This window comes from Anguilla anguilla, chromosome 2, assembly GCF_013347855.1.
Source record: "Anguilla anguilla isolate fAngAng1 chromosome 2, fAngAng1.pri, whole genome shotgun sequence".
NCBI lineage: Eukaryota > Metazoa > Chordata > Actinopteri > Anguilliformes > Anguillidae > Anguilla > Anguilla anguilla.
Window position 1 is genome coordinate 27214825 of NC_049202.1, and position 551570 is coordinate 27766394.

Consider the following 551570-nt stretch of genomic DNA (forward strand, 5'->3'; position numbering starts at 1 on the left):
GCATAAGTATGCACAATCTAAAGATGTGTGGAACTACTAAAGATCTATGAAGCAAAAACTAAGCAATGGACTGGTGTCCCTTGATGTCTCCAAATATATCCAAAATGTCTAAATTGTGCATTGCTGTAAATCTTAACATAATCATATATTTCACTACAAATCAACTGTTACTCATGCAACTCAATTCTGCATCATTTTCAAGTAAAATTGTCATCAGTATAGGGGTCTAAAATATCTAGGGGTCCAAAAACATCTCCATAAATGAATAAACCCCTTTTTGTTCATTATAAAGGATACACATTTGCCATCTTGATGGTTTAAGATGAAACATTGATATTACATTGAAAAAAAGCTTAAATATGTGATCATTCACTTGTATGTTTTTCTGTACTTTACAGGATGTAATCTTTTGTTGCATGGGGATTGGGCAACATTTTTACAAATGTTACTATTTAGGATCACTCCACTGGAAATTTTACATTCATCTAGCGCATATCATATCAGCACACAGTAAATTTGAATGAGAATTTTTCATGCCATGGCCATTCCATACTAACAGCTAGGGCTGTTAATTAGCCCCCAGTACAAATGTGCGGATCAATACTAACTAACACTAACTAACAGTTGACCAGTGCCAGCATATCAGTATCAAAAGTATGGCAAACATAAATAATTTAAATGTTACAAGCAGTAATACATAGACTACATGTTTGTATGTATTCTAGGGAGGCTTCATGCTTTTTCCTCTTCTGACCCACTCCTCAGAGAAGTTGCTGTGGCCATGGCCATGATGAGTTGGCAAAATTAGTCAAATATTCCAAAAACCAAAGAAAAAACATAGTTATATTACTGCGTAAGAGTTGAATGCACAACACTGTGCTGAAGCAGCTACTCATGCAGCTACACAGGGCTCTTTCTCTTTGTAATACAATTCAAATGAAACATGCCATATTGTCCTCTACTCAATAAATGAGATAATCGGAACAAATATAAAGGATTTACACTGGCATAAATAGCAAATAGGGTTTAGCATGTGGCCATTGTAAATACCTACCCTCACTTTCTATTTGCGTGTTTATTTTTCAAAATGTTCCAGACAATGACAAATGACTACTGAATCTAGAAAGGGACATCTTTATGTATAAAATAAAATCAAGGGTAATGTATCGTCACTTACGTTCACACACTGCCCTTTACGTTCTAAAGCTCCATTTGCCCTCCCTACTTTGTAGCGAAATAGTGCACCGTCTCTTTAAATGCGGTGATGCACCTGATTACATTTACATTTTTTTATTTAGCAGACGCTTTTATCCAAAGCGATGTACAAAAATGCATATCATTGGAAAAACTACAAAACAGAGGTTTGGTAAGGTACAATACTCATTTCATACAGCTATTAATACAAATTACAAAAAGTGCTGGAATGGGGGTACGTGTAACATGAGTGCCATGAAAGGGGAGATTTAAAGTGAAATGATTCACAGAGTGGTGGAAGTTAGTCCAGGTATAGTCTGAAGAGATGCGTCTTCAGTCTGCGGCGGAAGATAGTAGTGAAGGAGAGGTTCGAAGAGGGACAGGGAGTTCGTTCCACCACTGGGGGGCTAGGGTGGAGAAGCTCCGTGATCCCTTTACTCGGATGGGAGGTGGTGCAAGGTGCCCTGCTGCTGCAGAGTAGAGTGGTCTAGCAGGCATATAGAATCTAATCATGTTCTGTAAATAGACAGGGGCCGTCCTGTTGGCTGCAGTGTAGGCGAGGGTCAGGACTTTGAACCTGATCCTGGCAGAATCCAAGTTGAGGTCAGCCAGGCAGGAAGATATTCTTTCATTGACCTGGAAGGCGGAGGGAGGGAAAGAGAAGAAGAGCTGTGTGTCATCTTAAAAACTGATAAAAGAAGCTATGTGAATTAATGACTAAACCAAGAGATTTAGTATATATAGAGAACAGCAGAGGCCCCAGTACATTACATTACATTACATTCATTTAGCAGACGCTTTTATCCAAAGCGACGTACAAAAAGTGCATTTTCATGATCGTAGACAACTGCTGAACACGGGTTCAGTAAGGTACAATTACTTATTTTGTAAAGCTATTTCTAGCCGAGAACAAAGAACACTATCCTGGTCTAACATCTGCAAAGCCAAACTAGGCAGAAGAATAAGCTAGAGTATTAGGACAAATACAATTTACCAAGAAGTGCAGGGATGGGGCAACATGTAACAAGTGACAGGAAAAAGGGTTTTTTTTTTTTTTTTTAATATATATATACACAGCGTGGTGGTGGTTATTCTAGGTATAGTCTGAAGAGATGAGTCTTCAGGCCACGGCGGAAGATGGATAGTGAGGGGGAGGTTCGGAGAGGGACGGGGAGTTCGTTCCACCACTGGGGAGCTAGGGTGGAGAAGCTCTGTGATCCCTTTGGGCGGGTGGGAGGGGTTGCAAGACGCCCTGCTGCCGCAGAGCGGAGTGGTCGAGCAGGCACATAGAATTGAGTCATGTCCTGCAAGTAGATGGGGGCTGTCCTGTTGGCGGCAGTGTAGGCAAGGGTCAGGGCTTTGAATCGGATCCTGGCAGCGACCGGTAGCCAGTGAAGTGATCGCAGCAGAGGAGTGACGTGGGAGAATTTGGGGAGTTGTAGAGTCGGGCAGCAGCATTCTGAATCATCTGTAGTGGTTGTATGGCACAAGCTGGCAGGTTTGCAAGGAGAGAGTTGCAGTAATCAAGGCGAGAGGTCACCGTAGCCTGGACGAGCAGCTGGGTGGAGTGCGTCGTCAGGTATGGTCGAATCCTCCTGATGTTGTATAGGAGGAATCTGCAGGACCGTGATGTTGCCTTGATGTGCTCCTTGAGGTCCAGCTGGTCATCCAGGACCACCCCCAGGCTCTTTGCAGAGTGAGAGGCAGTCACTGTGGTGCCATCAACCGTGATTGAGAGTTCACGAAGCAAGGAGGTCTTGTACGGGAAGAAGAGCAGCTCAGTTTTGTTGAGGTTGAGCTTCAGATGGTGGCTGGCCATCCAAGTGGAGATGTCAGCCAGGCAGGAAGAGATCTTATCATTGATCTGTGTGGCCGAGGGGGGGAAAGAAAAGAAGAGTTGTGTGTCATCTGCATAACAATGATAGGAAAAACCATGTGAATTAATGACTGAACCAAGAGATCTGGTGTATAAGGAGAACAGCAGAGGACCCAGTACAGATCCCTGCGGCACTCCCGTAACAAGTGGATGAGAGGCAGAGGCAGACCCCTTCCAGGTGACCTGGTAGGTCCTATCTGCAAGATAGGAAGAGAACCAAGACAGGGCAGTCCCGGTAATTCCCATCCCAGCCAAGGTGGAGAGGAGTATTTTATGGTTGACCGTGTCAAAAGCTGCAGACAGGTCAAGAAGGATCAGGACAGAGGAGAGGCGTGAGGCTCTTGCAGTGGCAAGTGCCTCCGTCACAGCTAGTAGTGCAGTCTCTGTTGAGTGCCCGGATCGGAAGCCAGACTGGTGAGGGTCTAGCAGGTTGTTCTGATGGAGAAAAGAGGTTAATTGTTTAAGAACTGCTCGTTCGAGGGTTTTGGACAGAAAGGGTAGAAGGGATACGGGTCGATAATTTGTTACATCGGAGGGGTCTAAGGTGGGTTTGTTGAGTAGTGGGGTAACACGAGCTGTCTTAAAAACAGAGGGAACATGACCAGAGGAGAGAGAGGAATTAACAATGGAAGACAGATAGGGAAGGAGCTCGCTGGAGATAGATTGGAGAACTGTACAGATTCCTGTGGGACTCCTGTAACAAGGGAGTGAGGTGCAGAGACAAACCCCATCCAGATGACCTGGTAGGACCTATCGGCAAGATAAGCAGCAAACCAAGAGAGGGCAGTCCCAGAAATCATAAGAAAAATCAACTCTTGCTGTATGAAAATCTTTCCTCTAATCACACATCTGAATTTACTACCCATATTCATGACTGACACACACCACTTTAATAATTCTTAATTCAATAAAAATGAATTTGAATTCTTCAGTTCCTCAAGGTTGACAATTCAGGCACCCTAGTCATCAACATCCTACCAAAGGTACATAAGGGCCTCACTACACCTCTCACAGCCAGACTCTTTGTATGCAAGTGGTATTGGTAGTCTCAGAAAATACTGTTGTATGTTGGGCACTTTCTGAAGTCTTGTGCTTACCTTGTCCTCATATATTAAAGACTAACGAAGCCAAGTTTTTATTTTTTATTTTTACTTTTTTTAAACCAACAGGTAAAGACAACATAAGATTGTTTATTTGCTCTGTAAGTTACCAATATATTCAGATACTTGCATTATTATTATTATTATTATTATTATTATTATTATTAATAATTGTTATATTTTTGTCATAGCTACACAGCAAAGAAGCTCTGATTAAATGTGGCTGAATCTTGTAGTGCTTCCAGAAGAGTCTATTTTGATGGCCTCACACCATGATCAGCACTTTATCTTAGGAGACATTTCAGTGCGACAGTGGGTGTAATGACACTTACCACAGTCATTGCGGAAGAGTCTATTTCTCTAGTAAGCCCCACAAAAGGTGCAAGCAGAGTTAACATGTTTTACCTTTAACATGGATTACCTTTATGAAATTGAAAATCCTTAGATAATTAGCTATGTTGCACTAGCTAATTATTCATCAGACTATTATGAGGGTGTTGTTGAGCTTCTTCATTTCGATGGTCAACTATGTTTACTTGAACCAAAATACACAGATGAAGAGCTAAATTAAATTTGCATGTGCACAGAATAGTGTAGTTTACGGTCAATTCTGAGAGGTCAGATGGAATCATTTTTAATTTTGACCAATAAATTTCAACATTCACATTTATTTTCACTTCCCAATTACAGGTTTAGATAAACTGGACTTGCTTGATGCTACATTGAACCTATAGTGTATCTATGATATGCCCCATAGACACCATGGTTAAGCTACTGGCATAGAGGCAAAAAACGTCTAAAAAGCTGAAACTTTCCAATGAGCAGTTTCATAAAATACTATCAGAATGAAGAGGATTAATTAAAATTAATTACAAAAATAAGACCCAGGTTGAAAAAAACAGACCTTTAATGTCTGCTTCACACACTTTGTATTGTTTCCAGATGGCTGACATTTTGGGAAAGACATAGCAGCAGCATTCCAATCCAACTTGTGCATGCTCACATTTCCTGCATCATAAAACTGGAATACAGATCGGCTAGAATAAAATAAACCTACTGGTCACCGATCTTGTGTTACAGAGCAAAAACTGGTCCGTTCTGATCCCCGGCAGATCGATCAATGCACCCCTAATTAATAGCCAATTTAATGACCTCTTTTCATTCCCTTCAAGAGCCATGCGCATTGCGCAGGGTGTACTGCCAATTTCAGTATTCTCTAGCGGCAATGGAAGATGACAATAATGATATACTAATTAGATGTTTCTCACAAGACTTTCTTTTGCAGGAGGTGCAAAACCACAACTCATGCAATCTTGCATACGTACCATTTTTGGCAATAAATGTAAAAAACATGATCTTCCTAATGGGCTGCTGACACCCATGTACACTATGATCATGCACAGTATCAGTTTTTGAACCAACCACATTTTATCCTGTAATAATTTTTTCATTACAATATTGCACCAGTATTACAACTGTCCTACACATACTTTGCAGTTTTAACATTGGACTACGTTATAGTTAGTTTAAATTGTACACAAACCATTTGTGACCACCTCAAACTTAATGTGACTAATTGTAGCAGACAAGTGTATGCTCTTTGCAGTGAAATTTCACAGCTTTTGATCTTATTATTTATAACTAATTCCGTAAAAAGTGAAAATTGTCACAATTCTCCCGGTTCTCCCCTATTCTAAATATCTGCTTGACCATGGGTGGAAATGTTATTCTGTGACCATCAGCAGTGTGTGAATTATACCTTGGCAATCCGGGGAGCTGCCTCTCAACCCCCACAACCCCACCTCCCACCCCAGAAAATTGTAAGCTTCAACACATGCCCATTTATTTCTGTGCTTTGAATGTAACTGTATGTGTAAGCAATCTAATCATTAGTTTTCAACTTATCAATAATCATCTGTAACTGTAAAAGTCAGACCAGCTCAAAATATCTACAACAGCACTTGTATGCGTACCTGCACTTTATCCACTCACACACTACACTGTCCTTAGCACAAGAAAAGCAGATTTAATCTAATCAATTAACTTAAAATGCCCATTATTCAGCTATTCACACAGCATCACAATATTGTATTGTCGGCCACACAATTTTAAGTGCCATACATCAGTGGACGGTGGTCACACCTTACAGAAGTGCCGATAGTGGTTTCAGCTCAGTAGGCTTCTGGGATCCTGGGAGTCAGGAAGTGGATAGCTGATGGCTTGCCTTTACCCACGATCTGACAGGTGGCATTCGGGTGAATATGCCTAATTGGGGTCTGTTAATGTCCACGAGAAGCAAAGGCTTCCCTAACGCATTTGCCCATTCCTCTGGCAAATGCATTCACGGCTTAAAAGGTGCTTTGCCCCACTGCGAATGGTGCATTCCAGATTTCCGTCTTCAACAAACACCATGTGTTGTGCTCCTTACATTCTCCACACTGTTTTCTGAATCAGTTGTTTGGTGTGATTGCTGCAGTCGCATCATTCTCTTCCTCCGATGTTTGCTCTTGAGCATCAGCAACCGAGATAGGCATGCCCTGCCTTGCAGGTGGCTTCTGGATAGCTGTGGTTATGGCGGTAGCAGCAGTAGCTTAACTTGAATATGGTGGTTGAACTTGAGGCACTGCAGATGTGCTAACACTACTAGCAGCCATCTAATGCTACTAGCAGATGTGCTAACGCTGCTAACTGTCATTGAGGCAGACGCAGGGTCAAATGCACTGCTTGGTAAAACCATAATCTTGACTTTCTTTTTGACATTTTGCTTAGTCTGAAAACATTAACAAAAAAACCGTCTGGTGAAGTCATGATTAAGTGCTGTTGTGCTTTGCCTCTGGACGGAAACAAAGGAAGACCTTACAGCTTCTGCTTTACTTAAAGAAAAAACATGACCACAGTTTTGTGATAGTGTCCCCCACCACTATGGCAGACATGGAAGAAAACAACTCACTATTTTATTATATGGAGCCATGGAAAAATACAACAGTTGTTATAATTTTGTGTCATCGATATGCGTTTATTTAATTTAAGCCCAGAATCCCTGACATTTCGCTAATTGGAAATGTCCATATCCATAATTTGTGCTAGCACTGCAGCTATCTGCAGTCAATTAAAATGAAAAGATTGTAAGTTGCATTTATAGTCATTCTCATTACAGACGGTTGTAGGAAAAGAAGAAAATACAGTACCCCAGGGACCAAATTGCAGTGTAAGAACAGTCATAAACAATGAAAAATAGACCTAAATTCTGGAATTTAAAATAAAATAAAAAAAATTTAAATGCAAATTATGCATTTTTCCTGCTCTTGGGATTTATATAAAAGTCAAATTGGATGGCATACGATCCAGGAAAACCCTGGATTGCCTTTTGAATGGGCTATGAAACATGCAAGCATTGCATGGGAAGGCCCCGAAATTAGCAATTCACTGTAGGCCTGTGCTTTGGTCTGAGCTGGTGGCTGGCAAACGGCACAAATGGCAGACTAGATTGACCTGAAAATTCTGATGAGCTATGCCCAAATTACACTGCGTGATGCAATATTGACTTACACATCTCCAGCAGCAGCTTCCCTCCCACCTCTGCATCACAAAATTACCAAACGGCTTACCAAAGGGGACTTTCATGACAAAAAATACCATTTTGCCAGTGCAACAACTTGCAGCACACCATGTGCTGGCCATAAAATCGAGCCCCAGTGTCACTGACTACATTTATGACGTGCTTCTTCTCTGGCGCTTCTCTAACTTTTAGACTGGGGAGGCTCCTCCCTAACCCTTGCTTACACCAACACTGGCCATTTTGATTCTTGCTGTTACCATCTTCCAAGACACACTATATTTTGTTGCTGGACTTGGACATATGTTTGGAACAAAATAATCGGCTAAGTAGGCCAACATGCATGCTTTTTCTTCTAAAACTACTTTTGCTTTCTTAAAAACTTTAGGCATGACATTTCAACTTCTTATACCAATTTAAAACTGGCTTCAACACTTGGAATTCATTTCACAATAACCTGCTAGTTTGCACACTTCCTTGCTTGCTGTTTCACACATTTTTCTTTTCAAAACTTAAAAGAACTTTCAGCTCTCTTGCAATTCCTTGCTTTTAAATGTCATCGCTATTACAGCAGTTCACATTGTTTTATTACACACTTGCTTGATTTTTATCAAACATTTAAATCATTACCCTATTGGTGTGTTAAAACTTTGCATGTATAGGCTTCTTTAACCTTAAGCTTATGTACAAGCCAATGCTTTAAAACATATTTACTTACACATTCTATCATATTGCTTAATTTGCTGCTAAAGAATAAATGGCTTATAAATAAATAACTGCTACAAACTGCACAAATATTTTCTCCACACTTTTAAGTGTTTAAAGTTATACCAGGCATTCTGGAAATTTTTTCAACCCTCACCCCGACCAGCCACCTACCCCCCTTACCCTCCACCGCCAAAACCATGTCAAATCCCCCAAAAGGGAAAAAAGGTCTAAATTAATCGATCAATTATTTTTTGACACATAGTGTAACATATGCTGCTCTCATGCCTGTCTGTATAAATTGATTGCAAGTGAAAAGTGTAACCTTTGTGAGTTACTACTTTTGACAGTCAACATCCTGAATCTTTGCACTAGGAAAACATTGCATACTTTCCATATATTTATATTTAATAGAAAATATCCATCCATAAAACCAATATGTGTGCTGAGAACAACCATCAAGTTCTCCTCTGCAAGGTGTCGTCTGTTTGCCGAAGCTGTCATTGGTAACCAAACACAAAGTAAAAAAATATTTAGAAGACAAAACAAATTATGTTCTTATCTTCGTGCTGCATATAATACAATGTAATTTTCACTTTTTTCCAAAAAAGAGAAAGAAACTTTGCAGACTGGTTGTTTGACAGGTCCATTGTATTTTTTGTGCAATTCAACTGCAGACAGCTTCACTTATTGAGGCCTCAAGCTTGGAAGAGGCAAACAAAGAATTCTAAATTGTAACACAGACTTCTGTAGTCTGAAGCAAATTGAGTGCTGTCCATTTTTATATTATATACTACTTTATAATGCCATTAATGCCATTTCAGTCTAATTATTATTTATGCGTAGCATACAAAAAGCAAAAAGCCTGGCTTAAAGGGTTTGGTACATAAACAAAAACGTAGCTAAGCATTTGAAATATCTCAGATCAGACCTCTTAAAGTAATATTTTTATTTTACAGGAGATGTATTAAAACAGCTGAGACATTTTATTTGTGGAAACGGGAATATGCAAGTATATGCATCATGTTGGATAATAAGAGTAGACCGTCTCTTAAAATGTTCTTGAATTTTACAATACCAACTTCTCTGTTAGAGATATATTTCAGTTAAGCATGGAATATATTGGGAATCTATTAGTACTATAGACCAAAAAATAACCTTACTGGTGTGACATCTTAAAATTGAGACTGGTCTTTATTTTCCGGTGTTGTCTGAACATTCAAAAATGACACCATGTTTCTTGAAAGCATTTCACTACTGTCAAATATTACTTCAGGAAGGTTTATGTTGATAGAAAGGGCCAGAAAATGTGCAGCAGGAGGCAGTGTTAAAAGCTCTGTGAAATATAAACTTCAGTAAAACTGATGTTTGTCCCATTCCTCTTGAAACTCTGTCAAATAAAAAGATCAAATATCAAGAGTCAGCACGGAACACACTGCAGACTGTTTTCAGTTCAATGCATGTTTATACCACACACTTGCTTACGTGTACTAATCCTGTTACAAAAATATTTATTTGGCACACTGGATTCCTGTTTAGGTGGAACTTATTCAAAACCCAAAAGACATGGAATAAATAGAAAATCTTCTATAAATGACTTTAAACTGGTTAGTTTAAATCTAGACAGAACCCACTACCCAACAAATATGTACACATTGTTTTAAGTAGATAAATGAGTCTTCAAAGTCTTTAATTGCAATATACTCCTGTGTTGGAAAAGTAAAAACACCACTTGGTATAATATAGGGTGTTGTGATGATAAAAATCATTCATTCATACCTCAACACCCACTTTGTCCAATTTAAATTAAATTCAAGTGAGTAGTTTCCTTTAAAATGCATGTTGTCGGTATGTAGCTAGTAAATCTGAGTGAAAATATAATGGTTTGCCATCTCTGATGTGCCTATCAGCAGTTGATTTTCTGTACAGCACAATCATGGTGTCAGTTTTCAAGTTTCATAAGTTGAATCAAAATACTTTACAAGATTTAGTAATTGTGAATTTTGAGGAAAAAACACACTCAGCAGAGTGTAAAGTCAGCTGAGAAGGATAAAGGGGCATAAGTGAACCAACCCTAACATTGAGGGATGCTAATATATGCTGCCTGGATCCCATTATAATCTCTTTTAAGAGTGATTTTCACTGGAAGAACACAAGTCCTTAGCGCAATTAGCCTGATACTTCCTGACAGTTAGATGATATCATCAAACAATTCAAACGGTGTGATTTGTAAAACATAAAGCTGGACTACACCTCCACTTGAGGATCTCCTACCCATGAGCCCAACAAACATCTCCCCTTTAGTTCCTGTTGGAAGATGAAAAAACAAGCAGTGCATTAATGGTGTAGTTACTTTTAAGAGCAGAATTTTATTGAACAGACTTACATGCCATATTAATTTCATATATTTTAAAGTGCACTAGTTATAACATAGTCCGGTTTGGTAAATGGACTGCATTTATATAGCGCTGTTATCCAAAGCGCTTTACAATTGATGCCTCTCATTCACCCATTCACACACACACTCACACACCAACGGTAAAAGGCTGCCATGCAAGGTACCAATCAGCTCATTGGGAGCAATTAGGGGTTAGGTGTCTTGCTCAGGGACACTTCGACACGCCCAGGGCGGGGGATCAAACGGGCAACCCTCCGACTGCCAGACAACTGCTCTTACTTCCTGAGCTATGTTTCACGGACTAAGATATGTTTCACGGTTTCACGGACCAAGATTAATCTTAGTTCTGGAATAAACTTAATTTTGTACAGAGAATCTCATTCAGAATTAAATTTAGTGTAGCAGGGGTGTTGTATTCTGAATAGCATGCTTAATTAATTTCATTGTTTTTTCTCTCTCTTGGTGACCCCTATCGAGCTTTTGAAATTCTGAGATGAGCATCGCAATGGAGAAGCGGATTGGTCTAAACCTGTGGCCATGCAGTGGGCGAATGTGTAACGGACTAGATTAATTAGATGGGGAATGCAGCTGCACGATGAGAGCTTCTTTTCCGTTGAGAAAAGCCAGTACGAATGGGAGACACTGGAAAAAACACCTCCAGGGGTAGCGTTGGTTAGTCATAAAACGCCTGTCTTTTCTGATTTGCAGTAGTTTCGGTTTGGTTGTGTAGGTCGTAAATTGCTTTCTATTTTAATCTCCCCTCGCACTTGCTTTCGAGTGGCACAGTCACACAACAAATTTGATCCGGGCTGCAAAAATGATCCGGGTGACGTAATGACATTCTAAAACAGCTGTTATAGCACCTGTGATGTACTTAAAGTTTCGTTTCAGCATCCGTTTCTATGCCGACGCTGCCAGCTTGATACATTCTGTGGCGATAAAGATTCTAAGACAACTCAGCAATTTCTGTGGTTTAATGGTTTTTTTTTGCAGAAATGCAATCGTATTAGTAAACGGCTACACATGTCATGTAACTTTAAAGTAGTTGGCTATCTACCTGGATATGAATTAAATGTTTTTAACAGAAAATAATAATAATAAATGTGATTTTATCCATGGAAATAGCTATACAAAAAGGTAAAATAAATGTTGTGGTCGCATCGCGATCGCCGTCGTAGATGTCAGAAGGAAACGTCACTGACAAAAAAAAATAAAAAATTGGCTCTCTTTGCAGTGGTTTGGGCTGGAAACAAGCTGTAAGAGCGGAATAAGCATCCCGAAGTGAAGCACAACCCTGCCTACTGATCTATAGGTAAAGAGTCAGTGGTCCCATCTCTGATATTTCACCATGTCGAACATAGCTTTTTTACTTGAATTTGCATAATAAAATTAACCAAACACAGGCTTACATTTTCTGAACCTCGGTGATATCGTGGTGTAAGTAGGCTACTTAACAATTAGTTAGCTGCTCCACTAGCCTGCGCAATGCTACATTATTCACTGATTATACATTTTCCTAGTTTATCTGGTTGTGCAAATATTCAACCATTGGTAACTGCAAGAAAAGGGAGATTTATTTTTTCAGACTTGTTGTTTAGAGCAGGCACTATGATCCTGCATATAGCCTACATGGTCTCCAGGAATCCAGTCATGAATACTGGAAGGTAGACAGATAATTTAACATTTTTACATACTCCGTATAATAATAATAATAATAATAATAATAATAATAATAATAATAATCATCATCATCATCATCATCATCATCATCGTCATCATAACTTGCACACTCTCTCATTACTGCATGGTAAAATATATTATGCTGGGAGCCAGAAAGTGAAGTTAATGTGAACTCTTGGTTTTGATGTAACATATCCCTTTTAGAATCCTTTTTATTTTTACTTACGAGAGTCTGGTCTTGTGTATGCTTCCTGTAAATCAGACCAGCACTCACAAAAATGCAAGCGTTTAAAGTTATGAACTTACTCTTTCGACCTAGCCGTACAGGAACTGGAACCCCTGAAAAAGAAAAGGTAGAATGCTGTTATTTTTTACCAGTTCGGCCCAGTTTTAGAGCCAGGATTTCAATTTTGGATCGGCTGAAGCAATTCTGGATGGGCCCTTTAATTGCAGAAATTAGGCCCACTGTTTGCGCACACCCCATGTCCTTAATTTAATTAATTTATGTTAGGTTTATGGCTCTGTAATGCAAAATATGCACCATTTGCCATTGTTGTGCTGCATATATCATAAGTAGGTGATCAGTGTTCGAAACTGTTTTTGACACCTGCATACTACATAGCTAGAAGCTGATGTGTTCCTATAGCAATACTGGATGCTGGGTGAAATAGACTGGTTTCTAAGAAATGTCACATCTGAAGTGTGCACGCAACCCTGGGGCAGTATATTCAATATTTCAAATGACAAATCAATATCAACTGACAGCTGCTGACAGATGCTAGCAGATGATAAGGACAATTGTTTTACATCTAATATCTCAACATCAGCACTGAGCTAGCTAGTGTGGTGTAAATATGTGCAATACTTATTCAATTTAAAGTATGTTATGCTATGTTGTTACGGCATGTTCTTGTAGCATAGTTTTGGAAAGTCATCAATGCCAAACAAAAATAACCATAATGAAATTACTTTTTAAAGAGGTTAAGGCATTGATGGCTTTCCATAAATTTTCTTCCATGTTCACAGGTAAAAAATAACCGTGATGAGAGGATTTTTAAGAGGTTTTGGTATTAATGGCTGGTGTATACAGTATAGGTGCTCAATTGAAAGGACACAGTTTTGCTATGACTTTGCCAAGACCGTAGATATAGCTGCAGTTTTGAAGCAGATGGAGTAGGTGGCTGGCTAGCTATCCATGAAAGAAAAACATACTGTGAGACTATTTTGATCCAAGATCAAACAGAATTTTAATACCAAGTTACATGAGTGATAGTAGACCTTTCATAATGCTGGCCTGCTCTTATGAATGAAAGGTCTTGCTGGTTAAGTGTTCATGTTGGCAAGAGACAGGTTGATATTAATCCCCAGAGCTGCTGTAGTTAGCTAGGTGTCTAATGTTAAACTGGGGGCATGTGGTCTGTAATGTCTGGCGACAAGCGCTAACTAACTTAGCCACTGTACTGTCTTGGTTGCATTTCACATGAACTATGGTAGTTCACTTGCTACCATTTGCTCATCTACATTCGCTCGAGAGACGGTAAATAGACTGCAATTATATAGCGCATTTCCAGCAACAATTTCACAAAGTGCTTTACAATAAATGCTTCTCATTCATCCATTCACACACACACACACTCACACACTAACAGTGATCAAGGCAGCCATGCAAGGTGTAATTCTGCTTGTTGGCTTGTTGTAGCAATCGGGGGTTGGGTGTCTTGCTTAAAGACACTTCGACACATTCAGAAGACTGGGGATCGAACTGACAACCTAATAATGTTAATCTTCAATTTTGTGTAGGCCTAATCTAAAGAAGGTACAGTAAATGGAGCCCACTTCCAAGGGAGTTTTCACTAGGGTTTGGTTGATTTTCGTAGATGTGGAGACACCTGTGATGAGGCAGTCGATTCTGGCAGTGTCTCCTTTATAATTCTTTTAGCTACAAATGATGTATAAAACAATGTTTGCTGGGCCATAATGATTATAGTTAGGGGTAAAAGCATAAATCTAAAGTCTTCGGAGCAAGAAGACCCTTCAGATTTGAGCCGAAACGCTCCTGGGAAACGCTCTTGGCCCAAAATAAATATGTAAATATTTAGTTAGATTTTCTAGTGGACACAGCCATAAAGACACACATTTACATTAATACATTTTGTAGTTTAGTGAAAATATTATGTGTTGTTCATTGAAGTGCCGCTAACTAGCTAGCATTAGCATTAATTACTAGCTTGTATTAGTTAGCTAAGTTGCTTGCTTTAGCTAGACATCCTGAAAAAATATGTCTAAATAGTCCTATTCCTGCACAGTAAAATGTCCAGTGTTAATTCAACTCTAACAGTGTTAATTCAGTTCTTAACGCTCTGGAATGTGGGACCAAATGTTATCTATTAAAATGTCAGTTAACACTGGACATTGTACTGGGCACTGTTGGAAATTGGATTTATAAATTAAATGATAACTGCCTTTCTTTTTAATAGCATAATGAAATTAAATGTTAATTTATTTAGTAAATAAATTAGCATAACATAAAAAATGTAATGAATTAACAAATTCCTATTTCAACTTTTTTATCATAAATTTATTTTTATGTTTCTCAATTAAAGTTTTGGTAAACATGGTATTTGTGGCTTTCAGTGTAAATAATACTTTTACAGAAGCAAAACATTTTAAATATAAATGGATAAGTCTGTAAAAATGAGATGGCAACCTGAGCAGGTGTCCTCCCGGGGGGCTTCTTACCTAAAAGCGATAAATTAACCGCTGTACAGGATTTTCTTCTTAGTGCTACAACAGTCATTCACTGCTGCATTTTATTCCCATTAGACGTACATTGGTTTATCCAGTTACATGTTATAATTACCAATAAATAGGCATTGTTCTTAAGGTGCGCCGTATTTCCCTATTTTACAGTCTACAGTAGCCTACGCTGTAATTTATGTCCCGTCGTTACATTTACTTCACAATACAGTTACTACGATACTTAATAGTCTATGCAGATGCTCCAAAACCCAACCCTTTAAGTATAATTGTATAAAGTGTGATATGTCCTCCAATAACAGACAATTGGTAGCAAACGTGAGTATCGGCACGCTTTCTTTGGTTCCATATCATATGCACTATTAGCAGTTACATTAGCTTACATTGCATTTATTTGTCAGACGCTTTTATCCAAAGCGACATACAAGTGTGCATACCAAAGGTCATTGGAACAACTACGAACACATGACCGATAAGGTAGCTACAATATTCATTTTGTGCAGTAATTCATAGCCATGAACACAGTAAGTGCAGTTAACACATGAACATTACTCTGACCTAACCTATGCTACGCCAAACTAGGAGGCATTAGGCCTACAACCTTACAACATGAAGACAATGATACAAGGCACAATAAGGCAGTTTAATTAGACGCATATGTAGCATAGGCTACTTGAAACAAGACAAATCGCGCTTATTCGATTTCTATATTCCAATCATATAAATCTGTAAGCGTTCTGTGGTTTTCATACAATCATGTCGATAATCACGCATCATTTCCTTCGTTAGGGTGGCACGAAAGGGTTGGAGTTGACCCACTTCATGATTCTCATTTTGTGTCGTCTCGTCTCCAATAGCCTACCTGATTTTCAAACGTCGTAATACATGAGGTTTGCTAAGGATTTTGAATGTAGTATTTTTGCCAAAGTATCTTGCCTATTTACGGACATATTAAGTGTTTCAGCGGCTTCAATCATAATCACATTGCATTAGGACAATTATTCGGTGTTAACGAGAAATGTGTTCATAATTCCTTCCACGGACTAATAGGCCTATGTGAACGCTTTTGCTTGTGAACTAAACAGTTGTTCTTATGTGGCTTTTTCCAGACAATTTATTCATTTTCAAATCTTACTTAACTGTTATAATCACGGTTTTACAGATTATGCAAATAAAGAAGCCAAACTTTAATTTTTTCAAGAATCACTAAACTTCTCGTCATTATTATGGAAGACAATTAGCCAAGAATGCTTAGAAAGCTTTTGGTTAAAGACTGTTAAAGGTTTCTGCTTTACTGATATCTAAACAGTATAACCACACTGTAACTTGTAGTGTTGTATCCAGCTACAATTAGTGCTGTATCTGCACTAATTAAACTGATTTTTTAATGATTAATTGTTATTAATAATGAATTAATAATTAATATTATTAATTATTAATTTCATTTTTATTTTAAATGCTTTAAAAAGTAGGATGGCAGACTTTCCACGTAGACTATCCTTTACACTCCTTAATTGCTTCTACCTGTGATTGTTTACAAGACTTCCAAAATTTGGATCCTATCTTACCTGAGCGTCTTCCCATGAGTCCATAGAACTGTTGAGATTTTGATCTTTTTATGAGGTCAACCACTCGTCCAGCCAATCTGCTCTCCGAAGGCTCGTCCTGCGAAACAAAATAAATAAATAAATAAATGGCCAGGGCTTTGTGAAAGTCTTATTTGCGTTTGTGTCATGGTAATTTAATGTCACGAAATATTGCGTCATATTACAAATGAAAATTATGATTTTGTATTTTTATGAAGTTCATTTATACTAAATTTAGACTATGCTCTTTTTATTCGCACATACATAACTGATCTTTCACATCGTGGTGCTGAAAGGAAATCGTCCGGAATGTGGAGCACAGTCAAATCTCACTTAGCCACTTTGAACGCTTACAGCAAATGACTGGCTGACGATTTGAAACTAGACTGGGATCTCTACGACTTTCGCCAGAAGAGTAGGCTAAAACATGCTTAAAATTTTTTTTTTTTTTTTTTACCTTCCAGCCCTCTGCCGACCAGTATTTCTTTTCATAGCTCGGAGATGATCCCTGAGTGCAGTATATCAGCGCAAAAAATGAAACTATTAAAACAATGAGTTTCCAGATATCCATCTCGATGTGGAAGTAAAATATATTGCAGTGATGCGTGCCAACACTCACTCTTGTAAATAATATTTCCGTAAATGTATAAATAATTGACACTGTAAAAAATAACAGCAAAATAGAAATTGACCTTAAAAACTAAATCAATATTCTCCGTTCTCTCAAGTGGTTGATGGTGTGAACTGCTGGGTCCGTGCCAATCCTCTACTGCGCGTTCACAAGTGATATTTATACACATGCTCCACTCCCCCTGATGGCGCCCAGAGTTCACTCCCCCTCTCTTTCCAAGAAAAATCATAAATGCTACTAGTTGAAACACAAAGGAAGCGAAAATTTAAAATGAGAAATGTTGAATACTCTAAAATAATATTCCCTGAATTAATTTAAGACAGTTTAATGGGTTATTCTTCCTTCGAGGAACATTTTTACAGGTTGTTGATTACACGACTGCAACTCTATATGCCAGGATAAATAACAGCCATGGCCAATAACATCTTGGCACCAGCTAGGTCAGAATTCAGCAGCAAATCTTTTAAGAGCAATAAGAGGTATATCACTCAAAATTGCAGCCCCCAATTCTTGCTTCACTCCAATGGCTTCATAATGCTTTTAGAATTCATTAAGAAATGTTATTGATAAATTTGAATGCCCTGCACTGACTTGCCTTCGCCTTTTCAATACCTCTGAGTGTTTAGTGCTCTACAACTTGGGGAGCATGTTCAGTTCCTCACAGAGGAATCTCCTTACTGTTCCGAGCTCCAAACTAAGGCATTGATTTTTCTCTGTGAGGGTCCCAAAAGCTCTGGAATGCACTCTCTTTTAAGATTAAAATGTAAGTCAGTTTCCAGTATTAGGGCTCTTTCAAAAACACATTATTTCAGAGAAGCTTTTTATTAAGTATGATTTTAAGTCAATACAATTGGTAAAATATCACTGTTCTAAGACAAAGATGAAACCTCAGGCTGAAAATCTTCAGCTGAGTGCCTTAAGTGCCTTAAGTGCATTAAGGTTCTTTGTTTGCTGAAAGAGGGACCCTGTAGTCAGTGTCAGTAATAAAGATGTAAAACTGCATCTGCATCTCTCTTCTGTTTAATCCATACCAGACTGAGAATCTATTAAAAATTGAATTACATTATTTCAGGTTGGTGGCATAGTCCGTTTCTGGCTGGTTTTTGACACCTTTACCCCTGGTCTCAAACATTAGTTTATGCATGTGTATGGGTGTTTAACCCAATGTGCTTCCATAATTAGTTAATGTTTTCTGCAACTTTCCCTACCTCACCAGTTGCTATGCCACACAATTGTTCAAAAAGGTGTGTGCAAAAAGGTAAATTGTTTGGTATCATATTTGATACTCTCAACAATTTTGTAATGAATAAGTGTTTTACTGAAGCTAGACTTCTTTAGCGCTATTTCACATTTTTTAAAAGTGTCTTTGAGTGATGCTACCCAAAAGTTATAGGAGAATATATCTATATAATATATAATATATATATAATATATATATAATTGTGGGTTTCAGACAATTTGGCACTTTGTGCTATAACCTTGATTAATGCTTCTGAGATAAGTTAAACATTGTAACTACAAATGGAAACATTTGTTCATTTTAAGTGACAAGCATGGCCTAATCCTTGATCTTCAAATTACTATAGCTGGCTGAATGGTAGGCATTTGTCTTTGTGTTGTTTTAACTACACATTATATCAATATTTTACAGCAGTTATTCATTTCAGTTCAGCTAATTTACTTGAATGTTTGATATTCAACATTCCAAATAATTACAAAAATTCCCATGCCTAGAAGGGCAAATAATGTCAGAATAATGAATTAAATATGTACATTGACATTTACAGTGCCTACAAAAAGTATTCATGCCACTTGAACTGTGTTTCATTTTGTCCCTTTACACCTTAAATGTACTGCATTGAAAAATATATTTTAACTGCAGATTTACATTCCTTTTTTACAATTGTAACGGCGGTATCAGTATTCATCTTCCACATTCAATCATTTGTAGATATCACAGCTTTGAGTCTTCGAAGCATGTCTGTATGTAGTGGTGGACCACTACAAATACCTGGATACTGTTCTTGACAAAAAATGTGTTTTGAACTGGAAGCAAATTCCATCTCAAAGAAAGTGCAATGTCTTCTTGAGAAAAAAACTATTTTAATGTTTATACTGCAATGATGTGTTTTTGAAGTTTTATTAAATTGGTGCTATCATTTTGTATAATTACCTGTGGGCCAGTAAGAACAAACTTGACAGTCTAGCAAGATAGTGGGGATGAGATCAGTCAATTTCCTGAACATTTATTTCTAGCAAGTCCTTAGGAAGACCAGACAGTCCTGAGCACCCAATACAGCTCTTGCCGCCAGGATGCCTTTTTGGGGTACTTCCCAGGAGGACTAAAACAACCAAGGTTCCGTTTTTCGTAATTGCAATTGACAGGCTTAACATGAAATACCTCATGCTTATCAATGGCCACTCTCTTTGCCCCTTTGCATTGTGATACTGCTTTTGGACCTTGCAGAAATGCACTGTTTTGGCCTCACCTCAGACAATTTTGTGTTTTTTGTTTCATCATTGATTTATTCATTGTCTTATTGTTTTATGGTTGTCTCTACTGTCAATCTTAATTTGGTTATTTGTAAATGTTTTAAACTTTGGCTGCAAACCAAATTTCCCCTTTTGATTGAGTGATTGATTTGATTGATGAGCTGTATGAGATTATTGAATTTTTGCCTGTTCATCCACGCCAATTTACTCAAGTTCTGCCAAGTTAGATGGAGACCATTAGTGGAGAGCAATTTCAATGGGATTTAGGCTTGGGCTTGGCCATTCCAGAATACTGATCTTTTTATTTTCACGACATTGCTGCGTGCTTTTGGTAATTGTCTTCTTGGAAGATTAATCTATGCTGAAAACACAGATCTCTTGGAACATCAATCTATGCTGAAAACACAGATCTCTTGCAGACTGAAACAGGTTTTCAAGGATTTGCCTTTATTTGGCATCATCCATAATGTCCTTTAGCAACAAGCTTCCCAGTTCCACCTGCTGAATAGCAACTGCATAACATGATGCTGCCACCACCATCCTTTTTTACCTGGGTGATGCGCTTTTGTGTGATGTAAGAATTTACCTGACCCAATTGACATTAATAATACAAGAGGGTGAGTACTTTTAAGTCATTTTCAGGTTTCAGGTCAGGACACAAAGCTGTGCTGGTCTTCAGATGTGTCAGCCAACAAAAATTGCACATTTTTTGAATAAATGGTCTTTATGTGTCATTTTGTGTTATCATTAAAACAGACATCATCCAAGCTACATATGGTCACAGAATTATTTGTATTATTCAATGGGATATTATGATCAGTTGTGAGAATTTATTATGTAAATAATAACACCTCACAAATAATTTAGCCAAATAATAGCTGTACTAAGTTTGTATATTACTAAAAAGTTTAAACTTATTTTATAAACAACCATACCAAACTTTTTTTTTCCACAATGGACTAACAGCATATACCTGTCAAGTTAAAAACTAGACTTGTTAATTTAAGACCATAGTCAATCCCGACCAATTTTGAATTTACATGGAATGAAACCAAGCATAGACAGAGTTAGGAAGGGATTGTATTTTGTCTGTGTTTCAATAGCCAACATCTATTTTATAGCTGATTCTATTTTCAGTGTTCTCCTTTCATGTCACCAACTTACGGCTTGGTGGGGTGACATGCCCCAAACCTATACAGCACCGAGAGTTTGGCACTTTTCAGAGCTTTCTGCTTTCTAGAAATATCTCCAATGACCACAGACTTCCAGCCCTTAAACATATTGACTTCTGTACCATCTGACCTCGTGTAAACAGACAGAATTCACACACAACTTGTTGACACAATAAAGCCCCAAAATTAGGGGACTGGAGTTAATAAATAAATACAGATAAAAATGTAAATATTTAGGCCTATTAAATAAATAAGCTCTTAAAATCTTATTTCTATCCAGACATTAATTTGGCCCATTAATGTACTGTAAGCTTGTTGGTCAAATAAAGTTTCACCAAATGAGTACAATGGTATAATTTATTCTACTATGTAAAAGAATAAAATATCTTATTTGTGAACATAATTTTCAAACCATTTTAAAAACCATTTTATTCATACATTGTATTCATGATGGGCTTCTCATACACCCAAAGCACTGGATGCACAGTTGTTCAAACATACATGCAGTGCAGGCATTAAAAAATAATAAAACAAAACAAAATTGGTGCAGTGGGTAGCACTATCTCCTCACATCAAGAAGGTCGTTTGTTCGAATCTCGGCTTGGGGCCTTTCTGTGTGGAGTTTGCATGCTCTCCCCATGTCTGCATGGGTTTCCTCCAGGTACTCTGGCTTCTTCCCACAGTCCAAATTGGAGAATCTAAATTGCCCATAGGTATGAGTGTGTGAGTGAATGGTGCATGCCCTGCGATAGATTGGCGGCCTGTCCAGGGTGTCCTGCCTCTTGCCCAATGCACGCCGGGATAGGCTCCAGCACCCATTGTGACCAAGCTCAGGATAAGCGGGTATAGGTAATGGATGGACGGTGAAAGACAGCTGAATTGCTGATTATTTCCACAATAAATGATTGCCATTTCACACTTTGATGTGACAGATACACTTTGAATGACCACATTGTGTTCAGATGGTAAGATGAAAAAACACAGGGCCAAGTTCTGAAATTATTAAGGAAAAATTGGGTAGCAGTATTGGTTTGGAATATAGCTTGTTTAATTTGCATCAGCTAAAAGAGCCAATATTGTTTCTTGTATCTTGGCCTTATTTTGATTTTCAGTACGTTTAATGGCAGGCCTAGATCAAGTTTTAATGACTTATAGACAGTGGTTTGAATGTGTGAGTAACTTGGCATTTTTATAGATTGAAAAATGTTTTTCTTCAGATATGAGTATTTAATTAATGAATAGACTCTGCACAAATCAAGCCAGTCAGAACGGAAGATTTCTTTATTGGGTGACTTCAATGTGCAAGAGCTGCATCAAAATATGTAAATGATATAAATCATCAAATGTTTGTTTTCTATGAGAACATTTTATTTTCATGTTCATTATTTTCCATTGCAGGAAGCTTACACTCAAAGAACAAAGGAGTCTACATGTTGTGGTTTGTCAGTGGGAGAGCTCTGAATACACAATTGTGGTCACTCAGTGGTGAGGGCCATAATAATCCACCAGCCATAATGATTCTCTTATTCCTTACTTAATTAAAGCAGGGTGTCTTCATAATTATAAGTGGCAAACTGCTGGTATCTGTAGTTTAGTCATTGTTCAGTTTCCATATCTACAGTATAAAAAGCCCATACATTGTAGTTTCAGGGAGCAGTGTGACAACATTTATACAGCAAAATACCCAGTAAATGAATTCTGATAAGAGTACTTTTTACTTTTATTGAGAACAACTAATCTCATTTGAACTTCTATCATTTGAACAATATCTATCAGATGTGAATTACCACAGAATATTTTACTTTGTACAGTCTGCAGCAATAGAACATGCCATTTCAATGAGCTGTTTTAAAAGCGAGTGTCAACAGCAATGCAGCCCCCTGATCAACATTGTGCTTAGCAACATCAACATCCTACCATACTAGAGAGCATTTTATGTATGACAATATCATGCATTTAGTACATGTATACTGCATGCAACCACCTCTACACAAAACATATTTTTTGTGACATTATATTTGTGAAAATACATACGCAACAGTGGTACTTTCCTTTAGAATCTGTCATTTCATATTGATAGAAATGTAACCAACCATATTTAATATTTGAGCAAAACTTTCATTTCATTTTTTCTTAAAGGAAATTTAATTTCATTCAAATTATTCCTTTCAATTTCAACAATGACTGTCAGGGCCTGTCACCTTTGTACGTCACCCTGTCTTGAGGTATGTACTAAAAGATGAAACTTAGAATGTAAAACAGTTAAAACAATAGATTGTTAATAAGATCCTTTAATTGAACATCACATCTTATAGATTAGGCATGTTTATGTGACACAAGCTCATGGGCCTTTTTACCTTGAAAGTCAATGCAGAAAGTGAGTATATTTTCACAGGGTTTTGGATGTGGAGGCAGAAGGGGGAAAAAGTGCAAGGTTTGCATCCACAATAGTCTGTGACCACCTTGCAATTCTCCCTCCACTCTCTTTCCCCCAGGTTTGCAATTTCTATCTCTGCCACCTAATACTGCCTCCCCACTGCCACCCGGGTCCATATTCTCACCGGGGGTGTCAGAAAGACGAGAGCTGTGCCTGCATGTACTGCACTAATGTGAGTGAGCCCACAGCCTGTCCTGGTGACTGATTATTTAAATGCATGGTACAAGAAAAGCAAAGAGCTTATTTGCTGAAAATAAAATGATTCCCTGAGGATGTTGATGCCGGTACTGGTGAAATTAAAAGTGACTACTGCCTTTTAATAACAGTGACAGAAAATAAAGTTTGTTTTTGAAAAATAAACAGGGATTTATGTTGCTTAGATTGCTATTACATTTACAATGCGTTTATGTTGTCCATCTCATCTCTATCTTTTGATTGAATTTGTAATTATCATATGGCTCTAAAAGCGTTCTTGGAATAACAGTTATGTGATTTAATTCAGTTAAAGGCCTTAACCCTGCAGATGCCAAATCTGGCCAATCCTCACCCATTTAAGGTCTGTTCTATTTAAGGCTTTATAACTCCAGATTTGTGCATTACAGAGACTTGAAAATGGCTTAGAAGCAAGACATTTGTCTCATTTACAATACTAATTTGGATTGGATTATATTCATAATTTAGGTAGAAATAAAGTGCCACAAATGAAATTATCTTGGCAAATATGAAGGTGTCCTGCAGTTTGAACTGACGTACTGAGAGGTCACATAGACATGTCCTGAATCATAAAGTCCTTGACCACAATTGTGCAAAATCTGTGGGTGATATGTGGAACTACTAAAGATCTATGAAGCAAAAAGTAAGTATACCCTGGTGTCCCTTGGTGTCTCAAAATCTATCCAAAATATCTAAATTGTGCATTAATGTGAATCAGAACATAATCACATACTGTAAACTGTTGTGACTCATGCCACGCAATACAAATGTGTGGAAAATTATTGGCAAAGGCTAACAGTTGTCTCTTATGACCAATATGAATATCTATCCATCTATTCATAATCTATACCCACTTAACCACTTCGCGCAATGCCCCTAGTGGTAGGCTTGCCGGCGTACCTAGATTGCTCAATTCAGACATTCTGTGCTCCTGCAACCAAATTATGAGTTGAAAACACAAACTCTGTGTTCTAGCTTTATTAGTAGACGATTCAGGACAACTATGCTGAATACAAAGTTTTGCAGCGCCACCATTGTCATGCTGGTCGTGCATTTACCAAGCACCCCCTCCCTGCAGTCTCATCTGTAACTACACCCCCCATGCATGACAGACTGGTCTATCTGGGCATACATGAAAACATTCTTTTACCAATAAAATTTGTATTCTGTCGTAGCAATAAGATAAAGCCAACAATAACTGAAGGTATGCAGAACAACTGTGAAAAAATGCTGCTCACTGAGCACTGAAATAAACAAGCTTTTTAAATAAATAAAAAAATGATACCATATCATTCTACTGTCAATATCTGCAACTAAATACGGAATAAATATACAACCTTACCATTGGTTTTATGTGTAGAGATGTCCCTTTTGAGACAGATGGTGGTCATATATTATCTTAGACAATCCATTTGTGAAATATATGCTCATTTGTGACACATGGGTACCTTACACAATAGCTGTGCGTAATACCACACATGTTGTTTACGGTGTTGTCTTCCTTTGTAGTACAATCTGGCTTTATCAACAATTAATTGATCCAATAGGCGACAGAATAAGCTTTCTAATGATGTATAATATGATTAATTTTACTTTTGGAATAGCGTTTTATAGCTCAGTGTACCGAACGTTTTGTCTCATTATAGCTGCATTATGCATTCAGTCTGTGGTAGCAGTAAAAGACACTGCACCTGGTGAAATTTTATAAATGACTTTCGTTGTTTCTTGGAAAATATTATTATTCTTGAGAAGTTCTGAGCAAGGCTAAGGCACATGTTTGCTGATAGACCTAGGTAATATACTGTTTTCTGGGCTAAGTTAGAACTGCGGAACGACGCCATTGATTCTGTTTCTGTCTCTATCTACTGAACACTGATAAGATTTCATCCTCCAAATATAAGTGTTACTGCTGAAAATATTTTGGTTATATACGTTATTTTTTAAATGGGGTGTCTTTAAATAGGTTAGTGGTATTTTATAATGAGCATATTTCACACTGTAATGTAAGCATTCGTTGGTTTGCTAAGTAGTGTTTGTGTTTAATGCACCAGATGTGAAATGAACTGCAACGTTGCCAAAACGTGGTGGACGGTTGAATATTGTTTTAATGTCGTCCCATCCCCATACAAGAAAACATCACATACTCTAGAGTACAGAAAAACATACAATAGTTAATGATTACACATTTAGGTACTGTACCACATAGTATGATAATGTTTTGCATTATTTGTTTTAATCTGATGTTTCACCTTAAACCTTCATAAGGGGCACATGTACAGTATATGCTTTATAATGGACAAAAAGCATTTTATGTTTATGATATGATATGTTTCAGGACACCTATATATTTTAGACCACTGTACTGATGGAAAGCTTGTAATTCCCACTTGAAAATGGTGCAACGGTGAGTTACTTTATTCAAAACAATTGATTTGTAGTGAAATGCATGATTATGTTGTGATTTACAGCAATACATAATTTAGACATTTTGGATAGATTTGAAGACACTGGGTACGTTGCTTACTTTTTGATTCATAGATATTTAGTAGTTCTGTGTATCCACCCTTAGATTTGATGCACTTGTGGTTTTTGACCCAGAACACGAATAGTTTAACCTGTTGTATATTTGCAATCTTTCGGTATTTCATTGCAAACTAAAAAAGTTTTTAATATTTTTTTTTTGCTTTTTTGCCAATACTATTGCATTTGTGGCACTTTATTTCTTCCCAAATTATGAATACAATCTATCTAGTATTGTAAATGGTACAAATGTCTTGCTTCATTTAAGCTATTTTTCAAGTCTCTATGATGCTCACATCTGAAGTTATAAGGCTTTAAATAGGGTACCACCTAAATGGGCAAGGATTGGCCAGATTTGGCATGTGCACAAAGAGGTTAACCTGGTCAGGGTCGCGGGGGGTGCTGGAGCCTATCCCAGTGTGTACAGGGTGAGAGGCAGGAATACACTCTGTTGCCAATCTGTCGCGGGGCCAATGTGAATATAGCCACATCAAAAATATGACACATGGTAAATAATTGAAATAACAAGCAGTAACAAGCAGTAATGTATACATGGTTGTATATATCTTAGGTAGATTTCATGCTTTCTCCTCTTCTGAGTTATCAATCAAATCAGAATGGACTGAAATGAGTTACACTGGCATAAATAGCGAATAGAGTTTTGCACATGGCCATCGTAAATACCTATCCCTACTTTCTACTTGAATGCTTATTTCTCAAACGGATGGTTCAAGACAATAAATAACTACTGAATCCTGAAAAGGACATGTTTATGTGTCAAACCAATGGTAATATTGTATATTTACTCCATATTTATTGACAGATATTGAAAAGTAGAATGACATGGCATAAAAATTCCACAAAAACTCCTCTTGTTCATTTAACTATTCAATGATCAGCATTCTTCATCTTGATGCTATGCCGGAATACAAAATTTGGTGGTGTAATTCCCAGATAGACACTATTTTCTGGTGTGTCATGCTTGGGAGGTGTAGTTGCAGATGAGATTGCAGGGAGAGGGTGCTTGTTAAATGGATGAGCTATGCGACAATGGTGGCACTTGGAATGTATTTGTGTTTTAGCTTTATTAGTAGACAATACACAACAACTATTCCAATGTTTGTTGTTTCCACTCATAGTTTGGTTGTAGGAGCACTAAATGTCTGAGTTCAGCAATCTTAGGACACCGGCATCCTGGCCGCAAGGGGGTTCCCACAAAGGTGTTAAATAGTTTTCTTAAATAAAATTATCATTGAATTATGAGCTTTGAAATAATCATCTCTAAACCATACATCTCCCAGCGCATTAAAATTCGGAAAAAAAATGATAAGCTACACATTTTTATATGGAATAGATTAAACATTGATGAACTGGGAGACATGATACACATCATCCAATATTATTTAGACAGATATATTAAAAAGGCCACTGTACAATGACTGAGACAAATAGATTCTTTGATTCAACATACCCACTAAATATTTTAAAAGAGTAGGGACACCAATAATTTTAAAATGAGCAAATGATTTATTCCTCAATGTATTTTTGTCCTGAATGGGTAATGCTCATTAACAACAAATGATTTGTTTTGCCTTTCAAACTAGTTTGTTATTGAAAATGCATGCACAACCATATTGCTCCATTAATTTTTATCAGTATTGTTTTGGCGTGGGGCAGGCTATTAATCTGAAACTGGCACAAGTGCTTTGATCTCTGCACAGGTGATATATCTGCCTTAAAACACAGGAAAATGGCGGGGCTGTTGGGCATTAATTCAATTGAGCTCAATTTTGAGCTCCCAATTAAACAGAATCAAGGACTGGAAGTGGCCATATTTTATGATAACTATACTGTATTTCAGCAACATGTATCTTAGCATCCATTATTGTTTGGTAATTTGTTTTTGGCTTAAATGCAGTTAGGGCATTATTGTGTTCCTGATATAAATGAAATGATTAACTTTTTTTTATTTTATTTTTTTTTTCATTTTTTATTATATGATTATAGGTCTCTGACACTGTCGTGTGTACGAAAGCCTATTTTCTGATAGATCTGGAACTTAATTTATCCAGAACTAATGTCTTTGTATAAAACCGGCATCACTATAAAGTATACATCTCCTTGTTCCACTAATTAGAATTCCGTAAAATCACAAGCACAGTTGTGGTCCCCTCTACAGTCACCTCCCAGCCTGGTGAATTGTACCGGGCAGTACATGCTGTACAAGTGTGCTCAGAACAGACGGACACAACAGGCCCAACATACCAAGCCCCGGCAGGAGCTCTCATCCTGTCTCTGCTTTCTCCGGCAAGCTGAAGCAATGGATGAAAAAATGATAGGCAATCTTTCTGCTTCATGGTGCGCAGATATACGCAGATTCATTGTCAGTTAGGTGTCCTCCTTCGATGGCCCTATTCAATGCCTTTGTATGAGAGTTGCCACTCTCTGGCATCCATACCATGTGGTGAATGGTGACATGGCGTTTAGAATTGTGTGGACTCCTCTGGCTTGAATGCATCTGGGGAATCTCATTAACATTGCCTGGCTTTCTGTGCCCCAGAATTCTCCAAAATCCTATTACATGGATGTAATGAAATTGTCACTTCTGTCCCCCACCCCCATCATAGTGTGGGAGGGGGCTTGTGCAATGTCATTATACCCCTTCTTAAGTCCAGAGTGAAGAAATGTTCGGAGGCCCTTTGACATTTTGTAAAATTGGTGGATCCTGTCCTTGTGGCACTCCATTAGCAGTCTGAATTGAGCCATTGTGTAAGATGACGGTTCTATGTGCACACCATTTGAGATTCAAGTAGATAGGACAGTTTGTACAGCAGTCATCAAATTAACCAGCAATCTACTTTTACTCTCATGTGAGAAGCAGCTTTTCAATTGAACAGGCCCATTGAGTATCACATAACTGAACTGTAGTGTTGCAGGCTATAGATATAATGCATTGTGTGTCATGGTTCTGTGTTTCTGTCTCTGTTTTTCCTTGTTGGGCCGTCAGATGGCGGCACTTCTGTTTTGTGTCCTGCTCGTTCCCCTGTTGGTTAATTGTATTATTGCTTTCAATTATTTTATTATTGTTTCTGCATGTGTCTCGTTGTTCCCACCCTGTCCTGGTTTGATTGTTAATTGTGCCCTCCTGTGTCTTGTTGGTTTTGAGTCTATTTAAGTCCTTTGTCTCCCTGGTGCTGATTCTTTGTGTTTATGACTTTGTGTCTGCCTGTGTTTCTCGATCTTGTGTCTTCATTTAAAAGACGCACAGACTAAACCTCTTAATTTGGATGGCAGGTTATGCCTTGGCGGGGCGGCATGCCTCATACCTATACAGAACTGAGAGTTTGGCTCTTTTCAGAGTTCCCTACAAAAATAACCACAATGACCACACAATGTCAGCCCTTAAAAACGTTAATTTTTGTACCTTCTGACCCCATTTCAACAGACAGAATTCACAAACAACTTCACACGTCCACATAGTAAAGCCCCAAACTTAGGGTATTTTGCGTTTTTTTCCTTCTTTTTTCCCCTGCCTGATTACATCATCACAAATGCTCCAGCCCCACAAATAATGTCTCCCCATTGGACATTTAGGCACATCAACCAATAAAAACATTGGATGCACACGCAAAATGACATATATACAAGTGCACTCATTTAAAAGAGAAAAACTTTGCTGTTCTTAAGTCTCTTTCGCTTGTAGCTCACCAGGTAATGCGTCTACCTGTGACACTTTTGGATGAGTGACATGTGAGGTACGAATCCCCCCTCAGACTCATGAAAACCTCTCACTCATCACTGCTTTGCTGGGTAACTAAAAATAAAACATTTCAACTATTGCTTTTGCATCTGCATAATCTTTGTGGGAAACTCATATTTCTAAAAATACAAATAAAATACACTCACACTTTAGAGAGTTCTGCTTTCGGGATTTTGACTGTGCTTAACATTCGCTACCTTGCTAATGACAAAACAGACCAGGGCTGCATACCTTAACAGTTGCCTTAAAGGACACTTCCAAAGGTACGCCGTAAGTTGGAGCTGGCCTTCACTGTTGTGCTGAAAAGTTTATCAATCGATGCCAAGCGAATCGATTGTCTCACTTGTAAAGGCTTATGAATGACATTTTAATATAACAAGTGTTGTCATAATCATTTTACATTAATCTAATATTGCAGAAGAGGAAGCTATGCCTACTAAAGATCATCTGCTAATCTCTTTAAGAGTCAAGACGAGACCTTGTGATAGTTTCAATAAATACGTACATATAGGCCAGAAAAGATAAAATAAAGAGCATCAATCGGGACATATAAGCCATAGTCTGGGACTTCTTGGAAGCCAAGGAAAAAGGATATAGGCTACATATGGGTGAATTATTTTGTTCTTATTGAAACAAAGGTCCAATGTTAATTAGCTTTTGTCACACAATATATAGGCAACCGTAGCAGCATATCTACTGATTCCCACTGACCTTTCTCTGCAGTTCAAAAATGATCATAGATGAAAGGCAAAAGCGCATCTGTGGAAATTGATCATGATTCATTCTATACCGGGTATGCCTTATGAATAGGCCTTTCTGTTAAAGTGATATGTTCATCCACCTTGATTTTCTGTTGGATAATCTTAAGTTTAACCAAGAATATCATTATTGGGTTGTTTACTGAAAATCATAAAACAACATGGTAAGAAAGAAATGTTCTGTAATGTTGATATATACCCAGTGCTATTTTGTTTTATATAGGAGGTGCGAGCTAAAGGAAGGGGATGTAGATCATTTGGCTATGTTTGTTCATTATGAGCCACCGTACCTGTATGTGTGTTTATGGCTAGGCCAATCAATGTGCTCTAGTTCCCTCTAGTTCGGTCATGCAAGTAGACTCCATAGACATATATATATATATGTGGTAATGTCTATGGTAGACTCACTGAACGTCGGCTTTGCTCACACGGGATTTATATTCTTAATAAACCGGCAGTTTGTTTCAAGTCAGTGTGACCATTGACTCACACACAAACGAACTAATTTCTACAGGGTATGCAGTCAGAAAAGCCATATCCTCAGTTAGCTCAACAACTTTTGAATTAAAAAAACTTTTTTACAAATTGGATTAGTATTATTATGGATAGGCCCTATACTTAATTACCATCATGATGGGAGTAGACAGGTGAAACGACAACATTGTCATGACGTGCTATGCACAGAAACGTTGATTGGATAATTCATTTTCGTAAAGTTAATATTAAACTATCTATGTCATTTTCGCATGCAGATGTGCTAGGCCTACTAGATGCGCACTGTAGTACAACTGTCGATTTGAAAAGCAAAATGTTGGCATAATAACGCTAAAACTGTGACAGGATGAGCTGAGTGCATCGCTAAGGGACAGCTTACGAGTGCCTCAGACCACCCTTTTAAAGATATACCTTTCAGAAGGTATACCTTAGCTGAGGAGACGCTGGGAAACATCTCGACACCTAAAGGAAGACCTTAAGGTATACCTTACGACGCACGTAGCGCTAAGGAGGCTCTGGGAAACGCAGCCCAGAACCGTTGTCTGACATATTTTTCTTCATCTTCATGAAGTCACAACTCCATAGGGCTACTTGTCTCTGGAAGGATTCAGTGATTGTACCTGTGCCCAAGATTAAAGCCCCCAAATCACTCAATGACTAGACGCCTGTGGCATTTACTTCTCTCGTCATGAAAATCTTTGAGAAGATTATAAAAGAGGCGATTTTTAGCAGATGAACTTACCAGCATCCACAACATTGACCAACAACAATATGTTGGCTGGTCTCAAAAGGTGAAAGTCAATGGTGTTTTATCTGATGCCCTTTTATCCTCCACCGGTTCCTCCCAGGGGTGTGTCCTCTCACCACTTTTTTTTGTTTGGTATACAAAAGAGTGTCAGTATCATTATGAGGGCAGACATATCATCAAGTTCGTGGATGATTCCGTCATTGTGTCCCTGCTCAGTAATGATGAAACTAACCATGGTCCAGTGGAGGATGAATTTAGTGACTGGTGCAAACGCTCCTTCTTGGACATAAATGTGTCTAAAACAAAGGAAATGATAATTGACTTTAGGAAGAAGCCTGCTGTTATTTATGGACAGGCTGTTGAAGTTGTTGAAGTATCTGGGTACAATATTTGATGATAAGTTAACCTTTGAACCAACTACTGATGTTGTTTGTGCAAAGGCCCCTCACCGTATGTACTTTTATCGGAAGCTCAGAAGTTTTAATGTTGACTCCACTTTTATGAGAATGTTTTATTCTTGTTTTATTGAGTCTGTTCTTACCGTCTCTTTTATTTGCTGGTTTGGGTCACTTACCTTGAAACAGAGAAACAGGTTAGAAGGAATTGTCAGAATGTGCAGCAAAATTGCAGGCACTAATCTAAATAACCTCTCCCAACTGCACAAAATCAGAGCCACAAAGAAGGCCTGGTCAATCCTTGCTGACCCTAGTCACCCCTTGTTCAGTGAGTTCAGGTTGCTTCCATCTGGTCGCAGATATAATCTGCAAAGATGCAGGACCAATAGATTTAAGAACTCATTTGTCCCTGCTGCTATGGGATTTTGAATAACATTATGTAATTCTATGTTTTTTGTGTGAATTGGTGTGTGTTGATTATTGATGATGATTGTATTTACAACTGGCTGTGCAACAAATTGCCCCTCAGGGATAATAAAGATGACTTTACCTTACCTTATGTGTCTTACATTTAGATATAAGTCATATATTTAGTAAGTTGTTATATATTTAATTATGATCACAGATTTAATATTTAAACTAAATAATTAAAAGCAACACTTCCTGCCTTCGATTTATAAATTAAATCTGATAAATTATTTATTTATTTTAAGATATATTTATCCCTTGTGTAAATAAATGGATAACTATTTTTATCACATTTAATTTAAGCATCTATTGAAATAAATGATGTTTTTAAATATATAACGTATATGTTAAATCTCTGATTCTAAATAAATATATAATGACCTACTAAATATATAACTTATATCTAAATCAGAGAAAAGTTATTAAATATTTAAAAATTAAATATTTTGTAAACCATTATATATTTAAATTAAATGCCATTTCTGAATTTATGACACAAATATTTAACACTCCATTACATATTTATCTTATATCTTAAATCTCAGGTTGAGAAATAAATATATAATTAAAATGCTAAATTTTGGACTTTACACTTGGCAGGATTTAACAAATACGCGAAATATATGCTAATTAACCCCACCCATCTCTGACTTATTGGGTAAACTAGGCCCTCAGAAACTTTGGTTTTTAAGTGCCTGACAGAAATGTTTAGAGGCAGACACTGATTGGGATTTGTATTTATATGCAAAACCATGTGTATGCCTCTTTGACTGATCGGCTTGCAAGTAGTTACGTTGGTGTGGATCAATCGCTTAGGACCAACTTATTTTATTTCACATTATAGACGTTTAAACTGCTTTCACAGACCCTTATTTCTTTTTTTAGTGACACTGCTGCCTTCTCAAAGACCAATGTGGCTGCGGTGAAGTTGACCATAACTACCACTAGGTGGAAGTAGACATACAGGCAGAAGGCAGTGTGAGGGCGACACAATAAGAAAATGAACCAAGAAATTATCCCGCAGAAACGATGAGGCACATAAAACTGATACGGGACTCACAGCGCCCGTAGTCTCAGAGGGAAGTGAAAAACACGTTTTATAACGTGTGGATTCAATAGTTTAAAAAAAACAAGGTTTGTGCTGCGGTGAAGTCGCCGTCTTTCTCCCTTCACTCTGCGGCTTTCCTCGCCAGCTGTCCTCTCCCTCTCACCTGCACTCCTCCCCTTATGAGAGGGGTTGGGCCCTTAGGGTTTAACCGGTTCCAGGTGTGTGCTGCATTCCTCCCATGTGTTCTTCTGCCACGTGGAAACAAGCCAGCATTTCACGTGGGAAATACCTGTGATTAATTACTTCCCCTAATAACCAGTGGTGTCGGCTTGTCCGCGTGTCCGTGGAGCGCCGAATGTAGTTTGGGGCGCCACAATACATAAATACACACATACAGTGAGCACCATACTTCATTGGACAGTGACACATTTTTTGTTATTTTGGATCTGTACCCCAACACTTTGAGTTTGAAAGGATACAATGACAATGAGGTTGAAGTGCAGACTGTCAGATTTAATTTGAGGGTATTTTTTTTATACATATCGGATAAACCATTTAGAAATGATAGAACCTTTTGACCATAGTCCCCCCATTTTCGGGCATCAAAAAATATTGGACAGTTTAACATAATGTAGATAAAGTAATCATTTTTAATATTTGGTCGCATATCCTTTGCATGCAATCACAGCTTATAGTCTGCGACACATAGACATCACCAGACCCTGGGTATCTTCCCTGGTGATGCTCTGCCAGGCCTGTACTGCAGCCATCTTCAGTTCTTGCTTGTTTCGGGGACTTTTTGCCTTCAGTCTCCTCTTCAGCATATAAAATGCATGTTCAATTGGATTCAGATCCGGTGATTGACTCGGCCAGTCAAGGATTTTCCACTTTTTGGCCGTCAAAAACCCCTTCGTTGCTCTAGCAGTATGTTTTGGGTCATTGTCTTGTTGCATGATGAAGTGCCGTCCAATGAGTTTGGAGGTATTTTTATCTGAGTAGATAAAATATTTCTGTAGACTTCAGAATTCATTTTTCTACTTCTGTCTGCAGTCACATCATCGATGAAGACAAGTGAGCCCATTCCACTGGCAGCCATACAGGCCCAAGCCATAACACCCCCTCCACCATGTTTCACGGATGAGGTGGTATGCTTTGGATCATGGGCATTTCCTTTTTTTCTCCACACTTTCCTCTTTCCATCACTCTGGTACATGTTAACACATCTACACCTGCATCCAGGAGAATGTTTTTGATCTGTTGGGCTGTTGTCAGGGGGTTTTCTTCACCATAGAGAGTATTCTCCGGTCATCCACTACAGTGGTCTTCCTTGGTCTACCGGGTCTTTTGACATAATTGAGTTCACCAGTTGATTTTTTCTTGTTAATGGTGAACCAGACTGTTGATTTGGGCATGCCCAGGGTTTTTGCAATGTTCCTGATTGATTGATTTTCATTTCTGAGCCTTGTGACAGCCAGCTTAATTTGCATCGACACTGTTGTCTTCCTCATGTTGTCACACCCCAACAACAATCTCCAAAGGCAATTGCAAAGTCTAGAATCAAGACTAGACATTAACAGCTCTCTTCTGCATTCACTAACGACACAAATGAATACACCTGCTTAATGAAACACATCTGTGAAGCCAATTCAACAAATACTTGTAGTACCTTAAAATGGGGAGACCATGTACAAAAGGTGCTGTCATTTCTAAATGGTACATCCGATATGGATGACAATACCCTCAAATTAAAGCTGACAGTCTGCACTTCATCCATTGTATCCTTTAAAACTCAAAGTGCTAGAGTACAGCAAAATAGCCAAAAATGTGTCATTGTCCAATGAATTATGGTGCTCACTGTATATGCCATCTCTCAATATTTCATTGCAAACTAAAAACGTGCAAATTCATTTTTGATTTTCTCTCTAGACAATTGCATTTGCGGCACTTTATTTCTTCCAAAATTATGAATATAAACAAATCTGCATTAGTATTGTAAATTGTACAAATGTCTTGCTTCATTTAAGCCATGTTCAAGTCTTTGTGGTGTTCACATCTAGAGTTATAAAGCTTTAAATAGGGTACCCTTTAAATGGGCAAGGATTGGCCAGATTTGGCATGTGTGCTAAGGGATTAAATTTGCACCTGACAGGAAGATCTCTTGTGGCAACAGCACCAAATTACACCCTAAACCACTGTACTTCGAAAATCCTCACATTGGGAAATTAATAACTATTGCATTCAACAATGGAGAGACACACACATTTGAAAGAAATTCAGAGCATACATTGTTTGAGAACAGTTTCCTGTTATTGGTGCCCATGCATGCACTACTGAGTAATGCCAAGGCATGAGATTCAGCACAATCATGATAGACTTTGGTAGCTCCATTTTCTCCAAGGCCCAAAGTTTTGTTGCTGTATCCAGGGTAAGTTCTTTTAGTAGACTTCACCTAATTAACTTTGACCCTGCCTCCATTACAGCACTTCCAGCTGATGTTGCAGAGCATAGCAGACTAAGTGCTCAACAGTGCCCTGAGAGAATTAGCCTGAACTTAAGCACAAAATACAAAGTGCACAAAGTGAAAGACCACATGCATTTTTTTGCATCAGGCTAATACTTCTGTCCAAGACCAGCAAATTCCATCCACTTTGCAAAACACCCCAATAGTGATTACACGATCAGAGGTTTGCTCAATTCCAATTTGTCCTCAGCCTATGCCAATGCCACAGTACAGTGTTTTCTTCATTGCCAACCATTGAAGCACTGTCTAAAAAACAGTGATTAAACACTTCTCAAGACCATTGCCACTAAGTATGATGAACTACGTTTTGCAGTTTCTTTGAGCACAGAAGAAATGTGTAACTTTATCAGCAGCATAATGTTGCAGAATTCCTCACACAAATGTGTGCCAAGTGCTTTCACATCAGATTCAGTGTTTCACATGAAAGATTATGTAAGGACTGTAGCCACCTAATGTCATTGTTGGGCTACATTTACTCTCTCTATTTTAATCCCAAAGCAAACAACATATCTATAGAGGATACAATAAAATCTATGGAAAATTTTCCAAAACCTCCCAGGCACAAATTTTTTCTTGTCAATCCAAGGACTTAGTTGAATGTGACCATTTTGGTTAAACAGGAAGATTGTTTGCTGTCCAACTAATGCTTTGAAAAGAAGAATGGCAGGGGAATATTACACAAATTACCAAATGACAAAATATGAAGTTTCACACAGCACAGAGGAGCAAAATAGTTTTCATTTTACACTCAGGACATGATCTGTCTTCAGGACATTGTATGTCTGTACTTTCAGTACCTGGCACAAAAAAGTGGGCGTGTGCCAATGACACACTGGGTACATTGGAACCATGGCCAAAAAATGCAAAGGATATGTATATGGGGGCTTAGCCCCAAGGGGAGTTTTAGTTTGGTGCCCGCAAACTTTTTTGGGGCCATTTATTATATTATTACACATACAAACATTACTGTAGATTACAAAAAATAATAGTGACTATACTAATCTGGCTAGTATAGGGATATAATGTTGAATGAATGTAATATGTATGTATGTATGACAGCTAATAGAGAAACAGACTAACAGAGTAAACAGCTATGTGATTCAATATAACTGGCTATACAAACACACTTGATTACCAGAATATGTATAAGATATACTGTAACTAAATTAATAAACAAAATACTAGCTATAAATAGTTAGCTAACTACCTAGCTGCTTATCCTATGCAGCTGTGAGTGATGATATGTAATGGCTTTTTAAAAATCTTTCATACTAGCATGTAAACTGGCAAGGCACTGGGCAGGCAAGCTAAAAAGAATACATAGCGATGTTAGCTGGCGTAGCCAGCCAGTTACGTTAGCTAGCCAGCTAACGTTGTTAACTAACGTTAGCCGTACTAACGTTACTGAGCTGGCATCATGAATAATTATTTTGCTGACGTTACACTTCTAAAACTGATTTTAGCTCGCTAATAGCCTAATTTTAATTAATCACAGCTGCATGTATAGCCAGTATCATCAACCCTGTGCTGCCCTGCACAAACCTGAAGCTAGCTGCTCTGCACTATCTGGCTGAGCTGCTGACTGGATCTCAGCATCCGCTGTAACGTTAGTTACATTCTCAATCACATCATTATTCTCCTGAATCTCCTCCTCAACAACCTGCCTCGATATTTTCTTTAAAAATCCGCGGATATCCATCGTTTCAGACAGTTCACTGACACTAACGTTAATGAACGAGAAATATTTGGACTCGTCTACAGAACTCTGCATTGTGCGTAGTCTGCGTATGTTTGTCAGACAAGCGGAACTGTCAGTCTGTCACTCAGAACTCTGTGACTGAACTTTACTGTACCAGTGCTGGCCATCAAATCGTCTGATTACTACCTACTACACCTACTAGTCGGTTAGGTTACTTACTGCTTGATTTGAAGGGGGTGATTTGTTTACATTAGGGCTCCATTAAATGGAATGATATTTGGTGCTGTATCTCTTTTTTTTCAGGTGTCAAAAAATATATATATGTATTTTTTTTGTGCATGTCAAAAGGTCCGGGACTGGACGAAGAAACATCCGGAGCGACGCCACTGATTCAAACCTTACTGATTGAGGTTCGGCAAAACTGTGATGGCAGGTATGCTATCTTGCCAAGTTACACCTTCACGCGTCCACACAATAAAGTCCCAAACTTAGACGATTTTGCATTTTCTTTTTCTTCTTTTTCCTGGCTGATTATTACCCAGGGTAAGTTCGCTGAGCATGGATGCTCTTTTGCAGGAACGCCCTGCTTCACACTCATACACATTCACACCTGGGAGCTGCCCAGTACAACCACAATCCTCTATTGTTGGCCACTGAGCAGCTCCACTGGAGGGAGAGAACATTTTTTAGCCAATTAAATCAGGGGATGATTAGGTGGCAAGTTTTTGCGAGAGCCAGATCTGGGATTATATCATCACAAATGCTCCAAGCCCACAAATAATATCTCCCCATTGGGCATTTAAGCACAACAACCAATAAAAACATCGGATGCACACGCAAAATGAAATACAAGCGCACTAGTTTAAAAGAGCAAAACGTTGCTCTTTCTACATCTCATTCACTAGTAGCTCACTGGGTAGCGTGTCTGCCTGTGGCACTTTTGAATGAGATGTAGAAAGAGCAACGTTTATTACACTGCCTTGGGTAACTAAAAATAAAACATTTAAGGTATTGCTTTTGCATCTTTTCAGGAAACTCATTTATTTTTCTGAATTACAAATAAAATCCACCCACACGTTAGAGAGTTCCACTTTTGGCATTTTGATCGAGTATAACGTTAGCTACCGTGCAAACGACACAACAGACTGAGTGAAATATTGGGTCGCATACTCGCATTGTTTTGGAATACAGCTTGTTTAATTTGTGTGAGCTAAGATAGCCAATATTGTTTCATGTAACTTGGCACAATTTTGACCTTTGATGGCAGGCCTAGATTTGAAGTAACGACTTACAGTATAGACAGTGCTTTGCATGTGTGAATAACTTGGAATTTATTTATGTTGAAAACGTGTTTTTCATCAGATAATACAGTACAACCACATACAACCATACATGGGACTGCAGTTAATGGCACGGCCAAACAAGTTTACATGTTGGAAAGAAAATCAGCAACAAATATTGTATATACTGTAAATGTACAATGTATACTAATTTTGCAAAAATGTTTGAAACCTGCAGAGTAATGTGTATTTTTAAGAATAGCTGTTGCATATGCAGTTTACATTTTGTAGTCCGTTATGTACTATTTGCATATCTTAGAGTTCTTAAGTAGTTCTTACATGTATTGTGTTACATGTAGATCTTTTACATGTATTGGATTTGCAAAACAAACACTCACATGTAACAATACATAGAATATTTTTGGTCTCTGGCTTCCAGACTGTGGGACTGACTCTCTGTCTGTCCCCTGCATCTTGTGACTCTGCAGTGACCTCACTACTTGATCATTGGGCTCCATTTTTGGGCAGGAACAGTCCTTTCAAAAGTAAATGGTGGAGCACAATTTAATATTCTTAAAACATTAAAGAGGTAATAAGTGGTTTATCTATCAATGCTCCAATGCCATTAGCTTATTAAATGTTCTGGTTCTGTAGCATCAGTGACTTTAGAATTAAAGCTCACCAAAACTTACCAAATTTGCTCTGATGGTAAAGACAATGTCTAACTGACCAGACGCACTACTTAACACTAGAATGACCGGAGCCGACGGCATCAGGTGTTACCCAGGTGTGAATGGGACACAATTGATACAAATTGTTCGGTCAAGCGCAAATACTGAAACTAATTTCTCACATATAATCACACTAAAGTAATTCACTGCAATCATTTGATGACGATAATTTACTTTGGTTATAGGCTTATGTATTGGGATCAATAATTGTGGGCATTGTAGTCATAGACATGATTGGTTTGTAACTCCGTGGAGATGACACCTACGACACACTTTCAAGCAGTGACTTTGGATAAACTGGCAGTCGGAGGGTTGCCGGTTCAAATCCCGCCCTGGGCATGTCGAGGTGTCCTTGAGCAAGACACCTAACCCCTAACCCCTAACTGCTCTGGCGAATGAGAGGCATCAATTGTAAAGCGCTTTGGATAAAAGCGCTATATAAATGCAGTCCATTTACCATTCCATTTATAAACTCTGAATAGACTACAGGATGCAAAATCACGCAAGCGAATGGGACCCAAGGAAGCAATTACTGATGAATGACTTCATCATGGACCTGGCATGCAACCTGCTTGAAAATTATATGAAGTCGAAGACAGAAGCAGCAGCTGCCAAAGCAGCCACGGTCACAGCATTAGCACGCACACCCATCAATCCTGGGGAGAAAATGCAGTGCCAGGTCGGCAAATGCAGTCGGAATAAGGCTAAAGACAACTGCAGGAAATGCAATCGATTTGTGTGCGGTCCGTGCTCACACACAGCTGAGCATTCCCTGTGGAATTGATAAGTAAAAGGAGAGAGACAGAACATATGTAAAAGCTAAATCAACATAGCGTGAGCAAGGGAAGAGAGAAGCGAACGGAATTTGTTATTAATGAAGAAAGGACTTCTTTTAAATATTGCACTTTGTTTTTCTTTAAAGTAATAATCTCGAAGATTTTCATTAAAATAAATGTCTTTTAAGTCACTATCTATTGCTGCATTGGGTAACACAATGGTGATTGAGCCTATTTTTATATTAATTTATACTATTATTATTATCATAATTCATGATTAAAAAACTTGGTGTCTGTGGCGACATTCCCGGGAAAAAATCACAAGCGGCGCACAGTTAGTGACGCGTTTTTCATCACCCATCAGTGGTTGGTCCGCCAGAGAGGGTAGGTGGAACTAACGCAACAGGCTCGCTCATCAACTCACTTGTGTGTGAGCGGTGTACTGTTTTTTCCGGTGTCTGCATGCGTTACAATAACAGAGAAAGGGGGGTTGGGGGAGTTATGGAACCCTAAAAAGTTTTTGTGTTACATGAGAGATCATATTATTTGTTGATGTAGATTTCGTATTACATTCACTTTACTAAATTACATAGCTATTTGCACAGTTAACGCTAGCTACCGGACCATGTTAAGAAAGACAACATTAGACAACATTGCGCACAGTATCCATCTCTCATATCCGGTAACGTTGCGTTAGCTAGCTAGCTAATATAATTAACACAATCTAATGTCGGCTAACAATTAGAAAAAACGCTAACGCTACCGACCGGTACCGATCTCGCAAACCGTCTCTCGAATGCTACGTTGTTGCAACGTTGCAGGTTTGCTACGGCATTTTAACCCGAATCGGCAGTGTAAAGACATCTTGAGTTAGCCTAATGTTAGACAACGAATGAGTATGTACATAATGTTACTTTTATAACAACCGTTTTTTATTCAGTAAATAGTAAGTGTTATAGTTGGCGTGCCAACTAACTGACGTCACACAGGCGTCACTGGTTGGATCCGGTTGAATCTATGGGAAGTGAGGTCCAAAAACACACCTGCAATTACCGCTTCTCGCCATTGGCACCGCCATAGAGAACGAAACTGAAATCTTCGAGATTGTCACTTTAACTACTTTCACCATTTTGTATTTTGCTGGTTTTGCACATTTTAGTGCTTTTCTCAATGTGCCTGTGTGGCAGGGCACAGTTTACGAGAGGAATTCAGGGCAATTAGTGGACCACGCCTGGTTAAGTAGGCACACACACTTGGATAGGGTTATGAATCAGTACAGAATTTAAAAGTATGTTTCTTTCCACAGTAGGTGTCTGATTTAATTAATTTTGTCTTTGTTGTTTTAGTTTTTTATTTCTACCCAGATCCTGTGAGGGTGATGGGTGATGGTTTTTCGTTTGTTTATTTTTGTGGGGTGCTCTCTCTCTCTCTTTATAAATAAAACCCGGAGTAATCTGGAATTCCTGCATCTCCCTGTGTCCAGGTCTGTCCCTACCAGGGTGGTCATGGCATGTGACAGCCTGTAATATGCCTTAGGTCGCAGTGGGTGCTGAAATTGATGCTGTAATGCTGGATGAGCCTGAAACTACTGGGTATCAGTCTTGGTGGTTTAAGGTAGTAGATAAACGTGGACCTCCCGGCAGATTTCACTGCTCATCCTAACCCGCACCTTACCTGATCACCGAGACACCGAGTTGGCCTGCCACCACCCGCGAAATAAACCAAGCTGGTTTATTCCCCTTCAACAGCTGTTTCGAGGAAAAAGTATCTTCAGACTTTTCTCTTTTTTACTCTGTTCACACGGCCCCACGCAAATGACTAACCACAATGACATGTCTGGACACACCCCTGGCCACAATTGGTCAACTGCCATCTTTTGGGTTACAACCTCTACCTTTCACTACATTTCCGATTGCTACTGCTGTTTCTTGTAAAAGGTCTTCCATAGCAAAAGCTCTGAAGGGTTCAATTAAGAGTAATTTAATCACCATCAATACGATGCCGACGACTCCATGTGTAAAAATGAGAGGCTTAATATGGCTCTTCTGAACATCAGGTCGCTGACAAATAAGGCGTTTTTTATTAATGATTTTATCTCTGAGCATAAACTAGACTTTATTTTTATGACAGAAACCTGGCTGTCGTCAACTGGTTCAGCTGCGCTCATTGAAGCCTCTCCCCCCAATTATAGCCTTCTACAATCTGTTAGGGAAGGGAAAAGGGGTGGTGGCATTGCCTAAATATTTTCTGACATTTTTAACTGTACAGCAGCCTCTTTTGGGAGCTTCCAAAGCTTTGAATATCTAGCTATATCACTCAGATCAAAGTCACCCACCCTTGTTATTACTCTCTATCGCCCTCCTAGACAATGCCCCAGGTTTTTGCTTGAGTTCTCTGGTTTTATGTCTATTATTCTTACTAGCTACGACAGTTTTCTTTTAGCCGGCGATTTTAACCTACACATAAACAATGTCACTGATTCCAGGGCTGCTGATTTTATTAATCTCCTAAACAACCTAAATCTGGTTCAGCATGTCTCTAGTCCCACACATAACCGTGGCCATATTTTAGACCTATTTATCTCGAAGGGTATAGATGTCGATATTGCTTCCATTCTTGATATAATTGTCTCGGATCACTGTTGCATTCTTTTTAACGTCAATCTGGAAACCACTGCCAAAAATGTTTCAGATTGTATCGTAAAGAAGCGTTACATCGATGCCACAGTAACTGCACGTTACTCTGATACGCTGTTCAGCTCTGTCCATTTCAAATTCGTCGGTTCATGAGCTCGCTAACAATTTCAATGAAAAATTAAGAAAGGCCATAGACTCTGTAGCTCCAATGAAAATAAAAAAACGCTCTCGTAGCCAAATAATACCGTGGAAAAACAGTACTACTTCTCAGCTGAAAAGGAACTGCCGCCAAGCTGAGCAACTATGGTGCAAAACTAAACTCCAGGTCCACCACAATATTTTTACGGAGCGTGTTGCTGCTTACAATAAAGTTATGCGGAAAGAGAGACAAACCCACTTCTCTAAGATCATCTCTAATAATACCAATAATCCTAGAGTACTGTTCTCAACTATTGATACTTTGTTGAATCCCACAGCCGCTGTCCATATTAATAGCCAACACTCCTCCGAAAATTGTGAAGAATGTGCATCCTTTTTTAGAGACAAGATTACCAAAACCCGTGCTGGTATAGCGAGTCCCAGTCCTACACTGGACCTTCCAACTGATCCTCCCACTGTATGCCTGAGTACCTTCACTGAGATAAGTGAAATGACGCTTCGGGATATTGTCGCAAAAATGAAACAATCCACATGCTCTATAGATCCCATTCCGACCAAATTATTTAAAGATGCATTTGACTGCCTATCTTGAGATGCTCTACAAATTGTTAATTTATCGTTAATGATGGGTATTTTTCCAGATATTTTGAAGACCGCTCTGGTAAAACCACTACTCAAGAAATCTAATCAGGATACTTCCGTTCTGAACAATTACAGACCTACATCAAACCTGCCGTTTGTGAGCAAAATTATAGAAAAAGTAGTTTTTAAACAAATTAATTCCTATCTTGTCCAAAACAATATTCTTGAAAGTTTCCAGTCATGTTTCCACACTAATTATAGCACTGAAACTGTCATGGTTCTGTCTTTTTGTTTCTGTTTTTCCTTTTTGTGCCGCCAGATGGCGGCACTTCTCAGTTTTGTATTTCTGTTCGTTCCCTCATTGGTTTCCCCTGTGTTAATTGTATTATTGTTTTCTATTATTGTTTTCAATTATTCAATCACTGTTTCTGTTTGTGACTTGTTATCCCCTCCCTCTTTGGTTTGATTGTTCTTTGTGTTCACCTGTGTCTTATTAGTTTCCCTGTCTATTTAAGTTCTCTGCTTCCCTGACTCGGGTGCTCGTTCCTTGTGTTTCCAACTCTGTGTTTCCGCCCGTGTGCATCTCCGCTCGTGTGTTCTTGTGATTCTGCCTGCCAGTTTTCTGTCCTGTCTGTGTTCCACCCTGCCTGTGTTCTGTTCTGTGTTTTTTAGTTTTTGAGTAGTTCTGGTGTTTTTTTTAGTTCTTAAGAATTTTTTGAGTTTGTGGTTTTGCCCCTTTGTTCCTGAGTTTTTTTATAATTAAATTCTTTGTTAATATTTACCCTTCGGAGTTTTGTGAGTTTTTCCCACTCTGCGTTTGGGTCCATTTCCCCGAAAACCCTGACAGAAATGGCTTTAGTGAAAGTAATGAATGATTTATGGCTAAGTGTTGACAGTAACAATGTTTCAGTTCTTGTCCTGCTTGATTTGAGTGCTGCTTTGGATACTATAGACCATAGCATTTTAATTCACCATGAGAAGTGGGTCCGGTCTCTCTGGTAATGTGCTAAAATGGTTCCACACTTATGTAACGGATAGAAAATTTTTCGTGAAACTTGGTGACAATGTCTCTAAGCTTGTAGATGTAAACTGTGGCATAGCGCAGGGGAGAATTCTTGGACCGCTTTTATTCTCCTTGTACATGCTTCCTTTAGGCAAGATCATCCAGCTTCGCCATGTGAATTTCCATTGTTATGCTGATGATACGCAGCTGTATGTCTCCGTTGAGCCAAACAACTCAAATGCCATGAGCGTTCTTGCAGCCTGTCTAGCTGACATAAATAAATGGATGAACAAACATTTCTTGAAATTAAATGAAGAAAAGACAGAGGTACTTCTAGTGGGCCCTAAGTCAAAAAGAGTCAAGCTGCAAGCAAAGATGGGAAGCCTGGCTTAACAGAGAAAATCTGCGGTCAGAAACCTGGGATTGATCTTGGATGCTGACCTCAAATTTAAATCTCATATAGACAAGGTGACTAAGACTGCATTTTTTTCACCTAAGAAACATAGCCAAAGTATGACCCTTTTTAACTCACCAAGATGCTGAAAAACTTTTACATACTTTTATCTCTAGCTACTTGGACTACTGCAATGCACCTTTTAGAAGTCTACTGAGTGCCCAAGAAGTCTATTGATAAACTCTAGGTTATCCAGAATGCAGCTGCTAGAATACTAAAAAAAACCAAGAAAAGAGAACATATTACACCCGTCCTTGCTGCTCTGCACTGGCTTCCATTTTCTTTTAGAGTTGATTTTAAAGTCTTGTTACTTGTATATAAATCTTTAGCCTATCACCTTATGTACCAACTCGAGCACTTAAATCATCCACAGCGGGCTTACTTAATGTACCTGTAGTTAAACAGCAAAAAAGTGGTGAAAGTGCTTTCTGCTATTATGCACCAAAACTCTGGAACACTCTTCCACAAAACATTAGAACAGCAGGCTCAGTTCACAATTTTAAAAAGCAGCTGAAAACCTTCCTTTTTAATTTGGCTTTTAATTAATGTTTATTCTGTCCATTGCTACTTATTCATATTTTTATTTCTTGTTTTATAAAATTTTTTTATTGTTATCTTTTATTTTACTCTACTTTATTTATATTATTTTACTTTATTTTCTGCACACTCATACTTATTCATACTTTTATTCTTGTTTAATAATTTTTTTATTGTTATCTTTTATTTTACTCATTTATTTTACACATTACTCATTGACTCTTTCATATTAAATATTTTATTTTATTCATGTTTCCATTTCAATATACACTGTTTTATTCTTGTTTAAAACCATTTTAAGCCCTTTTAACTGATTATGATTGCTGTGCTTTTCCCTGTTTTTGCCTTTTGTTTTTATTTTTCCTGTTAAGCACTTTGAGCTGCAGTCTGTATGAAAGGTGCTATCCAAATAAAGTTATTATTGTTATCTTCAGAGTTTTCCTCCATATCTCCCTTGTAGCCAGACCCAAGTGGAAAATCTGTGCACATCCAAGTTGTCTTGATTGGAACCCTGTAGCAACTGTGAATTTGGAGAATAAGTCTCCTGGAGTCCACACACCTGCTGTGACATTGAACCAGCTGATAAGCTGACATGTATTAATGGATCTGGGACTGGCCTTCCCTTTTTTCTATTAAGGATTGAAATGCATTTTATTTAACATTGACATCAATCAATGGGATAGTATAAAACTTGTAACATCCGATTGGGTCATGTTACCTTGTTAAAACTTTGTTTTACAAGATAAGTTTTAAATACTGACAGATTATATATTTTTCTGGTATTAGTATGTGAATATTAGAACAAATAATCCATACATATACATTATGCTGTATTTAATATAGTGTTACTGTCAACTATGTTGACAGTACAGTACATTAATATATTAATATATCTTTGTCAGAGAATGCACTCCAGGTCTTGGATGAAGACTATGCTTACAATATATATATATCCCTTATCTTCAGACTGTGTCATGCAACACATTAGTATTGAGAGAAAGCCAAATAAAAATAGAACAAATAGGGAGCAGATTCGAGTAGAAAGAAAATTTAGCAATACAGAAGAATCCATTCATTTCTCATGGCAGTCCTTTAACATTGGGGTATTGGATTAGTCATTACATGTGCATGAATGTTTTTTTCCAAGCCACTCCCAAAATCTGTGAATTGAGGAATTTGAGACTTCAGCGATATAGAATGATGGAACGGAAAGTCTAGTTGACCAACTAATGAGAAAATCAACATTAAGCTAACTGCATAATATTTTAAAAGGCACGTATGATAGTGTATAATGTATAAATAGTTAGTTACACTGCCAAAAAGGCACTTTAAGGTCAAAATCCAAAAAATCATCAGAGGATTTGTGTGTGTTCAGGGGGTGTTGTTGGAATGAGGCAGACACCCTAGACAATATATTGTTAGTTTGCTAGCCTGTGGTGTGTCACAGAGAAGTGGTGAAATGCTTTCAGAAAGCAAGAAGGAAAAAAGGAAAACTTACACATGCATGCCAATGTAATGTCTTCAATAAATGGAACTTGAACCCTGGCCCTTTTAAACAAAGACTGTGTTGTGCTCAGCATAGCTGTGGGTGGGGTGTGTGCATAAGGGGATAAGGAAGTGTGTGTGTGTGTTTGTGCGTGTGTGTGTGTGTGTGTGTGAGAGAGAGAGAGAAAGAGAGACCAAGAGAGAGAGGAGGTGTTCCCAGGCTATCCTGTCCACCCAAAAGCATGGGCTATATAAGGAGGAGGCACCCGTATAGCTGTCTGAAATACCTTGAGCCTTCAGTCCAGGGCAGTGATATAACAGGTTTCTGTGCTCTTTAGCTTCACAGACAGTCCAACAGGATAGCCATGAGTGTGAGCAGCGTACTTATGAGTGGCCCCACCACTTTCATGAAGAGGTCATCAGTCCCCAAAGCCTATAGTGTTCATGGGGGAATGGGGAGTGCTAGAACTCGTATCTCTTCCTCAGGTCTCAGTGTCTCCTCCGGCTATGGTGGTGGCTATGGGGCTGGCTATGGGAGCAGCTATGGTGGGGGCTACATCCTGAAAAATGCGATGGATTTCAACACACTCCACCTGAATGAAAAGGCCACCATGCAGAACCTAAATGACCGGCTAGCCAGCTACCTCGAAAAGGTGCGCTCTCTGGAGGCAGCCAACTCCAAGCTGGAGCTCCAGATCCGAGAATTTTATGAGAAGAAGGGCCCGGCTGCTTCACGTGACTACAGTGCATACTGGGACACCATCAATGACCTGAAGAAGAAGGTAAGATCCCATCTATTAAAATGTTTATTGAATGTTCCTGGACTATCTTTAGACCATAATTTGAGCATAGCCTGCCTCACAGGTAATTTACGGATTACCAACAGTGCATTTTGTATTTTGCAATGGCTTGTCAGTACATTACAGAATAAGGCTATAAAAAGACCATAACCAATGCCATTACATACTGCAGTACTGATACTTTCAGCAGAAGGAGCCAGTGATGTATTTTAGAGGTGCAATCTTATTGATTTTTAGATTGAAAATTAGTGTAATACCTTGTGGCATCATTTATAAGAAATTATTAAGCATTGTATTAATTAGGCAATGTGCAGGAAAGATCCATGGTGTTGGCTTTGCCAATAGAGCAAGGTAGTTAAATATTAGTGATATCATATTGCCTCTTAAAATTGAAGAAAAAGTACAACATTTTCTAATATAAACAATTAAATATACATGAAAATTCTAACATTTAATATATTCTCTAATAATAAAAAAAGAATGTCTGCATTATAATTCAAACAAGCCAAACAAAAGCAAAGTTGTATATTTACTAATTAATATCAATAATAATTTACTATCAGTGCAACATATCCAAATCTATTCATGGGATCTGAAATTAAAATTTGAGACTTGTAGTTACAGTGTTGACCAAGTATGCATTTGTTATGCGCAGTGTACTAAAGCAGAATTTACAAAGTTATTTTTGTATTTGTGAAACTTTGAAACAATATGATAACCAAAATGTTTTTTTCCCTCCAGATCAATGCTGCCACTATCAACAATACCAATATCCTGCTCCAGATTGACAACGCTAAACTAGCAGCAGATGACTTCAAGACCAAGTAAGTCCACAACCTCCTTACAATTTCTGTTAATTTTTTATAGTAAGTTTATTAGTAGGTTAATTTATATCACACCTTTCTTATATAAAATCACAAAGTGCTTCAGAAGTATAACAAAAAAATACAGAGACAACATGAGCCAAAATTAAATGAACACCAGTAAAAATGGGTCTTCAGCTGCATTATAACGGCATCCAAAGTGTCCAAAGATCTTATGTCTAAAGGGAAGCTGTTTCAGGGTTTAGGAGCATTCATAAGCCCAATCACATTTAGTTTTTAGAGTAATGTAGTATGTTCTTTCAGGAAAATTCAATGATGAAAATATGCAGAGAAGGTGTCTAGTCCATGGAAATGATAATGAACCTAAGGCCGGCACTCTTCTAGGAATAATTTGTTAGATCAAAAAAATAACGACTGACACATTTCAGACAAAGGAGCTTCGTTCTGAAACGTGTCAGTCTTTATTTTTTTCCCTTGATTTAAAAAATGATTCATAGAAGAGTGCTGTCATAAAGCCTCATACCATCACCAGTCTTTGGCTGGACCGCAACAGCGGGGCCAGCCCTACAAACGCGAATGTTTGTGACTGAGTGAGTCACACCATTGGTCGGCCGGTCCAGCCATATACTAGGTTTTAACCTGGTCTTGTTTTTTTTTTGGTTTAGTTAAGGGGATAGTTGGCAGCTTGGTAATTATTAATTAATTACAGAGAGACAGCATTGCTGCATGTACTTTCCGTTCTCTGGATGCTAGATAATAATAACCGGCTGCAAATCTGGCTGCATGCTTGCAGATTGTGCTGTTCCTCTCTAACACCAGTGTTCTCTTCTGAATAATCAGGTATGATCATGAGCTGATGATGCACCAGTCAGTAGAGGCTGATATAGCCAACCTTCGTCGCCTTCTGGATCAGACCACACTGACTAAGACAGACTTGGAGATGCAGATTGAGGGGCTGCAAGATGAGCTTGCTTTCTTGAAGAAGAACCATGAGGAGGCAGGTGTTACAGGCTTACATGTTTTGTGCCTTGAAATGGGAGGAAATTGGGTTTCGTCCTCATCAGTTCTTATTTGTCCCATGTTGCTCCTTACCCATTGAGCATTAGTAGCTGGAAAGTGCCCTAGTGCCCCATAAGTTATCTCTACATGTGGTCTTCTCTTTGAAAATTGCTGCCTGGAATTTGACTTTTACATTCTCATTTACATTTGTTTACTTTCTCAATCTTGAAAAGAACACTCCAGTAATTAAGAGAGAAAAAAATGTTATTTACTGTATTATTCAAATAATGTACACAATTGTTCCCCAAAAATGAGGGGGGGGGGGCAAATCCCCTTGGCCACTCCTCTCCTTCAGTTCTCTACTGTCTTGGCTTTTGGCAATAGGAGTTGGCAGCCCTGCGCTTACAGTTGACAGGGACAGTCAACGTGGAAGTGGACGCTGCACCTCAACAGGACCTTAACAAAGTTCTGGAGGAGATCCGGTCCCAATATGAAGCCATCACGGAAAAGCATCGCCGTGACCAAGAGACCTGGTTCAATGACAAGGTAACTACAGCACCTCTACTGCTGTAAATAACTTGGACCTTATAATGAATGAAATGTAAGTGCAATCTTCCAGATCTTGTAACTGGAATGACATAAGCCTGGCATGGATTTATACCTTCTGATAAAAATTGAGAATTCCTATATGAAAATGTAAATAGACTGTATACTTCAATAGCTTGTCAAATCGAGCTTTGTTGTAGCAACAGATCAGTGAAATGCTGATTTTCTTTATTGCTTTCAATGAGTGACAGAAAGAGGGGTGAGCTCAATATATGTGTGCTTTGCAGACAGCAGCCCTGAACAAGGAGGTTGCCATTAGCACAGAGACCATCCAGACCACCAAGACAGAAATCACAGACCTGAGGCGAACCCTGCAGGGATTGGAAATTGAGCTGCAGTCTCAGCTTAGCATGGTAAAATGTGCGGGTACACACATCATTACAAATACAGAAAGGCAAACATGGATACTGTTTGCAGCTGACTGACCAACCTAGTAAAACTCACAATATCAATGGTAGAAACTAACTTTCATTGGTGAGTGAATATTAAACAAAAAATGAAACAATGGTTGGCTGAACACACACTGCTTTTTGCTCCATCCAGATGTATAACTACATAACTGGATCAATTATCAGGCTTAATGAATGTTGGAGACCATTTGCTGCAGGTACACAGTGTTTCACCATTTAAAATATTCAGGCTCAAACATTGGACTTAATATATTTCTGTTATATTTAGTATTTTGTTCACAAATCACAGTTATTCCTTTATTTTAACATTTATTTAATTTCACCATTGTTTTCACATATATGTCCCTTTATCTATTTTACAATTCTTCTATTTAGTATTTTCCATCTTCTATTTATTATTTTCTTCCTCCAGCATATTTGAAGGTGGCACACTTGAGCCTCAGAATTATACTGAAAAGGGTGTAGCTAAGGTGGCTAGGTGGGCCTGACTACAGGTTTTGACATGCCCTTGGCTAATCATCTGTGGGTTTGACTAAAGATGTCTGCCGCCATCTAGACCACCAAGACATTCAAAGTAATGTAAGTGTAAAAAAAGTGGTGAAATATAAAAATAAAGGAATAAATCTGTTATGTAGACACCCTAGAATTACTGTGGTTATGCTGAGCAGTGTCACAGCCTCCTGTGATTTTGCAAAGTAACCAATTGCTGACTGCCAAAATGGCTTCTAGATTAATTGTTACATTACAGTAATGTAAAGACTCTTGTACCTCTCTGTGCATTCAAAATTGTAAAGAAGGAGGTAAACTCTTTATTTTGCAGGGGACAAAAAGAAATCACCATTTAATATCAAAACTAAGCATAAGGGGAGTGCAGTGGAAACACATTTAACTTTGACAAACAAGTGGTGTGTAAGTCTGCCAAGTCTGAACAGAGCTCTAAGTATGTTGGATCAAATCTTGGCCATTGCTCCGAGTACCCTGTGTCAGTGGAGCTGACCACCATTGATACTGTTACTCAGTTAATTGTTTCTCAACCAACAGATGTTGCTATTGAATCTTGTTCCATTCCCTATATAGCTGAGGCCAAAAATTTACATACACCTAGGCTAAAGATATTCAAACTCAGTTTTTCACAACTCCCCACATTTCATGTTACCATACATTTCTTTTAGCGAGTCAATTAGGGCATCTACTTTGTTCACGTCAGAGGTCATTTTAAAACAATCGATTAGAGACAGATTTATTCCAGCTTTAATTCACTATATCAGAATTGCAGTGGGTCAAAGGTTTACATACACCAAGTTGACTGTCTCTTTAAACAGTCTGGAAGATTCCAGAAATTGATGTAATGGCTTTTAAGCCTCTGATTGGCTAATTGTCATAATTAGGAGTTATTTGGGAGTGAATTGGCACCTGTGGTTGTATTTAAGGGCCTACTTTTAGAGCCACTGCCTTTTTGCCCTTGATACCATGGGAAAATCCATGCAACTCAGCCAAGACCTCAGAAAAAATGTGTGAACCTCCACAAGCCCGGTTCCTCCATAGGAGCAATTTCCAAACAACTGAAGGTACCATGAGCATTTGTACAAACAATTGTATGCAAATATAACAATCTTGGGACCACACAGACACTGCATTGTTCAGGAAGGAGGCACAAATTAAATATCAGGGCTGAGCGAACTTTGGTCCGAAAGGTTCAACTGAACCCCAAGAAAACAACAAAGGAACTGGTGAAGGAGTTGGAGGCATAATACCAAAGTATCTACATCCACCATTAAGAGAATCCAACATCACCATGGCCTGAAAGGCAAGGAAGAAACCCCTACTGCAAGACTGGCATTAAAAAGCCAGAATGAAGTTTGCAGGTGATCACCAGGACGGAGACTTAACCTTTTGGAGGAGTGTTGTCTGGTCCGATGGAACAAAAATCGAACTGTCTGGCCACAATAATCAGCGCTATGTATGGAGGGAAAAGGGTGAGGCTTTTAATCCAAAGAACACCATCCCAACTGTGAAGCGTAGGGGTGGCAGCATCATGTTATGGTTGTGTTCTGCTGGAAAAGGGACCGGTGCACTTCATAAAATAGATGGCATCATGAGGAAGGAGGATTATCAAAAAATACTGAAGCAACGCCTCAACGCATCAGCTAGAAAGTTAAAACTTGGTCGCAACTGGGTCTTCCAGCAGAACAGTGATCCTAAGCATACCTCCAAAGTTGTAACAAAATGGCTTAAACGCAACAAAGTGAAAGTATTGGAGTGGCCATCACAAAGCCCTGACCTGAATCCCATAGAAAATTTGTGGACTGAACTGAAAAAGTGTGTCTGAGCAAGGAGGCCCACAAACCTGACTGAGTTACACCAGTTCTGTCAGGAGGAGTGGGAAGAAATACTGGCAAAGTATTGTGAGAACAGGCTGATAAGTATCTCATGGGTCAAAGATACTGTTACATATAATCAAGAGCAGAATAACCAACATCATTGATAGCAGGATTTCAGAATGCCAACTGAGTTATAGAAAAGGAAAAGTAACAAGAGATGGCATCTTCATACTAAGAACAATTGGAGAGAGGATGATATAAAAGAACAAAAAAGTTTACATGGTATTCATAGACTATCAAAAGGATTTTGATCGTGTAAACCATGAGCGACTAATTGAGATATTGAAAGAAGAAGGAATTCCGGCACATGAAATAAGAATAATAGAAGATCTATTTTGGAACCAGAAAGAAGCTGTCATTACGGAAAATGGAGAAACAGAAGAAGTTGACATATTAAGAGGTGTAAGACAAGGATGTACTTTATCTCCAATTCTCTTTAATTTGTATATGGAAAGGATGATCGAAGAAGCACTACAAGAGAAGAGAGGGATACAGATAAATGGGGAGAGCTGGACAAGCATCAGGTATGCTGACGATACAGTTCTTCTGGTAGAAAATGAGCAATAACTCCAAGAAATGTTAGAAGTTGTAAATCAGAGATACAGAATGGCATTGGACAGCAAAAAGACCAAAGCAATGATTATGGGAAAAGGTGAAATTGAGAAGATCAAAATTAAATTGGCAGATTCAGAATTAGAGCAAGTGCACAAATACAAATACTTGGGAAGTTGGATCTATAAAGATGGAAGATGTCTGGAGGAAATTAAATGCAGGATTGGACAAGCAAAAATGGCTTTCTTGGAGAATAAAGAACTTCTGAGAAGCAACATCAACATCACAGTGAAGAAAAAGATTATTGAAACCTAGTTTTTGGTTTTCCTTTGCTAATTATTTATGTATTACTTAGGCCAACTGACTAAAATCTGAAAGTTCACTCCAAAAAAGCCAAAGCAATAATTATATTATTGTATATATTTATAGAATTAATCTTTCGGTTGAAAAAATACTGAAAACACGTTTAATCAACCCATTTCTATTATTACAAATTTCTTTGACATTGCAGTAATTCTGGTAGAATTATCTACTGCTTTTCAGTGGTGCACTGGAGTAGGCTTCAACACCCAGAGGAGTTATCCCACATTTTACAAAGGCTTGGCTGAATACTTGAATCTGATTGGTGTGTGGTGTGCATTAATTTTCAATAACCGGACACCTCAGCCTTTTAACTGTTCTAAAATCAATGTGTTACAAAATACAACATTCTAAATCAGTTAAACAGCAACATCGTTCTTTCGATTTGTAATTATTGTTTTATCCCCTCTCCTTTTCAATATCCAATTTCACAATTAATGGCAACATTTAATCACGGCTTTACTTACTGTAACTAGCGTCATTTAGGGTTGCCACAGAACCATCCCTTATTTGGATAGTAACATAGGTGTTCCATTTGGCAACCTGACACATTTTCTTCCATCTCTTTGACTCTGTTTACACTTGGTTTTAAAATGCGTCTTAGGCTATCAGATCACAAGTGGACAGCACTAAATACAAGTGTAAACGACCACCAAGATGCATTGTGACCCGATCACTCAAACCACTTGCCGAGGTGGTCTGGGACGCATTTGACCACATATTATTTGCAGTGTAAACGCTAATGCGTCCTGATGCGTCTCCGACAAGGACGTAACAGGAAAATACGTCATCAATGCAATTTTTCGTCTTGTCCTGAGCTCTTTTGCAAGTCACAAATGACTTTGTCCTGCCAATCTCAACAGTTGGAATAGCCCGTACATGTATATTAGTTTGTTTTCTTTTGTTTTCTTAGCTAGCCCATGCGAAACGAGTGTGAACGGCGATGTGTCTCGACTGTCCACTTGTGTTCGGTTCACCGAAACGCATTTTAAAACAGGGCCTTTGTGAACGGTTTTGTTAGTAATATAATTGCATTTTGAATATAACTCAGTATTTAGCTAGCTAGCTATCCGGGATAACAAGCATGCCGTGAGACCATTTTGACCTAAAACCCATCTGAATTTTAATATTGGCTAGGTGACAAGTGATGGCAAACCTATCATAAAGCTAGCTGCCATTCTAACTGAGTTTCAGAGAACCTTAGAAAGACGCTGTATATACTATAATATAATATAATATACTGTATATATGTCTATACTGCATGACCATGCCATTTTAAAAAGCAAGACAGAGCTAGGGAGATGAATTTGATTGAGTTATGGTTTCATGCAATTTTATTCAATAATGTAATGACAAAAATGACCAAAATTAGTGCTAACTGTATGGTATAAAACTAGAAGGAATGATTTTTCCTTATAGAATCATTGTTTTCATAGAATTAATGACCAGAGGTTTTTGCTTAAGAACGGTAGCCTACAAATAGAACTACCTACCAGAGTTTTGCATAACAATGGTCCAGATAGAACTATCAATGAGAGATTAGCTTGACAACGATAAAACAATATGGCAAATGAGCTGCAGAAGAATATTTCAATTTCAGCTGATTAAGTCGATAAAATAAATAAATCAATAAATATAAAAGTAACTCATATATTGTCATTGTTGATAACCCATTGTATAAGTGGAATAAACCACTCTGGGATGTCCCGTTTTTGGAAAATAATTAATTTTGAGGGTGGTTAAGCAACCTTGGCTTCGCCTCAGCCGCATCTCCTCTTTCAGGGATTCGGGGGGTTGGACCCAGGCGCAGAGTAAAAAAACACGAGAGACTCCAAAAGGAAAATTCAAACAAAGACTTTACTTAATAAAAAAAAAAAACAGGGAACAAACAAGGCCACGAGGGGCAAAACCACAAACACAAAAAGATACTTAAGAACTGAAAAAAAAACAGAACAGAACACGGGCAGGGCGGAACACAGGCAGGACAGAATACGGGCAGGCGGAACACACACAAGCAGGAACGCAGGCAGAAACACAAACAGAAACACAAGGAACCAGCACCCGAGTCAGGAAGACAAAGGACTTAGACTCAAAACCAACAGGGCACAGGAGGGCACAATTAACAATCAAACCAAAGCAGGGTGGGAACAACGAGATACAAGCAGAAACAAGCAATAATACAATTAACCAACAGGGGACACAAAACAGAAGTGCCGCCATCTGGCGGCCCAACAGGGAAAAACGGAGACAGAAACACAGAACCATGACATCCTCCCCCGTTGTACATTATTTTCCAATAATGGGACAGCCTATCATGATTTATTCCTTACATACTCGCTGAAAACATACATACATGCATGCATGCTTACATGCATACACACTTGCATACATACAATACAGTGCAATAAACACTGAATCACCGCCTGTTGTTTACCTTTTGCTATCCCACAGAAAGCTGCTTTAGAGAAAACACTGGCAGACACAGAGGGACGCTTCAGTGCTATGCTGGCTGGCTACCAAAACCAGATCAACATGTTAGAGGCAGAACTGGCACAAGTGAGGGCCAGTACAGCACAGCAGGGCCGGGAATACCAGATGCTGCTGGACATTAAGAGCCGACTGGAGCAGGAGATTGCCACCTACCGTAGCCTTCTGGAGAAGGAGGAGAACAGGTATCTGTAGCCCTCCACAACAAAAACACACCCATACAATGCTACTTATTAAACACAAGCATATTAGCTGAAATGTAGGATCAGTATTCCTATATACAGTACCCTATATATAGAGTGCAATAATGTTTGGAACAAAGCCACATATGTTTAGCTCTGTACTCCATATTTTTAATCAAAAAATTCATAAGTGGTTAAAGTGCAGATTCTTTTCTCTTTTATTAAAGGGTATTTTAATAGATTTTGGTTTCACCAAGTAGAAGCACAGCACTTTCTATACATAGCCTCCCAATTTCAGGGTGTCATAATGATTGGGGAAAATGATTTCATGGGTGTTTCTTATTAGTCAGGTGTGTTCAATTGCTACTTTACTGCAAGTATGAGAGCTTTCTACTGAAAGCTAGACTTGATTCTGGCCTTTTGATTACCTTTGTAGTCTATTATTGCCAGTTTTCAACATAAGAACCAGAGTTGTGTCAATGAAAGTCTGAAAGTTTGAAAGTTTCCTTGTTGGGTAGTAAAGGCAAGTTAGTCACTGTTTTAGAGAGATAAAGATTATTGGGATTGCGATTTGTTGAATTTTTATGAATGTGACATTGTTGGTGATGATTTGTATATATTGTGAATCATAAAAAATTTTTTATCAGTGCTGTAATGTTAGCCTATGTTTTTCCAGCAATCCAAGCCAGCTAATTGCTTGGTAATAGCTAGCTAATTGCTAATGTATGTGATTTAACTAGCGTGATTTGAACTGAAGGCAGAGGGGAGACTGATGCCTCCTATCAGTTTAGTCCAACGACTAGGCTCGGTAAGTCTGAGTGCTAAAAACTCATGGTCCGAAAAAGTGGAATGGCTAGCTAATAGAGAGCCTGCGGACGAATTCCATGCATTGCTGGTCATGTGTATTGCCTAAGTGCACTGTTGCAAGAGATTACTTTGATTTGATCCATCCATCCATTATCCATACCCGCTTATCCTCGGCAGGATTGCAGGGGGTGCTGGAGCCTATGTCAGCGTGCATTGAGCAAGAGGCAGGAATACACCCTGGACAGGCCGCCAATCTATCGCAGGGCACACATATCATTCACTCACACACTCATACCTATGGGCAATTTAGAGTCTCCAATTAGCCTACTTTTATGTCTTTGGACTGTGGGAGGAAACCGGAGTACCCCCGTGGACACGAGGAGAACATGCAGAATCCACACAGAAAGGCCCCAAGCCGAGACTCGAATCCACAACCTTCTTGCTGTGAGGCGACAGTGCTACATGCTGCCCTGCTTTGATTTGATGATTTATGTATTCATGCAAAATCAAAGAAGCATGTCAGTATGAAAACAATTATTTCATACTGCAACATCTGAAATCAAATTGGTTCATAATAAATTGATGATGGCACAGACGGCACAGAGGAGACAAGGTAGTAGTGGTGTAAAATAGAGTGCATTTTTCAAGCAATGGAATGATTCAAAATGATCTGATTGAAGCCATTGCTTATGGTGCAGGTAGAAAAGTGTGAAGTCACCACTGCTCGTTTTTGGAAGGCAAATAGATGAGAGAATCTCCTGTAAAGCTCAGTTGTCAATAATTCTGAGTCAATTGGAAATGGTTGGTTGAATGAATTCATTTGTGCATATTCACATATGAAATGTTTATGCAAATAAATAAACCTGCTTCACCGTCTTAAGTTGCCGAAGTAAGCAAACTGACATTTTGTTACACATTGTAGATCTAAATTTGGGTAGGAGGCTAAAGTTATTTTTTTAAATTTGTTTTAAAAATTTTCAACCTTGTACACATTGGACGTTCAGAAGACGTCATAAAAACTTTCATTCCGGCTCTTCGGAGCACGTCTTTTCAACGTGCGACAAAGACGTTCAAAAGACATCTTTTGGACGTGTCTTTGCTCAGTGGGAGGGGGCAGTTAATTCTTCACATGCGATATGGGTGTTTGAAAACATTTTTCATTAAATAAATGAAATAATAATTTGAACAATGTATTTAAAAAACCCTTTAATAAAAGCTGAGAACCTGCACTTCAGCCACATATGAATTGTTTGATTACAAATAAAAATGATGGATTACAGTGCTAAATCAAAATATGGCTTTGTCCCAAACAATAAGGCAGTCAATGTATAATGTACACTCAGGCATCTGAAATGATCAAAATGTATTTAGAATAAAATTCAGTAATCAGCAAGAATGTATACAAAAGTATAAATATCAATTCAGTAATACAGAAATGTATTTTTTTGAAAAGGACTTTATATAATCATGAGGAATCCCAGACATACATTTTCAATGAGGGAGAGATAAGTTATTTTAAAATATCATAATCATAAAGCACCACAGCACTCAAGCAATAATCTGGCCCTTTCCTGCCAGAGGAACATTTTCAGAAATTTTTGGTTTTTGACATGCTTCCTATCCCCCTTTTTAGTCCTTGCTCATGAGGTTTTATTTTTTTTTTGTACTTTTTGATTGTCTGCAAACTTTGGGGTGGAGTTTGCTGGACTAAACATTGCTGATTAGTCAAAAGCAATATTTGTGAGAATCGCCAAACAGACAAAGCAAAGGCAACAGAAAAGCGAGCGGGTCTTCAAACAAAGGAAAAATGTAAATGGGAAAACATAATGAGACAAAATCATGGACCGAACAACACGGTACAAGCTTGAATCAGTATAATAATAATAATAATAATAATAATAATAAAAGCAAACATCCAAAGAATTTTTTCCAACATAAGATACAGGTAGTGATTCAGTAACATGTTGTTTTTTCCTTTTCACTTTTAGGACTCCAGGCACAGGTAAATGACATTTTTATTTTCATGGCAATGATGATTAGTATTAGAGAAAAAATAATATCTTAGTGCTATAAAATTATCTTAGTACAATTCAGTATCAAAATGTTTACACAAGGTAGTGAGATAACTGAGGAGTTCTTTGAGTTCTTTGTATCTCTCCCTACAGGTGGAACAACCACAGTCACCACAAAAACTGTTCGTTCTATCAACTAGAGGCTAAGCACCTCTTCTATAGAAAATCGATGATTGTTTCAGAAGTACATCTCTGCTCATTCTGCCGATCATCTTCACAGAGATAGCAGTCACACTGTGGCCTCTACGTGTTTGCTTAATATTGCAAATAATATAGTGCATCTCCTCTGCAAAGCCTTAATACCCCAGAGTTTATATGAAATGTGTGTCAATAAGAGGAAATTTTGTCTATTGGCTGTTGCCATATTAGTCAATTATTGATGAGATTACTACATGTGCCAATAGGCTTTCTTCTGGGCTTTAAAGCCGTAAGCAGAAATTATGATAGAAATTATATAAAAATGCATCATGTCATCATTTCATTTAATAAACTTAAAATTAAAAGATTAACCCGGCTGCTTTGATCTCACAGTACTGCAATGCTTACATTTCTAAAAATAAATCTGTGACAAACTCCAAATTGTCTGTTTTATGTGGACTTACAAGAGAATGTATATTTCAGCTATGCCTGTAGTAATTTATAACATTTTAACAAAGCTTTTTCATTTTCTCACACCAAGACAGCAGAATATTGCAAGAATATACACTACATTTCCAAAAGTATGTGGACACCTGAACATCACTCCCATATGTACTTGTTGAACGTCTCATTCGAAAACCATGGACATTAATATAGAATCGGACCCCCCTTTGCTGCAGTAACAACTCCACTCTTCTGGGAAGGCTTTCCAGTAGATTTTGGAAGAACATTATTGAGGTTGGGCACTGATTTTGGGCATAAGGCCTGGCTCGTAGTCGGCATTCCAATTCATCCCAAAGGTGTTTGATAGGGTAGAGGTCAGGGCTTTGTGCAGGCCAGTCAAGTTCTTCCCCAGAAAACCATTTCTTTATGGACCTTGCTTTGTGCCATGCAGCATTGTCATGCTGAAACAGGAAAGGACCTTTCCCAAACTTTTGCCACACAGTTGGAAATGCCCAATTCTCTAGAATGCCATTGTATGCTGTTGCACTGAGATTTCCCTTCAATGGAACTAAGAGGCCTTGCCCAAACCATAAAAAAACCCCAGACCATTATTCTTCTTCCACCAAATTTTACACTTGGCAATATTCGAGCCAGTACAGTTGGCACTATGCATTCTGCCAAACCAAGATTTGTTCGTCAGACTGCCAGATAGTGAAGCATGACTCATCACTCCAGAGAACGTATTTCCACTGTTCCAGAGTCTAAAGGTGCTGTACATCTCTCCAGCTGATGCTTGGTGCATGGTGATCCTAGGCTTGTGTATGACTGCTTGGCCATGGAAATCCATTTCATGACGAATTGACAAACAGTTCTTGTGCTGACATTGTTTCCAGAGGTAGTTTGGAAGTCTGTAGTGAGTGTTGCAACCAAGGACAGATGATTTTATGCACTACACACTTAAGAGCTTGGCGGTCCAGTTCTGTGAGCTTGTGTGGCCTGTCGGTTCGCGGCTTAGCTGTTGTTGCTCCTGTATGTTTCCACTTCATGCGTAACAGCACTTAAAGTTGACTTGGGCAGCTCCAGCAGGCAAGAAATTTTATTAACTGATTTGTTGAAAAGGTGGCATCCTATGACAGTACCACGCTGAAAGTCACTGATCACTATGATCCATTCTATGGCCAATGTTTGTCAATAGAGATTGTATGGCTGTATGCTTGATGATTTTATGCACCTGTTAGCAATGGGTGTTGCTGAAATACACTCCTGGGAAAAAAAAAAATTGGCCAAGCCCAAAATGGCAAAAAATTAAGCTTTTAATGGTCTTACCAACAAATAATTGGTCAGAAAATGAGCAAGAATTAAACCTGAGACCTCCTGTGCCACCATTTGCTGTTTTCCTGTTCTAATTTTCCTATTAAAATCAATGGAAAAAATATTCAGGAGAAACAATGCTTGTAGTATCTACTGCATATCTGGCAGCAGCACGGTGGTTTGAGGCTCATTTGATACCTTGGACCCTTGATGACAATTCCCATAGAGATCCATTCAAATGCAAAGAGTTTTTGTATCGCTTGTAGGACAACCTGAAAATAAGATATCCACACTCTGATGATGTTGATAGGTCACAGACATCAGGAAGACATGGCATGCAAATGATCTGCAACCAAATACAAAACATGACTCTTTTATTTGACATTATGTTAATTTGTCTACTGTATAAGTGAATTTCCCTGTTTCTAGCTTTTCCACAAACAGTTCACTGCAGCAAAAGTAAACAAGCAAATGGTGGCACAGGAGGTCTCAGGAGTGCATTTTTTAAATTCTTGCTAATTTTCTGACCAATGATTTGTTGTTAAGACCATTAAAAGCTTAATATTTTGCCATTTTGGGCTTGGCCAATGTTTTTTTGCCCAGGAGTGTAGCTGAAACCACTAATTAGAAGGGGTGTCCACATACTTTTGGAAATGTAGTGGGGGAAAGTAGAAGTCAAATAATTTGGTTGCTAAGTGACCCAGAGCACATAGTCTAAAAGCATAAATGAGTAAACATTGATTATAGATAAGTAAGCCTTTAGAGCAGGATGTTGGACTGAGGAATTGAGTGATTCACTTACGTTTGGTTTTGTTATGGGAACCGCAGTGAACAGCACCATAAATAACAGAGAATCACCTTAGAGTAAACTGTTTCTTGGATAAAAATGTTTTACAGAATGTCATTCTAAACTGTACCATGAATCATGGTGATTTAAAGTTTCACATTTACTTGAATTATACCCCCCCCCCCCTTTATTAATTTCCATTCCATTTAATCAAATACTGTGTCTTTTATGTTTTACAAATTTTAGGGGAGCCATGGCAACTATAACAGTGACAGGATGGTCATAGTTTTTTGTTTTTGTATGTCTTCTTATAGTTGTCCCCACTAACTTTAGTAGCATACACAAGTTCAGATTGTCTCATGTGCAGACATATTATGTAATGCTGTCTGTTACTTAATCCTTTGGCTCTAAAAGCTGTTTCTGCAGCTGCCAGTGGAAAGTTTCAGTACACTTTGGGTTGATTTTAAACAGAAAGAGAGGACGCACTCATTTATTTGCTAAGCTTATTCAGCCAAACAAGTCTCCCATTGTCTATTAATGCACCAGACCATAAAAACCACCTCTCCCTCTATTTAATACATTTAATACATTGTGCCACAAATTGACTTATGTATGTATCCAGTTACAGTGATAAAAGCAGTTTATGTTGATCTGGGTAGTTAGAAATCTCCTGTTCATCAGCAGATCTGTGATCCCCCTTCAATGTTCCCTCACTGATGCCATGCCATCTGATATAGCTAGAATCATCCCACACTTGCTTTGAATGTCCATGTATCTACCTCACCCTTTCTTGATTAATATTTTCAGTTGTAATCAACAAATGTACATTCTTTTTGACACTTAAAGTTACAGATGTTTTCATTTTAGAGAAGGAAAGACCAGGTAGCAATTTTTTTACATGTCAACTGCTGACATGTGTGATGTTATTATACAGTACCTTCGGAAAGTATTCTGTCTCCTTCACATTTTGTTACATTACAGCCTTATTCTAAAATTGATTTAATTAATTTTTATTCTTATCAATCTATACACAATACCCCATAATGACAAAGCAAAAATAGGTTTTTAGAATTTTTTGCAAATTTATTAAAAATAAAAAACTGAAATATCACATTTACATAAGTATTCAGACCCAAAAACATTTCTGCTGCATTGAAGATCTCAAAGAACACAATGGCCTCCATCATTCTTAGATGTAAGAAGTTTGGAACCAGAAGGACTCTTCCTATAGCTGGCTGCCCGGCTAAACTGAGCAATCAGGAGAGAAGGGCCTTGGTCAGGGAGACAACGCAAGAGTGGCTTCAGGACAAGTCTGTGAATGTAAAAAATTCTAAAAAACAGTTTTCGCTTTGTCATTATGGGGTATTGTGTGTAGATTGATGAGAATAAAAATGAATTTAATCCATTTTGTAATAATGCTGTATCGTAACAAAATGTGGAAAAAGTGAAGGGGTCTGAATACTTTCCAAAGGCACTATAGGTGTGATAAAGGAGAACAGCAGAGTTTTTAGGCATATATAATTAACAAAAATTAATAACTGGTGAGAGTGACGAAGACATGCACCACCTGGAAAGAGGAGGCCTGGAGAAACAGAAACCATGTTTCCCCGTGCATTCCTGCTGTTTGCTTAGGCAAGGGCTGCCGAACCCTGTTACTGGAGATCTACTGAGGTGTGCCCTAACAAAGCACGCCTTCATCAACCGCTAGGGATTTCATTGAGCTGCAAATTAGTAGAGTCAAATGTGTAAATTACAGTTGAAATGAAAACCTACAGGATGGTAGATCTCCAGGATCTACCATCCGCACTGGGCCGCACCAGTTAGTTTTTTACTAATACTAATACCCCCCGCTTTTAGTTAGACTTACCTGATTGTGTGGGATGGGCAAGTTATCTGAACTAGTGATTGACACTGACCGTGAAACGGTCATACGATAAACATCAGTAGCCTAATTCAAATATATATATTATGTCAAAAGACCAAAGCCCTCTGGTGCCCAGGAAAGAAAAAGAAGAAGAGAAGGGGAGGAAAAATGGGAAAAAGACAGAGGTAATGTGATGAATGAATAGTTCATCTATTGCATAGTAGATACTGTTGGAGCAGAGTGTTACTAGCTTACTTTGAACGATAGTAACGTTCGCTAATTTAATAAATAGCTATGGTTAACGTCAGTTACTCCCACCTTAAATTCATTAGGGAACATTGGAAAGACTATTCAGGTGTTTGGGGAATAACCTACAACATCATTTTGAGAAATACACTTGTCTTTTAAGTTTGCTGCATGAACCAAAACTGTGGTTGGTAGTTCTATTTGGACCGTTGTTAAGCAAAAACCTCTGGTCGTTAATTCTATGAAACCAATGATTCTATCAAGAAAAAATAGTTCCTTCTTGTTTTATACCATACATACAATTGGCACCAATTTTGGTCATTTTTGTCATTACATTATTTAAGAAAACTACATGAAATCATAACTCAATCAAACTAATCTCCCTAGCTCTGTCTTGCTTTTTAAAATGTTGCAGTCTCGCAGTGTAGACATTGCGTTTTTCCAAGACACTCTGAAACTGGGTTTGAATGCCAGTTAGCTTTATGATAGGTTCGCCGTCACTTGTCACCTAGCCAATATTAAAATTCTGGGTTTTAGGTCAGATTGGTCTCACAGCATGCTTGTTATCCTGGCTAGCTAGCTAGCTAACTATTGAATTGTATTCAAAACAGCGGTTACTACAAACAGAATCGTTCACAAAGATATGGATGAAAATGCGTCCTGTAGCCATGAGTTAAATACGCCTATTCTACTGTCCAAATAAGAGACCATTCCGTATTTTGCGGGATGGTTGGCATCCCTAAATGAAACCTGGAACTAGAACCGTGATTCAACGTTGCCATCTATTGCGAAATTGGACATTGAAAAGGGGAGGGGACGTAACAACAATTCAAAATCGAAATAATAATGTTGCTGTTTTAACTGCTTTAGAATGCTGGATATTGTAGCGCATTGATTTTAGAACTGTTAAAAGGCCGAGGTGTCCCTTTATTGAAAAATAAGGCCCACCCTTGGACCAATCAGAATCGAGTATTCAGCCAAGCCGTTGTATAAGTCTAGTTAGCCAACGTTAGCCCTGCTTGTAATAGTCAATTAAAATGCTTTTCCTTTTCCATCCCCTTTTGTAATTAATAGTTGTAAGCCTTTGCATTTTCATTATTGATTAGTCTTATATGTATATGTGGAATTGGCTGCGATGCAAGGGGCACCAGCTAAAATCTTGCCTAGGGCACCAAATTGGTCAGGGTCAGCTCTGGGTGGCAGTGAAACTCTCTGATGAATTTTGGATCCAGGATGTCCCGAGGACGTACCCAGGACCGCTCTTCGGGACTGTACCCCTCACAATCAACCAGGTATTGAACAAAGTGTCCAACCTGGCAACTGGAGAGGATACGCTGCATGGTGTAGACTGGTTGCCCTGCCACAATTCTTGGTAGAGGCTACGGGGGAGCCAGGACTAGGGGACTAGCGATAACAGGTCAGATTTTCGAAACGTGGAACATTGGGTTTGAGGACCAGTTTTCTAGATTCTATGGGAAGGAGGATATCTTGCATAGACTGTCTGGGATGTAGTAGTGGCAATCGATAGTGGTTAGCCTGATGCTGCAGTTTGATGATGTCAGAAGAACTTTGATTCTACCAGAATTTTTGTTTGAGAAATTTCAATGTGCGTCAGACTCCCGGATGTTCAACAAACTTAGAAGAGTGGGACCATGGGAGAATCTGTGGGCAGATAGCTATGTGGAAAAACAAAGAGTTACATGGTTCCTTGCCAGGAACCTAGTTCAGTTCATTATGCTTTCTTTGCCACTGTTTCAATCCCCCACACAACTGTGGCCACAATGTGGGAACTGGGAAGAATGAGCTCAGGTTTGGCTTCCATTTCAGAGGCATAATACAGTCTGAGGAGTGCAGGTTTTACTGTTCTTGGACCCATAGCAGTAGGAGAAATTTAATCTATTAAAAAACAAAAACAAAAAGAGTGTTCAGATGTTTTGCTTCCTGAATGTAAGTTAAGTTTTTATGATTAGTGTACACCAAGAACGGATGCTCAGCCCCTTCTAACCAATGCCTTCACTCCTCAGGAGCCAGTTTAATAGCTAATTGTTCTTTAGCTTTAATTGTTCTTTGTTGCTAATATAGTTGCTCTTGGCAGAGGTTAAACGCCATGAAAAGAAATCACATGGATGTAACTTCGAATCATTGGTACTGCATTGTGACAGGATAGCCCCCGACAACTGAAGCACCCACCCCTACAACAAATGTTATAGACGGCTCTGGATGAATCAGCATAGGGGCTGTAGTGAAGCTGTGTTTGAGCTCAGAGAAGGCCATCTCTCTTTCAGGAGACCATGATAACCTAGAACTGGACTTCTTAGTAAATGCAGCCAGGGGAGCCATAAGAGAACTGCATTTAGTCTAAAAAGCAGCTGTCAAAGTTATCAAACGTTGACACATGTTCTGGTCGATGTACCTGACGAAGACCTTTGAGGTCGAAACGTTGTACCAATAAATCACTTTGGGAGCAGAAAAAAACAGTGTGCAATGTAAATACTCTGTCTTCTATACTAACTATGTTTTTATCCTGCACCTGTTGGAATATTTTGGATGTGCGTGCATTCCCCCGGACTGCAAAGTTAGCAAAGAAAGCATTGTATTTGCTTGACAGAAGTAGGACATGGCCAATCCAACACCACTTGTACCTTCCGAGGGTCAATCTTCACCCCCTCAGTGGAGATAATGACCCCTAGGAATTAGACATCAGACACATGAAATTCACATTACTCAAGCTTGACAAAATTTCTGAACGGCATCACCAGATATTCGCAGTGCCCGTGAGATGTATTGCCAGCAGTTGTCCACTCATCACCTTCCTGTGTATGCACCGGCTGATATGTGTTCCGGAGATCCAGTTTAGAAAAGATCCAGGCTCCCTGCAAAGACTGAATGAAGAGGACATTAGAGGCAAAGGGTAATGATTCTTAGTAGGTATTTTGTTCAGTCCCCTATAGTCAATACGGCTTCTCAACCCTCCATCTTTATTTTTCACAAAGAAGAACCCTGCTCCTGCAGAAGTGGTAGATTGGTGGATATGCCCAGTGGTCAGAGAAGTATTAACATACTTCTTCATTGCTTGTGTCTCTGGCCAGGATAGGGAAAAATGCGACTTCAAGGTGGGACAGTCAGTGTTACACTGTTCTGTAATGTAATGGTTGAACAACAACTAAACCTCCTCACCTTGTCTGCATGCTTTAATGAGTTGGTATACCTAATAAAGTGGCCACTGAGTTATACAGTATTTCTAACATAAAAATGGGTCGAAATTGGCACTAACACAATAGGAAGCTTAATCTAAGATTTGTCCACTTTTGAATTATTAAATAAAAATGTATAAATCACATTTACATACAAATTGGATAATGAATTACCATCATGCACTACTATTCAGTTTCTGCAGGTTTCTGTGCATGTTTGTACAATGTCTGTAAGGGGGCAGGGTGCATATGTCTCATTAAATGAAGGATACAACCTGATACATTAGGAAATTATCTGGAATTGAATTTTGGGGAAATGGATGATAGTGCAAGTAATTTGACAAAACCACACACACTGGTTGTGTGTGGTAATTGGTAATGATTTAAGTACTGTATAGTGAATCATGCATGACTGAACACAGTGAATAAATATTTTGATTACTAGAATAAAATCTTAACATTTAACAACTGAAATATTACCCAGTGGTGTGAAAAGAAACAAAAGAAAACAGTATTGGACAAATATATTAGGCATTTTTATGCTTTCTCTTAATGTACCACAGTTGAATGTTAAATGTAACAATAATCAATTACCATATGCCTTCCTCTATAAAAAGAAAAAAAAATCTTCCTAGTTGTCAAAGTATGATGCCTGTTATCTAATCTAAATCTTTCTCCAGATACTCGTCTTCCAACGGTTATGCGTAATATCAATTTTCAATTTTATTTTCGGTTGACCATGGTTGTTGTGACCAAATATAGCCTCTGACATTCACAATTCCTCAATAAAATATTCTTCACCATGGGAACACAGTCCAATATAAGGAGTCATTTCATCCTGGCTACTGTGATAAAACCTCAAGGGCTGACATTGTTTGTGCAAAAACTCAATTTATGCAATTACTTAGAAATTTATCTTCAAAATTTCCTTGATTCAACATCTGCAGGTAATTTGTTATCCTGATGAAAAGAAGGCATACATTTTCAATTTCTGTTTATGCATGTGTCCACGATGGAGAAATAATATTATTGTCTCTTCCCAGGTATGACAGCCAGTACAGCATATATGGCCATGCTGGTAGCAGCTTTTGTCATAGTTTGTTTTGGCATGCCTTTGAGCTGGTCAGAAAGCGACACAGATCAAGCACTAATACAGAAGGCACAGTCCTGGAGCAAGGCACACACAGAGGCAATGGAAGGAATTGTCCTGCGAGAGAAATCACGGAAAACACGTGTGGCACAGCAGAAAAAGATTTGTTTTTTGGAAGATGACCAAAGGGACAACATTTCCAAGCAGATAATGCAAGCAATCTCAGGTACAGTATCACAGCTAGCCATGCTCATTCATTGAGTTTCTTAGCTGAAGGATTGTGTTTTGACCCAACAAAAAAGCCTTCCATGGCATATTTTTGCAGTCCATCAAAAAGGTATGCTTCCACATGATTGCAGTTTTATGCAGCATTTGAGTATTTGTCTTGTTGCATGTGATGTCGTACAAAATACAATATGTAATTGGTTTCCCTTAAAGGAATAATAATGTAGATGTTCAACACGTTAACAAAAGGAGATATGGGTTAGTATGATTAAGGGCAAATACATTTCAGTCATGTACACTACATGGCCAAAAGTATATGGATATAAAAGCTAGGTAGCTTAGTTCATCTTGGGTTGAATAAGGAGTTGCTGAGTTGCTGTTTGCCCTGGGTTGTGGCAAACAAAGAAGACACTTCATCTTGCTTGAGTTGTTTTGTACGCCAACGAAGGTAAACATTTCTTTTAAATAAGGCCATAGATGATCATCAGTGCACTGGCACTGGAAATGGTAGGTTTGTCGTTGCTCTCTGCAGCCATCTCCGCTCCTGCCATTTCAAAGCCTCTGGCTACTGACTTTAGCGTGACTTTTAGCTGCTAAACTGACACAGAATGAGATTCTCTAGCCAATGCTTTTATGTCCGCACTGTGCATTGTACATGCCATGGCAAGTCAAGTCAGTGTACACCATATACAGTTGGTGTATATGATGGCACACAATCTCAATTAAGTCCTACTGGCACTCGTCTAATAATACAATGCCCTGTAGATGCCGGTGTCACTCTTTATCAGCCACCAAATAATTTTTTAAAAAGGGGGTCAAATGACAATACATGTTTCACCACATCATACCAGCCAATCCAGAGAAAGTTGCTAATAATTCTTTATACTCAGCAAAAGTGCAAAGTCGCCAATATCCTACTTAAGTACAGAAACAAGGATGTGTACTTTGTTACTTACCACTATTAGGCATCACCCTTTATCAGCCACCAAAAACATTTTAAAACAGGGGGTAAAATGACCATGCATGAGAAAATTTGGCCGACAAACAACTGTACGAAATGTAACAAGTAACGACAGTTGTCAGTAGAAATGTATTTGAGAAAAAAGTCCACAATTTCTTTATTGATATAGTGGAGTAGAAAGTGAAAATTGCTAATATCTTTTATATTCAGCAAAAGTGCAAAGTCATTATGAGATATAACTCTTTTTTTCCCCCAGATTTCTTGGTTCATGCCAAACAAAATGTATATTCCTTATTTAATATGCATATGCATATGCAAAATCTTTCCACCTTTTAGAATTTTTTTGCAGAACATACTTTTGTGAACTAGTCTCCAGCTGTCTCCGGCCTATCATTCCAAATTAGGCTAGAAATAATCTTCTGAGTCTGGACCTCAATAATTATAAAAAAAATAATGTTGACTTTTCAAAGCAAAATGTCCACCACATGTCCATCTGCTGTTGTGGGTGTAGCCATGTTTTACTTAAACAGCTGTATCTCATGAGCGCTATGTCCGATCCTCACAAAATTTGGTATGGGATGGCAGGTATGTTGGCAGGGCGGCATGCCCCATACCAATACAGCAATGAGAGTTTGGCACTTTTCAGGGTTTCCTATACAGAAATAAACACAATGACCACAGACTCTCAGCCCTTAAAAACATTAGTTTCTGTACCTTCTGACCCAATTTCAACAGACAGAATTCACAAACAACTTCACACATCCGCACAATAAAGCCCCAAACACAGGGGATTTTGTATTCTCTCCTTCTTATTTTTCCTGCCAGATTACAGAACATCTTAATGCAAACAATAAGTATCCCAATTGGACATTTACCTACACTAGCCAATCAAAATGTCACATACACACGCAAAATGGACTTACATATTTTTGCCCAAGAAAATTTCCTGTCAAGCCAGCTACTAATAAGTTTGTGGCTCACTGCTAAGGTCATGGACTTGGGACTACTGAGCCTCAGGATCAAATCCCACCTCTGACTCTCCCAAATTTCTCTTTTTCTACGCTTATTTGGTCACTCACAATTGTCTATTACTTTTCAACTACTGCTTTTGCAACTGCATAATTCTTCGGGATCCTTCTGCACCAAATCGTGCCGGTCTTTCAACGAACGTTAACACTGTAGGCTATTATTCAGTTAACCGGTTACATTTGCTTTCAATAGCCGCGTTTCCACCGCAGGAACTTTACCTCGGAACTAGGAACCTTTTGAGGAACTCAGTGCGTTTCCACCGCAGGAACTAGGGTCTAAATTTAGTTCCGGGGGCTTTATTTTACCCCCCAAAAAGTTTCTGCTCGAGGGGTAGTACTTTCCGAAAGTACAGGAACCTTTTGGGTGGAGCTTGCAGCGCTGAACATTTCTGATTGGTCGAGTACTCGCAGCATTTTTTTGTGTTTATTTTCAACCGCCATGTTTAAAAATCTGCAGCCGCAAACCAATTTATTTTCATAATAACTTCAAATCAAACTTGTATGTTATGCGGCGCAGTAGCCTAGTTTTGGTTATAGCCTGCCAACGTCTTGGAATTATAACGTGTGCTCTTCTGTTCTTTTCTTGCTTTAGTATTCGTTTTATAAATTTTTTTATAAAAAGCATTCGTGCTGGGACAGCATATTACGTACCAAAACATTCAAACGGATTAATTCGGTTGCTGAATATTTTCTTCCGGATTTTCTTTGTTAGCCCGTTGTAATTGACTCAAAATGTTTGATACAGTTATGTGAGGTATGCGGTAGTTCTGCGTAATTCACATTGGTGATACAGTAAATGCAAACTGGAAATCACCATCCGCACTTTTTGTCAGGGTAAAATAACAGGTTAATTCTAGTAATCGTCCCTTTAGCTTTGTCAGACTGCCATAATTTTACTCTGCCATTCTTCAGTTCCACAAAAAGACCAGGAAGACTATGAACTAATTTATGGTGCATGGTTCGCATCTGGAGGGCACACTTCGCTGCTCGGCTAGCAGTAACTTCGAAGGAAAGCAAACGGTGGCTGTACCACTGCTAATTTAAATTTTCACGCAAGTCAGAGTTTTCGTTCTATTCTTGTCATTTTGCGATTAGCCTATATGGAATTGATGATGAGAAAGTAATCAAACAGCAAATTGTTTACAACGTGTGCATGTTTTCTGCTGTTGTTGCCAGTTATACATATAAATGTGAATGCATTCTGTCGCTTTGGATGTCAAGACATGAAAGCGAATGTTCGCATAAAAACATAATGAATGTGTTTGAGAGGATATATAAAACAGTTACAATCTGACTATTGGCCTGTTATATCCTGTTTGTTGCATAACAACGGTCCAAGTTCAACTACCAACGACAGTTTTGCTTGACAACGGTAAAATATGCCCAAACGGCTGCAGAAGAATATTTCAATTCCAGGTGATTAAATCGATAAAAAAAAATACAAAAGTAACCATATATAATCATTGTTGGTAACCCGTTGTATATAAGTGGAATAAACCCCGCCGGGCTGTCCCGGTTATTAGAAAATAATGTAGGCTACTTCGGTGGTAGTATGGGGTTACAGAAGAAATCATAGGACAGATGGACCGACGACAACGTCGCTTTTTCATACGTCAGTGGGCTAATTTGCCTAATCTTCGCGGGACTTTAGACCGCGGTGGAAACGCAGACAACCATGGGCTGAAGGAACCTTTTAGTTCCTTGAAAAGTAGTTCCTGGGACTAAAAGTTCTGGGTACTTTTGGTGGAAACGCGGCTAATGTGAACGTTTTCTAGCCGGCTACAATATAGCCAGGCCACATGGAATACAACCGGAGCTGAATATGCCTTCTTTAAAACCATGAGCACCTTTCAACAAGAAATTTCACACCTTGGCCAGCTATATCCTTGGTGGCTCACTGCTAATGCTGTTGCCTGAGAACTGCTTGGTCAAAGGCTTGAATCCCAACTTGGCTGCATGCAAATATTTACTTTATTGTACTAATATTTACTTTTTTCATATTTATTGTATATTTGCTAACTAATAATTGTCTATTGCTTTTAAACTATTGCTTTTGCAGTTCTCAGAATAAATCAATCTTCTATCCACATGTTCAGCTGAAGTCACGCAGAGCCACCCATATGCATTTCATAACGACACATTCATTGATTTTCTTAAACAGCTACAGCTGACCACTGTGGTGTTACTTTACTTGGCTACTGTAGAAAATGTTCTTATCAGCAAACGCCACGTTTCTACATTCAAGTTACCTCGCCCTCTTCTCTATCTACCCACATTCAAACAATTACTACGTATGTACTGTCTGCAACACCCCATTAAAACATTACATTTAAAAACATGACACATTCATAATTATAACTACTAGTAGTGAACGTGAGAAAAGTACATTTGTACAACGGTTTTCCTATGCAATTTCACATGTTACTTCAACTATTTTAACGAGTAATCACTAATAATACAATCTTTTATATACCGTTGAATAAGGAAACTCATCTCGCTCAGGGTCACTTTATTTTCTTTGCACTATAGTCTGTGATCAGGTCAAAGTTCACCTGCAAGCCCATTGTGCTAAAAACATATTGTTTCAACTACTCAGTTTCATTATTTGTCCTCATTTCTCTCATACTACTGTTATTTTCTGATATGCAAAGATTGCTGGGACATGCTGCTATTCTCCACTGTTCTGTTCTACTTCTCGAATTCTCATGTAAGCTAAGCAAAACAGCGAATAGGAGTCCTACCTACATCTAAGTGTATCAAAATTCCTTATAAACACTAAAAGTGCATCTCGACGAAATAACAGAAAACGGTGCAGGACAGAAGGGTAGGCCTACACAAGTTGCGACCCAGGGAGCTCTAATTCAACAAGGCTTGTTGGATGGCCGTCAAATCAGTGAGTAAATACACTGTTGACATTTATGTTGCTTTTCTCTTTTATACTTATGCCACCGCACCCTTTGTCACAGTCATTGTTTTACATATATTGCAAAGCTAAAGTGCTAAACGGGACACGTTGATCACACTGTACACATTCACACAAGGATAGCCATAATCAACCATTTCTTCAAGGGTTACTTTGCATTTTTACACCCAGGTCCACTCCGCTTCTCATCACGAATCATATCCTCAACTTGGCCCCCCCAAAATCCTACTCTGCCTCCCAATCAAACCAGTCCACATCCGGGACTGCCTACACTGCTTACATGTATGTAAGTGTAGCTACGCATACTTCTCATAGCCTACATCTCATGACACAGTGCAAAAACAAATGATACCTCATGAAAAACACGTTTTCAACATGCAAAAATGCCAAGCTACTCACGCATACAAATCACTCTCTACAAGTCATTCATTCAAATTGGCGAAATCCAGGCCTGCCATCGAAAGTATTGATATCAAAATGACGGCAAGCTACTGTACTACAAACCATATAGCCTATCTTGCCTCACAGAAATGAAAGAAGCTGTATTCCAAAGCAATGCTACCTAATGTTTCCTAAATTGTTTCAAGTCACTTACACAGCCAGAAATATAAAGCACATGTAAAGGACTTCACTACTGGCTAGGAATAGCTAGGAACCATAACAAGGTTGTTTGCGGCTTTAGAAAGCAATCGATTTACAACCACATTTCTATTTATTTTGAAGTCACTTTTCTGTCTCTTTAAAAACAGTAAAAGAGCTAGCTATAATTACATATTATGTTACAGTCGAGGGCCACTGAATGTTTGAATTGTTAAGAAAAGTTAGGTAGACACAGTGCTGTTCTACTGTCTAGCTAGCTCAAGGCCGGCCTGTGGCATAAACGGTCTGTGGTTGTTTAGGGCCACAACCGCTGGGGGGAGGGGGGGCACACAACCACGAGGGGGGCCACATGATCCAATGATTATCTATGGTAAATAACGTTATTTTCGTAATTACGTTATTCATCCCCTATCGCAGAACTAGTGTACATTTTAAATGGAATAGCAACAGAGCATTTCATAACAATATAATGTAAGACGGATTTTACCAATCGAAACCCCCCCACTTGACAGAATCCAAAAGCCCCCCCCCCTCACTGTAGCTAGCTAGTTAAGAAACAGACAGCTCGACTGTCAGACATAAGTTATTTATCAAGCTTTAATGTTACACTCAGGTGTAGACTAGCTGAATGCTTCTATAAAAATATTGACTGGCTTATTCATTACTTTAACTTACAGAAACATTAGAAACCATGTTACAAATGTCCTTGTCACAATGAGCCCCTTGTTTTCTTCCACAAAATCCTGTAGCTAGTTTGCCACAGTTAATCAGACAACTTGAAAGCTTTATCGTAGCGCATTTACGCATTTACAGGCTTACCATGATCCTTCACACAGGGTGCATGCTCTGGTGTCAAAAATCCCCATACTCTGAATTGGCTTCGTGTACCAATGAGCAGCTCCCCTAGGAAACCATTTCGAGGAATTGTTTCGAGGCCAGTGTGGTACCCCAAGCTCAACAATGACCAACAGATCAGTCTGTCACACAATTTTAGTGCTCAAAATCAAGGTTGTTATTAATAAACGGCAGGGGTACGGGAACGGGGAATACGGAAACTAAGGTCACACTTCTTCTGGGGGATCACCACTTCCGTCAGGCTTCAGGGGCTGGCTCTGTGGCAACCAGCGAGAGAGAGAGAGAGAGACAAGGTGAGAGAGACAAAACAAAACAAACACGCTAGAGGTGCCCAGCCTCCAACTTCGCCTAAGCAGTCGTTCTCCTTCTTCGAGTCTGTAGTTGAGGACACACGAACGGAACGTTGCCTTGCGGTTCAGTCCCCTCATTCCTTCTCTCCACTCCTGATTTCTCTGGCCTTTTTTAAACTCTCCTGCCTTGTTCTGTTAACGGAGCTCCGCTGCTCATAGGGCGTGGTGGAGGGTGTGTCAAGGGTCTACAGGTGTGGAGAGTTAATCCTGTCACTGATTGAATCAGGGGCCTCACCTGTGCTCTCCTTGCCTGATTGTCTCCCCCAGGGTCCTAATGCTCTCCAGGATTTCCCTTGGCAGATATTTCCCCTCTTCTACCTGGCCTAGAGGCCTTCTCCAGCGCTGTGCTCTTGTGCTGACTGTGGCACCTCCAGTGTGACACCGAGTGTGGCTCGGGGTACCACACCAGAAATTTAAAAACAGTTGTTCATTCGATTTTTCTTTTTCATATATAAAACAAAAACAAAAAAAACTAAATAAGAACCAAGTTATTATGCACAGTTTCTTCCATTAGGAACCAATCACACAATTATACGATAGTTAGCTTAAGTCAGCTTGTGCCTTTAAGTTAGCTGGTGCTTGACCCCATAAGTTATCTTGTGCCATTAACACATAGGCTGTGTTCCAAACCTTACCTGTGTTCTACCCAAGTGGCCAAAACCAGGCTTAGTTTTTGAAGCTCAGTTCCTGGTCTTGATGAGAGATTTTGCTCGCTAGTGTCTGTGCGATTGGCTCTAGTATAGGTGTTTCAGCCACCCGTTTCAGTATTAGTCAATGGTAACAACACGGTCAAAATACAAAGTCAGAATTTTTTTCCCACAAGAAAATGTAGTTGCAGTAGGTGTTTTTTCTTCATCTAATGTCTCACCATGTGCCAATTTATTAAGTTATTGTGTTATTTGGACGAGACAGTCCAAATAGTCCATATCCGAGTCACTGTATCTCACAAGCTTAGTTGACAAGTGGACTTTATACCCATATAAGGGTCCAACTTTTCCCTACTTCTCAGTCTCTGGCTCAGATGTGTAAAACATGGTAATGCCCACAAAAAGCACTTCCCGGGCCCCAAAATGCTTTTCACCAAGTCCACGGAGAGTCAATGGGTAATGTCACAGTGACTCTGTCCATTCAAAACTATTTTTATTTAAAATTGTCCCCTTCAAATATTGGGTGTGCTCAAGCTCCTCACCACCCACAAAGCTGGCACCTACATACAGTAGTACATAATGAATGTAGTGTACAGTTAAAAGGCTTAAAAATTGCAACAAAAAATAAAAGTACAAGGGTTTTGTATGAAACCTACAAAATTATTAATGTACTCATATGCTGGCTCCTGTTTGTAGAGTTGATGAACAAAGAAGGCTGTTTTGGTGACCATCCTCTCTCTGACCGTGACTACCAAGGCTGGATGGACTTTGGACGCCGCAGTGCAGAGGAGCACAGATTGGAGTGAGGGAACACCGTGATGTCATTAAAAATGACAAATTCATTCTCACCTGCTATAATAAACTAATAAGCACTTAAAATTTATATATGCTTGTGTTTTATTCATTCTCATACTGTGCTTGAAGACAAAAGGAACCTGACTAAACACAAAACACATTTAATGAAAAAAACGATCACATATGTCACCCTTGTGAAAAAGTAACTCTATAACTCTTACATGGGGCACCACTTATGAAGGGAATATACTTCTATATACTTCCATATGTAGGACTAGTGGTGTAACAATTGCACAATTAAAAATAATAAAATTATGATAACATTACAGTTATATAGAATATCCAACCAGAAATGTAGACCTTCAATAATCATATTTGTAATTATGATTATTAATTTAAGTTCTAAATTTCTGGTTGGATATTCTATATACTCCCATATGTAGGACTAGTGGTGTGACTGCACAATTAAAAATCATAAAATTACAGTTATATAGTATATCCAACCAGAAATGTAGACTTCAATGAATAATCAAAATGACAAATATTATCAAATAATGAAATCAAAGATTTAATAGATAACCTGAAGGATATAGTTCTAGGATAGACTCATTTGACTCAAATTGTCACGTTTATGCTACATCAACACAGGCACAGGTTTAATAAAATAATTTATTAAACAAACATACGAAACAGAGCATACATAAACTCATCTAACCGGGGAGAACTATGCTAAATATGGGAAAGTAAGTGGGTTTCTGTGTGTGTGTGTGTGTCTGTGCATGTTTGCAGGTGCATGTGCGTGTCTGTGCAGGTGCCTGTGCATGTCCCTTTGTCTCTGGACAAAAGGGGAAGAGGGGGAAGGGCAAAAAGGGCTGCATTTGTGTAGTGTATAATGGGATTAGAATGGCTGAATAACTTAGCTTAGCTACAAAGGAGTATCACTCCCGGTAGTGCTGGAGAGGGAAGCGTAGCTTCAACTCTTAAGCAATACATGCAACCAAGCTAGTTATTCACACACTACCGACTATGAGTGTGGTATCGTTAGAGTTGGGAAGTTAGTCCAGGGGAAGGAGGGAGGGAGGGAGAGAGGGAGAGACAGAGAGAGAAAGAGATCACCACACCAATGTAAACAGTTACACTGTGAATGCAAATTATTTGAATGAACAGTAGTAAAGGACAAACAGAAACAAGTTCACATTCATTTCAGCAAAGACTAAACTAAGACTAAACTGCTATTGTCTGGAAAGTTTGGTCAGTCTTACTGTCCGTCCATCCACGCGGGTAGTGGCCTACAGTGGTTGTTCTTGGGCCCTGGAGAGAACAGTCTTGATGTGGTGAATTTGGGCAGGTTTCAGAAGTGAGGCACGCAAACCGGGTCCTTTTCCTTTTTGCAGCAGCGATGTTGTCCCATCCAATCGGTCGTCAGAACGATTCTTCTTCCTGTAGCTCTTTGTGGTTAGCTGACACAGTGCCGGTCATATGCTGGTTTCCACATGGGATGAATTAGGCTTAGTTGCCGCAGGCAAGCTAGGTTGGCAGAACCTGGTTACTGCATACAGTAGTTGTGATCTGTGCATTAGGTAAGTCATGACAGCAGAAATCTTAGGCGTCCTGCAGGCCTTTGAATTGGAGTTCTACAGAGTTGTGACTACTTGACATAGGCCCATGGGAGCTCCACAGTATGCGGAAACTCAAAGGACCTTTGGTGAAAGGGGCAAGAAGAGAGCAAGGGGTTGCTGTTGCTCACTTTTATTCAACTGGTGGGAGGAAGGGTATCTTCTCACAGGTGGTATGTAACAAAGATGAAGAATTCTGTGCACACAGATGACATCAGATGCGGTTTACATTCAAAGCGACAATCATTATTTACAGATGGATTGTACAGACTGACTGAGAGTACCTACATCCCCCTGCTTCTAAGAGGAGTCGTTGAATCCTCCTTGGAAGTACATGGTTACTGAGACAGTCTGTTGTCAAATCAGTCTCTGCAAGGGAAGGGTTGGTCCATTTAGGTACATTTTATCAGCATGTCACCGAGGCAGTCGATGGGAGCTGACAGTGTCACAATGCTGAAAAACACTTAGGCAATTCACAGGACTGTCAAACATGCAAACAGTTCATAACGAAGTGAAAAAACATTAATTCATCCTGGCATTCATAATCAATTAACTACCTAGCCTAAAATGCCTGGCATAACACACAATGTAAAACTCTAGGTATAAAAAAAGTGAAAAGCATGGACGCAGAACATACAAAAACCTTGATAAAGGGTTAGTTTGAGTGTTAGTTCAGGTGTCTGGATTGTGGAACACCAAGAGTTATGACCCAGCCACTGAGGGATCCAGATGATGATTAGCTTTAGGATTCTAAAAGGTCAAATTGTAAGGTTTAAATTAGTTCAAATTGGATTAAAATGTTTTGCGCCCTTCAGACAGTGGCTACTGTCAAGGGGCATCATCTGACTTGCAAAAGGCGGTGGGGGCCCCTTCAAGCAATAGGATAAGGCCTATTGCAGTCAAACAGGACAGTGTTCTTTAAAAGCATTGATCTGGTGGCTGTGTCAACAGAAGCAGAAAAGTATGACCCAGAAGGAAGTGTACCAGCTTTGCTATACATCTGCAGTTCATGAGGGAAAGGTGTGGAAGGTTAGTAGGATTACACAAACAAAGATTGCACTGCAGACATGGTTGGCAAATAGGAGGGTAGGTTCAATTTTTGATTTTTGATTTTTAAAAAAGGCTATACAAAGCCCTGACCTGAATCCCATAGAAAATTTGTGGACTGAACTGAAAAAGCGTGTCCGAGCAAGGAGGCCCACAAACCTGACTGAGTTACACCAGTTCTACCAGGAGGAATGGGCATAAATTCCGGCAAAGTATTGTGAGAAGCTTGTGGAAGGCTACCCTGTTTGGATTCAAGTTAAGCAATTAAAAGGCAATGGCACCAAATACTAACAAAGTGTATGTAAACTTTTGACCCACTGAAAATCTGATATACGTAAAAGCTTAAATAAAATAGTCTCTCAGTTATATTTTGAAATGACCTATGGAAATAAAGTAGATACTCTAATTGACTTAACACAGTAAATGTATGGTAAAATGAAATGTGTGGAGTTCTGAAAAATTGAGTTTGAATATCTTTAGCCTAGCTGTATGTAAACTTTTGGCCTCAATTGTACATAATCCTCTCACAAGCATGATCCATAGTAATTATTATAGGAGTAGTTCAAAATTGACAGCCATTTTTCAGAAGGGGATCCAGGGAAAATCTAGGCTTTCCAGCCTACCTGGATGGACTCTGTCTTTTCTATTCATCTGTAATTGAGTCCAGTCCGCCAAGTTACGCCTTGGCGGGGCGGCATGCCCCATACCAATACAGCAAGGAGAGTTTGCCACTTTTCAGTGTTCCCTATACAGAAATAACTGCAATGACCACAGACTGCCAGCCCTTAAAAACATTAATGTATCTACCTTCTGACCCCACTTCATCAGACAGAATTCACAAACTACTTCACACATCCACACAATAATCCCCCCCAGATTTAGGGGATTTTGCATTTTTTCCTTCTTCTTCTTCTTTTTCCTGCCTGATTACCATCATCACATATGCTCCAAGCCCACAAATAATATGTCTCCCCATTGGACATTTAAGGTACATCAGCCAATTAAAACATTGAGTGCACACACAAAATGACATAAATTGAAGTGCACTCATTTAAAACAGCAAAACTTTGCTCTTCCTATGTCTCCTTCATAAGTAGCTCACCGGGTATCGTGCCTACCTGTGACAATTTGTCCAGCTTGGTTCGAATCCCTCTTCAGACTCATGAAAACCTCTCACTCATCACACTGCCTTGCTGGGTAACTAAAAATAAAACATTTTAAGTATTGCTTTTGCATCTATATAATCTTTGCAGGAAACTCATTTCTATTACAAATAAAATAAACCCACACTTTACAGACTTCCGCTTTCGGCATTTTAACCGAGTTTACCATTAGCTACCTTGCTAACAATTCATTGGTTGCATGTACAAAATGACATCTATAGAAGTGCACTCATTTAAAAAAGCAAAACTTTGTTGTTTGAATGTCTCCTTCAGTAGTAGTCCACCCAGTAGCGCGTCTGCCTGCAACAATTTTGGATGAGTGACAGGCTAGTTTCGAATCTACTCTCAGACTCATTAAAACCTCTCACTCATTACACTGCCTTGTTTTTGCAGCCATTTTTAATGCGTTTAAATAATACCTCAAATATTTGTTCTATGTGCACAAAGATCTTATTTCTCTCTAAGTTTGCCCACAAATTTGTTTATATCACTCTTAGCTAGCTTTCTCCTTTGTCAAGATAATCCATCTCCTGCACAGGTGTGGCGTATCAATTTGCACGGCCCCATGTTGCAAGGATCTGTACACAATTCCTCGAAGCTGAAAATGTCCCAGTTCTTCCATGGCCTGCATACTCACCAGATATGTCACCCATTGAGCATGTTTGGGATACTCTGGACTTGCACATATGACAGCGTGTTCCAGTTCCCACCAATGTCCAACAACTTCGTACAGCTATTTAAGAGGAGTGGGCAATATTCCACAGGCTACAATCAACAATTTCATCAATTCAATGCGAAGGAGATGTGTTGCGTTGCATGAGGCAAATGGTGGTCACACAAGATCTGATCGGTATTCTATTCATTTCATGATATCTTCTTTTTTGGGGAATCTGTGACTAACAAATGCATATCTGTATCCCCAATCACATGAAATCAATAGATAAGTGCTTAATTAATCTATTTCAGTTGACTTATTTACATTTATTACCTCTGAACTCAATAAAATCTTTGAAATTGATGTGTTGCATTTATATTTTTGTTCAGTGTGAAAATAAAATAAATAAAATACACCCATGCTTTAGAGAGTTCCACTTTTGGCATTTTTACTGAGTTTAGCTAAAACCCAGCCACTGGGGATGCGCAAGGAAGGGGATCCGGCGTAAAAACATATGCCAAATCAAATACGCGGATCTGATCCACTGTGGCGACCCCTAACGGGAACAGCGAAAGCATAATAATAAGAAGAAGACCAAGTTTAGCTACATTACTAACGACACGACAGACCGAGTGTATACCGTTAATACTGCAGATGGCTGTGAAATTAATAAGCATTAAAATCAGTATTGCACTTTGGTCCGATTGGTAATATTACTGGTCGTATAAAAACAGTCGCAAGATAATGACTTCTTCACGGCAGGTATGTAAATTTAAAATGGACTGCTCTGCCATTTCTGCTGTTCCATACCTTTTTAACTAGGCTACTGTTGCTACTGTACAATGCCATATTTCTACATTAAGGTTAGTTAGCCCTATATCCTCTAACAACATACAGATGATTGGTAGATCTTTTGTGTATAATAGCTCATTAAAAACGCTTCCATTTTAAAATATGAATTACATTTAATTTATTTATCATTCATGGTAAAGGAAAAATGACTGAATCATGCCTATGTGTTTCTTTCAGCTAGAATGTGTGTTAGCATGCATGTATGTGTATGTATGTCTCTCATAGCCTACACTTATATTAATTACTATTATCAGGGGTTCAATTGGGGGTGGACGCGGGTGGATGGCGTCCACCCACCTTTGGTAAATAAATAAATCATTTTGACCAGCAGTTTTACAAATAACTATGACAATCCAGCCCATTTTTCGTAGGCTCCAGTCCATGTGTTCCCTCCAGTCAGTTACTCGCTCAACCAATCAAAAATCCGAAGAAAGAAAACTCAGGAGGAACAGTCGTTTATATAGACAGGCACAGAAAGAAAAATATCGCTGATTGTCTTGATTGTTTGAAAGTGGACGCGGTAGGTAATTTCATTAACATATTTCATCTATGCAACATTTTAAAGAGAGATGAATAAACAGCCCCCACGAACGTCGGCTATTATTAACAGCAACTTTGATTGCTTGAGCAAAATCAGCAGGTTGCTGGTCAGCAGCTAAGCTAGGATTGAATATTTCCCACATACATAATGTTTTATTCAGCAGTGACTGATGAGCTGAAAATTGGTGGGGCGCAAAACTTTCCTTTAAACTAATCATTGATCTCAACCTGTTTTCATTAGTAATTTTTCCTTTATTATCAAGCGCGCCAATGATCAGACTAATCAAATGGCAAGTAGCCTAACACACAGCGTCTTCATACTGTGTTAGGGGGATTAAATCATAAATTCAATTTATCCGTTAAAAATCTGTTTTAATCACCAAGTAGTCTACACTTAACAAACAAGATACACCAGTCTGTTATCTACCGTGTTAGCTTTCAGAATAACCAGCAAAAACAAAACCTGCACTTCAATTTTGTTTACAATCTACGCATTGCAGATATTTGCCATGAATTCGAGTGCGGAGAAGGAAGTGCATGTATCCATAAATAATGTTGATTAAAAAGTGCACAATTTCGTACTGCAAATGAAAATAAATGTAGGCTATAAGGCCTAGGCTACTCGCTAAAACTGCCTATTTGGGGAGAGCTGGCTATATATGATAGTATTGCTATTGAGTAACCTATTTTGTGGATTAATTGCATTGATACTCAAGGAAAACCAGGGGAAGATTCCGCCACTGCTTAGTGATTAAAACTGATTTTTCTAAATCGCATTTATCATTTAATCTCCCTAACACAATGCGAAGAAGCTGTGTGTCCCTTTCCAATTGCTTAGTCAGATCGTTTGCATGCTTGTTAATTACTGAAAATTAATTAAAACAGTTTGAGATCAATGATTAGTTTAAAGGAAAGTTTTGCGCATCACCAATTTTCAGCTCACCAGTCGCCGCTGGTTTTATTTTGTTTCAATTCGACAGTTTAAGAAAGATGGATAAAGGAGGAAGAAAGGGAGGACAAAAGAGGAGGATGACCGATTATTTTCGTTGGTAAAAAAAAATTCTCAGCATTAATGACACTCAATAAACTTATTTAATAAGTTTAAATATTTTATGTAAAAGCTTGCATCAATAGTATACATTCTTTTTAAAACACAGTTTTCCTTAATTACAATTATGTGCACAATACATTTAAGATACAACTATTTTGAGCTGAGACATTCATTGGTTTGTACCTTTTTTCACCCACCTCCCACCGGATCTCAGGGTCCACCCACCTCCCAAATCCCAATTTAACCCCTGACTATTATCACTAACTCATAACAAACAGTTCTTTTATATTTCGATCTGATGAAAAATATGTTTTCAATGTACAAAAATGCCAAGTTACTCACACATACAAAGCATATCTAAAGCACTAATGGTGCTTTTATTTATAGTCATTCATTTAAATCTAGGCCTGCCATTAAAATTATTGATATCTTAATTGTGCCAAGTTACATGAAACAATATTGGTTATCTTAGCTCACACAAATTAAACAATTTGTATTCCAAAGCAATGCTACCCAATGTTTTCTAATTTCTTTCAAGTAACTTGGCCCTAAACTAGTAACTTTAAACTAAACTTATGGTACATGCAAAGAACCAAAACAGAGGTAATAATACTAAGTCCCCAGATACCCTGAGATAAACCATCCCCAAGGAACAGAAAGTTGTTGCTGTTTCTGCATTGTGATATTGGGGTTCAATACCCAGCTAGCAAGTGCAGGAACAGAGGTTTTAGTGGTGACATCAGAAGTGACTAGAATCCAAAAGTGGTGAAAGTACCAGCTGGATTAGTTCTAGTACAAAACTTCTCAGATACTTTAGTTTAACCCCTTAGCGCATGTGCCAAATCTGGCAAGGCAAAAATGTACATAAGTAATGATACATCAAAATTACATCAAATAATTGTGAGAGTTGTATGTATATTTTAAAAATTTGAATTGGTCTCTTAGATGAACAGTTGTGTATGAGTTACTGTATAGAACTTTAACAACACCCAGTGGAAATGTACCTCATACTTTCAATGCATAGTGTGCGTAAAATGTGTGTGTGTGTGTGCATGTATCCTAGTCTTCCATTATGCAGAAGATGTTTCAAAATGATAGTACATCTTTGGACTTAAGCATTCTGAGCACTCTAGTCTGGCCCATTATAAACAGTTGTGTGGCTGCACATAATGTGTGTGTGCGTGTGCGTGTGCGTGTATGTACGTGCGGCACATGTGTGTGTGAATGTCTGAATGTGATTAAAGGCCAAATCTAATCAAGGGTTTGACAAATTTCTTTCCAGACTGACACTGCAATCTCCTTGTGCCGTTTGGTCACTGGTACAGGCTCAGGGATAAGTCCTATTACTTTCACGGATTGATACCAGATTATGTCATCTCTCTCTGGCTAATAGAATCGATTGTTACCTATGGACCAATTGTTACCTATGCGGCTCATTGTTTTAACAAGAGCACCGCTGTAACCATCAATATCTTGAATGATGCCCAGGTACACATCTCCGTCATAATTGACGGCACACCACTGACCTATACCCTGCTGGCGGCTCATTGTTTTAACAAGAGCACCGCTGTAACCATCAATATCTTGAATGATGCCCAGGTACACATCTCCGTCATAATTGACGGCACACCACTGACCATACCCTGCTGGCGACTTTTACATCTGCCCTCACGTCTGCAAAAGCCTCTTTTTTCCAATCCAAGATCAGCGCATGTGTCTCTAATCCACGTAAACTATTCTCCACCTTCTCTTCCCTCCTCATTCCTCCTCCACCCCCACCTCCCTCTTCCCTCTCCGCAGATGACTTTCTGGCCGCCTTTGAAGGAAAGGTGGCTACAATCCGGAACTCCTTCACCCATCCAGTGAGCCCCCCAACCCCCCAGGACAACCCCACAGCCACACTGACCTCCTTTGAAATGCTGGAGGACTCCGATGTATTACAACTCATCACCTCTCATCGCGCAACCACCTGTCCACTTGACCCCATCCCATCTAAAGTTCTCCAATCTATCTCCAGCGAGCTCCTTCCCTATCTGTCTTCCATTGTTAATTCCTCTCTCTCCTCTGGTCATGTTCCCTCTGTTTTTAAGACGGCTCGTGTTACCCCACTACTCAAAAAACCCACCTTAGACCCCTCCGATGTAGCAAATTATCGACTCGTATCCCTTCTACCCTTTCTGTCCAAAACCCTCGAATGAGCAGTTCTTAAACAATTAACCTCTTTTCTCCATCAGAACAACCTGCTAGACCCTCACCAGTCTGGCTTCCGATCTGGGCACTCAACAGAGACTGCACTCCTAGCTGTGACGGAGGCACTTGCCACTGCAAGAGCCTCACGCCTTTCCTCTGTCCTGATCCTTCTTGACCTGTCTGCAGCTTTTGACACGGTCAACCATAAAATACTCCTCTCCACCTTGGCTGGGATGGGAATTGCCGGGACTGCCCTGTATTGGTTCGCTTCCTATCTTGCAGATAGGACCTACCGGGTCACCTGGAAGGGGTCTGACTCTGCTTCTCATCCACTTGTGACGGGAGTGCCGCAGGGATCTGTACTGGGTCCTCTGCTGTTCTCCTTATACACCAGATCTCTTGGTTCAGTCATTAATTAACATGGTTTTTCCTATCATTGTTATGCAGATGACACACAACTCTTCTTTTCTTTCCCCCCCTCGGCCACACTGGTCAATGATAAGATCTCTTCCTGCCTGGCTGACATCTCCACCTGGATGGCCAGCCACCATCTGAAGCTCAACCTCAACAAAACTGAGCTGCTCTTCTTCCCGTACAAGACCTCCTTGCTTCGTGAACTCTCAATCACGGTTGATGGCACCACAGTGACTGCCTCTCACTCTGCCAAGAGCTTGGGGGTGGTCCTGGATGACCAACTGGACCTCAAGGAGCACATCAAGGCAACATCAAGGTCCTGCAGATTCCTCCCGTACAACATCAGGAGGATTCGACCATACCTGACGACGCACTCCACCCAGCTGCTCGTCCAGGCTACGGTGACCTCTCGCCTTGATTACTGCAACTCTCTCCTTGCAAACCTGCCAGCTTGTGCCATACAGCCACTACAGATGATTCAGAATGCCGCTGCCCGGCTCATCTACAACCTCCCCAAATTCTCCCACGTCACTCCTCTGCTGCGATCACTTCACTGGCTACCGGTCGCTGCCAGGATCCGATTCAAAGCCCTGACCCTTGCCTACACTGCTGCCAACAGGACAGCCCCCATCTACTTGCAGGACATGACTCAATTCTATGTGCCTGCTCGACCACTCCGCTCTGCAGCAGCAGGGCGTCTTGTAACCCCTCCCACCCGCCCAAAGGGATCACAGAGCTTCTCCACCCTAGCTCCCCAGTGGTGGAACGAACTCCCCATCCCTCTCCGAACCTCCCCCTCACTATCCATCTTCCGCCGTGGCCTGAAGACTCATCTCTTCAGACTATACCTAGAATAACCACCACCATGCTGTGTATATATATATTTAAAAAAAAAAAAAAAAACCTTTTTCCTGTCACTTGTTACATGTTGCCCCATCCCTGCACTTCTTGGTAAATTGTATTTGTCCTAATACTCTAGCTTAATCTTCTGCCTAGTTTGGCTTTGCAGATGTTAGACCAGGATAGTGTTCATTGTTCTCGGCTAGAAATAGCTGTACAAAATAAGTAATTGTACCTTACTGAACCCGTGTTCAGCAGTTGTCTACGATCATGAAAATGCACTTCTTGTACGTCGCTTTGGATAAAAGCGTCTGCCAAATGAATGTAATGTAATGTAACCTTATAAGTCCCTCGTGTAAGTCCGGAATGAGCTGCAGACCTAAATTGTGGGATGTGTTAGGATGTGATGTGCTGGTTGAGGGGCAAGCTTCCTCCCATGGCTGAAACATTGCGGTTTCTGGATTTAATTAATATATAAACATAGTATTACACATATCTATTTTTACAATCCATATTTGTGCCCTATCAACATAGATAGCTCGGGTTTATGTGTTAACACAATGCCTTTCTCATTTCCACCACACTCTTGTCTTTTCCACCACAGAGGGAAGTGTGGTGGAAATGACTGTGGTGGAAATGACATTTCTACAGTATTTTGTGAAAAACTTCAAGGTAGCTTGACATATTAGCTTTGATTTGATAGCTAGCATATGATGCATGCAAAATACACTTATTTAACTTAAAAAATCTATCCTCTTACAAACTTCCATGAAGGTACAGCATGTTTGGAAATGACATACAATAAAAATATTGTCTGTTCAAGCAATATTTACCTTGATTTTTCTTCAATAGCTGTACATGAAAATACACATCTCCTCCATATCAGACATGTGCTCCGTTGCCACTGTCTAGTTCCTTAACAACCACCTAAACCATCTCTCATACAGACTTTTTAAAGGGAAATTACATTGCTGTGGTGGAAATGATGGTGATACTGTGTGACAACTATATTTTGTGTAAAAAATAATATTGACAACTGTCTCACATTAAATACTAAAATGTTATTTTATTATTTGAGTATTACTTTGTTCAGGAACATTAAATGTTTTCATATAAATTATATTTTTACACTTTATTTACATTGTTTAATTTTAAAAGTCTGAGTGTGGGACAAGGGCAAAACAGTGATATTGAAGCCTATAAGGCTGTTGAAAAGTAAGAAAAGATCATAATGGACACATGGTAAAAGGTTTCTAAGATGGTTTCATTGTTAATTTAACAAAGAGAGAGGGAATTGTACAAAATTATATGTATTTTTAAAAATATGACCAAAGGACATGAAAGTGCTTGTAGTCTAAGAACCACTCTTAAAACTCCAGATGTGAACGGCTCAATGACGTGACGTGTGTTTTTTGTGTCCAAATCCAATATTTTCATTAATAAACAATAACTGTATGCTAACATTATATGAAATAACTCTCCTTTATCTCCTCTGTTTAATAACACATCTATTGATGTTGAAAAATTAAAATTTTTTGAGTTTTATCGTTTTTAAGTGCTAAATGTCAGTCAGTGTAACCTGTCCGAACCTAAATTCAAACAACAAAAATGCTATAAAAATATTTAAAACTACAATAAAACTATTAATTAAATATTTTGGCTTAATTTTATATGGGTCTGTTATTATATAAAAAGATGTGTTACTGTAGTTATATTTTCAAATGATTCCATTACTTAAAACACTTTTGTCCCAAAAATGGATTTCATCCAATATCAGTTGGTATAACCTATATCAAGAAGCCATTTTAAATCATGTGATTACATATATTAATCAACATTTAATGACACTGCATTGTCTCCAGTAGGCTACTCACAACTTGTGTCTCCATATCGTCCCTTTGCTAACAAGAATATTGGGCCTCATTCACCAATATAAAAGTTTTTTCTTAAATTTGTTCTTGAGAAAGGTCCTAAGAAAAGTCTACGTCAGATTCACAACGTGTTCTTAAACTGCAGAATTGTTCGCACGTGTTCTTAAAATGATGAATCCTGTCCTCGTAAATGGAAAGCGCATGCCAGTTGTTCCTAATTAGCATAGGTAAACGCCCTGCCAATCCCCATAAAAGGCCATGAGACTGCAGGGCCGTGTGCACACACAGAAATAGAAAAGAAAAGTTGAGAGCGAAGCATAGACCGTATAAAAATATGGACGAAGTGATTCATGACGTCACCCACTGATTTTCTATGGTTAGTGCTCGCTGGCGCATGAAGCCCAAACTTGGGCATAGCCACATTGCCCGTTGCAACCAACGCAAGCGCAGTGGAGCGAAAGACTGGAGTCCACAACTACAGGAAAATCCACCCCGACTACATGGTAATTAGACACGCCCACACCTGGACAACAAGTGTAGCCTTGCAGCCACACAACCGTACTGTCATAACATTTTAAAAAAGTTAACTGTGCAAGATACGTTTAGTGTTAAGATATTTACATAGAAAAATAGATGAAACAGATCACTAGCTAACTAGCTAGCTAATTATATAGACAGATAGATAACAGAACTCTAGATAGCTAGACAGATATATCACGAGATAACTAGCTAGCAAGTTAGTTAGATAGACAGATAGATCGATAGCAAGACAGTAAGCTTGCTCCCCCTAGCTAAGTAAATCCCGCTAGCTTGTCTTCTTAAAGAAGCTTCAAAACTGCTTAGAAATCTGATTTCACCAACAACATATACAAATTATAAAAGACGAGACTTTATGAGAATCAACTGAAACCCCAAAATGGTCACAAATCGCGTTTTGACAAGGAACCTTGTTTATCTGAAAATGTCTCAAATGTATTAATCGAAAGAACTGGAGAGAAGATTCCTTAGAATAGCAGTTAGTACAGTTGAGCGCAGCACACAACATTTTTGGACCTTGGACTTTTAAATGGTGAGATCATATGTAGCTAGCTAATCGGAATAAAACGTCACAGCATCACACCTGCCGCTGAAGCACTCTGCCTGGCTGCGAGGATGGGGAAATCCTTATACGGTCACACGGTAGTAGGACAAGCCACACTGCACGCACTGAAATTAACCCAGATTTGGGAATTTTGGTGGAATTATTTTTAAAAAATCAGACCCAGGGGAGACATTAGGCCTATAAGGGATGGGATTAACTAGTTAAACCATCATTTCTTGAGTAAAAATTTTATTGACTTTATATTTCCTCAGAGAAAATTGATCTCTTTTCAGGCTTTCCTCTTTGGCTTAACATTGGGTGGGCGGGGTTTCAAGTTCTTTTTGCAACCAGGCGTTGCAGTTCAGGCAGTAGCCACTGGGGTAAAAGGCTTCACTTAAGCCGCGTTTCCACCGCAGGAACTATACCCCGGAACTAGGAACCTTTTGAGGAACTCAGTGCGTTTCCACCGCAGGAACTAGGGTCTAAATTTAGTTCTGGGGGCTTTGTTTTACCCCCCAAAACGTTCCTGCTCGGGGGGTAGTACTTTCCGAAAGTACAGGAACCTTTTGGGTGGAGCTTGCAGCGCTGAACATTTCTGATTGGTCGAGTACTCGTAGCATTTGTGTTGTATTTATTTTCCGCCATTACCCGCCATGTTTGAAAATATGCAGCGGCAAACCAATTTATTTTCATAATAACTTCAAATCAAACTTGTATGTTATGCGGCGCAGTAGCCTACTTTTGGTTATAGCCTGTCAACGTCTTGGAATTATAACGTGTGCTCTTCTGTTCTTTTCTTGCTTTAGTATTCGTTTTATAAAATGCTAAGCATTCGTGCTGGGACAGCATATTACGTAGGCTACCAAAACATTCAAACGGATTAATTCGGTTGCTGAATATTTTCTTCCGGATTTTCTTTGTTTGCCCGTCGTAATTGACTCAAAACGTTTGATACAGTTATGGATGTATGCGGTAGTTCTGCATAATTAACATTGGTGATACAGTACAAGCAAACTGGAAATCACCATCCGCATTTTTTATCCGGGTAAAATAACAGGTTAATTCTAGTAATCTTCCCTTTAGCTTTTTCAGACTGCCGTAATTTTACTCAATTTTACTGCCATTTTTCAGTTCCACGAAAAGACCAGGGAGACTATGGACTCATTTATGGTGCATGGTTCGCATCTGGAGGGCACACTTCGCTGCTCGGCTAGCAGTAACTTCGAAGGAAAGCAAACGGTGGCTGTACCACTACTAATTTACATTTTCACGCAAGTCCGAGTTTTCGTTCTATTCTTGTCATTTTGCGATTAGCCTATATGGAATTGACGACGAGAAAGTAATAAAACAGCAAATTGTTTACAACGTGTGCATGTTTTCTGCTGTTAATGAATGTGTTTGAGAGGATATATGAAAATCAATAAATACAAAAGTAACCATATATAGCCTAGTCATTGTTGGTAACCCGTTGTATATAAGTGGAATAAACCCCTCCGGGCTGTCCCGGTTATTAGAAAATAATGTAGGCTACTTCGGTGGTAGTATGGGGTTACAGAAGAAATCATATGACAGATGGACCGACGACAACGTCAGTGGGCTAAATTTGCCTAAACTTCGCGGTACTTTAGACCCCGGTGGAAACGCAGACAACCATTAGCTGAAGGAACCTTTTAGTTCCTGGTAAAGTAGTTCCTGGGACTGAAAGTTCCGGGTAATTTTGGTGGAAACGCGGCTTTATAGAGGTGAGTTGTTGCCCCTTGGAGCGAAGTCAATGATGTCGAAACGAAAATCTAAAGATGGTGGAGCACCGGACTCCAAATGTAAGAAAAACTTCAGTAAGCGCAGTGGAGCGAAAGACTGGAGTCCACAACTACAGGAAAATCCACAGCCACACAACCGTACTGTCATAACATTTTAAAAAAGTTAACTGTGCAAGATACGTTTAGTGTTAAGATATTTACATAGAAAAATAGATGAAACAGATCACTAGCTAACTAGCTAGCTAATTATATAGACAGATAGATAACAGAACTCTAGATAGCTAGACAGATATATCACGAGATAACTAGCTAGCAAGTTAGCTAGATAGACAGATAGATCGATAGCAAGACAGTAAGCTTGCTCCCCCTAGCTAAGTAAATCCCGCTAGCTTGTCTTCTTAAAGAAGCTTCAAAACTAGCTAATTTAGCTAGCTAATCGGAATAAAACGTCACAGCATCACACCTGCCGCTGAAGCACTCTGCCTGGCTGCGAGGATGGGGAAATCCTTATACGGTCATACGGTAGTAGGACAAGCCACACTGCACGCACTGAAATTAACCCAGATTTGGGAATTTTGGTGGAATTATTTTTAAAAAATCAGACCCAGGGGAGACATTAGGCCTATAAGGGATGGGATTAACTAGTTAAACCATCATTTCTTGAGTAAAAATTTTATTGACTTTATATTTCCTCAGAGAAAATTGATCTCTTTTCAGGCTTTCCTCTTTGGCTTAACATTGGGTGGGTGGGGTTTCAAGTTCTTTTTGCAACCAGGCGTTGCAGTTCAGGCAGTAGCCACTGGGGTAAAAGGCTTCACTTGTAGAGGTGAGTTGTTGCCCCTTGGAGCGAAGTCAATGATGTCGAAACGAAAATCTAAAGATGGTGGAGCACCGGACTCCAAATGTAAGAAAAACTTCAGTAGTTCTGAAGTGGAAGTATTGCTGCAGGAAGTGAACAGCAAACGACCTGTCATATTTAGTAGCGTCAGTAGTGAATATAAAATAACACAAAAAAAGATGCACGGGATGCTATTACTCGTTCAGTGAACGCTGTATCCGGAGAAGGGCGCACAACTGATGAACTAAAAAAAATGGTTTGATGTCAAATCTGAGGCAAAAAAAAAAGCTTTAATTAATGTCACATTAATGCCGCTAATTAAATGAACCGGCAGTAAACTGCATCAGAGTAAACTCGTCGCTGCACAAAACACTGTACAAAAAATGTATTGCCAGTCATGTTTGGTGTCACCCCCTAGTGACGTTCTCTTCTTCAACATGTCCATGTGTTTAAAAAGCGTTACTTAAGTGCTTAATTTGTATTCAAAATTTAAACATTTGCTTTTGCAGTATAGACCAAACATTGCATAATTGAAACCCCCCAAAATTAAAGGTCACTGCAATGGTTTGATTTTTATCATTTATTTACAAATGAACTCCCGCTGAGGCAATCACCCTCTGAGGCGGAACCTGGCACCTTAATGCTTTGTAAAATAATGAAAAATATTATAAATGATAAAAATATTATTGTAATTTAAATCCTATAATATTATACAACTGCCGAATTGAAGAAAACACAATAACCAATTCTTTTACACAAACTTACAGCACTTAATGTGCGTAAGTGTGCTCTTGAGTGTGCGTAGATTCTGTTCTTACCTAAAAACAAATCCCAAATAAGAAAACATTGGTGAATGTCAGAATCTTCGTGAAAAAAAAAAGAAAATTCTTCTTAAGAATAGTTGGTGAATGAGGCCCGTTGTCGTTAGAAGGCATAGGAAATGTATGGGCTTCCTATAAGTGACCAATCATACCAGTGAACATATTAGCATAAATCTCCACCTCATCCTCGCCCCCAACTGTACCCCGCGCGAGGAGAAAGTGGCTCGTCGCGAGCGAGTAGAACCAGCTCGCGCGCGGCTCAGGCTCATTGTTTTACTCTCGGTGTTGGAATTTCCACGCATGAAAGTGGTAACTGTGCTCACGCAGTGAATATCTGCTGATTATTTGCATTAAATTGACGCCATATTCAAAGTCCTTAAATACAAAGCTGCGCGTAGGCTATATAATACATCTGCGTGACCGCCGTAGTGCATAGCACGAATGTCGTTTTTATTAGTCATAGCGGTTTTGGTTGATTATTGGCGAATTTAGCGTATTAAACTGGCGATATGCAAGCAGACTGCATTTCCCTGACAGCGCTGTGTTCAACAACGAACCAGCCTGCCTTTTTAATACGTTCACAAGCGACTGTTTGCGGCAGGGCAGGGTGATGGATGCAGAAGGCGATCTCATCGGCCCACGCGTAAATTGTTTCCAATTCCACAAAGTTTGTCTTAGAAGGACTGCTTAATGATTGCTATGTCAGGAATTCTGAAATATACGATCAACAACAAACAGTTTTTAAAAAATGGATGACACGCCCTCTGCGGCCGATTGCAGGAGTGTCTTCGGTCACCACGAAGCGAAATCGTCTCTGTTATTTGCAATGTCCTTAAATACAAAGCTGCGCATCCATAATACACCTGCGTGACCGCCGTAGTGCATAGAATGAATGTCGTTTTTATTAGTCATAGCGGTTTTGGTTGATTATTGGCGAATTTAACGTATTAAAGCAGGGTTAGGAAATAGGATTTCAATGTTTAAATGAAATGATTAAAATGACATGAACTGCACACTCCATTCCTGTACGTGGCGATATGTATGTTTATCCTTGTTTGTACTTCCGCAAAAATATCAAGGAAGAAGAAGAAAAACCTCTGAACTGTTTGTCGGCAGCGGACCAGAGATTGCCCGTGAAGCTTATAAACACCAGTGGTTACTTGAGATATTGCAGTTTAATAAGCCTCTGCAAATGTCTCAATTGAAGTCCATTCAGAACTATGAATTTACCCTGGCCAAATTAAATTATTTTGAACAGTAAGCTCTAAAATGTCTTCACATCTAACTAATTACTGTCAAGGCAAGAAGATATAAGATTTATTCTTAGAGTATATAATGTCTTGAGACAGCGATGCCAATAGAAACCTATGGGGGGAGCGCACATAGACATGCATAATATAACTAGACAGGAATGCACTCCATCAGCCAACCTAGGCAAAAAGAACCACACCCTTCTCTCATCTCAATGGGAGCGCATCAGAACCAGGAAGTACAATTTTTTCGCTCAACAGATATGCTCAGTTGTGCTCCTAAATCACGTGTAGGCTACAACGAGGATAGTGCAGACATTGGCTAAAATAAATAAATAAAAAATTCATATATTTGTCTGTGGTAGGAAAAAAAATATTTTACCTCAGAAAAATGATTAGTGATAAAAAATAAGGGATTTTTCTTCAAAATATTATGCATGGCATAAACATCAATATTTGAGTGGAAATATTTAGTTTTTGCTGCCTAAAATGAATGGAGTCCAATGGGGAAACTTGCTTTTTGTGCAAAAATCATAGATATCAGCAGAGGGCGACACTACATCCAGTGCTGAGGTTGAGAACCGAAAGCTGGTCCCTTGGATTTATTTCATTCCAATTTTGTCTGCATGGTTTTATGTCACAATGCGTGCACGTGCTTAAACGTGCACACCCACGCATGAATGAGTCTGACACTGATTGACTCATCGATGCTGAAAAGGGTTGAACTGATGCCTGCACAAGAACCGCTGTATCAGAATACGTCGAGTATTAAACCTTGACCTAGGATTACATGAATCCACCGCCATTGCTGTTTTAATTATACTGATATTATTACAATTAATATTACTCATAATAATGTTACCTAGGGTGGCACGGTATTGCATTGGTTAGCACTGTTGCCTCACAGCAAGAAGGTTGTGGATTCAAATCTCGGCTTGGGACCTTTCTGTGTGGAGTTTGCATGCTCTCCCCGTATCCGCATGGGTTTCCTATGGATACTCCCATTGACAGCTAAAATAAAATACTTCTACTCAAATATTGATATAAACTATGTGCATTATATTAGAAAGAAAAAAGACTTATTTTTCTGAGGTAAAGTTTTTTTCACCCCTACAACACAGACAAAGACATGCTTTTTTTAAATTATTATTTATTTTAGCCTATCTCATATTTTCGTGTTCTAGTTGGTATGTTTACGGCAGAAAGTTAAGAGAACCTGCATAGCTAACATGGAATTTAAGCTTAGGTTAGGTATAGGCCTGCTTGCTAGGATTAGGCAGAATCTTTTAACCACTTTTAACCACTCCAGCACAGTAGGTGGCCGTGTATGCACCTGAGAAGAAAAAAAAACTGGGAGCACTGTTAAAGATGCTTTTGGGAAATGTGGTGTTCAGACATCTGTTTAGCTTCCTTTGGGAAACAGGACTAGTTAGCAGGGTGTAGAATTAGTTATTTATTTTATAGTGTAGTTGCTTTTCTGTTAAGATACTGATTTCTGGTTTAGTTGAGTTTGGGTATATTTATTATATTCTACTGTAATATAATTTTATTTATTTATTTATTTATAATAATACTAATAACAATAATAATAATTATTATTATTATTTTATTTTTATTTATCATAATGTCACAGCTGTCTTTGGGTCACACTCCAGCCCAGTAGGTAGCGGTAATGCACCAATGCTGGTTTTCCAGCAGCCAAGAAGAAGAAGAAGAAGAAGAAGTAGAAGAAGAAGAAGAAGAAGCCAAGAAGAAGAAGAAGAAGAAGTAGAAGAAGAAGACGAAGAAGAAGTAGAAGAAGAAGAAGAAGATTATTTCGGAGGGAGATTCAACTTTTTCCGACGAGTAACTTTTAGAAGTAGCTGTCCGACTAACAAACAATTCATATTTCTTAGGAATACATACCTCAAACATGGAGTTCAACAGTGACATTCAGTCGGTTTTGAAAGGGGGATTCCACTGCAAGCTTTGTGATACTCATGTACCCAACAGTAAGTTTCGCTGCCTAGGATTACCTATGCCATTTGTTTACCGAGCTAGCTAACACATGCTCAGACAGCGTTAATGACAACAGATGTTAAAGTGCTTTGAATAATAGTCTAGTTGATAAATCCGAATATATACGAAAGTAATGACAGAAAACGTATTGCCTTCTCTAGCTATAGGTAGCTAACAATATGACGTCCCAGTGCTTTGAAACGTGTTAGTGGCTAGTAGCTAACGATTGTTTTCTTTTGACATCCCGTAAATATAACGCTTTCTGTTGCCTTAAAAGGGATAGTTCACGTTCTTGAGAGTTTTGTGAAATCTGGCTAAGTTATGTCAGCTATAGGTTGTGTTCGAGGCCGCATACTTGGATACACATTACGTTAGGATGTACTGTGTGCTCCGTTAGCTTCATGAGTGAGTATATCTCAAACTCCTGGGGACTAGTCCTGCATGTGCTGGTTTTCGTTCAAATCACAATTGTAATCCCATAATTTTAACAGGCTGTTTTTAGGTAAGTTTCATGTTTAGGTGGATTATTTACCCTCTTAAACCAAATTTGGTCAGAAATAGATACGCATGTTATGAATACATGCTCACTTTTCGTCGCAGTATGGAGAGTACGGATGTTGTGCGGTTTAGGGCTTTGGTTAAGTTCGAAACCGAATAATAATTTACTACATACAATACAACGTTAGCACGTTTTGTGTACAACAGATGTTAGTATTAGTAGCTAGTTGCCATCACGAGGTCTTGGAATTGAGTATACTTAACCGTGCCACGGACCTGCGTCCCTTAAAAAAACAACAACAACAACAACAAAAACCTTGTGAACGCAGTAACCTTACAAAGAAAATTCATTGGATTTACAGAATTTAACTAAATATTTGTGACATCATTAATGTATTTTTATCCATGGCCACAACAAATGAAAATATTTATACGTGCTGCAGGATAATTTATCATTTAATGGAGCCTAACTGTTGTCAGTTTCTGTGCAAATAATGCACTTGTGGTCATTACTGTCCTCATGCATATTTAGTGGGCTGGAACCTAAAAAACCTAGCCTGTTCGTGCTCTTTATTAAGTAGGCTAGCTTGATAGGTCCCACAGTCCAAAGTTGCAGTTGGCTAATTGGACACTCTAAATTGTCATAGGTATGGATGTGTGAGTGAATTGCATGTGGGCCCTCCAATTGGATTGGCACCCTGTTCAAGGTGTATCCCTCCATCTCCCCCACTGCATGCAGGGATAGGCTTCCCTATGATCCTGACCAGTGAAATAACTTAAAACAACAAATATCAGCTATTAACCATAAAAACAAGCACAAACTGTGCAATTTTTTTTCTTTTATAAAAATGGGCAGTATCTATCTTAGAGATTGGCCATGCTGGAACAATTATGCATATTTAATACAAGCACACTGCCTAATATAAATAGTGCTAATTTTTGTTTAGTTTTTACATTTTGATGTTACATTACATTACATTACAGGCATTTAGCAGACGCGCTTATCCAGAGCGACTTACACAACTTTTTACATTGTATCCATTTATACAGCTGGATATACTGAAGCAATGCCGGTTAAGTACCTTGCTCAAGGGTACAACGGCAGTGTCCTACCTGGGAATCGAACCTGCGACCTTTTGGTTACAAGCTCAGTTCCTTACCCACTGTGCTACACTCCGTCTGTGATGTGGGAAAAAAAAGTCCACATTAATAAACAAAACATTCACAAAAGCAAACGAACATGGCAGCAGATAACTCAATTGGTTGTCTAAATACACAAGAACATGTACATCATTTGTCTTATGACCTGCCCTTGGTTTTTTGGCAAAGCGTAATCAAACTTAAAAATTCCTGAAAAGTCTGATGAAACAGGGTTTTTGTTGAGGAGCGGTAACCTATTTGCATGTGAAGGGACGTACTGGCTCCAAGTTAATTGAGGTCCAGGCATCCTTTGTCAAAGCTCTTTTTCTTGTTTTCAAAGTGCAGTGGACAGACTCGGTGCATACAGTGTGCCTTTTCTCAAGGCATGATGGCTCTAGAGAGGGGACCATATACACCTGGATTGATGTAGGCCATCAGTTCTCAATAGCCATTTCCTTCCCCAATGCTAATTGGCAACACCATTATAATCCTTGGCAATCATTATAGCAATGAGAGCTGATGTCTTCGTCACCACAGATTTTATTTATTGCACATCCAGTGGCAAAGGACATGATGCTGGTGGAAACCATTGGATACTTTTAAAAAATACATAAGCATATTCAATGTGAAACCATGATAAGCCAGCTTCATTCCACATATAACAACTCCATAAAATCATTTAAATGGTAAATGGACTGCATTTATATAGCGCTTTACAATTGATGCCTCTCATTCGCCAGAGCAGTTAGAGGTTAGGGGTTAGGTGTCTTGCTCAAGGACACTTCGACATGCCCAGGGCGGGGTTTGAACCGGCAACCCTCCGACTGCCAGACAATCGGTCTTACCTCCTGAGCTATATCGCCCCAGGCGATATGTTCTTAAAGTTTGCACATACAGTGTTTTTACAAGGTTTAGACTAGGGATGGTGATTTTCAATTATTTAACAGATTGAGGGATCACAATGTGCTTGATTCCAAAGCAATTTCTAGCATGGGGAAGAATCTATCTTTAGAACTCATCTTAACCAGATGGCACCTATCATAATAATATTTTAATGCTTAGTTTATTGTGTGAATAAACACAGTCAGTGTTGGATATGACATGAATAATTTTATTTTCAAATGTTGCATGCCCACAAAGCCAATACACAGCAGCTTGGCTGAATACTCAATTCTAATTGGCTGGGACGTGTATTATTTCTCCATACGTGTCTGTCTATGGAGCAGCACCTGTAAAATTTCAATCATCGTTCTAAATGACCACAGATCAGTTTGAGTCAATAAATACAGTGGAAATTTGTAAGAGCAAGCAAGACGATAGTTACAATGTCATACTTGCTGCTTCAAAAGCTACCATGAATATCCCCAATATATCACACCAGTGCCCTCGCTAGCCAATAGAATGCTGTGTCTTTGGAACGTTGGACATTTCAAAGTCTGTATTTTACACTAAAGGTCCCAAGGTGATTCAACACTAACTAAAATAATGTTTTTTTTTTTTTTTTTGATTACAAGATACCTGTCAAAGGTTCTGCCTCCTTAATACAGCTTTTCTATGCTTGGTGCGGCATATGTTTCATTTTTATTTTAACCTAGCCTACGAAATACAAAATATATAAACATAAATGTATTGCATTCAGAGCTACCCAAAAGAATGTTTTTACTCATTAAGTCAAACCAAGCATGCTATATGTTGGCTATAAATGAAACGCTGAAAAATAAAAAATAAGTAGAACATAGGCTAGTAATTTCCATGCTTGCCTTACCACAACCACGGAATCTGGATCTGTGCCCTCGACTTCTTGTATATTGTCTGCCAAATCTGGCTTCTTCCCTCAACTTTAAGAGACTGGAAAATGGCGTACAAACTTGCTATTTTGGACGTGGCTACCATCTTTGCTTTCAGAGGTGGAACAAAAAGGAAGTGGGTTGTCAGGTTTTTGCATTTTACATGCAAAGTAGCAAAATCCAGCTAACTGGAGATGCATCTGACTATCAGGTGTAAATGCAGTTTGGTTCCAGGTACAAGTCCCTAATTTAAGACATAATTTTGGTTATTAACTCAAAAGACTTGGTTCTAAATAATGTGAGCTATCCCTTTAAAGTTGAGTTGCCCTCCAAAACTGCCAAGAAAATCATAAAGAATTTATAACTGGGAGTAATACAACTGCCAAAAAAGGCAAAAATCCCGGAATTGGTGACAGCCACAACTTCCTTGACAAGCACCCAGCCATAATGATGGCAGAATGAAGTGGAGCAACTTCATATACGTTCATTGCACAAAATTCCATGCATTTTTCAAATAGAACTTCAACTCACCTTTCTTAATTGCCTGATATGAAACTTACCAACCACCTATTAAGACCGTAGCCACCAGCTAATGCACACTAGCAACCGCTTATTAACATCTTAGCAACCACCTAGTATACTCTAGCAGCCACTTAGGAAGACATTGGCAACAACCTAGTAAGATCCTAGTGACAATCTAGAAAATCCTAGCAACCACCTTGCAAACCTTTAATAACCACCTTATGCTAGCAACCACCTAGCAAGACCCTGGAAACTACCTAGTACCAGCGTAGCAACAATCAAGTAACACCCTAGCAACCACCTAGAAGATCCTTGCAGCCACCCTAGTGACCACGTAATCACACCCTAGCAACCACCTGGCAACCACCTAGTACGCCCTAACAACCGCTTAGAAGATTCTTTTAGCCACCTAGTAACACCTTAGGAAAGATCTAGTTACACCCGAGCAACCACCGAGAAGATTCTAACAACCATCCTTGTTACCTTCTATTGTTCCTGTTAGCTTTCCCCTCAGCTGTAACCTGCTCAACCCATTTTATTTGCTGTCTGCTACTTTACACCAGGTTGGCCAGTGGAGGATGGGCTCCCCCTCTATAGCCGGGTTCCTCTCGAGATTTCTTCCCACTGTGGAGATTTTTCTCGCTGCCGTTTGAGGGTTTTCTCCCCGCTGGGAGTTTTTTACCTTATGTACAGTGGGCTCAAGAATTATTGGCACCCTTGATAAATATGCACAAAAAATGCTAAAAAAAAATTGCTAAACTAAAACATACAGTTATTGACATAAGCTTTATTTTCCAACATGTGTAAACGAGTGTGCTTGATTAATGATTCATTGGAATCAACCAAAGTCTTAAATTATTTAAATAAATAAAAATTTCCCCAAAAAACAAGTTCCACAGTTATTGGCACTCCTGGTTTAATACTTTGCGAAAACACCCCTGGAAAAGACGACAGCCATGAGTCTTTTCCTATAATTTGTGAAAAGGTTAGAGAACACATTTGGAGGGATTTTTGACCATTGCTCCATGTAGGCTAGAACTTTTTGGAATCATTGATATCTTTGGGTTTGCGCTTATGGACCCCCCCTCTTCAATTCAGACCACAGGTTTTTGATGGAGTTTAAGTCTGGAGACTGAGATGGCCATTGGAAAACATGGATGTTGGTTTCACGTAAGCATTTCTGTTTAGATTTTGATGTATGCTTGGAGTCATTGTCCTGCTGGAAAATCTACTAAGTCTTAGCTTCTTAGCAGAGACAACTAAATTTTCTGCCAGAATTTCCTGGTACTTTGTTGAATTCATTGTGCCATTGATCTAAAATAGTGCCCCAGGACCAGTGCCAGCAAAACATCTCCAAAATATCAATGACCCTCCATATTTGACCGTAGGTATGAGGTGCTTCTCCTGTATGCATTCCTCTTTTTCCACCAAACATGTTGATGGCGTGTATGGCCAAAACGTTCAATTTTGGTCTCATCTGACAATAGCTCTCTCTTCCAGTCATAATTCCAATGAGGTTTGGCAAGCTCCAGATTCTTGGTTTTGTTTATTGTGCTCGGAAAGGGCTGTCTTCGTGCCACCCTTCCAAAGAGTTAGGCCTAGTTGGTATGGAGGTGCCATTTTATGTTTTTTTTAGACTTGTTGACCGCAAGAAACAAACCAATCTCTGCAATTCTTAAACAGTGATCCTTGGGTTATTAATGGCCTCCCTCACCATCTTCCTCTCTGTCCATGGGGACACCATAAACTTGCAATTTCATTTTGTTTGATTTTACTTACAATAATTGTTAGGGGTGCCAATAATTATGGCACCTATGGTTTTCAGAAAAAATTAGATTACTTAATAAAAAAAACATTAAAGCATGAGAGTAAATGTATTGAAATAAAAGTATAGCCTACAGCAGTGGTGTCAAACTCGTTGCCATGGAGGGCCGTGTGTATGCAGGTTTTCATTCCAACCAATTAATGCTGCCTTAATTGAGTCCAATTACTCATTCAGCCATATGCGTTTAACTGCATTGAAGCACAGAATATAAGAACATTTTTATTTAGACAATGCGGGTCACCATAGACGTCGGGTCACCATTGTGCACAAACCTGCATCCCTAATTCAGCAAATAATTTAACTAATTATATAATCAAGATCTGAGGCTGGAATGAAAACCTGCATACACACGGCCCTCCATGGCAACGAGTTTGACACCACTGGCCTACAGTTTTCCCATATGTTTGAACATAACATATATATTATTATCTGTGTCATTTATTATATGCAGCCTTTTTTCTTCATTTTTATTAAGGGTGCCAACAATTCTGGAGCCCACTGTACTTGCTATTTGGGGGTTCAGGCCTGTTGTGTGCTGTGTTTGCTCTTTTTGCTCTGTCTCTTGCCTTGCTACTTTATAAAGTGTCTTCGTGTCAGTTCTCTGTAAAAAGCGCTATACAAATAAAATTTAATTGAATAACCATATAGTAACACCCTAGCAACCACCTAGAAGATTCTAGTGACCATCTTAACATCCAAGAAACCAGCTACTAGCCTACACCCTAGCAATGACCTAGTAACAACCTAGCGAACACTTGGTAACTGCCTACAAATAGTCTCTTCTTACATGTCGCAATCACACTGCATAATGGCCTGCTGCTGAAGCTAATAATGTACCTTAAAGGGATATTTCACTTTGTTACAACACAAGTAATTTTGTGGAGCTTATCCCGTTGTATTTACATAGCATGAATACTAGCAATGTCAGATGTCCTTGTTTTCTGTTAACGGTAGCACCGCTTCTCTCAGATTTTCAGTTCCCATTCACTCCTATTCATTTTTGTGACCTCGCCAAAATTTATTTTAAAACACAGACTAACTACGGAGGATAATTGGTCCATAAAAAAGAGTATTAACATCATAAGGTCCAAGGTTTTTTGAATATTTGGTAAATACAATGAGGTGAGTTCCACAAAATTATTTGTGTTGTAACAAAGTGAAGTATCCCTTTAAATACCAGCCTAATGCAGGTTTCTTCAAGAACTGTACTTTTCTAGGATTTGTTTATGTACCAAGAGTAATTTGCCCACTCTTTTAGGGCTTCCAACCATCACTTATAATATGGAATCATCACTTAATGAAGAGTAAAAGGTTCCATTCCTTATTGAATTAGGCCTAATATGGGATGCTCTTTTGTTCTGTATTTTCTTGCACATTTCTTCAATGTGGTAGGTCATTCTTGGTGATGTGCTTTGATTTTGAATTTGCCGCATAACCAAGTAGATAGCATACTCATTTATAATATTTTAGTTCAGTTGTAGGTGGTGCTGCTGTCATGATCAGAAATTATTCCTTGTAATTACTCCATACGAATGGTTGCTCAGATGACTACACTCTGCTGTTGTCAGCTGATTGCTTGGTTGTTACTAGGTGGTTGCTGGGTTTTTACTGGATGGTTACTAGGAGTTTGCAAGGTGGTTGCTAATATATTCTTGGTGGATATAAGGGTGTTACCAGATGGTGGCTATAATGGTATCCTGGATTGTCTCTACTGTTGCGAAACCTCATTGCGTTCTCAGAAGTTTCTGCCCATGCAGTGCATTTCTGGGCACTTCTCACACTCAAACATACTATGCACATAAAGCATACTCATTTTACATCACAGGTCATTACAAGTACATCACAAGTTTTGTAAAATGTTTATTTTCTTGCTATAAACCACAAACCCTTCCCCTTCACCAACCGTGTTAAAACCATCTGGTTGTTACAAACTTCCATATCTAAAATATCTTTCATCCCACACAAAAACTATTGCATTTAGTAAAATATGCAGTCACATAGCTCCTTAGGGCTACACAGGGACATTGGATGTTGGCAGTTATGACATTAGCATGTATCATAGCTTTGTTCTTATTTGTGTTGCACCTGTGCAGAAGCCAGTCTGGATGATCATTTGAAAGGTCGAAAGCATCAGAAGCTGAGTAGTGTGCGGGCAACCCGTAAGGCACAGGCAGAGAACAGCCTGTTTGTCACTGGGTTTGCACGTCAGACATCCCAGTTGCAGTTGGTGGACTACTTCCAGCAGTTTGGACCTGTAGCTGAAGTCATTATGGACAAGAAAAAGGTTGGTTTTCAAAGACATAGGATATGTTATGTAATGTATACTGTATGGCCGAAAGTATCTGGACTCCCCTTGGTCTGGGGCTATTTTTTATGGTTTGGGCTAGGCCCCTTATTTCCAGTGAAGGCAAATCTTAATGCTACACCATACAATCACATTCTAGATGATTTGGTGCTTCCTCGTCAGCCCTTGCCTGTTTCAGCATGACAATGCCCTTAGGGACACAGCGTGGTCCATATAGAAATGGTATTATCAATAACTGTGTGGAAGAACTTGACTGCCCTGCCCAGAGCCCTGACCTCAATTGGAAAGACGACTACAAACCAGGCCAAATTGCCAAATGAGTGCCTGATGTCACTAATTCTCTTATGGCTGAATGGAAGCAAATCTACTATAAAGCCTTGCCAGAAGAGTGGAGGTTGCTATAGCAGCCAAGGGTGGACCAATGTTAGGTGTTCACATACTTTTGGCCATGTAATGTAATCGTACAGTTAAGTTTGTTTCTGATGTCCAGTTAAAATGTTTTTTTATTAAAACTGGTGGCGTTACATGACGTTACCAATTTTGTAGGAATACTTTCATTAAACTGAACATCTGTTCCTGTCACCACTTTGGCATTCTTTGTCACAAGGGCTGAAAAGGAAGTCATTCTACAAGTTGGCATGTTGAATTGTTCAGGCTTCATCTGTACAATAAGAGTCCCCTTTGTAGGGTGTGTACATTTAATGCGTGTCCCTTCCAGGGTGTGTATGCCATTGTCGAGTTTTGTGAGACAGAGGGAATGGAGTCAGCATTCTCTCAACCTCAGCATATCCTAGAGGGACAGAAACTTCGTGTTAAGCCCAGAGAGAAGAAGGAGTTCAAATACATCCCCAAAAAGAAGCAATATCCCAGGAACTTGCATCTGAGTGTTGAGCATCTGTCCCAGGAACTGTGCCAAGCAGCGTCTGTATGTTTTACTCCTTTCCAGTGCTTTAAATTCCTGATGAATTGCCAGACCCTACTAATCCAGTCATCTGGTGTCTAACCAGCTTCAGCCTTTTCTGTATATTTAATTCTGTATATTCTTTGCTATGAAGTCCCTAACCAAGTCAGGCAATGCATCTACTGAGGCAGGTGCAGTTGTGGGTCCAACAAACCCCCAGAAACTCCACAGTGTTCTTTGTGAACTTACTAAATGTATGCAGTGTAATTGTCTCAAAGTTATTGAGTTTTTGTGTTCCCACAGTAATGTTGCTTGTAAAATGTAGCCTAAGTGTACTGTGGATGCATTTGAAGTGGGGGGTAAAATATGAAATGCTACAGCATCAATCCTGATTAAATTCTGATAGCATAATTAAATTTGACCTTATTCAAATTAGTCAAGTCAAATCAGTTAGTCATCTCTGGCCATGATGATGAGGTACAATTTGAAGGTGCCGCATTGTGGAGCGTACTAAACCGCAACAGGCTTCTCCATTGTTTATAGCTTTTTACTCATTTTTGAGTGCATTGAGTTGTCCAATTCAAATAATGGCTCTCTCCCCTTTCTCTCCTTCTCGATTAATGAGCATGTTCTTTTTGTGCTGTGTTGCATCCTGCTGAATGAAGTTGAGGGCAGAATGTTTAGTAAATTGAAGTGCGGCTATTGCCTGATGATGTCAATGAAATGCCTGAAATTCTTCATGGGAACTGTAATACAAGCACATCATACATTTTTATAAAGTTTTATAAGGTTAATCATCTAAAAAGAAATTACCTTAGGTTCACTTCTGCAGTAAAGATGGAAACATACTGATGGAATGATTATGGTGTATTTTCACTTTTTTTCTTTCCAGACTGTAAATTTCACATTAGTTTTATATGGATTTACTAAGAGGTTGGTGATACAAATGTTGTTGCTCATTGGTAGTGAATTTGAGTCACCTGTCTACATCACTCGAACTATACTCCCAGATCAGGTTTTTGATTACCAAAGATAACCAAAGTTATCAAGAATTTCACTTCTGGTTCTACATTTAACAAAACTGACTGGTATACATCCCCCTAAGAATGAAAAGGTGCAGGTAATTATGGAAGTATTACCCGCAAGTGTACATTTTTTTGGTCAAGGCTTTGTGTAAGAAATTACACTTGATGCAAATTTAAGAAGTCTAAACAACAGTGTAATACATAGTGGCAGATGTATCTGGGTTTTTGGGGTGTCTTTTGAGTAAGATGCATCAAGGAAGATGAGTAACTGAGTGAAATGTCATGTTTTGTGGGAAGAGACAATGCTCCTGCTAATGAATTGTTCTCATAAAATGTATAATGTTGTAAGATTATTGTCAAACTACAAGTTTGGACAATGTGCTTGGTACAGAATAGAAATTGGTAGGATCTGGCTAAGTATAGGTGGCAGTGAGAAGAGATTATTTTAGTAAGTGATGATGACGTTTTGTAAGTGAAGATGACATTCTTGACACAAAAGGGGAGGGACAAATTTACAGTAATTGTCTCTGGTAAATTGGTAACAGTGATTTGTACAGGAGTATAAAAGTATGAACAAACCATTAATCCATGTTGTAGTCCTCTGGGCTACTAAGTTGCCAAATATAGTAGCCCAGCCCAATTTTTGGTAGCCTAGGTATACTGGAATATATTCATGTGCATGTCTGCACCAAAATATGTTGCCCTGTTTCCAGTGACTTGTACGATTTTGTAAAAACCCGCAATAGCTGCGACCGCACATGCGCATGCATCCATGTGTGCATGCATCCACGCACACACCCTCATACAAACACATGACCTCTTCTTTGGCTCATGACCAACATTTCCACAAAATCTTGTGCAAATCTGTGAATCCATTCGGGAGTTATGCGCCTTTTTGTGATAGGCCACGCCCATCGCCACGCCCCCCTCTTGGTCAATTGGCCTGAAAGTTACTCAGCACTACCTTTAGTCATGACCAACCTCCATTCCAAATTTCAGCCTCCTGGGGTGAAAACTGTGGCCGCTACGGGGTGGGACACTTTTGTGGACCGACGGACCGACAGCTATAGAGCTGTGGTTGCAGCTAATAATAATTGTACAGCCTGTTGTAATTGTATAATTTGACAAGAGGAATTTGAACGCTATTTGTCAAGAACTTTGGCTGCTTATCTAATCAATGGAGAACAAATTGGAAGTCACCCAACAGAAATCACTAGTGATCTCACCATATACAGTGAGCTCCATAATAGACAAAGACATTTTTTGCTTGATTTGGCTCTGTACTCCACAATTTTAGATTTAGATTAGATTGCACTTTAACCACTTCTCAGCTTGTATTTAAATGCATTTTATACAGTTTGTTTTCACCATGTAGAAATTATAGCACTTTTAATACAAAACTCCCTATTTCCAGGCATCATGTTTGTGATCATGGTCTTGCTGTAGGATGAAGTTTGGAGACATTTGCTTGAACTTGTGCCGATAAAATTCTTCTGTACACTTCAGGATTAATTCTTCTGCTGCTATGAGTGGTTACATCATCAGTTAAGACAAGTGAGCCAGTACCTGTGGCAGTCATACATGCCCAAACCAAAACACCCCCACCACCATGTTTCACAGATGAGGGGGGTGCTTAGGATCTTGGGCAGTAGCTTTTGGTTTCTATACTTTGCTCTACCTATTGCTTTTTAGGTATTTCTTAGCAAACTGTAACCTTACCATCCAGTTTTTTTCAACTAACTAGTGGTTTCCATCTTGCAATGTAGCCTCTGTAGTTCTGTTTGTGAAGTCTTAACATAACATGAAAAAATGCTTCCTAATGTCTGTGAGAAATTTACCTATTACTAATTTTCATTTATGTTCCCTCGTTCTACTAACAGAACTCAACCTGAAGAATCTGTTGTAGTTCACTTTGTAGCTCCCCTTTATGAATTTAAAAGCCTCAATAAGATCACACGTAAGTCTCCTTTTACTAAGCTTGAAGAAATTAAGCCTCTTAAAGTAATAATCTCAAAGATTTTCATTAAAATAAATGTCTTTTAAGTCACTATCTATCGCTGCATTGGGTAACACAATGGTGATTGAGCCTATTTTTATATTAATTTATACTATTAATTATTATTATCATAATTCATGATTAAAAAACTTGATGTCTGTGGCGACATTCCCAGGAAAAAATCACAAGCGGCACACAGTTAGTGACGCGTTTTTTATCGCCTGTCAGTGGTTGGTCCGCCAGAGAGGGTAGGCGGAACTAACGTAACAGGCTCGCTCTTCAACTCACTTGTGTGTGAGCGGCGTACTGTTTTTTCCGGTGTCTGCATGCGTTACAATAACAGAGAAAGGGGGGGTTGGGGGAGTTATGGAACCCTAAAAAGTTTTTGTGTGACATGAGAGATCATATTATTTGTTGATGTAGATTTCGTATTACGTTTAATGACAATGTAACTTTACTAAATTACATAGCTATTTGCAAGGCAAACGCTAGCTACCAGACCATGTCAAGAAAGACAACATTAGTTTAGACAACGTTGCGCACAGTATCCATCTCTCATATCAGGTAACGTTGCGTTAGCTAGCTAGCTAATGTAATTAACACAATCTAATGTTGGCTAACAATTAGAAAAAAACGCTAGCTAACGCTACCGACCGGTACCGACCTCACAAACCGTCTCGAATGCAATGCTACCTTGTTGCAACGTTGCAGTGTAGCTAACTTAAGGCCAGTTCAGATCAATGATTTGCAACGAGACTGGGTGCAACTTGCAAAATTCCAAGACGTCTGATTGTAAACGTTCTAAATCTGCACTTGGCGATTTGACAAGGACGGTCTTTTAAAACCTCAGGGCAGGCAACGGCTCTGCTACTAGCCAGTTCACAACGCTGCAATTTTCTCTGCAACATTCTAAAACCGTTTCGTCGGCGAATCATTGATCTGAACTGGCCTTAACGTTACCGTTATTTACATTGCCATCAAGTTCATCAATATATTATAATGATCAGAATAAAGCCGGGGTATGTGGAGCAGAGCCGGGTCTGATTTCTGAAGACATCATGCAGGAGAAAACTAAATAAAAGAATACGGCAGTATGGATTAGCATTGTTATTATTTTATTACGCTTCCTCGTATGTTCCTTCAGCCTTTATGCCCTTTTTGATGAAATCTCCTTTGTTTTTGTTTTATTCTTCTTGTTCTGTTTGCTAATTTAACACCCAGCTCAGCTTTATTCTCGAACAGTTTAGCTAGCAAAACCAGAAACACCAGGGTTAACATTTTGCAAGGCAGTTGTTTCAAAAATACCACACAACAATCATTCACGAAAAAGACTGCTTATTGTGCACAAGATACATAATTGCACGAGCCACAGCGAATCCCCCCGAAGGCCTCTTCTCTGCCATGTAAAGATGTTCATACCGGGCAAAAGGTGGATAAAGAACGTTTGCAGAAATTGATCATCACTAATTCTACCCCAGGTTTGCTACGGCATTTTAACCCGGCTCAGCAGTGTGAAGACATCTTGAGTTAGCCTAATGTTAGACAACGAATGAGTATGTACATAACGTTACTTTTATAACAACCGTTTTTTATTCAGTAAGTGTTATAGTTGGCGTGCCAACTGACTGACGTCACACAGGCGACACTGGTTGGATCCGGTTGGATCTATGGGAAGTGAGGTCCAAAAACACACCTGCAATTACTGCTTCTTGCCATTGGCACCGCCATAGAGAACGAAACTGAAATCTTTGAGATTGTCACTTTAAGTCTTTCCTCATAGCTTTTATCTTTCATACCAGGGATCAGTTTGGTTGTCCTAAACAGCGTTCGGGGAGGGGGGGCGGGATTTCTCTTGGTAAAATCCTTCTTACATTACATTGTTATGAAATGATCTGCTGCCATTCCATTTTAAATTTATATGACTCGTTCCGCGATAGGGGATGCATAACGTAATTACGAAAATAATGTTATTTACCTTAGATAAACAATGGAACGTGTGGCCCCCCCTCGTGGCCGTGTGGCCCCCCTAACGGTTGTGGCCCTAAACAACCGCATAGAGCGTTTATGCCACGGGCCGGCCCTGTCATTGAATGTATACTCAGTACTTTTAGCTGTATGTCCCAGCATCCTGTTAGCCTTTAATCAACCAAACTAGTGTTTTTCAAATTTAGCACATTCCAATTTTGTTCCTCCCATAAAGTAATTCGGCCTCATGTTTTAATTTCCCACATGTAGTACTTTGGATTTAGCGATATTGAATTTCATTTGACAGGTTTCTGCCCACTTCTGGATTTTGTTTAAATCTTCTTGGATCACTTTAGTAGAGTCCAGACTATTAACTGGGCCTCACAGTTTGTATGCAAATTTAACGAATGTACTTTCAATTTCCCAGCCAAGGTCATTGATATAAATGAGAAAGAGTAGTGGTGACAGCAGATCCTTGTGGCACTCCACTTCACATTGTACCCTGCTCAGATAAGATCCCTCCTACTGCTCCTTTTGTTCAACCCTGTAGCCAGTTCTGAGCCCATTCTGAAGTGCATCCTTCCGTCTTCTTTTTGCTAATCTGTTTCTGTTGTGGTGCCTTATCATGCTTTTTGGAAATGTAAGTGTATATCGTCATAAGCCTTGTTACAGTGAAAACATTTTGTCACTTCTTCTGGGAATACCTAAAGTTTTGTCATGACCTTTCCTTGTGAAAATTATGCTGGCTATCCATTAGAATGTTAATATTTTCGAGAAAAAATTCTAACTTTTCTCTATTGATAGATTCTAGTATCTTAAATGTGATTCAGGTTAAACTGACAGACCTGTAGTTTCTTGGAATTGTACAGTCCCCTTTCTTATATATTTGTATTATTTTACCTTGCTTTCAATCCTCTGGTATTTCTTCAATTTCTAAAGACTGCAAGTGGTTTAAAGATGATCTCACCTAACTGCATCTTTATTCCTGACCCACGTTACACCCTCCTTGATTTTACTTGTCCTACTGAAAAGTATTGAAAGAAATGTTTAGGATTAGTTTTTGCATCTTGGGCAATTTGCCTTTCAAAAAGCCTCTTATTTTCCCCATAGTATTTATTTAACCTTTTTTAAGCGCACATATTACAATATTTAGTCTTATTACTCTTGGTGCTGTTGTTTTCATATCTTCTACAGTTAATTTTTTTCCTTAAACTCTCATGTATGGCTTTGTTCATCCACTGGGGCGACTGCTTCTTCAACTTACTTTTCCTTACGTTTGTAATAAATTTACATTGTGCCTCACAAATAACACTTTTGAGCCAGCCCCACTTATCATTCTTGCAGTCAAGACGTTGCACCTAGTCTGTATTACTTAAGTTTGCTTGCATCTTTTCAAAGTAGGCTTGCCTCAAATAAAAAATTCTGGCCTTAGAGGAGACTCTGTTAATTTGCCAAAATATATCAAAAATAACTGCAGAATGATCACAAGTGGCTCAATTATGTCTATGCTACAAATTCTGTCAGGATCATAACACGGCACCAGATCCAGAATTAATTTCCCTCTTGTAGACTGACTGACATACCTGTGCCAAAAAATGTGATTTCATCTAAAACCTCTTCCTCATTTTTTCCTTGTCCTGTAATCAATTCCCAATCAATAGCAGTTTCACCTTCCTGACAAACCTGATTTATTTTTCCAACAAGCAGTAAATTCACACTACTGTCTGAAGTTGGTGGCTGGTAATACACACTGATAGTAAGGCCTTTTTCATGTTCTCCTATGAGCCTAATCCAAATATCCTCACTAGGCATGAGTTGGTCAGTTTCTGGAATTACCTACACATTAATATTTTCTTTTGCATAGACAACTACACCTCCATCTCTCTTACTGGATCTATCCACTATCTGGTGTACCACTCTATATTATATTCATCCCCATCCTCCTCCCCCAAGCCATGTCTGTGTAATCCCAACTATGTCATAGTCCCCACTATTCATAGCAGCCTCAAGTTATAAAATTGTATGTTTTTTAATACTTCTAGCATTTAAACAAAGACATTTTATATTATTATTACTTCTACATATCCTCTTGTTCCCTCACCCCCGCTGTCCGAAGCCATTTTTCCAAAGTTTTTGCTTTAAAAAGGTTGAATTGCTGTTCATGCTATTGTAGGTAGCATTCACAGCTTCAATCAGGGCAGTCAGCACCTCCCTACCCTTTTCACACTCTAACCTACCCTCCGCCCAGGTACGTAGTTTAAATAATCCTGTGCTACCCTAAGCATAAACTTAGCATTATGGAGCTCACTTATATGTATAATACGTGTTAATCCTGGGTCAAGAGAATTTGTTGGGCATTGATGCATTACAGCTTGGTAGCCCTAGACAAAAAAATATGTAGTACTGGGGGTCTGGCCTGCTGATGTGTACTCCTGGTGTAAAAATACATTTTTGTTTGCTTTTCCTCATTTTTTCCCCAATTTGGGTTGTTGAATCATGCTCTCATGCAACACTCTTTGGAGACCCTGCTGTTGATAGAGCCCAAAGAAGTTTGTATTCTTTGAAGTGCATGAGATTAACCACTGCTTCTTATCACACTGTTCACAAGTCTGACTCTAATAGACACAAGTCAGAGGAAGACACATCATCGGCAGCTTGACAGTTGTACTTGCAGGTAGCCAGTCAACCAGCTGGGGTTGCTGGTGCATGTTGATCAGCTTTCTTTCTGGCTGATGCTGTATCGCCCTCTGGGGCTGCCAGTGCTATAGTTGCCACTTGTGAGGTCTGGATTTGATATCAGTCTGTGGGGATCATCCATCCCCCAGAACAATTTTTTATCAAGATAAGCCACCCAACAGGCCTGATTGTAAGCATGTCTGGATAGATGTTCTACTTTGAGGGACTGCAGGCCTCCGCATTCTCTTAGCTGTACTTTGAGGTCATTTGACAAACTTAACAAACTTACTGAACTAACTTTAGTAATGAATTAGATACTCTCCTTGGCTTGTAAAGGCATGGTTAGTAGCAAGCTAAACCAGGTTCCACGAAGACTCCAGATGTTTTGTTTGGCTGCATCTGTAGCATTGACTTCTGTTTTATCAGTGGTTTTAATGACAACAGAACAAGTCCCACTGTTACCATTCTACTAACCGTGGGGAGTCCATACCCCACAATTGTATTGAATCACTGATCATTTCTGAAGACTGATCACAAAACGGAGCACTTACACTAACAAATATTCTATTGAAGTTTAAATCATAGTAAATTCATTTTGAAACAATGACACTGCTATACTATATTTCTTATATTTTTGGGTGGGGTGGTTAACTCTGTAGGCAGTCTGGCCCGCCCCTCTGAATGTATTGAAGGGGAAACACTATTCATGCTGTTGAGGTTATTTAAATATGGGTGAGGTTGTCAGTCAGTGTGTCAAATATCTTGCTAAAGATTAGAGAGCTCAGTGAGTCAGTGACAGCCATTCAGCACAGCAGAGAGCTAAATATGTTTGTGCACAGGTGAATGAGCAGATGCAAAGGGTGGTGGAGAGCTTCCAGCTGTCTGAGAATGAGAAGAAAGTCCGGCATTTGTTGGTAGAGCTGCTGCATGGAGTCTTCACTGAGTTTTTCCCAGGTATATTCCCCCAACCACATTCATCATCTCTTCTGTCTCAAACACAGATGAGAACATTGAAAGTTATTCTGTGATATCTGTGTGTCTACATATGTACCCCTCAGAGTGTTGCCTCCAGCCCTTTGGCTCCTCTGCCAACACCTTTGATATTCACTCCTGTGACCTGGACCTCTCCCTGAACCTGGAGAACACCACAATCTTCCAGGCCCGTGCCAAAGGCTCTTCTAATAAGGTGTGCAACCCAGCCGTCTTGTCTGTTGGATCTGTGGTAGCACTTTCCAAATCATAGGCAGAAAACCATCCTTTATATTTGAGGGTAAGAAATTCATATACTTGTCTAGAGATATATTTATCTGGTGAGCAAGTGCATACCCACCCCATAATTTTATCACCCGGAAGATAAAATTATGAAATGTATGCTTATGATAACACCTGTTTCCAGTAAAAGTTCCAGTGCTGAAGTTCATTTGGTACTGTGTGTCAGATGAGAAAAGGCCCCTAAAAAAATAATAGGAAAATATTTATGTAATCAAAAGGTGTCTAAATATCCTCCCCACTACTCTGATGAAGTGTCAATTTAAAGTTCGTCTGGAGGCAGAGTATCAGGCGCTGCGCTTACAGGTTGTACAGGTAGAACTTGTGCATTGGTTTGAAAGGTCCTTTCTTCACCATTCATTTTGCATAGACTTAATCTACAAGGAAACCTCCCTTTTCATGCATTTTACACTGAGCATTGATGGCAGAATTTTGCTGCAATACTCTTTCATAGTTCAGAGTCACGATACCAGCAGCCGTGTTTTCCTTTCCATTGTCTTTTGCCACTATTTCATCATACCATTTAACTTGCTTGATCATTTGAGCATGGGGGTACAAACTCTCCTTTATCATCTTGCTTATACTGTTAATTTATTAGTTTCACCACGTAGATTCAAAATGCACATTGTTTTTCATCTCTTCACCGTCAGAGTCAAATGAACTCGTAAAGAAATGTTTCTCAGTACTGAGATGGTCAACTTATATAGTTAACAACGGGATAAAAATAATAATTAAAAACATTTTTCCATCTATGTTTTTTTCCCCTCCATGCCGTCTTGCAATTTCAGATTGATAACTCTTTTAGCTAGCCAAATTCAGCAAGAAACATTCAACGACAGGCAATTGACAAACAAACATCACTTATATTAGATACACCGTAGGGGACTCAAACCCATTTTACACATAAATCAAAGGATCCATCTTTTGGAAACTGCCATTTAGGATCATCTCTTATATACCAGTTCCACCTTTTCAGATAGGGACAACTTTCAAGTCTGTAATGAGTATATCTTTAAAATGCAGGCATATTCTTATGGCGTGATGAAGAGCTCTGTTTTTCTCCTATTTATAAATACAGTGGTTTAGGGTTTCACTTGGTGCTGCTGCTGCGAGAGATCGTCCTGGCAGAGGCAAATTTGCATATATTGTCTTTGTATTTCCACAGGAACTGCTTGTTGGTTGAAAAACCACCACCAGGTGTCAAATGTGAAAACTCAAAACCATTTCTGACAGTGAACACTTCAACTTTGGGACTTCCAAGCAAACTAGAACAGTATCTTGCATCAAATTACTGCTTATTTTAACTGGAAAGGAGGAATATTAGTGACAAGCTGTAAATAGGGACATGCTTGTTCCCCGTAACATTTTGTGTGTATTTGAGTGAAATGTACGTCTATAAATGGTTATTCAATGAACTTCATGGTCAGACTGAAACTTAACAATAGACTAGTCAGATTTTTTTAAGTACAGTCAAACGTCATCCATGTTAGTTTCACTTAGGATATAGTGAAAAAGCATCATAAATGTCAATACATTTTTGTTAACTGCTGCTATAGTCGGTGTTTGAATTCAGTCTACCAAATGATTGATGGAAAAGAAATTGGTCACATGTATTGATTTATAAGCACACACCAGATTGGTCTGTATAGTAGACTATTTAGTTCTGTGTTTGTTTTTAATGCATAAATAGGCTATGGATAAATTAATTAAACTTTTCATTTATTTAATGTAAAATAACCTAATCTTGGTTGAAATTGAATGGTCTGTTGTAAATGAGATAAATGCATCCCATTTTGATGCTGTACAACAATGAAAATAACTTAATTCACAGGTCAGTACATCGTCTTACAACAGTAGGCTACATGGAAGTTTTCACGTAGGCTACAGTAATTTACGGTAATGGTGATAAAAATCCAGCATAAATTATCCGACACGATTAAGTTATAAACAACTGAAATGGGCGATTACTGACAAGTACATTTTCACAGTAAATTTTTAACTGGCAGTATAACTAGTAATACTGAAAAATGGCAATGAATTAACTGGAGACAAACATTTTTTTGTCTTTTTTTTAATGTGGAGAATATCTGTATCAACTCTTCTATGATGGAATAGTTATTCATTCACAGAGCAAGGTAGGCTTATGAATGAATACCATCGCATATCTACTGGCTAACGTTAATGCAATGCGACTGAGGGCTGAACGTTTCGTAATACATAGAAAATAATTGAACAGCCTCAGTGGCTCATGGTGAAGCCACACTTGTACGCCGTGGTGCGGCGACACCGCCTCCATTCATTTTGAATGAGAGGTGGCAGTGGCCCCCTGAAAGGCATGTTGGGATTGCAGACGGCGAGGCCACGGGGGAGATGGCGAAAGTTCAACTTTGACCCCCATGCCGCGGTAACCAATTAGATTTGATCTAATGATCCATCAACTAAATTGTCCCCATTTTTTTCTTATTTTAGTTCCACATTCTGTCATACCACATTCAAACTAAATGGAAGACTCACTGGTAATTGCAGTGTTGGGTTACCCGTCTCTATATGATCCTGCGCTGCCCTCCTACAGAGACACCAACAAGAGGAATTCAGCATGGAGGAAAGTCGCTGAAATTGTTGGTGTCTCTGGTATGTCGATAGCCATTACCGTGTAAATTTCACAGATGCAATGCTGCCGACGAAATTAAATAGGGAGCCTAGTTTGTCGTAATAATTCAAATACAAAATGCAAACTTACATTTTCATATTTTTTAAATTTTTATTCAAACTGGATAATGGTAACATGAAACATGACATTAAACCCTGTCAACATTTAATAAACACGTAAAAAATAGGTGACGCCCACAAACAGCCGATTATGAGGACGTGGCGTCGCCGCGTACAGTGTGGCTTCACTGTCAGAATGGTCAGAAGTTCTCAGAACTGATCAAGTGGCTCCACTGACATTGCTGCCTCAGTGAGGTGTGCTTCTTGTGGTAGGCCAGTTGTACGAATAGCATTTTATCGTCAAACTCAATATGAATTGTTTGTGAAACAGGTAACTCTAACAACTATGCTTGTGTATTTGCTAGCTGATCGACTAAGAACATTTAGTATTCATAAGCAAATCACTTCATTGCTAACTTTTAAAGTTTACTGGTTGTACAACCCTGCTTCATGCAATGCATAGCACTCATATCACATCATAAACATTAATTACAAGGCTCAAAATTAGTGGTAACCCCAAGTTACCAATCCATCGCAAATGAGCAGTTCCAATGAGTAAATATGAACACATTTTTCATATGCTCTTGCTTAAAAATATTGGGTGTGTGACGCTTTTCTGTCATAGAAACAAGATGAACCCAACAATAGCCCTAAGATATGCCAATGCACCAGTGAAAATGCTGCTCACTGAATAACAAAGAAAAAAAAAACTTATACTATTTCTACTGTCAATATCTGGGTCTAAATATGGGAGAAATGTACAGCCTTACCATACCATTGGATTTACGCATAGAGATGTCCCTTTTGAGTGGTAATATATGGTCTTGGGCAATTCCGTTTATGAGATATACGCTCATTTGTGACACCTAGGTGTCACAAAATAACTGCGTAATACCGCACGTTGTTTTCAGTGTTCTCGCCCTTTGCAGTACAATCTGGCTTGATTTACAATTAATCTATCCAATAGGTGACAGTATAAGCTTTCTAACGATGTGTAACACATCTAATTATACTTTTGGAATAGCCTATGTAACTGAAAGTTGTGAATCATCATCGCCGCCTTACGCATTAATTCTGTGGTAGCAGTAAGAGACACTGCACTTGACAAACGTTATCGATCAGTTTCGTCTTATTTTGTAAAATATTATTATTGAGGACGTCTGAGCATAGCTAAGCCATGTGTTTGTTGATAGACCTAGCTGACATAGTTTTCTGGAGCAAGTCTGAAGAGGAGAACAAATAACCATTGATTCTCTGTCTCTGTCTATACACTGAACACAGATATAATTTCATCATCGCTATGTAAGTATTACTGCTCAAAATATATTGGTTATATGCGTTATTTTTTAAATTGAGTGTCTTTAAATAGGTTAGTGGTATTTTATAATAAGAATATTTCACACTGTAACATAAGTCTTGCTGGTAGCTCTGTAGTGTTTGTATTTTCAAGCACCAGATTTGACGTTTCGAACATCGCCAAAACGTGGTGGACGTTTGAATATTGTTTTAATGTCATCCCATCCCAATACAAGAAAACATTACATACTGTAGAGTACAGAAAAACATACGAGAGTTAATGATTACACATTTAGCTATGTGTACCACATTGTCTGGCAATGTTTTTGCATTATTTTTTATCTAATATCAATGTTTCATCTTAAACAACATAAGGGGCAAATTTATATGCTTTATAATAGACAAAAAACATTTTTTATTCATTTTTGGAGAGATTATTCATATGTTTCTGGACCCCTAAACATTTTAGACCCCTGTACTGACAGAAAGCTCCTAATTCCCACTTGAAAATGATGCAAAAGTGAGTTTCTTGAGTCAAAATAGTTGATTTGCCAATACATGATAATGTTGTGATTTACAGTACAGCAATTAATAATTTTGGATAAATTTGGAGACACTGGGTACACTGCTTATTATTGCTTCATAGATTTTTAGTAGTTCTGCATATCCACTTTTAGATTTTAGATTTTTTAGATTAGATTTTTTGCTAAGATAATTGCATTTGTGGCACTTTATTTCTTACAAAATTTTGCATATAAACTAATTTAAGTTGTCTTGTAAATGGTACAAATGTCTTGCTTCCTTTAAGCCATTGTCCAAGTCTCTGTGATGTTCACACCTGTAGTTAGAAAGCTTTAAATAGGGTACCCTCTAAATTGGCAAGAATTGGGCCGATTTGGCATCTGCGCAAAGGGGTTAATCATACCTGATACCATTGTAAACATACAAACTTTAGAGACCAATTGAAATGCTTCCAGAGAAAAAACAAAAAACAAACATTACCACTCCAGTCAGTTGGGTTTTGATATGATCTTGCAACTTCTATGCAAACACATCACATGATCGCAGAAAAGAAATATGATTGTTATTATGCTTTATTTAATTTTTGTTATGATTTATTGCCCAGCCCTACTTTTCTAGTTATTCCTTTATTTAATAGTACAATCAAATGCAGCAGAGGCTGCCATTTCACCACTGGTTTCACTTCATTTCTATGAATAAAATGGCACTATTTTTTCAACAATAGCACTCTGCATAGGCTATATAAACTATATGGCGCATCCACATCCACAGTGTTTCAAATTTTGAGAGACACAGAAAGAGGCCATGCAGACAGTCTTTTCACGGGAGCTTGCATGCGCTGGTGCATATCAACTTCCACCAAAAGCACAAATAGGCCTTAACCCCTTTGTGCAATTGCCAAATCTGGTCAATTCTCACCCATTTAGGGGGTGTTCTATTTAATGCTTTAAAACTCCAGATGTGAGCATCACAGATACTTGGAAAATAGCTTAAATGAAGCAAGTCAGTTGTACCATTTACAATATTAACTTTGATTATCTTGGCGAAAATGCAAAAATTAAGTTGTTCTCCTTTAGTTTGAAATAAAATTTTGAGAGCTCATATATGAAACTATAGGTAAAACTACATGCCCTGGATCATAAACCCTTTGACCACAAGTGTGCAAAATCTGAGGGTGATATCCAGAAGAACTGTATATCTATGAAGGCAAAGGTATGCAGGTGTTCCTTAGTGTCTCCGAATCTATCCAAAATATCTAAATTGTGCATGGTTGTAAATCATAACATAGTCATATATTTCACTAAAAAGTGAGAATTAGTCTTTTCATCAGTATAGGAACTGAGAGGCCTTACAGCGGCATAAAATGTGAGTGGGGTTTTACGCATCGCCATTGTAAATACCTACCTCCACTTTCTATTTGCATGTTTATTTCTCAAACGGATTGTTCAAGACAATAAATGACCACTGAATCTTTAAAGGGACAAACTTACACATAAGGCCTACTGGTAAGATTGTATATTTATTCCATATTTAGTCGCAGTTGTTAGATATGATAGCAGAATGACATGGTATAATTCCACAAAAATCCCTCTTGTTTATTTAGTTATTCAGTGAGCAGTGTTTTTTCACCACTCTCTATTGGCATACCTTCGGGCTATTGTTGGTGTTATCTTGTTGTTATGATCCATCCATCCATTATCTATACTTGCTCATCTTGGGCAGGGTTGCAGGGGGTGCTGGGGCCTACCCCAGTGTGCATTTGGCGAGAGGCAGGATTACACCCTGGACAGGCTGCCAGTCTATCGCAGGGCACACCATTCACTCACACATTCATACTGATGGGCAATTTTGAGTTTGCAATTAGCCTACCTGCATGTCTTTGGACTGTGGGAAGAAACCGGAGTACCCGGAGGGAACCCACGCAGAAAGGCTCAAGCCGAGATTGTAACCCACAACCTTTTTGCTGTGAAGCGACAGTGCTACTCACTGCACCACCATGCTGCCCTGTTGCTATGATGGAATACAAAATTTTGGTCGTGGAAGAATATTTTTATGAACTCCCAGTTGGATGCTATTGTTCAGTGTGTCGTGCTGGGGAGGCAAAGTTTCAGATGAGACTGCAGGGAGGGGGTGCTTGTTAAATGCTTAGAAACTTCATATTTAGCATCGTTGCAGTTTGTTATTTCCACTCATACTCATTTGGTCGCAACTCATTTAGTTGCAGGAGCAATGAATGTAAGTGTTGAGCAATCTCAGAATGACGGTGTGCTGACCTCGGGGGGCTTGGGCTAGGGGGTTATAATCAGGCTGTTAGTTGCCTGTGTTGTAGTGATGGAATCTGAACTATGTGCTGTAATAAGCTACTGCTTCTGTTTGTCTTAATTTTGTATTCTTTTGTTAAGGCTGAAGAGTGCCAGTCAGAGGACGTACAGTCAGAGGACTCCATCCTATCTGACATTGACCTATCCACTGCCTCTGCAGCTGAGGTACTGGATCTAGTAGCACTTGTCCTGAGAAAGTGTGTGCCAGGAGTGCACAAAGTTCAGGTGCTAAGCACTGCCCGTCTCCCTGTGGTAAAGTTCGCTCACCGGGAATTGGGCCTGCAGGGGGATATCACCATAAATAACAGGTAAGTGCTCTATAGCTCTGAGGACAAAATGGATAATTTTCACACAAATACAAAAGTAACTAGAGGCTTGTACTTCCTAAAGAATTACAGAAAGTGAGTGCTCCACATCAGCAGACATTGTTTCTAGGCAGTTGCCGGTGATTAAATTTGGTGCCCAACCCCCAATCGGCTACATCCCCTGGGACTTGTATGACCTTATGTCATACACATTTCCCTCTTGGACTGATTTCCACCAAATTTGATATTTTGACGAATATCCGTTCCACAATGATTTGTATTTACTTTTGTTTCGTTCGGTCATTCAATTTCCGAGATGTCATTTAGAATTTGTAGCACTTCCAATTGGTTGATTTCAAGGTCCTTTCACACATAGTGTGAAGGGAGAAAACCAGACATTCTGGTCCGGACCTGTACAAATAATTTGAAAACATTCAGATCCAAAATCAGGCATCTGGCAACCCTACCTGGTAGTATGAAAGAAACCCTAAGCAGCCCCGGCATGCGGGATGGAATATTGCCGTATTGACATGGTTGGCGTCAGTTGAATGCTACAACAGGCACTCTGCAATTTTTATTCATGTTCAAATTTTTTGTTTGCTGTGGATATTTAAGACTTTGGCTAAAACTAAATTAGAGGATAACTTAATACGCTGCATTTGTTGCATAAAAATAAGCTGTGTAACCAATGGCATATTACAATTAAGACTTTACAATTGCATATAGACCAGTTTTATCATTATATAAAGTGACTTTTTTTTTGGAACATTCAATTAAAATATATTAGATCAAGTTAAATTACATAACATTAGATCTAATTGAAGAGCCCGGGAGTTGTTGGAGTCACTTCATTTCTCGAGCAATGACAATGGAACACCTGCCATTACTTTACAGCTTTATCAAGGTTTATTATTAACATTAATTTTGCATTAATGTTAACAATCATCTGACCTTTGTGAAACATTAGCACGTCATGAACAGTATTGGCTATCTATTCTAGTAATAACCCGCTATAAGTTGTATCACTGGGAAATCACCTTCAAGACCACAAATTTGTTCAAAGTGATCAATCACAGCATTGTTAGCTAACATTTGCTAGCATTCCTAGCTAACATTTAGCTAATTTTTTTGTCTCAATATATTCAACACAAAAAAACTATATTAAAAACAAATTTAAAAAAAACATGCTTACATTTACAGTCATAAGGTATGTCTGTATGAGATTTGAGCATTTTAGAATTTGGGATTTTTATGCATTCCTGCATGCAGCTTTGCTCAAACTTGGCCATGTTAAATGGTTGGTGGACAGTGGTTTTCAGGTCATTCTGCAAATTTCAATGGGATTCAAGTCTTGGCTTTAGCTGGGCCATTATGGATTACTGACATAGTTTTTAAAGTGTGATTTTGGTCATTGTCCTGTTGGAATATAGATATTTGCTGCCCTCTTGCAGGCTAAAATGGGTTTCCTCAAATATTTGTATATTTGACTCAATCCATCTTGCCAACATGCTAACCAGCTTATGAAAAGCATCCCTACAGCATGATGCTGCCTTCACCATAATGGTTCCTATTGTATCACTTGGTTGATGAAGTTTGTTTGGTTTTCACAAAACAGTGTTTTGATTTCAGGCCAAAAAGCTCAACTTAAAGTAACAATTTCAAAGATTTTCATTCAAATAAATGTCTGTTAAGTTACTATCTATTGCCGAATTAGGTAAGACAATGGTGATTGAGCCTATTATTATATTAATTTATATTATTATTATTATTATAATTTATGATGAAAGAACTGGGTGTCTGTGGTGACATTCCTGGGAAAAAATCACAAGCGGCGCACAGTTAGTGACACGTTTTCCATCACCCATCAGTGGTTGGTCCGCCAGAGAGGGTAGGCGGAGCTAACACAACAGGCTCGCTATTCAACTCACTTGTGTGTGAGCGGCGTACTGTTTTTTCCAGTGTCTACTAGTGTTATGGAACCCTAAAAAGTTTTTGTGTAAGATGAGAGGTCATATTATTTGTTGATGTAGATTTCGTATTACAGTTAATGACAATGTAATGTTACTTAATTACGTAGTTATTTGCACAGCTAACGCTAGCTACCGGACCATGTCAAGAAAGGCAAGCCGTCTTTATACAGAGCATTAGCCCCAGGGTACAGGTGGAGCAAAGCCGAGTCTGATTTCTGTGTAAAGATGTCAAGCCGGAGAAAACTAAATAAAAAACAATACGGCAGTATGGATTAGTGTTATTATTATTTTATTACGCTTCCTCATATGTTCCTTCAGCCTTGATGCCCTTTTTTTGATGAAATCTCCTTTGTTTTTGTTTTATTCTTCTTGTTCTGATTGCTAATTTAACGCCCAGCTCAGCTTTATTCTCAAACAGGTTAGCTAGCAAAACCAGAAACACCAGGGGTAACATTTTGCAAATATCACACAATAATCATTCATGAGAAAGACAATGTTTATTGTGCACGAGATACATAATTGCATGAGCCACAGCGAATCCCGCGGAATCTTCTCTGCAGTGTAAAGATTTTCATACCGGGCAAAAGTGGATAAAGAACATCTGTGGAAATTGATCATCACTAATTCTACCCCAGGTCTGCTACGGCATTTTAACCCAGCTTGACAGTGTAAAGACAGCTTAAGTTAGCCTAATGTTAGACAATGAATGAGTATGTACATAATGTTACTTTTATAACAACCATTTTTTATTCAGTAAATAGTAAGTGTTATAGTTACCGTGGCCCAGGTGGCAACTGGCTGACGTCACACACAGGCAACACTGTTTGGAAGTTAGGAAGTGAGGTCCAAAAACACACCTGCAATTACCGCTTCTCGCCATTGGTACCGCCAAAGAGAACGAAACGGAAATCTTCGAGATTGTAACTTTAAGTCTCATCAGGCCAGAATCTTCTCCCAGATGATTTCAGTTTGTATCATATTGCTTCTGGCAAACTCCAGGCATTACTTAATGTTGGCCTTTCTCAGAACTGGCTTCCATCTAGCTGCTCAAAAAAGCCACTCCAAAAGGCCATGTCTGTAAAGCACTGCACTAACTGTTGTTCTTTTGTTGCTCTGGCAAAAATAATTCTGAAGGTATTGCAGATACTGTATGTTGCCTGTTCCACACCTGACAGGCGTTGCTCCAGAGTCACATGGAGAGGTCACAAGCAATATGTTCTCAGAATATTGGTCAATTGCACTATTTGAGAGTAGAATGCAGATGTATTTTTCCCTGCCTGGTCCCCTTAAATACGCTTCTCCCCCCCCCCCCCCCCCCACCCCCCCAATAGGCTGGCCGTCAGAAACACGTGCTTTCTGCAGCTGTGCTCCAGGGTGGATGCAAGGCTTCGCCCCCTAGTGTATTGCATCCGCTACTGGGCCAAGCAGAAGAATTTGGCTGGTAAGTCACACAAGAGTGGCCTATGCTCTGCATCACAAGAATTTCTAATACCATTATGTAGACACAATATATACATTTTTTTGCCATTAATTTAAGGCTGCTTTAATATCGGAAAAAATTAGAGCAGACTCCCACATATGCCACTAATCCACAAGCAGGGGATTGTCAAATATTACACATGGTTATGGTACCATTTCTCAGGATCCATGCCTTACATATAAAAAAATTACAACTACACAGTAAAACTGTTATATGCACATTATTGGTGAGCTAGCATTTAAGGTAATAATCTAGGCATGTCAAGCCAGGACAAACACTAATTGAAACCTGTAATCCATATTTCTGGCAGCATAAGCAGATCCACAATACACAATTTCTGAATTAATATTTAAATCAAATGGCAGCTTCAATTTTAATTTAGAAATGCCAGTTGTGTATTGTGGATTAATCTGTTTATGCTGCCAGAAATGTGGATTACCATTTTCAATTACTCTGTTTGTCCTGGCTTGACATGCCTAGCTTATTACCTTAAATGCTAACTCACCAACAATTTGCATGTAACCCTTTTACTGTGTAGTTGTAATTTTTTAATAAATGGTAAATGGACTGCATTTATATGGCGCTTTTATCCAAAGCGCTTTACAGTTGATGCCTCTCATTCACCAGAGCAGTTAGGGGTTAGGTGTCTTGCTCAGTGACACTTCAACACGCCCAGGGCGGGGATCGAACCGGCAACCCTCTGACTGCCAGACAACCGCTCTTACCTCCTGAGCTATGTCGCCTAATATCTAAGGCTTAGATTCTTTGCAATCCACAACAATTGAAATTACATTGATTGTATGGAATATTGGCAAAAATTGGTTTCCCTACAGCTTAGTCCATTCGAATCTGTGTAATATAGTGTAATGAATATAATCTGTCCTCTCTTCAGTTATAGACGGTGGAGGCTGATTTCGACTGTAGTGTGGCTCTATATGGATTGCTATCTATCTTGGTAGATGCAGACAAGCCTCTGGCTTGTGTAGCCTGCATAAATACAATTGTGTGTTTTGCTGCAAAACTATTGTATAGGCGAGTGACTACGGGGTGCACATATCCTGAGTTCTGTATGTATGTTCGGTCCTTTAAACTGCTAGGTGTGCAGTGGTAAGAGTCAAAGAGGATTGCCAGGTTAAAGTGAATGTAATTTATTGTACAATGTGTTAATAATAGCAATATACAGTGGTGCAAATGTGTGTGTAGTTGAATGGCTAAACGCATATGATGCGTCGGAGAGCATATTAATGAATCTTCTTGAATCAGTGCACTTTTCCCCTTATATACAAGAAGATCAAAGGAAAACCACAAGTCATCAAATAAACACACAATCCTAACAAAACAAAACATCAATGAAATCATAAGAAAACATCATCTCTGTAAGCATGCCACACCGGGTTAACCTTTGTGTCTGGCTGGGTGGTAATCCATAGGTACCAAGATCTTTAGTCGGCACCCCACCACCAGAGACACCAACTTGTTCCCCATGACATTGGCTTTCCTATAATACGAAACATGATTACATTGTATTATGGAGAACCCGAGTTTTACATAATGCTGATCTAGTAGGATGTTTTGCAACTGAGCAGTGTCTCTTTATCACACCTACTGACAGCGGAGTAAACAGTCTGTTTTCCTTTGTGGGTCTGGTAAGGGGCACACTTTTGTAAACCACCCTACAAATATAACTGTCAGACTATGTACAAATTGTTTGAAATCCTATCCAGGATCATATTTGCATTCTGAAAGTCAAGACACAGAAAGAGCTGTGCCACTGACTTTTATCTGCATGATTCCTTCACAATTTCTGTTTACTCATACTGCAGTGTGGGTGAAATGAGAGAACCTAAAACAACAGCAAAAATTAAAATGTATAGCTCATGCATTTCTTTTTTCTAGGCAACCCATTTGGTGGTGGACCATTACTGAACAACTATGCTCTGACTCTGCTGGTCATCTTCTTTCTTCAGAATCGGGACCCTCCTGTTCTTCCTTCTGTAAATCAGCTGAAAGAAATGGCCTGTATGTCCAGCCTGTGGCCAACCTGTGATAAACATAAGAAGCAAGAATACCAATCATTTCTGGGCTCCTTTCACAACAAGGGGATTATAGTATTGTAATATAATGTTTATGTTTACCTGAACATTATTCAATTTTTTTGCAATTAGGATTAGCCTTTAGTGAGGTGTTAGTGTGAACGTGTGTGGTCATATACTATGTTGTGTTCCCAGGTGAAGAGGAGGTCTGTGTGATTGAAGGCTGGGATTGCACCTTCCCCAGCCAACCCATTGGTGTGCCCCCTAGCAAGAACACAGAGGATCTCTGTAAGTAATGAGGGTGCACTGATAATAATCAAATTGGAAATGTGTCCATTTGTCCCAGATGGTCCATTCCCAACACTGAGCATTATTTTTTATCTTGCAAATTTGATTTCTCTCAGGTGCCCTGCTGGCTGGCTTCTTCACATTCTATGGCCAATTTGACTTTGCTGGATCTGTCATCTCCCTTCGGGAGGGCCAAGCTCTGTCCATCACTGGCTTTCTCAGTAAAACAGAAGAGGAAGAAGAGGTGACAGGACAGCTAGAAAAACCAGGGATCTGTGGGCTTAAAACCGTCAGACTTGGCCCTGTCAATGTGCTGGATCCCTTTGAGCTGTGCCACAATGTTGCTGGCAATCTGAACGAGCGTACGCAAAAGGGTTTCTGTCGAGAGTGTGAGGAGGCAGCTAAATACTGCCGTAGCTTGCAGTACCAGTGCAAATCCACAAAGGGGAAGGAATGGGGGCTGGTGCGGCTGTTTGCACCTCTTGGTGGGGGAATACAGGGGTTGAGCAGGGGAACAGAGCGGGAGCTGGCTATTAGCATTCCCTTCAAGGCAGCTATGCTCTCTGACTTGATCCGCAACCAGCTTCGCTTGGCTGGAGGCCACTTTCGTCAGCTGTGGTTTGAGAAAGTGTGCCAAGCTGTGGTGTGTGTGTTCCAGAATGTGCTCAAGTGCAGGGTGGCTCCCTCTGATAAGCCTTCAAAGGTCAGGGTGAGCCAGGAGGAAACGGAGCATGATGCTGTGACAGACACAGCTGCATCAGCTCATGCAGATTCTGCAAATGAAGATGTGAAGGATGTCTCCATAACTGACTGCACTCTACCAGTAGGTGAAAATGGAAAGAATATTCAGGAGGCAAAAAATAACTGTGCTTCAGATGCATGTCCCTCCTCTTTAAGTAAGGGTTGCAGTCCTGAGAACACAGACCATGTGGGGTTAAAGAGGCCCTTGTCATGTGGAGATGACACTCTGGTATCACCTCCTAGCAAAAGACAGATGCTGGATTCCACCGCCAAGCATCCTTTAGCCCATTGGCACTGCCAGCTGTTTCACAGAGTTTGGGTAGGGCGCAGAAAAGTGAGACACAATGTGCTCAAGAGGCTGCGGGAGGCCTCCAGGCCTGAAGAGGGCACCATAGAGCTGGAAACTCAAGTAACTGAGTGTATTGCTCAAGAGAATAAGGAAGCACAAAAGCTACTAGAGTTTACACTGGAAGCAGAGGTGCTGGGTTGCACAGAAGACACCCAGACTATTTTGAAGTTCACTCCTGGTGAGGACTATGGAGGCCTCTTTCAGGACTTTTTCCACTTTCTGGAGTCCTTTCTGCCAAAGATGACCGAGAAACTCCTGGAGTAGAAGTAGAGAGAAAAGATGTCAACATAGTATCACTAGGTTAATGCATGTTTTATTAGTTTAACTTGGAGCCATGGAAGAGACTAAAAGAATGTGTACACTGTACAGTAGCTCATAAATACCAAATGCCATTCAGCCAAAGATTTTGAAACTGCCCTGACTTTTTAGGAAGCAGTGAGAATTTGGTTTTGAAAAAAAGTTTTTTTTTTAGTTTTCATTTTCATAACTGTATCCTAATAATATATTATACTGATTGATATAATATATTGATAGATTGTGTTATTTCCCAGCCCAGTTTTTCCCCAGGTTGAGGCCATATACATGTGTACTCACTTGCTGGCTGTCTGAATTCGCTCTTCTGAAGTTACTATTCAGAACTCACATACTCCTAAAAGCAGGAGTATGCGGGTTCACCGATCAACCAGCAGGGATCCCTAGATAGCGCTGAACGTGAACCCCTAACTGAATGAATTTTCCCATTCCATGGGTGACACAATCACCAATTGCCTATGGAGTACTGGCCACAGTCGACATTTGGAATGGTCCAAGTTCATTCCAAGGCAGTGATGCTCATCTGTGCACTGCAGCATGGTACCTTTAGCAAAGGAGCTATCCAGCAGACCCAAAATGTCTTCGCTTTAATGAGAAGTATGCCATTTTGCTCAGAGTGCACAAAATGTACTCAGTGTACTTAATAATAGAAAATGTTGTTTTAAGATGGCTGAAATATAACCTACTTGGCAGAAGCTATTATGAATGTTTCTAAAGGTCAGTAACAGTTTTCTATGGCCTGGTACATGTGCATTCACCAGTAAGTGTGACAATGAGTGAATGAATTGAAAATGAATGAATTTAAGAAATTCATTAAAATTGAATAAATGCCTCACAAAATAAAACAAAACCTCACTGTCACTCATCCTCTATGTACAGCACTGTCTAATACACTCTCATGATGCCAATGTTAAATTAAACACCTTATCTTAAGCGACATGCATTTCTTTTGAATTATACAAAACTCAAAGGAACAGCAGTAGGCTAGTTCAGCTGTTCTCAAATTCAGTCCTGGGGACCCCTGTGTATGCTGGTTTTTGTATGAACCACAATTGCAGTCCTAATCTTAATCCTAATCCCAATCTTAAAGTGTGCTTCGGTCCCTGATGTGATTATGCGGTGTTGGGTTTTGCAGTGTTTCTCATTAATTAACTAAACTGTGTTCGCCCGCCACTATTTAATTTGTACTGCCACAGTTTCAGAATGAAGAAAAAAAAAATTTTTTTCTCATAATAAACATAAAAGATTTCTCTGTGCTTTTTACACCGTCAATTCAGCAATTCACCCTTGCTATACGTGCACACAAGATAAGAGCGGGCCTTCGGGACTGGCGGTAGTCTCTGGAACATTCAAATCCTGAATCTCAAAGCCATTGGTCCATAACACATTCTGAGACGACATTGAGTTAATTTTCTATTTGTTACCTAAACTGACGTGAATGTGGTTTAAAACATTATTTCCAGCAACAAGTTAGCAAAGCTATTGGTAACTCTGAAGCTTAAAATTATGTTTATTACATGACACTGATGAGTGATACTGTGGATATTTGCACTCCTGTATGAATTATTAGTGCCTGGCCAAGTTTGATACAGTAGCCTATTCTCTGAGGTTACTCTCACTTCATTTTCAGCGATATTAAGGCAAAGCTATATCCTGACTGACATGTAATGTTATGTCTATTATATAAATGTATTCAAAGCTGTTGATTGTTACTCAGTTTCAAGTACTGTTTTAAGCTGAATGTTAATACCAGATGTTCATGTAGTTGGAATATCCTTTCTAGAGAATCTCTGTTTGAAACCCGTTGATCAAATATTTTAGCTGTTTGAAAATGTTTGGTGTAATGTTTTTTTCTTGATATCTTAACTTTCATTCAACTCAAAATCTGACATAGCATGCAGTGCCATATTTTTACTGCAACATTAGAGTGCGATTCCAAATACATTTCAATAAACCAATATAACACGGGACCGCTTTTACTTAATTTCTTTGGTGGGTCAAATGTAGCCTTGAGTGTCTTAAGCTGAGTGTTACCAAATTAGGCTTGAAAAGATCTGTGGAGAATGAAATTAAATAATTATCAAACAAATGTAGAACTCTCATAATATGGCTGCCAAATCAACAGTTGTGGAAATTTTTTACTAAAACCGTAACTCATGAATGCATTGACTGATCATAAAGAAACTTGGTACATGTGCAATTACTGCTTTTGAGGCTGTTTGTTTGGCATTTTGCCAATAGGCAGTGCTGTAAGGAAAATAAATAAAAATGCCATTTGCTGGACCAATCAAGTTGAATCTTTGTATGCTATGTCTTTGTATCAGACTGGCATTGGATGCACAATGATAAAGTAATATCTGAAAAAACATGAAATATTTCGGTCATTGTTTTTATTACATTATCATTATTTCATTTTATTCATTTTTTATTGATGGTCCGAGCCATACTGTTTTTGTTCTGTATTATTATTATTATTATTTTATTTATTTATTTATTAATTTATTTTTATGGACAGCAAAAACGAAATTGTACAGCTATGAGGATATTTTTATACATATTTTTTTTAATCTTTGGAGGGATATTCCAGTGCACCCCCCCCCCCCCCCCCCCCACTATTGAAATGATGCCTAGTGGCCAGATGGTGGCACTGTAATGCAATTATTTTGGCCCATAATTCCTAATCTGTGTGGGCTACAATCAAAATGTTACCTCAGATTCCTTGTTCCTTGCTGTGGGCGTGTAATTTGTTTTTACTAAAACAGCTGTAACTCATGCACGACGTCCAATCCTCAGAAAATTTGTTATATAGGAACAGCTCATGATTCTAAGGAAGCATGCAAATATTAGCACCTCTCTGCCAGTAGGTGGTAGTATAAGAAAAAAATTTATTGAAATATGCATGACTTTTCAACTGTTTGACCAATCAGGCTAAAATTTGCAAGCTGCATCTCTGTGAAAGCCCTCGCCAATGCTTTACAAACAGATCTTAAATATACAAACAAATCCCTTTAAAAAATGTCTGCCATCAGCCAGGCAGATATCCGCCATTTCACAGGCTTAGCCATGGCCGATCATTATGAAACTTGGTGAGTATACTGGCCAAATGATTGGTAATTCCCTGTAAAATCTGGGATCAGTCAACTATTAGGGGGTGCTATAGCAAACTTATTAGTTTTCAAAGAGCATATCTTTGCTTATGGTTAATGTAAAATTCTATAATTTACATCAGTAGATTCTGCTCCTTCGGTTGAACAGCTTCAAGAGGACCTGCCTGCAGCACGCTGGGCAACCTCCACCAGGAGTACCTGCACGCTCGGTTCCGGAAGCACGTGACCACACCAGGAACGGAAATCACGTGACCTCAACTACTTAGGAAACAAGTTAGTTTTTTAACCTCTTAGCGCAAAGCCCCTAGTGGTTGGCACGCTGGCGTGCCTAGATTGCTCATTCAGATATTCTGTGCTCTTGCAACCAAATTAAGTCTCATCTGCAACACCCCCCCACCCATGACACACTGGACAATATTGTTGATCTGGGTATACATGAAAACATTCTTTTACCGTTAAAAAATTGTATTCCGCCGTAGCAACATGATAAAGTCAACAATAGCCTTATGCCAGTACAGCTGTGAAAAACGCCGCTCGCTGAACACTGAAATAAACGAGATTAATTTTTCAAAAATTATACCATGCCATTCTACAGTAAATATCTGCGACTAAATATGAAATAAATATACATCCTTTTTCATTGGTTTTATGTGTAGAGATGTCCCTTTCCAGACGGAGTGGTCATATTATCTTGGACAATCCGTTTGTGAAATATACGCCATTTGTGACGCCTGGGTACCTTCCAAAATAGCTGTGTGTAATACCGCACGTTGTTTTTGGTGTTTTTGTCCTTTGTAGTACAATCTGGCTTGATCGACAGTTAATCGATCCAATAGGTGACAGAATACGGTTTCTAACAATGTTTAATATGTCTAATTTTACTTTTGGTATAGCGTTTTATAGCTCAGCGTAACCAGAAGTTTTGTCTTATAGCTGCATTACGCATTCAGTCTGTGGTAGCAGTAAAAGACACTGCACCTGGCGAAATTTTATCGATGACTTTCTTTTTCTTGGAAAATACTATTATTTTTGAGAAATTCTTAGCATGGCTAAGGCATATGTTTGCTGATAGACCTAGCTGATATACTGTTTTCTGGGTAGTTAGAACTGGGGAGCAAAAGGATTCATTCTGTCTGTCTGTGTCTACTGAACACAGATAAGATTTCATCATCCAATGTAAGTGTTACTGCTGAAAATATTTCAGTTATATACGTTATTTTTGAAATTGAGTGTCTTTAAATAGGTTAGTGGTATTTTAGAATGAGGATATTTCACACTGTAACGTAAGCGTTCATTGGTTTGCTTGTAGTTTGTGTTTAATGTATGTACTGGATATGACCTCTACTGGAACATTGCCAAAACGTGGACAGTTGAATATTGTTTTAATGTCGACCCATCCCCATACAAAAAAACATCACATACTGTAGAGTAGAGAAAAACATACGAGAGTTAATGATTACACATTTAGGTATTGTACCACAGTATGATAATGTTTTTGCATTTTTTAAAAATATGATATCAATGTTTCACCTTAAACCTTCATAAGGGGCACATCTATGCTTTATAATGGACAAAAAGCATTTTATTCATTTTTGGAGAGATTTTGGATATGTTTCAGGACCACTGGATATTTTAGACTACTGTACTGATGGAAAGCTTGTAATTCCCACTTGAAAATGATGCAACAGTCAGTTTCTTTAGTCAAAACAGTTGATTTGTAGTGAAATACATGATTATGTTGTGATTTACAGCAATGCATAGTTTAGACACTTTGGATAAATTTGGAGACAGTGGGTACACTGTTTACTTTTTGATTCATAGATCTTTAGTAGTTCTGCGTATCCACCCTTCGATTTGACGCACTTGTGGTCAAGGAGTTTTTGATCCAGGACATGTATAGTTTAACCTGCTGTATATTTGCAATCTTTCAGTATTTCATTGCAAACTAAACAAGCACGAAACTGTGCAGACCTACGGCGCAACTGTACAGAGTGTCATGAGTAAAACTTGGCTAACTATATAGCTAGCTACCTATGGCATGTCCTCACCTCTGTAACGTTATTTGTTGTCCTCCGTGTGTCCATACATCTGTATCGGTGGCACGCACTAAGTAGGTTAACTAAAGTAGGCGAAATGCTAACATGTTAGGGTTAGCAAAAGTAACGTTAGGCGATAAAGCTGTGCTTAAAAATCTTGTGCTGCTTGAAGTGGTGATTTTGGAAGATGCACCTGCGCATGCGTCCTACTAAACGAAGCACCACCTGCGCCTGTGTCGCACAGGTCGTCCGTGAGTGAGTGAGTGACCACAATTTGCCATGCATAGCCCACGTGGGAAAAATAGCAAATTTATTTTAGATTTTTTGCCTAGACAAGTGTCTGTGATGCTCACATCTGGAGTTATAAAGCTTTAAATTGGGTACCCCCAAATGGGCAAATATTGGCCTGATTTGGCATGTGCGTTAAAGGGTTAAAGAGAAGGAACAGCAAACCGGTTTGGCTAGCTAGTGTGTGTGTTTTAAATAAACAATAGATTTTTTTACAAAGGTAATACATTAATTAGATGTAGCCACTTGTACGCCTGTCATTTATGATTGTATATCAGTTTGAATTAAGGGTGGATAATTCTCTGGTTACAAAGTAGTACTTACTTTGATAACCTTAGTGCACCTTACTAGGCTAATAATAGCAGGGCGTAATGCCGGCATTATGGGTTTTAATGTATTTTTCTGTTGCATTCACACTTATTGTGATCACTTGACCATAGGCCATTTTCTGCATTCAAACTTCGAGTCATAACTGTGGACTCTTATATCCCAGATATAGTTGTACTTGAAGAATCTTAATTCCTAAAAAATTTGCATGGTCTTATTAAAGTGAGGCAAAAACCAGTTATTCTAATTCATTATTCTTTATTCAAGAGTCCAAAAAGAAACAAACAAAAAAAATCAAGACAATAAATTATTTGATTTCTTAATAGGCTTTTAATGGTAAAACTCAATTCCTCTGGCCAAGGCAAATTCTGCCTGACAGTGGCTGACACTCTCATTCCTTTCCAGGATCCTGATGACCTTTACAACAAAACAAGTCACTAGTCCCCTTTATACATCAATTATTGTTTATCATGTAACCAATACCAATTCGAAATAATTCCGCTTTCACATCTCACCTCTTTAAGTATCACATCAAATAGGTAGTCCATGTTCAACTCACCTCTGTCAATTTGTGTTGCATATCTGTAGCAGGCTTCATGAGCTACATGAGTTTGACTGTCTATTGGGAATCGGTGATAAAGATTTGCCAAATTTACATGTTTAAACAGTTTGACAACTTATTTTGGATTGCACTTTTTTAAAGCATGGATGCAAAGAGCTTTACATTTATATATAACAAGATTAAAGATATTGTGAAAAGTTGATCTTAAAAAAACATATAAAATCAAATGTCTGATTTATTTACCGGGTTCTCATTGTTTTAGATTCAATGATGCTGTGGGATTCTCCCACAGGTACATCCAGCTGGACCTAGTGCTCCCACTTTTTAGACCCTCATGCAAGTTCTGGAATTAAAGTGAGAATTACATTTATATTCATCACAATCAAAACGCAATGCAACAATGATGAAGGAACTTCCTTTGGTACAAAACAGTGGCACGACATTACACGGCAATACAGGTGGCACAGTGTATTCTGCACACATAGTACATATAGTGCAGGGGACACAATGCATACATTGGACAGACTATACATAGTCTTGACAGTACACAAAGAAATTATCAAAAATTGGTAGCATGGTCTATGTTTATGGCACGGTTGTACAGTTAGCCAGGATGGCCCTGTGAGATGGCACATTATTCCAGGGGTAATGATGATGTTACCAGGTAAAATTCAGTATAGTGAAATTACACAGTGCAGTACTTGTGTGTGTGTGTATACATAGGCGAAAAGCCATGTTGTGCTATGTGCCGTTAACAATAAGAAAAGACAGTGGGCCATGCAAGATTGGGAAAAGGCAGATACACATCCTCTTAGACCAGCTTATCATAGTTGGTGTTGCACTGTATTCAGAGAAACTGCTTTCTTTGTGTTTGCGTTGAGTTCTTCCTGTAGTTGTGGTACAGTTTTTTGATGGTGTCTCTTGCTAGAGAAGACAAAATATTCGTCTTCTGCCTCTTGATCTTCCCGATCTTCTCCTGTCAACATTATTCCACATAAGCTGGACACTTCTGCGTGTATACTGAACACTGCACTGCGGGAAATATTATGCCTCTTTGCAGTTTTTCACTTGGAATAACCTTGCCACAATGTGTTTACTTGGCTCCACACATCTAAGCCTAACTCCTTCTTCTGCCATATTTCTCGCTACTTTCGTGCCTAATATACGTACAGTACAGTCCACTGATATTAAGCTACCTATGGTTAAAAAATTTTTAAGTAGATAAGATATCAGTCAATTTAATTACTCCCTCACTTCACTCCCACCCTTCCACCTCCCCCTTTGCAAAATGGTTGGATATAATTCAAATAATTTGTTTAATTGTAATTAAAGCCAAAGGAGGCTATTTTGAGGAAAGCTGTGTCTTAGTAAAGCTCACCTTTTTGTTATTGTAGGTATTGTTTTTATTGTATTCGAAAAAATTGACAAAATTAACTGAATTGTTCTCTACTTAACGTTTAAAAAAAAAAAAAAAAAAACACTCAGATGGCCAAATACTTTTGTACTGTATGTTCACCTGTTACAGGTGTTTGTCACTTCAAATCAACAACTGAATGTCCCATCCCTCAGGTGAGAATGAGAAGGTCCAGCACGAGGAGCCACCCTTTGCATTTGCAGCATTGTACCCATTTAAAGGTCTGCACATCTGGATACAGCAGCATGACAAAATGCAAAAACTCACATTTACATGTAGGCTTGAATAGGACTATCAGTATAAAGAGACTAAAATTATAAATTTGTACCTGCTGAACAAGGCAAAGAATGCATATCAGACTAATGCTACATGTACCGCAATTAATCCATCAGTGCAAGCCGTGTGTATACTGGTGTGTGTATGTGTGTGTGTGTATACATGTATATAACTTCTGATTAACAATGTTGTACAGTAGTACAGATTATGCTGTAGTCAGCTGAAAGGTAACTTCTTTGCTTGCAAAGGATGGTAAAGTAGTAAAAAAAAAAATGGTACAGTAGAATAGGCTCATCCAATTTGTTCAGGTGTTGGGAACAAAAATATGTACAGTGATAATAAAATGTCTGATGTTTGAAAGGACTAGGCAGAGTTGGAGTAATTTGAAAGGGGTTGGCATATGGGTTTAAAATATATAATGTCAGGTCCATAAATATTTGGACATTGACAAAGTTATTATTTTAGCTGTCTACCACAGCATATTGGAGTTGAAATTAAATAATGAATATGAGCTCAAAGTGCAGACCTTCAGCTTTAATTTGAAGGTATTTACATCTAAATCGGGTGAACGTTGTTAGAATTGCAGCACATTTTATATGTTACCCCCCCCCTTTTTTTAAGGGACCAAATGTGATTGGACAATTGGCTGCTCAGCTGTTCCATGGCCAGGTGTGTGTTATTCCCTCATTATTTCATTTACAAGTAAGCAGATAAAAGGTCTAGAATTGGTTTCAAGTGTGGCATTTGCATTTGGAATCTGTTGCTGTTAACTCTCAATATGAAGTCCAAAGAGCTGTCACTGTCGGTGAAGCAAGCCATCATTAGGCAGAAAAAACAATGCACGCTGGGATAGGCTCCAGCATCCCCTGTGACCCTGCTCAGGATAAGCGGGTATAGATAATGGATGGATGGATACTTTCCAAAATGTTCTGTTTTTTTATATTTTTATGTATTTAGGTGTGTACCATGAATAATTCCTCATATATTTCATAGGTATTGATACTTTTGTCTTGATAGTACACTTGTGCCCTTCAAATTACACCATTATCTGTCTCTGCTGTATGTTGCCATAAAGTTTAGTCTTTTTTAGAGTACTGCCAACCAGCTGGAAATCTCCTTTTATAGATCTTGGGGATATAGGGTTAACAAACCCAGCTCACTGAACAAAAGGACTAAGCACTGTGCCATGTAACAAACAAGCAGGCTGTGTTTACTCTAGGGAGGATATCACCACTTTTTATATTGTACTGTATTCTCTGGGCTGCACATTTCCAGTTGGTTTACATAACGGTCATTGTTCATCAAAGAAAACATTCACATTGTTGTGTTTGGATACCTTTCAAGTGGGCACTTGCCCCTACTCAAAATGTCCTTAATGTCAGTGTTCATGATAGGCTCCTGCTTTAGTTTCAGCATTAACAATGTTTTAAAAACAGGAAAGCTGGAACAACATATCACATTTTCAGTTTCTTTATCTGATAAATCAAACCAACATTGATAGATGTCAAGTGAACAGTCATGTATACCCTGCAAACCTGAAAGACTCTCTGATTCAAGCAGCTTGCCTCAGCCTGCCTGTGCCATGCTGCATCCGCTTTAACTAAACAGCCAAGTAGCTGGCTGTGATTTTTAGCTTGTGCATTTGGAATCTGTCTGTGGAGATCAGATGCTCCAGGCTATTAGCATTATTCCACACACTGCTGGTTCTATTACAACTGGGAACAGCTTGTGAACAGTGTTCAATTATAAAGAAAAATATCTGTGACAGGGATGTGCTGGAGAATGAGGGTGGGGTTTGGGAGGCAGGCACATTGAGTCCTACTATACCCACAAGCTTATCACTTTTCCAACTGCAAGAGGAAATTTGTGTCATTAGCACCATTCTAATAGATTATAGAACAGTTAGAACTGTCAAGTTTCATTGACCAATTGCTTCATGAGCAGTTCACAAGTTCAGTTCCTTTTTTAATATGGTTTACTTTTCATAATTATTTTTTCCACTGCTACCATGAAGTCGCTTCCTTCTGGCCACTTACATAAGGAATTATTCCGTCTGATTTTTTAGATAATGGCTTTTCTGTGTGTGAATGTTCTTTAGACATAATGCTATACACACCACTCTTCTATGGCTTACTATAAAAATGTAAGATTACATTACATTAAATCTCTGGAATTCTGCCTGACCAATCAGTCAGGAAGCCATTCATCCTGTGTTCTTATTTGAGTGCTGAAAAAACTGTTGTGTTAAATTGTAGTTAGTATTTGTGCAAGAATGTATCAACACTGTACTCTTATTCTTAGGAAGTTATGGTCCAGGGAGCAGTATGTGGAAAATCTTGAAAATGCTGGTCAATGGGACACAGTTTATCAGAGTGGGAGGCAGGACTGCTGGCTGCTCCAGGAAGAACTGTTCCACATTTCCCCTGCAAAATCTTTCAGGATGAAAGGGTCACTTATGTGCTGGTGGAGACCTATCTAGACCTCTGAGAAGTGGATGTCTGCTTTACAGAGATAACAAAATGCTTGTTCTCCTCAAAGCTAAGACCACATAGCTCTTAATTACTGATGGTAGTGTAGCCCCCTACCACTTGACTCAATGCCTAAGACATAACTGTTCAGATGACAGCAAAAAAAAAAAAACTTCCTTGTGGTTTAGTCGGTAAGCTGCTCACTGCCAGCAGAGACTCAGCCCCATATAATGGAAATTACAGCATGAAACCTGGCCATGCTTCACCTGTCATTATTTGCTTATACCCCCAAATAGACACCGGCATCTGAAATAGCATCCTCTTTAATTATTGCTTTCAGTCGACACTGATTCAAGGTGCACTGCTTTAAGACCTACAGCGTTGTAAAGTGTAGACTCTTCGCACTTTGATGCAAAAAACCCAGTAAAACCACTAGAGATAAAAGAAATAAGGCAGTCCCCTTCCCCAAAGGAGGGCTGAAATTGACACCCCAGGTTGATGATTGTGGTGTTTTATAATCCAATAACTGTCCAAAACAAGTCAAACAACTGCTAATACTACAGTGAGGTATTGATTTTGCTAAAATTCCCCTCTGATCCCTAAGCAATCTGTCTGCTCTTTGTATACAAGCTAGCAAAAGTCACATTAATTATGCGTTATTTCCATTGAACTGAATGAGTTATCATGAGCATTTGCAAATGAGCATTTCAATGTATGTAAATACAATGTCAAATGCAAAAAGTGTTGTTTCTCTAAAAAAAGCAACTTCTTACCTTACAAACAGTGAAAATTATCTTAGTTAGACATTCCAGTGCTGAGGAAATTACCTAAAAGCAAGCTACTACTACCCTCTCTAAGATCTACCCATCCTGACTTTTGCCCCTGCTTGGAAACCCTGTATACACTTGAGGCCAAAATTTTACGTACACCTAGGCTTAAGATATTCAAACTCAGTTTATCACAACTCCGCACATTTCATGTTACCATACATTTCTTTTGGCAAGTCAAATAGAGCATCTACTTTGTTCACATCAGAGGTAATTTTTTAAAAATCGATTAGAGACATTTATTTCAGCTTTAGTTCACTATATTAGAATTCCACTCAGTTTGGTTGCAGGAGCAATTAATGTCTGAGTTGAGCAATATAGGCATGCCGGCGTGCAGACCACCGCTTGCGCTCAGGGGTTAAATGAATCCTGTTCCTGTGGTACCGGGTAAGACTACACGCATTCCTTAACCAGTTTGGGTTCCAGAGGGGTTTCTTACAGTTGGTGATCTTAACATGACAAGTTTTGGTTTCTTATTGTTGGTGACCTTGACATGCCATTTGGTGTATCGGAAGGGTTTCTAACACCAGTTATGCAATGTGTTGTAGCTATCTTACTCTCTAGGGACTCCCCTTTAAACCTTCTAGTTTTCCCTCTCAGTCAAGTTTTCTAGTTGGGTGTGGAAAATTATGTGGCTAACCCAATGAGAAGTTCCTTTGATTAACCCTTAAGTAACCTAGGTTGATTGCCATTTTTTCCCTATCCTCAGTTTTTTACAGATTAAACAGGTTTATCTAATAGATAACACCTCATGCAACCCCTAATTTTTTCCTCAAGACTTGTCTATATCAGGAAATGTCCAGGTTTTGGCCTGGATATGATATACATTACATGAATAGGTCATATGAAGTAACAATATCATACAGTCATGTCAATAGAACGTACCATTGCTTTATAATGGTAAAAAAAATATCAGCATATTACCTGGCGGAATTATGTTAAGAGAACTGAAATGGTAAAATAAAACCATTTTCTTTTATTTTGATGATACTGAAACCAATTTGGGTGGCACGGTGGTGCAGTGGGTAGCACTGTCGCCTCACAGCAAGAAGGTTGTGGGTTCAAATCTCAAACCTTTCTGTGTGCAGTTTGCATGTTCTCCTCATGTCCGCGTGGGTTTCCTCCAGGTATGATTGGAGACCCCTCCGTGACTCTGCCCAGGATAAGCGGGTATAGATAATGGATGGATGCAACCAATTCAAGCAATAATTATGTTTAACAATAACAAATGATAAAATAAAAATAAATTAGCATGATATATAATTATCATAAAAACTCTATGAATAACTTTTCAAGTACAAATTGTTTTGTCATAAACTGAATGATTAGTTTACAAGCTGTTCAATCAATCAATCAATCAATCAATTTTTATTTGTATAGCGCTTTTAACAAAGGAGCTTTGTCACAAAGCAGCTTTACAGAGAACCGGCCCCCAAAGAGTAAGCCTAGGGCAACAGTGGCAATGAAAAACTCCCTGACTGATAACAGGAAGAAACCTTGAGCAGAACTGGACTCAGAGGGGGAACCCATCTGCCGCGGGCAGGCACCGGTTTTTTATGGAAATGGCTTACATGAAAACAGATAAATTATAATACATAAACAGCCAATCGAATATTAATGAATTAAGTCCAAGCAAAGGTGACTCCGGTCACGTAGAGAGATGGGCAGGAACACCAATGGGTGGCAGGGTCAGACGGGGACAGGCTTGGTGCACAGCAAACTAGGGGTAGAGCTCCAGGCAGGTGCCTAGAACCGAGGAACATGAAAATGCATTGTTCGGGGGTTCAAATGGTAGATTAGCAAGCAGAGCAGAAGAGACAGAGGTGCCTGCGTGCAATAAGGAAAACCCCGGCAGAATAAGGCTGTGGCAGCATAGCTAAGGGAAACAGAGACGGGCCAACGTAGCCATGAGGGCAGGCTTGAGACAATCATCATGAACGGTTCAGCTTAACACAGCAATACCAATGATGATCCAGTGACAGCACTAACCGCTCAGTCCACCAGAGACTCTATAGCTATGCCCGCCACCCACTCCTGCCCCTCAAACATAGGAGAGACTAAAAAGATACGTTTTGAGCCTAGCTTTAAATAAGGTGATAGTGTCTGCGCCCCGAACATGGGCAGGAAACTTGTTCCACTGGAGGGGAGCACGTTAGGAGAAGGCTCTACCACCTATGGTACTTTTAGCTATTCTAGGAATAACAAGGAGGCCTGTTCCCTGCGAACGGATGAATTAGCTGGAGCCCTTTCAGAGAGGAATTTGCACATCCAGACGAAAGAGCATTGCAGTAATCTAATCTTGAAGTAACAAAAGCATGAACTAGCTTTTCTGCATCATGTAAGGACAGTATTTTCCGAATTTTAGAGATATTTCACAAGTGATAAAAAGCAACCCTAGAGATGTTTTTAATATGTATATCAAATGCAAGATCTGGATCAAAGGTAACACCAAAATCTTTGATTACAGCACTTGAAGTAATGGAGATCCCATCAATGTTAAACATATAGTCAGATAGTTTGCATCTCAGGGACTTAGGCCCCACTACCATTATCTCGGTCTTATCGGAGTTTAGCAAGAGAAAATTTTGGGTCATCCATCCCTTTATGTCTATAAGACAGGCTTTGATCTTGGACAGCTGGACAACTTCATCAGGCTTAACTGATAGATACAACTGGGTGTCATCTGCATAGCAGTGGAAATGAATGTCATGTTTGCGAATAACTTGTCCCAGGGGGAGCTTATTGAAGCAGCTGGCAGTCTGCTTCAAAAGTAAAAGTGACATGAAATCTCAATGTACCAAACAGTTTGAGAATAACTGCAGGTTTTTTATTCCCTGTATTGCCAGTTTATATATTCCAGTAGCTGTCATAGTAAATAGCGGTAGAATATATAAGTAGCTTGTAACATTCATATTTTATTCCACAAGCAGTAAAGACACGTAACCTATTAGAATAGTTGAATCGTTGCAAGAAAATACAAATCCTCATCTCCCGAACCATCATCTTTCTCAATAGAATGAAATATGGCGTGAACTACCTTAGTTATTTTGAAGTCATGTTTCGGAAGTTTTCTGTAGCTACTATTCGTGGTGACAGAACAGTGTAAACATGGCAAAAGTAGGCGTCGTTTTCAAAATGCAGCCCTAGCTTTAATGTCAGTAGATTCAACATATTTGTTGCAAGTCTTCCGTGCATAACAAAAAAAAGAAAGTGATCCTACTTTCAGAAATAAGAGAGTTGTTTGACGGAGATTAAAGATGTTTTTTGATGCAATTTGCGTCTCTTGGCTTCAACAGGTTAATGCAGCATGATCAGCCCATAACTGTTTGGCAGGCCCATACAAGTGTCAGAACTGGCATATGTGCTTCTACCTCTGATTGATGGTATCTCCCCTTTAACATGGTACGGGTTCTCCTGGCATGTTCTTCATTGACAACAGTCAATACTGCATGAATATGGTGTGCTATAAGGGCTCAAGGAAGCCATTTCACTGCCTCCCCAACTGCAATAGAGGCTACACCAGGGCAGTCAAGAGCTGTTTGTATATCAGTGTTTACCCCTTCAGTGTTTTCCATTAATTTTATAACCGCTTAGTCAAGATCAGGGTCACGGTGGCAACAGGGCAAGCAGAGCAGCTGAGTGACTTCCTCTAGCTCATCCCGGGGGATCCCAAGGCGATCCCAGGCAAGACTGTAGATGTAATCTCCCCAGGATGTCCTAAGTCTGCCCCTGGATCTCTTCCCGGATGGCCGTGCCTCCAACACCAAATGGAGGCGCCAAGGAGGCATCCTTATCAGATGCCAGAACCAGCTGATCTGACTCCTTATCAGATGCCCAATTCACCTCAACTGACTCCTTTCAATGTGGAAGAGCAGTGGCACTACTTTGAGGTCTTCTCAGGTGCTTGAGCTCCTAACCCTATCAAGGCGAGTAAGCCCCATCACCCTATGGAGACACCCCATTTCAGCTGCTTGCATTTCTGATTTCAATCTTTCGATCACTACCCTCAGCTTGTGAGCATAGGTGAGAGTAGGGACAGATTTTGACTGGTAAATCAGGAGCTTTGCCTTATGCCTGTCTGACACAATGGCCTTATTACTGTGGCTGTTGCGCCTAGATGGCGGTTAATCTTCCAATCCCTTTTTCCTTCACTCATGAATAAGACCCAAGATACGTGAAGGCCTCCATCTTGGGCAGGTGCTCCCTCCCTCAAGGAGACAAACTATCTTTTTCCAGGAGAGGACAGTGGTCATCTATGGAGGAATATTTTGGACAAAATTAAATAAATGAATACATCTATAAATAATTAAATATATTGTGTAATGTGACAATACATAAATAATAATAAAATGAAATCTGAGCATAAATAATTAAATAAGGCATGAAATGTACGTATGTATTTATTTTATTATTTATTTCAATGACGCTATGTGCAACATGAAATAAGGCTTGAAATTAAAACCGTCACTTTCACCCATCAAAGTTGGGAGGGCGGGCTCTAGTGAGTACACAAAACACAGGAGGCTTAGTGATAGGTGGAGTATTTCTGAGAGACCCGCCTCTAGTGGCTGCAGTCAACAGCAATCCAGCAATGAGCGATTCCCAAGGCAAGCAAAGCGCAGTAGCACACTATGTTGTGCCAGTGGGCGGTCAGTGGTGGTCATGACGAGCAGAAAAATTTGCCCACAATTTTTCTGCTTGTCATGAAAAAAAATAGTGAGGTGGTCCGGTGGCTCTTTTATGCTGTGAGGAGCATTTTTCTGGCATGGTTTGGGTTTACTTGTCCCCATAGAGGGAAGGGTCCTTGCAAATCAATACAACATTATTGAGTGATCACCTTTAACCTATGATGAAACATTTCTATCCTGATAGAAGTGTTCTCTTCCAGGATGACAATGCCCCTTTCGCAATCACCAGATCTTAACCCAAATGAACACCTGCAGTGGTTTACAGTCCCATGGTTGAAGTGTTAATGGTCAGAAATGGTTTTGAGTGCTCACATTTGCCTGGTGGTGGTTTTGCAAACAAGTAGTTCCTGTGGAAATACAAAAAAAATATTTGCAAATTTGGCAGCGCCAACTGAAACCCTAAACCACTCTATGTCTTTCTTCAGCATGACTTTAGTGTGTTGTTGTGGTGTGGGGATGGCTGGTGTTAGCAGCCACACCTGCCCTGGGTCAAGCTAATTAGACCTGGCTAATCAGATAATTGTTTAGGAATTAGATAATTGGCCAGGCTAATTGGACCCGGGAACAGGGGTGGCTGCACCTGTGCGTAGTGAGGCAATCAGTGCGCACAGGTTAAATCTGCCATCCCCACCCACACAAAGGAGAGCCTCTCGGTCATGACAGTGTTAACATCTGCTCTTTGGCTGTACCATCTTGCCACCCTTGTAAATAAATGTGGACTGTTTGAACATCATCTCCCTGTGTCTCTGTGCTGGAGGGCCCCTTGGAAAGCCACTTCGGTGGCCTGTGGCAGGCTTGTTTGCCACAGTTGTCTTTCAGAATATTCTCATCTCATTATATGCCTCTCCCTTAATTGCCCAATCATCTGAGGTTTTCACTGCTGAAATCTTACATTTCTATACATTTCAGTGTTTCCAAAATTTTGGACCATATAAACAAAAATTGCAAATTTATGCAAACACTGTTTCCTCATCCCTGCTTCTAATGCAGTGAAAACAAATGATCTCAGAGTGTACACTGAAACTGATTTTCTCAGTACATGGTTTTGTGTACTTTGTAACTAACCCCAGACTTACAAACTATTATTACAAACTAAGCTGAAATGAAATGAATTGCACTACTATTGGGACCGCACAACAACACTGAGTATTATACTATTTCTTTGGTAATGCAATTGACAAGTGACACCCTATAGCACAGGTGGCATAAATGCACTGCTATTGTACAGGGTCTAAAAAGCTGAAATAATATATTTATTAGCATAGCAACCGGATACTTTATGTTGAGTTCTCTATATAAGGGTCACTGTGTGTTGTTTTGCCTGGAGTTCAGCTTCCAAGGAAATTGCAGTATCCGCAGGGGTTTGCTAATGGCAGGAAGTTTATATTTTTCTACCCTGAACTGGAACACTCCTGGTTCATTGAATAATGCCATAATTGTTCATTGTTGGAGGGGCTTCCTGCCCGTGCAGCCAGAGAGCTCATTAGGCAACGTTGATCTCAAGTGACTCTTCCCCACATGTGCTTAGACAGTTTGTCCAGTGGCAACTACAAAGTTGCATTGCTCTTTGGAATTGACCTGCTAAATTTTTTTTCCTTTACACAGTCATGATGTAGTATCATAGAGAAACTTCATGTGTCTGCTGTCAGCTAGACAAGAGTGCACTGAGCTCTTAGATAATAAGCCATTCAAACTGTGGTCTGTGTTGGGACCCAAGATCTCCAAAGTATGTGCATTTTATATGCACATTCTCACTGAGGAAAATTATTGCACATTTTTACAATATTAACATGTATAAAATTCAAACATTCTTTCTGTATTCTTTACAGATAATTGGCCTAAACTAAGTTTTTCAGCACCCCATGTGGGAAAAAAACATGGGTTGAAAGCAAGGTAAAAAAGGGTTTTAAGTTAAAATTGTGTTTCTTCTTTGGTGCTTCTTTTCTTAGGTGAGAAGTTCAAACTACAATCAAAAATGCCTGGAATCGACTTTTACGATGCATCCTGTAAGTATCCACATTTATTTGAGTTTCTTTTTCTAATGCTCTGAAATAAATACACTTTAAGCAAAAGTATGTTAAAGCTAAAGTGTTTAAAAATAAAAAAATTAAAAAAACAGGTATGTCCAGCATTCAAATCACGAATGAAGGTGGGTTAGCAATTTGCATATGCATTAACGACATTGCTCATGGGACCGCCTTTTGATTTTTCTTATAAAACAGGATAACTTTACCAGTTCTAGAGATCTTGACAATGGATGAAGAGCTGGTGCCAAGTCCACCAACGAATCCACAAACACCAGAGCAAGGGCGGATCAACCCTGCCAAGGAGAACGCATGCTTATCAACACCTACACTTATTCGTAAGAATCCTTTCTTTAAACTGCTCAGTATGCTGGTTGAAGGATTTCGTTATTTACAGATATTCTTTATTATACAGGCTCAGAAGAACCAGAAAAAACTTTTGAAGAGGTGAAAAAATCCCGCCTAAATCTCAGCAAAAAAAGGAAACTTTTTAGTGGTGAGAATTATTTCAAGTACGCTTGTTAACAGACTGTTGTTTTGTATGCATTTTAGACAAAATGATACTAATTCTACAGGATCCGGTCCTGAGAACCACATGGGGAAGAGGGCCTTGGAAGAAACGGTGGTGAAACAGATCACAACACAAAACCCTACACTGATTGAAGAGTGTGGTAAGTCTATTTAGAACTTGTGATACTTGTAAGTTTTGATGAAAGGTATGGTTTGAAACAAAAACTGCTAAATATTGGGCTTTACTGCAGTTACAACTGAGGAAGCCCCTGGACACAGAGAGGACTGCGGTGCTGAGGAAATCAACCAACAGGCCCGGACATCACACCTCCAGGAGCAACCAGCTGTTGAAGCAATACTCCTGAAGCCAGAGGACACTGAAAGGCGATCCTTTAAGGTCCATTTGGAAGCACTGAAAATCTTCAGTTGTGAGTTGCATTTGGCTGAACAACGTCTCGCAGTGTTGCAGGACTGTGAGTTTCGTTTGTCCGAACAACGTCTTAGTGTTTCAGAAATTCTTTGAAAAATATTAGAAATGGCACAGAGGCAACAACCAGATCAGGTACGCCTGCTGAAAACATTCACAATGCTTTTATAAACCCAGATCTGCTACAGCTTGTTAATAATAATAACCAGGATACTTACAACATGCATGAACTAGCTGGTGACTACTTTGAATTAAGTTTTGGATCAACTAAACCAGGAATGAATCTTAATGAGGATTAAGGAATCTTAGGATCAACTAAACCATCTTAATAAATTACCACTAACATCTACAGCTGATGATAACCCACAAGGTTCTGGTGATGTGCATGATGCTGATAGTTATGATGATGTTGGTGAGGTGATTTGTGACCCTGACATGGTAGTGGTGCAAAGGCCCTCCTTTAATTGTGTTGAAATTAGGCAACGGTTTAACTTTGCATCCTTACACAACGTGGACAGCTATGAGGACTTCTATAATGTGCTGCTCAACATGTTAGATCGTTTATTGCATAGAGCTATGCAGTTGGCAAGACCCAATGATGTGATTCAGCTGGAGTTGCGTGCTGACTCCCTGTCTGGGGGTGTGTCCATAATTGCTAATGGTGGTAGTGTCGATCTGGACACATTTTTGGGCATGGTTGAAGAGCTGGTTCAGAGCGATTTTGAAATCCATTCTGATGATACATTGGAACTGCTGGTTCAGATAGTTCAAAACCCAAATGGTGGTGCCCATAGGAAAATAGCCAGTCTCAGAAATTAGATTTTAAGAAAAAAAAAAAAAAGTCTCTTTGTAAGTCACAACCGTGAAAATAACCTCTGCTTTGCCATTTGTTTTTCTAAACTGTTAAATCCGGAATTTACGGTAGAGCGGATGGAGCAATACGCCATACATTTACAGACATCAGTAGGCCTGGGCGTGCAGGATATAGTGTCTTTTTCAGACATACAAAAGTCTGAACAGCTGTTAAAGGTAAATTGTTGTTTGGTACCGTAATGCACAGAATGTCTTTTGCAAATTTCAAACAAACCCAGAGCTGCATCCAAAGACTGTGTTTTTGTACCTAGAAATCTAACATTACTTTGGTATGAAGTCGTTGAAAGGTTTCTTAGGCACTGCAAATGTGTGTTATTACTGCTAAACTCCTTTTACAGCAAAAGTTAACGACCGATGTAAGTACTACTGTAATGTTTGTTTTAGTGCTGATTGTTCTTCGCACCTTTTAATAACGGTAAAGTGTAAAGACTGTGGACTTGTATGTCGGTCAGACTTTTGTTACACAGAGCATAAAGTTGCCAAACCGAATAATTCTACTGGTAAAATGAGCGCACATACAAGTAGCCTATTGCAAGCAGTGTGGCAGGATGTGCATTGTCAGTGCTAAAAAACCTGTACCACATCGTTGTAGTGTGAAGCGTTGCGTCAACTGTAATGATGAGCTGGTTGCTGATAGTAGGCATGTTTGTTACATTCAGCAAGTCAAACCTGAACAGCCGAGCAAACGCTGTTTTACGACTTTGAGAGCCGACAGGATGATGGTGTACATGTTGCTAATTTTATATGCTGTATTGATTTTTAAGGGGTGCGTTGGACAGCAGCGGGTCACGGTTGTGTAGAGGCCTTTTTCCGTAGATTCTGCACCTCGAAATACAAAGGGTACACGTTTAGGCTATTACACATAATTCAAAGGGTTATGATGGTTACCTAATTGTGCAACACTTAATTAAACAAGGCATCACACCACACATTATAGGGTTAAGGCAGCAAACTTCCTTGTATCACCGATGATGCATTTGAGCAGCGTTACATAGATTCCCTCAGCTTCCTCACAATGGGCCTCATTTACGAAACGAACGTACGACAGAAAACTGGGCGTACGGTCATTTCCACGCAAAGCTTGGCATTTATCAATTTGGACGTGAGCGGAAGCTATGATCATATCTCACGTCAAGTCTCAACTCGTGTACGCAAGTTTTCATGTCAGCGTGGACTTGCAGTGCAGCATAGTAAATCTGTCTGAGTCGGAGAGTTGTTATTAGACCATATTCTGACTGGCATCTAAGCATATGCAGCCACATATTCATCACTTAAAAATATGTAGCCTATGGCAAAACTATGTGTCATATATCCCCAACATAAATAGGCATTTTCAAATTGTTTGCAATTAACAGGGTTAACAGTTTTTTGGTGTAGGCTATGAGATTAATTTCTCTTTCATTTTGAGATAGCCTACTTGTTAGGCTAGGCTACTGGTGACATAATTACAAGCAATTAAAATGAAGCAATTAAAAGCAATGGGTAGGCTAGCCAATTTGCAATATGATAGGTTAGATGCTTGTTCACTCACCTATTTAATCAATTTTATGACAGCCATCAAATTTCGGCAATGGCAGATCTGGCTCTGTTAGAAGACCTCTACGCGCCGGTTCAGGTCATTTGTGATGCCAGACTCTCGCTCCTAAACGTGGTAGCCCGGTGGCCCGGGGGGACGCACAACTCCTTAATTTGGCAAAATAGCAGCGTAGGGACACGGCTACAGGAGGGTGCACTGCAGGGCCGGAGTCATCTCCTCGGTGCTGCGTTAAATTAATGTTCTAAAAGTATTCCAACGACTAACATTTGTGTGATTCCTGTACTAGGTGACAAAGGTTATCCCCTCATGGAATACCTGGTAACCCCACTGGCAAAACCTGCAACATAGCAGGAGCACAGATTTAACAGTGCATATACGCACACGGGCTACGGTGGAGCGCTGCATCGGGTTGCTTAAGGGCAGATGGCTCTGTCTAGGATCAGCGGGGGGAACTCTTCTGTACACGCCAGAGAAAGTGTGCAAGATAATTTTGGCCTGTGGGGTTCTGCACAATAATTGCGCAGGATAACGGGGTGCCATTTGATGTTCCGATGCAGCCAGATGAACCTATGCCCAGAGAGCCATGGCCAGCATAGCCCCAACTGGGGGGCTATACGAAGGAGACAGGACCTCATTCATCGCTTCTAAAATGTAAAGTGTTAATACTTATGTTTGGCAAGTAGGTTATTCAATATGGGAAACAGACAATGTACAACATTTAGTCAAACATTTTATTTATGTGATGCACGTTTCAAGTTTCGTTGATCTCTTTTAAAGTGTCGTTGATCGCTAGAAGTGAGCGATTTATCTCCACCATTGACCGACAGATTTCTGTCTGTTTTTCCAGGACCTCTGCTGTCAGAATCCAGGGTCGTGGTGGTCCAGCACGGGGGGCGAAGGACACTCTCTCACAGCTCTTGGTTGCCTGACTCTGTGGGGCTGGCTCCAGGCCGGTTTGTGTAGCCGAAGGCTGAACACCACTGGTGCCTGGCTGTGATTCATCTGAAACAATTTTTTTGTGTGAACAGTGACAAACAAAAGCATGTTTATAACATCATTCAAATGAAGAAAAATAAACCCTGCAACCGTGTAATTATTTATATACTAGTAGCCTAGGCTATTCAATTTTACCATTATCCGGCTCGGACACAGTCTGTGTCTCCTCTGCCACCTGTTATGCCCAAAATGGAAGCAGACCCGATAAGCGCGGCCACTCGCTCCTCAGTCTGCGTCAATGCAAGGCTGGGATCCAGCTGGCCTCCTCCAGTCAGCTGGGTGCTGCGCCGAAGGGCTGCAATATGCTTTTTGGTGGCGAGTTTCAGGTCTGACCATTTTTTCTTGACCTAAATGTAAAGAATTACGATATAAGCCATTATATTACTATTTCATATATATATATACATATATATATATATATATATATGCACACACACACATCACGGATGTATAAATTAAATATTCCAACTCCTCAGGTGGAGTTCAATTCTCCACGGAAACGCTGTTGACCGCAGCAGTGATTTCCTTCCACACTGCTTGTTTCAGACTTCCTTTGATGCCACTTTTTAGGCTGCCAAATAGAACTAATTGGTTCAATTGAACTTGGGACGTTAGAGATTCTATTTCCAGTTCGGAAAAATTCCTCTTCTTGGCTGTATTACGCTTCTCCATGTCGTAAACTCTAGGGGCGAGGCCTCCTAAACCGAGAATATATAGGGGCGTGATATTTAAATGACGATTGTTTTCAGCCGCCACATTTATCAACACCCGATCATTCTTACGCTGTGATTGACGAGATACGAAAGTTTCATGAATCACACGTGAACCCTGTCGTAAGATGATTTCTGCGCTCGGATCTGCGGTGGTTTCTACGTTAGATTGATAAATGAGGGCCAATGAAACTGAGCGCCATGCCATTGGATTTAGGCTTTGAAAATGCCAAAAAGTGCAACTTTTGCACTTTTGCTAATCCTTGCTTTTAAACTACATTGCTATTATAACCATTTACACTGTTTCATTGCTTGCTTTTTTCATACATTTAAATCGTCACCCTATCGGCTTGTTAAGACTTTACTTTAAACTAACGTACAAGCCACTGCTTTAAAACTTACATATTCTCACATATTGCTTAATTTACTGCAGAAGAATAAAGTTGCACAAGCACTTTGCCGCACAAGGCGTTTAGCATTCTGAACATTTTTATTAATTTTTAAATTTTTAATTAATTTTATTTTTAGATTTATTTTTTTTATTTTTTTATTTTATTAATTAATTTTTTTACCCTCACCTAACCATCTGGCAACCACACAGCTGCTGGACAGTAAAACTAATTGCAGTTTTAAAGACATTTCTGTTATGAGTCGATGTAACTGATTGTTGTGTGCCACCTACTAATCGTAGGCTACGTGCATAGAATTGTATTTGTTCATAGTTAGTTTCAGTGTAGCGGTACCCAGCAACTTTGTTGAGAAAGTGTATCATTTATTAACCATAATACTAATACTTTACTGTCTGACTTGTCACCACATGCTACATTATGTGTACAGAGATGTATTGTGCTATACTCTGGCAGTATGCTATCCCATATTACAACCAAACTGCTTAATTTTCAGAATTATTGGTCATTAAAACTTATGTGTTTGTATGGATTGTGTTTCCTCTCTCATACTGATGGAATGATCCACCAACAAAGTCAAATAGAGACATCTGAATTCATAAGTGCCGAGGGTCAATTCCCTCTAAATAATTTTAAGTGCTGAGGTTGATAAAGGCTGATCTCTAGTTATTTCAGGCTCAGTATTCAGAGTGCTGTGCCACTAACAGGCTAACTGAGGGTGACCCCTAAAAGGTGATCCTTGAATACAGAACTGTAATTAGATTTGAAATAATCCAATAAATTAATTTTAAATTGAATAACTCAACTAAATACTATCAACTAGGGGTGTAACGATACAGTCAACTCACAATTCAGTTCGATAGGCGATTCAGGGCTCACGGTTCGATACACTCACAATATATTCAACAAAGTAAGACTGAAAACAAACTAAGATCTCACAGTTCTTATTTATTCCTCCTTAGGCATGTACGTTTACAAAAAAGCTGTTTTCAAACCATTTCTTTTTTCTTGCAGTTTTTCCCTTATTCTGCAGACTCCAGTGCAAAATGCAAAAATAAAATCTCAAAATCTCTTAACTTGTGCTTAAAATTGTGCTTTTTAAAAAAAAAAAAGCAGATCCCTACCTTCTTGAAACTAAAAGGAAAAATAATATAAAAATAAAAATAATCAGAATGTCCTTAATGTGTAAACAATGTCCTCATTAAGAGGGGCAAATGTCTGAACTTTTGTTGAAAAGCCATTACCAAACTACAAGACACCTGAGTTGGCCAGGCCACAAAACCCAGTTTAAATGTTTTCACAGGAACTCATCTATATTTTTGGCCTAGAACAATTACATGTTTTTTTTTTATTTTTTATTTTTTAAAGAAAATCAGCATGTCGACATTTTCAGGCAGCAGTTGAGACATCTGACAGTTCACAAAATCTCCTGCTGTTGAAAAAACACGCTCATTTGGAGTGGAATCTTCGATTCATCACGCAGGGTTTTTGTACGGCGTCAAGTAGGTGAAAGGTTGGTTCCTCAGTGTGTGACACCAACTGTCAAACATGGAGGAAGAAGCGTGATGGTCTTGGGTTCTTTTGCTGGATCCAGAGTTGGCGACTTGCTCAGAGTGACTGGCATCCTGAACCAAAAGGGCAACCACAGCATTTTTCAGCGCCATGCAATAACCTCTGGTCAACGCCTAGTTGGTCAGGGGTTTATCCTACAGCAAGATAATGACCCAGAACATACCTCCAGGCTATGTCAGAACTATCTTAGAAGAAAAGAACAAGACGGTAGGCTTCAAATCATGGAATGGCCAGCACAGTCTCCGGACTTATACCCCATCGAGCTGGCTTGGGTTGAACTGGAGAGAAGGGTGAAAGCAAAGTAACCCACAAGTGCAATGCATTTGTGGGAACGTCTGCAATAGTGTTGGGAAGATCTTTCCGAACAATATTTGACATTGTAGACTGAATGCCACAAGTGTGTTTTGTGATTTGAACCCGGGTCTGTCACTCATCCAAAAAGTTCAAAAGGCAAACTTGCTACCGAGTGAGCTATGAAGTCCATTATTTTTCCATTTTGTGTGTGTATCCGATGTTTTTCTTGGGTGATGTACCTAAATGTACAATGGGAAGACTTAGTCTTTGTGGGCCTGGAGCATGTATGATGATGTAATCAGGCAGGATGAAGAAGGAAAAAATGCAAAATCCCTAAGCTTGGAGCTTTATTGTGTGGACATGTGAAGTTGTTTGTGAATTCTCTTGAAATGGGGTCAGAAGGTAGAGAAATGAATGTTTTAAAGGGTTGAGTGTCTGTGGTCATTGTGGTTATTTCTTTAGGGAACCCTGAAAAGTGCCAAATTCTCTGTGCTGTATAGGTATCCCCAATTATAGGGGAGAACGTGGCAAAACCTAACACAGTAGAATGTAGGGATGTATCTGAATCCGAATACGGTATTCGGGAAAGCACGAATAATGCGATGGAAACAGATATTTCTTCTACCGGAAGTTGCTCGTTATTATTCGGATTTGGGGAAAAAAAAGTAAGCTCCATGTCGAGTTCTCATAGCCTCTATCTAACGTTACACGGGCAGAGAGGGAGAGGGGGGGCGGCAGCAGTTACGCACGGCTGCTAGCTGTATCTGGAACTCCGGCACATAGCAGCTGCAGTAGGCTATATGCCTATCGTTATTAGACTACTGCAGCTGCTTTGTGCACAAAGTTAGCGAGCTAAAGAGATCGGATTCATTTAAGCCGCGTTTCCACCAAAAGTACCTGGAACTTTTAGTCCCAGGAACTACTTTTCAAGGAACTAAAAGGTTCCTTCAGCCCATTGTTGTCTGCGTTTCCACCGCGGTCTAAAGTCCCGCGAAGATTAGGCAAATTAGCCCACTGACGTATGAAAAAGCGACGTTGTCGTTGGTCCATCTGTCCTATGATTTCTTCTGTAATCCCATACTACCACCGAAGTAGCCTACATTATTTTCTAATAACCGGGACAGCCCGGAGGGGTTTATTCCACTTATATACAACGGATTACCAACAATGACTATATATGGTTACTTTTGTATTTATTGATTTTTATCGATTTAATCACCTGAAATTGAAATATTCTTCCGCAGCCGTTTGGGCATATTTTACCGTTGTCAAGCAAAACTGTCGTTGGTAGTTGAACTTGGACCGTTGTTATGCAACAAATAGGATATAACAGGCCAACAGTCAGATTGTAACTGTTTTATATATCCTCTCAAACACATTCATTATGTTTTTATGCGAACATTCACTTTCATGTCTTGACATCCGAGGCGACAGAATGCATTCACATTCCACAAATAACTGGCAACAACAGCAGAAAACATGCACACATTGTAAACAATTTGCTGTTGAATTGATTACTTTCTCATCGTCAATTCCATATAGGCTAATCGCAAAATGACAAGAATAGAACGAAAACTCGGACTTGCATGAAAATTTAAATTAGCAGTGGTACAGCCACCGTTTGCTTTCCTTCAAAGTTTCTGCTAGCCGAGCAGCGAAGTGTGCCCTCCAGATGCGAACCATGCACCATAAATTAGTCCATAGTCTTCCTGGTCTTTTTGTGGAATTGAAGAATGGCAGCATAAAATTACAGCAGTCTGAAAAAGCAAAAGGGACGATTACTAGAATTAACCTGCTATTTTACCCTGACAAAAGTGCGGAAGGTGATTTCCAGTTTGCTTTTTACTGTATCACCAATGTAAATTACGCATAACTACTGCATACCTCACATAACTGTATCAAACGTTTTGATTCAATTACAACGGGCTAACAAAGAAAATCCGGAAGAAAATATTCAGCAACCATATTAAACCGTTTGAATGTTTTGGTACGTAATATGCTGTCCCAGCATGAATGCTTAGCATTTTATAAAAACGAATACTAAAGCAAGAAAAGAACAGAAGAGCACACGTTATAATTCCAAGACGTTGGCAGGCTATAACCAAAAGTAGACTACTGCGCCGCATAACATACAAGTTTGATTTCAAGTTATTATGAAAATAAATCGGTTTGCGGCTGCAGATTTTTAAAAATGGCGGTTGAAATAAAACACTGCAAGTTGTCGACCAATCAGAAATGTTCAGCGCTTGCGCCTCACCCTAGGTTCCTAGTTCCGGGGTAAAGTTCCTGCGGTGGAAACGCGGCTTTAGATAACCACTAATTAAAAGATAATGCCCATTCTGTTTGCAACATAGGACTTTGATTTCACTAACTAGACGTTTCATTTATTACACATTATTGAAAAGTGATCGCTATATTCTGTAGTCGCCCCCACCGAGTCAGCGCAGAGCTGGCAGCGGGCTGAGAGTTGACCGTTCCCAGCTATCACTCAGGGAAACTCTCACATTGAGGAGGTATCAGGTGCGGGAGCTAGTGAAACAAAAGCCTGGTGTGGCAGCTGGATTTCTTTCAACCCCCCACAACCTATAGATCAAAGATCATTTTTAGCTGTATGTGTTAATTTCCTCCATTTAAAAAAAAACCCAGTCGAAATATTGAAAAAATCGACATTTTACCTTGTATTTCAGTCAATATTCATCCATTTAAGATGTATGCTGTATGTATCAGCCATAGGTCTTGGCTAACTGATTATTCATTGACCCATGTTAGGGAGGTATAGCCTTACAAAAAGAGCGCAGTGAGAAAATGTTTAAAAGAGTGTTTTGATTTATAAAGCTTCATTTTCCTAGTTCAAACTGACTGGTCAGTGTCCCCCAGCTAGTTTAGGGGGGATGGTGGTGGGGTTCAGATGGTTTGCAGTCTATTCAAACTTAGTTCAGTAGGGAAAAAAAATAAATAAATAAAATAAAACAGGCAAAAAAAATTTCATGTATTACTGTTATGTAATTACTGTTGTAAAGTAATTCCCTAGCGAACTGCACGTTAAGAAACGCAAACGCAGCATCATTGGAATTTAAGATTATTCCCTTCAACTGAAGGATATTTTCATCTTTACTGTAAATAGTTTCTGTTTCCAATGCAAAACAGAATCTTTCGATTTATAAAACATTTTTTTCAGTTTCTGATTGTTCAATGTCCCCCAGTTAAAGGAGGGGTGGAGGTGGGGCTCAAACAGCTCATAAAACTTAGTTTAGTTAAAAAATAAAAATGAGAGAGAGATATGAACAGTACAGTATGAGGATGTGGAAATATATTTAATAATTAATTATATGCCAATATTAAATCAATTTGATGCTTTGAAGGCACAACAATTGCATTGCCAATAAATATTAGGTTAGAAAATACAACTTTTCCCGATTTAATGTGACTTCCGGTATAAACCACACCCACTTCCGGTGTTCTATCCGAATTTAGATACAGATACAGATAATTTTGTTGGTTGAACAGATACAGATACAGATACAGCACACCCCTAGTAGAATGTAACAGACTTTTTAGGTAAATGTATCAAGATTGAACAATGTATTTCAGGTTAAACACGCAGGATTCCCATCTCTGTCTTCAATGAACAACGGGAGAGTTCAGTAAATATTTGGGGAGATATTGTCGAAGTCTGTTTTGGCTATATGCAATAGAATTTTTTCACCGGAAGTGTTTTTTTCAGCTACTGTATTGTGTGTATGTCAACAATAAATCCAAATGTGTGTAATCGTAATAGTCTTTTTAGTGACTAACAGATCCCATAATTTTGATATATCATGCTAGCTTGCTGGGATTGCAAGCCAGGCAAAAGTGCAGACCCCCCCCCCCCCACCCCCCCGGGAGGTAAAACTGAACAGGGTTGTTAGCCTGTTGTAAGACCATTAATTAACCAATTGATTGAATCTGTTCAACTCCGACCAGATCTTCATAAATATATTTAACTCAACTTTAATTTTCGGCTACGTGTTGATGTGTGACATCAGCTGATACAGCTGACATTCGACGGGAACCAAAGAATAATGTACCGTCTTATGATTGATTTTTCAAATATAAGTAGGCCAGAAAAAACATAATGTACTCAATCAATAAATTAAAGACTGTTTGTATCATATACCATGGAATTGTATTGAATTGCCTTACTTTGTGTTAACTTTTAAAGCTATTAAGACAGTTAGGTGTGTCCTGCTCCAGATGTGAGCATCACAGAGACTTGAAAAATGTCTTAAATGAAGCAAGACATTTGTACCATTTACAATACTAACTGAGATTATTTCTTCCTAAATTATGAATATAAACAAAAGTGCCACAAATGCAATTGTCTAGGCAAAAAATCAAAAATCAATTTGCTCTTTTTTAGTTTGCAATGAAATACTGAGAGATTGCAAATATTCAGCAGGTTAAACTATACATGTCCTGGATCAAAAACTCCTTAACCACAAGTGCGTCAGATCGAAGGGTGGATACGCAGAACTACTAAAGATCTATGAAGTAAAAACTAAGTGTACCCAGCGTCTCCAAATCTATCCAAAATGTCTAAATTATGCATTGCTGTGAATCACAACATATTCACGTATTTCACTACAAATCAACTGTTTTGACTCAAGAAAATCACTGTTGCATCATTTTCAAGTCGGAATTACAAGCTTTCAGTCAGTACAGTAGTCTAAAATATCTAGGGGTCCAGAAACATATCCAAAATCTGTCCAAAATTAAATAAAATGCTTTTTGTCCATTATAAAGCATATAAATGAGCCCCTTATGAAATTTTAAGATGGAACATTGCTATCAGATTAAAAAATAATACTAAAATAGTGTCACACAATGCGGTGCCTAAATGTGTAATTAACTCTTGTATGTATTTCTATACATCATCACTGTTGCATGCTTCACAAAAACTATTACACTACTAACTAACGCTTACATTACAGTGTGAAATATCCACATTATATAATACCACTAACCTATTTAAAGACACTCAATTTCAAAAATAACGCATATAACCAAAGTATTTTGAGCAGTAATACTTACATAGCAATGATGAAATCTGTTTTCAGTAGATGGAGACAGAGAAAGGAAATCAATGATATAGTTCTATCCGCTCCTGTCTTACACCAGAAAACTGTCAGCTAGGTCTATCAGCAAACATATGGCTTAGCTATGCTCAGAAGTCCTCAATAATAATAGTATTTTCCAATAAATTTCAAAAAATCTTTGACAAGGTTTCGTTACCAGCGTCTTTGTTTTACTGCTACCACGTCAATGCGTAATTGAATGCGATGATAAGAAAATTTCCGGTTACGCTGACCTATAAAACGCTATTCCAAAAGCACAAATAGACATGTTATACATCGTTAGAAAGCTTATACTCTCACCTACTGAATAAATGAATTGTCAATCAAGCCAGACTGTACTAAAAAGGGCGACGACGCCGTAAACAACAGGTGTGGTATTACGCACAGCTATTTTGGAAGGTACCCAGGCATCACACATGCGCGTATATTTCACAAACGGATTGTGCAAGACAATATATGGCCACTCAGTCTCAAAAGGGACATCTCTATGCGTAAAACCAATGGTAAGTTTGTATATTTATTCAATATTTAGTCCCAGATATTGACTGTAGAATGACATGGTATCATTTAAAAAAACTTTTTCTTGTTTATTTCGTTATTGAGTGAGCAGCGTTTTCACTGCTGTATAGGCATATCTTAGGGCTATTGTCGGGTTTATCTTGTTGCTATGACGGAGTACGATTTTTAGTGGTGAAAGAATATTTTCATGAATGCCAAGATAGACAATATTGTTCATTATGTCAAGGTTGGGGGGTGTTTTCTAGATGAGACTGCAGGGCGGGGGTGAGTGTTAAATGAACGACCAGAGCGACAATGGTGGCACCTCAAAACTCCGTATTCGGCATAGTTGTCGTGTATTGTCTACTAATGGAATTAAAACAACGCGTTTCTGTTTTTAACTCATACTTTGGTTGCAGTAACACCGAATGTCTGAGTTCAGTAATCTCGGCACGCCGGCTTGCCGACCACTAGGGGCTTTGCGCTAAGAGGTTAAATGTGTAAATACATAATACAATGAAGATATAAATAATTTAATGTGGAAACAGATTTTGTATTTACTTATGTTGCCATTTCTTTTTTTTATTTTATTTATTTATTTAATACTGGCACAAATTTTACAATGTTACATTGCATGATGCTTTTTCATCAGCGTTGTTTGCATATTGTTAGGAAGCGTATGGATGTTCATAATGCATAGCCCTTTTTTCCCTGAAAATAAGACACTTTTTTCCTGTCCGTAAAAGCATTTAAAATTAAAATTATTGCCAGTTCTTCTTTTAGTGTGAACACAGCAGCTTCAGTAAACTTATCTCTACTATCAAAGGGCACTTTGTTTAAAGGCACCCATTTTGTAACAATTATTAGTATCGGCCTATAAATCCAAGTATGGGTCTATTAATCACAGGTAGGCTTTGTACCTGATTGGGCAATAGCTAACAAAGTGTATGCTGTCAGCATGTTCAGAACTTTATTGTCATGGGAGGATGTGTCAGCACATTCACTCACACACTGCATGAGGAAGTACTGCACAGGACAAGGTCAGAAGTAAACAAGTTGTCTGAAACATAACCAACACATTGAAAGCTTACAGCTTCTATTTTAATCACTTGGCATATGCTCTTTTACATAGTGACATACAGATGTGTTTGGAAAAAGGCCCATTTCTAATTAGTCTAATGTCAACTGCGCAAGCAAATATTTGTATGGACCCATATGTAAATTTATTGGTAAAATAAACATATGATTCTTATTTGTTCTTTATGGCTCATAGCTACATCCACCATTAAGAGAATCCTATATCGCCATGGCCTGGAAGGCTGTCGCACAAGGAAGGAGCCCCTACTCCAAGACTGGCATTAAAAAGCCAGATTGAGGTTTGCAGGTGATCACCAGGAAGAAGACCTAGTCTTTGGGAGGAATGTTCTCTAGTCAAATGAAACAAAAATTGAACTGTTTGGCCATAATGATCAGCGCTATGTATGGAGGAAAAAGGGTGAGGCTTTTAATCCTAAGAACGCCATCCCAACTGTGAAGCATGGAGGTGGCAGCATCATGTTGTGGGGGTGTTTTGCTGGAAAACGGACTGGTGTGAAAAATTTAGTTTGAATGTCTTTAATCTGGGTGTATGTAAACTTTTGGCCTCAACTGTGTATATTACGCACGCGCACGCACACACACATGCTACATTCAATGGAACATGTAGCCATACCCACAAATATTTGACAAGAAAATGTCACTAGCACAGCTTTTGCAATGTTGTTTGCCATACTTGTAAGCAATAAATGTTATATCAGACTGTCTTTGTTTGTAATTATATGTAATGCAGTAAAGAAACTTCATGTTTTGATTTGAAGAAATTTAAAGGCTTACCTTAAATATGTATATATGTATAACATCATACTAAAAATATATCCAAAGAACGAAAGTAGAACTGCAGTCCAATTTTCAAATCACCATCTTGGATTTTGCATTTCCTTTCAAAAGCGCTATGTAGGTCCTAGAAAAATATTTCAGTGTGTTCCTCTGTGATTATATATTTGTATTACAAATGAACGTCACACATGAAATGCACAGAGCAAGATTGGTCAGGATACTCTTGCTGCTGCCAACCATTGATCGGCATCAGCAAACACATTCTCATTCTCAACCATTCACATACATCATTCCATAATAATAATAGCTTTATTAATATATCACCTTTCATACATTAAAATGCAGCTCAAAGTGCTTTCCAAGCATAATGAAATAAAATAAAAATGATAAAACATAGTAAGCATGGTGACAAAATAAATTATATAAAAATGTGAAAATAAAAGAATATAATAAAAGCATATCATTAGAACAGTAGAGTAAACCAAAGAGTTAAAATTAAATAAAACTTTATAAATAACAATTTAAAGGAAAGTGAGTTTAATAAAAAAACTGAGTCTTGAGCTGTTGTTTAAAATTGTGTGCAGTAGTTGCCTGATGGATAACAACTGGTAATCCATCCCAGGCCTTAAATATACATAAAAGTTTGCATAAAAACAAACTTCAGCTTCATTGGATTTGATTTTTGGTATGTTCTAAACCAGCAGCTGATGATCTAAGTGTTTGGCTTGGAACATATGCTGACAGGCAAACAAATGTATGATTTCTTATTCTTCTTTTATTATTATTATTATTATTATTATTATTATAGCATAGTAGTAATAATAATAATTGTAACGTCACGCATTAGTGGGGAAATTGCCAAACTGCCCCCACATCTGCAGATATTGGCCACCTTCACCTTTACCCACACCATGTGACCACACGGCAATACACTGTGTATCTGAGCTTTGTTTAGCAGCTGCTGTTGTTATTTTTTTAAGCATAACTCATCAATTTTACCTGCATTTAATATCTGAACATTTAATTCAGGTCAATATACAAATGAATACAACAACACTAGGGATGAAGGGATGTGTGACGTGTTAGCTAGCTAACTGCACTGCCTATTTATAAATAAATAAATAAATCAATAAAAAATCAGCTGTCAATGTCAGCTAATGGTTCGTGTAGTGAAAATTTCTTTATTTGCAATATTGTTTGCATATTTTCAAATACTTGTTACGTCCCGTAACTCACATGCGTTACAACAACTAGGTGTACACTATTGAACGTAACACGAAGCCACCACAACAATAACCACAACCCAAAAGAAGACCCAGTTAAGCAAAGTGATATATAAAAGCCAAGAAGGGGTTTATTATACAGCAAAGCAGGGAGTTAGACTTTTTAAATCCTAAAGGTGCTTTAAGCATATTTACAGGTTCAGCGCAGGATTGCAGGATCTCACAGGGCAGGTAACCCACGGCAGAGTTGAAGTTGGTCCTTTTTTCTAAAAGTCAGTCCTCTAGTTGTAGTACAGATGTTTGGAAACTGGGGTAATCACTGACTATCCTTATAATCTGTACTCTAAAATAACTTTCTACAGCTAAAAAGTAACACAGAGGCTATTATTAGTGACTTAACACATTATAGAAAAGTTTGTGCTGTCAAGATGAGCCGATTGCAGTCAAAAGACAACATGGACAGTAGGCAATAGGCAACTCCGAGCTGTAGACCAAGACTCAGATGCACATATTCAATATATAGTCCGGCATCTTTCTAATAACGCTGCTCCGCGACGGTCCCGGCATCCTCACAACAGGGATCCTTTACATTGGTTGCCAAGTGATGGCATGCAATGTCTCTCAGGATTGTGATGTCATTATGCCCGTTTTTAGGGGAGACAGAAACAAACACAGCAGCAACAAAACACAAAGCACAAAAAACACTGGGATGTAACACAAATGGTGTATTCCAATTCCAGCAAATATTGCAATGGACACCATGTTTTTTTTTTTCTTCAAATATTTTTATTGTACTCATGATGGTTGCAAGAACAATCTGTACGGTCAATATTTTTCTTTTTCTTTTTACATAACACAACGGAAACAAAAAATGACACATATTTTCTTTACCCATCTCCTACAACCCAAGACCAAATCAACTTTTTACATACACATGGCTATATCAAAAAAAAAAAATATATATATGTATCTATATATATATATATATATATATATATGAATAGGCAGTTTGCACAAATATACAGTTATTAGGTGGTACAGATTAGGAAAAGCAGAAGAAAAATAAATTTTAAAAAGAAGGGAAAGAAAAAGAAAAACCAGGTCACACAAGTGCATTTTAAATATCTAATCAAAAGCCGCGTTTCCACCAAAATTACCCGGAACTTTCAGTCCCAGGAACTACTTTACCAGGAACTAAAAGGTTCCTTCAGCTAATGGTTGTCTGCGTTTCCACCGGGGTCTAAAGTACCGCGAAGATTAGGCAAATTAGCCCACTGACGTTGTCGTCGGTCCATCTGTCATATGATTTCTTCTGTAACCCCATACTACCACCGAAGTAGCCTACATTATTTTCTAATAACCGGGACAGCCCGGAGGGGTTTATTCCACTTATATACAACGGGTTACCAACAATGACTATATATGGTTACTTTTGTATTTATTGATTTTCATATATCCTCTCAAACACATTCATTAACAGCAGAAAACATGCACACATTGTAAACAATTTGCTGTTTTATTACTTTCTCGTCGTCAATTCCATATAGGCTAATCGCAAAATGACAAGAATAGAACGAAAACTCGGACTTGCGTGAAAATGTAAATTAGTAGTGGTACAGCCACCGTTTGCTTTCCTTCGAAGTTACTGCTAGCCGAGCAGCGAAGTGTGCCCTCCAGATGCGAACCATGCACCATAAATGAGTCCATAGTCTTCCTGGTCTTTTCGTGGAATTGAAAAATGGCAGTAAAATTGAGTAAAATTACGGCAGTCTGAAAAAGCTAAAGGGAAGATTACTAGAATTAACCTGTTATTTTACCCGGATAAAAAGTGCGGAAGGTGATTTCCAGTTTGCTTGTACTGTATCACCAATGTTAATTATGCAGAACTACCGCATACCTCACATAACTGTATCAAACGTTTTGAGTCAGTTACTACGGGCTAACAAAGAAAATCCAGAAGAAAATATTCAGCAACCGAATTAATCCGTTTGAATGTTTTGGTAGCCTACGTAATATGCTGTCCCAGCACGAATGCTTAGCATTTTATAAAACGAATACTAAAGCAAGAAAAGAACAGAAGAGCACACGTTATAATTCCAAGACGTTGGCAGGCTATAACCAAAACTAGGCTACTGCGCCGCATAACATACAAGTTTGATTTGAAGTTATTATGAAAATAAATTGGTTTGCGGCTGAATATTTTTAAACATGGCGGCTGAAAACAAACACACAAAAAATGCTGCGAGTACTCGACCAATCAGAAATGTTCAGCACTGCAAGCTCCACCCAAAAGGTTCCTGTACTTTCGGAAAGTACTACCCCCCGAGCAGGAACTTTTTAGGGGGTAAAATAAAGCCCCCGGAACTAAATTTAGACCCTAGTTCCTGCAGTGGAAACGCACTAAGTTCCTCAAAAGGTTCCTAGTTCCGGGGTAAAGTTCCTGCGGTGGAAACGCGGCTATAGAGGAATCTCGGGAGAACCACCATCTTTATAGCATTTATACGTCCTACAAGTAATTGGTAGTGTCTTCCAAAACTCTACATTCCGCTTCAGTTGTTCAATTTTTTGTTGCAAATTCATTCGAAGCAGCAACTTTTGCTTCCTGGTGACAATGATCCCCAGATAAGTAAATTTCTCATTCGCTATTTTAAATGGAGTGGATTTTAAAATGGGATTAATCTGCGTCAGATGAATTGGCATAAATTAGCTTTTCTCCCTGTTAATCTGAAACCCCAAAAAAGTACCAAAATATTTAATAACTTTTAAAAGAACCTGAATCGAGTCTGTAGGATTACTAAGAAACAAAAGTAAATCATCCGCATATAGACTGATCTGATGTTCCTGACTCAATAACCACCAGAGTTATATCTGGGTGTTGTCGGATACTAGTAGCAAGAGGCTCTATGGCCAGTGCAAAAAGAAAAGGAGATGGGCAGCAACCTTGGCGAGTCGATCCATGTAGCCGAAATGGGGGGGAGATGTGATGATTTGTGATGATACATGCTGTAGGTTGAGCATATAGTATTTTGATCCAATCTATAAATTTATTACCGAAACCAAATTTGTCAAATGTGTTGTACATACAGTATATGGCCATTCAATTTGATCAATCAAAAGCGAAAAAGAAAATGCACACCTTGTAGCTGCTGAAACGTTGGCGATAAAACTCTGCATTGGAGTAAACAGAGCCTTCTTTCTTTTTAAGTTTTACATTCAATTTGATCAAACACCTTTTTGGCATCCAGTGATATAACTACTGTTTCAGTATCATTTTTACTATATAAAATATTAAACAAGCGTCGCAGGTTGGAAAACATATGACGATTAGGGATAAATCCTGTTTGAGCAGGGTGCACTATGGTGTGAATATAATTCTTCAGCCGGTTAGCTAGTATTTTTCTGATCAATTTTGTTTTGATTGAGAGCAATGACACAGGGTGGAATGATGCTGGGTCTAATTCATCTCTGTACTTCTTCAGTAGAAGTGCAATATTAGCTTTGTACAGTGATTGGGGGAGTAATCCAGAAGAAGCGGAGTGTTTGAACATTCGTAATAGCAAAGGGGTTAGTGATTTGGAAAAGGCTTTGAAGAGCTCCATGGTATATCCGTCTGGCGAAGGAGCTTTATTATTGGGGAACTGTTTGACCACTTCTTCTATCTCCTCTAGTGTAATTTCTGACTCTAAGTCTTCCTTGGCTTCAATATTAAGCTGAGGGAGATTCAGATTGGCCATGAATTCATTAATAATTTCAGGGTTGTGGTTACATTTAGACTCATATAATGTAGAATAAAATTCCATAAATCGTTTGTTAATTTATTCGGGATTTGTTTGAATATCACCTTTTTCAGATTTTATCTTTAATATTGCACGTGAGGCTTGAGCTTGTCTTAACTGTTGAGCAAGTAGTTTATGGGGTTTATCCCCAATCTCAAATTGTTTTTGCTTAATCCTATGTAGCTGTCTCTGTATTTGGGCTGAAAGGATTGTGTTGTATTCATGTATCAGTGCCACAATTGAGTTCAGAGTATCAGGGTTTGAAGTAGTTCATTATATCTGTTCCAACTTAGATATTGTCTCATCAATCTCCTTAGTCTTAATTTGCCTTGCTTCCTCTTTGTAGCACCACATGAAATTATGTTTCTTCTTAAAACTGCCTTAATCGATTCCCATAATATTGAGTCGTTCACATCATCTGTGTCATTGCTGTCGACAAAACATTTTGTTTGATCAGACATGTATTTTAGAAAACTCTTGTCACTTAGAAGAGAGGTGTCGAATCGCCACGTATAGCTATTGCCGACATTATTTAGTTGAATGTCAAATGACATTAGGGCATAATCACTCATTAAAATATTATGGTATTGACATGATACTACATTGGGTATCAATTGAGTCCAAAATGAAAAATAATCTAAAAGTAATTACAAAGTAATCTCTACCCAAGGGATTTAACCAAATGTCCACTATATTCAAACTAGTCATGGCGTTAATCAATACAGTGCTGGATTTACTAACAACTGTAGAGCAGGAGGATTGTTTATCTCCTCCCATTATGATTAGTATTTTCAATGTAAGGGATTTTATTTATGGAGCATCTGGTAAAACAATGGGTCCTCAAAGTTTGGACCATACACGTTTATTAATGTGACTGGTATACTGTCCATCACACCCGACACAATGCGGTATCTCCCATTGGGATCTGAAATAGTGCACCGGTGATCAAAGGGTACGTTTTTGCGTATTATTATTTCTACCCCTCTAGCCTTAGCCCCAAAGTTTGATTGAAAAATATGTGAAGCCAAACTTATGCATAATAATTTGGTGCTTGCAATCTGTTTAATATGAGTCTCCTGTAAGAAAATGACGTCTGCTTTTAAAGGATTAACATGGTGGTTGAATGTGACACTTCCCAGTTGTCTTTAGGAAACAACAAAACAAATGTGCATAATTTTTTTATTATTCAGTCAATGAAATGTATTTTAAAACGTATTGTCTAAGCCTATATTTCCCACTATAAAAGTTCACCCGAACTGTCTGGCTACCTCCATGATACACGCTCATCTTGGGATACTGAATTTTCACAAACTAGCTAACTTAGTATATCAAGTAACAATAGCTAATGACGTTGACATATCCAATAATAATTTCTGCTAGCTAGCAAGCCAAGTTAAAATAAAACCACAACTATAATGTCCTTATGAAAGCAAACTAGCTAGCTAACATTATCGATAACATTACATTATGAAAGCAAACTACTAGCTAGCTAACGTTAATAGCTAGCTATAAATGAATATAACCAACCAGAAATAGTCTAATAGTCCTTAAAAGGCACTCTAATTGAAGTGAACCTAACGTTAGTCAAACATTTGCATTGTCTTGCCTGTAAGCCATCGGCGCAAACTATGGGTCACAAGTTATCCATGGGTCCCCAAATATGATTTAGAATTAGCTATCACAGCAATCTGACTGACAGTAGGGAGGGCAAAATGGACCTTTAGAATTTCGCCAGCAGTGTATGTGCGTGAGCTCAATACATTTCTCACAGAAAAGGTAGTTTCTCGCCATTTTTAGTTCATTACAGTGGTGATAGAAGTGACAAGAATGAAGTGGCACTGTGCTGTTAGCATTTACTGATCGCCGTACAAGGTTAATATGAAGTAGCTAGCACAATCGAACAGCACTAACCCATAAAAATGTACTTTGAATGGTACTTGCTCAATCGAACGGTAAATGTGAAAAACATTGGATTATAGTCAGCGGCACCAAAATTTTCTGTCACACCCTCAATAAACGGTAAAACTCCCAGTAGAAGATTGAATTAACTGAAACGTTATCGATTCCGCTTGGCCACAGTGAGTGAAATTAGGCAATCTGAGTGTATAGTTTCTATGTAAATTACATCAAAATGATTCAGCCTTTTTGTTTGCTGCCTAAACGTCACAGCACACTTGTAGCAGGACGGTGTGTCCAGCCAGATTTCTTTACGGGGTGTGGAAAGGGGAGTGGTTACTGTACGTGTGATGCACCAAGTCAAGAACATTCTCAACCGGTTGAAAATAGGATGATAAATTTAAAACGCATATTTCTCCAAAAATAAAGAACGGGCATATTTAATACTTTACTCATCGTGTTTCTTCAATGCCTCTTGTGCAAATAGCACGTAAAACCGAGAAACTGTGAAAACCACCATGTTACTCCTTTAAAGTTTTAATATGTGCAAAAACTTATTTTACTGGATGGTTAAGTCCTCTAGTGTTCCAGCTCAGAAACCTTGTGGACGTGGTCTTAGTATCTTTATTATTATTTGACATTTTTAACCAATGTAGTGAGCAAAGTAATCGGCATACAAAATAACTGAATAACTGTACAATCTTCCTTTCCACCACCAACAGATATGCCATGTGTAAACAACTTGAACATAGGAAACAAAACAAAATGAAAAAAACAAAAACAAAGCGGAACCCATAAACATACCCAACATTGTCCTCCAGGGAACTACTACCCTCCCTCTCGCCTCTGAGAAACAGTCTCCCCTTAACTTCAATGTGACTTTCCGTGCTTTCATGGTATAATGTTTAGTATAAAAGACCCCATCTCCCCCCTGATTCCAGAGCATATTGTCTTTCAAGAAACATTTCAAATGTGTCCTCCTTTCTGAATGATTCAAGAGATGTATAAACAATAGTAGTGGCCGCAGAAGCTATTTCAGTTTAGTTGACTAGCCAGCTAAACAAGTTAGAGCGAGAGGGACACAATTACCTTTGCTTTTTGGTTGAGTTTAGACCAGGGAAAGAAAAAAATAGAAGAAAAAAAACATAGGTATACACACATACTCAAGTCAGCGTGGTATCCCCTTCTCATCCAGGTATTTGTCTGCTTCTACTGGATCCTCGAAAAGGCCATGTCCTCTCCCACAGACACTACAAAGCGTACCGGGTGTCGGAAGCCACATCTCACATTCCTCGTTATGCATCTCTCCCTGACTTTATCGAACTGCTGTCGCTTCTTCATGATTGCTGGGCCTAGGTCAGGATAGATTAAGACGTTCGACCCATTGTATTTTAGTGGGAACTTCTGCCTGGCGAGACGTAGAATCAGCTTTTTGACCGAGTCGTGGTGTATGCGGGCAATAATGGATCTCGGACGGCCTCCTGCTGTAGGGGGGGAGCGCAGAGTGCGGTGTGCACGGTCCACCTTCACTGGTTTGTTGTTAAAATTTTTCTCCCCGAGCAGTGATGGGATGAGCCGTGAGACAAAATCTGTTGGGTTAATGGTCTTCATTTTCCTGAACTCCAATAATCCTAATATTCTGCCTTCTTGAAAAAGACTCTTAAGTCTTCTGTTTTTCCCCTGAGCTGCTGGTCCTCAGTTGTCAGGGCAGCGTACTGTCTCTCAAGTGTTTCAAAGCGAGTCTCGTTCTCGTTAAGGGCTTGTTCCGTGGAGGTCACTCATATATCCACTTCCTTCAGAACCCGAGCAAACCCAGCAATAGTTTCTTTGATTAAACCGAGTATCCATGTTTTTTTTGAGGTTATCAATTGCTTTCATTATGTCCGTTGTATTTAGAGGTTCAGGCCCAGAAGAAACTGGCGTCTGTTCCTTGGAGTTGCTGCTAGCATCACCGTCTTCGTTTTCATTCGTTTTTTCCGCGTTTTTGAGCTGTTTTGACATAATTATAGTTATTTTCAGTTTCTTGATTTAACAACTAATTTTCACTTTTAGCTCTGATAAAAAGTGTAAAAAGCAGAGCGGACGAGTGGGAGCTTTAGAAAAATGTGGTTACTCCATGTCACGCTAAACCGGAAGTCGGACACCATGTTTTTGGAGTACTTTTTTGAAAGTTCTACTGATCATGATATGCTGAAATAAAGCGAATAACACAGGTACTACCATATAATCCACTAGACAGCAGTGTAGTATAATGGAGTTGGTCTTGTAACCTAAAGGTCGCAGGTTCTATTCCCCGGTAGGACACTGCCATTGTACCCTTGAGCAAGGTACTTAACCTGCATTGCTCCAGTATATATCCAGCTGTATAATTGGATACAATGCAAGTCGCTCTGGATAAGAGTGTCTGCTAAATGCCTGTAATGTAATCTCCTCTGGTCCAATCAAAGATGATAATGTGTAAAGATTACTTACTTGTTTTTGACAATTTTCCCAGAAGACTTGATAGGGAATTTATACAGGTTATTTTGGGAGCAAGTGGATCTTTATCACTATTATCTTTGGTCGAATACATAAAAGTTATTTTCCACTTTGCGGAGTATTTAGTCAATTGTTTTTATTGCTGGCGGACTTACCCGTGATGTTTTACATTGTAAATGATTATATTCTGCTTTCTGTCAGCCCTTAGTTTGCTCATTTTGACAGCTTGGTTAGCATAAAGACATAAAGACTATAGCATACATACCAGCATTCCAAAGAATTGATTTGGTGCAATGTTTTGTGGAAAATAAATGTGTTTAGTCCTAGAAAGAACCAAAATGACGACTGTGGGTCATTCGTAAAGAGACGTTCTAATCTTGTGTTCTAATCACACCGGTGTGATTGTATGTTTCAGGTTCCACTCTAAAGCTGTAACACCAGTGTGACCGTACACGCCACAGAGTTAAAAACTCTAATAATCTATGTGAACAGTTTCAGTGTGGTTCAGATCACAGCACAGCACTGAAACAGGCTCTTCTCAAAGTCTCAAATGATTCCTCCTCTCATCTGCTTCCAGCTCCCTTAGTATTCTAATTCTTCTCCACCTCAGTGCAGCTTTCAACATCATTGACTATTCCATTATCCTCTCCTGGCTTGATTCTTCCATTAACATTACTGACAAAGCATTATCCTGTTTAAATCATTCCTTTCAGACAGACATCAATTTATTAACATCAACAACTGTAATTCTGACATAGCCCCAGTCTCCCATGGTGTCCACCAAGGTTCGGTGCAAGACCCTTTCCTATTTATCTTCAACATGCTTCCCCTCTATCATATTTTCCGTCATCATGATCTCCAGTTTCAGCCTTTTGCAGATGACACCCAGCTCCACATTGCCACTAAATCTATTACAGCCACCCACTCCACTCTCACAACGGCCTGATTGAAATCAAATATTTGATGAAATCTAACCTTCTCAAATTAAACTGTGAAAAACTGGAATTAATCATCATTGATCCCAAATCCCACATCACTCATTAAAAAGTCCTTAAAAACCTCTCCTGGCTCCCAATTCATCAGTTCAAATTACTCCTCATCGCCTTTCTCCATTGCTGCCCCATCCCTCTGGAACTCCACTCTAAAATATTAGAGAGTCTCCATCATTCTCCACTTTCAAAAAAAGTTGTCAAACTAATTTGTTCACAATAGCATTCACTTTATAATTCATATGCTACTTTTATTATGTTTACAGTTATCTAGTTTTTGGTTTTGAACTTTTTCATACTTGTCCATTTGATTTTGTTTTGTGAATATTTGAGCATTTGGAAAAGTGCTATATAAATAAAATGTATAATAATAATAATAATAATAATAATAATAATTATTATTATTATTATTATTATTATTATTTATCAGATAGCTATTAACCAGATTTTGATCATGTGATCCTTGTTACAAGATATCAAAGAGGTTATCGAAGAGAAAAATTGTTTTAGAAGAGGTGAAAAGAAAAATCAATTTAGTCGGAAACTTTCGAATTTGGCATTTTTAATTCAATTACCAAGAATTCCCAAACTGTGAACATTTTAAATATTGGGCAATACTAATTCATAGAATTTAAACAATATACTGTGAGCTCCATAATGTTTGGGACAGACATATTTTTCTTGATTTGGCTCAGCACTACACAATTTTAGCTTTGTAATCAAACAATGCATGTGGTTAAAGTGAAGATTTAGCTCAGCTTTTATTAAAGATTATTTTTAAAATATGGTTTTGTGTGCCGGCTGGTGGAGAGAGCACACGCACCTGGGCTGCGTTAGCTAATCAGCCCAGGTGCTTAAAGGTGTGCTGCTATCCACAGTTCTGGGCCGAGAATGGGAGCTAACACCAAGAGCGCAATTGCGTTTCATTTTATTTTAAGCACGAGAAAGACTGAAAAGGAAGTAATCCTCAGCTGGGATGCTGGAGGAGCTGAAATTGGTGGACTACGTATAAAAAGTGCTGTAATCTATACATTGTGAAACCAAAGTGCATAAAAAATACCTTTTAATAAAAGCTGAGAATATGTACTTTAACCACATGTGAATTGTTTGATTACACACATGTGGCACAGATTGGATTTGTACTATGAACATGTAAACAGGAAAAAAGCACATTGAATTGAATCTTGCTTCCACAGTTTAACCTGGGGGAAATGTAGCTTTGCCATATTGCCTCATTACTTGTTAAAAAACTAGCTATTTAAAAGCTGATTGTTACCACATGCTACAGGGAAAGGTAGGTAAGCTCATAAATCTGTTAGATTCAGTTCCCCTACTTGCCAACACTGATTCATATACATTATTTGCATTAAAGTATGAGTCATCATACTTGGTTGCAAATTATTTTGCTTTCAATGACTGCCTAAAGTCTGCGACCCATAGCCAGAATCTAATTATCTTCCCTGGCGATTTTCTGCCAGGCCTATGCTGCAGCCTTCTTCAGTTCCTGTTTGTTTTGGGGGCTTGTTGCCTTCAGTCTTTTCTTCAGAAAATGAAAAGCATGTTCAGGTTGGATTCAGATCAGGTAATTTATTTGGCCATTTATGAAAATTCCACTTTTGGGCCCTCATAAACTGCTTGGTTGCATTAGCAGTATTTGGACATTGGTTGGATCTGAGCATGTACACTGCAGAATTCATCTTGTCACAGTCACATCATCAGTGAACACAAATGAGCCAGTTCCAGTGGCAGTTATACATGCCCAATCCATAACTATATGTCCATCATGATTCACAAGGTTGTATGCTTTGGATCGTGATCAACCTGTTTCTTTCAGTACACTTTCCTCTTTGCAACACTTGGTACAGGTTAATACTCATTTCATCTGTCCATAAAACTTTGTTCCAGAACCAGTATTTAATGTTTTTTGTTTTTTGTTTTGTCCCCCACAAACTCTGACCCGGCCTTATATTTCTGGTCTTATTTTTCCCTTTTATTAGGGGTTAGAAAGAATATAAGAATAACTTTCTACTGATATTCTTTCCATACATTTGAGTAATAGAGACATATTATTATCATTATTATTATTATTATTATTATTATTATTGCTTTATTTATATAGCAGTTTTCATACAATGGTTTGCCCAAAGTGCTTCACAGAAGAGCATTTGCGTTTAGAAAATAGAAATATAAAGCAAAGAATAAATAAACGGACAAAATAAAAAATGTTGAGATACAAATTAAATAAAAATGTGAAGTCAGAAACAACACAGTGATAAAAGACAATGTGCATAAAATAGGATAATTTTTTTTTTTTTTAAATACAAAATAAAACAAATGTAATAATTAAAAGTAAACATGTTTTCCGCTGTGTTTTAAAACTAAAATCAAATCTGATATATTATGGTAGAGTCCTCGACAGCTTTGGGGTATAAAAACTCTCTGTTTATGTTTTACCTTTGTACTCTTGAGCAGGCCAGCACTAGAGGCTCTTAGGGCTCCATTGGGTACACGTATAGATAAGCAATCACTGTTATATTTATGTGCGAAGCACCTTTATAATGCTTTAAAAACAAGTAAAAGACCTTTAACCCCATTTGCACAGATGCCAAATCTGGCCAAGGCTCACCTTTTTATGTAGTGTTCTATTTAAGACTTTATAAGTCTTGATGTGAGCCTCACAGAGACTTGGAAAATGGCTTAAATCAATCAAGACACATGTACCATTTGAAATACCATCTAAAGTTTATTTTCATAATGTAGGTATAAATTAAGTCCGACAAATGAATAAATAAATAAATAAGCAAATAAATAAATAAAATCTAGGCAAAAATGCACAAAATAAAGTTATTGGCAGGTATGCCATCCCACCAAGTTATGCCTTGGCGGGGGCATGCCCCATACCTATACAGCACCGAGAGTTTGGCACTTTTCAGGGTTCCCCACAGAAATAACCACAAATGCCACAGACACCCAGCCCTTAAAAACATTAAATTCTGTACATTCTGACCCCATTTCAACAGACAGATTTCATAAACAACTTCACATGTCCACACAATAAAGTCCCAAACTAAGGGGATTTCGCGTTTTCTCCTTCTTCTTCTTCTTCTCATTCTTATTTTTCCTGCCGCCTATCCCACTAACAACATGTCTCCCCATTGGACATTTTACCGACACCAGCCAAATCTTCACCTACACGACCCAATCAAAACTCGCATACACACGCAAAATACCCATATCTTTTTACTCTGAAACATTTTCAAGTTAAACAGCTAGTCTGCCTGTGGCCTGCCTGTGGCCTAAGGTTACGGTCTTGGGAACATGGGGTCCGAGGTTCAAGCCCAGCTAGGGACACGTTTCTTTAACCTGCTTTTACCCTCACTAATAATTGTCTACTACTTCTCAATTATTGCTTTTGCGCCATATCCGCCGTTCACCGAACGTATACACTGCATTATGACGTACCATCTGCACGTTCAGTTATTAACCGGCTACAATATTGCAAAGCCATATGGATTCAGCGGGAGCTCCTCTGTGCTTACTGGCCTGTGTTCTTCTTTAAAACCACGGACAGGTATGCTAATGATATTTCACGAATTAGGCTACATAGCTATGTCATGGTGCTGCACTAACAAAGTCACAGACTGGTAAACCTCCGGTTGAAGGATTGAATCCCGCCTCGCCCTCAGGCAGATCATTTCCTCTTTTACAACGTTTTCTTACGCTTGTATTTGCTTTACCAAAACTCACTCACGGCCACCCATATGCATTTCATGACAGCAAATGTATTCCTTTTATTAAAAAGTTACACCAGTTCACCACTGTGCCATTTCTACTAACTATATTTCTTCACTTGGCTACTGTACAAAACCTTCTTATCAGCAAACTACACGTTTCCACATTCATGTTACCTCGCCCTGTTCTCTATCTAGCCACATACAAACAATTACTACGTATGTACATTCTGCAACTCCCCATTAAAACATTACATTTAAAATCATGACTCACTTATAATTATAACTACTAGTACTGAACATGAGAAAAGCACACCAGTGCGATAGATTTCACATGTTACTTAACCCTCCACTTTAACAGCTAATACTTTATACAGACTGTTATATAAAACGTTCGATAAGGAAAATAAGCTCGCTCATGGTCACTTCATTTACTTCGCACTATAGTCTCTGATCATGTCAACCTTCACCTACATGCCCATTCTGCTGAAAACATATTGTTTCAACTACGCTATTTCATCATTTCATCCTAATTTCTCTCGCACTGTTGTTATTTTCTCATATGCAAAGCCTGCTGGGACATATGCGTCTGTTCCTATTCTCCACTATCAAGTTTTCCGGTTCTAGCTTAGCAAAACAGCGAAGAGGATTCCCACCTGCAGATAAGCCTATCAAAATGCCTTATAAACCGTACAAACACTAAAAGTGCATCTCCACGAAATAACAGACAACGGAGCAGGACAGCAGGGTACACAAGTCGCGACCTATGGAGCTCTAATTCTACGGGCTTGCTGATTCTTCTGTCAATCAAGGCTCGTTGGATGGCCGTCAAATCCGTGAGTACATACACTAGCCATATTTCACCTGCGTTTCTGATGCGTTTACACTTACGTCACCGCACCCTTTGTCACAGCCACTGTTTTACATATATAGCAAACCGAAACTGCTGAACGGTACACGCTCATCAGACCGTACAATTTCACACAAGGATAGCCATAATCCACAACCGTTTCTTACAGGGTCACTTCGCATTTCTCACTCTCATAATAAAACGCTTTGCAAAAAGAAATGATATCTCAAAAAAAAACATGTTTTCAACGTACGAAAATGCCAAGTTACTCACACATACAACACATACCCCGTCTATAACTCATTCATTCAGACTGCCAAAATCCAGGCCTGCCATTAAAAGTATTGATATCAAAATGACGCCAAGTTACGGTACTACAAACAATATAGGCTATCTTGCCTCACCGAAATTAAATAAGATGTATTCCAAAGCAATGCTACCAAATATTTCCTCAATTCTGAATCAAGAGAAGTCAGCCAGTACATGTGACATGCCCAAATGGTAACACCCCTGCCACCATGTTTCACAGATAGGGGGGGGGAGGGGGGGGTGATGCTTTGGATCTTGGACAGCTCCTTTTGGCCTCCATACTTTGCTCTTGCCATCACTCTGATACAAGTGAATCTTGGTCTCATCTGTCCACAAGACTTTTTTCAAGAACTTTGCAGGCTCGTTTAGGTACGTCCTTATTAGCAAACTTTAACATGCCATCCTGCATTTGCGGCTAACTAGTAGTTTGCATCAGGCATGCCTGCCTGCTGAAGAGTGTTTCTGATCTGTGAGACAGGGGTTTCTTTATTATGGAGAGAATTCTTCTATCATAACTGCAGAGTTCTTCCTTAGTCTACCAGGCCCTTTGCATTTACTGAGCTCACTCGTACTCTCTTTATTCTGATGTTGCAAACAGCTCCATAAATTTATACATATCTGTGACTGCTTTTTGCCATTTTCTCAGCCAGAATCTTTTGATTGCAAATCTAAAATTATGGCTTACACTATGGAAGCATATCTGCACCAAAATTCAAATGAAATTGCAAATCGGGAATTCAAATTTGTTTTCATGCAATGTGCGCAAAAACATGATACAATTCAAATGAAAATGCGAAAATCCTTTTCAAGTTAATGTATCCACTTTATCTTACAATTTTTAAATGTAAATGCAAAGTTATTTTTGAAATTGAGTGTCTTTAAATAAGTTTGTGGTATTTTATAATGAGAATAATTCACACTCTAATGTAAGTGTTCGTTGGTAACTTAGTAGTTTTTGTGATGCATGCAACAGTGATGACTGAAAGTTGGAACATTGCCAAAATGTGGTGGACGTTTGAAAATTGTTTTCATGTCATCCCATCCCCATACAAGAAAACATTACATACTGTAGAGTACAGAAATACATACGAGAGTTAATTGTTACACATTGTGTGACAATGTTTTTCCCTTATTTTTTAATCTGATATCAATTTTTCATCTTAAACCTACATAAGGGGCTCATTTATATGCTTTGGTTATTATGGGAATGTTTGTGAGCTAGTATGTGGAGACAATAGATCAACAAATAATTAAAATAATTATTTACAAAGTCAGCAGGGACACTGCCTTCTACTATTTTGGTATGGCCTGCCCAGAATGTCCATAGTGTCTGTAGGTATATTAAACCATGTTTGATGTACAGAATTAGCTAAGTTAGAGGAATGCCTGCATGGGGTTTTCAAGGCCTACCCCGTTGACACACACACACACATGAAGACGCATAGTCACACGTAGACACGGACATTCACCCCAGAAATATATATTTGGTAGATGTTTGGTAAATGCTAATATGCACATCAAAATTCAGTTTTCTACTAAAATTTGTGAAATAGGATTCTGTGAAATATTTATTTGTAGTGTCTAAAAAACAGATTTCAATGAATTTACTTTCAATTTGATGCAGATTGAGTAAACCATTTCAAAGGAATTAAACTTTAGGAAAAGATATAGCCTGAGCATTGTCATTCGAAGTTAATGTGTCATTGTGTTGTGTAGTTTTTGCCTTCGTATTCAGAGTTTTTCCTGTATTGAAATGTCTTCGGCGAGCCACCAATGTGTTTTTTCGCCTAAGTTGCCTATAGGAGAAATTGAAAAAACCCTGTAAAATAATTAGAAATGGTGTTGTGAATTTATTGGTACAATTTCATTGCGAATGTTGTGTTTTTAAAGTTTTGACTGCTTTTAAATTTATGTGACATGCTAAATTAACTACAATAGAATCCACTTAATTGTGAAGAAGAATGAAACAGCGTGCCAACGATCTCATGTGTCACTCAGGTATCCTGCTATCGATGTGATTTTCAACAGATTTAACTTGGCTTGCGCAAAAACAGCTTTTTTGGAAATATTTCCTGCAAAGGTTATTATATTCCCCCATTCTTTGGGAGGTGTTAGTACTGAATTGCACATATACAAACCTAAAATGGCTATGATAGCCGCATTGTGCATTAAGTTATTGACTGTGTTACCTGGAGCATCATCATGCTACCACCCATGCTAAATTCAAAGACTCTTATCCACTCAACAGCGCATTAAGATAAAAAATAATCGATGAACTGAAAAGAGGGCTAAAAGCACAGCAGTCACTTTTCATCGCGCCTACAGCAATAAGCAAGGCAGCTACAGAAACGTCCAGGTTGCCACGTTTTGGCAAGGCTACCGCCTGTTGGCACGAGGCATATAGTCTTCTCATTTGCTGACGTGAAAAGAAATTCATACTCCCATTCCGGGTGGAAATAATACGTTTTTGATTTGTTTTTCACCGAACTCTCAGCCATATCGATGTTGTTATGTTAATTAAGGTGCATTCAGTGTCAATATGTTTATTTTGGCTTGCAAAAGTAAAAATAAAACTACAGGACTAACATGACGTGGTATCTTTAAATGTGAATATTATTAATTGAATTGAGAAACTAAATATGAATATTGTGCATTGAACAGATAACTGTGCATAACTGTGTCTTTCTTTGTGTGTATATATGCACATACATAGAGCCTGTCGTAACAGAAATTACAAAAATAAATACAGTGAACAGTCTTACTCGTGGTAAGTGGGTTTTAATTGGAAGATCTCGGAGTGGTAGATCTCGGCTTACATTTTGGAATAAAAAGTGATCTTGGGCTTGAAAAGGTTGGTTATCACTGAGCTAGTGGTTTATGCAAATATGTGATATCTTTAGAATGGAATTTAATCGGAAATGGTTTGGATTTGGGAATTCTACGAATTCGAAGTCCCCGAATTATGCAATAATCCGCTATGTAATTAAGTGGATTCTACTGTATTAACCTACACTGTTTTGGCCTATCTGTGCAGAATGAAACAAAAGTCTGAAAAGCCTTTAATGTTGTGTAGGGTACAAGTAACACCAGTGGCAAAAAAGGATAGTACAGGTATTCTTTGAGTGAATGTATAAAAAATATTTAAATATGGCGATTAAGTTAAAAGGTTAATTATTATTATAAGCTTTGAGTGACTAAAACAAAATGCACTTCAAGCCATTTCATTGCAGTTTTAAATGCCACTATTCCTGTAGAATAACCCCATTACAATATGTAAATCCATCAATACAGGCTATAACCCCCCCCCCCCCCCCCCCCCCCGAATTGCAATACGTAACCCTTCAATAAATATTTTAATTTTTCCAATTTTTCTAATGTTTAATTTTTTATAGCCTACATCTCAGTGCAGTGTAGTGGTCTCTTGATGACTAGAACTTTACATTCTAAATGTAGCTAAATACAGGGAGACAGCTTATTGAGTTGATGGTAGGAGTAAAGCTGGACTGGCCGCAGTCACTGTCACACAAATGCCCTAAGCTCTATTTTGAGCCAGGAAAAACCCTGATACTTAAATATATTTTTTTCATAATACATATCCATGTATGGTCTTGAATACATTGCATTTCAGTGTATCACAATTTACAGTTATATATGGTATAGAATATATCAGAAAATAAATAGCAATGTATAGTCTATGTGTTATTTCAATATATTTGACAATATATAAAAATGTATGGTCTATGAATAAATTATGTCAATGTATCTCACATAATATTCTCATTTGTGGTTATGGATATAATGAATATAAGCAGGGTCCACCTATATATTACAATGTATTGATTGTATTGCACTATTTATTTTCAATACATGCCTAAATATTTTTGTTGCATAAGGGTAACCCAACCCTCAGGTCATCTGCCACTGGCTTTTTAAATGTTCACAGGGCAGCCCACAAGTACATTGGTAATGCTGCCTTTTTAACTATGCTGAGGCACAATGGAGCACGATACTGGGGCTGGGTGATATATGGAATATTAAAAAAATATCCAATGTCATTTTGTGGGGAATGCAAAATGAAGCTACTTCAGAAATATTGCCTTGTGTTTATACTATGCATTTTTTTGTGGTGAAATTAGATGAATGAAGAGCCAACTGCGTAACACACAGCGTGTATTTATTTCAGAGATGCCATGATCAGAGTGTACGCATAGTTCTATTTAAGGTTTAACTCCAGATGTGAGCATCATAGAGACTTGGAAAATGCCTCAAATGAAGGAAGACATGTGTACCATTTGATATTGCTATATATTCCCATTGCTCATAAGAGACATCTGTTAGCCTTTGCTAATAATGCTCAGCACATATGTGTTGGGGCCTAACCAACAGCCCTAGCTGTTCTTATGGAATGGAAACGGCATGGGAAATACTCACTCAAATTTACAGTGAGCTAATACATGCTAGATTGCGGTAAAGGTTTCCAATGAAGTGTTCATAATAGTAATATGTTGTCCCATTCCCGTGCAACAACAGATTACATACTGCAGAGTACTGAAAAACATATGTGTGAATTATTACATGTTTAGATATGTGTACTACAGTCTGTCACAATGGTTTCGCATTCTTCCTCATTTATATCAATGACCTCAACAGGGACATAGAAAGTACATTAGTCAAATTTGCAGACGATACAAAACTGGGAGGCTCAGTTAATAGTTTAAAATCTAATACAGTAATCCAAGATGATTTAAATAAAATCCAGAAGTGGGCGGAAACAAATTAAATTTAACATAGCCAAATGTAAAGTTCTGCATGTGGGAAATAAAAACATTAGGCAGGATTACTTTATGGGAGGAACAAAATTGGAATGTGCTCATTTTGAAAAAGACTTGGGAGTAATGGTTGATCAAAGCCTTTCTGGTTCTAGGCACTGTGTTGTAGGAGTAAAAAAAAGGCCAACAGGATGCTGGGATATATAGCCAAAAGTACTGAGTATAAATCCAAGGACGTTATACTAATCTTATACAATACATTTGTTATACCACACTTGGAATATTGTGTGCAGTTCTGGGGACCGTACTACAAGAAAGATACAGAGGCTCTGGAAAAAGTTCAAAGAAGAGCAACAAAATTGATTCCTGGTATGAAAGATAAAAGCTCTGAGGAAGCTTAGTAAAAGGAGACTCAGGGGTGATTTGATTTAGGCTTTTAAATTCATAAATGGGATGAACAAAGTGAAATACATGAGATTCTTCATGTTGAGTTCTGTTAGTAGAACAAGGGGACATTGTTATGGTTCTGCCTTGTTTCTCTTTTTCCTTTTTTGGGCCGCCAGGTGGCGGTAGTCTTGTTCCTTTCCCCTGCTTAATTGTTTTATTGGTTCCAATTATTCTATTATTGTTTTTCAGTTGTGTCTAGTTATCCCTTCCCTCTGTGGTCTGATTGTGCATTGTGCCCTCCTGTGTCTTGTTAGGGTCTAGTCTATTTAAGTCTTCTTCTTCCCTGACTCGGTGCTGGTTCCTTGTGTTTTCGCTTGTGTTTCCATGTGTCTTGCCTGAGCGTTTGCCCGTTTGCCCGTTTGCCCATTTAGCTTCTCTTTGGATTTTCTGTTTTCTGTTTTTGAGTTTTTGTAATTAAAGTCTGTATTCCCCTTTTGGAGTTCTTGGGTTTTTTTTAACTCTGCATTTGGGTCCATTCCCTCGCCAATCCGTGACAGACATAAATTGAAATTAACAAAAGATAGATTCCATATAGACATTAGGAAGAATTTTTTCACACAGAGTCAATGTGTGGAATAGCCTGCCAGGTCACGTAGTAGAAGCAGAAACTCTAGGGATTTTCAAGACTAGGCTTGATACAGTGGTAGATACTATCTAGTCTGTAGGAAATCAGAACACTAGTTAGGAAAAGGTGAGCATTGTTGAGCTGAACAGCCTGTTCTTGCCATTATATTATGTTATGCTATGTTATAAAGGGGCAAATGTATATGCTTTATAATGGACAAAAAGAATTTTGGACAGGTTTCTGTAATACTGTAATTCATAATTTATTATAGGTTTTTACAAAAAAAAACCCAATTGTGTCAAGGTCCATCCTTTTAAGCTGCATAGAAACAAATAGCTGAAAAATGCTGAAAAATGTTACATGGGTGCCACCATACATTTTTCAACTCACCCTACTATTGATGGTTAACTAAATTTTCTAGTTTTTCCTCAAGAGAAATGATTGAGAAAACAACTGAAGTGACGTAAAAATTAGTCACAGAAAAGGTTAAACTCTGTTTTTTGGAACTGGCTTGGATTTTCACAATCTGACACTTCCAAACCAACAAAATTAACAAAATAATTTATACCCTACTTAAAAAAAAAAAAAAAAAACATGTATGTACTATTTTTTTTAAGGAAACACTTGAAGTGAGACTGGTACGGCCATGCTCCTATTAATGATTGACCTAAGATATTTGTCAAGGTCATAAACATAATATTTCATGCTGCATAAATCAATTTTGTTTGATCAGTTCATTATATCCATAGATATTAAAAAGGTGGGCATGATCCTAGAAGATTATTTCTGTAGCCTGCCTCTATAGTCACCACACAATCAGGGGAAAGGCTACACTTGTGAGAAAAAATAATTGTTTTGCCAGAGGTCTGTAGTTGTTGCACTTGTATTTGCCATTTGCGAGTGATGCATTTTTGTGAAAGCATTTCGATAAGATATAACAACCTGCAGGTTATAATCCTTGCAAATCCTTTGTGAAACAAGCCCCAGAACTATATCATTCTGTTGGTTACTAAAGAGTTAATGATCATTTTCAAATTTCCTTTGGCTTAGTGCCTACACAAACAGCCAACACTGGTTCAAATGTACAAGAGATGGAGATGTGGAGGCAAAAATATTCAAGATTAATTCAGTGAACAGTAGGATGAATGTAGCATTTTCAGTGCTAATTATTAACTCATTCTATTAAGCAATTTATTAGATTGAAAAAAACTATTGAGTATTCCTTAGTTAAACAGACGTTAGGTCATATATTGACAGAAGTACATTATTTTTTAATTTTTTTAATTACAAACTCAATCAGAGCTGATGAAAAACATTTTTGGAAGTGAGCAATGACAATATTGTGTACATTTGATTCATAATTAGAAATATAAGTCCCTTTTTAAGTATTCTACAGTTGAGGCCAAAATTTTAAATACACCTATGCTAAAGATATTCAAATTCAGAACTCCGCACATTTCATGTTACCATACATTTCTTTTGGCAAGTCAATTAGGGCACCTATTTTGTTCACATCAGAGGTAATTTTAAAACAATCTATTAGAGACAGATTTATTTCATCTTTAATTCACTATATCAGATATAGTACGTTAAAGCTTAAATAAATATGTCTCTTAGCTATTATTTTGAAATGAACTATTATGGAAATAAAGTAGATACCTTAATTGACTTAACACAGTAAATGTATGGTAATATGAAATGTGTTGAGTTGTGAAAAACTGAGTTTGAATGTCTTTAGACTAGGTGTATGTAAACTTTTGGCCTCAACTGTACATGAAATACAAATAAATTAATAAAATAATAAAACATTGAACCCCCTTGTAATTATGCAACATTCCCTGATGGAGCACACCAGATATTCCAGCCGTTTATGCATAAAGTGCACGTGGACCCAATATGCTTAACTCAGTCTGAATGCACTTATCTTGGTCACATGGGACACACCTTCAGTCTCTGCACAATGTGCCTAGATAAATTGGCTTAAACTGCCTGGTCTGCAATTTTTGGAATTAAGTAGACTTTGCCTGCATGTATCTCATGGCTAAATAGGCCCTTAGTGTGCAGCTAGTAACCTCCAGCCAGAGCTAAAAAGTTCAGATCAAACTTACTGTGATTTAAGTCTGAAACAATTTTTCGACAAAACTGAATGGCCTGTTGGATGTGCTAAATGGCTTGCCACACTTTCCCCTTGAAATGGCCCCTTTCCTTCTTTTTATTACCTTTGCTAAACATGTATTAGAGAATATATCATTCAACAACCCTTTCTAGATTGCATGGAAATTTCTCCAGGGAATAACACAATCATAAGCCACATTTCAAGGAAGAAAATTCATTCTTGAATTAGAATACGGTCTACAACCCTGGTCCTGGGGAACTAAAGGGCCTGCTGATTTTTGTTATTACTGAGCACTTAATTCATCAATTATAGCAGCTGATAACATAGTCACCTCAATTTACCTGATTTCTTAGGTCTCAATTAGTTGCTGATCAGGGTTACAGACCCCTGAACCAGACAGTCACTGGACAAACATTTTATTTGCCACTTTTTAGTATAACATTTTGCAGTAAAAGGAAGCACTATTTCAAAACCACATGCGTACATCATTGCTACATAAAATATTCAAAGTGAAAAGCATTATGAAGACAAGAAGGAAGTGGCCTGAATAAAAATGTATGAGCTGGCTTGAGGTCTTTGTGTTAATTTGGTTCAATTACTTGACATTCTTTCTTCATTTATGGACACATACCAAAATGTAACCCCACATATATGTATAAGATGTATAAGAAATAAAAGAGATAATAACAAGCATCAATTAACATACTTACAATCCAAACTGATCAAATCTAAGATCAGGGATCTAAAATGGCCCAGTGATACAATGGAATTCAATTTAAGTCTTTTTTGCAGTTCATTCTAGGTGTGAGGGGTACAGAATTTAAAAGCAATCTTTCCTAGTTCCGAGTTAGTTTGAGGAACGTGGAGTGTTAGCCAGTACTGAGAGCGAGTGTAGCGATTTCCATTTTTCCAGTCCAGGAGTGATGACAAATGAAGGGGTAGATTACACAGAAGGGCTTTATAAATAAATAGAAACCAATGCTGACTCTTCTTGTGTAAAGAGAGGGCCAGCAAACTTTTTCATTGGGATGGCAGGTATGCCATCCCGCCAAGTTACGCCTTGGCATGCCCCATACCTATACAGCACCGAGAGTTTGACACTTTTCAGGGTTCCCCACAGAAATAACCACAACAGCCACAGACACTCAGCCCTTAAAAACATTAAATTCTGTACATTCTGACCCCATTTCAACAGACAGATTTCATAAACAACTTCACAGGTCCACACAATAAAGCCCCAAACTAAGGGGATTTTGCGTTTTCTCCTTCTTCTTCTTCTTCTCTTTCTTCTTCTTCTTCTCATTCTTATTTTTCCTGCCGCCTATCCCACTAACAACATGTCTCCCCATTGGACATTTTACCGACATCAGCCAAATCCTCACCCTCACGACCCAATCAAAAACTCGCATACACACGCAAAATACCCATACCTTTTTACTCCAGTTTACTACATTTCCAGCTTAAACAGCTAATCTGTCTGTGGCCTAGTGGGTAAGGTTACAGTCTTGGGAACATGGGGTCTAAGGTTCAAGCCCAGCTAGGGACATGTTTCTTTAACCTGCTTTTACTCTCACTAATAATTGTCTACTTCTTCTCAATTATTGCTTTTGCGCCATATCTACCGCCGTTCACCGAACGTATACACTGCATTATGACGTACCGTCTACACGTTCAGTTATTAACCGGCTACAATATTGCAAAGCCATATGGATTCAGCGGGAGCTCTTCTGTGCTTACTGGCCTGTGTTCTTCTTTAAAACCACGGACAGGTTTGCTAATGATGTTTCACGCATTGCATAGCTATGTCATGGTGCTGCACTAACAAAGTCACAGACTGGTAAACCTCCGGTTGAAGGATTGAATCCCGCCTCGCCCTCAGGCAGATAATTTCCTCTTTTACACTAACGTTTTCTTACGCTTCTATATTTTCTTTACCAAAACTCACTCACGGCTACCCATATGCATTTCATGATGGCAAATGTATTCCTTTTATTAAAAAGTTACACCAGTTCACCACTGTGCCATTTCTACTAACTATATTTCTTCACCTTGGCTACCGTACAAAACCTTCTTATCAGCAAACGCCACGTTTCCACATTCATGTTACCTCGCCCTGTTCTCTATCTAGCCACATACAAACAATTACTACGTATACATACGTGTACGTTCTGCAACTCCCCATTAAAACATTACATTTAAAATCATGACTCACTCATAAGTATAACTACTAGTACTGAACATGAGAAAAGCACATGAGTGCAATAGATTTCATACCTTACTTAACCCTCCACTTTAACAGCTATTGTTTTATAGCGACTGTTATATATACCGTTCCATAAGGAAACTAAGCTCGCTCATGGTCACTTTATTTACTCCGCACTATAGTCTGTGATCATGTCAACCTTCACCTACATGCCCATTCTGCTAAAAAAATATTGTTTCAACTACGCAATTTCATCATTTCATCCTAATTTCTCTCACATTGTTGTTATTTTCTCATATGCAAAGCCTGCTGGGACATATGCGTCTGTTCCTGTTCTCCACTATCAAGTTTCCCGGTTCTAGCTTAGCAAAACAGCGAAGAGGATTCCCACCTGCAGATAAGCCTATCAAAATGCCTTATAAACCTTACAAACACGAAAAGTGCATCTCCAAATAACAGACAACGGATCAGGACAGCAGGGTACACAAGTTGCGACCTAGGCAGCTCTAATTCTACGGGCTTGCTGATTCTTTTCTCAATCAAGGCTCGTTGGATGGCCGTCAAATCCGTGAGGACATACACTAGCCATATTTCACCTGCGTTTCTGTTGCGTTTACACCTACGCCACCGCATCCTTTGTCACAGCCACTGTTTTACATATATAGCAAACCGAAACTGCTAAACAGTACACGCTCATCAGACTGTAGGCTACAAATTCACACAAGGATAGCCATAATCCACAACCGTTTCTTACAGGGTCACTTCGCATTTCTCACTCTCATAATAAAACGCTTTTCAAAAAGAAATTATATCTCATAAAAAACACGTTTTCAACGTACAAAAATGCCAAGTTACTCAAAAGTATTGATATCAAAATGACGCCAAGTTACGATACTACAAACAATATAGGCTATCTTGCCTCACCGAAATTACATAAGATGTATTTCAAAGCAATGCTACCCAATATTTCCTCAATTCTTTCAAGTCACTGTGATTTCTTTAATCATAAATTATAATAATAGTAATAATAATAATAATAATAATAATATAAATTAATATAATAATAGGCTCAATACCCATTGTGTTACCTAATTCGGCAATAGATAGAGATAGATAGTTACTTTAAGCTAAATACCAATTAATTCACATGCTGCCAATATCAGCATTTATTCTGAGCAGGATACACCTCAAGATGCACCCTAGTTCGTTTTATTCAGTTCCTCTGCATTTGCGCTCTCATGCATTGCAAGACTACCTTCCCCTCCTTCAGTTCTCACTCTGTCTCTCTCTCTCTCTCTCACACACACACACACACACACACACGCCATTTCTCTTTCTCATCTCCTCCAGACCCAGAAATCAGAATCCAGAAGTGACTGTCAGACCCAGAGAACAGTGATTGAAGACCCATCTCTTGCCAGCAATGGTGTGGAAAGCTTATCTCTGAAGGACAGGAGCAACTGTTGAAGCTGCGGAGCAAATTTGTGGCTTATTATTCTTATTGTTCCTGTCGTTGACTTGGTGGGAATCCATAATGAGACTGGTTGATAGACAGGGAGGGACAGAGAGAGGGAAACATACCTTAAGGGATGTTGCTGTGGATTTGTGAGGGGAAGGCTGCAGAAAGTGTGGGCTGGGTTAAACTGGCACTTAAAAGGTGCCTGCTCTGGCTCAGCAGCACATGAGAAACAGAGGGAGAGGCAGGGGGGGCAGCCTGTCCACTAGAGGGCAATTTCATAAACCAGCCAAGAAGCTGTGCACACATCAGCAAGACTTTTATTTTCAGACTTCTTTTTTTAACTTTCATTTCTCTTACCATTCAGGTTTGAGAGGGAAGAAGCAGAATGTTTTGGGCAGCATTATTACTGCTCATCCTGGGAGTTTCCCATGCTTTGCCACCCCACTGGCTCCCTGGGAATTTTACCTCAGATGAGGTTGGGGCAGAAAAGTTTGTGAGTGACTACAATACCACTGCTGAAGAAGTCTTCTTCTATAGCACAAATGCCAGCTGGAACTACAACACTAACCTGACTGACCATAACTCCCAACTACAGGTAAGCCTCCAGTTTTCTGTCTTTAGGGCTGTTACATGGGTTCAGTCATAAGGAGGGGTTCCATTCATATATACATAGGAAAGGCTATTCATTTGCGCATATTCATTTGTGGAGTAGGGTCTACACACCTGATCATTTTTGATACATTTTTAACACTAATTAACCTCCTTACTCACAGCCAGTATGCTGAAGTGTCAAAGTCCGCTGCTGACTGACACTATCTGAGTTCAGCCCATTGTCCTGACAGCTGTTGTGCACCACAATCATCAAACTCTGAGCTCTCATACCTCGAACTGAAATATTCAAATGGTGAAGTAATGGAGCTGAGCTTTTATAAAACCTATGGAATCAATTAAAGAAGGGAGATTCTGCCATTGTTTTAATTATACAGATATGCAGGCCAGATTCCGTACAGGTTGCTTCAATGCACTTGGTGCAGATATCTACACATTTGAAAACCTCTATCTGTCTGAAGAAGGGGGTGCAGGGGATTCAACGCAGACCTCAGCAGATGGGGTGGGGGATTCCTTACTTGAATCTCTGAATCAGAGGAGGTGTAGTTGTCTGTTCTCACTGAATCTGAAGGGAACCAGGCACACACAGCAGGCACTGACCACCTCTGTAGTCTGACTGTTACACCTGCTAATTCTGCCAACACTGCTTTTAGAGCCAACTCAGCTTACAAAAAAGAGACATTCTTTCGTTAAAATGGCTATGATGTAACAGAAAGGCAAGCCGTGGACTGTTTTCATTGCAAGCAAAATTATATATTGACTTCTATTCGAGGTGGCAGCCACTGAGGTGTCTGCAGTCCTCTCTTTTTACATAGTATTTCAGAACTTTTGTAAAGTAAAATTTTTTGCAGGTTTATTTCCTGTTCTTTTAGGGACATGGTGATATATGGCTGTAATGTGCTGAAGCATAGCTACTAAATTCATTACAGAAACCCCTACCGCAATGATTTAGGGAAAATTAATTATTTTATGTGGCATTATGTAGTCTATGGTCCTCTGCTTTCCCCACATATGCACATAGACCAGAGCCCTCAGATAAATTAATTCAGCACATGCACAGTTTGCCTTTGGTCATAGACAAGCAATAGATCAAACAACACTGGTTGTTCAAATTACTTAAGAGGGTTCCCAATGATAATTTAAAAATAAAGGCCTCAAAGAGAAAGCAGGGAGCCATCAGCTCCTTTCAAACATTTACTGTATAACAGCATATACAGCTGAGGCCAAAAGACATTCAAACTCCACACATTTCATGTTACCATACATTCCCTGTGTTAAGTCAATTAGGGTATCTACTTTATTTTCAAGAGGCAAGTTAAAAATAATAGCTAAGAGACAGATTTATTTTTTATAAGCTTTTATGTACTATATCATATTTTCAGTGCATCAAAGGTTTACATACACTTTGTTAGTGTTTGATGGTATTGCCTTTTAATTGTTGAACTTGAATCAAACGTTTGGGGTAGCCTTCCACAAGCTCCTCACAATACTTGGCCGGAATTTTTGCCCATTCCTCCTGACAGAGCTGGTGTAACTCAGTCAGGTTTGTGGGCCTCCTTGCTCGGACACATTTTTTCAGGTCAGTCCACATATTTTCTATGGGATTCAGGTCAGGGCTTTGTGATGGCCACTACAATACTTTCACTTTGTTGTATTTAAGCCATTGTGTTACAGTTTTGGAGGTATGCTTAGGACTACTGTTCTGCTGGAGACTAAGTTACGACCAACTTTTAACATTTTAGCTGATGTCTTGAGGTGTTGCTTCAGTATTTCTAAATAATCCTTCTTCCTCATGATTCCATCTATTTTCTGAAGTACACCTGTCCTTTTTCCAGCAAAACATCCCCACATGATGCTTCCGCCCCATGCTTTACAGTTGGGGTGGCGTTCTTCGGATTAAAGGCCTCACCCTTTTTCCTCCATACATAGCGCTGATCATTATGGCCAAACAGTTCAATTTTTCTATCATCTGACTAGAGAACACTCCTCCAAAAGACTAGGTCTTCGTCCTGGTGATCACTTGATCTCCTCATTCTGGCTTTTTTATGACGGTCTTGGAGTAGTTGCTTCTTCCTTGTGCGGTCTTGGCTGAGTTGCTTGGATTTTCCCATGGTATCAAGGGCAAAAAGGCAGTGGCTCTAAAGGTAGGCCCTTAAATACAGCCACAGGTGCCAATTAACTCCCAATTATGGCAATTGGCCAATCAGAAGCTTCTAAAAACTCATTATATCAATTTCTGGAATCATCCATACTGTTTAAAGAGACAGTCAACTTGGTGTATGTAAACTTTTGACCCACTGGAATTCTGATATACTACAGTGAATTAAAGCTGAAATAAATCTGTCTCTAATCGATTGTTTTAAAGTTACCTCTGATATGAACAAAGTAGATGCCCTAATTGACTTAATTAATAAAATCAAAAAAAATAATACTAATAATTGTAAGGTAACATGAAATGTGCAGAGTTGTGAAAAACTGAGTTTGAATATCTTTAGCCTAGGTGTACGTAAACTTTTAGCCTCAACTGTACAGGAATAGAAACAGTGGATCACAAAATGCCAGATCATAGTGGCAAAGGACTAGACAAAAATATTAATGCGCCACAATGAATGAATGAACATACCTCTGGCTTTGAGAGAATAAGGAGAGAACACGTGAACAAACTCTCAATACCTCACAAATCCCATTGAATAATCACATTAAACCCCATCTCATCGTCCCCAGGCCTCACTGTGATTCAACACAGTTGAGGGTGAAATTTGGTTCTTAGCAGAAGTGTTATTATTGTTATTGTTATCATAATGTTTTGAACATATTATGTCGAGGGAGTTATTATTCACACTTAAATCTAACAGACCAGTGGTTGGTGATATTGAATCGAGAACTGCAATGAATATGGGCTTACTTTCATCTGCTGTACCTCAGCTAGTACAAATGATGCTGGATCCATACAGTGATGTGTTCTTGTTATTGATAACAGTTAATTGGTTCAGGTTTTCAGGGGGAAATTACAATTACTGGGGTTAACAAACAGTTAATTTTTTTAATGATTTATGAAACAAACACATCCCAGAGGGAACATCACAGTAACACAGTTAACATCACAGCAAATAGTTCAGTAAGGTACAGCAATAATGTGTACTAATGTGATGGTCATGTGCAACAAGTCACCTACAGCACAATTTGTAGGCTATGGACTGAAATAATCATATTGCCAGGCCAAGGATAAGTACACTGGTCAGGATTCAGGCCCAGCAGTTTGAGGTTCTCTCCACAATGCCCTAAATTATGCTTATTCACCTTTGAAAATAAAGTCATTGATTCCCACAAAATAGTAGTGGGGGGTTGGTCCCCTACCCACCTTATCATTATCGCTTTCCTTGCAGCATTATAAGGGGGTGGATAAGTTTCTTTTGCATTTTCAAGGTAACGGATATGACCACCAGTAATCCTAAGAGTGGTTTAACATCTACAGTGTGCTCAAGTATTCCTGATAGCTTGTCACAGAGCTTCCTCCAGAATGCTTGCATGTGAATGCATTCCCATAAACAATGGGACCTAGTATCAATACAGTCTTCACATTTTGGGCAGTTTGGTGAAGTTCCACTCTTTAATTTACAATAAATGTGTGGAAAAATGTATATGTTATGTATTATAAGGCATTTCCCTAAATTTCTTAGGTGTCTTATTTCAGACTGAAATTGTATGCCCCTATACAAACACCTAGGCGCAATACAAACGTTCTGAACATTATTAGCAATGTCTAATAGTTGTCTCTTATGACCAATGCAAATATAACAATATCAAAAATATGACACACCATAAATAATGAAGTGTTACAAGCAGTAATACTTTTGTCTTCGTATGTATCCTGGCTAGACTTCATGTTTCCTCCTCTTCTGACCCACTCCCCAGAGAATTTGCTTTAGCCATACTGATGAGTTGGAAGAATGAGTATAATCTTCCAAAAGCCAAAGGAAAAAAAAACCCAATTATGTTGCAACAGATGCTTGTATATTACTGCATAATGTTATGGTTTACTGCACAATGCTGTGATAAAGCAACCATTCAAGTGGTTGCATGCGGGCCTGAGACCTAAAAAAAATTACATGAGAGATATGATACACCGTTGGAAAGCTTATACTGTCCTCTACTGGGTAATGGAGGTATCAATCAAACCATAATAAACTGAACAGAGTTAAACTGGTCTGAATTGTGAGTGGTGTTTTGTGCCATTATAAGTACCTATCCCCGCTTTCTATTTGTGTATATTTCTCAATCAGAATGTTCAAGACAATAAATAACCACTGAATCTTTAAAGGGACATCTTTACATGTAAAACCAATGGTATGCTTGTATATTTGTTCCATATTTAGTTGCAGATATTTTCATTAAAATGCAAATAATTCTGAAAGGGTTTGACATAAAGTTATGAAACTTAATATGTGCATTGACAGTTAGATCCAGACTCCAGCTATAAAAGCTTAGCCCAATCTAACCACAAGATGATGCTATACAGATCTAAATATATAATTAAAATCCAAATATAAAATATATTTAAAAATGTATTTAAACTCACAGCATCAGAGGTGTCCCTTAGTTGATGGCACGGTCCAACATCTCAGTTGGAATATATCTATAAAGCATGTTTCCACCTTCATAGAGTCTTTGTGTTTGGCAACTCTTGTTATGCAATTTTAACCCCGGGAATCGCTGCTTGCAGCTATATTTTTATTTATCTCTATAAAAATATCACATCAGCAAAAAATTCATGATAATTTCAGTTTGCCAGACCTTTAACTGTATGCATACCACCAACATTAGACAACAAGTAATTGTCCCCCACCCAAAGGAACTTGGAGGTCACAATATTGCGTCTTTAGTGGGGGACGACATACTATTTTCTACCTATGCCTCTGTTTTACAGGTTCCTGTTTTTATTTGTTGTCTTATTATTTTAGAATTCAAACCATTATATTAAATTGACCTTTTATATTCTCTATTTATTCCTTAATTATTTTGTCATTATTTTTTTAATAAATCAAAGTTGCCTATATTATTATTAATTCCATTTGTTACTATTATTATTATTATTATTCCCTTAAACAGAACGGGCAGCAAAAACTGTAAATTGTAGAGCTATTTCAGGTATATAACTTGGCAGGTATATTTCTACATCCCGACTACTCAGGTTGTCACAATGACTCCTAGTGGCCAGATGGTGGTGCTGTAACAGAACCATTTACATTTTGGCCATAACTCCTGAACCGTGTCGAGAATCAAAATTCTTTATTTGCCAGATTCCTTGGGTTTCGCCAAATCAAACATATATTTCCAATTAATGTGCATGCCAAAATCTTTCAACATTTTAATTGTTTAGCAAAACCTACTTTTGTGAACTAATCTATGGCTATTTTTCCTATCGTCAGCAAATAAGGCTGGAATAATCTCTGAACACCACATAATTATAAAAAATGTTGACTATTCAAAAAAATATGGCCATCAAATGTCAATCAATTGTGGGCATGGCCTGTCACAGGCTGATTCCATGATGAGCCCGTAAGCTAGGCCTATGCTATTCATTTTCATTAAAGACCGCGCAACTCTGTTTTCCCAACATGCCGGCTTATTTCATATAGGGAAAAACAGCGTTTGTGTTATGTATTTGTATGGCAATGTCTGTTCTGCTAATGTGATTATTTATTTTTCTTGTATCAGATAAGGCCTGCTGGTGCAAGTTTATAATCTTGTGTTTGTGTGTTATTTTTACTGTTTGTGTCAAATGTTGAGCGTGTAAATGTTTCTCTTTCACTGTTTTGTTTGAATAACACAAATCACCACTATTTTCATTGACTGTTAAAACCATGTTTATCGTAGGCTACTCACTTCCGCGTCTCAGCTCCATGCACTGCCAAACGGAGCAAGAGAACAAACCAACCTAATGTACTGTAGATGGGGTTAGATGGCAGCTACCACTGCAGTCTCAGTTCACAGGGGGAATTTTTGTATTTATATATAATTTGTGTGTAGATCTTTTCAAGTGCCTTTATTTTCTTTTCTTAGGTTATATATTATTTATGTAATTGGTTTCATGTTTTCTGTATTGTTCATTTATTGTAGTTTGGCTGTTCTAAGCTAATTTATTTAATTTATGATGGTTCATGGCAGGGGAGGAGCTACTTGTAAAAAGTTCTCAGTTTAGAGTTCCTCCAGGCAGTCTTGACTCAACGTGCATAGTATACTTTGGGCCACAAGGTATAGCCAAATTTTGTGAAGTACTGCATTTCTTTTTATTTCCTTATTTTTTCTTTTTGTTAGGTACAATATTTATTTTCTAGTATTTTTCTTCACTGTATATATTTTGCGCTTATTTGGGAACTGGCACTGTAAAAAAAAATAAAATTCACTGGGTTCTTTGACCTCACTGCTGCTTTGCCACGTTTGTTTGCCTCCGGCTATCGGCGTTACCCTTACATGGCTATTTTTACTTACAGGAAGAAGAATGCAAATTTTGGCACCTCTCTGCCAATAGGTGGCGCTATAAGAACATAATTTATTTAATTAGCTATAACTCTTCATCCGTTTGACAAATCGGGCTGAAATATATATTGTATACTACACTTCTGTGAAAGTTTGACATTTTGACTTGGTACTACCTTGTAAAATTTGGGATCACTTGGCTTTTAGGGGGCACAATAGTAAATATGTAAGTTTTCAGAGAGCAGTCTTTGGCTATGATTAACTCCTTGAACCTGAATGATGTGTATTGGCATTATAAAACACCCCCTTTAATCTCCATTAAATAACTCTTATATATGAACGTAGGATCGTTTTTTTTTTGTTTGTTTTGCAGTGGATACTTGCGTCTCTCAAATAAACTGAACCAATGACAATCAAACCAGATATGCTTTTGACAACCACGACTACATTTCTCAAAATTTTGGCTGTTCCATCACCAACAGTATTAGTTGCTGAAATTAGGACACAAATCACAGAGCACTCAGCTCTGCAGTTCTAATGCTTCAGAAACATGTTTTAGAGATAAACTTTATTAGTAGAACTACCGCTTCATGCCATACTTCATTCTAGTGTTGTAGTACTCAAGACTGGTCTTGGTCTCGAGACCATATTTTGATGGTCTTGGTCTCATCTCGGTCTCGACTGCATTTTTACTCGGATTACTGTTCTGCTGGAGACTAAGTTACGACCAACTTTTAACATTTTAGCTGATGTCTTGAGGTGTTGCTTCAGTATTTCTAAATAATCCTTCTTCCTCATGATTCCATCTATTTTCTGAAGTACACCTGTCCTTTTTCCAGCAAAACATCCCCACATGATGCTTCCGCCCCATGCTTTACAGTTGGGGTGGCGTTCTTCGGATTAAAGGCCTCACCCTTTTTCCTCCATACATAGCGCTGATCATTATGGCCAAACAGTTCAATTTTTCTATCATCTGACTAGAGAACACTCCTCCAAAAGACTAGGTCTTCGTCCTGGTGATCACTTGATCTCCTCATTCTGGCTTTTTTATGACGGTCTTGGAGTAGTTGCTTCTTCCTTGTGCGGTCTTGGCTGAGTTGCTTGGATTTTCCCATGGTATCAAGGGCAAAAAGGCAGAGGCTCTAAAAGTAGGCCCTTAAATACAGCCACAAGTGCCCAGTTAACTCCTAATTATGACAATTGGCCAATCAGAAGCTTCTAAAAATAATTATATCAATTTCTGGAATCTTCCAGACTGTTTAAAGAGACAGTCAGCTTGGTGTATGTAAACTTGTGACCCACTAGAATTCTGATATAGTGAATTAAAGTTGAAATAAATCTGTCTGTAATCGATTGTTTGAAAATTACCTCTGATGTGAACAAAGTAGATGCCCTAATTGACTTGCCAAATGTTAACAGGAAGTACCCAGTCCATGTGATCAGTCTGTCTGTGATCCCGTGATTGTGACGTGACGTCATTGAACCAAAATAGCGCCCAGTCCTTACATTATTATTATTGATTCTCATAGTGCTACCTATTAGCCTAAATCAGTGGTGTCAAACTCATTGCCATGGAGGGCCGTGTGTATGCAGGTTTTCATTCCAACCAATTAATGCTGCCTTAATTGAGTCCAATTACTCATTCAGCCATATGCGTTTAACTGCATTGAAGCACAGAATATAAGAAAATTTTTATTTAGACAATGCGGGTCACCATAGACGTCGGGTCACCATTGTGCACAAACCTGCATCCCTAATTCAGCAAATAATTTAACTAATTATATAATCAAGATCTGAGGCTGGAATGAAAACCTGCATACACACGGCCCTCCATGGCAACGAGTTTGACACCACTGATTTAGGCTAATAGGTAGCACTATGAGAATCAATAATAATAATGGAAGGACTGGGCGCTATTTTGGTTCAATGACGTCACGTCACAATCACGGGATCACAGACAGACTGATCACATGGACTGGGTACTTCCTGTTAACACCTGTAAAACATGCATCCCTGTCTGTCCATTTCTCTTTGCTGCTCAAGTGGAGAGACGTGCACAAGGCACTCTCTAAGGGCACAGGCCTAAAGAAAGCTAAGGCCTGCCAGTCACGGGACACGCAGAGAGATGCACTGGCTCTCTCGTGTTGTAGCCACAACTGGCAGTTTATAACTCAAAGTAAATGTGTTCGCTATACTGCAAGTAAGCTAAAGAAACTGATCCATCAAGGAATAAGTTAATTTACTAACTTTATACTTGCTATTGTTCTGCAACATAGCAACAAGTTAAACGCACATAGTCCATGTACTTTCCTGTGATGGCAAGTAAAGCAAGCTCCAGGACAAAAGAGAACCAGAACGAAGACCGGCTTTTCTACTCACAGCGCAACGGAGATTTAGAGCCAATTCCCAAGTCCCTTTGACAAGCCAGCACTACATGGAACCATCTGCACTCCCCGCAGTTAGACTGACAAACATCCTGGCATCAACTAGTTTAGGAAACTTCTTTGTTCTTTGATTTCAATGAATTATGTTATTGATTGTATATAATGTTATGTTTAGATTATATCACATCTCTTGTTGATTAGCTACAGTAACCTAGCCTGCATAGCAAATGTATATACTCTATTACTAACATTAGCTTACAGTTCACCTTGCTTTTAACCAAGATCTATGCATGTGATCGCTCATGCACTAACATATACTCATTCAATATATGGTCTTGTATATTTAGAATCCAAAAGTACACTGAAATTAGCTAGACACAGCCATTCCCCTGATTTCCAGGCTAGTTTCAGCTGCACATGCTAAAATTGGATTCATAATTTCACTCCAACAGAGGAGCTTTTGTTCCCTGACCCACACTTACGCATGTTGTTACACCATTGGTTATTATATTAATATTTAGTGTTGAAATTCATAATCATGATTTAATAATTAATTTTATGAGACTGATTAATTATGAGACTGATTATACTTTTCACCATTTGATCACTGTATGAGGTAATATGCTTATATCTCCTGCAACAAACACATTTTAATTATTTGTCCTTACTATTCAACAATTCGTAGAGGTGTTTTCCTGTATAATAATAATAATAATAATAATAATAAACTGCTAAAACACTATGGAAATTTTCACCATTTTTATTTAAACATTTAGGAGAAAGCTCACCCAGTTTGCATTACACTACAGCAAGGCCTAGTTCAGATTCTATGAAGACATCAGTTGTCCACACCTTCCATCTACTCTGAGAATACTGGCTGTTGGACGAGTTGCTTCATTCGTGTCAACTTCTTCACCTGCACCTGGGGTGGCATAGGTTTTTATTATATGCAACCTTTTCTTTCATTTGTATTTTTTATTAAAGTTCATTTAGTCACTTACTGCATGGATTTTATGATTAATAGATGCCCAAATTTGGACTCAGCTGGAGTCAAATTGCAGCCTTGTGAAATGTTTTGGTTATCTTGTTACTTCATTAATCAGTACATCAATGAAATTTGATTTTCATTTTCTTTCTGACCTTTTTGATGCCATTTTAGACAGATTATACCACTGAACTGTGTCTTTTAAGCTCTGCTCCACAGGTGCAATTAGTAGGCAGACCCATTTGATTATTGTGTCATTAACTGCAGCCATGGTAAATAAGATCTGAAAAGAAACACATTTGCAACATACAAAAATGAATGTTAGTTAGTCACACATACAAAGCACTGTCTATAAGTCATTAATTCAAACTTGCAAAATCTAGGTTTGTGATTAAAGTATGCATAGCAAAATTAGACCAAGTTACAAGAAACAATATTAGCTCACACAAATTAAACAAGCTGTATTCCAAATCAATGCTACACAATGTTTCCTGTGTGAGTATTTTTTTTCTTCAGATATCATTTCTTTTTGTATTGTGTTTATTATAAGTGATAATAGTAATACGTATAATTCTCGGCTATGAGAGAGAAGTTTACACATAAATACGTGCAAACAAACATACTTTTTAGCTGAAAGAAACACATAGGCATGGAGTCACCCATTTTTCCTTTGCCATGAATGACAAATAAATAAAAGTCATATTTTTAAATGTGTTTTAAAAGTGTTTTAATGAGGTATTGTGTACACAACAGGCCTACTAATTGTTTGTAGGTCAGAAGAGCATCTATAGGGGTAATTAATATTAATTTAGAAATGTGGCTTCGCAGGCTAGCTAGAGTAGCCAACTTAAAAAGTAGTTAACAGTACAAACGGTACAGCTGTCAATTTGACCATTCTCAAAATCGATATACCTCCTGTGAAGAAGTCATGAGCGGGTTTCCATACTACCAGTAACGTTACCTACCAGACCGAATTGCAATGCAGATTTTGGGGCGACATGGCTCAGGAGGTAAGACCGATTGTCTGGCAGTCGGAGGGTTGCAGGTTCAAACCCCACCCTGGGCATGTCGAAGTGTCTTTGAGCAAGACACCTAACCCCTAACTGCTCTGGCGAATGAGAGGCATCAATTGTAAAAGCGCTTTGGATAAAAGCGCTATATAAATGCAGTCCATTTACCATTTATTTTGGTGCTTAATTTCGGAGCCATCTGTACTAGATTTGTATACTCGGTCTGTCGACTCATTAGCACGGTAGCTAATGTTAAACTCAAAATGCCGAGAACCAAATGGTCTAGTCTGGTTGTATATTATTTGGATTTCAGAAATATAAATGAGTTTCCTGCAAAGCAATATTTATATTTTTTAGGCAATTATTCATTAGCAATCAAGTCAGTGTAATGAGTTAAAGATTTTCCTGAGTCCGGGGGGGGCGGGATTTCAACCCGTGCCTGTCACTCGTCCGAAGGTCCCATAGGCAAATGTGCTACCCAGTGAAGTAGTCTAGCTGCTGTGGCCACAAAGTTAAAATATATGTCAATTTTGCATGTGTATCTGAAGTTTTTATTGGCTGATGTAGCTAAATGTCTAATGGGGAGATTTTTTGTGTGGGCCTGGAGCATTTGTGATGATGTAATTGGAAGGAAAAAGGAGGGAAAAAGTGTGAAATCTCCTAAATTTAGAGCTTTATTGTGTGGACATGTGAAGTTGTTTGTGAATTTTGTCTGTTGCCATGAGGTCAGAAGGTACAGAAATGAATGTTTTTAAGGGCTGAGAGTCTGTGGTCATTGTGGTTATTTCTGTCGGAAACCCTGAAAAGTGCCAAAATCTCGGCACTGTATAGGTATATAGGGCATAACTTGGCATACCTGGACGGCATACCTGTCATCCCAATGCTAAATTTATTCAGATTGGCAGGCTCAATTACACCGGGCAAGATCCATAGAGCACAGAAAAGTATTTGAATCCAAAACAAATATGTCTTGGGAGGGAAATGCTTTCTTGGGTGTGCTCCACTTGGGCTCTTTTCTTGATACCACTTTAAATTCTGCCTTTGGCCTCCTCTAAAAATGAAAACATACTTAATTTTCTAAATAAACATTTTTTGGGATGTGTCTCTTGATGTGTAATTGTTTCTACCTTTCTTTGTAGATTGCAGCTTCGCTGGATGAGCAGACCTTCACAGAGGCCTGGGGAAAGAAAGCTAAGGAGCTCTTCAGTGATGCTTTGATGGACAATTTCACTAACCCCATGTTGAATAACCTAATCAAGAAAATCAATGTTCTTGGAGCAGCAAACTTACCCCAGCAGGAACGAGAGACGGTATATATATTCCATACCTGCTATCAGGTGTTATATGACACATCAGTTGACTCTGTACATCCATCAAGTTACCCACATTTATTAAACTGATTGGTAACATACTATCTACTGACTCACAATCCCACAGTATGTACTGTCTATTTATTCACAGTCTCTATGCACTTCCCTGTTGCATGTACAGTTTACTCACCACTGGTCTCTATTCTGCCTACTTATCCACAGTCTCAGTATACTGATATGTCTTTGTACTATATACGGACCAGAATCTATATATGGTATGTTGAGCTAAATAGCATACATCCACCCACCAAATTTATATACTGTCCCAGTCTTTATATTGTCTGTATATTTGTTGCACTGCCTTATATTGGACACTAACTCTGTATATTGACCTACAAATGAGGGTTTGATTGTGGCCAGTTAACCAATGGCAGGTAGCTTGAAAGCAAACCGTGAAGGAATGTTCATAATGAATGCTATTATTTTAATTTATTGATTTGATTGTGGGGTAATGCATGTGATTTTAAATTATGTATAATAAGTAATTTGTGCTCAATTTCAGTACAATGCCATTCTTAGCAAAATGGACAGTATCTACTCTACTGCCAAAGTATGTCCTCCGGGTGTGACTGAGAATTGCTGGTCTCTTGAGCCTGGTGAGTATCTTTCATTCTGGAGTAGTCCTTTCTTGTATGTTCAGCTGTATAAGGATTCATCTGGCTGTGATAGTTTCATATTTAAAAATTTCTACAGCTGTATATGCAATGATGTTCAAGGTTACAAATTTACTAGACAATGTCGATTGAGGTTTGTACCTCTTTACATCAGGATAACTATGTAGAAAAATGAACATTGAAAAGAAAAATAACAGGAAAATGACCAATTTACAAAAGCCTTTAGAGAAAGACTTTGAGAGGCAGCTCTTTGGAACATGGAAGACACAAATGGAAAATTAACACTAAAGGCCAGAGCCAATGCCATCAGGCATTTGGACTTTAAAATTTAAATTACTCACACACCACAAATGCAATATCCCCCTCCTTCCAGGAGCTTTCCAATATGTTTTGGCTTGAAATAACAGTATCTTTGGAATGCTAAAAAATCGACTTATTAAAGAAATACTGGTAGTTTGTGCCATTTTTCTCTAAAACTCCACCAGACAGCAGGTAACAAGTGCTGGTACAACAGGTGTGAATTGGTCTCTCACTCCTCTGACATGCTATTCAGCAACTGAATTATCAACACTTTGATACAAATTGCTTGATCATGTGCGATTGAAAATAATTCAGCACATAAAATCACACAAAATTAATTCATTGCAATCATGTAATGATGATGATTTACTTTGGCATGGGGATCAATAATTGTGGGCTTTGTAGTTATAGAAATGACAGGTGTACAACTCAAAGATAATGCTTCCAACATAAACTACATGGCCAATAGTATGTGGACACCTGACATCCAACATTTCATACACGGCTGCTAGCTGTATCTGGAACTCCGGTACACACACCAACAAACTTTGAGCCACTGCGGTGCAAAACGTTTAATGAATAAGTTATGTGCGTCAGCCATTATGTTTCTTCAAATCGATTCATATCATTGTGGATGGCCACAAGATAAAATTGCCCATTCTGTTTGCAACATAGGACTTTTATTTAACTAACCAGTCGTTTCATTTACTACACATTATTGAAAAGTGATCGCTATATTATGTAGTCGCCCCCACCGAGGCAGCGCACAGCAGGCAGCGGGCTGAGAGCTGACCATTCACGGCTATCACTCAGGGAAACTCTCACATCGAGGAGGAGGAGACGTCAGGTGTGGGAGCTAGCGAGACAAAAGCCTGGTGTGGCAGCTGGATTTTTTTCAAACCCCCGCAACCTATACATCAAAATGAAGCAGCTTAGAACCTGTAGTTTCAGTTTGTTAATTTCCTCCATTAAAAAAAATCCAGTCTAAATATTTTATGAAACGTTTTACCTTGTATTTCAGTCAATATTCACCCGTTTAAGATGTAACATGCTGTATGTATCAGCCATAGGTCTTGGCTATCAAATGAATACGAAATCCAGTCCAGATTTTCATGGTAGGCTAACAGTTGCCCCCAAGGGAAAATATGAGGACATCAGATGGTTTGCAGTCTATCCAAACTTAGTTCAGTAGGGGAAAAAAATAAAACAGGCAAAAAGTTCATGTATTACTGTTATGTAGGCTAATTACTGTTGTAAAGTGGTCCATTCACGTTTCCATAGTGAACTCTTAAAGGAGTACCATGGTGGTTGAACGTGACACTTCCCAGTTGTCTTTAGGCAACAACAAAACAAATGTGCATAATTTTTTTTATTATTCAGTCATTTCAATGTACTTTAAAAGTATTTTTCTAAGCCTAAATTTCCCACTATAAAAGTTCACCCGAACCGCCTGGGCGTGGTAATGAGAACTGTCAGTTAGCTATGATTGACAGACCGTGCCCCGTTACCATAGCTACCCCCATGATAAGCGCTCTTTTTGGGAGACTTTTCACAAGCTAGCTAATTTAGTAGTATATCAAGTATCGATAGATAGCTAAGGTAGGAACGTTGACTTATATCCAATTACAATTTTTACTATCTAGCTAGCCAAGTTAAGATAAAAGCACAACTATAACGTCCTCATAAAAGCAAACTAGCTAGCTAACATTATCGATAACATTGCCTTATGAAAGCAAACTACCTAGCTAGCTAATGTTAGCTAGCTAGCTAGCTAAATGAATATAACCAGAAATAATCTAATAGTCCTTAAAAGGCACTATAATTTAAGTGAACCTAACGTTAGTCAAATATTTGCATTGTCTTGCCCGTAAGCCAGCGGCACAAATTATGGGTCTCGAGTTATCCATGGGTTTACGGGGCGTGGAATGGGGAGTGGTTACTGTGTTCGTGACGCATCAAGTTGACAACTTTCTCAACCGGTTGAAAATAGGACGATAAATTTAAAACGCATATTTCTTCAAAAATACAGAACGGACATATTTAATACTTCACTCATTGTGTTTCTTCAATGCCTCTTGTGCAAATAGCACATAAAACCGAGAAAGTGTGAAAATCACCATGGTATTCCTTTAACACATCAAGAAACGCTAACGCATCATCATTGGAATTTAAGATTATTCCCTTCAACTGAAGGACATTTTTCTATATATCTTTACTGTAAATAGTTTCTATTTCCAATGCCATACAGAATCTTTCCATTTATATATTTTTTCAGTTTCTGATTGTTCTGATGTCCCCCCAGTTAAAGGGGGGGGGGGGATTTAACTTGACTTCCGGTATAAACCACGCCCACTTCCTGTCTTCTATCCTAATACAGACACAGATACAGATAATTTTGTTGGTTGAACAGATACAGATACAGATAATGACGTCTCTGCACACCCCTAGTGCCTGGTGGCATTATCATGCTGAAACAAGAAAGGGCATTCCCTAAACTCTTGGGGAAGCACAGAATTATCTGGAATGTGGTTGTATGCTGCAGCATAAGATTTGCCTTCAGTGGAACTAAAGGGCCTAGCCAAACCATGAAAAACAGCCCCGGACCAAGGGGTATCCGGATATATTTGGTCATGCTGTGTACTTTCAGTTTACAGTTAATAACTTAATGCTTAGCTGTATGTAATATGTTGCAAATAAGATATTTGATTAAAACTATATATTTTTTTTAATGTTGCAAAAAGTTTTTATACTATCACAACTAAATTACAACAAATAAACATAATGAGGGGATATTTTTACACTGAGAGGTCTAGGCCTATTCTCCCCATTTTGGGGGGGTCCTCGGATTTTTGCTATTTTTGTCGCACATCAGGTCTTATCTTTTTTTTCATTTTCATTTCACAAAAAAAAGGCACAGTTCAGTGGAAGACTGTTGGAACAATGAGTGTTTTAATAACATACACTCAACCAACCCAGCATGCAGATCAATTTACAGAAGGAAAAATGATCAAAGCCAGAAGTTGAAAATATCACAAATACGTAAGATGGATTGCGAGTGTAACTGCATTTGGTCAGATTGCTTGCTGTAGGCTTATGGTGTATGAACCTCCATTAGAAATGAATGTGCATGTTGTGTCCAAAATGCAGCTGTGGCAAGTGAGTGCCACCCCTCCGGTTTAAACACACACTCACGGGAGACAGTTGTTTCCTTAATCAGCACTGCCGTGCTCTTTTATTTACAGACGCGTTTTTACAGAAAATATTTACGCACAAACGACGGTTCCGCAGCCGTCTTGTTATCAGCCCTCCCGCTCCAGCTTCCGGTCTTCCTTTAAAAAACCCCAGGCTCACTGTTGAAAGCAATCAGAGGCAATCAGCGCAATTAAACAATTAACAATTATCGGCGCTGATTACCTCCAGCTGACAGTCGTGACGAAGGATCCGAGAGCCGCTCCTCTCACACTCTCTCTGCAGCCGACGCTCAAACCACGCCCACCCCACCACAGCAGCAATGCCTGATATAAAGCAGGACAAATCACATCCCTATCTATATTATAGAACAGAAAAGTCTCTGTTAACTGCACTTAATCATCCACCCCCACTTTAACCAACCAGTATTAGTTGTGTTCCAGCCCTCGCACAAGTGACTGGTGCTCCAAAAATGTATACAACTTTACCAAAAACACAGGAGGGAAGAATAAATGAGTATCAATGACAGTTGGTAGAGTGCCTGATAACCAGCTTCTAAACAATTATAATAAGCCGTGGTCAAGTCGCATACACACATGCGTTATAGTGCGGTTCCTGTTCCAGGGTGTGGAGATACAGACAGACACCAAACATGTGATAAACTATTTCTGTGACAGGGATGAAAAGGTAGGGATTGGTTTGTACCATATGAATGATCTGCTGCAATTACCCACATAATGCATAAAAATAGCAATACAGGATGTCCTGGGGTTAAACTAGGCTCATGTGAATAGAACTTTGAGCTGAATTCATTTTACTGTGGGATGTGCTGTAATTACATTTTCAAGATACCTGGTCTATTTGTATGGGATTTACTATATTGGCAAATCCTCTGAAATTACCACAGATAGCCCGAATGTAAATGTCCATGAGAAAAGAAGTGGCTAGTTAAAATCTGATTACTGGCTGCCAAAAACCAAAACAAACACTTTCCATATGCAATTACATTACAGCAGGGTCCATTTCAACTGAATTGCTCTTTCTGCAAGAACTTTGATTTTGACAAAACACAGATGGTAATTCAGTCTGGTGTTTTTACATTCCTGACTTGTAAAAACCAGACATTGCAGATTCTTACTGGATTAAAGTCATGCATCCTGTCAGTAATCACTTAAAATACATAACCTCCCTTTGTGAAACTAATCCAGCTCACATACTGTAGGGTTTGACAAAGAAAACCATTTTCTCCTTTATGTCATCAAAACCTGTTGCCCACCCTGTTTCAATTCCAACTTGCATATAGAGGTTTATGTAACCTGAGTGATAGCAAGCAATTTTGTCTTCAGATCTGATCTGATCCCCATAGAAAATAATTTCCTTTCAAACTATGCCAAGATAAATACTGAGTGGACTGAGGTCACACTCAGCTGTGAATGTTTCATATGAAACACACTTAAAATACAGTTTACAGTTTAAAATCCTATTTATTCTCACTTTCACTGCACAACGTACCTCACAAATAACTCAATTATGCACCTATTTTATGTCAAGTACCTGTACCCTCTCACTGTTGCTGTACACAATGTACAGCGTTCTGGGTTTGCCCATTTATTACAGAAGGATTGTAATTACTATTTTTGGTATTCACTGTGCTTCCCCTGCTACTGGAATCCTCCCTTCAAGCGATTCACATGCTTCAATTATGTGTAATAACTACGGAAACCAGTTTACCTTGGGCACCTGCCTCACAATGATTCATTAATCCCTGTGGGGGATTGTTGCAATCACCTGACTAATTATTTATTTTATATATCCTTTATTTTACCTCTTGAGATCAAGTATCTCTTTTTCAAGACAGATCTGGCCGAACTGGCAGCATTTTAAAGACAGACAAAGGGTCAAAAATAGGGGTCAAAATTTTTTTACACATTGAACTTGACTGATTTTAATTTTTTAACTGTGAAATTAATCTATTTGAAATTTTTTAACTGTGAATATATATATTGATATATTGAATATATCAATATATTCAATACCTTCACACCGTGAACTGAACTGTAGGCCAAACTACAGTGTTGACTATGTGTTGACTCACATCTGCTTACTGTTGTTTTTTATGGAAAGAACGATGGGTAATGTAATGATTATTCTTTTGGATCCTTCATGAGCGTGTTAGGTCCTTCCATGAACAGCAATGATAAGCACACGTGTGTTTCAAAATACAGTGAACTCCATAATGTTTTAGACAAAGATTTAAAATAATTTACATGTGGGTGAAGTGCACATTATCTGCTTTTTAAGGGAATCTTTATAGATTTTGGTTTCACCATGTAGATATTACAGCATTTGTATACATAGAGGCTGATAAATAAGGGAAAAAATACAGTCAGAGACATTGGCCAAACTCTAGGCTTACCAATCAACTGCTTGGAACATCATTAATAAGAAAGAGAGCACTGGTGAGGAGGGACTGCGGAGGGCCTGGTAGGCTAAGGAAGAGCTCTACAGTTGATGACCACAGAATTCTCATCATAATGAAGAAAAAACCCCACACACCCATCCAACAGATCAGAAACACTATTCAGGAGGCAGACATGGATGTGTCAGTGACTACTGTTCACGGAAGACTTCACAAGCAGAATGACAAAGGTTGCACTGCAAGATGCACAACACTAGTTAGCTGCAAAAACAGGACAACAAGGTTACTGTTTGCTAAGAAGTACCTAGAAGAGCCATCAGAGTTTTGGAAAAAGGTTTTGTGGACAGATGAGCCTACAGTTGACTTGTATCAGAGTGAAGAGCAGAGTGTAGAGGCCAAAAGAAACTGCCCATCACCAAAAGCACCCCCCAAAGCAACATTTTGGTGAGGGTGTTGTGGTTTGGGCATGTACGGCTGCCACAGGTACTGGCTAACTTGACTTCTTTGATAATGTAACTGCTGATAGCAGCAGCAGCATGAATGCTAAAGTGCACAGAAGCATTTTACGCTCAATTCAACCAAATACCTCCAAACTCATTAGACGGTGCTTCATCTTACAGCAAGATAATGATCCCAAAAATACTGCTAAAACAACAAAGGAGTTCAATAGTCAAAAATTGGAAAATTCTTGACTGGCCCATCTGAATCCAATTGAACATGTGTTTCATATGCTGAAGAAAAATCTTATGGCAAATGGCCCCTAAAACAAGCTGAAGTTGGCTGCAGTACATGCCTGGCAGAACATCACCAAAGATACTCTGCACCAGGCAATGTCTATAGCAGTGGTTCTCAAACTGCGTACCACCTCAGAAAATATTTGGCTGTCCAAGTACCACCATTATGACCGACGTTAAAATATAGTAGCGTAGGCCTATCCTATTCAGCTATGCATAGTTCACGCAGGAGGCTAATATATTCCTAATAAGAAAATTATTTATTGTTGACTGTTGTCAGCCATAGCCACGCTGTACACAGGGGTAGCACTAGAACTGGCACTTAAACTCTTACACACAACTCTCATACAATGCAAGGGGCAGCCCCTCACACACACACACACACACACACACACACACACACACACACACACAGCAAGTGAGAACATTAAGAATAACAACTGTATTTCATTCAAACACACACACCAGGGGCGTGTCTACGGGTGGGCTGGGGTGGGCATTGCCCACCCAGAGATAAGCCTTGCCCACCCAGAGGAATCATCTGCCCATCCAATGAAAACTCTGAAAAAATCACCGTTATAGCTATTTTTTAGGGTCCATAGTTTTCTGTAATTTTGTCATTGGTCATCAAAAAATGCACTGCTTTCCTATTGGCCATTTTGAAGGTGTGGGTATGCTTAGTCAGTGCTGCTCCTTTAAATTATCGTGAAACCACGCCACTTCTTCACACATGCGGTACAGACATGATTAAGTGAACTGCAAAACCTGTTTGTAGCTAGCTGCTATCAGAAATCCAATTAAAACTGTTAATACCTTTTTTCTTTCTTGTTAATTCTTTTCTCTGATTCTTATAAGTTATATTAATAGTCTTGTATAGTTTCACAGTTTTGCACGTTTTGCAAGCTTGGTTTAGTGATTAGCCAGCTAGCTAGCCAGCATTTTTGTATAGCTGTTTCCGTGGATAAAATCACATTTATAATTGTTATTTTCTGTTAAAAACATTTAATTCATATTCAGGGAGATCGCCAACTACTTGCAAGTTAGATGACACGTGTAGCCGTTTACTAATACCATTGCACCGGCTGGAAAATAACCCGTTAAACCAGAGAAATTGCGGAGTTGTCTTAGAATCTTTATCGCCGCAGAATGCAGCAGGGCTGGGAGCGTCGGCATAGGAATGGACGCCGCAACGAAACTTCAAGCATGTCACAACAGGTACAACCATAAACATATATATGTCTATGGGTACAACAGCTGTTTTAGAATGTCATTCCATTGTTTTTGCAGCCCGGATCAAAATCGGCGTGAGAGTACCAAATGAGACATTTGCATTGGCGTAGGAACCGGGTGGGACGTGTCCCCTTCCATGTGTGTAAAGAATCAAATTGCCCCCCCCCCCCCAACCATAACTGATCCCTCTCCCATGCAAAGCTTTCATACAATCAGCAATAAAAGATTACTTAAAAATTATGCGGAAAGGTCTGTAACGCCTGTAAACATAACGTGAATTATTGACTCCCCTCTTCACACAGTAGCATTGATTTACTCCCATGGCCACGAAAAGTTTCAGCTTACGAAAGCACAAATGGGATATGTAGTCAACAATTAGAGGTGATTGCTGAAGCCGATCACACTGTAGACTTCACTTCCCATAACCCTTATAGAAATAAAAATGGTTAGAAGAAATTTTAGGATAGCGCTTCCGATTTTGCTTGTGTCGAAAGTTCTGCAATGGAAACAGCGATAGATTTACCCACTAGCATCTGTCCAAAATGTAAACAAGCCAGGCAGTTTTCATAGTAGGGAAAACTTTTATGACAATGTCAGCTAAAGTAAGTGACTCACAGCAGTTGGAAAGAACGGTAACGGTAATCTTATATTTGTAACGTTACCTATCAATATGCCAGCTAACGCCAATGTTAGCTAGATACTTGTCAATGAATGAACTATGATATCTGATAGTATGATAAGTAGCTAGCTAGGTAATAGCTGTCGGTACACTGTCTGAATATGATGTTCACTTGGCGATAGCTGCACTCGGTTGCTAAGCAGGGAATTAACGTGACTCCCCATGTTGCAGTGTTAGTATTTTTGCCAATGTTTTGTGTAACATTATGGACACGTTTTGTAAAATTACAAGTTTGTTTTAGCTATTGATATCTCTTTTTAACGTTAGCTCCCCCTCAATATTTAGAACATGTGCATGTGTCCCCCTGAATTTTGTGTTTTCCTTTACATTTCCACCATAAATTGATGCAGAAAAGGCACAAATTGGTGCATAAACATTCACCAGAATGCAGGAAATTAAGTGTTTGAAGCTCAAAAATTCCTGGGGGAGGACCCCCAGACCCCTGCTTAATGTGTTCACCCCCCCCCCCCCAATGTTCAAATGAAACCTACGCCACTGGACATTTGTTTACTGTTACAGAGTTTAATTATTTTTTTCTTTTTCGCGGGGTAATGGCCCCCAGACCCCCCTACAAAAAGTGGATGCTGTAATTGTAATCTTTCCCCCCCCCCTTCTCAAAATTAAACTACATACCCTATAGGAAAAGCAACATTTTTGTTGTTGCCCACTCAAATAATCCAAATACCCACCCAAAGATGACATCCTAGTAACACCTCTGACACACACACACAGCAAGCGAGAACATTAAGAATAATAACTGTATACCAACAACCTGTTTGAAAATTTTTTGGCTGAATACAAATAATGTTAAAAGTTGGGCAGCATGTTGGTGACTATTGACAACTTATATAAGCCTAACGAGAAGGGTGCGCCTGCCGCTGCGAACACAGTCCTGCGATGTGTGGGTCAATCGAGGTCAGCTTCAGTCTCAGGTTTGGCTCAGTATCCATCTTGCTTCTGTATTTTGTTTTTATGACGGCAAGTGAAGAGAAGCCTTTCTCGCACAGATATGTGATCACAAAAGGAAGGAGAAAGCGCACGCCCTTGTCCGAAAGCGCAGGGTATTCACTGTGTTGCTGTATCCAAAAGTCCAACAACAACTGACTTCTGAAAGCAGATTTCAATGTTTCGTCGCAAGACAATTCTGTTAAACTCTCCTGCTCACCAACAGTGAAGTCCTTGGGCATTTCAGAGGTTTCGATGCTGAACGAGTTTCTCATCCAGTTGTTCGCTTTGGCCATCACTGGGAAATATTCGTGAAACTGTTGTCTGAGCATGACGAGGTGCGCAACAATGTTGTCCCTGACTCCATCATCAAGGGTCAGGTCGTTGTCAGACAGAAAACTCTCCAAAGCGGGGAAAGCTGAAATATCACCTGCCTTGACTTTGGTTTCGAACAACTCCATCTTTTTCAGCATTGCATTGATTTTGTCCTGCACATCAAAAACATTGATGGAGAGTCCCTGTAGTCCCAAGCAAGAGTTGGACAGGCTCGCTCCCCATCTCATCGCAGAGCACATGGAATAGGCGAGAATGCATTGGTCGGGCCTTACTGAAGTTCACAGCTTTCACAGCCGAGTCCAGCACAGACTTCAGTTCTTCGGGCATCTTCTTCACCGCCAGGGCCTCGCGATGGATGCTGCAGTGAGTCCATCGCATCTCGGGTGCTAACTCGCGAATTCAAGCTGCTCCTCCGCTGTGGTGACTGGTCATAGCCCTGGCGCTGTCTGTGCAGACTCCAACACACATTTTCCAATCGAGCCCATTCTCTTGGACAAACACGTTCAGGAGCTGGAATATGTGCTCGACTGTAGTTCTAGTCTGCAGTGATTGACAGAACAGAAAGTCCTCCTGAGCTGCACCATCATATTCTGACATAAACAAGCAAATTGGCTAAATCTGCAACATCAGTAGTCTCGTCTAGCTGGATGGAATAATAGTGACTACTTTTAATGCGCTCAATCAGTGTGTTTTTAACGTCATCTGCCATGGCTCCTATTTTCCAAGTTTAACTGTTTGGCAGCCTTCTCCCCACACATGATGCATGTCATCACTTTGGCTAATGGTAGACACAGTTGCTCGCCAATTGTGTGTGGCTTACCGGCTTTCACTACGCGGAGGCTGGCACGATACAAAGCTTCCTGTGCTTTGGCTACGGGTGTAACACAGGATTGAATCGTGGACACGGACTGCTTCAGTTCATCACGTTTTCTTAGAAAAAAATCAACTGATTTGTCTTTCAGCACTGCGTTTTTGGTTGTAAGATGCCGTTTGAGATGCGATGGTTTCATGCATTCATTGCTAAGAACATCACTACATACCACACACTGCGGCCTAGGCTCTTCCCCCGTCCCACTCCAGTTGAATCCAAATTTGACGTAACTCGAGTCATATTTCCTTACTGTTTAGCATACGTACCATAGTTTGAGAACCAGTGGTCTATAGGTCGCAGACTTCAAGCAGTCACTGCATTCCATGGATATGCAACTAAGTACTAAACATGACTACTTTAATTTACATAACATTAATGTGTCCCAGCCATTATGGTGCCTTAAAATGGGGGTATGGATAAAAAGTGCTGTAATTTCTACATGGTAAAATCAAAGTGTATATAAATACCCTTTAATAAACCTGAGAATCTGCACTTCAACCACATGTGAATGGTTTGATTACAAAACTAAAATTGTGGAGTACAGAGCCAAATCAAGAAAAAATGTGTCTTTGTCCCAAACATTAGCTCACTGTATATATTTCTCGCTCCTTTTTGGCTGGACCACAACAGTGGGGCCAGCCCTACAAACGCGAATGTCTGTGACTGACTGTTACGGCCTCAAAAACCAATGGCTTTACCATGAGGCAGAAACATATTAATTGGACGCCACACCGAGTTAGAATAAAGGAATTTATTTAACAAAACACAAAAAATACTCACAAATGATGGAGCAATAAGAGCAGGGAGGTCTGGCCAAAAAGAACAAAAGGAAGGAGAAGCCTGGGCCAACCACACAGTGGACCATCGGACCCAGGACTTCTCCCTAAACTAACAAAATAGAGAAAAAACTAAACTACAACAATAAAGCCACGATAACTATACTACCAGACCTCCCTCCCCAAAAGCACAAGGAAAAATAGGAAACTTAGACAAAAACTCTAAAGGGGAAGAGGGACCAAACAAAATGGAATGCTGCCAGCCAAGAGTCTGACTCTCCACTCTCCACTGAGCCCTTTTGAAGGGGGAGGGGCTCTACAGGTGCAATCAGCCCCTAATCATAGGCACATAAGAAATAAGAGAGGGAGAGACAGACAAAGGGGAATAAGAGCAGAACAGGGGGGAGCGCGTAACACTGACTGACTGCCTGACTGAGTGAGTGAGTGATGAAGTTACACCATTGGTCGGTCGAGTTATGAAGTTACACCATTAGTCCGCCGGATCACGTGTGTTAGGTCCAGCCATATACTAGGTTTTAACCTGGTCTTGTTATGCATAAAAGCATTATTGACAGACCAAGTTTATGACTCAGCTCTTTCACACCATGGTAGACCCTGAGGACAGAGGACAGAGTCTGTGGCCTAGTTTTCCCAGTCAGAGTGGTTTTGGTATCTTGCTTCGCATGAAAAGTTTGTGAGATGGCTCCAAAGTCACCCCTGTTGGTCTGGTAATAAAGCCAAGAATATTAGTTGGTTGGCCCCGTTGACCAGAGTACCGCCTGGCTTTTCTGGCCCCTGGAATCCCCTTACACAGACAAGAACCCCAGTTTACATACAACCTGAAATACATTTGTGAACAAAACTGAAAATATGAAAACTCCTATAACTGGACCATTTTTCACTTTACAGTACCAAAAAAAAAAAAAAAAAACTGAAGTTTTGGTGTATCATGCAACAATAGTTCCATAGCCATTATACTACACTGCTGCTGCTACGTCCTGTAGAATACAGCCAACAAATAAAATAAATCATTCCAAAGGTTCAGTCAATCATTGACCTAGCCCTTCCAAATCCAAGTCCCCGAACAGCCTCTGTAAACATGCTCGCTGTGGCACTGCCTCAGACAGATAAATTCCAGCTAAAATCCTAGTGTATTTTACAGATATAGCTGAGCTGGTGTACCAGTCTGGCTGATCTGGGCTAAGCTGATTTACCAGCCTGGTCAAGCTGGCTTTAACTGGTAGATAAGCTTCATCACATTGATGAACTAGCTTAGTCAAGCTGACTTGTGGTGGACCAGCTCAGCTGAGAAGATTGACCAGCTTGATAAATTTGTTTCATGATGGACCAGCTGACTTGCTGGCATGCCTGAAAGATTTGGCAACCACCTTGCTAAAACTCAAGAGTGAAAATGCTCAATTTGCTAAATTCACATTAAGTTAATCTCTAATTTGAAGAATATAGATTTAAATTATTTCCCTCTATTGATTACGAGCATGCAATGTAAAGTTAGTTTTTAATTTAGCCACAGAACATTTGTTTTCCTTATCAAAAGGATATATATTAACCCTTTCTGTATTGCCCCCTTGAAAATACCTAAAATTGTTACTATTCTTGAGCCCTTTGACTACAGGCATAATTCTGGCCTCTTCTGAAAGTTAACCCTTGTTTTTTAAGAGTCACCGTTACTAAAAGAAAGGAACAGCAGCTCCAGCATAGTGCAGAAGCAGAAGTAGTTTTCTCGCCTAAAAAAATCTTTGTAGTGGATACAGATGCTTGTGGCTATTACCTGGTGGGCATAGAAACACAATGCAGCCACAGAGTGTCATCTCCCATTCCCTTTAAAAGCCAGGTGCGCTTGCACCTTGGCAGATTGCTATTATAATGGCGGATTTTCCAAGTAGTAGGAAAGAACGCTTCTCTGCAGAGGAAACTAACCATTATGACATGTATTTTTTTCTAAAAATATTGCGCGTTGTGCACCCGCCTATATAGGCGCATATTACTATCTTAATAATGCGCCCTTAAAATAACAGTAAAATACTGCGCCATTGACTTAAGACCAGGTTTTTGTTGGTCAATCGCGCAATTTCTCTCCGCTGCCTGAAGATAGCAATGTGCCAACAATGTGCCTGACCACATCTCATTTTAAGACCAACATGCCCATGGGCGCTCAGATGAGTGCAAGTACATTTACTGTTTAAACAACGTAGGCGCTGGACAGGAAAATGACAGCTGCATCGGTCTGAAACTAGCAAAGACACTTGCGTTGCGCTAGGCACCGCTTTGCGCCGGGTGTAAGATAGAGCCCAGAGTGTTATTTACTACACAACACCGATATACCGTGCAACCCTACTGTTGATTTTTTCCTCAAGCACTTGTTACTGTTACTACAGTTGTGCATGGTATTTCAGTCAGTCATTGCTGTGCATGAGATCTATTAGTTAATGTAATAAATAATTTTTTCTGCCTATTTTTTTCATCTTTTTGTGATTTTTAACAACTTTGCAGTGACTGCTCTATGCCTTTAGCCAATATTTTCCATGAAAAACAGCCAGCCTTTCAAAACTGCTGTAACTTTGACACCCTGCATAACCTGCAAAAAAAAATTCCTTTCTTCTCACTCGCCCACCCACTCATGTCATTTTCCTTTCAAAAGTTTCCATTAGTTTCTCCCTACACCTGGCCACACTCGTTGTCAGTGCATTCTCTAGATATTTACAATTCCTATTTGCATGAAACAACTTTCAGATGTCTCAGACAATGCTACAATGAGTCACGTGGTTCTATAGGTTACAGGCAATGTGAGAGAGAATTGTTACCGGACTAGAGTAAAAATGATATAATCACAAGTTGCATGTTTAATATTAGCCCAATGTTACAATCCTCTCTCTCTATCTCTCTCTTTGTCTGTCTCTCCGTCTCTCACACACACAGACACAAACAGCTTCAATAATCTTTAACAAATTGCTACTCTGCCCTTGTCTCCACCAGAGCTAACTGACATCATGGCAAACTCACGGAGCTATAAGAAGTTACTCTACGCATGGGAGGGCTGGCACAACACATCAGGTGTCCCCCTGAAAAAGTTCTATCCAGAATTTGTGGAGCTCAGCAACAAAGCCTCACGCATGGATGGTAAGAATGTCATGCCACTCTCACTAATAAACCAGGGAACTACAGCACACAGTATGCATAGACCATCATAGATTGTAATTCATGAAAATACTGAATTCAGGTCAAAACCACAATATTTAATGTAGTTAGGTAGACACAAAAGCTATGTAGAAAAAACCTTTTGACTTTTAAGACCCCTATACGTATTGTACATATTTTTATTGGAATTTCAATCATTTTTAAAATGAATTATATGTTTATTTTCTGAATCCAATCTTGTTAAAATATTCAGTGCTCTGAATACTGAACACAAGTGGCATTGCATACTAGAACCCCTTATTTAACCTACATATAAAATAGATGTGATTTAATAATAGCAGATGCTATTAGCACCCAGATGTCAGTAGCCAACAATGCTTTTTGCACCCTGGTGGAATAGCCAGTGTGGCTATTTACACCCGGGTGTATTTAGCATGGCAGAGACAAGCACCCAGGTGTTCGTAGCCAACAACGCTATTTGCACCCGGGGTAGAATATAGCCAATGCGGCTATTTACACCCGGATGTATATAGCATGGCAGAGACAAGCACCCAGGTATCCGTAGCCAACAATGCTATTTGCACCCGGTCACACATTAGGTACTGTACGTATATATGTACTGTATGTATATTTTAGAAACAGCATCAGAGTCCTGATCTGCTGCACCGCGTAAAGGACAAAGGTTTCCATTAGGGTTGAGCCGAATACTCGGATGAAACGAGTATCCGGTACAGATAATGTACTTTTTACGAGCACGAGTACCATCCGAGTAAAATGTGTCAATATTCGTACTCGCGATGAAGGAAAATCCTCATTGGGTAACTGTGTCCAGTGTCCACATAGTTCCGTGATAGGCCAGCCACACACAGAGCTCCTCCTCTACACAGAGCCTATACAAAGTTAACTGCTGCTGCGCCACACAACACAATCTTGCCATCATCGCAGCCACTCTGTCAACAGGGATCTATTATCTATTGTCATTCTCAATAAAATAAAGTTTACAATTCTCAGATTTGGCTCAACACATTATTCTCACCATAGCTAAACACACATTTACTGGACATTCACACGTAAGTACATACTGATTACAAACAGACATTTCTAGCTTCTAGCTTGCTACAGTGGGGCTAACTAGTCAGTTAGCTAGCAACTACATGATATAAGCATGTACCTGTATTTACATTTAGCGATCTCACACACACACACTCTATTAGCATCATTGACATCCTAGCATTCTTATACATCCACTGTACTAATGCAATGTCACTTTTGTGCACATTTAGAGGTCATCGCTCACCTGAAATCACAAGACATATGGTACATCGTGGTTAGCCAACTGTAACCTGGCGCGCTCTGTCTACTATTAATAAAACCAGAGTAACGATAACAGCGTCTTTTACTGCTAGAGTGAATGCGTAAGTGAATGCGATGATAAGAACATTTTCAGTTATGCTGACCTATAAAACGCTATTCCAAAAGCAAAATTAGACATGTTATACATCGTTAGAAAGCTTATACTCTCACCTACTGAATAAATTAATTGTCAATCAAGCCAGTCTGTACTAAAAAGGGCGACAACGCCGTAAACGACACGTGTGGTATTACACACAGCTATTTTGGAAAGTACCCAAGCATCACAAATGCGCGTATATTTCACAAACGGATTGTCCAAGACAATATATGACCACTCAGTCTCAAAAGGGACATCTACGCGTAAAACCAATGGCAAGGTTGTATATTTATTCAATATTTAGTCCCAGATATTGACTGTAGAATAACATGGTATCATTTTTAAAAACTTTGTCTCGTTTATTTCGTTATTCAGTGAGCAGCGTTTTCACTGCTGTATTGGCACATCTTATGGCTATTGTTGGGTTTATCGTGTTACAATCTTTCAGTGGTGAAAGAATATTTTATGAATTCCCAGATAGACAGTATTGTCCATTATGTCATGGGTGGGGGGTGTAGTTGCAGATGAGACTGCAGGGAGGGAGGTGCATGTTAAATGAACAACCAGAGCAACAATGGTGGCGCGGCGAAACTCCGTATTCGGCATAGTTGTCATGTATCATCTACTAATGGAATTAAAACAAAGCGTTTCTGTTTTAACTCATACTTTGGTTGCAGTAGCACTGAATGTCTGAGTTCAGTAATCTCGGCACGCCGGAGTGCCGACCACTAGGGGCTCTGCGCTAAGAGGTTAAAACACCAACATCCGGTTATTCCCTGTCCATTTCCGGTTTAAGCCCCACCCGTTCCGAGTACGGATCAAGCGGCCAAAACCAGACTTCGTTTTTGAAGCTCATTTCCTGGTTTCTCACTAGCGCCACTACGGTTGGCTCCAGTATAGGTGTTTTCATATCCGGTTTCCATGTAAGTCTACAGTACAAATACGGTCAAAATACAAAGTCAATAATTTTTTCTCATGAGAACAAATATGTGTATTTTATTCGTCTTATGACTGTCCATGGGTCGATTTCATGATTTATTGTGTCATTTGGGCACTGTTATTATATTTGTTGTGGACCAATGAGGTACAGTTTGCGTCAATTCCTGATTACTGCGGAGGACTAAGCTACAGTAAGGGCTACAGTCTATGGTCACTGGGGTGGGAGGTGGCACCTCTTGGCCTTGGCATTGCGGCTCCGACCACGGTCCACCTGTGCGAAGTCAGAAAATGCAGGCATCCCATTTCGTAGTGATTTCATTATGGCGTGTGCTATTTACAGCTGCACTAGACGACCATAAAATAATCCCCTGAAGTTTTTCGGTAGCTGAGTCATTTTTACTATTTCCTTTAGCCTACTTAACCAAATAATTAGTTGGCAGAAAGCGTAATCAGCTTGCTATATTTGGTAGTCCAGTAGCCTATGCTAAAACAGTTTGCAACTTTGGCTACCAAGCCATTTGACTAGCTAGCTAACCCTAAACTGCAAATATTCAATCTGTCAAGGCTTGTCAGTCGTGTACATTCCGTATATGTCTACCTGGGCCATGCTTCATGCATGTGACAAAGCTACTATAATCCCGATTTTGGGATAAACACTGCTAAATTTTCAGTTTCACGAAGGGAATTAAGAGTCTTAAGGTTTATTTGCTGGATAATATACAACACACGATTCAAATCACACACAGAATTTAACGAAATTAACCATCTTTGTAAGACTGGCATTTAGAAAGGAACATGTTCTTAGCATTTAGGAGACTGACAAGAGCATTTAAGACAGTGGTTCTCAGAATCGGTCCTGGGGGCTCCTTGCGTATATTGGCTTTTCTCCATTGGTTTTGATGATCTACAAGAAAAAAAAAAAAAAAAAGCCTAATAATAATTAGAAATTCAATGTACATTATTTTTGTCTTCATGCACCAGGTGGAAAACTTGCTGTACAAAGTGCGTTGTCATATTTACACGCCTGCAGATCAGTTATTAAAATTCTTGGTAGATTGTTAATCACCGCTGACAGTGTTAATTTTTATTCGGTAAAAAGTGACTTGCGAACGATCGGTCAGCTAGCGTCACCCAGTAAGTGAACACCACAAACGGCGATGGAGTAGTAGCAGTTACTGGCTCATTAACTGACTGTGGCGAAAACCTACGACGATAACTTGCTCGGTTAACAGCAGGTCTACCAGACAGTTATATGAAAATTATCCTAGTCAAATCACCAGTAGCCTACACATCTCTGATTGATTGACCATCAGTGTAGTCGATGTTCTTCCCCTGTGGTTCATATTGCTAATGTGTGAGCTAACCACGGATAGTCTACCTAGCTCACGGGAAAGCTGATATGCTAGCTAAGCATTTATGTTTTGCTGGGAAACATAAATTGAAGATAACTGAACATAATTGTATTATTAATGTCATATATAATAATAATAATACATATAACGTGATTACATGACACAGTACAGTCAAGGATGGAAATTAAAATCCATAAACATTTGATAATATATTTTAAAACATAACGGCAGACAGTCAGCCAGCCTCAAGTTCGTTCTGCAATCGTTCCTTCAGGTTGATGGGCTTTTCCGCACCAGACTGTCAATCACATTGTATAAATCACAAGACCGCTTAACTCTATGGTTTTGGCTCCAAATTGACAACATGGCCGCGCCCGCCATTGAGCTTCAAAACGTGTTTTAGAGACCCACGGAGAGTCAATGGGTGACGTCACAGTAGCTTTGTCCATATTTTTTACAGTCTCTGGTACGGATACAAATACAGATAATTTTGTTGGTTGAACAGATACACATACGGATACGGATAATGGTGTACTCGCTCATCCCTAGTTTCCATGAGGCCAGACCAAGTCTGACAGTCTCTGCCACCCAGTAGCGGGCATCAGGGACCGCCACATGGACTCACATTAACTCCGATCCGAGCTGTAGCATGCTGTGCTTCAGAACCGGGACTTACAAACCTGTTAACATAACCTGTAAGTGGCTAGAGCCACAGCTTGTTGGGCATTGTGGAGCCGGGGGCTGGGTGTAAATAGCCGAATAGCTGCCGTGTGACTATTCTCACCCGGGTGCAAATAGACACTCTGTTTAATAATTCAATATAAATGTAATAATTATGATTGAGAACGACAATTATCAATTAAATTGCTGAATTTGTTGATATGTCAGTCTACAGTGACCTGGTGTAATCAACCAACAAGTCTAAACAAACTATCAGATCTTAAGGTTAAATAATTCAATTAAATTAGGAGGAGTCAAATAGAATAATGAATTGAAATCATACAGTTGACGCAACGTTTACATACACCTAGGATAGACATTCAAACTCTTCACATTTCATGTTACCATACATTTTGTTTGGCAAGTCAATTAGGGCACCTATTTTGTTCACATCAGAGGTAAGTTTAAAACAATCTAATAGAGACAGATTTATTTCAGCTTTAATTCACTTTATCAGAATTCCAGTGGGTCAAAGGTTTACATACACCAAGCTGACTGTCTCTTTAAACAGTCTGGAAGATTCCAAAAAATGATGTCATGAGTTTTCAGATGCTTCTGATTCACTAATTGTCATAATTAGGAGTTAATTGGGAGTTAATTGGCACCTGTGGCTGTATTTAAGGGCCTACCTTTAGAGCCACTGCCTTTTTGTCCTTGATACCATGGGAAAATCCAAGCAACTCAGCCAAGACCTCAGAAAAACAAACAACTGGAGGTACCACGAGCATCTGCACAAATAATTGTATGCAAATATAAAATCTTGGGACCACACAGACACTGTAACTCCCAGGGCTGAATGAACTTTGGTCCAAAAGGTTCAACTGAACCCCAAGACAACAACAAAGGAACTGGTGAAGGAGTTGGTGGCATCAGGTACCAAAGTATCTAAATCCAGCATTAAGAGAATCCTACCTGGCCATGGCCTGAAAGGAAGAAGCAAGGAAGAAGAACCTACTTCATAAAAAACCCAAATTAAGTTTGCAGGTGATCACCAGGATGAAGACCTAGCCTTTTGGAGGAGTGTTCTTTGGTCAGATGACACAAAGATTTAACTGTTTGGCCATAAATAATCAGCGCTATGTATGGATGAAAAAGGGTGAAGCTTTTAATCCGAAGAACACCATCCTAACTGAAGCATGGGAGTGGCAGCATCATGTTGTGGGGGTTTTTTTCTGCAAAAGGGACTGGTGCACTTCAGAAAATAGGTGGCATCATGAGGAAGGAGGATTATCTAGAAATACTGAAGCAACACCTCAAGACATCAGCTAGAAAGTAAAAACCTGGTCGCTACTGGGTCTTCCAGCAGGACGATTATCCTAAGCATACGTCCAAAGTTGTAATAAAATGGCTTAAAGACAACAAAGTGAAAGTACTGCAGTGGCCATCATAAAGCCCTGACGCTGAACCCAACAGAAAATCTGTTAACTGAACTGGAACAGCCAGTGGGTTTACATGATGCTTGAAAAAGTTGATTTATTGTATTAGTCTGGCTAAAACTGGACTTTTAAAAATCATGTAAACATTGTAGTCCGACTGAAATCGTACTAATTCAAATTTCGGACTAACATACCTAGATAATGCGTTTGGGGATCGATTTACTACGCCATGTATATGCTTCAATAGGCCAAAATTGGCCTAGGCGTTCTGCACATGTTCCGTAATTTACATAGCAACTACTGTGGCCAAGCGGAATCGATAACATTTCAGAAAATATATAACTTTAAAAGATTTAATTAAATCTTCTACTGGGACTTTTGCTGTTTATTGAGGGTGTGACAGAAAATTTTGGTGCCGCTGACTATACTCAAACGTTTACTCACATTTACCGTTCGATTGAGCAAGTACCATTCAAAGTACATTTTTATGGGTTAGTGCTGTCCGATTGCGCTAGATACTTCACATTAACTTTGTACGGCGATCAATAAAGGCTAACAGCACAGTACCACTTAAATATTGTCACTTCTATCACCACTGTAATGAACTAAAAAAAAGGCGACAAACGACCTTTTCTGTGAGAAATGCATTCTCGAGCTCACGCGCATACACTGCTGGTGACATTCTAAAGCTCCGTTTTGCCCTCCCTAGTATCATGGTGAAAAAAACACTTTTCTGGACAGACGAGGACACCAACTTCATGCTATCGCAACTAAAGTAGTGAAATATCCTAAAATACATGGATGGAAGAAAAACGCGGAATGGCAAACTATTCAAAAAAGTTGCAACAAAATTGGAGGAAGCAGGATTTATAAAAAGCCTTCGTAAGACACACCTTCGGTCAATAAATCGATTCTTTCTGAGTCATGTATATTGGGACAACGACAATAATCCAATTAAATCTCATCTTTGGCCAAATCGAGCTATTAATATAGATCAATTTCAATTGTGCATGTAAACGCACAATTGAAAGTGTGTTTTGTCTGAGCAAGGAGACCCACAAACCTGACTGAGTTACACCAAATTGAGCAAAATATCCGGCAAAGTACTGTGAGAAGCTTGTGGAAGGCTACCCCAAGTGTTTGATTGAAGTAAAGCAATTAAAAGGCAATACCACCAAATACTAAGAAAGTGTTTGTAAATTTGTGAACCACTGAAAATCTGATATAGTACATAAAAGGTTAAATAAATCTCACTTTAGCTAGACCTTGACCTTGCCTAAGTATTACCCTCTTCCAGTTTTGCCACCACATGAACATAGGAAACAAGCTAAAAACACACAACCAAAAAACCACCACCAAAATAGAGGAAAATCCTTCTTCTCCCAGGCCTTACTTTTCTTTCAAGGCTCCAAAACCAACTGCCACACAACACACAAAACAAAATTCCTTCCTGTGGCCATCATAAATACCTTGCCCAGCATGACTTGAGGGTGATTTTCCTGATTGGGTGATGCAAAGTTAAGATGCAGGAGGGAAGGGGGCAGTCAGGTTAATTTATAACAAGGACCAGCCTATCTAAAAGGTGATAGTGTACTGTGGCAGTCGGTCCACCAGAGAGGCGGATTGGTCTCGGCTACGCCGGCTGGTAGAGAGAGCACAAGCACCTGGGTTGCGTTAGCTAATCAGCCCAGGTGCTTAAAGCTGTGCTGCTCTCCACGCTTCGGGGCCAAGACCGGGAGCTAACACCAAGAGCGCAATTATGAGTTTTGTTTTCTTTTAAGCACAGAAGTCAAGAAGTAAGTAATCTTCAGCTGGGATGCTGGGCGAGCTGGACCTGGCCAGGAAGGCGGGTCAGCTACAGAGCAGGCGAACTGAAAAGTTGCTGCTTGGTTTTACTTTCTTTTGTCTTTGTTATTTTAGCTTGTTGTTTTCGTTTATTGTTTTTGCCCGGAACCCGTGAGGGGGAAGGGTGAAGTGGTCCGTTTATTTGATTTCGTGTTTGAGTAGGTGCGTTATGTCTCTCCCCATGCAACAGAAATGGTGTTCCCCGGTATTGTCGTGTCTCCCTGCCCGGTGTTTCACGCTTGGTGTGTGATGGTTGGTGCCGAAACACGGGAGGGAGCTGTCTCAGCATAAGCCGAATTAGCCTTCGGCTGAATTCTCGCGTGGAAGGTGTGTGACAGTCGGTCTGCCAGAGAGGTGGATTGGGCTCTGCTTCGCCCGCTGGTGGAGAGAGCACATGCACCTGGGTTGCGTTAGCTAATCAGCCCAGGTGCTTAAAGCTTATTGTTTTAGTTTATTGTTTTTGCCTGGAACCCGTGAGGGGAAAGGGTGAAGTGGTCCGTTTATTTTATTTTGTGTTTGTGTGTGTGCGCGCTCTCCCTCCATGCGACAGAAACGGTGTTCGCCGGTATGGTCACATCTCCCTGTCCGGTATGTCACGTTTGGTGTGTGACAGACATGTACTTACTAAATGTTGTTGAAAGCAGTGCTAAGCACCATGATATTATTATCAAAAGATTCATGATGTTAGCCACTTTCTAATGAGACCCATAGATCACATGCCTAGATTATGGTATCAGCATAAATTTTAATTGCCACAAGGAAGTTTCCTTTGATGTTTGTGGAGGGGAGAATAGGTGGCATTCTTAGAAACAATATAATATTGTATCCAATTCACTGTTTAATCTTAGGGGTGCACTGATTATGAATTTCATGGCCGATTGCCAATTTTTAAAAGCCAAATCAGCCGATTCCGATAGTCGATTTTTAAAGTTTGTAATTAATAAATTTTTTAAAGCATTACGTAACAAAGAAAACATAAGATTGTTTATTTGCTCTATAGGTTACCAATACGTTCAGATACCAACACCATTATTGTCTTAGCCACACAGTGAACAAGCTCTGATTCAATGAGGCTGAATCTTTTCTCATCTGCTTGCTGGGTTCACACCATGATCTGCACTAGCGCTTTATCTTATGAGACATTTCAGTTCAACGATGGATGGAATGACATCTGCTGCAGTCCCTGTGGAACAGTTGATTTCTCTCTTAAAGGTGCAAGTAGAGTTGATGTGTTTGACCTTTGATAGCAATGTAAGGCCAGCATTTTGAAATGCAATTGGCTTATAGGAGGCATAGTTTTCAAGGCATTTCTCTTTCTTCCATCTGGCCTGGGAGGCCTTACCAGACTATAAGGCTGTCAATATTTGCAGGGCTTCGTCTTTTGTAATGGGAGCATATAACATTCATTTTTGATTATTTTACATTTTTTGGAGATTGGAATTGGAAACAAAAATGTCATTAGCATAGAGGCATCACTAGTCTCTCTGCATTTACATATACCTTAGAATAAAAGGTTGTCAATACCTCATTAATAATCTCAGTTTCAAATGATCTACTACCATGTGAATCCGAAATCGATCCTATCACTTAGGAAAAAAGCTGATTCTCAACTAAACGAACAAGATATTTACCTGGTTTATCTCCCAATTCACATAATTTCTATTTGGCAAATTTCAAGTTTCTCTCTGATTGCTGAATCCAAAGCGGCACAATAGGAATTCCGTAACAATGGCAAATGAGCTATAAGACTGCACACACCAAACACCAAGGAAAACCAGATCAAGATGCATGGTTCAGATTCCCTAGATGGCAACAGCAGATATCACCCCCTGAATGTACACCACAATAGATGTTAACTGGCTGGTGTTAAGCAGCAAAAATCATCTTCCACTAAAGAGAAAAAAAAGTCCACATTTTATGTTGTGCAAGAGGGGGAGGGGGTGGTTGAGAGACACAGGGGGCATGGTTGCACTGATTGGGTGAGGTGTGGAAGGATGGGGTGAGGAGAGGGCTCAGACAATGACTGTCTTCTCTGAAAGTTAACTAATTAACATATTAAAGTTGTGTGACGACCTGGCTCACAGCCCACCACATGAAATAAGACACACCAAAACCATAAACTTCAGAAAAGGAATAACAGTTTATTTAATTAAAAAAATTTTTTTTTTTAAATGCTATAAAAACCCTAAACTTGTCAGTATCAGTAATCAGTGTTTGTGTGATATTTGGTGAGTGTGTGTTGCATGTACTAAACTAAAAAGCAGAAAATGTGTATGGCAGGCCCATGCTGGCCAGCAGGAAAAGGGAAAAAGGTAAGACTGGAAGACTTTCCAGCCTATTTACAGCCAGCAGCAATTAAGAGGCCACGCCTGGCTCAGCAAGCCCCCTTCCCCCCACCTCCCCCCCATCCAAAAGAGAAATAACACACAAGGTGAAAGCAACAGGGGGGTGGGTGCCAGGCATGAAAGTTGTTTTATGTTGTTGGAAGCAGGACTAAGCACTATAATATTATTATCAAAAGATTATGGTTTTTCTCCTCATCATAAAAACACCAAACATGAATTTGTTAAGAGGTTATCCAGCTCAGTTTAATCGAGCCAGTTCTAATCCCCTTCTTTAGGAATGTAACAAAACCAAATCGCACTGCATTGTTTTCTACTTGAGACTGGAACCGCTTCTAAAAAGGAAGAAGAAGACAGAGAGGACAACAGACAACATTCCTGTGGTCAGATACAATTATATAGTCTGTTTTCCAAAGGTGATAATCTAAAAACTAGATATCCAACTTTCCAATTTAAGGCTGCTTCATACTTTCCGTGTCCGCGAGGGTCCGCTTTGGTCCTCGTGACGTAAATGTCGTCATCCGCCCATGTCCAGAGGGTCTACGTAGCCCTATGTGGACGTCCGCCCGCAGCCCAAAGTTTGTGACCGCGTGGACTGTATGCATAGCAAGCGCGCCGACTGCGCATGCTCCAGATAACAAAATTTAATGGATCAGAATCAGAATCAGAATCAGAATCAGAATCGAATTTATTGCCAAGTACATTTACACATACGAGGAATTTGCTTTGGTCAACACACCGAGGCAGCCATCTGCGGCGCCAACATGCGTATGCTTGTTTTGAAGAGAGTTGTGCGAGGAGATCCGCCGTTACCCACATTTATATTGTCTATCTGGGCATTCATAAAAATATTCTTTCACCACTCAAAAATTGTATTCCGTCATAGCAACAAGATAAACCTGACAATAGCCCTAAGGTATGCCAATACAGCAATGAAAACGCTGCTGACTGAATAACGAAATAAACAAAACAAAGTTTTTAAAAATGATACCATGTCATTCTACAGTCCATATCTGGGACTAAATATTGAATAAATATACAACCTTCCCATTTGTTTTACGCGTAGAGATGTCCCTTTTGAGACTGAGTGGTCATATATTGTCTTGGACAATCTGTTTGTGAAATACACGTGCATTTGTGATGCCTGGGTACGTTCCAAAATAGCTGTACGTAATACCACACCTGTTGTTTACGGCGTTGTTGCCCTTTTTAGTACAGTCTGGCTTGATTGACAATTCAGCGTAACCGAAAATTTTCTTATCATCGCATTCACTTACGCATTCGCTCTGTGGTAATGGAACTGGAATGGAGAGTAGATCGGGAAATGCGCATGCGTGGAATGCCAGACCGACGCGGACCCTGAACTGTAGTATGAATGGAACCAGGTGCGCGTTTGCGCGACCGGTCCAAGTCCGCAGCTGTCCGCGGACGCGGAACGCGGAAAGTATGAAGCAGCCTTCATACAGCAGGACAAACTAAATGAAAGATACTTACCAAATAGCAACACCTACTGTTAAAAGAGTACTAAAAAAAAACTTGTCTGTCCTAATTTTGTTTTTGTAAATTTGGGAAGTCATATCTCCCAAATGGGTCTCTTGAAAAAATGCAACACTACTCCCTTATTTCTTTAAATATGAAATCATAGGTTAGGTCTTGGCTTGTTTATAGAGCCCCCTAGTGTTCCAAACATACATTTTAAAAATATTAGAAACCATTTTTTATAAGAAATGTCTTGGTCTCATCTGAAGGATGATGTCTCCTCCAGCACTGTCCCCGTCACTGCATTGGGGCATTGCCCCCTACTGGCTCACAAACACCACTTCCAGCAGCAACTTAGCTTTCCTAGGAGGTCTCTCATTCCAAGGATTAACCAAGCCCACACTAGCTTATCTTCAGCCATTCAGCCAGAGCAGGGTGCATGGTGGTATGGTTACTGTTATGGTGCTGTTATTGGTCTCCTTAAAGCCTGATTTATACGTTGTCGCACGATCCTTACGATGAGTGTTGCATGAATGACGTATTTTCAATGGGAAAAAGTGTTGCACAACACTCTTTTCAGTGTCGTGCACCTCTAGAATTTTATGTCGCAGAACTTCAAACTTTGTCACACAGTGTTGATTGAACAGCCAAATGGAACTCCGAAATTCATGGTCATGGATATGTCATTACTTTCGGTTTATCGGAGTGACAGACTGCCTTCTTTTTTCAGTTTGCATCATTTTTAAAAAACGAAAGTTGATATAAAATTAATTCCTCCCCTATTTCTCTGTAATTTCAGCGGGCGCCACAGTGTTTTCTCAGATGTAAACATCAGCAGTTTTGCATCTCGTTACCATAGACAACAGAACCCTCTCCACAGCCATTTTCCGAAGTGTAAGGGCGCGGTCACACATTGTGAATATTCGCATCCCGTTCATTTCCATTCTATGCGAGCAAAGGGGCGAATAAAACATTCGCTTCCGGTGGTGAAGGAAATTCGCATCTTCGCTTGGAGTTCAACTTTGGTGAACTTTGACCGGCGAATTCGCAGCCTCAACCAATAGCAAAGAAGTGTGTGTGGTTGACCCCACTTGGCTGTAATTGGCTGTAGTTTTCTTAGTGAGCCAGGATGGAGGAGACTTTGATTTTTGCTGTGTCTAACCAGCTGGTATTGTAACATCTTGCCCATGAAAACTACAAACTGCCCCACAAGAGAAATGTTGCCTGGCTGGCAGTGAGTCAGGAGACAGGCAATGAAGGTAAATAAATGGAAAATGTATCAATAACATCAATTCATATTTTGTGGTATTTGTTAGCTAGCTTAACTTGGCTAAGCTAGCTAACAAATACAACTATAACAACTGTACACATTTTCCCGTCGCAATCCCAAGAACCGCTCATGTGATATCACAACCACTCAACAACCACAACCACTCAAATGGACTACAAACCAGCAAACTGATTTCCATGTGCGTCACATCCTGCACTGCCCACATTCAGCACGATAAGATACGAATTTTGCCTCGGCAGGCAATGGTCATTCGCCTGCATTAGCATGTGTGACCACACCCTAAATGCGAAACGTCATTCAACACTTTCATTTTTGTCACACAACACTTGTCGAAAGGTTTGTGCAACAAAGTATACATCAGGCTTAAGAGTGGCAGGATAGAGCAAGGCTTTTTAGCCCCAATTTCACTAAGGCACTTCCTAGCCTCACCAAACCCCATATTTGCACCATCGCTGAAAAGTCCAGGTAAAAAATGCTGGGGCCCTCATATTTCAGATTGTTGCCCTGCTGCACACCGTGCCATGTCCAGCACTCATTACTTGTCAGTAAAGTGATGCAGTCATATAATGACTGGTTGAGGGTATTAGCTTGCATTTGGCTTGGATGCTCGAGAGCGGTGTGGCATCTTTAGCTTCAGTGCTTAAAAAACAGGGAAGGCACTTTTCAAAACTGCACTGGCCAGTCTCCCTCAACATTTTCTGCTAGCCCCACAATACCAACATTAATTCACTTCTATTTTCAAAGTCATAAAGATAGTCTGTTAGACTCTGGATCTTGCCCAGTTTCTTCGACCTCCATACTTTGCTCTTGCCATCACTCTAATTCAAGTGAATCTTGGTCTCATCTGTCCATCTGTCTCTTTTTCCAGAACTCTGCAAGTTGTTTTATGTACTTCGCAGGAAACTTCGTCATCCTGTTTTTTTTTGCGACTGAAGTCTAGTCGCTGACACATCCACTCCTACATCCTAAAGTGTTTCTGATGTAATGGACAGGTTTTCGGGGTTTTTTCTTCATTTTTTTTTCTCATCCTGATGGTGAGATTTCTTCGGTTATCAACTATAGAGGTCTTCCTTGCCCTACCAGGACCTTTGCGATTACTGAGCTCCTCAGTGCTCTCCTTCTTCTTAATGTTCTAAACAGCTGATTTGGGTAAACCTAACATAACATGATGACGGGAACAGCCCATCCAGCCCAACAATGCTTGTCTTTTTTCTGACTAAATTAGTGCTGAAATTACCTACAGACTAGATAGTATCTGTGTTACGACCCCAATAGTCAAGGGGAATATGAGAAGGGGTATTTAACATAAAAGGATTATTGTGATGTAATCTGGGGTGGATGAACCGATGGGAGGACAGAAAACAATACACAACAATTGGTATGTGAAATAAGTTTAGTGACAAAGTGCAAGTGAAAATGTTTACAAGAAGGTAGAATTTACAATGGGTATTTACACTATTTACAAAGATGCACTGCTGGTTGCATTCACACTCACATTCAAAGGAACCGGATGAGCGATGCCAAAAGAAAGAACAAAGTAAACTCAAACCAAGCTAACTCAATTGGAGTAAACTGCCTAACTATCCAATAAAAATAAAGTTCAAACAAAAACCCTACTTTTGACTAACTACTCTAACTACCCAAAACTAAACATACAGGAGGTGGCATCCACTCCTAACCTAGGGTGTTTAGACAATCTAATACCTATGTGTAGCAAAATGTGTAGGGCCCCTTACCTAGTCCAGTTCCACATACCACACAAACACACAAAGTTGGCAGCATGAGAAAACTACAGTACAATAAGGCTATACGAGACAATCACAGCAGGCCAACAGCAAAACAGAGAGTAAGAGAGTGAACCAGGAAGTGACATGGGTTTTTAGAGGAAGAGGGCTTCTGATTGGCTGCTTGCTTCAGATTGGTCAGCCAATGGGTAACAGGAATCTGGGCAGCCAATGGGTAACAAAAAATCTGGAATAGAGTGGCAAAGTGGAGAGGGAGGGAGAGAGAGAGACAAAAGACACAAAAACACATGCTGGATCATAACAATCTGTATCAAGCCTAGTCTTGAAAATCCCTAGAGTTTCTGCCTGTATTACGTGACCTGGCAGGCTACTCCACACATTGACTATTCTCTGTGTGAAAAAAAATCCTAATGTCTGTATGGAATTTACCTTTTGCTAATTTCAATTTATGTAGCCTCGTTCTACTAACATAACTCAACCTGAAGAATCTCTTGTAGTTCACATCGTTGATCCCCTTTATGAATTTAAAAACCACAGTCAAATCACCCCTGAGTCTCCTTTTACTAAGCTTGAAGAGGTTAAGCATCTTAAGTCTTTCCTCATAGCTTTTATCTTTCATACCACAAATCAATTTGGTTATTCTTCTTTGAAGAGGCTCTTTTTCCAGAGCCTCTACATCTTTCTTGTAGTACTGTCCCCAGAACTGCACACAATTCTCTAAGTGGTCTAACAAATGCATTGTATAAGATAAGTATAAATTCCTTGGATTTATACTCAATACTTTTAGCTATATATCCAAGCATCCTGTTGGCCTTTTTTACTGCTACAACACAGTGCCTAGAACCTGAAAGGCTTTGATCAACCATTACTCCTAAATCTTTTTCAAAATGAGCACCAATTCCAATTTTGTTCCTCCCATAAAGTAATCTTGCCCAATGTTTCTAATGCCACATGCAGAACTTTATATTTGGCTATATTAAATTTAATTTGCCAGGTTTCCACCCACTTCTGGATTTTATTTTAATCATCTTAGATTACTTTAGTAGAGTCCAAACTATTAGCTGGGCCTCACAGTTTTGTATCATCTGCAAATTTGACTAATGTACTTTCTATGTCCCTCTTAAGGTCATTGATATAAATGAGAAAGAGCAGTGGTCCCAGCACCGATTCTTGTGAGACTCCACTTCCAACAGCTCCCTGCTCAGATAATATCTATTACATTTATTTAGCAGATGCTTTTAATCCAGAATGATGTACAAAAGTGCATATCATAGTCATTGGAACAACTACAAAACACAGGTTTGATAAGGTACAATACTCATTTTGTACAACTATTAATAGCCAAGAACACAGTTCAGTTCACACAGTGAACATTATTCTGACCTAACTTATGCCAAGTCAAACTAGGGGGAAGAACAAGCGACAATATTAGGACGAAAATACAAATTACAAAGTGCTGGGATGGGGGTACATGTAACATGAGTGCCATGAAAGGAGGGATTTTAAGTGAAATGATTCACAGAGTGGTGGAAGTTAGTCCAGGTATAGTCTGAAGAGATGCATCTTCAGACCACGGCAGAAGATGGTAGTGAGGGAGAGGTTTGAGGAGGGACAGGGAGTTTGTTCCATGACTGGGGAGCTAGGGTGGAGAAGCTCCATGATCCCTTTACTCGGATGGGAGGGGGTGCAAGGCGCCCTGCTGCTGCAGAGCGGAGTGGTCGAGCAGGCATATAGAATCATGTCCTGTAAGTAGACAGGGGCCATCCTGTTGGCTGCAGTGTACGCAAGGGTCAGGACTTTGAACCTGATCCTGGCAGCGACTGGTAGCCAGTGGAGAGTGACCTCACCAGAGAAGTGACGTGGGAGATCTTGGGAAGGTTGAAGATGAGTCAGGCAGAAGAATTTTGAATCATCTGTAGAGGCTGTATGGCACAAGCTGGCAGGCTTGCAAGGAGAGAGTTTCAGTAATCAAGGCGGAAGGTCACCATAGCCTGGACTAGCAGCTGGGTGAAGTGCGTAGTCAGGTTTGGGCAAATCCTCCTGATGTTGCACAGGAGGAGTCTGCAGGACTGTGATGTTGCCTTGATGTGCTCCTTGAGGTCCAGCTGGTTGTCCAGGACCACCCCCGGGCTCTTGGCAGAGTGAGAGGCAGTCACTGTCGTGCCATCAACCGTGATTGAGAGCTCACGTAGTAGGGAGGTCTTGTCTTGTATATCCCTCCTACTACTACTCTTTGTGTTCTACCCTATAGCCAGTTCCGAATCCACTCTGAAATACGTCCTCTAATTCTTACTGTCTTCATTTTACTAACAAGTCTCTCATGTGGTACCTTATCTAATGCCTTTTGGAAATCTAAGTAGATAATATCATACACCTCATAATCAAAACACTTGGTAGCTGCTTCAAAGAGTAGCAGAAGGTTTGTCAGACATGACCTTCCCTTACAAAAACCATGCTGGCTATCCCTTAGGATGTTGCTATTTCCAAGAAATACTTCCAACTTGTCTCTAATGATAGATTCCAGTATTTTACATGTAATGCAAGTTAAACTGACAGGTCTGTAGTTTCTTGGATCAATACGGTCCCCTTTCTTATATATTGGTGTTATATTACCTTGCTTCTAGCCATCAGGTATTTCACCAGTTTCAAAGGACTGTGTAAAAATACCTGCCAGTGGTTTAAAAATGATCTCAGCTAACTCTTTGAGTACTCTTGAGTATATACCATCAGGATTACATTACATTACATTACATTATAGGCATTTAGCAAACGCTCTTATCCAGAGCGACGTACAACAAGTGCATAGGTTTCATGATGTAGAGGCGCAAAAGAAACACTAGAGTGAAGTAAGGATCGTAGTGCCAGAAGTGACCACATCGATCAGGACTCCAACGCTGTAGAGTAAGCTTGTTCAGCAAGCAAGAATCCTAGATCTAGAAGGATCTGCTGCCTTGTTTGTCTTTAGCTTAAGTAATTCATCCAGTACTTCTTTATCCTCTATTTCAATATCTAATAAGACATTCTGAGTACTGAATATGACTTCCAGTCTATTAGTAACCTCTTCTCTAGTAAAACTCTCAACAAAATAACTATTTAAGGCATCAGCAATATATTTATTCTTAGAAAGGAATGCTCCTTCTCCATTCCTGCTGCACCAGATATCCTCTTTGACTTTCCTTTTCCTACTAAAGTATTGAAAGAAACATTTAGGATTACTTTTAGCATCTTGGGCAATTTGCCTTTCGAAAAGCCTGTTGGCTTCCCATAGTTCTTTTTTAACTTTAGCACATATTACAATGTTCAGCCTTATCAGTGCTGTCATATTTATGTACATTGCGCCTCAAGATTAACCCTTTTAAACCAACCCCACTTTTCATTCACAGTCCTGCAGTTAAGAAGTTTCACCAAGTCAATATTACTTAAATTTTCTCACATCCTGTTGAAATTGGCTTGTCTAAAATAAAAGATTCTGGCCATAGAGGAGGCCTTGTTAATTTGCCATAATACATCAAATCTAACTGCAGAATGCTTGCTAGTCCCAAGTGGCTCAATTACCTCTATAGCCGCGTAAGTAAGTTCCGGGGACTTTATTTTACCCGCAAAAAAGTCCCTGCTGGGGGGGTAGTACTTTCCAAAAGTACTGGAACTTTTGGGGTGGGGCGCAAGCGCTGAATATTTCTGATTGGTCGATTACTCGCAGTATTTTATTTCAACCGCCTTTTTTAAAAATCTGCGGCCGCAAACCGATTTATTTTCATAATAATAACTTGAATTCAAACTTGTATGTTATGTGGCGCAGTAGCCTACTTTTGGTTATAGCCTGCCAACGTCTTGGAACGGATGAGAAATTAAGATTGAGGATTATAATGTGTGCTCGTCTGTTCTTTTCTTGCTTTAGTATTCGTTTTATAAAATGTTAAGAATTCGTGCTGGGACAGCATATTACGTACCAAAACATTCAAACAGTTTAATTCGGTTGCTGAACATTTTCCTCCGGATTTTCTTTGTTAGTCCGTTATAATTGACTCCAAACATTTGACACAGTTACATGAGGTATGCGGTAGTTCCACGTAATTTACATTGGGGATACAGTAAAAGCAAACTAGAAATCACCTTCCGAATTTTTTGTCAGGGTGAAATAACAGGTTAATTCCAGTAATTGTCCCTTTTGCTTTTTCAGACTGCCATAATTTCACTCTGCGATTCTTCAATTCCACAAAAAGACCAGGAAGACTAGACATGGACTCTATTTATGCATGGTTCGCATCTGGAGGGCACACTTCGTTGCTCCGCTAGCAGTAACTTTCAAGAAAAGCAAACGGTGGCCGTACCACTGCAATATTAATTTAAATTTGCACGCAAGTCCGAGTTGTCATTCTATTTATTCTTGTCCTTTTTGCGATTAGCCTATATTGGAAATGACGATAAGAGTCGAATTAATCAATTCAACAGCAAATTGTTTACAACGTGTGCATGTTTTCTGCTGTTGTTACCAGTTATTTGTAGAATGTGAATGCATTCTGTCGTCTCGGATGTCAAGACATGAAAGTGAATGTTCGCATAAAAACATAATGAATGTGTTTGAGAGGATATATAAAACAGTTACAATCTGTATATTAGCCTGTTATATCCTGTTTGTTGCATAGCAACGGTCCAATCGAACTACCAACGAGAGTTTTGCTTGACAACGGTAAAATAATATGCCCAAACAGCCGCAGAAGAATATTTCAATTTCAGGTGATTAAGTCAATAAAAATCAATAAATACTAAAGTAACCATATAGTCATTGTTGGTAACCCGTTGTTTAAGTGGAATAAACCCCTCCAGCTGTCCCGGTTATTGGAAAATAATGTACTTCGGTGGTAGTATGGGGTTACAGAAGAAATCATAGGACAGATGGACCGACGAGGACGTTGCTTTTACATACGTCAGTGGACTAATCCGCCTAATCATCGTGGGTCTTTAGACCGCGGTGGAAACGCAGACAACAATGGGCTGAAGGAACCTTTTAGTTCCTCGAAAAGTAGTTCCTGGGACTAAAAGTTCCGGGTACTTTGGGTGGAAACACGGCTTATGCTACAAATTCTGTCCGGATCATTACATAGCACCAGATCCAGAATTGATTTCCCTCTTATGGGCTGATTGACATACTCTGCCAAAAAAGGTCATTTATAACATCTAAAAATTCTTCCTCACTTTTTCCTTGTCCTGTCATCATTTCCCAATTAATAGCAGGGTAATAGAGGCCACCCATAATAATGTCTCACAGTCCTGAAAAGCTTGTTTTATTTTTCCCAAGAGCGTTGAGTTCACACTACTGTCTAAAGCTGGTGGCCAGTAACACACTCCTACCATAAGGCTCTTTCTCTGTAATCCCAACTATGTCATAACCCCTCCTATTTATAGCAGTCTCAAGTTCCAGATTGTTTATATTTCTTGCATTTAAGCAAAGACATTTCAGATTATTTCTACAACCCATCAATTCCCGTTCCGTCACTTCCCGCCATCCCAAGACACCCTTACTACAACTTTGCTTTAATAAGACTTCATTAGTGTTCAGACTATTATATGAAAACCTGAGAGCTTCCATCCTGGCAGTCTGCACTTCCCTACCCTTTTCACTTTCAGACCTTAAAGGACATGCCCTATGTCCCTAAGGTTTGCCCTATGACAAAACATCATTGTGCCCAAAAATGGGAGGGGCTATATATAACAAGTGCAGTAATTTCCACATGGAGAATCCAAAATGTATAAAAATACCAGGTTGCCACCCAATTTTTAAATTTGAAATTGTCCCATAAATAAGAATATAATGTTGCATTCTTATTAAATCAATATGGGATGCATTACACATTTATGTCATGATTAGAGGTTGCCTGTAGCAGTGTGCCTTGGTTTTCAGTTTGCCTCAGAAGTAAATAGGAACCCCAATAAAGTTCCAGACTTGTAAAATGAAGTTCAGGTACTTTACTGGCTTTATAAAAATATAAATATAGCCATACTACTTACAGCCATATAGCCTATCTCTCAAGGCTAATGAAGAAATAAAAGGTGAGCCATTGACATCAATCGTTTTATCTTAAAAATTTAAATATTTAACTGTCTTGTCACAAAGTGTCCTTTAATAAACTTACCAACCATGGAACTACATAATGCTCTTATCAAGTGTCTTTTGTATATACAAAAATACGTTCTATACTAAAGTTAACCACAAGAGGAAGCCAGTTGGCTATGAATAGTGCAGAACATTCACTTTGAGGGTTAATTTGTGCCCATGCATGTGCTGTAAAATATTCTATGATATTGAGAAGTTGTAGACTATTGGTAATTGTTTTCCTTTATGAGGTAGGCTACAATAGGCTACATGTAGGGGCTCATATTTCCTGTTTTGCAGAAATAGAGGACGGAATCACAGAATCTGGGTTGAAAGGCAGAATTGACAAACCGGAACGCCACAGTATTGTGTAAATTGTACAAATTGCATTTGTTGCTGTTGAACATTGGGGCAGTTATGCCATCTTGCCAAGTTACGCCTTGGCGGGGCGGCATGCCCCATACTTATACAGCACCAAGAGTTTGCCACTTTTCAGGGTTCCCCACAGAAATAACAGCTACAGACTCTCAGCCCTTAAAAACATTAATGTCGGTACATTCTGACCCCATTTCAACAGACAGAATTCATTAACAACGTCACATGTCCACATAATAAAGCCACAAACTAAGGGGATTTTGCGTTTTCTCCTTCTTTTTCCCGCCTCCGAGCCCACAAAGAATATGTCTCTGCATTGGTCATTTTACGTACACCAGCCAATCCTTCACCAACACCAGCCAATCTAAAGGCCGCATACACACGCAAAATGGGCATATCTTTTTACCCAAGACAATTGCCAGTCACTACAGCTAGTCACTTCGTGGCTCAGTGGTAACATCGTGGTCCACAGATCGTTCAGTGACTTGAAACTATTTACAAAACATTGGGTAGCATTACTTTGGAATACAGTTTCTTTAATTTCGGTGAAGCAAGATAGTCTATATAGTTTCTAGAACAGTAACTTGGTGTCATTTTGATATTAATACTAGATATTAGCCAATTTGAAAGAATGAGTTATAGACAGTGCTTTGTTTGTGTGAGTAACTTGGCATTTTTCTATGTTGAAAATGTGTTTATTATGAGATTTGTTTACTTGTGGTGGGACCGTTTGGGAGGAGTTCAGTGGGGAGGTGGGGTGGTCCCTACCAAGCGATCCTGAGGTTTTTTTACATATGGATTTTATAGCCTATTTTAAAACTAATGTTATTACTGTTATTGACTTTATTTTGAGTAGATATTTGATGGAGGTGTAGTTGATACAACTACACCTGCTAAATGCCTGTAATGTAATGTAATGTAATATACCCCCCTGTGATAATTATGGTTATTTCAACTATTTTCTGCCACTTGACAATAACTTTTAAATGAGCATACTGTGCACATGAAGAATACTACATAGTCACTGTTCACAGTATGCTAAGATTAGTATGCTTTTTTGAACACATGGTTTAAGGATTTCCATTTCCTCATGTCATACCTGTCTTCCCCAGGCTTTGCAGACACTGGTGACTATTGGCGTTCATGGTATGAGTCACCTACCTTTGAAGATGACTTGATGAAACTTTACAAGCAGGTAGAGCCCCTCTACCTGAATCTACATGCCTTTGTGCGCCGTAAGCTCTACAATCACTACGGACCCAAGTACATCAACCTCAAAGGCCCCATTCCTGCCCACTTGCTTGGTAAGATGGTTTAAAAAAAGCCCTACACAGTAAAATGTCTAGTGTTAATTCAACTCTAAAGCCGGGCACCCACCGCACGCGTAGCGTAAGCGGCGCGTAAGCAGCACGGCGAAGCAGCATGGCGCGGCGTGTCGTGTCTACACGTGTTCCGTTTGTGTCGCACAAAGGCTTGGTTAAAGCTCTATATTTCTAGTAGCTCTCGCATTCTGCAGTGGGATTACATTTTGTATTTCATGTTTGTTCACGACTGTTGATTATGGGTTAAGTGAATACTTGGTGAGACCTTTTTCAGTTTGTTAATTTGGTAATATTTCGTTAACTCATGTAAATACGTGAGAAAATAAACGCTTTAAAGAATTACCATAAACTTAAATTACAACGTAGCCTACATAATAATCAATCTCAAACTGTATTAATTAATTGCTTGGTTAACAAGCGTGCCAACTTTATGAAGAATATGTAATGATCATAATAATAATAATAATAATAAATAATCCGTAATCAACCATTTGGAATTCCCGCGTCGTCTTGTCAAAAACATTTAAATGATCAGATTTAGTAAAATTAGCTAATCATCAAAAAGATAGCGTAACAGTTTAAACTTGAAGGGATATGAACACCACAACGCCATGAATACTGGAAGCTTTGAAGTACAAGTGCAATAAAGGCTTGCTTACAACTTCATTTATAAAATAGGTGCATTGTCATCAGCAAGACCACTAAATAATCTGATTTTTTAAAGTTCTGTGGATTATCTTATTTTTATTAGCAGGCCCTTTTTGAAAGCACAGCGAACGAAGACATCAAAGTCAAATAGGCTGAGCAATGGTTGGTTAAAAACTACCTTCCAACACTTTGAGCTAACAAACCGCTGCTCAGTGCATTCACTTCTACATCATTCAATAGGCTACGTCTTTCTGTGGTGTATTTTCAAATGTATTTTGCCTTTTTCCCAGGTTCCATTTTTTTCTGCAAGGACAATGCAAAAATGAAAAGGCTGGTATTTTTTAGCTGCTTATAAAATATCTGGTTTTATCTTGTTCTCCACTACTGCAAGATGGAACTAGGGACACACCCCCAGTAATATAAGGATGAAATATAAATCAGAGCATGTATACCTAGCATTTTAGAGCATATTTCTGTGTGTTAAACAGGTTATGATGCGTGGCAAGCCGAAAAATAGAACAGAAGCTAAAAACTATGCTTCAGTTCGCTTGTGTCGCACAAGTTTCGCACTAGGTTAGCGCCGCGTTTGCGGCTGGTGTAGAGGACGTCGCCCGCAGCAGTTGTAATAACAGTACTTCAACTACGCGCGTAGTACGCGCGTCATTTTCTCACGCCCGTTACGCATGCGGTGGGTGTCCGGCTTAACAGAGCACATACGATCCTACTCTGGACCAAAAGTACTCTGTGAGAGTTGATTTAACACTGAAAATTTTACTGTTTGTAGCAAGCCTGATCTAACATAAAACCCATCTAATACTACTTTTCACCTTATGCCTATCAGTGCAAAATGCCAAAATGTCCTATTAGACATATATATTACAAAGTACATGTAAATTGGAATCATGACAATGCAGGACACCTCTGTACAGCACAGTCCTACTTGACTGCTCTGTTAGGCCTTATTCTAACTCTCAGATGCTCTATTATTCTTCGATAGGAAACATGTGGGCACAAACCTGGAACAATGTATATGATATGATGATCCCCTTCCCAAGTAAACCCAATGTGGATGTCACAAATTCCATGGTCTCACAGGTGAGATTTCCATTCTTATAATCAGACAGTGCAGGAGTAGCTTTACATTTTTTTTAAAGCCTCAAGCTCAACCAGTTCAGGACTGAAGTAATGTCTGTCTAAAAGACAGATTACTTTAGATTCAGATCCAATTTGTCTTGCATCATCACGTTCATCTTTACTGCTAAAGCTGCAGCAGTGAGGTCAAGTTGTGGTATTGTAATTGATTTTACCGGTGCAACCCTTGCTTTGCCAATGATGAAAGTGCGGTGTGTGTGCTTCTGATGTGTTCTGGAGACCAGGTATTTGAATGTCATACCTCTTTTTCACTTCCATTGACAAAGTGGCGAAGTGGTCCCACCAAAATCGAGTGACTTCAAACATTTTGTCTTCTGATAGTTGGCCAACTGATGTAAACTTGTCGCCCACTGTTGCCACTGCTGAGGCTGAGCATCTGGCATGCTGTCATTCCATGCATGCTTTATTCTGCAGAGCGCCCGCAGAATTGACTTCACTGGGAGATGAGTGGGGCTATAATCCAAAGTAGGTCATAGATATAATAAGTCACTATCGAAAGTACTTCTCTTCTTGTCAGTGGCTTGTTATGAATAATTCATTTGCTTTTTTTAAGAAAATGCCAATTCTGTAGTGGCCCTCGATCAGCCTCACCAATGGTGTCACAAAATCCCAGAATTGTCTATCCTCAATAGACATTTCCAATTTCTCAGGCAGCTGAGACTCAGGAAAGTAATATTTCATTTGTTGCTGAGTGAGTTGCTCTAGTTTTGCCATTTAGATTCTATTTACTGTTACTTGTGGCCACTCTGTCTCCTTCACTGTTTTTCTCTCTTCTCTCTCTCCTCTCTCTCTCCTGTCCACATCGTTCTGTTGTGGAATGTTTTTGACTGAGATCTCTACCTGTGAGTAAGGGGGGAGTTCCAAAAAATTTGTTCTCATCCAATCTGCTGGCTTCAAGCCCCAAACATTTACCGACTGGCAAGATTTTTTCCCTGTTACCTTTAGGTCCCTCACCAGCTCCTTCATACAAAAGCGTCCTGTACTGCCTGGATCTATGTGTATGTTTCAGCTATTTATTTGCTTCTCACAGACCTGACCTTAACTGGAATAATCAAAAGTTCACAGGCTGCTTCGCTGGCTCCACTAGAACCACAAGTTTCACTGTCTGTTGTGGGAGAGGAATTTGAGACTGGTTATTTGTCATTCCCACTTTCAACAGTAGAGGAAGAGCTGATGGAGTTCAGGATAGCAGGGTGTTTTAGAGAGCATGTTTGACAGGTGAGCCTTTGCTAACAGCCTTCACTTAAATGTCCCTGCGACAGGCATCCTAAGCACAAGCCCTTTGATTTCAGGAAGCCAAGTTTACTTTGTGTAGCTTCTGCTTTTTAGGCTTGCAGAATTCCTTTTTTCCCCCTTTTTATGGCAGAAAAGACATTTTTTTCCACTTGTGTTGCTAGTATATTACTTATCCTTCTTTACTTGCTCTTTGGTCTTTTTCTCCTTGAGTCTTGGAGAAATAACTCTTTGTTTTTAGCTTACTGCCATCCTTTCATAGGATGGGTTCTTACACCCCCGTTTTTCCAGTTTTATTGAAATTTAAGCAGTAATGACCTGTGAATGACCTGAAATGGTACAAAAGTAAGTGGTAAACTGCCAGAGGTTAAAAAAATAAGTTTAGGTTACCAAAAACCGAAAAATAATGTATATTTCAGAGTTATAAAAAAGGCTTTTTTCATGGAACAAATAATGGGTTAACAACTTACAGCTTTTCTGCAGCAATGGAAGTAAATCATTTAAAGATTATGCAAATAATTCATACAGGTGTCCCAACTTTTATTGATTATTTACAAACCTTCTGTCTGTATAAAATCAGTGTTGGAACAGACTGTATTACTGCACCCTCTGAAGCATTATTTGGGCAATATTGCAGTGCAGGAAGTAGTATATTGCTATCATAATGGCGAGAAAAAGGCAATTAACAAAGAAAGACAGACAGACCATACCCTTTAAAAGTGTAGGTCTTTCCTTTAGAGAAATTGCAAAGAAAGCCAAGGTTTCAGTGAGTACAGTTTCCTACACTATCGAAAGGCACTTGGAAACTGGAGTAAACTTTGACAGGAAGAGGTCCGGAAGACCCAAACCACAACAGAATCAGAATACAAGTTTCTGAGAGTCAACAGCTTGCATGATAGGCGGCTCACAGGACAACAGCTTCAAGCACAGCTTAACAGTGGTCGAAGTAAGCAAGTCTCAGTTTCAACTGTGAAGAGAAGACTTTGAGTTGCAGAATTGACAGGTCGAGTGGCAGAAGGAAAGCCATTGCTAAAATGGCTAAATAAGAAAAAGAGGCTTGCCTGGGCCATGAAGCACCAGCAGTGGACTACTGAAGACTGTAAGAAAGTCTTATGGACTGATGAATCAAAATTTGAAATCTTTGGTTTATCACGCAGGGTTTTTATACGCCTTCAAGTAGGTGAAAGGATGGTTCACTCAGTGTGTGACACCAACTGTCAAACATGGAGGAGGAAGCGTGATGGTCTGGGGCTCTTTTGCTGGATCCAGAGTTGATGACTTGCACAGAGCGACTGGAACCCTGAACAAAAAGGGCTAAGATGGACCATCTCTGGGTGGATGCTGAGAACAGTGTGAACAAGATCTTGTGCAAGTAGCCAAAACAACCAATGGCGTCTTGGGAGCTTTGTGCAGCATCAGCCACCACCAAGTTTAATGTATGAGCTGCACATGGCACAAATAAAGCTCTGGGGTTTATTGGCAGCAATCTGGCCTGTATACCTTTCCTTTTGCCCCTCATGTTTGCGCTGTTGTCATACAACTGCCCTCTGCAGTCATCAAAGGGTATGTTCAGGTCTTCCAGCCTCTTCAAGATAAGAGCTGATAGCTCTTCTCCTGTTGAAGCTTCAGCTTCAAGGAAGCCCATAAAGTAAGTGTTCCTTCACCTGTGGCTTGTTCTCTACTGACACAGTCCTGATGACAACTGATAGCTGCTCTGTGTGGCTTATGTCCGGGGTGCAATCCAGTATTATTGAAAAGTATTTGCAGAGTTTGATCTCACCTACCATTGCCTCCATGATCTTTCCACTAATGGCACTTATCAGTTAATTTTGTATGGTTTTTCCTAGGTAGGTTGTCATGTTCCCTGTTCCACTCTCAAGCCTCTCTATATGTTGCTTTAAAACAGGATCAAATTTAGCCATTAGCTATACTTCTTTCAAGAAGTTGCTGTTGTTGGGGTGGTAGAGTGAGTCTGTGGATCCTCTCAGGGCCATATTTCTCTCAGCAAGAGACTGGATTATCGCCACTATTCTTTTCAATACTTCACGCCACCTCTTCCTCTCTGTCTCAATGAGTGCCATTGCCTGGCTGTCTGTTGTTTGACCAGTTTCAAAGCAAACCTCAAATTCTTTCCACATCTTCATACTTCATACTTCATACATGTGACTTCAAAACCTGGGTGGCATTCTTCCAATCATTCATTCCTTCACAAATCAGCTTAAAGTCCTTCTGTGAAAACAATTTACAGCAAAAGCAAAACAGACAGTTTTTTTCCTGAAGTAGATAAGCCAGCTTCTAATTATCTTCTCACCATTGACTAATGTTGAGTAAAAGTAATGATGATGGGAACTCTGTCCATCCTCTCTTTTAGGGAAAATATAATCCCTCTTGACAAGGTCCTCTGGTGACTAATTCAGTCCTCACATTATCAAAGAGGGCAGGCCTGTCTACAGGATCCAGAGGTGGTGGTTTAACAGACTCGCCAGCAACAGAGATAGATTCACAGGAGGAAGAGGAAGAACCTGTGGTCTTCCCAGCAGCAATTGCTGGCTCTGTTGAGGTAGATGAGCAGCTAGGGGCCTCTTCAGCAGTAATCAAAGTAGAAGTAGACAGAGAGCTTGAGGTCTTTTCAGAATAAAGTTGAGAAGAGGTAGATGGAGAGGTTGGCTTACCTTGTTCACTGGGAGCTGGTTGGTTTGAGGTAGATGGAGAGGTTGGCTCACCTTGTTCACTGGGAGCTGGTTGGTTTGAGGTAGATGGAGAGGTTGGCTCACCTTGTTCACTGGGAGCTGGTTGGTATGAGGTAGATGGAGAGGTTGGCTCACCTTGTTCACTGGGAGCTGGTTGGTATGAGGTAGATGGAGAGGTTGGCTCACCTTGTTCACTGGGAGCTGGTTGAGATAAGATAGAGGTAAGATAAGGAGAGGCTGGAGTCTCTTGTAAATACTTCATTAGAGAATCTATTAGAATATGGAAGATACTAGACATGAGCCTTTAACACAAATAAAGACACCCACACACCCACACACACAAACACAAATGCAAATGTTCCTTCACTCAATAGGTTACACTCACTAGTTAATAAAACAAAGGGTTAAAGAATTTTAAAATATGAAATATGTATCTAAAGTAACATATATACTGAATGTGTAGATGATACATTACACTATCATAATGGTGTCTGCATTTTTAATGCAATATGAACAATAGGCTTGGTATATAAGGATATGTAATACATGAGGAAATGCAATACATTCTATATTTCAAATACTCTACATGTGTCAAATAGCCTGCCACTCATTCCCAAGAACTTGTGCACTGTGTACACACACACAGGCATGCACACACAGGTAGACAGAAAAAAAAGACACTGTCTACAGCCTGAAATCAAAGGCTACTGCAGGCTACTGACAGCTATTTAACTAGGCAAAATCTTACAGTGCATGCACCCGACAGTGGGTTTGGGAAGAGTGACGCTCTCTCCTTAGTATGCAAATTATATGTAAATCACGCACTCCTTGTCCCTCCCCTCAAACCCCTCCTCTCTATGCCAAAACGGTGACAGAAAGTTGAAACTGATAACCAGTCAAACAAAAAAAAACTGACATCGTAAAAAAAAACAGTCACTGAAAAAAGACAGATATGAAGAAAAAATCTGGATATTGACAATGAAAAAAACATCATAATGCAAAAAATGTCAAATTAAAATAAGATAAGAAGATTGTAAGATTCTAATTTTTTTAATGCCTGTGTTTTATTTTTCAGTGTAACTTTTTTTAGTGCCAGTACAACTTTTTCCCAGTACTGGTGTTTCAATGCCAATGTTTCCTTTTTCAGTTCCGGTTTTGTTTTCAATGCCAAATTTTATTTTTGATGCCAAAATTTTTTTTTGATGCCAAAATTTAACTGTCACAGTTCTAGCCCCATAGACTCTTACATTGGTGATGTGTAATATTGAAAAGTTTTCCATAAAAATCAGCTCATGCTTGAGAGACTTTGTTGGACACAACTGGACAGTTTTACAGTATGCTCTGGTCATTTTACAGTACATCTGATCATTTGTATAAACAAGAAATACCTCCGGTCATTTGTATAGACATGTAAACAAGGGACAATAAATGAAGCCTCCAAACATTTGCATTGTTTTTTTAAACATTAGTTTGTAAAATCAACAATTTCAACTCTGAATCAAAAAAATATCCGAATCACAACGATTAACAATTTTGTTGCCAGTAGAGTAGTCAACAATAGCATACATTTCCTCCACAAATCAATTTGTCTCTGTGACCATAAAATCAATAATATTTCATGAAAGAAGATAAATAAAGTAGTCCACTGGCTCACCGCTGCTATGAGACCCAGTTCATGACCCTCTTCTCTCACACAGTTGTTGCCTCTCTCCCACTCCCCTTCATCTGTTACATGGTTGTCACCTCTCTCAAATGCTTCATCTTCATAAAAACCTTCCAATTCCTCCTCACAACCCACAGAACGTTGTTGTGGTGAAAAGTCGAAACATCGCATAGGCATTCAGGTGAAAACTCTGCATTTGTGAAAGCTGATTAGGATGTAGCCAGTCTATATTCGGGTAAAACCTGAGCTATATTGGTGTTAACCTATTCTATTTATGTAAAAATGTTTTTCATCTTAACTAGATTTCCAACCCTTTATATGTCTAGATTCTGGATTTTGCTTGCTGCAAAAACCCAGAAAACTCAACCTCACTGTCATTATCCCAACTGAAAGTTTGCTGTCTTTCCACTATTGTTAGCTCCTATTTATAATGAAAACATGTTCACATATATGCAAAAAGATATAAAAAAGGTGCAATTAGTTTGCTAATGCTGTTAACAATGCCATCCAAGTGATCGACAGGAGTGCAGTGCAGTTGCCTAGCAACAGAATAAAAGTTGTCTCCAGCACCTTTTAAGAGTAGGCTTCATAAAATCTAGACAAGATACCTTTTGAAGCCTACAAAGCATGTCCTGTCTGATGTCAGCCTAAGGCATAGTTGTATAATGATATCTTTGTTAAAATGCAAAGACAGATTTTTTGTTTATGGGTGTACTGTTTTATATTACAAACAGGCCTACATATTTTCAGTTTGATAGCTACTGTGTTTTTCTTATTCCTAAATGTTTTTCAATAATTATGGGCATGGGCCTGTTTTCAAAGCTCCCTATGCAAGGGTGTAATTCGGGGAGGGGGAGGGGATACAACCCTCCCAATATTACCAAACAGGCTAAATAACCCCCAAATAATATAGATTGATGATAAGAAAAATAATTAGATATAATAGAAATGGAGATTCCATGATGTCAATGGGATAGGCTAAACTGATAAGTAAGGCTGGGTTTTTGTCACAGAAGTTGCAGGTGCCACAGATTCTGTGACTTTCCCCATTTTTTGCCATTTCTGTGATTTTTTGGTTCTGAATGGTAACTGGCAACTTTAACCAATCCCCCAAGTGGTCCCCCGGTGTGTATAGATTACTCAACTCAGACATTCATTGCTCCTGCAACCTAACTATGAGATGAAAACAGAACCTCTTTGTTCTAGATTCATTAGTAGACAATGCCGAATATGCCGAGTTTTGCATCGCCACCATTGTCGCGCTGGTTGTTCATTTAAGAAGCACCCCTCCCTGCAGTCTCATCTGCCACTACACCCCCCACTCATCATACACTGGACAATAGTGTCTTTCTGGGCATTCATAAAAATATTCTTTCACCATTAAATAATTGTACTCCGTCATAGCAACAAGATAAACCAAACAATTACCCTAAGATATGCCAATACAGCAGTGAAAATTTGGCTCACTGAATAACAAATTAAACAAGACAACTTGTTCTAAAATTATACCATGTTATTCCACTGTCAATATCTGGGACTAAATATGGAATAAATATACAAACTTACCAGTGGTTTTACTTGTAGAGATGTCCCTTTTGATATTGAGTGGTCATATATTGTCTTGGACAATCCGTTTGTGAAATATATGTTCATTTGTGATGCCTGGGTACCTTCCAAAATAGCTGTGACTGGCAATGAATCTATCCAATAGGTGACATTCACTCTGTGGTAGCAGTAAAAGACACTGGCAAAATGTTATTGATTAGTTTTGACTTATTTTAAGACATTATTATTGAGGGCTTCTGAGCATAACTAAGCCAAATGTTTGCTGATAGACTTAGCTGACATAGTTTTGTGGAGTAAGTCAGGAGATCGTTGACAACAACATTGATTCTTGGTCTCTGTCTCTATCTACTGAACACAGATAAGATTTCTTTGTTGATATGTCAGTGTTACTGCTCAAAATATTTTGGTTATGTATGTTATTTTTGGAATTGAGTGTCTTTAAATAGGTTAGTGGAATTTTATAATGACCATATTTCACACTGTAACAAGCATTTGGTGGTAGCTTCAGCAGGGTTTGTGTTTTATGTAGCCGGAACATTGCCAAAATGTGGTGGACGGGTTGAATATTGTTTTAATGTCATCCCATCCCCATACTAAAAACATTTCATACTGTAGAGTACAGAAGAACATACGAGAGTTAATGATTACACATCTAGGTACTGTAACACATTATGTGATGATGTTTTTGCATTTGTTTTTGCATTGTTCTGATTATCAATGTTTCATCTTAAAACTTAATAAGGGGCATATTCATATGCTTTATAATGGATATAAAGCATTTTATTCATTTTTGGATAGATTCTGGATATGTTTCTGGACCCCTAGATATTTTATACCACTGTACTGACGGAAAGCTTGTAATTCCCACTTGAAAATGATGCATGAGCAGCTAGATGAGTTTCTTGGGTCAAAACAGTTGATTTGTAGTGAAATACGTGATTGTGTTATGATTTACAGCAATGCATAATTTAAACATTTTGGATAGATTTGGAGACACTGGGTACACTGCTGACTTTTTGTTTGATAGATTCTTTAGTAGTTCTACATATCCACTCTTAGATTTTACGCACTTGTGACAAAGGAGTTTTTGATCCAGGACATGTATAGTTTAACCTGTTTTATAAATGGGATCATTCAGTATTTTACTGCAAACTAAAAAGAGCAAATTCATTTTTGATGTTTTGCCTTGACAGCTGCATTTTATTGTGGCAATTTATTTCTTCCATAGTTATGAATATAAACTAATCTAAGTTAGTATTGTAAATGGTACAAATATTTTGCTTCATTTAAGCATTTAACAAGTCTCTGTGATGCTCACATCGGGAGTTATAAAGCTTTAAATAGGGTACCACCTAACTGGACAAGGACTGGCCAGATTTGGCATGTGTGTGAAGGGGTTAACATTGTCTACAGTGTTATTTTTATAGACGTACACATTTTAAGAATAGCCCACTGACAAATGCTGGGAGAAACAAAGTGAAACAAACAGGCACCCATCAAATACTCAAACCTCCTAATGTACAAAGTATCGTACCAAAATAAAGTTTCAAGAAATTAAAACTGACAGACAATAACCGTGTTTTATTTTAGAAATGCAATTTTCAGGGAGGCCTCTTTGAAGCATCTTTGAAGTACTTCTTCTGACCACTTTAGCGTCATGCTTCAGCTCGTAGCTCACCATAGAAAATGAGTTTGGGTAGGTGCTCATCAGAAATTATACAGCCTGCCTATCTGAGTTGTGTTCACCTTAGCATTGTGGAGATGCTTGGCATATTTGAGCACTCAAGGACACTGTCTTGCCAGTGAATTTTTTAGGAGCTTGTGAAGACACGTAAAACGGAATAGGTTGAGTTTCTTTGCATGCCTCTGGTTGACAGTCCATGTCACAACTGGCATACAGAAAGATGGTAAGGATAATGGCTTGGTAGACTTTTCTTGGTTTATGTGCTTAATCTCCATTTCCAAACTGTTGGGTGGAGTCTTCTCCAAAACATACACTAGCCTTAGTGAGTCTGGCATCGACTTTTGTTTTATTTTTATTTAACCTTTATTTAACGAGGAAAACCCTGATTGAGATCTCTTTTGCAAGGGGGACCTGACATAAAACAAAAAGTTACAATGTTACACAAGACAGTAGACAAACAATTTATAGACATCAAATGGAGAAAGGTGACAGCAGTGTAACAGTAGTTATAAATAGTGCTGAGGTTAAAAACAGGAGCATATTTCAGGTACAGAGTCATGAATTACATGTTTGAATCAGGAATTAAAAGTATTTTGTCAAGTTGAAGATTTTTTTGAAGATTGTTCCAACTGTACGGTGCAAAATATCTGAAACCCAGCTTTCAAAATTCAGTAGGATGAGGGAATTTGAAGAGTATCACATCACTGGGGCGGAGGTGATAATTATCTCTATTTCTAATTAGTAGACCACTGCAGTAAGAAGGAAATAGGCCAATTATTGTTTTTTATAAACGAATATATAGTAGTGGATCAATCTACGCAGATGTAATGAAGACAAACCAGACCATTTAAATAGCAGACAATGATGGGTTAATGATTTAGCAGCTGAAATGAAGCATAAGGCACTATGGTAAACTAAGGCATGTAAAGTAGAGGAGGAAGCATGTATGTAAAGTTTGTCTCCATAGTCCAAAACTGGTTTTTTTTTTTTTCTTTATGTAGCTAAAATGAGTTTCCCCTTGATTTTATAACTAAAACAAGATGACTTCATCACCAACATTTGTGCAGCAGGATGGCGTGCTACTCAAGTAGGTGAATCTGTCCACTGCCTCTTGGTGGGGCTATCTGGAGCAGGTTGGATCATGACCTCAATCTTCTTTGTACTGATGGTGAGTCCAAAGTTGTCACAGGATTCAAAAAACAGTTCCACACTGGACTGCATGTCTGACTCATTCCAAACAATCAGTGTACAGATGTCTACAAACAGGAAGCCATGCAGTCTCTCAACATGAACTTTGGTCTTGGTTTGAAACTGTCATAGATTGAAGAGCTTTCCATCTATTATGTAGCATGGCGGATGTCTGAAAGCATATAAAAGCACATTATGTCTGCTTGGTTTGGTAGATGTTACTGTTTGCATTGCTGTTTCATGCTTTGCAGCCCTACCCTGCCTACCCAAAAGCCTTCATCATGGCACATGGAATGGTTAACTGGAGAGAATCAAATGATCTGAAAGCAGCATGTGTAGACAGTAAATAGACACACTGTACTGTATATAGAAGTGGGAAATGTAAACCGGAGCAAGTCCATGCACAGATTTAAAAACTAATCAAAGCACATTAAAATCTATTCTAAAATGGGCTGAGATCCAGTGCAGTGATTTTTATATTGGAGTAATATGTCTGCTGTTCTTTATTTTGGATAGCACTCTGATAGCAGCATTTTGTTGAAGTTGTAGCTGACCAGTCGTTTTCTTTGGGAGGCATTACAATAATCCAGGTGACTAGTAATAAATGCCTGCATTTGTTTCTCAGTGCCATCCTTGGAGTGAAATGAGCTGGCCTTGGATATATTCTTAAAATGGTAAAAGGAAGATTTAGTAATGTTTCTGATATGTGTTTGAAAATTCAAATCTTTGTCAAAAATATCTCCCAGGTTTTTAGCTTGAGGTGTAATTGTTAAAGATAGTGAATGTAGGTATACCATCATGGTATCTTTTTTTGCCCAATTACTAAAATCTCCATTTTGTCTCTGTTTAGTATGAGAAGTTTTTGGTTATCCAACTATTACTATCTGAGATACAGTTTACCAAGGTGTCGATAGGGTGAAGGCCATCTGGGGCCACAGATATGTATTATTTGGTGTTGTCTGCATAACATCCATCCATTATCTATACCCGCTTATCCTGAGCAGGGTCGCGGGGGGTGCTGGAGCCTATCTCAGTGTGCATTGAGCGAGAGGCAGGAATACACCCTGGACAGGCCGCCAATCTGTCGCAGGTGTCTGCATAACAATGGAAGTTAATATCATGCTTTTGGATAATGGTCCCCAGCGGTAGCATGTAAAAACTGAATAACAGTCTGAGGATTGACCCATGGGGCACACCACATGTGATATTTACTCTTTGAGGGGAGGATTCACCTACTGAGACAAAGTAGTCGTTTCTAGTCAAGTAAGAAACCATTTCAGGACCAACCCACTGGAAGTTAAGGTGCTGTGATCAACCGCATCAAAGGTGGCACTCAGATCCAGCAGTACCAAGATGCAAGGTTTTTTGGCATCCAGAACAACTCTGAGATCATTCACAACCTTAGTCAGAGCTGCCTCAGTGCTGAGCTTGGCACAAAAGCCAGACTGAAATTTCTCGAAGATGAAGATGGAGTTAAGAAAATCAGTTAGTTGATGGAAAACCAGCTTCTTGAGTACTTTACATGAACATCAAATTGGAAATTTGCAAGAAATTACTGAGAGGTGGAATCTAAGGGTACACTTTTTCAAATTCGGTCTTACTGTTGCACTCTTGAAATTAGTTGGAAAAAAGCCAGATTGCAATGACTGGTTTGTAATATATAGAAATTGGTCAGTTAAATTTCGATTGTTTTAAAATTACCTCTGATATGAACAAAGTAGATGCCCAAATTGACTTGCCAAAAGAAATGTATGGCAACATGAAATGTGCAGAGTTGTGAAAAACTGAGTTTGAATATCTTTAGCTTAGGTGTATGTAAACTTTTGGCCTCAAATGATATGGGTCGTGTAATCATTATGAGTGGCCTTCCCCTGAATTTACACTAAACGCAGCATTCCTAGTGTGTTCTCGCTGAAAGTTTTTTATTTTTGAGAGGGTGACCCACATAATTTCTACTCAGCTGCATAGTACCAATTAACGTAACTGCTTATAACTGTCCTTGATGCTCTTTCTTGGGTAGCAAGTTTAGTTGGCCAGCCAAAGTTATATCATGGGTGATATCAGCAGCAATGCAATTAGGCCTGTATGAAAAAAAGGGTTAATATTCATGTTATTCTGTGTTTGTACAAATAAATGCCAAATAGCAAAAACGCATTTTTTATTGTTTGCATTTGACAGTGTATTTCATATGATCACGTAAATGCCTACTTTAATGTTTACTGGTGCCTCATTCCGAGATAGCACCGATTCTACCTACAATAAGTAACTTGTTTATTGTTCATACAAGTTAAGACAGATAACGGCTTTAGCCAGTCTTTTTGTGTTTTTGACATAAAAATCTGTAACAGTATTGTAGTATTGGCTGTACTGAAATGTCAGCTAATTTGTTTAAAGTTTCCCGAGGAGAAATGGATAAGTGGCTGATATGTCCCATTAAAAACAGAGTCACTGATGATGGCTTTAGTGTTAATGGGAAGAAATGTTTTGTTTTATCCTACGGTTTTCTGTCTGGCAGCTTTGAGCACTTTACCCATACTATGCTTCATTGATATAGCCTTAAATTCTACTAATTGATTATAAACTGTGATTAATTGCCTGTTAATTTCAGTAACATTGTCCTTTGTCCTAGCCCAATTCACATCTGGTGATTGGGGTGGCTGGTATGCCATCTCACCAAGTTACGCCTTAGCTGGGCGGCATGCCCCATACCTATACAGCACCGAGAGTTAGCCATTTTCAGGGTTTCCTTCAGAAATAACCACAATGACCACCGCCTCTCAGCCCTTAAAACATTAATTTCGATACCTTCTGATCCAATTTCAACAGACAGAATTCACAACCAACTTTGTCCGCACAATAAAGCCCCAAACTTTATTAATTATGTAGGGAACCATGAAAAGTTCCAAACTCTCGGTGCTGTATAGGTATGCGGCATGCTGCCTCGCCAAGGCATATCTTGGCGGGATGGCATACCCGTCTCCCCAATGAGGGTAGCCTATTGCGAGATCTAGAAATGAGAAATTACAGTCAAGATGATTTTGATGTACTGACTCGAATGTACCGACTCATTTTAAAGAATCAAACTTCCTAACACTTGTTCAAACTACTTTACAGTTGTGTTCCTTGTAGGCTATTTATCAGTTGTAGGCGTTCCACTAATAAGAGTCAACCGCATATAAATTTGTTTATGAAATCATGTCAAGTGTAATCGCGGATTGATTCTTATTCTTAAAATGTATTTTAGGTATAACTGGGTTAAAAATATGACTGTAAACCCCTTAGTTTGATATAAAATGTAGTGGTTTCTGTTTGGATGCGTGGGGGGTTTGGACCCAAACGCAGAGGGTGGAAAAATACAAAACTCCAAATGAAAGGAACAAAAGACTTTACTTAAACAAGGGAACAAAGGGAACAAAAAGCCTCGCAGGGCAACTTTCAACAAACCAAGGAAAACTTAAAAACACAGGAACAAAGAAAATGCAGACAATCCAAAAACACCAGGAAACCAGGACATGGGCAGGAACACATGGAGCAGGTACTTGGGTAGGGGCTTACGCGCACACAACCAGACATAACCACAAGGATCCAGCACCTGAGTCAAGGAAGAGGGAAACTTAAATAGAACAGACACTGACGAGACACAGGAGGGCACCATGAACAATCAGGCCACAGAGAGAGAAGGGAAAACGAGACGACCAGCAAACACTAATAGGACAATTGGAAACAATCAAACAATTACACAGGGGGAGCAGGACACAAAACAGAAGTGCCGCCATCTGGCGGCCCAACAGGGAAAACGCAGACAGGAACACAGGACCATGACAGTTTCTCCATTATAGCTTATGGGAAATCAAGAGTTGCAGTGCAGTGGATGCCATACTGATTTCAGCAACTTCTGACTGCTCCTGCCTCTCCAGTTCCTATTTGTGCTTTATGACTTAAGGGCGTTTCTGGAGGCATGGTTAAATGCGTTACCCTTTGAGGCAGGGCATTGTAGTCTTGTGGAGTGTCGTTTGTAGTCCATCGTACCAACCACGTAACCATTACTTTTTTCAGATATTGCATCCAGTGTTTTCCACATGCACTGGCTGCCGGTCAGGTGATTACTTTTCAAGCTGTCTACTTTTTTTAATGGCAGCCTGTGATGCCCACTGATATTTTGTAGCAACAGGAAAAAACCTACTTCTGTATTTACTGTGACTGATCTTGGTAATAAAATGTTTTAATTGATACGGATATGATGCATATACAAAACAAAATTAATGGCAAAAACAAAACACATGCATATCAGCATGACTCATTGTTTATTTGTCATATTACTGCAAGTCAGAGATGAACTGGCATTGATTTAACATCTATCTATTGAATGCATCATTTCAATGAGTCTCAGTTGCAAAAAGCTTCTCCAGTAATACATTTTCACCATGTTATCATCAGCAGATATTCACCATGTTATCATTGGCAGGAAAGTTTGTCACAAAGTCAAATTGATCTAGTGTCCATAATATTTAAAAGGATCATGCTAATACAGGCTGCCTAACAGATTTTTTCTTTACTTTTTCCACCCCAATGTTGCCTATTTTGTTTTCCAGGTCAACCTTACAGAATTTGAATATTGTGGTCAATATAAAACAAGAGCTTCATAATTAGGTTAAAAGGCACTCACAGCATTTAAGCCAATTGTCACTGTGAATATTAAGGAGGCAATCCCCCACTCGCAGGATCTAAAAACTTTTTATCCCTGTGTTTACAGAACTGGAATGCCACTCGCATGTTTCGGGTTTCTGAGGAGTTCTTCACCTCCTTGGGCCTTCTGCCCATGCCCCAGAAATTCTGGGATTTATCCATGCTTGAAAAGCCTACAGATGGTCGGGAGGTGGTGTGCCATGCCTCCGCCTGGGACTTCTACAACCGTGAAGATTTCAGGTGAGCCCCTATGGTGATCGACAAGGTTCAGACTGTGCAGTGTGAGTGGTCAAGGCAATTAAAAGCCTAATCTCCAAAATGAAATTAAGAAGAGATGTATCATGAAGTATGTACAAAAGAACGGTGTTGCATGTAAGGTGAACAGCATGCAATGTACAGTGGTTACTGGTTTCATTTGGAGCTTCTGCTTCAAGAAATCTTCCTGGCGGAGGCAAATTTGCATATATTTTATTTGTATTTCCCTAAGAACTACTTTTGTTCGCAAAACCACCACCCGGTGGCAAATGTGAGCACTCAAAGTTAACACTACAACTGTGGCACTCACAAGCAAAGTAGAACAGTGTTATCACCGCTCTTATTTTAAGGGGAAAGGAGAGGAAAATATATTTTAAAGACAAGCTGAAAATAGGGACATGCTTGTTACCCCTAACATTTTTGCATGTATTTAAGTGAAATGTAATTTATTTAACTTAATGTAAGTTAAGCAATTAAAAAGCAATGCCACCAAATACTAACAAAGTGTATGTAAACTTTTGACCCACTGAAAATATGATACAGTACATAAAAGCTGAAATACATCTGTCTCTTAGTTATTATTTAGAACTTACCTCTTATGGAAATTAAGTAGATACCCTAATTGACTTAACACAGGAAATGTAAGGTAACATGAAATGTATGGAGTTGTGAAAAACTAACATGGAGTTTTAATGTCTTTAGCCTAGGGGTGTGTGAACTTTTGGCCTCAACTGTAAATAGCCTGCCAGAGGAGAGACAGAATACATTCGCACATCCGCATTCCGTATCAACACCTGGCTATTGTAAGGCAGCGGGGATGTGAGCCACACTCCAGTAAACTGTCCTAAATCTTAAGTCATTCTATCAGACTTGGCACTTTATATTATAGAGTTTGTTTGTTTAGCATCCATATGTTCACCCAACTCCTAAAAAAATGACAAACATTTTTATATAGTAAGCTAGCTGGCAAGTATTAACTATCACAAACAAGTATTAACTATCAATTATCCTTTTTCACCGTAATTAAGAAAGCATGGTGCCAAGACGTTGCTGGCTGTGGCATACTATTCTAGCGGCTCGGGAGACCCTCGTGGTAAAACTTAGACATTTTCCTTGCAAATGAGCAGTTTTGGCTGCTTTTTTTTGCTAACTGGTTGATGGCCTGTACAGTTCAGTGACAGACCAGTTAAAGGACAGTACAGCGCAGAGATGGACTCATTTTCACTCATGTGCTTAAAATGTTGGGCATGTGACATTTTACAATTGTGCGCCTGTTGTTCCCTAACCTAAATGTAAGTATAGCATCTAAAAATGTTGCTAAAAGTGCAAACAGCACAATTCCTTCAGCAATCAATCACATCAGCAGTCTGTTTTGAGTATGAACACGGTAAATAGGGTAATTAAACAAATAAAAACGACTTCACACTTCTCTCTCAAAAGAGTTGACTGGGCTATTGTCACCAGCCGTATTTTGGTCTGTGGCCATCTTGGCAGGTTCTGCATCTTCACTGGGCAGTGATCAAAGAAAACATGTTTTCATGTGTGCAATGATTTTTAAATGTTCATAAATCCTAAATTTAAAAAACCCTAAAGAAATCGCCTATATACTGTCACAAAAATGATATAATTTAGAAATAAAACTGTTAGAGTTGATCCAACTGAGTACTTTATTTCAAGAAAATAGTTTTGCAACATAGCCTCGGCCTCTTGTTTCATTATTGTATGAACTTAGGTTGTTGTGAGAAGTAACAGAAGTAATCAAAACATGGCCTTTTGAACGTTAAACAACCTCATATTCTTTATGTTCTACTTGCAAGAAATTATCTTAAATAAATATAATTTGGAGATCTCCGTTCAGCCTGCAGGTTCCTTTTGTTTCGAAAATGAGTAATTAGAGGTGTAAATTGGACAGTCTGTCATCAAAGAAACTGATGAAGAGTGTTACATTAGGCTATCTATCGCTTGAAGAGATATAGATAATCAGGTGTATAGTGCTCATTATCTAGGCTTCACCAAGATCATGTCTGCAGTGTGGTATAATGCATTTTAGTTTTACAAATGGGTGTTTTTTCTTGTTTTTATTTTTATTTTTTAATTACGGTGAAAAGGAGATGCCTCTTTTCGATTCCCAGCCTGCTGCCAGTGTGCGATGATGCATATCCCTTGGGAGGTCAAACCTGTTTTGGTGATTTTCAGAAAACAGAGTTTGACAGTTTATTTTTAATCCATAATGGCATAAATGCTACAGTATAATCAAATAACAATAAATATATAAATCACGGACTTTCCAGAAAATACAATGTTAAAAATTAGCTGCTTCCCTCGGCATTTAATAACTATCATTGGAGGGAAAGGATCTGTGTACTTTTTGGCTACTCATTTTCTGTTTCAGGAACAGAAATTAAAAAGCAAGAAATTAATCGGTGTTCGATGTTCATTTTTAAAACAGAAATCGAAAAATGAGAATCAATCGGTTACTCGTGTTGTTGACAACCAGGGGCCAAATGTAGAAAAATATCAATTAAAAAAAATATTAATGTGGAAATCTGAAGGCACTTTATTTACTAATTTAAAAAATCCCTTCTGGGAACATAGTGAGTGCCCTTTTTTCTTTTTTTTAGTGACATTTTGCTTGCTGTAGAATTCCTCAGGACGCTGGTAGCTTAACATTTTAGGACACTACATAATAACCGAATAACATGTTAAACATTTTACACCAAATTTTTATTACAACCAAAATGTGTAATAATACCTTCAATGAGGTTATATTTTTTATAATGACCCATAATTGACTTCGGTGCAGCGTTAGGTGCAGGCACAAATGCTTGTAAACAAAGTCAAATGACCTGTTAAAGTGAGCCTAGATGCCAATTTTGTGTTAATGTTTGTGCGTGGAACGCCCGTGAATACAATGCCAGCAGAAAGTGTCACCTCCCTCTGCAACTAGAGTAATTACACAGGAAATGGGAAGCGGATAGTAAATCGTATTAAAGAAAACAGCCATTATTTTCTGACAAGTTAGGAATTTATATGCTATTGTTTGAGTAGCATTTATGACATTGTGAAAAATAAACTGTCAAAATATGTTTTCTGAGGGGCCGTCTGGGTAGTGTAGAAGTATAAGCACTTGCCTACCACCACAGAGACCTGGGTTCAATCCCCGGCAGCAGTATTTCCGGCTTGGTCAGACAATCCTACGAACACAATTGGCAGTGTTCGCGGGTGGGAAGCCGGTGAGGGTATGAATCCTGATCGATGCATTAGCGACGCGTACTGGTTAGTCGGGGCGCCTGTTCGGCAGGGAGGGGATCTGGGGGAGATAGCGTGAACCTCCACGCGCGTTACGCTTTCCCAGTGAAACTCCTTGCTGTCAGGTGAAAAGAAGCGGCTGGTGACTCCACATTTATTGGAGGAGGCATGTGGTAGTCTACAACCTCCCCAGACCGACAGAGGATAGCGCATCGATCAGGAATGTGATATACACAGGGATTGGTATAACAACTAAATTGGGGAGAAAATGGCAAAAAAAAAAAGTTTTCTGAAAAATCGCCAAAACGGGTTTGACGTCCCTATTAGGGTCTTATGAGTTTTATGCTGCTAACTATTGTAATATGACAAGAGAGTTACCGGATCCATAAAAATATTTGAATGACTTCTATGCTGATACCAGCCCAGTATTAGCTGGTACTAGGGCTTTATTTTTCCCAAATATTAATGTTATCTTAAAATCACAGAGCTAAGCTTTCATCTTAAGATAGCAAATCACCCCAGAATGCAACGCGGCGTGACATCAAATACAATGCAGAATGGTTGAAGTGGTCCTTATGAGTAAAAATTACACTCTGCTGCCCCTTACTGTCAGAACCCTGCAAGAGGCAAATGCGTCAAATGAAACCAGTAAATGTAGGTCTGCACAGTCCATGTCTTTTCGTGTAAACAAAGAGTTTTATTCGACATAAAGCCTTCCACATTCTGAGTACTTTGATGTGTCCATTGTGATGTCCTTTGACTAAAGATGCAGGCAGAGTGGATAAAGCATGAAAAAACAACTAAGGGTATTACTGTGCAACGGTGTACAAGCATTGGTTCGAGGTGTAGAGCGATGTGGAAGACAGGAGGTAATTGTTGTAAATCTCACCCAGCTGCGGTGTCTCTCAAGTCATGAAGGATAAGGGGCACCTAAAAAATACTGTCATGTGACACACTAAGGTTGTGTTGGTCTGTAACCTGTGTTGGTTTAATGTACAGAATCAAGCAGTGCACCACTGTGACTATGGAGCAGCTGTTCACTGTGCACCATGAGATGGGCCACATTGAATACTACCTCCAGTACAAGGATCAGCCAGTCAGCTTCCGTCGGGGTGCCAATCCAGGATTCCACGAGGCTGTGGGTGATGTGCTGTCTCTCTCTGTCTCCACACCAAAGCATCTACAAAAGATTGGGCTGCTGGAACAGTTGACTAATGACAACGGTACACTGTCATTTCAATTATTGTCCCTCATTTATTTAATGCATTACTTTTTGCTCTCCATTTTTATGACTTTTAGTTTTTCTGTTCAGTAACATGTTGTAGTCTTTACCTTACAGAGAGTGACATAAACTACCTGTTGAAGATGGCCCTAGAAAAGATTGCCTTCCTGCCATTTGGGTATCTTATCGATCAATGGCGTTGGGGAGTTTTCAACAGCAACACACCTCCTGAACGCTACAATGCAGAATGGTGGTACCTGAGGTATATTCATAGTGAGATGTTTTAGAAAGCCATAATGTTGCTTTTTAAATTTCATTACATTCGAAAAGCCAGAAAATTCAAGCAACTTTACTGTATGTATCTGGTAACAGCATTCATGTCTAATGTTCTGTGCTTGCTCCCTTGGTTAGAACCAAGTACCAGGGAATCTGTCCACCCACCAAGCGCACAGAGGAGCACTTTGATGCAGGAGCCAAATACCACGTACCTGGAAACACACCATACATTAGGTATTGTCCCTGATGAAACCTCTTTACGTGCCCTACACTTGCCATCTGCCACCCTGTTAAAAACTCTCCATTAGATTTAATCAAATGACCATTGCACATGAAATGCGCAGAGTTTGGTCAGGTGACTTTTGCTGCAGCTGACCATTAGTCAGCCTCAGCCACTACATGTTCTCATACTCAACCAATCACATGCACACATCGCTAATGGAGCGCCTTTTTTGACACTAGAAAGGCCACGTTTTTAACTTCCTTTTACCGCCAAACCTGACGCCCTGCGGTGTCAGTCTTGTCCAGTATTACAGCATCGATTTTCTGCACCCAGAGTAACCTAATTTCGTAAAGATTGCGAAACCATATTTTGCAAAACTATTTTATTGAAATAAAGTACACAATCAATTTCAACATTTGTATTTCTAAATTCAATGAATGAATAATGAAACAAAGCATTTATGTAGCACTCTTCCAGATGTTCAAAGCTTTTTTCAGTGATGAGGGAGAACTCACTCCACCCACTGCCAATGCCAATGCAAGAAAAATGTAAACATAAATGAATATACACAGAGAGAAATTAATAGATACAATATAAATGTATTCAGAAATACCCATTTATGTCAGATATTATTCATTTTGTTATTTCTGTACATTAATTTATGAAATGCTAAAGTATAAAAAAAAATTCATTTTTTGAACTTTGCGAGCAAATTTAAGTAATATAGACTGGGTGCAGCTTCTTGACTGCAAGACTGTGAATGAAAAGTGGGGCAGGTTCAAAAGAGTTATTCTTGAGGCACAATATAAATTTATTCCAATGGAAAGGAAACGTAAGTTGAAGAAGCAGTCTCTCCAGTGAATAAACAAAGCCATATGGGAGAGAAAAAATAGACTGTATAAGACATAAAAGTGATAGCACTGAGAGTAATACAATTAATAAAAGTAAGTAAAGCTGAATATTGTAATATGCCTGCTAAGGTTAAAAAAGAAGTATGAGAAGCTAAGTCTCTTTGAAAGTATATAAAATGAAATATAAAGTCCAATATGGGTATATATATATAGACTTTTTTAATATATTTTTGGAGACAAATAACTGTTGTTCCAGATTCATTCAATCACCATTTTCAAAAGTTCCCTTTGTGGCCACGAGCTAGGATCAGGGAGTCCATACCAAGACTGACCATGTGAGCCTCCTCCAACTTCAACAGTCCTTTGATACCTAATGCACTTGATTTATACTGCAGCTGGGATCTGTCTCCACTTACTTACATTAAGAAAGATTGGCATGGCAGGTATGCCATCCCGCCAAGTTACGCTTTGGCAGGGGCATGCCCCATACCTATACAGCACCGAGAGTTTGGCACTTTTCAGGGTTCCCCACACAAATAACCACAACAGCCACAGACACCCAGCCCTTAAAAACATTAAATTCTGTACATTCTGACCCCATTTCAACAGACAGAATTCATAAACAACTTCACATGTCCACACAATAAAGCCCCAAACTAAGGGGATTTTGTGTTTTCTCCTTCTTCTTCTTCTTCTCATTATTCTTCTTATTTTTCCTGCCACCAATCCCACTAACAACATGTCTCCCCATTGGACATTTTACCGACACCAGCCAAATCTTCACCTACACGACCCAATCAAAACTCGCATACACACGCAAAATACCCATACCTTTTTCTTCTGAAACATTTACAATTTAAACAGCTATTCTGCTGTGGCCTAGTGGGCAAGGTTACAGTCTTGGAAACACAGGGTCCCAGGTTCAAGCCCAGCTAGGAACATGTTTCTTTAACCTGCTTTTACCCTCACTAATAATTGTCTACTACTTCTCAATTATTGCTTTTGCACCATATCTACCTGCCGTTCACCGAACGTATACACTGCATTATGACGTACCATCTGGACGTTCAGTTATTAACCGGCTACAATATTGCAAAGCCATATGGATTCAACGGGAGCTCTTCTGTGCTTACTGGCCTGTGTTCTTCTTTAAAACTACGGACAGGTTTTCTAATGATATTTCACGCATTGCATCGCTATGTCATGGTGCCGCACTAATAAAGTCACAGACTGGTAAACCTCCGGTTGAAGGATTGAATCCCGCCTCGCCCTCAGGCATATAATTTCCTCTTTTACACTAACGTTTTCTTACGCTTATATTTGCTTTACCAAAACTCACTCACGGCCACCCATATGCATTTCATGACGGCAAATGTATTCCTTTTATTAAAAAGTTATACCAGTTCACCACTTTCCCATTTCTACTAACTATATTTCTTCACTTGGCTACTGTACAAAACCTTCTTCTCAGCAAACGCCATATTTCTACATTCATGTCACCTTGCCCTGTTCTCTATCTAGCCACATACAAACAATTACTACATATGTACGTTCTGCAACTCCCCATTAAAACATTACATTTAAAATCACGACTCACTCATAATTATAACTACTAGTACTGAACATGAGAAAAGCATATCACGTTAAAATCGTGAAATCAATAGATTTCATGTTACTTAACCCTCCACTTCAACAGCTGAAATTTTATACCCACTGTTATATATACCGTTCGATAAGGATACTAAGCTCGCTCATGGTCACTTCATTTACTTCGCACTATAGTCTGTGATCATGTCAACCTTCACCTACATGCCCATTCTGCTAAAAACACATCGTTTCAACTACGCAATTTCATCATTTCATCCTAATTTCTCTCACACTGTTGTTATTTTCTGATATGCAAAGCCTGTTGGGACATATGCGTCTGCTCCTATTCTCCACTATCCACTACTAGTTTTCCGGTTCTAGCTTAGCAAAACAGCAAAGAGGATTCCCACCTGCAAATAAGCCTATCAAAATGCCTTATAAACCTTACAAACACTAAAAGTGCATCTCCACGACATAACGGAGCAGGACAGAAGGGTACACAAGTTGCGACCTAGGGAGCTCTAATTCTACGGGCTTGCTGATTCTTTTGTCAATCAAGGCTCGTTGGATGGCCGTCAAATCCGTGAGTACATACACTGGCCATATTTCACCTGCGTTTCGGACGCGTTTACACTTACGCCACCGCACCCTTTGTCACAGCCAGTGTTTTATGGTACTACAAACAATATAGGCTATCTTGCCTCACCAAAATTACATAAGATGTATTCCAAAGCAATGCTACCCAATATTTCCTCAATTCTTTCAAGTCACTTGGCCCACTTATCTCTAATGGGTCTGGTATTGTTAAAATGTTGTCTCCCGTTGCTTTGCTAATTTGTCTTAGATTAAATATTCCTAACAAGAGGATGGTTCCCAGTCATCCTAACAATTTTAATTTCTTGGCTTTTGAGCTTTAGTAGGGTTTTCACTCCTTTTGCGGAGAAAGAAATTGAAGGCAGCCACACAATTTCTGTGGTACATATCAAAATTTCAGTTGAAGATTGTGAGGCCCGTGGTTCTCGCTGAGATGCAGATACTGTAAATGCTCCGCAATGCAAGGGCATAATGGCATCAGAAAACACTTAAATTGTGCACAGTTGTAAATAGAAAAAGTATTAAAAAATATAACCATGCAAACAAAAGCCGTGTATACACTTAAATGAAAAGTAATCACAGAAAAGGCCACTTAAAAATGATAGGAAAATATTTATGTAATCAAGAATGTGTCAATTTTAGGTTTGTCTGAAGGCCAGAGGATCAGGTGCTGCACTTGTAGGTTGTGCAGATGGAACTAACTTGATCTGACTCTTGTGGATCCATTATGCCCTGTAGTCTTACTGCTGATGGTACCACTAATAGCACCAGTACACCAGTGAAATGTTGCCAAATTAGTCCACGAATGGTATGGGAGCATGATACTGACATTGTAAACAATGTCACTTGGCTACACATGAAGTATGACAATGCAGAAAACAGGTGAATTGCCTTATTTTTAACCCTAGAACGCTAATGTCAGTAGATTTTCACCACACCAAGACATGGTCACATGATCGCCTCGCGCTACCGCATGGTAGCGGCATGGGTCCCCGGGTAGCTTCAGTGTGCTTCCAGACGTTGCCAGCAGAGGGTGTATTGCGCCACTCGCGTCCCTGGTTTTTTCAACAGGCGCGGTTTTGGGTGATTTCCACCCAACATCCCGACATTAGTGTTTGTGTATGAGAAATGTTCGGGTTAGTTCCAGGTTAGTTTCGCGTTAGTTAGTGTTTGTTTACTATAAATCAGTGCCCTAATTACGTAAATTTCATTACAGGTTGTGAATATTGCTTTACAGAGTGACTAGTTAAATTAACAACAGTGTCTAAAAAAAGAAGTGAAATACTTTCTGGTGAAATTCCAGTCTGTCCTTGCCACTACTACCCTGTCTGCACTGACTGCATGTAATGCATAGGTACCGTAAGTTATAATGGTCTTGGAATTTGCCTGCAATCCTTATTTAGTATAAAACAGTAATGAATAAATATCAGTTAGTGTCCATTTACAGGGGGATACATACGATACATTGCCAATTAGTGATTTTTCGCTAATTGGCATTATTTGTCTATCTCCCCTACAGTTTGTGGAGATGCTGGAAGGCTGCGCCTTTTCCAGTCAGGGCCCACATGTCCCGGGATTACATCGGTCAACGCAGAAGTTCTTAGCTCTAGTTGTTTTTGTTCTCAGGAATTAAATGTTTACATATATCTCATTTTTGACAAATTTTCCTAATTTTTTGTAGTACCCCCTCAATACCTTCTTTTCGTTTTTTGTGCCTTTTCATAGGGGGAATTGAAAGTCCAGTAGTTTAACTTGTCTTGTATTTTTGTACATTAATAAATCTTTATTACAACTATTTTTTTTTCTCCCAAAATTGGGTATAATATACCCGACATTAGTGTTAGTGTAACACATATGGACATTAGTGTTCTAGGGTAGAAAATAAGTGATACCATTACTATATATACTATATATATAAATTGTTAACACGATCATCATCATTTTTATATTAGCTCAACAGTAATTCACCCGCTAAATCAACAGCCCCAACTTTCTAACCAGCCAGCTAGCAGTACGATGCAGTATTGGCTAACTAGACCCTAACCCTAACCCTTACTCAGGATACTAAGCCTTATTGATAATTGGAAATAAGCAGCAACGTTATATTATAACTGTCAACACGATCATACTCTAACTCAGGATACTATGTATTTATCGAGCTAACTGATGTGAAACTACCTAACTAGCTGCTTCATTTTATTTGCTCACGCTATCCTCTGGACTGTGCGTGCTGTCCATTGGACCTCTCTGGCAAGCCACTTTCAATCATGCTTGCTATCCACTGGACCTCTCTTGCAGACCACCTTCAGTCGCCCTTGCTGTCAATCTCTCTCACAGTGTTTAAATTGCTCTCACTGGTTTACTGAATCTCTCTTGCGCTTGTTTTCTCTCACGTTTTTTTATCGACTTTTGCCCACAATGCCACCTCATACCAATAAAGCCCATAATTATGCAATGGGCTGAAAATTAGGTGAATACAATGAACCACTGCTGCCGCTAGACATGTCTGTAGAGCCGGAGCTGACCTCTGGTATACAGAAATTTAGGTTACTGTCGTAACCTCAGTTCTCTGAAACATTGAGTGGTAGGTTGAAATCTGATCATAACTCCTCAGAAGCATCCAATTGTACTAAACACCTAACAGGTGAGGGGAGATGCATGCATGGGCGTAAATTACGGAGGGGATGGGGGGGTTGTAACCCCCCCAATAATCAAAACCGGCCAATACAACCCCCCCAAATAATCATATCATCATGATGAATGAAAAATATTAACTGTTATAAAATATGATAAAGTGGTTAGTTTTCTCGATTCAATGTAATTAGCACATTGGCGTAGGAACAGGGTGGGACGTGTCCCCTGCAATATTGGAAACAGTTGCATTTGTTGCAATTTTGGAAGCGCTATCCTAAAATTTCTTCTTACCGTGAGTTTTCACGGTTGGGAAAAATTTTATGACAACGTCACCTAAAGTCAGTGACTCACAGCAGTTGGAAAGAACGGTAATGGTAATCCTATCAATATGCCAGCTAACGTCAATGTTAGCTAGCTAGTTGTCAACGAATTAACTATGATATCTGATAGTAGAGAGGACAATCGAAAAAGTATTGTGATTAAAATACCAGTTTAGCCTTAAATTAATGTATTGTGAACAGCGATTGTACATATATGGAATATTAATGTGATATATTGGCTGTTTTTGTGGTCTTTTAGCTCACACTTTCCCTAAATTCCATCAATGATAAGATCGGGACTCCGACGGCACCGAAAACCAATAGATTTCACCGAACATTCGACTGTTTACATTTATGGGGTTCTGAACCAGTGACATCATAATAACTTTGGTTGATTTTACGTGGTCATTTATGGCAGTTGGTTCTTTCAGAATTCTGACTGATAGCCTGGTCAGTATTTTCACTGGACACTTGATACATCCTGCTTTATAACTTCAGAGTCCCAAGTCATTTGTGAATGGTTTAAATGGATTTTGAAAGTAGACACTTCATGCTACAATCATGGTAACGGAAATGAGTGTTCTGTGAAGTTTAGGTAGCAAACAACAAGGCTGAATCCTTCTGACACAATTTACATAGCAACTATACGTTCAGATCGCCTAGTTTCACTCACTGTGGCCAAGCGGAATCTATAATGTTTCAGAAAATATAGGGTGACCATATTTTGGTTTTCAAAGAGGACACTGCGGGCAGGATGGCGGCATGTGGCAGACGGACACCTACAGTGAGTGGAAGATTGGGGGGGGGGGGGGGGGGGTTCAAGTAATTGGTGGCACCGTGGCAATGTGTATGGGGTGGGGGTGGGGGGGGTTTCGAATAGTTGACAAATGCGTCCACAACCATGCCACTGTGTTACTGAACTTTAATACATAAACAGCTAGTCTTTAACAAGACAAATAACAAATGCCTTCAAAGCCATTATGGCCAGATAATCTTATTCCTTTCCATTCAACTTTTGGCCCTCAACAATAAAATAAAAACAAACAAATAAAAAAAATAGTTTAGCTTTTAACACCTTTTACATAACACTGTTTCTTTTCATGGCCATAGATTAAAATAAAAAAATAAAAAATCAGTTTCCATAAAAAATCCACTATTTCACTAGACACTTTTCAGTCCTCCTGATGTGTTCTGGTATACTTCCCTGAAGATCGAATCTTTCCCACGCCACCATTCTTCCAATCAAAATACTGAATAAGCAGAGGGAATATTTTAACAGCACCGTGGTTGCTAAGCTTCACACAGAGCTCACCCCCAGAACTGCGTGGGCTACTGAAGTCCTGGTAATGTCCAGGCGGTATAACCTAGCAAAGGTATGTGGAGAAGTCCAGCCTACGTTTGAAAAAATCTCCTGCAAGGAGACCCCACATAATAGGGCCCACAATGCAGCCATGCCCCTCATAGAATGAGCCCTCAGGCCCGAGGGGGCTGTTAACCCCTTTGAATCATATGCCATAGCAATAGCTTCCACAAGCCAATGAGACAGCCGCTGCTTAGAGATGGCTTTCCCTTTGCAGCTCAGACCCCAGGAGACAAAGAGCTGGTTGCTCTTTTTGAAAGCCCAATCCTTGTCATATATGTGTGGAGAATACACACAGGACATAGCATATGCAGCCTTTGATCCTCTTGAGAGAAAGGTGGTGAAAAGCAGCAAGCTCCAACACCTCACATGTGAAAGCTGGGAAGCGCTTTAGGCAAAAAGGCTGGATTGGGTTTAAAAAACCCTATCCATATTAGGGGAGAATATTGCGCACAAGGTATGTACTGAGAGCGCATGGAGGTCACTGTCTCGCTCAGCCGAAGCTAGAGCAAGCAGCAAGACAGCAATTTTAATCTCATTTATTGGATCGAATGGCTGTAGAGACAGAGCCTCCAGCACCAGTGATAGGGATGTGCTTTTAGCAACAGGCAGAGAACAGCGAGTCCCCTTCATAAAACTGCGAATGAGGGTGGTGTAGCCCCACTGCATAGTCTTTGAAACCAACATGACCAAAGCTGCCAGGTAGACCTTAGTGGTTGAAAAGGATTTCCCTTGATCTATAAGATTCTTGTTGTTTCCACTCATAGTTTGGTTGCAGAAGCAATTAATGTCCGAGTTGAACAATCTATGAACACCAGCGTGCCGGCCACTTAGGGGGCTTGTGCAAAGGGGTTAAATATTCACTTGTGAGAGGTATGTTAATGATCAGAAATGCAGGTAATGATGCTTAAAAACACACTCAAGGACCAAGAGTCTATAGGTTACTTATTGCTAACTTTTTGTTCCCATCAGTAGTTTTGAGCCCACTATTGGGGTATATAACTCAAGATAGGTTTAAGCTTTAAAATGGGCCAGATTGTTAAATTGTAGATAGAAGAACCCAACTTGGTATAGATATCCTTTTGGGTGCATATAATCATCAAAAAGGCATTCCCATAAATTCAGACCCATATATGACTTTTTTTAAAAGGGAAATCGAACGTGGCCAGATGGCCTTTTTAAGGGGAGGCACCACCGTCAAAAACGATGATTTTGGTTCCATATGTCAATATTGATATTTTTTTATATTTTGCTTCTATAACTTCTATAGTTTCATAAAATGAACAAATTAGTTTATGATAGCATCATTTATGATTAAATGCCTCCACGGTTTTAAAATTGACTACTACCATTTAAAAGTCCCTTTAACAGCCATTTTCTCAAAACTGTATATTGCCCATAAGGTATTCAATTTATCTCTACTTTAACAATAGATACAGCTACATCATTTTTACATACTGCTTCTTAAATGTTATAGCTAGGATGTGTCAGAGGCTTTTTTTGATATGTTATGTCATTTTCATTTTATGTGGCATTTTATCAGTAAAAAATAGTTTTAAAAAAAGGTTTTTTCAGCATGTACATATTGTTTTTGGAATAATTAATTAAAAAAACAATATTTTGACAAAAGCCTCTGACAAGCCCTAACTATTGAGTTATTTATCACATAAAAAAAAAATCAATTCAGATTTTATCTGTTGAGCTTAAATATTGAATACGCTTATATGCAAATTAGCACATATTTAATCAGCTAATAGCTCATTTGCATATTTAAAAAATAAAAAAATAAAAAGTCATAGTACAAAAGAACCTTTTTGACAGCAAAAATTAAATACTTCCGCTCTAATATTGATGTTAACGTCGTGCATAATTATTTATTATTTATTTTAGCCAATGTCTGCGCTATCCTCGTTTTACATGTGATTTAGGGACACAACTGGAAAAAAAAATGCTAGCGACAGCGACCTTTAAAAAAATAAGCCAAAAGTCGATTATAATAAGCAATTGGAGGAAGGGGGAAGGGCAGCGTGGACAGCAAAATGACAGTTGGCCATATGGCACTTGATATTTGAAAGAAAAAATAATGAATGCAAAATACAGTGCGTTGCCAAACATGGTGTTCCAAATAAAACATGGGGAGACGGCTGCTTCATGCAGACGTTTACCTCCCTTCAATGGCAGTTTTTCTCCTAATGAATCTTCATGATTGTGGTTGTTTATTGGCTCTCAGAGACACTAAAACACTTTGATTGATGTGAATTGGACCAATAGAAAAACAGAAAAAAAAACTCCACTACTTCCTTATGTTCCGCATACCACGTTATCTCACGGTTGATACGAATACCACAAACTTAGTGTTCAGAAAAGCATGTGTCTGGGTTAAATACAAAAAATCTCTCTGGGCAGGCCAACCAAATAGTCAATGCAAGGGACTGCCTTTGACTGATTATAAATTGTAACATTTCTGAAACTCACTACAGCAAAATATCATCCCTGACCATGCAAAAAAAAATTACATAATGTAGAGTACAGAAAAAGTGGTGTTTTATTGAAGTACTGGTGTGTATCTTTACATATATAGATGTGTATGACAAAGTGTGTTATAATGCTTTTTCATTATGTCATTTGTTCCTATTCTAACATTTGTAATAGAGCTTTGGTGAAAAGTGGATTAATTTAAATGCTTTACAGTGTAATAGACAAAACTATTTGATTAATTTTCAGAGAGGTTTTGGATACGATTCTGGACCCCTAGATATTTTAGATCACCATACTGATGGAAAGCTTGTAATTCCCACTTGAAAACGGTGCAAAAGTGAGTTTCACGAGTCAAAACAGTTGATTAGTAGTAAAATACATGATAATGGGTTGATTTACAGCAATGCATAATTTAGACATTTTGGATAGATTTGGAGACACTGGGCAAACTGCTTACTTTTTGCTTCATAGATCTTTAGAAGTTACGCATATCCACCCTTAGATTTTACGCACTTGTGGTCAAGGAGTTTGTAGGACATGTATAGTTTAACCTGTTTTATATATGAGATCTCTCAGTATTTCATTGCAAACTAAAAAACCAAATTCATTTTTACTTTTTTGCCTAGACAATTGCATTTGTGGCACTTTATTTCTTCCTACAGTATGAATATAAACAAATCTACATTAGTACTGTAAATGGTACAAATGTCCTGCTTCATTTAAGGCATTTTTCAAGTCTCTGTGATGCTCCCAACTGCAGTTATAAAGCTTTAAATAAGGTACCCCCTAAATGGGAAAAGATTGGGCAGATTTGGCACCTGTGCTAAGGGGATATTTTCTGCAATCATAGTTGTACTTGTAGAGTTCACTGTCTGTTCCCTCACAGATACTTTGTGAGCTTCATCCTGCAATTCCAGTTCCATGAAAAACTGTGCGAAGCAGCCAAACAAGATGGACCGCTACACAGCTGCGACATCTACCAGTCCAAGGAAGCAGGAATGATCCTTGCGTATGTGCAACTTTCATATACAAAGAATTCATATACAAATGCTGTGGATAAGATGTAGCTGCTTATTTGTGAGTGTGTGTCCACTCTTACAGATACAGGAAATTAAAGAAACTGTTGTCTTAGCTTCCTCTGGGGGTGACATAGCTCAGGAGGTAAGACCGATTGTCTGGCAGTCGGAGGGTTGCCGGTTCAAACCCTGCCCTGGGCGTGTCGAAGTGTCCTTGAGCAAGACACCTAACCCCTAACTGTTCTGGCGAATGAGAGGCATCAATTGTAAAACGCTTTGGATAAAAGCGCTATATAAATGCAGTCCATTTACCATCTCTATTTATACAGGTCCTTGAAACTATATGTATATACAATATTATTTTACAAAGAATAGTGAATGTAAATGTGTAGTGAATGTTTATATAGGCTAGTACATGTAATCAAAACAAGTTACTTGCCTTGTTTGCGCAGATATAGCTATAAATAGTTATCCTTTGCTCTAACAGTTCTATGCGGTTTTTTCTGAACTTAATGAGTAAGTGTGAATTAACTCCAATAAATATACATTAGCAAAAATGGTCACAGTGTGTTCCCTTAAAGGTCCAGGAAACTGGATTCAGATTGTGGTTATATTTCCCGAAGTGACTATTGATTGTCTTCTAAAAATTATTTCAAGCTTTTAACCCAATTATAACCATTAAATTGAAATAAACACTATTAGATTATTGTAACCTGTTCAGCAAACAAAGACGTGGGCGTGTATTCTGCGCTCATTAACATTCACATCCGTAAGACACGTCATCTGTAAACCATTCCTCATTGCTAGGTAGGTTTAGAACAGACTGTCCTTTGTAATCTTACACTACCAGACAAAACAAAAAAGTAACATAAACTAAACTTTGCCATCGTATGGTTGAACGTGAAGATCAGTCAATGCGTAATAACTTTGTAACACTGAGCTACTGTACACTAACATTAGATTATATAGCAGTCTCAAATTCCGGACATTACACCCAAATAAAGTCTTTGATTACTCATGTCTAAGCTTGGGTGGCATGGTGGTCCTGGGTGCGGGTCCTGGGTGCAAATACGGCCCGGAACTTTCTATGTGGAGTTTGCACGTTCTACCCATGTTTGTGTGGGTTTCCTCCGAGTACTCCGGTTTCCTCCCACAGTCCAAAGACATGCAGGTAGGCTAATTGGAGACTCTAAATTTCCCATAGGTATGAGTGTGTGAGTGTGCCCTGCGATGGATTGGCGGCCTCCCTAGGGTGTTCCTGCCTCTCGCTCAATGTACGCTGGAATGGGCTCCAGCAGCCCCCACAACCCTGCCCGGAATAAGCGGGTATAGATAATGGATGGATGGATGGATGGATGTCTAAGCCGGAAAGCTATTTAATTATCACTGGCTAATGGTAGGCCTACTTACCAATCGACTATGTTCTGTGACAAGTTCAGGGCGAAAATTGGTGCTCCAAATACACTGTACAGGTAATTAAATTATTGCAGTGCCCATAGGATCAAGAAATACAGCCCATTTCTTGTAGGTCTCTTCATTTTTGGAAAAAGAAAAAAGCGTATTGCAGAGAAGGGGCATTTTCAACTTAGCTTGCCTTGCCCACACAAAAGTGGCAAGAGCGTCATTTAAATATTGCATATAGAAAGGATTTCACTGGACATAAGTTTGCTAAGTAACTAACGCCCAATTAACCCCATTCACTTAAAACCTAGCCAAGGGGGAAAGCAAGCCAATTTCAGCTCAGGCTTTTAGACTGTTTTTTTGCAAGGATTGGTGAAAAATATTTCTTTGCCATTTGTAAATTCAAAAAAGTATTAAAACAATGCATCAGAAAAGAATAAACTGATTTCAGTTTCCTAGACCTTTAACGGTGGCCTGTTGACTGCTTTTATACAGGAAGGTCCTCCAGGCTGGCTCTTCTAAACCTTGGCCAGAGGTGCTCATGGAGGCCCTAGGTACCAACAAGATGGATGCTCGCCCTCTAATGAAGTACTTCCAGCCCATCATAGATTGGCTTAAGGAACAGAACAAAAATGAAACTCTTGGCTGGCCTGACTTTGAGTGGAGGCCACCACTGCCTGAGGGCTACCCGGAAGATACTGGTAAGAGGAAAGCACAAGTATCCCATCATTCATCAGAATCTTTTTTTAGATGTCGTGATCAATACATGCTTCTGGGGTGAGGAATAGCATTTCAGTGGGAATGACTGGCCAGATAAAGGTATACTATGCAGGATTTCTTAGCCTATGTTTACAATCAAAGAAGTCTACTCCGACATATCAAAGAAGTCTCCTCCTCAATCTTCAACACCACCCACTCAAGCCAAGTAAGTTATTCAACCTAATGTACCTAGCTGGATAGCTATATGTAACGTTAGTACCGTGAAATGAGTGACCGTGAGCAACAGTAAGAAGACAGATTTGATTATAGCTTCATTAATTCCATTATGTTGAATGTATTAGTGATTTTATTGATGGATCTTTAAATTAGAAAATTTCAGTCCCTTGCGAAAGTCCTTATTGTCGTCAGCTTCACGTTTGCAAAAGCTCTGTTACTGTGTGACAGATTGGCTTAGTGACATGTTTAGTGTATAGCCACCAATTACCATTTCTTTCACATATTCTGCAGATCCTTCCAGGATGCAAATTGATGGAGGGAAGGGGGGGGGGGGTTTCCCTGCCACTGCTAATGTTGTCCCCTCCTCTGCTTGATGAATTTTTGTGCTTTTACATCCCCCCCTCCCCCCATACTTCTAATGTGTGCTATAACATTTCCTCTTAGACATTTGCTTTTTCTATGCTATTACTCTTGTACTGTTTACTTGTGTGTCTGTTGGACATAAACAATATTTTTAGGTTTGAGACATTTTGTGGGTACAAATTTAAATTAAGTTTTTATGCATAACACATTTTTAAATGTTTGTAATTGTTTATAATACATGGATACAACTCATGCTTAAATAAATAATGTATGACTCATGATTTACTAGATGAATTAATGTATGGCGTATCATGAACTCCTGTGGCTCATATCAAGACACTATCAGTTTGCGTGATTACTTAACACTTAATGGGTCTGTGCATCAGTTTATGAATGTTAACACACAGTTAAGTCATACATAATTAACATTCCATCAAATTAGCTGTGAACCAGTTTAGGGGACAAAAGCTTCTCAGAGCAGTGTATTTGATCAGCCTCTCTGAAAGCAAAACAGTACCTGATTCTTCTCTTCATGCACTAAGTATGAAGCCTGCTGTGAGGGTGTATACTCCATCAGTCAATACATTAATTAATGCAGTAGATAATGATGGATCATGCATCCTCCCTCTCTTCCTTCAGATAAAATTTCAGATGAGGAAAAAGCCAAACAGTTCCTGGAACAGTTTAATAGCACTGCAGAGAAGGTGTGGAATGCCTACACTGAGGCATCCTGGGCCTACAACACAAATATCACTGATACCAATAAGGAAATCATGGTAAGGGCTCATTCATATATCTACAAAGTGAGAGTCTCTTTCACATAATGTAATTGCCTCATCTAGATAGAGTAATACTATCTAAGGCTTTTATAGTACGTACAAAATAAAGTGCAATCTTAGCTAGGGGCTCGTTAAATTTCCATTTTGATTTGAGGGGTTCACTTCTTCAGCTCCAGTCTGTTTAAAAATACATATGGTGTTTGCTTCACAGCTTCAGAAAAGCCTGGAGATGTCCAACCACACAAATGCGTATGGGGTGGAGGCACGAAAATTTGACCCCACGGACTTCCAGGATGCATCAGTAAAGCGAATACTGAAGAAACTCGGTGACATTGAAAGGGCGGTGCTTCCAGAGGAAGAGCTAAAGGAGGTGGGACAGGGATGTATTTGGATCCATACAGCACAGAATATTTAACTAAAAAAAATCATATCTGAGGGAAATTGCAGTGATGTTAGGGCATAACTAATCCCCATCTAGTCCTCATCAAGTCCTAACAGTAGATAGTATAATTTGTCACATAAGTATAACCTTATGTGACAAATGATACATAAAAGATTTGTATTTTGCCATTATTTATTCAAACAAAGATAAGCTAAAATGCAGAAGTTTTCCGTGTAAATGTAAGTGCACCTCATCATTCAGTAGCATGTAGAATGACTACTTCAGCTTAGCAGCAATAACCTGAAGTAATCATTTTCTGTATGCGTTTATCAGTCTCTTACATTGCATCAGAGGAATTCTGGCCCACTCCTCCTTACAGAACTGCTTCAGCTCTAGGGCTGTCAACATGGGCCAAAAATGATGTTTGAATATTCATTAAAAAAACACATTTTAATATATATTACAATTTAAAATGTTGAATTATATTACATAGAATTTGACCAACTTTAGGGCTGTGTTAAATGGAAGCAAATCCCAGTGCTCCGACATCTAGTATAAAGTCATCCCAGTAGAGTGGAGGTTATTGTAGCAACAAAAGGTCTACCAACTTCATATTAATGCCCATAATTTTGTATGAGATGTTGGATGTCAGATGTCCGCATACTTTTGGCCATGTAGTGTAATTTAATTGAGTTGGATACAATTTTAATCAAAGTAGGGTACAAGCAGTCTGATGTTACATTCATATGACCTAGTCGGTATAATTGTTAAGGGGCAGAATAATTGTGGCAGCAAATGAGAAGCTCTATAATGAGCGTATGGTGTTTTTTTTTTTTTGTTTTTTTTAGCACATACTAATGTTAATGACAGAAAACACATTTCCAATGGTGATGTGAGACCAGTCATATTCACACTCCGATTATGAAGCCTGGGGCTTTATTTATGAAAAAAGACACAAACACAAAGTGCACAAACATTGACGCACAAGCAGCTTCATAACTTAGCGTAAAGTGAGTTGTTGTAACGTCAAAATCGAGGAAAGCTGCTTCTGTTTGTTACTTAACACCCAGGCAAGCTGCGTGTTAAGCAAATAGCCTACTATACAGATCAATCTGGTGTGTGCTTATTATAAATGCTTGTGACCAGGTGGCTCTTTCTTTTCCATCCACTTGGAGCATCAAGAAGATGATGCTATGTCAATGGAGCAAGCAAATTAGTTGAACACATTTAATATTAAACACTGAACTAATTTAAGTCAAACATGTTGATGAGTACAATTTATTTATTTAACAGATATTAAACACTATTTAAAATCCCTAAGGTCTCCCCAAAAGGACACTACATGTAGATGGTTTTCAACACCGTCTAGTGTCCCTAATCTCCAAATCTAAAGACCTCAGCATGACCTCTCTGGGTACCAACCCCCTCGTTTTCTTTTTAGATTTCTTTAAAAAAGCATGTTGTTTGTTAAAGAAACTTGGAGGCGGAATAATTGTGTAATACATTTATACAGACGGGGACATCATGTTTCCTGGATCACCTAGCAAACAATTCCTGCTAAAACTGACTCAGAACATTTCAATGACAGACAACTGCTTAAAATGTTGGATGATTTGATTTATTGTGAATAAAATTGCCTTATATCTGAAAATTATTTCTGGAACATGTTTTACAAATTTTTATGTAGCTTACTCAAGAACTGTTTTTTATAATTATTGCCCACGAAGGTTGTCGAATTGCTACATTATTTTATCACTCAGTAGAGAACTGAATTGCGCATGTACAAAGCTGAAATGGTTACTGTGTACAAAAAGGTAGCTACTGCATACAAATCATGTGGTAGCAGTGTACAAAAACTTGAGGACCTTGTTATATTTATGATGTGTGCATTAATACTGAATCTCCCATACCTAAAGAAGGATACAGTAAAATTGTTGCACATTTTAATCTTTTTGCTGTGCATGCGTAATCTGTTTGTGTGTATCACTTATGTCAACCCCTGTTTATAATACTTTTGTTTAAATAGCATTAAGGCACATATTTAGAGATTTTTTTTTTATCTTGATGGACAATTTACAATAAAGTGCCATAAAAGTAAAAAGTATAATTTCTTGGACCTTTTGGAGAGGGACCTAAGATCAGAATATTTGTAACATTATCCTGCCAAAATTCCAGAACTCCCAAAACACTAGCATGGAAAAAGGAATAAGTAAAACTTAACTGTTTAAGCATTTTATGCCAATGTCAGGTTATTTGACAAAAACACCAAATGGTCAACTTGCAAAGAGGCCAGTGCCACTTCCTTTTTATTCACTTAATTCATGATTCACTTATTCACTATATTCCCTGCGGGTGGAAGAGACGTGTTCTAATAGCACCAAGGGTGAAGTGGAAGAGTCTGCCCGCCAAGCAGCATAGCAATGATCTGACCTAACAACTTCAGTTTTCATCAGAGGAGGCACTAAAATGCGAGTTTTATTTTTGGTTTAATACAACCCAGGTTGAAAGATAACTGCAATAAACATGGTGCTTTTTTCTCTTTCACATTAGAATATAAATTTTCACGCTTGAATGTCATTTTAAAAATTTGAATGGTATTTGATATCGAACCATTGTTTGACAGCCCTATTCCACTCAGTGACATTTCCCTTTATGCATTCCTTTATGCACAACCCTCTGAAAGTAATGCCAGATCTCAGTGGGGTTGAGGTCTGGCCATTCAGTCACAGATTTACTCATGTACTCATGATTATTTTCTTGTTGCATGATCCGCTTTTAGCCAAGCTTTAGCTGTCAGACAGACATTTTCCTCTAGAATATGCTGGCACAAATCATCACCCCTTCACCGCCATGCTTGATAGTTGAAATAAGAATTTTGTAATAATAATATTATGTGAAAGAAAGCCATACTTGTTCATTCTTTTCCTAATGGTGGCGTCATGAATTTTTAAAATATTAACTGCTTGTGAATGCTCAACATGGTGTCAAACCATTAAATTACTTTGGAGGTAGCATTGACCCCCAACTTGCCAGCAATGCTAAGCCTGGTGTAGTGCACAGCTCAAAATTAATGATTGCAATCCTCAAAGTTCATATAGTTTGAAAATCCCGAGTTTATGCCAAAATGTTAAAACTGACTTTTTGTAGTGTGTCAAATCATATCACGGGTTCGTAGGAAACAGGTAGATCATTTTGTGATAAAGGATTTCCAGTTTCACAAAGCAAGTTCAGAATTTAGCATTATCACTCAGACACCCTTCTATTGTTGTCGCTTGTTACTGTTTTCCAAACCAACTTCAAATTTCACCAGCTGGTGCACTCAATTCTTCTCATGTGTATTCACTGCCTTACTTGAGCACAGCGCTTGATTTTTGTCATGTGGTTTTACTATGTGGACAGAGGCCTGTAGATAACAAGATGTTACTTGGTGCTTTGCAATTTCTCAGAGCGTCATGCAGTCTGATCTTGGGGTGAATTTGCAGGGACGCCCATTCCTGGGTAGACCTGAATGCTCCAGACCAAATTTTTAAATTACCTATACAGATGGTACTACTTCCTGATGATCAACTAATTTTGTGCACTTGAATAGCAGCACCTGGTTTCAGTTACCTTTGTAAGGTAACTATAAAAGCAGTAAGGGTGCCCTTACTTTTTCACATGTTGCTACCACATGCTAGCTTATTTTTTGTGGAATACATAATGACAAGGTAAAATGTGTTATTAGTCACATGAAGTAAGATGTATATACTTGTTATGCCCCAGCTAGGATGGACCAGGACACAACACAAAAGGTAGAACACTTCCTTACAATTACCAAAACCAACTCCAGAAAACCAGCATTGCCAATATGAGGGATATTTATTTACAACTCAGAGGAAAACGTAGTCATCAGGGTGAGCCAAGGCCAAAAACAGAAACAAAAGACAAGCCACCAGTGCCAAGATTCTAAATAACCTACCAAAAGAAAAGTTTTAGTGAGAATGTCTGAATGTTGGCTTGGGAATTGCAAAGAAGGGATCCAGTCTCTCTTTCGCAGGTCAGTTTTAAATTCTGAGCTGTCATCAGTGAGCCAATCAGCTGCAGATACCTAGCAGCCCATCCCTCGGGGTCCAACCAATCTGGAAGTGACCTGCCAGTTTGGAGCTCTCTGTCACTGCCACACTTCCCAGACATTCAGAGCAAATAAAGAAACAAAAAGACAGAAGGCAGCAATGATCTATTATGACCACTGTAGTAACACTACTGTTAGGACTAGGAGAGGACTTTGATGTGATTTAGGTATGTCCTAATATGTAAAACAATTAAAATTTAGGGTGTACTTTCTTTTTCACATCACTGTATATGCACCAAGTGGATGCTTGTAGTCTAATTTACCATCAGTTGTCCTTGGAAGTGCAGGAATGATTAAGAATATTCCATATGGTTATTCATGAAACATGAAAAATATGAACATATCATATCTACTGTGATATTCAGGCCAGAGTGATGGTTTTAATGCCCTCCCTCATTTTTCCCTCAGTACAACAACCTACTGGCCAACATGGAGACCAAGTACAGTGTGGCTGAAGCATGCAGAGAGGATGGAACGTGCCACCCTCTGGATCCCGGTTGGCTCACATAGACAATGTTAATTTCATACTGCCAAACTGGAGAAACAAATTGTTTAACATTTCTAAATTAGTGCAGTAATGTCAGGCATGGTTTTGGTCTTGATCCCTCTTGTGCTCTTAGACAGTCTTCTGATGATAAGAGTATATACAACAACTAGAATATAAAGGTTATGAATAAACTTTATTGTGGTTGCTTCAGCAGTTGTTTAGCTGTTGCCTGATGAAGAAGTTAGTTTTCCTTAAAGCCTAGACAGCATATTCCCAAATGTTATACATAGATATAGATTGGAAGGGGTATTTTTTAATGGCTAATACAAGTAAAGATAGTCTCGTTGTTTCACCATATATGTAATTGCAATATTGTCATTTGCTGAAAATAAAAAAAGTATCAAAATTGGAGAATTGTTCATAGGAAGGCATATTGCTATTTAACTTTAATTTTAAAATATACAAAAGGTAACTACATGAGGGAGCCAGCTGCCTACAAATAGGCCAAACATGCATTAGAGGACTACACAATGAAATAGCTAAAAATGGTTAAATATGCTGGGAAGAAAGCGTTTTTATCCTGCAAATATCTTAGTTGCGACACGTTACAATTAGGGAAGCATTTTGCAGTTAAGGGTGCGGTATTTGATTTTGAAAAGATTAACATAGTGTAGTTACTGTATAGATAACAATGGCACAGCCATCGCTAAATGCAAATTTTTTAATTTGCAATTGAAGACCTGGTTTTATAAATGTATGATGCCTGTTATTGTTAGATTAACACTTTTATCAGTATTTGGTTGTTATGAATTGAAAGCTCGATGGCTTGCTTCACAGGCGCATAATGGTGTCTTTTCTATTTTCGCTATGTGTCCTATTGGCTGAAATAGAATCACATGTACCATAGGTCAATGTTTGCCATTGTTGCAATTTACTTTTTGTTCCCCATTCATTCTCTGTGAGAATTATTTCTGAAAAAACTTATTAAATATTTGGAATATTTGGTTCAAAAGGTTTTGAACAAGCACACTGCTCTGAACCAAGCTGAATATCATGAAGTTGAAATGGCATGTCTAGCTTAAAAGCTGTAGGAGAAGTAGCGTGCAGAAATTCAGGGAGAAAGAAAATAAAAATAAGAAAAAGAATAAGTTTGCTGAAGCAGCTACACTAATAAGTATGCAAGAGAACAGGCACTGGGTTGCTGAAGCAACTGCACTTACAGCATGTTCCCTCATTTTAATTTCCAGCATCGTTCGCTAGGCAATACATCTCTCCTCTTATGAGTTTTACATTAAGCTTTGCACATTTCATTCCACTGAGTCCCATAAGTGTTATGAAAATCTCCACATTTAAGCTCTGTTGTAATTATATATGCATGTAAAATGACAACTGCAGTGAAAACTATTAACCCCATGTTACCCTTTAACCAAGCCCTTATAAGACTTACACCTATACATCAATGTCCTTCTGTTGTTTTGCAGATCTCAATGAGATCATGGCTCGGTCCAGGGACTATGATGAGCTGCTATTTGCCTGGGAGGGCTGGCGCAATGCATCTGGCAGGATTCTCCGAGATGATTACAAGAAATATGTGCAGCTTGCCAACAAGGCTGCCCGGCTTAATGGTAAAAAAGCTTACAAATAAGCCCTGGAGTAAATTTCAAATGAAAGGCCTGCAGAAATCACAAATACCTTGATTGAAGTTTTGCATTCTATATAATTTCCATTGTGAAGTCCATCAACTTTATTTGGCTACACCAACCTGCTGCACTGACCAGTATTTTGTAGCAATTTCTATACATTTGAGTTCTTCCCAATTCAAATATATGTATATATTTGTAGCCAAATAAAACGTCTGCAAAATTCTGGAGGTTTTTCAAATTACCTCAGCTAAACCCGCCATTTCAGCACGGGTGTTGGGGAGCCTTGAGCAATAGCCTGCAGTGGTTGACAAGAGGCACAAGGAGACGCAGTGTCCATGTAAGCAGCTTTTGTAAAGGCTGTAAAGGCGGTTTACATTCTCATTTTAGTCAAAAATGATTTCATGACTGTTAATGGAGCTAAGAACTAAGAACAGCAAGCAACCTAAATACAATAAGGACAACTAATTAGAAAGAGTCTACATACATCATGGTTGCAGATGTCACAAATAGCCACTTAAAAACTCTGTTCAAGATTCCCTTTAGAATTTTACTTTGGATGTTGTAGCCTACAGTATAGGCCTATATTTGCACATTGCAGGTACAAGTGAGAATTGCTGAGAAACATTTATGACTTCTGACATCCTAAAATTTCAACAGTTTAATGAATATAACCTACCTGTAGGACTATTGCTTGTGATAAATTTGGCAGAGAATGATTGCATGTTTATGGCAACTGCTGAAATTTTACACAAATGAAGTCAAGGAGAATTTGACCATTGAATTCCATACAGTAGCCTACAGTTGAGGCATACACCTAGGCTAAAGATATTCAAACTCAGTTTTTCAGAACTCCGCACATTTCATGTTACCATCATTTATTTTTTTATTTTTTTTGGCAAGTCAATTAGGGCATCTACTTTGTTCACATCAGAGGTAATTTTAAAACAATCGATTAGATAGAGACAGATGTATTTATTCAGATTTAATTCACTATATCAGATTTTCAGTGGGTCAAAAGTTTACATACACTTTGTTTGTATTTGGTGGTAATGGCTTAACTTGAATCAAACGCTAAGGGTAGCCTTCCACAAGCTTATCACAATACTATGCCCGAATTTCTGCCCATTCCTCCTGATAGAACTGGTGTAACTCAGTCAGGTTTGTGGGCCTCCTTGCTGGGACGTGTATTTGCAGATGAGACTGCAGGGAGGGAGTGCTTGTTAAATGAACGACCAGAGCGACAATGGTGGCACTGCAAAACTCCGTATTCGGCATATTTGTCGTGTATCCTCTAATAATGAAACTAAAACAAAGCGTTTCTGTTTTCAGCTCATACTTTGTTTACAGGAGCAATGAATGTCTGAGTTGAACAATCTAGGCATGCCGGCATGCCGACCACTAGGGGGTGTACGCTAAGTGGTTAAGCCATTTTGTTACAACTTTGGAGGTATGCTTAGGATCAGTGTCCTGCTGGAATACCCAAGCGGCCAAAACCAGACTTTGTTTTTGAAGCTCATTTTCTGGTCTTGTTGTTCCTGGTTGCTCACTAGCGCCACTACGGTTGGCTCCAGTATAGGTGTTTTCATATCCAGTTTCCATATAAGTCTACGGTACAAATGCGGTCAAAATACAAAGTCAATAATTTTTTCTCATGAGAACAAATATGTGTATTTTATTCGTCTTATGACGTCCATGGGTCGATTTCATGATTTATTGTGTCATTTGGGCACTGTTTTAATATTTGTTGTGGACCAATGAGGTACAGTTTGCGTCACTTCCTGATTACTGCGGAGGACTAAGCTACAGTAAGTTCTACAGTCTATGGTCACTGGGGTGGGAGGTGGCACCTCTTGGCCTTGACATTGCGGCTCCGACCACGGTCCACCTGTGCGAAGTCAGAAAATGCAGGCATCCCATTTCGTAGTGATTTCATTATGGCGTGTGCTATTTACAGCTGCACTAGACGACCATAAAATAATCCCCTGAAGTTTTTCGGTAGCTGAGTCATTTTTACTATTTCCTTTAGCCTACTTAACCAAATAATTAGTTGGCAGAAAGCGTAATCAGCTTGCTATATTTGGTAGTTCAGTAGCCTATGCTAAAACAGTTCGCAACTTCGGCTACCAAGCCATTTGACTAGCTAGCTAACCCTAAGCTGCAAATATTCAATCTGTCAAGGCTTGTCAGTCGTGTACATTCCGTAAATGTCTACCTGGGCCATGCTTCATGCATGTGACAAAGCTACTATAATCCCGATTTTGGGATAAACACTGCTAAATTTTCAGTTTCACGAAGGGAATTAAGAGTCTTAAGGTTTATTTGCTGGATAATATACAACACACAGAATTTAACGAAATTAACCATCTTTGTAAGACTGGCATTTAGAAAGGAACATGTTCTTAGCATTTAGGAGACTGACAAGAGCATTTAAGACAGTGGTTCTCAGAATCGGTCCTGGGGGCTCCTTGCGTATATTGGCTTTTCTCCATTGGTTTTGATGATCTACAAGAAAAAAAAAAAAAAAGCCTAATAATAATTAGAAATTCAATGTACATTATTTTTGTCTTCATGCACCAGGTGGAAAACTTGCTGTACAAAGTGCGTTGTCATATTTACACGCCTTGGTAAATTGTATTTGTCCTAATACTCTAGCTTAATCTTCTGCCTAGTTTGGCTTTGCAGATGTTAGACCAGGATAGTGTTCATTGTTCTCGACTAGAAATAGCTGTACAAAATAAGTAATTGTACCTTACTGAACCCGTGTTCAGCAGTTGTCTACGATCATGAAAACGCACTTCTTGTACGTCGCTTTGGATAAAAGCGTCTGCCAAATGAATGTAATGTAATGTAATGTAATGTAATGCCTGCAGATCAGTTATTAAAATTCTTGGTAGATTTGTTAATCACCGCTGACAGTGTTAATTTTTATTCGGTAAAAAGTGACTTGCGAACGATCGGTCAGCTAGCGTCACCCAGTAAGTGAACACCACAAACGGCGATGGAGTAGTAGCAGTTACTGGCTCATTAACTGACTGTGGCGAAAACCTACGACGATAACTTGCTGGGTTAACAGCAGGTCTACCAGACAGTTATATGAAAATTAGCCTAGTCAAATCACCAGTAGCCTACACATCTCTGATTGATTGACCATCAGTGTAGTCGATGTTCTTCCCCTGTGGTTCATATTGCTAATGTGTGAGCTAACCACGGATAGTCTACCTAGCTCACGGGAAAGCTGATATGCTAGCTAAGAATTTATGTTTTGCTGGGAAACATAAATTGAAGATAACTGAACATAATTGTATTATTAATGTCATATATAATAATAATAATACATATAACGTGATTACATGACACAGTACAGTCAAGGATGGAAATTAAAATCCATAAACATTTGATAATATATTTGAAAACATAACGGCAGACAGTCAGCCAGCCTCAAGTTCGTTCTGCAATCGTTCGTTCAGGTTGATGGGCTTTTCCGCACCAGACTGTCAATCACATTGTAAAAATCACAAGACCGCTTAACTCTATGGTTTTGGCTCCAAATTGACAACATGGCCGCGCCCGCTTCAAAACGTCGTTTAGAGACCCACGGAGAGTCAATGGGTGACGTCACAGTAGCAGTAGCAATCCATATTTTTTACAGTCTCTGGGAATACCTAATTGCGACCAAGTTTCAACTTTCTAGTTGATGTCTTGAGGTGTTGCTTCAGTATTTCTATATAATCCTCCTTCCTCATGATGCCATCTATTTTGATGAGTTTATTGAATGGTACATACAGTTATGGCCAAAAGTTTACATACTGTACACCTTACCATACATTTCCTGTGTTTAGTTAATTAGGGTATCTACTTCATTTCCATAAGAGGTCATTTCAAAATATTGTTAAAATTAATATTTCTGTACATTTGGTAACGTTACTGCACTTACCTATTTAGCAAGCCGGCAAGGTAAATTCACTTGTCGTAACTTTTTCCCAGTTGTCATTCAGTGAAATGTGCGGTTATCTTTACCTACCGAAGCAGGAAAATAAAACAGCAATTTACCTCATTAACCTTGGTAGCGATACGTGCCCTGATTGGCTAGCCCCTTCAATTCTTTGTAGATTCTTCGTATCTTTATCCAAAATAACACTCAACACTGTCAGCAGAAACACCCATGACAATTCATGTTGCTTGTGTCTTTTAAGACCATCATTCATGTTGGCAATCTGATCAGATGAATCGGCCAATTTCTGAAATTCTGACGTTTAGACCACACAGACCATCGATGTTAAAATTAATTTTGCAGGTCCTTTTTGAGTGACAGGATTCAGTTGGCCATAGGACAGCAAGATGGAAGATTCTCTAGTTGCCCAGACTTGTTGGAGCTCTGGTAACCTAGCTTGTGGAAACAACATAGTAGAAACATCTGCTTGCATTTTCAGAATATATCACGTTTTTTTAATTTTATTATTTTTTTTACAAAAGCAGGTAACATTTTTCTGAGTAAACGAGCAACTAACAGCAAACAAACATCAGCAATGGAAGCTTGTACATTTTACAGTATATGCTTGCTAGTTTTACATCCTTGAGTGGCATTTTGAGAAACTGTGACTACATGATGGGCCTGAGTGGTTAGGTAATTTTGTGACTCACCATGCACCTAAGTGGGAGGTGAGCCAGTGCTGGGGGTGTGTCAGTGAATATCACATGACATGCAATTTTGGCAGCTCATTGGAATTTTCGGGACATTTTGGTCTGTCATTTGCACCATTCGCCACCCACCTGCCCAGAACACGTCTATGGCATATGGCACAGGACATTGTCTGGCAGATTCGGGGGTTTACCATGTAATGTGCGCATATTTCACAGTCTATTTAAAAGGGAATCAACAGTTCTCATGGATCTTATGTTGTCAAATTTGACTTCAATATAAATCCCAGGAGTAGGAAAAATGCATTTATTGTTCATTATCTGGTAGGCACGGTGGTTCTCCATGTGGGTTTCCTCCCACAGTCCAAAAACATGCAGGGAGGCAGGCTAATTGGAGATGCTAAATTTCCCACAAGTATGAGTGTTTGGGTGAATGGGGAGTGAATGGTGTGCTGGCGGCCTGCCCAGGGTGTATTCCTGCCTCTCGCCCAATGCATGCTGGGATAGGCTCCAGCACCCCTTGTGATAGATAATGAATAGATGTTCGTTGTCTTTTTTCTTTTTTATATTTTTAATTCCTGTACTTATTTCAATTTTTAATTGCTTATGGCTGTTCTTATACTGAACTGTAGTCCTGTATTTCATTCTTTTTCTTACACCCTTCTGTAATGAGAAGAATGACAATAAATGGAACTTGAACAATCTTTTCATTATAATATCAACAAAGCAAAAACAAACATGTAGAAATGATTAGCATGGACTCATTACAAATCCCAATATGTATTTGTTTATCTAGTATCTTACTGGTGGAAATTTTAAAAACTGCTTGAACATGTATTGCCTTGTCCAGTATTTTTTTTAACAGAAAATAACAATTTTTTGGCATGATTATTTCAAATGACTGATGTCACAGAACGTCATTTTTTGTACTTGGAGTACATCTACACTGTTGAGCAGTCAAACAAACTGACAAGGATGGGAATTTTGATTGTCACACTTTGTTTCTCCCAGCGTTTGGGAATATGGCTACAATTCTTACATAATGCAGGCTATATTTAAGGTTGACACCATTCATAGCTACCAGAAAATCATGGAAAGAATGAAAAATGGGAAAATCATGGGGAAAAAAATGGAGAAGGTCATGGAACTGTCAAAAAATGGTAAATGGACTGCATTTATATAGCGCTTTTATCCAAAGTGCTTTGCAATTGATGCCTCTCATTCACCCATTCACACACACACACTGACACACCAACAGTGAAAGGCTGCCATGCAAGGTACCAGTCAGCTCCTTGGGAGCAATTAGGGGTTAGGTGTCTTGCTCAGGGACACTTCGACATGCCCAGGGCGGGGGATCGAACTGGCAACCCTCCGACTGCCAGTCAACCACTCTTACGCTCTTGTCTATAAAATGACAAATATAATCCGTGACATCTGAAAAAATCCATGAAAAACTATAGGTGGAGGGCCCCCCCTGTAATCCTGCAATTCAGTAGACATTCTATAAGGCTACAACTGTATACATGCACAATTAACACACTTTGTAACACATTAGTGTCTCCAACTGGTCATAAACTTCTCTACGTGCCATTTTCTCTTGCAGGCCATGCTGACAATGGAGCCTTTTGGCGCTCTCTGTATGAGACTCCCACATTTGAACAAGATCTGGAAAAACTCTGGAAGGAGCTTGAGCCCCTCTACCTTGATTTGCATGCTTATGTTCGTAGAGCTCTCTACAAGAAATATGGACCCAGCCGTATCAACCTGAAGGGGCCAATCCCTGCTCACCTTTTGGGTGAGGGCAGTCAATTTAGATATAAATGCATTTAAATGGACAGACACGACTTATGCCTAGATACTCAACATACCCATTGATATTCTATAATTACTTGTAAATGTCCTTTGGGATGCAACATGTAACATTTTAACATCAGTCAGCATGACAAATTAAAGTTGAATAACACTTGTGATTGAATTTACTTCTGGGGAAAAAGGAAAGTGCCTGTCAAAGCACAGACTACATACCAGCAAATCGCCTGCTTGGCAATGTCAGGTTAAAGCAATGCCAATGTTACTTTGTGGTTATTTTCCTTACAGGTAACATGTGGGCCCAGACCTGGTCAGGTATAATGGACCTTGTTGTCCCATTCCCTGATGCCACACAGGTAGATGCCACTCCAGCCATGATAGCCAAGGTAACACCCCATTAGTTCTATGATGCTGTGTGGGTGATATGACTCTAATTATGACCTTGAGGTCACAGGAATGTGTATTATCTCTTTAGGGCTGGGATGCCACAAAAATGTTTCAGACATCAGATGACTTCTTCACTTCCTTGGGTCTATTACCCATGCCCCCTGAATTTTGGAGCAAGTCTATGCTGGAGAAGCCAAATGATGGGCGCAAGGTGGTATGCCACGCCTCAGCCTGGGACTTCTACAATCGCAAGGACTTCAGGTACAGGAGTCCACCCTGCCCGCAACATTATTGTGTTCTGGTAACTCCTTGTTCTACAAACAGAACGTTTCTACAGAAACCATATGGCCTTATACCATTCTCTTGTTAAACTGCAAGAAGTAAGTACTTGTTGGCTCTGACGAACTTGGATAGGAGGCCTCCAGGGAAAACTAAGCACCAGATTTTGAAGGATAATGACAGTTTTTCTGGTATGAAAGTTGTTGCTACAAGGTCGCGATATCTAAGTTTGATTTACTAAATTGTAAAATTTCTATTAGGATGTAAATTGCAATGATTATGTCACTCTGCAACTTTCCTTTTGACGCACAATAAAATTTGTGCATATGTATACCGGAAGTGCACAAAATGAATACGCTAAAACAGTGCAGATTGTGTAAATTAGACTCATTAAGTATTCCACGGAATTTAAAAAAGCATGCATTAATTGCAACTCTCCTCTTTACGTGAAAATTTTTTGAACGCCTGAAAGCAGGCAGCTATTTGTCTGCCCTGATGTAGCAATAGCTCAGACTCTAAAAGGTGTGATACAGTAAGGGGATCTCTCTCCCAAACATGGCAGCAATCATCAGAGCCAGGAGAAGACCCAGAGGACAAAAGTAAAACAGAAGACAAGAGAGGGTCTTTTGTCCAACAATTACTCTTTCAGTTAACAGAAGCAATACAGGTTAAACAGCCACTCAATAATCATGCTGCTGGAGGATATAAAAGAACAACTTGAGTCATGTACCCAATGGTATAATTCTCTGCCGGCTATAGTGAAGTTGAAGTTGCTCTCAACTTTGCATTCCCTTGCAACCAAACTCTGAGTGGAAAAAACAAATTCTGTGTTCTAGCTTTATTAGTTGATGATATGTAACAACAGCACCAAATACATCTCTCCACCATTGTTGTGTAGTTTGTCTATTTAAGAACTACTCCCTGCCCAGTCTGAAATGCAAATAGCGTAACACATTGGACAATAGCATCTATCTGGGAGTTCATAAAAATATTCTTTCACCCCCGAAAATTTATATTCCTTCATAGTAACAAGATAAATCTAACAATAGCCAAAACGTATGCCAATACAGCGGCAAAAATCGCTGCCCACTGAATAGTGAAATAACGAGTAATTTTGTGTGATTATACCACATTATTCTACTATCAATATACAATCTTAATAAGAGCGTAACTTCTGGGGCTATTACAAAACAGGCCAAATAACCCCCCCAATAATATAGCATGATAATGAGAAAAATAATTATATAATATAATAAAGATGGGGATTTCATGATGTGATTGAGATATAGTCTACCGATCAGTAAGGCTATATGCATTCATCATAGAAATTTTAGATGGTAACCTGTCAACCTTAAAATAGCCTATACTGTGTTATTTGTATAGGCCTACGTATTTTAACAGTAGCCTATTTCCAAATGCTGGGAGAAACAAGTGTGACAATGTAGGCCTATATTGATTCTAGAATGCTCTGAGATCAAGATTCCTGTCCTTGTCAATTGCAAACAGATATTTGTCTGCCACTGTCAGCAGTGTTGCCTAGTACAGTGATTCTCAACCTTGGTCCTGAGGGCCCACTGTGTATGCTGGTTTTCGTTCCAGCCACAATTGCAATCCCGGAATTGTAACAAGCTATTATTTTTCCTCAATTAGGTGCTTCTCATGTCAGAGGGATTATTTGCCCACTTAAGCCACCTTGGTCAGAAATAGCTGTGCAAGCCATAAAGAATAGAAGTCCCATATTCACATTGTGCTGTATTGTAGACGATAACGTAAAGAGGTTAAAAAAACTTTTTAACTAATCAAAACTGAGGCAAATCAACAGGTTCCTAATTGGGTAAAGTGAGGACATCTGGCCACTAAATCTAATCATTTGATAGAACGAAGAATTCAAAAACAAAGAAAATGATAACGAGTCAAACCTGTATTGTGCTAATTTAAGTTTAAGTTTAAGGGAAATATTATGCACTTAAAGTAATAATCTCGAAGATTTTCATTAAAATAAATGTCTTTTAAGTCACTATCTATCGCTGCATTGGGTAACACAATGGTGATTAAGCCTATTTTTATATTAATTTATACTATTATTATTATCATAATTCATGATAAAAAAACTTGGTGTCTGTGGCGACATTCCCGGGAAAAAATCACAAGGGGCGCACAGTTAGTGACGCGTTTTTCATCACCCATCAGTGGTTGGTCCGCCAGAGAGGGTAGGCGGAACTAACGCAACAGGCTTGCTCTTCAACTCACTTGTGTGTGAGCGGCGTACTGTTTTTTTCCGGTGTCTACATGCGTTACAATAACAGAGAAAGGGGGGGTTGGGGGAGTTATGGAACCCTAAAAAGGTTTTGTGTAACATGAGAGATCATATTATTTGTTGATGTAGATTTCGTATTACATTTAATGACAATGTAACTTTACTAAATTACATAGCTATTTGCACAGCTAACGCTAGCTACCGGACCATGTCAAGAAAGACAACATTAGTTTAGACTTTGCGCACAGTATCCATCTCTCATATCAGGTAACGTTGCGTTAGCTAGCTAGCTAATGTAATTAACACAATCTATTGTCGGCTAACAATTAGAAAAAAACGCTAGCTAACGCTACCGACCAGTACCGACCTCGCAAACCGTCTCTCGAATGCAATGCTACCTTGTTGCAACGTTGCAGTGTAGCTAACTTAAGGCCAGTTCAGATCAATGATTCGCAACGAGACTGAGTGCAACTTGCAAAATTCCAAGACGTCTCATTGTAAATGTTCTAAAACTGCACTTGGCGATTTGACAAGGACGGTCTTTTAAAACCTCAGGGCAGGCAACGGCTCTGCAACTAACCAGTTCACACCGCTGCAATTTTCTCTGCAACATTCTAAAACCGTTTTGCCTCGTTGCGAATCATTGATCTGAACTGGCCTTAACGTTACCGTTATTTACATTGCCATCGAGTTCATCAATATGGCCTATCGCGTCTGTACTTCCCGCTCCCGTCTGCTGTCTGTCCTGGCCCCTCGCTGGTGGAATGACCTCCCCGTGGCGGTCAGAACAGCAGAGAATCTTACCACCTTCAAGCGCAGACTGAAGACTCATCTCTTCAGGCTGCACCTCTCCCCACCCCTCCCTAGCCTATAGTTTAGCTCACTGTACCTAGTTAGGATAATATGATTACGTTAGTGTATTTGGCAGGATTGTTGTTTTTGTCTGGTTAGGCAAAAGTGCTAGTTTGTACTTGGTAGGATTCTTGTTTGCTGAACAGCTTACTCTACAGGGTTGGAGTCCTGATCGATGTGGTCACTTCTGGCACTACGATCCTTACTTCACTCTAGTGTTTCTTTTGCACCTCTACATCGTGAACCAATGCACTTGTTGTACGTCGCTCTGGATAAGAGCGTCTGCTAAATGCCTGTAATGTAATGTAATGTAATATATTATAATGATCAAAATAAAGCCAGGGTATGTGGAGCAGAGCCGGGTCTGATTTCTGAAGACGTCATGCAGGAGAAAACTAAATAAAAAAATACGGCAGTATGGATTAGCATTGTTATTATTTTATTACGCTTCCTCATATGTTCCTTCAGCCTTGATGCCCTTTTTGATGAAATCGCCTTTGTTTTTGTTCTATTCTTCTTGTTCTGATTGCTAATTTAACACCCAGCTCAGCTTTATTCTCGAACAGTTTAGCTAGCAAAACCAGAAACACCAGGGTTAACATTTTGCAAGGAAGTTGTTTCAAAAATACCACACAATAATCATTCACGAAAAAGACTGCTTATTGTGCACAAGATACATAATTGCACGGGAGAAATTTTACACAACATCGTCACCGAATTTTATACAATGGCTTGGCTGAATACTTGATACTGATTGGTCCAAGGGTGTGCATTAATTTTCAATAAAGTGACACCTCTGCCTTTTAACAGTTCCAAAATCAATGCGCTACAAAATCCAACATTCTAAAGCAGTTAGAATAGCATTTCTATTTTTATTTTGAATTGTTGTTACATCCCCTCCCTTTTCCAATGTCCAATTTCACAACTGATGGCATCGTAGAATAACGGTTCTCGTTACTGTAGCTACTTTGTTTGGGTTGCCAACCATCCTGCAAAATACTAAATTGTCCCTAGATAGCTAGCTATCTAACTAGTGGTTTGTCCAAACGATGTATCGTTTGCAAGCTTGTTCATTGTAATATCCATATCTATCTGTTTTTTGGGTGTTTTGTTTGGTAGCACAAACAAAGCCTTTGCAGGCTAAGTTAACAGTTAGCCATCTACTGTAGCTAGTTGCATATCCAAACAATATATCACTTGCAAGCATGTTCGTCAATATATTCTTATATTACATTACAGGCATTTAGCAGACGCTCTTATCCAGAGCGACTTACATTTTACATTGTATCCATTTATACAGCAGGATATATACTGAAGCAATGCAGGTTAAGTACCTTGCTCAAGGGTACAACGGCAGGGTCCTTACCCGGGAATCGAACCTGCGACCTTTCGGTTACAAGCCCAGTTCCTTACCCACTGTGCTACACTCCGTCCTATATATACATCAAAATTACCTATATATCTATCTAGCTATCTATCTATAGGTAGGGCTCCAACAAAAAAATGGAATTTATTTTAAAAAATAAAAAAAATAAATAAAAAAAACCATACATTTCATGGCAATGATTTAAATCATATAGATACTTATATAGAAAATACCATACCATTCCAAATAATGCTAATATCACTGTGTGGCAGAGCTTGGTTTGTGAAAGAGGTTCAGGGCAATTGGAGGACCATGCCTACTGGTTAAGTAGGCACATGCATCAGGAGTGCATCACTGATCAGTCCAGTTATTTAAAATGTGCTGTATTATCAGCAGGGGTCTGTGACCGTGGGATTCACAACCCGAGAAAGAGGAAGTGACCAGCAAAGCTGAAAGGCTGTTATATAATTTTGTTTATTTTTGTCTTTGTTATTTTAGTTTGTGGTGTTGGTTTATTATTTTTACCTGGATCCCGTGAGGGTGAAAGGCGAAGCTGTCTTCTTTATTTTATTTTTTATTTTTTGTAATAAACGCACTCTCGGTGTAAGCTCCCGGTCTTGGCGCCAAACTGTGGAAAGAAACACACCTTTAGCACCTGGGCTGATTGGTTAACGCAACCCAGGTATGTATGCCTGACTGAGACCAAATGCGACACGCTGCAACTAATCTCAGTGGTTAAATGTCAAATGTCATGATAAGAATTAGTGCATATGTAGTGTCTGCAACACCCCATTAAAAAGATTTGCACATTTGCACAAAGGTCTGCGTCTACCAAGCCATCTGCATCACCACCCTCCTTTACAGCTGTGAAGCGTGGGTAACTTACAGCCGCCACATCAAGTCCCTGGAGCACTTCCACATACGCTGCCTTCAGCGCATCCTGGGAATTACCTGGCGTGATCGTGTGCCTCACACTGAAATACTCACAAAGACCAACTGCAGAAGTATTGAGGCTATGATCTCCCAGCACCAGCTACGATGGCTGGGGCTTGTGGTAAGGATTCCCCCAAATCGGCTGACTCGCAGAGTGCTATATGGCCAGCTACACCATGGACGACGCTCAGCAGGAGGGCAGAGGAAGCGCTACAAGAACCAGCTGAAGACTGCATGAAGGAAGTGCAAAATCAGACCCGAGGGCCTGGAGGATGTTGCTGCTGACCGTAACAACTGGCGGCAGCTATGTCTGGGTGGGATCTGCATGCTGGAGGAGGAAAGGACAGCCAGGAGACAGCAAAGGAGACTCAGGAGGAACACACCCATGGTTGCTGCTACCACTACCACCACATATATATGTCCTACCTGCAATAGGACTTGTGGGTCCAGGATAGGACTATTCAGCCATCAAAGAGTTCACCGATAAAAGACAGAAGTGGGCGTCATCATCGGATTCGATGGACAACCGAGAGATTAAAAAGATTCTATTTAAAAACACGACTCATTCATAATTATAGCTACTAGTACTCTACGTCATAAACGTACATTTGAACAACAGTTTTCCTATGCAATTTCACGTGTTCCTTGAACAACTATATAAAAATAATACCGTCTGTTTTACAGTCCAGTTCCTCCTTAGGAGCAATTTACAAACAACGGAAGGCACCACAAGCATCTGTACAAACAACTGCATTGTATGCAAATATAAAAATCTTGGTACCATACAGATACTGCATCATTCAGGAAGGAGGCACAAATGAACTCCCAGGGCTGAACGAACTTTGGTCCGAAAGGTCAAACTGAACCCCAAGACAACAACAACGGAACTGGTGAAGGAGTTGGAGGCATCAGGTACCAAAGTATCTACATCCACTATTAAGAGAATCCTACATCGCCATGGCCTGAAAGGCTGTCATGCAAGGAAGAAGCCCCTACTCCAAGACCAGCATGGAAGAGCCAGAATGAAGTTTGCAGGTGATCACCAGGATGAAGACCTAGCCTTTTAGAGGAGTGTTCTCTGGTCAGATGAAACAAAAATTTAACTGTTTGGCTATAATGATCAGTGCTATGTACGGAGGAAAAAGGATGAGGCTTTTAACCCGAAGAACATCATCCCAACTGTGAAGCATGGGGGTGGTAGCATCATGTTGTGGGGGTGTTTTGCTGGAAAAGGAACTGGTGCACTTCAGAAAATAGATGGCATCATGAGGAAGGAGGATTATCTAGAAATACTGAAGCAACACCTCAAGACATCGGCTAGAAAGTTAAAACTTGTTCGCAACTGGGTCTTCCAGCAGGGAAATGATCCTAAGCATACCTTCAAAGTTGTAACAAAATGGCTTAAAGACAACAAAGTGAAAGTATTGCAGTGGCCATCACAAAGCCCTGACCTGAATCCCATAGAAGATTTGTGGACTGAACTAAAAAAGCATGTCCAAGCAAGGAGGCCCAAAAAACAGACTGAGTTACACCAGTTCTGTCAGGAGGAATAGGCAAAAATTGTATTGTAAAAGTATTGTGAGAGGCTTGTGGAAGGCTACCCCAAGCATTTGATTCAAGTTAAGCAGGCAATGCCACCAAATACTAACAAAGTGTATGTAAACTTTTGATCCACTGAAAATCTGATATAGTACATAAGAGCTGAAATAAATCTGTCTTAGCTATTATTTTGAAATGATCTCTTATGGAAATAAAGTAGATACCCTAATTGCGGTAGTGTATATATAAGTATATTTTTTAAAATGAAAATCTAGTTCCAACATCATTTTCCTACACATTGATTCACTGGGGTCTCCAACCTGCAATATTCCCTTTAATAACGACGTTCTTGGAGACTCAATGGGGGGAACATTGCCCAACATGGCAACCCTGGTCTCTACTGGAGCGCTGATTGGATAGTTGAAAATGCCTTGAACGATTGGCTCTCCATACCGGAAGTGTAAAAACAGCGCCAAAAGTCTGTCTGTAGCTTTCTTCTTGTAAACTTGGCCTTGCATGTAGAGGGAGTGTCGCACGTAAAAAACTGTTTTGCATTCGTACTTTTTCTGTTCACAGATGTTAATAAACCACTTCAGATCACAAAACACATGTAGATTTTAATTTACAGACGTGACCCTCCCCCCTCACGACAATCTATATCCACAAACACAACTTTTTTTTACAGGTTCAACTTGCAGAATACAAAGACGAATACTTTGTTTCAGTTTCAACTCGCAGTGTACAAACACAAACCATAAATTGCAAGCACAAGTCATTGCTTACAAATACAAAATACTTTGGCATTAATTTGAGCCCATATGGACCATGATGTTGGTCAGGTGTCCACATACCTGTGGTCTTGTTGTGTATCTTCTTCTACTAAGTGTAGATTGCAGTGCATGAGACATCATTTGAATGGTCAGGACCTGTACTTTCACAACCTATAAAAAACATAAAAATGATCCTGTGATATTTGTGGACCAATTTACCAGCCCTTGTCAGAAATTGTTGAATTTTGACAAAAATGAGAAAAATCTACATCTGACTGACTAATCATCCCCTACACCCCTTACACCCACTTAAGTTGTAACTGCAAAAGAGAATTCAGTTGAGGTAAAATTATACTATTTCCTTATTGTAAAATAAAATTCACCCTCTCTGGTTCAGAGATTTGTAATCCACCTTAATCCCTACAGGATCAAGCAGTGCACAGTTGTGACCATGGATGACCTCATCACTGTCCACCATGAGATGGGCCACGTGCAGTACTTCTTACAGTACAAGGACCAGCACATCTCCTTCCGGGATGGTGCCAACCCAGGTTTCCATGAGGCCATCGGTGATGTGCTGGCTCTATCTGTTTCTACTCCCAAGCATCTCAACAGCATTGGCTTGCTGGACAAAGTGGAGAGCAACAGTGGTGAGCTATCTTTAATTTCCATTGGACTCTTATAACAAATAGGAGGCAAATGGGCTCTCTGAATCTTCTGCTCAGGAATGTCTATCAATAATGTAAAGAGTGTTGAATATAAAACACTGCACCAAACCTTGAACTTTTTTCTGAGATTAACATTGAATCTGACATTCTTTCAACAATTTAAGACATGTTTCCATCTTAAGCCGCTCTTCCATCTCAGGGACCTTTTTCCAGAACTCAGGAACTATTTGTGGAACTTAAAAACTAAGTTGTGGAACTTTTCCCAATGGAGAAACCAGGACCAAATCGACTTTTGCCAAGCAAAGCAACCACGATTCTTAAATACCTGTTAACTACAAATTAGTTTACAAATTTGAAATAAATGAATTTTTGACTTATGAAGGGAAACTACAAATATGGATGACTTGATGACCTGTCAGCAAGGTGAAGATGAATTGAAATATATTTAATTTTCCAAACCTTTCGGTTTTAACCATTAACACCCTCGTTTGATGTCTGGCACTCTGAACACCGAACACAAATGCATCAACAGTTAAAACACCTTGTGGCAAGTGAGTGCCACCCCTTCTGGTTAAAAACACACTCACGGGAGACAACCGTTTTCGTTATTAGCACTGCCGTGCTATTTTATTCAAACTCTCGTCTTTTCCAGACAATTCTTAAACTCAACAAGGTTTCGTAGCCGTCTTGTCACCGGCGCTCGTCCTCCTCTCCGGCTTCCGGTCTCGCTTTTAAAAACCCCAGGCTCACTGTTGAAAGCAATTAAACAATTGACAATTATCGGCGCTGATTACCTCCAGCTGACAGTTGTGACGAAGGATCCGAGAGCCGCTCCTCTCACACTCTCTCTCTCTGCAGCCGACGCTCAAACCACACCCACCCCACCACACACCTCATTTATCTAACATGTAAAATATATTTATTTGATTTAATTTGGTAATTTTTATCAAAGATATGAATTAAATTACCAAATTTGTTGAACGACAGGGCAAACTTTTGGATCAACCTTTATCAAAATGTAAAACTCACAACCAGTTGTATTTATTAAGTTACAACAAATATTCACGTCTAATCTAAAGATGAGGGTCAACTAGCTTAAAACAATTAACAAAGGTTACAGACATGACAGTCACACAAGAAATGAATGAAAGGAGATTCTAAACCACAGCTTATTTGTCCCAAGTAATCCAAAATTTAAAAATCCAAAAGACAGCAGAATATTCCCAAAGAACCAGAGATGAAATGTAGAATGCCAGACCTAGATGCAGGATGCCCACTTTCGACTAACTGTTACAAACTTCTTAGGTTGCCCAGAACTGACTTAACTAAAAAAAAGCCACATAATTTATCTAGTGCAAAAGAAGAGAGGGAGGAGGGGAACGGACACCCCCTCTGACACACACATACACTCACACACGCTCATACACACAGACCCACACTCACACACAGAAACACACATTCACACCTCCACACCTCCAATGGCAACCCCCTAGTTCCTGCTTATCTTATCTCTAGGCTATGCTGGCTATATCCTGGGAGAGGAGAATAACATACTGGTAACTGTCCTTGTGTTAGTACAGGATATTGGTTTGTTTTCTTTCATTGAAACTGATGCTTTTTTGACGGACCTGACTGTGTAGGCGATTCAGTTTTTGTTCTAATACTTTCCCCTGCTGTGGAAAAAGAGAACTACAATTTCAGGTTGCAAATGTCAGCTAAGGATTGCTCCAACATATGCCATCTGCTTTTTGTCCATAGCCAAAGCAGTCCATAGTTAGACAAAGCAGTATATTTTGAGCAAGACATTTTTATAGAACAGATGGTACTGTTATGGTGAATGCATATGCCTTGTTCACAGAGAGTGACATTAACTACCTGATCAGCGTCGCCTTGGACAAGATTGCGTTCCTTCCCTTTGGTTACTTGATGGACCAGTGGAGGTGGAAGGTGTTTGATGGGCGAATCTCTGAAAATGAATACAACAAAGAGTGGTGGAATCTCAGGTGAATCTTCACCATATATGTCACTCTGCCTCCTTTCTTATCCCCTATCCCTTTGTAACATAAACCTAACCTTGAACTTGCTACTTCTTTTAGACTGAAGTACCAAGGATTGTGCCCACCAGTGGCCCGCAGTGAGAAAGACTTTGACCCTGGTGCCAAGTTCCATATACCTGCCAATGTCCCTTATGTCAGGTAGAGTAAAAAACCTTTCATAAAGCACTCTTGTAGCAGTGGTTGAACACAATAGGACAAAACATGTTTCTATATAAACTAGCATTGTCAAAAATATTGATTGTTCGCTGTGCCAGCGACGTATGGACGGAGAAACACTAGCACACACAACTGCCCACATGGCAGTTCCTCCTGAGTGCCCTGCCTCTCTCTAGCCCAGCTCAATCTTTCACTCACTGTGCTTTTCTTGACTGTACTCCACCCAAATATACACTATATTACAAAAGGTATATGGACACCCCTTGGTCTGGGGCTGTTTGGGCTAGGCTCCTTAGTTCCAATGAAGGAAAATGTTAATGCAATGACATTCTAGACAATTATGTGCTTCCAATTTGTGACAACAGTTTGGTAGGCCCATTCCTGTTTCAGCATGACAGTGCCCCCTGGGAGGGGTGGGGGTGTGAGGTCCCTATAGAAATGGTTTTGTAAAGATTGGTGTGGAAGAGCTTGACAGAGCCCTGACCTCAATCCCATCCAACACCTTTGGGATCAGTTGGAAAGCCACTGCAAGCCAGGCCTAATCGCACAATCAGTGTCCAACCTCACAAATGCTCTTCTGGCTGAATGGATGCAAATCCCCGTAGCAATGCTCCAATTTATACTATAAAGCATTCCCAGAAGAGTGGAGGTTGTTATAGCAGCAAAGGGTGGACTAACTCCATATTAACGCCCATCATTTTGGATGAGATGTTGGATGTCAGGTCTCCACATACTTCTGGCCATGTAGTGTATTTTGCGGTACTTAAGTTATAATGACAAGTGCACTGTTTGACCTAGAGACTTGAAAACAATCTCAGTAGATATCCCTCCTCGCAAAAAACAAATGTGCCTCAAGCAGCCATAAGACCACTGCTGTGGATAGACACAGGGTTGGCAGATGGAAAGAGCAGCATAACAACAGATGTAGAAAACCTGTGATGCTTTATTTTGCAAAGTGCCAAACATTTGGTGAAATCATTTAATTTCGGAAATTCAAACTGAGAAAAATAAAACATGGAAAATCTCAGTGAAAATGAATCAAACCAAAAACTGTACAAAACAGACAAAAAAGCTAGCTAGGCAATACCATCTAGGCAGGCTACGTCATTGCCTGACCCTGCCACCAGACTACCACCCACACACATGCACCTTAGGATCAAAAGAAAACTCGATCAGCCTAACTGCAGCTGTTATATTACCCTGACTCCTCCCCCTTGGGATGATCTCAAATTTCTCCAGGATTACAAACAACCAAAATACACAGAAACCAAAATGCTTAATGCACTTCCACGTCACTCTGAAATAGCTACCCTTTAAAAATGGCTATAAAAGGTCCATCTATGTATGCAAAATACCACCACATTAACTGAGACAGTGGTCCCGCCCTTTCCTACTGGCAGGAAATACCTCTAGAAATATGCTAATGGTATCGTCACTTCTGTTTGAGTGAAATTAATAACATGAAAGGAAACTGGCATGTAAGTTTGCTCTTGCAGCTGTAAATTAAATAAAATGTTTATTTAATCACTCACCATTGCCTAAAGGAAGTAGTGGGAAACAGGTAAACAGCCTACTGCACATGTTGAGGGCAAAAGCGCTTGCTGCCCATGAATTCAATATAGAAGACCATATATTTATCGTATACTTCATTACATGTCACAGTTTGTGAAACAATGGTTGTTATGGTCCAGAAGTTTTGGGAAAATACGATTAAAATGTAAATATTTTATTACATATTACATATTTTCACAATCTGCTTTTCATATGAAACAATCTTTAATCGAGTTTCAAAATACAACCAGGGAAGTTTTATTTTGCTTTCAAAAGTTTGATATTCTCAGTTCAATTTAATGGTAGCTCCAGTGTTTTTCCTTGAACATGCACAGTACAGGCTTACTTCCAGGGCTTCCCCAGCTTAGGTTAGCTCAAGGCATGCTTTCCTGTCTATTAAATATGCATGTCTATGAGTAAACATGACTGTGCTGATGAGAAATCATGTTTTTGTGAGTTTCCGACAGGAAGAAAAGGGCTAAGATAAAAACCACCCTAACTACCGCCTACTATAATCTAGCAACCACCTAGTCGTACCCTGGCAACTGCACAGTAAGACCTTAGCAACTAGCTAGTAAGACCATAGCAACCACCTAGTAAGACCATAGCAACCACCAATAACACTTCAGCAACCACGGTAATTGGCCAGGGAAAGCTTGTACATTTTTACTCCTTTGTTTTTTAATAGAATGTCAATTTAATTTTATACTTCATACTTACCATTCCATACTGGCTAAACAATAATACTTCAGCACTTTCAGCTCTGTAAGCATACACATTTTTGTCAAAAATGTAACCCTTTCTAGGTGTCACAGTTCTACATTTGTTGGATAAAGTTGCTGTAATTTTAAGATTTTGGAAAAGAGAGATGATGGGCATGAAGTACCATGCACTACATAAGTGCCCCAATGCCTCTGGTGTCAGCATGGACCAGTAGACTTGACAGAACCTGTTCACTCTTCAGGTACTTTGTCAGCTTCATAATCCAGTTCCAGTTCCACCAAGCTCTGTGCAATGCAGCCAATCATGTAGGTCCACTCCATACCTGTGACATCTACAAGTCAGAGGCTGCAGGGAAACTACTTGGGTGAGTAATACACCTACCTGCTTCTGCTCAGCAGCAGAGCACCTTCATTGTACTTTCCTTGCACTGATCAAGTGAAAGGTTATCACTAACTTTCATCTGAAATTAGCAATGTGTATCACTATAGGAGCTTTGTTGTTTTTTCCCCCTATGGAGACCAACATGGTGTTACATAGTTTTTTAAATAGGTAAAACAGATAATATGTGCTATAATTCCATGTAAACTATACTAAACTTGAATCTACTTTCAGACTTAGCTTATTTTTCTCAAGAAATCCATATTTAACCAATTATCAACATTTTTCCTAAGATGACTCACAATTAAATTATTTTTTTCAAAAACACAGTTTGGTTGTGTTTTTTAAGAAAATAAAGAAAACTTTTTATTTGTAAATCAAAGTTGGACAGGTGACTGAATTCAGGCCTTGTGTTATGCCATCAGCAACCTGTGGACCTTCTGTGGACCTTCTGTGGACCCCTGTTCACAAGCTCAAATGTGTTAAGAGTGCTGTATGACACATATATTCATGAGCTATCTTTTCTGCAGTGATGTGATGAAGCTGGGCTTTAGCAAACCATGGCCAGAGGCCATGGCCATGATCACAGGTCAGCCTCACATGTCTGCCCTGCCATTGATGGAGTACTTTAAGCCTCTCAGCACCTGGTTGAAAGAGGAGAACAAAAGGAATCAAGAAGAGCTGGGCTGGCCTGATTATGACTGGGAACCACAGAGTAAGTCTCAATCCCAACCACCCACATCCGCTCACAGTCAACCCTTTACTTATTGAATAATCTATTTTATAATTCCCACACTCATATTAGTGGGTATTTCACTCTATCATCATAAGCTTAACTCACTTCCATTTCTTCCAGAAAGGTTTCTATTTAATCACCTGGGAATGCACTGGATGTTACAAACATACTGGTGTACTGATAATTGGCCATCATCTTGCATGGCTTAATTCAGTCCCAATGCCTGCTATATTATCGCTAAAAAGGAGACACTGGTGTCTGTGCACAATATGTAAACTTGTCCCATACTCTTTCCCAGGTAAGGTGGACGTGGTGGATTTCCTAGGGATGAGTGTGGACAGCACAGGAGCTGCAGCAGGACAGTGGATCCTGCTGGTACTGGGACTGGTGTTTCTGGTCACCACAATTTACTTGGGCTACAATTACAGAAAATCAAAGAAACGTGGGAAGTCATCCTCTACAATGGAATTGAAATAAGGGGCTTAGTGAGATCCATCTGATTCTCTACTCATTCAATGCTTCAGTGAATGGTTTAATGTGTTTGGTTTTGCTCAAATCTGTCCATAACATTATTCTTGATTTTTATACAATTATGTGAAAACTGTGTAATTATGCAAAGAAGCAGTTTATAATTTATTTGTAATATTTGAATGGTGGGGGGAATGTTTTAATGTTTGTGTATGTATTTTTTAATTTGTTGATTTAGTTACATTTTGGAAAATGTACAAATTATTTGTAGAATATGAAAAAATAAATGTATGCCTCTTCTACACTTATTTGGTTAAAATCAGTCCTTAGCGTTAAAAAAATTATTGATGGAAATGAAAGAAAACACTATAAAATAAACAACACAGACAATGTGCGATTTTATTCTCAAACACATGGGAAAACTATAATTTCCTTAAGTAATTCCATTTTTAAAATGAAAATCATGAGTATCAAAGTGATTGCCACCTGTTAATGAATAGAATCAAAGTTAAAGAAAGTCAAAGACCTGTCAAAAAGACAGCTAGGGATTGACGTACACATCATAAATGATTAGCATGAATGGATAACCATACCACAAAGCACAGGTAGAGCAAGAAACAAAAAGTTTCAAACATCTGGAGCAGTCGCAAACTTACCAGGAAGAGGAAATTTGCCTGTTGTCCTCACACACAATGAGGAAAATGGTGAAAGGTCAAAAAAGAAGCTAAGGATCATAGTTCAAGAACTGGAGAATTTAGTTGCATCTTGGGGTCGCCAAGTCTCAAATCAGCCATAAAACACCACCTCCATGGCAACAGGCTCTTTGGTGCATTTGTATAAAGAAAAATCTTACTAAAAGTAACCAACAGTTTAAGCCTTTGCACTAAATGTCTGAGTTCAGTAATCTCAGCACGCCGGCGTGCCGACCACTGAGAGGTTAAGATCACTAGCGTAATGAATTCCACCAAATACCAGGAAATCTTAGCCAAAAACCAGGTTGCCTCTGCAAGGATGCTGAGACTTGGCCGTAAGTGGAATGTCCAACCAGCACAGAAATAGTACTGGGAAAACTGAAGAGGGCAGTCCAAAAGTGCAACCATAAGGATATCCAGGAAAAATGTTCTGCATGGAAGAAATGTTCAAGATCCCTAAAAAAGGCCCCTTTATTATCCTGTTTTCATCGTTGCCAGGGGAGGCTGTAGAAGGTAATATGGGTGCCAATAATTGTGAAACCTATTTTTTATTTATATTTGAGAATGTTAAAATCGTTTGGTTGATTCTATAGAATCATTAATAAATTATATTATATTATATTTATTATATTTTCTACACATTAGCTACAATACACGTGGGTGTTCTGTGGCTTTGGTTTCATTATTATTATTATTATTATTATTATTATTATTATTATTAATAATAATAATAATAATAATAATAATAATAATAATATGTATTTATTTATTTATTTATTTATTTAATATAGTGTCATGCTCCTTAGTGTCCAGCCCAAAAGAGCTTACAGTGCCATGAAAAAGTATTTGCCACCTTTAATATTACACAAAGGGAACCTGAGTTAAGAAAAGTTTTTAATTATTTCATTTATTTAATGAAAAAAGTTATCAAATACCCATATCATCCATGATTTATTGCCCCCTTAGTTACTTAATCAAACAATTAACCAAATTTAATTGATAATTAGATTCAGCTGATTGAACACAGCTAGATTTGATTGCAGCCAGCCCTGTTGAATCTCAACTTCAAACATATTGAACTTTACCATCAGAGTGAAGTAGTCACCACAAAGTTTCTGCAAGCACACTATGCCACGATCAAAGGACATTCCAGAAGAGCATCCAAAAAAAAAAACACACAGGCCTCTCTAACCTTAAGCCACATTTCCACCGAACTTTCCCCAGATACTAGGAACCTTTTGAGGAACTCAGTGCGTTTCCACCGCAGGGACCAGGGTTAGGGTTAGGGTTAGTTAGGGTTTAGTTTTAAATTAAGTTTCGGGGACTTTATTTTACCCCAAAAAAAGTCCCTGCTTGGGGGTAGTACTTCCCAAAAGTACCGGAACTTTTGGGGTGGGGCGCAAGCGCTGAATATTTCTGATTGGTGGACTACTCGCAGTATTTTATTTCAACCGCCATTTTTAAAAGTCTGCAGCCGCAAACCGATTTATTTTCATAATAATAACTTGAATTCAAACTTGTATGTTATGCGGCGCAGTAGCCTACTTTTGGTTATAGCCAGCCAACATCTTGGAATAGATGAGAAATTAAAATTGAGGATTATAACGTGTACTTTTCTGTTTTCTTGCTTTAGTATTCGTTTTATAAAACGTTAAGCATTCGTGCTGGGACAGCATATTACGTACCAAAACATTCAAACGGTTTAATTCGGTTGCTGAATATTTTCTTCCGGATTTTCTTTGTTAGCCCGTTATAATTGACTCAAAACGTTTGATACAGTTATGTGAAGTAGCTATGCGGTAGTTATGCGTAATTTACATTGGTGATACAGTAAAGGCAAACTGGAAATCACTTTCCGCACTTTTTGTCAGGGTGAAATAACAGGTTAATTCTAGTAATCGTCCCTTTTTCTTTTTCAGACTGCCATAATTTTACTCTGCGATTTTTCAATTCCACAAAAGACCAGGAAGACTATGGACTAATTTATGGTGCATGGTTCGCATCTGGAGGGCACACTTCGCTGCTCCGTTAGCAGTAACTTTGAAGGAAAGCAAACGGTGGCTGTACCACTGCAATATTAATTTAAATTTTCACGCAAGTCTGAGTTTTCATTCTATTTATTCTTGTCATTTTGCGATTAGCCTATATGGAATTGACGATGAGAGTCGAAGTAATCAATGCAACAGCAAATTATTTACGACGTGTGCATGTTTTCTGCTGTTACCAGTTATTTGTGGAATGTGAATGTATTCTGTCGCCTCGGATGTCAAGACATGAAAGTGAATGTTCGCATAGAAACATAATGAATGTGTTTGAGAGGATATATAAAACAGTTACAATCTGACTATTGGCCTGTTATATCCTATTTGTTGCATAACAACGGTTCAAGTCAAACTACCAACGAGAGTTTTGCTTAACAATGGTAAAATATGCCCAAACAGCAGCGGAAGAATATTTCAATTTCAGGTGATTAAGTCGATAAAAATCAATAAATACTAAAGTAACAATATATAGTCATTGTTGGTAACCCGTTGTATAAGTGGAATTAACCCCTCCAGGCTGTCCCGGTTATTAGAAAATAATGTAGCCTACTTCGGTGGTAGTATGGGGTTACAGAAGAAATCATATGACAGATAGACCAACGACAACGTTGCTTTTTCATACGTCAGTGGACTAATTTGCCTAATCTTCGCGGGTTTTTGGACCGTGGTGGAAACGCAGACAACAATGGGCTGAAGGAACCTTTTAGTTCCTTGAATAGTAGTTTGTGGGACTAAAAGTTCCGGGTACTTTGGGTGGACATGCGGCTTTAGTTAAACAGTCAAACATGATGGTGACAGTGTGGTGGTGTGGGGATACTTTGCTGCCTCAGGACTGGACAAGTTGCCATTATTAAACGAACTATGAATTCTGCTCTGAACCAGAAAATTCTTAAGGAGAATGTCTGGTCATCTGTCCAGAGCTGAAGCTGAAACACAATTGCAGCAAGACAAAGATTCAAAACACAAAAGCAAGTTCACATCTGAATGTTCTGACTTGAATCCAATAGAGATGCTGGGGCAGGATCTGAAATGACCAGTTCATGCTCAAAAACTTACCATTTTGTCTGAATTAAAGCAGTTCTACAAAGAAGAGTGAGCTAAAATTCCTCAACAGCAACATGAAAGACTAATATCAAATTATAGGAAACATTTGGTTGCAGTTGCTAAAAATAATGTAATCATTTACTAAGTTTAAGGGGGCAATTACGTTTTCACATGGGTGACAAGGGTGTTTGATAACTTTTTTCATAAAATAAATTTATTAATCATTTTAAAATGTTTTGTGTTACTATTCCAGTTCTCTTTGTCTAATATTACATTTTGTCTAAAGATATGAAACCATTCAGTGTGACAAATATGCAATAACAGGAACAGGTGAATACTTTTTCACAGCACTGGCTCACACAAATTAAAAGGCTCTATTTCAAAGCAATGGCACCAAATGGCCCTGTGTTTTTCATCAGAAGAGAATGTGCTCAATCAAACTTTTTCACATCGAAGTGTCAAATAACAAAATGTCCCTCATGGATGACGATATTTAAATTGATGTTTTAAATGGTGAATAAATTATAAGTTAATTTGATAAAAATATACAAGTTTTGTATATTTGCAACATAAATATCAATTGTAGAATAGAAACTATTGACATATTGATAAATCAATTGATGATTTATTATTTGCATAGATACATTTTTATAGCAGCATATAACATTCACATTTACAAACAGATATTTATTCCAAGAAACATACAATTATTTACACTAGAGAAGGGGGTTGGGGGTGAATAAATAAACAAACAAATCAAAACATTGAATGGATTAGATGGATTAGAAATATTTAGGCCTATAAAACAAATATTGAATCTTACAAACATATCCGGACATATTTACCCCATTAATGCTCTGTATGTTTGTGAACTTTTGCTACAGTAAATAAGTGAAAACAGTATAATTTATTTAATGTAAAATATTTTGAAAAAATTTTGAACACAATTTTCCAAACAAAATAATAATAATAATAATAATAATAACTCATTTTATTCATGATGTGCTTTTCATTCAGTACTAGATGCAGAAAATTGTTCAATGAAATAGTGTTGTCATTTTTTAAGTGTAACACAGCTGAATTGCAGATTATGTTCACTATAAGTGATTGCCATTTCACACTTTCATGTGACACATACAGATTGAATGACCACAGTCTCTTCAGATGGTAAAACAGCCAAGTTACATGAAATTCTTTAGGAGACATTTGGTAGTATTGCTTTGGAATAGAGCTTGTTTAATTTGTGTGAGCTAAGATTTTGATATTAATACTTTGAATAGCAGGCGAAGATTTATCAAGTTTTCATGAATGATTTATAGACAGTGCTTTGTTTGCGTGAGTAACCAGGCATTTTTGTACATTGAAAATATTTTTTCTTAACATTTTATACACAGCAGTAAGCATACTGACATGTTAATTGCTTAACACCTGCTTTCAATGTACGCTACATGGCCAAAAGTATGTAGACACCTGTCATCCAACATCTTATCCAAAATTATTGGCATTAATATGGAGTTGGTCCACCCGCAGTTGGCTTTCCAATTGATCCCAAAGGTGTTGGATGGGTTTGAGGTCAGATGTATACAATGGATGGCAGATATATCCCAAAACCAGCCTTGTACACAGGGATAAGCGACATCTCATGAATGGACAAGCTCACATTGGGTACTCGCTTGCACTGCTTTTTTTGGGCTGATCTACAACATGTGTACAACTAGACCCATTCTCACATATATACAGTGGAATACACAGCAGAAGATGTATTGATGTAATAGTGCTGATTGTGATAGAGTTGGAAAGTGATTACAGTGATTTATTGACTGACTTCATGTTTTTAGTAGACAACTAAAATCTTAATGAGGCATTGCAAGCCTAGGCAGGATGCAGGATGACAGGGTGACCCTACTGCCTCTGGCACAAGGGTTCATATGCATTCCCATTTTAAGAGCGAGTTAATAAAAACTGGATCCTGAATTTCAGCTCTGGTTTGAAAAGACCACAGTGTCTGATTTTCCAGAGTGCTGAGGAATGGAATTCATGAAGCGGAGGGTTTGTAAAAACTGCAAGCACCATGGTAACAGCAGACCTGCTTGTCAAGAGGCTGAGCAGTAAGGAGTTGAAAAGGCCCACTTGAATAAGAATTTCTTTTTCTGATAATGCTCAGCAGTTTTTTTCAGGTGCATTCCTGCTTCTTCTGCTCATTTTCCAGGCATTCAAGGATTTAACTGGAAATTGTACTTTATTGGGGCTGTATGTAAATTTTTAGAGGACCTTATTTGTAATATATTTTCTTAAAATTGTAGTTGAACTCAGCACATTCTTCACCACTAATGTTGAGCCCTTTGAATGAGTTTTATGGTGGTTATGAGAAAGTGGACATATAAGGTTTTATGGGCTTCATATGTAAATATTCCATGTTTCCTGTGAAATTTAAAGTGGCTTTCAGGCAAAGGTGGAAATCCAGGAGTTAAAAAATAAAAGTCCTGCCATGTGTTTCTTTCACCCATGAACTCACCCAGCTGATTTCACCAGTTAGTTTTACCCCCTGGCTGAAGACTTACAGGTTATTGGAACAAAATACTGGGAAGGACTTTTACTTTCTGAACCTGGACTTCCACCTTTGTTTTCAGGCATTTATTAGGTGTAAACTTATAATAATAAAATTTAATATAAAAACATAAAATTTTACATAAAAATAAAATATATAGAACTTTAAACAAAGATAACATTCAAGGAAGGAAAAAGACCTAAGTACAACCTCATTGACCTGTACAGCCTTCATTTTTCACTAGCCCTGGCCAAAAGTTCAAATAACTGGACCATTCCTGAAATGTCACATTCCAGTATCATGACACCTCCCACTTCCTCCCCAAGACTCCAAATCCTCTAACTTAAGAATACTAGTTTTATAAAGCTAGACTATTTGCAAAGTTTAAGCCAAGTATAAACCTTAGAATAGGATTGTTGTTCCCTTCTGTTAATGAGATATGTAATAGAGAGAATAAAATGGAGACATGCAATTGAGGAAGAAAAAAAAAAACAAATGAAGAGTGAAAAATTATTAATTACATTCTTTCTGGAAGGAGGATGTCCTGGGTTGCAGTTCATGTATAAAGGTTTTTGTCCTGAAGGAACAGAGACTGGTGTTGGTTTACAAGGGGACTCACAAAATGGCCATGCTTCAGTTTGACTGTACTTTGTTCATGTGCAAGGAATGTAGGTTTGTTTCAGTGGACAGACTTTTAGCTACATTGCACACTAAAGAGAAAGCTACTGAAATACAATATACACACTATGTGTCACTGTGTCATTGCATCTGATGCAAATGTGTGCACACACATAAGTATAATTAATTATAATACAATACAAACAAACACAGTGTGAATATGGTCTGTGAAATTGTGTTCCCTGTAAAATATTGTACATGGATACAGTACATGTTTCAATGTCTGAGAAAAATTCTCAGATTAGTATTTGTACAGTATGGTTAATCTGCTGTCAGTTTTGGTAGATGAAAATATAGAGGTGGGAAAGGGGGTTTGAGAAGCCGGTGTAAAGTGATCCTCACCTTTCTCAAGACTACGGATCAGATAGCTCAAGTGCAGGGGGAAAGGTCAACCGTCTTTTCTGTTTTGTTATAGGTTTTATGTGAATATAATTCAATTTTCAGCACTACTGGCTGAATATATTGCTATCTTCCATATTAGGCTTACTATTTTGTCATTTTCTGCAGATTTACTTGTCCTCTTCCTCTGTTACTGAGGTACTGTATTGACTTAAGGCGGGGTTCGTGGTTTTTTTTTTTTCATTTCACTGTTGGTGTATCCCTAGGGATGTAACGTTCATCCTGAAAAGCTGAAATATATGTATTTAGGCCGCATAAAATGGCTGGAAATTTAAGGACAAGTCACAGGTAAGATGGCCACTTGATAAGAGTGCCAGGATTTTTGTGTCAATGTTGACTGAATACACAAAGGCCTATTGTGCCATCATTATCAACCTTGAAAACACAAATGTCAAAATCTCAAAAGAATTGAGTCCTTCAGGGGAAATAAATGTTTAATGTCCGGGATTGGGTAAATAACTTCTGTCAAACTCAAATGTCCACAGCTTTGCTTCTATGCAGATGACACCCAAATCTATATCAGCTCTACATCCACTTATCAGCCACCCACTGCCATCATTGAAAACTGTCTGACACAAGTCAAATCCTGGATGCAACACAATTTTCTTAAACTCAACTGTGAAAAAACTGAAATCATTCTCATCGGACCAAAACCCCAGCTCAAAAACTACACAACTTCTCCCTCACCATTGACGGTACCCCAGTCTCCACCTCCCCCCTGGTCCGCAACCTCGGTGTCATACTCGATCCAGCCCTCTCCTTTGAAAAGCACATCAATAACACTGTCAAGGTTTCATTTTTCCATTTACGCAATATCTCCAGATTCAGACCCTCTCTCACCCATCCCGATGCAGAAAAACTCATCCACGCATTCATTTCCAGCAGACTGGACTACTGCAATGCACTCCTCACTGGTCTTCCCTCCCGCCTCCTACACAAACTGCAACTGGTTCAGAACTAGGCTGCAAGAATACTCTCCCGCACATCCTCCCGGTCTCACATCACCCCTGTCTCGAAAGATTTACACTGGCTCCCAATCACATCACGCATCACATTCAAACTCCTCCTCCTAGTTTATAAATCCCTAAATGGCCTCGCACCCACTTACCTCTCTGACCTCCTGCTCCCCTGCTAGCCACCCAGACAGTTACGTTCATCCACTGCCGGCCTCCTCACCACCATCCCCTCTCAGTGCCGTTCTTTTGGCGACCGCGCCTTCTCAGTTGCCGCCCCCAAACCCTGGAATGCCCTCCCCCCTGACATCCGTACCTCAGACTCACTCACCTCCTTCAAATCACGTCTTAAAACCCACCTCTTTTCCCTAGCCTTCCCTTGATGTTTGTCTTCCTCCTCTCACACCCCCTCCTACCACCACGGCACCACTGGTCCCACTGCATTTTCTGCATTGTATGTTATTTATACTGTATATTTGTATCTTTTTTTTTGATAATTCATGTATTGTAAAGCATCTTTGAGACTATGAAAAGCGCTATATAAAATAAATGTATTATTATTATTATTATTATTATGATGCACTGGAAATCTATGTCTTTACTTAGTTTCACCAAATTCCTGCACCTTTTACTTGTATTTGTTATTCTAAAATGTGTTCGGGATGTTTAAATGTGTGGCCTTCTTTTCTGTGTTGGGAGGGGTGGACATGGCTACAGAGCCAATGATTTTGGATCAGATTCCAGAGGTATTTGTTGCTTGTTAGCTGCTGCAGTGATGGATGCCAAGAAGCCTAGATACAGCGAACCAAAAAAACAAGCTGACATGGCTCATTCAATTACTATTGTCAGTCTTGGAATTTCTTGTCCTCGGTGCCATCAGCTGAAGTTCGCCATGGGGATGAAATTCGACGCAGAATTAGCCTGTTTTTTGTTGGACCTGTAAGTAGCTTACTTTTAGCTAGATAGTTATATTAGGCAGCTAGATGCCAGAGGTTGGGGAGATTCTGTTCTCTCATTAAGATGTTTATATCCCTATGGGAACTGCTGTTACTGTTCATAGTCGCATCTTAGCTAGCTTGGTAATTCACCCGCATTTATTTCAATCGGGAACTGAATTGCATGCTATCTAGCTACGTGTAGGCAACTTCACTAACAAAGCTAACAAAGTTGCAAACAAAGACTCTTGTATTCATCAGGGTTCACTGATTATAAAACATGGCATAATTTGAAAATTTAAATATTTGAATAATTACTTTCTTGCTCTATACCTCAGGAATATAAAAATGTAATAATGTTACATTACATTTTATTTATCAGCAACTTTATCCAAAGTGACGCACAATAACTGCATACCGAAGGACTTTGGAAGAACTACAAAACACAGGTCAGATAAGGTAGCTACAATTTGCATAAAGTACCAGTTATCCATAGCCATGAATGTATACATATTATGTTGTATTTGAGAAAATAAAGAGGATAATATTTCAATAGGATACAGATAACTTTGTGAAAGTAATTAACTTTACAAGTGTATTAGCTAGCAATAATGTACCTATGGCCTGCTAATGTTACTTATTCTACACACGATTCTGTGTTTACATCACAGTTCTAATTAAAGGAAACACACAAAATAGCTACACTATGGAGTACCATATGATGTTCTCACATGTTAAGAGGTGTGCTCGGTGTAAAAGATTGTTATAACACTGCCTAATTACTGTTAACATCTATATGGAATCATTCATGTTGCTAAAAATGTGATTTTCAATATCCCTGACTACCTCACCTCTTAGCTTTCAGGCTTGTTGAACTCCCACTGGACCCTGTAGTAGAAAGAGAGAGGGAGAGAAAAATGAAGAGGTACAAAGAGGGAGAGAGAAAGAAAGAGTGGTCAGTTGGGACGTTTATACCTGTATAACGGTACAACTACATCAGGATACGATACAATAGAGACACTCAAAATGACGGTAAGTTTTCTATTAATTTATAACAATGTGATTTACAATTAATAACATGTAATCACAATACAATTAAATTAGTTGTGATGTAAATGTGACAATTAGATTTGACAGATTCTCCCCGCCCCACTGACACTCAACAGATTATTGACACAACAAACTGTATAACTTTCAAAGTTAACAAGTGTCTTTATTAACTTCAGTGTCTCAATCTGCCTAAATAAAGTTTAACATGTAAATGATTCCTTAAAATACAAAACAATTCATACATGTCATATCGATGCAGCTGTATTGCGACATTGGCTATGCAATGCATTGATGCATCAATGTTTCATCACATCCCTAGAAGCTTGTCACTGAAGGCCTGTAATAATTATCAACGGTAGGCTCTGCATTGCCAGGGAACAAGAAGCTCCAGTGAGGATTTACAAAAGAAGTGTATTCCCCTGAGGTAGATGTTAATTGTAGGGATATCTGATGGACAAAATATGTGAGCTTATGTAACAAAGTTGGAATGAACGAAAATTGTAGGTTTAATTCCTTACGGGAAGAGTGTTAAGAATTCCATGCCGCCCAGTATGTGAAAAGGGTAGATGCCAAGTTATTGACTTGAAAGAATTGAGGAAATATTGGGTAGCATTGCTTTGGAATACATCTTATTTAATTTCGGTGAGGCAAGATAGCCTATATTGTTTGTAGTACCGTAACTTGCCGTCATTTTGATAGCAATACTTTTAATGGCAGGCCTGGATTTTGGCAGTCTGATTGAATGAGTTATAGACGGTGTATGTCTTGTATGTGTGAGTAACTTGGCATTTTTGTACGTTGAAAACGTGTTTTTTTATGAGATTTGAATTTACAGACGTGACCCTCCACGCTCAGGAAAATCTATATCCACAAACACAACGTTTTTTTACATTTTCAACTTGCAGTGTACAAACACAAACCATAAGTTGCAAGCACAAGTCATTACTTACAAATACAAAATACTTTTGGCATTAATTTGAGCCCATATAAGAACACGTCGTGAATCTGACGTAGACTTTTCTTAGGATCTTTCTTAAGAATAAATTTAAGAAAAAACATTATTGTTTTTTGGTGAATGAGGTCCAACGTCTGCAGGTACGTCCACATCAGAAGTCGCGCAATGATATGCATCCTCGAGTTCGACACTAAACTGTCTGGGTCTACTTCCTGCATTTGTAAGGAAAGCAACAAAACAGCGTAAAATATTAACATAATGAAATAACTGATTGGAAAATTAAGAGCGACACATTCATTAGAAGGACTATATCGGTCATGAGAAGCAGAAGTGTTATAAAGTGCATTTCCCCTTTAATATTTATTGATTTTTATTGACTTAATCAGCTGAAAGTGAAATATTCTTCCGCGGCCGTTTGGGCATATTATTTTACCGTTGCAAAACTCTGAGGTGCGTTCAAGTTCAGCGAACAAGGCGAACGTTTGCAAACTATTTCAAACTTTTTTCCGTTAGTTTTATGTTCGCCGCGAACGCTTGCAAACATAAGCGAATGGTCTGAAAAGGTAGTTTGCGGCGAACAAAAATGGACGCTGGACTGAGGGAAATGTTCCCGGTTGGGTATTTCAATTGAAGATGACGCAGTTTGATCAGTTTTTTCAATAATGTTATTGCTAACGCTAGCCAATGTTATTATTGTTCGCTAGCTATCTGTTTTTTTAATCATCGATGAACACAGAAGCGGCTTTGAGTACAAACACTCTCGTCGCCATGTCTGTTTACGTTTAATGCAAACAATTTTGAATGTTCATAAAAAACCGTTCAAATTGAACTGTTCAAACATGTTCGCCACGAACATTCGCCTCTGTTCGCTGAACTTGAACGCACCTCTGGTTAGTAGTTCTATTTGGACCGTTGTTATTCAAAAACTCTGGTAGATAGTGCTATTTGCACCGTTGTTAAGCAAAAACCTCTGCTCGTTATTTCTATGAAAACAACGATTCCATCAAGAAAAAATAGTTCCTTCTCGTTTTATACCATACAATTAGCACTAATTTAGGTCATTTTTGTTATTACATTATTTAAGAAAACTGAATGAAACCATAACTCAATCAGATTAATAAGGTATAATTATGTGGCCTATACTTTACCATGCTATTGCAATATACACATTGCTTTGGAATTTTATTGTGCAGAGCTAGGGAGATTAATGATTTTTATTTAATGTGTAGATATGTTCTTCCTGGATTCAACAGTAATGTGGGTTCACATTATGAGCAATATACGTTGTCTGCCACGGACATTAGTATTCTATTTTAATACTTGAAGTCATGGACAAAAAGCATAAACTACTAGTTCATTTCCATCAAATAGCCTAGGCTACTACACATATTGTAGTAGGCTAATGTAGACCTATTGACAAAATAGCTGTTCTGCTTTGTGTATGAACAAAAACATTCGTTTATGCTTCGCCTACTCTGCACCCCGGAAGAACACCTTTATTCAACGTTATTTCTTTCTGATGGGTGTGGGACGACGACACTGAGGGAGGGGGAACAGAAAAAAAAAAAAAAAAAAACATTTACTCAGCGAGTTTGCAAAAGGCTTCTCAATGATGTGCGCGCTTTCAAGCTCAGTCGAGTGAAGTGGTGGAGAAATCCTCTTCGTTCTTGCATTGAAAGTGGGATCGCAATAGCCAGTCGGAGTGAATTAAATGGCTTCAATTCAGTTTCACTTGCTATCACAGGATCTGTTCCCTTTGTTAATAGCCTTATTTTCCGTGGCTCAGACCTGTTGTGGATTTAATTTAGATGTCAGATTCCCTGTCATTAAAGAAGGAAAGACTAAGGGCAGTTTCTTCGGATTTTCTGTGGCAATGCATAGGCAGACGGAAGGCTCCAAAAGATACCTGTAAGTAGCCTATCTGTTCCGTTTCTGAAATAGAAAAGTGTGGTGCCACAGGTAACCCACACTTAAGTGGAATACGATGTTTCTGCGTAGTTCAATTAGCCTACAGGATGCATTGTAAGCGTTCTCGCAGATGAATTTGCTACGAGTCAATTACATTTAACGAATGGTTCAAAAGATGACATTGACATCGCTTAAGATATTTAATTTATCTTTATCATTTAGCGTACTTGTTCTGTATACATTTTGTTTAGGATTAGGCCGAAGTTTATAGTGGGCTAGCGTGTGGCTTCGGCAGATGGCGAAGCTAGTTTTCAGTAGTCATGGCACCTTGCACCGTCTTTTCAACACCTGCCTTGGATTTTGGTCGGGAATTAGAGGGGACTCAATTATTATGCATTGTATAGTTATGTGCACCACCTCCCAAAGACAACGAAACTGCTTCTTTGAACTGTTAGGCCCATACTTGTCACCTGTCACTATCTGACTCCCAACCAGCGATAAATTGGATGTAGCCTAAGGATTTATAATTACGTGGACAGTGGCCATGAAAAAGTTTGTTTTCGCTACTAAATGTATTTTTTTTGGAATGTAGGCTACATCATCGTGTAGCCTACAGATGGTCTTTTAAGCATATGTTTTCTTAATGTAATCGGTTAATGTATGTGCTCATTGAAACTTTGCCTCTGTGCACAAGGTTTCAGAAGTTATCTATCCCACTGAAGTACCAAATGGCAGATATTAGCCCGTACAATTAATTTAGCGTTACACCGCAACTATTCTACTCACAAGCTGGCGAAAGTGCAGTAATTCATTCTGACTGCCTTGTTCATGAAAATAATGCCTTAATGGTGTCAGAATTAAACCGTCTTTTTCATTATCCCCCACAGTGCCCAGTGCCCACTTTGGATAACTTTGTTAGCTTTATGTTTTGTTCTGTGTATCGTTTGCACCATTTTCAGCTTTTTGATAGGCTACTGTTAAAAAAGATGTATATTTTAGCTATATTTAAATCTGTAGCTGCAATGAATTATCCACAGCTATATGCCTCTAGCAAGGTGAAGGTCTTTAATGGCAAATCCGCCAGTAAACGTGGGTTTCCATAGAAATAAATTATGCTTATGCTTGTTACAGTGCACTACTTTTAGCCTACCTGTTTTTCTCAGAAAAATATAAGTGGCACTGAAGTCCATCAACCTAATGCTTATGAAATGATCGCCTTAAAGTGTTCCAAGAATATTTAAAATGCATTTTTGCTGCTCATATAAGTTCTCAGTTTCAAGCCAAATCATGTCTTACAGGAATTATGTCTTTTGGTATGCAAGATTAATTGAGATGGCAGTTTATTGCCCTGCTTTTAGCTCCGTTATTCCCTGTGATTGACTCGTGAATATGAAACCTTGTAATTGGGATGGCGGGTATGTCATCCCGCCAAGTTATGCAAGATTTCCTGTAAAAAACGTTGGTTGACATGTAATGCCTTTATTATTATTATTATTATTATTATTATTAGCTATATGAAAGGGTATTTTGCAGTTTTCAATCAAATGCATTTATGTGTGTCAGCTTTGTAGATGTATCTCAAAAAGTTATTGTAATTTTGGTTAAAATGGAACATTCTACAGAAAAAGTTTACATACACTTTGTTAGTATTTGGTGATATTGCCTTTTAATTGCTTAACTTGAGGGTTAATTGTTTACAGAGGGAGTTAACTTGGTGTACGTAAACTTTTGACCCACTGGAATTCTAATATAGTGAATTAAAGCTGAAATAAATCTCTAATCGATTGTTTTAAAATTACCTCTGACCTGAACAAAGTAGATGCCCTAACTGACTTGTCAAAAGAAATGTATGGTAACATGAAATGTGCAGAGTTGTGATAAACTGAGTTTAAATATCTTTAGCCTAGGTGTACGTAAACGTTGGCCTCAACTGTATGGACTGCTACTGTACTGCAGCGAAAAACATGTTTTATTTGTCCTGTCTGTTTAGTCAACATGAGTCTATGCAGGCATGCACAAAGCGAAGGCAGTATGCTCCCCCTCCCCCTCTACAAGAGGTTCTGGATGAGAGCTCCATCTCATCTGATTCGTTCTGGCATTGAAGGGCTGTGCCTCCACAGAAGTTAAAAGAAGGACAGCCAGTCAAAGTGGCACAGGAATGTAACGCTCATTTTATTATCTTTAGTAATCATATCATGGCCCCAGGTAAAACAGGTGCTCCATGGTGTTTTAAGACAACATCTATGGCTGCAGGGTGTACTCTAAAAGACATCAGAGGGCTGAGGGGAGACTGTGGCACAGTCTGTAGGGCAACTGGCTCTTGGCCCATCCCTCATGTAGCCAGGGGCTTGATTTCCTGCCATGGCACTTTCTTTACTGTGATCCCATCTCTATTTTTAACCCTCCCAAAGCCAGAACAGCAAAAAAGACAGCAGAACCCCAAAACAGTTTTCCAAATTGGCTTATTTATTTGTGAACATGAAGAGTAAAGAATTTTATACAATATACAGTGCACTTTAAAAGCATGGTAAGTATAGTGTGAAATTTGTTCTTTTTGTTGTTATTTTTGCTATATGCTTAAGGAACTTTGATTTGAGCTCAAAATATGACCGAGACAAAAGTACAATCAGCTTTTATTTCATGACATTTACATGTGTTATTATGTTATAGAATTTTACAGAAACAACTGCTTGTTTGTGGCACTCATTCTCAGCTATGCAAAAGTATGTTAATGGATAAAATTAAAAGTAAATAAAAGCAATATTTTGGTTGCAGAGCCCTTAAATACAATAACTGCACCCAGTCTATGAGCCAGTGACATCACCCAGCATTTGGTATCTTCCAGGCTTTCACTGCAGCCGCTTATACTTGATCTTTGCTTTTGGGGGTTTCTGTCTTCAGTCTCCTCTTCAGCAATTTAAATGCATGCTCGATTGGATTTAAATCATGTTAGTCTCCTCTTCAGCAATTTAAATGCATGCTCGATTGGATTTAAATCATGTGACATCTTGGCCAGTCCAAAACTTTTTTCCCCTTCATGAATGCTTTGGTTGCATAGGCAGAGTATTTGGTGTCATTGTCTGGCTGTGGGATGAAACGCTGGCTGATGAGGTTGGAGGTACAGTTTTTTAGTCAGACAAAATCTGTCTGTACACTTCTCACTTCTGAATTCATCCTACTGCTGTCATCCTTTGTTACACCATCAGTAAAGATGAGTGAACCTATTCCAGAAACAGCCATGCATGCCCAAGCCATGACACTACCGTGTACTTTAGTATACTATAAAATACATTTCATGTTCTGTGTAGCTGGCACATTTCTCATATCATACACTTTTAAACAGCATCTTGGATCTTTATAGCATTCTTCAGAATAGGGAAAGCCAATAGATGTCTAACTAGAGGACTAAAATGGAACTTTGCAACAAAGGCACATAAAAAATGTTTTTTGGAGTGCTTGTAGGAACTTAAAAGTCAGTAAAAGGAGTTGAAATATTGAATCAGTAACTTATTGATATGGTCTAACTGCTCTATATTCTGCTAGTTTCCTAGGGATATGTGATTGAAGGCATAAAATATATTTTTTTATCAGCTTTACTAGCATTCTTAGCTTCAGGCCATGATATTGTCATGGTGCAGTGCTTCCTTTGCTCGTTACAGATATGTATATTATCAATATACTTCAAAAAATTTTATTCTACTGCTGCCTAGAGATATAACATTATACTGCTGCACAGTTCAGAGTTAGAGATTTTCTTTCCTGAGATTAAAAGAAACAGTACCTAAAGACTTAAAAGGTGAACCACATCTCATCAGCATGGACCTCTGTTGTATTTTAAATGTAGATGACATACAGTAGCTGAGGAGTGAATGCTGCATTTAGCTGTGTGCTGTTGTCTCTCTGATACTCACATTGAAAAGGTGAGGAGTGCTCCCTAGACCGTTCTGCATAGAAGAAAATGTCTGTGTACTGTCTCAAGGGAGGATGTAGACAGATGGCTGCCATCCAAGGGCTGCAATCCAAGAGGACCATATGGCCCAGTTAATGGGGGCACACAGGACAAGCCCAGTTGCACCAGGGGGCCAAAGAACAATAATGTCTATGGCCAGTACAGACCTTCGCTGGTGCATTAAACTCTTCCTGACATTTCCTTATTTAGTGTGCAAGTTCTTCACTAAAAACACAGCTAAGTGTATTCACATATGGAGATTAAATTGTGTGGGAAGAGGCAGGCTTGTATAGCCTATTTTGTTGAGTATGACTCATGCTTTGAAACTCACCGTTTTAAATCTATATTTGTTGGCCAACAGGAGAATGCTTTGCCTATGCCTTATGCTTGGATGTATTTGAGATGTTGTGTTATTTCTCTTTGTTGTGTTGCTCAGAATCTGTTTGGAATGTGGTCTGAAATAGTCTTTTCCTTCTCTTTGCTATTCTTATTATGATGGATTTATGCTGAATACATGCAAGCAGGGACACAGATGCCGCACCAGTGTTATTACAATCTGCATAATTGCACTTTTTCAAATTCCAACAGTTTTCCTGAGACATAATAAGAAGATCATTTCTTCAGTTGTGTTGGGGGAGCATGGCAGAGGGATTAATTAATTTTGGAGGACATCTTTAAACTACCCAAAGGATTATTAAGAACATTGTATCCATTTAATTGTATATATTTAGCAGAATTTGTGAGTGCTGTTTACCTTAGTGTAGGCCTGTGCTAACTACCAGAGAGGAATGTGCCTTGCAGGCACTCCAAGTTCTGGACAGTGTTGCACCGTCCACCCACCTCTGAAGCCTGTTTGTACTCGCTAATCCCTAGCCATCCACAAGTCTTGACACCATCCTCCACCCCCATCCCCAGCTAGCCCCCGCACCTCCCAAGAAACCTCCTACCTCCTCCTCTAATACTTTTGGGCCCAGTCTTTGAGAGCTCTTTCTGCTTTTCCTGGAGGAGGGGAGCAGGTTGTCTGCAGGGTACTGATTGGCCATTCCAGCCCTCTAAACTGAAGGAATGTGTGGAATGCTTTGCTCTTCTTTGTGCTCAGTCTGTTAGACTGCAGGTTGGGACATGACTGAAAGCAGGAAGCAGGGAACTCAGACCCCTCATATACACATACCCCCCGAGCAGCTAAGGGCTACATGCTGCAGACTGTACTACTGAATCCAGTGCAAAGGCAAGGTTTCTTATTAACCGCTGCACTTTTTGGTCTCTGAAAAAGCAATGAATAAATGCAGTTCCCTGACTCAAACACACACTTAATTAGATGAGCATTACTGTTAGGAGTCATTTTCAATGGTATTAGGTTCTTGTTGCGGTGCTTGAGAAGCTGTCCGCTATGACTGGTGTCAGGTATTTTTTATTTTGATATATTTGTACAATTGTTTTACTTTAAGACATGTAGTTTCAAACTTGACCACATATTTGTGATACATTGCCATTTTAAACATCTAATTCTTCCATTTTTATTTGTCTGTATTTCTTAATTGACAGATGAATAAGCTGTCTTTGGTCAGGGGCAATATATTAGAAATGTACACTTTGTTCAGGTGAGTTTACCTATGGCCAATCCTTTCCCATTTAGGGGGTGCCCTGTTTAAAGCTTTATACAGTGACTCCAGGTGTGAGCATCACAGAGACGTGGAAAATGGCTTAAGTGAAGCAAGACATTTGTACCATTTACAATACTTCGATTAGTTTATATTCATAATTTATCATGCATTTATCTTGGCAAAAATGAACTTGTTTTTTTAGTTTGCAATGAAATACTGATACCCATATGGAGAAGGCAGGTATGCCATCCCACCAAGTTATGCCTTGGCGGAGCGACATACCCCATACCTGTGTACAGCACCAAGGGTTTGGTACTTTTCAGGGTTTTCTACAGAAATAACCACAATGACCAGTGACTCTCAGCCCTTAAAAACATTAATTTCTGTACCTGCTGACCTCATGTCAACAGACAGAATTCACAACTTCACACGTCCGCACAATAAAGCCCCAAACTTTTGGGATTTTTACTCCTCCTCCTTCTTTTCCCTGCCTGATTACATCATCATAAATGCCCCATGGCCCACAAGGAATACATCTCCCCATTGGACATTTAGGTATATCAGCCAATAAAAACATTGGATACACACAAATATACAAGTGCACAAATGGCACAAATGAAACAATTTAGGAATAATTGGGTAGCATTGCTTTGGAATACAGCTTGTTTAATCTGTGTGAGCTAGGATAGCCAATATTGTTTCATGTAACTTGGTGCAATTTTGATATCAATGCCTTTAATGGCAGGTCTAGATTTGAATTAATGGTTTATAGTGCTTTTTATGTGTGAGTAACTTGTCATTTTTGCACGTTGAAAACATGTTTTTTATCACATGAGAGAGAGAGAGAGAGAGAGATATATTTCTGACTCTCATTCAAATTCAAAAAAGGGCGATAATTTTATTGAACATCTAAAAATGAGTCGAACAGACTCCTTACAATTCTTGGCACTCCAAACCCAAGAGCTCAGCCCAGGAAAGTATCCCCTCAGTCAGCTGGTTCTGAACCTCTCTAGACTAACATTAACACATACTAATGCAAACCAGCTTCAGACCAGCACTGCTTCACAACAGACAGCTCATTAGAGTCAACCAAATTATAAAACATCAAAAACTCCTATCTGGACCATTGGAACCAAGAAACACAATCCCAAAATAAACTGAATTGTTATCGGGCCCTAAATAGAAAATACACACAGGCAGAGTATCTCTTCTCTGTCAGAGATACAAAGCAGAGATGGATCCTGACCAAGTACAGGCTCAGTGACCACACACTTGCAATTGAAATAAGCAGATACAAAAACTCATGGGTACCAAAAGAAGAGCGAATATGTGGTCACTGCAAGACAGGAGAGATGGAAACAGATGCACTTCCTCCTTACTTGCACAAAATATTTACAAATTAGAAAAAAATATTTCCAAAAACTATCCTAAATTATAAATAATTTTAATTTCATATCAAAAGATATGAAGGATCAACAGCCCCAATTGCGGCACAGTTCATTTCAGCCTGTCATAACCTGAGGGACAGTGAGTGACCACCCATCCAATATAAACATTGTACATATTTAGGGGTCCAAGCAGCGAAGCTGGTGGAACCCTATTGTATCTGTTCGGATTATTATTATTATTATTATTATTATTATTAGGGGTCCAAGCAGCGAAGCTGGTGGAACCCTATTGTATCTGTTAGGATTATTATTCTTATTTTTCTCCGCTAAAAGTGTCTGAGGCTCAGCAACCATACGTCCTAGAGCAACCAAATTTGGCAGGTGGGTTCCTATGGCGCCCCACTACTCAGGCACTAAAAATCACCTATGGCAGCCAGATGGTGGTGCTATAACAGAGGGTCATGTTTAAAAGGTCATAACTCCCACACCGTTAGTCAGAACAACACAAAACCTCATCGACCGATGCATCTGAATGTGCTGTATAACTTTGCTTTTGGGAGCACCTATGTCCGCCATATGGTTGGCCCGCCATTTGGACTTTTTCATTAGGTGGGGAGCGGAAGAGCTGGAGCTCCAAATCTAAGTGCTACGACATCTAGTAAGCTTCTTTACGGCAAGCGACATCCATGGCGACGCAAGTAATCCGACACCGTAGGTCTAGTTTTTAGCAGAGAGGGGAGGGTCTGAGCATCGCGGAAGCAATGGAAGACAGTTCTTGAGCCTGCATCCATTTGAAGACAGTATCAGGTGAGTTCGTTTAGTCTTTGAATCTGTCATTATGCTGAGAAACAGCTAAACCATTTTATTGATAGGTTCTGAGTTTCTGTGCAAACGCGCGAAAACACGCTGGTATAATGAAACAATGACGGTAGCCTAATACATATATAGTCCGCTTCGTTCCGTTGCTACCATAACATAACGACCTACAGCTGCAGTTTCTCGCTGCAATTACTAATATTGAATATAAACAAAAGACGCAATTTATGCTGTAAATCGTATTCTCAATTTAATCTCTACATCGACTGTAAGCTTAGGGTTGTAACTAGGTAGTTGTTTCGTAGGTGACTTAACTCGTCTTAACTATTGCTTGTATTTTTGCATAGACTGCGTTGTTGCTGTTCTTGTTTGTGTTAGTGTTAATAAGTTTAACCTACAGGGTCCAAGTTGAACTATGCGGTTGTTCCCTGCACTCGGAACGGTAGGCTACTGCCCTCTAGGGTTTTCGACACACTTGTTCCTGCTTATGGTTAAACACTTTGTTGTACGTCGCTCTGGATAGGAGCGTCTGCCAAATGCCTGTAATGTAATGTAATGCAATATTTTGTAGCAACAAGATAAACCGGACATTAGCCCTAAAATATGCCAATACAGCAGTGAAAACGCTGCTCACTGAATAACGAAATAAACAAGACGTTTTTTTAAAATTATACCATGTCATTATACAGTCAATATCTGGGACTACGCATTTAATAAATATAGAATCTTACCATCGGGTTTTCGTGTAGAGATGTCCCTTTTGCGAATGAGTGGTCATATATTGTCTTGGACAATCCGTTTGTGAAATATAGGCTATGCGCATTTGTGATAACTGGGCTACCTTCAAAAATAGCTGTGCGTAATACCTTACCTGTTGCTTATGGCGTTGTCGCCCTTTTTAGGGCAATTTGGCTTGATTGACAAATCATTTATTCAGTAGGTGAGAGTATAAGCTTTCTAACGATGTATAACATGTCTGATTTTGCTTTTGGAATAGCATTTTATAGGTCAGCGTAACCAAAATTTTTTTTATCTGCCAATGTCTAAATAAATAAAACGGTAGGCTACTTTGCGCGCAGCATGCAGATCGCGAGTTGATATTACGTCTTTTTTTTCGTTTTTTCTCAATGTCGTATTTATTATTTCAAATGTGTATTTATGTGTTATTATTCTATCTGTCTCTGTGGCGCTCTGAAATGTGCATTCTCTGCTAAGCTGAGCAATGGATTGGAATATGTGTCTGACGTAGTGTTGCACGGCATACTAAAACGTCAGCACTTTCTCGGTACTTAAAAAAAAAAAGAAAAGAAAAAAAAAAAGAGAAACGGTTCGGTATTAGAATATTCCGACGTTCGGTAGTTTTGAGTCAAATGTAAAAGCCTGGGAAAATTGTCGCCCGCATAACTGATTGAGAGGATGAAAAGTGTAATTTGTCATAATCTTCGCTGGAAGGCAGTAGCAACTAAGGTTGCCAAGTGAGGTGACTTGCGCTTGTGCACTCAGCTCCTTGATACAGCGCAAGCTTTGACTCAGTTCACTTCAGTAGCAATAGGTGTTCCAATTTGGAAATATTTAATTATAGATAGATGCTGTATTGTTATTAAAATATGCTGTTTTAAAATCTATTTAAAGGTGAAAGACCTGTTTTAAAGATTATTTATTTACAACTGTTTAATTTTTGAAATATATTTCACATATTTTTCTATTGTTCAGTGTTGTAACACTATAGGCCTATGCATATTAATATGTTGAAGAGGCTTCAACTTAAAGGTTGCTAATGAACCAGGTTGCTTATGAACCATGAATTCGAAAATGAGGTCAACCCTTGTGGACATTACGTTTCTGATCTATTAAGGTAATTGCAGTATCGTTAGGTACCGAGTATCGAATTAGCATCATTTAAGTTTCAAGTATCATTTCAATATTGAGTATCGTGATACTACCCCTGGTATCAGTATCAAGGTCAAAATGTTGGTATCCTGACAACACTAGTGTGATGCCTTTTAGTTGCGGCACAGAAACACTGCAGCTGTGCATACACGCCGGGCCATCTAAGTGTTACGACATTCCATCTAAGTGTTACGACATAGTAAAGGCCTTAACGGGAAGCGGCCAGGACATATCCATGGCGACGTAACTAAGTCATCCGACAGCGTCTCTTAGCACAAAATTGGCCATAAGTCATCAATATTTCATACGATCATCATGATATTCAGTAGATATGTTGGGTGAAGGCATATGATCATGAGGACAAAGCCATTTTAAAATCGCTCCATAGGGGACGCGATGGTGCCAATGCTTGGACCCCTCCCAACGCCGCTTGCGGCTTTAATTATTTTTATTTTTTTTCTCCGCTAAAAGTGTCTGAGGCTCAGCAACCATAAGTCCTAGAGCAACCAAATTTGGCAGGTGGGTTCCTATGGCCCCCCACTACTCAGGCACTAAAAACCACCTATGTCGGCCAGATGGTGGCGCTATAACAAAGGGTCATGCGTAAAAGGCCATAACTCCCACACCATAAGTTAGATCAACACAAAACTTCATCGACCTATGCATTTGAACGTGCTCTACAACTTTGCTTTTGGGAGCACCTATGTCCGCCATATGGTTTGCCCGCCATTTGGACTTTTTCATTAGGTGGGGAGCGGAAGAGCTGGAGCTCCAAATCTAAGTGCTACGACATCTAGTAAGCTTCTTTACGGCAAGCGACATCCATGGCGACGCAAGTAATCCGACACCGTAGGTCTAGTTTTTAGCAGTGAGGGGAGGGTCTGAGCATCGCGGAAGCAATGGAAGACAGTTCTTGAGCCTGCATCCATTTGAAGACAGTATCAGGTGAGTTCGTTTAGTCTTTGAATCTGTCATTATGCTGAGAAACAGCTAAACCATTTTATTTATAGGTTCTGAGTTTCTGTGCAAACGCGCGAAAACACGCTGGTATAATGAAACAATGACGGTAGCCTAATACATATATCGTCCGCTTCGTTCCGTTGCTACCATAACATAACGACCTACAGCTGCAGTTTCTCGCTGCTATTACTAATATTGAATATAAACAAAAGACGCAATTTATGCTGTAGTCTGCCAATGTCTAAATAAATACTACGGTCCATTTGAAGACAATATCGGGTGAGTTCGTTTAGTCTTTAAATCCGTCATTATGGTTATAACTAGGTAGTTGTTTCGTAGGTGACTTAGTCTTAACTCGTCTTAACTATTGCTTGTATTTTTGCACAGACTGCGTTGTTGCTGTTCTTGTTTGTGTTAGTGTTAATCAGTTTAACCTACAGGGTCCAAGTTGAACTATGCGGTTGTTCCCTGCACTTGGAACGGTACTTTTCTCTAGGGTTTTCGACACACATGTTCCTGATTATGATTATACACTTTGTTGCACATCGCTCTGGATAAGAGCGTCTGCCAAATGCTATAACAAAGGGTTATACGTAAAAGGCCATAACTCCCACACCATAAGTCCGATCAACACAAAACTTCATCGACATATGCATCTGAACGTGCTCTATAACTTTGCCATTGGGACCACCTATGTCCGCCATATTGTATTGTATTGAATAATTACTTTTCTTTGGCATGGATCCATTTGAAGACAGTATCGGGTGAGTTCGTTTAGTCTTTGAATCTGTCATTATGCTGAGAAATGGCTAAACCATTTTATTGATAAGTTCTGAGTTTCTGTGCACACGCGCGAAAACACGCTGTTATAATAAAACAATGACGGTAATACATATATAGTCAGCTTCGTTCCGTTGCTACCATCACATAACGACCTACAGCTGCAGTTTCTCTCTGCAATTTCTAACATTGAATATTAACAAAAGACGCAATTTATGCTGTACTCTGCCAATGTCTAAATACATACTACGCTACGGTAAAGCTTTGAGAGGATGAATCATTACTTTTCTTTGGCATGGATCCATTTGAAGACAATAACGGGTGAGTTCGTTTACTCTTTAAATCCGTCATTATGCTGAGAGAAATCGTATTCTCAATTTAATCTCTAAATTGACTGTAAGGTTAGGGTTGTAACTAGTTAGCTGTTTCGTAGGTGACTTAATTAACGCACTCGTCTTAACTATTGCTTGTATTTTTGCATAGACTGCGTTGTTGCTGTTCTTGTTTGTGTTAGTGTTAATCAGTTTAACCTACAGGGTCCAAGTTGAAATATGCGGTTGTTCCCTGCACTTGGAACGGTAGGCTACTGCCCTCTAGGGTTCTCGACACACTTGTTCCTGGTTATGGTTATACACTTTGTTGTACGTCGCTCTGGATAAGAGCGTCTGCCAAATGCCTGTAATGTAATGTAATGTGATATTCCGTAGCAACAAGATAAACCAGACATTAGCCCTAAAATATGCCAATACAGCAGTGAATATGCTGCTCACTGAATAACGAAATAACGAAATAAATGAGACAACGTTTTTTAAAAATTATACCATGTCATTATACAGTCAATATCTGGGAGTACGCATTTAGTAAATATACGATCTTACCATCGTGTTTACGCGTAGAGATGTCCCTTTTGCGAATGAGTGGTCATATATTGTCTTGGACAATCCGTTTGTGAAATATAGGCGCACATGTGACGCCTGGGTTGGCTATCTTCATAAATAGCTGTGCGTAATACCACACCTGTTGCTTACGGCGTTGTCGCCCTTTTTAGTACAATTTGGCTTGATTGACAATTCATTTATTCAGTAGGTGAGAGTATAAGCTTTCTAACGATGTATAACATGTCTTATTTTGCTTTTGGAATAGCGTTTTATAGGTCAGCGTAACCGAAAATTTTCTCATCTGCCAATGTCTAAATAAATAAAACGGTAGGCTACTTTGCGCGCAGCACGCAGATCGCGAGTTGATATTACGTCTTTTTTTTTCGTTTTTTTCTCAATGTCGTATTTATTATTTGAAATGTGCATTTATGTGTTATTATTCTATCTGTCTCTGTGGCACTCTGAAATGTGCATTCTCTGCTAAACTGAGCAATGGATTGGAATATGTGTCTGACGTAGTGTTGCAGGGTATACCAAAACTTCAGCACTTTCTCGGTACTTAAAAAAAAAAAAAGAAAAAAAAAGAAACGGTTCGGTATTAGAATATTCCGACGTTCGGTAGTTTTGAGTCAAATGTAAAAGCCAGGGAAAATTGTCTCCCGCATTACTGATTTAGAAGATGAAAAGTGTAATTTGTCAGAATCTTCGCTGGAAGGCAGTAGCAACTAAGGTTGCCAAGTGAGGTGACTTGCGCTTGTGCACTCGGCTCCTTGATACAGCGCAAGCTTTGACTCAGTTCACTTCAGTAGCAATAGGTGTTCCAATTTGGAAATATTTTATTATAGATAGATGCTGTATTGTTATTAAAATATGCTGTTTTTAAATCTATTTCAAGGTGAAAGACCTGTTTTAAAGATTATTTAGTTTACAACTGTTTAATTTTTGAAATATATTTAACATATTTTTCTATTGTTCAGTGTTGTAACACTATAGGCCTATGCATATTAATATGTTGAAGAGGCTTCAACGTAAAGGTTGTTAATAAACCATGAATTCGAAAATGTGGTCAACCCTTGTGGACATTACGTTTCTGATCTATTAAGGTAATCTCAGTATTGTTAGGTACCGAGTATCGAATTAGCATCGTTTAAGTTTCAAGTATCATTTCATTATTGAGTATCGTGATACTAAACCTGGTATCAGTATCAAAGTCAAAATTTTGGTATCGTCACAACACTAGTGTGACGCCTTTTTTAGTTGCGGCGCAGAAACAGCTGTGCATACACGCCGGACCATCTAAGTGTTACGACATGCCATCTAAGTGTTACGACATAGTAAAGGCCTTTACGGGAAGCGGCCAGGACACATCCATGGCGACGCAACTAAGTCATCCGCCAGCTTCTCTTAGCACAAAATTGGCCATAAGTCATCAATATTTTATACAATCATCATGATATTCAGTAGATATGTTGGGTGCAGGCATATGATCATGAGGACAAAGCCATTTTAAAATCTCTCCATAGGACGCCCCTTGCGGCTTTAATTATTTATTTACTTCTGTTGCTGTCAATGCTGTTATTGTTATACATTGTTACATTTATCATTATTATTTTAGTATTATTATTATTTGTTATATATATGTATGCTTTGGCAATAATTACATTTGTATTTTATGCCAATAAAGCAACCTAAATTGAAAATTGAAATTGAGAGAGAGAGCACAATCCTTCAGAAATGAAACAAAACATCTTTGCCTTTCACCCTAACGGGATCCAGATAAATAAAAAAAAATTAAAAATTAATAAAACACAAACTAAAGTAACAAAGACAAAATAAACAAACAGTCCCACAGCAGCTTTCAGCAGCAGCTCCTTAGTTGGTGCAGCTCACACTCCATTTCTGATTTCCCCGCCCACTGGGGAAAGAGCACACTTTATATACTAGGACTAATTGCACTCCAGGTGCGTGTGCCAACTTCACCAGTGGGCTTGGTCCTTTGAATGCTCTGAACCTCTCCCACAAACCGAGCCATGCCACAAAACTGTTTGACCATTAAGAAGAGAGTACTGGTGAGTTCAGTAATCACAAACAGTGCCTGGTAGGCTAAGAAAAACCTCTACAGTTGATGACAGTGGAATTTTCACCATAATGAAGGCAAACCCCAAAACACATGTTGAGCAGATCAGGAACACTCTTCACCTGTCCGACAGATTAGTTTGCAGATGCTTATACTCCTAATAATAGTAATATTATAAGGAGACAATGGGGCAATGTGTCACAGTAACATGTTTTTATTTACATGTCATTTCATTTTAGCCTGTGTTTACAATCAAAGATGTCTCCTCCGTCTTCCACCCCGCAACCTCGCATCTGAGTACCTGACCGAGTCACAGACACACACATTTCTGTTCGAAACTCCCGGTAAATGTCTCCCATCAATTACTGAGACTGGACATTAGGCTACATTGTCCAGTTGGGACCACGAACCAGACATGTACAAATAATTTGAAAACCGGGCATTCTGGTCAAAAACTGTACGCCTGGCAACCTTAGCTGCATAGCTAGAGGTAACGTTACTTACAGGTCCAAAAGAAAACTAGCCAGCCCATGTCCCTTTTCATCCACTTGGGGAATTTCAGCTGACATCACCAAGTAGCAGTAGTTATTGAATGAGCCCTGTCAGATTGTCTTTTTGCTTTGCTGTATCTGGGCTGCGTTTCCGAGTTTCGATGTACCTTAACGTTTTACGAAGGTTCTTAAGGTATACCTTCTTAAGGGAAACCGCTTTTTTACGAGTGTTTCCCAGACTATACCTTAAGGCAACTGTTAAGGGACAACTTAAAGGTACATCGTAAGTTGGAGCTGGCCTTCACTGTGGTGCTGAAAAGTTTATCAATCGATGCCAAGCGAATCGATTGTCTCACTTGTAAAGGCTTGTGAATGACGTTTTAATATTACACGTGTTGTGATAATCATTTTACATCAATCTAATATTGCAGAAGAGGAAGCTATGCCTACTAGAGATTATCTGCTAATCTCTTTAAGAGTCCGTTAAGACGAGACCTTGTGATAGTTTCAATAAATACGTACATATAGGCTACAATGGACAAAATAAAAAGCATCAATCGGGACATATAAGCCATAGTCTGGGACTTCGTGGAAGCCCAGGGAAAAGGATATAGGCTACATATGGGTGAATTATTTTGTTCTTATTGAAACAAAGGTCTAATGTTAATTTGTTTTTGTCACACAATATATAGGCAACTGTAGCAGCATATCACTGCACTGCACTGATTCCCACGAACTTTTCTCTGCGATGCAAAAATGATCGTAGATGAAAGGCAAAAGCGCGTCTGTGGAAATTGATCATGATGAATTATATACCGGGTGCCTTATGAATAGGTCTACCTGTTAAAGTGATTTGTTCATCCACCTTAATTTGCTGTTGGATAATCTTAAGTTTAACCAAGAATATCATTATTGGGTTGTTTACCGAAAATCGTAAAACAACATGGTAAGAAAAATGTTCCGTAATGTTGATATTTACCCAGTGCTATTTTGTTTTATATAGGAGGTGTGAGCTAAAGGAAGGGGATGTAGATCATTTGGCTATGTTTGTCCATTATGAGCCACTGTACCTGTATGTGTGTTTATGGCTAGGCCAATCAACGTGCTCTAGTTCGGTCATGCAAGTAGACTCACTCAACGTTGTTTTTGCACACACAGGTTTTATATTCTTAATAAACCGGCGGTTTGTTCCAAGTCAGTGTGATCATTGACTCACACGCAAACAAACTAATTTCTACAGGGTATGCAGTCAGAAAAGCCATATCCTAAGTTAGCGCCACTACATTAAAAAAAACTTTTTTTTTTCTTTTCACAAATTGGATTATTATCATGGATAGGCCCTATACTTAATTACCATCATGATGGGGATAGACAGGTAAAACGACAACATTCTCACAACGTGCTATGCACAGACACGTTGATTGGATAATTACTTTTCGTAAAGTAAATATTAAACTCATTTTCGCATGCCGATGTGCTACTAGATGCGCACTGTAGTACAACTGTCGATTTGAAAAGCAAAATGTTGGCATAATAAGGCTGAAACCGCAGAGCGCATCGCTAAGGGACAGCTTATGAGTGCCTCAGACCACCCTTTTAAAGGTATACCTTAATTAAGGTATACCTCAGCTAAGGAGAAGCTGGGAAACAGCTCGAGAGCTAAAGGAAGAGCTTAAGGGATACCTTACGACGCACGTAGCGCTAAGGAGACTCTGGGAAACGCAGCCCTGGGCCATTAAAACAGCTAGCTAGCTATAGCCACAAACTCTCTGCTGAAATTTTAATCCAAACCACAGGCTTTGCAGGTCAAACTCACCCCTCCCAACACAGAAAAGTACTGTACATAGTTTAGAATAACAAATACAGCTAAAAGGTGCACAAATTTGGCCAAAGTACATAAAGGCAGAGATTCTTAGTGCATCATCGATAAGTCTTAGCATGACTTTTTTATTATAATTTCAAGTTAAAAATCCTGCATATTATGCCTTTAAATTTCTGGCAATTAACTACAATTCAAAAGTTATTCCTGGGAGTAGTGACTATTAGTATTCAGCAATCCGGTGCATAAACTGGCAAAAATACTGTAACTGAGGAGTAAACTTGTAGCATTTAAAATGAGCTAGTTCTAACATTGTAAATATAGAAATGTCGTTATAATAAACAAATGTAACATCACAATATTCAACACCAAGACTGCTTGCTTAATGGCTAGCTATGATTATGATACTGTTTTATTTAGCTGAGTGTGAGGTATTTGCAGCTAAAAGGCTGTTGTTAGTTAGATTGCTAACAATATACCTTAGTTTATCCTATTGTGCTTAGTTAACTTGTGAACACATTATTTGTTTAACGGTATTTTGTTTACTGACCGCAACATTATATTTCAGTGCCTAAAATATTCTCTGCAGCGTCAGTGGATTCTAAATCAAAACTGCAGCATATGGCCACACTGTCTCCTAAGGTGAACATTGTTCAAATATATGAGTCTAGAAAGAGTTACAAAGATATTTCTAAGGCTCTGGGAGTCCACCGAGCCTCAGTGAGAGCCATTATCTCCAAACGGAGAACACTGGAAACAGCAGTGAATCTTCCCAGGCCAACCTACCAAAATTTCTCCAAGGGTGCAGTGACAACTAGACAATTTGCAAAAAAGCATGTGGATGATCCCCAAACCTTTTGGGATAATGTTCTATAGACTGATACGTGAAAAGGGGAATTTTGTGGATGACAAGGGTCTCATTATGCCTGACTTAAAGAAAATACAGCATTTCACTGTAAGAACATCATATCAGTAGTCAAACATGTTTGTTGTAGTGTAGTATCATGGGTATGCTTTCTGATCTGTACGAGAAAATTCTTAAGGTAGATGTCTGGTCAACTATCCATGAGCTGAAGCTAAAGTGCAATTGGGTTATGGAGCAAGACAATGATCAAAAACACAAAATATATCTTTCATACCAGTAATTAATTTGGTTGCTCTTCTTTGAACCGTTTCCAGTGCTTCTCCAACTTTCTTGTAGTACGGTCCCCAGAACAGCACAAGTGTGGTCTAACAAATGTATTGTATAAGATAACTATAACTTCCTTGGATTTATACTCAGGATTTATAATCCCATCATCCTGTTGGCCTTTTTTTTGGCCTTTCTGGACAAAATCACAGATTTTATATTTACACCATTATCCGTTGGATATTTAAAGCGAAATTCCCTGCCTAAAGTGGACCTGATTTATCGTCACCACAACTGCTCTGCCCCATATAAAATGAAAGTTATCGTGTTGCTATCAGGTAATATTGGACATTTATGTGACCATACCACAAATGAATGGACACGCTTAATGTAACAAAGTTCTCAACAGCAGCAGATTGGCCACATTTCACATCAATCAAGTGTATCTGTCTGTCAGGCAGAAGCTGTAGGGAAATTGAATAAAAATTGGAAGAATTAGACACATTTTTTAAAATGATACAGCAATCTACCAGCATGGCCTCTGTGATCGACATATTGGGCACCCCTGCTTTAGTAGATTCCAGACTATTAGCTGGGCCTCCCAGTTTTCATGTCTTCTGTAAATTTTACTAATGTACTTTTTTATGTCCCTGTCAAGGGCATTGATATAAATGAGGAAGAGCAGTGGTCCCAGCACTTATCCCTGTGGGACTCCACTTCCTACAGTTCCTTGCTCGGATAATATCCGTCCTACTACTCTTTGTGTTCTACCCTGTTGCCAGTTATGAATCCACTCTGAAATACCTCCTCTAATTCCTACTGTCTTCATTTTGTGTTACCTTATCAAATGCCTTTTGGAAATATAAGTGTATGATATCATAAGCCTTTTTATAATCAGAACACTTGGTAGCTGCTTCAAAGAGTAGCAGAAGGTTTGTCAGGCATGACCTTCCCTTGTAAATAACCATGCTGGCTATCCCTTAGGATGTTGTTATTTTCAAGCAACACTTCTAACTTGTCTTTAATCATAGATTCTAGTATTTTATGTGGTGCAAGTTCAACTGACAGGCCTGTAGTTTCCTGGATCAGTACGGTCCACTTTCTTATATAGTGGTATTATATTACCTTGATTCCAGTCCTGCCAGTGGTTTAAAGACACTCACATCTCACCTAATTCTTTGAGTACCCTTGTGTTTACGCCATCTTTAGTTATTTATTTAAATTTTTATTTCATGTAATTTCTCAAATCTTCATTCTCTATCTCAATATCTGTTAAGATGTTCTGAGGACTGAATATGTCTTCCAGTCTATTAGTAACCTCCTCTCTAGTAAAACTCTCAACAAAGTAACTATTTAACCTCTTAGCGTAATTCCCCTAGTGGTCGGCATGCCATTGTTCCTAGATTGCTCAACTCAGACATTCATTGCTCCTGCAACCAAAGTATGAGTTGAAAACAGAAACTCTGTGTTCTAGTTTCATTAGTAGACGATACACGGCAACTATGCTGAATACGGAGTTTTGCAGCATCACCATTGTCGCGCTGGTCATTCATTTAACAAGCACCCCCTCCCTGCAGTCTCATCTGCAACTAGACCCCCCACCCATAACATAATGGACAATATTGTCTATCTGGGCATTCATAGCCCAGATCAGTACCCCTAAGATATGCCAATACAGCAGTGAAAACACTGCTCACTGAATAACGAAATAAACGAGAAAAAGTTTTTTTAAATGATACCATGTCATTCTACAGTCAATATCTGGGACTAAATATTGAATAAATGTACAGCCTTACCATTGGTTTTATGCGTAGAGATGTCCCTTTTGAGACTGAGTGGTCATACATTGTCTTGGACAATCCGTTTGTAAAATATACGCGCATTTGTGATGCCTGGGTACCTTCCAAAATAGCTGTGCGTAATACCACACCTGTTGTTTACGGCGTTGTCGCCCTTTTTAGGACAGTTTGGCTTGATTGACAATTCATTTATTCAGTAGGTGAGAGTATAAGCTTTCTAACGATATATAACATGTCTGATTTTGCTTTTGGAATAGCGTTTTATAGGTCAGCGTAACTTATCATCGCATTCACTTACGCATTCACTCTGTGGTAGCAGTAAAAGACGTTGCTCCTAACGAAACGTGGTCAACGATTTTTCGTAATTTCTTGGAAAATACTAGGCTATTATTATTGAGGACTTCTGGGCATAGCTAAGCCATATGTTAGCTGATAGACCTATCTGGCATCATTTTCTGGAGCAAAACAGAAGCGAATAGAACAGTATCATTTATTTACTGTCTCTGTGTCTACTGAATATAAGATTTCATCATTGCTATGTAAGTATTACTGCTCAAAATACTTCGGTTATATACATTATTTTTTAAATTGAATGTCTTTAAATAGGTTAGTGGTATTATATAATGTGGATATTTCACACTGTAATGTAAGCGTTAGTTAAGAGTGTAATAGTTTTCGTGAAGCATGCAACAGTGATGACGTAAGAGTTGGAACACTACCAAAACGGTTGAAAATTGTTTTCATGTCGTCCCATCCCCATACAAGAAAACATAAGAGAGTACAGAGTATAGAAATACATACAAGAGCTAGGGTAAACGTCCCTATTAAGCCCACCAAATCCGCTTTTCAGACATTTTTAATGTATACTGCCCCTATTTAAGTGAGAACATTTTAATTAAAATGAAAGTCTAATCTCTCATTTGAAGTGTCAATAATTCATTTATACCAATTTCTAATGTTTTTATTGTTTAATTTGTCAAAATATGTCAAAAGTCTGGCATGGGCTTAATGGGTACCTAATGTACCCTTTAAGCCCATGGGTGTTCCAAATAAGCCCACTTCATGATTTGTTGATAAATAAATAAATATTTAAAAAATCTTAACAATACAAACTTGTTCTATTCAAATCTGTAATCTCTTAGCTCTCAATAGCTATTTTCATTTAGTCTCCACTCCTATCCTATGGCCTGTAAATGGCATTTGAAATAGGCATGACCAGCATTTCTGCTGTGTTGTCAACACAGAAAAAGCTAAACTTACAACATGTCTTCTTTGGAATGTAGCCAAAAAACTATTTACGAACAAAATCAAAACTATAGTGGAAATTACTCTTCAATACTTCATCTTTCAATATGTGTTGTCATTTTGTCTGTATCTCTATCCTACGGTGTGCTGTTGGCATTTGAAATTGGCCAAAATTTCTGGTCCAGTCAGCTGGTTGAAAGTGCAGGTGTTTTTATGAAGATTTCTGAAGACCGACTGACTGAACGAAAAACAATTTCAGGTTCAATATTAATGTTCTAAGGATAGTAAATAAGTCAATTTCAGGATTTACAATTAAACAATAACTTTTCAAATGTTAATCAGATTTAGGATAGTAGTTTGAAAACATTGTAAAAACACATTTTAAAACTATTCAGTTCATTGTGGAGTAACATTAAAACATACAGTTCATTATGAGGAGACATCAGTCATAACATATTGAAGCTCATGTATCATTAGCCTATAACTTAAACAAAATAAACAAGAAAGATGTCAACATTTCTGCAATTTCTACTTTCTCCTAGACTAAACGTAGGCCTATGCTCTTTGAGGTGATTGTATCGTTTTAGTAAGGCTATCATTTGCTCCATGCTCCATCTTAGTAGTGTAACATAACATAGGTTATAGGGTGGTCTAAGCTTTATTTTATTTGTTTGTTTCAATCTTTTGCCCATGTTGTGGTTGTCTTTGTCTTACGCTAACAAGTCGTTCATGGCTTTCATCTTGTTTTTGTAGATTTTCAACGACCTCATGATTGCGCAAATAGAATGGTCCAGGTCCCTACAGCCCTGCTTTGCAGAGGATGAACTTGCGCTTCTATCATGTGTGGGCATGAACTGTAGTTCTTTTGTGTTTTAGTCATCTTAAACTAAAACTCATATGAAAAGTAAAGATTAAAAAATTATTGCTAATGTTAAGATAGAACACAGGCCTATCCAGAATGAATTGACCTATGCAATATCACTGATATTTAAATGTGGGTATTAATTATCTGAATTATGGAGCTGATTCATCAGGTGAGGTCAAAATTAGGGAGGAAAATGGTTCAAAGGTCAAAAGGGAGAAAATCCCCATTGAAACACAGTAAAGTGGGCTTAATGGGAACAGGTGGGCTTAAAGGGAACATCAGTGAATTTATGGTTAAAGACAGAATATTTTATTCTACTCACATGACATTAAAAAAACAACTGTATGAAATAAATCTATATATGGTGCACTAACATAATATGAAAAGTATAAATTGATCATGTAGAGAAGTAATTAGCTATACTCATTTACATCCACCTCACTCAGTGTGATTTTTTTGCTAGAGTCCCCTTTAAGCCCACCAGGTAAAAATGTTGATTAAAAAATAAATAAAGATAAACATACACATTCATTGTCTATTTAACAGTATAATAATATAAACTGCATACAAAAATATAAACTATACATGCTTATCATGCTTTATGTCATTGCAATGAACCATACTATGTAGCTACTGTATTGATGCAGCATGTGGTCTGTTTGCTAGCGTGCTAAAACTCATATTTTGATTTTAAAAGACACAATATTTCTAATTCAGGTAATATTCTAACATATGTCTCATTCAAAACACTAATCACTTAAATTTTGATAACAAGTGAGTACTTTCCAAAAACAAGAGTAGAAATATACTAAAAATGTTATTTTCTGAGGGTACCAAAATCACCTAAGTTTTTTTGCAATTTCTTCTGGGATCAGCAGGCACATGCCACACATGTGCTTCGATAACTCAATATCGATAAATGTGATTGACTTACAATAAAAAGTGTCATTTACGTAACAAGCAGCTTCATTTGAAAAAACATCACACAGCAAAAAATGATGATGTAGTTTTTTTAAATTTGACTCAGAAGTTGCAAGTGGGCTTATATGGTACGTGGGCTTAATAGGGACGTTTACCCTAATTGTTAGTTATTAATTATATAATTATTACACATTTAGGTACTGTACCACATTATGTGACATTATCTTTGCATTATTTTCTAATCTGATAGCAATGTTCCATCTTAAACCTTCATAATGGGCTCATTTATATGCTTTAATGGATTTTGGATATGTTTCTGGACCCCTAGATATTTTAGACCACTGTACTGATGGAAAGCTTGTAATTCCCACTCGAAAATGATGCAACAGTGAGTTTCTTGAGACAAAACAGTTGATTTGCAGTGAATACGTGAATATGTTGTGATTTACAGCAATGCATAATTTAGACATTTTGGATAGATGTAGAGACGCTGGGTTACACAGCTTAGTTTTTGCTTCATAGATCTATAGTAGTTGTACATATCCACCCTTATATTTTATGAACTTGTGGTCAAGACGTTTTTGATCCAGGACATGTATAGTTTAACCTGCTATATAGCCTATATGCAATCTCTCAGTATTTCATTGCAAACTAAAAAAGTGCAAATTCATTTTTGATTTTTTGTCTAGACAATTGCATTTGTGGCACTTTGTTTCTTCCAAAATTATGAATATAAACTAATCTACGTTAGTACTGTAAATTGTACAAATGTTTTGCTTCATTTAAGCTATTTTTCAAATCTCTGTGGTGTTCACATCTCGAGTTACAAGGCTTTAAATAGGGTACCCCCTAAATGGGCAAGGATTGGCAATATTTGGCATGTGCGCTAAGGGGTTAATAAATAATTGTATTTAACCTGTGTCTATTTTGATGTTGCTAGAATGTGGGAGTCTGAGTCAAAATAGCCTATCCAGAACTATATCCTTCAGGTTATCGTAAATCTTTGATTTAATGATTTGATCCTTAAAATTTCTCATTTTGATTATTAATTGAAGTTCCAAATTTATGGTCGACTAGTCTAGATAACTGTTATTTCATGAGACTGATTTTTAATTGCGCGGTTATACCGCTTTGCCTACATAAGTGGTGCCCAATGTGAGAATATGGAAATATAATCCCTACATAAGTGATTCCCCGTGTAAAGCTATAATGTCATTTCCCCGACAGTGATAACTAACCATTATGAACAGATTTTATGAATAGAATCTCTCCAAAATGACAGCATTTGATTGAAATACAGGGTTTAGTCAAAAAGAGAGAATGGGTAAATAAAGAATATTTGTTTTGTGGGGTTTCAGATGGTACCACCCTCAATGAATTTCTCATCTGTAAGTGGAATATGGCCGGGAGAAAAGATATACAAAATATTACAATTTGGAGAGGTTTGGTGCCATTTGGAGAGGTTTTCAGGAGATTTGGGCCCACCTTTAGGAAAATGCATGTTAAATCTTACTTTTGTTCTGCTTTGTTCAGTCCACTCCAAACTGATTTCTCTGTGTTTTATACATCCTGGTATACAATTTAGTCCCTCCAGGAATCACGTAATTAATGCAAATTCAACCAAACTCCGCAATATTTGCGGGGGCTTGCAATTTAGCATAATTCCAGCGATTTCTCCACAGGAGATTTTCTGTCACAGGAGTCTTCAGTAACGTTGACTGACTCCATTTTGTGAATAAATTTGTTCTCTGATGAAAAAATATCTTTGACATACGGCTCCTTCGGACAATCTCTGTTATCAACTAGCATAATTAGCAAGCATAGCGTAGCTCAACCTGTGTAACGTTACTTGTTGCTCTGCTGGGAAAGACCATCCATCACTGCATACAACTTGGTTTACTCCAAAAGTCAGTTTGGAAAGCCACTGCAAAATCAAGCATTTTTGATCGCAACAATCACAAAAAAACTCCGCTAAATCCTGGAGGGACTAACAATTGGAAAAAGAAGTCTGGTTCAGTCCAATATCAGAAGTACATATAATCACTACAGAATAAAGCAAATACAAATCCATTTTTGGATTTCTTTGTTGTTTTTTCAGTATAAATATGTCCTGTATGTTTACGGAGTGAGACTCCTATAGTAATAGAGGATTTGGTCAATTTAAGAATGCCCTCTTTATTGCAAGCTTTGAACCATGTCTATACTGCATATCATTTTGGAGATAATGGGGTTTATTTAAGACAGGGAGGAGTCTTACAAAAACCCTTCCACACTTTTCATTCACAGTCTTGTGACGTTGCACCCAATCTATATTATTTGCTTGCATCTTGTAATAATTGGATCATCTAAAATAAAAAATTCTACCCTTAGAGGAGGACCTACTCATTTGCCAAAATATATTACGTTACATTACATTACATTACATTACAGGCATTTAACAGATGCTCTTATCCTGAACAACTTATGCCGAGTTCACACTACACGATTTTAGCCCTGATTTCCCACTCGCCGACAGTTTTTGGAGATTGCCGACAAAAGCCCCAGATCGGAGGCAAATCGGCGTTCACTCAGCGCTCGCAAATCCGCGTTTGATCAATATGTGTGAACTGCACAAAGACGCAATCCGAGAGACTTGCCGATGCATCGCAGACGCCCGAAAGACATCAAGCAGGCTAAATATCTGGACCTGTCGGGGAGTCCAAATCCTGTAGTGTGAAAAGTGTTGTGACGGCGACGAGCTACAGCCAATGACAGCAAGACACGGGGTGAGGGGAAACCTGGGGGAGGAGTCATAACACATGCAACGCGACAGCATCAACAAGTATGGCTACATTATGGCTTTATTTATTTATTTATTATTTATTTAGATATTTTATTTATTTATGGCTTTATTTTATACATGGTTTTATTTAACTCCAACTCTCTCTGCAGAACAGGCAATCCTTGCTGCCCACGTATCCCAATCCATTCTCTCACCCATATTCTTTTCTTTTTCTGCCTTGTTTTTTCGCTGCAAATCAGCGCACAAACAACTTGGATTGCTTGTTTTTTGTGCACATCCATTTTTTGAAGAAAAAAATCCTATCTCGCACATGGTATTGCGTCATTTCTCGTGTCACTTCTCGCTTGTGTTTTTGTGACAAAACATAGTTTGGAGACCAGATAGACTGGTCGGGGATTCCTCCTGGTGAAAGATCTTGTAATATGTGACCCCCTGTCGCCGATCAGTCATGTAGTGTGCAAACCACAACGACTTCAAGATTCCTGATTACAAGACAGAAAGTTGTGTAGTGTGAGTTAGTACAGCGATCTGACAACTTTTAGAGTCGTGTAGTGTGAACTTGGCATTACACAACTTTTTACATAACATTTACATTGCAAATATTAATACAGCTGGATATATACTGAAGCTAACCAGGTTAAGTTCCTTGCTCAAGGGTACAATGGTGTTGAACCTACGACCTTTAGGTTACAACTCCTTACCCGTTATACTACACTGCCGCATCAAAACTAACTGCAGAATGTTCAATTGTCCCAAGTGGCTCGATTATCTCTATGCTGCTAATTCTGTCTGGATCATTACATAGCGCCAGATCCAAAATTGATTTCCCTCTTGTGGGCTGACTGACATACTATGCTAAAAAAGAGTCATTTATAACATCTAAAAAATTAACTTTTTCCTTGTCCTGTTGTCAATTCCCAACTAATAGTGGGGTAACTGAATTCACCCATAATAATAGACTCTACTTCCTGACAAGCCTGTTTTATGTTTTCAAAGAGCACTGAATTCACGCTACTGTCTGAAGCTGGCGAATGGTTACACAGGCCTGTCATTCCCTTTTAATGTTCCCCTAAGAGCTTAATACAAATATCCTCACTAGGCATGAGTTGGCCAATTTCTGGAAGCTCCAGCACATTAAGATTTTCTTTTACATAGAGCTACACCCTACCTCTTGCACTGGATTTATCCTTCCCAATGAGATTGTATCCCTCTATATTATATCCATCCCCATCCTCCCCAAACCATGTCTCCGTAATCTGTCATAGCCCCCACTATTCATTGCAGCCTCAAGTTCCAAAAATGTATTTTTTATACTTCTAGCATTTAAACAAAGACATTTCAGCTTATCACTGCTACACATCCTCTCCTGTTCCTTCACTCCCTGCTGTCCCAAGCCACTCTTACTAAAATTTATCTTTAAAAAGATTGAATTGCTGTTCATACTAGTACAGGTAGCCTTGACAGCTTCCATCCAGGCACCTCCCTACCCTTTCCACTCTCTAAACTCCCTGCCCCCCAAGTCCATTGTTTAAATAATCCGCTGCTCCTAAGCATATGCTCACCAAGTGCAGCAGTACCCCTTGGGTTCTGGTGCAGCCTGTCACACTTGTACAGGTTGCCCCTGTCCCAAAAGGAGTCCCAGTGCCCCATAAACCTATACCTCCTACACCACATTTCTGGCCACGTGTTAAACCTCCAAATAAAAATTTGCTTCCTTCTGCTTGCACATGATGCTGGTAGAATTCTAGAACAAACTACCATGGAGGTTCTGTTCCTAATCCTTTCTGCTAGTTCTACTAATTTGTCCTGCAGAACCTTAAACCTATCCTTACCTATGTAATTGGTTCCTACTTGAACCATTACCACTGGAACTCTCCCCGCTCTGGCCAGGAGCTTGTCTGCACACTCCAGGAGATCTCCTACATCTCTCCCCATCCTAAGTCTACCGTTGCTACCGAGATGAAGACTCCACAAGACCACAACTTGCTCAAGGTGGCTCCGGACAGCTAGCAGTAAATAGCAGCAAAAACTGGAGAGGAAAAATAAAGCGCTTTTAATGCTTATCGAAGGTTAAGCGTTTAAATAAATAACACAAAAAATGTCTACCTGGTATGGATTCAATCCGGTTATAATAAACTAACTTAACTTTTACTCAATAGCAATAACTGAAGGAAGTCTTACTTACGTACTTACGTACTAGCTAGGTAATATTTTATTCACAGCGGTTTAGGGTTTTATTTGGCACTGCTGCCTAGGAGATCTTCCCAGCAGAGACAAATTTGCTAATATTTTTTTGTTTTTTCACAGGAACTACTTGTTGTTCCACAACCTCCACCGGGTTGCAATTGTGAGCACAAAAACACATTAACACTTCAACCACGGGACTCATAAACAAACTAGAACAGCTGCTTGCAGTATAATTACTGCTGCTCTTATTTTAATTGGAAATTTTAAAGGCGAGGAAAATCAGTTTTAGTGATGAGCTGTAAATAGGGACAGGCTATTCTTGTTACCATAATATTTTTATGTGTATCTGAGTAAAACTGACATTTATAAATGGTTATCCATGGAACTTTGTATTCAGACTGTGTAACTTAATAGTCAGATAATTTTGAGCACAGTAGAGGCTGATGTTATTCATGTTAGTTTCACTTAGGATATAGGGGAGAGTCAGTATAAATGTATTTATTTTTTATACTTCTTGCATTTAAACAAAGACATTTCAGATTATTACTTCTACACAACCTCACCTGTTCCCTCACCCCCCACCGTCCCAAGCCACCATTACTACAAGTTTGCTTGAAAAAGATTTAATTGGTGTTCACACTATTATAGGAAGCCTTGACAGCTTCCATCCGGGCATCTGCATATAGAGAGCATATACAGGCATATTTCCGTTCTCACCTACAACTCTTTTGAAGTACTGTCTGTTTTGGCCACAGTGATCCCAACCAGCCTGATGTCTTCTTTTTAATGTGTTTTTCTGTGCATATAGGCTACAGGCGCTGACAGAAACTGCATGCCGCCACTTTTTCTAAATCCATCGAGACCGTTTGCTCTTACAGTTGGCAGCCCACACATGCAAAAGTCTGTCCCTTGTCATTGTCTTGTAATGTGCAGCCTCATGTTGTTTCCTCGTCTTACAGTATGTGCACAATTAAAATGGTAGGATGGGACTCGTGGATGGTAAATGTGAGATGTCCTGCCATGTTAAGACATAAAATGTTGTGGTGTACATCTGACCTTAACTGGACATCAAGAATGCATGACAAAACTCTTACATGTAAACTTGTCTAGCCAGTCATTTTTTCATGAATACATTAAAAGACCTTTATTCAAATTAATGGAATTTATGTCACGTGATACTTTTATCCGTCCACCCGCTTATCCTGGGCAGGAGGGTGCTGGAGCGTATCCCAGCGTGCATTGGGCAAGATTTAGGAATACTCCTTGGACAGGCCACCAATCTATCGCACGGAACGCACGCCATTCACTCAACATTCATTCACATACTAATACCTATGGGCAATTTAGAGTATCCAGTTAGCCTACCTGCATGTCTTTGGACTGTGGAAGGAAACCGAAGTACCCGGAGGAAACCCACGGGGACATAGGGAGAACATACAAACTCCATACAGGAAGGCCCAGGCCTAATTCAAACCCAGGACCACCGTGCCGTCCGTTTTCCTATCATATAAAGGATAATACTGAAAACTATTTTTTAAAATGTAGCATTTTTATACTAGATTTTATACTAGATCACAGCTAGATTACAACAAATACACATGCAGATAATACAGCTATCCTTCTAATTAGGCTTGTGTTTAGGCACTGTCCTCCCTGATCGGTTCAACATACGCCGGCTACAAGAGGGAGGAGGGAGGGCCAGCTAGCGCAGTGAAATGAGTCGTCTGTATGTCACTTGGACATTTAAAAGAAAAAAATAGCAAATAAAAAAGTATAGTGTGTTGCTTAAGGAAATAAGCAACTAAATGCCAAAACATTGTTTGGGTGGCAGGAAATCTATTTGTGCTAGCCACCCAAAGTAGTATGGGGTATGTATGGGAAACATTGAATAATAATAATAATAATAATAATAATAATAATAATAATAAGGCCGCAAGCTTCAGTTACTTTTTGGTGAACACAAGGAACTGACTCACCTCCATGTAAGAATTTGTTCCTTTCGTTCAGCTCTCATTAAGTTAAATGGGGAACTGGTCATTTGCTGAAGCTGCAGCTACACCTCCTATTTAACTATTTTCACCATTAGGCTCTGTTGTCTGTAGTAGCCATTAGCCAACGACAGCATTGATCTGCTTGTGCAGGGGGCGTGCTTTGCTCTCTGAGCTCCTCTCACCAGTGTGACTGAAGCAATGTATGATGCAGGAAACCAAAACAATGCTGTTAACCAATGTAAATACAAATATAGCCCAGATAGAACGCAATAGCTGTCTTGCTACAATTGTGCACAGCACAACATTCAGTAGATTCTGCATAGAATTATGGGTCATAAAATTATGACAGGCACTGACTATGAAGATAAGTGTAAAACTGAAACGTCAAATCATGATTTTAGCTATATTACAACATTGTTTATTTTGTTTCTTTTCAACCATTCAGATGTGGACTTGCTTTTGTGTTTTGGATCATTGTCTTGCTGCATATCCCAATTATGCTTCAGCATCAGCTCGTAGACAGATGACTAGACATTCTCCTTAAGAATCTTCTGGTACAGAGCAGAATTGGTGGTTCCTTCAATAATGGCAAATCATCCAAGTCCCACGGCAGCAAAGCATCCCTGCAATGTCACACTACCACCATCATGTTTTACTGTTGGTATGATATTCTTACTGTGAAATGCTGTATTTGCTTTGCAGAAGATAAAATGGGACCTGATTCATCCAAAAAGTTCCACTTTTGACTTATCTGTCCATGGGACATTATTCCAAAAGGCTTAGCTTGAGGATTATCCAAGTGCTTTTTTTGCAAATGTGAGATGAGCATTTATGTTTCTCTCGGTTAGCAGTGGTTTCCATCTTGCTATTCCCCCATGAATCCCATTTTTGCCCAGTCTCATTCTTATTGTGGAGTCATGAACACTGAATTTAGCGTAAGCTAGAGAGGGCTGCAGTTTTTTTGATGTTCTTCTGGGATTTTGTGTGACTTTATGGATGAGTAGTTGCTGTGCCCTTGGCAGACCGACCACTCCTGGGAATATTCACAGCTGTTCCAAGTGTTTTCCATTAAGAGACAATGGTTCTAACTGTGCTTATTTGGGAGGTTCATAGCCTTACAAATGGCTTTGTAACCCTTTCCATATATTTCAACAATGTTTTTTCCTTATCCCTTCTGGAATTTCCTTTGATTGTGGCATAGTATACTTGTATAAACTTTGTGGTGACAACTTCACTCTGATGGTAAGGTTAAATATTAATGAGGTTTATATTCAACAGGACTGGCTGGAATCTATCCTGGCTGTGTTCAATCAGCTGAATCTATTCATCAGTTATGTTTGGCTTATTGGTTGATTGAGTAACTAAGGTGGCAAATACTTTTCATATGGTTGTCTAATACTACATATTGTCTAAAGATCTGAAACCATTTAGTGTGACAAATATGCAATAATATGGAAAATCAAGAAGGGGCAAATACCTTTTCATCGCACTGTACATTGGGCTGATGAATTTGATTACATTGGCAGATGTCGCGGCTTATGTGTGTTTACGATGCAAATACATTTTTGCAGAATTTATATTTATCTTTTGAAAACAGTAAGGCCTTAGGCTGGTACTGGCACATCTGCATACTGTTGTTTCTGTGAAATTAGCATACCTGCCTGATTCATTCATGTAGTAGGTGACGCTTGCCATGAGAGTTTCTGTCCTCAGGGCACCGAACAGTCTGGGTCGATGACATCATCTCATCTCCACTGTGCTGTCAGATATTTATATATCATAGAAGCAGATATTTCACTGCTCTTTAGCAGTTTCCTGCAGAATTCCATCATAGAAAAGTGTTTTATCATGACTGTACACTAGTCACCCATTTAGTCATTACATTCAAATTTACCTGAGCCAGCACATAAATCCACATGATTCTTGCTTCTGCAACCAAGAGATGGTTTATTTTTTTCTGGCATGTCAGCAAACCTGATTGGGCAGGTGTCTATGTTGCTGTTTGGGCAGTGGTATGAATGCAACCTGTGTCCTCACATGTAAGCTCTTAGTAACCTTGAAAGCTTGATGTTGACAGAAACAGTAAGCAGATTAAAGGGAAACATGGACTCTGGGTTTGCTTTCATGTTTTGTCAAGTCCAGACATGCTGGTGCTCACATACCCTTTTCCTCGTTCATTCCCAGCCAGACCTCATGGGTTGTCACAAAACTCCCCCTGAGAATGGTTTATGTAAGATGGGGATTCACCACTTCTCATCTGTTTCATCCATTCCATCCAACCTTTGTTATTTCTTTCTCTATTCTTCCCCCATCAGGTCTCACTCCACTTACTTTGAACATCAATGTGACTACATCAACTGGCTTACACACTTTCAGGAGAAAGAAACAAAGCAGCACATGCAATAACACTGATTGGTGTGATTGTAATTATCACTGCTAATTTTTTTTGAAGGTGTAAAATATGCTTTTATTCCCTTATACTACTTGCATATCATGTGACTTCATTCATTGTTTTCTCCCTACTTTTTTTGAAATTTTTACTGAAATCTGATTCAGACATTCATTCAGGTATCTTTGTATTCCATTTATTTCCAGGCTTCTGACAGGAGCACCAAAGGAGAAAGCTTTGCTGAATATGCAGATCAATGAGACAGGTGCGATCTACTTCTGTCCAGTCAACACTGACACCTCGGACTGCACCAGAATGGATCTGGTCAGCTCAAGTAAGGAATGCTGTTCTGCCTGACTGTGTCTGATATATAGGTGTGTCTTTCCACCTCTATAACCTTTTATGCAATCATAGATTCATCCATCAGAAAGCACCAGTATATTTGTGTTTTATTTTCTGCTAAACCTTGTAGAATACGCTGGATTTTTTTGTAAACAGTGAGCGCCTCATGGCCCCCTCCCGAAACACATAGCGAACAGAGCAAAAAACACTCCTCATTCATTTGTGAAAAGCAGACTGCTGGGGTCTGTCAAGCTGTGAGGCTCACATGATCAGCAAGGACATCTAACCTTGTAACCCCCACACCTCAAGTGGGCTGTTTGTGATGGAGGTCTTAACTTCAGCAGAAAAGGCAGTTCTGAGCTTTAAGAGAACTGGAGATGTACTCTACATAACTTTTTTCCAGTCAAGTATAGATTGGAAGAGAAACTCTAATCAGTCTACAAAATGACAAAATGGGTATGACTTGTCTTTTTGATATTGTGTGGAAATGGAAGCACAATATTTAGTCTACCTGAGGTTTCCAGCATTCTATAATTATCAAAAAACTATTGTGCAAATTCTGTGATAAAAACTAAGAAAAAAGGCACGGCTCCAATGTTCATTCAAGAAGACAAGTTTATTTACAGGAACGGAAGTTGTCAGAAAGACCAGAAATGCGCTATCGATTCAGTGGAGTTAATCAAAATAATGATGTAATAACTGAATGGCTTTAAGTACCTATCTTCTGAGGCAAGAAACAGAAATGTATATTCAAAATAATGTGACTGATTTAAGAAAGCTAGTGTCTGCTAAATCAATCAGTCTGTAAATCAGTAGGGGGTATGATGGTCAAACTTCCAGTGGCCTAGCCAGGAAACAGCCTATTATACTGTTAAGAGAGCCTACTTGGTTGGACTAGCTTTCAATCACTCATTTCCAGTTTTTGTTCTATAGTGAATATGCCTACTAGTGGTGACAAATCATTGCTTACACTTATCACCTCCATTGGCCTTATGATATGCTGGCCAAAATGATCTTGGTTGAGACATCACCTTACAATCTTATGAAGCAGTTGTCACTGGTGAAGCGGCAAGTTTAAACCATACACCAAGTTCAAACAATACACCACACACACACACACACACAAACACAGCTTTCTCATGTTGCTCTCATGCACTCCGTCATGTTCATTTACAAGCGCTCATTCAAATATATGCTAAGCTAACTATCGTCAGGTTACCTATAGATGGACGCTTTTTGATGTTACTCTTGTGTCGAATTGAGTCAGCCGCTGCTAATCAAAAGAACTTAGTAGAATACCTTCACCTCTTAGCTGAATAATTTATATTAATTTGGTATTAGCTGAAATTTGATATTATAATTTAGTTATGATTAACTATTAATGTGTAATGTGTATTTAAATAATAATTTATTTAATTATTAATTTAAGTTGCCAATTTATAGTTTGTATATTTAATTTATGAGACTGATTATTACATGCTGGCACCACCTGTGAGGATATGGATGTAGGCTATATCTTCAACATTTGGTGCCCCACTATGAGAAGTAGCAGCATGTCCCCTATATTACTGTTGCTACAGTTGTGCATGGTATTTCAATCGTATCTCATTGATGATGAAAGGCTATATAAATTTAATGAAATAACATTTAACAAAACTTTTTTCAGTTTTTCATGATTTTCAAAACATTTGCTGTGACTGCTCCAGGACTTCATTTAATATTTTCTGTGACAAACGCCCAGTGCTTTCTGATCAGTAATATGAAGTACAGTATATGCCAAAGCCCATATCAAATAATTGACAGCAAATAGGCTTATTTTATAGACACCCTTCCAAATTGTGTGCAAAAGTGCAAGACATCAGAAGACACAGGCATTATTGAAGTTCTGATTCCATTGAATTTCTCTTCATTTCTTGTGTCACATTTCAAGCAATACATGTTTTTTTGTATTGCATGATTTCTTTTAGCTCTGAGGCTATTGTGGCACTGATTGTTCTCTCTTGTTGGAGCACCATCATGACTGGTTGAAGTTACACTCCTTGAGGGTCCAGCTGAGGCAACGTCTCTCTGTTCTTCTACAATTAATATACAGAACATTGAAATAGAATTGTTTTCATTGTTGGCAAGTATTCTGGTTTCCATGGCGGAACCTGTAGGAGTTGGTGTGGGAAAGGGGAAGGCACTTGCCCTTTTCTATAGTTCGAAGACATGCTGCTTGATCCTTGCCGCTGGCCCCTTGCCTTGTGGGACTTACAGGAGTTGCTTTGCAGAATTCGCCACTTAGTGGGTGGCAGTCTCTTTGTGGTACTTGCAGGAGCACCACCAATCATCTAGCCTTCAGGCGTCTCATCTGTGTTCCCCCATGGCTAATAGCCGAGGGCAGTGGGGTCGCTAGGGGTGGGCTTTCGGGGCTGAAGCCCCCGATGTTATTCGTCCAGCCCCGGACCTTTTGACACACAAAAATTTTTTATTTTTTTTTGACACCAAAACAAAAAAGAGATACAGCACCAAATATCATTCTATTTAATGGAGCCCTAACGTAAACAAATCACCCCCTTCAAATTGAGCAGTAAGTAACCTAACCGACCAGTAGGCGCAATAGGTTGTAATCAGACGATTGGATGGCTAGCACTGGTACAGTAAAGTTCAGTCACAGAGTTCTGAGTGACAGACTGACAGTTCCGCTTGTCTGGCAAACGTACGCAGACTACGCACTGCGCAGAGTTCTGTAGACGAGTCTGTAGAATATTTCTCGTTCAGTAACGTTAGTGTCAGTGAACTGTCTGAAACGATGGATATCCGCTGATTTTTAAAGAAAATATCGAGGCAGGTTGTTGAGGGGGAGATTCAGAAGAATAATGATGAGATTGACAGCGTTCCAGCGGATGTTGAGAGCCAGTCAGCAGCCGGAGAGTGCAGAGCAGCTAGCTTCAGGTTTGTGCAGGGCAGCACAGGGTTGATGATACTTGCTATACATGCAGCTAATTGTGATTAACTGAAATTAAGCTATTAGCGAGCTAAAATCAGATTTAGAAGTGTAACGTCAGCAAAATGATTACTCGTGATGCCAGCTCAGTAATGTTAGTACGGCTAACGTTAGCTAACAACGTTAGCTAGCTAGCAACATAACTGGCTGGCTAAGCCAGCTAACAACGTTAGCTATGTATTCTTTTTAGCTTGCCTGCCCAGTGCCTTGCCAGTTACATGCTAGTATGAAAGATTTAAATTTAAAAAAGCCATTACATATCATCACTCACAGCTGCATAGGATAAGCAGCTAGGTAGTTAGCTAGCTATTTATTGGTAGTATTTTATTAATTTAGTTACAGTATATCTTATACATATTCTGGTAACTAAGTGTGTTTGTATAGCCAGTTATATTGAATCACGTAGCTATTTACTCTGTTAGTCTGTTTCACTACTGTAACATAACCACTTACGTTAATTGTGTAACTACATCTAGCTGTCTTCATTCTGCTTTGCAATATAGCCACATACATACATATCACATTCATTAAACATTATATCCCTATACTAGCCAGATTAGTATAGCACTGTCACTATTATGTTTTGTAATCTACAGTAATGTTTGTATGTGTAATAATTAGGGATGAGCGAGTACACCATTATCCGTATCCGTATCTGTATCTGTTCAACCAACAAAATTATCTGTATTCGTATCCGTACTCGGAACGGGCGGGGCTTAAACCGGAAATGGACAGGGAATAACTGGAAGTTGGTGTTTTAACTTCCAGAGCCCCTAGTGGTCGGCACGCTGGCGTGCTGAGATTACTGAACTCAGACATTCAGTGCTTCTGCAACCAAAGTATGAGTTAAAACAGAAACGCTTTGTTTTAGTTCCATTAGTAGATGATACATGACAACTATGCCGAATACGGAGTTTCACCACGCCACCATTGTCGCTCTGGTTGTTCATTTAACACGCACCTCCCTCCCTGCAGTCTCATTTGCAACTACACCCCCCACCCATGACATGATGGACAATACTGTCTATCTGGGCATTCATAAACATATACTTTCACCACTGAAAAATCGTATTCTGTCATAGCAACACGATAAACCCGACAATAGCCATAAGATGTGCCAATACAGCAGTGAAAACGCTGCTCACTGAATAACGAAATAAACGAGAAAATGTTTTAAAAAATGATACCATGTTATTCTACAGTCAATATCTGGGACTAAATATTGAATAAATATACAACCTTACCGTTGGTTTTACGCGTAGAGATGTCCCTTTTGACACTGAGTGGTCATATATTGTCTTGGACAACCGTTTGTGAAATATACGCGCATTTGTGATGCTTGGGTACCTTCCAAAATAGCTGTGTGTAATACCACACGTGTCGTTTACGGCGTTGTCGCCCTTTTTAGTACAGCCGGGCCTGATTGACAATTAATTTATTCAGTAGGTGAGAGTATAAGCTTTCTAACGATGTCTGATTTTGCTCTTGGAATAGCGTTTTATCGGTCAGCGTAACGGAAAATTTACTTATCACATTCACTTGCGCATTCACTCTGGGGTAGCATCAAAAGACGCTGCACCTAACGAAACGTTGTCAACGATTTTTCATTTTTTGTCATTTTTCATTCATTTCTTGGAGAGTACTATTATTATTGTGGACTTCTGGGCATAGCTAAGCCATATGTTTGCTGATAGACCTATCTGACATCGTTTTCTGGAGCAAAACAGAAGCGGATAGGACTGTGTCATTGATTTACTGTCTCTGTCTGTATCTACTGAACACAGATAAAATGTCATCATTGCTATGTAAGTATTACTGCTCAAAATATTTCAGTTATATACGTTATTTTTGAAATTGAGTGTCTTTAAATAGGTTAGTGGTATTATATAATGTGGATATTTCACTCTAATGTAAGCGTTAGTAGTGTAATAGATTTTGTGATGCATGCAACAGTGATGACGTAAGAGTTTTGGAACAAAACCTGATGGACGGTTGTAAATTGTTTTCATATCTTTCCATCCCCATCCATCATCATGCTAAGAAATACCTAAACCATTTTTATTGATAGTATTTGAGTTTCTCTGCAAATGCGCAAAAACATGCTGGCATAATAAAACAATGACGGTAAATATAGCCTATATATATAGTCTGCTTTGTTCTGTTGTTACCACAATATAACAAACTTTCTTGCGTCTACAGCTGCAGTTTTATTTGTTATTTGAAATAGGCTATATATTATTATTTTATCTGTCTCTGAGGCGCTCTGAAATGTGCATTCTGTGCTAAGCTGAACAATGGACTGGAATATGTGTCTTACGTAGTGTTGCACAATATACCGAAACCTCATCACTTTTCCGGTACTTAAAAAAAAAAAAAAGAAACGGTTCGGTATTAGAATTTTCCTACGTTCGGTACTTTTGGGTCAAATGTAAAAGCCAGGGAAATGTGTCTCCCGCATTACTGATTGAGAGGATGAAATGTGTAATTTGTCAGCATCTTTGCTAGATGGTAGTAGCAACTAAGGTAGCCAAGTCAGGTGGCGTGCGCTTGTGCATTCAACTTCGTTGATACAGCACAAGCTGCGACTCAGTTCACTACAGTAGCAATAGGTATTCTAATCTGGAAATATTTTACTATAGGAAGATGCTGTATTGTTATTAAAATATGCTGTTTTTCGATCTATTTAAAAGTGAAACATCTGTTTAAAGATTATTTAGTTTACAATTGTTTAATTTTTGAATTATATTTAATATATTTTTCTATTGTTTTGTGTTGTAACATTATGGGCCTATGCGTATTAATATGTTGAACAGGCTTCAACTTAAAGGTTGTTAATAAACCAGGTTTTTAATAAACCGTAAATTTGAAAATGAGGTCATCCCTTGTGGACATTACGTTTCTGTTCTTTTAAGGTAATTTCAGTATCGTTATGTACCGAATATTGAATCAGTATTATTTAAGTTTCAAGTATCATTTCAGTATGGAGTATCGTGATACTAAACCTGGTATCGGTATCAAAGACAACATTTTGGCATTGTGTTTCGTGACAACACTAGTCTCACACCTTTTTTAATTGCAGCGTGAAGGGCTGCAGCTCTACATATACGCGGGGCCATCTAAGTGTTATGACATGCTATCTAAGTGTTACGACGTAGCAAAGGCCTTTACAGCAAGCAGCCAGCACATATCCATGGCGACGCAACTAAGTAATCCGACAGCGTCTCAGCACAGAATTGGCCATAAGTCATCAATGTTTTGTATAATCATCATGATTTTCAGTAGATATGTTGGGTGAAGGTATATGATCATGAGGACAAAACCATTTTAAAATCTCTCCATAGGGGGCGCAATAGTGCCAATGCTTGGACCCCTCCCAACGCCGCTTGCGGCTTTAATTGGAATTGGAGTTGTACAATTAAGCTAAAATGACAGACAGGCAAAAATGAGACAAAGACAGAAACAAAACTACAAGGACACTCTCTGGCAAGGTGTTGATGAATCTGTGACAGGGCCCCTCCTTCCACAAAAAGCTCCCGCTGTTCCACAGTGCTACTGGTGGATGAGCTCGAGGATGTGCCCCTCGGGTCCATCACCCTCCCAGCCGACAAGATACTGCATGGACCTGCTGACGTGGCGACTCTCCAGAATCCTACGGACAGTGTAGGCTGGCTGTCCACCGAATATGCAAGGTGGGGAATGGAGGAGGAGGCGGAGGCAAAAATGCGCTCATGGTGTTATCACTCCGTTTGCAAAGTCTTCAAGTACTTCAGTACTAGTGTAGTCATGGTTCCTTGAATGTGACTAGTTCACAAATAGGTTTTTATAGTCTTGTTCATAATTAGTTAATATTTCACAACTGTGAAGCAATTAGCATGTTATTTCTTGTTGCAACTTGCAAGCACAATCACATGCCTTCCTTACTTTGTTGTGCAGTGTAGCTATTACATTACATTACATTACATTACATTACAGGCATTTGGCAGACGCTCTTATCCAGAGCGACGTACAACAAAGTGTATAACCATAACCAGGAACAAGTATGACGAAAACCCTAGAGAGAAGTACCGGTCCAAGTGCAGGGAACAACCGCATAGTTCAACTTGGACCCTGAAGGTTAAACTGATTAACACTAACACAACGAGAACGGCAACAACGCAGTCTATGGAAAAAATACAAGCAGTAGGTAAGACAGTTAATGCACCTAAGTCACCTACGAAACAGCTGCCTAGTTACAACCCTAAGCTTACAGTCATTTACAGGGGGGTAGGGAGGGATGGGGAGAGGTGCAGCCTGAAGAGGTGAGTCTTCAGTCGTCGCTTGAAATGGGTCAGTGTCTCAGCTGTTCTGACCTCCACGGGGAGGTCATTCCACCATTGTGGGGCCAGAACAGACAGGAGACGTGTTCTGGAAGTGCAGGTGCGAAGAGGGAGAGGTGCCAGGCGTCCTGAGGTAGCAGAACGGAGGGATCTGGCTGGCATGTAGGGTTTGAATATCTTGTGGAGGTATGCTGGGGCTGATCCCTTGACTGCCTGGTATGCTAGGACCAATGTTTTAAATTTGATGCGAATTCTATTTTCTATTCTATTCTATTCACATTATGTTTCTATTTTGGTCATTTAGCACAGTCTTTTAATGTCTTGGCTCAATTATTAATCTGAATGTTATGGATGTTCCTACAACCCACATTAATGCATGTACTGCAAGTAGTACTGGAGTTTTTTGGGTGGAATTTTTGTCTATATTATTCACATATTGCTGTCGCTTTTGAACAACTGAACTGATGCATTTACACTGTCCCGCTCGTACACACTTTATGCTTTTCAAATATCAAGGCTGTTGACAGATCAGGAAAATGTATCTCATGCCTGCAATACAGCTGAACAGCCACACGGAATAGTTTGTACGCATGATCTGGGGCGTGAGTAGAGGTACACACATTTTCAGGACAATTTATAAATATCTAAATCTCAATGTTGTCATGGATTTCGGTGTACGCCCAATTTACGATCTGTGCGTATGACAGTTCTATGCATGACGCCCTGTATCCGGGTCTTTCTCTGAGGGGCCAGACTGGTGGTACAGAGCATCTGGTTTGGTATTTTTAGATCCTGGGTGGCACGAAATTGAGGAGGTAAAAAGATTAAAAACAGTACCCATTGTGCTTGATGTAAGGTAAGCTTCTTGGATATAGGCTAGATTTGGTTAACAAATGCCCCCCCTAGCCAGTGCCTCCATTCTTCCAGGGCTAATATTAAGGCCAGCAGCTCTATACTAGAGCCCGACCGATATATCGGTTTGGCCGATATATCGGCCATTATTTGACTTTTTTGACGACATCGGGATTGGCAGTTATGCAGCCGATGCGTCCTGATTTTTAAATAAGTATAATAAACAAAAAAAAATATTGATTATTTATCTGTACTTGTCTGTTCGAATGTTGTAATTGCTATTTACTAGAATTATCCAGTAGAGGGAGCTCTAATACAAGTGTGAACTGCAGCAGCTGACGCGCTATTTGTGTAATAAGACATTTGTCACTCGTGCCTCATCCAATATTCTCCACTGCAAGACTTGTTTGCACAGATTCGATTGCCGCAATAAAGGTATGTATATTTAGTGAAAGTTTTTAATTAAATGCGTTTATACGACCACTATGTTTATCAATCCTCATTATCAAGCGAGCGAGCTAGCTAACATATTTGGTTCACTTTAGCAAGCTAGCTGGCTAGCAAGCCTTTATGAAGTGGCAGTGAGCACATAAGCAGCTTAGAATCTACATTTCCAGAGGACATCGCTGTATTCTCAAATAAATAACCAGCCAAAATAAAATGGTGATTGAATGCATCACACATTTGTTTTTTATCTGAGATAATGATATTAGCTACTATATGATGCTGTGTCAATAGCCAACGCGTTATTGCAAGTGTGTGTGTCATCTAGTCACGAGTCATCGTAGCAAGCTAACCAGACAGTAAAAACGCAGATAAAACACTTCTAACGTGGATCATTTTAAGACATGTTATCTAGCTTTGTCGTGATAACATGAGAGAAGGATTGCTGTTGGAGAAGTGAATCAACCAACAGTTAGCGCGGGTAACCTGCACGAAAGCGCATTGTAGTTTTTTTCACGTATTTCATCCAGTCAATTTAATTTCATCTAACGTTACACTTGATTCACTCATTAGCTCCACTCGATAATGTCTTACTCTTTGAGATCATGTAGTAGAAATAAAATAAGAAAATATAATTCATTTAATTTACTGAGAATATATAAGAAATAATGAGGTTGTGTCAATAGCTAATGCATTATTGCGAGCGAGTGTGTCATCTAGTCACGCAGCAGAGCGCATTGTAGTTATTTTCACCACCGAATTCTTATGGACAGGGAAGCTCGCTAAATAAAGTCTTACTCTTTGAGATCATGTAGTAGGAATAAAATAAGAAAATATAATTAATTTACTGAGAATAGATACTAAGAAATAATAATAACAAATTAACAACAATAATAATATTCATAAAAATACATGTTTGAAACTGGAAAACTGATTTTTTTTAAGTTAATTTTTTATAGATGGCTGGAAAAGAAAGGAGTAAAAGCAAGGTGTGGAGTTGTTTTGATTTCACACACTTAAAGATGGTATTAATATATATATTTAATTTAATATCATCTTTTACATTTTTTTATCTAAAAAGTTCTTTGTGTGTTTTTTTTATTTGTTTGCTTATGAGTTAAATGTTCTTAAATATAGAAACTTTAATAAAATATAAGTTTTTCAAATTGATTTGAAAATGTTGCATTTTTTGACAAAATATCGGTCAAAACATCGGTAATCGGTGGGCTAGGACTCTCCAAAATTGGGATCGGCATCGGACCCAAAAATCTGGCATCGGTTGGGCTCAACTCTATACTACCTATATCATAGTTGCTTTTGGTGGGGCTTAGTCGCTCAGAGAAAAGGGCACCGGGATTCAGTCTCTGGTTGGCTGGATTATGTTGGGACAAGACGACTGACCCTCACATCAGAGGCATCTACTACAACAATAAAATGAAGAAATGGATGAGGCAAAGTCAACACAGGAGCTGTAGTGAATCTTTGTTTTAGCTCAGGAAAGGTTGCATCCAGCTCAGGACACCAGTTAATTTTAAATCCAGATAGTAACACATCTCTGAGGGCGCCCTCTGGCGAGGCGCTGATACATCAGTGAGATGCACAGTGAATTAATAGTCACTGACCTGAAGGAAGCCCTTATAATAATGCTGTACCATATATTACATGACTGCATTCTACTAGCTGAGTGATTTCTTTGTGCACAGCTCTGCTTCAGTTTTATTTTCTAGAAACTTGCTTAGTAAATGTTTCTCTTACATGGAGTCTGCACTTTTGAGAGTTTCTTTGCTTGTCTTTGTCAAAAATTACAAAAATATAGCTAGAAATGTAACAGGCATTCTTTTTTTGCGCAACACAAGACTTTGCACAACAATAATTTAACATAAAATTTGAATTATGATATCTACGCTTCTACTTGGTCTGAAAGCTCCAAATGTGCAGTTTCGACAGGCTTTCCCTACTTGTCTCCCAGTGCTATGAGCAGGAAGCTATGCATCTAGATATATCATATGCTGTTTGTAATCGTCAATGATGATGCCACCAGCTTGAGGGGGTTAATACCCTTTTATCTCAGTGATTATCCCCCGTTTAACATATATTGTATTAGTGGAATCTCTGTTTTTAAGAGGGTTTGCTAACTTCTTTTTGACTTTGTCCCCTCCTTCGTGAAATGTACTTCTCAACCAATCCAGATAGAAATCGTAATTTTGTTGTGTTGTTGCCTTGTACAGCAGCACAATGACAATAAAGTTTCTTATCTTATCAAAAAAGAAAGCATATCCCAAATCCTTTTTTTTAAAGTTCTGTAGAATTATGTGCAACTATTTTCTTTTCTGACTGGTGTATCTGAATTTCAAATTTCACCATTTTCTCTTTACTTTCCTTTTTAATTTAGAGAAGAAGCTTATGGCCTTTCCATTTGATGCATCCCATTCTGTACTTTCAGTGTGGAATATTGTGTCAGTGTCTATATTGTCCTTTAATAAAAGCTCATTCTTCTCTGCTGTAAGAGAAAAGTATTAAAATGCCGCACTTCTCTCTGTATTTCCACTTGTAGTTCTACAACGGAATGATATTACACCAATATCGCAACTTATTACATTATCAGTAATCCTATTTTAAATATAAAAAATTTAAACGAGTTAAGACTAGTTGCCACAACTCTATGTGTCTTCTTCCCCATAATTCCTTCGTATTGCAATAACGAACTTGCCTGAGTAATAAATAGACCTATAGAATTAAAAGCAACTGGCTTACACTAGGTGGGTAGCCCAGTTACATCTGAGAAATGCTACAGGCTACTAGGAGCTATACTCTCTTATTTGTGTGATGTAAATAAACTGTGAACTATGTGAATTATGTTCTCTCCCTTTCCACCTTCGCTAATGTGTGGTGAGCTTTCTGGCGCAAAAATGGCTGTCGTGCATCACCCAGGTGGGTGCTACACATTGGTGGTGGGTGAGGTGAGTTCCCCCTGACTGTAAAGCACTTTGAGCATTCGGAAAGATGCTATATAAATGCAAGGATATTCTTATTATTATTATAACTAAAGAGGCCACCAGGAAATGCAGGAGACCGACACAATTAACTTACCAAACACAAATGTAGCCGAGGGATATCCAACAATCCTGCTACAGTTACGCATGGCATGGCATGGCATTCGGTAGAATCCATGAATTACGGCTCATAAAATTAGGACAGCCAATGACTATGAAGATAAAGAGTGTAAAATTGAAATGTAAAATCATTTTGGCTAGCTATTTTACAACCTGTTTGATCCACTATATAACATTTGCACCAATAAAGCAACAAATTCATAAGCAATTGGCCCACACTGCTAATTTTAATGTGCTGTCTTTAATAAAATAAAATAGTCTATAGCCATTATATTGTTATCATCAACCCTTCTGTCGTTTGCAAATTATTTAGTAGGTTAACTTGTGCCACTTATTTGCGAGCTAACAGTAAACACTATTTGAGTAAATTGCAAGAAAACATGCCCATGTTGGCTATTCATTTTTCCCACAGCGCGCAGGAACTGCCACTGTGGGCTATGCATGGCAAATTGTGTCACTTACTCACTCACTCAAGGACGACCTGAGAGGGACGTTTGGTGGGACGCATGCGCAGGTGGTGCTTTGTTTAGTAGGACACATGCGCAGGTGCATATCCCAAAATCACCACTTCGAACGGCACAAGATTTTTAAGCACCGCTTTATCGCAACGTTACTTTAGCTAACCTTAATATGTTCGCATTTCGCCTACTTTAGTTAACCTAGTTAGCACATATCACTGATACAGATGTATGGACACACGGATAACAACTAATAACGTTACAGAGGTGAGGACATGCCATAGCTAGCTAGCTATATAGTTAGCCAAGTTTTACTCATGACACTTTGTACAGGTGCACCGTGGGTATGGACGGTTTTGTGCTTGTTAAATCTGTGAAATGTTTCAAAAATGTCTGTCAATTGCATAATAACAGTGTCGTGGTTCCTGTAGGAATTCACATACAAAGGACAGCATGTCACATTTCTTTCGCTAGGAACTAGAATCTGAAGTTGGAATCAGTCCCTGCATGACTCTCGTTCTCGTTCACTAGGAACTGGAGTCAGTGAACGAAGAATCAGAATTCGGAATCAGTCCCTGCATGACTCTCATTCTCGCTCACTAGGAACAAATAAATATCTATGGAATGCCTATTCTATTGTTCAAGTAAGGGACAATTCTGTATTTTGCGGGATGGTTGGCAACCGTAAATCAAGCCATAAGTTGCAGTAGCCTAACCAAAACCGTGATTTAGCTTTGTCATGAAATTAGAGGGGATGTAACATTAATTCAAAATCAAAAGAATAAAATTGCTGTTTAATTTCTTTAGAATGTTGGATTTTGTAGCGCATTAATTGTAGAACTGTTAAAAGGCCGACGTGTCCTGTTATTGAAAATGAATGCACACCCTTGGACCAACCAAAAAATGAGCATTCAGCCAAGCTGTTGTATAAAAACGAATAATCGAAAATTCAAGACAATTAATCAAGAGACATCAAGAGACAAGGACACAATAGGATTGGAGTAGTGACGATCTCTGGTGGCTCTTAGGTGCTGTCATTTCTAAACGGTTCATCTGATATGTTTGAAAATACCCTCAAATTAAAGCTGACACTCTGCACTGCAACCTCATTGTCATTGTATCCTTTCAAAGAATCAGAAGTCGGAATCAGTCCCTGCATGACTCTCATTCTTGTTCACTAGGAACTAGAGTCAGTGAACAAAGGATCAGAAGTCGGAGCCAGTCATTTCGTGACACTCGTTCTCGTTCGCGGGAGTCAGGACAAGAGCTGTGAAGGAACCAGAGAACGAAGCCAGGAATGAATCCTTTTAGGCAACTGAGTCAAAACATTTGTGTCCCTGAAAGGAACTGGAATGCCCACCACTACTGCTCGCATTCACTCCACGATCTTCATTACACAGAGTCCCTCCTGGCATTATGTAGTTAGATTACTTGGGAATGGCTGGATCCATCAACACCAATGAGGGCTCATTTGAAAGGTTAAATTCTTGTTTAATTTATTCTCTGATTTGATTGGCATAAAAGTAAACCTATCACTGTTCAGATAAGCAAACATCTGCTATACAAATTACTACTGTACTGAAGAGAGGGGTGGTCAGATAAACCAGCCATGTTCTAAATGGATTATTGTCTGATTGAGTTTAAAATAATGGCTGACCTTGCTAACAGCGTTAGCTTGAATACGAGCAGGGGCATTTTGGATTACAGGCACATGCACATAGACAAAGGAGCCAGTATTGTATATTCCAAAAGTGAATGCAATGTAAGTACATTACATATTGACATTTAAAACTTTTTGAAAGCTGAAAGGGTATACAATTTTTTGATTAAAAAATGAACGAGACCAGGTAACCGTAGAAAGTACAAAAAAAAGTTTTATGATGTGGGTTACTGTGTAATAAGTGATTGGAGGCTGGGGAGCCTCCTTTTATTTTACTGCCATGTGTTGTCCTTACTGCTGCTAAGGGAATGAGGGGTGTTGTTGTTGGCCAAACGTGACGCTCCCTCTAAACTGGCCTACACGTTATTTTCCACGAGCGGGCAGTAGAATAGAGGACACCGGTGAACTTTAATACTAGGTTACTACATCTGGGGCCTCATTTACAAAACGTATTTCAGATCAACTGTGTGGCGCGTGCATAGAAAATCACTTCAAAGTAGTGATTTTTAAAATTTCAACATGACTCGATTTGACCGTGGAAACGGTCGTCGCTCTACGTCAGGTCTTCACTTGACGTATGCACGCAAGTTCATTTTATAAATGAGCCCCCTGCAGTTTCTATAGCCTAATAAGCAAATGATTAAAGCACTTTCACGTGGATGTAATTTGCCACACATCGGCATTTATTAATCATCAGGAAATGATTGTTTATAGGAAATCCCCGTTTATTTCTTAACACAGAAACTGTTCAAACGGCTAATACCTGTAGCCTAAAACAAAATTAATTACTTACTCTGTTTAGTTTGTTTAACTTCTTTCATCATCAAATTTTTTCAAAATCTTCAGAAAAGAAAGGAAACATAGCCTGCCATGGGAACATTATTTAGCCTAAATTGTTAGCTGCCCAGATCTGTTGAACGAAGTGAAAAAAGAGACTGGCTCGCGAGGCTAGCTGACCAGTAACGTTAGTTGTCAATAGAGCTGGAAGTATCACCGGAGGTTATTGGCAAGGAAAACCAGACGATCCACTTGCCCTGGGTCCAGGGCAGAACGTTTTTTGTTGACAGAGGAAGTAACGTTAGCACAGGAAATGAACTTTGCATGCATGAACATGATTCGCCGCATGAAATTACAGCCTGCATGTTAATGCATGAACATGATTCGAACTTCGAATATTTTTTGACAGCCGTAGTGCTCACTGTAGCTCAGGGCAAGAAAATTTTCACTTTTCAAACAAATGTAGTTCTTCACCGAACGCTTAGATGGTGTTAAACCGAATTCTCACCAGAAAAATGTTAATTTGGTTTATTTTTCTAATACCGTTCCTCTTTATGTTGGACTGTACTGTAATTTTGTACATACATACATTTTTCCTTGATAAACTGCATTTAGTGATGAGTATTGTAGGAATTTCTTAACAAAAATGATGGTATTGAAGATAAAGATAACAAACAAGTTTTAATAAAATGACTGGTTGGGAAGAGGTACAAGTACAGTCTTCGAAAATATTAGATCCAATACATGAGTTTAAATTGTTTTCAGAGACAAAGAGCTGTTGGTCCAGTCAATTATATTAATTTAATCGCCATATGCAAAACTTCCAATTATAGCTCATTTGAGGTTAGAGAGTCCATTTCAAGACAGAAATAGTTCATCATAGTTATAATCGGGCCAGTTAAACAGAAGTCATTTATTCCCTTAATGCACTTGATTACTGCAGCTGGTGTCTATGCCCTCTTACATTCCAACCAATACACTGTATGTGGTGAAACAGCATAGAATTAGATACATTGGCTATTGAATGTTAACATACAGCACTTAGTGAACTGTATCAAGTCATTAAATTTTATATAATTGCTTTTTTAATGCTTTATGTAAGTCATATTTTAAGGTATGACATGATCCTATAGTATGCAAGTTGGGGAGTGGTCTTATGACACATTCTTCCCCTCTCAGCGGATCCCAATGAAATGGTGGAAGGGATGTGGCTGGGAGTCAGTGTGGCAAGCCAGAGGCAGCAACAAGGGGGACGTGTGCTGGTAGGTTTTGCCACATTTTCCTGTGCATGGACTGATGTTGTTTTCGGTTGACATAATTAACACAGAAGAGCTCACTGACTCTCCATTGATATAGCTAGTTATTCATAGAGGAATTGCCTAGTGCACATTTTGTATTTTTCTTGTTGTATTGTAACAGTGCTGGCAAGCACAAAATATCTTTATGTATTCAATTCAATAGCTTTATGATATTATTCCAGTGCAGAAAGAAGGTTTTGAAAGTGTTGAAGGATGAATGAAGTGAATAGGGTAAAGAAAATACATTTTTCTCCATTTTGTCCTTTCGTTCTCGTCCAGGCTTGTGGACATCGCTATGTGAAGGTGATCAGAGGGGGTGCAGAGGAGCAATGGCGGATGATTGGAAAGTGCTATGTGCGGGGCAATGCCCTGACCTATGACTTCACTGATGATTGGCAAGAATACAACTATGAGGCCTGCAACCCAAACTTTGACATGGAGCTGGAGGGAATGTGCAACATGGGCATGTCAGCAGGCATAACTGAAACAGACATCTACATTGGTTCCCCAGGCAGCTTTGTATGGCAAGGTATGAGCCATTGTTGGCTTTTATGTCAGAGTATACCTCATGTCATTTATACCTAATTTGCACCATTTTACTTTGTGATCATTGTGATTGTTCCTGAACATCTGTGATGACTTTCACGTCTGTCACCTTATTTTAGGCAATGTTCACGTCACATGGCGGGATCCCACTCCTGGGAATTCCTGGGACTCCAACGTTAAAGACTTTGGCCAGCTGAGCAAGCGCTACAGCTACATGGGTATGGTGTCCATGCTACAGGCAGATTTCTGCACTGTGCCACACTAGCACTCCCTGATGCCAGAGGAAATTGATAATGTTGCAATACAAAAGACACTACAATTGATATGGATATAATTTTTGTTCATACTCTTTAAGTTTCTATGGTTATTATGTAAACACTTTTAGACGTATTTTAGAGTGCTGTGTAGTTTTATGTTTCGATAGTTGTGTTGCAGTGGGTGATGCATGTTCTGTTGAGTGTGTTACCCTGAGTAGCATATGACCCAGTGAGTGTTACAGTGAGCAAAAGATTTAAAAATGAGTGGGTTTTGGTGGCAAATGAATGACATGTTACAGTGTTACAGTGTATGATTGGTTAAATTGAACCACGTATGTGATATGTTGCAGGTTACTCTGTCTTAGAGGAGAAGAAGTTGTTGAGTAGGCATGAGTACACAGTGGTGACAGGGTCTCCTCGGGATGAGGCCAAAGGATCTGTCACATTAGGACTGAAAGCGGATACTGAACTGCAGGTCGTCATCACCATTCCTGGGCAACAGGTGGGCTCCTACTTTGGGAGTAGCCTTGCTGTCACCGATCTCAACAATGATGAGTATGTCACCGTCAGCTTGACTATTTCCCACTCTTGCATTAGATCTGTCTCAGTAGACCATTCACAGTGGTAAAACTGAATTATATGTACATGTGTACTGTGTGCGTGTGTGTGTGTGTGTGTGCATTCATGTGATCACATGGGGTATTTTGCAGCTGGAATGACCTGATTGTGGGGGCCCCATTCTACTTTGACCGCAAGAAGGAGGAGGGTGGGGCAGTCTACTTGTTCATGAATGAGAACGGGGCATTTCAGAAAACTGCCACCATGGTGCTGACAGGTTTCAGGGCTTCAGCTTTTGGCCTGGCAGTGGCAGCCATCGGTGACATCAACCAAGACGGATTCCAAGGTAAACATCACTGCGGTTCCACATTCAACTTTTCACTAAGGGAGCTTCTGGGGAAAGACTCTGAACATATCTGTAAGGCCTTTCCTACTAGAAATCCAGGTTCAGGCTGCAGTCAAATGAAATTTCATTTTTTACTTTATCCAGAAGGCTCCTTATTGTATCTGTAAGTCACATCCTACCTCACACATACTTATAAAATGCTTGTACACACATGCTGTACTGGAATACACACATATGACATTTTTGCAATCGCTACTGTGAATCACTGACAAACATTTGAAAGACAAGTATACAGTGCCCTCCAAAATAAAAATAAGAATATAATATAAGAATATACAATAAGAATAAGAATATAGCTAATGCTCTGCATTGCTTGTATAAAAATGGGAAAATTAAATTATTTTATGCTTATACAATTGCTCAGAGGAAATGCTATTTAACAAGTAACCATTTTTTGTTTTCCAAAATGAAAGATGCTGAAATTACTGTACTGTTTTCAATACTTTGTGCACCCTCCTTTTACAAAGATGAAACAACTGAGTCAAATTTTATAGAATTGATGAGAATGGTGAAGATAATATAAGGATTTTGACCATTTCTCAATACGAAATATTTCAAGGTCCTTTAGTGAAATTGTGGACTGCCGTCCAGGAGTCAGAAAGTAAAAGTACTGCCATTTGTCTCTTCCATCCCTGAACTCAACCAGCTGTTTTTGCAAAATAAATCTACCTCCTGGCTGAAGACTTATGCTAATTTGCAAATTCAGGTGATTGGAACAAAATACTGGGGTGGACTTTGGGAAAACAGTAATCATGTAGTCAGCCATATCTCTTGATTGATTTTGAGGTCAGGGTCATTGTCTTGTAGAAAAATCCATTCCTTGATATGACATCTTTGGATAACACTGGAACTTTGATTAGAACCAGGTTTTATGATCAGATAATCATAATATTTTTTATGAAAATATTTTTCAGTATGAAAATTGCCATAACATGGCAACCATAAGTCAATTACTGAAGCTAGACAAATTTGTTTATCTCATCAGAGGCAATGTTTCAGAATTAGCCTACAAATGTTCCATGTGGATGAGCGCAAATATTCCGTATGTGTGAATATTTTGGATATGTGTGTGTGCTTCATAAGCAAGTAGTAATATGTACAAGCATGTTTTGTGTCTTCGTTGTAAAATATTAATTCCATAGTCATGACTCACACCATTGTCTATTAGTAGAGCTGACTGGACCCCAGCTATTTAATCACCAATGATTTCCTGCCTCTCCCCTGGAGGAAACTGTTGTAGTTCACTGACAGAATGCTGTTGTGAGTGTTAGCGATGCATCCATCATATAGCACCCACACCATTATATTTGCCACCTAATTTTGAATAAACAAGGCTTGTGGAAGTGGGAAGAGGTCATGTTGCTCATTTATGTTACTATTGTTTTTTGTTTCATTGAGATGCTGTCTCCATGTTAATGGTGGGAAGTTACTGATTTATGGTTCACACCAAACCAGTTTCAATTTGTCCCTGATACCCATTTCCTCTCTAACCTGCAGACTTTGCAGTAGGAGCTCCATTTCATGGCACTGGGAAGGTTTTCATCTGGGTGGGTGGCAAGAAGGGCATCTCCCAAGAGGCCAGTCAGGTAACAGCTCTCACTTCGGTCATTTTATTGTACATTATCCCTCACCAGAGGTTGGAGATTTGAATCTGGGTTCATGTGCTTATTGTATGTGTACCCCTTAGTTATGTATCCAGCATTACTTAACCCCTTTGCACACAAATGACAAATCTGGCCAATCCTTTCCCATTTAGGGGGTACCCTATTTAAAGCTTTAACTCATGACATGGCTTAAAAATGGCTTAAATGCAGAAAGACATTTGTATGATTTAAAATACTACATTAATAATAACATATTAGTTTATATTCATAGTTTAGGAATAAATAAAGTGCCATACATGCAATTGTCTAGGCAAAAAAGCAAAAATGAATTAGCTCTTTTTTAGTTTGCAATGAAATACTAAGAGATCCCATATATTAGACAGGTTAAACTATACATGTCCTGGATCAAAAACTTGACCACAAGTGGGTAAATTATAAGGGTGGATATGTAGAACTACTGAAGATCTATAAAGAAAAAAGTAAGCAGTGTTCCCAGTGTCTCCACATTTATCCAAAAAGGTCTAAGTAATGCATTGCTGTAAATCATAACATAATCATGTATTTCACTACAGATCAACTGTTTTGCATCATTTTCAAGTGGGAATTACAAGCTCTCTGTCAGTACAGTGGTCTAAAATATCTAGGGGTCCAGAAACACATCCAAAATCGCTCCAAATGTGATTTAAAAATAATGCAAAAGCATTATCACACAATGTGGTACAGTACCTAAATGTGTAATCATTAACTCTGTATGTTTTTCTGTACTCTACTGTATCTAATGTTTCCTTGTATGTGGATGGGACGACGTTAAAACAATATTCAGCCGTTCACCACTTTTTGGCAAAGTTCCAGCTTACATCACATCCGGTGCATGTGCACAAACCCTGCTGAAGCTACTGACGGAAGCTTACATTACAGTGTGAAATATCCTCATTATAAAATTCCACTAACCTATTTGAAGACACTCAATTTCAAAAATAACGTTCATAACCTAAATATTTTGAACAGTAACACTTACATATCAATGAAAAGTGTGAACCTGTGTTCTTACCTGTGTTCAGACAGAGACAGAGAATCAATGTTCCTCTCATGACTTACTCCAGAAAACTATGTCAGCTAGATCCATCAAGAAACATATGGCTTAGCTATGCTCAGAAATCCTCAATAATAATAATATCTTGCAAAATAAGATTAAACTGATCGATATCATTTTGCCTGGTGCACAGAGTGAATGCATAAGGCGGAGATGATGATTCACAATTTTTGGTTATGCAGGTTTACAAAACGCTATTCAAAAAGTTAAATTAGACATGTTATACATTGTTAGAAAGCTTATACTTTCACCTATTTGATAAATTAATTGTTAATCAAGTCAGATTGTAATACAAAGGGCGACAACACCATAAACTGTCTGCGTGGTATTACGTGCAGCTATTTTGGAAGGTACCCAGGCATCACAAATGAGTGTGCATTTCACAAACGGATTGTCCAAGGCAATATATGAGATGTCTCGAAAGGGACATCTCTATGCGTAAAACCAATGGTAATGTTGTATATTTATTCCATATTTAGTCCCAGATATTGACAGTAGAATGGCATGGTATAATTTTAGAAAAATGTGTCTTTATCTTTGTCTTTAACTTGTTTATTTCGTTATTCAGTGAGCAGGGTCTTCACTGATGTTTTGGCATATCTTAGGGCTATTGTTGAGTTTATCTTGTTGCTATGATGGAATACAATTTTTAGTGGTGAAAGAATATTTTTATGAATGCCCAGATAGACACTATTGTCCAGTGTGTCATGGGGTGGAGGGTTTGCAGATGAGACTGCAGGGAGTGGGTGCGTGTTAAATGAATGACCAGCGCGACAATGGTGGTGCTGCGAAGCTCCATATTCAGCATAGTTGTTCTGTATCATCTACTAATGAAAATAGAACACAGAGTTTTCGTTTTTAACTCATAGTTTGGTTGCATTGAGCAATCTAGGCACGCCGGCGTGAAGACCACTGGGGTCAAAGGGGTTAAATTACTTAAATTAATTAAATGATAATGTAACCTGGTCAGTGAGCTGTGGGGGGTGAAGCACTTTGACAGTCAATGATGATGCGAGCCAGTTTTTGTATTCATTTATAATAAATATGCAGTGATATCAGCAATTGAGATGGCCCAACTATTATACTATTGTAAAATGTGATGCTCATAACAGAATTAAAGGACAAAATTAATTTTTAAAAAAGGTTATTACTCTACTTCTATTTTACAAGCCCTTTTTGTCTTGGCAGGTGATTGAAGGGAAGGAGGTGGGTGATGGCCAGTTCCAGACATTTGGCTACTCTATCAACGGTGGCATGGACATGGATGAGAACAGCTACCCTGATGTCTTGGTGGGCTCCCTGGATGACCGCATCGCTCTGCTGAGGTGGGGAGTGTTGGGAACTGTTTCTTATTTCTACACTACATTTTATGGTTGTCTTGGAAAATCTGAAACACCTGTCCTGCTCTTGTAAATCTCTGCCTATCACTGATCCTCTGTACCAGCTCAATTTAAGCATACCAGTCTTGATCCATGGCAGGTTTCCAGCTAGTTCAGTAGATTTACATGTACATTGATGTTTATTATTATACAGTAAGTGCAGACCTTTGCAGGGGCAATTAGTGAGGATGTCAGCAAGCCAAACAAGCAAATATTTTTAAATGATTCTTGTGGAAAAAACAAAAAAACATGCCCAAATTGGCTTGCTTTCCCCTTTGGCCAAATACCAGGTTTTCAGTGGGCAGGGTTAAGTGGGTGTTGGCTACGTAACAAAAGCCTTAAGTCCAGTGAAATCTTTTCGACATGTGATATGTAAATTATGCACTTTCCACTTTTGCGTGGGTAAGGCAAACTAAGCTGAAAATGCCTAAGCATTGCCCCTTCTCTGGATGTGGAGAAAGCAATACACTTCATAAAATAAAGAGACCTACAAGAAATGGGTTTTATCTCTGGAGCCCACCGGCACTGCAATATTGCAATAACTTGTACAGATAGTATTTGCAGTGCCCAATTTTGCCTGGAACTTTTTGCAGAACACGGTGGATCAGTAAGTAGTCCTACCGTTAGCTGGCAACAAGTAAATATCTTTCAAGTATAGACATGTGGCAGCAAATACTTTCTTCATTCGAATGTAATGTCTGTAGTTTGAGACTGCTATAGAGTTTAATGTTAGTGTAAAGTAGCTAGGTGTACAATGTTATTACTCATTGAATTATCTTCAGGTTTAACTATACGATGGTAAAGCTTAGTTTATGTTGCTTTCTTTCATTTTGTCTGTAAGGTTTCTGCATTGGACAATCTGCTCTAACAAGCTCTAACCTACTGTAGCTAGCAATGAGGCATGGCTTATACATGACCTGACTTATGGATATGAATGTTAATGAGCGCAGGATACACGCCCAACCAGTCCTTGTCTGCTGAACAGGTTACAATAATCTAATAGTGTTTATTACAATTTAATGGTTATAATTGGGTTAAAAACGTGAAAGAAATATTAAGAAGACAATAAATTGTCATTTCTGGGGAATATAACCACAATTTGAATCCAGTTGCCTGATTGTACAGGTATTTTACTGAGAGTGCTGAAGAGCACTGTGTGCTGTATCAGCACAATTAGACGCCACAGTATGCTTTGTATATGCTTCCCTTTTAACCTTTGCCTTTATGGTCTCCCTATTACTAGGGCACGTCCAGTTATTCACCTCTCCAAAAACTTCACTGTGCTTCCCAAGATAGTGGACCCCAACCACTGCACCCCTGGTGAGAAGGCCTGGTAAGAAGCCCTATTTTTTTATAAGAAATTTCTGGCAACTCTGCTTCTTGTACTATTATGCCCTGGAGTTATTTAACTTGTTGATGCAAACCCCTAGTGGCCATGACGCCGGCATCATGAGATTGTTCAACTCAGATGTTCAGTGCTCCTGCAACCAAATGAGTTTAAAACCCAAACTTTGTGTTCTAGCTTTATTACTAGATGATTCAGGACAACTATGCCGAAGACAGAGTTTGTAATCGCCACCGTTTTCGTGGTTTTTTTATTGTGCGCTCCAATAAACAAACAAACAAAACACACACAACAGGAGAAGGGAATAGATGATATGCAGCTCTTGTGTGTATCTCATTCCAGAGTCCCATTCTCATTGCAGGCAGAACAGATAAAGTGTTACTAATTACTGTAATTGCATACAGCTGCAGTTGCAGGCCAGCAAAACCACTGCATCTCCGCCTGCAGATGGCACCCTAACCAAAACTACACCTCCACAGTGATTTTCTTAATAATGTAGGAGTTACAGTGTATGCTGCAAAGAAAAATTACAAGCCATTTATATTTATGATATGCTGTTTGAATATAAGAGTGAAGCATATGGCACTGTTTCAGTGTGACAGAATTGTTTATTTGTTTAATATTGGCAAATAATACTTTCTTTAAAATCCTTAATCATTCCTTGTCCAATTAAATGTATTGTTTTAGTGCAGAAAATTAAAGGTTGGGGTTGTGTTTGCAATGGTCATAGAATGGGATTACAAATAAGCAGTACTATGGCTGTTGGATGGGCCATCTTGTCAAGATATTGGTCTAGAGCACAGATTTGCTTGAATTTAATTTTTGTAAAGTTTTTATTTTTTGCAGCTCAAGCAAAATCTCTCATTTTCAAATGTTTCACTGCTGTGCTTTACAGTGTGACTGTCAAGGTGTGCTTCTCATACACCCTCAGCACAGGCAACAAGGACTATAAGAAGAACATCAGTAAGTGGCTATCCATTTTTTATAATAAACATATTTTTACCACTTATGTTTTTCCATTGGTTGACTCTTCACTCTACTCTTGTACCTCCTCAATTTAGCTGTGAAGTATACTGTGGAGGCTGATCGGAATCAACGCAGCGCACGTGTTCGTTTCATCAACAATAAGCATGACATCTACACAGGCTTCCTGTCTATGCCCTCTACCATGTGCCAAGCCTTGGACCTCAGCCTGATGGTATGAGCCCACCCTTACTTTTTATACTGATTCACATTGCAGCCTGACTCTTTAACCCATGATTGTTCAGATAATATAAAACTGATAGATCGACAGATATTAGACTGACATTCTGACCCTGTTGGGCCTGTTGGTCCTTTCCATGAATGCTGATGAAAACAAAATTTGATTTTAAAACATTTTCATATAGTTGAGGCCAAAGGTTTAGATACACCTAGGTTAAAGACATTCAAACTCAATTTTTCTCAACTCCACACATTTTATGTTACCATACATTTCCTGTGTTAAGTCAGTTAGGGTATCTGCTTTATTTCTATAAGAGGTCATTTTAAAATAATAGCGATGAGACAGATTTATTTCAGCTTTCATGTACTATATCATTTTATGTATATATTTTCAGTGGGTCAAAAGTGTACATGCACTTTGTTAGTATTTGGTGGCATTGCCTGTTAATTGCTTAACTTAAATCAAACACTTGGGGTAGCCTTCCACAAGCTTCTCACAATACTTTGGCGGAATTTTTGCCCATTCCTACTGACGGAATTGGTATAACTCAGTCAGGTTTATGGGCCTCCTTGCTCAGACACGCTTTTTCAGTTAAGTCGATTTGGGTTGGGATTCAGTTCAGGGCTTTGTGATGGCCACTCTAGTACTTTCACTTTGTTGTCTTTAAGCCATTTTGGAGGTAGACTTAGGATCATTGTCCTGCTGGAAGACCCAGTTGTGAACAGGTTTTAACTTTCTAGCTGATGTCTTGAGGTGTTTCTTCAGTATTTTTAGATAATCCTCGATGCCATCTATTTTCTGAAGTGCACCGGTCCCTTTTACAGCAAAACACTCCGACACGATGCCGCCACCCCCATGCTTCACAGTTGGGCTGGTGTTCTTAGGATTGAAAGCCTCACCCTTTTTCCTCTGTAAATAGCGCTGATCATTATGGCCAAACAGTTAAATTTTTGTTTCATCTGACCAGAGAACACTCCTCCAAAAGGCTAGGTCTTCATCCTGGTTATCACCTGCAAACTTCATTCTGGCTTTTTAATGCCAGTCTTCGAGTAGGGGTTTCTTCCTTGCGTGACAGCCTTTCAAGGCCGTGGTGATATAGGATTTTCTTAATGGTGGATGTAGATACCTTGGTTGCCTCAAATTCATTCACCAGTTCCTTTCTTGTTGTTTTGGGGTTCAGTTGAACCTTTCGGACCAAAGTTTGCTCAGCCCTGATAGTTAATTTGTGCCTCCTTCCTGAACAATGCAGTGTCTGTGTAGTCCCAAGATTTTTATTTTTGCATACAGTTATTTGTACAGATGCTTGTGGTACCTTCTGTTGTTTGGAAATTGTCCACTTTTTTTTCGTGAGGTCTTGGCTGAGTTGCTTGGGTTTTCCCATGGTATCAAGGGCAGTGGCTGTATAGGTAGGCGGTTAAATACAGCCACAGGTGCCAGTTAACTCCTAATTATGACAGTTGGGCAACAGAAGCTTCTAAAAAGTCATTACATCAATTTCTGGAATCTTCCAGACTGTTTAAGCCTGGTGCACACTAGAGGATTTTCAAATCGTAATCCCGATTTTAAAAACGTGGGAGACCACAGACAGACAGATTTAACCGATTTTTAATATTTTAATCGTAAGAACGCACACACCAGATGATTCAGTCCAGACGCAGGACCACACACTTGGCATTTATACTAAACGATTTCAGAGTGGCGATTCCAGGGACTTTTTTTATTTCTGCAAGCTGATTCCCCATCTCCATGGAGACCACAACGTTACAATAATTACATATATACATAATACAATAATATTGATACTTTTGTTGCTACGTGCAGTTGCCTAACCGCATCGAGTATAAAACAATATCGTCCGCAGAGAACTTCTTCGGTTTCGGCAAGCCAAAATTAATTCGGTTGGTGACGCTTCCCGGTCAGCTCGCTCTCATTGGCTGTTGCTGGTTTCTGCTCAATATTCCATTACATTACATTACATTACAGGCATTTGGCAGACGCTCTTATCCAGAGCGACGTACAACAAAGTGTATAACCATAACCAGGAACAAGTATGACGAAACCCCTAGAGAGAAGTACTGGTCCAAGTACAGGGAACAACCGCATAGTTCAACTTGGACCCTGATGGTTAAACTGATTAACACTAACAACGAGAACGGCAACAACGCAATCTATGGAAAAATAAAAATAAATAAAAATACAAGTAGTCGTTTAGACAGTTGATGCGCCTAAGTCACCTATGAAACAGCTGCCTAGTTACAACCCTAAGTTTAGTCATTTACAGGGGGGAAGGGAGGGATGGGGAGAGGTGCAGCCTGAAGAGGTGGGTCTTCAGTCGTCGTTTGAAATGGGTCACAGTCTCAGCTGTTCTGAACTCCACAGGGAGGTCATTCCACCATCGTGGGGCCAGAACAGACAGGAGACGTGTTCTGGAAGTGCAGGTGCGAAGAGGGGGAGGTGCTAGGCGTCCTGAGGTAGCAGAACGGAGGGATCTGGCTGGCACGTAGGGCTGTTCCTTTCACACTATAGGATTTCGAATCGTAAATATCAAACATGTTTGATATTTACGATTCGAGATTGGGGAGACTCCGATCCAGTCTGTAACATTAAGATTATGTCTGTAAACCCCTCACACTACAGGATCATTTGGTCAGATAATCGGTTAGATTAACCTTGGATCGGGAACGCCCCCGCGATTATCAGGAAGAGCGAATCGGGCACAAAATCGGCCCAATTATCCTCTAGTGTGGGGCCAGCATTAAAGAGACAGTCAAGTTGGTGTATGTAAACTTTTGACCCACTGGAATTCTGATATTGTGAATTAAAGCTGAAATAAATCTGTCTCTAATCGATTGTTTTAAAATTACCCCTGATGTGAACAAAGTAGATGCCCTAATTGACTTGCCAAAGGATATTTATGGTAACACGAAATGTGCAGAGTTGTGAATAACTGAGTTTGAATATCTTTAGCGTAGGTGTATGCAACTTTTGGCCTCAATTGTATATGCTAACACTTTCTAAATTAACTCATATTATGAAAATGTCAGTCCAAAGCTGCAGATTGTATTCCTTTTGTGAGGAACAGGTATGAGTTATTGGTGGGAGGTTGTAAGAGGTATATTTTTGTGTTTTCTTTCCACAGGACCCCATCCATGACAAACTGGAACCTGTGGTGTTTTCTCTGAATGTGTCTCTGTATGAGCAGAAGGCCAAGGCACGGCGAAACCTGCAGAACCTGGACGCCTTCCCAATGCTGAGTGGGGCACAGAGCCTCAGTGAGAGAGCAGAGGTATGGTACACTTCCCGCAGTCCAGCATTAAACCATCCAGTGCTTTACCAGCACAAATGTAACAATTTTCCATAATGGATGGATGTTCACCCTTTGGTGTCATTATACTCAACAGTTTTAATATGAGCCTAAACTTTTGTTATATTGCTTCTTTCAGTGAAATGGTGTTGCATGCTGACAGCAGACTTTATACTGTGTCTTCAGGAAGTACACTTTAATTCCTGTGCACAAGCCCCCTAGTGTCCTGAGATTGTTCAACTCAGACATTCATTTCTTGTGCAACCAAAGTATGAGTGGAAATAACAAACTCTGTGGAAAAGCTTTATTAATAGATAATACACAAGAACTATGGTGTCACCATTGTCGCATATATCATCCATTTAACAAGCACCCACTCCCTGCAGATTCATTTGCAACTATACCCCTCAGACAATAGTGTCTATCTGGGAGTTCATTAAGATATTCTTTCATCGCCAAACATTCATGTTACGTCATGTCATATCAAGATACAGTCAACAATAGCCCGAAGGCATGCCCACACACTTGTGAAAAACACTGCTCACTGAATTGCAAAATAAACAAGGTATTTTTGTAGAATTATGCTACATCAGCCTACTATCAATATCTGCAACTAAATATGGAATAAATATACCATCTTACCATTGGTTTTACACAAAAAAGATGCCCCTTTCAAGATTAAGTGGTCATTTATTGTCTTGAACTATCCTTTTCAGAAATAAACACGCAAATAGAGTGTGAGGTAGGCATTTACGTCCGCCACTTTCTCTCAACAGCGTTATAACTTGTTTCAGTTTGTTCTAGTTTCATTGATTTATCAGTAGAGGACAGTATAAGCACAGTGTGATGCATGTTTCATTTGAAATTTATAAGGATTGAGAGCCCTGCACTACAGCTTTAATTATTGCTTTAGCACAAAAAGCTGAGTAAATCTGGCACTCTGTTTTTAGAAATTCAGTTTGCATGCATTCAGTTTCAAAACAAGTACAGAACATCCAAGTTACTCAGGAAAAGGATTAGAATTTGGGTGTAATCAATTCTGTCTGTAGCCAGTCATCATCAATGTCTGTGAAAGATGAATGAAGATTCCAGTCGATAACTTGTAGCGTGAGCCACCTGTAGCAGACACACATACAGTATGTCTGTCTAACTCTAATGTTAGCAAACAAGGCATAAATGGTGAGTGCAGTCAGTTGTATTATCGATCCATTTGTCATGCACTTTTGTATCTAGTCAGGCAGATTTTATTGTCTATCTGTCAATTCCTAGAATGATATATGTTTAAATTATATAATGAGTAAGCCCAAATATACCATTCTAAATACAAGTTAGCCAGCTCACTAACCAGACCCACATTCAGTAGATTGTTAGAAAACCGCTAGCTATCTAGTTCTGCTATGATAATGTATGTATTCTGGCTAGATAATTCACTTATTTTCTTAAAGCCCAATTAGACGCAGGCATCTAAAAATAGCATTTTCGTAAATTATTGCTTTCATCAGTCACTGATTCAAGATGGCCTCTTTGCACTTTGATGCAAAAACCCCTGTCTTGGTCGGTAAAACCACTAGAGCTGAAAAAAGAAATAACAAGGCATTCCCCTTCCCCAAAGGAGGGCTGAAACTGACACCCTAGATTGACTATTATGGTATTTTATAATCCAATAACTGAATAACTGTCCGCAACAAGTCAAACAACTGCTAATACTACAGTGATTGTATTGATATTGCTAAAATCCCCCTCTGATCTCTAAGCAATCAATCTACTCTTTGTATATAGGCTAGCAAAAGTCATTATTCATTATGCATGATTTCCATTGAACTGAAAGCATTTTCATGAGCATTTGAAAGCGACCATTTCTATGCATGTAAATAGAACATAAGACATGAAAAATGCAGTTTTTCTAAAAAGCAGGCATGTGAAGTATGTCTTTATAGTCTAAAACTGTTTTTTTAAGTAGGTTAAAATTAGTTTCCTCTTGATTTTATAACTAAAACAAGATTTATTCCTCAAATAGAATCCTAACTTTGTCCGCAGATTTTTTTTTTTTTTAATTATCTATATGCAATTTAAAACTAAGCTTATCATCAAACCAGATCCCAAGGTATTTATAGCCAGATACCTTTTCAATGCATTTACCATCTAGAGTGGTGATTTTCATTTCATCTATGGACTGAGAATGAGACCTTGAAAACAGTAGACACTTAGTATTGCCTGCATTAAGTACCAGCTGTAGATCAAAAAGAGCTGACTGAATATAATTAAAAGCATTCTGAAGTATTTGAAAGGCTTGGGCATGGCATGGCAATAAATAATTGCATCATTAGCCTATAAGTGGATATTACAATTTGAGTTGATTAAAGCATGTGAAATATTATTAATATAAATTGTAAATAACACAGGGCCCAGGGTGGAGCCTTGGGGGGTAAAGATGATTTTTGGCCATCAACAGATACACATTGGATTCTATTAGAAACGTAATTTGTAAACCAATTTACTGTTGCATACCCAAAACTAACATTCCTTAATTTATCAATTAAGATGGAATTGGCAACTGTATCAAAAGCCTTAGAAAGGTCAATAAAACGGGCAACAAAGTGTTTTTTTTTTTTATTGTCAAGCACTTTGACTATGTCATTAATTACTATAGAGGCTGCAGTAATTGTACTGTGACCAGACCTAAAACTAGACTGCACATTACTAAGTATACTGTTGTCAAGTAGGAACTGCTTGATCAGAGTATTAACCAGAGATTCTAAAATTTTGGAAAGAAAAGGGAGTTTTGAAATGGGTTGTTAACTATTCAGCTCAGACGGGTCACCACTTTTAAACAAGGGGAGCACATATGCTGCCTTCCAGCCATTGGGAAGAGTGTGAGTCAAGAGTCAGATTAATAATATGAATGAGGGGATCAGCAGTAAGAGGTGCAGCGAGCTTCAGAAGCCTTGGCACTAACAGATCAGGACCGGCTGTTTTTTTAGGATCTATATTTCTTAATGCTTCAAGAACATGAGCAGAAGAAATAGGACTAAAGGCTCAGTTACAACTGAAGGTGGTGAAACTTCAGGCCTAGTAAATCCTGATGACCCCATATTTTGATTGTTGAAAATATGACCCGCAGATATAAAGTGTTTCTTAAAAAGACAGTGACGACGAACAAACAATATCGTCCTTGTTAGTTGCTGGCTGAGTATCCAACATAATTTTCTGAGGAAGAGAAGAGGAGGCGTTTGTAGCAGCTAATGATTTTACGGTCTTCACACACTATTTGCGGGATGGTTGGCAACCCTAAATGAAACCAGGAACTAAAACCGTGATTCAACGTTGCCAACAATTGCGAAATTGGACACTGAAAAAGGGAGGGGACGTAACAACAATTAAAATTCGAACGAATAATGTTGCTATTTTAACTGCGTCACCTCTATCCAGAAAGTAATCCGTTACCATATTAATCCATTCGTTCTTGTTGCTGGCACTAACTAAATTCAGCTCGGCAATTTGGAGGAGAGCTTTAGCCACATTACCAGCATTGTCACTCATGATAGAATCTCCCGAGACACTCATAATCACTTGTAAAAAACGTTGACTAGATTTGTAAACAACACAGGGTATTTCCTGACTACTTATGCAGGAATGTCATGCGGAATGGTCATTAATATGGATGTTCCGCCCATTGTCCTGCCCCCTCGCAACAAGCAGACAGAGTGAGAGATAGAGAGGAAGAGAGTTTAATTATTTAAATTTTTCTTATGTTTACCGATCAAATATGAGTTTGATATTAAGGTATTAGAAAGTATACATGTTTAAGAAGTCATTTCTGCAAAAAAAGTGAATTTTGGTGAAAAAATGTTTTTCAATTAAAACGCGATTTTATGGAGAATCACCTCATGTGACTTACGCCTGGGTTCAGTGGCTCCTGTCACATATATCCTGCACGTACACCTTGGTAACAGTAGATACCACTACAGTTGAGGCCAAAAGTTTACATACACCTAGGCTAAAGACATTCAAACTCAATTTTGCACAACTCCACACATTTCATGTTACCATAGATTTCCTGTGTTAAGTCAATTAGGGTATCTACTTTATTTCCATAAGAGGTCATTTAAAAATAATAGCTAAAACAGATTTATTTCAGCTTTTATGTACTCTATCAGATTTTCAGTGGGTCAAAAGTTTACATACACTTTTGTTAGTATTTGGTGGCAATTGGTGGCATGGCCTTTTAATTGCTTAACTTGAATCAAACTCTTGGGGTAGTCTTCCACAAGCTTCTCACAATACTTTGCCAGAATCTTTGACCATTCCTGCTGACAGAACTGGTGTAACTCAGTCAGGTTTTTGGGCCTCCTTGCTTGGACATGCTTTTTCGGTTCAGTCAACAAATTTTCTATTGGATTCAGGTCAGGGCTTTGTTGATGGCCACTGCAATACTTTCACTTTGTTGTCTTTAAGCCATTTTCATTTTGTTACAACTTTGGAGGTATGCTTAGGATCATTTTCCTGCTGGAAGACCCAGTTGCGACCAAGTTTTAACTTTAGCTGATGTCTTGAGGTGTTGCTTCAGTATTTCTAGATAATCCTCCTTCTTCATGATGTCATCTATTTTTTGAAGTGCACCAGTCCCTTTTCCAGCAAAACACCCCCACAACATGATGCCGCCACCCCCATGCTTCACAGTTGGGATGATGTTCTTCGGGTTAAAAGCCTCATCCCTTTTCCTCCATAAATAGCTGATCATTATGGCCAAACAGTTCAATTTTTGTTTCATCTGACCAGAGAACACTCCTCCAAAAGGCTAGGTCTTCATCCTGGAGATCACCTGCAAACTTCATTCTGGATTTTTAATGCCAGTTTTAGAGTAGGGGCTTATTCCTTGCGTACCTTGGTATCTGTTGCCTCCAATTCCTTCTCCAGTTCCTTTCTTGCTGTTTTGGAGTTCAGTTGAACCTTTCGGACCAAAGTTCGTTCAGCCCTGATATTTAATTTATGCCTCCTTCCTGAACAATGCAGTGTGTGTAGTCCCAAGATTTTTATATTTGACTACAATTATTTGTACAGATGCTCGTGGTACCTTCAGTTGTTTGTAAATTGGTCCTAAGGAGGAACCGGACTTGTGGAGGTCCACAGTTTTTTTTTCATGAGGTCTTGGCTGAGTTGCTTGGATTTTCCCATGGTATCAAGGGCAAAAAGGCAGTTGCTCTAAAGGTAGGCAGTTAAATACAGCCACAGGTGCCAATTAACTCACAGTTAACTCCTAATTATGACAATTGACCGACAGAAGCTTCTAAAAAGTCATTACATCAATTTCTGGAATCTTCCAGACTGTTTAAAGAGACAGTCAACTTGGTGTATGTAAACGTTTGACCCACTGGAATTCTGATTTAGTGAATTCAAGCTGGGGGCGACAAAGCTCAAAGGGTAAAAGCAGTTGTCTGGCAGTCGGAGGGTTGCCAGTTCGATCCCCCGCCCTGGGCGTGTCAAAGTGTCCCTGAGCAAGACACCTAACCCCTAATTGCTCCCAACGAGCTGATTGGTACCTTGCATGGCAGCCTTTCACCATTGGTGTGTGAGTGTGTGAGTGTGCGTGTGAATGAGAGGCATCAATTGTAAAGCGCTTTGGATAAAAGCGCTATATAAATGCAGCCCATTTACCAAATAAATCTGTCTCTAATCGAATGTTTTAAAATGACCTCTGATGTGAACAAAGTAGATGCCCTAATTGACTTGCCCTAAGAAATGTATGGTAACATGTGCGGAGTTGTGAAAAACTGAGTTTGAATATCTTCAGCCAAGGTGCATGTAAACTTTTTGCCTCAACTGTATATAGTAAACTAATGGACAGAATGAGATGACATTAGACAAGAGTCATTGAATTTTCAATTTCAAGATCATCTTTTTTACTACTTTAAATTTTTTCATGAAACAAGAACAAATGATCAATTATTTATTACAAATAATTGATCATTTGTTCTTGTTTCATGAAAAAAATTATTTAGATGATCTTTTGTAATAGCATAGCAAATCTAGCTATCTAGATGCTATGCTGAACATGGGTCTGACTAACTGCTGTAGTTTAAGAGATATGCTGTATTTTTTACTTTAAAATAATGTAAAATAACTTTGTGAAGGCATATATATGATGCAATGTCAATCTCAGTCTTTACGCACTTTCGCTGAATTCGTGCACCTTTTCCCTGTATTTGTTATTCTATGTGTTTGGGATGTTTCTGGGTGTGGCAATCTTTTCTGTGCAGGGAGGGGTGGGTGTGGCTACAGAACCTGCGGTTTGGGATCAGATTATAGCAAAGTGTTTGTTGCTAGTTAGCTGCTGAAATGGCAGATGCCAAGAAGCCTTGATACAGTGAAGCAAAAAGACAAGTTGACAGGACTCGTTCAAAAACCTTGCTTTTGCTCAATGCCGTTACCAAGGGGATGAAAAGCAACATGGAGTTGGCATGTTACTTTTAGTTAGTTACGTTAGGCAGCTAGATGCCTGAGCTTGAGTAGCTTTAGTATCAATTTAAGTTCTCCCATCAAGATGTCCTCCCCCCTATGGTAACTGCTGTTACTATTTATAGATGCAACCTAGCTAGCTAGGTAATTCACCTACATTTATTTCAATCAGGGAAACTGAATTCAATACAGCATGCTTGCTATCTAGCTACGTATAGCCAATTTCACTAACAATGCAAACAAAGTTTCTAGTCAATGGCTTGTATTCATAAGTTTTTTCATTGAATTATAGAAAATTATTCTAAATTAGTATTTGCTAAACTTTCAACATATTTTTATTTTAAACTCTATACCTCAGAAATATAGCACTATAAATTTAGATTACATTACATTTTATTTGTCAGATGCTTTTATCCAAAGCGACGCACAATAATTGGATTCTGACGGTCGTTAGAACAACTACAGAACACAGGTCAGATAAGATAGCTGTAATTTGCATAAAGTACCAGTTCTGCATAGCCAAGTGTATTAGCTAGACCCATGGGTGAGATTACGGGGGGGGGGGGGGGGATGGGGGGGACAAAGGGGGGCGGGGGGAGACTCCCCCTGACTTATAAAGAAAATAATGAATATATCTACATAACTATTTTTAAAAATAATAATTAAAAAATGTAATTACACCTATGAAGTTGGCCTTGAAGTTCATATTTACCTTCTTTAATTAACCAAAGTTGTTGTTGCACAATGTTCTCAGCTGAAGAGATAACATTTTAGCTATTTAAAATGGCCAAATGGGTTAACACATTAACAAATTATTTTACAAAGAGGACAAGATCAACTAAACAGAACAAAAATGAAGAATTTCTTTAGGATGAAGCGTCCCTCACAGACACAGGCAACATTTCTCTGTGATAAGTTGGCATTAATGCAGAGATGAAACCTTCACAGCCTCGGCAGGCCGCTGAACGAGAGGCAGACAATGCAGCAGTCCAACCTGCAGAGTGAGATCCAATTCTTAGTGTAGGAAACTGCTTGAAATTGAGGTATGAATCTGCGTGTCTGCGTGTCTGCATGTGTGTTTGTGCGTGTGCATGCATTGAAGCGGGCGTCCACCCCCCACCCCCTCACTAGATAAAATATGTGGCTTTCTTTTAGTTAAGTCAGTCTTTGGCCAACTTAACTAGAAGCTTGTCACTAGCTGGAAGTGAGTCCTCCATCTACGCATTGCCTAGACATTTTATATCTGGTCTTTTGGAATACCCTGCTGTCTTTTGGTTTTGGAATTTCAGTCTTGGCACATCCTTACATTACTTTGGGACAAACACACTGTGGTTTCGTTGTTTTTTCATTCCTTTCTTGTGTGACTGTGAACATTTCAATGTCTACAACTTTTGTTTTGTTATGAATTGTACATTTTGATCAAGGTTGTTCCAACAGTTTTGTCTGCCTATCAATGAATTTGGTGATTTCAGTGATAATTGATATTTTTTGATAATAATTGCCAAATTAAATCAAATAAATATATTTTACATGTTGTATAAGTGAGGTGGCTTAACTATTGATACACTAGTGTTTGGTTTTGTGAGTGCAGAATGTCAAATGAGGGTGTTAACGGGTAAAACTGCTGGGCTCAGAAAATTAAACCTATTTCACATAATCCTCACAATTGCTGACAATTAAACATGGATAGATAATATAGTTGGCTGCATTCACCGTTTCTGCCTCGCTTGGTAACGTTAGAGAGTTGCTGTGTGTGTGACTACTGCAGGTGGCTCAGGTCACAGGTTATCAACTGGAATCTTCATTCATTGGCATTTTTCACAGAGATTGTACTCACTTTTGACTTCTGAACTCATTTTGAAACAGAATTTCTACAAACTGAATTTTTTCAAATTGAATTAATTTTTTTTTATTTGAGATATTATAAAAACGGAACTGATGGAAATAGGCAGGATTTTTTGTACTATTAGAATTCTGGGAAGCTACATTTTTCAGATGTTTATTCAAAACTAAAAATGTTTAAGTGAATAAATTCAAATGTATTGAATTCAAAATCTAAAACTTTTTGATCCATATTAAGTCTAGTGTCAGTGCCCAAATAGTCACTTGAAACATTGGAAAATTTTGGAGGAAGACTGCAAATGTTGACATCTTGTACCAAAAGGTTAGTAGCATCTTCAAGCATTGTTGAAAGATGGAATTCTCAGTGTAGAAAGACAACTGAGTATGGCAATCTGAGAAGAGCAAGTTCCCTGCCATACTCCCAAAAACACTTATTTATCCGCCTTCATTGTGCGATACATACATTAAACAATTGGACATGGAAGAAGAAACCTCATACCCTGTGAAGTGTTGCAATGCCAGTGTTGCAACTGCTTTAATCAGGGCTGGGGAGAAGCCAACACCAGCTGCCAGGACCACCTCCTCTGGCCTGCTTGCAAGCAATGTTCGTCTTCACTGGGCGGAGGGGCTTACACCGGCTGATCCCACTGCAGATAGTGTCTGGGATGATTTTCAGGATCTGGTCGTGGCACCACCGGTAGCGCCCCTCCCCCAGGGCTTTCGAACAGCAGCTGAGGATGTCCAAGATTCGTCTTTTGAGGCACAGCGGGCATGCTGGTGACTCCACCTTTCCCCAGCAGAACAGGTTGGATGGGCTAGGTAGAATGTCATAGACAGCCTGGATCAAGAACTTGATACGCTGAGGCTCAGCTTTCCTAAGCTCGGCCCATGAGACCTTGCGCTCGACCGCTTGCACCAGACTTCATGCGCGGTCCTCTGCACTCGACTTCAGCAGACTTCACCAACATGTTCATGGCAAGCACAAAAAGAATCACTGAAATGGTGCAACCAGTGATGATTCCCTTCTCAAGCTTGTGCCACTCCGACGTTGTAGATCCGGAAGAGACTCTGGAAGAGACTGAAGCTGTTTTAGTAGTCGAGTATGAGGTCCATGAACTTGTCTGGGATGTAATGCTGGTTTAGTGCCACCTCCACCAGCTTGTGGGGTATGGAACCATAGGTGTTTACGAGGTCCAACCACAGAATGACCAGGTCCCCCTTGTTCTCCCGGGCTTCCCTGATCAGCTGTGTGCTCCAGACACCCCGGTACCTTTGGAATCCCTCCTTCCTGCACTGAGGTGTCAATGTAGGAGTTCCTCAGGAGGTAGTCAGTCAGGCGTCTGGCAAAGTTCATCACCCAAACTGAAGACAAGATTGAAGGCAGTCATCGAGTACAAGGATTTTCAGCCAAGTACTAAATATGATGATTTTATTTATGATTATGTTAATTTGTCTGATTACATTTGGTCCTGTAAAATAGGGAACAGTTATTTATGGTGCTAACATCTTGTATTAAGGCTACAGAAACGCAGCTTTCAATGTTACAAAAACAACAATAAAGCCAAATATTTCAAAAGCAATGATAAGAACATGAGGCAAAAGTGCCTCATGATGGGCTTGTGCTTAATATCGTAAACTAGGAGTGTAAGCCATGTCTCACAAGATGCTGGCTTTGCTGTATATTTAAGAAGACATAGGTCTATTCTAAAATAAATAAATATAAAATATTAAGTCAATGTTCCGTTTAATTAAATGACGATAAAAATGCTGGCTGGCTTGCCTACAGTAATAAGTCTATAAATTGTGTCATCTCCTCCACTGTAACAGAGTAGGCTATACAAGTCTAAAAAAAGATGTCTAAGCAACATTATGTTTAATGCGCCAGAGTAGTGTTATAGACAATTTGCCCCATATAATGATGTTTGTTCATTCGTTTGTACACACATTTAACAGGATTTTAACAAATCTTTAGCATTTTTAATATATATTTTCTTCTCATTTAGTCATTGTAGGCAGGGACGGACATTAGGCAACTCTAGTCGACTTCCCAGGGTGGCAAAAGACATGGGGTGGCAAATTGACAGCACTAGGACTCCTGACCTGCTGCAAAGAACAATGACAGAAAGCTTGTCACTGGTTAAAACCCATGAACGGTATCAGAACTAGAATAGAAATTGTCGTCTCAAAACAGTGCTTTTTCCACGGCCCACAGTTTTTTTTCTGATGGGCAAACATGACGTGTCAGGTGAACGTGGTCATTTTGCCCCCTTTGTACTGTGTAATGGCTGCCACAGGTTTTAGACTTAATGCTATGTTAGCTAGTGAAATTAGACACACACACCAACTTCAGAAATGAACGCGAGGCTTCTTGAAGCTGCCGTCACATGCTGAAATGTAATTTAATGTTTCAGTTTGAAAAGTAAGTGAATGAAAGTCTTACGTAGGCATAGGTCTATTTAATTTATTTGCAATTATCTACCACACTTCCTTTCATTTAGACAGCTCTGGCTGTGTATGATTTGCTAGTTAAGTTTGCTTTCTCTTTTGAGGTGAAAATATGCCCCTCTAATTTCATGATCTACAGCTCCAAAACAAAATTAAAAAACAACCATATTTATTTTTGTCAATTTTGACGTGTTATGTGATCCCGCAAATGGCAGCGCTTTATATCTAATCCTGTTTTGGTGAGCGATTCATCTCCACTTTATAGCAGAGTGGGTGTGTGCAGTTATCGAAGATAATTCAATCCTAAATTAACTAATCAAATAATAATTCACATTCATGAAGCGCAAATTTTATTAATGAGTTAATTTTATAAAATACACATCAACGTATCCTGGATTGTTTAAGCAACATAGCCTGTGAACCTGGGCCATGGGCAGCTCAGTGGACGTAATACTGATAAAACAAGCCATGGCAAAGATACTTCCCCTAAGGGAAGATATGCCAATCAGATGGCTCGAAGTGCAGTAAGTGCAAAAATGAGGATTGCCCAAAATCACATATTTGAATTTTAAGGAATCCTGGGCTATATTTTCTAATTGGTGTAAGAAGTCTGTTAATATGTTAAATAAATTTGATATGTGCCATAGTTTCTGAGAAAGTTGCACTTTAATTTTTTATCATGAGTGGCGTCAGTGTGTCATGCACATACATGTTGAAACTGATTTACGATAGATGTTGGTTTTGCTTTACGGTAGATGATGTGGTTTCATCATGTTTTAAACACTTATTTTGTCTATGTAGTCAGGTCAATAGGAAAGAGTAGAGAAACCTTTTTCAGCCAATCTGATAATATATTCAGTATAACCCTGTCCTGTTTTCAGGTGCGTCACGTGTGTGCTGCTTGCCTTTGTTCCTGAAAATACTAACAATCACCAGTGCCATTGACTGCGCCCATGTGCTGTGCAACATTAATTCTGCAAAATAGAGCCCTTTGAGAAAAGCTATCTTTTTCTTCTGACGATTTCAAAAAACAGAATAAAATGTAATAGAATCTTCAGAAACTTCAAAAGGCGAATCCAAACAATGACTTTAATCACAAAAGGATAACAAAAAGAAGGCAACCAAAACAAGGCCATGCAGGGCTACTGACAAAAACAAAAACTTCCTCAAAAGGGTAAACAGCAAAAATTCCAAAAGACCAAAAAACATGGAAACAGAACTCGGGCGGGGCAGAAACAGGCAGGAGCGTGGGCAGAAACACACAGGCGGAAACACATAGGCAGAAACACAAGGAACCAGCACCTGAGTCAGGGAAACAGAGAACTTAAATAGGCAGAGAAACTAATCAGACACAGGTGAGAACAATTCACAATAACACCAGTCAGGGAAGGGATATCGAGACGCAAACAGAAACAATGATTGAATAATAGGAAGCAATAATACAATTAAACAGGGAAAAGGAACATAACTACAAACTGAAGTGCCACCATCAGGCAGCCCAAAAGGAAACACAGAAACAGAAACACAGAACCATGACAATAGTGTCACCTATTGGATAGATTAATTGTTAATCAAGCCAGATTGTATTACAAAGGGCAACAACACTGTAAACAGCATGTGTGGTATTAGGCACAGCTATTTTGGAAGGTACCCAGGCGTCAAAAATGAGCGTACTGTACATTTCACAAAAGGATTATCCAAGATAATATATGACCACTCAGTCTTGAAAGGGACATTTCTACATGTAAAACCAATGTTAAAGTAATAATCTCGAAGATTTTCATTAAAATAAATGTCTGTTAAGTCACTATCTATCGCCAAATTAGGTAAAACAATGGTGATTAAGCGTATTATTATATTAATTTATACTATTATTATTATAATAATTTATGATTAAAGAACTGGGTGTCTGTGGCAACATTCCCGGGAAAAAATCACGAGCGGCGCATAGTTAGTGACGTGTTTCCATCACCCATCAGTGGTTGGTCCGCCAGAGAGGGTAGGCGGAGCTAACGCAACAGGCTTGCTCTTAAACTCACTTGTGTGTGAGCGGCATACTGTTTTTTCCGGTGTCTGCCAGCGTTACAATAACAGAGAAGGGGGGGGGGGGGGGGGGGGTTATGGAACCCTAAAAGTTTTTGTGTAACATGAGAGGTCATATTATTTGTTGATGTAGATTTCGTATTACATTTGATGACAATGTAACGTTACTAAATTACATAGCTATTTGCACAGCTAACGCTAGCTACCGGACCATGTCAAGAAAAGCAACATTAGTTTAGACAACGTTGCGTCCATCTCTCATATCAGGTAACGTTGCGTTAGCTAGCTAGCGAATGTAAATAACACAATCTAATGTCAGCTAACAATTATAAAAAACGTTAGGTAACGCCACCGACCGGTACCCACCTCGCAAACTGTCTCTCGAATGTAATATGCTACCTTGTTGCAACGTTGCAGTGTAGCTAACTAAAGGCCAGTTCAGATCAATGATTCGCAACGAGACTGGATGCAACTTGCAAAATTCCAAGATGCCTGATTGTAAACGTTCTAAAACTGCACTTGGCGATTTGACAAGATGGGTCTTTTGAGACCCCAGGCAACGGCTTCAGACGCTCTGCAGCTAACCAGTTCACACCGCTGAAATTTTCTCTGCAACATTCTAAAACCGTTTTGTCTCATTGCGAATCATTGATCCGAACTGGCCTTAACGATACCGTTATTTACATTGCCATCAAGTTTAATGATCGGAATAAAGCCGAGGTATAGGTGTAGCAGAGCCGGGTCTGATTTCTGTGTAAAAATGTCAAGCCGGAGAAAACTAAATAAAAGAATATAGCAGTATGGATTAGCGTCGTTGTTATTTTATTACGCTTCCTCACATGTTCCTTCAGCCCGGATGCCCTTTTTTGATGAAATCTCCTTTGTTTTTGTTTTATTCTTCTTGTTCTGATTGCTAATTTAACACCCAGCTCAGCTTTATCCTCAAACAGTTTAGCTAGCAAAACCAGAAACACCAAGGGTAACATTTTGCAAGGCAGTTTCAAAAATATCACGCAACAATCATTCACCAGATACATAATTGCACAAGCCACAGCGAATCCCGCGAATTCTTCTCTGCAGTGTAAAGATGTTCATACTGGGCAAAAGGTGGATAATGAACGTTTGTGGAAATCGATTATCACTAATTCTACCCCAGGTCTGCTACAGCATTTTAACCCTGCTCAGCAGTGTAAAGACAGCGTAAGTTAGCCTAATGTTAGACAATGAATGAGTATGTACATAACGTTACTTTTATAACAACCATTTTTTATTCAGTAAATAGTAACTGTTATAGTTCTCGTGGCCCAGGTGCCAACTGGCTGACGTCACACAGGCGACACTGGTTGGATCCGGTTGGATCTCTGGGCAGTGAGGTCCAAAAACATACCTGCAATTACTGCTTTTCGCCATTGGTACCGCCAAAGAGAACGAAACTGAAATCTTCGAGATTGTAACTTTAAGGTTGTATATTTATTCTATATTTAGTCACAGATACTAACAGTAGAATGACATGGTATAATTTTTGAAAAATTAGGGTTATTGTTGGGTTTTTCTTGTTGCTATGATGGAATATGAATTTTTAGTGGTGAAAGATTTTTTTTTTTTGAATGCCCAGATAGACACATCCATCACACATTCATCCATCCATTCTCTAACCGCTTAGTCTAAGTCAGGGTCGGGGTGGCAAAGGGGCAAGCAGAGCAGCCCAGATGCCCCTCTCCCCAGCGACTTCTGCCAACTCATCCCAGGCAATCCCAGGCCAGCCTTTGAATATAATTCCTCCAGAGTGTCCTAAGTCTACCCCTGGGTCTTCTCCCTGGTGGCTGAGCCCGGAACACCTCCAGAAAACGGCGGCCAGGAGGCATCCTTATCAGATGCCTGAACCACCTCAACTGACTCCTTTCAATGCGGAGGAGCAGCGATTCTACTTTGAGGGCCTCCCGGATAGCTGAGCTCCTTGTATGGCCGCTTGTAATCGCAATCATACTCTTTCTGTCACTACCCATAGCTCGTGACCATAGGTGAGAGTAGGGATGAAGATCAACTGGTAAATCGAGAGCTTTGCCTCTCAGCTCAGTTCCTTCTTCACCACCACCGTCCGATTCAATGCCCACATTACTGCGGCCACTGCACCTGGGTGGCCGTCAATTTCCGAATCCCTTTTTCCCTCACTCGTGTGGGAATGAGACCCCAAGATATTTGAACTCCTCCACCTGGGGCAGTTGCTCCTCCCTTACTTGAAGAGGGTAATCCATCTTTTTCTGGGAGAGGACCATAACCACAGACTTGGAGGTGCTGATCCTCATCCCGATCACATCACACTCAGCTGCAAACCGCTGTGGTACGCATCGAAGGTCACAGTATGATGAGATGTCCCCTAACTGGACACACTCCATACCTCGGCTGCGCATTGAAATCCTTCCATGAATACCACGAACTGGAGGGGAGACAAAGCGCACCCTTGGCAGAGTCTGTCTAGTGCAGAAGTCCAATAACATAACACCGCTCGGGTTCAGATCAGAGAGGCCGTTCCTCCCAATCACACCCTTCCAAGTTTCCCAGTCATTGCCAATGTGAGCATTGAAGTCTCACAGTAGGACAATGGAGTCAGTAGGTGGGGTTTTTTAGGCACATTAGCTCAAATAACAGTCAAAGTTTTCCTCTCTGCCACACGCAGTCGCATCAAGGCGACCGTCTCGTCCACTGCAGTAAACTCCAACTGAGCGGCCACCAGCCGGGGACTTGTGAGTATCCCCACTCCTGCCTGGTGCCTTTCACCCTGAACAACTCCTGAGTAGGAGAGAGACGACCCCCTAACCAGGAGTTTGGTTTTAGAGCCAACACTGTGTCTAGAGCTGAGCCCAACTATATCTAGTTGGTACTTATCAGCCTCACACACCAGCTCCGGTTCGTTCCCCACCAGAGGGGTAACGTTCCATGTGCCAAGAATAAATTTCCGTTGTCTGGGCAGATGAGGCATGGATCTACCCTGTTCTTGCCCCCTACCCGATGGGCATTGCACCTAACCCCTAACCTGAACCTTGCGGGTGGTGGGCCCACACGGTTTTTCCACATAGTTTTTTTGGGCTGGGCTGGGCTTGGCCAAGATACATGAGCTGCCCGACCATTAGGTGCTTGCTTGAGAACACCACCCCCAGGCCTGACTCCAGGGATGGGTCCCAGTAACCTTATTCTTATTATTCATCTGGGTCCTTACCCCAGACCTGTTCACCTTGGGAGACCATACCGGGGGACATATAAAACCCCCGATTGACATATAAAACACCACAAAAAGGCCACAATCCAGGAAGGGGGTAGAGTATCTAGTACCCCTTTTATTAGTTCTCAAAGCTAATGACAGAATTTCTCTGGGAAATTTTGAAGTGAGGGAAGTCATGTCTTTCCCCAACAGCCTCACACAGACGCACACACATACAATAACAGTTGATTTGTCTGTGCTGTCCTCTCACTTTAAACCTGTCCAGTGTAGTAAAAACCTGCCAAGACTTTCCTCCCACTGGCATAGCTAATTGCATCAAAGAGGTATAATCCTCCTGATTAAAATAATAGGGTGATTTGAATTACTTACAAAAATATATAATCAAATCGTAAATAATTTACAATAGTATAGTGCCCTTTATCATTATCGCAGTGTCCTTTATGCAATCATTTGCTGATAAACAAAGCTTCGATATACAATCAAATCATGAGCTAACAAGTGCTGTATAAAAACAGAAAGTGAAAGTAACTCTGTATGTCATATCGCCCTTAATTACATGGAGTTGTCTTAATTAAAAGATAACACCGGTAATTTCTGGACAGAAACATTTTTGCTTTCATAGACTATGTTGATGATACTGAAAAAAATGAAAATGACTAGTGTTATCCTTTAAATTAATAAAATGAAATAAAAAAAATAAAAGAATAGTTTTAAAGCAAAATAAATGTTTTAAAACATGTAAGAGTTATTTTGTATTGTTACAATATAACTACATGTTTCTGTTCCAGTATCACACATTTTCTAAATGCCATTTATGCCCTTAACCCCTTAGCGCACATGCCAAATCTTGCCAATCCTAGCCCATTTAGGGGGTACCCTATTTAAAGCCTTATAACTCCAGATGAGAACACCACAGAGACTTGAAAAATGGCTTAAATGAAGCAGGACATTTTTAAAATTTACAATACTAATGCAGATTAGTTTATATTTACAATTTTGGAAGAAATAAAGTGCCACAAATGCAATTGTCTAGACAAAAAATCAAAAATGAATTTTCACTTTTTTAGTTTGCAATGAAATACTGAGAGATTGCATATATACAGCAGGTTAAACTATACAAGGGTGGATATGTAGAACTACTATAGATTTATGAAGCAAAAACTAAGCAGTGTACCCAGCATCTCCAAATCTATCCAAAATGTCTAAATTATGCATTGCTGTAAATCACGTATCACGTATTCACGTATTTCACTGCAAATCAACTGTTTTGTCTCAAGAAACTCACTGTTGCATCATTTTCAAGTGGGAATTACAAGCTTTCCATCAGTACAGTGGTCTAAAATATCCAGGGGTCCAGAAACATATCCAAAATCTCTCCAAAAATGAATAAAATGATTTTTGTCCATTATAAAGCATATACACGAGCCGCTTATGAAGTTATAAAATGGGACATTGCTATCAGGTTAAAAAACAATGCAAAAATATTGTCACGCAATGCGGTACAGTACCTAAATGTATAATAATTAACTCTTGTATGTATTTCTATACTCTGTACACTCATATGTTTTCTTGTATGGGGATGGGACGACATGAAAACAATTTTCAACCGTCCACCACGTTTTGGCAATGCTCCAACTCTCACGTCATCACTGTTGCATGCTTCACAAAAACTATTACACTACTAACTAACGCTTACATTACAGTGTGAAATATCCACATTATATAATACCACTAACCTATTGAAAGGCACTCAATTTCAAAAATAACGTATATAACCGAAGTATTTTAAGCAGTAATACTTACATAGCAATGATGAAATCTTATCTGTTTTCAGTAGAGAGAGACAGAGACAGGAAATCAATGATATAGTTCTATCCACTCCTGTCTTACACCAGAAAATGATGTCAGCTAGGTCTATCAGCAAACATATGGCTTAGCTATGCTCAGAAGTCCTCAATAATAATAGTATTTTGCAAGAAATTCCAAAAAATTTGACGTTTCGTTAGCAGTGTCTTTGTTTTACTGCTACCACAGAGTGAATGCGTAATTGAATGCGATGATAAGAACATTTCCGGTTACGCTGACCTATAAAACGCTATTCCAAAAGCAGAATTAGACGTGTTATACATCATTAGAAAGCTTATACTCTCACCTACTAAATAAATGAATTGTCAATCAAGCCAGACTGTACTAAAAAGGGCGACAACACCGTAAACAACATGTGTGGTATTACGCACAGCTATTTTGGAAGATACCCAGGCATCACAAATGCACGTATATTTCACAAAGGGATTGTCCAAGACAATGTATGACCACTCAGTCTCAAAAGGGATATCTCTATGCGTAAAACCAATGGTAAGGTTGTATATTTATTCAGTGTTTAGTCCCAGATATTGACTGTAGAATGACATGGTATCATTTTTAAAAACTTTTTCTCATTTATTTCGTTATTCAGTGAGCAACGTTTTCACTGCTGTATTGGCATATCTTAGGGCTATTGTCAGGTTTATCTTGTTGCTATGATGGAATACAATTTTTTAGTGGTGAAAGAATATTTTTATGAATGCCAAGATAGACAATATTGTCCATTATGTCATGGGTGGGGGGTGTAGTTGTAGATGAGACTGCACGGAGGGAGGCGTGTTAAATGAACGACCAGAGCGACAATGGTGGTGCTGCGAAACTTCGTATTTGGCAGAGTTGTAGTGTATCGTCTACTTATGAAACTAAAACAACATGTTTCTGTTTTTAACTCGTACTTTGGTTGCTGTAGCACTGAATCTCTGAGTTCAGTAATCTCGGCACGCCGATGTGCCGACCACTAGGGGCTTTGCGCTAAGAGGTTAAGAACAAAGAGAACGTAATGAAATGTTGGTGCTCAAAAGGTGTAAGTGATTTTTTGACTAAAATTTAACTGTTAACTCTTTCAGGCAATTATCGTATAAAATATGAATTCATTTAGCATAATCTTTGTAAAAGTATTTGTTACTGTTGTTAAAATAATTACAAACATTTGTATTTGCTGTCTTGTAAAATTCTGAAAAATCATTGTTTTAGGGTTTGTCTTCACAGCTCTTAGGATTCATCTGTCACCAACTGCAGTTGTCTTCCTTAGCCAACCAGGACCAAATATATGTATATATATATACATATATGTGTGTGTGTGTGTATCCATGTATGTATGTATATCAAGTACAGCAGTGGATTCCGAAACAAACTCTATAGGGAGTGCAGGGGATGGGATATATTAAAATATATTAAAAGCAGTAGACCAGATTCAAACCTTTGGGGACAATGGCCTTAACCACTGGCCACCAACGGCATGATACCTGGTGTTAATTGGATATAAATCAAACATATAGACAGTAAGCTGTCATATTATAACATTAATGGTTGAAGTATTACATTATTTAAAAAGAGTTGTAACCCTCGGTTTATGTAATACCCACCAATTCATGTAATAAGTTATTACATTAACCGACAAAACTTATTACATTAAACATTTTAGTACAGCCAATAGCAGACTCCACATGCAAACAAAAGCCTAGAATCAAGACTAGGTACTGAAATCTCTCTAAAACCTACAGTAAAGCAATTGAACACACCTGACTAATCAGAAACACATGCGAAGCCATTTGTCCCAAACATTATGGTGCCCTGAAATGGGGGGGGGGGGGGGGGATAAGTATAAAAAGGGCTATAATTTCTACATAATGAAACAGAAATGTATACAAATGTATAATAGCCTTTAATAAAAGCTGATAATTAGCTGAGAATTGTGGAGTACAGAACCAAATACAGAAAATACATCTTTGTCTCAAATGTTATTGAGGGCACTACATAATTTCTTGAAATTCATAGGAAAGTGTATCATGCCATTTCATTTAGCATTTTCAATGGGCATAACAGGCTCTCTCTCTATCGCAGATTAATTTCCAGAAGGAGTGTGGTTCAGACAACACCTGCACTAGCAACCTCCAACTGAAAGCAGTATATGCCAATGAACAGCAGATACCTTTCCCCAGGTGTGTAAACTGGATGATTAGAATCTATCTTGGTTTTTTTTGCTCAGTAACAGCACTCAGTAGAGTGGTAGAGGTAGAGGATTAATGACCAGGTGAATATTGGGTTCAAGGGACAACCTAGGTGGGCACTGTAATTGTACTGATGCTATCATGATATACAGTGCCTTCGGAAAGTATTCAGACCCCTTTACTATTTCCACATTTTGTTACATTAAGCCGTATTATAAAATGGAAATCAGAGGGGAATAGGATAACGAGGCACAAACAGAAATAATGATTGAATAATAGTAATACAATTAAACAAAGGGGAAAACAAAGGGGAAACCAATGACGGAGAACTAACAGAAACACAAAACTGCAGTGCTGCCATCTGGCAGCCCAAAAAGGAAAAACAGACACAGAGACAGTACCCCCCCCCCTCCGTCTCCTGACGTCCTAGAAGACTGAGCTGGGGAGGGGGTAACCAACAGAACAGGACTGGACTCAGGACTGACTCAGACTCTGGACTGGACTCGGGAACTGGACTGGGACTGGCCTGGACAGGACTGGAACGAGACAGAACTCGGGACTGGAACGAGACAGGACTCGGGACTGGAACGAGACAGGACTCGGGACTGGAACGGACAGAAAGAGACTCGGGGCTGGAGCAGGACAGGGGACTGGACTCGGGACTGGGAACAGACAGGGGACTGGACTCAGGACTGGGAACAGACAGGAGACTGGGCTCGGGGACTGGGAGCAGACAGGAGACTGGGCTCGGGACTGGGAGCAGACAGGAGACTGGGCTCGGGACTGGGAGCAGACAGGAGACTGGGCTTGGGACTGGGAGCAGACAGGAGACTGGGCTCGCGACTGAACACAAGGCTTGAGACTGGACACAGATGGGGAACAGGACTCGGACGGGGAATAGGACTCAGACGGGGAACAGGACTCGGACTCAAAAACAACACGGGACTAAACTCAAAACAAGGAACAGACTAACACACAGAACACAGAGACTGAACTCAACACCACACTGGACTGAACAAAGACAAAACACTAACCTGAACAGAACAGGGGACCTAACAAAATGATAGACTGAGAGACAAGCACACAGGGAGACACACAGAAAGACTAATCGACACACAAAGGGACAGGCAGACGGGGAAGGTAAGGGGAGAACCCAGAAACAGGCACAAGGACCGACAGATGGGCAGACAGGACAAAAAACAAGTTGACTGACTTACAGACAGGCAGGCAGACAGACGGGTCAACCGATTGGCCGACGGGCCGACGACCTGGGGGACAGACAGACAGACAGGCCAACATAATGGCCAACAAACATGCAGGCAGACAGGCTGGCAGGCAGACAAATAGACAAGGGGGCAGGTGAACAATTAGGGGGATGGACTGGACTCATCCCCTGGGGGGAATACCAACCACGGTGTGGCTGCGGGAAAGCTCCAGGGCTGCTGGACGGACAAGGTCTCTGGGCCCTGGGCCGGGGCAGCAACGGCTCGGGAGCAATAGGGGACGCGGGCACACTGGGGGGCCCGGGAACTCTGGAGGGCTTGGGAACACTGGACAGAGCAGGTGGCTTCTCCTGCGGGACAGTGGGCTGGGCAGGCGGCTTCTCCTGCGGGACAACGGGCAGAGTAGGTGGCGGAGGCCCCTGCTGGAGACTAGGCAGAGCAGGCGGCGGCCCCTACAGGAGACTGGGCAGAGCAGGCGGTGGCGGCCCCTGCGGGAGACTGGGCAGAGCAGGTGGCGGATGCCCCTGCAGGAGACTGGGCAGAGCAGGCGGGGTGGAAAAAAATCTCTGCTGGGTCCAGTACTGGCTGGTTCCTTCTGTAACGCTTTTCGGGGAAATGGACCCAAATGCAGAGAGGGAACACAAATACAGAGAGGCGTCACAAGGAAAATTCAAACAAAGACTTTACTTCAAAAATTTAAAGAACAAACAAAAGGCCACATAGGGCAACTTTCAAAAAACACAAAATTCTTCAGAGCGGGAAAAAGCAAAACTTCTCAAAATCCAAATGAACACAGGCAGATACGTACGAGCAAAATCACACAGGTGGAAACACGGAGGCAGAAACAGTATCAGAAACACAAGGAACCAGCACCCGAGTCAGGGAAGCAAAGAACTTAAATAGACACAAAGCTAACAAGACACAGGAGGGCACAATTCAAGTCAGAGGGGAATAGGATAACGAGGCACAAACAGGAACAATGATTGAATAATAGAAAAAAATAATACAATTAAACAAAGGAGAAACCAATGAGGGAGAACTAACAGAATCACAAAACTGCAGAGCCGCCATCTGCTGGCCCAAAAAGGAAAAACAGACACAGAAAATACAGAACCATGACAGGGCCGTTGTCCTGTTGGAAGGTAAATCTTCGCCCCAGTCTGAGCTCCTGAGCGCTCTGGCGCAGGTTTTTATCAAGGATATCTCTGTACTTTGCTCTGTTCAACTTTCCTTTGATCCTGACTAGTCCCCCAGTTCCTGCCGCTGAAAAACATCCCCACAGCATGATGCTGCCAGCACCATGCTTCACTGTAGGGATGGTATTGGCTAGGTGATGATTGGTACCTGGTTTCCTCCAGATGTGACATTGTGGCCAAAGAGTTCAATCTTGGTTTCATCAGACCAGAGAATCTTGTTTCTCATGGTCTAAGAGTCCTTTAGGTACCTTTTTGCAAACTCCAAGCTGGCTGTCATGTACCTGTGGAGTGGCTTCCGTCTGGCCACTCTACCATAAAAGCCTGATTGGTGGAGTGCTGCAGAGATGGTTCTCCTTCTGGAAGGTTTTCTCATCTCCACAGAGGAACTCTGGAGCTCTGTCAGAGTGGCCACCTGGTTCTTGGTCACCTCCCTGAAGAAGGCCCTTATCCCCCAATTGCTCAGTTTGGCCGAGCGGCCACCTCTAGGAAGAGTCCTGGTGGATGGAGGCCACTGTGTTCTTTGGGAACAGATTTGCAGATTTTCTTTTTGTACCTCGACACAATCCTGCATCAGGTCTACAGACAATTCCATCGACTTCATGGCTTGGTTTTTGCTCTGACATGCACTGTCAACTTTGGGACCTTATATAGTCAGATGTGTGCCTTTCCAAATCATGTCCAATCAATTTATCACTGGTGGACTCTAATCAACTTGTAAAAACATCTCAAGTATGATCAATGGAAACAGAATGCACCTGAGCTCAATTTTGAGTGTCATAGCAAAGGGTCTGAATACTTATGTAAATGTGATATTTCAGTTTTTTATTTTTGATAAATTTGCAAAGATTTCTAAAAACCTGTTTTCGCTTTGTCATTATGTGGTATTGTGTGTAGATTGATGAGAATGAAAATAAGGCTGTAACGTAACAAAATGTGGAAAAAGTGAAGGGGTCTGAATACTTTCTGAAGCCACTGTATGCCATGTCATTATCACCTATTGACAGTACATATTGCCTAATGTACACTACATGGCCAAAAGTATGTGGACACCTGACATCTAACATCTCATCCAAAATTATGGCCATTAATGTGGAGTTGGTCCACCCTTTGCTGCTGCAACCACCCCCACTCTTCTAGGAAGGCTTCATCTTAGATGTTGGACCGTTTCTGCAGGGATTTGTTTCCATTCAGCCTGGAGAGCATTAGTGAGGTCAGGCACTAATGGGGCTATTAGACCTGGCTTGCATTTGGCTTTCCAATTCATCCCAAAGGTATTGGATGAGGTTGAGGTCAAGGTATTGTGCAGGCCAAGTTCTTACTCTCCATTCTCAACAAAATCATTTCTATATGTACCTTGCTGTTTGGCGGTCATTGTCATGCTGAAACAGGAAAGGGCCTTCTTCGAAATGTTGGGGAAGCACAGAATTGTCAAGAATGTGATTGTATGCTGTAGCATTAAGATTTGCCTTCACTGGAACTAAGGGCCCTAGCCAATACCATGGAAAACAGCCCCAGACTAAGGGCTGTCCAGATACTTTTGGTCATATATATATATATATATATATATATAAGAAGAATCATTCTCCCATTCTAACATCTGAAATAGGCTGAGATGTTTTATAATCACTATGTGGAAAAGATAGAGCTAACAGATACTTTTGGTCATTTTGTGTATGTCACATGGTGTCATGTTGTATATCTGCCAACATTTTTTTAACAAGAGATTAAAGAATGTACTTCAGTTTAATTTAAAGTGAAGTTATATAACATACTTGTGTGATATAGTTTAATGTCATGTGATATGATGTGATGTGATGTGTTTGCCTAGACGAGGAGGTCACCAAGTCCTACAGTACAGCAACAGTGTGAAAAAGGTAGTGCTCATGGTGGAGGTTACCAACCTGCCGGCTCCTGGAAAGTTGGCCGAAGATGCCCACCAAGCCATGCTCAATATCACAGTCCCACCCACATTGCGCTATTCAGGAGTACGCTCCCCAGTGAGTACAGAGAAGGCTGTTTTACTCAAAATGAACTAGTTGCTGTGAATGTTTTCATCATTAATAGCAGATCTAGGATCACCTGGTCTGTTTTAATATTTTTTTTAATGTAAACTTTTAAAATAAAAATGTAGTCCTTTCTTTGTGGCATTTCTTTCCAGCTGAGTTTGAAGTCAGTTTGTTAAAGTATTTACAGTAGCACTTACTCTTTCTGTTTGTTATGTCATGAGATGGATTGAATCTGGTGGTAGCAGGGAAACTTGAAACTGATAAAGATTAAAACATTTATGATACACTGTATCTTCAATATCTGAATGTGAAAGCTCTATACAGCAAAATATTTTTTAGCATTGATGTCTGAATTTCACCTTAGGGATAAGAAACCCTAATTATTGAATGAATGAAGGCGAAGTAGTGATGTAATAAGTAAACAAATTAGTACTGAATTTGAACAAACAAAGTTGCACCATGAAGTTGCACCTTGTCTTCAAAATAATCTTCCCTTTTTCTCTTTTAAGAACCTGGATATTCAGTGCCATGCAGAAGAGACACTGTTGTGTGAATTAGGAAACCCATTAAGTGGAAATGAGCAGGTAGGGGCAATAAACACCATCTTGCCACATCCTTCCCCACATTATTCCCAGCAGGATCCCTGTTCAGCTTTTCTTTTCAGGTTGTGGTATCTGTAATCTCTAACTCCAGAGGGTAATGCATATCTCTACCTCCCTTCTCCTATAGGCAAGATTACAGCTTATATTTGAGATGACAGGGATCAGTCTATACACACAAGAGATTGAGTCTCATTTGCAGCTGTCCACGTAAGTAATTGACTGTTCTACATCAAGTATCTTTGATGGGCTGTACACTATACTCACCTCAAACACCTAATATGTCTAGCTATAGCCCCCTGGTCTCACATTTGTTTATGTTCCTCAATCAGCTAGCTATGGACCTATCAGCAAGGCTGTGCTATTAGTTATTTGTTTACACTAATCAGGGGTGGAGAAACATGAAAAACACCACTTAGATTCATTATCTAGAGTATCTGCTGTTGGAGTCCAGTTACTTATTTATTCTGTGCCTAAAATGTGTATTATACTATAAAGCGGTTATAATGCATACACCTTAATGGGTACACGTGTGTTGTTTTCCAGGCTGAGTGAACAGGATGACCTCTATCCTGTATCTGTGGCTCTCATGATCGAGTTTTCAATACAAACCACCTTCTCCATGTAAGTTGGCAGTTTGACAGTACATATAAGGTAATTGCAGTCCTTCTAAAGTAACATATTGTCCCCTGTTCTGTCTTCATTTTGTCATCTTTCTCCAGAAACAAACCCACAAGACAAACCCAGTTTAGTGGGAAAGTTATAGGGGAATCAGCCATGAACTCCACCAGTGATCTGGGCAGCTTTGTGGAGTACACATTCAGGGTGAGTGATAGTCATTTCATGGGTTGCTGTGTAAATCATACTCTTTGAACACTGGGCTCCATTGTGTAAATGCACACTACAGTTTAGTATAAGCCCTGTCTGGATAAACTGTGGCCAGCAATCTTATAGGGTAGTGCATTACTGGCCAAAGCATCCCTGAAAGAAGTATTAATTTGAAGAGGCACTAGTTGGCAGCATGAACTTCTGAGAAGTGTTTGTGATAGTCTGTATTCTTCCTGAAACTATGGAGAATGTTGGAACTATGCAATTATGAGAGAAGCCTACAAGTATAATTAAACATTACAAAAATATACAAAAAATACACTACATGGCCAAAAGTATGTGGACACCCATTATATTTAGTGGGTTTGGCTACTTCAGCCACACCCATTGCTAACAGGTGCTTTATGTCAGTTAAAGATAGTGTCAAATTCCTAAGTCAAAATCATGATTTTATATCAAGCATACAGCCATTCAATTTCCTTAGACAAACATTGGCAGTAGAATGGGTAATACTGAAGAGCTCAGTGGCTATCAACATGGCACTATCATATTTTGATTGGATTTGATTTATTTGCACTCATCATATAAAAATTACAAAATAGAACAATAGAACTTACTTAAAACAATACAAAGAGGACTATTGTAAAAAGTGAAATGTTAAAAAGAGAAACTATTTGTAAAGTATTGAGTGCAAGGATTACCCGTTAAGCCAGCAAAAGCTGGCACATTTTCAATGGGGTCCTTGACTGGACTATTGACCGAACTAAATATACAACAAATATACAAATCTGGATTTCTACATTTAAAAATGTCTTTTTTGAAAACATGATTTTGACTTAGGAATTTGACACAATCTTTAACTGACAGGTAACCTAGGCTGGAATGCTCCTCTCTACCAATATGTGTGCACGGGCCACAGTTTAAAATAAATTTTAAAGTTTTGTTTTGAGCCACCTGCAATTTCTTTTTATAATGCACACTGACACCGTTGAACAAGGCAGGAGCACAATAATCAAACTGACAGGTAATCAATGCAGAGCATTGTCATAGGACACAACCTTTACACTAAGTAGGTCCATCAAATTTCTGCCCCACTAGAGCTGCCCCAGTGAACTGTTAATACAGTAGAAAGGGCACAGATTAAAGTTTTAAGAGTACTACACTTCTTTAAGCATATTGTTTCCATAATTGTATAATTTTTTTGCCAGGACTATACTATGTATACACACACTACATGGCCAAAAGTATGTGGGCACCTGACATCCAACTTCTCATCCAGAATTATGCACCTTAATATGGAGTTAGTCCACCCTTTGCTGCTATAACAACCTCCACGCTTATGGCATGGCTTTATACTAGATGTTGGATCATTGCTGCAGGGATTTGCTTCCATTCAGTCAGAAGAGCATTATTGAGGTCGGGCACTGATTGGACGATTACGCCTGGCTCATAGTTGTCTTTCCAATTTTTCTTCACATCTGAAATAGGCTGAGAAATTGTATTTTTATAATCATTATGTGAAAAAGCCATTTGTTTGCTTAAGTAGACTTAGGTGTGTCAAAAAGGAAATGGTAAAGCTGTATTTGATAAAGCTTACATCCTGCATATACATTGGTGCCCTCTGATCATGATTTAATGCTCAAAGTTTTAATATTTAATGGCTACTGATATCTTCTTGCATTAAATTCAAAACCTTGACATACGCCTACTGGTCAGCCAAAGGGACAGCTCTGTGATATTTTCAAGTGATGACCAGACCCTACAGACTAGCTAGACCCTGCCATTATGCAATCTCTGGGCACATGGCTTGTGTGCCAAAATGTCCTTGTTTCCTGTCTGTTGTGGCCCCTTGGTGGTGAAATGTGATTGCCTCAGCAGAGAGAACAGCAGAAACTCTCCCTCATCTTTCTGATGCAGAGAAGAGATCTACATCTACAGACTACACTAAGACTCCCCTGATCTTTTTTTAGTGATTCTCTTTTTTTTTTTAGATTTGGTTTTGGGATAGTAATTAATATAGGTACATGAGAAAATACAGGTCAGCTTTGTAATGATATTTACTTTTGTTGACAATACTACTTTTTGCCTTGTTCAGCAAACTTCTCTGATTATAAATGAGCCTTCATGGCCTTCTTGTGAATATCACACTTTTGTATCCCCGCGACTAACTCCAGTGTTCTCCACTTTTGTAAGTCACTTTGAATAAGCACACCGACAAAGTGATTGTCATGTAATATGGAATACAGCAGTGGTGTCATGTGTGCATGTAATGTCAGCAGAAAGACGACCAAGAGGTGACCAAAATCTGCCCTGCACTGTTCCAGGTGGCAGTAGACGGGGAGCCCCTTGGGACAATGGGAAGTCTTGAAGTTGAATTTGACTGGCCTCATGAGGTGCCTAACGGCAAATGGCTGCTTTACCTGACAGAGATTGTGATGAAGGGGACATCAGAGTCGAATTGTGTGCCCCCTGGGAAGATTGTGAACCTGCTGAACCTTACGGTAAGGGAAGGGGCATGCATTGTTAATGGCTATTATGATCCAGAAAAATTATAAGTAGCAATGCTAGATTCATTACTAGCTTATTTAAAGATGACTATGAATGCATGCAAGGGCTGACCAGCCGTACTTGGTGGTTTGACATCAGAGTGAAATCCATATGTAATTCAGAGACAATACTCCATTTTCTCTGGTTTGTCAAATAGCTTTTCCAAAGTATCCCCATTCAGTGTGTCTCATTTGGTGGGATACATCTGCATTTATGATATGGAACTCAAGAAATATCTTCATTCAGAATCTGAATCTGAATTTGGTTAATTTAGCTGAAAATTGCAAATTTGGAAAAAAATCCACAAATAGGTTGTTTTTTTCACTGGGTCTAGTCCAGGCAATCAGATTTTAGGATACACCCTTTTGCTAATGCCCACATTACTCCAACCAATCAGAACATGTACACTTCAGGATTGTGTTGTGTAGTGCCAAGACAACCACTTGGTTGGGAAGATGTAATGGCCATCTCTTTGATCAACGAATGAAGCTTTCAGATATTGAACCAAAATGAAACCACATCTCCTTATAATTGTACTAGGGATGAGCGAGTACACCATTATCTGTATCTATCTGTATCTGTTCAACCAACTAAATTGGTATCCGTATCCGTACTCGGAATGGGCGGTGCTTAAACCGGAAGTGGGCGGGGCCTAACCGGAAGTTGGTATTTTAACACCTTAGCGCAAAGCCCCTAGTGGTCGGCTCACCGGCATGCCGAGATTACTGAACTCAGACATTCAGTGCTACTGCAACCAAAGTATGAGTTAAAAACAGAAACGCTTTGTTTTAGTTTAATTAGTAGATGATACATGACAAAAATGCTGAATACGGAGTTTCGCAGCGCCACCATTGTCGCTCTGGTCGTTCATTTAACACGCACCTCCTCCCTGCAGTCTCATCTGCAACTACACCCCCCACCCATGACATAATGGACAATATTGTCTACCTGGGCATTCATAAAAATATTCTTTCATCACTCAAAAATTGTATTCCGTCATAGCAACAAGATAAACCCAACAATAGCCCTAAGATATGCCTATACAGCAGTGAAAACGCTGCTTATTTAATAACAAAATAAACGAGACAAAGTTTTAAAAAATGATACCATGTCATTCTACAGTCAATATCTGGGACTAAATATTGAATAAATACACAACCTTACCATTGGTTTTACGCATAGAGATGTCCCTTTTGAGACTGAGTGGTCATATAGTCTTGGACAATCCATTTGTGAAATATACGCGCATTTGTGATGCCTAGGGTACCTTCCAAAATAGCTGTGCGTAATACCGCACATATGTGTCGTTTACGGCTTTGTTGCCCTTTTTAATACAGTCTGGCTTGATTGACAATTCATTTATTCAGTAGGTGAGAGTATAAGCTTTCTAACAATGTATAACATGTCTATTTGTGCTTTTGGAATAGCGTTTTTTAGGTCAGCTTAACCGAAAATTTTCTTATCATCGCATTCACTTGCGCATTCACTCTGGTAGCAGTAAAAGACGCTGTTATCGTTACTCTGGTTTTATTATTTTTTTTATGAACTGACGGTGTGAAGACAGTAGTAGACAGAGCGCGCCAGGTTACAGTTGGCTAACCATGATGCACTGTATGTCTTGTGATTTCAGGTAAGCGACAACATCTAAATGTGCACAAGTGATATTGCATTAGTACAGTGCAGACCTGCCAACCTGCATGCATTTTGTGTACCAACCACGCAATTCTTGGTCAAAATACGCAGGTACGAAATGCCAGCTGAAACTACGCAAAAAAAAAAAAATATATATTATTGTAATTTAATTACGGAAAACAATCAATTAATACAAAACAATACCGTACATTTATTTAAACTACATCCCTCAGATTGAACCAGATGCTACGACCTTGTGCTTGTGGTTCTGTAACCCCTCCCCGACCCACTCAACATCCACTGATACGCAGCGGTACTTTATTATCCACCGAGGCGTAACGCTGCATTGCTGAGGTAAAATGAGAAGTGGGGAGTAATAATCAAGCACAAAAATGTGACCGTAATGTTAACATATAAAACGTTAAAACATGTTCGGTAACTTTACGAGATGATGCATTTCAAGGGGTAAACCTCTAAACCTATGGGGCGACATAGCTCAGGAGGTAAGACCGATTGTCTGGCAGTCGGAGGGTTGCCGGTTCCAACCCCGCCCTGGGCGTGTCGAAGTGTCCTTGAGCAAGACACCTAACCCCTAACTGCTCTGGCGAATGAGAGGCATCAATTGTAAAGCGCTTTGGATAAAAGCGCTATATAAATGCAGTCCATTTACCATTTACCATATCCTAATGAGATAAATTTGTGTATATAGTTAGCAGTAGTAGTAGCTCGCGTACGATTTAGCCTCGTTAGGAAACGTGCGAATAACTGATGGAGTAATTTAGCTGCAGTAACTCAAATGCTACGGAGACTCCCTGTTCAAACTCTGAATCGCACACACTCTGTTGGAGCAAAGTGACCATTGCAAAGGTGTTTGAGTATAGACTGCTAACGTAGCAAATAATTCCGATTATTGCATCCAGTCATCCGACCAGCCTTGCAGTTAGAAAATAATCATGACGTCAGATGACGAGGATACTAACAAGGAGAGAGAGAGAGAGCAGCAGACCTACTAAAAAGAAGCGAGTCCATGCCCTCCAGAAGTTCCTCGCAAAATATCAGGAGCAATGGCCGTGCCTCCGCCCCTCAAAACATCCGTTTTGCACATTGTGCAATTATGATTTTGACATTAGCCACCAAGGAGCTTCAGGTAATAATTTAGCTAAACCTCTAGTTACAAAGGCCTACATTCCTAGATAATTTTTCAATTGAATACTTCTTTTTTTCATTAGGCCTATATGATGTGTGCCTATATAAGCTGATTCAATTATTTAATTATTAAATAAAAATGGAAATCATGAACAGAAACTTGGTTTTATTCATAATTGACAGTGTTTTACATCGCAACAGTTTTTTTTTTACATTACAACATAAGTTTCTGTAAATACTTGAAAATTAAAACATATGTTACAATATACAAAATAAATTATTTCCATTTTCATTAAATAATTGAATGCAATTCACTTAACTGATGGTTATCAGTTTGTATAATATCATATAATGAAATATTAATCATGAAAAAATTGTTTTAAGCAGGCGTACTCAAACTTCTGACTTGCAAGTGTATCATATAGCCCAGTGCAAGTGATATTTTAGAATCAGGTCAAATTATACAATTTTGCCTGATCACTTCAACAGTCAAAACTAGAATTATGAAGAAAGACTTGTGTGTGCGTGCAAAGCGAAGTGGTGAGAAAGCATGTGAACTAAGCGTTACACTGACTATTGTGGTACTTAGAATATTTTCCTACGGTTGGCAGGTCTGACAGTGGATGTATAAGAATGCTAGGATGTCAATGATGCTGGTAGAGTGTGTGTATGAGATCACTAAATGTTATAAAATACAAGTACATGCTTATGTCATGTAGTCGCTAGCTAAGTGGCTAGTTAGCCCCACTGTAGCAGCTAGTTAACTGGCTAGTTAGCCCCACTGTACAAGCTAGAAATGTCCGTTTGTAATCAGTAATATGTGGTTACGTGTGAATGTCCAGTAAATGTGTGTTTCTCTATGGTGAGAATAATGTGTTGAGCCGAATCTGAGAATTGCAAACTTTATTTCATTGAGAATATATGACATAATACATCCCTGTGGACAGAGTGGCTGTGACGATGGCAAGATTGTGTTGTGTGGCGCAGCAGCAGTGAACTTTGTATAGGCTCTGTGTAGAGGAGGAGCTCTGTGTGTGGCTGGCCTATCACGGAACGATGTGGACACTGGACACAGCTACCCAATGAGGATTTTCCTTCATCACGAGTACGGACATTGACACTTTTTACTCGGATGGTACTCATGCTTGTAAAAAGTACATTATCCGTACCGGATACTCTTTTCATCCGAGTATCCGACTCAACCCTAATTTGTACTATCCCATTAGATTTGGAGAGGGGCTGACAAAAAAGTTGCAACTTATTTTCAACATGCCATCCCATAAAGACTTGCAACACAACTTATATATTTATACTTTATACATTTTAGGATTACACTTTAACTCAGAAATGTTGGTTTAGCTTGCTTTCAATGGAGTTGGTGCGTGTGCACACTCGGTGATATTCCCTGTAACTGGCTTGAGGCAATGGAGGCGACCTTATCTGGGACTCTCGAATGGACTCAGTGTTATATAAAGTCTTGGATGTCGGACACAATAATACGACTACACTGAGTCTGAGGTAAATTTTTATGCACACCATTGGACCTTTGTAGTTCAATCATCTTGTTTACACTTTTTATCTTTATTCATTATTGACAGTTGGATTATTTGGGAGTAGTGGGTAAGAGTTGTAAGAGAAAGATGTAGATTTTTGAGAACTTTTAATTTGAAAGGCTAGGCCTATCCTTTAAAATAGCCACTTATTAGGCACATGGGATTCTTACTATTATTATCTTAATTATTATAATTATCCATCCATTATCTATGCCCGCTTATCCTGAGCAAGGTTGTGGGGGGTGCTGGAGCCTATCCCAGTGTGCAGTGGCAGAAATACACCCTGGACAGGCCGCCAATCTATCGCAGGGCACACACACCATTCACTCACACACTCATACCTACGGGCAATTTAGAGTCTCCAATTAGCTTACCTGCATGTCTTTGGACTGTTGGAGGAAACCGGAGTACATGCACATGTAACGTTAAAAAAGAAAATGAGCCAGTACTTGCCTAAGTAATGTTACGTCTTCTGTCTCCAATGTGGGCCTGACCCTGAGTTTTATTTTTCGAAGTTATTCTTGTGGTCATTCAAAATGGCATGGTGAAATGTGTCTACTGATGTTGTGCTGCGGGATGTAATGCTGCTGTATTTAGCTATATACTCTGTATTTGTATTGCCCTTGACATTTGTTATGTTTATCTGTTGGTTGATAACAAAAATGTATGCACTGCTGCCAAACACCCTAGTGGCAACCGTTAAGAACGTTTATTTTCTGCAGTAAGATGTCACTAGAGATGCAGGTGTCAAATGGTTCATGACCCCGATGCTTCAACCAACACAATAGTGCCAACTGTGTCATTGCTTCGGAAAGCTTCTTTCTGCCCACCACTATAAATGCTTGGGCAACCTGTGTAAATCCTTTGCCGGTGACAGTATTAACCCCAGATGTGAACACTACAGAGACTTGAAAAATGGCTTAAATGAAGGAAGACATTTGTACAATTTACAATACTAACGCAGATTAGTTTATATTCATAATTTTGGAAGAAATAAAGTGCCACAAATGCAATTGTCCAGACAAAAAATCAAAAATGAATTTGCACTTTTTTCATTTGCAATGAAATACTCAGAGATTGCACATATACAGCAGGTTAAACTATACATGTGCTGGATCACAAACATCTTGACCACAAGTTCATAAAATCTAAGGGTGGATATGTAGAACTACTATAAATGTATGAAGCAAAAACTAAGCAGTGTACCCAGCGTCTCCAGATCTATCCAAAATGTCTAAATTATGCATTGCTGTGAATCACAACATATTCACATATTTCACTACAAATCAACTGTTTTGACTCAAGAAACTCACTGTTGCATCATTTTCAAGTGGGAATTACAAGCTTTCCGTTAGTACAGTTGTCTAAAATAGCTAGGGGTCCAGAAACATATCCAAAATCTCTCCAAAAGGGAATATAATGCTTTTTGTCCATTGTAAAGCATATAAATGAGTTCCTTATGAAGGTTTAAGATGAAACATTGATGTCAGATTTAATGCAAAAATTGTCACACAATGCTGTACAGTACCTAAATGGGTAATAATTAACTCTTGTATGTATTTTTATACTCTCGTATATTTTCTTGTATGGGGATGGGACAACATGAAAACAATTTTCAACCGTCCACAACGTTTTGGCAGTGTTCAAACACTCTCGTCATCACTGTTGCGTGCATCACAAAAATTTCTAGACTTCCAATGAAGGCTTGCATTACAGTGTGAAATATCCTCATTATAAAATACCACTAACCTATTCAAAGACACTCAATTTCAAAAATAACGTATATAACCGAAATATTTTCAGCAGTAATACTTAAATAGCAATGATGAAATCTCATCTGTTTTCAGTAGATAGAGACAGAGACAGTAAATCAATGATATAGTCTTACACCAGAAAGCGATGTCAGCTAGGTCTATCAGCAAACATATGGCTTAGCTATACCCAGAAGTCCTCAATAATAATAGTATTTTTTAAGAAATTACGAAAAATCGCTGACCACGTTTCGTTAGGTAGCACCGAATGTCTGAGTTCAGTAATCTCGGCACGCCGGCATGCCGACCACTAGGGGCTTTGTGCTAAGAGGTTAAATGGGCATATATCAATGCACCGCATGTTGACACAGTCATTAGATAGCCACTTAAATTTCACTTAGAGTGGTACTTTCCTGCTGTTTGCACTCTGTCCTGGCTGGCTGCTGGATATCCCACCGCCATACATATGACGTACCATGTTTGAAGTACCCATCTTGTAGATGTCATGTATATACAGCGTTTCATATTCAGGACTGATAAAAAAGCCTACAGTGGGCCACAGAACAATCACGCTTCAAAAACGAAAGCACAAACATAAAAGGAATGTGCTCCAAATCAGGAAGCAATACAAATGGATAATCATGCTTCAAAAACGAAAGCACAAACATAAAAGGAATGCACTCCAAATCAAAAATTTATGCAAAGAGGAGAACACCAGTTGATACAACGGAAGTGCTTCACACCATTAATCACAATGGAATGTACACTTGTATAGAGAGGAACACATCACGACTGCTTTATTTGGCAACGGAAAGAGATCAGATCAGGCTGAATGTCTGAAGAGTCTCTATGAAATGTGAATAAATGAAAATAACTGTTCTTATATGATCATCACAAATCCGTTATTTATTATGAAAGAGAAACATGGTTTGTTTTCAACTGCAGGTTGTTAGCTGGCTAGCAACTTAGATGGGTATGTTAGCTATGCTAACTAGTGAGTTTGCGTTATCTCACAGCAGTTAGCTGCATAAAACTAAAACTCACGTTAGTTACCAACCCCCATCTCTGGTGTCTTTTGCGGGTTAAACAAGTCATCCAGCCGTGATGTACTGGGATTCACTTCCATGTTCACAGTGCCAGTTGAATGTGGATATGGCGCCCCCTGATGGACATACAGTTGTTTTCCTTTTTTTTTTGGGAAAGCATGCCAAGACACCACAAGAAAAAAGGACTGCGTGGCAGCTGTCCTCCTGGCCAGCCCTATACAGGGCCCTTCACATTGGGGATGGTGGAGTCCAGTCCTCTAGACTATCTGGGAGACCTCCTAACTGGTGACTTACCCCAACCCCAGTAGGGAACAGGATGTCTGGTCACCAGAGGACCTGGGCCCATGTCTGGGACACATCTAATATGCAAACAATGTCTCAGAAGATGAAGATGTCTGGCCAGAGCTGTGGTGCGAAAGCTGTGTGAAATGTTACCAACTGGATTTCTGTACCCTACCTGAAGCTGCAGCCCAGCCAGCCTACCAGGCTGAGGAGCCCCTGCAACCTGCTACCACAAAACATTGATTCCTGTTGCCACAAGCCCTCCTAAGGCTCCATGTACACACCAAAAGCCGCCACCATCCCACTGACCAGCCTAGAAAGCCTTCGCCACCCCACTGCCCAGCCTAGAGGTCCATTTAGAGGCCACAGCTCCGCTGCCCTGTCCAGTGGCAATGCCAGAAGCTGCCCCCCATCTTACTGCTACAGAAGTCCTGACTGTGAGACCTCTAGAAGGGGACCCTTACTACCAGTTGCAGCGGGCCCTCCAGAAAGAGCCCCTTGCAACCACCAGCCACAGCAGGCCCTCTATCCAGTTGCCACATGGTCTCCTATAAATACCTTTCCTCACCCCAAACCACCAATGCTTCCCTTGTTTTCATCTTGCACACTGGTTTTCTGCTGAAGATATCTTTTTCAGATAGCCACTGGGATAATTTTCTGGGTAATTTGTGTTGTATTGTCTTTTGTCTAATAAACAATTCATCCTCCTCATTCACCTTTCTTGATGCAAACAGCGTATGACTATGAATTTGGAACTGGTGGATCTCTCCCAGGTGTAATGAACTGACTGTGCCCCTTCTCTCTTCGGCTCCTAGCTGTCAGACCGCAGCTCAAGCCGGCAGAAGCGAGAGGTGGACAGCACAGGACCACTGAGCATCCAACCACAGGCAGCCATCACACTTCAGACTGCCCAGAAGAAGAATTACCTACTGGTGAGGACTGTGATGACATAAAGCTTTTTCCCCTGAGATTCTCTGACCTGGAAAAAAGAACATTCCTACCCCCACAGTATTACTGTACATACTCTCAAACTCATTTTCTATTTTAAAAAGTGAGGTTACTCACAAACACAATGCACAAACTGTATGTACCTAATTGATATCAAAATGATGTTATAAACAATTCACCAATATTTTAACTAATTGAAACTATTCATTTCCTAAAATAAAACTACTCATGACTTCAATCATTCAAGTGCTTTCACCATTCCAATGTCATTTTTGGTATGGTGATGGTGGACCAATACCCCAGGAACAGACTCCAAGAAGTCCAAAGAGATGGCAACAATAAGCATTATTTATAAATCTCCTGAGCCGCCACAAAATATATTGCTATATCTTAAAGCAGCAATAATTTGTGAATTTGCCAATATACTGTGAAGCATATACAGTTTCAATATGTTTTCTGATCTTTTAAATATATTTTATAAAGTATTACATAATGGTCAGTTTAGTACAATGTTTAGGAAACTGGGCTTGTAATTCTAAAGGCTGCATGTTCAGTTCTCAGGTAGGGCACTGACATTATGCCATTGAGTAAGACACTTAACTTATATCAGTATATATCCATCTGTGTAAACACAAGGCTGTTTGTTGCACTGAATAAGGGTATCTGCTAAATGCAACTAATGCAATTTTATTTTAATATATTGGCAGTATATTTGTTGCTTGGCAGCCATATTGTCACCCAACTGACATCAAGTTCTCCAAACAGTTTCCGGCTTTGCTGTTCCCTGCTGGGCACTTACACTTGTATGGTGTGTTGTGCAGGACTGTGGATTGGGCACTGCACGCTGTGTGAGGTTCTCTTGCCCCCTCCAAAACATGACGAACATGGCTGCAGTAATTGTACGGGCTCGGGTATGGAACAGCACAATGCTGGAGGTAAGACCCAAACCAAAATGCACCTAACAAAATGAAATCATGATCAGTAGCAATAATGACTGGATGCATTAATCTCCATGGATGCCATGTCATATTTGACTGAAACATGGGAGTTTCACATGTTTCAATCACATATGTGTGTATGCGTGTTGCATGTGCAGGGTTTAAAGGCACCTACCCTTTGGGAAAGTAGTGCAGGTATGCTGCTCACCTGAAAGTTGAGCTCTTTCACAAAAATAAAATTGGAGGATGCTATATAAAACGTGTCTGGTTATTCCGTTTTCATTCTTATGTAGTTTAATGAATGGGCCTCAATGGTGGTAGCATTCAAACACCTACTGTTTTATTATTTATAATAGCCTTCCGTGTGTGTTGATACTATTTCTATTTATCATAATTTATTGTCATTAATTAAAGTCATAAATAGGTAAATGGGATTCAATTTCTTATCAAATAATGACTTTCACAACATGACACAACGTTTTCTCCATATTGGGATGGCCAGTATGCCATCCAGCCAAGTTATGCCTTGGTGAGGCATGCCCCATACCTATACAGAACCGAGAGTTTGGAACTTTTCAGGGTTCCCCACAGAAATAACCTCCACAGCCACAGACTCACAGCCCTTAAAAACATTAATTTCTGTACATTCTGACCCCATTTCAACAGACAGAATTCATAAACAACTTCACATGTCCACACAATAAAAACTAAGGGGATTTTGTGTTTCTCCTCTTCTTTTTTGCCACAAATGCTCCTAGCCCACAAAGAATATGTGTCCCCTTTGGTCATTTTACGTACATTTTACAACCAATAAAAACATGCAAACACAAAATGATCATATATACAGTACAAGTGCGCACGTTTAACAGTATAACTTTGTGTCTCTGATGTCTACTTCCCTCGTAGCCTAGTGTCTTTTGGTTGAAACTTTTTACAGGACTATGAGTGTGAAGCAGGGCGTTGCTGCAAAAGAGCATCCGTGCTCAGCGAACCTACCCTGGGTAAATAAAGGTTAAAAAGGCAAGATAGCCTATATTGTTTGTAGTACAGTAACTCGGCATCATTTTGATATCAACACTTTTAATGGCAGGCCTAGATTTAGCCATTTTGAATGAATGACTTATAGACAGTGCTTTGTAAGTGTGAGTAACTTGGCATTTTGTACATTGAAAACCCGTGTTTTTAATGAGATGTAAAATTACTTGAATAAAAAAAATCAGTAATGTCAAGAGTCAGTGATGTTATGATATAAAACGCTATGACAGACTTAGCTCATGCCATACGTCTCCAAAATGATGACAGTTGGTCAGTATCAATAAAGACTGCTATTAATATTATGTTTTTTACACAATACATTTTATAGCTACTGGCCAGTTAAAGAGAAATGGTGAAACTGGTGATTGAAAGTCTTATTTGATCATTTTCTCGCTTTTACATTTGTGACAGCAGAACATTTTCAGCAAATAGAAAAAGGGATGAATTCCAGAAGTTTTATCCTGTTGCAACAAAACATCAGCACGCATCATTGCCTACCGTTAAAGAAAGTAGCCTGCTGGAAAAGAGTAATTGCCTGGCCAGCAGCTGGTGCTTGAAAAAAACAATGGATTCAATATCTGAAAAAAAGTGATTGTTATCCCCCTTGAATAAAATCAATTAGCATTGAATAAGTGGAGAACAGCAAGCAGTCACGGTGCTACAGCCAAGGAAATTCCTTTTTCTTTTTTTTTTTTACTGAAGTGTGAATGCTTGTGTTTTCCAGGACTACATTGATGCTTCACGGGTAACAGTGAAAGGCCAGGCTACGCTGAAACTGGTTACTGATAAACATACTATCAAAATGAACAGTGAAACAAGACAGGTGAGCATTCAAATTTTTGCTAGGCTTCACGGTCACTTTAGTATTGTGTAGTTATGTTTCTGAAAAAAAAATAACAATTGGTCAGCAGTGTGTTTTACAATTGCATGTTTTTTCCCCTTGATAGCTATTCCCTGCAGACCAGGGAATCCTACATCGTTGTTTTGTTTTTTATTGCTCCACTGACAATTGAACAGTTCAAATGAAATGTTATTGTCATTGGTTGATTGTCATTATGTGACATTTATCTTTTTCCACACCCCTCTCGATAGTTTACCCTGGACATTGACCCAGTGCTGGGTAAGGACACACCTTATGAAGTTCCCCTGTGGATCATAATCCTGGCTGGAGTGGCTGGAGTCCTTCTCCTTGGTTTGATAGTCCTCATTCTATGGAAAGTAAGAGCTTCATTCCTCTCACCAACTTCACGTGCCATCACCCTTATTCGTAGTACAAAATAATCTAAGATAAATCATTTTATAGCTCTGGGTGGCATGGTAGTGCAGTGGGTAGAACTGTCGCCTCACAGCAAGAAGGTCCTGAACCTTTCTGTGTGGAGTTTGCATGTCCTACCTGTGTCCGCATGGGTTTCCTCTGGGTACTCCGGTTTCCTCCCACAGTCCAAAGACATGCAGGTAGGCTAATTGGAGACTCTAAATTGCCCATAGGTTTGAGTTTGTCGGTGAATGGTGAGTGAATGGTGTGTGCCCTGCGATAGATTGGTGGCCTGTTCAGGGTGTATTCTTGCCTCTCGCCCAATGCACACTGGGATAGGTTCCAGCACACTCCACAACCTCGCCCAAGATAAGCGGGTATAGATAATGGATGGATGCATTTTATAGCTCTGGTCTTTGCCTTTCACAAGATGTTATCATTTAGTTCTTTTTTTTACGATGCAGAAAAATGTAAGTTGTAATAAAGGGTTGCAGCCTAGTAATGAAGTCCGGCTAAGCAATAAAGCAGATCTACAACTAAATTAAAGCCGCAAGCGGCGTTGGGAGGGGTCCAAGCATTGGCACTATCGTGCCCCCTATGGAGCAATTTTAAAATGGTTTTCTCATGATCATATACCTTCACCCAAAATATCTACTGAATATCATGATGATTGTATAAAATATTGATGACTAATAGTTGCATCGCCATGGATGTGTCCTGGCCGCTTCCCGTAAAGGCCATTACTATGTCGTAACACTTAGATGGCATGTCGTAACACTTAGATGGCCCAGCGTGTATGTACAGCTGCAGCGCTTCCATGCCGCAACTAAAAAGAAATGTCACACTAGTGTTGTCATGATACCAAAATTTTGACTTTGATACCGATACCAGGTTTAGTATCACGATACTCAATACTGAAGCAATACTGATTCAATACTCAGTACCTAACGATACTGAAATTACCTTAATAGATCAGAAACGTAATGTTCACAAGGGTTGACCTCATTTTTGAATTCACGGTTTATTAAAAACCTGGTTCATGAACAACCTTTAAGTTGAAGCCTGTTCAACATATTAATAAGCATAGGCCTATAGTGTTATAACACTAAGTTGCTACTGCCATCTAGCGAAGATTCTGACAAATTACACTTTTCATCCTCTCAATCAGTAGGAGACAAATTTCCCTGGCTTTTACATTTGACTCAAAACTACCAAACGTCAGAAAACTCTAATACCGAACTGTTTCTTTTTTGGTATACTGTGCAACACTACGTCAGACATATTCCAGTCCATTGCTCAGCTTAGTAGAGAATGCACATTTCAGAGCGCCACAGAGACAGATAAAATAATAACACATAAATACACATTTCAAATAATAAATACGACATTGAGAAAAACCAAACAAAAGACGAAATATCAACTCGCAACCTGCGTGCTGCGTGCTGAGTAGCCTACCATATTATTTATTTAGACATTGGCAGATAAGAAAAATTTTGGTTACGCTGACCTATAAAACGCTATTCCAAAAGCATAATCGGACATAATGTTATACATCGTTAGAAAGCTTATACTCTCACCTACTGAATAAATGAATTGTCAATCAAACCAAATTGTACTAAAAAGGGCGACAACGCCATAAGCAACAGGTGTGGTATTACGCACAGCTATTTTTGAAGGTAGCCTACCCAGGTATCACAAATGCGCTTATCTTTCACAAATGGATTGTCCAAGACAATATATGACCACTCAGCCTCAAAAGGGACATCTCTACGCATAAAACCAGTGGTAAGGTTGTATATTTATTCAATGTTTAGTCCCAGATATTGGCTGTAGAATGATATGGTATAATTTAAAAAAAACTTTGTCTCATTTATTTCCTTATTCAATGAGCAGCGTCACTGCTGTATTGGCATGTTTTATGTCATAGTTGATTTTGTCGGGTTGATCTTGTTGCTACGGAATATTGCTACGGAATATTACATTACATTACATTACAGGCATTTTGCAGACGCTCTTATCCAGAGCGACGTACAACAAAGTGTATAACCATAACCAGAAACAAGTGTGTCGAAAACCCTAGAGAGAAGTAGCCTACCGTTTCAAGTGCAGGGAGCAATCGCATAGTTCAACTTGGACCCTGTAGGATAAACTGATTAACACTAACACAAACAAGAACAGCAACAACACAGATTATGCAAAAAATACAGGCAATAGTTAAGACGAGTTAAGACTAAGTCACCTACGAAACAACTACCTAGTTACAACCCTAAGTTTACAGTCAATTTAGAGATTAAATTGAGAATACGATTTCTCTCAGCATAATGACGGATTCAAAGACTAAACGAACTCACCCAATATTTTATTCAAATGGATCCATGCCAAAGAAAAGTAATGATTCATCCTCTCAAAAAGCTTTTACTAACAAACTTTTAGAAAAAAAGAAATATCAACTCGCCACCCCTGCTACCTACGCTCAGAGTACCGTATTATTATTATAACTCACCCGATACTGTCTTCAAATGGATCCATGCTCAAGAAAAGTAATTATTAATCCTCTCAAAAAGCTTTTGCTAACAAACTTTTGGTAGCCTAGCATGCACTCTGACTGGCACTGTCTTACATTGCTTCCCCGACGCTTCAGCGAAGTGAATGCACAAGCGCACGTCACCTGACTTGGCTACCCTAGTTTCTACTGCCAGCGAAGATTCTGACAAATTACATCTTTCATCCTCTCAATCAGTAATGCAGGAGACACATTTCCCTGGCTTTTACATTTGGCCTAAAGGTACCGAACGTTGGAAAATTCAAATACCGAACTGTTTTTTTCTTTTTAAGTACCAAAAAGGTGCTGAAGTTTCGTTATACCGTGCAACACTACGTCAGACACATATTCCAATCCATTGCTCAGCTTATCAGAGAATGCACATTTCAGAAAGCCTCAGAGACATAGAATATTAATACATATTTCAAATAATACATACGACATTGAAAAAACGAAACAAAAAACGAAATATCAACTCGCCATCCCTGCTACCTGCATGCTGCCCGCAGAGTACCGTATTATTTATTTCGACATTGGCAGACTACAGGATAAATTGCATCTTTTGTTTATAATCAATATTAGTAATTGCAGCGAGAAACTGCAGCTGTAGACACAAGACAGTTTGTTATATTATGGTAGCAACAGAACGAACCAAAATATTTAGAGCAGTAATACTTACATAGCAATGATGTGTTCAGTAGATAGAGACAGAGACAGTAAATCAAGTCCTATCCGCTTCTGTTTTGCTCCAGAAAACTGTCAGATAGGTCTATCAGCAAACATATGGCTTAGCTATGCCCAGGAGTCTTCAATAATAATAGTAGAAATTAAGAAAAATCGTTGACAACGTTTCGTTAGGTGCAGTGTCTTTTAGCTACTGCTAACCCAGAGTGAATGCGTAAGTGAATGTGATGATAAGAAAATTTTTGGTTACGCTGACCGATAAAACGCTATTCCAAAAGCAAAATCAGACATGTCATAAGTCGTTAGAAAGCTTATACTCTCACCTACTAAATAAATGAATTGTCAGGCTGTACTAAAATCAAGCCAGGCTGTACTAAGCAACAGGTGTGGTATTACAGCTATTTTTGAAGGTACCCAGGCATCACAGATGCACGTATATTTCACAAACGGATTGTCCAAGACAATATATGACCACTCAGTCTCAAAGGGGACATCTCTACGCGTAAAACCAACAATAAGGTTATATATTTATTCAATATTTAGTCCCAGATATTGACTGTAGAATGACATGGTATCATTTTTTTAAAACGTTGTCTCGTTTATTTCGTTACTCAGTGAGCAGCGTTTTCACTGCCATATTGGCATATCTTAGGGCTGTTGTTGGGTTTATCTTGTTGCTATGACGGAATACGATTTTTGAGTGGTGAAAGAATATTTTTATGAATGCACAGATAGATAATATTGTCCATTATGAAGTTGAGACCTTCCCCTCACTGATAAAAACTATACCCGACGGCGTCGGATTACTTAGTTGCGTCGCCATGGATGTCTTCTAGCCACTTGCCGTAAAGGAGTATACTAGATGTCGTAGCACTTTAGATGTGGAGCTACAGCTCTTCTGCACCCCAACTAATAAAAAAGTCCAAATGGTGGGAAAACAATATGGCGGACATAGGTGGTCCCAAAAGCAAAGTTGTAGAGCACATTCAGATGCATCGGTCAATGAGGTTTTGTGTTGATCTGACTTATGGTGTTGGAGTTATGGCCTTTTAAAGTATGACCCTTTGTTATAGCGCCACCATCTGGCCGACATAGGTGATTTGTAGTGCCTGAGTAGTGGGGAGCCATAGGAACCCACCTACCAAATCTGGTTGCTCTAGGACTTGTGGTTGCTGAGCCTCAGACACGTCACCTCAGACCCCAGCTTCGCTGCTTGGACCCCTAATTAACAGAGAGCGTGTTTTATGATGCCAATTGGCGTCATCCAGGTCCAAGGAGTTTTAATAGCCAATAGCCAAAAAAATTAACCGCTTTTCAGTCACTTTTAAGAGCTCTGCACATTGCACAGGGCGTGCTGCCAATTTCCATAGTTTACCGCTGCAATGGAAGACGACATAATGATATACTAATCAGATGTTGCAGAGCTGGACGTTCACTTTTTTAAAAGTGAGTTTGAACAAATCTCATAAGAGAAATTTGTTCAAATTTGTTTGAATTTTCTTCCATCAGAATTTGAATATTGCCTAAACGTTTATTATTGGTCAGTTTTAATTTCCCATTAAACCAGTAGCTAAATAGCTTAAATGCCCTATAACTAAGAAATAATGACAACAGTATCTTGAAGTTTTATTAAACAAAATAAAATCAAGGGAGTGACTCGGTGTTGCTCAAATGAAAGAAAGAAAAAATGACAATGCACAAGTCCATCATTACATTACATTACATTACATTACATTACAATTCACAGTAATGGCATGGCTTAAAGGGGAATTGCATTTTATAACACTCCCCCCCCCCCCCGCCCCCATCCAATAGAAGCCCATTCATCATCAAACTCCACATTAGACTCATTGTAAACACATGTCCCTGCTTCTCATGACTGATATTGTCATTCTGATGAATTCGTTGCCCTTAATTTTTTGATTAGTTATCGAGTGGATATGGGGGGGGGGGGGGTGTTGCTCACACGGGAATCAAAAATCTACAAATATCTAAATATTGAAGCAAGCAACTTAAAAACCATCTGGGATACACACAAAACTCCAGGTAGGTGTGAAAATGAGCCCAGAAGTGTTAATAAAGTGCAATTCCCCTTTAACTAAACTGGGCAGGATTGGATGAGTGGTGGTTTCATCATGTTTAAAATATACTTATTTCAATTATTTATCTCCTGGTTCCAAATCAGCAGAAGTTTGTCTTGTATTAGTTACTCATTGACATTGATAAGCAATGAAACAGCAAGTCTGTCCCCATGCACATCTACATATAGAATGTAAATAGAACATATTACTAATTATTACATTACTAATAGTTAATTTGCGATGAACCCGTTTGCATTCTAATACTTCTTTTATCGCCTTGAATGTCCACATGGTTGTTTTTATGTGGGAAGAACCAAGAGGAGGTTTAAGGATAGACTTGGGGACCATTGTAATTTCTCCATGGCTGCTCCCTATAAGCAAGTGGGACATGGGAGCCCCTCTTCAGCGAAAGTGGTGGCTCTTCAGGTTATATCCAACCATATACAATGTGGGGATATATTAAAGAAACTCCTTCAAATAGAGTCATATTAGATTGTTATACTTAATAACACTACCTTCCTTGACTTAAATGATGAAATGTATTATTTACCCTACCTTTAACATATGATTATAGGGGCTCTTTGTGTATCCTTTGGTACATGTAGGACTATGTAATTTTGATGTGCAGTTGAGGCCAAACGTTTATATACACCGAGGCTAAGGATATTCAAACTCAGTTTTTCACAACTCTGCACATTTCATGTTACCATACATTTCTTTTGGCATGTCAATTAGGGCATCTACTTTGTTCACGTCAGAGGTAATTTTAAAACAATAGATTAGAGACTGATTTATTTCAGCTTTAATTCATTATATCAGAATTTTAGTGGGTCAAAAGTTTAAATACACCAGGTTGACTGTCTCTTTAAACAGTCTGGAAGATTCCAGAAATTGATGTAATGACATTTTAGTAGCTTTTGATTGGCCAGTTGTCATAATTAGGAGTTAATTGGGAGTTAATTGCCACCTGTGCCTATAGTTAAGGTCTTACCTTTAGAGTCACTGACTTTTTGCCGTTGATACCATGAAAAAATCCGAGCAACTCAGCCAAGACCTCAGAAAAAAAATATATTGTGGACCTCCACAAGTCCCGTTTCTCCTTAGGAACAATTTCCAAACAACTGAAGGTACCACGAGCAACTGTACAATTGTATGCAAATATAAAAAATCTTGGGACCACACAGACACTGCATCGTTCAGGAAGGAGGCACCAATTAACTACCAGGGCTTAACAAACTTTGGTCCGGAAGGTTTCAACTGAACCCCAAGAAAACAACAAAGGAACTGGTGAAGGAGTTGGAGGTAATAATAATGTATTATGTGCGGCCTATGTATGTTGTGTACCACCTATTGTTTTTACGACCCTGATGAAGACCTAGTGTCAATATGTGTCGGTTTGTTTTCCTGCCTAGTTCTAGTCCAGTTAAGAAAGACTTTTTATCCATTTTTCACTTGGAGACTAAGTGCCTTGGCCTTTTTCCTTGGTACCACACTTTCTAAAGTTTATTCACATTCCAGAGGCGGTTTCTTTCTCAAAGACTGTTGTTCAGTGATTGTCTACCTGCCTTGCCAATGAGAACCTGTTGTTCCTAGAACCAAGCAGTGCTTCTTTTTCAGTTGTTTGAATTATTCAATGTTAGGGTTTTTCTTGGTCCATTTACATTTATGAATAAAAAATGTACCATAATTAATGAAAAGGTTTAATACAAATAGTTTTTACGTCTGAATCCCCTGCATAAAAGATATCACATATTTCATACATGGTTTCACAGTTGAACCAGTCCAAATTCTGAAAAGACATTTAAAATCTACCCAGAACAATTTAATGAACAAACAATCAAAAAACAAGTGGTAAGAAGTTGCTATGGCATTAAAATAGGCACATTTGATCAATATCTGTGTATCTTCTCAGTATCTGGTTTATGGGATAAATGAAATGTAAAATCTTAAATGAAACCTCTTCTCTTTATTTGTGACACAATATCTGGTCGGTCAAGTCCAAGCCTTTGTCTAATCAATATTTGAGAAACATAACTACAACACAGTATGCAAAAGCTAAATGGAGCTCATTTGGCAAAACTTTCTGCAATTTCTTTATACATTTTATATCTTTAATACTTGCACTACCGGTCAAAAGTTTTAGAACACCTCCTGTTTTTATTGAAATGCATGCAGTTGTCTCAATATACTCTGAAAATAAAGCATAGAACAAATACACAATTGGAGATTAAAAAAAGAAATCATGGAACAGTATTTATTCAAATTCTGACTCATCAAAGTAGCCACCTTTTGCAGATATAACAACTGAACACACTTGTGGTATTCATTTTACAATGGAAATCAACTATTGTTCGAAAAGATCTTCCCAACACTGTTGCAGAAGTTTCGACAAATGTGTTGCACTTGTAGGTTGCTTTGGTTTCACCCTTCTGTCCAGTTCAACCCAAACCAGCTCGATGGGGTTTAATTCTGGAGACTGTGCTGGCTATTTCATGATTTGAAGCCTGCTGTCTTGTTCTTTTCTTCTAAGATAGTTCTGATATAGCCTGGAGGTATGTTCTGGGTCATTATCTTGCTGTAGGATCAACCCCTGACCAACTAGGTATTGACCAGAGGGTATTGCATGGCGCTGCAAAATGCTGTGGTAGCCCTTTTGGTTCAGGGTGCAAGTCGCCAACTCTGGATCCAGCAAAAGAGCCCCAGGTCATCACGCTTCCTCCTCCATGTTTGACAGTTGGTGTCACACACTGAGGAACCATCCTTTCACCTGCTTGACAGCTTACAAAAACCCTGCGTGATGAACCGAAGATTTCAAATTTTAATTAATCGGTACATAAGACCTTCCAGTTTTCAGTAGTCCACTGCCGGTGCTTCATGGCCCAGGCAAGCCTCTTTTTTTATTTAGTAATTTTAGCAATGGCTTTTGTACTGCCACTCGACCTGTCAAACCTGCAGCTCGAAGTCTTCTCTTCTTCATGAAACTGAGACTTGCTTACTTCGAACATTGTTAAGCTGTGCTTGAAGCTGTTGTCCTGTGAGCAGCCTATCACGCAAGCTGTTGACTCTCAGAAACTTCTGATTCTATTGTGGCTTTGGGTCTGCCGGACCTCTTCCTCTCAGAGTTTCCTCCAGTTTCCAATTGCCTTTCGATGGTGTAGGAAACTACTCACTGACACCTTGGCTTTCTTTGAAATTTCTCTAAAGGAAAGACCTGCAGTTTTAAGGGTTATAATGGTCTGTGTGTCTTCCTTTGTTAATTGTCTTTTTCTTGCCATTATGATAGCAATATACGACTTCCTGCAGTGCAATATTATCCAAATAATAATCAGAGGGTGTAGTAATACAGTCTGTTCCAACACTGATTTTATACAGCCAGAGGGTTTGTAAGTAATCAGCAAAGGTTGGGACACCTGTAGGAATTGTTTGCATCAACTTTCAAGGCTCTTTTTACTTCCATTGCTGCAGAAAAGCAAGTAAGTTGTTAACCCATTACTTGTTCCATAAAAAAAGGAAACTTTGAAATTGACATTATTTTTCAGTTTTTAGTAACCTAAACGTTTTTTTTTTTTTGGGATAAAATTAAAATTCCTTTCATTTTTGTTGATTACAATATAGACTACTTTATAGTCAGTAAGACTGATGGTCACATCCACAACAAACCTTTCTAACTCTTGAAAGCCACCAAAAGTCATTGCTAGATTGTCTTGATAAATCTTTACTGCACCATGCAAATTGCATTTTGTCTGCATTCCTATTCTTCCATATGTCAACACAATTTTTAAAATTCTGCATAACCACGTTCTCTCAAGGGATGAGATCAGTAGCTCCATAGGGCAATAGGCCAATTGCGTTGTCAAATGTTTCGGATGGTTCCTTCAGTTAGAGGTCTGCATTTCATCGCTCTACAATGACCCCTGCTGGTCAATCAGGTGCTCATGGACTGCATATGAAAGTCTTCCTCAAACACTTTTTTTGAGCTTGGTTTTAGGCTGCAGTGTGAAAAGAAGCAGGTGGTGCCTCCACATGTTTCAAAAGAGAGTTGTGGTTGTCTATAGTCCAGAATCTGCAGTGGGGTTCATACATGAACATGGTTGCAGTTGCAGATAATTGGACATTCCAGATTAGAGCGGGAACTGAACATGTGCAGCCCCACATTGAGCATCACATTATATAAAATTAATTTTAAAAAATACATTTCATATGAAAAGGTGTAACTCCTGACCACAGAATCCCATCCTCACAAAATACTATGCACATCATCAGTATGCAGTAGCAAATAGGTGAGTAAAATGTGGTTATGCTTGACCTCTGAAGCCCTATTGGCACAAAATTAACTTGACATAAATTAACGTGAATTCACACAAAAGCTCTGCTAGGGAGATTGGCTAAAACACGGTGCATGTAGCATTAGCCTGATTAAAGCAATGGCAGTAAGGCATAGGAGGGAGAGAAAACATTGAATGGATTTTATGACAGAATGGGAATTTTAGTAGAAAACAGGTGGAATGGGTTTTGGAGGTGAGGCTAGCAGGATGGCACGTTCACACTGTCCACATATCATTTATTGTGAATTGTTAGCTAGTGAACACTTAAATATTGAGGGAGAGCAGTCCCCTTTTTGGAATGATGTCTATTGTTTATGCTCATAGGGCTAAACCCCTATTTTTTTCCTACCTTTTAGTGGTGCAAGTCTGAAGGGCTTTATTAGTGTTTAAAGTCTAAAGGGCTTTACATTACATTACATTTATTTGGCTGACACTTTTAATCCAAAGTAATGATATCTTTATCCGCTATTATTTTCCTCTGAGTCTATTACTGTTGTTTTCCTCAAGTTCACACAATTTACCATGTGATGGTATATGCCAGACTTGGCAAAAAGTTTCATAATTATGTAGGGCACACACATATGTAATATGTCCCCAATAGCCCACATGGTGGCACTATAATTAAAGGTCAAAATTACATCACTCCCTCACACTCCTCTTTTGACTCCCCAAATCCATATCAGCCAGGCAAATATATGCCTTAGCCAGGCTGCAAAGTTGAATAGTATTTTCCAAAAATTGAAGTAAAACAACAATTATGCCTGGCCGGGTACGTGTCTTTTCCTGGATTGTCCAAGACAATAAATGACCACTGAATCTTGAAAGGGACATCTGTATATGTAAAACCAATGGTAGGGTTGTGTACTCATTCCATACGTTGTGGCTAACATTAATAGTAGAATGCCGTGGTATAATTACACAATAATTTCACTTGTTTATTTAGCTATTATGTGAGAAGCATTTTTCACTGCTGTTTTGGCATGCTTTTGGCATGTTGTTGGCCTCTTGTTAGTTTTTCATTATAGTTTATATAGTTGCAAATGGAGGCGCTTGTTAATGGGTGAAGTACGTTCCAACGGTGGCACTTAGAAACTCTGTATATGTCATGACACGCTGCTTGTTGTTTGCACTTGTAGAATGGTAGCAGGAGCAATGAATATCTGAGTTGAGCAATCTCGGGACACCAGCATCTTGGCCGCTAGAGGGCTTGTGTGGCTAAATAATTCCTTTTATCTGTCATTGTTTCAAGGACCAGTGCACCGTTGTAATGCTTACACTTGTCGCACTTGGAAAAAACATCTCTCGATCAGTACAATTAATAAAACCCAAAGGAGAGCTGAAATTGACACCCCAGGTTGATGATTACGGTATTTTATAATCCAATAATTGTCCACAACAAGTCAATACTACAGTGATGGTATTGACATTGCCAACATCTCCCTCTGAGGCATAAGCAAAAGTCAATGCATGATTTTCGTTGAGCTGAAAGCATCTTCAGGAGCATTTGAAATCAGTCATTTCTATTTACTTAAATATATCATTGTTCCCATTGTTCCATCTTTATATATATCCACATCTATTATTATTATTATTATTATTATTATTATTATTATTATTATTATTATTATTATTTTCCTCAGCTTTTCTTTTTGTATAACAGTCCCTTCCATGATACAATATTCACAGCTTTTGATATTTACATTGATCTCTCACCAAACGTTCAACCACAAAGTCCCTACCCTCTCCAATGCTACCTCACTGCCCATTCCTACCAAGCTGCCCTCTTAGGATGTCCCTGTCCATGGGATCCCTTTCCCCCACCCCCCACAAGGTCTACGCCAAATGCCCCTGCTGCTTTTTTGTTTCATGTGTAATGTTCTGTCTGTCTGTCCCCCTACTTTTGTTCTCCCTCCACGTTTATTATTGGTGCAAATTGTACAATTCAACATCACATTGTCTTAACATTAACATTACTTTAATTACTCTCATAGGAAAATTCACTTCTTGAAATGTGAGAGGGATCAGTTCCACTGCAAAAAGGAAAAAAATATTGATCAATCTTTATTAAATTAAATTTGACATCTGCAGGAAACCCATTGAACAGAGGAGGAAACTCAAAGTCAGGTGGATTCACTGGGCCTATCATTCCACTTACAACAAACGTAGTGTTTGCATCTTGATTTGTAAAAATATCCCATACTGTCATAGAACTATTATTACAGACCCAGAAGGCAACTATATTATAAACAATGGAACCATCAGCAATGACAACATGTTTATGGCCCAAATATAGATTACTCCCATTTTTCACTCTCTTTTCAGAACTGCCAACTTTTCAATCTTCCACATCATATTGGGTGGTGACTTTAAAACAAAACACAAAAAAATCATGAATCCTTTAAATTCAGGATACACCTGGCAATACTACACAAAATCCAGCTTAGATCAATGATGTATTCAGATTGTTCTATTCAAAGCTTTGCACGCCGGACCACGAGGCCTCACTATGAAATTCTGGCACTTTTCTGAGGAATGTCTCCCTACCAAAACTATCCAAAGCTCATTCAGACTGCTGAGAAAAACCAATCACTCTTAGAAAAGCACTTTTTCATATGTCAAATAATAAATCACCAGGAGCTAATGGATATTTAGTGTAATTTTATAACAATTTTGGCCACTTCTTGCACCCCTGATAATAGAAATTCTCTCCAATTCATCTATCCCATCACACAAGAATACTGCTCTCATTAACGAATGCTAAAACAAAACAAAGACCCTACCCTACATTTTAGCTATCATTATCACTCATCAGTTCAGACATTAAAATTATATGTAAAGAATTATCAACTTGCTTAGAATCGGTAATATCATCACTGGTACATACAGACCAGACAGGCTTCATCAAAGGGAGGCATTCCTCAGAAAGTATGCAGAGACTGTTTGATTTAATTTGATTTTATCTATCAAAAAATACCACCCTATCAAATCATATCAAAAACAGTAACTCACCATTAATCATTGCATCTCTAATGCTGATAAGGTGTTTGACAGGGCAAGTTGGTCCTCTCTCTTCAAACATTTTAGATCCGGCCCATATTTCATCAACTGAATAAAATACTTCACAACTCCCCCAATGCATCAATAATTACCAATGGACAAATTTCTAAACCCTCCCAACTGCAGAGGTATCAGACAAGGATGCCCACTATCACCAGTACTATTTGCACTTTTCATAGAACCCCTTGCAGCATCCATCAGACAAAATAACAATATAACAGGAATATAGACCAAATCATACCATCATCTATCCAATCTATGTGTTGATACTATACTGCTATACATAACAAGCCTTTCATCCTCCCTTCTGTCAGTCCATAGTCTGATCAACATGGTATCTGGTTACTCCATCAACTGGTCCAACTCCAAGATTCTGCCTCTTAACGAAATCAACCTGGATACTGAGGTCAGGGATCTGCCATTCAAGTGGACAACCTCAAGTATCAAGTACCTCGGAATCATGTCTCACAAAATTTAAACAAACTCTTCTAACTCAATTTCCCCCCATTACAGACTATAAAAGAAGATTTGGAAATATGGAACTGCCAATAACTCTAATAGGTTAAATATCAACAGTCAAGATAAATAACCTTCCAAAAATCAATTATCTCCATAACCTCTGTACCCTCCAAGCTTGTTCTCCTCTCTCAACTGGAGTCAATAAATTTTACTGGAAAAACAAGATTCCACAAATCAGACTGTCTACCCTACAAAAACCCAAATCACTTGGAGGACCACTTTTTTACAGTAATTTACTCTTCACCCAACTACAGTACATACAAGACTGGACGAATTAAGAAAACCAATGATGGCTAGATACAGATCAATAACCACTGAACTGCTCATTGAGGATATATCTATCATTGATAAATCCATTAAAAATCACAGCTGTTTTCAAGCCAGTACCATCAGTACACATACAGCCTGGTGGAAAGCAAATGAAATCCACTCTTCCCCTGCCCCCTCTGCTTCCACACCAAAAGGACGGAGTGTAGCACAGTGGGTAAGGAACTAGACTTGTAACCGAAAGGTCGCAGGTTCGATTCCCGGGTAGGACACTGCCGTTGTACCCTTGAGCAAGGTACTTAACCGAAATTTCTTCAGTATATATCCAGCTGTATAAATGGATACAATGTAAAAGTTGTGTGTAAGTCGCTCTGGATAAGAGCGTCTGCTAAATGCCTGTAATGTAATGTAATGTAATCTGGCTCAACCTCATGTTCCAAATCAATCAGAAACCATTCATATTCCCAATATGAAAACAGAAAGGAATAACCAGCTTGGAACATCTTTTCAGTCATGACTTTCTCATGACCTTCAACCTCCTACAAAATAGATACAATATTCCAGGCAATTGCTACTTTGAATATCTCCAAATTAAAGAAGCGATGAAGAGTAAAATTGATACCACAACTTTTACAGGCCCATTCCACTCCTTTACACTAAACTCAGCTATATCATAACCCTCAAAAACCTCTCAAATCTATAAATTTTTCCTCTCACTAGATAAAACCATGTCAATACCAATAGACAAATGGATATCATATCTTAATATACAATACTCTGACACTCAATGGCAAACCATATGCAATAACACATTCTCTATAACCAGCAACTCAAAGACTGAACTTGTACAGTACACGATCCTACATTAAGCTCACATCACTAACCATAAACTACATCTTAAGGGATATGCAGACGGCAACATGTGCTCACGCTACCCAAACACAACAGGTAATTACTTTCATGCAATCTGGCTTTGCCCATACATCCAATCATTCTGGTCAGAGGTCATGAGCAAGCCATCAGTGATCCTTGGCATCAGCATCCCTATCAGCCCATCCAGCTCGATGCTGGGTGAGCCTTCCACCACAACTTAGACATCCCCTGTATATAGAATGTTCATACTCATATCACTAACTATTGCTAAAAATGTTATATTACTCAACTGGATCTATCAGCACTCATTACAAGACAGAGCTGTCCATAACCCATTGGCTCAATTTATTAACAGAACACTCAGCCCTATAAAAAACTTACAGCAACACATAAAGAAAACATCCAATCCTTCTGTAACACCTGAGTACCCTTCCTGCAAAATCTTGAGAGCTGACCCCCCTGCATGCGCCTCCCCATTCCCAATATACCACATCAAGTCATTTCAATATTTCAACCATTTCACCAATATTGTAGTTACAGTATAATACAATATGTTCTGTCTTGATTTATGTTAATGTTCCTCAAAGGTGGTGCTTCCTTTAGTCGGAGTAGGCGAAACGCGAACATGTTAGGGTTAGCTAAAGTAACGTTCGGCGATAAAGCTGTGCTTAAAAATGTTGTGCCGTTCCGCAGGTGGTATGGCACGACATTTTTAAGCACAGCTTCATCGCCTAACGTTACTTTAGCTCACCCTAACATGTTCGCGTTTGGCCTACTTTAGCTAACCTAGTTAGCGCGTACGGATCGCCTACTTTAGTTAACCTAGTTAGCGCGTACAGATGCTATCCTGCACGCATTAGTAGGAGCTAAGGACACACAGCTACAACCACCGATACAGATGTATGGACACACGGAGGACAACAAATAACGTTACAGCGGTGACGACGTGCCATATCTAGCTACCTATATAGTACAGAGGGTTTTGTTCATTTCAGTGGTCGTACAAGTGACAAGCAGTAACTGCTACTGTGCTGTTAGCCTTTATTGATCGCCATACAAGGCTCATGTAAAGTAGCTAGCACAATCTGACAGCACTAGCCCATAAAAATATACTGCAAAAATGTGAAAAACTTTCGCTTACAGTGAGCGCCACCAAAATTTTCTGTCACACCCTCAATAAATGGCTAAACTCCCAGTAGAACATTGAATTAAGTCTTTTAATGTTATATATTTTCTGAAACGTTATCGATTCCGCTTGGCCACAGTGAGTGAAACTACGCGATCTGACCGCGTAGTTTCTATGTACATTCCATCAAAAGGATTCAGCCTTGTTGTTTGCTACCTAAACTTCACAGCAGAGTCATTGCCGTTATCATGCTTGTAGCATGAAGTGTCTCTTTTCAAAATCCATTTCAACCATTCACAAATCACCTGGGACTTTGAAGTTATAAGGCGGTATCAAGTCTCCAGTGATAATATTGCCCTGGCTATGTCAGTCAGAATTCAAGTTGCGCCGTGGGTCTGAACGGTTCCGTGCTTGTTATTTGTTTTGTTTCATCACAGTTTGCTTATTTTGGTTTTTGTTGTACCCTTCCCTCTCTGAGACTTTATCAAATTTAGTAAATTATAATTTTAAATAAAAATAAAGTTGGCCCCCGAGGAGGGGGATGGTGGCGGGAGATTTAAAAAAAAAGGTTTTTTACATAAATAGAATTTTCAAACACAAAAAGTGCTGTTTTTTTTAAAAAAAAAACAACCTCTTACCTTACAAACAGTGAAAAAATGATCTCAATTAGACATTCCAGTGCTGAGTAAATTACCTAAAAGCAAACTACAACCTGAAAAAAATCAACCATCTGTATGATCTACCCATCATGACTTTTACCCCTGCTTGGTATGCTGCATCAGTGGCAGCTTAGTGCATGCTTCATCGATTGTTTGTCAGAGCTTTGTTTGTTTGTCGGCAAATGCTTACAGAAAGGACACTGTGATCGTGATAAAGGGTGATATATTATTGTAAATCATTTATCATTTTTGGAAGTAGTTCAAATTTTCCTCCTTGTGGGCACTCATCCTGTTGTGATCAGGAGATTTACGAACCTCTTTGACACAACAAGCTACACCAGTGGGAGGAAACCCCTGGCCTGGCTGGTTTTTTCCACACTGGACAGGTCTAAGGTGAGAGGTCAACGCAGTCAAATCAACGGTTATTGTAGAGATCACTGCCTGCTGACATATATATGTGTGTGTGTGTGTGTCTGTCTGCATGTGAGGCAGTTGGTGAAAGGCAAGAGTTCCCTAACTTCGCACTTCCCTGTGAAATATTTTTTGTAAGCTTTCATAATTAATAAAAGGAGTGCTGTGTGGCTCTGCCTCATTTTATGCAGCCACCGTTTAAATATGCAAATCAAAGCAGCCTATTTACAACTTACAAGCCTGATTTACAGTAGCCTGGCAGCTGAGTGTGGGTCAGAGTGTACAGCAAGGTAAAACCGACTGGTTTTAGTGAATTTAGTGTGTGTGTGATACGTAACCATAATGCACATGTTTTGTACATAGAGGATCTCCAAAAGGACATATTTTGACTAATACAGGGCTTAGCCAAAAAGAGGGAATAGGTAATAATAAAATATTTTTTGTGGGGTAACATGTCAGATTATACTGCTTTATTCACACCACTCAACTTTTATCCTGGCACTATATACATCTTGGGATATGATTTGAAAAAGACATCTGGCTTCGTCCAGTATCAGAAGTACATACAAAGCAATTTGTTTCTGTGCTAACAGACTCAATAGTCCAGAATACAACAGTGTGAGATTCTTTCGAGCCTAACATGCTGACAATAGGCCAAAGAGCTCCAGACTAGTTCACAAAATTAGGTCACAAAGCACAGTCTATAAGTCATGAATTCAAACTTGCAAAATCTAGGCCTGACATTACATTACATTTATTTGGAAGATATAAATCCATCTGCCAAATATCCAAATAGCGATGTACAATAAGGGCATACCGAAGGTCATTGGAACAACTACAAAACACAGGTCCGATAAGGTACAATACTCAATTTGTAACAGTTATTCATAGCCATGAACACATTAAGTCCAGTTCACCCTGTCAACATTACTCTGACCTAACCTATGCTAAGTCAAACTAGGAGGCATGACAAGCTACAATATCAAGATATGATGCAAAGTACAATAAGTGCTGAATGGAGGTACATGTAACATTAAAGTGGCATATGAGGTACATGTGTAGCATGAAATGATCCCAGATTGGGAGTGCCCTGCAGAGTGGTGATAATTAGTTCAGGTGTAGTCTAAAGGGATGAGTCTTCAGACCATGGCAGAAGATGGGCAATGACTGAATGGTCATAGAGGAACAGGGAGCTCATTCCACCAATGGGGAGCTAGGGTGGAGAAACTCTGTGGTAGGGATGAAAGAGAACCATCCATTTGGATGGCAGGGGGTGCAAGTTGTCCTGCTGCCGTAGAGTGGAGTGGTTGAGCTGGCGTGTAGGATTGAATCATGTCCTGTAAGTAGGCGGGGGCCGTCCTGTTGGCTGCAGTGTAGGCAAGGGTCAGGACTTTGAACCTGATCCTGGCAGGGACTGGTAACCAGTGGAGTGACCTCAACTTGGGAGTGACCTGAGAAGGTTGAAGTGGAGCAGCAGCATTCTGAATAATCTGTTGTGGCTCTACAGCACAGGCTGGCTGGCTTGCAAGGAGGTAGTTGCAGTTGTCAAGACGGGATGTCACCATAGCCTGGACAAGTAGTTGGGTGGAGTGCATAGTCAGGTATGGTAAAATCCTACTGATGTTGCACAGGCAAGTATTAAAAGTATTGGTATCAAAATTAGGCAAATTTTTCTGCATTTCTCAATAGCACAAAAGTAGTTTTTCTGGCTGAAGGTGAATAGCACAAAACATCCTAAACAGCAGTGTTGATATGACAAAAATTATTTTAATATGCGCATGCCCACACCCACCTCTCAACACGCAACAAATAAAGTTGTAGAGCAGTGCATTGTGACTGTTGAAGTAACAACAGAAGGCTGAAGAATATTGCTTTTGAGAGATTTGGAATGGCTCTATCTAGAAAACATTCATATTCATATTGTTGCGATCGAAAATGCTTGATTTTGCAGCGGCTTTTCTCAAAAATTGCGATGCAATTTGTGAAGTTATGTTATTTTTTTGTGGTAAAATTGCAGAAATTGACAAACATTTCAAATCGAGGAAATGTTGCAATTTTTGCAAATTTTTAAACTACTACCTAATGAAGAAAGAGTCATATGTAATCACTTCCTATGATATTAAGCATACTGCACATCACAGAAATAGCTGGAAATATTTTAGTTATCATCTTTTTTTATTTTCTGAACATAAAGAACCATGGGCTCAAAGTTACAGAAAATTTTACGTCATAAAAGTGGCGTAGCTTTACAAAACAGACAGTCTGTGACTGCAATATAGAATACATAGGCTACATCGTCTGTAAAAATAAGTGCTTTAAATGCTTTTAAAATAATATTAATTCAACACATACTGTATGCACAAAAACAAAGTGAAATCTCTTACCCTAACTGTAAGGGTGCATAAAACTCATGTAATTCTGTATGCACAAAAACATGTGCAATCTCTTACAACCATTCAACGTTATTGAAGACTCCTGTGGCAGATAAGTACTTATGATTACTTTCCCTAACCATTTTGTCATGCATTTCTTTATGACCGCAGCCCCTACAGACGCATTTTGCTACATATTTTTTATGTGCATTAACGCTTATATACGGCTCTTTATACGGCTCTGGATTTGGACATTTAATGGGGAGAAATTGCGGGAGTTTTGCAAAATTGCAAGCCCCTGCAAATATTGTGAAGTTTGGTTGAATTTGTATTCATTATTGCGATCGCAAGATCGCGATTTCTTGGAGGGATTAAATATTGGGGAAAATATATTTGGGTGCAGTTCCCCTTTAATTCAAGACTTAGTTTATTGGATTGAAACCTATACTGAGGTCTGCAGTGGGTAGCACTGCCACCTCCCAGCAAGAAGGTCCTGGGATCGAAACCGCCCTGGGCCTTTGTGGTGTTTGCATGTTCTCCCTGTGTTTGTGTATGTTTCCTCTGGGTACTCTGGTACTCCACAGTCCAAAGACATGCAGGTAGGCTAATTGGAGACTCTAAATTGCCCATAGTATGAGTGTGTGAGTGAATGGTGAGGGTGCCCTGCGATAGATTGGCGGCCTGTCCAGGGTGTATTCCTGCCTCTTGCCCAATGCATTCTGAGATAGGTTCCAGAACCCTACCCAAGATAAGCAGGAGTAGATGATGGATGGATAGAACCTATACTGAATCATAGGGCACATCTGTCTGAACAAAACTAAATGGCGTTGATAGCAGACCTGGGTCAAATACGTATTTATTTTGGATTCAAATACTTTTCTACACTTTACTGATGTTGTCTGGTGTATTGGAATCAATTAAATCAAAAAGTGCTAACCCTGCCTTCTGGTCATATTGGCAGGCTCAGCTACACCAGTCAAGATCAGTAGAGCACAGAAAAGTATTTGAATCCAAAACAAATACGTATTTAACCCAGGTCTGGTTGATAGCTTACCAAATGTAAAAACTAGACAAAACTAGGTGTCCAAGCAGGAAAGCTGCTTGAATTTAAATCCAATTGTTTTTGCTGAGTTGAAGTCCTCTCATTCTGTGTTCTGATGTGTTATTTATTTCTGGGTTTTTAGCCTCTTCAATTTTGATGATACTTCGTACAGTGGTAGATGGTTACATGGAAAAGTGAAGGAGTAATGTTTGCCCTGATTGACCACTTGGTGGCGCTATGCAGTTCATTGCATTTCTCAATATTGAAACAATCATAACTATTGCCAAGATTGTTTTGGACAGTAAATTAACATTGCTGGATTCCCCTTCTCACAAAATAAATTTGACCGTTACAATATGCCAGGTTACATTTATTGCTATTTTGCATTTGAACTCTTGAAATTTTGCATGAAACTTTGACTAATGTGTTCAGAGTATGCTTCTGTTAGAAAGACAATTTTGTATATAAAGAAAGTTTAAAATGTGCTAAATCCTGCAGCATGCAAATAAAATTTTGCATAATAGTAATACAAATTACTGTAATTCTAAACTTGGCCTATTGGCTTGAGAGCCCTTCTGAATCGGAGGGAACATCACTCTGAACTAAATATAAAAGGTGTTGATAGCAGAAACCTGCTAATCTCCAGTAAATTCTTTATTGGAATCCTATTGTTTAAATTCTATTTTTCTGTTCTGACATTTTGTTAATTTCTAGTAAATTGGTTACATTAAATTTTATTGTACTTGCCACAATTGTTGTATAGGAGTAATTTTTGCAGACTTATCTCAGCACAATTATTTAGCTTTGTCTAACTGCTTCTTGGTCCTGCTTCCACAGTGTGGTTTCTTCAGGCGGGCAAGCAGGAGAGAGATGTATGAGGCCAAGGCACAGAAAGCTGAGATGAAAATCCAGCCCTCTGAGACTGAAAAGCTAACAGAGGACTACTGATTGGGGAGGCCCCTGGGTCCAGTGGCATACTTCCTAAGAGCTCCTTGGTAATATGGCTGCCATGAGGGAATAACTTGTTCTCTCCCAAGATTCAGTTATCTCCTCTTTCTTTCAGCTTCTCGTTTGCTGATCTTTCTGATTGCTCTCCCATCATTCTCTTATCTTTTGACTTAATCTTCATTTATTTAGATTTATACTTTTATCCTTTCATATATCTTTTCTCATATGCGATTGTTCTTTTTCCATGCTGGGTACTGCATTTATTTTCACTTCATTAACCTTTCTTTTTCCTGTTTAACTTCCAGATGGTGTACATCTAAGCTCAAGCCCAAGCTTAACCATTCTTTCATAGAGCTCCCAAAAGAAATATAAGGGCTCTAGCCATTCAAGAAACTCTGCTCTGCTAATGTCTGTAATATTTACATCACATGAATATTGTGATAATGTTCTGTGTTTTCAAGCAAATGATATGTACCTTCTTGTCTGCTCATGCCCAACAGTGTGGTTTCTTCAGGAGGGCCAGCTACTACAGGATAATGCCGAAGTATCATGGTGTGAAAATATCAAAGGAGGAGCACTAACAGCTCAATGAAGGGTTCTTGACTGAACACCCAAAAAAGAAGCACTGGGTCACCAAGTGGAGAGATGCATAACTTTAACACTACTGATCCCGATGCCCCTGAACCTGATTGGGAGCTGGGTGGGGGCACACAGCTCTGTATAACAACACTCTTGGAACGAATTGTATATATTATGTTATTCAATTCCTTTTGTCTGTAGAAACTATTTTGTTGGTTTCTTCAAAATGGTTTGTTTTGTGTGCAATATAAACAGTTCTGTTAGAAGTAGAAAACAGGATTGCAGAGTTCTGATGCAATCAAAATGAATTGAAGTTGGTGGGGGTGTAATAGCATGTTAATGTGCTTTTCAATATATTTCTAAATTATTGCTAAAATCTATTCTTGACTTATTTTCTAACAGCAGCATAATTATATATATATATATATATATATATATATATATATATATATATATGTATATATATATATAAATAGAATAAGTCACTCAGTTACTCGTGTGAAGTGATAGACTGTTGTGGAGGTTATAGTTTGCTTAGAACTTTGCAGTACAACAAATACATTTTCAAGCCATAAGTCCATTGATTTTATGTTAAATATAAATTATGCCTGTGCCATGATTGTGCTAAACTTTGATTGCAGTGCATTTAAATTGTAATGGCCATTTGAAGATGAAATGGCAGATTTGGAAATGACTGACAGCTTTTTTCAGGTAAAAATGGAGAATTCTGTCTGTAAGGTCAACCTTTTTCTATTGCATCACTATGCTGCTCTGTGAATAATTTTCTTAAATAATCTATGACATGTATCAGTAATGTGCCTTAATCATATCTGCCGTTTCCGGTAAATTCTTGTATCCGTACACTACATGTGATCAGTGTGGAATCATGAGGACTGCTAACCCCGGTGTATCAGAGGTACCATTGGTGTCAGTGGCAACATCTGTGTATATTGAGTTAATATCTCGTAAGAGTTAATGTCTTCTAAGAGAAGGGATCCTCATTCCTTATCTCAAACACAAGGAGGTGACAGGCTCAGGGAAGCACAGTAAATTAATGTCTATACTCCTTTTATACTATTGGTATGCATGATTCTATTTATATCAGACTGATTTTAAAAATCCAAGACTGTTGGTAACATGACTGGCGGTAAATTCCTGAATACATGGCCAGTCAGGTTTGGTTGACCGCAGGCTGTCATCGAGTTCACATATTGTTCTAATGGTGTTTGTTGCAGTCTTTCTATGGTACACAGATATGTGATGTGTGCTTATAGGGATCAAGCTGGGGCCTGATAAAATGCAGAAGATCCAAACAGCACAATTAAATTCAGTACTAGAATAAACAGACCAAGCCTGTTGGTCTGAGTAGCTAAATTATCCTCAAATTCACTGCAGCCAGGGCCTCTATTATTGTCCACTGCTATTGAGAGTCAGTCGTAAAATAATCTAATTCTTACACATAATCCTCAGCTTTGAAACAAATAAGAACAGAACAATATTAAAGGATCAAAATATACAGTAACAACCAGCCATTCTGAACCCTGAGGGGACTATACTTGAGTTTCAAAGAAGAAACGGGAAACACATTTTCCAGAATTATTTCTCTATACTATATGATTTGCTCCTGTCAATGTGTTCAGGTGTGAAATGTTGTTGTCATTGTAATCAGTCTCAAGACTATACTGAAAGCAAGTTTAAGATCAGGCAGCTCTGTCACATTTTGGCCCATCTGTGAGGGCCACAGCCCAGCTTGAGTGTAACAGGGCTGAGCAGATGTTGATGAAAGAGACATCTTTAAAGGATTATATCCAAACTAAATTCATATTCCTGATGTTTGGTCCGCTATTGTATAGCTGCTAGATATTCCTAGTAGCTGAATGAGAGACTCAGAACTTTTACTGTTGGGCCTCGTACACACCAGTATTAAAACCATTTTCGAAAACTGTTAAAAGTGTGAAATATACACTATCAGGGGTTGAGAAAACATTTTAATTTAAAACCCCTTCAGAGCAAGGATTGGAAACATTTTGAAAACCCTTACGTGGTGTTAGTCGTGAATGTGTAGGTTACCTAAGCCTACCTGAAGAATAATTTTCCTTACATCCTAAATTCATTACATTGGGTTCCACAGGTATTTCAAACACATTCACAGTTAATTTTACAGTTGAACATTTTATGTTATTATGATAATCATTTTATCTCTATATTATGGCTACCGATCGCAATTAAACTTGGACGTATTGCAAACACTTGGAAAGTGACAAATCGACCCATGTTTTTATCAACTGTAAGGAGGCTTTCACATCAGGGATCCGGGCCCGGATCCGAGTACACTTGACCCCAAAGTCCAGTTTGTTTGATTAGTGTGAACACTGTGTACTGTACCCGGGCACAGATCAACAAACCGTGCCCGGGTCCACTTGAAAAGGTGGTCTCGAGTACGGTTCATGTGTACTCGGGTACGGTTCACATCAGGTGTTAAAACTACTGTACCAAAACACGGAAGTGGACTACTATTTAGAATGGGACATCATAACTATTCTGGTGAACAACTGGTCTGTTTCTCACCTTATTGACGAACACGAGCAGCAGTCTGCAAGTAGAGTTACAAATGCATTTCTCAACGGCGCCTGTCTCCTCTGAAATCTGCGTATGTGCACAGCACGCGCCGATCTCATCCTCTGAACTGCACAGCCATAGCTGATAAAGTAGGAAGGCAGGTGAGAGGGTCGTTCTTGACATTGTCTAGAAAATATCAATAACAGTAGGCATAGTGCAAAGGTCGACTCCATTGTATGGGCTTTGGATCTTGTGATTGGCGCGCTTTTCTACACTGGAGTGACAACATAAACAAATGTTGCGTAGTTGACGCAAGTGTACTCAGGTTCAGAACAACTTACTAATGCGAAAGCTGAGCGGCGGGGGATTGGGGGGGGGGGGGTTGGGGGGGGCAATCGTACTCAGGCACGGTATGAAGCAATCGTACCTAATATGAAAACGCCCTAAATGTCGCTATACATACCAAGTACCACAAAAGATCAAGTCCACTGCAATGCGGAGTGCATTAGAGCAGTGTCCAAAATTGCTCCCTATTCACTACAGAGTGCACTATATTGAATTTTCACCATTTTATTTGAGTGTCCGAATTCCAACTGTAAAATTTGTGCCCTCAAAAATTAATACAATGGAAAATGTAGTGTACAATGCACAGTATTTATGATAAAAAAAATACCACAATACAATGCTTTGCCTCTGCTCGTGCACTCCTGTGGCACATCACATTCACTATGGTTTATTGAGATAAATTTGAGGACAAGTGTACTGTAAATTAAAGATATTTATGCAAAGCCACACCTGTCAATGGTGTCGTAAAATGATGATTCATAAGTGTCTGAAATCTCAGTTTACTACTCCCTATAGAATGTCCTGTGTAGAGAATAGCAAATGAATGAATGAGGTAGTAATTTTTGATACTGCTTAGGTTGCAAAAACCACTGAATGTATTTTGGTAATATCTACGAATAGGTCAAGGTAGCAAAAACCTCTCAACTAAAACATTTCCGAAACGTTTCGGAACTAAAACTGCTAGTGTATACAAGGCATTAGTCTCCGATTTTAGAGCCATACAATCAGTGATGTTGTAGTTACTGTATGTTTCATGTTAATTAATCCTGTAGCCATTATATACAGAAACACAGTAACCTCTTCAGACTTATAATACTGTCTAGGATTTCTTTTTTTGCAAGTACAGGGGCCAATTTTTTTTTTTTTTAGGTGTATGTATATAACCAAGACTATGATCGTGATCACCTCTTATATAGTAGCAATAGGGCCTTTTTTGTCCTTTAATATTGTTCTGTTCCATTAAAACATGTTTAAGGTCACTATCCTGATGCAAATGCTCCTGGTCTTTATTGCAATTCCTAATTTCAATTGTGGAAAACAATATATATCTGGTACCTGCAGGGTTTTGGTAGTTTTGTGATGCAATACAGGTATTCGTGTCAACTTGGATTGGGCAGAGCAAAAAGGGATGTGTTAATAAAAAACATTTTCAACTGTTTTACATATATATATATATATATATATCTGGTGTCAAATAATTTGTTTGCAGCCAGAAAACCCCTTAACTGTAATACTGGTGCTATTTTGGTGGTGTAACTAATGTGCACATATGAACATTGAACATGGGAGCAGACAATCGAGAAGTACTTTCCATCACAAGACTGTTTTGTGGGTGTTGTGTATTTTGCCTCAATCTGGTCATTATCATTCAATGAATGATATTGGAAATGCAACCCATATTTAGTAATGTGGTATAAATAATTGTGCTTCTACAGAGTGGTTATTCTAAGCACTTGAATGAGATAGAGGCCATCATTATGCAGTGGGACATGCCTTGATGGTCACCTTTGTCTGGCAAGTAGACTAGGTATGTTGTCTAATGTTATTAATAGCCAGAATGCCGCTGATCTTGGAGCAAACGTAGCTGTGTCTGTCTAAGGCAGGGATCAGCAACTCACAGTCCTCGAGAGCCGAGAACTGCTGGTTTTCCACCCTCCCTTTGCCTGGGAGTCAGATGTGAAGACAGTCTGGCCAATCAGTAGCACTAATTACCTGGGAGAAAAGAAAACCAGGGCTGTATTTGGCTTCGAGGGCCAGAGTTGATGATCCCTGGTCTAAGGCATTGACTGTAGGTGTCATAAAGTTTTATCCACAACAGACATATCTTTACCAAGTTTGTCTTCAGCTTGGGGAATAGAATAAAAATACCCCCCCCCCCCCAACCTAAACATTCAGAATAACGCATGTCTGTTTTGAGAGTTCCCCAACAGCAGATTTAACCACCTACAGAGCTATGTAACTTGTAGCTAAAGTTTTTTTTCCGCTATCAGCTATACATTTCCAGACAGTGTTGGAGCTACATATTGGAGGACGTAGTACATAGAGACAGAGTGCAATTAAGTCCCGCCCACACCGGAAGGGAAAGCAATTCATCACTCTCCATTGATTTTGTATTGCGTGAAGGTGCCTCGTTGTCACATTCGTCTGCTAGCAAACAACAGAAAAATGCCTAAAAGCTGGTGTGTAGTGGGATGCACTACCAACTGGGTAAAGAACCCAGAAATAAGTTTTTATAATCTGCCGAACCGAAAAACCTGTCCTAACATTGGAGTCTAGTGGCGTGTCATAAAAGATGTATATATATAAACTCACCAGCCACTTCATTAGGGCCACCTGTTCAACTGTGAACTGCACCCGTTAACACAAATATCTAATCAGTCAATCACGTGACAGCAACTCAATGCATTTAGGCATGTAGACATGGTCAAGACGATCTGCTGAAGTTCAAACCAAGCATCAGAAAGGTGATTTAAGTGACTTTGAATGCGGCATGGTTGTTGGTGCCAGACGGGCTTGTTTGAGTATTTCAGAAACTGCTGATCTACTGGGATTTTCATGCACAACCATCTCTAGGGTCTACAGAGAATGGTCCGAAAAAGAGAAAATATCCAGTGAGTGGCAGTTCTCTCGGCGAAAATGCCTTGTTGATGGCAGAGGTCAGAGGAGAATGGCCAGACTGGTTTGAGCTGATAGAAAGGCAACAGTAACTCAAATAACCACTCGTTACAACCAAGGTATGCAGAAGAGCATCTCTGAACGCACACCACGTCAAACCTTGAAGCAGATGGGCTACAGCAGCAGAAGACCACACCGGGTGCCACTCCTGTCACCTAATGAAGTGGCCGGTGAGTGTATATATCCTTTATTTAACCAGATAAATGTCTCATTGCGATTAAAATCTCTTTTTTAAGAGTGACCTGGCCAAGAAAGCAGCATAAACATTGTTACAACAATAAACACCAACAATACAGACAGACAAATACAACTGGTACACACTACTAATGAGTGAACACAATATCCAGTTAAAATGCAATACAAGGTCAAGGACAAAAATCCAGGTATGATGCATAAACATACAATTTTCTAAAACGATTTCAGTGAAAATTTAGGAGTAGTCACATTGACCAAGAGTACTATTTTCATAATTTAGGAAGAAATAAAGTGCCACATGGGCAATTGTTCAGGAAAAAAGCAAAAGTGAATTTGCTCTTTTAGTTTGCAATAAAATACTGAGAGATCCCATATATACAGCGGGTTGAACTATACATGTCCTGGATGTAAAAGTACTAAAGATCTATGAAGCAAAAAGTAAGCAGTGTACTCAGTATCTCCAAATCTATCCCAAAATGACTAAATTATGCATTGCTGTAAATCACAACATAATCATGTATAACACAACAAATCCAATGTTTTGACTCAATTACAAGCTGCTTGAATTACAAGCTTTCCGTCAGTACAGTGGTCTAAAATATCTAGGTGTCCAAAAACATATCCAAAATCTCTCCAAAAATGAATAAAATGCTTTTTGCTCATTATAAAGCCCCTTATGAAGCCCCTTATAATAAGCCCCTTATGACGGTTTAAGATGAAACATTGATATCAGATTCAAGAATAATGCAAAAACATTGTCACACAATGTGGTACAGTACCTAAATGTGTAATAATGAACTCTCGTATGTATTTATGTACTGTATTTCATGTGTTCTTGTATGGGGCTGAGATGACATTAAATCAATATTCAATATTCCACCACATTTTGGCAATGTTCTAGCTCTCATAACTGGTACATGCAACACAAAAACTATCCCAGATAGCAAGAGGACATTGAAAAAATATACATTTTCCATCTGAATCATCATTATGGTTGAGATTGAAGTCTCAATGCTAACAAATGTTGGATCATCGTTACAATACCGATGACACCCGACAGTATAGTAATGTTGATGACAGTGACATTGGAATAACATTGATTTATAGTTGTCCTGATTATAATTGATTGAGCATCAATTTGTAGTTGACCAGGTGACGACAATGATGTTGAAAATTCATCGAATTATAGTTGACCGGGAGACCATTGTGTGGTAGACCAACGTTACTGCACCCCACACATCTCATTTGTGAATCCATATCAGGTAAGCATGCATTTACTTATCTAATGTTTTAATGATGAATTGTACCAAATTGAATATTCGTAAACGTTTATAGTTTATTTACATTGTAAATATTATATGCGAACATACATACATTTGTGCCTGTCACAATGGTCATTATTATAATTTAGACACCGCTAAAATGTCATTGAAACGTTAACATCTGTCAAAGTTGTCAAATTTAGACATAGACATAAGTTCACTCTACAGCTTCATAAACACCAACACTAAGTTAATTTAGTCAGTTAGCTAACCTTAGTTTACTGTAGCTTTGTATTATATTCGTGGTAGCTATAAATTACATTAAATATTTGGGATGTTTTACTGTCAAAATGTCAAGACTGAAAGATGCAGCTCGCTAATGTAACTGATAAGTTACCGTGAGGAGCAATTCGCTGAATTTGTCAGAAAGTGTATTGGATTAGAATCGCGGACACTAACTTTAATTACAATATTAAAGCCGCAAGCGGCGTTGGGAGGGGTCCAAGCATTGGCACCATCGCGCCCCCTATGGAGCGATTTTAAAATGGCTTTGTCCTCATGATCATATGCCTTCACCCAACATATCTACTGAATATCATGATGATCGTATAAAATATTGATGACTTATGGCCAATTTTGTGCTAAGAGACGCTGTCGGATGACTTAGTTATGTCGCCATGGATATGTCCTGGCCGCTTCCCGTAAAGGCCTTTACTATGTCGTAACACTTAGATGGCATGTCGTCACACTTAGATGGTCCAGCGTGTATGCACAGCTGCAGTGTTTCTGCAACTAAAAAAGGCGTCACACTAGTGTTGTCACGATACCAAAATTTTGACTTTGATACTGATACCAGGTTTAGTATTACGATACTCAATACTGAAATGATACTTGAAACTTAAACAATGCTAATTCGATACTCGGTACCTAACGATACTGAAATTACCTTAATAGATCAGAAACGTAATGTCCACAAGGGTTGACCTCATTTTCTAATTTATGGTTTACTAACAACCTGGTTCATTAACAACCTTTAAGTTGAAGCCTCTTCAACATATTAATATGCATAGGCCTATACTGTTACAACACTGAACAATAGAAAAATATGTTAAATATATTTTAAAAATTAAATAGTTGTAAACTAAATAATCTTTAAAACAGCCTTTCACCTTTAAATAGATTTAAAAACAGCATATTTTAATAACAATACAGCATCTATCTATAATAAAATATTTCCAAATTGGAACACCTATTGCTACTGAAGTGAACTGAGTCAAAGCTTGCGCTGTATCAAGGAGCTGAGTGCACAAACGCAAGTCACCTCACTTGGCAACCTTAGTTGCTACTGCCTTCTAGCGAAGATTCTGACAAATTACACTTTTCATCCTCTCAATCAGTAATGCGGGAGACAATTTTCAATGGCTTTTACATTTGACTCAAAACTACCGAACGTCGGAATATTCTAATACCGAACCGTTTCTTTTTTTTTTTTTCTTTTTAAGTACCGAGAAAGTGCTGAAGTTTTGGTATACCGTGCAACACTACGTCAGACACATATTCCAATCCATTGCTCAGCTTAACAGAGAATGCACATTTCAGAGCGCCACAGAGACAGATAGAATAATAACACATAAATGCACATTTCAAATAATAAATACGACATTGAGAAAAAACGAAAAAAAAGACGTAATATCAACTCGCGATCTGCGTGCTGCGCGCAAAGTAGCCTACCGTTTTATTTATTTAGACAGTGGCAGAAGAGAAAATATTCGGTTACGCTGACCTATAAAACGCTATTCCAAAACCAAAATCAGACATGTTATACATCGTTAGAAAGCTTATACTCTCACCTACGGAATAAATGAATTGTCAATCAAGCCAAATTGCACTAAAAAGGGCGACAACGCCGTAAGCAACAGGTGTGGTATTACGCACAGCTATTACTGAAGATAGCCGACACAGGCGTCACAGATGCGCGTATATTTCGCAAACGGATTGTCCAAGACAATATATGACCACTCATTCGCAAAAGGGACATCACTACGCGTAAAACCAATGGTAAGATTGTATATTTATTCAATGTTTAGTCCCAGATATTGACTGTAGAATGACATGGTATAATTAAAAAAATAATTGTCTCTTTTATTTCGTTATTCAGTGAGCAGCGTTGTCACTGCTGTATTGACATATTTTAGGGCTAATGTCGGGTTTATCTTGTTGCTACGAAATATTACATAACATTACATTACAGGCATTTGGCAGACGCTCTTATCCAGAGCGATGTGCAACAAAGTGTATTAATCACAATCAGGAACATGTGTGTCGAAAACCCTAGAGAGAAGTACCGTTCCAAGTGCAGGGAACAACCGTATAGTTCAACTTGGACCCTGTAGGTTAAACTGGTTAACACTAACACAAACAAGAACAGCAACAACGCAGTCTATGCAACAATACAAGCAATAGTTAAGACGAGTTAAGACTAAGTCACCTACGAAACAACAACCTAGTTACAACCCTAAGCTTACAGTCAATTTAGAGATTAAATTGAGAATATGGTTTCTCTCAGCATAATGACGGATTTAAAGACTAAACAAACTCACCCGATATTGTCATCAAATGGACCGTATTATTTATTTAGACATTGGCAGACTACAGCATGAATTGCGTCTTTTGTTTATATTCAATATTAGTAATTGCAGCGAGAAACTGCAGCTGTAGGTCGTTATGTTATGGTAGCAACGGAACGAAGCGGACTGTATATGTATTAGGCTACCGTCATTGTTTCATTATACCAGCGTGTTTTCACGCGTTTGCACAGAAACTCAGAACCTATCAATAAAATGGTTTAGCTATTTCTCAGCATAATGACAGATTCAAAGACTAAACGAACTCACCCGATACTGTCTTCAAATGGATCCATGCTCAAGAAAAGTAATTATACATCCACTCAAAAAAAAGCTTTTACTAACAAACTTTTGGTATCCTAGCATGCACTCTGGGTGGCACTGTCTTCCATTCCTTCCCCGACGGTCAGACCCTCCCCTCACTGATAAAAACTAGACCCTACGGTGTCGGATTACTTGCGTCGCCATGGATGTGGCTTGCCGTAAAGAAGTTTACTAGATGTCGTAACACTTAGATTTGGAGCTCCAGCTCTTCCGCACCCCAACTAATAACGGAGTGTGGACGGAGTGTAGCACAGTGGGTAAGGAACTGGGCTTGTAACCGAAAGGTCGCAGGTTCGATTCCCGGGTAAGGACACTGCCGTTGTACGCTTGAGCAAGGTACTTAACCGAAATTGCTTCAGTATATATCCAGCTGTATAAATGGATACAATGTAAATGCTATGTAAAAGTTCTGTAAGTCGCTCTGGATAAGAGCGTCTGCTAAATGCCTGTAATGTAATGTAATGTAATAAAAAAGTCCAAATGGCGGGCAAACAATATAGCGGACATAGGTGCTCCCAAATTCAGATGCATTGGTCGATGAAGTTTTGTGTTGATCTAACTTATGGTGTAGGAGTTATGGCCTTTTAAAGTATGACCCTTTGTTATAGCGCCACCATCCGGCCGACATAGGTGATTTGTAGTGACTGAGTAGTGGGGGGCCATAGGAACCCACCTACCAAATTTGGTTGGTCTGCAACTTATGGTTGCTGAGCCTCAGACATTTTAGCGGAGAAAACTTCCACGCCCCAACTAAGAAGTCTAAATGGCGGGCAAACAATATGGCAGATATAGGTGGTGCCAATGGTAAAGTTGTAGAGCACGTTCAGATGCATAGGTCGATGAAGTTTTGTGTTGATCTAACTTATGGTGTGGGAGTTATGGCCTTTTACGCATGACCCTTTGTTATAGCGCCACCATCTGGCCGACGTAGTTTATTTTTAGTGCCTGAGTAGTGGGGGGCCATAGGAACCCACCTGCCAAATTTGGTTGCTCTAGGACTTATGGTTGCTGAGCCTCAGACACTTTTAGCGGAGAAAAATAATAAGAATAATACTAACAAAAACAATAGGGTTCCACCAGCTTCACGGCTTGGACCCCTAATTATGTGTTAGTCTATTTGCCAGCCTACAGAGCCCTATTGTGAACCCGGAAATGTTGAGTACCCCAAAGTTTTATGTTAGAAATGTACAGTATGGGTCCCCAGCATTTAGAAACTGCCGGATGCTAACTTGCATATGTTGAATCCATTTCTGATAGTGATTATAGTAAGACAACACTTAACAGCTTAAAATGCAGGTCCAATGTACTAAGCATGTAAATAACCTCAAAATAGACTCAAAATTCATCAAAACCGGCCGCAGGAGTTGAAATATGGCCACTTCTATGTTTTTGCTTCTATGTTTTCTGTTTTAGATGCCCTGATCAGCAAATGGGGCAGGAACAGTCTGAATTTGCCTTTGCCTAGACAGTTCAAAAATGGCTCCGCTATGCTCCAGACCGGATGGGTGGGGCTGGACGCCAGACAGCGCAGGAGTGAATTCGCAAAGAATAAAACTAAACTAAATAAACTTGTTTTATTTAACTGATGTAAGTTGTCCATTGTCATTTATATATTAGATAAAGCCTAATGTTTAATAATATAGGGCTATAGATATATTTCCTAACATTTATCCTGGCTGTAGATAAAGAAGGACATATTTTTTCACAATATTTTGAAGTATTAATAGTAATGTGCTATAGTTTAATATTGGTTGAAATACCATTGAAGTCCCGTTGATCTTTAGTTATGATTTCAACGTTGTTTCAATACCCAGATAGCACACATATGTCTTGCCGATGTCAGCCCGATGTATTGAAGTTACTTTGGCAAGATGTAGTATGGAGAGCGTTTGCTAATTGGCAAGACGTCGCCGAAAGGTCGGCATTGGTCGAAAATGCCCTCCAGACGATGTTTGGACAATGAATCAAAGCTGCACCGCCCAGCCGCTCTACAGACTAGCCTCTGTTAACTACGACATTTTATTTATTTAGGTCGGATCTTTCAGACAGAAAATATTTCACTATCCATGACCAAACTGAAATTTCACTTACCAAATGAACATGTAATAAACATCAAATGTGATGGGAATATAAGGAAAAGACAATGAAAAAACAATATGCTTGACCACCAAAAATGGGCTATAGCAGTAGCTCCCTGATTTTGTGTGTGGATATAATGAAGAGACACAATTCAAGTTTAATATCAGGCTGGATATGTTGAAGCCATCAAGCTCTTAAAAGAACTCCAGCACAGAAAAGAGAGAACAAGGAACAGAGAAACAGAAATATAGAAATATATATCACATTAACAAGAGTCAAGATTTCTAAGGGGCTAGCTTGGCACAAGTCATCTCCAGCAGGTAGCTGACACTCCCCCAAATGCCTACCGAATGAAGCATTGTGGAAGAGTTCAATTCACCTGGGGGGTATCCCCCAACTTCACAACGAAGGAGAAACATAAGCCTCATTTCCACTGTAGGGCCGAATGGTCACCAGAGCCGCTCCATGTCGTTCCATGCTGCTCAGGACTCGTGGGAACGGTTACCGTTTTTGTCGGGCTGGTAAAACCAGGACTGGGAAGTATCTAAGAAAAACTAGTGACGACAGCAAGTGACACAGTGGATCAGCGATGGCGTCCCGTTGTGTATGTAATAAATGTGCGCCAGTTGTTGTCGTCGCTCCCCATTCTGTTTTGTTTTTGTTATGTTCTGTGTATTTTGGTCTGTTTTTGGTTTTTCTTTTTAGCTTATACAATGGCTTGGCTGAATACTCGATTCTGATTGGTCCAAGGGGGGGAATTATTTCTCAGTAAAGGGACACCTCGGCCTTTTAACAGTTCTAAAATCAATGCACTACAAAATCCAGCATTCTAAAGCAGTTAAAACAGCAACATTATTCTTTCGATTTTGAATTGTTGTTATGTCCCCTCCCCTTTTCAATGTCCAATTTCACAATAGATGGCAGTGTTGAATCACGGTTATAGTTATTGGCTTCATTTAGGGATGCCAACCATCCGGCAAAATACGGAATCATCCCTTCCCTTATTTGGACAGTAGAATAGGCGTTCCGTATTTAACTCATGGCTATGGGACGCATTTGTACGATTTGTAGTAACCGCTGTTTTGAATACAATTCAATAGTTAGCTAGCTAGCTAGCTGGGACAACAAGCAGGCTGTGAGACCATTCTGACCTAAAACCCAGAATTTTAATATTGGCTAGGTGACAAGTGACAGCGAACCTATCATAAAGCTAACTGGCATTCAAACCTGGTTCAATGTGTCTTCGAAAAACGCAATGTCTCCACTGCAAGATCGCAACATTTTAAAAAAGAAAGACAGAGCTAGGTAGCTAGGTGGTTTATTCCTTACGTATCCTTCACTGACCATGACACAGTTTCGGGTATTTTTATTTATATTAGCTTCTCTACCGACCTAGCTTACAGAAGAGGACGTTAAGAGACCGGATGCGGAGTCACAAAACTGACGTAATGTGAAACCAATCAGTGAATACCTATGTCATTAAGCCCACCCACCCAAACGGTTCTGCTGAATATCATGCTGGGCATGGTGTGTAAGCGTTCCGCGCCAAACCGTTTTTACATTACAGGCATTTAGCAGACGCTCTTATCCAGAGCGACTTACACAACTTTTTTCATAGCATTTTACATTGTGTCCATTTATACAGCTGGATATATACTGAAGCAATTTCGGTTAAGTACCTTGCTCAAGGGTACAACGGCAGTGTCCTACCCGGGAATCGAACCTACGACCTTTCGGTTACAAGTCTAGTTCCTTACCCACTGTGCTACACTCCGTCCTACATCCTACGTCCAGATGGAAACACTATTGGAACTGTTCCTGTTCGTGCTCACAACCGTTCAGCCCTACAGTGGAAAAGGGGCTATATTGTAGCAGTGGGGTAGATGGACGTTATTGGATCCCAGCCCCCCCCCCCCCCCCCCTTCAAGAGGGGGATTGCAGCTCTATCGTCAAAATGAGCAACACAGTTTTAAACTGACAAAACGCAGTTAGATTTAAAAACCGGAAGTTTCAAGGACATTTTAAGCTATTAAACGAACTACATTGTTATAGCATTACGCAGGCTAGTTTTATTATAATTACATTTTTAGTATAATTTTGTGACGTTGTCGCCTCAAAATGGTTGGTAATGGATCCCCTTACGCTAGCTAGCTAAAGTTGGCTAAGTAATGAGCCGGCATCTGGGCTCTTCACCTGTGCTAACATATATTAATGGCACACCCGGTCGTGCCTTATTAGCTACTTTATTAAATGTCATAGAATTAACAAAATAGCTATTTTATGTCAATTTACTTCAAGTGACAGCTTACCTGAAAACCAGTAACATTACTACAACTCCTTCTGAATACGAAGAGAAAGTGACAGTTTAAAGAGTGAGCGCCTCTTCTTCTCGAACGCTGGTTGTGGTCGCAAGCGAGCAACTGGTGAGAGTGGGCACCTCTCTTTCCTAGAGCGCTGGTTGCGGTGACGGCAAAGTATAATAGTCAGTGAGCCGACCTATCTGAGACTTTTGAAATAGAGCACAAAGATTTGAAGAAATCCGCCTATGGGCCGATGCTTGTCAGACGTTATGAATAGAATGCGATGTTATGATCTCCGGCTGACATCGGCGAGACATATGTGTGCTATCTGGGTATTAACCGAGGGTGCAAAAGTGATGAAGAATCAACATCGGAGTTCGACGTTGATTCAATGAAATTGACGTTGACAGCGGAATGTTGATTTAACATAGTGTAATGCTTCACTTATGAGTCAGAGACGAAAGTCGCATTCACGAATTAAAATGGTTCATTTATTACAACAGAAAACAGCGCTGAATGAACACTCAAATGCTCACAGTAGAAAGAGAGTGGAAACACACAGAATAGTGCATGTGTACCAAGCGGGGCCAGCCCTCCCCCCTCCGCTGCTCCCCCAACCACAAGCACGCACGAGACCAACATTCCATGCATTCCTGTGATTGGGAGAGAGCAGGATGATTGACAGGCTGACCCCGTGAACCCAGAACTGTACAGGGTCACTACACTACCCTCCCACCACAAAGTTCCTCACCCCCGAGGGAACAAACAAAGTCTCTGAAGCGACCCGGAGGCCTCCTCTGCCTTCGTGGGTGCGTTGCCTGGGGTGCTGAGGACAAGGGAACAGGGACAGGGGACTCCGCCACTGGGATCACTGACGGGGGGCTGTTGTCCTGTGGGTCAGGGAACCAGGACATGGTTGCTGGGGAAAGGGATGTCACTGGTTCCCTGACCCACATAGTCACTGGAGCCTCCTGCGTTGCCAAGGGGAAGATGGCAGGGGAGTGAGCAGGACGTGAGGGGGAAAGACGGGGAGGGGATATTGGCGCCCCTGGTGCATGTGGGGAAGAGCCCCCTCTGTAAGGAGCTAGTCTGTCTCTATGGAGTGCCACCTTCCTTCCCTTGGAAGGCAACTGCAACCAGTAAACTACCTCCCCCAACCTCTCCAGTACTCTGCAGGGACCCACCCACTGGCCGTCGAGCTTAGGGCACCGGCCCTTCTTCCGCTGGGGGCTGTAGGCCCAGACTAGCTCTCCAGCCAGAAAGTGCCTTCCCTGGGCCCTCACATCATAGGTCCGCTTTTGCCTCACTCCGGCACTCTGCTGCTGCTCTCCAGCAAAAACATGGGCGGACTCGAGGCGGTCCTGAAGCCTCCAGGCATACTCAGGACCAGGGGGAATGGTCAGGGAATCGGATGGCTGACCAAATGCCAACTCTGCTGGGGTGCGGAGCTCTCTCCCCAGCATGAGAAGGGCAGGCTTGCATGATGTGGACTCCTGGACCGCAGGGCGACACGTCGTGAGCACCAAGGGCAGATGGGTGTCCCAGTCTCGCTGGTGCTGAGAGGTGAGAATGACCAGCTGCTGGCCCAAGGTGCGATGGAATCTTTCCACTAAGCCATCACTCTGGGGATGCAAGGGGGTGGTACGAGTCTTGTGCATGCTCAGCCGCTCACACATGGAGGCAAACACCCGGGACTCGAAATTCCTCCCCTGGTCACTGTGTATGGTCCCCAGCATTCCAAAGCGGCTGAACATGCCCTCCACCAGGGCATCTACGATTGTCTCTGCCTGTTGGTCTGGGAGGGTGTACACCTCTGGCCATTTTGTGAAATACTCTATGGCGGAGAGGACATAGCGGTTACTCCAGTCTGAGCGAGGCAACGGACCCACTCCATCCACCGCCACTCTTTCCGTCGGGGCCCCCACCCCCACTGGGAACTGTTGGAGCGGAGCATGTGAACGACCAGGGGGACCCTTACATGCCATGCAGGGGCCACAGTGGCAGCAAAAGTCCTCAACGTCCCTCCTGAACTGACCCCAGTAGAAGCCCTGGCGGAGACGGCAGTGACTCCAAAATGCCCAGACCCTGCTGCTCCATGCATAGTCTTAAGCACGAAGGGCAGATGGGTGTCCCAGTCTTGCTGGTTCTGAGAGGTGAGAATGGCCAGCTGCTGGCCCAAGGTGCCATGGAATCTTTCCACTAAGCCGTTTCAATGATTGTTTGCTATCAACGAACGCTTACATTATATTGTTAAATATCCTCATTATAAAAGACCAATAACCTATTTAAATACACTCAATTTCAAAAGTAATGTATATATTGATATTTTGAACAGTAATACATAGCAATGATGAAATATTATCTGTGTTCAGTAAAGACAGTAAATCAATCCTGTAGTTCTCTCCTCTTCCTCCAGATAACGATGTCAGCTAGGTCTATCAGCAAACATATAGCTTAGCTATGCTCAGAAGTCCTCAGTAATAATAATATTTTCCAAGAAATTACAAAAATCACTGATAATGTTTCTTCAGGTGCAGTGTCTTGTACTGCTACCACAGAGTGAATGGTGAATGTGTAAGTGAATGTGATGATGAGATAAGGACAATATCAGTCATTGGAAGCAGGGACGTGTGTTTACAATGAGTCTAACGTGGAGTTTGATGTTGAATGGGCTTCTATTGGATGGGGGGGGGGGGGGTTTATCACACGGAAATCAAAAATCTACAAATATCTAAATATTTAAGCAAGCAACCTAAAAATCGGAGGAGGGCGGGAGGAAAGATACGTATCCATATGCAAAGAATTTTTGCATTTCACTCCGTTAGGGATGTATTCGAATACTGTATTTGGGAAAGCAGGAATAATGCGATAAAAACTGATATTTTTTCTACCCGAAGTTGCTCGTTATTCGGATTCGAGAAAGTAAAAAAAAGTCAGCTCCATGTCGAGTTCTCATAGCCTCTATCTAACGTTACACGGGCAGAAAGAGAGAGAGTGAGGGGGGTGGGGGGGGGGGGGGGCGGCACCAGTTACACACACCAATAAACTTTGAGCCACTGCGCTGCAAAACGTTTAATAAATAAGTTCTATGCGTCAGCCATTATGTTTCTTCAAATCGATTCATATCATTGTGGATGGCCACTAGATAAAAATGCCCATTCTGTTTGCAACTTAGGACTTTGATTTCACTAACTAGTCGTTTCATTTACTACACATTATTGAAAAGCGATCGATATATTCTGTAGTTGCCCCGACCAAGTCAGTGCACAGTAGGCAGCGGGATGAGAGCTGACCGTTCCCGGCTATCACTCAGGGAAACTCTCGCATCGAGGAGGAGGTGTGGGAGCTAGCGAGACACAAGCCTGGTGTGGCAGCTGGATTTCTTTCAAACCCCCGCAACCTATACATTAAAATCAAGCTTAGAACCTGTAGTTTTTAGCTGTATGTGTTAATTTCCTCCATTAAAAAACCCAGTCGAAATATTGATAAAACCGATGTTTTACCTTGTATTTCAGTCAGTATTCATCCGTTTAAGATGTAACATGCTGTATGTATCAGTCATAGGTCTTGGCTATAATGAACACGAAATCCATTCATGGTAACAGACTTTGCCACCAAGGGAAAATATGAGGACATCAGATGGTTTGCAGTCTATCCAAACTTAGTTCAGTAGGGTAAATAAATAAATAAATAAATAGAAATAAAACAGGCAAAAAAAGGTCATGTAGGCTATTACTGTTATATACTGTCTCCCTAGTGAACTGCAGTAACGTTAACACAGAAACGCAGCATCATTGAAACGCAGCATCATTGAAATTTAAGATTATTCCCTTCAACTGAAGGAGATGTTTCTATATATCTTTACTGTAAATAGTTTCTACTTCCAATGCAAAACAGAATCTTTCGATTTATAAAACATTTTTTTCTGTTTCTGATTGTTCAATGTACCCCAGTTAAAGTGGGGGGGGGGGTGCTGGGGTTCAGATAGTTCATAAAACTTAGTTTAGTTAAAAATAAAAAAAGAGAGAGAGAGATGAAAAGTACAGCATGAGGATGTGGAAATATATTTCATAATTAATTATATGCCATTGCATTGCCAATGAATATTAGATTAGAAAATACAACATGTGCCTGATTTAAAGTGACTTCCGGTATAAACCACGCCCACTTCCTGTCTTCTATCCAAATACAGATACAGATAATTTTGTTGGTTGAACAGATACATTACATTACATTACATTACAGGCATTTGGCAGACGCTCTTATCCAGAGCGACGTACAACAAAGTGTATAACCATAACCAGGAACAAGTATGACGAAACCCCTAGAGAGAAGTACCGGTCCAAGTGCAGGGAACAACCGCATAGTTCAACTTGGACCCTGAAGGTTAAACTGATTAACACTAACACAACGAGAACGGCAACAACGCAGTCTATGGAAAAAATACAAGCAGTAGTTAAGACAGTTAATGCACCTAAGTCACCTACGAAACAGCTGCCTAGTTACAACCCTAAGCTTACAGTCATTTACAGGGGGGTAAGGAGGGATGGGGAGAGGTGCAGCCTGAAGAGGTGAGTCTTCAGTCGTCGTTTGAAATGGGTCAGTGTCTCAGCTGTTCTGACCTCCACGGGGAGGTCATTCCACCATCGTGGGGCCAGAACAGACAGGAGACGTGTTCTGGAAGTGCAGGTGCGAAGAGGGGGAGGTGCTAGGCGTCCTGAGGTAGCAGAACGGAGGGATCTGGCTGGCATGTAGGGTTTAAATATATTGTGGAGGTATGCTGGGGCTGATCCCTTGACTGCCTGGTATGCTAGGACCAATTTTTAAAATTTGATGTGAGCTATAACAGGCAGCCAGTGGAGGGTAGTGAGCAGGGCAGTGACGTGGGAGTGTCTGGGGAGGTTGAAGACCAGACGAGCCGCAGCATTCTGAATGAGTTGCAGGGGTCTGGTGGCAGATGCTGGTAGTCCAGCCAGAAGAGAGTTGCAGTAGTCCAGGCGGGATAGAACCATTGCTTGGACCAGGAGCTGGGTTGAGTAGATGGTGAGAAAGGGGCGGATTCTGCGGATGTTATACAGGAAAAATCTGCATGCCCGGCTTACTGCTGCGATGTTCTTGGAGAGGGACAGCCTGTTGTCCATCACCACTCCGAGATTCTTGGCACAGGGTGATGATGTCACTAAGGTGTCCCCTAGGGAAATGGAAAAGTCGAGGAGGGGAGAGGATAGAGCAGGAATAAAGATTAGCTCCGTCTTTCCCGGGTTGAGCTTCAGGTGGTGATTGTCCATCCAGCTCTGTATGTCCCTCAGGCAAGCGGAGATGCGGGCAGGGACCTGTGTGTCCGATGGGGAGAAGGAGAGAAAGAGTTGCGTGTCGTCGGCATAGGAGTGATAGGACAAGCTATGGGAAGATATTACAGGGCCAAGGGATCTGGTGTACAAGGAGAAGAGAAGGGGACCGAGGACTGAGCCCTGGGGAACTCCGGTGGCGAGGGGACGGGGTGGTGATACCTTACCCGCCCAGGCAACCTGGAAGGAACGGTCAGATACAAATACAGATACAGATAATGACGTCTCTGCACACCCCTACACTCTGTACCAGAGTTATAGTTCAGTGAATTTTGACCTGCGAATTCGCCTAACGGAAATGTATTTGACCAATAGACGGCCTTAACGTCACGGGTTGACCCCTAAGCTGAAAAAAAATGGAGGAGGCTATCATTTTGGCTGTATCCCATCATTCAATCTTATTTAATTCAACTTTAAAGTAATAATCTTGAAGATTTTCATTAAAATAAATGTCTGTTAAGTCACTATCTATCGCCTAATTAGGTAACACAATGGTGATTGAGCCTATTATTATATTAATTTATATTATTATTATTATTATAATTTATGATTAAAGAACTGGGTGTCTGTGGCGACATTCCCGGGAAAAAATCACAAGCGGCGCATAGTTAGTGACGTGTTTTCCATCACCCATCAGTGGTTGGTCCGCCAGAGAGGGTAGGCGGAGCTAACGCAACAGGCTTGCTCTTCAACTCACTTGTGTGTGAGGGGCGTACTGTTTTTCCAGTGTCTGCTACAATAACAGAGTTATGGAACCCTAAAAAGTTCTTGTGTAACATGAGAGGTCATATTATTTGTTGATGTAGATTTCGTATTAAATTTGATGACAATGTAACGTTACTAAATTACATAGCTATTTGCACAGCTAACGCTAGCTACTGGACCATGTCAAGAAAGGCAACATTAGTTTAGACAACGTTGCGCACAGTATCTATCTCTTATATCAGGTAACGTTGCGTTAGCTAGCTAGCTAATGTAATTTACACAATCTAATGTCAGCTAACAATTATAAAAAACGCTAGCTAACGCTACCGACCGGTACCGACCTCACCAACCGTCTCTCGAATGCAATGCTACCTTGTTGCAATGTAGCTAACTAAAGGGGCAGGCAACGGCTCTGCTACTAACCAGTTCACACCGCTGCAGTTTTCTCTGCAACATTCTAAAACCGTTTCGTCTCGTTGCGCATCATTGATCTGAACTGGCCTTAATGTTACCGTTTTTACATTTCCATCAAGTTCATCAGTATATTATAACGATAGGAATAAAGCCGGGGTACGTGGATCAGAGCCGGGTCTGATTTCTGTGTAAAGATGTCAAGCCGGAGAAAACTAAATAAAAGAATACGGCAGTATTGATTAGCATTGTTATTATTTTATTACGCTTCCTCATGTTCCTTCAGCCTTGATGCCCTTTTTTGATGAAATCTCCTTTGTTTTTGTTTTGTTCTTCTTGTTCTGATTGCTAATTTAACACCCAGCTCAGCTTTATTCTCGAACAGTTTATCTAGCAAAACCTGAAACACCAGGGGTAACATTTTGTAAGGCAGTTGTTTCAAAAATATTACACAACAGTCATTCACGAAAACGACTGTTTATTGTGCACGAGATACATAATTACACGAGCCACAGAGAATCCCGCAAATTCTTCTCTGCAGTGTAAAGATGTTCATACCGGGCAAAAGGTGGATAAAGAACGTGTGTGGAAATTGATCATCACTAATTCTACCCCAGATCTGTTACAGCATTTTAACCCGGCTCGGCAGTGTAAAGACAGTTTAAGTTAGCCTAATGTTAGACAATGAATCAGTATGTACATAACATTACTTTTATAACAACCATTTTTTATTCAGTAAATAATAAGTGTTATAGTTGGCGTGGCCCAGGTGCCAACTGACTGACGTCACACAAGCGACAATGGTTGGATTCGGTTGGATCTATGGGAAGTGAGGTCCAAAAATGCACCTGCAATTACCGCTTCTCGCCATTGGCACCGCCATAGAGAACGAAACTGAAATCTTCGAGATTGTAACTTTAAAGGAATATAAGATGCAAACATGGAGAGAGGCAGCATGGTTTGCCATGTCGCGGGAAACTGGAGTCGATGGTAAACATATCTTATTCTAACATTTTTTTATTATTATTTATTTTAGCATCCGCAGCCACATAGTTTGTCGTTTAGCTTTGAGCCTATGTTTATGGCGGCAGAATGTGGTAGCTATATGCTACACAGGTCGTTATAAAAGGACCAAATTTTATTTTCTAATTTTTTGGGGCAAACTAGCTAGCTAGCTAGTTTAAGTCAGGTTATCACAGGCCTACGCTTAGCTACCTACAATGCTGTGTTTCTTACCTGTCCCTGGGACCCCAATTGCTGCACAGATTTTATGTATACCCCCACCAGCATACTTTGGTCAACTGCATTTTCCCAAAACAGATCGTATTGCTTCCAGTGCTGTCTGTAATAATTACTGTATCTGATTATCAGTACATTGTCATGTGGATAATAAAGATTGTTTCCCTGAGTTTCACTGTCACACACCATATGGACACCAGAAGTCAAATAAGGCACTGAAGTATGTCAAACTTTATTGTTGCGTAGACAGTTTCATTGTGCAGACCGTAATAAGTTTCCTTTAAGAATCAAATGTGCAACATTTCTTCTCTTCTTTTCTGTCAGTTGAAACCTGCAAGAAAAAATGGCGTGGCCTCAGGGATACCTATATGAGAGAGAGAAAGATAGAGAGAGAGAGAGAGAGAGAGAGTAAGCGAAGTGGAATGGGAGGAAGTCAAAGAAGAAAGTAAAAGTTTTTTGACATAATGTAGTTTATTGAGCCTTTTGTATCAGAGGCCCACAACTGGAAATTTCCAGCAACTGGAACCAATTCCAGCAACTGGGTCCTCTTAACTGCTCATTATTGACGAAAACTGCCAGGTGAGGTCAGCCAGTTCAGACAGCACAACAGCGTCCAGCAGCCAGGCCCCCGTAGCAGGGTCCAGCAGCCAGGGCAGCACGGCAGGGCCCCAGCAGCCAGGCCAGCACGTTCAAGACAGTTTTTTTCCCCCTCTATTTCATACCCACCTCATTCTAACAACTATTTAAGTGTCATAAGTTGGATTGTTGTTCTACATCTAGGTCCCCCAAAATAAAGACAATGATGTGCATGCCCCTAACAATTTACTGAGGTTTACTACACACACACACAGAGTGGAATACAAACTCTTTCAGTGATATTGATATGGCTCTGAAAAGAGCCCTTGTTTGAGGAGGCATGTTGCCTCAAATTTGGTTATACTGCCAAGGAACAGCACCACACGGGGAGGTGAAGTACTGTGTGTACAGCTTCATCACAGCTAGGGAGTTGCTTCCTAGTCGCCCAGCTGGATTCAGTACAACACTTGGGGTGGCACAAGCACTGCTTGAAGGAGAATCCCAAAGACCCCACCTGATGAAATTGTGAAGAATGGTGGTGACTTGCACGATCTTCTCAGCATTGCATGGGCTCAACTCCATCATTCTGTGGTAGATACGGAACTGAGCTGCCATGATGCCAAATGCATTCTCCACAATCCTCCAGGCATGGGACAGGCGGAAGTTGAAGATCCTCTGGTCAATGGGAATTGCTGTTCCTGGGTAAGGATGCAGAATATCTCGTCTCAGGGGAAAAGCCTCATCTCCGACAAATGCAAATGGCGCTGGACCAAGATGTTCAAGATTCGGGAGAGGCTCATCTTCAGGGAGGTCAAGCGTGCCATCACAGAGAGCTCTTCTAAAAGCAGAGGCAGACAGGGTGCCACCATCACTACTCCTGCCATAGGCACCAATGTCTACCATTCTGAAATGGTAGTTGGCATCCACCAGTGCCAGAAGGACTATGGAGAACTGTCCCTTGTAATTATAATACAGGGACCCAGAGTTGGCGGGAGCTTTGATGACAATGTGCTTGCCATCAATGGCCCCACGGCAGTGTGGAAATGCCCAGTGCTGACTGAATCCCTCAGCAATTGCACTCCAATCCTTCTTCCGAGGAACAGACATGTATTCTCCTATCAAATACTCCCAGATGGCTGTAGCCACAGATGGTACAATGCCAACGACAGTAGACTTGCTCACTCTGAAGCTTTTGGAGATAGTGTGGTAGGAGTCACCAGTTGCCAGGTATCTGAAATCAAAAAATGGTCTTTATTAATATTGAACTATACTTAAAAGTTAAAATATTAACTTTCAAATAAAATAATGAAAAAATAATTAAATTAAAAGAACAATTCAAAAATAAATAATAAAAAAATTTAAGCTTGTCAATTATTTATTGTAACAAGAGACTCATAATGTAATTATCCGTTGCAAGTTAAATGATGGCATCTATTATATGCTGATGTAGTTATGTCACTGTAGACTACAGAAATGTAATTAGACACTGATGGCCCGATAAATGAATTTGGACCAAACTGAAATATTGAATAGAACATAAAGATAGGTAGCTGCACCTTACGCCACTGTTGGGTAACTGGTGACTGAACATACTAACATTGTACTAACGCTACGCTTGCTGTAAGATAAAACTTATGAACTGCAACCATTAGCTAACGCATTTTTAGCTAAAACAATCTTATGTTATTAAATTAACGTAGTGTAGGACGGAGTGTAGCACAGTGGGTAAGGAACTGGGCTTGTAACCGAAAGGTCGGAGGTTCGATTCCCGGGTAAGGACACTGCCGTTGTACCCTTGAGCAAGGTACTTAACCTGCATTGCTTCAGTATATATCCAGCTGTATAAATGGATACAATGTAAAATGCTATGTAAAAAGTTGTGTAAGTCGCTCTGGATAAGAGCGTCTGCTAAATGCCTCTAATGTAATGTAACGTAATAAATATGTATATATACTCACCGTAAACAGATCACCAGTCATTCGACTGGACCAATTGCCTCACGAAGTTTGGTGTTCTGCCTTTCGATAACTGGAACAACCATACCGAGCAACCAGTCAAAGTCATGAGAACCCATCCTGAAGTACTCCCCATGGCGATCCTCATCCAGCCGAAGCTCCTGGATCAGAGAATGAAACTCTCCCCGCTCATTACATGACTGGAGGACAGGGTGAACCTGCAGCCTTCTCTTTTGGTTTCTCTTTCACTGCCGCCTCACAACAAGATACAATGCAAGAATTTCTGCATCCATGATGCTAGCTAACGTTAGCTCAAAAAACGCGGATACTGTAGAAGCCCTGGAGCGTCATATCCGGTTTCGCTGCGGGGTCCGTAATGATTTCAAAAGCGTGAATTGTAGTGTGACCGCACCTTTAGGCTGCATTCAGACCAGATCAGGCAATGCGACAAAAACTGCAGCCCTCCCATTCATTTGAATGGGGGTAGTGTGTTTAGGCTACGGGAGTGGGGACTGCATGGGGTGCAGAAAAACACTGCAGTGGCCGTGCTGGAATAAGTAGAACCAGAATCAACTTTTGCCGTAACGCAACCCAACGTCACGCTGCGGTGGCCAATCACACAAGTTGTCAATCTCACGTAAGTTGTCATGCTATGGTGGCCAATCTCCCAGTTTTGGTTTATTTTGTGTACCCAGCTTCGACTTGCTGCGTCTGGCTTGCAGTCTACGCTGAAAAATAACGATAGCAAGAATTACTTCCTTCGGTTTGTGTCCATTTGTTTGAGTTAGCGGACAGGAAATGGAGGGGGGGGGGGGTTAAAGTTCACAACATGACGTCACACAAATGGGCCATGTAGTGACACACCCACACCTCCGCACAACCCTGCGGGAAGGTGCCGCATTGCCTGATCTGGTCTGAATGCAGCCTTAAAGTTAGCTACAGTAGCATACCTTAGTAAAGAAGTAGTTATCAGAACAGGAGCAGTGGTGAACGTGAACCGTTTTTGAGTGAAAGAAACTGGGCATACCTGGCGTGAAATCATTCTCTTGCAGCAGTTTCTATATGACCGGTAACATTACCAACCAGACCAAATTGCAACGCAGATGTTCGACATCAATTTTGGAGGTGTCTGTATGTGTAGCCTATTAACGTTAAACAGTCAGTTTGCTGTGTCATTAGCAAGGTAGCTAACATTAAACACGGTGAAAATGCAGAAAGCGGAACTGTGTAAAGTGTGGGTGTATTTTATTTGGATTTCAGCAATGTAAATCAGTTTCCCACAAATGTTTTACAGATGCAAAAGCAATAGTTTAAATGTTGTATTTTTAGTTAGCCAGCAAGCCAGCGTGATGAGTTAGAGATTTGCTTCAGTCAGAGGGGAAATTTGAACCCGGGTCTTTCAGTCATGCAAAAAGTGCCAAAGGCACTACCCAGTGAGCTACGAGGGAAGTAGACATCAGAGGTGCAAGGTTTTACAGTTTTAAACATGCAAACTTGTATGTATGTCCATTTTGTGTGTGTAGGCTATCCGATATTTTTATTGGTTGATGTATGTAAAAATACCATTCTTTTATGGCAGGAGCATTTTAGGCAGGAAAAAGAAGGAAAAACTGCAAAATCCCCTAAGTTTGGGGCTTTATTGTGTGGATGTGTGGAGCTGTTTGTGAATTCTGTCTGTTGAAATGGGGTCAGAAGGTACAGAAATTAATGTTTTTAAGTGCTGAGAGTCTGTGGCAATTGTGGTTATTTCTGTAGGGAACCCTGAAAAGTGCCAAACTCTCCGCGCTATATAGGTATGGGGCAAGCTGCCCCACCAAGCCATAGCCATAACTTGGCGGGATGGCATACCGCACATCCCGAAATTATTGGACCAATATTTTTCAGCTGTATTTAGTTTAAACAATGTGCACCAGCACTTATATCCTGTTAATACAACCAAATTTGTAATTCTTGCATGGAGAAATGTATGCCTCTATTATAATATGGTAACCTTGGGAGAGTGGAGCCTACTGTAAATTACCAAGACCTCCTTCACTACCTAAACCTGCCTCACATAAAGCACCACAGGTTCTAGTTGGTAATCAACTTCATTTTTTCCCCCACACAGTATTATATTTACAACAAGCTGTTCCGGGACAATCACTTTTTAAAATACAATTTTTGTGTACTTAACAAATAGAAACGGGATGAAAGAAACACATCGATTTCCGCGTAAAACTACGGAAGCTTGAATGACGTAACTACGTAAGTACGTGCAAACTGTGTAACCCACTTGCTCCAGAAAAAAAACACTCAGGTCTGTCACTTTTTTGTCGAGTTATAAAAGAAAGTAATTTTTGACCGCTGTAAGTAAAATATCGAAACCGGAAGTGTTTTTTGGTTGTACAAGTGTGTTTATGTCTTGATATTTCCAAACATGCATAATTTTCTTAACACAACTGTGGACTAAATGACAGCATAGGTTTTTAGTTTCATGCTAGCAAGTGTTGGCTGCTAGTCAAGTTCAAAGCAAGCGAGGGAGGGGTGGACCAGAGGGGTGGGATGAAAGAAATCAGGGCCGGCCGCTGGCATAAACACTTTATGCGGTTGTTTAGGGCCACAACCGCTGGAGGGGGCCACATGCCAACAATTTTTTTTTTTTTTTTTTTTGTGTGTGTTAATTATATTTAAATAACATTATTTGTTTATATATTCTTCATTACCTTATTTATCCCCTACCCTGAAACTATTGTTATTAATTTAATATGGAATGAAAAGAGAATATTTCATATTATTATTTTAATAGATAATTGTAACTCATGGATTCACCGCAGCTTACAATGTATTCTTTTGGTGTATTTTGCAGAGCATGCCCCGAGTTAGAGTCAGGAAGACCAGTAGAGGACTGTTTGAGCCAGATGTGTTTGAGAGGGCGTCAGAAGAAGTATTAGTAGGAGGGAAATCTGTGAGGAGTGTCGCAAAGCCAACAGCATAAACCACTGCACCCTGTTTAGGTTTTACAGGTGAAAAAAAGACACCGTGAATGCCAGGCTGCCAGGATATAGGGCACATAACAGAGTGTTCATGGACAAGCAGGAGTATAGTTTCCGTCAGTACTTACTCAGAGCTTCTGACATATATTATGGATTTAGTCCTGAAGAGGTAGGCATTGTACCCAGTTAGCAATAACCAATGAGTTATTGATTTGATCTCACAATTAAAAAGGAATTCATGGTAGTTTATTCAAATGGTGAAAAGACGTCCGCACATTCAGCCCAATTATGGCTCAGGTGCTACAAGAACAAAAATCATTTAATAAAGGAAGAACTTGGCACACTGAGTATATTGAAAATCTAGTTTAATTAGCTGAAAGAAGGTCTTTTTGATCAAAAGCTCAGCTAATTAAACTAGATTTGCAATATACTCAGTGTGCTAAGTTCTTCCTTTATTTATTAGTTTATTCAAATGAGCAATACATAGGTAAAATACATATAGCCTACATTACATATAGCCGAATAAATATATACAATATATACAATATAAATATATAAATAGGCCTATAAATAGACAAATACAATAAATAGATTAAAAGAACAATTCATGAACTATATATAAAGTTAATTAGATAATAATTCATATAAAAAGTTAATTAGATAATTCATAATGTACACATAAATAACAATTAAAAATAATTATAAATAGCGTATATATTAGGAAAAACTCTTTACTTCACCCATCCTTAAGGACTGACTCTGGACCAGCACTAGGCCTACAGAGCTGCATTGTTAAGGCAGCTCCATGGTGCTGATCCAGAGTCAGTCCTTAAAGATAGGTGAGGAAAAGAGTGCTCCTGTAAATAAAAAATAATTGATAGATTAAAAAGTCATTAAAAAGTTAATATTTATTTCATATTTTCTAGGTGCATCAGTTTGCATACCAGCTGGCCCGGCAATACCACTGTGCACACCCAGAAGTGTGGCATGTGAAAAAGATGGCTGGCAAGGTCTGGTTCAGCTCCTTTATGGTTTACCAGCTTCAACCCAACCAACGTGGCCCAATTTTTCACAGACCTTAACTCCATCATGGGACGGTATGAGTTCCAGCCTGTGGCTATATGGAACATGGACGAGACGAGCACCGTCACAGTCCAAAGTCCAGACAGGATTGTCGCAGCCAGAGGGAAAAAGGAGGTGAGGGCCATGACGTCAGGCAATGGCCGTGAACGCCCTCGGCAACAGTACCCCACCCCACTTCATCTTCCCCCGAAATAAATATTTTGATCATTTCGTCCGGGATGGTCCCCCAGGCTGCATGGGCACTGTAAATGGCAGTGGGTGGATGCAGGAGGGGGATTTTGTGGCGTTTCTGCACCACTTTGCCAAACATTATAATGCCTCCCAACAGGCCCCCCAACTCCTACTACTGGACAACCATTCATCCCACCTCTCTCTCCAAGGGATCAAATTCTGCAGGGCAAATGGGATTGTCCTGCTCTCATTCCCCCCTCACTGCAGCCACAAACTTCAGCCCCTGGACCGAAGTGTCTATGGCCCGCTTAAAAGGTCCATCAACAGTACCATGGACTGCTGGCTGAAGATGCACTCTCGGAAGACCGTCACCATCTACGACATCTCCAGCATTGTTAAGGCGGCTCTCCCAGTGGCTGCAACCCCAACAAATATCATGTCCGGGTTTTGGTGCACCTGCATCTGAACCCCATTGTCTTCACAGAGGTGGACTTCTCACCTGCTTATGTGATGGACCGTCTTGCCCCCACCATCACCAGGGAGCCAGCATCAACAGGGGAGTCCGGGGTGGGGCCAGCAGCACCAGGGGAGCCTGTAGTGGGGCCAGCGGCACCAGGGGAGCCTGGGGTGGGGCCAGTGGCACCAGTGGAGCCTGGGGTGGGGCCAGTGGCACCAGTGGAGCCTGGGGTGGGGCCAGCGGCACCAGTGGAGCCTGGGGTGGGGTCAGTGGCACCAGTGGAGCCTGGGGTGGGGCCAGTGGCACCAGTGGAGCCTGGGGTGGGGCCAGCAGCGTCAGGGGAGCCAGGTGGAGCTGCTCCGGTCCAGCCAGGTGTCGGGGCGTCAGGTGACTGCTTCAGCCCTGTGTTACTCCGTCCTTTTCCCAAGGCTGGCCCAAGAATTGGGGGGACCCGGGGTAGACGGAGAACAACTGCATTGCTCATGGACACCCTAGTCAAGTGTGCCCTAGAAGAGTTTTGTGCATGCCCTTTGCGCAACTTGGCAAAGGGCATGCACAAAACACCGGAAGAAAGTGGGGGAAAAAGGGGGGAAAGGATAGAAATCCATCAGGCCTAGCTGTAGCTCATGTATCAGGCAACAATGTGGAAAGTGGGGAAAAAAGGAGAAGAATAGTAATCCAGCAGGCCTACCTATAGCTCACAGATCAGGCAACAATGTGGAGTGCGTGGTGTGTGGGGAGGACTTTGACTCGTCTCTGCCTGGGGAGTCCTGGATTCAGTGCCTGTTCTGTGAGGAGTGGGCACACTTTGAGTGCATGTCACAGGAAGAGGTGTACATCTGATACATCTGCGATGAATAACATTTTTATTTTTACTTTTAACCAGGCCTAAGTTAAAGTTAAAAACAACTAAATGTTTGTTGTATTATTTGTTGTTCTCCTAATCTTTGGGGAAAGAGCCAGTTGCTCTGTAGGATTAACCTTTTATTCACACTGACACTAGTTCATACGCTTGTGACTGCACATGAATGTTAATCCTGTGCAAAGTTCCCTTGGTGCACAAATTTCTATTCTAATCTGTTCTATTCTCGTCTTGAATCAAACATCTTTTGAAGAAGTAGCTTAACGTCCAATAGGCTTATGGCATTGTATTTTATGTTCTGGTAGCGTTGAAAGTGAAATGTTACAAGTGAATAATGCTACTGTAGGCTGTATAGTAGGCTAGTGTAGGCCTATAGGCTACTGTATATAACTGTATATAGCCTACTGTAGGCTATCACCAACAATGCCTAGGCATGTTCTGCTGTAGGCTATTCGGCTTCACTAGAGATATTCAGAACAAACATTTGTGAGAATAAGCATAGCCATGTAATTAGCCTACCTGCTGTTTGTCGAAATGTTCCCTCTCTGCTCCCAAATTGGTTTTGGTCCTTTGCTTTTTACCCGTGAAGGTACCTATCGTGTAGCCTAATCCAGTGCAGTTAGCAAAAAAAATTTGACATCAACGTTGTAGCCTATTGACCGTTTTTTTTTTTTTTTAATTCCCCCATCGTTGGGGAAAAAAGAGCCAGTTGTTCTGTGGTCAAACTTTGTTTGTTCTGCTGTTTCCTGCTGTTTGGGAACAAAAGAGCCAGTTGCTCTGTAAAATAAAATGACCATTTGAACACACTTTGTCTGTCTCCCCCTTTGTGCACCTTATAGGGTGATTTAAATTGAACACCAATTATCTCTCCTTTTGCGCACCAGATTGAGCAAAGACTTTCAGCCATACAGAAACTAAGAGCACTTTCTGTTGCACCTCATATTCTGTCACTACTGTACAAAAGCATCATCCAGCCCATCTTACTCTACTGCTCACCCTGTTTCTTCACCATGTTAACTGCCACAAACAGGAACAAACTCACCCGCATCACACATAACGCCTGAAAAATCATTGGACTTCCAACCCAAAGCCTCTCAGAGCTCAACAACAGAGCCCTTACACACATAGCACTCACCATAGCGCATGACCCCACACACCCCCTCAATCCACTCTTCTCACTCCTTCCATCTGGCCGCAGGTACAGGTCTCTGCCCTGGACATGGGCCCATTTTATAAAGAGTTTTGTCCTCTCTGCTATCGAGGTGGTGAACAAACTGCCTCGCTGAATGTCAGGTGTATTATATGTATGTATCTAGTATTTATTACTGTATGTATCTATGTATTTATTATATGTGTGTTATATGTATATACTGTACTGTATGTATCTATGTATTTATGTGAGGCTGCAAGGCAAAACTGTGAAAACAAATTTCCCTTTGGGGACAATAAAGTATTGTATTGTATTGTAAAATATTTCAATGGTGATTACACTGACCACTAGCCAAAAGTATGGCAGCCGGTACCAGCCTAATATTAGCTGTGGCTTTATTCTTCTTCAATACAAATGATACATCTAAATCATAGAGCTAAGCCTCTAAAGATGGCAAGTCACCTGCAATGCAATGCAGAATGATGGAAGCTATCCTTATGAGGAAAAATTACACTCTGCTGCTCCCTACTGTCAGAATCCCACAAGTATTCCCCTCTACCGTGGAAGCGTCAAATGAAAGCCTAAACCTCTGTAGATTTCCACCGCTCTAGATTCAGGGATGAGTATGTGTGAGTAGGGGAGAGCGGTATATCATATTTGGTTCAATTCGGAAAATATTACTAGAGATAGATTAATATTTTTTTAAGTATTCTCAGACATACCATTTGCTAGCAATCTGACCGAAACTACTGAGAGTGAATTGTTGAATTGAAGTCCATAGTGGGGGTGAAAAATAATGCGGTGCTGGGTATACCTAACAGTCTTGATAGCTTTAAAAGTTAACACAAAGTAAGGCAATTCAATACCAATTCAATTCCAAGTTAAATAATACAAACAGTCTAATCTATTTTTTGATTACATTTCTATGTTTTTTGTGACCCACCTATATCAGTGGACTGTTTTAGGACTACATTATTCTCCAATTCCTGTTCCATGTCTTTTCGATCCAAACAGCTGGAGCAATCGATGTCATATGTCATCACGTAGCCTAAAGTTAAAGTTGAGTAAAATACATTGTGGCAAGTGAGTGCCACCCCTCCTGTTTAAACACACACTCACGGGAGACAGTTGTTTCCTTAATCAGCACTGCCGTGCTCTTTTATTTACCGATGCGTTTTTACAGAAATATTTACACACAAACGACGGTTCCGCAGCCGTCTTGTTGTCAGCCCTCTCGCTCCAGCTTCCGGTCTTCCTTTAAAAAACCCCAGGCTCACTGTTGAAAGCAATCAGAGGCAATCAGCACAATTAAACAATTAACAATTATCGGCGCTGATTACCTCCAGCTGACAGTCGTGACGAAGGATCCGAGAGCCGCTCCTCTCACACTCTCTCTCTGCAGCCGACGCTCAAACCACGCCCACCCCACCACATACCCCCACCGCCCGACTTAGGCCGGGGAGCCATCCGGCCGATGACCAACCCCCCCCCTCCCCCCCCCCTCCTGGGGGCGAGAGAGGAAGTCCGCCACGACCATCCGTACACCCGGTCTATGGATCACCTTGAAGTTAAAAGGCTGCAAAGCCAGATACCACCGAGTGATCCGGGCGTTGGTATCCTTCATGCGGTGAAGCCATTGGAGGGGGGCATGGTCCGAACAGAGGGTGAATGGGCGACCCAGAAGGTAATACCGGAGGGCTCCGACCGCCCACCGAATGGCGAGGCACTCTTTTTCCACCGTGCTGTACTTCGCCTCCCGTTGTGACAGTTTTCGGCTAATGTACAGCACGGGGCGGTCGACTCCCTCCACCTGCTGGGTCAAAACAGCCCCCAGCCCTCTGTCCGACGCGTCGGTCTGCAAAACAAAAGGGAGAGAGAAGTTAGGTGTGAACAAGAGCGGCTCCCCACAGAGAGCTTCTTTTACCCTCTCAAACACCCGCTGGCACGGTTCCGTCCACTGGACCGGATCTGAGGCACCTTTTCGGTCAGTCAGTTAGGGGGCTGGTTAGCTCCGAAAATGCCGGGATGAACCTCCTGTAATAGCCGGCCAGCCCCAAGAACCTCCTTACCTCTTTTTTTGACTTGGGTCGGGGACAGGCTGCAATCGCCGCGGTTTTGTCCACTAGAGGCCGCACCTGTCCACTTCCCAAGTGGTACCCCAAATACCGTACCTCCGCTCGGCCAATAGCACACTTCTTTGGGTTAGCCGTGAGCCCTGCCTGCCTTAAGGATTCGAGCACTGCCCCCACATGCTGCAAATGCTGCTCCCAACTGCTGCTATGGATGATTACATCATCCAGATAGGCAGCAGCATAACCAGCATGCGGACGCAATACCCGATCCATTAGGCGCTGGAAGGTGGCAGGGGCTCCGAATAACCCAAACGGAAGTGTCCTGAATTGGTACAAACCATCCGGAGCGGAGAAAGCCGTTTTTTCCTTAGATTTGGCAGATAAGGGAATCTGCCAGTAACCCTTGGTTAAATCCAGCGTCGAAAAAAATTGAGCCGTGCCAAGCCGATCCAAGAGCTCGTCGACCCGAGGCATTGGATAAGCATCAAACCGTGACACTTCATTTACCTTTCTATAATCCACACAGAAGCGAATAGACCCATCAGGCTTACCTACCAGCACAATGGGGCTACTCCAGGGACTGTGGGATTCCTCTATTACCCCCAGCTCTAGCATTGCCTTTATTTCTGCCTGAACCAATTTCTTTTTGTGTTCCGGCAATCTATAGGGGCGGGTCCGCACCGTCACCCCCGGGGAAGTCTCAACGTGGTGGTGTATGAGGTGCGTGCGTCCTGGTATGGGGGAAAACACATCAGCAAAACACTTTTGCAACAAGGCAAGGTCTGCTCTCTGATTCGGTGAGAGATGGTCATCTGAAAGGGTTGAGATCTGATTGGATGAATTTGGTACCTCCGGCCCCAGCTCATCTCTCTCCTTATCCACCGTAACCAGAGAGACAGCCACCACCTCCTTCCACGCTTTCAGGAGATTGAGGTGATAAATCTGTTTTACCCCCTCTCTATCAGTACGCTCTACCTCATAGTCAACCTCCCCCACTCGCCGTGTGACCGCAAAGGGCCCTTGCCACTTGGCGAGTAATTTAGAACTAGAGATAGGGAGTAACACAAGAACTTTATCTCCCGGTGAAAATTGCCGTAGTTTAGCTCCTCTGTTGTAGTGCTGTTGCTGACGTGCCTGCGCCTCGAGCAAATTCTCCCGTGACAACTTACCCAGTGTATGGAGTTTTGCTCGCAGGTCCAGCACGTACTGTAATTCATTTTTACTAGGACTCGGACCCTCCTCCCAGTTTTCTTTAACTAGGTCCAATATCCCCCGGGGTTTCCTACCGAACAGTAGTTCAAAGGGAGAAAATCCCGTGGAGGCCTGGGGAACCTCCCGCACTGCAAACACCAGAGGAGATAACCACTTATCCCAATTACGGCTATCCTCATGAACGAACTTCCGGATCATAGACTTCAATGTTCTATTAAAACGCTCAACCAGCCCATCCATTTGGGGAAGGTACACGCTGGTTCAAATAGAATGAATGCCCAATAACCCGTACAGCTCGCGTAGTGTGCGTGACATAAACTGTGTGCCCTGATCAGTCAGAATCTCTTTCGGGATTCCGACTCGGGAGATTATTTGAAACAATGCCTGCGCAACACTTTTTGCCGAAATGCTGCGCAAAGGAACTGCTTCGGGATACCTTGTCGCATAATCCACCAGAACTAACACGAAACGGTATCCCTGCGTGCTCCGATCAAACAGCCTGATGAGGTCCATCCCCACTCTCTCAAAAGGGACCTCCATTAGCGGAAGGGGGCGCAACGGCGCTTTTGGTATAGCCGGGGAATTTACTAGTTGGCATTCAGGGCATGACGCACACCACCGACGCACGTCGGCCCAAATGCCCGGCCAATAGAAACGGGCCATTATCCGGTTCAGTGTTTTCTCATACCCTAAATGACCAGCCATGGGGTTAAAGTGAGCCGTCTGAAAAACCATTTCCCGAGAGCTTTTAGGCACCAGCAATTAGGTGATTTCCTCCTTAGTCTGAGTGTCACGACACACTCTGTATAACCTATCCCGAATTATTACAAAATACGGGTGAGTGAGTGTTGCATCAGGGCGCACCTGTTGACCATCAATGGACATCACGCGGTCAAAGGCAAAGCGTAGGGTGTCATCACGAGACTGCTCGAGTGGGAAATCCTCCATGGGGCGAAACACCGGCACCTGCAGAGTCTCCCCCTGAGGCTCCACTGGTGCCGGCTCCCCCTCTGTTGCGTCGGACGACCCCGCGTCACCGCTGACAGCAGCACACACATCACACATCCCTAGCTGTCGTGAACGCACCCCCCCTACCTTACCAGCTGCCTGGCGGAACCCCGGCCAATCAGTGCCTAAAATCAGAGGGTGCGAGAGGCGGGAGCTAACCGCAGCCTTTATTTTATGCTTTTTCCCTTGACACCGAATTTCCACTGAGACTATAGGGTACTCGTGTAAATCCCCATGCACACACCTTATAGATACCCTTGATGCTTCTAACAACGCCTCGGGTCGAACCAGGCTTTGTCGAATCATGGTCTGCATAGCCCCTGAGTCCAACAGCGCCTGGTGTTCACTCCCTTGAATCCTTACCGGAATACAGTACGCTCCGTCTGGATCGGGAGCGGAGGTGGGCGGGCCGACAACACGAACCACCTGCCCCACCTCCATGAGCGGGCACTCGCGGCGCAGGTGACCCGGTTGTCCGCACCGCCAACACCCCGGTCCGGGCGTCTGAGGAGCTCTCTGTGGGTCGTATCCCGTCGCCACTGAGCCTGGGGCTGGGGAAACAGAAAAAAAAGGGTTGGTGCGGGAAAATGCGGGGGTTTGGGCACGGGGAAGGGAGGAAGAAAGGGAGGAAGGAAGGGAACGAGGAAGGGCTCTCCTGCGCGGAGCCGTGTCTGCCCGTCCTTGCTGCTGCTGCTGCTGCTGTGACTGGCCGCGGGGGTAGAGCGCCAGGTGGTCCTCCGCCAGGGTGATGGCGGCCGCCAACCCGGTCGGCCGATGGCACCTCACCCAATTCGCCGTCTCCGCCAGGAGGCCATCGATAAAGCGTTCGAGGGCCACCAGCTCCACCACCTCGTCTGCTGACCGGAGTTCTGGTCGCAGCCACCGACGCGCCATGTCCAGCAGTCTCTGCGCGTATGCGAACGGTCGGTCCTCTCTGGCCAGGGCCGTCTCCCTGAACCGTCGCCGGTGTTCTTCCGGGCTGTATCCCAGACGGCCCAGGACCGCCTTCTTTAGGTTGCCGTAGACCGTCCGCGCTGTGGGGGGTAAGCTGTGTGCCGCCCGTTGTGCTTCCCCAGTCAAGAGGGGCAGGAGGCGGACGACCCATTCCTCCTCCGGCCATTTACTTGCCCTCGCGGCCACCTCAAACCCCTCAAGGAACGCCTCCGCGTCGTCCTCCGGGGTCATTTTTGGTAGATGGAGAGCCACGGGGGGTCCGGTCTGTCTCTCTCGGGAGCTGGTTTCTCCCGCAGCCGCCAGCTGCAGTAGAGCCTGGGTCTGGAGGGAAGTTTGCGCCCGCAGAGCCTCCAGCTGTTCGGCGTGCATCGCCGCCTGCCTCTCCTGCATCGCCGCCATCCCCTCCAGCATCCTCGCCAGCGCTACCACCGGTTGTGGCGTTTCCCCCTGCTCCTGGCTGTGTTCCATGTTGTCTCCTGTGTGTTTAATACTCCCCCGCACGGGCCACCACTGTGGCAAGTGAGTGCCACCCCTCCTGTTTAAACACACACTCACGGGAGACAGTTGTTTCCTTAATCAGCACTGCCGTGCTCTTTTATTTACCGATGCGTTTTTACAGAAATATTTACACACAAACGACGGTTCCGCAGCCGTCTTGTTGTCAGCCCTCTCGCTCCAGCTTCCGGTCTTCCTTTAAAAAACCCCAGGCTCACTGTTGAAAGCAATCAGAGGCAATCAGCGCAATTAAACAATTAACAATTATCGGCGCTGATTACCTCCAGCTGACAGTCGTGACGAAGGATCCGAGAGCCGCTCCTCTCACACTCTCTCTCTGCAGCCGACGCTCAAACCACGCCCACCCCACCACATACATTTATGAAGGTGAAGTCTGAGTTGAAAAAAGCCAATCAATTGGTTCATTAATAGTCTAATGACAACAGGCTAACAACCCTGCAACCCTGTTAGGTTTAACCCCGTGTGGGGGCCATAAACCTAACAGGCCTGGCTAGCAGTCCCAGCAAGCTAACATGCTATATCAAAACTATGCAATCTATTAGTCACTAAAAGACAATTTACGATTACATACATTTTGGCAATAACACCCATAATATTTATTGAACTCTCCTGCCGTTCGTTGGAGACAAAGAGATGGCAGTTCTGTGTCTTTAACCTGAAATATGTCGTTCTAGCTTGATGCATCTAACTAAAAAGTCTATGTTACATTTTACGCCGTGTTCCATTTGGCCCTGCTCTACCCTATATCAGCTGCAGCTTGATGCCCTTTATAAACCTGTCAAATGTCATGAACTTTCAATAATCTTTGTATGTATATTTTCAAAAGTGGTGCATAAGGAATAACTAAGGGGGAAAATTTTGTACAATAGAGTTCTAGCAGTTTTGCGCTTGCCCCTGAATAGCGAGATATGTTCATGTAAACTGTTGTCAAGGAAGTGAAGATTAAATAAAATATGTTCAATTTCTAAATTCATCAGTTTTAACAGCTGACACCCTTGTGTGATGCCCTCCGCTCTGAATACCATAAACAAGTACATCAGTTAAAACCCCTCACTTATCCAACATGTAAAATAAATTTAGTAAATTACATTTTTGTCATAGATAACAATTATTGAATCACAGAATTTGTTGATAGGCAGAGAAATCTGTTGGATCAATCTTTATCAAAATTTACAACTCATTACCAGATAGAAATTAAGACATTAAGTGACAACATGTATGTAACATCTGATATATTGACGAAGGTTGACTACCTTAAAAAAACACAATGTTACAGGCATAGGCATTGTAAGGTGCAATTTTGAGTATTCATGGACTTTCACCACTGCTGAGGACTGATGAAGCCACACATGCCGCAAGTTATATTTGGCAACCAGCAACTGGAATACCAGGCCATGGACCTACCAGGTAGAGGGGTCAAACGTACAGGCAGATTACCCCCCTGGAATACTAGGCTATGGACAATACCAGGCGGTGCGGTCAACAGAGCAGGACAAGACTGGACACCGACAGAAATAATACAACGTTGCAATGTATTGACAGTGCCAAGAAATGTGCATGAATGTGGAACAGAATGTAAAAGAGGGGAAATAGTTACAGAAATATGTGAATGTGGAACCGTAAGTGAAAGAAGAAGTGATGTATAGGAATAAATGTGGGAATGTGGTCAGAAGTAGGGTGTATCAAAAATGGACTTTGCCTACATGAATATCTGGATAACAGAGGGACCATGACCTTAGAACTCCATAGAAAACTATCTTGGAAGATAGTTACAATCATAAGATCACACGCAGTCGCACAAAGAATCTTATTTCTATCAATAGATCACAAAGGAGTATACTCTGCAGTTTCTCTGTTCTTGGAGGAGAAGGGGTTTTGGTGCCTATTCCTGTCCAGACCTGATGTGGGCAAACAAAGGGAACTGTGGTCATGGAAGGCTTGCTCAGGGATGTACTTAAGGGAAGTTCAAAGAAGCATTCAGGGAGACACTGCTTAACAGTTCTCCTGGTACCATAGGCATTGACGTGTACAGAGTCATTTAGTTATGTATTTGTCAGTGAACATGTTCATGTTTATTTGCTGTAGCAAGCATGTGATTCTGTGTTCAGCTATAAGCAATGAATGTTTTCATATGTTCTGTCATTACTTAACTGGTGATTATGTTTTTTATTAAATCTTCATATTTCCGTCCAATCTGCATCTTCCTTCCTAACCCTTTTGCAGCCTCATGAACACCACTAAGGGCTGGTGCATAAAAATGCTAGTAAGGTAACAAGACTCGAGATTGAGTTTCTAAAGCAGATTCCTAGTCTTAAAGGAGCCTCTGAGTGCCATGATAGATAACAAGTTTCAGGATATGAGTTTCTAAAACAGTCCTAAAGGAACCTCTGAGTATTGAATTGTGAGTAACACGTTTCAAGATATGAGTTTCTGCTAAAATTAGATTCCTAGTCCTAAAGGAACCTCTGAGTATTGAATTGTGAGTAACACGTTTCAAGATATGAGTTTCTAATATTAGATTCCTAGTCCTAAAGGAACCTCTGAGTATTGAATTGTGAGTAACACGTTTCAAGATATGAGTTTCTGCTAAAATTAGATTCCTAGTCCTAAAGGAACCTCTGAGTATTGAGTTCCGAGTAACAAGTTTCAAGATATGAGTTTCTAATAAAAATAGATTCCTAGTCTTAAAGGAACCTCTGAGTACCAGGATAGATAACAAGTTTCAGGATATGAGTTTCTAATGAACAGATTCCAAGCCTCAAAGGGACCTCTGAGTACTAAGCCAGATATAAAATATAAAAATAAAATCCCTCACGAGGAAAACAAAGCCTAAAAGGGGGGTAGCAAGAGGGGACCAGGTTTTGGGTATTTGATTCGTGCCCTTGTCTAACCGATAACTAAAATAAATTATACAAATTTTCCTTTACAGTTTCGGCGCTGCAAGCAGGATAACAAATTTTCTTTTACAGTTTAAGGCAAAGACCAGGGCAACAAATTTTCCTTACAGCATGTTATAGCCACAAAATAAATTAAGGGGGGAAAAAATCAAACCACAGCTTTCTCCAAAAATAATCACAAGAAAACCAAGATCAAAGTTCAAAAACCAGAAGACAGTCGAATATTGCAAAAAGGCAGAAAAAGGGAAAACTGCCAGATGAGCTGTCAGACAAAAATGTCAGAGCCTGCACACATGAAACTTCAAGAAGCACAAGGCCCAGATGCAAACAGAAGATATCACACCCCCCCCCCCCCACCCCCCAAAATGTCCACCATAACAGACCTTAACTGGCTGAGTAAAGCTCCCCAAAAAATAAAGAAAAGTCCCTCTTTTAAAAAATTGTCTCAAGAGGGAAGGGGGATGGTTTGAGACAGGCTACATGGCTGTATGGATTGGCTGAGGTGTGGAAGGGCAAAGGCTTGGTAGCAGGGTCAGAAGAGAGGGGCTGACTTATCTAAAAGCTGACAAATTTATGTATTAAAGTTGCCTTATGTTGTTTGAAGCAGGGCAAAGTACTATGATATTATCCAAATAATCCTTGTCTTATGGTCTTTACAAAGAGATCAAACGTGCATATGTTAGGTAATCCAGCTCAGCTACCGCATACCTCATAAAAATGGAAATTTATTTCTGCTTCTAACAACATAGTTGGAGATAAATAAATGTTAAATCCTGCCAGTTGAAATCTCCACCTTCAGGCAAGATAAATTCTACACGTAACAAAACCAAATCATACAATGTCTGTTTCTGCTTAAGACTGGAATGGTTTCCAGATTTCAGTCTTCAACAACCATTAACTATATGGACATTAAGACATTTCGCTCAATGATTTCAATCTCAGGTCCCAGATTGCATTCAAACTTAACCAGAAGGAAAATTATCTTTGAAAGGGTATATGCTAATGTCTAGTGTTTGAGTTTCCTCCAGAGGGCAATAAAGCCATAAAGCTTTCAAAGGAGAGAAAACCTTCCAGGACACCCCAGTTAAAGACCTGGGGTGACCTGGCTTGCCCAAGGATGTTTACTTTGATGATTGTGGAGTGTAGAGCAGGGAGAGATGACAGAGATAAAAACAAATATGTTCCTATGGTCACACAAATTATATTATCCGTTTCTCAAAGGTGATAATCTAAAAACCACATATCTAACACTGTATTCATAAATGGAAAAATCCAAGGGTAGTTCTATCAAGTCGATTTAATTTCATTATTGTATTACTTAGCAATGTACTCCCTATATGTATAAAGTAACATCATTTAATGATTTTCAAAGCTAGGATACACTAAGCACAGGACATGGCAAGTTTTGTTTTTGTTTTTATGCATTTAAGTGAAAATCCACAGTATAATATTTTCTCTGAAGCCAATAATGAGTCATTTACCATAAACAGTTTGTTGGTGAAAAAGCAACTTTGTGACTAGACATCAGGCTAGACATCAGAGGGAAGAAAAAAAGGCAGAGTTATGAGACTTTGGCTGTCAACCTCACACTTCAGTCAGCAGTAGTTCTGAGACGGATAGAGAGTGTAACAGCAAAAAAGAGAAGTTGAGTTTCTACGGAAGAGCAGCTCAAACCAAATGACACCATGCCATCTGTTACACGTAAGTCATTAATTGTATAATAGTTCAGATTATATACAGCAGTTCTATTTTCATTGCTTTCATTTTAAATGGAGAAAGAACCTAGTAATGCTATACATATAAAGCAGTTAGTGTGCACTTCTCAGCCACGTAATTTATGAATGTAGCTTAGTTTATGAAAAAAAAAAAATATATATATATATATATTTCTTGACTTTTACTTTCTTTACTTTACTTTCTGACTTTTACTAAATTCTAAATTCAATTTGGTGACATTAGTATTTTGGGGAAGCTCCCTCTGATTTTCAAGGTTAATGTGCAAATTAACTTTGTAAGTACTCTCATTGTGTTCATGTTGGTGAATATTCAATTTAGGCAGCTGTAACTATGTACTGAAAGCATGCTTCAGGTTAACACATTCTATGTGGCATTTAATGCGTAAAACTAGTCAAAAACTTCTGCCTAAAAATAGCAGTGAAGTGGGGACAGGTTGTCAAATGCTAACCTTAACAATTCTTCTGAGGAATTATCATTGCTGTTCTTTTCGTCATTATAAGCATGCCAAAAGTATGATGTAAATTGGCTCTTTGAAACAAGATGAGTCCACTTGCAAGGTTCACTGATGGGTACTGGCCAGGCAGTCGCTTAGTATAGCTGATGGGACCCATCGTGCACCAGCAACCACTCCTGCCCAGTACACAGTCAGCCACTGGCAAGATATTACAGTGACAACTGAAAAGGATGATTTTAGCCAATGAAATTACATTTCTAACAATGAATAGTTTGTTAGGCTTGCATGAAAGAAGGCTGGCTGTTTCCCTGCATAAACAAAACATGCGTTTTTGAATACGCAAGCTGAAAATGTTACGCACTGGCATGAAAAGTTCTTGAGGCTTTATCCCTAAACATGTTGTTGTTTTACAACAAAATTTACTTTGCAATGCTTAAGTCTTAACAGAAGACTCAAAACTTGGAAAATCATTGGCTGAGTTCATATTTATGAGGAGAACAGTGAAAACAGTTTTGACTCCACAGGACAGGGTATGTGCAATGAAGGACTTGATCCCAATTTATATTGGTGACTATCTAAATACATTCTCAAAATATATTTATTATTATTCGGAATGCTTATAAATGAGTTAGTCTCCTGATTTTGAATAATAAATGTGGCATGTGGAATTGTGGGACTTGTTTGACATGTTGATGGGGGTTGGGTATTTGACAAAAACTTCAATCAATGGACGTCAATCAATGGATTAGTAAACTAGTTCGCTAATGTAGTTATTTTCTACAATCTTCCAGACTTTCTGCTGCCAGAGGTGCCATGGAGAGGGGGGTGGAGATCGAGGGAGAGAGAGAGAGGGAGGGGGAGTGTATGCAATGTATAGTATTTTATACCTCTAAACATCTGTAATATCATTTGGTTACCAAGTGTCCTTTTGGAGTCTCCAAATGGCCTTTTTGGAAACCTGTATAGTCATAGCTTAGAAAAAACAATGCAGAATGGTCCTTTTTGGTGGTATTGTCATCACATTTGAGCCAGGATTTCTGGCTGTGGCTCCACTGTGTTTCTAAACCCACAAACATCTGTATGCATAAAAAATAATCTTTTAGGTGAGAGAAAAACTTCCACTTCCACATTTCAGAAGAGACCAGAATTATGCCTGTAGTCAAAGGGGTTCAAGAATAGTAGCCATTTTATTTTGGGTATGTCATTTTCAGGATTGTGTTTAAAAAATGGAGCAATACAGAAGGGGTTAATATAACCATGCATTTAAAAATATTTTATCTCCGTTTTTCAAGGATGATTAATGTTCTAAGTGTAAATTAGTGTGTTTTGACATCACTTTCAAAGTCATAGTACAACCTTAAGAGGAGGTCTGGGTGGGTATAAATGCATATGCATAACGTATTAGTTAAACTTATTGCAACCTTAAATTGATACTTAATTGAATATGAATTTCACAGGCAAGATATCTATTTGAGGGAAGGGGAATGTGGCGTTAGCTAACGCAGCCCAGGTGCATGTGCTCTCTTCACCAGCCAGCGCAACAAAGACCAATCCGCTTCTCCGGCGGACTGAATGCCACAGGGAAATACTACTTTCAAGGGCTCAGTTGCAAGTTCCTCAATTGCAGTGCCCTCCAGAACTACTTCCTTAATAAAGATGAGCAAAGAAGGATGTATCATATAAACAATATAGGTATACTGTATGCTAAAAAAACTGGCAAATTACATTGCCGACCACCTTAAAGAATTCATATCAAAATGAGACCAAGTTACAACAAACAATTTTGGCTATTCCAATGGCAATGCTACCCAATGTTTCCAAAATTATTTCATATAACTTGACCCAGTGTTTTTTCATCAGAAGAGAATGTGGTCATGCAAAGTTTATGTGCTGTCACGAAATCCATGACTCCCCCTTTGTGACTTTTCCTAAACACATGTATTGAACATTCTGATATGATTTTGAATATCAGTATTGCACAAGGAAATAAAGTTATAGACGCTTACTTAAAGTTACAATCTCGAAGATTTCCGTTTCGTTCTCTTTGGTGGTACCAATGGTGCAAAGCAGTAATTGCAGGTGTGTTTTTGGACCTCACTTCCCAGAGATCCAACCGGATCCAACCAGTGTCGCCTGTGTGACGTCAGTCAGTTGGCACCTGGGCCACGCCAACTATAACACTTGCTATTTACTGAATAAAAAATGCCTGTTATAAAAGTAACGTTATGTTCATACTGATTCATTGTCTAACATTAGGCTAACTTAAGTGGTCTTTACACTGCTGAGCCGAGTTAAAATGCTGTAGCAGACCTGGGGTAGAATTAGTGATGATCAATTTTCAAAAACGTTCTTTATCCACCTTTTGCCCGGTATGAACATCTTTACACTGCAGAGAAGACTTTGCGGGATAAGCTGTGACTCGTGCAATTATGTATCTGGTGAATGATTGTTGCGTGATATTTTTGAAACAACTGCCTTGCAAAATGTTACCCTTGATGTTTGTGGTTTTGCTAGCTAAACTGTTTGAGGATAAAGACAAAGGAGATTTCATCAAAAAAGGGCATCCGGGCTGAAGGAGCATATGAGGAAGCGTAATAAAATAATAACAACGCTAATCCATACTGCCGTATTCTTTTATTTAGTTTTCTCCGGCTTGACATCTTTACACAGAAATCAGACTCTGCTCCACCTATACCTCGGCTTTATTTCGATCATTAAACTTGATGGCAATGTAAATAACGATATCGTTAAGGCCAGTTCGGATCAATGATTCGCAACGAGACGAAACGGTTTTAGAATGTTGCAGAGAAAATTGCAGCGGTGTGAACTGGTTACCTGCAGAGCGTCTGAAGCTGTTGCCTGGGGGTCTCAAAAGACCCACCTTGTCAAATCAAGTGCAGTTTTAGAACGTTTACAATCAGACATCTTGGAATTTTGCAAGTTGCATCCAGTCTCGTTGCGAATCATTGATCTGAACTGGCCTTTAGTTAGCTACACTGCAACGTTGCAACAAGGTAGCATATTACATTCGACGGTTTGCGAGGTCGGTACCAGTCGGTAGCGTTAGCTAACTTTTTTTCTAATTGTTAGCCGACATTAGATTGTGTTATTTATATTAGCTAGCTAGCTAACGCAACGTTACCTGATATGAGAGATGGATACTGTGCGCAACGTTGTCTAAACTAATGTTGCCTTTCTTGACATGGTCCGGTAGCTAGCGTTAGCCGTGAAAATAGCTATGTAATTTAGTAACGTTACATTGTCATCAAATGTAATACGAAATCTACATCAACAAATAATATGACTTCTCCCCCCCCCCCCCCCCCCCCCCCCTTCTCTGTTATTGTAACGCTGGCAGACACCGGAAAAAACAGTACGCCGCTCACACACAAGTGAGTTTAAGAGCGAGCCTGTTGCGTTAGCTCCGCCTACCCTCTCTGGCGGACCAACCACTGATGGGTGATGGAAAACGCGTCACTAACTATGCGCCGCTTGTGATTTTTTCCCAGGAATGTTGCCACAGACACCCAGTTCTTTAATCATAAATTATTATAATAATAATAATATTAATTAATATAATAATATGCTTAATCACCATTGTGTTACCTAATTTGGCGATAGATAGTGACTTAACAGACATTTATTTTAATTAAAATCTTCAAGATTAATACTTTAAATGACTATGAACGGTCAAACTGACCATCATTTATCTTTCCTGTATGCTTGAGCATTTGGATCGCTGTGTGTCACAAAAGGACTGCAATAGTACCCAGTTGCAAGCCCAAAAAACAACACCATGGCTGGGCGAAGCCTGCAATGGTAGCCCGGGGTTTTAGGCCTGCCTTGTAGTCATGCAACTGTCTGAGTCAAGTCATGAACAGAGTTGGTTACCAAAACCTGGACCAAAATAGTCAATCCCCAATAGGCCTACCTACCAAACTGAATTGAAACACAGATTTTGGTGGTTCGGTGCCATCTTCATCTTTAAAGTTACACTAGCTCAATTCTGTTAACAAGCTAGCTAACGTTAAACTCATCCAAAATACCATTATATTTTAAGCAAAAATGAGGCAAGAGAATTTGAATGATAAGCCCACCCACTAACAGAAAACGAGCCAATAGAATTCCTTCTGCCTCAAGGGCAGCACTGCCTTCAGAGCATGTTGGATTTTGCTTGCCATACCTGACAAAAAGATTTCAACATGTTGGACAGCCTTAACTCTGGAAACCTGAGCATCCGTGAAAAACAACAGGAGTGTTACAAAAATTTTAATTCAAATCAACATTTTCATGCCTTTTTAATAAAATTTAAAAAATGCTTTTTAAACGTATTTATCGGTAACCTCATTGCCTTCAACTGTGCTGGAACCCATAAAAAATAAAAAATGAATCCCATCATTTTAATTCTATATAATGTCTGAATGTTTTTTTTAACAACAATGTTTTCTGCATTGTGAATATCTATACCTGAGGCTCATCAGCACTGAACTTGAACCTGAGCATACAACCACCCCAAATGACGTTATTTCTTCTATCCACTGCAGAGCCAATAAAATGGCAATCATCTCTCCTGTATGTATAAAGAAATGATCACTTAATCTTTCAATATATTACACTTTCAATTCAGGGACAACAAATGATACTCTATCATTGCTGATTTTTTAAGCATCTGTATATATTTGAACAAATCCGCAATACTAATTTCCAATATATAAGTTGACTAAATTTGCACTAAAATTTTCAAAAGTTTGAAATCAGCCATAAGCTCAGGGAGAAACCATGAGGAACTATCAGATAAGGTACTATTGGGCTAACTTTCTTGCCTCTGATCTCCATATTTCTGGTTTTTTGTTCAATAACCCACCCAAAACTCTGAATCTTTCTTTCTCCCAGCAAGGCTTTAGTATCCAATTTGTTGGATGTTGATCGCTATGACCCTGTAGGTTTCATTATGGTGAAAAGGTGAAAGACAGTTTGGTATAATAAGAGTGAATTGTGATCATAAAGCATAATAAAATATAGATATGTTAATTTGACATTTGTGTGACTTTAATCCACAATTCCTCTCAGAGGTAGGTCCTATAATGTAACTTTTTTTTCCAGTACTGAGAAACTAAACACTCTGAAATTTTGTCATTTACAGGAGCTCAACTCACTGGACCAGTCGTGCTTATCTGGATTTGGGTTAAGGCAAGCTAAATGCAATTCTTATTATTAACAGGAGCACACATTAGTGCGTTGTGAGTTTGACATTATACACTATATGACCAAACATATCTGGACACCCTTTGGTCTGGGGCTGTTTTTCATGGTTTAGGCTTGGCTCCTTAGTTCTAGTGAAGGCAGACTTTCCTGTTTCAACATGAAAATGTTGAAATGTTGCCCCTAGCACACAGCAAGGTCCATATAGAAATGGTATTGTCGAGAACGATGTGAAAAAACTTGCTGGGCTGCACAGAGCCCTGACCTCAACCCCGTCCAACACCTTGGAAATTGGAAAGCCAACTGTGAGCCAGACCTAATTGCCCAATCAGTGCCTGACCTCACTAATGGTCTTCTGGCTGAATGGATGCAAATCCCTGCAGCAATGCTCCAACATCTAGTATAAAGCCTTCCCAGAAGAGTAGAGGTTGTTATAGCAGCAAAGGGTGGACCAACTCTATTTCAATGCCGATAATTTTGGATGGAGATGTTGGATGTCTGGTGTCCACATACTTTCGGCCATGTAGTGTACTGCCAACGTATTGCCATTTCAGTCACACAACTCATGATTGAATTAAGCAATATTTATTTTATTTATATAAATGGTGATGAATCAGGGCTCTGCCTCTTATGACTCCCTGTTTTCACAAGCCAGCCAAAATGATAACAGTGAGTGACCACTACAAACAACCATGGGGGTCATATGAGAAGCAGAGCCCACAGGTGGTGGTGGGAGTGCAAAACTTTCTGACAGGCAAAAAGCAGTGTTAAGCACAGTGAGCAAACCATGCATAGCAGCAGGAGCACATGAAGCAGGCAGCAGCACGGCAGAATGTGCAATAGACATAACAGGTGAGGTTTGTGATTTAAATAGCCCTCCCATTAGGCTGTAAGTATTATGTTATCTGACAGTGATTTTGCGCGCTTTGCAAATTATCTGCCCGAACTATTCAAGCTTCGCATCATTTCAGTCACACAACTCACAATTCAACAATATTATTCGAGATTAATGTGGTTACAACTTTGATGTCAGGGCTCAGCCTCTTACCACTTCCTGTTTGCACAATCAAAACAAAATGATAGTGGAGTGACTACTAGAACCCCCCAAAACTGCTTAAGACAGCAGAGCATGACCCACTGTGCTATACATAGAATTCTTAACCATAAATACTTGCCATTAGAAATGTTTAGGCGCTAGATTAAGTGATTAACCCAGCAATCCACCAGTTATGCATATCCTCTTAGCAGCATTTGCTTGCCATGAGAATTACCCCAGCATTCCACAAGATATACGTATTGGGATGGCAGGTATGCCATCCTGCCAAGTTACACCTTGGCGGGGCAGCATGCCCCATACCTATGCAGCATGGAGAATGTGTCACTTTCAGGGTTCCCTATAGGATTCACCACAATAACCACAAACTCTCAGCCCTTAAAAACACGAATTTTTGTATCTTCTGACCCCATCTCAATAGACATAATTCACAAAGAACTTCACACTTCCACACAATAAAACCCCAAACTTTCATGTTTTTTCCTTCTTCTTCCTGCCTGTTTATATCATCACAAATGTCCAGGCCCACAAAGAATACGTTTTCCCATTGACCATTTAAGTGCATCAACTAATAAAAACATCGGATACACACACAGAGTGGACATATATACAAGTGCGCACGTTTAAAATGACAAAACTCTGCAGCCTGAATGTCTACATGCCTTGTAGCTCACTGGGTAGAGTGTTTGCCTATGGAATCTTCTGGAATAGTGACACACCTGAGTTCAAAATCCCCTTGGACACAAGCAAACCTGTAACTCATTACACTGGCTTGCTGGCTAACTATAAATAGAACATTTAAACTATTGCTTTGTATCTGTAAAATGTTTGCGGGAAACTCATTTATATTTCTGAAATCCAAATAAAATACACCCACATTTTAAACAGTTCCACTTTCGGCATTTTCACCAAGTTTAACATTAGCTACCTTGCTAATGAGATGACAGACCGGGTATACATAATGTCAGTACAGACGAAAATTAAACATTAAATCTGTGTCTCGATTCAGTTCAGTAGGTAACATTATTGGTCTTCTTCACACCAGACATACTGATTGAAGTCAAAACAGTTCACATTCACTGCTGCGGCTGTACTAATGAATATATTTTAACTAGGCTACAGTAACTACCCTGCAACGCCACATTTCTAAACTAATGTTAGCTAGCACTATAGATCCTCTACCGACATACAAACAACATACAAAATGTGTAGGTCTGTTGTGTACAATAGCCCATTAAAAACACTTCCATTAAAAAATATCCATCTATCCATTATCTATACCCGCTTGTCCTGAGCAGGGTCGCAGGGGGCTGCTGGAGCCTATCCCAGCATGCATTGGGCAAGAGTCAGGAATACACCTTGGACAGACCGCCAATCTATCGCAGCATTGCACACACAGCATTCACTCACACACTCATACCTATGGGCAATTTAGGGTCTCGGCCTACCTGCACGTCTTTGGACTGTGGGAGGAAACCGGAGTACCCGGAGGAAACCCATGCGGACACGGGGAGAACATGCAAACTCCACACAGAAAGGCCCCAAGCCGAGATTCGAACCCACAACCTGTGAGGTGACAGTGCTACCCACTACACCACCGTGCTACCCTCATTTAAAAATATAATGTCATTCATGGTAAAGGAAAAATTATGTTTTGTTCAGAATGTAGGCTATGTATGTTTGCATGCATTGATGTTTATGCATGTCTGTCATATGAATTACTGTTATCACTTACACATAACAAACACATGATATCTGATGAGAAACTTGTTTTCAATGTACAAAATGGCAAGTTACTCACATACAAAGCCCTGTCTATAATCTGTTAATTCCAACTGGAAAAATCTAGGCTTGCCACTGAAAGTATTGATTTCAAAATTACGTCAAGTTATGAGAAACAATATTGGCTATCTTACCTTAAACAAATTAAACAAGCTGTATTCCAAAGCAATGCCACCCAATGTTTCCTAAATTGTTTCAGATTGCGAAAGCCAGGATACCATCTTGATTGGCTAAACTTCTGAAACCACTGCCCTTATAGAATTCCCCAAACCAGCTAATAATGGAGCACACTATAACGACAATTAGGATGCTTCTGAGGGTGAAAATCATAGATTTTTCCCATCATCAAGAAAATGGCGAATTAGCAAATCACTTAATGGAGGAAAGCGGAAAGAATCCCTCTCTTTCCCTTAACGATAACAAGATTCATTTTAGGAACAATCCATCTTACCTTGCTAATATGAATTTAAATTTTAGAGTAATTATTTGACTGGCAGCGATTGTTAAAGCAGTAGTGGTTGTTAAAGTAGCAGCAATTTTTTGGGCACTAGCGATTCTCTGAGCAGCAGCAAATCTTTCAGCAGCAGCAATTATTCTTTGAGCGGCTCATCAGCAATTGTTTGAGAAGCACCAGCAGCAATGCTTCTTGAGCAACATTGGCAGCAGCTATTTTGCAGTGAGCATAATTCTTTGAACACACAGTGCCAGCAATTTCTTTGAGCAGCAGTGCAGCAATTTTATTTTGAGCAGTGCAGCAGCAATGTTTCTTGAGCAGCTTTGACAGCAAACTTTTTGAGCGGTAGCAGTGTCAGCTATTCTTGAGCCACAACAGCAATTAGTCCATGAGCCAGACCCCCAAATTGTGGCTATCGGTACCATTCGGAGGGACGATGTCTCATAGTGATTTTTTTAAAGGTCTATGTTGGAAAATGTGTGATAGCATTGCAGCAATGGTAACTTTCTATGTCACTCCTTTTTTCATCCCTCCATCCTTCATTTTTTGTTCATATTTTAAGCCATTTCACACAGAGCCAGTATAAAACAAGCTAAAAGATACAAAAAATACCATCAAACCATTTATCATTGGAAAGCTGACAGTAACATCTATCCACCAGTCACATTTCCAAGATGATAAATCAGCTGACCTCTGACCTCTAAATCTGTATTATGGTACATTTGGAACTGCCTTTATAATTTGCTTTATAACAAACACTAGCTTGATCCCACATTGCTTTTGACAGTTTCTTCAGAAGGGCAATCAAAAAGGCTTTAAAATGGTACATAACATGTTCAACTAAAAATAAAACATTTAATATGGATATCTTAAAGTTTGTGCCACCTGCTTCCTTTGGAATGTTCATGGTAAATGGTAAATGGACTGCATTTATATAGCACTTTTATCCAAAGTGCATAACAATTGATGCCTCTCATTTGCCAGAGCAGTTAGGAGTTAGGGGTTAGGTGTCTTGCTCAAGGACACTTCGACATGCCCAGGGCGGGGTTTGAACCGCCGACTGCCAGACAATCGGTCTTACCTCCTGAGCTATGTCTCCCCTATAGGATAGGGGTGCTACACTGAAGAGCAGCTAGGTCTTGGAATTGTACCTTTGGTATTAAAAACACCCAATTACTTACACTTTTAGACCAGGTCTATAGAATTATATTTATTAACAGACCCATGCATAATTTTGCATATTTCCCTCTCTAGACCAATTTTTCAACATGGCTGCCATACAACCAAATGGGGTCCTATTGGCTGGAATTCGCCTAACCATATCTTCATACCTCATTGTTGTAGAATGCCCAATTATGGCTCAAAATGTTTGTAGACATGTAGAAAATACAATCAAATAAGACAGCCATGCCAGATGTACAATTTATATAAATTTATTGCAGTGTTTTGGAAAAAATGTGCAAAAAGCAGGGCAAATTATGGATTTTTAATCTGTTCAGAACCCTACCTCAAAAATATTACATACAAACATATAAACATGCATCTTAAAATATTTGTCTAAATCAGCTGATTGTAACGATGTGCAATTTTATACTACTAACATTTCTAAATGTTTGTGCAACTTGAAATCTTTTTTTAATAACAAATGGCCTAATGTGAATATCAGACTTTCATGCAATACTCAATGAATTAATACGACACATTATATCTACCTTTTCTTATTTCTAAAGTAGATACAAAAAATAAAAAAGCTGCATACAACCTCTTATATTAAATGTTTTTTGTTTAATTTCTGTTTAAATAATGTATATGTTGGTTTGCAGTTGCAGTAGTCATCTTCAAGGTCAACTTCCTCTACTGTTTCCTCATCTGGTGGCTGGTTTCCACAGTGCTGGAGTCTGCACGTCAGTGCACTTTAGCCCATTTGTTATGCGTACACATTTTGGTGCCTCACATTTCTTGCTGCAAGTGCATGCCAGCAAAACCAAAACCGCTTCTGGTGCTGGCTTGCCCTCCATCCAGTCAATAACTAGCTTCTTATTTTCCATTTTCTACCCTCTTCCAACAGGCCTGGGTGTCTCTGGATCTTCTTTCAGGCATCTCTTCCACAATGCAGCTTAATAGTTGGCCCGTTGTGCATGTTGTCTTAGAGTTTAAACAGGGTGGTAATTGGTGGCTTTCTATCTCCCCTTTTTTTGTGCAGAAGAGATGGTATCTGAGGTCATTGACCTTCAACACAGAGGCTTTAGGTGCATACAGAAGGCATGTGAAGGTCTCCAGTTTTTCTTGAAGTGCCAGTGAGAGATTCCAATTCTTGCCTAACTCCATGAATGTTTCCTGGACATCGGTTTGGCTCCTCAGTAGCCTAAGGGCACCAGCCTTCCCTTTTCCAGCAAATGCAGAAACAGAATCGCATCCAGTGAATGCACGAAGCCCAATAAGAGCTTTGCAGACGTTGCTCCCCAAGGTTGCTCCTATCCTCCCTATATCGATTAATCTGGTGTGAGATCTGTTCCCACATTGAAAAAACAAGGGGGAATCAATGTCAGCATGGAATGCCAGACACATTACAAAAACATATGTGTCCTCTGAGCTGATCACAACAGCTTTATGGCCTGCTTTTGCTGCATGAGCTGCATGTAGAAGCAGACGGCCGTCTGCTTCCTCTTACACACATCGAAGGGCATTGACTGCCCTTGTTGTTCCCTTGACTCAAAAAGTTTCTCCACTGTCTCGCAAGCTGAGAAGATGAAATATTCCGCAGATGGTGGCCTTGCTCCTCTCCTCTTGCAGATCGTTCAAGGTTCTTAATAGATATTTCCTTGTATGTATCAAAGACAACATCGATCCTCTGGCTCTTACTGCCCTCTCTCAGTGCCCTATACAGAATAGACTTGGCTATCTCTGCAAATGCTGTTTGATCACCTTTTACTTTTTGGACTAAATGCATTCCATCAATGATTGTGTATAGGTACTTCCTCGGCTGGAGGGATGCTCTTCTGGAGGCAAGCAGCTAGAGTTGCCTTGTTGGTTTTCCACAAGAGACCCTCTGTAGTTGCCAAAGCCCATGGTAATGGACCAAGGGAATGGGAGAGAATCTCACTCACGTTAAGATTTCTCCCATGTGCTATCACAATAATACGACCAAATAGGGAACTGTCAGCCTTCAGAATGAGGGGTTTCCCTTTCTGAAGGTCTGCATGATGATGGTCTGCTTTGTTCCCATGAACCATTAGTTGTCCTAGGAATGTGCTGCGGTGCTCTGTTGTGATGTAATATCTTCTTACAGCGCCAGATTTAAGACTGATATGTTTGTATGTAATATTTTTGAGGTAGGGTTCTGAACAGCTTAAAAATCCATCATTTGCTCTGCTTTTTGCACATTTTTTCCAAAACACTGCAATAAATTTATATAAATTGTACATCTGGCATGGCTGTCTTATTTGATTGTATTTTCTACATGTCTACAAACATTTTGAGCCATAATTGGGCATTCTACAACAATGAGGTATGAATATATGGCGAATTTCAGCCAACAGGACCCCATTTGGTTGTATGGCTGCCATGTTGAAAAATGTGTAGCATCCTATGCTATGCTGAACATTCCAAAGGAAGCAGGTGGCACAAACTTTAAGATATCCATATTAAATGTTTTATTTTTAGTTGAACATGTTATGTACCATTTTAAAGCCTTTTTGATTGCCCTTCTGAAGAAACTGTCAAAAGCAATGTGGGATCAAGCTAATGTTTGTTATAAAGCAAATTATAAAGGCAGTTCCAAATTTACCCTAATACAGATTTAGAGGTCAGAGGTCAGTTGATTTAGAATCTTGGAAATGTTGCTGGTGGATAGATGTGACTGTCAGCTTTCCAATTATATATGGTTTGATGGTATTCTGTATCTTTTAGCTTGTTTTATACTGGCTCTATGTGTGAAATGGCTTAAAATATGAACAAAAAATGAAGGATGGAGGGATGAAAAAAGGAGTGATAGCACATAGAAAGCTACCATTGCTGCAATACTATCACACATTTTCCAACACTAGGGACGTGTTGCCCTTCAAAAAAATCACTATGAGACATTGTCCCTCCAAATGGTACCGACTAACTCCCCTGGCTCATGGACTAAATTCTTTGAGCGGCATCCCAGCAATTCTTCTTTAAGCAGCAGCAGCAAATCTTTGAATAGCAGCAGCCATAGCTGTGGCAGCAGCAGCAGCATTTATTTGAGCAGCAACAGCAGCAGCAACTCTTTTGGCAGTGACACAGTTTTTTGAGCAGCAGCAGCAATATTTTGATCAGCATCTGTTCTTCTTGAGCAGCAGCAGCAGCCATAATAACTCTTTGCTCAGCAGCACAGGTTCTTTGAGAAACAGCAGCAATGCTTGAGCAGCAGCTGCAGCAATTATTCTTTGAGCTGAATTTGGGTTCAGTTGAGCTAACCTAGCCCATGTCAAAACATCTGTCAATACAGATGTTTAGATACCGCAAAACCCTGGGTCTTTATTGTGTGGATGTGTGAAGTTGTTTGTAAATTCTTTGTTGACATGAGGTCAGAAGGTGCAGAAATGTTTTTAAGGGCTAACAGTCTGTGGTCATTGTGTTATTTCTGTGGGAGACCCTGAAAAGTGGCAAACTCTCTGTGCTGTATAGGCATGGGGCATGCCGCCCCACCAAGCCGTAACTTGGTGGGATGGCATACCTGCCATCCCAATATAAGGAGAAAGATAAAGAATAAAGAAAATACAGGGAAAAAATCATAATAATAAATGTAACCTTTCAGTGATGCATGTTATTGAAGTAGGAACATAGTTATATAAATTTTCATTTATCAAGCAATTATTATTTTGACATTAATCTCTTTCCAGAACTATAAAGTGCAGGCCCTAGCTTTATTGACTATAGCTGTTGATAATTCCATTACGGCAATATCTTGAAAGGTCAATAGCCATTTGTCACATGGCAAGCATGACACCCCGGGGAGGGAGATGCAGCAGTGCGGAACACCATTGTCTGTTGCACGGAGAGAGAGAGCGAACCCACACGAACATGAAATAAAATAAACGGACACCTTCACCCTTCCTCCTCATGGGTTCCAATAAAATTAAAACAACAAGCTATAATAACAAAACCAAAAGAAAGTAAAACAGAGCAACAACTATTTCAGTCTGCAGCTCTGTAGCTGGACTGCTTTCCAGCAGACCAGCTCCTCCGACTTTTCAGTGGGGGTTTACTTTTCCTCGTCTGTTTAAAGAAAGAAAACTCAAATAAAGAAACTCGCTCTCGATGTTAGCTCCTGGTCTCGGCCCCGAACTGTGACGACGAGCTCTAGCTTGTCTTGCTGGTTAGCAAGGGCAAATTAAATGGTGTCCATAATGTGGGCCTCACTGGAACTGTGAGATGATTTCTCACCAGACGGTGTCGAGAGAGGTGAAGCAAGGTTTTTTAATGTTCTGAGTTCTGACATTGTAACTTTGCGTATTAACCACAACAGCTTAGATGGATTAAATTTAAACCTTAAATACAATAAAAATGGAGGAGTGAGGCAAGAGCTCAAGCTATTCCCAACCATAGCCCATGAAGGTCACGTGACTTCTCATTTTTCATCTTAATTACGCTCATTCCATGCATTGATATGTATCTTTATCGTTTGCCTCGATTGCTGTGTTGATTGGTTTTCATTACTGCTACGTTTTAAATGATCCGGTTTTAAATAACTAGCTAGCTATATGAAGGATATGACAGCTATAGCAATGTGTGTATGTTCTTTAAATTACATTAGTTTAAGTTAGCTAACTAGCATGGTCATGTTGATGTTTAGTTATATGTTATGGATGAGGTAGTGTTACTCATACACAATAAAATATCCAGTGTTAATTCAACTCCAACAAAGTTAATTCAACTGTCAGCAGATAAAATTTGGCCCCATTCTGGAGCATGGGACCCAATTTTATCTGTTAACAGTTGAATTGACACTGGATGTTTTACTGTGTAGTTTTTAAGACAAACACATTAGAAAGTGATTTCCACAGCCTACCACACCAAAACGTTAGGGAACCACATTCGCGACTTTGTGATGTCACTGTATATTTGATAGCTAAATTAGACAAATTTAAAGAAGCAGTTCTATCATGAACATCTGATAACTACCTAAATGTCGACCAGAGCTAGGTAGTTGGATAATGTTATACTACGTTTGTGTTGTTTGAAGAATACACACATCTAGCTATCATCCTATTTATATAGCACCTTATTAATTAATGTAAGATAATTGTATAATTTAAAACTTATCACAAATTAAGTATCTCTACTACTCAATTATTGGAAGATGTAAACATTTAAGTGCTTATCATCTTAGGCTAACTTAGCCCAGAACTACGTTTATTATTATTTATAAGTTGCACATGTGCAAATGCAATGTTAGTCTGCACTCCAACAAGCTCTGCACCAGTTAACACTCGACACGCCCAAGACCACTAACTTTTTGGCAGACTCCTCCACTCATCCTCAATCCACTGTGCCAGTTAACGCTGGTCAGGGCCTGTGCTGTTCTGAGCAGGCTTGAATGAATCGGCTACCTAGTTGTTGCAGAGAGTGTGCGATGAGCGTTAGGTCATCTACTGGCAATGACAGCTGAACAGCATGGGAGTTTGTGTCACTTAACTTAGATTCCGCACTGATAAACTCCAATGATATCTGCCTTGACAAGCATAAGACGAACACCAAACAGGTAGTCTAAACCTTTTTAGTGCAGCCGCAAATAGAGTGCAAAACCTTCTGAAAGGCAAAAAGCAGAGATAAGCACAGTGAACAAAGCATGCACAGCAGTATTAGCAGACAAATCATGCAGCACCTGCATGGCAGAATGAGTAAAAGGCACAACAGGTGAATCTGAGGCGTAAGCATCATGTCACCTGATGGTGATTTAGCACAATTAAAGTTGTCTGCCTGAACTAGCTCCGCAAGCTTTACATTATTTATATTACTTCATTAACAACTAAGCAAATAATACCGTGATTAACACTGAGGCAGTCGGTCCACTGGAGAAGCGGATTGGTCTCGGCTGCGCCGGCTGGTGGAGAGAGCACACATACCTGGGCTGCGTTGGCTAATCAGCCCAGGTGCTTAAAGGTGTGCTGCTCTCCACAGTTCGGGCCGAGACCGGGAGCTAACACCAAGAGCGCAGTTATGAGTTTCAGTTTGTTTTATTTTGAGCGCAAAAGTCAAGAAAAGTAATCCACAGCTGGGATGCTGGAGGAGCTGGACCTGGCCGGAGAGGCGGGTCAGCTACAGAGCAGCGAACTGAAATAGTTGTCGCTCTGTTTTACTTTTGTATCTTTGTTATTTTAGCTTGTTGTTTTAGTTTATTGTTTTTGCCCGGAACCCGTGTGTTTGTGTGGGTGCGCTCTCTCTCCATGTGACAGAAAGGGTGTTCCCCATTACTGCCGCCTCTCTCCTCCTCGGAGTGTCACGCTTGGCATGTGACAAACACCAATAGGTAAAACTGATTATTCCAAACCGTATTTATGATTACATTGTTTTTGTTTATATCACAAAATTATGTAGCTTTTTTTCTATCTGCAGACTGTTTGCAATGGTGGTCCTTGAGCTTGACGGAAGTCCATAATTGGATGTATAATAGCTGTATAATTGGATACAATATAAGTCGCTCTGGATAAGAGTGTCTGCTAAATGCCTGTAATGTAATGTAAAAGTCCTATTATGACCTTCATTTTCATTTGTTTGATTAATAAGCAGGTCAACTAAACAAATAATCAATTAGAAAGTGTTCCAATAATTCTCTTAATTGTAACATATCTTCTTCATAGCATATCATAGCTTGTCATGTTAGTGGACATAAATCACTCAAGTTCTTTTTGGTAAAACAAATTTAATCATTTAAAAGATTATGTAAAGTATGAAATCCCTCTGTTATACAGTGGCCTCTAAAATGATTGCCACATGAAAGATTATCAAAAAAGGCTGCATAAAAAGCACAAGTAATGAACGATATGGTATGCTCAAAAAGATCAGATTGCTATATAATAATACAATTCCTTATAGAAAAATATTTTGTCAAGTAATAATTTTTCACCAGAAAGTGTCAAAATTATTGGCACCCCTGTTTTCAATGCTTTGTGGACCCTCCCTTCACAGGTGTTGGACTTAGATACAGAATATATAGAATGTGGCAGGCCACAACTGAAGACCAAAGTAGCTGAAGGATCTTAAAAGATACTGTATGGAGGAACAGTCAAAGCTGTTCCCCAAAATGTTCACAAATCTCTCAAAACACTGAGAGACAACTCATTCATTTTATTCTTGCTACAGTAGAGCACAGAAAGTTATGTGAAAAACAAATTATATACACAATATTCCTGGTTAAACACTTTCTTTGAGAAATTGTATTTGTATAATAGGATAAAACTAAGCTCACTACCTGTGTTGTTTATTTTATACATCCTGTTTTGTTCATTTATCAAGCATGCCAATAATTTCAGAGGCCACTGTAAGTATATAGCTTTGGGTGGCAAGCACAATAAGGATAAGCAACAATATGCTTTAAAAGGCATATGTTCAGATGAACAATTATTCATTTTCTTGAATTTAGGAAGCAAAAATAAACAGTTGGTTTGACGATTTAAAATCTGGATAATAAAAGATATAAATAAATAATTAAAATAATTATATTAAAGTAATATAATTAGTCAAATTGCTACACCATTGATAAAGATGAGAAAAAATAAAAATTACAGCTCACTGGCAAATCCCACTTTTATACATCCATCCATCCATTCATTATCTATACCCACTTATCTTGGCAGGGTTGCAGGGGGTGTTGGAGCCAATCCCGACGTAGGGTGAGGGGCAGGAATGCACCCTGGACAGGTTACCAATATATCGCAGGCGCTTTTATACAATGCATGCTCAAAAATGGAAAGGATATTATTTTTTACTAAAGAAACTGCTTAATTTCTGCAAGCAATATTTTTTAATAATGATTTCCCAAAAAGGGGGTCATAATTGGTTAAATAGTAAGCTGTCCACCCTGTTTAGTTCAGGCTCACAAGCTCCTACATGCACGTTATTAAAAATAAAAAATGAAATACAATGTGTTGTAAAAGAATATATGCTCTATAGACATTGGAAGATGATACTTTATGTACCATGAGGATGTATATTGATGTTTTTTTTACCTTTAAGAAAAATTTTATTAGCATATGACTCTATGCCTTGTGTATACCCAAAATTACCTGATAAAAACATTCTTGTTTTGTTTTGCTCACGCTAAGTAAGAGTGATACTGTGGTTTTTTGTACTGCAGTCTGTTAACTCAGGAAGTGGTGAAGAGATCAGACATATTTTGTGAAAGTGTGTCAAGGTGTGTTGCGGGTGGAGATTAAAACTTTAATCTGTAAACATGAAATCTTATTTCCTGGAAACGGTTTGCCTATTATTCTGAGCTACAGTACCAGTTCTAGAAGCCAGTAAGATGTATCTCTGTTAAATGTACTTCTTATACAATGTCCTATATATCCTTATATAAATATGTTCAGTAATGGTCATGTCCTCGAAGTCTACTTTTGCATATTAATTCAAGATATGTCAGGTTTATTTTGAGCACATTTATATAATCAAGGATACATGTTTCTTATTAGTACACCTTTTACTAATAGTTTTACTACTGACCACTGTCAAAAAGTAGGCAGTTGATCTCAGACTACACAATTAACTGGTCTAAATCCACCATTCTCCCACTCAGCCCTAATAGCTGGGATGTGGCAGTCCAAACACCACCTCTTCCTCTGCGCACTGGTAATATCACATATTTAGGAATCAACATTTCCCCTAGGCTGTCAGAGTTAGTTAATCTCAACTTCACCCCACTTTTCAAAACAGTAGAGGACAACCTTCAGCGCTGGATGAATCTACCAATATCCCGCATAGGCAGAATTGCCACAATCAAAATGACCATACTACCCATGATAAACTACCTATTCTCAATGATCCCCATCAAGCCGCCACCCTCCTGGTTCAAATCCCTAGACTCCATCATCACAAAATTCTACTGGAAAAACAAAACACCTAGAATCAAACTAGAGGAAGGTCCGGAAGCACCAAATTTTCTCCATTACTTCATTGCCCACCAACTCCAATACATTCATAAATGGACAAATCCAAATCAATCCGACAATTCCTGGACAGACATAGAACAAACATTATGTAATGAAATCCATATATCAGACTTGCCATTCATAAGTCGCTCCATTGCACACCATCCTTGTTTCAAAAACCCTACCATAGATACAACTCTGACAGCCTGGTGGAAATTTCATCAAATAACTAACACCACATTCTCACCCACCAAACACACTCCCATCTGGAACAATCCTGATTTCTTAGTTAACAGAAAACCACTAAACTTCCCTTTCTGGATTAGTAAGGGTATCACGCACCTCAAACATATCTTCCATAATAACACTCTGGTCTCATTCTCTCATTTGGTCCAGAAGTACAGCATTGGGCAGAATCACTTTTTAGAATTTCTCCAGATTAAATCTTCTATTCAGACCAAAGTCAACATTAAATCATCTAACTTAGATCTTCCCCCATTAACATCAGATCTGATCAACATCACTACTAATAAAAAACTACTATCCAAATTCTACAAGACAATTTCCACATCCGATTTAACAATATCCATCCCTTCAAATAAATGGGAACAAGACCTACAGATCATCCCAGGTGCCGACTTTTGGACTCAAATCTGCAAAAACATCTTCTCTATATCCACCAACACAAACATACAACTCAAACAATACAAGATTATTCATAGAGTACATTACACAGGGAAAAGGATGTTTAAAATGGGCTTTATAGATTCTGAAATTTGTCCGCAGTGCACACAGAACACCACAGACAGCTATATGCATGCCACATGGGACTGCACACCAATCAAACAATTCTGGTGGGACATCACTGACAACCTCTCTCTTCTTTTAGGCTGCCACATCCCACTATCCCCTCCACTCTGCTTACTAGGAGACACATCCAACATCAACCTAAACAACACATCCAGTAGAATACTCCCCATAGCCCTAATCATCGCCAAGAAAACTATCCTCATGAACTGGAAATCAAGGGAAAAAAATCAATATTGCACTTTGGAAAAATCTACTAATCGAATACATATCAATGGAAAAATATCTGCCTCCATTAAAAAACAAACCGCTGACTGTGACATAATCTGGAATCCATTCATTAATACCCTACATTCTTAATTCCCGCAATGACTTCACTCATCACCCCTTTTTGACTGTCCACCATCCACAATAAACATACACATCGTCACTCACATACACATATCCGCCATTATACCTACACCACAATCCCTACCAAATTTAGAATCTGACTTACATTTGCACACACACAGGCATCACACACCTACACCCAACAAACATTCACACATTCAGACCCCTCCCAGCATTCTCTAATCTATCACTTCCCTCTTTCTTTTTTTTTTTTTTTTGTTGTTGTCCTCGTGCACTCTCCCTACTGTTTTGTTCTGGTTTGATTAGGTCATTTTATTGTATGACTTTGTTACCTCCTTTGCCCTTTTGTTTTGTTTGTTTTTGTTTACTTAATAAAAAAAATAAGAATAAAAAAAGTAGACAGTTAATCTGTATCACTTCTATATCTTTAACCCCACATTACTAGACCAATGGGGAAAAAGCACTTGAAAATAGGATTCTCAATGTCAGGAATGCAGTTTTAATTACAATCTGGATAAGGAAGTGAATGAATAACATATAATTTATGAAACATACAGATCGATAAGAAAGCCAGCAGAATGTGCTCTAAAATCTGGTGTCAAATCCCGACCGGGCCAGTGCTAAATATGGCTGGCTTCTTTACTTGGCGATGTGCAGTTGGCTCAAGCATCACCCAGGTAAAATAAGATTTTAGTTGGCCAGAATGACAGCACTCCGTTGTGCACCATCAGCCCCCACTGGTTGAGCGGACAAATCCCACTGTTAATCCGCCCATTAAAGCTACCGTAACTTTTTTTAGAAACATAATTGGGAGCGGCCATGCTTAATTGGTAGCAATCACAGCTTCTGTGAGAGAAATCTAGCACTATGTTTATATGCATTGTGTTTTGGGATTTGGCCTAAGTTTTTGTTTTAAAAACAAAGTGCTTTATGAATCAATCAGAGAGATAGGCCTGTTCACGTTATGAACCAATCACCAAGACTGACCAATGCATGTTCACATAACAGTACGCATAGCAAGATGAGGGGGGAAAAAGGGTTCACCAGTAAATCCAGTTGGAAATGACCTGCTCCTGCATCACTGGCTCTATTTAATACCAAAAAGAAGAAAAGAAAATTGGATAGAGCTCGCTCTACAACAAGAATAAACATCTGAGCGTCGGGGGCCTCGACACATGCTTTGCCCCATAACTGATTTTGGGGGTGGGTGTATGTCTCTTTCTCTGTGGGCAGGGACAACAGGTGTTTTGATTTTCAAAATGTTTTCACAACATCGCGACTGTTGAGAACTGCAACAGACTACTACTGCTTGAAGTAGCTTCCTCCGACTCACATCTGTGCAATCCTGACTTGTGAATTGTGGACTGCTGCTGCAGACTGCAAGGACTGCTATTGTGTGTCTCTGGGCAGTCTGGAGTATCCATCTTGTATGAAAGACATTAAAAAAGGCCTGAAGAGCATTTTAGGACTTTAGCTCATTATCTGGAAAAAAAATTATACACACACAAAATGATTAAACCTGTTGCTGTGCATGTGTACAAGGGGATACTCTGTGGATGTCACCCCTCAAAACATCCTGGATCTGGCCCAATAAAGAAACCTATATTATAAAGACTGCACAGAGACTGGCAGCTGGATCATGTATAGTTACTGATAAGAATGTACTGTATTAAGTCTTTTAATCACATTTTGAATAAATTGTAACTTGTGAAAAATTTTGTTTCTTTTCAGACTTGTATGTCAGAGGACAATATGACATGGGCAACCGAGACATCCTACGAGAGTGATTATAGCACTGGGACAGACCCAGGGGAATTTGATTATGAGCGTTTTGAAATGCAGTGCCTGAAGGCGTCCAACCGCTATTTCCGGTCTTGGTTCATGCCTGCCATCTACTCTGTTATTTGTGTTGTGGGACTGGTGGGGAACCTGCTGGTGATGCTAACCTATGTCTATTTTAAACAGCTGAAAACCATGACTGATGTATACCTCCTAAATCTAGCAGCAGCAGACCTTCTCTTTGTTTTGACATTGCCTTTCTGGGCAGCTAACTGCCTTGACAAGTGGGTGTTGGGGCTGTTCCTGTGCAAGGCTATGTACAGCATATACAAGATCAGCTTCTTCAGTGGCATGCTACTGCTGACCTGCATTAGCGTGGATCGTTACTTTGCCATCACCCGGGCTATCAAGGCCCACAGCTGCCGCTCACAGGCTGTTTACTTTAGCAAGGTATCATCAGTGGCGCTCTGGGCTTTGGCACTACTCTTTTCTGTGCCTGAAATGACCTACACCCATGTAAGTGAGAACCAGACCTGCACTCCCTTCACAGGGGACTCCAGCCATCTGCGGGTGGGCATTCAGGTGGGCCAGATGGTGGCTGGGTTTTCCTTACCTGCTGTAGTGATGGGCTTCTGTTACTGTGCTATTATGCAGACCCTGATGCAGGCTCGCAATTTTGAAAAGAACAAGGCCATCAAAGTAATATTTGCCGTGGTAGCTGTCTTCCTGCTCTGCCAGGTGCCTTATAACCTTGCTATGTTAGTGACCACCCTGAATATAGCCTATGGGGGCAGCAAGGATTGTAGCTTTGAAAAAGGGCTACAATATGCTGTGGACATCACACAGAGCCTGGCTTTTATGCGCTGCTGCATCAACCCTTTCCTGTATGCTTTCATTGGTGTCAAGTTTCGTCATAATCTGCTCAGACTGTTAAAGGACCTGGGCTGTGTGAGCCAGCCCTGTCTTTCCCATTATACATCTTACTTCAAGAATAGGGCTTCTGTAACAACAGATATGGAGACCACAACCTCCTTCTCCCCCTAGAGCAAGATTGTATCCACCACCCCTTTGGATAAGCCTTACATCTAAATCCTGGATTTTTATTTCGGAACAAACTCTTCCATGCTGATCTTAATGTCATACTCACCACTGAAATGGACATATATCCAAAGCAGATCTTTCTGTCCCTTCTTTTAGAGTATTTATGGAACACCTCGTCTCCTCAACCCACCATTACGTAGACAGGATAAGCATGCTTCGCAGTTCCAGAACAAACTAGTTAAATATATGCAATAGTCATCTGGTTCCAATGTGTGCTATGCCACGTGATGAACTGCTTGATGTGGGCCCATGTTAGGAATGGCCATCTGCTTGTCAATGTTTATTATTTGTGTGATTCATGCATTTGCATATTTGTATTATTAGCACCACCACTTGTACGTGTGTGTACTACCACTATTTATCTGTATGTTTAGTGCAGCCTCTTATTTGTGTGATTCATTGTATTATCAGTCACAGCTAAGCCATAGTTTGATAGTATTAACTAATGGGAGAGCCTTAATAGTTTTGACTAATGGAAAAGTTTTGTTCTAATAAAATGAGCCTGAAACTTCAGCATTGGACAGTTTAATTCATTTGTGGAAACCCAAAGAAACATATTTTCATATTGTTCGATTGCTACTGAATTGAAGTCCCCTTCCACATTCATTCTAAACAAGATTGGCTATGATTGGCTGAAATAGCACCCTTAGTAGCAGCAGCCACTTACATTGTTATCATTAATACAGGGTAACCACATGTTCTTCAACATCAAATTCAAGGAGTTTTCAATTATTTTCAAGGCCCAGTCTCCTCAAATCCAAGTACTCAGTGAGACATTTTATGTGACATCAATTAGGGTTAGTTACTTTGCCTCAACACTAAATCATCAAGCTATTAAGAACTTCGGGACAACATTTCAACGCACTTAACTTCAGTTCTTGAAATAAAATTAACCCCAGTTTCATTAAATTGTTGACCAACAACACATCAAGGCTAACACCATATGAAATATGGTACAATTCTTCTATGGTCAACAAGTTTCATGGCTTGCTTACATAATTCTGGCACAACAGCATGCATGTTTCATGTATTTTGATTCTAAGAAGTTATGCTGTATTTAACATTTCACGTGTTTTCTTGTATTATGGCCACTTTCTTACTAAAAAGCAAAAAATAATTTTATATGGGATTATATGTGCATATATGGACATTGTATTTAGTCTTGTATAAGCATTATATTGCAAGTATTTAGTACAACATATGGATATAGAATCCAATGTACAGATGGGAGACAAATTAAAGGAAAAACCAACATAAAGTGTCTTAGTAAGGTGTTGGGCCACCATGAGCTGCCAGAACAGCTTCAATGCACCTAGGCATAGATTCTATAAGTCTCTACAAGGAACTAAACTGGAGGGATGGAACACCATTCTTCCAAAAGATATTCTCTCATTTGATGTTTGATGATGGTGGTGGAGACATGTCTGTCTAAAATATCTCATGGGTGTTCAATTGGGCTGAGATTCGGTGAATTTAAAGGCCATAGCGTATGATTCACATCATTTCCATACTCATCAAACCATTCAGTGACCCCATTTGCCCTGTAGATGGAGACATTGTCATCCTGGAAGAGACCACTCCCATCAGGATAGATCTCATAGGATAAAGGTGATCACTCAGAATATCTTTGTATTGATTTGCAGTGACCCTTCCCTCAAAGTGGACAAGTGGACTCAAACCATGCCAGGAAAATGCCCACCACAGCATAACAACACTACAATTGATGCCTCTCATTCACCAGAGCGGTTAGGTGTCTTGCACAGGGACACTTGGACACGCCCAGAGCGGGGATCGAACCGGCAACCCTCCGACTGCCAGACAACCGCTCTTACCTCCTGAGCTATGTTGCCCCTAGTCCATATTTCTATAGACCAGTGATTATGGTTTTTGCACCACTAAACTCTGTATGGAAGCATCTGCATTCATTATGTTTTTTCACTCATTTATTCAGGATTTACTTCAATTTGTCACCCGTCTGTATGTTTTACTATGAATCTTGCCTGGTTTATATTCAGTAATATGCTTTAAGCTAAATTTATATATTATTCTGAAGAAAGCCACATACGATTGTTCTACTTCATCTACATTATCCTTATATTTTCTTAAAGTAAATTTAATATAGTATGAGTATGTTGTAAATATGAAGCTTAAATGTGTGCTTTGCAATTTTTGCATGTCTTCTACCGTAAGAATTTGGTGGCAGGGAGGAAAACAAGTTTCTGACTCCATTTACTTCAGAATCTGTAACGTGGATGTTTGTGTGAATACAGGTTCATGTGTACGTGCATTGACTAGAGTGTGCTGAAATAATGGGCGGCAAGATTTTTTTATCCTAGAGAGCAAGACTATCTACTGCTTCCAGGCATTCATCTAGTTGATCTTTGACACTAAGTCCTTCTATCCTACCAGGTAAAGGTGCCACTTAACCGGGAATCTTGAGAATAATGTTTTTGCGCCATAAAGAAGCTACTTATATCTGAAAAAATATGTCTATTAGGGTAACAAAACTAACAGCTGAATCAGGGAACCGTAACTAAGGATACTCCATCTGGTGAGTGAGACCTAAATATCCCAGACCATGGCCCCTCTATTTTTTATATCAAATAACACTAGGTTTCATCTGTATACTGACTCAAATAGCTATCCCGGAGCAGCTGCACATCTGGTTAGTGAACCTATCAATATATGCAGTGAGTAACCCATTTATGGTATTACCCTAAAACTGCAGATGAGGGCAATACACTGATGCACACTTCATTACATTACATTACAGGCATTTAGCAGACACTGTAATCCAGAGCAATTTACACAACGTTCTACATTGCATCCATTTATACAGCTGGATATATACTGAAGTAATGCAGGTTAAGTACCTTGTTCAAGGGCACAATGGCAGTGTCTTACCTCAGAATCAAACCTTTGACCTGTAAGACCAACTCCATTACACACTTCCCTTTGTATGCCAAATAAGGTATGTTGGTGGGGCATAAAGGTCACAAGACTCTTTTATTGTCTTCCCAACTGCCTTTTACAGCCTTCTGATCTGTAGGGCAGGCTATAAAATGATTCAAATCCAGAGGTGCCATGTGGTTATAACAGTCAATATTTTACCTTACACTACATTATACATTTTCGTAAGGAATTTTTTATTCTGAATGAGTGAATTTTAAATAAGAAAGTTGATTGTTTGCTATGAAATTCTTGAATTTTTTCAGATAAATCTTAAATTTGTCAAAATCGAAAGGTGATTTCTTAACTGCATTAACACTACATTACATACAATTGAAGACAAAGACATAGGGCCATATTTACTAAGCATGCTGCAAATTACTGTCAGTGCCCCCAAATTAGTGTTGCAGCATGTTTTCAGTTTAGTGGGATATTTATTAAGACTGGTTATGTAAATGAGCACAGCAAGTTTATTTAAATGCACTGCTGGTATTTAAGTCTGGATGCAATGGATAGTCATTGTCACCTTAATATCTGCAAAATAAGAAAATACTACCAGCACACTGCTATTATGCTCCCAAGTGATTTTTATTTAACTAAAATCCGTGAGCAGTGACAATGTTTCGACCATTTCGGTCTTCGTCAGGTAAAGGTGGTCACGTGGGTACACCTGTACAAATAGACAATAGTGACACGTCAGCAACTCCTTCTTAATTGATTCTGGAATACGTAACATTACACATCGGTCACCGGATGGTCATCATACAAGTGGTCCTGGGAAATACACACAGGTGATTATATATCTGGAATATATAAAAAACACATACAAAAGTTAAAAGACTTAGCTAGTAATAGCTCATGGAGTTTCATAAAAAAAGAATAACATATGCTCAGAGTAAGACCATATGAGACAGCAAGGACATCAGGCAAGCGGTACAAAGGCTCAAAGAAATGGTCTTATATCAAACTCTTCCTTAAGACCTTTTGGGGATAGCATGTTTAATCTATAAATCAAATAGCATTCCATCTGCAAAAGCGATCTATTAATGTCTCCTCCCCTACGTGGAAGCTACTGGATTCCTCACATCTCTAGTCCTAATGTTACTCCTATGTTCACTTATGCGTGTTTTTAGACTTCTGGTGGTCTTGCCTATGTAGGCTAAACCACAAGGTCTCAGAGAGAGAGTTTCCCGTTTAAGGGAAAACCCACTTTTATGCCACCTAAAAACATGAATGCATCTCTTGATACTTATTGCAGACTTGTTGAGAAAGATGTAAGCATAATCTTGAGTAAGAAAAGAGAGTACAAAGTTTTTAATAATATGTCGAAGGCTGAAAGAGAGGCAGTCAGGGAACTAAAGGCAGATTCCTCAGTAATTGTGAAACCTGCTGACAAAGGCAATGCTATCGTAATCCAGAATGTCACTGATTATGAAACTGAAGTATGCAGACAATTGGGAGATACCAAATTCTATAGAAAACTTCCCAGGGATCCCACCTAGCAGTTTAAGACTAATATACATGAAACAATTCCTAGATGAAGCGCAAATAACAAAAAATGAACTTGATTTTATGAAAGTGGACTCTCCTTCTATTCCTGTATTTTTCACCCTACCTAAAATCCACAAACCCTATGTGGATCAGCCTAAGGATAGACCAATTGTTGCTGGCATTGGATCATTAACAGAGAAAATGTCTAATTTTGTTGATCATATCCTGAAATCAGCAGTCAAAACGCTTCCCTCTTTTATAAGGGATACCATTGAAAAATGTTGACTTTGTTGAGGACCAGGCTCTGTTAGTATCTTTGGACGTGGAAAGTCTGTATACTAACATCCCACATGAGGGTGGGTTAGATGCTGTGGACACATTTTTAAATCAACATCCTCCAAATACTTTACCCAGTACCAGCTGTATTAGGGAACTTGCAGCACTGGTGTTACTGAACAATTACTTTATGTTCAAGGATGATTTCTATTTACAAGTTTCTGGTGTCTCCATGGGGTCCCGGTTCTCACCTAATTTTGCTAATTTATACATGGGAGATTTTGAGAACAAGTTTATATATGACATCCAGGACAACACATTCCTCCCACACATCAAAGTCTGGCGTCGGTATATTGATGATGTATTCTTGATCTGGACAGGGACGGAATCAGAACTCCTTGATTTCAGCCATTACATAAATAATCAGGATGAAAATTTACGTTTTACAATGGAATTTAATGAAACACAACTCCTGGTCCACAATGTTTCCTGGACATTTTAATCATTAAAGAGAACAACACAATCAGTACAGATTTGTATCGGAAGCCAACAGACAGGAACTCTTTTTCGAGAGGAGATAGTTTTCACCCTACACCCCTTAAAAACAATCTTCCGGTTAGTCAGTTCAGTAGGGTAAGGAGAATCTGCAGTTCAGACAGCCGCTATATGAGCCAAACACAAGAACTGAGCAGCAGATTCAGAGACCGAGGCTATCCAGACAACAGGGTAAAAAAGGCGTCTCAGAAATTTGAACACACCTCCCAATCAGAATGTTTACAAACAAAGAGGCTTAAAACATCTACTACTTCAGTCCAATGTTTCACACAATACACCCCACTAGGAGTTGAGTTCCAAAACATTTTAAAGAAACATTAGTACATTGTAAATTCTGACCCACTTTTACAGAACATATTCAACACACCCACCACGTATTGTTTTTAAGAGAGCACCCAACCTAAGGGATATATTGGTGAAGTCTGATCTGCCACCCCCTAAACAAAAAACTTTCCTCAGTGATGTTAAAGGGGGTAATTACAAGTGCGGTAAATGTGCCCAATGCAATTTTACATACAAATGCAATTCATTCAATCACCCCCATTCAGGTACTAGGATCAAAATACAGGGTATTATCTCTTGCTCCACAGCTGATGTCATCTACCTTCTGAGATGCCCTTGTGGTTTAGCCTACATAGGCAAGACCATCAGAAGTCTAAAAACACACGTAAGTGAACATAGGAGCAACATTAGGACTAGAGATGTGAGGCAAATCACAATGTCTCATCTCTCCAATACATAGGTATAGAAAAAGTGAGCCACGTAGGGGAGGAGACATCAATAGATTGCTTTTGCAGAGGGAATGTTATATAAATTTGATCAAAAAGTATGTAATCGATAGGTGCATGTAGAGTAGATTGCACCTCAAATATTGTCACTTTACAGAGCCCTATGCAGCAGTACTCACCTTACTGAACTCACATGTCCAGAAGTACAAGTGCAATTTAAAAATAACAAGGAAACATGCAGGTAAATATGGTACATAGTACAGATCACAAGAATACACTATGGTAGAAAAAGAATTATAAAAAAGGTTTGATATCAAATTCTTCATTTAATCCAAAAGGAGCCATAGGCCTCAGAAGTTGTGTCGTCATTCCCTTCGGGTTCGTTAGCATTTTCGAGACTTCCGGTTCAAAAAATAGACACCCCTATGGGACAAATGAATGGCAATTTCCGAATTCCTTTAACGTTTTTTTGTATATGAAAAAATAATGCTTTTTACCCATTTTTTATAATCTAAAAAAATTCTGTGTCATTTTAAAAAGCCAGTTGCTAACAGCTAAGTGGTTAGCCACCCGAGATGACCCGTCGCACAATTACAACATCAACACACAGAGCTGTTTCGATACATGCGCGAAAACCATTTTCTTCCCATTGTTTCCCGTTAGTGTAATAAATTATACATTTTCCATTTTTTACAGTTGTATAAATCATTGTAAACATCTTAATATAACTAGGCTACTTGCGCTTCACAAGCGTTGCCAGGGAACCGCAAGAGCTGTGACGTAAATAACATGCGCAGCAGTGTTAGCTTTTTGTTAGTACAATAATTGTTTCGGTTGAAAAACGACATCGGAATTCAACGGATCCAGTGCCATTTAAGAGAGAAATGTGTCCGGATAAAAATGTCCAAGTTTTAAATGCCAGCTTAAATCACAGACTGTGACAGGGACGGTTATGTGAAAATCCATTCATTTTTTCCATAGAGAAATTTCCCTTTGAACCGGAATTCCATATATGGGCAATGTTTTTGCTCTGCGTTACGTCAGACTTCTGAGGCCTATTGTGTTGAGAGCATAAATGTTAGGGATGAGCGAGTACACCATTATCTGTATCTGCATCTGTTCAACCAACTAAATTATCTGTATCCTTATCCGTACTCGGATTGGGTGGGGCTTAAACCGGAAGTGGGTGTGGCCTAATCGGAAGTTAGTATTTTAACATCTTAGCACAAAGCCCCCAGTGGTCGGCACGCCGGCGTGCCGAGATTACTGAACTCAGATATTCAGTGCTACTGCAACCAAAGTATGAGTTAAAAGCAGAAACACTTTGTTTTAGTTCCATTAGTAGACGATACATGACAACTATGCCGAATACAGAGTTTCGCAGCACCACCATTGTCGCTCTGGTCGTTCATTTAACACGTACCCGATCCCTGCAGTCTCATCTGCAACTACACCCCCCACCCATGACATAATGGACAATATTGTCTATCTGGGCATTCATAAAAATATTCTTTCACCACTCAAAAATCGTATTCTGTCATAGCAACGAGATAAACCCGACAATAGCCCTAAGATATGCCAATACAGAAGTGAAAACGCTGCTCACTGAATAACGAAATAAATGAGACTAAGTTTTAAAAAATGATACCATGCCATTCTACAGTCAATATCTGGGACTAAATATTGAATAAATACACAACCTTACCATTGGTTTTACGCGTAGAGATGTCCCTCTTGAGACTGAGTGGTCATATATTGTAATTTATTCAGTAGGTGAGAGTATAAGATTTCTAACGATGTATAACATGTCTAATTTTTCTTTTGGAATAGCGTTTTATAGGTTAGCGTATCCGAAAATGTTCCGAAACTGATCTGATGATCCGAAAATCATCGCATTCACTTACGCTTTCACTCTGTGGTAGCAGTGACGCTGCACCTAACGAAACGTTGTCAATGATTTTTCGTAATTTCTTGGAAAATACTATTATTATTGAGGACTTCTGGGTACAGCTAAGCCATATGATTGCTGATAGACCTATCTGACATTGTTTTCTGGAGCAAAATGTTAGGAAATACAAGTACATGCTTATATCATGTAGTCACTAGCTAACTGGCTAGTTAGCCCCACTGTAGCAAGCTAGAAGCTAGAAGCTAGAAATGTCAGTTTGTAATCAGTAATATGTGCTTACGTGTGAATGTCCAGTAAATGTTTGTTTAGCTATGATGAGAATAATGTGTTGAGCCGAATCTGAGAATTGCAAACTTTATTTTATTGAGAATATATATGACAATAGATAATAGATCCCTGTGGACAGAGTGGCTGTGACGATGGCAAGATTGTGTTGTGTGGCGCAGTGAACTTTGTATAGGCTCTGTGTAGAGGAGGAGCTCTTTGTGTGGCTGGCCTATCACGGAACGATGTGGACACTGGACATAGCTACCCAATGAGGATTTTCCTTCATCATGAGTACTTGATGTTGACACATTTTACTCGGATGGTACTCATGCTCATCAAAAGTACATTATCCGTACCGGATAGGTGGGTCAGTGGGTTTACAGAATAGATCGGTATGTACGGTATTGCCTTCTTTAATAACCAGAACATCTAAAAAACTCATGCGTGTATGGTTAGATTCAAGAGTAAAACTTAAATGTTCACTAGCAAAGTTCAAATATTGGTGAAATTCTCCAAGGGTGCCTGCAGTGCCCGTCCAAATAATGAAAAGGTCACCAATATAGCGTTGATATGTAAGGATATTAGAGAAATACAGGTTAACATCCGGATTTAAAACAAAATGATTCTCAAAGAAACCCATGTAGAGATTGCCATAATTGGGGGCCATGGTGCTACCCATAGCTGTGTCCTTTGTTTGTAAAAAATACTCATTCTTAAACAGAAAGTAATTAGTAGTCAGTACAAGTTCAGTAAGATCAGTGATACATGTAATACTGGGTTTCATAGTGGGAGTTCTTTGACTCAGAAAAACGTGGGCAGCCTCTATACCACCACTGTGTGGGATATTGGTGTAAAGCCTGGCAACATCCAACGTGACAAGAAGAGATTCTGTGGTGGGTATTGTTACATAGGAAAAGACTGCCACGCATACACGGTTCGGTTTTAAACACCACTTCTATTTATCGTCTGCCACCCTCCTAGCTCCACAAAACTCCATGCGTAACGTAACGTAACGTAATGCATATCACCAACTGGATCTCTTACCCAATGTATAGTGAACTCACAGCATAACCTATGTTATCAAACATAACAGGTATGTCATGGGTTTGGGGTGCAGATCTGTTTTTTGGCCTCCCAGCCTGATTATTACCTCATTGGATGCACCTGTTTCCAATTATTCCTCCCTATGCCGTGATTCCTGCCACCTGCGTCGTGCAAGGCTATTTAAGACGCTGTCTGACTTTCAGTCCTTGTTTCAGCGTCAACTTATGTTTTCATTGAGCCGGTAAGGTATTTCAGAGCCTGTTTATTAAACCTCCTGTTCTCGCTTCTCAAGAAGCGTTCCCCCCATAGAAGGTTTGTATTTCAGTCTGTGTTTCTGGGCTTCGTGCCGGCAGACTGTTAGGGCTTTACCTTTTTGTTTTCTTAAGCTGCGTCTTAGGTTCTTGGGTATCTCGGTGTTCGACCCCAAGTTTTCCTTTTGTTTTGGGTCTGAGCTGCGACTCAGTTATGTTGGGTTTCCCTGGTTTCTATCCCAACTATTTTTCGTTCCTGAGCGGTGCCCAGTGTTTTATTTCTCTGTTTCTTGCCCTTGTTTTTACAGGGTTGTTTTCTGTTTGGCCGTTGGCTTGACAGGGAGTTTGAATTTTCACTCCTGTCAGTCGGTTTTATTTTTTCCCTTCCTCGTTTCCTCTAGCCTCAGTGGGTTATCTCCTCAGGGATAAGCTTTTCGATTCCCTGTACAGTTGCGTGTGGTCCACCGACACTCCCCCCTCCCTCACAGGGTAAGTCAATGGCCGTTAGTTAATTGATAAAATCAATGGAATCTCTGGTATATGAAGGAAGAGAGATCACCCATGGTACTCACCTTACTGAACTCACATGTCCAGAAGTACAAGTGTAATTTAAAAATAACAAGGAAACATGCAGGTAAATATGGTACATAGTACAGATCACAAGAATACACCATGGTAGCAAAATAATTATAAGAAAGGTTTGATAAGCCAGGATCTATAGGCTAGGATCTCTGCGTCTGGTTGTGTTAGAAGTGTCAGGTAGACTGTATGTTTTTCGATCATATTGGTAATAAATAGCCCGTGGCGTGGCTAAGATTCTAAAACTGAAGGCAATACCTTACATACCGATCTATTCTGTAAACCCACTGATAGGAATACTTTACTCCAAGGAGATAGTTTCCATCCCACACATCTCATCAAAAGTCTCCCTATTAGTCAATTTCATCGTGCTAGGAGGATTTGCAGCTCAGACACTCTTTACAACATACAAGCCATACATGGAGTTGACCAATAGATTTTGTGACAGGGGATACAAAAAAGAATGGATTGATGTGGCTGCTGATCACTTCAGCACCACTACACAGACTGAATGCCTACAACTCAAAGCCAAAATTAAAAAGGCGAACTCCCCTTGTGCGTCACCAAGTACTCACCCATGGGGTTTGAGTTTAAAAGGATAATTCGCAAGCACTGGCATATAGTCGAGTCTGACCCCAAATTAAAAACTATCTTTAAAGAACCCCCTGCTTTAGTTTTTAAGCGCCCTCCAAACCTAAGGGATCAATTGGTGAGGTTACACATACCTGAGGGCAGACACACTTTCTTAAATGACATCCCTGATGGAAATGATAAATGTGGTAGCTGTGCTCAGTGTGGTTATACCAATAAGTGTAAAACATACATGCATCCCCCCAGCGGCAAGCAGCTCAAAATACGGGGTGCTATCACCTGCAATACCCCCTTTATTGTCTACCTGATTAAATGCCCATGTGGTCTGGGGTATGTGGGGAGATCTTGTAGACCCCTACGCACTCGCATCAGCAAACACCGCAGTAACATTAGGTGTGGGGATGAGTGAAACCCTGTGGCAGTGCATTTCAAAAAAGCCGATCATAACATCAGTGCTCTTAGATATGTTGGCATCGAAAAAGTGGAAAAGCCCCCAAGAGGTGGCAACCAAGAACGTTTGCTTCTGCAGCGTGAGACATATCACATTTATGCTCTCAACACAATGGCTCCTTTTGGATTAAATGAAGAATTTGATATCAAACCTTTCTTATAATTATTTTGCTACCATGGTGTATTCTTGTGATCTGTACTATGTACCATATTTACCTGCATGTTTCCTTGTTATTTTTAAATTACACTTGTACTTCTGGACATGTGAGTTCAGTAAGGTGAGTACTGCTGAATAGAGCTCTGTAAAGTGACAATATTTGATGTGCAATCTACTCTACATACACCTATCGATTACATACTTTTTGATCAAATTTATATAGGATGAATGAATATTCATCTCTGTAGTATGTACTTATGTATTATGGTTGCGCATGGTGTTCCTATTGCAGTATTATGAATATGATTTCTAATTAGAATGTCAACGTCACTTTTTAATTGTTCAGCTGACATTTATTCTCTTTTGACTTTGGCCCTATTATGGACCTGCCCACATCCTGGTCTATATATATCTCCACCCAGTCACATGTTCTGGTTAATGTACCTGACGAAGACCTTTGAGGTCGAAACATTGTACCATTAAATCACTTTGGGAGCAGAAAAAATAGTGTGTGGATATACTCTCTCTTCTTATTAAAAGTCGTAGTTTACTCAACACACTTTCTCAAATTAAATCACCCTATACATAGTCGTGAGTGAAACACAGAAAAATGAACACACACACGTGCCGTTGTTCCTATTACTCCTGCATATTTGTAATTTGAACTCGCTAGACATACATTTACATTCTCTCCTTCCATATTTTTGTGCTCTACCATCAGAACGCCCTAGAATGCATATGCATTAACCGAAACACGCATATTTTTTGTATGCTGCATTTTCCTCGTTTTACAAGCGTAAATCCATGGTGTGGCACCTTAGTAAATATGGAAAAACGCCATTTGTCTTATTAGCATTAGCATATAAAAGAACCGCAAATATTTAGTAAATAGGGCCCATAGTCTCAAATGGCATGTATTGCTTACAAGTACTGTATGGTCAACAACAACCAAAAAGCCTGCAAATTGTGATTTATTTGTATCCAAATATTTAGAAGTATGGCTATGTTCCTTTAAACAATAGCAGAAATGTACAAAAGTAAAACTGCCCAAATTACATGCCACATTAATCCTATACATGTACAAAATGTTAAAAAATAAAAGTTACATGGCAACATAAACAGGCAGTTTCATTAAAAAAGTATCAGCATATTCTCCTCAGGTTTCTCTTTTTTTTCTTCTTCCCACTTGGCATCAATACTTGAGAGTACTCAATGTCAATGTTGCAACTTCCAGGTAAAAAAAAGACATTATTGTGAAGGAGCATTCTCTCAGAATTTTAATTAATTATTTATGCCTCAGTTTATAGCAAAAGATCACTGCAAAAACAATTTTCATAAACCTGAGTCACTTTTTGATGACAAAATACAGTTTTATCTGACCGTAGTAGTTGGTCAGAGTAGAAAAGACAACCAACTTGCACCTACTGGATTTGCTGAAAATTATGTCTTTGATAGTCGGTGTACAGGATAATACAATGATGGGAAATTTGATTGCTGTGAAAACTAGTGAGCTTTAAATACAATCAGTTATCAGAGTAATCAACTCTTTCTGTTGATTTTCTGTCTGTGGAAAACCGGCAAAGACACCATTTTTGGTAGATCTAGCTGGTCTCATAAAGTCCAGGTTCATAATTCATAAATCTCTATGATCAACTACCAAAATCAGACCAAAGAAAACATTTTTTTCCTCATGGAAGTTATCTAAATTAGTTTTAAGGCTGAATCAGAAGTATATTAACAACACAAAAAAGTTTTCAGCACAAATGCAAAGTGCAATGGCTCCTAACTGCCTTAATAGAGCAGACTACATGATATTTGGATCCACAAGCTACTTCTCATGTAACATGAGCATTTCCAGATTGTGTTTTAGACTCCAAACTATAAAACCCTTACTCACAATATAAAAGACTGTAACAAGTTCTGCAGTCCTTCTCCCCACAAACCACACAATCCGCAGTTCTGGAACACACATGGGTTACATACACAGGTACACGAACAAAACAAAACACACACAGTATGGGAGGGGATTCAACAGCACGTCGCTCCTGTGTGCGTCTCATTCCAGTGCTCCTGTCTCACTGCAGGCAGAACACATAAACAATTCCCAATCATTGTAATAGCGCTCCGTGGCGGCAACGTCACTGGTGACGTCATATTTCTACTAGCGGAACGGAAGTCAGACATGGAAATGAGCATTTTCGCTCAGTGCCTATTGTCGTAATGGCTGTACTACTAACTTCCAACCTAAATACTAATATAAAATTAGGGTTGAGCCAAATACTCGAATGAAACAGGTATCCGGTACGGATAATGTACTTTTGACAAGCACGAGTAGCCTACCATCAGAGTAAAATGTGTCAATATCTGTACTTGTGATGAAGGAAAATCGTCATTGGGTAGCTGTGTCCAGTGTCCACATCGTTCCGTGATAGGCCAGCCACACACAAAGCTCCTCCTCTACACAGAGCCTATACAAAGTTTGCTGCTGCTGCGCCACACAACACAATCTTGCCATCGTCACAGCCACTCTATCCACAGGGATCTGTTATCTATTTCCATATATTCTCAATAAAATAAAGTTTGCAAAGCAGTTGGCATATTTCATGTGGTGGAGCCACTGAAGGGGCGTGTGGTCCCAAAAGAGAGTGAAAGGGCATCCCAGGAGATAATAGCAGATGCCCAGACACTCCTTTTCCACAGTGCTGTACTTTGCCTCTCGCTGTGACAGCTTCTGGCTGATGTACAGCACAGGGCGGTTGACCCTCCTCATACTCTCGGGACAAAAAAGCCTCCAACCTGCTGTTCAATGTGTCTGTCTGCAGACAAAACAGAGCAAAGTTAGGTGTATGAAGGAGCGGTTCACCACAGAAAGCCTATTTTACCCTCTCAACGCCTGCTAACACCGGTCCGTCCGCTGGACTGGATCTGAGGCACCCTTTCGTGTCAGATTGATCAGGGGACTGGTCAGCTTAGAGAATGCTGAAATAAATCTTCTATAGTAGCCTGCCAGTCCCAAGAACCGTCTAACCTATTTTTTGTCTTGGGTCGCAGGCAGGCTGCAATCGCTGTCGTCTTATCCACCTGGGGAAGCACCTGCGCACTCCCCAATTGGTACCCCAGATACCGTACCTCCCTCTATCCAACTGCACACTTTTTTGGGTTGGCGGTAAGCCCCACACACCTCAGAGACCCAAGCATCGCCCACACATTCTGTTCCCAGGTGTCGCTAAAGATGATTACAACATCCAAGTAGGCTGCAGCGTACACCATCATTTTTGTTAAGAAATTCCTACAAGGGGATGCAACAGGCGAGAGCTAACCGCAGCTTTTACTTTACGCTTTCTTCCCCCCATGTTGAATTTTCACTGGTACCGATGAATAATCGTGAATTTCCCCATGGACACATCTTATTGACACCCATGATGCTTCCACCAATGCCTCGGGCCGAATCAAGCTTTGATGAATCATGGTTTGTTTACACCCTGAATCCACAAAACCTGGTGTGTACCCCATTGAATCCTTACTGATATCCATTACATCCCCTCCTGTTAAGAAATTCCTACAGTTACTTTTGGTGGCAGTGGTGGGATTGTAAATAATCTCTCATTTTGGCTACAGAACCTGAGGACTCCAAAGAGAGGTGAGAAAATGTAAAATACCACCCTCATTAGGTTATGGGAATTCCTCTTATTCTGTTGTTAAGATGAGAGTGACCCAATAAGCCTTTTTTTAGATATAGTTGTATTTATTTGATGGTTTGTTGATATTGAAGCACAGCTAAATAGTATTACGTGCATGTGTGTTATGCTAAAAAGTCCTATAGGCGGGGGTGTAAGACCAGAGCAGGGTTCTGGCTGCTATTTCAATACGGCAATTAAGACCATAGGTAGGAATCCTGTGGCATAAGACCTCACAAGGAGGTGGGGCTGCTATGTTATTACGGTAAATAATTCCACAGGTAGGAATTCCTGTGGTGGGCTGGGGACGTAAGACCACATCGGGTGGTATGGCTGCTGTTTATATTTTGGTACATTGGTGTACATCCAGAACAGGGTTTCAGAAGAAACTAGTAGATAGAAACAGGTATTAAGCCTTATTAACAACTGAAAGGGTGTAGTTGATTTAAATTAATTTACTGAAATGATACTATATGAATTAATATAATAGAGGAAAATCTAAGATAAGACAAGATTTGTTTAAACTCAAAGTTAAACAGGAAAAAAGTAGTATGTAAGACATTTTCTCCTGATGACTTCTGACTTGCTGAGATTGCAACTCTGTGAGACACTGCCACGGCAACTAAAAGGAAAGGGAGCCTTTTAAATTCTCTATAAAGTGACCCCCTAGACTTGTTTTCTCATGTGTCTGCAGTCCGAGGGAAGATTGACATTTTCTTTTTCTAAAAAATATTTCAGTGACCGATGAAATATTATTATTATTTAGAAACAGGAGAAAAAAAGAGCTCTTCATTACACACTAAGTATGCTGGCATTTAATACAGTGCCTTCGGAAAGTATTCAGACCCCTTCACTTTTTCCACATTTTGTTACGTTGCAGGCTTCTTATAAAATTTATTAAATTCATTTTTATTCTCATCAATCTACACACAATACCCCATAATGACAAAGCGAAAAAAGGTTTAGAAGTTTTTGCAAATTTATTAAAAATAAAAAACTGAAATATCACATTTTCATAAGTATTCAGACCCTTAGAACTTGGTTGAGACACCTTTGGATTACAGCCTCGAGTCTTCTTAGGTATGATACTACAAGCTTGGCACACCTGTATTTGGGGTATTTCTCCCATTTTTCTCTGCAGACCCTCTCAAGCTCAGGTTGGATGGGGAACGTTGCTGCACAGCTATTTTCAGGTCTCTCCAGAGATGTTCGATCGGGTTTAAGTTTGGGCTCTGGCTGGACCACTCAAGAACATTCACAGACTTGTCCCAAAGCCACTACTGTGTTGTCTTGGCTGTGTGCTTAGGGTCGTTGTCCTGTTGGAAGGTGAACCTTCGCCCCAGTCTGAGGTCTAGAGAGCTCTGGTGCAGGTTTTCATCAAGGATGTCTCTCTGTACTTTGCTCCGTTCATTGTTCCCTTGATCCTGACTAGTCTCCCAGTTTCTGCTTCTGAAAAACATCCCCACAGCATGATGCTGCCAGTAGGGATGGTATTGGTCATGTGATGAGCGGTGCCTGGTTTCCTCCAGATGTGACACTTGCCATTGTGGCCAAAGAGTTCAGTCTTGGTTTCATCAGACCAGAGAATCATGTTTTTCATGGTCTAAGAGTCCTTTAGGTGCCTTTTGGGCTGCATTGTGTCTTTTACAGAGGAGTGTCTTCTGTCTGGCCGCTTTACCATAAAGGCCTGATTGGAGGAGTGCTGCAGAGATGGCTGTCCTTCTGGAAGGTTCTCCCATCTCCACAGAGGAACTCTGGAGCTCTGTCAGAGTGGCCATCGGGTTCTTGGTCACCTCCCTGACCCTTCTCCCCCGATTGCTCAGTTTGGCCTGACGGCCAGCTCTTTTGATTTGTAGTTCTGATTGTGCATTTGTTTTGTTTTTTTCTCAGAAATGGTGTTGGACTTTAACTCATTTAACCCAGGGTTTTCATAATTCCCCAACATAGTTTAATTTCGCTTTAGCTAGAATACATAGAGGATTGCCAAAGTTAAAGTCACACATAATACAATATGTTGATAATTTATTGAGCTCATCCTCAGACGAGAGGACACATAGGCGATTCTGCAGCATTTGGCAGACAGAGGATTGATGCCAATGAAAGTGATGTAGAACAGAACTTCAAACTTAATGTTGATAGGTTGACCAGAGAGGACACCTGGAGATCTCTGCCTAAAAGGTGGAGAATTGTATGTTATGGGTGACTTATGTATAGCAAGACATTCTCTCAATCTTTTCCCAGATCCAACTGTGATGACGAACTCCAGCTTGCAACGGGCCCTGACGTCAATATCTAAGATTAAACTCTTTGTAAAACAAACGATTAATGGTTAAGAAAGGACCTTTCCACTCAATCTGGTCCAGACCATACTTCCTGCTATTAGTGGTAACATCAGCAGTAAGACTGCAGGGCATTATACTGTAGATTCACAGGAGTCAGATCAAGTTAGTTCCACCTGCACTATCTGCACATGCAGCGTCCAATTCTCTGCCTCCAAACAAACCTAAAATGGACACTTTATTTGGTCAGGGCAGTGGGAAGGAAATTTAGATGCCTTTTTGATTGCATAAATATTTTTTTGACTATTTTAAAGGGGGCCGTTGCTCCAACTTTTTCTATCTTCATTTAAGTGTATATTGTTTTCATTTTGTGTGACCATTGATTTAATTTGAATACTTTTACTATTTATGACTGCGGGCACAATTGGCCATTTGAGTGCCGTTATACCCTTTTGGGAATGTGGAGCGTTTATATTATCTGCTTCTCAGCGGAGAAGCATAGGCCTCACTATCTCCAACTAAAATTTTTATATGTACCACACAACTTGTGTGGAGGTGCCTTGACTTTCTTTCTTCACAAAAGGAGGGAAACCTGGAGTTAGCGAAGCTTGAAAGCCAAGAAAATGAAATCGTTAGGAGGATCGAGAATTATCCTCTTGTTGGGAATGTCTAATTTAACACAAATTAACAAAACAATAGGAGGCAAACCCAGAGTGGGAAACAATATTGTACCGTGTATATTATTATAATTATAGTTATTTACCAAGGAAATGTTATTTGGTAGGACCTCCTGGGATAATATCTCAGAATATTAGCCCCTAGTGGTCGGCGTGCCTAAATTGCTCAATTCAAAAATTCTGTGCTCCTGCAACCAGATTATAACTTGAAAACATAAACTCCGTGTTCTAGCTTTTTTAGTAGACAATTCAGGACAATTATGCCGAAGACGGAGTTTCTAAGCGCACGACACAGTGGACAATAGTGTCTATCTGGACATACATGAAAACATTCTTTTACCACAAAAAATTCATATTCCGTCGTAGCAATAAGATAAAGTCAACAATAGCCAAAGGTACGCCAGTACAGCTGTGAAAAATGCTGCTCACTGAACACTGAAATAAACAAGAGGAATATGTTTAAAAAATATACCATGTCATTCCACTGTCAATATCTGGGATTAAATATGGAATAAATATACAACATTACCATTGGTTTTACGCATAGAGTTGTCCCTTTCGAGACTGAGTGATCATATATTGCTGTGGACAATACATTTGTGAAATATATGCTCATTTGTGACGCCTGGGTACCTTCCAAAATAGCTGTGCGTAATACTACATATGTTGTTTACGGTGTTGTCGCCCTTTGTACTACAATCTGGCTTGATCAATAATTAATCTGTCCAATAGCTGACAGAATAAGCTTTCTAACAATGTATAATATGTATAATTTTACTATTGGAAAAGCATTATATAGCTCAGCGTAACTGAAAGTTTTGTCTCATTATCGCTGCATCACACATTTAGTCTGTGGTATCATTAAAAGACACTTTATCAATGACTTTCACAATTTCTTGGAAAATATTATTCTTGAGAACTTCTGAGCATGGCAAAGGCATATGTTTGGTGATAGACCTAGCTGATATACTGTTTTCTGGAAGTCAGAACAGGGGAACAACAGCATTGATTCTGTCTCTGTTTCTATCTACTGAACACAGATAAGATTTCATCATCCAAATGTAAGTGTTACTGCTGAAAATATTTTGGTTATATACATTATTGTTTGAAATTGAGTGTCTATAAATAGGTTAGTGTTATTTTATAATGAGGAAATTTCACACTGTAATGTAAGTGTTTGTTAGGTTGCTAATTGTGTTTAATGCACCGGATGTGACCTCAACTGGAACATTGTCAAAAAAATGGTGGACGGTTGAATAGTTTTAATGTTGTCCCATCCCCATGCAAGAAAACATCACATACTGTAGAGTACAGAAAAACTTACGAGAGTTAATGATTACAAATTTAGGTACTGTACCACATAGTGTGATAAAGTTGTTGCATTATTTTTTTCATCTGATATCAATGTTTCATCTTAAATCTTCATAAGGAGGATTTATATGCATCATAATGGACAAAAAGCATTTTATCCATTTTTGGAGAGATATTGTATATGTTTCTGGACCCCTAGAAATGTTAGACCACTGTACTGATGGAATTCCCACTTGAAAATGATGCAACAGTGAGTTTCTTGAGTCTAAATAGTTGATTTGTAGTGAAATACATGATTATGTTGTGATTTACAGCAATGCATAATTTAGACATTGGGTACATGGCTTAGTTTTTGCTTCACAGATCTTTAGTAGTTCTACATATCCTCCCTTGGATTCCATGAACTTATGGTCAAGGAGGTTTTTATCCAGGACATGCATAGTTTAACCTGTTGTATATAGATATATACGGGATCTCTCAATTTCACTGCAAACTTAAAAATAGCATATTCATTTTTACTTTTTTGCCTGAACAAAAGTTGGCCCTGTGTTCTCTCTTCTTACTATCTGAACACATTGTGCTCATTCAAACTTCTCTGTGTCACATCAAAGTTTCACAACAAAAAATGGCCCCATAGAAGAACACATCATTTAAATGGATGTCCTTAACAGCTGATGAACATTTACACACCACAAAGGATATCCTTATGCTTGCTTGTCAAGTTCATTTTTACAAAAGGTACAACCTCTTCAATATGTTCAACATTTGTGTGTACAATATTGTACATGCTGCACACACATACATACGTACATACATACATCCACATAGACTACACAGAATACAGTGTCCCTAGTACAATAGTATGTCTTCTGCAATGTTAAACAATAACATATCTTCTTCTGAACAGAATTTTCTCAACAAAACTATTTCATTCATGCATTTCATTGAAGATGTGCTTCCCATACACGCAAAGCACTGCATGTACACAATTCTTAAAATATATTGTGTAGTCATTACAAAAAACTTGTTGTAAAACAGATGCAATTATTTAGTAAGATTATTCCCACTATAAATGATTGCCATTTCACTCTTCCATATGACACATATGTTTTGAATGACCAGATTCTCTTGACATGGTAAGATGAAAAAACACAGGGCCAACTTTTGAAGAAGAACTGGGTGGCAGCATTGCTTTGGAACACAGAATGTTTAACTTGTGTTAGCTAAGGTAGGCAATATTGTTTATTGTAACTTGGCGTAATTTTGATATCAGTACTTCTCATGGCAGGTTTCCATGGAATGTGGCTTATATTGTACGTGATAGTACGAACTTTGGCAGCGAAATTGGTAGAGGAAATCATGGTGGTGACACGATGTGGTCCATTTTCAGTTTTGCTTTAGCTGACGGTAAACTCTGTGAAAATGGCGAAAGCGGAACTGTCTGTGTATTTGGGTGTATTTTATTATTTTAGTGCTTATTAATTTCACAGTGATTATCTTGCGCCAGCTTCTATAGGACCAGTAACGTTACCTACCGGACCAATGTGCAACACTGATTGTAGAGTTTAATTTGACAGCCGTCTGTACTGTTATACAGTCGGTCTGTCCTGTCGTTAGCAAGGTAGCTAATGTTAAATGCAGTGAAAATGCTGAAAGTGGAACTGTCTCAGAAAGATTTTACAGATACAAAAGCAATAGTTTAAATGTTGTATTTTTAGTTAGCCAGGAAGCCAGTGTAATGAGTTAGAGATTTGCTACAGTTAGAGGGGGGATTGAACCCGGGTCTGTCAGTCCCTGTAAACAGTTAAAAAAAAAAAAAAAAAAGCAAAGTCACTACCCTGTGAGCTACAAGGGAAGCAGACATCAGAGCTGCAAAATTGTACCGTTTTAAATGTGCGTGCAAATGTGCATTACTTTATGTTTGGATCTAATGTTTTTATTGGTTGATGTACGTAAAATGACCAATGGGGAGACACATTCTTTGTGGGCTAGAAGGATTTGTGGCGGGGGAAAAGGAGAGAACGCCAAATCTCCTTAGTTTGGGGATTTATTGTGTGGATGTGTGAAGTTTTTCATGAATTCTGTCTGTTGAAATGGGGTCAGAATGTACAAAAATTCATATTTTTAAGGGCTGAGAGTCTGTGGTTGTTGTGGTTATTTCTGTGGGGAACCTGAAAAGTGCCAAACTCTCTGTGCTGGATAGGTATGGGGCATGCCCTGCCAAGGTGTAACTTGGCTGGATGGCATACCTCCCATCCCAATACTATATTTATCGCTACATTGCAACCAACTGGCCAATCGGTACAATTTCAATAGCGATCATACGGGACCTCAGGCTTAACACTCCTACAAATTTTCATGGGGTTTAACCTATTTTTATAGAGTCTATGGGTTTAACAGATGTAATAAGTAGGGGTGAACCAATCGATCAGTCGTGGATCGGAACCGGCCAGTTTTCGCTCCACACACGAGTGAGATAATTAGATTGACATTTGGGGAAAACGTGAAACTTCCATTTAATTGATAAAAGTGGTGACGAAAACTGCATCGAATTGATAAACGTGGTAGTAAAAGCAGCAGTGAACTGATTGAAAGAGGAATTGCAGTGCGTCAAATCGATTAAACTATACATTAGTAAATGTCAAATACAATATTTAATAGCATTTTATTTGAGGCAATATTTAATAGTTTCATTTGATGCAATATTTCATTTAATTGCTTTTTATTTTATTGCAATTTTTAATGTCATTACATATTATTTTATTCAAAGTGTAATCACAATTACACTTTGATAATCAATTTAGTGTTCCATTCATCATTTTTGTAAATTCCACCCAAAACTCAACCCCCCCCCCCAAGCAAGCCAGCACATGCTTCCTCCTGCCTCAACCAGTGCAGTGGACTGTCCGTCAAGGTTAACATTTTATCTGAACCGCAATAACTATATAAAATATTTCTCACTTTTAGAATGTACACATGTTGAAAGCCATAAGTAAAGGCTAAAGATAAAAACAATCGATACATGTGCGGCTAAAGAAGTGAGTGAGCCAGCTAGCCAGCTAGGGATACTGGCAGCTGAGCTGTCTGCGGGAGGGCAAGACAGTGTAAACAAACTCGCCTGATTTTAAAAAAAAAATTTATTTGATTTATTTGCACTCATCATATAAAAATTACAAAATAGAACAGATACACTTACTTAAAACAATACAAGGAGGACTACTGTAAAAAGTGAGATGTTAAAATGAGGAACTTGTAAAGTATTGAGTGCAAGGATTACCCATTAAGCCAGCAATAGCTGGCTCATTTTTAATGAGGTCCTAGACTGGACTATTGACATAACTAAATATACAACAAATATACAAATCTGGATCTCTACATTAAAAAAGGTCTACAATACAAAGAAACGCACGCGTGCGCGCACACACACGCAGCATCAACAACAACAGTCAACAAGGATCACTGGGCAAGGAGAAAGCACTTTAAACAATATTTAAATACATTAAGAGAACTGGCCATTTTGATTGAGTCAGGAAGGGCATTCCAGTCTCGGATTCCAGTAAAATAAAATGTGGTTGATGTGATGCCTTTAATCTTGGGTACAACATAATTGAATAGACTATGCCTAGTAAAGTAACTATGAACGGAAGACAATCTAACAAAATTATTGGAGAGATAAGGAGCATCTGTGCCTTGAGTGATTCTGAAAACATGATTTTGACACGATCTTTAACTGACAGGTGACCTAGACTGGAAAGCTCCTCCTTACCAATATGTGTACGCGGGCCACAACTTAAAATAAATCTTACAGTTTTGATTTGAGCCACCTGCAGTTTCTTTTTATAGTGCGGACTGACACCGTTGAACCAGGCAGGAGCACAATTATCAAATTGACAGCTAATCAATGCAGAGCAAATGAGCTTTCTTAACTTCAGGTCAAAACAACTGCATTGTCTGTACAGAAACCTGATGCGAGTATTAACTTTAGAAACAACAGATTTTGCTATGAGATCACAGGAAACATGTTGATCAATTTCAAGCCCCAGATACTTCGCAGACTTTGAACCCAGAACAGAGTGACCAGAACATTGCACTTTAAATTCTTTCACCTTCCTAAATTTTCATTTGGAACAGAACAGGATGCATTCGGTCTTGTCGATATTTATTGTCAGTTTGTTGTCTGTGAACCAAATCTGACAAGATTCCAGGGCTTTACTCAATTTGAAAGCAATGATATCTGGATCAGGGTGAGAAAATATTATGGTGCTGTCATCAGCGTAAAGTAACAATTTACAATAAGGACTGATACACTGGATCATATCATTTATGTAACATAAAAATAAGAGCGGTCCAAGGATGCTTCCCTGGGGGACCCCGCTGCTAACATTCATGGTATCAGAAAAAGTATCTGGAAGTATCAAGAATCTGGCAGATATGCTATCGAGCCCAGTGCTTTTGTTTACATTCAATTGATCCAGCTGTCTTTTAACAAATTCTTCACTGACCGGAGAAAGCGTGAATTTTTCTACAACATTGGCTCCATGAAAAGCTTTCATTTTGTTTGAAAAACAGGAATAAATTCCAGTGCAAGATGGCAGACGCTTCACAAGATTTAAGGCTATTTCAGTAAAGAATTTGTTTAAAAGCATGGCTACCTTCCGTGGAGAAAAACATTTCTTGTTATTAACTTCAAGTACAATGTTAGATTTACAGACAGCTTTCTTAGAATAGCCAAGATTTTTCAGGTGTTCCCAAAGTTTTCTGGGATTCTGTTTACATTCATCCACTTTTGAAGTGAAATAAATGAATTTGGCTTTGCGAACATCTCGTTGCACTAAATTTCTAAGTTTGCAATACATTGCATGAACTTCAATACTTTTTCTAAACTTGTGCAACAGTTTGTCGCGTTTTCTAATGTTTTGAAGAATTTCAGAATTTAGCCATGGGACAGAATTCTGTTTAATGCAAACTTCTTTTAAAGGGGCAACAGTGTCAATGACAGAAACAAAGGTCTCTTTAAATGCAGACCATGCCTTGTTGACATTGCTACAGTTTGTGACACAAGACCAATCAAGGGCAGATAATTTCTAAACCAAGATGGAAGGACTATAATTTTTTAGTGAACGAATAGTAATGTTCTTGTGTGATGAAAATTTACAATATGTACAATTATGTACAATATGTAAGCAGGTGGTCACGGAGACCAGAATTGATAACCCCCCTGCATTCATGATCTTATCGGGCGAGTTCGACAATATGTGGTCTAGGCAAGAGGATGTTTTACTGAAACAAGTATTTTCTTTAATCATGTGGCTAAGCCCATGAGATTTGATGGTATCATCGTATGCTTTCTTATTGCTGGAATTTTTGTTGAGATCAATATTAAAGTCTCTATTTACTATCACCTCAGCAGTTTGATTCACTCTTGACAGAGATTCGTCAAGATGTTTGAGAAAACTTGACACATTCTGCTTTGGAGGTCTGTAGTAAGTACCAACAAGGATTGGTTTGGTCTGAGGAAGGAGCAGTTCAATCCAGAGTGATTCAGTGTCTTTATTTATGATGTCTTCACGCACTGAATACACTCTGTCAGATCGGATGTAAATACAAACACCACCGCCTTCCCGATTACGGTCTTTACGGACCAGTGTGTATCCTGGTATCGTCAGATTAGACCTTTAGATTAGATGGCGGACAGATAATCTGTATTCAAGTGGGATATCATTGATGCTGCACTCAGCGGCGGGTAGGTAAATGTCACTGTGTGCTGAATGGCATCATGTCCCAAACACAGTTGTTGCAGCAGAAGTTGAATTCTTGCCCACTTTGACAAAGCAAGGCGTAGCTGTCATTGGTCATAAAACCTGAGGTGCATCTTACATGTGTCCATTTGTCACAGGAGCCACAACTAATAGCTTTACTTCTTATTGTGATCCTTTTTTTGCAGACTACATAGCTGTTCTTACATTTTATAGGCTTGGCTGGTCCTGGATTTGTGTCTATGTCGCCACTACATAGCAGACAGATAAAGACAAATTGAGAGGAAGTCTCAGAGTGTAGACAGGTGTCTGTGATTCCAGTTTTCCCAGTCTGAACAGGTGTAGTAAGGGTCTGCCTGAGGAAATGTTCCAGGTGCAAAGGCGTGGGGTAATGTTCCTGGTGCAAAAGCATCAACCCTGGTGAGCATCTGTTGTTATTTGTATTGCTCAGACTCGCAACTTGTTAGGAGTAAGACCAAGAGTATTGTCCATGTTTTAGTTTCTGTATTCATGGTGAAGAAAAGACCTTGACTGTTTCCCCTCCTTTTCACTTCCTTTGGATTCCAACACATTGTGTCACCCAGCAGGTAATGCAGTGTTTGCTTTAAAAGTACTTTTTAAAATATTTGAAATTCTTAAACAAACTACTATAAAATATGTTGTCTTATGGATTCGATTTTTTCTATCAGCGGATGACTGTTTAAAAGGCAGGATTTTTGATGGATTGAAAAAAATTGAAGAGCAGACCTGGAGCTGTGTGAAGCCGGAGCAGTGTAGGCCTCAACATTAACTGCAGTCCATTTGCTTTAAAATTACTTTTAAAAATGTTTCAAATTCTTAAACAAACTACTATAAAATATGTTGTCTTGTGGGTTAGATTTTCTTCTGACAACGGATGGCTGTTTAGAAGGCAGAGTTTTGTTGTATTGAAAAAGCAGACAGAGTCACGGCAGACAGAGGTGTGCTGATCTGCGCAGAGTTGGGTGAGCAGTATAAACTGCGAATGTAGCTGTGTTATGATCCACATTTTGCGATAAAAATAAATTATGCAGTCCTTCGAGCAAAGCAGAGTTCCTGAATTTTGTGTAGATACATTTTGCTGATTGTAGTGATACGAATGAGCTGCAATCTTTTGGGTGTACCTAAATTATGTGCTGGTGCAAATGAAAAAGTTAGGTGTACCAATGCCCCCAATGTAAAAAGTTAGTCTGGAGCCCTGTAGGCTGGTGCATAGCTAGTGGTTAACAAGTTAGCTTGTCAGTTGGGTAGCTAATAAGAAGAGGGAGATTGGGAGCTTGTACACATTTTATGTTCATGATAACCTTATCAAGACATGTCTGACCATCTAATTCTTTGCACTCCCTAACTTAGTTGTGTCACGAAAGTGGGTGGTTAGGACTAGAGCCCGACCAATGCCAGATTTTTGGGTCCGATGCCGATCCCGATTTTGGAGAGTCCTAGCCCACCGATTACCGATGTTTTGACAAATATTTTGTCACAAAGTGCAACATTTCCAAATCAATTTGAAAAACGTATATTTTATTAAAGTTTCTATATTTAAGAACATTTAACTTAAGCAAACAAATAAAAATAAACAAAAAAATGTAAAAGATGATATATATATATAAATGAATATATATAAAAGAATATATATAAACACCATCTTTAAGTGTGTGAAATCAAAATAACTCCACACCTTGCTTTTACTCCTTTCTTTTCCAGCCATCTATAAAAAAATTAATTTAAAAAAATCAGTTTTCCAGTTTCAAACATGTATTTTTATGAATATTATCATTGTTGTTGTTATTAATTTGTTATTATTATTTCTTAGTATCTATTCTCAGTAAATTAATTATATTTTCTTATTTTATTCCTACTACATGATCTCAAAGAGTAAGGCTTTATCTAGCGAGCTTCCCTTTCCATAAGAATTCGGTGGTGAAAATAACTACAATGCGCTCTGACGCGTGACTAGATGACACACTCGCTCGCAATAACGCATTAGCTATTGACACAGCCTCATTATTTCTTATTATATATTCTCAGTAAGTTAAATGAATTATATTTTCTTATTTTATTTCTACTACATGGTGTCAAAGAGTAGGACATTATCTAGCGGAGCTAATGAGTGAATCAAGTGTAACGTTAGATGAAATTAAATTGACTGGATGAAATACGTGAAAAAAACTACAATGCGCTTTTTTTCAACTGTTGGTTGATTCACTTCTCCAACAGCAATCCTTCTCTCATGTTATCATGACAAAGCTAGATAACATGGCTTAAAATGATCCACGTTAGAAGTGTTTTATCGGCGTTTTTACTGTCTGGTTAGCTTGCTACGATGACGCGTGACTAGATGACACACTCGCTTGCAATAATGCGTTGTCCACTGACACAGCATCATATAGTAGCTAATATCATTATCTCAGATAAAAAAACAAATGTGTGATGCATTCAATCACCATTTTATTTTGGCTGTTTATTTATTTGAGAATACAGCGATGTCCTCTGGAAATGCAGATCCTATGCTGCTTATGTGCTCACTGCCACTTCATAAAGGCTTGCTAGCCAGCTAGCTTGCTAAAGTGAACCAAATATGTTAGCTAGCTCGCTCGCTTGATAATGAGGATTGATAAACATAGTGGTCGTATAAACGCATTTAATTAAAAACTTTCACTAAATATACATACCTTTATTGCGGCAATCAAATCTGTGCAGACAAGTCTTGCAGTGGAGAATATTGGATGAGGCACGAGTGACAAACGTCTTATTACACAAATAGCGCGTCAGCTGCTGCAGTTCACACTTGTATTAGAGCTCCCTCTACTGGATAATTCTAGTAAATAGCAATTACAACATTCGAACAGACAAGTACAGATAAATAATCAATGTTTTTTTTTGTTTATTATACTTATTTAAAAATCGGGACACATCGGCTGCATAACTGCCGATCCCGATGTCGTCAAAAAAGTCAAATAATGGCCGATATATCGGTCGGGCTCTAGTTAGGACCCAAACGCAGAGTGAGGGCAAAAAAACCCCAAAACTCCAAACGGAATAGAAACAAAGACTTTACTTAACAAATCCGGAACAAAAGAGAACAAAAGGCCTCGCAGGGCAACTCCTAAAAAACACAAGGAAACAAAGGAAACAAAGAAAATCCAAAAATCCAAAAAGCACGTAAAACGGAACATGGGCAGAAAGACACGGGGAGCTACTCTCAGGAGGAAACACGCAGGGCAGAAACAATCAGAAGCACACACACAAGGATCCAGCACCCGAGTCAGGGAGGACAAGCACTTAAATAGACAAGACACTGACAAGACACAGCAGGGCACAATGCACAATCAGGCCACAGAGAGGGAAGGGAAAACGAGACAACCAAAAAACAATAATTGAATAATTGAAAACAATACTACAATTAAACAGGGTAAATGAACAGAACTAAAAACTGGTGCCGCCATCTGGCGGCCCAAAAAGGGAAACACAGACAAACCACAGAACCATGACAAGTTGTTGCTCAGTTGATGAGAGCCACTTAAAATGAATAGTGGCTAGCTTCCCTTGAACAACATTAGCCTATACTCTGTTATGTATCACCATGTCAACTGTGATAATGGCATTTCTGTGATTCAGGGCGTCATCTCCTGGTTCAGTTTATACATAGCACAGTCAATGATGCTATCACCATTACTGGCAGATAATATAGCTCCCAGTTATGAAAATAAAAGTTGTCCATTTGTAAAAAAAAATATTTTAAATTACATTACATTAAAAATACAATTTAATTTTTCTAATAATTTTGTTAACAATTTAATTATTTAAAAGGCCTATTATGCAAGTATGCTAAATACAATTTTTTCATCTACAGGTGGCCAGGTGGACAACATGTCTCATCAAGGAGATGATGTTCAAGCAGAACCATCAACAAACACAGATGGAACCAAGCCTGGATCTGCGATATTAGACGGAAAGTTCTTCAGCATCATCTCTCAAACACCAAATGGGAAGGTCCATGCAGAGTGTCAACTGTGCACCAAAAAGAAAGTAATAATATCTGGAACTCTGGCAACTACATCAAATTTCAAAATTCACCCGAAGAGACTGCACCCTGAGAGTCTTAATGATTTTGAAAGGCACAAGGCAGAGTTTACTTCTGGTGGTAAGAAGACAAAGACCCCTTATAGGCAGACCCATGTTTTTGAACACACAGTAACACAGGGTAAACTAGATTCTCTCATTACTTCGTATGTAGTGAAGGGAATGCATCCTTTGTCTACAGTTGAACAAACTGAATTCATTGAACTGATTCATGGATTAAGCCCCAATACGACAGTGATTTCCAGACGGACACTTCAAAGGAAAATAAGCAGATTTCAATGCCAAAAAAAGTGATTTGAAAGAGAAACTGAAGACAGTGAAATATGTTTGCACCACTGCTGACATCTGGTCTGGTAGTAAGACCAGCTTCATGGGTGTAACAGCACACTGGATCAAACCAGATTCAACTGAACATGAATCAGTCGCTCTTGCATTCAGACATTTCCCAAATCCACACACCTACTACCGCATTGCTGAGATATTGGAGGAAATCCAGTCAGAATTTGGCCTGTCAAATGAAAACATTCTTGCAACGGTGACTGACAATGGGTCCAATTTTGTGAAGGCCTTTAAGGAGTTCAACATATCTGTTGTTGCAGATGAAGAGAATGAGACAGAAGAGGATGGAGTGTCCTTCATATTCATCAATTCTTAAAGTGGAATTATCCTACCACCTCATGTGAGATGTGCCACTCATACTCTCAGCTTAGTATGTACCACTGATGCAAAGCAGGCGATGAAGGACTCTCCCACATTCTCCCGCCTGAACAACTCAGCCATGGGAAAGTGCTCAGCTTTGTGGAATGCATGAAAAAGACCCAAAACAGCAGAGCTCCTATTAGAAGTGACAAAGTAACAGTTATAAACACCTTGCCCAACACGTTGGAATTCTCTGGAATTCAGCTGAGCCATTTAAGAGACAAACTATCTGAAATGATGGCAAAACTTCAGCTCCCTGCATTCAAAGAGGTGGAGTTTGACTACCTGGGAGAGTACTGCAAAATCCTGAGACCCAGGCATGTGCAAAGGGGGGGGGGGGGGGGTGCTTGAGCACCTGCCCCTTTGCCCCTAGTTGTCCAAAGTGCCCTTTTGTCAAGACGTTTTTTTTTTTTGGTGAAGGCCTACCCATGGCCCTTCAAGAAGAACATTTAACAATTACTTTAGCTATAAATAAAATGACCTGGCTGCCGTCAGTCAGTTTACATCACATGATGACCTTTCACCTGAGGTCATCCGTGACGTGCCCTAAGAGAGAGTTGTGACCACTGGACGCCACAGACAGACGCTCAGCGGAATTGATATTTCATTTCACTCTCTAAAAAGGGGGAACTTCAACTGCCGGTAAGTGGTGTTTGCTGTTTGCAGCCATATTATGTGCACGTTGTTTGGTGTATTTTACAAGACGAAGTGAAGTGAGCATGCACGTTTGTTTATATTGCCGCGCGCAGCCTTCACAGTAGAAGCAGAGAGACTCAAAAGGCGCTTTTCCACCGTAGGGCTGAACTGTTACCAGGGCCACTCCGTGCCGTTCCGCGCTGCTCAGTACTCGTGAGAACGGTTACCGTTTCTGTTTCCACCGTCGGGCTGCTAAAACCAGGACAAGGAAGTATCTAAGAAAAACTAGTGAGGACAGCAAGTGACGCGGTGGATCAGCGACGGCGTCCCGTTGTGAATGTAATAAATATGCGCCAGTTGTCGTCGCTCCCCATACTGTTTTGTTTTTGTTATGTTATGTTTTGTTGGCTGACGAAACAGATGAGGATTCTGTGTATTTTGGTCTGTTTTTGGTTTTTCTTTTTAGCGTATCCTCCGCTGACCATCACTGTTGCATGCTTCACAAAAACTATTACACTACTATCTAACGCTTACATTACAGTGTGAAATATCCACATTATATAATACCACTCACCTATTTAAAGACACTCAAATCAAAAATAACGTGTATAACCGAAATATTTTTAGCAGTACTACTTACATAGCAATGATGAAATTGTATCTGTGTTCAGTAGATGGAGACAGAGACAGTAGCCTAAATCAACTGGTTCAATCCGCTTCTGTTTTGCTCCAGAAAACGATGTCAGATAGGTCTATCAGCAAATATATGCCATAGCTATGCCCAGAAGTCTTCAATAATAATAGTATTTTCCAAGAAATTACGAAAAATCGTTAACAATGTTTCATTAGGTGCGGCGTCTTTTACTGCTACCACAGAGTGAATCGGTAAGTGAATGCGATGATAAGAAAATTTTCGGTTACGCTGACCTATAAAACGCTATTCCAAAAGCAGAATTAGACATGTTATACATCGTGTGGCGTGGATCGGGGCATGCCCCCGCGGTGCCCCTCCCAGCCTTATAGGCATCAGCCCAAACTTGCCACCAGGCCAGCGGTTCAGGACCCGGGACAGTGCCACTCTAGGAAGCCCAGCCACAGGACCCTGGAGAGCGGCAAACTGGAAATTCCCCAACTCCCTCCTTTGCATTCAACACACCTGCAATCAATGAGGCTCCACAGCTGCTGCCACTCCAGGGGATCGGGCTGGGAGCTTAAAAGGAGGCCTTTGTCTCCCTTGAGAGGAGGGGTTTTGGGCTGCAGAAAGGCTGTTGATAACTGTGTATAACTTTTTCCCTGCTTTTCAGAGTCCGGTGGAGACGCAGGATCACATCCCTCTTCCGGCGTTAAAGAGGGATCCCTTCAGCTGTCTCCCGGACGTCGCTACCCCTAGATTCGGTTACTTTACTTTACTTTAAAGACCCGCAACTTTAGTTGTTGAGTTTGGTTTTGTTTTGTCTACTATTTTTGATTAAATAAAAGGCCCTGTTGGGCTATTTTTCCCCACACCTCCGGTCTGTGTACTTCTGTGCCACCCCGCCTGCACCGTCACGCCCAGTACGGTGCCACAATCGTTAGAAAGCTTATACTCTCACCTACTGAATAAATGAATTGTCAATCAAGCCAGACTGTATTAAAAAAGGGCGACAATGCCGTAAACAATACGTGTGGTATTATTCACTGCTATTTTGAACGTACCCAGGCATCACAAATGCGCGAAATATATTTCATAAACTGGATTGTCCAAGACAATATATGACCACTCAGTCTGAAAAGGGACATCTCTACGCGTAAAACCAATGGTAAGGTTATGTATTTATTCCATACTTAGTCCCAAATATTGACTGTAGGATGACATGATATACTTTTTTAAAACTTTGTCCCGTTTATTTCGTTATTCAGTGAGCAAGGTTTTCACTGCTGTATTGGCATATCTTAGGGCAATTGTCGGGTTTATCTTGTTGCTATGATGGAATACGATTTTTGATTGGCATTTTTATTTATATTAGCTTCTCCACCGACCTAGCTTACGGAAGATGACGTGAAGAGACCGTATGCGGAGTCACAAAACTGACGTAACGTGAAATCAATCAGTGAATATGTCATTAAGCCTGCCAACCCGAACGGTTCTGCTGCACTGAGCACAGTTGTCTAACCATGCCGAAAATATCGTGCTAGGCATGGTTTGTAATCGTTCCGTGCCAAACCGTTTCCAGGTGGAAACACCATTGGAACCGTTCCTCTCCGTGCTCAGAATCGTTCGGCCCTGCGGTGGAAAAGGGGCTAAAGTGTATAAATATCTTTGGCAGAAGCAGCCGTTAGCCACCAGCTAACCACAGTGTGCTGCGAGAGGGAAAGAACGAAGTATGACGGGCGCCTTGTTTCTGTATGTTTTTGTTACTTTTTTTGTCATGGCCGAACTGTATTTCTGTCCACCGTTTTTTAAAATTTATTTAATTATTAGGGCTGTCAAATTAACACGCTGATTTTGTTAATTAATTAATTATAAAATAACGCATTAAAAAAATAAACGCATATAATATTATTTAATGTTTATGTTAATTAATTGATGTACCAATGTTACTGTAAGTTGCTGCGTGTTGAATAACACTACCTATATTGACAAATAACCCAACCGTCGCATTTTGCCACACTGTCAGCCATTATGGGGTTCAGGCACGCTGACAACCCGGCCTTTCAGCTGGAGCGGTCGTGTGGCTCTGAGAGCAGCGCTAATTTCTAAACGACAAAAGAGCACTGACACCACCAGACTGAATTTACGAACACACCCCTCTGACACCGTGCGTCGCACAATTCCAACTGGTGCGTAAAGGCCAGTTCAGATGAATAATTCGCGATGAGACTGGATGCAACTTGCAAAATTCCAAGACGTCTGATTGTAAACGTTCTAAAACTGCACTTGTGTATGGTTTGATGTGTCATCACATTCGGTTTATGGATTTTTCTGCCCTTGTTTTTGTTTTGAAATTGTGTAAACTTTTTTGGGAGAGATGTACACAGATAAGTGATTGTTTGGATTGCTGCATCCTAGTGTCTTTTTGAGGGGGCCCCTAAAATAGTTTTTTTTCACCGTGTGCTTTGTGCCCCTTTTTAGCTTTGAGCACCAGCCCCTCTAAAGGCCCTGCTGAGACCTATTGCAATAGCCATAGATCGGCTACAGGGTCAGACCTCCTGCTACTATGGTGAACTCATTCCCACCCTTTTTTCTGTGCAATCCAAACTCGATGACCTACAAACCTCAAACCTAAGCTACACTTTTCCCCTTGTGTGAATGGGGCGACATAGCTCAGGAGGTGTCCTTGAGCAAGACACCTAACCCCTAACTGCTCTGGCGAATGAGAGACATCAATTGTAAAGCGCTTTGGATAAAAGCACTATATAAATGCAGTCCATTTGAATGAAGCCATCTTGGCAATGGCAACTCACCCATTCTTCAAAATGTGCTGGCTACCACCACGATTGTCAGAAGAAAAAAGGCGAATTCACCAGCTCATACTCCACTCAGCGGAAGAGCTTGGCCTGGTGGTGGCAGAGAGGGAAACGGCTTCCTCCAACCTCCAAGATGATGGAAGAAGACTTCTTTGTTTTCTCCGCAGAAGAAACTGCAGTCTGGGAAAGACCTGAGATCACAAGCCACAGCAAAGCTGAGTTAGAGACCCTTCATTTTCTGGAGGACACCAGAAGGGACCTGCCTTCTCTGGAGCTGTACCCACTGATCAAGCTCCTTTTTGCTCGATTTAACACAACCCTCCCCTCTTCAGCTCCGGTTGAGAGACTGTTTTCATTTGCAGGAATGATATTCCATCCGCACAAGAGGCGGTTAACACCAGAAATATTTGAAAAGTTAGTTGTTCTTAAAGGCAACTAAATAGGCCACTAATTGAAGTGGTGTTGGGAACAAGGGGCAACAACTCGCCTATTAGTGAAGCCTTTTACCCCAGTGGCTACTGCATGAACTGCAACGCCTGGTTGCAAAAAGAACTTGAAACCCCGCCCACCCAATGTTAAGTCAATGGGGAAAGCCTGAAAAGGCTTCCTCTGAATTTTTTCAGAGGAAATATAAAGTCAATACATTTTCTTACACAAGAAATTATGGTTTAACTAGTTAATCCCACCCCTTGTAATGTCTCCTCTGGGTCTGATTTTTTAAACTAATTCCGCCAAAATTCCCAAATCTGGGTTAATTTCAGCGAGTACAATGTGAGTTGTCTCACTACCGTATGACCATATAAGGATTTCCCCATCCTGGCAGGCAGGCAGAGTGCTTCAGCGGCAGGTGTGATGCTGTGCCGTTTTATTCCGATTAGCTAGCTACATACGATCTCACCATTTAAAAGTCCAAGGTCCAAAAATGTTGTGTGCTGCGTTCAACTGTACTAACCGCTATTCTAAGGATTCTTCTCTCCAGTTCTTTCGGGTTGAGACATTTTCAGATAAACAAAGTTCTATGTCAAAACGCGATTTCTGACCATTTCTGGGTTTCAGTTGATTCTCATAAAGTCTCATCTATTATAATTTGTATATGTTGTTGATGAAATCAGATTTGTAAGAAGTTTTGAAGCTTCTTTAAGAAGACAAGCTAGGGGGATTTACTTAGCTAGGGGGAGTAAGCTTACTGTCTTGCTATCAATCTGTCTATCTAGCTAACTTGCTAGCTAGTTATCTAGTGATATATCTGTCTAGCTATCTAGAGTTCTGTTATCTATCTGTCTATATAACTAGCTAGCTAGTAAGCTAGTTAACTAGTGATCTATTATATCTATTTTTCTATGTAAATATTTTAACACTAAATGTATCTTGCACAATCAACTTTCTTGAAATGTTATGACAGTACGGTTCTGAGGTTGCAAGGCCACTCTTGTTGTCCAAATGTGGGCATGTCTAATTACCATGTAAGGTAGTCGGGGACTCCACTCTTTCGCTCTTGCGTTGGTTGCAACGGGCAATGTAGCGGCGCCCGTGTTTGGGCTTCATGCGCCAGTGAGCACTAACCATAGCAAATCAGTGGGTGACCTCATGAATCACTTCATCCATATTTTTTTATGTTTTATTTTAATATGTTTTATTTTTTGAAATAGCCTCTCCTACAGTGAGTGGTAGAGTTTTTTAGGGGTCCAAGCAGCGAAGCTGGTGAACCCTATTGTATCTGTTAGGATTATTAGGGGCCAAGCACCGAAGGTGCAGGGCACCTATTGTAATCGTTAGTATTATTATTCTACTTTCCGCAATGGGAGTCTATGGCAGCCCATAGAACCCATTGGTGGTTTTATATTAAATTTGGCACATTGATAAAGGACAGTCCAATGTATCCAGGCATCGGTTTTGGGGTCAATCCATCCATCAAACTTCAAGGTACATTTTTACTTATAACTTTTGAACCGTTTGTCCTAGTTGTTGGGGTTGTTTCCCCTGAATCCTTGGGTCATGACGAGTCCAATGCTGTTAAAGTCCGTCATAATGGATTTTCTGCCATTTCGAATTTTATGAAAAACCTACTTTTGCAAACTAGTCCTAGGGCGTTGATCCGATCACCACCAAATTCGGTTGGTATCATCTACAGATGGTGCTGACCAAAAGTTATTCACAGAATTTTGCTTAAGCTAATTATATGGCCATTATGAGCCAATGAATTTTGAGGAGGGTGTGGCTTTTAACATAAAGGTGTATAAATTCTGAACGGTTTGACCTAACACCACAAAACTTCATAGGCATATCAGCGCCCATAAGTGGAGGCTAACGCTCCATTTTTGGCCCGATCAAACAAAATGGTGGCGCTAGACAGCTCATTTTCTGTTTAGGCATAACCACTATGCCGATTTTTTTCGAAACTTGGCACATTGGTATAGGGGTAATCCAAATGGACAGGGAGCAAATATGAAGCCAATTGGCCATATGGTGGTGCTACTATGAGCAAAAAGGTGTTTTTCTTGCATAATTTTGAATGAGCATATGTCCTGCCCCATTTGAGCTACAGTCATGAAATGTTACACATATGTGCAACTCGTCAAGGCTAACGAGTTTCCCATAAGCTCCGCCCATTAGATCTTCTGCAAATTAGACCTTTTTGAAAAATGCTTCAAATGCTTTCTGCCATGGAAGTCTATGGCAGCCCCTATAACCGACTGGTCGGTTTTTACAAAACTTTGCAAAATGGTAGAGAGTTATGCTGTTCACCCTGCGATGAACTGGTGTCTTGTTCAGGGGTTGTTCTTATTGCTTGTCTGCCTGGTGCCCCTGTAGTGCTTGGCCCCTTCATTGCTGCTCGCAGCTATATTTATTATTATTATTTTTCTCTGCTAAAAGTGTCTGAGGCTCAGCAACCGTAAGTCCTAGAGCAACCAAATTTGGTAGGTGGGTGCCTATGGCCCCCCACTACTCAAGCACTACAAATCACCTATGTCGGCCAGATGGTGGCGCTATAACAAAGGGTCATGCGTAAAAGGCCATAACCCCCACACCATAAGTCAGATCAACACAAAACGTCATCGACCTATGCATCTGAACGTGCTCTACAACGTTGCTATTGGGACTGCCTATGTCCGCCATATTGTTTGCTCGCCATTTGGACTTTTTTATTAGTTGCGGTGCGGAAGAGCTGTAGCTCCACATCTAAAGTGTTACGACATCTAGTGAACTCCTACGGCAGGCGACTAGAAGACATCCATGGTGACGCAACTAAGTAATCTGACACCGTCGGGTCTAGTTTTTATCAGTGAGGGCAGGGTCTGAACTTCATAATGGACAATATTATCTATCTGGGCATTCATAAAAATATTCTTTCACCACTCAAAAATCGTATTCCGTCATAGCAACAAGATAAACCCGACAATAGCCGTAAGATATGTCAATACGGCAGTGAAAACGCTGCTCACTGAGTAACAAAATAAACGAGACGTTTTAAAAAATGATACCATGTCATTCTACAGTCAACATCTGGGACTAAATATTGAATAAATATAAAACCTTACCATTGGTTTTATATTTTTATACACATGTCCCTTTTGAGACCGAGTGGTCATATATTGTCTTGGACAATCCGTTTGTGAAATATACGCGCATCTGTGATGCCTCGGTACCTTCAAAAATAGCTGTGCGTAATACCACACCTGTTGTTTACCGCGTTGTCGCCCTTTTTAGTACAGCCTGGCTTGATTGACAATTCATTTATTCAGTAGGTGAGAGTATAAGCTTTCTAACCATGTATACCATGCCTGATTTTGCTTTTGGAATAGCATTTTATAGGTCAGCATAACCAAAAATTTTCTTATCATCGCATTCACTTACGCATTCACTCTGGGGTAGCAGTAAAAGACGTTGCACCTAACGAAACGTTGTCAGCAATTTTTCATAATTTCTTGGAAAATACTATTATTGAGGACTTCTGGGCATAGCCTGATAGACCGATCTGACATCGTTTTCTGGAGCAAAACAGAAGCGGATAGGACTATCATTGCTTCACTGTCTCTATCTACCGAACACTTTCATCATTGCTATGTAAGTATTACTGCTCAAAACATTTCGGTTTGTTCCATTGCTACCATAATATACCATAATATAACATAATTGTGTCTACAGCTGCAGTTTCTTGCTGCAATTACTAATATTGAATATAAACAAAAGACTGTAGTCTTTTAAGACTTATGCTGTAGTCAAAAGACTTATGCTGTAGTCTGCCAATGTCGAAATAAATAATATGGTACTCTGCAGGCAGCACACAGGTAGCAGGGATGGCGAGTTGATATTTTGTTTTTTGTTTCGTTTTATTCAATGTTGTATTTACTATTTGAAATATGTATTACAGAGGTGGGTAGAGTAGCCAAAAACTGTACTCAAGTAAAAGTATTGTTACTTTAAAATAATAATGACTCAAGTAGAAGTAAAAGTAGTCATCCAAATAATTACTTGAGTAAGAGTAAGAAAGTATCTTGTGAAAAGACTACTCAAGTACTGAGTTACTTCATATAATCTGATTTAATGTTGAACGTAAAAATCCAAAATGTCCAAAATATAAAATTGTAAATGCTTGTCCAATAGAAATAAACAAAATATAAAATAGCCATGTGCAAATTCAAATATGGCCTAAATCATATCCCTTTAAATAGAACAATACACAGGAGGTTCGTCAGAAGAGGAGGATTTTCGCTTTCTGTTGTACTCTATTAAGTCTGTATACCTCATCAGTTTGTTGGGGTGAACCCTCAGTTGACAGAAAAAATATCAATGAGGCTACAGGGGATTTATCCATTAAAATAGACTCATCATCACAACAAAGAGGAGCCTGCTCAAATTCAAACAGAAACTTTATATGGGGAAAACGTAATGCTTTGTCGCACCATTATTGTACCTTATGATGCACTTATATGTACTTTTAACGAGTGTAACGAGCTATATTGAATACATCGGTGCTAATCGTCGGGTCCCGTTTTGAATTATAAACTGCCGTTTTATCCTCGCCACTGCCCATCTTTTCATTTAATTTGAAATACACCCCTTGCCTATGGAGTAGCCACCACAAACATGACCGGCTCCATAAATGTTGCCTAACTGAGTACCCAGCGCGAAAGTATACAGCGCGAAAATAATTAAAAAACAGACACGACTGTTTACAATGAAATGGCAACTTTATTATGGGGTTGACAGTACACTGAAAGCTATCCAAACTGCAATTAATATTTTCCAACCTATCGTTGCCTTCCATTGCTCTTCTGACAGCAAAAAGGAGAATTCAATTGAAGTGGCTAGCTTGCAAAAAGTTGCTGATATTAGCCTACTGGTTAGTCTAGATCATAATATTTCAGTAGCCCACTACTACTTGTGTGAGCATCTATCGACCGGGTTCGTTCGGTAGACAGAAAAACATCAGATTTTCAACTGTAGTCTATATAAAATAGGCGAAATATAAGTAACAACCTGTACGTAGTTATGTAGAAATAAACGTCCTTGTTATCCTCCGGAGGTAATTTTTTCAGTACTTTCGCGATTTTTTTCTGTGCCGGGAAATATGTCAGAGGTCGCCCAGTGCTAGCTTTAGTTGCTACGGGGACGTGTATCTGCCACTGCATAGAGATTAATGGAACTTGTCTTTACTTGAGATCATATTGTAGAAGTGTCCCGTCTTGTGTATTTCAGGTTAATATGAAAAAGGCTGGTCCCTACTAACATTTCTAGCGATCCGTTACATATTCACAGTTGTAACCCAAGTAGCAGGAAGCAAAATAGCCATTAAGAAGAAGCGACATTTGCACTACTTAATGTTCGCGATTATGGAATTAATTAGTATATCAATATAACTAAAATGTAGGCTATATGTATTAAGTTGGATTTTTTCCCATTTAGACAGTTATGTGTAATTTTTTACAAGACTTGCATTTAAATAGGTAACGGAGTCCAGTCCGCTTGTTTAAATATGAAAAAAATGCGGTAGCATTTCAGATGGTCGATAATACGTCCTCTCACTCTCACGTTATTCCCCTCAGGTTTATTACCGGAATTTTACCGATGGTTACGGCAAAGGTTAAAGGTTATGGGTCAGATGTCGTCACGAAGTGCATCCCACTCATTTAACTGTTTCTCCGTGCTACTGCACTTCCATGGTTCGGAGTGCGTAGTCCCAAGCATTGCCTGGAGTGCGTATTCCGGAGCACGGTAGTGTGGAGCATGGAAGTTTGCGGTTTGGGACACAGCCTATGTATGCTATGCTATGCAATGTTCCAGCGCTCACGTCATGACTGTTGCATGCTTCACAAAAACTATTACACTACTAACCAACGCTTACATTACAGTGTGAAATATCCACATTAATACCAGTAACCTATTTAAACACACTCAATTTCAAAAATAACGTATATAACCGAAGTATTTTGAACAGTAATAGCCTACTTACATAGCAATGATGAAATCTTATCTGTGTTCAGTAGATGGAGACAGAGACAGTAAATCAACAATACAGTTCAATTCGCTTCTGTTTTGCTCCAGAAAACGATGTCAGCTAGGTCTATCAGCAAACATGCGGCTTAGCTATGCCCAGAAGTCCTCAATAATAATAGTATTTCCCAAGAAATTACAAATAATAGTTGACCACGTTTCGTGAGTGAATGCATAAGTGAATGCGATGATAAGAAAAATTTCGGTTACGCTGACCTATAAAACGCTATTCCATAAGCAAAATTAGACATGTTATACATCGTTAGAAAGCTTATACTTTCACCTACTGAATAAATGAATTGTCAATCAAGACAGACTGTACTAAAAAGGGCGACAACGCCGTAAACAAGGCGTGTGGTATTAGGCACAGCTATTTTGGAAGATACCCAGGCGTCACAAATGCGCGTATATTTCCCAAACGGATTGTCCAACACAATATGTGACCACTCAGTCAAATAGTTAGCTATCCACAGCCAAAACTAACCTACAACTTACCGCCACATATTTTCTCAAGTTCGAAGTTGAGTTCTTGTAGGCTGAAATGTCCACATTTCTAGGCAGACAAAGAAGGCAGCGCATAATGTAACTACTGTTTTTGGTAGTCTGTAAGTAAAACAGTTTGAACGTGAGGCCAGGGGTGTTCTGCCTCCTACGAATCACCCGCCGTTGTTTCAGCCATTGTTGTCGCCCGCTCATCCTTCTGTGTGCTGTGACTGGCTACGTTTGATTGGTGAAACGGAGTCATTTGGGGCTGTGACAGAGCCAAAGCAAAGACCAGTCAGCCTCTTTGGCTGAAGTCTCTCCGAGAGAATGAAACAAACAGAACGTGCATTGAATAAAAAATGGGTAAAAAATAAAAGTAACGAGCGGAATGTAGCCGAATATAACGGAGTAAAAGTAACATTTTTTCTTCGCAAATATACTCGAGTAAAAGTGAAAAGTATGTTGCATTAAAACTACTCTTACAAGTACAATTTATTCAAAAAGTTACTTAAGTAAATATAACGCGTTACTACCCACCTCTGATGTATTATTATTCTATCTGAGGCACTCTGAAATGTGCATTCTCTGCTAAGCTGAGCAATGGATTGGAATATGTGTCTGACGTAGTGTTGCACGGTATACCGAAACTTCAGCACCTTTTCGGTAGGCTACTTAAAAAAAAAAAACGGTTCGGTATTAGAATTTTCAGACGTTCGGTACTTTTAGGTCAAATGTAAAAGCCAGGGAAATGTGTCTCCCTCATTACTGATTGAGAGGATGAAAGGTGTAATTTGTCAGAATCTTAGCTAGATGGCAGTAGAAACTAAGGTAGCCAAGTCAGGTGACATGTGCTTTTGCATTCCCCTCGCTGATACAGCGCAAGCTTCGACTCAGTACACTTCAGTAGCAATAGGTGTTCTAATTTGGAAATATTTTATTATAGGAAGATGCTGTATTGTTATTAAAATATGCTGTTTTTAGATCTATTTAAAAGTGAAAGACCTGTTTAAAGATTATTTAGTTTACAATTGTTTAATTTTTGAAATATATTTAATATATTTTTCTATTAGTGATGTAACATTATGGTTCTGTGTTTCTGTCTGTTTTTCCTTGTTGGGCCACCAGATGGCGGGCACTTCTGTTTTGTGTCCTGCTCGTTTCCCTGTTAATTGTATTATTGCTTTCAGTTAGTTTATTATTGTTTCTGAATGTGTCTCGTTGTTCCCACCCTGTCCTGGTTTGATTGTTAATTGTGCCCTCCTGTGTCTTGTTGGTGTTCAGTCTATTTAAGTTCTTTGTCCCCTTGACTCAGGTGCTGGTTCCTTGTGTTTGTTTCCGACTTGTGTTTGTTTCTGACCATATGAACCTACCCTTGTACTCTGCCTGCCTGTGTTCTGCCCTGCCCGTGTTTTTGAGTTCCTCTTGTTTTCTGTTTTCTTAGATATTTTTAGATTTTGTGTTTTTTCCCATTGTGGCCTTTTCTGTTCTCCATTTGAGTTTGCCCTTTTGTTAGTAAAGTCTTTGTTAATTTTCCCTTTTGAGTTTGTCTTTCCTTACTGTGCTTTTGGGTCCTCCCTACCCGTTATGTGACAACATTATAGGCCTATGCTTATTGATATGTTGAACAGGCTTCAACTTAAGGGTTGTTAATAAACCGTGAAATCAAAAATGAGGTCAACCCTTGTGGACATTTTGTTTCTAATCTATTAAAGTCATTTCAGTATCGTTAGGTACCGAGTATCGAATCAGTATCGTTTAAGTTTCAAGTATCGTTTCAGTATCGAGTATCATGATACTAAACCTGGTATCGGTATCAAAGTCAAAATTTTGGTATCGTGACAACACTAGTCTGACACCTTTTTTAGTTGCAGTGCGGAAGCACTGCAGCTCTACATACACGCTGGGCCAGCTAGTGTTATGACATGCCATCTAAGTGTTACGACATAGTAAAGGCCTTTACGGAAAGCGGCTAGGACACATCCGTGGGGCAACATAGCTCAGGAGGTAAGAGCGCTTGTCTGGCAGTCGGAGGGTCGCCGGTTCGATCTCCCGCCCGGGGCATGTCGAAGTGTCCCTGAGCAAGACACCTAACCCCTAATTGCTCTGGTGAATTTGAAGCATCAATTGTAAAGCGCTTTGGATAAAAGCGCTATACAAATGCAGTCCATTTACCATTTACATCCATGGCGACGCAACTAAGTAATCCGACAGCATCTCTTAGCACAAGATTGGCCGTAAGTCATCAATATTTTATACAATCATCATGATATTCAGTAGATATGTTGGATGAAGGTATATGATCATGAGGACAAAACCATTTTAAAATTGCTCCATAGGTGGCGCAATAGTGCCAATGCTTGGACCCCTCCCAACTCCGCTTGCGGCTTTAATTTTACATGTTGTTGTCATTTAACTTGTTCTGTATATGGCACTTAAACAACAATATATGTTCAGTTCACATTTGTTATTACCTGTTGAGGACGTGTTGTAATACAGTAAGGTTGTTATTGGTTTCAAAAGATGTATGTTTTGAAAATAAGTGAAAAAGAGTTAGCCAATTTGTTACGACCCACAACGGCAGCAATACAAGAATACCGCATAAAAAAAATTTAAAAAAAGAATTTCGCAGTAGAGCCGTGTTCACTACCCAAACAGGGCTAGAATTTATTTACAGACACAACGAACAAAAAAAAGATACTTAAATACTTAAATAATTAATCATAGACACGGAAGACAGCTGGTAGGCAATATCATAAAATTAACAAAAAGAGAGGGTCAGGCCCCCCAGCAGTTGGAGGTCTGAACCTGGTGGCCCTCTCATCTAACAGTTTCCAATCTAGACAAATAAATAAAAAAAATAACAAAAACGAAAAAAAATCTACCCTGCTTCCAGTCTGCACCAAAATCAAAACATAAGTGATGGCAATGTAGCTTTTCCAACCCGGCGTGGCAAGTGATCAAGAGAGCCAGCTGCTCAAGAGCTGGAGTCTTCTTATAAGCAGAGCCAGGTGTACCCAATCTCCAATTGGGCAACCTGAAACACAACCACCACGGGGGGGGGGGGGGGGGAAGACAAAACGAAACAAAGCAAAACAAAACATACATAACACAATTACTGACAAGATAGTTTAGAAGATCTTCATTGATGTAATAAATTGCATCGACTGAAGTTACTCACTACTTGAGTAGTTTTTTATGATACTTTTTTACTCTTACTCAAGTAGTTATTTTATGAGTACTTTTACTTCAACTTGAGTTGCCTGGGTAAAATATGTACATACACAGTACAGGCATATGCATATACAGTAGCATTCTACTTCCTGTATGGCTCAAACTCTCACCAGAGCCTTGTGTACATTATAAAAATCTGAATGTTCGGCCATTTTTAACAAATTCACAATTCCCAATGTTACAAATGTATTTTCATGTATTTTGAAAATACAAAATACATGTATTTTATCTCGATACATTTGCTGGCTCCAGTATTTTGTATTTTATTTTTATACATTTAGTTGAGGGGTATTTTGTAACAAGATACATTTTGACGTATCTTTGCCCATCTCTGCCTGTTATACTAGCAGTTTTTTTTTCATTTATAGCAAATTTTCAATCAACCTTTTGAAAGTGTTAAAACTCATGATTCCATCCCTATAAAATATTTCATGATCTCATTTATATTGCAACAGCAGTTCTTTATTTCGTAACAAATGTATGCAAAACTGGATAAAAATGATGACCCCTTACCTTTTTCATTCTGGAAATCCACAGACAACATAAATCATGTTAAAATCTAGGTATTCTATTTTGGATATATCATTCTCGGGCTTGTGTTCAAAAAAATGGTGTGCATGAGAATATCCAGTGCATATTGGTCTGGAAATCATGAGTGGCCTGTGTGTAATCATGGTGTAGAATGCATATTCTTATGGTAACCAGACCCTAGTCTTCGGTAGCTCAGGCCCTACTCCAATTGAGTCATCCCCCTGGGGTTTCCTTTTATTTAGACTGCTTTAAGAACCACTAAGTGTCCCTCACTCCCCTGGGATAGCTTGGTACACCATGCACCCCATTTTGCTCATGGTACCCACAATTTAACGAATCGATATTAAAGCTGGTAGCCCTCTGCACTTGTAACTGTTTTAAATGTAACTTTTAAACAATAAGAACTTATATATTTCTACTTGGAAGCCTTTGTCTAAGTTAATTTAAATATAGTGATTTAGAATATCTTAGGAGGGAAGTATAGATCCAGAAAAAAAGTAGGATCTCCTTTACAATATTACCACTAAGACCACACCCTTCCAAAAATATTTAATATCTATTAACCAAACTCATTAGATAAGTGAACAGATATACACTACAGGTTAAAAGTTTTAGAACACCTCCTTTTTCCCAGTTTTATTGAAATTTAAGCAGTTCAAGTGCAGTGAATAACCTGCAATGGTACAAAGGTAAGTGGTAAACTGCCAGAGGTTTACAAAAAAAAGTTTAGGTTACCAAATACTGAAAAATAATGTAAATATCAGAGTTATAAGGCCTTTTTCAGGGAACAAGTAATGGGTTAAAAACATACAGCTTTTCTGCAGCAATTGAAGTAAATTAAGCCTTGAAAGTTGATGAAAACAATTCCTACAGGTTTCCCAACTTTTGTTGATTACTTACAAACCCTCTGGCTGTATAAAATCAGTGTTGGAACAGGCTGTATTACTGCACCCTCCAAAGCATTATTTGGACAGTATTGCACTGCAGGAAGTAGTATATTGCTATCATAAAGGCGAGAAAAAGGCAATTAACAAAGAAAGACAGACAGGCCATTATAACCCTTAAAGTGTAGGTCTTTCCTTTTGAGAAATTGCAAAGCAAGCCACGGTGTCAGTGAGGACAGTTTCCTACACTATCGAAAGGCACTTGGAAACTGGAGGAAACTCTGACAGGAAGAGGCCCAGCAGACCCAAAGCCACAACAGAATCAGAAAACAAATTTCTGAGAGTCAACAGTTTGCGTGATAGGCAGCTCACAGGACAACAGCTTCAAGCACAGCTTAACAGTGGTCGAAGTAAGCAAAACTCAGTTACAACTGTGAAGAGAAGACTTCAAGCTGCAGGTTGGACGAGTCGAGTGGCAGTACGAAAGCCATTGCTAAAATGGCTAAATAAGAAAAAGAGGCTTGCCTGGGCCATGAAGCACTGGCAGTCGACTACTGAAGACTAGAAGGTCTTATGGACCGCTGAATCAAAGTTTGAAATCTTTGTTTCATCACGCAGGGATTTTGCATGCCGTTGAGCAGGTGAAATGATGGTTCCTCAGTGTGTGACACTGTGGTGGAAAATTACTGTTTGCAATTGTTTGTGACAACATTCCTCCTCCTCCCCCTCCCCCACCCCACCCCACAGTACATGTTGTTCTTCTGAGCCTTCGCTGAAGCAGAATTATCTGCTAAAGACAGGAATTCAGATAGGAGGGACTGAGAGAGATTAGAAGCAGACTGAGAAGTGTTGCTAACAAAACAGCCTTGAGAAAAGAACATATTCAAGCCACATTTAACTGCAAGAGGCTTGTAGCATGCAGGTGCAGGGTATACTACAATAGATAAGTAGACTTAAGCTCATAGGGTAGAATATTCCAGTAAATTTTGCAAAAAATATAGCTCAAGTGGTCCAGGAGGGAAGGACTAGGGGCCGTGCCAAGAAATACCTGATGTTGTTATGCCTATAAACGTTTTGTGCTGTTATTGTTTGGGGAGCACTCTAGCAGACTTAGCACCTCTGTGTGCGTCCTCCTGTTTGGTCAAATAAAGTGTGATCACGGTGAAGACTTTGTTGGTGTATTCTTTCTCCCACGTGTGGAAAATTCTATGACAACAACACCTGTCAAATGTGGAGGAGGAAGCGTGATGGTCTGGGGCTCTTTTGCTGGATCCTGAGTTGGTGACTTGCAGAGTGACTGGCACCCTAAACAAAATGGGCTACCACCAGTATTTTGCAGTGCCATGCAATACCCTCTAGTCAACGCCTAGTTGGTCTGGGGTTCATCCTACAGTAAGATAATGACCCAGAACATACCTCCAGGCTATGTCAGAACTAGATGAAAAAAAACAAAACGGTAGGCTTCAAATAATGGAATAGCCAGCACAGTCTCCGGACTTAAACCCCATCAAGCTGGTTTGGGTTTAACTGGACAGAAGGGTGAAAGCAAAACAACCTACAAGTGCAAAACATTTGTGGGAACTTCTGCAACAGTGTTGGGAAGATCTTTCCGAATTTGATTTCCATTGCAGAACGAATGCCACGAGTGTGTTCAGCTGCTATATCTGCAAAAGGTGGCTACTTTGAGTCAAAAAATTTGAATAAATTGTGTTAAAGTTACAATCTCGAAGATTTCAGTTTCGTTCTCTTTGGCGGTACCAATGGCGAGAAGTGGTAATTGCTGGTGTGTTTTTGGACCACACTTCCCATAGATCCAACCGGATCCAACCAGTGTTGCCTGTGTGACATCAGTCAGTTGGCACCTGGGCCACGCCAACTATTACACTTATTATTTAGTGAATAAAAAATGGTTGTTATACAAGTAACGTTACGTACATAGTCATTCATTGTCTAACATTAGGCTAACTTAAGCTGTCTTTACACTGCCGAGTTGGGTTAAAATGCTGTAGCAGACCTGGGGTAGAATTAGTGATGATCAATTTCCACAAACGTTCTTTATCCACCTTTTGCTCGGTATGAACATCTTTACACTGCAGAGAAGAATTTGGGGGATTCGCTGTGGCTCGTGCAATTATGTATCTCCTGCATCATCATTGTGAATGATTGTTGTGTGATATTTTTGAAACAGTTGCCTTGTTTCTGGTTTTGCTAGCTAAACTGTTCGAGAATAAAGCTGAGCTTGGTGTTAAATTAGCAATCAGAATAAGAAGAATAAAACAAAAACAAAGAAAATTTCATCAAAAAAGGGCATCAAGGCTGAAGGAACATATGAGGAAGCGTAATAAAATAATAACAACGCTAATCTATACTGCCGTATTCTTTTATTTAGTTTTCTCC

The 551570-nt window shown here is 39.4% G+C and overlaps 5 protein-coding genes and 2 long non-coding RNA genes across 11 annotated transcripts; all 7 read left to right on the top strand.

Annotated features, from left to right (window-relative positions):
- Nucleotides 1–48112: 48112 nt before the first annotated feature.
- On the top strand, nt 48113–60912 carry LOC118217802 (keratin, type I cytoskeletal 19-like). Its single transcript, XM_035399835.1, has 8 exons — nt 48113–48635; nt 49395–49477; nt 50318–50474; nt 50861–51022; nt 51310–51435; nt 57237–57457; nt 60250–60263; nt 60427–60912. The coding sequence occupies exons 1-8, from the start codon at nt 48219–48221 to the stop codon at nt 60471–60473; spliced, it is 1227 nt and encodes a 408-aa protein (XP_035255726.1). The 5' UTR covers nt 48113–48218; the 3' UTR covers nt 60474–60912.
- A 36621-nt stretch (nt 60913–97533) lies between these two features.
- On the top strand, nt 97534–132372 carry tut1 (terminal uridylyl transferase 1, U6 snRNA-specific). Its single transcript, XM_035405194.1, has 10 exons — nt 97534–97771; nt 105644–105834; nt 106574–106780; nt 115258–115372; nt 115477–115604; nt 122617–122843; nt 126142–126251; nt 128187–128309; nt 128519–128611; nt 128728–132372. Exons 1-10 carry the CDS (start codon nt 97693–97695, stop codon nt 129963–129965), a joined length of 2511 nt encoding a protein of 836 aa, XP_035261085.1. The 5' UTR covers nt 97534–97692; the 3' UTR covers nt 129966–132372.
- Nucleotides 132373–147607: 15235 nt separating this feature from the next.
- Nucleotides 147608–304636, top strand: LOC118221799 (angiotensin-converting enzyme-like). Of its 2 annotated transcripts, XM_035407189.1 has the most exons (30): nt 147608–147732; nt 147956–148012; nt 148229–148368; nt 148583–148701; nt 148792–148968; nt 189546–190249; nt 202262–202432; nt 202995–203088; nt 217580–217723; nt 239862–240053; nt 241717–241814; nt 256649–256821; nt 261085–261308; nt 261425–261569; nt 261719–261817; nt 272517–272639; nt 274543–274748; nt 275986–276122; nt 276337–276495; nt 281027–281114; nt 282587–282730; nt 288990–289181; nt 289484–289581; nt 289671–289843; nt 298005–298228; nt 300105–300249; nt 300343–300441; nt 302975–303097; nt 303642–303826; nt 304146–304472. In XM_035407189.1, exons 6-30 carry the CDS (start codon nt 190040–190042, stop codon nt 304322–304324), a joined length of 3825 nt encoding a protein of 1274 aa, XP_035263080.1. In that variant the 5' UTR covers nt 147608–147732; nt 147956–148012; nt 148229–148368; nt 148583–148701; nt 148792–148968; nt 189546–190039; the 3' UTR covers nt 304325–304472. The 2 variants fall into 2 exon arrangements, with proteins under 2 accessions (XP_035263080.1, XP_035263081.1); XM_035407190.1 differs by lacking the exons at nt 147608–147732; nt 147956–148012; nt 148229–148368; nt 148583–148701; nt 148792–148968 and having other exon boundaries at nt 189558–190249; nt 304146–304636.
- Nucleotides 304637–317062: 12426 nt separating this feature from the next.
- On the top strand, nt 317063–439738 carry itga3b (integrin, alpha 3b). 4 transcript variants are annotated; one of them, XM_035406108.1, is made up of 26 exons: nt 317063–317519; nt 349686–349813; nt 365607–365689; nt 366005–366254; nt 366391–366489; nt 366879–367083; nt 367239–367432; nt 368990–369078; nt 371378–371514; nt 372812–372901; nt 373809–373876; nt 373975–374111; nt 377257–377403; nt 397355–397452; nt 401709–401877; nt 402396–402470; nt 402616–402695; nt 403032–403109; nt 403208–403310; nt 405638–405814; nt 414086–414202; nt 415040–415153; nt 416916–417014; nt 417284–417409; nt 438242–438399; nt 438853–439738. In XM_035406108.1, exons 1-25 carry the CDS (start codon nt 317323–317325, stop codon nt 438350–438352), a joined length of 3171 nt encoding a protein of 1056 aa, XP_035261999.1. In that variant the 5' UTR covers nt 317063–317322; the 3' UTR covers nt 438353–438399; nt 438853–439738. The 4 variants fall into 4 exon arrangements, with proteins under 4 accessions (XP_035261999.1, XP_035262000.1, XP_035262002.1 ...); XM_035406109.1 differs by lacking the exon at nt 317063–317519 and adding an exon at nt 356355–356496; XM_035406111.1 differs by lacking the exon at nt 317063–317519 and adding an exon at nt 361351–361379 and having other exon boundaries at nt 349700–349813.
- Nucleotides 439739–480458: 40720 nt separating this feature from the next.
- ccr7 (chemokine (C-C motif) receptor 7) lies at nt 480459–504232 on the top strand. The gene is made up of 3 exons (XM_035406820.1): nt 480459–480584; nt 486218–486264; nt 502571–504232. The coding sequence occupies exons 1-3, from the start codon at nt 480569–480571 to the stop codon at nt 503660–503662; spliced, it is 1155 nt and encodes a 384-aa protein (XP_035262711.1). The 5' UTR covers nt 480459–480568; the 3' UTR covers nt 503663–504232.
- A 1139-nt stretch (nt 504233–505371) lies between these two features.
- On the top strand, nt 505372–532778 carry LOC118219454. Its single transcript, XR_004763776.1, has 4 exons — nt 505372–506128; nt 506217–506270; nt 518018–518132; nt 532538–532778. It is a non-coding gene; the product is annotated as an uncharacterized LOC118219454 (long non-coding RNA).
- Nucleotides 532779–533909: 1131 nt separating this feature from the next.
- On the top strand, nt 533910–535605 carry LOC118219455. Its single transcript, XR_004763777.1, has 2 exons — nt 533910–534108; nt 535407–535605. It is a non-coding gene; the product is annotated as an uncharacterized LOC118219455 (long non-coding RNA).
- The last annotated feature ends 15965 nt before the right edge of the window (nt 535606–551570 follow it).

Coding starts and splice junctions, on each gene's coding strand:
- LOC118217802 (XM_035399835.1), top strand. CDS start 48,219: ATGAGTGTGAGCAGCGTACTTATGAGTGGCCCCACCACTTTCATGAAG. Junction 48,636..49,394: donor TCAATGACCTGAAGAAGAAG/GTAAGATCCCAT, acceptor TTTTCCCTCCAG/ATCAATGCTGCCACTATCAA. Junction 50,475..50,860: donor TGAAGAAGAACCATGAGGAG/GCAGGTGTTACA, acceptor TTTTGGCAATAG/GAGTTGGCAGCCCTGCGCTT.
- tut1 (XM_035405194.1), top strand. CDS start 97,693: ATGGAGTTCAACAGTGACATTCAGTCGGTTTTGAAAGGGGGATTCCAC. Junction 106,781..115,257: donor AACTGTGCCAAGCAGCGTCT/GTATGTTTTACT, acceptor GTTTGTGCACAG/GTGAATGAGCAGATGCAAAG. Junction 122,844..126,141: donor GATATCACCATAAATAACAG/GTAAGTGCTCTA, acceptor CCCCCCCAATAG/GCTGGCCGTCAGAAACACGT.
- LOC118221799 (XM_035407189.1), top strand. CDS start 190,040: ATGTTTTGGGCAGCATTATTACTGCTCATCCTGGGAGTTTCCCATGCT. Junction 272,640..274,542: donor GAAGCAGGAATGATCCTTGC/GTATGTGCAACT, acceptor GCTTTTATACAG/GAAGGTCCTCCAGGCTGGCT. Junction 281,115..282,586: donor GTGCCACCCTCTGGATCCCG/GTTGGCTCACAT, acceptor GTTGTTTTGCAG/ATCTCAATGAGATCATGGCT.
- itga3b (XM_035406108.1), top strand. CDS start 317,323: ATGGCTTCAATTCAGTTTCACTTGCTATCACAGGATCTGTTCCCTTTG. Junction 366,255..366,390: donor AGGCAGCTTTGTATGGCAAG/GTATGAGCCATT, acceptor ACCTTATTTTAG/GCAATGTTCACGTCACATGG. Junction 373,877..373,974: donor GGACTATAAGAAGAACATCA/GTAAGTGGCTAT, acceptor TCCTCAATTTAG/CTGTGAAGTATACTGTGGAG.
- ccr7 (XM_035406820.1), top strand. Junction 486,265..502,570: donor TTATCTGGATTTGGGTTAAG/GCAAGCTAAATG, acceptor GTTTCTTTTCAG/ACTTGTATGTCAGAGGACAA.